The sequence below is a fragment of the Carcharodon carcharias genome, chromosome 3 (genome assembly GCF_017639515.1).
Source record: "Carcharodon carcharias isolate sCarCar2 chromosome 3, sCarCar2.pri, whole genome shotgun sequence".
Taxonomy (NCBI): domain Eukaryota; kingdom Metazoa; phylum Chordata; class Chondrichthyes; order Lamniformes; family Lamnidae; genus Carcharodon; species Carcharodon carcharias.
The window spans coordinates 26,349,562-26,889,025 of NC_054469.1; the positions used below are offsets into that span (position 1 = coordinate 26,349,562).

Here is a 539,464-nt window from a genome sequence, read left to right on the forward strand (position 1 = left end):
GTTGTTGTCGTTGTTGATCTGCTGAGCAGTTCATTCATAATCAACCCCTAGGCCGCTTTTTATTTAAAAACAGACACAACTCTTTCCACAGAAGTTGGACTTTTTTTTAAACTGGGATGTGGAACCAGTTTGTGGGAGGGATAGATGCTATTCCGATGGAGGGTTCGCTGATGAGGACTGCAGTTCATGATGCAGCCTGCCACCATCTTGAGATGGTAGAGCCAGAACTGCAGCCACACTCAAGCAGCGAGGAAGGGAAGACACCATTGGTATAAAACTCTTTTATTAATAAGCCACTATAATTTGTGATCTGTTAACACACACAAATGGTTGGAGGCCACTTCCCACAGCACGAGATTAACCCAGCCACACAGCCGAGGGATAAACAGCCTGCAGAATACAGGGAGACCCTGCTGTCATTATTATTAGTAACAATTTTTATAGATTGATCACTCCCCATAAATTCCTTCACTTCCTCTCTCCGCCACCCACCTCCTAAATATTCCAGGTTTTGGTGTGAACCTGTCCTTTTTTTAAAAATCTGAGGAGAACTGTCTGCTGTTGCTCCATTTAATTTTGTAACCAATCCTCTGAGTTGGCAGAAACATTTCACTTTGTGAGACAGCAGTTTGGGAAGTAGCCCAGTGTTTATCACATTACTCAGTCATCAGAACAGGTTGTCTGGAGTCATGGTGCTGAATATCATAAACCACATGTGCTGTATTTTGGTGCGGGTTCTGTTCATGGTTTCCAGGAGCTTTGCCTGGCTGTCTGTCCGGGTTCCACCAAATTTCTGGTCCAGGGAACAAGCAGCATCATTTTTTTGAGCGGTGGACAGGGAATGCCAAAGTGCTGAAGTGATGCACTCAGTGGTGATGGGTGTAGTTCTATTGTCGCTGGACTAGTAATCCAGAGACCCAGAATAATGCTCTGGGGACCCAGGTTCGAATCCCACCACAGCAGATGGTGGAATTTGAATTCAATAAAAATCTGGAATTAAAAGCCCAATGGTGACCAGGAAGCCATTGTCAATTGTTGTAAAAACCCATCTGGTTCATTAATGCCCCTTTAGAGAAGGAAATCTGTTGTCCTTATATGGTCTGGTCTACATGTGACTCCAGACCCACAGCAATGTAGTTGGAAATGGCCTGGCAAGTCACTCAGTTGTAACACATCACTACAAAGTCACGGAAAAGGAATGAAACCAGACATATCACCTTGCATTGAGCTAGGCACGGGAAACGACAACGGCAATCTCAGCCCTGTCGACCCTGCAAAGTCCCCTTACTAACATTTAGGGGCTAGTGCCAAAATTGGGCGAGTTGTCTCACAGGCTAGTCAAGCAGCAGCCTGACATAGTCATCCTCATGGAATCATACCTTACAGATCATGTCACAGACACCACCATCACCATCCCTGGGTATGTCCTGTCCCATCAGCACAGCAGAGGTGGCAGCACAGTGGTAATCAGTATACAGTCGGGAGGAATAAAAACAAAAAAACTGCGGATGCTGGAAATCCAAAACAAAAACAGAATTACCTGGAAAAACTCAGCAGGTCTGGCAGCATCGGCGGAGAAGAAAAGAGTTGACGTTTCGAGTCCTCATGACCCTTCGACAGAACTGTCGAAGGGTCATGAGGACTCGAAACGTCAACTCTTTTCTTCTCCGCCGAAGCTGCCAGACCTGCTGAGTTTTTCCAGGTAATTCTGTTTTTGTTAGTCGGGAGGGAGTTGCCCTGGGAGTCCTCAACATCAACTCTGGACCCCATGACGTCGCATGGAATCAGGTCAAACATGGGCAAGGAAATCTCCTGCTGATTACCATGCACCGCCCTCCCTCAGCTGATGAATCGATGAATCAGTGTTCCTCCATGAGATTACCTTGCCCATGTTTGACCCTGATGCCATAAGACTTCATGGGGCCCAGACTCAATGTTAAGGACTCCCAAGGCAAGTGTGCAGGAGGGCATGCCAGGAGCAGCACCAGGCATACCTTAAAATGAGGTGTCAACCTGGTGAAGCTATAACACAGGACTACTTGCATGCCAAACAGCATAAGCAGCAAGTGATAGACAGAGCTAAGCGATCCCACAGCCAACGGATCAGATCAGATCTGCAGTCCTGCCACATCCAGTCGTGAATGGTGGTGAACAATTAAACAACTCACTGGAAGAGGAGGCTCCACAAGTATCACCATCCTCAAAGATGGAGGAGCTCAGCACATCAATGCAAAAGATAAGGCTGAAGCATTTGCTACAATCTTAGCCGGACGTACCGAGTGGATGATCCATCTCAGCCTCCTCCGGCGGTCCCCAGCATCACAGGCGCCAGTCTTCAGCCAATTCGATTTCACTCCACGTAATATGAAGAAACGGCTGAAAGTACTAGATACTGCAAAGGCTATAGGCTACAGGCCCTGACAATATTCAGCAATAGTACAGAAGACTTGTGCTCCAAAACTTGCCACACCCCTAGCCAAGTTGTTCCTGTACAGCTACAACACTGGCATCTACACAGCTATGTGAAAAAATTGCCCAGGCATGTCCTGTACACATAAAGCAAGACAAATCCAACTTGGCTAATTACTGCTCCATCAGTCTACTCTCCATCATCAGTAAAGTAATGGAAAGGGTCATCAACAGTGCTATCAAGTGGCACTTGCTTAGTAATAATCTCACTGACACCCAGTTTGGGATCCGCCAGGGCCACTCAGCTCCTGACCTCATTACGGCCTTGGTTCAAACATGGACAAAAGAGCTCAACTCCCAAGGTAAGGTGAGAGTGTCTGCCCTTGATATCAAGGCAGCATTTGACTGAGTGTGGCATCAAGGAGCCCAAGCAAAACTGGAGTCAGTGGGAATCAGGGGGAAAACTCTCTGCTGGTTGGAGTCATACCTAGTACAAAGGAAGATGGTTGTGGTTGTTAGAGGTCAGTCGTCACAGCTCCAGGACATAACAGCAGGAGTTCCTCAGGATAGTGTCCTCAGCTCAACCATTTCAGCTGCTTCATCAATAACCTTCCTTCCATCATAAAGAAGTGGAGATGTTCACTGATGATTGCACAATCTTCAGCACCATTCATGACTCCTCAGGTACTGAAGCAGTCCATGTCCAAATGCAACAAGAACTGGACAATATCCAGGCTTGGGTTGACAAGTGGCAAGTAACATTCTTGCCACACAAGTGTCAGGCAATGACCCTCTCCAACAAGAGAGAATCTAACCATCACCCCTCGATGTTCAATGGAATTACCATCACTGAATTCCCCACTATGAATATCCTGCGGGTTACCATTGTCAAGAAACTGAACTGGGCTAGCCATATAAATATTGTGCCTACAAGAGCAGGTCAGAGGCTAGGAAGCGTGCGACGAGGAACTCACCTCCTTACTCCCCAAAGCCTGTCCACCATCTACAAGGCACAAGTCAAGAGTGTGATGGAATACTCCCCACCTGCCTGGATTAGTGCAGCTCCCACAACACTGAAGAAGCCGGACACCGTCCAAGACAAAGCAGCCCGCTTGATTGGCACCACATTCACAAACATTCATTCCCTGCACCACCGATGCACAGTGGCAGCAGTGTGTACCATCTACAAGATGTACTGCAGGAATTTAGTAAGTCTCCTTCGACAGCACTTTCCAAACCCATGACTACTACCATCTAGAAGGGCAAAGGCAGCAGATACATGGGAACACCACCACCTGGAATTTACCCCCCCAAGTCACTCACCATCCTGATTTGGAAATATATTGCCGTTCCTTCAATGTCACTGGGTCAAAATCCTGGAACCCTCTTCCTAACAGCACTGTGGTTGTACCTACACCACATGGACTGCAGCAGTTCAAGAAGGCAGCTCACCACCACCTTCTCAAGGGCAACTAGGGATGGGCAATAAATGCTGGCCCAGCCAGCGAAGCCCACATCCTGAGAATGAATTAAAAAAAAGAATGGCAGGATAAACATCATATCTGATATGAATCATGGAATCGATATTCTATTCGATACAGAGTTAGGTTACAGATTAATCACTCGCTCACTGAGTGGCAGAACAGGCTCCTATCCCTGTGTTCCTTTTCAGTATGGATAGTCACATGGAGTATGGGGTCAGATAATTATCCCACTCACAACAACTTTTTGTGGAAAGTTTATGAGCAAGTAATGCAAGCTGGCACCATTCGTTTGGTGTTGACAGCAAATTCCAGCTAATAATACAGAAGGCCAAAATATGTAAAGTATGGGGGACAGAAGTTAACAAGAAATGAGAAAGGGGAGGAGGAGGCACGGAGTAAGACTCAGGGTAACTTAGTGAAAACAGTAAGGGATTTTATAAATGCAAAAAATATACAAGAATAGTTGAAAATAAAAGATGAAGAGCAACAATATCTCTAGGAGGATAAAGGGATAGTGGAAATACTACATTAGTAATTTGCCTTGGTTTTCACAGAGGAACGTGTTAGTGACAATGATAGGTTACTCGAGGAGAGAGATGGTCAAATTGATAGACTAACTGTGGGCTGAGCTTTCCCAGCTCAGCAGAGTTGGCTTTAGAGACAAGGGGGTGTGGAGCCATGGAAATTTGTACTGCCGCTGCACAGTGAGCCGCTCCATGATGTCTTCCTGCCTCCAAGCACTTTTCCCAGAGGGTGAGCTCCCAGCAGCAGTGGCATGGTGGTGGTCACTGGCACAGCAGTGGCAGGTTGCCAAATAAAGCACCTAAAAGGGAATTGAAGCCCTATTTTTTGATAGAGTTTGGAGTTTGTGAATGATGCAAGGGGTTCCTGGGAGGAGGGGCTTTACAGTGGGAGGTCAGAGCCTTGGACAGCAAATGGCAGGGCTGCTGTCTAACCATATCCCAACCTCGCTATTGAGTTCATAAGTATGGGAAACAAATATCTCTGATAGCTAGATGCATTACTTTCCCAGATACTAATAGTGAATGCAGCGCCTCCTTGCTGCTCCATCAGTTTGGCCCTCAGCAGTGCCTCTCACTGGCCTCACAAAGCGGGCTGCTAGATTCCATTCGAGTGGCCCACAAAGTCCTGGGCTTGCGCCTGTGGAACCTGCTCCCCGTCATTCGTAATGGGATGGCAAACACAGAAGTGACCTGTTATTGGTTGAGCGGGCATCTGAAACGCTTGGAGTCAAGACCCGGAAACAATCCAGACCCTGGGTTCTCAACACCCTCTGGAAAACTCAACCCTATAGGTTAGGAATATGACTGGGAAAAATTGGCAGAGTTCCAAGTGGAAAGGTCATGAGGCCGATAGAATAGGCCAAAGGGTGACAAAGAGGAAATAGCAGAGGCGCTGACCACAATATTTCAAACATTTTTGGATGTGAAAGATTGTCAATGTGACACTAAGGTTGCCAACCCCCCAGGATTGTCCTGGAGTCTCCAGGAATTGAAGCCAATCACCAGGACACTGCTGTGTGCAACCCTGGAGAAAAATAATTGGGACAGTAAAATAGATCCATTTTTTTTGTCATTTTCGTTGTACATTTCTCTTTATCAGATTATAAAAATATTGAAAATGGTTGGGGTGGGGGGTGGTGGAAAGGCTGTTTGGTTGACAGTCAAGCATTATCCAACTGGGTAATGAGTCTTTGCTTTCCAATTGGCATAGGAAGGCAGTGCATCACGAGGATAAGCACAAACATACGAACATAGGAAATGGATCAGGAGTAGGCCATTCAGCACTTCGAGCCTGCTCTGCCATTCAATAAGATCATGGCTGATCTGTTTGTATTTTGAATTCCACATTCCCATCTATCCCGATAACCTGTGGATGGATGTGTTGGCCGACTAATGGCTGAAGCGTGGGGGCCACCACTTGAAATATAGTTAATCATAGTTGGCAACTCTATGTGACACTTCTGTTCAAAAAGGACTAAACAAAGAAACTATAGGGCAGTCAGTTTAACAGTACTGGAACCATAACAGAAGAGAAAATGAATACTCATGCAGATGGAGAGGGATCAATTATAGACATCCAGCACTATACTTGTGTCAACTGCAGCTGCCTGGGTATCAGCTGTGGCTCCTCTGAGTCACAAGATTCTGGATTCAAGGTTCCAGGACAAAGTACAAAAAAATCAAGGCTGACACTCCAGTGCAGCGCTGAGGGTGTGCTTCACTGTTACAGGTGCTGTCTTTCAGATGAGATGTTAAACAGAGGTTCTGTCTGCTTGCCTGAGTGGATCTAAAAGATCCCATGCCACTATTTCGAAGAACAGCAGGGGAGTTCTCCCCTCTGACCCGGCCAATATTTATCCCTCAAAAAAAATCACAAAATCAGATGATCTGGTCGTTATCACATTGCTGCTTAAGGGAGTTTACTGTGCGCATAATGGCGGCTGTATTTCATACATTATAACAGGAATTGCACTGAAAAGTACTTCATTGGATATCTGCAGGTCATGAAAAGCACTATACAAATGTAATTCTTTCTTTTCTTCATACGTAATTGGCAAGTCATGTCTAAAAAATTTGCTCAAGATCTTTCAGGAAATAACAGAGCGTGTTCAGAAAACAAAAATGGTGGATGTTATGTCTGTGGAAGATGAGTTGCACATATATTTTTGCACTGAAGCTGCCAACGTGTATTATGTCCTTGAAGTTATAAACAGACATTAGAAAATCTATAAATGCTTCTCGATCTTTTAAGGAGGAAGCTGTAACTCGGTGGTTGGAAACAATAGAATGAGGCTACACTTCAGAGGTGATTTGTGTGAGGACATGATAGGTATGAAAGAAATCTGAGACCTTTTCTTTTTTCCTTAGCAGGCTTGACAAGTTAAAATTTAAGCAGCATAATTTTTTTTGTGCTTTTTGTTTTGCCTCACTCCTGTCCCAACGATGCCGACTCCCACCTAACCATCCATCCTTCCATCCAATGGCGCTTTACCCTGAGGAGAGGGGAGGAGCCATGCAGAGTTTCTTTGGAGTTAGTTTGGTTCCAAAGTTTAATTTCTGGGGATGAAATTATTGAATCTGAATTAACTTTCTGTGGCAGAATCAGCAATCCCATATCATGGACAGAATTTAGTGCCCTGCTCCATGGCTAGTTTCGTGGCATGGGGCATGTAATCAGGCGAGAGGCACCTTCCCACCTCCAACCCGATTCAGTCCATAGTGGGAAGGCCCTATGATAGCCATCCCACCCCACCGCCGATTGAGACCCTTAAGTGGGCAGGCCTCATCCTTCCACTGCTGGTATCAACCCAGCAGCGGGCAGGGGGCTTGCCATGCAGAGAGCATGTCAAGCAAAGCCTGGTGTGTTTGCTTGTGGGCTCCCAGGGAGAAACGCTTATTCAAAGACGCCCAGTTGCCTGATTGAGGGACCCATCATTAGAAATGGGGATCCTGCTGAGAGCCAACACTTGCCCTTGCTGCTGATCTCCTTGCAGCACCCCCCCCCCGACCCACCCACGGCCACGCCCCCTCCTCCCCCTTGCGGCCTCCACCTCACGAGACCCCTCCCACCATCACTCACCTGTGGCCTGGGATCCATCGATCATCCTAGGCCTTGGGTGGGTTGATGTCCTGGCAGCAGCCCCTGGTGGCATTGCCATTCAATGGAGCTGTTGGCCTCTGATTGGCTGGCAGCTCTCAGCTGGTTGGACGCCTGCCGCTGGGGACCTTGATCCCAGGAAATGTCCGTTGCTGTTCAGTGAAATGCCTGAGTGGCGTTTAATTTGGCAGGCCTTCCCTAAAAGAGGTGACACAGGGCTCTTGGCAGCTTTTCACCTGGCGGGCAAGACCCCACTCGTCCCATGAGCCAGTTAGGTTTGTTCTACCCTGGGTAATTAGTGAGACTTGGGCCTGTGACAGGGGCTGGGATTCTCGCTGCTTGGCTCCAGATAACTTTGCTGTGGGCCTGGCTGTACATGCACTAGGAAGCATCCCAGTGCTGCTGTTAAAATTGGTGCCTTTAGCTGGCTGATTAGCTGGTGCACATTTATAGTTGGGTAGGCTGGTACTGGTGAGATGTGGTCTTTGATGTTGTTAATCTCTTGACAACTTGCAGTAAAGCTCCTCAAGACTGAGCTGAGACAGTATATGCTGCCAGGCTAAGTCAACCATGGAAGGCTTCGCAGCTGTGCCCGATTGTGCACACATACTGCTGTCTCAGCCTGGATCAACTAATATGGACCAGACCAGTGATCCATCAGCTGTGTTTTACCTTTTCTATACAGGCAATATTTGTGTTGATAAAGAGGAAAAATAAATACAATTCTGATCCACTGATAGTTTATTCACTACCCTGCACACCACATCATGTTCTACTGTCGTGGCACTTGTTAGTATGGCTTGGAAGTCACCGGGAATCTGGCGTGGGTCCATGGCGGTCTACTGAACCTGATTACACGAGGCAAGCTCATGAATGCGGGGGACACAGGGCTGACCAATGGATTGCATAGCGGGGAGTGGGTGGGAATCGGCTCTGACATTGGGACGGTCATATCACCTGATGGCCACGCAGGAACTGGTGCCCGATTCAATGGGCAGTCAGCCCTGTGTTAGAATTGGAAATCGTCTTGCTGGCTTTTTAAGAAAGCTCTGCAATTTAGGTCTCCAGCATCTGATTTTCTGTTCCTCCAGCGCAAAAAGATGTCCCAAAGTCCAGGGTGAAGATTCCTCCGTCGTTACACAAGGTCACCCAGTGGCATCCATGGGTTCAACTCAGGTCTGAGATGTCACCTTCCAGCGTTTGAGGATGATAAAGGACAGGGTGGATGATTCCCAAACTGCTACTACCTCTCCCTTGTAAGGGGTTCCGTTCTCTTCCTCCTTACAGTGATCCTTGGACCCTGGAATTACAAGACCAAAATACACTCGACAAACAGGTTTTGGCTCAACCTTAAACTCGTTAGTTTATTAAACCAACAAAACCCCAGTACAAACCCCCTTATGATTTGACTGAAACTTACAATCACTCACGTGGCTAGTCATTTCTGGTGTTGATTGTAGGCCTGGATCTGCAGTCCCTGTCCTTCTTCACCCGACTGCTCCCCCCTCGCTTCAATGTTGTCCTTTTTATATAATCACACTATCACACACCTGGGCCTCAGGCATAGCTTCAGTTAACAGCCTGCTGGATCATCTGGTCTTTCAATCTCCTGAGCTATGCAAAACTGTAAGGTCAAAGACCATTACAATGCCTTATCTCCTCCCCTGCTGTCAACACAACAGAAGATGAGGTTGAACAGAAACAGAAAATGCTGGAAAAGCTCAGCAGGTCTGGCAGCATCTGTGGAGAGAGCAAAAACTGTTAATGCTTCGAGTCCCTTTACTCATTCATGGGATTTGGGCGTTGCTGTCTAGGCCAGCATTTATTGCCCATCCCCAACTGCCCTCATATTGTCCAATATGACTCTTCTTCTGATTCTGTTTATTTCAGGTTTCCAGCATTCGCCGTATTTTGCTTTTATCTTAAGAAATAAGGTGATTTCCCTCACAGTAATGGGCACTTAGCATATAGCATTGTTCCAATATTAATGCTTCTGTTGCCAGGAACCGATGGTGATTCATAATTGCAGTTAACTTATGGCACCATTCAGTTGTTAACATTCTCCAAACTGATCATGGGTCAGGACTTCAGTCAGCTCACTCTTTCTGTGCATCGAGGTTAACTGTTTCATGTCCTTCATCATTTCCTTGCAGGCAGCCTCCTAAGTCACTTAGAGACTTCAATCTGTGATGCCACTTTAAGGGATGGCCCCTCTCCGCTTCGGTTGTCCACTGCCCCATTAAATTTTAGACCCAGTAGTTCTTGGTTCTGGATTTCCTGACTCAGTGTTGGTTTAGCAAGTTTTTACACAGAGAAAATGACTCCAAGGACGTACAAGTGATGTACAAGTGACTTGTAAGGTTAATGTAGTGCCCTGGAAGCCCAAAAGACAGTGATTCAAGGAGGCCATATATGAGCCATCAGCTTTCACTGTGCAGGTTACAAGAGACACCTATGAGTTTCACTAAATCCGGAAGGCAGGATTAAATTGCGTCAAATTGCATTTAGATTATAAGCAAGTGGGCAATTAAGTATGTCAATGAGCCTCCTGCTGCTAATGGACAACTTTCCCACTTTGTTACCTTCGCTGACTTAATCGTTTACAGTTTTCCCGCCACTGGGAGCCTGGCGCGCAGCCTCCTGCACAATTCTTTGTGCCCGCTCGCCGTCTTGCCCGGTCCAGCAGGTTCCACAAAATCCAGCCCTATAATGCACACGTCATCAGCTGCCATAGTGAACGAAATAACCAGAAGGAGATCCAGTACAAAGGTTTTAGATCCAGGCCTTACAAATGAGTCATTTGTGACAAATGTGTTAGTAGAATACACAGAAATGGGTCAAGTGTTCCTACAATTGACTGCACCTTTCTTGTCTTGCACATTGTCAGCACCCTCTGTTATTGTATTGCAGTGGTTGCAGTTACTGGTGTGGCTGAAGTTGCTACAGTTGCCTGGACATTTGGATGGTGGCACAACAATAGATGGATTGTTAGTGTCTTGGCCATGTGCAAATATCATCCCTCTGCCTATTGCTTGTCAGCTGCTTGTGGTTTGGTCATGTTTTCTGTGTTATAGCTAATTCAAGCTACCCTATTTCTCACCTGTGAAGTTGGCATATGTGTAATATTTTACCTGCTGGCTATATTTATTATTTTTCCCTTTCTGTCCAGCACTTTCCCGTTTGGTATGCTGCTGGTCTGTTTTGCGTGGGTGGGTGATACTTACAGCTGTAGCTCATTGTCAATATGGATTGTGAGGGCCACATGCTGAACAGTGTACTCCCTCGGTGGCTTGTTAAAAATACACCCACCCAGTGGATTGCAGAAACTTGGAATACTAGTCTGTGACATAGTGATTTCAAATGTGCCAGTCACTTGCTCACTGAAGTGAAGATGGACAAATGGATCTATTGAAGTGTAAATATCCAAATGGAGTGAACAGTGTTGAGCCGTCCCTCTGGAACATCTCGCTGCTGTGAATGAGGTCTCGGAAACATAAAGAGTAGCAGGTCTGCTATATAAAGAGGAAGTGGAAGTGGAAATGACTCCCTTCCCTCCCCTCCCCCATCATACCCTGAGGACCTCAAATAAATCAGTCGTGTGCTGCAGTGAGAGGAACAGATGACATTGAGCTTCCAGAGTAGAGGCAATTTGAAAGAGACAGAACAATCAGCAATGACTCAACTAGAGAACTCCCCTTCCCCCTCCGAGGATGGGTGAGGCCCAGGAAATATTGACACATACTGGCCTGTCGTCAACATCAGCAGCAATAAGAACTTACATTTATATAACATCTTTAATGTCATGAAACGTCTCACCGTGTTTTACAGGACTATTAATTTCAAAAATAACACTGCAAGGAGACATTAGGTCAGATGTCAAAGGCTTGATCAAAGAGGTAACTTTTAAGGATGTCTTAAAGAAGGAAAGCGAGCTAGAGAGGCGCTGAGGTGTAGGGAGAGAATTTCAGACCCTGGGGTCTAGGCAGCTGAAGCATGGCCACCAATGGATCAACTAAAATTGGGCATACTTACGAGGCCAGAATTAGAGGAGCACAGATATCTCGGAGCATTGTGTGTCTGGAGGAGACTACAGAGATAGGGAGGGACTGAGGTCATGGAGGGATTTGAAAGCAAGGATGAGAATCTTAAAATCAAGACGTTACTTGTCTGGGAGCCAATGCAGCTCAGTGAGTCTCAAGACCAGTATGGAACTTGGCGCAACCACACCCATCCACCATGAATTTATTGTTCATTGAACTTCATTGTTGGCTCCATCATCCTCAAGCATGAGGGTCACAGGACTATCTTTCATGTGACTGAATCTTTCCTGTCAATCTTTTGCTTTCTAGTCTTAATCTACTGTGAGGAGTCTAATCAAAAGAAGTACATCAATTAATAGTCGTTTGGTAGTACAGTACTTGAGTATTGCTGAAAAAAGAGACATGTCTAAGCTTTTTGTCTTGCACTCATCAGGACACTCACAAGAATACCAGTATAAGGGGAAAACAATAATTTTTACTGTATATGAAGAGAGTGTTGAGGTAAGTGGCATTTGCCATGGAGAATGAACCAGTGAACCAGTGATGATGACTGACAGTTAACTGCCAAGCATTGTTTGAAATTTAAACCAAGCAGCTTGACCCTGATTGGTCAAGGCATTGCCCTGAGGAATGAGTCAGCAAATGGCTGTAACTTAGTTTGTTTGTCTGAACCAGGCACAGTGTGTGTACATGTTCTTCCTGTCTGCAAAGAACAGGGCCCTGTGTATTAATGTACGTAGCTTCCAATATACATTGTGAGCCCAACTGACAATCTTAAATTGGTTGTCAGCATAATTCTTAGCACATTGAGGATTATTTAGCAAATATTGTCCAATTGCAGAATCACACCTAACGTTGGACACTGTGTTTTGAGTTTTGCAAGCACAGGCTGGTTGGGTGTGGTCTGTACCCTGCCCATTGCGAACAGAGATTGGGACATGCTGTTTGATACGATCCACCAATCTTTGGGATGTACACCCTACACACCTAGCATCTGTCTGGCACTGAAATGTTGCACTGTATATATATTGTGCCTGTTTCAAAGTAAGTGACAGCCATTCGCTGACTCATTCCTCAGGGCAATCCCTTGACTAATCAATGTCAAGCTGTCTGGTTTAAATTCCAAACAAAGCTTGGCAGTTAACTGTCAGTCACCATCACTGATACATTCTCCATGGCAATGCCACTTGCCAACTAATCAGCACTCTCTTCACATACAGTATACATTGTTGCTTCCCCCCTTTTATTGGCATTCTTGCGAGTGTGCTAATGAGTGCAAGATGAAAAGCTTTGACATGTCTCTTTTTTCAGCAATACATGAATTAATTTTCACCATATTTCAGTCGAGAAGTCGTAAACTTTAAACGAGATGCAGGTGGATTGCGAGTGCTGACTGGAAGATTCTAAATTGTTTTTATTCTTTCACAGGGTGTCGGGCGTCACTGTCTAGGCCAGCATTTATTGCCCATCCCTAATAACCTTTGAGAAGGTGGTGGTGAGCTGCCTCCTTGAACCACTGCAGTCCATTTGGTGTAAGTACACCCACAGTGCTGTTACGCAGGGAGTTCCAGGGTTTTGATCCAATGACAGTGAAGGAACGGCGATGTATTTCCAAGTCAGGGCGGTAAGTGACTTGGAGTGGAATTTCCAGGTGGTGATGTTTCCATCTATCTGCTGCCCTTGTCCTTCGAGATGGTAGTGGTCCTGGGTTTGGAAGATGCTGTCAAAGAAGCCTTGGTGAATTCCTGCAGTGCATCTTATAGATGGTACACACTGCTGCTACTGTGCATTGGTGGAGGGAGTGAATGTTTGTGGATGGGGTACGAATCAAGCAGCCTGCTTTGTCCTGGATGGCATCAAGCTTCTTGAGTGTTGTGGGGTCTGCACTCATCCAGGCAAGTGGGGAGTATTCCGTCACACTTCTGACTTGTGCCTTGTAGATGGTGGAGTTGGCTTTGGTGAGTCAAGAGGTGATTCCTAGCCTCTGACCTAATCTTGTAGCCATGGTATTTATATGGCTAGTTCAGTTTAGTTTCTGGCCACTGGTAACCCCCAGGATGTTGATAGTTGGGGGTTCAGTGATGGTAATGCCATTGAACATCAAAGCTCTAAATGCTGGCCCAGCCAGCGAAGCCAAACCCTGTGAATGAAAAAAAAAACTACAATCATCATCCTTTGTGCTAGGTCTGGCTCCAAACTGTGGAGAGTTTTCCCCTTGATTTCCATTTACTTGTTTTGCTAGGGCTCCTTGATGCCACACATGGTCAAATGTAGCCTTAATGTTAAGAGTAGTCACTCTCCCCTCACTCAGCTCTTTTATCCATGTTTGAACCAGGCTGTAATGAGGTCAGGAGTTGAATGGCCCTGGCGGAACCTAAACTGGGTGTCAGTGAACAGGTTATTTCTGAGCAAGTGCCGCTTGATAGCACTGTTGATGACCCCTTTCATCACTTCCTGATGATCGAGAGTAGACTGATGGGGCAATAATTGGCCGGGTTGGATTTGTGCTGCTTTTTGTGTAAAGGACATACTTGAGCAATTTTTCCACATAGCAGGGTAGATGCCAGTGTTGAAGCTGTACTGTAACAGCTTGGCTAGGGGCGCGGCAAGTTCAGGAGCACAAGTCTTCAGTATTATTGCAGGAATATTGTCAGGGCCTATAGCCTTTGCACTATCCCATGCCTTCTCCCATTTCTTGATATCACGTGGAGTGAATCGAATTGGCTGAAGACTGGCATCTGTGATGCTGGGGCCCTCCAGAGGCGGCCAGGATAAATCGTCCACTATGAATTTATGATTTATGATGGCTGCAAATGCTACGGTCTTGTCCTTTGCACTGATGTGCTGGGCTCCCCCATAATTGAGGATGGGGATATTTATGGAACGTCCTCCTCCAGTGAGTTGCTTAATTGTCCATCACCATTCATGACTGGATGTGGCAGGGCTGCAGAGCTTAGATCTGATCCAGTGCTTGTGGGGTCGCTTAGATCTATCTATCACTTGCTGCTTATGCTGTTGGGCATACAGCTAATCCTGTGTTATAGTTTCACCAGGTTGACACCTCATTCTTAGGTATGCCTAGTGTTGCTCCTGGCATGCCCTCCTGCACTCTTCATTGAATCAGGGTTAATCCCCTGGTTTGATGGTAATGGTAGAGTGGGGGATATGCCAGGCCATGAGATTACAGATTGTGGAGGCTACAATTCTGCTGCTGCTGATGGCGCACAGCCCCTCATGGTTGCCAAGTTGAGTTGTTAGATCTGTTCGAGTTCTATCCCATTTATCACAGTGGTAGTGCCACTGGATGGAATGAGTTCTCAGTGAAGACAGGATTTTGTCTCCACAACGAGGAGGTGGTCTCTCCCACTAATAGTGTCATGGACAGATGCATCTGTGACAGGTAGGTTGGTAAGGATGAGGTCAAGTAGATTATTCCTCATGCAAGGTGAGGATCATCATCCAGGACATTCTTACACGGCTTCTAGAGGAAGAATATTGGAAGAATTCTGGAAGAGGTCTGCTTCTCAATTTCTCAAACAAAAACAGAAAATGCTCTGAAGAAGAGTCATACTGACTCAAAACGTCAACTCTGCGTCTCTCTCCACAGATGCTATCAGACCTGCTGAGCTTTTCCAGCGTTTTTTGATTTTGTTTCAGATTTTCAGTATCTACAGTATTTTGCATTTATCTTCTCAATTTCTCAGTTGGAGAATGGGTTAATGAAACCAGAGAGGTTCATAGTCAAAAAAGAATTCTGTCAAAGAGCCTCCACTCTGAACACCTTCAGCCAACCATCAAATCAACCCCAGCCAGTTTCACTATTTCCTGCATGTGTGGATTCAACCTTTAGAGTGTTGGATTATCAGGAATGTTCCACCTGATCCGACTGTCTGCTGTTGTGGGCTAAGGCAGCACCCAAGATGCACTAAAAGCTCGTGACATTCAACCACAGTTTAATTTTTTGATAATTATAACAGCTTCATTTATGTAAATAGATTAGAGAAGTTGAGACTGTTTGCCTTGGAGAAGAGAATGTTGAGAGGAGATTTGATAGACTCATGAGGGATCGGGACAGAGGAGATAGAAGGAAAAACTGTTCCCATTGGTGGAAGGATCAAGAACAAGAGGGCACAGGTTTAAGGTAGCTGGCAAAAGAAGCAATGGCGACATGAGGAGAAACTTTCTCATGCAGCGGGTGGTTAGGATCTGGAACGTGCTGCCCGAGAGTGTGGTGGAGGCAGATTCAATCGAGGCATTTGAGAGGGAATTGGATTATTATCTGCAGAGGAAGAATGTCCAGGGCTATGGGGAGAAGATGGGGCAGTGGCATGAGGTAAATGGCTCCCATGGAGAGCTGGCGCAGATATGATGGGCCAAATAGTCTACTTCTGTCATTCTGTGAAATGCTGAATCTAAGTAACTCATTTTGTAAGAACCACTGCCACCTGCTGGTGTCACAGTTGTATATTAGGGAAAGTTTCACTCACACTGGTCCAAAGAATATTTTACTCTATTATTTGGAAAGACAATTAAGCATGGTGATATTCCTTAATTGAGATTGTATGCCTGGTCGCCTGATGCAGGACATCAAGGACACATAATTTCAACAAATATAATTTCTACAGTTCATACGCTGTCAACCAGGATCAATCTCAGTTATGTATAAACATACAAATTAGAAGCAGGAGTCAGCCATTCACCCCTTGAGCCTGCTCTGCCACTTAATTAGATGATGACTGATCTGATTGTGGCCTTCTTTCCTTCTAACCCCTGCCATTTGACCCTCTTGTCAATCAAGAATCTATCTAAGATAAAAGCAAAAAACTGCGGATGCTGGAAATGCAAAACAAAAACAAAAATACCTGGAAAAACTCAGCAGGTCGGACAGCATCTGCGGAGAGGAACACAGTTAACATTTCGAGTCCGTATGACTCTTCAACAGAACTAAGGAAAAATAGAAAAGTGGTGAAATATAAGCTGGTTTAAGGGGGGGTGGGACAGGTAGAGCTGGATAGAGGATCAGTGATAGGTGGAGATAACCAAAAGACGCCATGGACAGAAGGACAAAGAGGTGTTGAAGCTGATGATATTATTTAAGGAATGTGATAATAAAGGTACAGATAGCCCTAGTAGGGGTGGGGTCAGGGGAAGGGATTGAAATAGGCTAAAAGGCAGAGATAAAACAATGGATGGAAATACATTCAAAAATAATGGAAATAGGTGGGAAAAGAAAAATCTATATAAATATTTGGAAAAAAGGGGGATCGGAAAGGGGGTGGGAATGGAGGAGAGAGTTCATGATCTAAAATTGTTGAAATCAACATTCAGTCTGGAAGGCTGTAAAGTGCCTAGTCGGAAGATGAGGTGCTGTTCCTTCAGTTTGTGTTGAGCTTCACTGGAACAATGCAGCAGGCCAAGGACAGACATGTGGGCAAGAAAGCAGGGTGGAGTGTTGAAATGGCAAGCGACAGGGAGGTCTGAGTCATGCTTGCGGACAGACCGAAGGTGTTCTGCAAAGCGGTCACCCAGTCTGTGTTTGGTCCCTCCAATGTAGAGGAAACAGCATTGGGAGCAGTGAATGCAGTAGACTAAATTGAGGGAAGTGCAAGTGAAATGCTGCTTCACTTGAAAGGAGTGTTTGGGCCCTTGGACGGTGAGGAGAGAGGAAGTAAAGGGGCAGGTGTTGCACCTTCTGCAATTGCATGGGAAGGTGCCGTGGGAGGGGGTTGAGGTGTAGGGGGTGATGGAGGAGCCGTGGGAGGGGGTTGAGGTGTAGGGGGTGATGGAGGAGTGCACCAGGGTGTCCCCGAGGAATGATCCCTGCGGAATGCTGCCAGGGGGCGGGGTGGGGGGGTGCAGGAAAGATGTGTTTGGTGGTGGCATCATGCTGGAGTTGGCGGAAATGGCGGAGGACGATCCTTTGAATGCGGAGGCTGGTGGGGTGATAAGTGAGGACAAGGGGGACCCTATCATGGTTCTGGGAGGGAGAGGAAGGTGTGAGGGCAGATGCGTGTGAGATGGGCCAGACAAGACTGAGGGCCCTGTCAACCACCGTGGGTGGAATACCTCAGTCAAGGAAGAAGGAGGACATGTCAGAGGAACTGTTTTTGAAAGTGGCAACATCAGAACAGATGCGACAGAGGCGAAGGAGCTGAGAGAATGGGATGGACTCCTTACAGGAAGCGGGGTGTGAGGAGCTGTAGTCAAGGTAGCTGTGGGAGTCGGTAGGTTTGTAATGGATATTGTTGGACAGTCCATCACCAGAAATTGAGATAGAGAGGTCAAAGAAGGGAAGGGAAGTGTCAGAGATGGGCCATGTGAAAATGATGGATGGGTGGAAATTGGAAGCAAAATTAATAAATTTTTCCAGGTTCAGACGAGAGCATGAAGCAGCACTGAAGCAATCATCGATGTACCGGAGAAAGAGATGTGGGAGGGAGCCTGAGTAGGACTGGAACAAGGAATGTTCCACATCCCCCATAAAGAGACAAGCATAACTGGGACCCATGTGGGTACCCATAGTCACACCTTTTATTTGGAGGAAGTGAGAGGAGTTTAAGGAGAAATTGTTCAACGTGAGAACAAGTTCAGCCAGACGGAGGAGAGAAGTGGTGGATGAGGATTGTTCATAGAATCTATCTAACTCAGGCTTAAAAATATTAAATGATCCAGCCTCCACTGCTCCCTAGTGAATTCCACAGGCTAACAACCCTCTGAGAGAAAAAAAATTCTGCTCATCTCCACCTTAAATGGGACACTCTTTATTTTTTAAACTGTATCCACTTGCTCTAGTCTTCCCCACAAGGGGAAACATCTTCTCAGCATCCACCCTGTCTAGTCCTCTCAGGATCTTTTATGTTTCAGTAAGATCACCTCTCATTCTTCTGAACCCTAATGGATACAGGCATAACTTGTCCAGTCTTTCCTCATAGGATAACACCCAAACCCCCACCCCACTCCCGGAATCAGTCAAGTGAACCTTCCCTGAACTGTTTCTAATGCATTTATATCCTTTCATAAACAAGGAGATCAAAACTGTACACAGTACTCCAGATGTGGTCTCACCAAGGCCCAATACATCCCCACTTTTATTTAAGAAAAAATCAAAATTCTGAAGGTGCTGGAAATCTGAAATAAAAACAGAAAATGCTGGAAAAACTCCAACAAGTCTGACAGCATCTGTGGAGAGAGAAATAGAGTTAACGTTTTGTGTCCTTATGACTCTTCTTCAGAGCTAAAGAGAGGTAGAAATGAGATGGAATTTATACTGTTGGAGAGGGGTGGAACAGGTAAAATAGAGTAGAAGGTAAGCAATAGGTGGGGGCTAAGGAGAGATTGACAAAGATGTCATGGACACAAGACAAAGGGAGTGTTAACGGCAGTGGTGAAAAAAACTTGAAATAGGGAGAGACTGCAGTACTCTGAAGTACAGAGGGATCTGGGTGTCCTGGTACATGGATCCCAAAAAGTTAGTTTGCAGGTATGGCAAGTGATTAGGAAGGCAAATAGAATGTTACGGTTAATTGAAAGGGGAATGGAATATAAAAGTAGGGATTTTTGCTACAGTCATACAGGGTGTTGGTGAGACCACACCTGGAGTACAGTGTATAGTTTTGGTCTCCTTATTTAAAAAAGGACATCATTGCATTAGAAGCAGTTCCAGAGCAGGTTAACTTGACTGACTCCTGGGATGAGGGATTATTTTATGAGGAATGTGTTTGACAGGTTTGGCCTGTATCCATTGGAGTTCAGAAGAATGAGAGGTGATTTTATTGAAACATATGAAGAGATATCAATGTCTATAAAGTTATTGGAAATTATTTTTAAATTTGAATTGTAGTAGGGTCTGTGTCTATGTGTGTGCCTGTGTGTGCCTTAACTGGATTAAAACAAGCTGGTCTGGGTGCTTTCATGCATGGCAATTTTGAAATGTTAATTAGATTAAAGTAAGGAGGAGAAGGTAAAGAGTACATTTGTATTTGTTGATTAAACCATTCAAAAGAATGGGTAAAATCTTGCACCTAGCTGGGAGATGCCAAGCAATGTGTTTATATTACTAATAAAATTGGTGGAATGAAAGGTTATTGTTAGGGGAGGTAACATTTTTTAAAAACTTAGTAATACAATGGAAAATTTACATTCAAAGGGGAAGATAGGTATAAACAGAAAGGAGTTTGTGTATAAGTCAGAGGCATTTAAGATCTAACCAGCCTGTAAGCCTACAACTGTGACTGCAAAGGAAACGAGTTTTAAATTCGTAAGGTCAAATGTGCTTTGCCTGGTGTCTGTTTAAAGTCAATGGATTATTCTTGTCTTGGTGAAGAGTTACCTCGGAGTGATTCATTTGGGGATTTGTTTGAAAGTTATTATGGTAGTAATTTGTAGACATGCATATGTGTTCAATTTGTTGTTAAATTAATAAATGTTTAATTTAGTTTTGGATAAAAACCTCATGAGGCTCGGTGGTCTTATTCCTGAATTCAGAGCTGCATCTCAAATATACCAATTGAAAATATAGGTTATGACAGCTGTTCAAGCTTCCCTCTGGGATTTAAACAACTCAGCCTTTACCAACTGCTGTGTCATAACAATGACCCTGAGGGGACTTGATCGAATGGATGCTGAGAGGATGTATCCTTTTGTGGGAGAGATTAGAACTAAGGGACCCAGTTTAAACATAAGTGGTCTCCCACTTAAGACAGTGATAAGGAGAAAGTTTTTCTCTCAGAGAGTCATGAGTCTGTGGAACTTTCTTCCCCATAGAGGCAGGGTCATTCAATATTTTTAAGGCAGAGGTAGATGGAGTCAAAGGATATAGAGGCAAAAACAGAAGATGCTGAAAAAACTCAGCAGGTCTGGCAGCATCTGTGGAGAGAGAAACAGAGTTAATGTTTCAAGTCTGGAACTCTCTTCTTCAGTCAAATCGACTCAAAACGTTAACTCTGTTTCTCTCTCCACAGATGCTGCCAGACCTGCTGAGTTTTTCCAGGTATTTTTGTTTTTGTTTTGGATTTCCAGCATCTGCCATTTTTTTTGCTTTTATTTTACAATATTCCAACCCCTCTTGAAACAGAGGGCAACATTCCATTAGTCTTTTTGATTAATATTGTAACTGTTCATTAGTCTTCAGCAATTGTGTACACAGATACCTAAATTGCTTTGGCTCCACAGTTCGAATCTCTCACGATTAAGTAAATACTCAGATTTGTCTTTCTCAGATCCAAATTGGATAATCTCATTGAGCTTCATAAATTATAGTTTTTCCCACTTATTGAGTCTGGGGGACACCACTTGTCACATCCCAAAAATCAGAAAATGTTCCCATTATTCACACTGTTTTCAACCTCCCAACCCATTAATAACCCATATCTCAAAATTACCGCTCGCCCACTCTAACCTGTCTCTCTCTGAACTTGCTGCACTCCGCTCTCTCAGGTCCAACCCTGACATTGTCATCAAACCTGCTGACAAGGGTGGTGCTGTTGTTGTCTGGCACACTGACCTCTACCTCGCAGAGGCTGAACGTTAACTCGCAGACACTTCCTCCTACCTCTCCCTGGACCATGACCCCACCACTGAACATCAAGCCATTGCTTCCAGAACTATTACTGACCTCATCTTCTCTGGAGATCTTCCTTCCACAGCTTCCAACCTGATAGTGTCCCAACCTCGGATGGCCCGCTTCTACCTCCTACCCAAAATCCACAAACAGGACTGTCCTGGCAGACCAATCGTGTCAGCCTGCTCCTGCCCCACAGAACTCATTTCTTGCTATCTTGACTCCATTCTCTCTCCCCTTGTCCAGTCACTTCCCACCTACATCCGTGATTCCTCTAACACCTTCCATCATATCAACAATTTCCAGTTCCCTGGCCCCAACCGCCTCCTCTTCACCATGGACGTCCAATCCTTCTACACCTCCATCTCCCACTGGGATGGTCTGATGGCTCTCCGCTTCTTCCTTGAACAGAGGCCCGACCAATCCCCATCCACCACTACTCTCCTCTGTCTGGCTGAACTTGTTCTCTCACTGAACAATTTCTCCTTAAACTCCTCTTACTTCCTCCAAATAAAAGGTGTGGCTATGGATACTCGCATGGGTCCCAGTTATGCCTGTCTCTTTATGGGGTATGTGGAACATTCCTTGTTCCAGTCCTACTCAGGCCCCCTCCCACAATTCTTCCTCTGATACATCGATGACTGCTTCGGTGCTGCTTCATGCTCTCGTCTGGACCTGGAAAAATTTATTAATTTTGCTTCCAATCTCCACCCCTCCATGATTTTCACATGGTCCATCTCTGACACTTCCCTTCCCTTCCTTGACCTCTCTGTATCAATTTCTGGTGATAGACTGTCCACCAATATCCATTACAAGCCTACCGACTCCCACAGCTACCTCGACTACAGCTCCTCACACCCCGCTTCCTGTAAGGAGTCCATCCCATTCTTTCAGTTCCTTCGCCTCCATCGCATCTGTTCTGATGATGCTACCTTCAAAAACAGTTCCTCTGACATGTCCTCCTTCTTCCTTAACCGAGGTTTTCCACCCACGGTAATTGACAGGGCCCTCAACCGTGTCTGGCCTATCTCCTGCGTATCCGCCCTCATACCTTCTTCTCCCTCCCAGAACCATGATAGGGTCTCCCTTGTCCTCACTTATCACCCCACCAGCCTGTGCATTCAAAGGATCCTCCTCCAGCATTTCCGCCAACTCCAGCATGATGCCACCACCAAACACATTATCCCTTCACCACCCCCCTCCCCCCCACCCCACCAGCAGCATTCCGCAGGGATCATTCCCTCCAGGACACCCTGGTGCACTCCTCCATCACCCCCTACACCTCAGCCCCCTCCCACGGCACCTTCCCATGCAACCGCAGAAGGTGCAACACCTGCCCCTTTACTTCCCCTCTCCTCACTGTCCAAGGGCCCAAGCACCCCTTTCAAGTGAAGCAGCATTTCACTTGTACTTCCCTCAATTTAGTCTACTGCATTTGCTGCTCCCAATGCGGTTTCCTCAACATTGGGGAGACCAAACGCAGACTGGGTGACCGCTTTGCGGAACACCTTCAGTCTGTCTGCAGACATGACCCAGACCTCCCCTATGCTTGCCATTTCAACACTCCAGTCTGCTCTGATGCCCACATGTCTGTCCTTGGTCTGCTGCATTGTTCCAGTGAAGCTCAACGCAAACTGGAGGAACAGCACCTCAGCTTCCGACTAAGCACTTTACAGCCTTCTGGACAGAGTATTGAGTTCAACAGTCTTAGATCATGAACTCCCTCCTCCATCTTCCTCCCCTTTCCGATCCCCCTTTTTTCCAATAATTTATATATATATATTTTCCCACCTATTTCCATTATTTTTAAATGTATTTCCATCCATTGTTTTATCTCTAGCTTTTAGCCTATTTCGATCCCTTCCCCTGACCCCACCCTCACTAGGGCTATCTGTCCCTTGCTCGTCCTGCTTTCTACACTTAATGTTACCTAATAGCACATTCCTTAGATAATATCATCCCCTTTGTCCTTTTGTCTATGACATCTTTTGATTATCTCCAGCTATCACTGGCCCTCTATCTAGCTCTACCTATCCCACTTATATTTCACCTCTTTTCTATTTTTCCTTAGTTCTGTTGATGAGTCATACGGGCTCAAAACATTAACTGTGTTCCTCTCCGCGTATGCTGTCAGACCTGCTGGGTTTTTCCAGGTATTTTGCTTTTGTTTTGGATTTCCAGCACCTGCAGTTTTTTGCTTTTACCACAAAACTACCTCCTATTTTCTCAATTTTGTGAATAGTCTCTTGTGTGGGACCCTTTGGAAATGGATGCAAGCAACATCCATCCCCACCCCCTTTCTGTTTCCCCCTTCCCTTTTTTTTCCAATAAATTATAAAGATTTTCCTTTTCCCACCTATTTCCATTATATAAAAAAAAACCCACTAGAGCTATACCTTGAGTGCCCTACCATCCATTCTTAATTAGCACATTCGTTTAGATAATATCACCAACTTTAATTTTAACACCTATGTGTTCTATTGTCGTTGACATCTTTTGATGATCTGCTTCTATCATTGCTTGTTTGTCCCTACAACCACACCTCCCCCCCCTCCACCTCTTTGTTTCTCTATCTCTCCGCCCCCCACACACACACCTTAAACCAGCTTATATTTCAACTCTTTCTTGGACTCGAACGCAAGTTCTGTCGAAGGGTCATGAGGACTCGAAAGGTCAACTCTTTTCTTCTCCGCCGATGCTGCCAGACCTGCTGAGTTTTTCCAGGTAATTCTGTTTTTGTTTTGGATTTCCAGCATCCGCAGTTTTTTTGTTTTTATATTCATAGATGCTTCCCTATCTTGCCTTTCCAGCGACCTCTTCAAATACTGTATGTACGCGTGTAAAAGCCAAATGTGGTTTTTCGGGGATCAAAATCCAAAAAAATGTCATTCTCCCTTTCCATAGACCCATGGGCTGGAACAGGATCCACTCCCCGCTGCCATTCTGCCCAAGCCCTCGCAAATGGCCTTAAAAGTTAAATGAAGCCGTGGGTCCCACTCTGTTTTCTGGTGTCTCAGTGGGTTCCCAGCTCACATCACTTACAGCCGGCTCCAAGGGGCGGCGGGCGTTGTTATAATTGTTTCCTTTCTCTCTCTCTCTCTCTCTCGGGTAGTTTCTAGAAAACCTTTGGCCCTGTGGGGCTTGGGTTCAGCATGGCAGAGGGGATTAAGTGGGACGGAATGTGCAGAGAGGGACTCACTGCTGAATTATTGGACGAAAGACCGCACCGGACTCGGTATTTGATCAAAGGTAAGAATTAGACAGGAGTTCCATTGCTGGAGGATAGTACAAGACACAGGTCCTCTCTCAGTGAATATTTTTTTTGCGAGATGTTTAATTGTCGAATATTTGGAGCCTTTGAGTGGGGTATGGAGGTAGGTGGTCTGAATCATGTTACTGCTGACAATTGAAACTAAGCCGATGAATTTGAACTTTTTAGTTGACGGTGCAATGGTTTTTTTTGGATTTCACTCAAAACTTTGTTTTGGTCTTTGTTTCATGTTGCGTGGGCCGAAATCAAGCATGCATGTCAGCCCTCGCGTGTGAAAGCCAACAATTAATATTTGTCTAAAAAAATCGTCCCAAAAATTCAGCCTTTACATGGATATATACAGTAGTCCAATCAAACTAGTCCTAATCTGAAATCCATGTTGATTCTCTTTGACCAGCTGATTCTTGTCTCGTTCCCCTGATATTTTAAAATCAGTTGTGCTGAAGTTGGTGTAATCTAGTGGATCTGTAGTTATAAAAACAGAAAACTGCGGATGCTGGAAATCCAAAACAAAAACAGAAACATAAATACCTGGAAAAACTCAGCAGGTCTGGCAGCATCGTTGGAGAAGAGCACAGTTGACGTTCCGAGTCCTGGTGACCCTTCAACAGAACTAAAATAGGAAAGGGGTGAATTATAAGCTGGTTTGAATGGGGGTGGGGGTTGTTGGGACAAGCAGCCAGTGATAGATGGAGATAACCAAAAGATGTCACAGACAAAAGAACAAAGAGGTGTTGAAGGTGGTGATATTATCTAAAGGAATGTGCTAATTAAAAGTGGAGAGCAGGACAAGCAAGGTACAGATAGCTCTAGTGGGGTGAAATAAGACTAAAAGAGCACAAAAGGTATAGATAAACAATGGGTGAAAATACATTTAAAAATAATGGAAATAGGTGGGAAAAGAAAAATCTATATGAATTATTGGGAGAAACAAAAAGTAGGGGGAAGAAACGGAAAGGGGCTGGGGATGGAGGAGAGAGTTCAAGATCTAAAATTGTTGAACTCAATATTCAGTCCGGAAGGCTGTAAAGTGCCTAGTCGGAAGATGAGGTCCTGTTCCTCCAAGTTGAGCTTCACTGGAACAATGCAGCAAACCAAGGACAGACATATGGGCAAGAGAGCAGGGTGGAGTGTTGAAATGGCAAGCGGCAGGGAGGTCTGGGTAGTGCTTGCGGACAGACCGAAGGTGTTCTGCAAAGTGGTCACCCAGTCTGCGTTTGGTCTCTCCAATGTAGAGGAGACCACATTGGGAGCAACGAATGCAGTAGACTAAGTTGGGGGAAGTGCAAGTGAAATGCTGCTTCACTTGAAAGGAGTGTTTGGGCCCTTGGATGGTTGGAAGAGAGGAAGTGAAGGGGCAGGTGTTGCATCTTCTGCATTTGCATGGGGAGGTGCCGTGGGAGGGGGTTGAACCTTATTTACTTTCCATTTCTCTCCTGCTGCTTGACAAGGTGTTTACTAAAACCGGCTTTCACAGCCATATCTCCTTTCTCAGTGACTGTCTCCGTCTCCGACTTACCCCACGTGGATTTCAACTGAAATTCCATCCTTCATGTTTCGAACCCACCCAGGATTACAGGTATCTCTGGGACATACAACGTTCCTCAGACTGCTGTTCTTGTCGCATTCTGAGATCCACACTCAGTGCCATGCGCCGCCATATGAACACATTCGACCTCTCCCTCCAACAGCACCACCGCACCCTTTTTCAAAGCTGCGCGTGCCCCCAGTTTCATTTTATTCTTCGTCTCATCCGATGCCTCAACAAGAAACTTTTTCTCTTTCTCTCAAGTGCTAACGAACGCAAGCTCCAACAACTCATCGACACCAACACCCATCCAGGACCCTCCACCCCTGCCTGTCCCTCTGTCCCCACCTCATCTTCCAATCCCAGCCCTGGCCATGTATTCACTGTACCCCCCTGACCTTCCCCTCTCCGACGCTGAACATTCAGTGCTCAGCAAAGGACTTAGTTTCATAGTCTTATACCCTCATCTCAATGAATTTCGGGCTCAGCACGATGCTGAACTCATCTTCCGCCGTCTTCGTCTCCGTGCCTTCTTCTTTGGGCAGGAGTCCTCTCCCCATTCAACGGATCCTTTTACCCACCTCCAATATTATCCCTCCACCTGGACCCCTCCCTCTGGATTCTTACCTTCTCTTGATCTTTTCATTGAGAAACGTCGGTGTGACATTAGTTGTCTCAATTTCTCTGCTCCTCTCACCCAATCTAACCTGTCTCTCTCTGAACTTACTGCACTCCATTCTCTCAGGTCCAACCCTAAGATTGTCATCAAACCTGCTGACAAGGGTGGTGCTGTTGTTGTCTGGCGCACTGACATCTACCTCGTGGCTGAGCGTCAACTTGCAGACACTTACTCTTACCTCTCCCTGGACCGTGACCCCACCACTGAACATCAAGCCATTGTTTCCAGGACTGTCACTGACCTCATCTCCTCTGGAGATCTTCCTTCCACAACTTCCAACCTGATAGTCGTCCAACCTCGGATGGCCCGCTTCTACCTCCTACCCAAAATCCACAAACAGGACTGTCCTGGCAGACCGACCGTGTCAGTCTGTTCCTTCCCCACGGTACTAATTTCTTGCTATCTTGACTCCCTTCTCTCTCCCCTTGTCCAGTCCTTTCCCACTTACATCCATGATTCCTCTGACACCTTACGTCATATCAACAATTTCCAGTTCCCTGGCCCCAACCGCCTCCTCTTCACCATGGACGTCCAATACCTCTACACCTCCATCTCCCACCGGGATGGTCTGATGGCTCTCCACTTCTTCCTTGAACAGAGGCCCGACCAATCCCCATCCACCACTACTCTCCTGAACTGGAGAGTAGTCTGGCTGAACTTGTTCTCTCACTGAACAATTTCTCCTTAAACTCCACTCACTTCCTCCAAATAAAAAGTGTGGCTATGGATACCCGCATGGGTCCCAGTTATGCCTGTCTCTTTATGGGGTATGTGGAACATTCCTTGTTCCAGTCCTACTCAGGCCCCCTCCCACAATTCTTCCTCCGATACATCGATGACTGCTTCGGTGCTGCTTCATGCTCTCGTCTGGACCTGGAAAAATTTATTAATTTTGCTTCCAATCTCCACCCCTCCATGATTTTCACATGGTCCATCTCTGACACTTCCCTTCCCTTCCTTGACCTCTCTGTATCAATTTCTGGTGATAGACTGTCCACCAATATCCATTACAAGCCTACCGACTCCCACAGCTACCTCGACTACAGCTCCTCACACCCTGCTTCCTGTAAGGAGTCCATCCCATTCTTTCAGTTCCTTCGCCTCCATCGCATCTGTTCTGATGATGCTACCTTCAAAAACAGTTCCTCTGACATGTCCTCCTTCTTCCTTAACCGAGGTTTTCCACCCACAGTAATTGACAGGGCCCTCAACCGTGTCCAACCCATCTCCCGCACGTCTGCCCTCACGCCTTCTCCTCCCTCCCAGAAACATGATAGGGTCTCCCTTGTTCTCACTTATCACCCCACCAGCCTCTGCATTCAAAGGATCATCCTCCGGTATTTCGCCAACTCCAGCATGATGCCACCACTAAACACATCTTCCCTTCACTCCCCCTGGCGGCATTCCGTAGGGATCGTTCCCTCTGTGACACCCTGGTCCACTCCTTCATCACCCCCTACACCTCAGCCCCCTCCCACGGCACCTCCCCATGCAAACGCAGAAGATGCAACACCTGTCCCTTCACATCCTCTCTCCTAACCGTCCAAGGGCCCAAACACTCCTTTCAAGTGAAGCAACATTTCACTTGCACTTCCCTCAACTTATTCTATTGCATTCGTTGCTCCCTTTGCAGTTTCCTCTACATTGGAGAGACCAAACGCAGACTGGGTGACCGCTTTGCAGAACACCTTCGGTCTGTCCGCAAGCATTACCCAGACCTCCCTGTCGCTTGCCATTTCAACACTCCACCCTGCTCTGTTGCCCACATGTCTGTCCTTGGTTTGTTGTATTGTTCCAGTGAAGCTCAACACAAACTGAAGGAACAGCACCTCATCTTCCGACTAGGCACTTTACAGCCTTCCGGACTGAATATTGAGTTCAACAATTTTAGATCTTGAACTCTCTCCTCCATCCCCAGCCCCTTTCCGTTTCTTCCCCCTCCTTTTGTTTTTTCCAATAATTTATATCGATTTTTCTTTTCCCACCCATTTCCATTATTTTTAAATGTATTTCCTCCCATCGTTTATCTTTACCTTTTATGTTCTTTTAGTCTTATTTCACCCCACTAGAGCTATCTGTACCTTGCTTGTCCTGCTCTCCACTTTTAATTAGCACATTCCTTTAGATAATATCACCATGTTCAGCACCTCTTTGTTCTTTTGTCTGTGACATCTTTTGGTTATCTCCTCCTATCATTAGCTACTTGTCCCAACAACACCTCCCTTTCCCCACCCCCTTAAACCAGCATATATTTCACCCCTTTTCTATTTTTACTTAGTTCTGTTGAAGGGTCTGTAGTTATGTTTTTTATCCCCTCCCTTTTAAATAATGGAGCGACATTTATAATTTTCCAATCCAAAAGACACAATTTCTATACCTGGAGAGCTTTGAAAAGTTATGACTGACCTGCCTGCAATTTTTTCATTTCCTTTAATGGCCTGGGGTGGAAAGCCCCAGAGCCTTATCTATTTTAAGTCCAATTATTTTCCCCATTGCCATATGCTTTACATATTAAATCCACTAAATTCCACCCTTTGACTCATCTTTAGGTTTCCTTATACTGTTGATATTTTGTTCTCTTCCTCTCCTAGAAAACAGATATGAATACTCATTTAACTAGTCCACCCTTTAAAAAAAAAATTCCATGAAATGAAAGATTGTTGAGATTTTGCTGCAGGTCGTCTAGATGGTCTCTGTGTTTCCCGGTTAAATACCCTTCCACCCACCTTCCCATTTTCTCATGTCGTGGCGCAACAATTCTTCCATTTGCCCCATAACTTAAATTTCATTCTTCTCCAGCTTGTGCACAATTCAATAAAGCTACATATGTTTCCATGACCTCAATTTTAAAGTCTGTTGGATCTACTTTCAAGCCAGTCCTTATAATAATTGAGTTTTATTTGATGTTGGTTTCAGAAGGGACATTAAACTGAAGTCCCCTCTCCATGGTGGATGTTAAAGATCCCATTGTTCGACCTCAAAGACCAGGAGAATTATCCCTCATCACAACATCACAAAAAATTGGGTCATTATCACAATGCTGTTTATGGAAGTTTGCTCTCTGCAAATTGGCTACTACGATTCCTGTATTACCATTTTGACTACATTTCAAAAATACTTCATTGGTTGTAGAAGGGTTTGGGACATCCTGAAGTCATGAAAGGTGCTATATCACATAAATGATCTGGATAAGGCAGACCTAAAGTACACTGAAGGATTAGGTTTAAAACTGCAACCAAGTATAATCTTGCAGTTAGTTAACAGAATACATATTCAACTGACCAATAGGGAGTGATCTATCCCTTCTTATTGTAAGCAGCAGTGGTACCAGCATGAACTATTTTTAACAGTAAATTGGGCAGAGGAGGGGTTGGTGTGCAGAGAAGTGGGCTGTCTTTTGCAGCTCATGTGGCATGAGACCCAAGTGACATTATCCCAGTCTTTTGCTTCTCTCTATTTGGATAGCCACCTAATTGTATTGGAGTGAAACAAAGAATTTTAATAAAACCATTTGTTCTTGAGTGATGGACAATGCTGTCAAGACTGCATTTATTGACTGGTTGTCCTAAGACCATAAGATGTAGAAGTAGACCATTCGGCCCATCTTGCAGGTGGTGGTGCTCCCATGCATCTGCAGATCTGATAATCCTCAATCACACTCTCCTGCCTTTTCCCCATAATCCTCAATTCCCTTACTGATTAAAAATCTCAGCCTGTAAGGATGGTGTTAGATCTCCTTATTGAACGGCTGTAGGCCTTTTGCTAATGGTACTCCCATGATGGTGCAATGGCTTGGGATTCCAGGATTTTGACCCAGTGACAATTAAGGAACTATGTTGAAATTAGGGTGGTGTTACCACTTAAGAGGAACTTGAGGTGATGTGTTCCCACAATTTTTTTTTTCATTCTTTCATGGGATGTGGGTGTCACTGGCTAGGCCAGCTGTTATTTTGTCCCTAAATGTCACTGAGGTGGTGGTGGAGGCATCTACTTGAACCTCTGCAGGCCAAATGTTGTAGGAACACCCACAGGGCTTTCAGAAGTGAGTTCCAGGATCTTGACTCAGTGACAGTAAAGGAATGGTGATATAGTTCCAAGTCAGGATGGTGCGTGGCTTGGAGGAGAACTTGCAGGTGGTGGTGCTCCCATGCATCTGCTGCCCTTCTCCTTCTTGGTGGTAGAGTTCAAGGGTTTGAAAGGTGCTGTCAAGGAGCCTTGTTGAGTTGCTGCAGTGCATCTTGCAGATGCTGCTGCCACTGTGTCAGTGGTTGAGGGAGTAAATGTTTAAAGTGGTGGATGGGTGCCAAACAAGCAGACTGCTTTGTCCTGGATGGTGTCAAGCATGAGTGTTATTGGAGCTGTACTCATCCAGGCAAGTAGGGAGTTAGGTGGTGAGTTACTCAACAGAATTCCCAGCCTCTGAACTGCTCTTGTAACCAAAGTATTTATTATGGCTGGTCTAGTTTAGTGTCTGGTCAATAGTAAGGTCCCCTGAATGCTAGTATGTAGGTACAGCAGGTAATAAGGAAGGCAAATGGAATTTTGGCATTTATTGCTAAAGGAATAGAGTATAAAAATAGGGAAGTGTTGTTGCAACTGTACAAGGCATTGGCGAGACCTCACCTGGAGTACTGTGCACAGTTTTGGTCCCCTTGAGAAAGGATGTAGTTGCATTGGAGGCGGTTCAGTAGATTGATTCCAGAGATGCAGGGCTTGCCTTATGAGGAAAGATTGAGCAGTTTTGGCCTATACTCGCTAGAGTTTAGAAGAATGAGAGGAGATCTAATTGAGGTATATAAGATGCTAAAGGGGAAAGACAAAGTAGACGTGGAGCGGATGTTTCCCCTTGTGGGACATTCTAGAATGAGAGGCCATAGTTTTAGGCTAAGGGGTGGTAGATTTAAATCAGAGATCAGGAGGAATTACTTTTCTCAAAAGGTCGTGAATCTGTGGAATGCTGAATAAATGTGAGGAGATAGACAGATTTTTAATTAGTAATGGGTTGAAAAGTTATGGGGAGAGGGCGGGAAATTGGAGTTGAGGCCGAAAGGAGATCAGCCATGATCATATTGAATGGCGGGGCAGGCTCAAGGGGCTGAATTGCCTACTCCTGCTCCTAGTTCTTGAGTTCAGGATGTTGATAGTAGGGGTTTCTGCAAGGGTAATGTAATTGAAAGTCTTGTTGAAGATGGCTACTCTTGTTCTTGGTAGTTGAGATCACATGGGAGGAAAGAGCTACTGAAGTAACCTTTGTGTTGCTGTAGTGTATCCAGTACATTTTACACAATGTAGCTACTAGACACCAGTGAAGGATATTGAGTTCAGTGGTCATGGCCACCTCAAAAAAAAGCTGTCCATTTAGTTGCACCTGGCAATAAACCTTGTTTATTCAACATTAAAGATGTACAATATTGTATACATATGATAATGCACAGAAGAAATGCAGGACAGCATTCAAAATATGATACAAGATGTGTTTTAATACGCTACATTTAGACTCAGTTCACATCAATTTTAGATTGAATCATTGTAATGGCACTTAAATTGCAACATTGTGATGTAAACTTCATCAACCCAGATCAAAAGGCTGGGAACTTAAAACTAGGACTGGTATGAGCCCTTTGCTCAAGCATTTGTAGATGAAAGTTGCTTATGGGAGGACATCTTTCTACTTCCCAGGTTTCAGCGAAGTATTCAGAGATACTGCACATTCCTGTCATACATACACCAGTTCACTTTCTATTACACAATCCTTACCATAGCGGAAGTACAGAATTCACCGACGTTACTGAATCACCACCAATGATTAATTTTTTTCTATTTTTTTTTTCTGGGGGTAGAGGGAAAGAGGAAAGAGAACGCAAGATTCAAAGTCAACCAAGTAATTCAATTCAGTAGCCTATGCTGATCTAAAGCCCAGTCTCCATCATCAAGATCAGATTTTCAGGAAACATCTTCCACTGGAAATGTTATTTTGAGGTAATAACCTGCTTAAGTATTTGATGTTGTGTGTAGATTTACCCACCCACAGGAGATACTTCAAATCTTCAGGGCTGGGTTGGGGCCCAATGCAAATTTCAACTTGCATCATATTTGTGTGAATTCGCTACACAATTCTTGAATGTCCATGTTTTAAAGTGCATTATTACTTTAATAAGGTTTTGCGACAAAATCAAGTGTTTCTTTTCATGCCCCAGCAAATCCTCACAACAGCAAGTATCATTGTTTTCCTTTTCCCCTCTCCTCCTTTCAACAAAAGAATCTACGATATATTGATAGTGTCATTTTCATGCCTTTGTGCATTTACAAGGACAAAATGTTCCCCCCATCCTTGCAGCCATATGAAAACAATATAATTTACAAAAAAATTAAATGTGCAATCGTACAAACATAATTTTACATTTGCTTACACCGAAAAATATACCTTTCTCTGGCACGTTTTCCCTCAATAACTTCCTATTTACAGTACAGTACAGTTAACAGTTTTCTCACTGCATGCTCCTATTGAATTGGAGGATTAAGATGTACATGTCAGCAGATAAGTGCTGTAGCAGGTCCAAACTGATTTTGAAGTTTGAGATTTTTCATGACAATTCGCACAGTAGCGTTGGTTGGTTCCAACCCCAAGTCATGAAAAAGTTACCAACAAACTGTTTGAAATAAATAGCCACTTGAATCATTCTGGCTTTAACACATTGTTTAAAAATATCTTTTAGGTACAGTTGCTAATAGTTTTTGCAAAATAAATTCTTTCAAAGTCTTAATTGCAACATTACAGCTGTATCTGTATAGCTATTCAGTGAGCAAGATCACCAATTTGGTTTCAGATATTGTCACTAATACTTATCAGATCCAGCTACAGTGTTTGATTAAACTGTTTCAGTTTCCTGATTTCACAATCTTGTGCCTTCTCTTCTCTGTTGTAGCCAGCGTTCACCTGGTCCTGAACAGAATAAGAAGCTTCAAAGAGTTCTTGTCAAGCAACTTCAATGCCCATTATAATCAGTCATTCTGTAATGCTTTCCTTTCTTATAGAACCTGTAAATTGTAAAATGTAAGTTTTCATAAAGAGAAGAAAAACTGTCTTGTTCAAAGAATTAGTTTTGTGCATTGTCTAAGTGCTGAAACATAATGCCTGTTTACTTAAACACATTAGAGCCAAAGAATAGGGAGCCAATTAGTAATCAAAACTCAGTGAAAGCTACATCTGTCTCTCTACGTCCTCTCCTCCTTTAAGAGGTTCCTTAAAATCCACCTCTGAACGTTTCTGATCATTTCTACTAATATCTTCTTCTTTAGCCTTATGCCGCTGTGATGCAAGTGCATTGAGACATTTTTATTTATACACTAAAGGCACTATATGAATGAAAGTTGTTGCTGTTGCTAGTAACCCATCTTGTGTGCTAACAACAATGACGGTCATAGGAGAGCGAATCTGAATCCAATACCTCTAATTTATCTTCTCTTACCAGTTTAGAATTGCAAACTGTCTATTTATGGAATGTGAAAGGTTGCCCGTATTTGTACAAAAATAGCAATGAATTAGAGATAATGGGGGTTGCTGGCTGAGACCATATCACTGATGACACAGTGTACACCTTAAAGTCAACAAGAGTATTTCTCAGGGCCAGTGTGATTTAAGGAGGATTTAAAAAACACAATTTTTAGGCAAGAAAGAATTGCAGGAAATGAAACATTATTCTAAAATTTTATAGGGCATTGGTTATATTTAAAGGAATTTAACAGACTGATTCATTTCATCCATAGTCTATGATTGGTCTATTCTTCCCACCACAAGCTATTTTTTTAATAAACAAAGTTCTATCCTATTTTTCCCTTGAAAAATAAAATATCTCTATAGCCTTCAAACTCCCCTCTAAACAGATATTGATCTGGTCCCTTTTTACTTTGTCAACTAACTGAGAATTGGCCATTTTCCTTTGGAATCTATCTCACACTGCAATATTGTATAGGGGGCACAAAACCATTTTTTTTGCTCTCGTCCAATGTTAGATTGGTCTCATGTTCTTTTTACCTTCACTCCATGTCCAATTCTACTAAACGTATAGCAAAGCTGACATGAATCAAACATTAAGACATGACATCAATCTGGATGAAGTATTTCTAATTTCAAGATGAAATACTAAAATATTACATGCGCAATATTTTTTTAACCGTAGGGCTCCAGTATTCAAACTTTAATAATAAACTGTTTTACATGCTACCCAGATACAGCCAGCTATACTAAAACAAGACTTATAACAAATGGCTGCAGGTTTATACTTGATGAATAAAGATATCAGAATAATTACAAAACTTTTGCAATGATAAGGCAGAAGGTAGTCTGCTATCAGGTAAGTGCTAAAGAGCAAATTTCGCAACCTGTTGAATTCCTCTCACCGATTTTCATCAGAATAAAACTGAAATCATTAAGGGATTCACTAAAGAGGGGGCAAGAAGGCAATCTAAACACAAACATGGCATTCGGAATCAAACAGCTTTTACTGCTCATGCTTTGCTTCATACACTGTAGTACAACATCTGAATCACTACTCCACTCAGACGCATGCAATTTATTTGTGCTTCCAAATTGATTCCATGCAAGCAGTAGTCTCACACCACGTTTTGTGCCAGTGAAATGTGTTTCGTAACAATTGGGAAGTACCCTTGTCTAAGAAACTTTACGGTCAAATATATTTACATTATTGGAGGGGTGTACCCAAATCAGTGTTTCCCTGTATTTCTGATAGTTTTACTGGGCATCTAGACAAGAGTCTGCATTTGCTCCAGATTAATGATGAGAAGTCACCTTTCAGCTCCTGCAAACATCAGCTTGCGACTGGCCAGAACTCCATCTGCTTTATTGGACCCTGAGTTTACAATATCCCATACATCCAACCAGTGACTAAAACCATTTTTTAAAAACTGCCACAACATCACTCAACCTTATGCCTAACACCCTATCATTAAAATCCTAAATCATACTTTTATTATCTTGTGGCTGTACTTCTACAATGTTCTCGACAGTCTTCTCGCTTCTGCCATGCATGAAGCGCAGGTTATCCAGAATCCTGTGGTCTTGGATGAAGAGTCATACCTTCCCTCATCAAATCCATCAACTTCCCGTACTCTTTTTAAAAAAAACGAAGATTCTTGTCTTAACCTTTAAATTCCCCCATGGTATCATTCTTTCCTGTCTCCATTCATGTAACTGTGCATATTCTGGCCTCCATCAATGGCAGATTCCCTGCCCTTTCACTACCTTGCTCCCAACTGCTGGAGTTCCCTCTTTCAGCAATTCAGCCCCATCACCTCCTCCCTGCCTTCAAAAAATATATGACCATACTTCTGCTCTGTCCTGATCCTCTACTTTTGGCCCACAGTGTCCAACTGCTCTGCAACTACGTGCCCTATTAAGTGTTTGACTGAGTGCGATATAAATGTACATTTTGTTAAATCACCAACATCATAATAAATTTGTCCAACACGTGGCAGAAATTCATGCTGTCTGGTGATAGAAAAGACCATGGTACCCATTTGCAACTTCAGATCTTGTGACTTGAGGGTGTTATCCACTTTCAGTTTAAGTTCACCAATCACCATGAGAGAATATACTTTCTCCAGTTATCCATTTAAAATGATCACAGTACACAGCTGGCAAAAAAAAATTGTACAGCTTCAAAAGCAGCTACATATTCAGCCATACTGGCCATGCCAAAGGCTGTTTAGTCAGTCAGCAGATAGCAAAGGGGATTTCAGCAGCCAATGTTGATTCAGCAAGCTGAGTGGGTACAACATGCCAAGGTGTACCCTACCTGAGTGCCTAGAGGAAGGGGTCAGAGGTCAGACTCCAGGAGATTAGGAATATTGTGCATCTATACCTGCTGGGGTGAGAACAAGAGCCTGCAGAATGTCGGACAATGAGACGATTCCCACAATGCTTTCTTTCTCATCAACCACTACAAGCCGATGAACCTGAAAGGGAAAGAAAGATCAGATGGTAAAATGCACACCAAAAAAACTATAGTTGATATTGCATAACTCATCAGTTCCCATGACAACAGCCAAAAATGGTTCTTCAACAGAAGTTCAAGTTCCACTGAAAAATTAACTACAAAAGGTCTTAAACATATTTCACATTTTCAATAAATGGTCAACACATTCTTGTAAAGACATGATAGGTCAAGCAGAAGAGAGCTATGAGAATTTAATGGACTCTTATTGGTTAGGGCTGAAGACAGTTAAGAAGAAATAAATTCAACAATATCCAGCAACTCTCGTAAGTATCTAGACTATTACTGGCACATTTTAGCCGTCAACTATTAATTACTTCTATCATGCATGTATTCCTTATTTGTTTATGAATCACAATGCAGATAATTCAATGCATCCTAAAGATTTATACATAAAGTAAGTTAGACATGCGCATGGCTGTCAAAATAGATTGGCAGGAGGCTGGGAACATGACGGCAAATTCAGAGCAGGGAACAGGAGATGGAGAATTAGTCAGTGACTCAAAGACAGAAGCAGAACAGGTTAAAAAGTGTACAGCACAGGATTTTGGCAGTGTTAAAAGGAGGTGTATCTGTAAATGCAAGGAGTATAGCAAATAAAGCTGATGAGTTGAGGGCATAGATAGATACATACATAGCAGCATAATACCATCACTATGATAGAAACTTGGTTTAAAGAGGGGCAACATCCCTGGATGTAGAGTTTTCAACAGGATAGAGAGGGGGATAAAAAGGTGGGGGTGCAACATTATTGGTTAAAGAAACAATTACAGCTGTGAGAAGGGATGATATAATAAACGAAGCATCAAATTAGGTCATATGGGTTGAGCTCAGAAATAAAAAGGGGGCAGCCACATTGCTAGAAGTGTACCATACATCCCCAAGTGCTGGAAGGGAGTTAGAAGAGCAAATATGTAGGCTAATTTTTGAATGGAAAATCAATAGGATTGTAACTGTTGGAGGCTTCAACCATCCTAATATCAATTGGGATATGAACAGTGTGAGGGAACAGAGGGCACAAAATTCTTGAACTGCATTCAAGAAAACTTTTTCAGCCAGCATGTAACAAGCCCAATGAGACGGGGCACAATTCTAAATTTAGATTTAGGAAATGAAGCTGGGCAAGTGGAAGTAGCAGCAATGGGGGACCATTTTGGAGACAGTGACCATAATAGTGTTAGATTTAGCATAATTATGCAAGAGGACAAAGACAGAACAGGAGTAGAAGTTCTAAATCGGGGGAAGAAAAATTTTACAAAGCTGAGAGGTGAACTGGCAAAAGTGGACTGGACGCAGCTACTAGAAGGAGAAACAGTGTCAAAAGCGAGATTCTACGGGCACAGTGTAGACATGCCTCCATAAAGAAATAGGGTGGTACTGCCAGAAGCATAGTGCAAGATAAAGCAGAAAAAGAGCTTATGAAAGTCACAAAAAGCTTAATACTGCAGAAATCCTAGAGGGGTATAGAAAGTACGGGGATGAAATAAAAAAGGAAATTAGGAAAGTAAAAAGAGGATACGGAAAAATATTGGCAGGTAAAATCAAAGAAAACCCAAAGATGTTTTACCAGTACATTAAGAGCAAGAGAATAACTAAGAAAAGGGTTGGGCCTGACAGAGATGTACATAGTAACTTAAGCATTGATGCAGAAGATGTGGGCAGGGTTCTCAATGAGTACTTTGTCTCTGTCTTCACTGAGGAGACATTCTAGTTAAAGAGGAAGAGTGTGAGATATTAGAAACAATGAGCATAGTGAGAGAGGGAGTACTGGAGGGACTGGCATCCTTGAAAGTGGATAAATCACCAGGCCCAAATGGGTTGTATCCTAGGTTCTTGAAGGAAGCCACGGAGGAAATAGCAATGCTCATTAAGTACAGGCGAGGTACCAGAGGATTGAAGGTCTGCGAAGGTTGTACCAATATTTAAAAAGGATGCAAGGGATAGGCCCGAAAATTATACGCCAGTCAGGCTGACTTCGGTGGTGGGCAAATTATTGGAATCAGTTCTGATAGACATGGCAAGTGGTCTCTTAAAAAGGCACAGATTGATCAGGGATAATCAGTTTTATTAGGGGTAGATTGTGTCATACTAACTTAATAGAATTTTTTGAGGAAGTAACAAGGAGAATTGATGAGGGTAGTGCAGTGAATGTTGTCTACACGGGTTTTAGTAAGGCATTTGACAAGGTCCCACATGGTAGACTGGTTAGAAAAATGAGATCCAATGGGATACAGGGGAAGGTGGCAAGTTGGATCCAAAATTGGTCAGCGACGGGAAACAACAAGTAATAGTCGATGGATGTTTTTGAGAGTGGAAAGTGGTTTCCAGTGACGTTCCATGGGGCTCAGTGTTGGGGACCTTGCTGTTTGTTGTAAATATTAATGATTTGGACTTAAATGTGGTGGTGTGGTTGATGGTGAAGAGGATAGCTGTTGTCTCCAGAATATCAATGGTTTGGTTGTGAGGGTGGACAAGTGGCAAAAAAATAAAAACAAAAAACCGCAAATGCTGGAAATCCAAAACAAAAACAGAATTACCTGGAAAAACTCAGCAGGTCTGGCAGCATCCAGACCTGCTGAGTTTTTCCGGGTAATTCTGTTTTTGTTTTGGAAAAGTGGCAAATGGAATTCAATCTAGAGAAATGAGAGGTAATGCATCTGGGGAGAGCAAACAAAGCTAGGAAATACTCAATAAATGGGAGGATATTGAGAGGGGTTGAGGAAGTGAGAGACCTTGAAGTGCATGTCCGTGGCAGGACAGGTGGATAAGGTGGACGAGGTATTGAATACAAAAGCAGGGATTCCACAATGATGGAATTGTATAAAACACTGGTTAGGCCACAGCTGGAATTTTGTGTACAGTTCTGGGCACCATCTTAAGTGCATCAACGGGCAGAGGAATCTGGGTGTACAGGTCCACAGGTCACTGAAAGTGGCAATGCAGGTGGATAAGGTAGTCAGGAAGGCATATGGCATGCTTGCCTTCATTGGCAGGGGTATTGAATATAAAAGCTGGGAAGTCATGCTGCAGCTGTATAGAACCTTGGTTAGGCCACACTTGGAACACTGCATGCAATTCTGGTCATCACATTACCAGAAGGATATGGAGGTGTTGGAGAGGGTGCAGAGGAGGTTTACCAGGATGCTGCTTGGTCTGGAGATTATTAGCTATGAGGAGAGGTTGGAGAAACTCGGATTGTTCTCACTAGAGCAACGGAGATTGAGAGGCGACTTGATAGAAGTTTACAAAATTATGAGCGGCATGGACAAAGTAGATAGTCAGAAGCTTTTTCCCAGGGTGGAAGAGTCAATTACTAAGGGACATAGATTTAAGGTGAGAGGAGAAAACTATAGAGGAGATGTGCGGGGGCAAGTTTTTTTACGCAGAGGATAGTGAGTTTCTGGAATTCGCTGCCAGAGGAGGTGGTGAAAGCAGGACGATAGTGGTGTTTAAGAGGCAGCTTGACAAATACATGAATAGGATGGGAATAGAGGGATACAGACCCCGGAAGTGCAAAATGTTTTAGTTGACAGGCAATATGATCGGCGCAGGCTTGGATTGTTTTTTTTTGTTCACCACATTACAGGAAGGACATAATTGCTCTGGAGAGAGTGCAGAGGAGATTTATAAGAATGTCGCTAGGGCTTGAAAATTGTAGCTATGAATACAAATTTGATAGGCTAGGGTTGTTTTTCTTGGAAAGGAAGTGGCTGAGGGGTGACCTAATTGATGTCTAGATAGGGTAGACAGGAAAGACTTGTTTCCTCTAGCTGATGGGTCAATTACCAGGGGGCATAGATTTAAAGGTGATTGGTAGAAGGATTAGAGGACACAAGGAAGAACTTTTTCACCCAGGGTAGTGGGCATCTGGAATTCACTGCCTAAGTTGGTGGTTGAAACGCTCAACTCATTTAAAAAGGTACCTGGATCTGCATCCGAAGTGCTGTAACCTGCAAGGCTATGGACCAGCTGCTGAAAAGCGGGATTAAAAATGAGCAGCTAGTTTCTTTTTTTTCTTTTTATGGCCGGCACAGAGACGATGGGCTGAATGTGTAACTTATCTATGTTTCTAAATTTAAACATCACCCACAATGTGACTGAAAACTGCAGCCACAGCGCAGAGAGAGAGAAAACAAAATGTCTTAACTGATATGTCAACAAGATTATTTAGCAAAAATGTGAAAAATATCTTGTTTGTGGCAAAATGCAAGGTTTGTAACTATCTTGTCAACAATTGAACCCACAGTTGGAACAAATTTCCCACAGTCTGAGGGACTGAAAACAAAACAAGAAAACAAGCGAAGCTGATAAGATGAAATACATTTCGAATGTACTATACCATATGGGACCTGGAAAGACTTGCGTACGTTTTATATATTGTATAGAATTGTGATTAGGTCATACTTGGAGTACGGAGCCAGATGAGGAAAGATCAGGTCAGGTGACCAAAAGCTTGGTCAAGGAAATAGGTTTTAAGGATGTCTTAAAAGGGGGAAAGCAAGGAAGAGAGGCAGGGAGGTCTGGGAAGTAAACTCCAGAGCTAGGGCCTAGGCAACTGAAGAAACAGCCACCAATGGTGGAGTGAATAAAATCATGAGTGCTCAAGAGGCCAAAATTAGAGGAGTGCAGATATCTCAGAGCTGGATGAAATTACAGAGGTAAGGAGGGAACAAGGTGCAGTTGAGTCCAGTAGTACTGATTTAAGGAGAAGTGAGAGATTAACATAAAAGGGAGAAAGGAATAGAAGGAGATGTTAATGGGGCTAGATGAAGAAAAGTAGGAGACAGCTCCTGTGCAGAATAAACACTAGCAGGACCTGTTGGGCTGAATAGCCTGTTCCTGTGCTGGAAGTACTATGCAATAAACGTGTATAAAATTTTACCCTACCTCGGCTTTGACTATTCTGTCCACTGTTGTCTCCAGTGCTTCTAGCCTGTGACACTTCACAACCCCTTCAAAATACTGTGAGCGGTGTCGCAGTGCCTGGGTTACAGTGATATCCAGATTATTGTAGGTCTTCTCAGCAGCAAGATTCTGAGCAGGGGAAAATAAACTTGGCTTAATATAAAATGCTTGAGCTCTTTAGATCTTAAGAAAGAAAGAAAATGCGCAAGACTCTGATCGATATTTACACCTTCTCGTTTTACTGGTTTTATTTTTCCTTAATTTGCTCAAAAACCCAGAGAGAAATCGGGTGATGTCAGCTGAAAGTAAAACAACTCTTTAGCAGTTCAAAACGTTAGTTATCCACAAACAAGGTTTTGGTCAAAAATGTTTCAAAGACAAAGTGCTTTTAAGATATCTTTTAAAAGATCCTTAACAGCACTGTGGGGTGTACCTACCTACACCACACAGACTGCAGCGGTTCAAGGAGGCAGCTCACTGCCACCTCCTCAAGGGGCAACTAGGGATGGGCAATAAACGCTGGCTCAGTCGGTGGAGCCCGCATCCTGAGAATGAATTTTAGAAAAGTTGTAATCCACAAAATATCATGCCAAAGGAGTTAATGTGCGCATTGGAACATGGGAAATGCTAATTATATTCAGAATGGCAGCATATAGCTGCTGCAGAAGGTATGTATCAAGAAATTTAATCTACAATGCATTATAAGTGAAAGCAGTTGTACTTACTATAACATCAAATTTGGAATAAATATCTACAACCTTCCCTGTAAAAGAAAAATAAATGAACTCAGACGATTGACCGAGAGGTGCTGTTTTTTGTGTAAAAACCCAAATCCGTTCCACTCTCCCTGAATGGATCAATGAGCCAACAGTTGCAGCACTTTTGAAGATGTTTGTGTTGCTCAAATGATCACCATTGTGTATATGAAGCCAATGATCATCTTAGTAATGACTATAAGCAAATGCAAATTAACAAATATGTAGCTAGCTTTGCAGGGCAATAAAACTTAAGGTTCAATTGTATCAATACTTTTGTTGCATTTCTGGCACTGATAAGATTTATATGGATGCTTACAAGCCTTTTTATTTAAAAAAAGTGTTGAGACACCCATAGCTTTTTCCTTCCTACAAGGGATCATAAACTCAACTCACACCAGTTTGTTTAACTGAGTAAATCAGCTAAACATCTTATTTGGCTGTATTATCTTTGCTGCTGCAGCAGCTGGGCATAGAGGGGAAAGAGTCATTGATCTATTTTTAAAGGATAAATACAAATAGATGGCTGATGTCGAGCTGATGTCAGGTAAATATACACACACACACACACACACATATAGAGCAAAGCATTACAAAGAGAAAATATCACAAATAGTATTTTAGCAGTTATATGAAAGAACAATTTACATCTTAAAATATAATCTATAGATATGCTAATCTGATGATCAATTGGGTTTAATGTTGTAGCGAACATATGCAATTATTGAAATTTAGCTCACTACAAGGTTAAATAATTTTTGTTCTACAGAAAGGGAACTGTTTTTCCTGATATAACTCCATAGAATTCTTTCCTTCAAAAATTCCTTCGACTAGAGTCTGGTAATGTCTTCTTGAAAATTTGGAGTCATGAAGTCATAGAGCCATAGAGGTCTATAGCACAGAAAAAGGCCCTTCTGCCCATCGAGTCTGCGCCGGTCAAACAAGTACCTAACTATTCTAATCCCATTTTCCAGCAGTAGGCTCATAGTCTTGTATGCCATGGCATCGCAAGTGCACATCCAAATACTTCTTAAACGAGGGTTTCTGCCTCTACCACCCTTTCAGGCAGTGAGTTCCAGATTCCCAACACCCCTGCATGAAAAAATTCTTCCTCACATCCCCTCACATTAAATCTATGCTCCCTGGTTAATGATCCCTTCACCAAGGGGAAAAGTTCCTTCCTGTTTACCCTATCTATGCCCCTCAATTTTATACACCTCAATCATGTACCTCCTCAATAACCCCAGTCTATCCAATCTCTCCTCATAACTAAAACTCTCCAACCCAGGCAACATCCTGGTAAATCTCCTCTGCACTCTCTCTAGTGCAATCACATCCTTCCTATAATGCAGATTCCGGAACTGCACGCAATACTCTAGCTATGGCCTGACCAGTGTTTTATTAAGAATATGAATGGTACCAATATCACAGTTAGTTTCCCTGCTTTAAACAGAGGATATATTCGAGGTGGCATTAAGAGTGGAACGACAAGAACTCCAAACATTGCAGATCAAGGCCACTTATGCCAGATTAAACTACAACATACTGCTCTGCATGCTTGAGGAAGGTGTTATCGTGAAATGAGAGCTCAACTGGATCTCAACAGTTCAGCAAGTAAATTCACTATGTAGTCGATAGAGCAACTTGCCAAGGCATCTTCAACAGCACTTTGCAAACCTGTGATCTCTACCACCCAGAATAATGAGGACAGCAGACGCATGGAATATCATCATCATCTGCAAGTACCCCTCCAAGTCACACACCATCCGACTTGGAACAACAACAACATTCCCTCACTGTCACTGGGTCAAAATCCTGGAACACACTGTGGGAGGACCTGCATCAGATGGACTGCAGCAATTCAACAAGTGGCTCATACCACTTTCTCCTCAGGGCAATTAGGGATGAGCAATAAATGCTGGCCTCGTCAGCAATGCTCACATCCAATGAACAGATTAATAAAGGGAGACCAAGAAGGTCTTGAGCTCAATTCCTGGTCTATGCTCAGATACTACAGAGGTTCTTAGGTATCTCTGCAAGAAACAGTCAGGGTTTCTGCTCCAGGTTACTGTCCAGTGGCTAAAAACGATCAAAGTTTATGTCTGGTGAGGCCAAGATCAGCCTTGGCTATGTGGCTCAAATCCCAATTGAACAACTTGCTAACGCTGATTGTCTCAACACATCTAAACAATTGTCACTTGGTTGAGATATTGATAGAAACTAAACATAGAGCGATGTAATGAAGTTACGAAGGTTGATCAATTGTGATCACATCACAGCCAAACCCAAATCAGTCCTCATTCAGTATCTACATGTGCACACAGTTCCCATCAAGTGTCCCTTGAGTTAACCTTGAACAGCTATAAGGACAACTCTCCAAGTATGACCAATAAGGTTTGCAAAAGAGCACTCTAAACTATGGCAGATACAAATGACATCCAAAGATGCAGTGCATACCACAGAATGAGGTATTGTTCAAAGAACACCACCTAAGACATAACTTGAAAACAGTGCATAATACAAACCAAAACTATGCAAAATAGCAACAAAATACAAAATCATTCAGTGTTTGAACAGAGAAGGGATGTTAACTTTACAGATGGAATCATTCATCAGAACCCAAGGTGTAGTGCTCATGTTAGCCATGGACACAAATTGCTTTAGTTCATTGTTTCCTTAATCATTGATAACACTGTACGCCTGAATAAGCCATAAGCACAAGAGTTGTACGAACCTGACTCATCCACAACCGGCAAGGCAGAAACCCTTCTTTCCACAAATATACTCAGCGCTTTAATAATAGGAGTGTTTGGATGGATAAAGGCAATATTAAGGTACGTTCCTATCCCAAGTTCCTCCAGTGTTTTCTTCATAAAGGCAGGCTTTGGCATCTCGGAGACCTATAGGACCACAAAAGGAAACTTATTTACCACCCGCCAAATTCATATATTGATTTCTAGGTATTTACAAGTACTTCAATCCCCAATATTTCCACAGCTGAACCAGAGCAGATAGGACTCCCATATGACTGTACAAGGGCTCATTGTTGATGCTCCTACTTTATTTTAAGTCAGGTACCTAAACTGATTTTTCAGTACAGAAAGGAGGAAGAGTCACCAGCCGAACTTCTGTGTTTGGCTTTTCGCAGAGTCTTCAGTTTAATCTTGCAGTGGCAATTCTATTTCAGAAAATTAAGTTTAATGCTGGGCGTTTAAGAAGTGACAGATTACACCATTCAAGGAGGTGGCTCAGCAGCACCACCTTCTCGAGGACCAGTGCTGTGCAATAAATGCTGTCGCTGCCAATGACACAAACATCCTGAGAATGAATGCAACAATAAGAAAAACACACAGATCTGACTACGGGATTTTTAAAATCCCTGCCCATGTAAGTCAGACAAAAAGAAAGCATTTTGCATAGTAACTTGTAGATGGTTGAATGAAGACCCAAGAAGGGATCAAAGGAGCAAATCACAAACTGGATTAGTTTAATCCTCTTTACCTCTCTAGAGGTTTGGCAGCAGGTCAAGTCACATTTGCAACTTTGGAGCACATCCACACTTTTTTGACTGTTATAGCAGACTGCGTACGCATAATGGTATTGTCACTGGTACTGTCACTGGATTTTTTTCTTTTATTCATTCATGTGATGTGGGCGTTGCTGGCTAGGCCAAGCATTTATTGCCCATCCCTCATTGCCCTAGTTCAGGGGACATTTAAGAGCCAACCACATTGCTGTAGATCTGGAGTCACATGTAGGCTAGACCGGGTAAGGATGGCAGATTTCCTTCCCTGAAGGACAATAATGAACCAGATGGGTTTTTACAACATTTGACGATGGTTTCATGGTCATCATTAGACTTTTAATTCCAGTATTTTTTATTATTGAATTCAAATTCCACCAAGTGCCATGGTGGGATTCGAACCTGGCTATTACCCTAGGGCATTAACAGAACCCTAGGTCTCTGGATTACTAGTCCAACGACAATAGAACTATGCCATCGCCTCTCCCAGGGTAATGCTCTGGGAGTGCAGGTTTGAATCCCACCATAGTGGATGGTGGAAATTGAATTCAATAAAAGTCTGGCATTAAACTCTAATGATGATCATGAAACCATTGTTGATTGTCGTAAAAACCTATCTGGTTCACTAATGTCCTTTAGGGAAGAAAATCCACCGTCCTCATTTGGTCTGGCCTACACGTGACTCCGGATCTGCAGTAATGTGGTTGACTCTTAGCTGCCCTCTGAAATGGCCTAGCAAGCAACTCAGTTGTATCACTCAGCTAAAAGGTCAGTAAAAAGGAATGAAACCACTCAGACCACCTGGCATCGACCTAGGCACCGGAAACGACAATGGCAAACCCAGCCCTGTCGACCCTGCAAAGTCCTCCTTGCTAACAACTGGGAGCTTGTGCCAAAATTGGGAAAACAGCCTCACAGATGAGTCAAGCAACAGCCTGACAGTCATATTCATGGAATCAGGCCTTACAATGTCCCAGACACCACCATCACCAGCCCTGGGTATGTCCTGGCCCACAGGCAGGACAGACCCAGCAGAGGTGGTGGCACAGTGGTATACGGTCGGGAGGGAGTTGCCCTGGGAGTCAACATCGACTTCGGACCCCATGAAGTCCCACAGCATTAAGTCAAACCTCCTGCTGATTACGACTTACCATCCTCCCTCCAGCTGATGAATCCGTACCCCTCCATGATGAACACCACTTGGAGGAAGCACCAAGTGTGGTAAGGGTGCAGAAAGTACTCTGGGTGGAGGACTTCAATGCCCATCACCAAGAGTGGCCTGATAGCACCACAACAGACTGGGCTGGTCGAGTCCCAAAGGACATAGCTGCTGGACTGCAGCAGGTGGCAAGGGAACCAAGAGGGAAAAGCATACTTGACCTCTTCCTCACCAACCTGCCTGCCGCAGATGTATCTGCCATGACAGTATCGGTAGGAGTGACCACTGCACAGACTTTGAGACGACGAAGTCCCTCCTTCACATTGAGGATACCCTCCATCATGTTGTATGGCATTACCACCGTGCTAAGTGGGATTGGTTTCAAACAGATATAGAAACTCGAGGCTGGGCATCCATGAGGCGTTGTGGGCCATCAGGAGTGGCATTGTACTCAAATACAATCTGTAACCTCATGGCCCAGAATATCTCCCCACTCTACCATTACACCAAGCCAAGGGATCAACCTCAGTTCAAAGAAGAGGAGTGCAGGAGGGCATGCCAGGAGCAGCACCAGGCATACCCGAAAACGAGGTGTCAACCTGGTGAAGCTACAACACAGGGCTACTTGCATGCCAAACAGCAAGTGATAGGCAGAGCTAAGCGATTTGACAACCAACGGATAAGATCTAAGCTCTGCAGTCCTGCCACATCCAGTCATTAATGGTGGTGGACAATTAAAAAACTCACTGGAGGAGGAGGAAGCTCCAAAAACATCCCCATCCTCAATGATGGGGGAGCTCAGCACATTAGTGCATTTGCAAAAATCTTCTGCCAGAAGCACTGAGTGGATGATCCATCTTGGCCTCCTCTGGAGGTCCCCAACATCACAGAGGCCAGTTTTCAGCCAATTCGATCCACTCCACGTGATATCAAGAAACAGCTGAAGGCACTGGACACTGCAAAATCTATGGGTCCTGACGATATTCCGGCAATAGTACTGAAGACTTGTGCTCCAGAATTTGCCACACCCAGAGCCAAACTGTTCCAGTATAGCTACAAAACTTGCATCCATCCAGCAATGTGGAAAATTGGCCAGGTTTGTCCTATACACAAAAAGCAGAACAATTCAACCAGGCTAATTACCACCCCATCAGTCTACTCTAAATCATCAGTAAATTAATGGAAGGGGTCATCAATAGTGCTATCAAGCGGCACTTGCTTAGCAATAACCTGCTCACTGATGCTCAGTTTGTGTTTTGCCAGTCAATCTGCTCCTGACTTCATTATAACCTTGGTTCAAACATGGACAAGAGAGCTGAACTCCAGAAGTGAGGTGAGAGTGACTGCCCTCGACATCAAAGTCACATTTGACAGGGCGTGGCATCAAGGAACTTAGCAAAACTGGAGTCAAGGGGAATCCAGGAGAAAAATCTCTGCTGGTTAGTCATACCTAGCAGAAAGGGAGATGGTTGTGGTTGTTGGAGGTCAATCATCACAATTCCAGCACATCACTGCAGGAGTTCCTCAGGGTAGTGTCTGAGGCACAAACATCTTACAGCTGCTTCAATGACCTTCCTTCCATCATAAGGTCACAAGTGGGGATGTCCTCTGATGATTGCACTATGTTTAGCACCACTTAGACTGCCTCAGTATCTGAGGAGTCTCATGTCCAAATGCAGCAAGACCTGAACAGTATCCAGGCTTGGGCTGACAAGTGGCAAGTAACATTTGAGCCACAGAAGTACCATCTCCAACAAGAGAGAATCCAACCATCACCTCTTGACATTCAATGGCATTACCATCACTGAATCTGCCACTATCAACATCCCAGAGGTTACCATTGACCCAGAAACTGAACTGGACTAGCCATATAAATACTGTGATTACAACAGCAGTTCAGAGGCTCAGAATCCTGTGGCAAGTAACTCAACTCCCAACTCCCCAAAGCCTGCCCACCATCTACAAGGCAAAAGTCAGGAGTGTGATGGAATGTTCCCATTTGCCTGGACGAGTGCAACTCCAACAACACTCAAGAAGCTTGACACCTTCCAGGGTAAAGCAGACGGCTGGACTGGCACCACATCTACAAACATTCACTCCCTCCACCACCGCATAGTTACAGCAGTGTGTACCATCTACAAGATGCACTGCAGAAACTCGCCAAGGCTCCATTGACAGCACCATGGGTGTATTTACCTCACATGGACTGCAGTTGTTCAAGAAGGCAGCTCACCACCACATTCAAGGGAAAAAAGGGATGAGCAATAAATGTTGGCTTACCCAGCAAAGCCCACATCCCTTAAAAAGGGAATTTAAAAAAATACAAGCAGCATCCGACTAGGGGATATGATAAGTTAGTGCCTTGGCCCAGAATTTGAGATGAACAGACTGTCTCAGCATGTCTATCAAAAACCATGCAAACAGCACCATGAAACAGCACATCAAATATCTATTCTGGTGTTGGATTATGTATGGTGAAAAGCTGAAAATTAGTAGTGTGCTTGCTATGGAGAGATTTTGATTAAAAGTTAGTAAATTTGTTGCAACAGTGAGGTACAAAAAAAACGGTTTATCTGGAATTAATAATGCAACAGGCTCCAATCAACTTGGATCTAATGAAGTCTGCCAGAGAAAAAAATCTAGGCACATTACAGAAGGTCTGACTTTTTAAATTCATTTTTTTATGGGATGTCACTGGCTAGGCCAATATTTATTGCCATCCCTCATTGCCCTTCTGAACTGCTGCAGTCCATGTGGTGTGGGTACACCCACAGTGCTGTTAGGAGGGAGTTCCAGGATTTTGACCCAGTGCCTGTGAAGGAACGGTGATATATTTCCAAGTCAGGTTTGCTGGGGGGGGGGGGGGGCGCGCGCGCGCGGAGAGAACATCCAGGTGGTGGTATTCCCATGTACCTGCTGCCCTTGTCCTTCTTGACAGTAGCGGTCAGGTTTGGAAGGTGCAATGTCAGGGGACTTGTTGAGTTCCTGCGGTGCATCTTGTAGATGGTACATGCTGCTGCCACTGTGCATCAGTGTTGGAGAGAGTGAATATTTGTGGATGGGTGCCAATCAAGTGGGTTGCTTTGTCCGGATGGTGTCAAGCTTCTTGAGTGTTGTTGGAGCTGCACTCATCCAGGCAAGTAGAGAGTATTCCATCACACTCCAGACTTGTGCGTTGTAGATGGTAGACAAGCTTTGGGGAGTAAGGAGATGAGTTACTCGTCACAGGATTCCTAGCCTCTGACCTGCTCTTGTAGCCACATATTTATATAGCTAGTCCAGATGTGTTTCTGAATTATAAGGGGTGACGGTTTGATTCTCTCTTGTTGGAGATGGTCATTATCTGGCACCTGTATGGCACGAACATTACCTGCCTCTTTTCAGCCCAAGCCTGGATTTTGTCTAGGTCGTGCAGCATTTGGACATGGACTGTTTCAGTATCTGAACCATCGCGAATGGTGCTGACCATTGTGCAATCATCGGTGAACATCCCCGCTTCTGACTATATGATGAAGCAGCTGAAGATGGTTGGGCTGAGGACACTACCTTGAGGAACTCCTGCAGTGATGTCTTGGAACTGAGCTAACTGACCTCCAAAAACCACAACCATCTTTCTTTGTGCTAGGTATGACTCCAACCAGCGGAGAGTTTCCTTCAAGATTCCCATTGATTCCAGTTTTGCTAGGGCTCCCTGATGTCACACTCGGTCAAATGCTGTCTTGATGTCAAGGGCAGTCACTCTCACCTTACCTCTGCAGTTTAGCTCTTTTGTCCATGTTTGCACCAAGGTCAGGAGCCAAGTGGCCCTTGCAGAACCAAAAATGAGCAGTGAGCAAGTTGTTTCTTAACAAGTGCCACTTGGTAGTGCTGTTGATGACCCCTTCCATCACTTAACTGATGAGAGTATATTGAGGGCTGTAATTGGCTGGGTTGGATTTGTCCTGATTCTTGTGTACAGGACATACCTGGACAATTTTTCACATTGCTGGGTAGTTACCTGTGTTGTAGCTATACTGGAACAGTTGGATAGGGGCGTGGCAACTTCTGGGGCACAAGTCTTCAGTACTATTGCCAGAAAACTGTCAAGGCCCATAGCTTTTGCAATATCCACTGTCTTCAGCTGTTTCTTGATATTATGTGAAGTTAATTAAATTGCCTGCAGTCTGGCATCTGAGATGCTGGGGACCCTCCAGATGTGGCTGAGATGGATTATCTACTCAGCAGTTCTGGCTGAAGATTGTTGCAAATGCTTCAGCCTTATCTTTTGCACTGATGTGCTGAGCTCCCCATCATTGAGGATGGGGTATTTGTGGAGTGTCCTCCTCCAATTAGTTAAATGCCCACCACTTTCACGACTGGATGTGGCAGGACTGCAGAGCTTAGATCTTATCTGTTGGTTGTCGAATTGCTTAGCTCTGTCTATCACTTGCTACTTGTGCTGTTTAACACACAAGTAGTCCTGTGTTATAGTTTCACCAGGTTGACACCTCATTTTTAGGTATGCCTGGTGCTCCTCCTGGCATGCCCTCCTGCACTCTTTATGAAATCAGGGTTGATCCCTTGGCTAGATGGTAATGGTAGAGTAGGGGATATGCCGGTTCATGAGGTTAAAGATAGTGGTTGAGTATAATTCTGCTGCTACTGATGGCTCACAGCACCTCATGGATGCCCAGTCTTACTAGATCTGTTTGAAATCTATCTCATTTAGCACAGTGGTAGTGCCACACAACGTGAGGGTATCCTCAATGTGAAGGTGGGACTTCGTCTCCTCAAGGACTGTGCAGTGGTCACTCCTACCGATACTGTCATGGACAGAAGCATCTGCGGCAGGCAGGCTGGTGAGGAGGAGGTCTAGTATGTTTTTCCCTCACCACCTGCCGAAGGCCCAATCTTGCAGCTATGTCCTTTAGGATTCGGGTAGCTTGGTCTATACTGGTGCTACTGAGCCACTCTTGGTGACGTACATTGATGTCCTCCCACCCAGAGTGCATTCTGCACCCTTGCCAGCCTCAATTCTTCCTCCAAGTGGTGTTCAACATGGAGGAGCACTGATTCATCAGCTGAGTGGGGTGGGGGTGTGGTACATGGTATTTAGGAGGTTTTCTTGCCCATGTTTGACCTGATGCCATTTGACTTCATGGGGTCCGAAGTCGATGTTGAGGACTCCAAGGGCAATTTCATCCCCACTGTCTACCACTGCACTGTCACTGGTGGGACAGGACATACCCAGGGATGGTGTTTGTGGTGTCTGGGATATTATCTGTAAGGTATGATTCTGAGAGTATGACTATGTCGTTGACTAGTCTGAGACAGCTCTCCCGGTTTGGCACAAGCCTCCAGATGTTACTAAGGAGAACTTTGCAGGGTCGAAAGGGCTGAGTTTGCTGTTGTCATCTCCGGTACCTTGGTAGATGCCAGATTCTCCATTAGGTTTCATTCCTTATTTACTTTTTTTTTAGCGGTTGATACTTGTATCTTGCTAGGTCATTTCAGAGAGCTTTTAATAGTCAATCACATTGCTATGGATCTGGAGTGACATGTAGGCCACGTCAGGGAAGGACAGGAGATTTCCTTCCCTCAGGGACATTACTGAACCAGATGGGTTTTTCCGACACTTGACAATGGTTTCATGATCATCATTAGACTTTTAATTCCAGATTTTTATTGGATTAAAACTCCACTATCTGCCCCGGTGGGATTCCGTCCCCAAAGCATTGCTTTGGACATCGGGATAACTAGCCCAATGGCAACATCACTACGCCATCATCCCCCTCAGCTTGTGTTGAAAATCAAGAATGCACAGAAACATAGGTAAGCATTTTCCTCTGCAGTAACCAGCTTTTTGGGCAAACCTAGCCAACAACATAGGAACATCCAGGAGTAACACCCAGCACCAGATACCTTGTCGCAAAAGAATTCCTCCGACCTTGCTTAGGCAGACATCTTTAGCTAGTGCACCCTCGCAATTACAGTAAATGAGTGTAGGTGGGAAATGTTCCTTTTCCCGTTCTTAAGGGCCACTGGCAGGAAGGAATGCCCGAGGGCATAAAGCCTCTGTAGGGCCAATTAAGACTGCTCCATTGTCTAAGGCTAGTCAGGATCTGGAATCTTCTCAAAGGAAGTTCTTAAATCTCATAGCTTAAAAGATTTTACGGCCTTGTTTCAATATTTTAAAAAAAGTTTTAATGGTTTCTTTTAAATGTTAAAAATGTGTAAGTATTTTTTAAAATCAAATTATTTCTACATCTTGTTTTTTAAAAAAATGAGTATTGGGAAATGATGGGGTCTCCTTCAGACCTTGGCCTGCTATTTTTTCATTCATTCATGGGATGTGGTTGTTGCTGGCTTGGCCATCCCTAATTGCCCTTGAGCTGGTGGCGGTGAGCTATTGTTTGAACAGCTGCAGTCCAAGTGGTGTAGGTACACGCACAGTGCTGTTAGGGAGAGAGTTCCAAAATTTTGACCCAACGACTGTGAAGGAACAGTGATATATTTCCAAGTCGGTGAGTGGCCTGGAGGGAAACTTCCAGGTGGTGGTATTCCATTTGTCTGCTGCCCTTGTCATTCTACATGGTGGTGGTCATGGGTTTGAAAGGTGCTGCAGTGCATCTTGTAGATGGTACACACTGCTGCCACTGTCTGTTGGTGGTGGAGGCTGTGAATGTTTGTGGATGGGCGGCTACCAATCAAATGGGCTGCTTTGTCCTGGATGGTGTCAAACTTCTTGACTATTGTTGGAGCTGCACTCATCCAGGCCAGTGGAGAGTATACCATCACACTCCTGACTTGTCAACAGGCTTTGGGGAGTCAGGTGGTGAGTTATTCACCACAGGATTCTGAGCCTCTGACCTGTTACATATCAACATATGAAAGAGCAGAAGTGGGCCATTTGACCCTTGGAGCCTGCTTCACCAGTCAACAAGATCATGGCTGATCCATTTGTGTTTCAAATTCCACATTCCCATCTACCCTCAATAACCTTGGATTCTCTTGCCTAACAAGAATCAACAACCTCCACCCTAAAAATATTCAATGACCCCACCTCCACCTGAAGCAGAGAGTTCCAAAGTTGCACAACCCTCAGAAAAAATTTCTTCTCACCTCTGTCCTAAAAGGTGGTCCCCTAATTTTAAAACAGTGCCCCCTAGTTCTGGACCATCTACAAGAGGAAACTTCTTTTCGATGTCCACCTAGACGAGGCCGTTTAGGATCTTATGTGCTTCAATCAAGTCACCCATCACTGTCCTCATAAGGCAACCCGCTCATTCCAGGTATCAATCTAGTAAACCTCTTCTGAACTATTTCCAATGCATTTACATCCTTCCTTAAATAAGGAGGCCATAGCTGCATGCAGTATTCGAGATGTGGTCTCACCAATGCCCCATATAACTGCCAATTTTCTACTTCCAAGTAGAAGAGGAGGAGGATCAGGAGATCCAGTATAGAGCTGCTGGCTGGATAGGCATCATAGGTATGCCCTGGGCCCTGCTTACTGGTACGGATGCCTACTCATCTGTAGAGCCAGGTCAGGTACTTACAAATTGGTGCCTGTTGTCAAACAGCTCTGGACAACATTCGCAAAAGAGACTCCTTGAATGCATTGCCAAATAAGTCCCGCCAACTCTGTCCCTTTTCAGTAACCTCAACTCAGTAGTTTGCTGATAAGAGTTCTCCTTCACAGCTTTCAAAGTTGCACTGGGAGATCCCTCTGATGTTGCTTCATATAGACATTGCTCTGTCTTCTTCCAAATCACATTATACCTAGCTAGAAAGCGGCAAAAACATTTTTGATTTTAAATCAAGCTTGGCTGCCCTTGGTTTTCCTCTTGTGTCGCTCAACCTTAACCTCTTGCAAAGATAGGAGTTTCTTAGCAGCCATTGAATTCTGTAGCGGGTAATTTCTGCTTTAAGCAAATAGGGAATGTGAAGGCATTCTGTATGCTGTCACACTGAATGCAACCCAAGTTTCAGAAAGCAGGGATTTAGTAGGGGTTGGCTCTACCCTAAATGGTGACTTTAGTGTCCTCGAGTAATGGAGAGACTCAGGAGAGGGTATGATTTTATACAAGAGGGAAAAGGGGCTATGTAGTGGGGTAACACAACATTTTGCACCTCTGGGATCTGGGATCATAGCAAGCTAACAATTATATTGATCATTTGCCAATTAGAGCTGTAATAATTGTTATCGCCATTTCCCTTTATTTGTTTATGGGATGGGGACATCGCTGGCTAGGTCAGCATTTATTGTCCATCCCTAATTGGCCTTGAACTGAGTGGCTTGCTAGGCCAAAAATAGAAATAACGAGGGAGAAGATTAAATATGAGGGCAAACTAGCCAGTAGTATAAGAAGATTGCAAGAATTTTTTTTAGATATAAAGGGTAAGAGAGAGGTAAAAGTGGACACTGGGCCGCTGGAAAATGACGCTGGAGAAGTAGTAGTGGGGAACAAAGAAATGGCGGAGGAACTGAATAAGTACTTTGCGTCAGTCTTCACAGTGGAAGAAGACACGAGTGACATCCCCAAAGTTCGTGAGAGTCGGGGGGCAGAGGTGGGTATGGTGGCCATTACCAAGGAGAAGGTGCTAGGAAAACTGAAAGGTTGAAGGTGGATAAATCACCTGGACCAGATGGATTACACCCCAGAGTTCTGAAGGAGATAGCTGAAGAGATAGTGGAGGCGTTAGTGGTGATCTTTCAAGAATCACTGGAGTGAGGGAGGGTCCCAGAGGACTGGAAGATCGTTAATGTAACCCCCCCATGTTTAAGAAGGGAGTGAGGCAAAAGATGGGAAATTACAGGCCGATTAGCCTGACATCGGTCGTTGGTAAGATTTTAGAGTCCATTATTAAGGATGAGATTTCAGAATACGTGAAAGTGCATGGTAAAATCGGGTAAAGTCAGCATGGTTTCATCAAGGGGAGGTCATGTCTGACAAATCTGTTAGAATTCTTTGAGGAGTAACGAGTAGGTTAGACAAAGGAGAGCCAATGGATGTTATCTACTTGGACTTCCAGAAGACCTTTGACAAAGTGCAGCACAGGAGGCTGCTCAGTAAGATAAGAGCCCATGGTGTTAGAGGCAAGGTACTAGCATGGATAGAAGATTGGCTGTCTGGCAGGAGGCAGAGAGTGGGGATAAGGGGGTCCTTCTCAGGATGGCAGCCGGTGACTAGTGGAGTTCTGCAGGGGTCAGTGTTGGGACCACAACTTTTCACTTTGTGCATTAATGATCTAAATGAAGGAACTGAGGGCATCCTGGCTAAGTTTGCAGATGATATAAAGATTGGTGGAAGGACAGGTAGTATTGAGGAGGCGGGGAGGCTGCAGAAGGATTTGGACAGGTTAGGAGAATGGGCAACGAAGTGGTAGATGGAATACAAGGTGGGGAAGTGTGAGGTCATGTACTTTGGTAGGAAGAATAGAGGCATAGACTATTTTCTAAATGGGGAGAGAATTCAGAAATCTGGAGTGCAAAAGGACTTAGGAGTCCTAGTCCAGGATTCTCTTAAGGTTAATTTGCAGGTTGAGTCGGTAGTTAGGAAGGCAAATGCAATGTTGGCATTTATTTTGAGAGGACTAGAATATAAAAGCAGGCATGTGCTGCTGAGGCTTTCTAAGGCTCTGGTCAGACCACGTTTAGAATATTGTGAGCAATTTTGGGTCCCGTATCTCAGGAAGGATGTGCTGGCCCTGGAGAGGGTCCAGAGGAGGTTCACGAGAATGATCCCAGGAATGAAAGGCTTAACATATGAGGAACATTTGAGGACTCTGGGTCTATACCCGATGGAGTTTAGAAGGATGAGGGGGGGATCTGATTGAAACTTACAGAATACTGAAAGGCCTGGATAGAGTGGACGTGGGAAGATGCTTCCATTAGTAGGAGAGACTAGGACCCGAGGGCACAGCCTCAGAGTAAAGGGAAGACTTTTTAGAACAGAGATGAGGAGAAACTTCTTTAGCCAGAGAGTGGTGAATCTATGGAATTCATTGGCACAGAAGGCAGTGGAGGCCAGGTCATTGAGTGTATTTAAGACCGAGATAGATAGGTTCTTGATTGGTAAGGGGATCAAAGGTTACGGGGAGAAGGCGGGAGAATGGGGTCGAGAAACTTATCAGCCATGATTGAATGGTGGAGCAGACTCGATGGGCCGATTGGTCCTATGTCTTATTTCAGAGGGTAGTTAAGAATCAACCACATTGCTGTGGGTCTGGAGTCGCATGTTGGCCAGACCAGCTAAGAGCAGCAGATTTCCTTCCCTAAAGGACAATAGTGAACCAGGTGGGTTTTTACGACAATCAATTATAATTTAATTGTCATCACTGAGACGCGCTTTCAATTCCAGATTTAATAAATAAATTTAAATTCCACCAGCTGCCATGGTGGGATTTGAACCGATGTCCTGGATCGCCGGGTTACTGCCCAGTGATGTTACCACTACACCACATTTCCCTTGGAGGGCAGGAAGGATGTAATTCCAGATCTGAAAGAGATGTCAGAGATGCACCAAAGCTACTGTAACAAAAAATAAAAGAACTTTTTTTTTGAATTGTGAGCAACAGTGCAAATGTCACATTTACCACTTAACCCTAGTTGCCCTGAGAAAATGGTGAACCTTCTCTGTCAGCTGCTGTAATTCTTGTAGTGGCAATGCTCCCATGACAGAGTTTGGGGTTTGCAGGATTTTGACCCAACAGCATAGGGGTTTCTGATGATTTCAAGGATATCCAAGTTCAAGTCACTTCACTGCAATCATTTAACCTGCCTTAACCAGCTGGTTATTTTGAACAGAGGTCAATTCTGGTCTTCATTCATTTTTTTTCACCATAGCCTTTGTGGGGCCGTTGGCATTGTCTTGCTTCTTCTCTGGCTTTCTGGTCTCCCTCTGTCCACAACTCAATGTTATCCACCTGATTTTTCTTACTCCTCTTCTGTTTTTACAGTCAATTTGCCAGGACAAGGCTGTTGGATCTGTACTTCCAACGTCTGTACTTGCCTATCTTTCTCTCTTTTACTGTACTTAACCTTTTTGATTCCTGATCTTCTACCCTTGATCTAACCCAGTCATTTGTCTTTCTGCCCATTCAGCTGATTCTGAGCATCCTCTGTCATACCCACATTTCAAAAGCTGTTATCTTCCTCTCAACCTCTTCAGAATCCAACTCTCCCATCCATAAAGTGCAACACTCCACATCAACGACTGTACTAGATGTTTTTTCAGCTTAAAACCGATGCTTTTGGACTTTCAAACGCTGCTCAAGGTAATGGTCATGCCTCTAGCCATAGATAATCTAACCTGGATGTCATTCTTGGATGTAACTTTGCTGTTCATCATCAAGCCAAGGTAATTCAGTTTGCCCACTGCCTCAATCTCGGTGCTTCGAAACTTGACTTTTCCATTGCCATTTAGAGTTTGTCTTTGCCTCTTTTGTGTTCAGTCCAAAGAACTCACCGTTGACTAGGCTGCCATTGTTTTCAGCTCTTCCTTTGTTCTGACCAGAGTGCGAAGTTGTTTGCATACCTGAGATTCCACGAGCTACAACCTCCTGTGATACAGCCACATCTCTGGTAACTCTTCCTGCACCATCCTCATTATGTTCTCTCCTACAGCATTAAGCAGTTTGGGTGACAGAAGATATCTCTGTCTAACTCCGCTCTTAAACTGGAGTGCCCATCAAACAAACCAGTGATAGGCCACCTAAATAACTAGATTCCAGGTGATATTTCATCAGCCCGTACGCTTCACTAAGTAGGGATAAATTAAATGGAAACAATCCCACCCGAAAATCAGATATCCATAGAAACTTAATATACTTAACCTGGTTAAATTCTTTAAAATATAATGAAACTAACTGCAGTAGTTGTCATGAAGCAGCAGGTTTATAGCAGTAGTTCGGAACAACGATAAATCAGCAAAAATGTGACAGTGTTGTGCTCTGGGTTAGTGCCTTTATGGTAAAATTAGCAACTGAAGCAATTCCACTAAGGGATTTTTTTTGAAGGGTTGCCACACAAGCGTGTGGAATCACAGGCACTCAAGAACAGTGATACATTGGTGCGTTATATGTTCAGTCAGAACCTCAAACTAATCTGTAACAATTATTATGTGTTATGAGCACAGAAGCCTAAGATTCGAGTCTAGATATAAAACAGTTCAAGAAAAATAGGACAGGGTGGAAAAAACTGACATAACATACCCTGCTTTTTCAACCAGTTTTCCCTCTTCCTGTTCTGAAGGAAAGGTCTCTTTCTGTGTTTTGAAATCAAATACTGGCAGCCCTTCAGTACCTTAATAGTTAAACACTTCCCATGTGCAAGTCCAGACAGTTAGCAATGGTTGACAATGGAACACAGGGTGGGACATCACATCTTAGATCAATCATGCTATCACACAACACTTGCATGTGCAGACTTTCCAACAGGTATCAGTGAACATTACAGAGGAACAACCCTTGCAGGATCAGCCTCCTCCCTGGACCACAGGCACTTCAACCGCTGTTGTGATCAAGATCAATTGGCTCAGAACAGACCAGGGATAAAACTTGGGATGTTCAGATCTGTATGGCTGAGTATCACAAGTCATGATCCCTTTAATTCTTTTTGTTGTGCACAGTCTGTTCATTTCAATGTGCAAAATAATTTAAAAAGGATAACTTGTGACCACCTGAGTAGTACCTTCTGGGAACATGTCTGTAGCTTAGAGGGAACATCAATCACAAGATCAAATTTGAGGTTTGCCAGGATCGTGGCATCGAAGGCAAGAGTTTGGGTACCCAAGCATTAGGTTATCGGGGGAGTATTAATGGCATAATGTTTTATATTTAGGCTGAAGGTAATACTTTATTTGCTTCCCAACTAAGCATACTTTATCGTGGTCAAATGCATACGTACATTGGGAAAAAAGCCTGCATAAGTATTTAAACAGGGATAAAGCTCACTGACCCACAGCAACATCTGGTCCGACCTTCACGAGATAATACTTACAAAAAGCTGCAGGAACTTTAGGATCCGCTTGTGAGTGAGGATATAAAGTGCATTTCCACTGATTGGGTCGATCACTGGCAACCGGTGAATCTTATTCTTTATGAGCGAATACACTGCATCAAAGAGGCTGAAAGAACAAAACAAGTTCAAGTGTTGGCAGTGAAAGAATTTACTGGACAAGTGCGAGCTATGTCTCAATGGCTAGCATTCTCGCCTCAGTCAGGAGCTCCATCCCAGGCACCCGAGCATAAAATCTATACTAAGGCTCCACTGTACAAAGGGAGCTCTGCATTATTGAAGGTGTCATTAAACTGAGGACCTGCCTGTCCTATGAAGCGGATATAAAAGATTCCATGGCACTATTTTGAAGAGGGGCAGGGAAATTTGTCTCAGTGTCCTGGCCAACTTTTATCCATCGATCAATATCACTAAAACAGATCACCTGGGCATTACAACACTGCTATTTTGTGGGAACTTGCTGTACGCAAACGGCTCCCTTGTTAGAAAACTCTTCTCGTGGGATGTTGGTGCCGCTGGCAAGGCCAATGGGTAACCATTGTTACCCATCCCTAACTGCCTTCATGAAATGGTGGTGAGCTGCCTTCTTGAATTGCGGTCGATCATTAGGTGTAGGCACACCCACACAGTGCTGCCAGAAAGGGTGTTCCAGGATTTTGATCCTGCTAAAACAGCGACTATAAAAGTAGTTCATTGGCCGTGAAGCATTTTGGGATGTGATAGTTTGTTTCTCTGAAACTTGACAATTTTTCCTCTATTCTGACACCAGGGGAAGCGGTTTTTATTTAAAAATCCATCTCTTGGGCATTACCACTAGATTTATCACCTTTGGATGCAAGCATGAAGGGGGAAGAGTGACACCGTGAGACCAGTAAAGGATTACTTTCCTGAAACCAGTACTGAGACACATAAATGACCAATAAATGAGATTTTCCTCCCACCCAAAATACCCATACAGAAGATTTATCCTGGAAGTCTGCCTTATTCTAGGGAATTGGTCAATCCTGAAGATTACAGTACATTACTATTCAACTCAAATACAAGCAGCATTTGACTTTAGAAAATACTGCAGAAAACTGAATACTGACAGCCCAGAATTTTCACTTGCTGTCTCAGCGTCAACCTCTTGAATTGCTGCAATCTACGTCATGTTGGTACACTCCCAGTGATGTTATGCAGTCTTGACTTTCCTGCAGTGGTTTGATACAACTGAGTGCACTGTTAGGCCATTTCAGATGCTAGTTAAGAAATAAAAACTTTACCCTGGATCGGGAGCTACATGTAGTCTAGTCCAGGCAAGGGTGGCAGATTTCCTGAAGTACATTCATGAACCAGATGGGTTTTTAACAACAATCTGATAGTTTCATGATTTGAGTATTGCTGAAAAAAGAGACTTGTCGATCCTCTTTCTCTTACACTCATCAGGACACTTGAATACCAATATAAGTGAAAAAGATTTATATTCTACGAGCAATCTCTTCTCATACAGCATAAATTGTTGTTTTCCCCATATCAGCATTCTTGCAAAGTGCTCTCCTTCGAAGGTCCCCAGCGTCACATGCCAGTCTTCAACCAATTTGATTGACTCCATATGATATCGAGAAATGGCTGAATGCACTGGATACTGCAAAGGCTATGGCCTTGACAATATTCCGAAATAGCACTGAAGATTTGTGCTCCAGAACTTGTTGCGCCCCTAGCCAAGTTGTTCCAGTACAGCTATAACACTGGCATCTATCCGGCAATGCGGAACATTGCCCAGCTATGTCCTGTACAAAAGGCAGGGCAAATTAAAGTCAGTTGGTTGCAGCTGGTTGGAGTCATACCTGGCACAAAAGATGATGATTGTGGTTGTTGGAGGTCAATCATCTCAGTTCCAGGATATCACTGCAGGAGTTCCTCAGTAGTGTTCTAGGCCCAACCATCTTCAGTTACTTCATCAATTAACTTGCTTCCATCATAAGGTCAGAAGCGGGGATCTTTGCTGATGATAGCACAATATTCCCATTCATGATTCCTGATAATGAAGCAGTCCATGTCCAAATACAGCAAGACCTGGACAATATCCAGGCCTGGGCTGACAGGTAGCAAGTAACACTCATGTCACACAAGTGTCAGGCAAAGACCATCTCCAACGAGAGAGAATATAACCATTGCTGAATCCCCCACTATCAACATCCTGGGGGTTACCATTGGCCAGAAACTGAACTGGACTAGCCATATAAATCCTGTGGCTACAAAAGCAGGTCAGGGTTTGGAATCATATGGCGAGTAACTCTCCTTCTAATTCCCCAAAGCCTATCCACCGTCTACAAGGTACAAGTCAGGAGTGTAATGGAATACTACTTGCTTGGATGAGTGCAGCTCCAATAACATTCAAAAAGCATGACACCATCCAAGGCAAAGCAGCCCATTTGTTGTGCACCACATCCACTAAACATTCACTCCCTCTACCACCATTGCACAGTGGCAGCAGTGTGTACCATCTACAAGATTCACTGCAGGAACTCACCAAGCCTCCTTAGCACCTTCCAAACCCAATGACCACTACCATCTGCAAGGACAAGGGCAGCAGACACATGGGAGCTCCACCACCTGGCGGCTCCCCTCCAAGCCACTCACCATCCTGACTTGGAAATATATCGCCATTCCTTCACTGTCACTGGGTCAAAATCCTGGAACTCCCTCCCTAACAGTACTATGGGTGTATCTACACCACAGGGACTGCAGTGGTTCAAGAAGGCAGCTCACCACCACCTTCTCAAGGGCAATTAGGGATGGGCGATAAATGCTGGCTAGCCAGCGATGCCCACATCTCATGAATAAATAAAAAAATAATATAATAGCAGAAAATTAATATGATTATCGATATTTGTCAAATGGGGGCAGCAAGGTTCAATGCCATGGAATGATTCGACTCAAGTTGGTGCCAGTAATAGTCTCACACGCTGAGTTTCCAATGTTAGCCACATTACAATGAAACACTTCCTAGCTAGCCTCATTCATTGGGTCTGTGAAGTATTTGCGTTTTGGGTTGTCTTCACCTTCCATGCACAACACAATTATGACTTTGAGCCAACATCCAAACAAGGCCATGCTGACCAGAAAGAAGAGTACTGCCACCCATCATCTCCTACTTCTGCATTGTATAAAGTTCCAGAATATTTTGCCATTGGGCTAGTCTGTTTATCTTCACATCTAAACAGACTAACAAACCATTTAACACTTCATCAATTCTACACACCTGAAGAGCCAGCTGAATTGGCAGCATTTCACAGGGTGGCTGATGACCCGCTAGTGCATTGGATTAGCTTCTGGTATCTGCCTGACCTTGCCATGAAAGATGAGCACTGAAAAACCCTCTGCCACTTGATCCTCACAATAACTGGCTTGTGTGATTCTCACTTCAGAACAGTAACTCTGGCTTTGGCTCTGCTCCCATGGCAATTCTGGGCTCTCCAATTCTTTGGTATCCCATCTTTCCCTCCCTCCACATGACTAAAATACAAACCCCCCAACTTCAGTTTGGTTGCCGTGCCAGTCATCATGAAGGTACAACAAAACCGTGTCATGCCTACTGCCTGACTTCTGATCAGAATCAGCCATCACTGACTGCTGGCAGATCCTGGAACCTCCCACTTTTAGAACTGCTAGATGAGGATCATCTATGGAGTTCACTGGTCAGAGGTGTAAGTTAGGAGTACAGAGATGACAAGCATGCAGGCTAAATCCTGTTTAGTCCCTGGGACAATAAAGTGGGGCTGTTACATTGGTAGCCAGTTCATAAAAATAGCCTTAAGTACAGATTCCCTTATAGGTATTATATGGAAGACTGCACTATACTGCATAGGAGGTAAAATATATAATACGGTACAAACCAAAGCAACAAAAGGGCAAATATTCATTCTGTTTGGGTCTTTTTATCCTTTTTGGATCATAAAATGATACAGCAGAGAAGGCAGCCATTTGGCACATCACACTTGTGCTGGTTCTTTGAAAGAGCTATCCAATTACTTTCACTCCCTTGCTCTTTCCCCATAGCCCTTCCAATTTTCCCCTTCAATTCTCTAAATTTACGGTAGTTACCCATTACACCATACATGCAGTAGGAAGTAAGTGGTTTGCAACTCTTACTGATAAACCCATGCCTAGATTTACTTTTTATTCATAGCTTTCGAAAATTTAATCCTTTCCTCACTAAGGAAGTTGTTCAGCTTATCACATTCTCTTCAGAAGTTGCGGGATGGCAGCAAAAGATTCCAATCAAATGAGAAGTGCAAACGAATACATATGCCCGCAAACAGTAAGCGAAGGGAAAAAAGTATTGAAATAGCTTCCCAAATTCATTAAGCAGTCAAACATCTGAAGGAAATCACATCATATGCTTGTATTTGAAATAAATGATTTGTTCCCTTCCAAACTAACTGGAGATAAAACCAATTAATCACAGAACTACACAGTGCAGAAGAGGCCCTTCGGTCCATCGAGTCTGCACCGACACGTGACCTACCAACCTAATCCCATTTACCAGCACTTGGCCCATAGCCTTGAATGTTATGACGTGCCAAGTGCTCATCCAGGTACTTTTTAAATGATGTGAGGCAACCCGCCTCCACCAACCTCCCAGGCAGTGCATTCCAGACCATCACCACCCTCTGGATAAAAAGGTTTTTCCTCACATCCCCCCTAAACCTCCTACCCCTCACTTGAACTTATGCCCTCTTGTGACTGACCCTTCAACAAAGGGGAACAGTTGCTCCCTATCCATCCTGTCCCATGCCCCTCATAATCTTCATCATCAGAGTTAAGGTGGGACATAATCTCCAAGTGAAACTGGTTATAAAGCATCATGTTCTGTGAAAAAGTTAAAGATATTAATATCAGTCTAAATGTTTAAATTTTCTTATATTTGTCAAGTTTGGCTCCCTCCCTCCAGCAAAATCCTTTCTATAAAAAATTTGCAAAACTCAACCCTTCAGATTCCCTTGAAAACATCTGCCAGCTAAACTGGAAAATTCCACTTAGCTAGCTTGTCTTGGCTGAAGTATTTCAACTATTACTAACCAGAAAGTTAAAGTAACATCACATCATGGTGTTTAGCTTGTCCCCTCCAACAGCCACTAACAATATTTATTCTGCCCTTCTGCAATCCCTGGACTATTTTCTTGCTATATTTGGTCTTCAGGGACCAGCTGCAGCCACCCCACCAACTCTTCCACTTGTACCACACAACAGACTTAAAAGCTTTGTGGATAAAGATAAACAAACCAACCATATTAAAGCTAAAAACTATGCAATGCGGTTTACCTACCTTGCATCTGGTGTTATGTTCACTAAAGGCTTAAATGTTTCTTGTAAATAAAGCTCTGAGGAGAGAAAACAAAGCACATCAGCTTCACTGCACAAAGAAATGGCAGGCTTCAAATTAGGTTAAGGGTGAGATTATTTATAAAGCTATAACTGAGTAAAAGGATGTTGGTGTTCTAATGTGAAGTGCTACGGACATGGGACTCACCCTATGATTCTCATTCAGTGAGCTTCTAACACTGACTAGCCAGACTGAAACTCGCCTCATTGTTAATACAACTAATTAGTGGAAGAGAGGGGAATGTGCAACAAGACCTGGGTGTCCTCGTACACCAGTCGTTGAAGGTAAACATGCAAGTGCAGCAGGCAGTAAAGAAGGCAAATGGTATGCTGGCCTTGATAGCGAGAGGATTCGAATACAGGAGCAGGGATGTCTTGCTGCAATTATACAGGGCCTTGGTGAGACCACACTTGGAATATCGTGTGCAGTTTTGGTCTCCTTATCTGAGGAAGGATGTTCTTGCTATAGAAGGAGTGCAGCAAAGGTTTACCAGACTGATTCCTGGGATGGTGGGACTGACATACGAGGACAGATTGAGTCGGTTAAGATAATATTCGCTGGAGTTCAGAAGAATGAGGGGGGATCTCATAGAAACCTATAAAATTCTGACAGGACTAGACAGGGTAGATGCAGGAGGGATGTTCCCTACGGTGGGGGAGTCCAGAACCATAGGTCACAGTCTGAGGATAGAGCATTTAGGACTGAGATGAGGAGAAATTTCTTCACCCAGAGAGTGGTGAGCCTGTGGAATTCACTACCACAGAAAGTAGTTGAGGCCAAAACACTATGTTTTCAAGGAGTTAGATATAGCTCTTGGGGCGGAAGGGATCAAAGGGTATGGGGAGAAAGTGGGAGCAGGCTATTGAGTTGGATGATCAGCCATGATCATAATGAATTGTGGGGCAGGCTCGAAGGGCCAAATGGCCTACTTCTGCTCCTATTTTCTATGTTTCTACTTAATTTTCTGGTCAATGGTAACCTCCAGGATGTTGATAATGGGGGATTCAGTGATGGCAATGCCAGTGAATGTCAAGGGGTGATGGTTAGATTTTCTCTTGCTGGAGATGGTCATTGTCTGGCAATTAGGTGGCGTGAATGTTACTTGCCACTTGTCAGTTCAAGCCTGGGTATTGTCCATGTCTTGCTGTATTTGGACATGACTGCTTCAGTACGTGAGTTGTCGCGAATGGTGGCAAAATTCTCAACTCCTCATATACTAAGGCATCAATGATGAAGTGGTGTTGGGAAGGCCAGGCAAAAAGGCCCAAGTACTTTCACATTACCGTTAAAGTTGTGGGGGATGGAGGAGGGAAAGGTACAAATCAGAGATGTTTCAGTACTGCGAATATGAAGTGCCCAAAATACTTAACCCAAATCTGGATATGTGCACCTAGGAAAACAGATGTGCATCCAGTTCATATAACACTGAATGATTATAAAAATATAAATAAAAACTCTCATTCATTTCTTTGCTGTGCCAGCTCATTAGGTGGTGCACTTTAACAGTTATACATGGAAATCAAAATATTCAAGCTGTCTCGCTTAGAATTTTAAAAACATGTTTTGAGAGTCAGTGTATGCAAATGCTTTTCTCCAGCACTGTACTGACGTGGTCTCCAGAACAAGTTAAAGAGAGAAACCTTCTTCCACATCATTAATGTTTCCAATTAATGCTGGTATAAAATGTTCCAGAACAAGCAAAACAACCATTGAAAACACTTTTTAACACAAGCAGAGTCAATCTCACAAGATATTAACATGAATCTTATCCATGGCCATATTGATGGTTTTTACATAACAGAAATTTGTCCATATGGTGCCACACAAAGGAATGAAGACCAAATAAATATTAACATCATGCAACTCCAACTGCCTACGTCCTCGTGAATATTATTTTTCAACATTAAAATGGACCATGAAAGATTGTTTCTTTGCAAGACGAGGGGCAGTTTTAATCTGGAAGTAAGGCCAGTTGCCTCCATTTGGCAGGGAGACCCATTTGACTGGCCCCCTGCTACTCGATTAAGACTTCGCACTGGAAGTGATAGGAAACATGCTTTCTGTGAACTTGAATGAGGCACAAAGGATGGAAACAAGTTATTAATGCCCTTCCTGTCATCTGTGACTGAGCAATGATGAATGCTAGAAATGTCATGTGCTTTTGATGTACAGTGTTGCTGTGCTGTGAGGAGGGCTGTGAATTTAAAAAATTTAAAAGCCTCAAGGGTGTGCGGTTGATCAGCCCATGATCGACTATCTTCCCTCATCCCTCTTTCAGCTGCGCAGTCAAGGCCTGTAGTGGAAACATCCCCCAGTCCTTGGTTTGGTGAGGGAGGGAGGTAGGGGAGGAGTTTCTTAGAGGCAGGCAGAATTTTCCGATGCTTTCCCAAAATCCTGGAAACTGGACTAGGTCAGCAGCATAGGCATGGCCCTGCCAGAGTTGGGATGCCAGTCAGCCTTTAGATGGCCAAATGATGGTCCATTTAATACATACGAACATACAAAGTAGGAGCAGGTTTAGGCAATTCGGCCCTTCAAGCCTGCTCTGCAATTCAATATGATCATGGCTGATCTAACTATAACCTCAATTCCACATTCCCACCTACCTCCATTAACCTTTCACCCCCTTGCTTATGAAGTCTATCTAGCTCTGCCTTAAAAACATTCAAAGGCTCTGCTTTCACTGCCTTTTGTGGATGAGTATTCCAAAGACTCACGACACTGAGAAAAAAATTCTCCTCATCTCTGTCTTAAATGGGTGATCTGTTTTTTTTTTTAACTGACTCCTAGTTCTAGATTCTTCCACAAGAGGAAACAAGAAAATGATCCATTTATGCCTACTTTTCATTTCCTGTTAGCTATCCAATCTTCTATCCATGTCAATCTGTTATTCCCTCCACAATGTGTTTTTATTTTTCACAATAACTTTTGATGTGGCACTTCAGCAAATGCCTTCTGGAAATCCAAGTACAGTACAACCACTGGTTCCCCTTTATCCACAGCACATGCTACTTCTTCAAAGAACTCCAATAAATTGGTTAAACATGATTTCCCTCTCACAAAACCTGATTACCTTGAATTTTTCCAAGTGCTTTACTACAGCATCTTTAATAATAGCTTTTAACATTTTCCCTATGGCAGCTGTTAAGCTAACTAGCCTGTAATTTCCTGCTTTCTGTCTCCCTGCTTTTTGAATAAAGGAGTTACATTTGCTATTTTCCAATCTAATGGAACTTTCCCAGAATCTAAGGAATTTTGGAAAATTAAAACCAATGGATCAACTCTCTCACTAGCCGCTTCTTTTAGGACCCAAGGATGAGGCCCATCAGGACCCGAGGATTTGTCAGCCCGCAGCTCCAACAATGTGCTCAGTGTCACTTCCCTGGTGATTGTAATTTTCTTGAGTTCCTCCCTTCCATTTCCTGATTTACAGCTATTTCCGGGGAGTTACTTGTATTCTCTATAGAGAAGAACAGGTATTTTGCACTGTTCAATTCATCTGCCATCTCCTTTCTTTCCCCCATTATCAATTCTCCAGACTCACTTTCTATAGGACCAACACTCATTCTTTTAATCATTTAAAAACTATAGAAACTCTTACTGTTTTTATGTTTCTAGCTAGCTTTCTCTCATACTCTAATGTTTTCTTCCTTATTAATCTTTTAGTCATTCTTTGCTGCTTTTATTGTCTGTTCCAATTTTCTGACCTGCCACCTATCCTTGTGCAATTATATGCTTTTTCCTTAAGTCTGTTACTATCTTTAACTTCTTTAGTTGACCACGGATGGTGGGTCCTCCCCTTAGAATAGATACATTTCAACCAGGGAGAAAAATTCCATTGTGTTCTAAAATATCACCTTAAATGTCTGCCACTGTATCTCTATTGACCTATCCCTTAACCAAGTTTGCCAGTTCACGCTCTGCTTTCATGCCCTCATAATTGCCCTTACTTAAATTTAAAATACAAACATATGAACAAGGAGCAGGAGTAGGCCATTTGGCCCCTCAGCCCTGCTCTGCCATTTAATAAGATCATGGCTGATATGATAGTAACTTCAAATCTGCATCCTGTCTACTCACGATAACCTATCACCCCCTTGCTTACCAAGGATCAATCCACCTCTGCCTAAAAAATATTCAAAGATTCTGCTTTCACTGCCTTTTCAGTAAGAGTTCCAAAGACTCACAATCCTCCAAAAAAAAATTTAGCCCCATCTCCATTTTAAATGGGCAAAACCTTGTTTTTAAAACAGTGACCCCTATTCTAGAGTCTCCCACAAGAGGAAATATCTTCTCCACACCTACCCTGTTAAGACCCCTCAGGATCTTTTATGTTTTAATTAAGTTGTCTCTTCCTCTTATAAACTCCACTGGATTCAAGCCTGGCCTGTCCAACCTTTCCTCACAAGACAAACCGCCCATTCTAGCTATTAGTCTGGTAAGCCTTCTCTGAACTACTTCCAACGCATTTACATCCTTCCTTAAATCAGGTGGCCAATACTGTACACAGTACTCCAGATGTGGTCTCACTAGCGCTCTGTATAATTGAAGCATAACCTCCCTACTTCTGTATTTAATTCCCCTTGCAATAAATGATAACATTCTATTAGCTTTCCTAATTATTTGCTGTACTGCCATACTTGCCTTTTGCAATTCAGAATAGTCTTAGACCCACTCTTCACTTCCCTCAAACTGAATGTAAAATTTGATTACATTATGATAGCTGCTACCACAGGGTGCCTTCACTAGTCATTAATTAATTCTATTTTATTGCACAATATGAAGTCTAGTATAGCCTACTCTCTGGTTGGCTCCAGAATGTGCTGTTCTAAGAAACTATCCTGAAAACATTCTATGAACTCATCCAGGTTATCTTTGCCCATCTGATTCTTCCAGTCTTTTTGTAGATTAAAACCCCCCATGATTATTGTCATAGCTTGCTGACAAGCTCCCATTATTTCTTCCTTTATCTTCCATCCTATCATGTGGATGCTGTGAGGGGGCCTGTACACTACTTCCACATGACTTCTTGACTTCATCATTTCTCAGCTCTACCCAAACTGCTTCTACATCCTGGTTTCCTGAACTTAGGTCATCCCTCTCTAATGTGCTAACACCCAAAATAGTTCAAGACTCACAACAAAGATATATCCCAGTGAGGAAGAAGGATTCTAGGAAGGGGTTAAACCAACCATGGTTAACCAAGGAAGTTAAGGATAGTCATAGAGTCAGAGTTATGCAACTCAGAAACAAGCCCTTTGGCCCATCGTGACCGTGTTGGCCATCTATCTATTCTAATCCCATTTTCCAACACTTGGCCTGTATGCTATGGCATTTCAAGTGCTCATCTAAATACTTCTTAAATGTTGTGAGGGTTCCTGCCCCTGCCACCCCCTCAGGCAGTGTGTTCCAGATTCCAACCACCCTCTGGGTGAAAAAAAACTTTCCTCAAATCCCCTCTAAACATCCTGGCCCTTACCTTAAATCTAAACCCCTTGGTTATTGACACCTCGTCTAAGGGAAAATGTTTCTTCCTATCTACCCTACCTCTGCCTCTCATAATTTTGTACACCTCTATCAGGTCCCTCCTCAGTCTACTCTGCTCTAAGGAAAACAACCTTAGCCTATCCAATCTCTCTTCATAGCTGCAACACTCCAGCCCAGGCAACATCTAGGTGAATCTCCTCTGCACCCTCTCCAGTGCAATCACATCTTCCTATAGTGCGGCGACCAGAACTGCACACAATACTCCAGCTGTGGCCTAAAGGGCATTTTACAGAGCTCCAACATAACCTCCCTGCTCTCATATTCCATGTCTTGGCCAATAAAGGCAAATATCCCATATGCCTTAACCACCTTATCTACCTGTGCTGCTGCCTTCAGGGATCTATGGACATGTACACCAAGGTCCCTTTGATCCTCTGTACTTCCTAGGGCCCTAACATTCATTGTGTATTCCTTTGCAGTGTTCGTCCTCTCAAAATGCATCACCTCACACTTCTCAGGGTTAAATCCCATTTGCCACTGCTCTGCCCATCTTACCAGCCCATCTATATCGTCCTGTAACCTAAGGTTTTCATCCTCACTATTTACGACGCCACCAATTTTGTCATCTGCGAACTTACTGATCATATCTCCTATATTCACGTCTAAATCGTTAATGTAGTCTACAAACAGCAAGGGTCCCAGCATCGATCTCTGCGGTATACCACTTGTTCCAACCGCAAAGATAACCTCCGACCATCACCCCTCTACCTCCTGCCACTAAACCAATTTTGGATCCAGTTTGCCAAATTGCCCTGGATCCCATGGGCTCTTGACCATTCTCCCATCCAGGACCTTGTCAAAAGCCTTACTGAAGTCCATGTAGACTACCTCAACTGCACTAGCCTCATCTACACAACTAGTCACCTCCTCAAAAAGTTCAATCAAATTTGTTAGACATGACCTACCCTTGACAAAGCCATGCTGACTACAGTATCAAATTGAAAGAAAAAAGAGGGAGAAAATAAACTTTGAGGGTAAACTAGCAAGTAATATAAAAACAGACAGTAAGAGCTCCTTTAAATATATAAAAAGGAAGAGAGAGACCAAAGTAAACATAGCCCCCTTACAGAATGAGGCTGGGGAATTAATATTGCGGAACCAGGAAATAGCAGAGGAGTTGAATAAATACTTTACATCAGTCTTGATGGTGGAAGACACCAATAGCATTCAAAAATACAAAATAATCAGGGTGCAAAGCAGGTGGGGTGGGAGGAAATAAATACAATGACTATTACCAGAGAAAAAGTTGTAGGGAAACTAATGGGGCTAAAGGCTGATAAGTCCCCTGGACCTGTTGGGTTGCATCCTAGGATATTAAAAGGAAGTAGCTACAGAGATAGTGGTTGCATTGGTAGTAATCTTCCAAGAATCCTTAGATTCTGAAAAAGTCCCTGAGGATTGTAGAATGGCCAATGTAACAACCTTATTCAAAAAGGGAGGAGACAAAAATAAGGTAACTATAGGCCAGTTGACTTATCATCTCTCATTGGGAAAATGTTAGAGTCTATTGTAAAGGATGTTATAGCAGAGCATTTAGAAATGCATAATATGATCAAGCAGAGTCAGCATGGCTTCATGAAGGGGAAAATCATGCCTGACAAATTTATTAGAATTCTCTGAGGAGATTAGCAGGATAGGGAAACCAGCAGATGTAATGTATTTGGATTTCCAAAAGGCGTTTGATAAGGTACCGCACATAAGGCTACTTAATAAGGTAAGAGCCCGTGGTGTTGGGGGTGGTATATTAGCATGAATGGGGGATTGGCTAACTAAGAGAAGACAGAGAGTTGGGATGAGGGGGGCATTTTCAGGATGGCAACCTGTAACTAGGAGTGCCACAGGGATCAGTGCTAGGACCACAATTATCTACAATGTGTATTAATGACTTGGATGAGGGAAGTGAATGTACTATTGACAAGTTTGCGGATGACACAAAAGTAGGTGAGAAGGCAAGTGGTGAGGATGACATAAGGAGTCTGCAGAGGGATATAGACAGGTAACGTGAATGGGCAAAAACTTGGCAGATGGAATATAATGTGGGAAAATATGAGGTTACGCATTTTGGCCGGAAGAACAGAGGAGCTGAATATTATTTAAATGGAGAAAGCCTGCAGAAAGCTGCAGCACAGATGGATTTGGGGGTCCTCATGCATGAATCACAAAAAGCTTGCATACAAGTTAAGCAGGAAGGCAAATGGAATGTTGGCCTTTATTTCAAAGCAAATGGAGTATAAAAATAGGGAAATCTTGCTAAAACTATACAAGGCACTAGTTAGATCACATCTCGAGTGCTGTGAACAGTTTTGGTCCTCTTATCTAAGGAAAGATAAATTGACATTGGAGGCAGTCCAGAGAAGGTTCACTAGGTTGATCCCGGGTATGGAGGGATTTTCTTATGAGGAGATGTTGAGTAGGTTGGACCTGTACTCATTCGAGTTTCGAAGAATGAGAGGCGACCTTATTGAAACGTATATTCAGAGACAGAACCTTTAGTTTTGTCCTTTTATTATTTTTGCAACCTCCCTAGCCTTATCTGGTTTACTCTTGGATTTGTACTCTCTGTCCCTTCCTGTCACAATCTGTTTATAATTTCCCATATCAATACCGTTCTCTCTTGCCTTGTCCCTTCTCTGATTTTCCATAAATTTCCAAATTTGATCCCTTGCCCCTTAAAATCCTCTGTACTTCCCTAGTTATACAGCTCACTACAGCAACAGTGCCAGCACAGTTCAGGTGTAGACCGTCGCCACCACTTTCCCCCGTACTGGTGCCAGTGCTGCACGAGCTGGAAAGCTATGGACAAATGTGATTAACGGACTTTAAAATATTAGGAATTAAAACATTTTAAAGGGAGCATATGGACAATCCAAATTTTAGTGATCGTACTCCTCATCGAGTAACTGTGCCATATGGTGTGGTACTGATCCTCACAGATTTGATAAGATTGTGCAGAGTTAGTTGATCTCAGCTGGGCCAGAAGATGAAGCACTATAATTGCCCTCAGTACCCATTTTTGGGCAGAATGTTCTTTAAAAAAAACAGCTATGTTACCTGTTCCTGATCATTATCTAGCAATTATTGCTGGAAAGTGCATTTGTGTGGAAAAGTTGCCAGCAGGTCAAAAACTGCAATTTGCTTTTATGCAACATCTTTACTGTCGTGAAACATCACAAGGCCCTTCACAGGAGCTCTATTAAACAAAACTTGACACCTGAGTCATACAAGGAGATATTAAGACCAACAGCTTAAACAAAGAGATAGGGTTTAAGGAGCCTCTTAAAAGAAGAGCGGAAGATAGAGAAGCAGAGAAGTTTAGGATCAGTACCAATGCTTGTTGTCTCGGCTCGTAAAGTGAAAAAAAAGTTACTTGCAAGCACTCGTGGAATTACATGCCTACAGCTTAAAAGGAGAATAGGGGGACAGAAAGTGTATTCAAAGAAAGGTTGCATTTATTAATGGTTCTTCTCTGGTGTTGCTCATGACAAGTCTACAAGTTCCAGGCTGGACATTGGAAACGCCAGCACCTTAAGATACTTTTTCATATCGATAACAGTGTGATAATTGTTACTGGGCTGATGCACAATTAATACTTTTCTAGCAAATCTCTTGTGTTATCCTGGGAACTGCAGGGTAGTTGATAACCATTCATACTGACAGTGACAGGTTTCAGATACATATTAACTCCAAGTTCAGATTTCCATTGGTAATGTTGAGGTTTAGATGTTTAAAATTATAAACAAGGGAAATGGCATGATGAACATCTTGGACAAAAAAAAACAGCGGTCCAGTTTTAACATGATAATTTTTTTCCTCTGTGCTCATAGGTGGAATTTGAAATTTATTGGACTTTCAGGGGCATGGAAATATGAAAGGTGAGACAATCTGTATAGAAATTGCCTATGCGATATGTCGGATATCATTTAAGAAAACAAATGTATGAATTATAGCGAGGTGAGAGGGACTGCCCTTGACATCAAGGTAGCATTTGACCAAGTGCAGCATCAAGGAGCCCTAGCAAAACTGGAGTCAATGAGAATCAGGGGGAAAATGCTCCACTGGTTGGAGTCATACCTAGCACAAAGGAAGATGGCTGCGGTTGCTGGAGGTCAATATTAGTTCCAGGACATCACTGCAAGAGTTCCCCAGGGTAGTGTGTCTTCAACTGTTTCATCAATTACCGTCCCTCCATTATAAGGTCAGAAGTGGGGGTATTTGCTGATGATTGCACAATGTTCAGCACCGTTCGTGGCTCCTCAGATTCTGAAGCAGTCTGTGCCCAGCTGACATGTTAAGACCGCAGCCAACGTTAATTGCTGAGCAAGCCAAATCCCAGAGGGAAACTTGTCTTATTGATCATAACTTCTGTTTTTGCATTTTGAAAAACAAGGGGAAACCTACTGATCCCAGGAACATAAAATCCCAGTAATACTTAAAGGATTTTAAAATTCAAAAGAATAACGAGAAAAAACGCTTTACACATGCGAGATTATAACTGCACAGTTGAAAGTCCTACTTGATCAGAACACAAGTAAACTGCTTGGCAACAGCATAGATATTTAACCATAAAAAACCAGTAATGTTACCAAAGGCAAAAACTGCTGCTACTTTAATAAAGTATGCCATTTGACCTTACTCTCTTCCACTCTGCTGTGGAAATTCAAAAGGAAAGGAACAGAGACTTTTCTGGCTTGAAAGTGGATGGCTGCTTCAAATTCACAACTTTTCTCAGCAGAGATAGTCTCAGGACATCTTTCTCGTACAGCCACCTCAACTAAGTCGCATTCCTTACACACACACACCTTCCTAGCAGGAAGAACAGGACAACATTCCGGCTTGGGATGATAAGTGGCAAGTAACATTCACACCACACAAGTGCCAGGCAATGACCATCTCCAATAAGAGAATCAATCCACCTCCCATTCAATGGGATTATAGTTGCTCAGTCCTCCAATCAACATCCTGGATGTTGAAACAATGGTTGTCACAGACAGACCCACCCAAAACCTCTTGGAAATACACAATAGGTGAAGTATTTCAAGGCAAGGCTGCCAGCCACTATATAGGGGTTGCAAGTGACAAGCAGTATCCAGAAAGTCTTCAGCAGAGGAAACAAGCTGAGGGCTGCTCACTCACTCTCTTTTGGAATAAGCATGTCACCCGAATTGAGAAGCCAACTCTGCCAGTAAACTGAGATCTCATCATAATTGCAACATCTTCTACATGTAACCGCATCCAAGACACCAGCTAACCTAAATTGGCTGCAATGTTTAAAATCTACGCCTCAAGGACAATCAAAGGACACTTAACTATTCTTCTACCTTTTTAAAAAATTGGACTCTAACTCCCGTTACTTCTGACACCTGTGTGTGGGGACACTATTGACTGCATGAGGGCCAAATACTTGACGTTTTTCCTTGGGTCGTAGTTAATAAATTTGCTCTTTGGCTCAATAAAACCTTGTTTTATTGGCTCCTTATTTCTCACAAATTAAATAGATAAATAAATTCTGATTTGAAAAAGGGTAAATTCGTTAAAGATAAACTGAAACCTCTGTTAGGACCAACCGTGGAGGAGGAGCCAGTTCACCCCTTCTCACCTGGTCATAAAGGTTAGACTCTCTCTTAGTCTATTACTCGCGTGGCGCAAATGTTCCTTTCCATTGGTGAGCAGGTTGTTGGCGAGTAAGTGCTGCTTGATAGCTCTGTCGATGACACCTTCCATCACTCTGCTGATCATCAAGAGTAGGCTGCTGAGGTGGTAATTGGCTGGATTGGATTTGTCCTGCTTTTTGTGGATAGGACATACCTGGGCAGTGTATTGAAAAGCTTGGCTAGAGGAACAACTAATTCTAGAGCACAAGTCTTCAGCACTGCTGCTGGGATGCTGTCAGGGATCATTTAATGCAGCAAGCGCCATTCTTCTAAGGTGTAACTATGTCCCTTTGAGTCTGACTGTTACTAAGTAAACAATGGGCGAGGTCAGAGTTTAATCGGTATTACGAGCTGTAGATTACAACTCTAGCTTTCTAGTTAAAGTGCAATTGATAAGATCACAGTGGTCACGGACATTCTAGATTCTGTGTCAGTGTTCCAGAACCTCGAGTGCAAAACATGGAAAATGGATGGGCAAAAAAATGCATGGCAGAGTAATACCTTCTCTTAAACATGACTGATACAATACCAAGATAAATAGACTTTTCAAAGCAATTTTAATTTTAATGCCAGACTCAGCAGAATATTTGAGAGAAGTATGCATTAATCAATAAGCTCACAAAATATTGAATACAAATTAATAGTGTGGCAGCAGTCTAGATGGCTGAGAGGAAAATCTAGTGCTCATGAGCCATGAAAATTAGGAAGGTCCTTAGTTTTTTCCAGATCTACACCAAATTCACTTATTTCAGCCAAGCCAGCAGCAGCACTATAGTTGAATGCAACAACTCTGAATTTGGAAAGAGGGGGGAAGAAAAGGACAGAATTTTGCTCACGATCACAGTACTCCAAAGTGCAGATATATGAAAAGGATCCAGGTCAGCTATGATATTCTCCATAGTTAGAATGCCTACCAGGAATCACTATGACTGTTCACAAATGAATAATGGCCTTTTTGGGTGCAGTGTCAGACAGGCTGTGAGGGGTCAAAAATAAATTAGTATGTTATTCTTACCTCTCCATGATTCAATCTTGTGCTCCTCCAGCTCATAAATTTGCACCTGCAATGGAGAAATCGTAATCTATTATTTAAGCAACCCCAAAGATTTTAGTCAACAGTATTTATTTTTTTCTATTTGATGGCAATTAGAAATGAATGTGTAGAAATGAAAGGGCAAAATGTGTTTGTCAGTTTGAACAACCTAGGTTTAAGCAACCAGTTCAATCTGACACATTTGATTCAAATATAAGTAGTTAATTTAAACTTGGACTGGATAGCACAGACATAATAGGCCGAATGGCCTCTTTCTGTGCTGTGACCATTCTATGATTCTAAATGGTAGCAATTTTATTTAAGTTCTTCAGTTTCTTTCAAGATATTGCATTTGCTAGAAACAAGTAGACAAAATAATCAGAATTTGTACCTGAATATTTGCATAATATTAGGAATCAAATGTTTCTAATCACCAGCCAAATCACAAAATACTGCAGGATCAAGAGAACGAAATGAATGTTTGGATTTCTCCAGAAAGTGAAATGATTTTTAATTTTACAAGATCAGTGCATTTTAATGTTCTGTTTTTACAGCACCATCTCCTTACATATTTATATAGACTCCTGGTCAATAATTAATCCTCAACCAATATCACAGTTCATCTGACCACTATCTTATTGCTGTTTGTGCAACCTTACTGTATATAAACTGACTGACTGGCTTCCCTGATTTACATAAATAGAATGAACAAAACAGAAACATACACTGAATTACAGAGAACACACAAGAGATAGACAGAGAGTGAGGAATAGAAAACAGATGAGCTGATTGGACATCTCTAACAAAGAGCCAGCATGGACATGATGGGGGGAATGGCCTCCATCTGCACTATATGATTCTGTGATAAAAAGACAGGAGAAAGAAAGTGGAAAAAAAGAGAAAGAGAGTACATGAGAAAGAGATCACACACGAGAGAAATAAAGAATGGAGAAAGAAAGCAGAATAAATGCACAAATTTAAGTTTTTAATCTAGGAAAGACAAAGATGCAGACATTGAAGCTTGCAACTCTTGGGAGTAAAATCACCTATTCTATTCTCTTATTGGCTGTGTTTGCTTTTCGCCTAGGCTCTCTCTCCTGAACTCTTCTGTGCTCCTGATTTAGTCTTTCACTTTGCTCTCAGTCTGATCCTGTTATTCCTGCTCCTTGCCTGGTCTCCAAAATCTAATATGGCAGTCAATCCTCCTGCTCATAAAATATAATCAATGATGCAACAATGGGAGCTGGAGGAAATTACAGGGGTAGACTTAGCCATGGGGCAAACAGCACAAACCATAGTTCTGATTTCTAAATCTTCATTAAACACAGGAGCTTTAAATTTTTATAGGGCGAAATACGACCCCCAAGATGATTTCTACAGCTTGTCCACAAAATTATGAAAGCTTATGTTATGTGAAAGCAATTGGTGCTTGGTCCCCTGAAGCATCATGGATTAGGCCAGCTGCTTGGAGCCAGCCTCTCAAAGCCAGACCGGGGGTCCAGCACTCCAGGCAGGCTTCGAGACCCTCCTTGCCTGCCAGGTCACTGCTGCGGCTGTAACGGGAGGGATTCCCCCAACAATGGTGGCTGGGCTGCTGATTCAATTTTTAAAGTTAGAAATTTAAATTTGGAGGCAGGGCATCTCAAAACTCAGGGCACCCTCTTACTCTCCCTTTCCTGAACTGCAGGCTTTATCTCCCTTTGGCCCTCCAGCTTCATGAAGCCACCCTCTGGCCACGAGTTGGCGAGTTCAGGGAAAGGCATTGCAGGGTGACTGCTTCCCACACCTTGTGGGATTGTGATACTCATTTGACTCTGATGTCAGGCTCCTGACTCAAAATCCTGCCCCAGTTCTGAGCAGGATCAGTGTCTATGGGCTGTAACTTCTGAGCTCTGGGCCAGAGTTGAACTGGGGATCTCCCCCACCCCCCCCAACAGAAATTGCCCGGAAAGTTCAAACTTCCTTGGAACCACCTGAGAACGCGAGTAAATTGCAAACTTTGGATGTTTCCAACTGTAATACAGTCATAGTTTTTATCCAGGATAAGTTAAAAGAATGAAAACCGCTTCTGGGTAACTACTGACTTCCCCCAAACCCTCACAGGGTTCCCTTTCCATTACCTCCCCAACCCCCACGTGGGACTTCCCCAACCATCACCATTTACCACCCCATATGTGACTCCCCACCACTACCACTTCCCACCCCCCACCTTCCCACCACCCCAACCCCTCTTCTACTTGAGTCTACGTTTCAATGAGAAGCTTCCTATCTAGCTAGGAAATCCAAAACTCATAACTTCAATCAGAATGGAATTTCAATGAGTGTTTTCCTGCCCTTTGTACGGGGCTCTGTGTGACTAAGACCTTTCCTCCCATTTGGACTTCTCTCTCATTGACATCATGCTTTGTGATCTGACTGAAAGATGACAGGATTTCAGTTTAATGTCTCATTTAAACGGCAACACCTCTGACAATACAGAGCTTTCAGTATGTCAACGGAGTAACAGTTCACATCATGAGCTCAAATTCCTAGTCTATAGCTCAAATACACTTCCAGTTTATTCAGGGGGTGAAACCACTGGCTCAAATTTGACAACACTTGTGCATGGGGAAAAGCTGGATTTGACCAACAGGACTGTGAACAAAATGTTTACCCAGAATTACTCTGAAACTGCTTAATAGTTTGTCATTGAGAAGAGTGATGTTTTTATCTGTACATATCTTGAAGAACTAGGTCTTTTTAAAACTTGTATAGTGTCAAAAAAATGCTGCCTTCTATTTCAAGGGGATTCTCATACATAAACCATACTTTAATGAGGCATAGCGATTTAGATAATTAGCTCAGCTGTCAGCCTACAGGCCACCTCTTATCAATGCACAAAATGGTTATGTTTCATATAAGATGTTGAGCCAGAAATAAAAAGCTTTTGTTGATTATTTCACCATTTTTTTTCTTTTCCAGCGATCTGTTTTCAAAACATGGCCGTGGTCAGTTTTTTGATAGACCCGTACATCAAAATTGGTATTGACTACCTGAATGGGAGGTCCAATCATTTGGCTAGACATTGTCTTGACTGTAGCACCAGCTGTCTTATTTTGCTCTCATGACATTCTTGGTCCTTGCTGGGTGATACCCTATGAAATTCAACTTCTGGCTTTCAGTACCACAATTGCATGCATTATGACATAGGACCAGCTGAAGTAGGAATATGAGTGTCACTGGCAAAGTTGGTATTTATTGCCCATGAGAAGGTGGTGCTGAGTCACCTTCCTGAACTGCTGCAGTCCATGTGGTGTAGGTACACCCTACTGCTGTTAGAGAGGGGGGTTCCAGGACTTTGACCAAACAGCCATACCAAGTCAGGATGGTGTGGGACTTGGAAGGGAACTTTCAGGTGGTGGTGTTCCCATGCACCTGCTGTCCTTGTCCCAGGTGGTAAAGGTTGCAGGTTTGGATGATGCTGTTGAAGGAGGCTTGGCAAGCTGCTGCAGTGCATCTTATAGATGATACACACTGCTATGTGCTGGTGGTGGGGGCAGTGAAGATTTAAAGTGGTGGATGGGGGTAGGGGGTTGCCACTTTCAGACTGCTTTGACGTGGGTTTCTTATGCTCTGTCAATTAATATAGATACATTTTAGTTTGGGTTCCCTTGGTTCGGTAATTACTCCTTATGCGTTCCAACAGCTTAATATTTTTAATCGTCACTATGTAGTACAGAACTTGAGTATTTCTGAGTAAAGGTGCCAGGTATGTAGCGCATACGTCCCAACATTGATATGCGGAGCATATCAAACAGCACATTCCTTCAGCTACTCGCAATGGGAAAAGTATCAACCATACTCAATCAGCCCATGCTTGCAAAACTCAGAACATGACATCTGACATTAGATGTGTTTCTGTGATTGGACAACACTTGCCGAACAATTCCAAGTGTGCCAAGAGTTACACTAACAACCAATTTAAGATCATCATAACTCCAAGTCAGGCTCACAGTGTGGCTCACCTACACTTGCTAGGAGCTACATTTATTCATTTGCAGGGACCTGACCTCTGTGGGCATAAAGTCGTCCAGGCATTACACCTTTTTAAAATTAATCAGAAGTGTGGAGGACAATGGTTCCCCGGTGCATTCTCCATGGCAACACCTCCACCAGAGTCAACTTGCCAATCAATCAGCACTCTTTTCTCATGCAATAAAGGCTGCTGCCTTTGCAATATGGCCTTCTTGGGTCTGTCCTGATGAATGCAAGACAAAAACCTTCGGCAGCATGTGTCTTTTCTCAACAATATTTAATATTTTTAAATTATCTTATTTATTTAGTTGCTATCAACTTTCCTTTGCTGCTCATTAACTGTAGGACCAGAGCTCACATTCTCTTCCGACAGCCTTTATAAAATTGTTTATAAAAAAAAATTCATTTACAGAATGTGGGCTTTGCTAACTGGGCCAGCATTTAATATCCATTCCTAGTTGCCCTTCAGAAGGTGGTAGTGAGCTGCCTTCTTGAAATGCTGCAGTCCATGTGATATAGATACACTCACAATGTAAGGGAGTTCCACGATTTTGACCCAGCGACTGTGAAGGAAAGGGAATATATATCCAAGTCAAGGCGGTGAGTGACTTGGAAAGGAACCAGGCAGTGGCGTTCCCATCAATCTGCTGCCCTTGTCCTTTTAGATGGTAGCGGTTGTGGGTTTGGAAAGTGCTGTCGAAGGAGCCATGGTGAATTCCTGCAGTGCATCTTGTAAGTGGTACACACTGCTGCTACTGTGCAACGGTGGTGAAGGGAGTGAATGTTTGTAGATGTGGTGCCAATCAAGTGGGCTGCTTTGTCCTGGATGGTGTCAAGCTTCTTGAGTGTTGTGGGAGCTGCACTCATCCAGGCAAGTGGGAGTATTCCATTACACTCCTAGCTTGTGCCTTGCAGATGGTGGAGAATCAGGAGGCGAGTTACTCGTTGCAGGATTCCTGGCCTCTGACCTGCTCTTGTAGCCACAGTATTTATATGTCTAGTCCAGTTCAGTTTCAAGTCAATAGTAGCCCCCAGGAAGATAGTGGGGGATTCAGTGACGGTGATGCCATTGAATGTCAAGGGGTGATGGTTAGATTCTCTTACTGGAGATGATCATTGCCTGGCACTTGTGTGGCACGAATGTTACTTGCCACTTGTCAGACCAAGCCTGGATATTGTTCAGATCTTGCTGCACTGGGACATGGGCTGCTTCAGTATCTGAGGAGTCACGAATGGTGCTGAACAATGTGCAATCATCAGCGAACACCCCCATTTCTGACCTTATGATGGAAGGCAGGTCACTGATGAAGCAGCTGAAGATGGTTGGCTGAGGACATTACCCTGAGGAACTCCTGCAGTGATGTCCAGGAGCTGAGATGACTGGCCTCCAACAACCATCTTCCTTTGTGCTTTCTCCTCTTTTTTCCCCTGCTTCTGTTATATTGATTTAAACTCACCTTTACGGCCGATACCCAAATAACCCTGATACAGAGACTTCCTTCAGGAAGAAATAAGCTGAAAAATGATCTCAGAATCTGCTGTTCCAAGTGTGGGAAACAAGAGGCCTTCTACTAAGAAAAAGAAAAGGGGTAATCTGACCTTGTATACAGCAAGAGTAATGGAAAGTCCTTTGATTTTCTCAAAGGAACAAGAGTTTTTCTCTCTCCTTGCCCTTCACTTTTGTCCCCCGCACACTTTGAAACCATGGACGACAGCAATATGCTATTTGCGCATCGAGGTTTTACACCCCTTGGTACATTCAAACTGTCAAAAGAGTGAGTTAAATGCAAGTTGCAGTTGTTGTTGCTGGGATTGAATGGATTGAATCTAATAGATGTGTTTTTTCCGTGGTAGTGCTATTTAATAGTGACTACTAATTAGATAGGTCATGGAAATTTCCTTTAGACAACCCTAAAATTATCCGTATGAACTATAGTTGCTTTTTTCACACAATTCACTTACTTTGTCTCCAAAGATTTTAACATTGACAACCGAAAGCGCTTACCATGGGTGACTTGTAGTATCTGTGCAGTATGTTTATGAAGTCTGTTATAGTTAACATTCCTAGGAAAGAAAGGAGCATTATTAATTGAGGTCACAAAATGTCACAGCATATAAGCTTCAGTGGTACAGATATCTGTGGTATCCTAAGGAAAACCGATTTCCTTAATACTCAGCAATATTTTTTAAATACTGAGTTCCACTTGTTATGAGAGAAAATCTCCTTACACAACCAGCAGTGACATCACTAATAAACTGGCATCAAATCCACTGGCAGCATAGTCAAGCACTGATGTAAAACAAAGTACATTGAATACAAAGCAAATAAGTATGGATGATAAAGTAGTATAAAACTTTTTTTCCCAAACTGGTGATAGGCCAGATAGGCCAGAAAGACCATAAAGGTCTCCCTTAGCCCTGTACGTTTCTAAATACATTAAAGTATTAAAGGCATAGAGATTAGAATTAACACATATGAACATACGAATTAGGAGGAGTTGGCCCCTCGAGCCTGTTGCACCATTTGATAAGATTATGGTAATCGGATTGTGGCCTCAACTCTACTTTCCTGCCTACCGCCTATAACCTTTAACTCCCTTGTTATTAAAGAATCAAACTCAGCCTTAAAATATTCAATGTCCTTGTCTCTACTGCTCTCTGGGGAAAAGAATTTTGCATGTCAACGACCCTCTGACAGAAAATATTTCCCCTCATCTCTGTCTAAAATGGGAGATCCTGTACTTTTAAACTGTGTCCCTTATTTCTAGTATATCCCATAAGGGGAAACATTCTCTCAGCATCCACCCTGTCAAGTCCCCTCAGGATCTTATAGGGTTCCATAAGATCACCTCTCACACTTCTAAACTCAAATGGTTAACTGGACACCCAGATCCCTCTGTACTGCAGAATTCAACAGTATCTCTCCAATTATATAGCATACTGCCTTTCTATTCTTCTTGCCAAAGTGGACAAGTTCACATTTTCCCACGTTATACTCCATCTGTCAAATATTCGCCCACTCACTTAACCTATCTGTACCCCTTTGCAGACTCCTTATGCCCTCTTCACAACCTGCCTACCTTCGTATCATCAGCAACTTTAGCAACCATACATTCTGTCCCTTCACCCAAGTCACTGAATTTGTTATGACCACAGCTGATGTTAATTGCTGTGCAAACCCAAATCCAAGAGGGAATCTTGGCTTATGTGCCATGCCCTTTTTTTGTATTCTGAAAACAAGAAGGGGATGTTCTGATCTTAGGAGTAAGAAGTCCATCAACACTTTTGGAATTTTAAGAAGTAAAAGTTTTTTTGACAAGAATAAAAGAAAACTTAAGCACACACGGCAAACTGCTGTAACCACATGATCTGTAACTCTTCCACTTTGCTGTGAAAATCCAAACATCAGAATAAAACTACTTTTTGAAGCCCAAGGCTTTTCTGGCTCGACTGGATGGTTGATTGAAACTGCATCCTCTCTCCAGCTGCTACATCTCACACCGCCAGCTCAACAGCCCAATAGCTCAAACATCTACAGCCCAAAATAGCTATCCTAAGCTCTCCACAGTAACTCTAAAATACCTTTTCCCCCTTTCATTTCAGGTTCCATTGTTCTCACACCTCTTTGAAACTCAAATCTTTCCAAATAAAAGGTCTTTCATGTTTCCATCTTGTCTCTGCTTTTGGGTCAATAAAATATAATATCCCCCTTCTATTTACCTATGGAACTCCTGCAAGACACAAACATGTTTCATGCTATCCCTATTTACCCTTTGATATTCAGACAAACTCACCACTTATCCAAAAATGCAAATGTTAGATCTAACCTATTTACTTGTACTTCAAAACTAACTCCTATTCTTTTCATGTTTCAAATCCCCCAGACAACCTGTCTCCTATTAATCTCTGCACAGTTAAATTTTACACACAGTTTCACAGAATAACATGATATTCCCCCAAAACATTTAAAAAACATCCATTTCTCACAACATAGATTGTAAACAGTTGAGGCCAAGCACTGATCCCTGTGGCACTCCACTAGTTACAGCTTGCCAAAAAATGAGCCATTTATCCCTACTCTTTGCTTCCTGTTAGCTAACCAATCCTCTATCCATGCAAGTATGTCACCCCCTATACCACCAGTTCTTATTTGTGTAGTAATCTTTGATGTGGCACCTTGTCAAATACCTTCTGGAAATCTAAGTACAGTACATCCACAGCTTCCCCTTTATCCACATTGATTGTTACTTTCTCAAAGAACTGTAATAAATTAATGAGACAAGATTTCCCTTTCACAACACCATGTTGACTCTGCCTAATTGAGTTAAGATTTTCCAAGTGTTCCGCTATAACCTACTTAACAACAGATTCTCTTATTTTCCCTATGACAGATGTTAGGCTAATGGCCTCTAGGTTCCTGCTTTCTCTCTCCCTCCTTTCTTGAGTAGAGCTACATTTGCTATTTTCTAATTGATGGGACCTTTCCAAAATAGAGGGAATTGTGGAAAATTACAAACAATGCATCTACCATTTTTGCCACCACTTCTTTTAAGACCCTAGGATGCAGGCCATCAGGTACTGGGAACTTGCCAGACTTCAGCTCTGACAATTTGCTCAGTATTCTTTCCCTGGTGAATGTAATGGTTTTGAGTTCCTCCCTCCCTTTCACCAATTTACAAGTATATCTGGGATATTACTTGTGTCTGCTATGGTGAAGACAGACACAAACTGTTTAGCACTTATACCATCGCATTTCCCATTATTAATTCCCCATTCTCACTCTCTAGAGGGCCAACACTCCCTTTCATTCCAATCTAACTCTATTCCTTTATAAATACCTCTTACTATCTGTTTTTATATTTCTGACTAGCTTTCTCTCATACTCTAATCTCTCCCTCATTTTTTGAATCATTCTTTGGTTTTTAAATTCTGTCCAATTTTCACAGCTACCACTAATTGTCATAGCATCAGATTGAAAGAAAAGATATACAATTCTATCTTTAAATTTCTTAGATGGCCTCGAATGATGCATCTCTCTCACTGGAACGCATCTTTACTGAGTGCTATGAAATATCGCCTTAAATATTTGCCACTGCATCTCTACTGTCATAGCCTAATTTCCCAGTTCATTTTATTTTTTATTATTCATTCACGGGGTGTGGGCTTCGCTGGCTGGGCCTGTATTTCTTGCCCATCCCTAGTTGCTCTTGAAAAGGTGGTGGTGAGTTGCCTTCTTGAACCACTGCAGTCTTGTATCAGCTCTGTCTTCATACCCTTGCAATTATAATCATAATAGAGGAATCTGGGTGTCCTGGTACATGAATCACAAGGAGTTAATATGCAGGCACAGGGAGTATTTAGGAAGGCAAGTTGGATGTGGTGTTTATTACAAGGAGAATGGAATATAAAAGTAGGGCAGTTTTACTGCAGGTGTAAATGGCCTCAATGAGATCACATCTGCAGTACTGCATACAATTTTGGTCTCCTTACTTAAGAAAGGATATAATTGCATCAGAAGCAGTTCAGTGAAGGCTCACTCGATTCCTTCCTGGGATGAAGGGCTTAACTTATGAAGAAAGGCTGAACAGATTGGGCTTATACGCATTGGACTATAGAAGAAAGAGGGGTGATATTATTGAACATAAAAGATCCTGAGGGGACTTGTTAGGTTGAATACTGGGGGGATATTTCTTCTTGCGGAGGAGACTAGAATTCGGGGACACATTTTAATACAAGGTCTCTCTTTTAAGATGAAGATGAGGAAAATTTCTTTCTCTGAGGGTCATTAGGATGTGGAATTGTTTTTCTCAGAAAGCAATGTAGGTTGGGTCACTGAATTTATTGAAGGCTGAGTTCAACAGATTTTTGATATACATGGGAGTTAAGAGTTATGGGGGCTGACAGGAACATGGATATGAGGCTACAATGAGTTCAGCCATAACTTATCAAATGGCAGAGCAGGCTCGAAGGGCCTAATGGCCTCCTCCTGCTCCTATTTAAATTTAATTTAATCTCAGGCTCACTTTTCTCACCCACAAATGAATGGGAAATTCAATCATGTTATCAAATCAATACTGACATAGCAGCCACCATTTAGTCACAGTACCCAGATATTCATAATTTTGCCTAGTCAGGGTCTCCTGCAGTGTTAGATTAATGTCCACTGTAAGCCTTGCAGCATTCAATTTCTCACACTGCATGACTTCACCGAATAGAAATGAAGTCTTAAATAGGATCACAGCCACTTTTAGCACCAGGTCACTGAGGTTGTGAGGAGAAAGCCACATTCTTTGTGAACAAGTCTACCACGCTATTCAGCTGATCGTATGCTATTTTAGTTTAACTTGTTTATTATATTTTCAATCTCAAAATCTATATTCTGTTGCCATTCCCTCCTTGCCACTCTAATCAATGACAGGCCTTCAGATGGTTTTTTTTGCTCTCAGGAAATATTCTCAAGTGGTTTGGGATGAATTTCATCTTGGACTGTAGCACAAAATGGGCAACAGAATAATGGCAACCCATTTAATTTCAACAGAAAAGAAATGAGCTGAGAGCAAAATCAGCCATCAATCAGCTTTCCGGCTTTGTGTTTCACACCCAAAAAGGATAATGATGTTTCAAAGTGTAGCTAATGATGTCCTGGGAAAGCTTGGTCAGAGGATGGGTCAGTTTTTTTTAAAGGGCTGATCTCGTGTCTTTATGTAATCCCTATTGTAAAATACAGGAAACAGGTTATGCCATGTCACATCTCAAACAACTGCATTGGGGCTGAATGTCAACTTCTAACAGACTAGGCACAACAGATAATGATCATTTGTACACAAGTGTATCCTCTGGTAGAATTATTAGAACCCTGCTTTTGAAGACTATTACCTGGACTGTAATTTTTTTTGAGCAGATGCACACATAAGGAGTTCTTCATCCAGAACTGTGCTATGTTACAAACTGAAGATAAGAGGCAACTCCACACTGTATCTTATTAAGTGCATTGTAAAACATTTAACAAATGTTAACAGGATACAGTGTGTGCAGCTTAATGATGCCATGACTTAAACTGGGCAAATAGCCATTATTTAAACTCAAACTTAGCTGGTGTCTACGTACAGCCAATCTTCTATACCAATCTTCTATATATAATCAATGAATCCTCCAACTTCTGAGAGGAATAATCAGCACATTACTCAATTAAGTACAAATTGAGAGGTAAAGCAACTAAAAAAGGAACTACATAGATTATGCATACTGTACAAGGACCTCCAGCAATCAAACAATTTCTACATTTCCAAAAAACCAAACAATTCAAATTCCTTTTCACACTGTGTTAATTATATCTTACAGGTTAAGTCTAGAAAGAGTGCCAGCTATCTTAGCTAGCCTGGGAGATGATGACCAGCAACAGAACTCAAGTACAATCAAATGGATTTCGGCATCAGACTACTTGATAATTTGAGAAGGCTTCCTAATAGCTGGATGGTTTCTAGACTCAACTTAATGCAGAGTGAAAAAGGAACATAAAGAAAGCTGATGGTCTACATTCCACAGCTTTCTGTACAAATGTACGTGCATTACACGACAAACAGTTCTGAACCTCTAGGTGATTCCAGGGTCTCAGCCACCTCATTAGACTACTTTCGCTCTAAGCTTCATACCAAGTTGAATTGCCAATGCTCAGTGAAAAATAGGAAGAACTGCAGCAGGAACAGTTACAATCTTGTGAATTCAACTTCTGTTTCACAATTAAAAGGCCCAGAGAAAGTCCTCATTCAGATTGTTACACTCCAGAACTCTTAACTGCTTATATGAAAAAAATGAACTTAGGGTCGTGACTGGATGTAAGTGAAATTATTTTTAAAAAATCATAACATGCACCAAAGCAAAAATATTACCCGGTATAACAATTATATGCTTTTCACAAAAATACATTTTTCCTTTGAAGCTTCAGTATAAGTAACTACAAGACCTAGTTTATTAGTTATAGCATATACTGTCAGCTAAATTTTGCATTCAGACACTGGAAAAAGTTGAAGAACATCTATCTCCAGCCCAGAAATGTCCATTTTCCACCAGACTCCAAGGGAAGTAAAGCCTTTTTTCTCCTCCAGAGGATAGGCAGAAAGAGATATGAATGGAAATGGCACTCATTTTAGGGCTTACACTGCAAGCAGGGTCCCTGCACGAACTCTGAGGAATGGGAAAGGGTTACCATCCAATGGGCAAGGGTGGCTAAGAAAGAAAGCCCAAAGGAGAGATGAAAAGGTGACCAAACTCAAAATAGCAAGTCCAAATGTTGGCCGCCTGACAGGGAAAAGCGATGAGGTAACTGATCTGATGATGAGAAAAACAAGATAAATCATGGGTCTTCAGGAAACAAAACAGAAGGGCCACCACGGACAAGATTAAGGAAATAAAATGGTGATCGAATAGTACTACGTGAAGAAATGAAGGACAAAGTACTGGCAGTGGACAGAATCAGTGACATAGGAACAGAAGTAGGCCATTTGGCCCTTTTGAGCTTGCTCCACCATTTAATAAGATCATGGCTGATCTGGTTGTGGTCTCAACTCTGCTTTCCTGTCTGCCCCTCCCATAACCTTCGACTCCCCTGCTTAACAAAAACCTGTCTAACTCTGCCTTAAATAAATTCAGAGACCCAGCCCCCACCACTCTCTGGGGAAGAGAATTCCACACACTAATGACCCTTTGGGAGAAAAGTTTTCTCCTCATTACCGTCTTAAAAAGACCTCTTATTTTTAAACTACATCCTCTAGTTTCAGTCTCCCACAAGAGGAAACACCCTTCGGGTATCCACCCTATCAAGTCCCCTCAGGATCTTATGTTTCAATAAGATCACCTCTCATTCTTCTGAACTCTAATGAGTATAGGCCTAACCTGTTCAACCTTTCTCCATTAGACAACCCCCTCATCCCAGGAATGAGTCCAGAGAACCTTCTATGAACTGCTTCTAAAGCAATTATATTTTTTTTTACATAAGGAGACAAAAACTGCACACAATACTCCAGATGTGGTCTCACACCTGTGAGGTCCTGTACAGTTGTAGTAAAACGTCCCTACTTTTATATTCCATTCCTCTTGCAATAATGGTAACATCCATTTGCTTTCCTAATGACTTGCTGTACCTGCATACTAACTTCATGTGATTCATGTACCAAGATAACTAGACCTCTCTGAACCACCAACTTCTGCAATCTTTTTCCATTTAAATAGTATACTGCTTTTCTATTCTTCCTACCAAATTGAGCAAGTTCACATTTACCCACGTTATACTCCCATCAGCTAAATTTTTGCCCACTCACTTAACCTGTCTATATTTCTTTGCACCTCTACTGCCTTTTGACAACTTACTTTCCTACTTATTTGGTCTCATCAGCAAATTTAGTTATCAGACATTCACTGGCAGAAGCAACGAAGTAATGCCAGAAATTGGGACCGAAACGTGGAACATAGCTGTTATGCACCACAGAGGGGACGTGGACCAGAGAAGACACAAGAATTCTGGGAACAGGTGTACAACGCAATTCACACAATACCAACCAGTGACAGGATAGTGGTGGCAGGTGATCTAAATGGGCATGTGGGGAGGGAAAGAGCAGGATATGATGTTATCCTTGGCAGGTGCTGTTTTGTAAACACAAATGAAGAATGAGCCAAGATTCTGGGGTTTGCCATGTCATAGCAACTGATAATGCTAAACACCTGGTATCAAAATACAGAAAGCACCTTACAACCTCCAATAGTGATGGTTAAGAAACACAGCTGGGCTACATCATATTTTGAAAAGAACATGCTAAAGAAGCTAAGAACTACAAAGTCTTCCCAAACAAAATATTAGTCAAAGGAAAGGGACACATTCAAGATTGCAAAAAATAGTGAGGAAGTAAACTCAAGGGTACGAAGATCAGCAGGCCAAAGACCTAATTTATGGACGGTCAGTTTGAGCCAGGGGAGAGGATCAGACTGAAGGTGTAAAGGTTATAGGTGAAGAGTTGGAGAAAGCGAGTAGCTTCAAGCATCTAGGGTCAGCAATGGCAGAAGATGGAAGTATAGAAATGGAAATTAGGCAACAGATGAACTCTGGTTTGAGTAATTGGAAGAAGTGCAGTGGAGTGTTACATGATAGAAAAATTGAAAGGAACAATCTACAACACAGTTGAGACCAGCCTCATTATACAGTGCAGAAACTTGGGCAACATCAAGATGAGAGAACAACTGGACACGAATGGATGCTGAGATGGATGTGTGGAGTAACAAGAATGGACATAATCAGGAACCAACACATCGGGGGGTTAGTGAAGACTGTGACAGCATCGAAGGAAGTAGCGGGGAAGAGATTGAAATAGTTTGGTCATGTGTTGCGGAGAAAGAGAGGAAATTGTGGTGAGGCAAGTGATGGAGTTGGGACTGCCAGGAAGAGGAGGACCTCAGATCAGATGGTAAAATGCGGTACCAAGACACAGCGTGATTTAGAAGAATAGGTGACCGACAGGAGGAGATAGAAAAAGGTGATCAAGGTGATTGTGGTGAGCCCAAGTAAAATGTGAGAAGCCGAAAGGAGATTGATTGACAGAGAAAGACCTTCTTAGGTCAGTTCTCTCTCTCAAAAAAATCCTTCTTCCCATCTGATAACCCTAATAGAAAAGTTTTCAATTCAAACCAAAGCATTTACAGAACCAGGCAGATACGATAACGTGGCATAAAATCTAAAATCACTACGCATAATACCAAAGTGCTATATTATTTTAATGACCGTGTAGGAATTTATTATAAATTATAAATGTATAATTGCATTTTGATTTGGTTCAAAAATATCAAACTGTGAAAAAGTTTGGATATTCAGATTCCTAAGACTAGATCATAGTAGGAAGATATTTGCATCGTGTGAAAAACTTATTTCCATACAAATGCAAAGTAATCATGACTTGTACATTCTTTTGCTCATTTGTAAGTTCAGTGTTTACATGCAAATCCCACATTGACATAAGTAAACAATTTGCTCTCTGTGCTTTTACTTCTTCCGTCTGTAGTTCACACCCCCTCTACAGTTTTTTGCTGACATCACCTGCTTGGATCTAGTGCAATTTGACCAGGCTCTTAATAAAAGCCTTTTCACTGGTGCTTAGGTCCCAAATAAAATCTCTTAGTTTTTGTGAGAAATAGATTTAAAAAAAAATTTGGGGGGGAATAGTGTGTTATTCTGTGAAAGGCTATGTGTGTATGATTCAATTAAGCTGGGCAGAGATTAACAGGAGACAGGCTGTCTGAGGGGTTTAAAACATTAAGCCGATAGGTGTTAGGCTTGAGATACAACAGGTGGCGTCTAACGTTTGTATTTTTAGATAAGTGAAGAATTTGTTTGAATATCAAAGGAGAATCAGGTAGCAAGAAACATGTTTGCATATTGCAGCAGTTCCACAGGTAAATAGAATGGGGATATTTTATTGACCCGAAAGAAAGGGCAAGATGGAAACATGAAAGGTCTTATATTCAGAAGAATCTAAGTTTCAAAGAGGTGTGAAAACAATGGAATCTGAGATGAAAGGGGAAAAGAGATATTTTAGGGTTACTGTGGAGAGCTTAGATTGGCTACAGCTATTTGAGCTATTGGGATGTTGAACTGAAGATGTGAGATGTAGCTCCAGTTGGAACTGTGGCTAGGAGAGAATACAGTTGGAATCATCCATCCAGTCAAGCCAGAAAAGTCTTGGGCTGCAAAAAGCAGTTTTATTCATAAGTTTGGATTTTCACAGCAGAGTGGAAGAGAGTTATAGGGTCATGTGGTATGCTTTTATTGAATCCACAGCAGTTTGTCTTAAAAAAAAGTTAAATATCTATCAAGGGAGTGTTGTCTAGAAAGTGTTTACTTGTGGGTCTGACCAACTAGAGTGCCTTTTTGGGGGAATGCTTTGTAAGACAAAGTTTAGCTGTGCATCTGTAATCTTGTGTGCTTAAGTTTTCTTTTACTCTTGTCAAAAACACAATTTTTAAAATCCAAAAAGCATTACTGGATTTCTTACTGTTGAGATCAGTATGTCTCCTTCTTGTTTTCAGAATACAAGAAAAAGGGCCTGTAAGCCAAGTTTCCCTCTGGGATTTGGATTTGTGCAGCATGTCATGAAGCAATTAATATATGTATTATTGGAAAATATTTTTCTTTTAAAATAGAGGTTCAGTCTGTGGGTGTGTCTTAATTGGATTAAAGCCAGCTAGTCTGGGTGTTTTCATGTGTACTAGTTCTGAGATGTAAGAGAGGTAGAGTGCATTTGCATTTTTTGAATAGAACATTCAAGAAGGCGAGTGAAATCTGGCACCTGGCTAGCAGAGGCCAAGCAATATGTTTTTTTATAAACAAAATTGGTACTATCAAAGGGTTTTATTGTTAGAAGAGGCTGGTGATACAATGAGAATTTACATTCAATGAGCTGTGCTAGGTATGTGCATCTGGAGCAGAGGCAATGTAAAATCAAAGCAGCTGTAAGCCTCCAACTGACTCCACAGGAACCAAAGTGAAAGGAATCTCATTTTGAATTTGTAAGGTGAAAATGCTTTGCCTGGTGTCTGCTTAAAAATCTATGCTGCTGCCTTAATGAATGTTAGTTAGGAATTTGTTAAATGTTCAGGCTTGGACCAGAAGCTGAGCCCTGGCTGATGGACGTGAAGGGACACAGATCAGCAGCATGCTTACGTGGTACGCGGCATGAAAAAAACATTACCTTGTGACCTAGCATGTGGCACAAGAGTTAGCCCATGTGTGGAGATTCAGGGGAACACACATGGTTGTTTGCTCAGTACATCTAGGGAGCTGGGATGGTGCCTGTGAACAGATGCTGCAGTGTAGCCTGGCCAATCCAGTCAGATGCAATCTTGGGAAGAGAGACTGAGTAACAGAGCAGTTGTTGCGGCATTCGGAGCAGAACCCTGTTGCTTGACAACTACTTCAGGGAGAAGTAGCAAGAGGGCATCCAGGTCGAGTTGGAAATGCTGTCAAAGGGAAATCAGTGACCAAATCTTTAAAGAAGAGGAAGGCAGAATTGAAGGACTTTGCGATTCACTGTGATAAGTAAAATCTAGGTAGTCTGCTAAGCCAAGTTGTAAGATGGTTCTTAGTTTTATCTGCCATTTAAGGTACACTTTGCAGTTTAATTATAGTCCATGCCTGTTAATTCATGCTTACCCCATGTTAATTCTGTATGTTAGGGCATAGATGGTATGGCCTATGGATGGTATGATGTTAGGGCATAAATGGTATTGAGTGTTTGCTTGGTTGACTCTTATATAGCAAAAAAATTCTTGTTTTAAACCATGGAATCTTGGGGCTTTGTTCTTTTGGAAAATAAGTGGAATTTCTAATTTCATTGACTTTAAAATAAAAAGTTACTGGTCTCTACTGAGATCATAACAACAGTATCCTAAATGCTCAACTGTAAGAAATTGTGGCTCATTTAAAACTAGGTGTCAGACAGGTGCAGTCTGACACCTTAAGCAGCGTAAGGGTTGAGAAAAGTATTGGAGAATATTGTTGGAATGCATGTTGAAATAGTCCCCCTTGTCTGCACAGCTTGCTGTCAAGCAGTCTGTAGGTGAGGAAGAGGAGTGCACAGCGTCGCCTGAAGTAAAGGTGCAGAATGTACAAACAGAAGTCACTGGCAGATATGTTCTGTGCTATCACTGGATTGGTAAGAGCAAAACTGAGCAAGGGCAATCCTCTCAAGCGGGACAATGCAGGAGAGACAGGATATCTGTAACATGCTCCCTTGTAAATTTATAGGTCAGACCACAATTCAAACTTTAGTACTAAATACTTGGATAACCTTCCCTTTCAGAGAGACTTATACTAACACAAATATACATGTGTATTTACTCTCAGAATTCACTATGGAAGACAATAGAACTAATTTTCAGCAGACACTAAAACAGCAGCAAAATGTGCTCCTCATCACCAACAAGGGTCCTAATTTTCCTGTTCGGATTTTAAGAACCTACTGGCTTAATAAGACACCAGATTGCATGGCCCTACATGCACCACCACATTAAGAAGCCCGCTAAAATGAATATGGCCAGATTTTGGCAGGAATGAGGGACCTTGTGCCATCATTTTCATTGCACTGTCACCCCATTCCTGTCTGGCAGTAGTTGAAAATTGGCTCCTATGTAGCCTGCTTAAATAGCAATAATCCAAGTAGAATTAAAGACTGGCTAAAATGAAATCAAAGTCCTATACAGGCTGAAGATTTCAAAACAATAAGTCCCCAAGCTAATGGATGGAATTTATATTCCAATGATTTATTCTAGAATGCTGGGACAAATGTTGAGATTTAGGAGGCACTGACAACCATGATGAGGAAGCTGATGGATGCTGGAGATGTGCAGTGAAATTGCACTCCGGCCTTACCGACTTCACTATCTTTGAAGACAATACTGCATACTGAAGTACAATTTCACAATCAAGCAGCCCTCCTGTATCTCATCTAAATGACTATTCTTTTCCCTGCATCATCATGGAGGCCACAGGATTGAGCCAGCTGAACTATCAAGACACAGGAGGGATTTTTTCTCCCCCTCTTTCATTTCTCTAGCCCAGGGACACAGAGGCCAATTGTAGAGCACCATTTCAAATCATGCATCTTTATCGAATCTAGGGACTAAGCACTCAAAATTACTGCTCTGTATGGCTTAGTGCCTGAGTCATTGAGTCATCATGCAGCTTCTGTGCTAATTAGCAGTCCTACCGATGCAAGATTAATAAAGATTAGTGTAGTGAATCAGAGTTTCCTTTCTAAGAAATACCATGGCTAATAAAACTTCAGCACTCTAATCACTTGGGAAAAGAAATGGAACTCGAGAAGACTTCAGATGAGGTCTAAAAATAGCCTTATTCAAAGGCAAACAATACGGTGAAATCCTGCAGCTCATGAACTTGACAAGCTGAAAGGAAAGGCATATAAAATTCACAAAAATTAAAGGCTGAAGCTGTCTGGCAAATGAAGGTGTGCAAATATAAATCTAAATGCAAAGTACGTGTTCAATGAAGTCTGACATGTTCAATTCTCAATGGGCCCACAGGCTATGGAAACTGAGTCAACAATAATATCAAAGATATTAACAGACATTGATCATTTTTAAAATTAGGTTTCAAACAGATGGGGTTGAGAATACATAGTAAAATAGATTAAACATCATCAGTGGAAGGAATGGGTTTGATGGGTCAAATGGCCTTTGCTTATTCCTACTATCTTATGTTATTTTCCCTATGCAAGATGACAGGATCAAAAGGGGCATAGATTCACACAGACAAGATTCATGTCCCAAATACACTGCAGAACCAGTTTTAATCAAAGTATTCCTGCAATCTTCTCTCACTGCTCAAAGTTACACCACTTCAGCTGGATGTCATTGATTCTACAGTAAAAAAGAGGCACCATTTGGCCCATTGTGCTTGTGCTGGCTCTTCGAAAAAGCTATTCACTTAGTCCCAATCCCTCTGCTCTTTCGCCATAGTCTCAAGTCTCAACTGGTGGACATTCAGAGCCTGAAATTTACAGGATGACAGACAGGAAAATGGCAAGGGCAGGGGCTTGAAGTTCTGCCAAATTTAACGGCAAGACCTCATTATAATTTTATTCTGGCCAGCTACAAGCAGGAAAACCAGTGGGAGGAGGCCATAGCTGAGGACCATTTGAGACAGTCCCCAGCAATTGCAATGCGGGTCAAGTTGCAGATTGGCGTTTTGATGGAATTCTGCAGCAGATTGGGCTGGTGGGGGGGCTCAATGTTAAAGGAAAGCTTGTACTGCTCAGCAACATAAAAATCACACCCCCTGTCACATCATAGGCCAAGTGTTCAGACCACATGTGACCGAAAAAAAATGAGCACTGACTTGTGGAGCTAGAGGCAGCCATTTACATTTGACAGCCGTGCCCATGTGCACCCAGTGGTATAGGGAAAGCCACCTGAGGCACTGGTACCATTCCATTTGAATTACAGTATTTCCTTCAAAGTTAGGGCTAATGTGAATAGCAGAACTGTAATGATTCCTCAATTCAAGGTCTTACAATTTTGGCAGATTACGATAAGAACATAAGAAAGAGGAGCAGGAGTAGGCCATTCAGCCCTTTGAACCTGTTCAGCCATTTAATAAGATCATGGCTGAACTTCTACATCAACTCCACTTTCCTGCTAAATAAAATACAAGAGAGTGTTAATTGTAAAAGGATGGAAAGTTGTGATAGCATTCTGACTCCTTGAGGCAGACATAGGCTGCAAACAGTGTTCGAATGCCACTGTATTATTAACAGCTGTGAAGTGATCTTTCTGACAATGCAACACTTATTTCCTTCCACTTGTCACTGCATCTCTTATAAAGTGGAAAATATTCCAGATGCCAAACTGCTGAAAGCAGAGGTTCTTCATTTAACTGTCGTCTCAAGAACTGAGTTTTCCACAAAAGCTCATAAGCTTGACATTGTAGGGGAGCGGGCCTCACAGAGAATTAAGAGCTTCGAGTCAAAAGACATCAATTTATACTTCATAAGTGGACTCAGATTTACTCCAGTTACCCAGAGATTCCAAGAGGACTAATTAAGATTGTAAGATTTGATTGGGTGTTAGAAAAAACTGGGCCTATACTTTCTTGCTCAGCTTAGGCAAGAATCAAGCACTGCATTGTGTCTTCATAGTGCAGAAAAATACAGAGATTAATTTTAGAACTTTTAGATAAATTTTAGAACTTAGTGTCTCTGATATTAAAATCAAAGCTTATGCTAACTCCATTAGTCAAAAATAGAACAATTTGCAACAGATAAATTCTTTTATTGGGAAATCAAGAGCTTTTCTGGCTAATGAAATTTCCTATTTGACTTGCCAAAGCTGTAAAAAGTAGCAAATATCTATTATTTCTGAGACAAAGAATTAAGTCCCGTGAAACACTTGTTTTTACCTACTTAGATGCTGAACTAAGTTCCTTCTATTTTGCCGCAATCCTCCTACACTGATCATTGCCAGACTTCCAGTGAGGTTTTGTAACAAATTCATCGTTATTTTGAACTATGGGCTAGTATCATTGGCTACTAGGATGAGGCTTCAAACAAGGGCAACAAAGTCAGCAAATTAGAAAGATGAAAAGTTTGCTCAGACAACATGGGCGGGATTCAAACTCTAGTCCCAAAAATTGCAAACTGAACAGCTCCTCCTTTCCTTAAATTTGATAATAGCAGATCTGATATCATAAAATTTTCTTCTTGTTACTGGTTAGATAAGCAGGAATGCATTTTCAGTTATCAAAAAAATTATGACTATTTTCATTGTAGATCATGTAAGCTGCACCTTAAAAGTGTACAGATTTGTAACAGGTACAACTTTGTTAATTTAGTTTAATTGTTTTGACTCAAAAGAGTTACACAAGAATCCAAATGAATACAGACATTTATATAATTAAATGCCACTGCAACATACAGATGAACGTGAATTGCAAGAGTTTAAAATCCTAGTGCAATTAATCCTCTGGCTTTACTAATGCAATGAGCTGCTTATCTCAGCTGGGAAGTTGATCACTGTACAAAGACAGTGTTCAGCCTACAGCAAAAAGTAAAATATTCTTAAAAATCACTTCACAGTTCTTAATACTGTAGTGATATTTCAACACTTGGAACGCTTGTTGGATTGGAGTATCAAGCACAGTTGCATTAGAGCAATTTCAGTGTCCTCTTACAAGTAGAATGAACCAGTATGGTTCAAATATGGGTTGCACTTCAGCTCAGGAGCCACCTGTTCCATCCCAATGGACAGAGAATAGCAGTGACATCAACCATGAGGTGTGTTCAATCACCCTGTTCAAACTAGGAATCTACAAATGTTGTGTGTAGCAGGTAGGTGTGTGTGTGTGTGTGTGCGCGTGCGTGCACGCAGGAAGGTAGTTGTAGGAAAAGTGTCTTAAAGAGGAATTTGCTTGCAGGGGTACAATACTACATAACAGGGTTCATGACAAGGGTTGGGACATGTGGTGTCAGGGACAAATAGCTAAATGGATAACACATTGGCTAAAAATATGAAAGCAGAGAGAAGGGTAAAAGGTAGTAATTCAGACTGGAGGAAACGCTTTAAAATTATGAATTGGTTAGACAGGATAGGCGTGGATTGTTTTCATTTGTGGAAGAATCCAAACTGGAGGCCATAAACATAAGATAGCGAAGAATAAATCCAATAGAGAACTTAGGAGAAATTACTTAAGAGTGGTTAGAATGTGGTACCCACTAACATGTTAAGTAGTGGAGGCAAATAGCTTGGATACTTAAAAAGGAAACTATAGGAGTATTTAAGAGATAGGGGAATAGAAAGATACGCTGAAAAGCTAAGATGGAATGGGAGGAGGTTTATGTAGAGTATAAATACCAGCACAGGCTGGTTGGGCTGAATGGCTCGTTTCTGAGCTGCATATATAGGATTCTCCTGATAATCCCATTTATGTGTGTTAAAAAATATGAACTATTCAGTAAATTGAATGAAGCAAATTAACATAGCAAGTCAGAATTTATTGCTAAAAAAAATGAATGATCAGATGATGAATAAAGAGTGAATTGTAGCACCTTACATTGTCTGGGTTTCCCAAATGGCGTGATAGTCAATTAATTAATTATTTTAAAAAATAAAGTGACTGATGTAATGTGAGGTACAGGGATCCATCCTAGTTTTTCACAAATGAATAAATGACCAGTCAGCTTGTCTTTTTGGTGTTAGTTCAGGGATAAATGTTGGCAAAAAAGACTGGTCGAGCTGCCCTGTTCTTCTTCAAAGGGTGTCAAGGGATTTTTTACATTTACTTGAACCTTGGTTTTAACATCTTGTCTGAAAAGCATCAATCCTCTGACAATGCAGCACTCCCTCTCGCTGTCAGTCTCAATTACCAATTTAAATGCTGGGAGTGAGACTTGAATCTATAATCTTCAGACTCAGTGGCACGAGAACTTCCCATTGATGGCTCACTCTGTATTATACGGCAAGATGTCACCATTCACAGAATATAGTACAGTTTTGAAATTCAACCTAGCTAACCATTCACAAGTTTTCCTCCATCTCACCCAGCAGGTACCACATTTAAGCAAGATTTATAAGGCTGAATGGCGGACAGACTTAAGAGATCGATGGCTCCTCTTTCCCGTCCAAGAATAAAGGTTAAAATTTAATAGCTACTCACTATGTGAGTTGATCCCTGTGTCAGCTGTGGCTAACTTGCTAGCACTCTTGCCTCTGAGTGAGATGGTTGTGGGTTTAAGACCCCACTCCAGGACTTGATCACAAAAATCAATGCTGACACTCCACTGCAATACCGAGGGAATGTTGCACTGTCCAAGTGCCCTCTTTCAGATGTTAAACTGAGGCCTGTCTGCCCTATCAGGTAGATGTTAAAGGGCCCAGTGCACTTTTTTGAAGAGAAATTGGGGAGTTATCTCCAGTGTCCTGGCCAATCCTTATCTCTCAATCAACATCAGAAATAAAAATATTACCTGGTCATTATTTGAGAGAGTTTGCTGCGCAAAAATTGGCTGTTGCATTTCCTACATTATAACAGCAACTACACTTCAAGAATGCTTTAAATAACTGTAAAGCACTTTGGGATGTCTGGTAGTCATGAAAGGTACTATACAAATGCAAGTCTTTCTTTCCATATGGACATTTGACACAATGATATTTTAAAAAACATCTTAAACATCACATAATATAATTCATCTGAATAGTGAATTCATCTGCATAGTGAAACCCTCAGAATAAGGAGGGATTATATAAACTTGGCTGAAATATTAAAGGTCAAGGGGTGATTTGGTTCAAGTTTATGTAATTTTGAAATGAATTGATGGGGTACATAAAGATAAATAATTCATCTGTTCAGGAGCTTTCCATGAATAATACATTTTAATTAGAAGTTAGCATAATCTATTGGAAGAGCAAAGTAATTTTAGATTGTGAGCTCGATCTTGCATTCTGGCACTTGGGAGTAGCCCATTTTCAGTACAAGTTATTTGGACACACTGGGGTATAAATTGGTATGCATCTTGCTGCAATTCCCCAGCTCGTTCTTCCAGCTATAGCTGCCTAACCAATCGTCCTTAAAAGGGCTGCTGGAGGCCACTCAAATGATAGGGAGTGTGTTTTTTAAAACTTCTAGAGCAGCACCATTTCTCCCAGACCCACAGAACTACTGTGGGCCGTTGCCAGCACTTTCCTCTATACCTCCTCCCAGAATATTTTGGCAAACATAGGGCTAAATTGGAAGTAGGGCATGGGTCAAATGGTCTCTGACAGGTGCTGGCAGCTTCTCTCGTTTACTGAAATGAGGCCTGAGGCCCAATTTCAGGTAAGCGGTGGGTCCATTCTTCTGGTGCACACTTGAATTTTGAACAATTTTTTCTGCGGGTTACACTATGCAGTCCTTCAACATTTTCTCCTCTCTCAGAAACTAGTTTCAATGACAGTTATTTCTGGGGCAATCACATCTTAGCAGCAGCATTACTTGCATGTCGAGCATTAACAATACTGGCAACAACAATTCAGAAAATCTATCTTCAGGTAACTTTCTCGCCCACGAATCACTTCACGGTTGGCTTCATTGTGTCTTTGAATGTTGTCCCCTTCACCACTGTTAGCCTTTGCTTACAAACCAAACACATGGGCTTTCCATTCATACCCACACAATTAATTTGATAATTTACTCAGATAGGAACAGGAGCAAATCAGTTAGCCCCTTGAACCTTTTCCACCATTAACTGAGATCACAATTGATTCTGAGCTTAATTTCATCTGCCTGCTTTGGTTCCATATCCTTTTCTATCAAAAATCTCTCAATCCCCTTTTTAATATTATTAATTTATCTAGTATCCACTGCTTTTTGTGGGAGAAAGTTCCACATTTCTACCATTGTGCGAGAAAAATAGTTTCCTAACTTCTCTCCTAAATGGCCTGGCTCAGATTTTTAGGTTATGCCCACTTATCCAAGACACCTCCACCAGCAGAAAAAGCTTCCTTCTATCTACCCCATCAAATCATTTCAAAATTCCATAAACTTAACCAAATCACCCCTTAGCCTTTAATATTCCAGGGAATACAAGAGTTTATATAATCTGTCCTCATAATCTAAACTTGGAGCTATGGTACCATTCTAGAGAATCTGCACTGCTGTCTTTCCAAGGCCAACATATTCTGAGCTATAGCGCCCAGAACTGTACACAATACTCCAGATATGATCTAACCAGGGGTTTGTATTTTTTAAACAGTTGTAGCAAGACTTCCTCCTTTTATATCCTGGCCTCTCTAGTTATAAAGGCTAGGATTCGACTAGCTTTTTGGATTTTTTTTGCACCTGATTATTACATTAATCTGTATATAGGGACACACAGATCTTTTTGGAACTTGACTGATTGTAGCTTTTAACAATTTAAATAACACTCAAATTTGTCCTTTTTTGGTTCAAAATGGGTGAGCTCACATACACCTGATTTGAGATGGTGGTGTTGTGGTAATGTCACTGGCCTAATAATCCAGAGGCCAAAACTAATGCTCCAGGCACATGGGTTCAAATCCCATCATGTCAACTGGTGGAATTTAAATTAAATTAATAAGATCTGGAATTTTTGCAAATGCGAGGAGAGTAAAAACTTATTCACACAGCGAGTAGTTAGGGCTTGGGATGCACTGCCTGGAATTGTGGTAGAGGCAGGTTCAATTGAGGCATTCAAGAGAGCATTGGGTGATTATTTAAATAGAAACAATGTGCATGGTTACAGGGAAAAGGCAGGAAATTGTAACCAAGTTAAAGTGCTCAGAGAGCCAGTGAAGACACGATGGGCTGAATGGCCTCCTTCTACACCGTGACAATTCTGTGATTCTGTGAGATCCAACTGTCACAGCTTCATCCACTCATTTAACTACTAATGTCTCTTTGTTCCTCTTATGCCCCTCTCCACCCTACTTAGTATATCACCAACCTTTGTGCCATTAGCAAACTTGGATAGCACAACGGTAAGCCATATATCCAAGTAATTGGATAAATAACGATGCATGTGTTGTAGATTAGAAACTGCATAGTTTAGTGGGGAGTATACAAAAGCGATAGAAAGCTATGAATACAGCTTTAAAAACAGCTGTATCAAAGACACTGAAGCATGTACTAACTGCTTTTTTCTAGTGAACCAGTAGCCTGGGTTCGGCTCGGGAACAATTATTACTTTATTTTCAAATTAGGTCATTAAATTAAGATTTACACCCATAAGTAGATGGTGCAAATGAAAGCATCATCACTGGATTAAAGTATGAGCACATCTGCCTCTCCAAGAATGGATTGGTATCATTAAACTCACAACCATAGAACATTCCCTTCCTCCAATGCAATCTTTCAGCTGCCAAACCCAACAACATAGGTCATTAAGCCATAATAATTATGTGGCTACAACAAAATCATAGATAAATCAACACTAATCTTTCAAACTAAGGAGTATAACTCCAACATTCTGTATATTAGTTGAACTTTCTGCTTCCATCTGTCTTTCTTGGATTCTGTGCCCAAGACTGGGCTTATTAGACTTATTGTTGGGCTTATTAACCTTATCCCAGCCTGCCATGTATAGTCATGTTTTACAAACTCAGCTTTTCTTTTTCTTAGTCCTTTTAAGTCAAACAAAAAGACAAGTGGCTGGGACTGTAGTGCTTCACTACTCTGATACCCTCTAAAATATCCTGCTTTCAGTGTTCCACCATGGATAGCCTTAGCTTCAACTGCCTAGTCCCTGAGCTCTGAAATTTCCTCCATAAACCTCTCTGCCTCTCTCCTTCCTCCCTTAAGATGCTTCTTAAAACCTACTTCCGACCACTTATGGTCATCCATCCTAATGTCTCCTTATATGCCTCAGTGTCAGAGAATTTGTTTCATAATGCTCTTGCAAAGAGCCTTGGGGCATTTGACTATGTCAAAGGCACTCAATACATGCAAGTTGTTACTTTGCACTGTGGGATCCAGATTTTGATCGCTTATCCCATAAATTTACACCTGGGCCTAACCTAAAACAAATGCTAATTTGATTTTCTAAGCAGGTTAGACACTTGCTGTTTGTGGAAGATTAAAGGCACCATGTCTATACATCACATTACATTTTGCAAAGTGATAACACAGTCCATCTTGGCATTGTTACATGCATTTAAAAACAAAGAGAATACACAGAGTAGTGAGATTTTCTTCAAAACAAAAATAATCCCTACCACCAGCTGCTCAAATCTCATCTTTCAGTTTTTTTCTCTTGCCATTGATTGAAGCTTAAACTGAAAACTCTGCAAGGTCCAGAGCAAGGAGGCAACAGTTGAAATGAGATGTTGGACCTAGGGTTGTTTGTGACCCAAACGTGCACTGAAGGGAGCGGGACTGTGGATGTATTGAATGCTGTTCCTCTCTCGCTGTGAGCGGCAGTAGCTGCAGCCTGCGGTATAAAATCAGGGTTGGGCGAGGAATGCTTTTCCCTGCATGCGGCCATTACTGACCCAGTGCTAAAATGCCACTGCAACTGTCAGGATTCAATCCTGCAGACCTCCAACCAGTACCCCACTAACCCTGGCCCTCCAGCTCTGTACCCCTGCCACCACCTGAAACAATGAATGCTATTCCCAGTCGCCCTATCTCTACTGAGTTCCATAACCCAATGTGAAATGAGATATTAGGGCCATCATGTGTGCAGGCTACTCACACAGGGCAGCTTGCAGACAATTCCCGCATGCTATAAAGACTCTGCATGGCACACTTCACAACGAGCCAGATAAAACTGTTCTGCGGAATGTACTTTTAACATCCCTAACCTAATGATGTTATTCTGGTCAAATTTTTATTAGCTTCTTTTCAATTTTCATCTGAAATGTCCCAAGTTTAATTCCATAGAAGATACAAGCCCAACAAAACCAGTTAGCTCTCTTTGAAACTGATACAATTGTCCAACAAACGTTTGTTTTTGATGTTTAAACTGACAAGGTGTTATCCAGAAATGATGGCTAATCTACAAAACACCAAGGCTAGAAAGTATGGGTCGTACACATACAGTATAATACTTTACAGAAAGTTACACATATTCAAACTAAAAACAGAATAAAAGGCTTTTTCATAAATCACTGCACTTTGTTCAAATTCCACAGTCATGATGTAGGTTGATGGATTCTTTTAGCTTAAAAAACAATCAACTATCACTTATTTGCCTTTCTATTGATGTTTGAAAGAAGTGTTCAAACAGCAAGTACCAATTATCAAGGGGACCATGTTGGAGCATTTGGCAAGTTGAACTGCACAAGTGAAGCTGAACTAAAAAGGTAAAGTCATTAACTTGGGTGCTACAGCAATCATGTAACTTCAGTCAAGCATATTACGTTAGATCCTTCATACCACAAGACTCATTAAGTCCCCACAATCAACTCAACAAATGCAGTCAAACGAACACAAGGATGGAGTTAAACGAGAGAATGTTTAAAAATTCATAAGAACAGGAACAGTCCATTCAGTCCCTCAGGCCTGTTCTGCCATCAATTCAGTCATGGCTGATCTGCATCATAACTCCATCACCCGTGTGATTTTATTTTTAAACAGAGAAATCCTAAGGCGCACTGCTTGCACAATGTGCTAGCACCAGGTCAGAATATGATCCTGACAATGTGTTGTCAAGAAACCCCAAGGAGAAAAATTAGTTCAGAGGGTCTCTTAAATCAGACAATTAGTCAAAAGTCACAAGATTTGGCAGACAAAAAACAACACTGATACAGCCACCCAAATAGCAAAATCTGACTTGCTTAATCAGAATTTTGAAGTACATTGTGCAATAGTAACATCTGTATATTAATGAAAACGCCATTTCTGGCTGGCTGCTAAATAGCAAAAGTCTGAGGCAGAAGATCCCTGATTCTTCAAACACACCTATCCTCAGTGTTCCCTTGGCACATTTCTCATAACATGATATGCTGCATGAAAAATCAGCAAACAGCAAAAAACAGCACCCTAGTTCACCTTCTGCCATCCTGCAGTCATATGATACAATGATAATGAAGTTGTTGCCTAATCATTGCAACCAGCCTCAACAATTAGTTTCCAACAGAATCAGACATGAGGCAAACCACCCCCCCACCCCAATAGTGTAGTGCTTTGGATACTGTAGGCCCAAAATCACCTGTTCCTCCCAAATATACTACACTTAGCATTTCAAATTACTGCGACACTATGCAACCCTGAATCTTATTTATTGGCAAGAACCTTCTAATTGCGTTCTCCAACAATTTAAGGTTTCTTGCCCCTCCATTCTGCCAATAATCCATTACAGATTCTTAACACCCTTTCAGCCAGATTTTCCTCCTGCTTTTCCTTTAGCGTGTTCAATTCTCTATAGGGCACAGAAGCTTCCATGGATTCAACGGTTATACTGTATTAATTTTATAAGATTTGAGGTTTTAACAACTTCTATCGAATTGCGGTTCAACAAATGCATCTACTTACCTACAAAACTCTGTTTTTTACTCTCCCAAAGTGGGGCTGCTCGAACGCCATTTGCCACCAAAGCAAAGAAGGCCTTTTTCACCTAAAAAATCAAAGAGACTGTTAAAATTTGTACAGAGGCATATCAAGCACCAACGTGGCTTAGTTGTCACAAGTTCTATTCTATGTGGTTGCCAGAATTAACGTAGGCAGCTTGTGTTGTACCTAAAGATCACAACAGAAAAAAATAAAATGACACTGAAAGGAAATTTCATTTTCAAGCACAAATTAAACTATGGTGCAAAAGCAACACTGGAAAGAGACAACATCCCGTGGGATATCACAACAAATACCAGCAGGTGATCTTACAGAACAGAGGTGTGTCATTTCCCTCAGAATACTGGCTTTAGTCAAGGGACCATGGTGAGCACAGACAAGACTGTGGTTACACTGAGGAAGAATAATGTTTGACTATCATACAACTCAAGAGATCCAGCATAAAAAAGAAAATTCAAGAAGGGCCAGCAATAATCACAGGCTAAGAAATTTTAAACACAACTAAATTCCACATCAACCGGCTTCGTGGGACAGTCACCTCAGCATTAGAGGGGCACAAGTTCAAGTACCACTCCAGTGAATTGAGCACACAATCTAGGCTGATACTCTGGAGCAGTACAAGGGCGGTGCTCCAGGGCTGGAAATGCCATCTTTCAGATGAGATGTTAAACCAGGGCCTCGTCTTCCCTCTCCAGAGTGCATAAAAGAGCCTATGGCATTATTTGAAGAGCAGTAGGGAAATCTGGCGTCCAGGGAAATTTTTACCCCTCAACCAAAGTCACTTATAAACAGATTATCGATTTATTTAACTCACTGCTGTCTCTGGGATCTTGTTTAGGGCAAATAAGTTGCCATGTTTTATGATATTATAAGAGCAACTACACCTAAAATCTGGCTACAATGCACTTTGGAACGTCTTGTGATTAATATAGGTACATTTGAAATGCAAGTTTGTATTTCTTCAACTAAACATTGCTCTGTTTTATCCCAAGTTTGTATTAAATTTAGACCATAAGACATAGGAGCAGAAATTAGGCCATTCGGCCCGTTGAGTCTGCTTCGCCATTCATTCATGGCTGATAAGTTTCTCAACCCCATTCTCCTGCCCTCTCCCTGTAATCTTTGATTCCCATACCAATTAAGAACCTATCTATCTCGGTCTTAAATACACTCAATGACCTGGCCTCCACAGCCTTTTGTGGCAATGAATTCCATAGATTCACCACTCTCTGGCTAAAGAAGTTTCTCCTCATCTCTGTTCTAAAAGGTCTTCCCTTTACTCTGAGGCTGTGCCCTCAGGTCCTAGTCTCTCCTACTAATGGAAACATCTTCCCCACGTCCACTCTATCCAGGCCTTTCAATATTCTGTAAGTTTCAATCAGATCCCCCCTCATCCTTCTAAACTCCATCGAGTATTGACGCAGAGTCCTCAAATGTTCCTCATATGTTAAGCCTTTCATTCCTGGGATCATTCTCGTGACCCTCCTCTGGACCCTCTCCAGGGCCAGCACATCCTTCCTGAGATACGGGGCTCAAAATTGCTCACAATATTCTAAACGTGGTCTGACCAGAGCCTTAGAAAGCCTCAGCAGCACGTCCCTGCTTTTATATTTAAGTCCTCTTGAAATAAATGCCAACATTGCATTTGCCTTCCTAACTACCGACTCAACCTGCAAGTTAACCTTAAGAGAATCCTGGACTAGGACTCTCAAGTCCCTTTGCACTCCAGATTTCTGAATTCTCTCCCCATTTAGAAAATAGCCTTTGCCTCTATTCTTCCTACCAAAGTGCATGACCTCACACTTGCCCAAGTTGTATTCCATCTGCCACTTCTTCACCCATTCTCCTAACCTGTCCAAATCCTTCTGCAGCCTCCCCGTCTCCTCAATAATACCTGTCACTCCACCTATCTTTGTGCCATCTGCAAACTTAGCCAGGATGCCCTCAGTTCCTTCATCTAGATCATTAATGTATAAAGTGAAAAGTTGTGCTCCCAACACTGACCCCTGTGGAACTCCAATAGTCACCGGCCGCCATCCTGAGAAGGACCCCCTTATCCCCACACTCTGTCTCCTGCCAGACAGCCAATCTTCTATCCATGCTAGATTTAGTATCTGCTAATGATATATTCCCATTTTGAGATGTTATAGCTATCAGGCAACTTAGAGTGGGAAAGCATGGTTACACTGTTTATTGATTTTCTTAAGTTTCCTTGTAAAATATTGTTAATCTTTTAGGATTGTCTTATAGTGTCAAGTATAGTAATGTGTGGCACTCACATAACTGGTCAGAATGTCTTGCACTTAAGGATATGCCCAAGGTGCAGAATATCTAATTACTGGATAGCATAACCTTGGTCATTCCCCTGTGATCCAAAGTTAATATTGTGCATTGTATTTAGTACATTGCCTCATGTGCGCAACTCCAACCTGCCAAGAGTGGGCTGAAGGCATGGCCACAAGGCCCCATACATTTTCTTTACAAACAGAACTTGAATGTAGAGTATCAAAATGTAGAGTATCTCACTCCTCAAAAAGTGAGGGGAAATTGTGTCACTTTCTGTCCCTTTTGTGTGGACTAACTTACATTGTATTTACAGCACAGAAACAGACCATTCTGACCAACTGGTCTATTCTGGTGCTTATGTCCCATGCGAGCATCCACTTGTTCCTCACCTAACTCGAACCCAGTGCTTCCCAAACTTTGCCCTGCTATGGCCTCATTTTAATAATCACACATGGTGCGACCCCAGAGAGAAAATTGAGGGTTTGGGGGGGGGGGGGGGGGGGGGGGGCAAGGTTAGACAGTTGACCTGGTAGGAAAGCATTGTTGGGAGAGGGGAGGGGGGAAAGAAGAGAGAGAGCGCGAGAGTGAGGTCAAATGGCAGGGCTAAAGGCAAAAATAAAATTAGTTAACGTTTCGAGTCCTTATGACTCTTCTTCAGAACTAAAGAGAAGTAAAAATATGGTGAACTTTATACTAAGGGGGGTGGGACAGGTGAAACTGGATAGAAGGCCAGTGATTGGGCGAGGCAAAGGAGAGATTGCAAAAGATGTCATAAACAAAAGGTCAAAGGGGTGTTGATGGTGGTGATACTGGCTAAAGGAGGTTCTAATGGTGACATTAAGAGTAGAAAACAGGATGAGCAAGTGACAGATGGCCCAAGTGGGGATGGGGTTGGGGGAGGGGACAGTGTGGGGAAAAAAGATCTCAATAGGCTAAAAGGTGGGGATAAGACAATGAAAAAAATGGAAATAAATTTAAAAAATAATAAAAATAGGTGGGGAAAATATGTATATAAAAATTAAAAAAATAAATATTGAAAAAAAAAGGATCAAAAAGGGGTGGGGATGGAGGACAGAGTTCATGATCTGAAGTTGTTGAACTTAATGTTAAGTCCGGAAGGCTGTAATGTGCTTAATCGGAAGATCCAGTTTGCGTTGAGCTTCACTGGAACATTGCAGCAGACCAAGGATGGACATGTGGGCATGAGAGCAGGGCGGTGTGTTGAAATGGCAAGCAACCAGAAGGTCTGGGTCATGTTTGGTCTCTCCAATGTAGAGGCAAGACTGCACTGTGAGCAGCGAATGCAGCAGACATTTAATCTCCTAATGTCACCATTAGTATTTCCTTTAGCCAGTATCACCACCATCAACACCCCTTCGATCTTTTGTTTATAACATCTTTTGCAATCTCTCCTTTGCCCCCGCCTATCACTGGCCTTCTATCCAGCTTCACCTGTCTCACCCCCCCCACCTTAAACAGTATATATTTCACCATATTTTTAATTCTCTTAATTCTGAAGTCATATGGACTCGAAACGTTAACTCTGTCTTTCTCTCCACAGATGCTGTCAAACCTGAATTTTTCCAGCATTTTTTGTTTTTGTTTCAGATTTCTAGCATCCGCAGTATTTCGCCTTTAGCAAAAAAAAAACTTGTTGCAGGCTCAGCTGCTGGCAGCAATTGGGCCTCAGAGTTCCTTCCATTTGGCCACGTGCACAGGCAAAAAAAAAATCACATACAGTTAAGGGGCAATCCCAGGGCTGTTAAATCCGAGACTCTGTCCCACAGCTGCCATTGCTGCCTCGGAGCTTGCAACTCCAATTGCTCGTCCTGTAACCCCAGGGAGTCACGACCTACAGTTTAGGAGTCCCTGATCTAAATCTTTCTCCTTCATTTACTTATCCAGCTTCCCATTAAATCAATCTACACTATTCACATCAACTACTCTTTGTGGTTGTGAATTCCAAATTCTCACCACTCTCTCGGTAAACAGCTTTCTCCCGAATTCCTCATTGGGTTTATTAGTGACTTCCTTGTATTTATGACCCTTCTTTTTGGTTTCGCCCACAAGCAGAAAGACTTTCTCTACATCTACCTTAACAAGCCTCTTCAGAATTTCTAAGACCCAAACCAGGTCACCCCTCAGCTTTCTATTTTCCAGAGAATAGAACCCTCGCCTGTTCAACCTTTCCCACTGGTTATATCCTCTCAGCTCTGATATTATCCTTGTAAATCTTTAGGTGCCTCTGTACCATTTTACTTGTTATTTGGCATTACTTTTCATTCTAAACAACTAACTGAAAAAGCAAGACTGATACACTACATTTTAAGCTTCCAGCTCTGGGCCCAGCCTACACACCTCAATATAAAAGCAAAATACTGCAGATGCTGGAAATCTGAAACAAAAACAGAAAATGCTGGAAAAACCCAGCAGGTCTAACAGCATCTGTGGAGAGAGAAACAAAGTTTAACAGTTCGAGTCCAGAGCTTCAGAGCTGTTTCTCTCTCCACGGATACTGTCAGACCTGTTGAGTTTTTTCAGCATTTTCTGTTTTTGCTATACACTTCAATGTCTGGTTTAGAACTTCCCAACCAAAGGTCCGCTTCATTTCTTCAGTGAACCAAGGGGAGGCTGCAACAATGATTTCCTTCCTAGCCAGTAACACACTCAATTAAACAGCTCCAATTCTGTACCCTAGGATAGGGTTTACTTGGATTTGTACAGTGTCTCTTATGTCCCCAGGACATCCCAAGGTGTTTTACATCCAATGAAGTATGTTTGAAACGTAGTCACTGTTGTAATATCGGAAACACAGCAGTTAAATTGCGCACAGCAAGTTCCCACAAAACAACAATGTTATGCTGACCAGATAACCTCAATGATGTAGCTTGGGTGGTATTACTTAGGACACTGGGAAAACTCCCTGCTTTTCTTTAAAGTTGCAACATTGAATCTCTTATGTCCACCTGAGGGCGGGCAGATGGGGCCTTGCTTTAACATCTTATCCAAAACACGGCACCTCCAACAGTGCTGCACTCCCTCAGTACTCCAGTGTCAGCCTTGACATGATGTTTAAGTCTCTGAGCCTACAATCTTTGGCTCAGAAGTGAGCGTGCTACCACTGAGTCATGGTAACAAACTATCTCCACCTGTTTTTAAAATAATGGGATCTGTATTAGATTTGGGATGAGATAATCGACCCTTAGTTTTTAAATTTGAAACAGAGTGGAGCAGGCTACAACATTCTATAAGCTGACCAATCTGGCTTCAATACACCTTCAATGCTTGCAGCTATTTATTTTAAACCTGTGAGAATTAATTCTGTTTTAAAACATAATAAAATATATGAAGTAATCCCAAAATCCCTCCTGTGAATAAAAAGATCAAAATTCCCAAAAAGATGCCAAACATTAACCTGCAGCGCATTATGTGTAATGATTAGGTTTAGGAACATATGAACATTAAGAAATAGGAGAAGTTGACCATACAGCCTCTCGAGCCTGGTCCATCATCCAATGCGATCATACAAAAGCAAAATACTGCCAATGCTGGAAATCCAAAAAAAAAATGCTGACGACCTGAAACGTTAACTGTTTCTCTCCATGGACACCCCCAACCTGCTAAGCATTTCCAGCATTTTTTGTTCAGTACAAACATTGCTGATTCGCAACCTTGGCTCCACTTTCCCACCTGCTCCCTATATCCCTCGATTCCCTGCAACATCGAAAATCTATATCAGTCTTGAATGCACGGAATGTTGGAGCAACCACGTCCCTCTAGGGTACAGAATTCCAAAGATTCACAACCCTTTTGAGTGAAGGAATTTCTCCTCACCCTAGTCCTAAATGATTAGCCCCTTATCCTGAGATTTACCCCAATGGTTTCAATTTCCCCATCCTGAGAGAGTAAACAGCCTCTCACTATCTACCCCGTCAAGCACCTTCAGAACCTTGTATGTTTCAATGAGATCACCTCTCATTCTTCTAAACTCCAGAAAATGTAGACCCAGTTTACTCAGCCTCTACTCACAGGACAATCCCCTCATCTCAGGGACCAATCTAGTGAATCATTGCTGTAATACTTTCAATATAACTTTATTCATCCTTTGGTCTCATCAAAGACTTGTACAATTTTAGCAAGACTTCCTCTATTTTTCCAATCCCTTTGCAATAAAGTCCATCATGTAATTTGCCTTTCTAATTGCTTGCTGTACTTACATGCTAACTTTCTGTATTAAGGTAAGATCCTATGATCTTAATACAGAAAATTAGCATGCATGCTTGTATGAATACACTCAAGCCTCTCTGAACATCAACATTTACAAGTTTCACATCTTTTAAAAAATATTTTCTATTCTTGCTACCAAAGTGAATAACTCCACATTATACTCCACCTTGTTGCCCACTTTCTTAACCTGTCTATATCTCTTTGCAGCCTCTTCACACCTTACATTCCCATTGAGCTTTGTATTGTTAGCAAACGCACATTTACTGTCTCTTTGTCTCAGTCATTAGTATAAATTGTAAATGGCTGATCTCTAGTCACTAGTCACAGTCTGCCAATCTGAAAATGCTTTATTTGTATATACACTCAATGAGGTCCTCCTTAACTGCTCCCTTTCTAGACTGTAAAGCATAAACTCCTCCGATTGTTCATTAAAGCTTATCCACTTTAGAAAAGTGATCAGTATAGTTGCTCCCCTCTATAGCATTTCCAATATCTAATGGAAAGTGCAGTTTAAAGTGTAACCCCTCTGTTGACTATTAGTTAACATTTTCCCCTGGAGTTTCTATATGCTGCGTTTCAGTGACATCCACTGAAGAAGTGAAGACAGTTTATACCTGTACACTAATGACACCCAGCTCTATTGCTCCACCACGTCTCTCAGCCCCTCCATGGCCCATGTTATCGACTGCATGAGACACAATTTCCTCCAGTTAAAACCATGGGGAGGCCGAAACCAGTACCTTCAACTCAGGGCACTAAGTCCATCCCCCACCAGTCCTGCACAATATCCCCGTTGGTTGAACCAGATTTTTTGAAACCTCCACGTCCTGAATGGAGTTTTTTTAAATCCCAGATCCTCAGTTAATGCACAGCATATTGAACTTGTGACGCACCTTTTTTCTGAGCAATATTTCCATTTATCAGTGTGAAAATTTAATTTGCCATTTTCTATTATTGTGTAATAATTTAAATAATCTTGCAAATCCTTTACTGCATCCTAGGTCTTTATTAGTTTCTCTATTTCCACGTAATCAAACTGGTCAACTTTCATTACATGGTCATGTATGTAAATTCTAATTATTGACCCTTGTGGAATTTCACCTGACCCTTCAGTAAATTTTATTTTTTGTGACCACTCATGGTTTCCTATTTTTCAAACCAACTTATTTTCTGCTCGCTTGCTGTCATGGACCGCTGTAGTTTTTAAACTTAATTTTCCTACATGCAACATTGCCAAAAGCTTATTGGCTTTTCAAATCAATTATTGTTGGGAATATGACTATCTACTTCATCCATGTTGACTTCAAAGGTGGTGTGTCAGGCAAGATAATCCAGTTGACTCCTCCAGCCCAATCTTTCAGTATAGTTTCCATTATTTTATCTCTGATATTACAGTTATCCGTGATCAGTTTGTCACCTGTAGAGTTATTGTTTTGTTTCTCCCAATGCCACTGATCTCACCAATGCCCTATGTTTCCTTCACAAGGAAAGCCAGCACTGCACAGATTTCTTTGCTCATCTCCTTAACCTATGAATAAATGGCATCGAGTTTGAGCATATAATGACCTTCAGTTGCTTAGTACCTTGGCCACACCGGTTTCAAAATTCTCCTATAATACTCCGTGTATTCAACAATTGAGTCACAATTTAGCTGTATCCTCTACTAGAAAACACTAATATCTCAGCTATCAGTTTAGCTTAGTTGGTAATATATTTCACATCTAGTCAGAAGGTTGACAGCTCAAGCAGGACAGCACACCAGAGCCTAAGCAAGGTTAAAAGAGTGCTGTACTATTAAGGAAGCTGCCCCTCAATGAGATTTTTGTTAGGCAAGGGTACTACTAGGGGTTATGAAACCTAAGCGTTTAGATGGAGTTAAGATACAGGTCAGCCATGATATAATTGAATAGTAGAACAGATTTGAGGGTTTGAATGGCCTCCTCCTCTTGTTCTGATGTTCCTCTTTAAATCTAGTTTTTGAATGTGGCCTATCTATTCAGATTTCAGAGAAGTTCAGATGTCCAGTATAGCCAGAATATTAATGATCATCAACAACCAAAGCTCTTCTGAAAAGGACAGAGCACTGATTCAATTCATGAAAGATGCCAATCTGAACATGAAAGGGAAATCTCACCTTGTCATGGCTTTGCGAATTGTATTTAATTTGGTCAAGGTTATATACTAGTTCAATGTGGATCTATTTTAAACTTTTTTGTACATATATATGAAGTTTCTCTTCACACTTCTCAGTTTGGCATTCTCTCTGGACCAAATGCCATGCAAGCCCAGTGTTAATGTTGCAATCCTGTCACAATGAAGTGCATGCTCTTGCTGTAAGTGGGGCATTGTTCTTAACTATATAAAAACAGTGGGGGAAGGAAAAGGGGTCTGTGCCTGTGTTCTCTGGGTTTTGTGAATAAACCCATTTTAAGGAAAGACTGGCTCAGATTCCTCCTTTACTCAGTGAATGAGCAGTGAGTTTTAACACCGAGGACCGCCAAAAATAGCAAATAGTTAGCCTAGTCCCAAGACTTCTGCCAGCTCTGGTTTGAAGGCCTGAAGTGTTTTCCTCCTGATCTCTGTACTCCTCTAATCCTGGCCCCTGGTACATCTCTGATTTTCATCACTCTACCACGTCTATGCTTCTTAAGTTCTAAGCTCTGGAATTGCCTCCCTAAACCATTCTGCCTCTCTTTTCTCCTTTAAGATGTGCCTTAAATATTATGTCTATGACCAAGCTTTTGGTCGCCTGTCCTAAAATCTCCTGATGTGGCTGTCAAATCTTTTCTGACAGCATTTCTGTGAAGTGCCTTGAGACATTTCACTATGTTAAAAGCAAATGCTAGTTGCTGTCGCTATTGGTAAACATCTGTTCTCTTTTAGCAGCTTGCCATGATTGAGGCTGAGAAATCACAATGCAGGAAATTGTAGATGCAATCCACATCCAAAGCCTTTGTGCACTTAGTGTTGGAATCCTATTCCCTTCCTAACAGCACTGTGGGAGTACCACATGGACTACAGTGGCTCAAGTGTCTCATCAGCACCTTCTCAAGGGCGATTAGTGATGGGCAATAAATGCTGGCCTAGCCAGCAACGCCCACATCCTGTGAACAAATAAATAAAGCTCCATCTCACCCATGTGAAAATATTTTTAAAAAAACAACAATGCTAACATAATGAACATGACCAAACAGCTGCCCAGACCCTCAAAATGAAATAAAAACACATCTTACTTGCAATGAAGTGTCAAATACAACAAGCTTTGAACTGGTGGGGACGATGTCATAGCACTTGTGGGATTTCATAAACCTCATATAAATATCACTGTCAGACTCTTCAGCTGTTAAAGAAATAGGAGAAAGAAAGGTTACAGTATGGAAAGGACATTCCTTCAGCATCTGCACAGCATGACAGGCTGCATTATGAACACAAATAACCACTAGACCAATAGTAAAATACCTATTCTGCCCTTGTCGCAAAATGCATTTGGTTTCAACACTAATGCTTTTCCTACCTACTGTAGACATAAGTAAAGACACTACAGCAGTGTGTGTCTAAGCAAGCTGAACTAAAAAGTCTAATGTACCATCATGAAACTTTCCTTTCCTTTACTGAAGATGTTGATTTGTGCTTAATTATAGTTTCACAGATGCCAGCAGTCATCCAGCACCTCACTGCAAAGACACAAGCCTCCAATCAGTGTCAGGAGACCACTTGGCTCAGGGATGGAGTGCGGGAGAGGTATGGAGGAAGATCCATCCAGCACAGGTCACATCATGGAAAGCAGCAGTAAGAAATCTATCAGATTTCTCTTTGAACTAACCAAAGGTCACAGAGGCCAACAGCTATGCTCTTTTGGTGCACAAAGCAGGATTAGACCTACCAACCTCCTGATTTGTATAACCAAATATCAGACAAGACAGGATACATTTACCCTTTAAGATATCAAGAGAGTTTTTACTTTTGGTCAAGGTTTTGGCACATCACTTTTCAGATGAGATGTTAAACTGAGGCTCCATCTGCTCTCTCAGGTGGACATATAAGATCTCACGGCACTATTTCAAAGAAAAGCATGGGAGTCCTCTGCAGTATCCAAGCCAATATTTATCTCTCAACTAACTCTGAACCACTAAAACAGGTTATCTCATGATTGTAACCTGCTGTGCAGAGATTAGCTTTATGTTTCCTACATTTTACGAGTAATTCATTGGCTGTGCATTTTGAGACATCCTAGTGTTGTGAAGGCTCTGTAGGAATGCAAGTTTTTCCTTTTTTAAAACATTTATCTCTCAAAGAAACAGATTAGCTGATCATTTAAATCATTGTCGTTTGTGGACAATGCTGTGCACAACTTGTCTGCCACATTCCTCTATATTACAGCATGACTCCATTTTAAAAATGCTTTGCTGGCAGTGAAGTGGTCTGGCAAGTGCACAGGTTGTGAAAGCCAAAGAGGTATGTGGATTCAGAAAAACTCAAAATATTTTCATTGTTTTGAAAACGAGGAAGGACCACAGCTACTGAAAATTGTTTCTGTGCATCACTGAAGTTTGCTGATGAGGTTGTGAACTTGCTCAGCTTCAGTTCAGTTAATGATAACCTTAAAATGATTCTGATCTTTGGGGACGTAACAGTTACGGTGGATGGGGAAATGCAGTGGGTCGTCCAAAACTTTTTGACAGGATGCCATACATAAGACTTACTGGGTGAAACCAAAAGACTTCAAATTAGAGAATATGATACCAAATTGAGTTAAAAATGGTTAGAACAGAGGAAACAGAGGGTAAAAGCTGATGGTAATTTCTCAGAGTAAACAGGAGGAGACAGGGTTCTTTTCTATTCACTGAAGCCATTGCTATTCACTGCGTACATCAATGGTTTGGAGAGGACCATAGCTATACGTAATTCTGGCTTTAGGAAAAGGAAGGATGCTGAGGTGATAGAGAAGATACAGCATAAGCTTACTGGAATGCTGACTGGTATGAGGAACTACAAACAAGAAGAAAAACTTGCTTTCATTAGAACAAAGAAAGTTAAGAGGTAATTTCACAGAGATGCTTAAAATTAGGAGGGGATGGACCCATAGAAACAGGCTTTCTAGTGATTGAAAGATCCAAAACAAGGGGGCATGGATACAAGATTAAATGCTAGAGAATTAGGATAGAAATGTTCTTACACAAAAGGTTACGATTGAAGCAGAGTCTATGTCAACATTACATGGGTGGTCGAAGACAAGTGGAATAAAGGGACATGAAAACAGAGCGGGAATCCGAAATTAGTGCTACTGTTCATCTGTAGGATAAACACCAGCACCAACTGGTTGAACCATGGCTAGGTCTCATTGTAATTCTATGCTGTTCTATTTTAGTCACATCATAGTCAAAGATGGCTAATTTTGTAAATGCACTGTGAGTCAGGTGTTAGTCATTTTAAAAATGAGAAAAATCCCCTACGTAATCCCTAGTCTGGATGAGTTTGCTGTCTGGTCAAAATAAAGTGACATTTTAGTGGATCTCAGCATGGGGGACATGGATGGAAGTTTTTTTATTACATAAAATGAGACTTCCTCACAGCTGATTGCTGTCTAGTGACTTCTAACAAAAATCCATCCACACAGATCTTGTCTGGAGATTGTGAGGTGGGGAGGGGGTAGTTTTGGCACCACTGAGGGGCTGACCAGACAGTGGTCTTTTAAAAATTATGAAAAGGGTTGAGAATGTAAACCTAGAGAAGATATTTTCCACTTGTGGAGAGGGTCCAAAAGTAGAGGACATGAAATAGTCTCATTGACCTTACTGCAGTTGAGTAAACATTTCGGAGTGACATGAATTCGTAGTTGTAGCTTAATGACCTTAAAACCAGAAATACAGACAGCAGGGTCAGGAGGCATTGGGGGGGGTGGGGGGGAGTGGTGGGGGGCAGACGGAATTCTGAACTGCACCCCAATAAAGATAGGTCAGAGACAAGGCAAGGACATACTCTTTAGGCTTGCACACAGACTGAGCCACCTAGGTTGAAATATTGGATAGCAGCCAGGTGCCTATGGAACCTTAATATAGCATGAGTCAGCACTTTCAGGAGAGTAAAGCAGAAATTAGCACTCAACTCCAGAGACAAACAGAATGGTTCCAAATCAGCTATTAGAAACACTGTTTTAAAGTAACATCCAACGTTTTAGGTTGCACACACAGATACCTGCTGCTGAGAAAGAAATTGCAAATTTGATTGATTCCTGTCCCAGAAGACATGTGAATTTTTTTTCCCCGGAAGGGGTCAAGGGAGCGCTGGTTGGACAGAAAGTAAATTACTCAAGCGCATTTCTACAACACACTAATCTCTTCTGGTAATTCTTTTAATCTGCTATTGCTGTTTTATACTAAATTTCGCCAAGAACATGCTCTCATTAACTCCAAGTGCAGGATCCAAATAAATCAAATCACTTCACATTTGCTCTTCCTGGCCAGAATTACTGATTACACTTAATCCGCTATTCAGGAGCAAGTGAACACTGTAACTGGACTGTCAGACAATGGCTCTCTCCCTCTCATCTTGCCCCACCACCCCCTGAGAGACAGTACATTTCAGAAATCAATCACCGCTCTTCAGTTATGGTCAGGCATTCTTTTCACTTGGATCTATACTGCTGAGTGGACAATTAATGGGTTGTAATGCAAACATCTTCAATCCAACCATTTTTAACATATCATGCCCACAGAATTCCAGAACAAAATGCATTGACATACCAGCTGCATGTTTATCAAGATGGAACTGTGTTAAAAGTGAGGACTGAGCAACAATAAACTGCACATTAGCATAAAATGTGAATTTAAACCGCTGAAAATGCAATTTTAATTCATGCACAGGATTTGTTTTATTCTAATAAGTTGACTTCTGTAATTAAACTTCAGCTTAGAATTTAATTCACACAAAAAAGCACATCTCCAATGAAAAACTGAAGTGAATCCTTATTCAAAAGCTAACTTTTACGTAAGGTTTGCCTCTTCTTTTCATTTTAGGCCTTCCAATTTCTAACCGAACATGATCAACCTTTGCTGAAAAAAAGTTTTTTTTATCAAAAACACAATACATTTGGCACTAATCCAACCTTTATACAGCAAAACAGACGTCATGCTTTTGAATGACATAGCATTTTTTTTTTTACAAATGTTTGTCTGCAATGCCTAACTGTGGGGACTGACTCAGAGGTAATGATTATCCTGGTGTGCTGCAAAGTCCGTGTAATGTAATTATTTCTGAATCTTAACTTTTCTTTCTCTTAAACAAATAGCCTCCATAATGAGAGTAATTTCAGCTCACACCTTATTGCTCAATCATCTGCTTTAATTTCACAGCTTCAGGGGAAGGAGGAAAAAGCCCCTTCTGAGCAAACTACACAATTAGTCCTTTTACCCATCAATGATTACACTTTACATAATCACATCCTTTCCTTCCAATTAAAATTCACAGTTCTTACTCAAACATCACAACATCGCTAGCAACAGGACACAGCAAATACTAACAGAACATTGAAACACAAAGTCAAACAGATGAACAGCAGAGAATCTGAACCCTTCTGATGTGCAGCAAGCATCAGTGCCACACATCCATATATATTACGCAGAACCTCTAGAAACCAAGGGAATTGTACCTTAAACTGTACTAAAAACGTGTTGAATGAATGACCCAAATGACACAGATTCAGCAAATGGTGTTTAGAAGCGTGAATGGGCAGGGGAAATATTGAACATTATTAAGGGGGGGGGTGGTGGTGAGAAAGAGAATGAAGAAACACATTAAGCCTGATCAGGAAAATGGTCAAAAACTGGCCATAAATCTCACACGCGCGCGCACTGGGTGCCAATACAGTTTTGTACCAAACACTGGTCTCTTTTAAGTTCACACACAGTCATGGCTAAAATTACACAAACGGCTTGAGCCAACGTGCATTATAAAATATATACCCATCGCACCCAATATACTGTGCAGAAATGGCAACTGTGTGTTAGGACGATGTTGGGGGGGGGGGGGGGGGGGGGGGGGGGGAAGGGAGAGAAAGTGGGAAAAGAAAAGGTCAGGAGGGAGAACAAAAGAAAGAGTGAGCGAGGGGAGAGCTTTAAATAACTTTAAGCTGTGGGGCAAACGCATCCCCTGTGCAACGTCCAACGCAAGCTGAATTAATTCCATTCCCCTCTCCAACCCCCTCTCTCTGGCCCAGGGTGGGTGGGTGCCTGCCTGCCTGCCGGGCTAGCCGGCTGGCTGTGGGGTTAGGAATCTCACCTTCATCCTCTAGCTCCAGCTTCTCCAGCATACCTTCCGCCGAGCCTTGTACCTGGGGAGGAGGGAGGGGGGGAGGGAGGGAGGAGGAGAACAGCAACAACAAGGAGGAGGGCGGGGAGCAGAAACAAAAGAGATGATTAAAATTTTTTAATCTCTTATATTTATAGATCTCCTTCTGTGTGGTGAGTGTCCGAGCCGCACGGACACTCCCTCTCTCCCCCCTCCCTCCTGCCCCCCACCACTACCACCACCAAAGGCCTGCCTCCCTCCCTCCCTCCGGTTGCCGATCCGCTCCGACCGACCCGGCGATCGATTCCTTCAGCCTGAGTCCCTGCTTAGCAACGGAGCCGCCCACCCGCCGGGAATGGAGGGGGAGGGGGAGGGGGAGGGGGAGGAGGGGGAGGGGGGTGGGTGGGTGTGTGTGTTAGGGGGCGGGGAGCAATACTCTCCTCCTCGCTCTCTCCATGCGGGAAGCTAGTCCGTGACCAACTCGTTGACAGTCGAATATACGTTATATTTCTTGGCTTTTTTTTTTAAACTTTCGTATCCGCGAACGTTGTGAAAGGAAATACGAATAAATGGTGTGTGCACTCCTCCCCACACACAAAACAGATAATGGAACAGCCCGATTTGCTGCAGTCATAATATGAGAGACTTTACCTGGACCTCGGTCTTTGAGTATAGATAGATACAAAATGCATTAAATACATTGCACATTGCTTTAAATACATTGCACTGCATTAAACACATTGCATGCTGCATTAATGCATTGCATTAAACACTACACACTGCATTATACATTGCACACTGCATTAATGCATTGCATTAAACACATTACACTGCGTTATACATTGCACGCTGCATTAAATACATTACACACTGCATTGTACATTGTACACTCCATTAAATATTTTGCACATTGCATTAAATACATTGTACACAGCATTAAATATATTGCATACTCCATTAAAGATATTAAATACATTGCATTAAATATATTGAAATTTATTCACCCAAAGAGTAGTGAGAATGTGGAACTCGTGCCACAGGGAGTGCAATTAAGGGGAAACTAGAATACTGTAGAAATTAAATACTGTAGATGGTTATGATGGTAGATTTAGATAAGGAAAGATGGGAGGAGGCTTGAGTAGTGCATCAAAACCTGCATGGGTTGGTTCGGCTGAATGGCCTGTTTGTGTGCCGTATAACCTATGTAATATTGTACATTGCAGTACATACATTTTAAACTGCCATATATATATATATATATATATAGAGCACAGCATTAAAGGCATTGCACATTACATTAGCTATATGCATAACACTGCATTAAACATGCATTAGTGTTTTTTAAAACTTATTTATTGAATAAAGTTGCCAACCCTGCAGGATCCTCCTGGAGTTTCCAGAAGTTAAAGTTCATCTCCTAGAACTACTGTAAGAGACCCAGGGGGAAATTTATAGGGGTATTTTAAGAAAAGGTGAGTTTTCTTATTTTAATTTGTTACCTATGCTCTTTGGGGATCATCCAACCAGACGACAAAGAGTGCATTTGTTTTCCATTTGGCGTGTAAATGTGGTTTTTCCACAAGGCGTTGGACAGGAGCATGGAGTCAAGGTGGCTGGAGATAGGAGATCATGTGATTAAAACCTACAGGAATACATCTGACCACAAAGTACTGGAAAAATGTAGCAGGTCTGGTAGCATTTGTCGAGGGCGAAAGAGAGCTAATGTTCTTCGGAAAAAAAGTCATACTGGACTCGAAATATTATCTCTGTTTCTCTCTCCGCAGATGCTGCCAGATTGTTAGGTTTTTCCAGCACTTTGTTTTTCAGATTCCCAGCATCTGCAGTATTTTGCTTTTATTATAGATCTAACCAGAGTTGGTAACCTCAGATGTGAATGACGCTGATATTACCATATGTACTCATGTAAAAGTCAAGTTTCTAAGACTAAATTTTTAGCCAAAAAAATAGGGGGTCAGCTTTTGCATGAGTAATAGTTCTGAGGGTTGAAATTCACCCTCTCCCATTGTCTCGCTATCAGAGTTGCTTGGTTGGAGATTGCTCCTGCCAAGTCCACCCCCAAAAGTAGTGCTAGAGGAGCCAAAAAGTACTTTTATTATTGAATTTTTATTTATAAATAAATAATAACCTCCATGTAGACAGACGTTAATCTGTGTATGCTAAATTCATCAAAAACAAGAGCCATATATACAAAAGTATACAATTTTATTCAATTTTTTCAAAGCCAGTTGTTGTCACTGTTTTCTCTCCAACTTACTCCCTCGTTGCCCTGAGAGCATTAAGAGTCAATAGGTAGGGCAAGTAGGTTTTTATTCATCCTAGCTCACAACTTATCCAATATATTTAAGTCAATTTTACAACTTGCCAAGGTGCAATCTGAAGTCATGTCCTATAGATTGCATTTGGCTGCAACAGTCAGTCTGCATTTGGCCGGTTTATTTAAGTAAACACACACATACTGCATTAGATATACAGGGAAATACTCATTTAGACAAACATACTGAATTAGATATGCACATATATTTACAGAAGATATTAAATGTGCATACCCATTTTATATTAGATATACATATACATTATGTTAAATATATATCCATATTGAATTATGTAAAGAAACATGCTGTGTTAGAATAGATGCTGCATTGGAAATATATACACTATGCATGAGGTATTGACAGAAAAACTGTCTGCATCTCAGTCACTGTACTATATATCACATTTAATTTCTACATATACTAAAGATAGAGAGGTTTTTTATTTCCATCACTCTACATCTGAAGCATTATATATGCTATCTGAATTTGATAACGAATGAGCAACTACCTATTTACTTACTGTATAGTACATCGTATTTGGTATATATCATCCGCAATGGATAGTGAAAATTGCCAGGACATTAAGAAAGCTGCCTGCACCTTAATCAATGAACTTTACAATGCATTGATAATGGGACACACACCTGGCTGAACATCAGTACCATAGATACTAAAGGGAAATTCACTACATTCCAATGAAGTAGAATTCAAATAATAGGTCCTCGTGTTTGAGCCCATCTCTAATCCACATTCCCTTCAAGCAAGGTAGCTTGCTGTAGAGTGATGGAAATACAAAAACATCTCATTATCTTTAGTATATGTAGAAATTAAAAGTGATATATAGTACAGTGACTGAGATGCAGACAGCTTTTCTGTCAATATCTCATGCATAGTGTATATATTTCCAATGCGTCTATTCTAACACAGCATGTTTCTTTACATAATCCACATTCCCTCCAAGCAAGTTAGCTCTGGTGCCATGCAAACAATGCGATATTTAAGTACAGCTGTACTAAGTCTTAAAGACTGGTGATCTTACGTAGAAGCATCACATATCGACTTTATTATACATATTTCAAAGCATCAGTAATGCTTCCTCAACAGAGATAGGCAGCTTCTTTCAGTGAACCATCTCACTGACACACGCTACCATACATCTCACTAACATAATACTTCAAAGAAGTGTATCTGCAGTCTCATGAAATTAAATGAATAAAGTAAGCTGGATTGAATTTCAAGCTACAGGCTAGAGCCACCACAATCCAGGACAAATGCTTCCAACTCCTTATTGCAGCCACAATTACTGGCAGCACTGAGATATCTACTCTCTGTAACTTTAACATTAATGTCACAGGCAGGAAAACACAATGCCCCTCCACCCATGCCCAAAGAGGATATGACATATTCTCAATTTTAAATTACCTCAAGTTTAATCATTAAGAATATCATGCAGTTATTGTCAAAAGTTCAATATTTCACCATTCTGATAAATCACACACAAATATACTGGAGATAATATTTATTATAAATACGAGTGACATCATCAAATGGTAGGTGCGTTATTCAGAACTGATAGAAGTGAGGATGAACACAAATAAAACTTGGATTTACACTGTGGAATGGACAAAACCATTTCCAATCCGCCAGCCCTTTAGAATGACAGAATGTTACAGCACACAAACAGACCACTAGTGTCATCAGGCCTACACCTGTCCAAGGAGGAGGGTTCGATTGTGGTAATGTTACTGAACTAGCATCCAGAAGCCCAGGCTGGGGAGGTGGGGGGGGGGGGATGGGTTCAAATCCACAGCAGCTGGTGAAATTTAAATTAAATTACTAAATTACTTAATAAATCTGGAATTAAAAGCTAGCCTCACTAATGCAACTATGAGATTGGTCATTAAAACCCCATCTGCTTCACTACTGTCCTTTCAGGAAGGAAATCTGCTGGCCTTACCCAGTCTGGCTTGCATGTGACGCCAGACTCTCAGCAATATGGTTGACTCTTAACTTCCCTTGGAAAGCTTTGTAAGCTTCTCAGTTTTCCACTACAGAGAAGTTGAAAAAGAATAAAATCAGACTGACCACCCTCCTAACTAACATCTGGGGCTGGTGCAAAGCTGGAGGAGCTGCCCCGCAGACCAGCTGGGAATAGTCTGACAGTAACACAGGGTAGGAATTGTGAGCCCAGGTACAAATAGAACTAACGTTATTCTGGCTCTGATCACCCGACTCAAATTGAAGCTGGGAAATGCCATAGCCTATAGGATTTGGAGATAAAGGCTTTGCCATTTTCGTTGCTAAACCAGTAACTGGTTTCAAATTTCATGACTTTCTTTCATTAGCAACCCGATTAGTTCCCAATTTTTATTTGTGATATTCGAACAAAAGAACTACATGGACAGGGGAAGCATATCAGGTGAACTCTTACTACCATTGAATAAGCACTGTCAATTTGATGATCTCCATGTGTCACTTGGAAGTACCCCAATTTAACAATGTCTGAAATATGTGACAATCCAACAGATTTCTGAATGTCTATTTCACTGTGCCTTCAAATGCAGTGACCACACCAGAAGCTGCGGTATTTCAAAAGTCAGGGGATGGATATCGTATAATCATCAGGATTTATAAATGTCCACAAGTTACAACAAACAAATCCTCTGCAACAATGGTATTTAGAAATGTTCCCTCAGACATAAGGAGGATATCTTGGGTGGTTTTACAATTATAGTTTTGCTAAGAAGGCTTCTTTTTGAGTGGCCATGTCTGGGTTGGCTCTGATCCAGAAACAGCCTGAGCCGAATGTCCTCAGTTATTATCCGGCTGGGCAGCAGGCTGAGAGTTCAGAGACGCAATTTCATCTGTGGCTTCTGTCTGCATCCCTCCCCCTGGCAACTGTTTGAGACTAAACCAGACTGTTTGCAACCTTGATGTCAGATCTGACCTAAAGCTGAGTTTCCAACCACACTTCCACCTCTGTCACATCACCCAACTTGTCCCCTGCCTGAGCTCCTGGTCAAGCAATGCCTCAAATTCGAAAGTTGCATTTTTTTCAAATCCCTCCATGGCCACCCCTCTCCCTATCACTGCAATCTCCTGCAGCCATACAACCTTCTGAGATATCTGCAACGATTTAATTCTAGCCTCTGCAGCATTCCAGATTTTAATCGCTCCACCATTGGTGGCAGCGTTTTCAACTGTCCTGGCACTACAGTCCTGAATTCCCTCCCTAATCCTCTACGACTCATCACCTCACTTCCTTCCTTTAAGATGCTCCTCAAAATCTACCTCTTTGACTAAGCTTTTGTCCATCTGTCCTAATATCAAGTGAAGTGTCTTGGTTTCTAATTTTGTTTTGTAATGCTCGCCAAGTCCCTTTGGACATTTTACTACATTAATGGCTCTATATAAATATATTTGAAAAGTGGTTGTTGTTATCTACCCATTGATCAAAATCACAAATATTTATACATTTTCCCTGTGCAGATCAAAAAGAAAAGAAAGACTTGTATTTATATAACACCTTTCACAACCACAGGTCATTGCAAAGCACCTTAAAGACAAATAAGTACTTTTGAAGTCTAGTCTGTGTTGTAATGTAGGGAAATATGGCAGCCAATTTGCTCACAGCAAGCTGCCACAAACAGCACTGGGATAATGGACCAGATCATCTATTTTTCTGATGTTGTTTGATGGATAAATTGATTTTGACCAGGACATGGAAATAACTCCCTGTTCTTCTAAAAGGTGCCACGGGATCTTTCACATGCACCTGACAGGGAAGACGGAGCCTTAATTTGACATCTCATCTGAAAGGCGACATGATAATTGAGCAGCAATAGTGCGTCAAGATAATTTCAAAACAAATAATGCGATATGTCGACACCAAGACCCCACATGTCCTCGAGTTGAGATTCTAAATTGGAGAAAGGCCAATTTTGTGGAAATGAGAAAGGATCTAGGAAGAGTGGATTGGCATAAGTTGTTTTCTGGCAAGGATGTGTTCAGTAAGTGGAAGGCATTCAAAGGTGAAATTTTGAGAGTGCAGAGCTTGCATGTTCCTGTCAGGATTAAAAGCAAAATTAACAGGCATAGGGAACCTCGGTTTTCAAGGGATATTGGTGATCTGGTTAAGAAGAAGAGAGGTGTATAGCAGGTATAGGCAACAAGGAGCAAATGAGGTACTTGTAGAGTATAGAAAATGTAAGAAAATAATAAAGAAGGAAATCAGGAAGGCAAAAAGAAGATAAAAACAAAAAACTGCGGATGCTGGAAATCCAATACAAAAACAAAATTACCTGGAAAAACTCAGCAGGTCTGCCAGCATCGGCGGAGAAGAAAAGAGTTGACGTTTCGAGTCCTCATGACCCTTCGACAGAACTAGTTCTGTCGAAGGGTCATGAGGACTCGAAACGTCAACTCTTTTCTTCTCCGCCGATGCTGCCAGACCTGCTGAGTTTTTCCAGGTAATTTTGTTTTTGTTTTAGGCAAAAAGAAGACATGAGGTTGCTCTGGCAGATAACGTGAAGGTAAACCCGAAGGGTTTCTACAAGTATATTAAGAGTAAAAGGATAGTAAGGAACACAGTTGGACACCTTGAAGATCAGAGTGGTCGTCTATGTGTGGAGCCTCACGAGATGGGGAGATCTTAAACAGTTTTTTTGCATCAGTATTTACTCAGGAAACTGGCATAGTGTATAAGGAAGGAAGGGAAACAAGCACTAGTTTCACGGAACATATCGAGATTAAAGAGGAGGAGGCGCTTGCTCCCTTACAGCGAATAAAGGTAGATAAATCCCCCGGGCCTGACATGATATTCCCTCGGTCCTTGAGGGAGACTAGTGTAGAAATTGCAGGGGCCCTGGCAGAAATATTTACAATGTCCTTAGCCACGGGTGAGGTGCCGGAGGATTGGAGGGTAGCTCATGTTGTTTCGTTGTTTAAAAAAGGCTCCAAAAGTAAACCAGGTAATTACAGGCCAGTGAGCCTGATGTCAGTAGTGGGTAAATTATTGGAAGGTGGTCTGAGACATCAGATATACAATTATTTGGACAGCCAAGGGCTGATTAAGGATACTCAGCATGGCTTTGTGTGTGGTAGGTCGTGTTTAACGAACCTTGTAAAGTTTTGCGAGGAGGTTACCAAGAAAGTAGGTGAAGGAAAGGCTGTGGATGTTGTCTACATGGATTTTAGTAAGGCCTCTGACAAGGTCCCACATGGGAGGTTAGTTCAGAAGGTTCAGACACTTGGTATCCATGGAGAGGTTGTAAACTGGATTCGAAATTGGCTGTGTGGGAGAAGACAGAGAGTGGTAGTGGATGATTGCTTCTCAGACTGGAGACTTGTGACTAGTGGTGTGCCTTAGGGATCTGTGCTGGGACCATTGTTGTTTGTTGTCTATTTCAATGATCTGGATGATAATGTGTTAAATTGGATCAGCAAGTTTGCTGATGACACTAAGATTGGAGGCGTTGTGGACAACGAGGAAGGCTTTCAAAGCTTGCACAGGGATCTGGACCAACTGGAAAAATGGGCCAGAAAATGGCAGATGGAATTTAATGCATTTTGGAAGGTCAAACCAAGGTAGGACATACACAGTAAATGGTAGGGCACTGAGGAGTGGGGAGGAACAAAGGGATCTGGGAGTTCAGATACATAGTTCCCTGAAAGTGGCGTCACAGGTAGACAGGGTTGTAAAGAAAGCTTTTGGCATACTGGCCTTCATAAATCAAAGTATTGAGTATAGGAGTTGGGATGTTATGGTGAGGTTGTATAAGACATTGGTGAGGCCAACTTTGGAGTATTGTGTGCAGTTCTGGTCACCTAACTACAGGAAGGATATCAGTAAGATTGAAAGAGTGCAGAGAAGATTTACTAGGATGTTGCCAGGTGTTCAGGAGTTGAGTTACAGGGAAAGATTAAACAGGTTAGGACTTTACTCCTTGGAGCGTAGAAGAATGAGGGGTGATTTGATAGAAGTTTACAAAATTATGCGGAGTATAGACAGAGTAAATGCGAGTAGATTCTTTCCACTTAGATTAGGAGATAAACACGAGAGGACATGGCTTTAGGGTGAAAGGGGAAAGGTTTAGGGGGAACATTAGGGGGAACTTCTTCACTCAGAGAGTAGTGGAAGTGTGGAACGAGCTGCCATCTGACGTGGTAAATGCGGGCTCACTCTTAAGTTTTAAGAATAAATTGGATAGATACATGGATAGGAGAGGTCTGGAGGGTTATGGACTGGGTGCAGGTCAATGGGACTAGCAGAATAATATTTCGGCACAGACTAGAAGGGCTGAATGGCCTGTTTTTCTGTGCTGTAGTGTTCTATGGCTCTACGTCCCTTCGAAGTCGTTCTGGAAACATTTTGTTCGGGATTAGCAGAGTTCTTTGAAATATTCAATGAAAACAACTTAGCCTCATATTTAATTGATGGCCGAGTTTTGCCAGGCTGAACAACTATAATTTTCTTTGATATATAGCTGTTAACAGAGAAAATCTGCCCACAACACTATGTGGAGGCATAAGAAAATGGAAGCACAAGTTAAGATTAGAGGAGGTAACCAAAGAGGAAGCCCTTAAAGTATGAGAGGAAGTTGGAGAAGTAAGGGACTTGGAGCGGGAAGGGGAGAATGTGGCACAACTGAAAACACAGTTACCAATGTTGGATAAAAAGTGGGGGTGGGTGGGTTTTGGTGGGGGAGGGGGGTGGAGATGGTGTTAAGGGCAACAATGGACTAACTCCTTGTAAACTTCAGCAGAATCTCACACAAGTTTGAGTGGAAGCAGGCAGTCACATAGGCCAGTTGAAAAATTAAAGGTGCAATAAACATACAAGTCTTACAGCCACAATAGAGGAAGGGATTAAGGCCGGAGACCCTAAAAACCAGACAATGGAGGAGATCGGTTCATGTACTATCACAGGGGGGGGAAAGTATGAAAGACTGGCCTTCCAGAAATCGATTATCAGCAGGAAATAGGTGATCTTCCGACCTTCGTGGAGGATTTTTAATAAAAGGACACCAAGAATGAGGACATAAGTTAACAATCAGAGCTAAAGGTTTGGAGCATTGCCAAATTTGGAGATGAGATGGCTGAGCCAGCAAGAAAATGGTATAAATGTGAACAGGAATTGGGGTACGTTACTGCTCCTGCAGACAGTCACGGAAGACGGTAGAGCTTGGTCAACTCCACTGAGGGGCTACGGACATCACTGGAAGACCATTGACTGGTGAAAATATGTATTAAGTTAGGAAATTAAGTTAGGAAAAAGGAGATTTAGCCTCTAACAGGGCGGTGTTCTGGGTAACATAATTGTGGTTGCAACTGTAACTTGTGACTGCTGAATGCAACCCTTTTCTAAGGATTATGGATAATTCAATAAAGTGACTGAGTTATCAGGAGAAACTTGTCTCGCTGGTTATTCTGTTCAAGTCATACATTCGTAATTTTGGTGTCACAAACTTCAGTGTAGAGGGTCTCTGACCAAGGAAGAGAATTCCCTACAGGGGGTAGGTGTGGCGATGTACAAGAGGCCAGCATCAGGGGAACGGAGAGATTTATGCAGTGTTGTCCATTTGAGACCTGGAGGAGCTTAGAGATAGGGAAGAGGTGAAGCAATGCAGATGTTCAAATCAACAAAGAGTATTTGAGGGAGTCAGTGTAGTTCAAATGAGATTGTGGGGAAGGAGGAAATGGCTAGTGGGACTTAAGGCAAGATAGGATTTGGGAGTGGATTTTACGTCATGGCCTGAAAACAGCCTTGTCAGGAAAGTGCAAAGCAGCATAACTTTGGTCTGGCATCTGCAATTTTCATACTGAGAACTGCAACATAATAGTAACAATAACTTGCATTTATGTAGCACCTTAATGTAATAAGATGTTCCAAGGAGCTTTGCAGAAGCTTAATCGGGCAACATTTCACACCAAGACACAAAGGGTAATGTTCTGACAGGTATCCAAAAGGTTGGTCAATGAAGTAGGTTTTAAAGAGTGTCTTAAAGAAGTAAATAGAGGAGTAGAGTGGCAGAGAGGATCAGGGAGGAAATTGCAGACCTTAGAGCCTAGGCAGCTGAAGACTCGGCCACAAATGGTGGAGCGATTAAAATTGGGGGTGCCCAAGTGGCCAAAATTGGAGAAACGCAGAAATCTCAGGAAGTGGCGGGGGCGGGGGGATGGAGGTGGTGAGGGTGAGGTTACAGACATAATGGGGAGCAAGGCCCTGCATTTGAAAACAAGGATGAACATTTTAAATCAGAGGTAAAAACTGCAGTAGCACAGAACAATATTACTTTCACTTAAAAGTTCCATTTAACAGAATTTCATGGGGTGAATTTTGTGGCGATGGGTGGGGGGAGGTGCATATTGATTTGACCAACTTTACAAAGGCTGCCCTGTAGTGGTAATATACTGGAGGCAGCCTTAACATGCTGAGAGTGGCTAAGTAGACCCAGCAGTGCCAGGAATAGGTAGTGGCCACAATGGGCTCAGGGCATTCCCCCCAAAGATGGTACCTCCTTCTTTCAAGCTTTTAGCCCGAGGTCTTGAAAGAGCGGGCTGGGGTCCTTTGTCCTGCCTTCCCCCCACCTACTGTATTATGGCCAGTTCACAGCCTCAATAGGCCTAAGGCTGAAGGCTTATCTGTCAAAAAGATCGTGTCTTCAGAACAGGCTCCAAACATGGTTCACAACCCCTCTGACCTGCGTGAACCATGTCACCTTCAGATGCCTCCTGAAGCTGGCCGGACTCCATGAAATCACTGCCCCCTCAATGGAGCAGCTGGGGTTGGGATTCCTGCGTACAGTTTTGCGGCCCACACCCTTAGCATATGTTCATGAAAATAGCAGAGCACAGAAAGGGGGTCTGGAATCCAGGAATTGGGTTCACCCCACCACTTTTCACCCTGTCTGACATGGGTTTGCCTGCCTTGTGATGGCAAAATCCGGCCCATAGTGTTTAACCACCACCTACCCCTAACCCCACCACATATTGAACCTGGGACCTTGCTGGTTTGCAAACCACAGATAAAAGGCACTGAACTATTAGAAGAAATGCAAGTTTAGTCATTTCTCATCTTCACTTCATGATGTAAGCAGCCAGCAAGAACCAAAATACTACAACAAACAGCACTGAACCCAAAGTAGGATACACCTGTGTATATATACACACACTGACACAGGCTTCAATTAGACAGCTTTGGATTCAGTTTGTATGCATAAATTTCACAGAATATTTCCTGTACATTTGTCTTAAAAACACTTGAGGATTGAGTGCCCCTCTGGGTAAAATATTACATTCAGTGATTTTAGCATTTCAAAACTTCTGCTTTGAACTAAAAATACACAATGGCCAGGATGCTGTCAACAGCATGCTGTTCCCAACATCATAACTGGAATTGTGCGCCACTTACACTCTCTCTCTCTCCCTGTTTCCCGTTTCCTACGCGGCTACAATTGATTCGCCGTGGGGGGGGGGGGGGGGGGGGGGGGGGGCATTTCATTGGTGAAACCCATTGTCACCTGACAATGCAGTAGATATGGGTGGGCGATGAAAAAGCCTCCTGGACAAATAGGGAGGCGCTGCATCATGGCCACTACTTCCGTGCCCAACCCCATTGCTATTATCATAAGATTTAAGCGCTCAAAGGTGGCACAAGTGTTCTTAAAAATTAAGTTTCACTTGTAAATATTTCACATTACATTGGTATCACTTTATTCATATGTGTGCATTATTCCTGACACGTCTCATGGTTGTGTTATCATCCCAGCTGATGTTACTACTGAACAAGTCAGATCCCAGAACCTGGCTTGACAGATCCTAACTTTTATTTTTTTGTTTAGAAACATGGAGAATGGTTAATAAACAGAGTCACAGGAGTCAGCTGATGAACTTTTAACAAAAGAATAAAACATTTATTAAAAAAGAAAAAATATTATAATAGTCCTTCACACACAACTATACCTTTACAGATATATAGAGTCATAAGGATAACACAAATTACAAAAGCTATCTTATACTCTAATATTCACAGTAAGTACACAGTCCATGTAAACCAATAGGTGACCTGTGGTCAGACACACCGCACTCTGAAACCAAGTGACAGATACCACCCCTGTGGATCTCTCAACAACTCCCCCCAGATGCTTGTCATACTGTGAGCCAACCAGTCTCACTGAATTCCGTCTTTCACATGAGAGTTTCCAATCTCTAGTCTCAAAGCCTTCTCCAAAATGACACTCTCTCTTGGACGTATTCAACAAGGATCCGCCTCTATGGTTTTGATCATTCCTTCTGATGCTCCTCTCTCCTGGATCGCTATGTGCATTCAAGCTTCGCCTTTCACGCGCTCTCTCTCAGATACTCAGCTGTGCCAACAGAACACCACTGCCTCACAGGACGTAGTGAGGAGTCACCAACATTTGGCTGTCTCCTTGGATCTTCTGACTTCTTGCAAGCCCACTTTGCCTTGATCCTGCTTCCCGCAGCTTTCTCTCTTTAATTCGGAGCCTTTTCCTTTGCTCCTTACTTTAACTTTCACTGAACATGACCTGTTCCTGGTCTTGTTCCCTGATTTAACTGTCTTCCTCGGACCTTCTTTTGTCCCTATTCCCAGGTTTCTGGGACTTTCTGGTTCTCTTTTGGGACCTGCTCCCTGCAGCTCCCTTCCTGCCTGCTCTGGCAGTTTCTGTGGAATGGTCCAACCAACTGAACTCAAACTGCCTCACTGTTTCTCTCTTTCTCTATGGGTCCCTTATTGCTAGGCAACAGCACAGTGTTCTCTACTTTGTTTTAACTTCTCTAAACCGCTTCAAGGGTCATAAAACCTCATTAAAATGCAGGTTATACAAACAAACCCACAAGACTTGCAGGCAACATTCTCCCAGAGAAAAACTCTAAATGAACTGGACCCAGGTTTCACCCTTTTAACCCACAAATAAAACCTATAAATTAAGCTTAAACTTAAAGCTTAAACTTAAACTTAAAGCTATAGCGTATTCCTAATACATCTAAACATATATAATTTACTTAAGCTATCTCTAGTTCATAACAGTTGCCATGCATTGATGGTTACAGGGGTGTTAGCGACAATTGTTTTACTGAAAGAAACAAGGTTGTGTTTTTTGTTCACTTATTACTGAATGTTTATGTTAGCATCCAATGTTGTATTCACCACTCTGTCGGACTTGGCTGAACTTGCAGGCTCAGCTGGCCCTCCCTTCTATACATTGTAAAGGACATTGTCTGAATCACTCTCAGTGGGGATAATTGAAGTGTTGTAAGTGAACTAAAAGCCCTGAGTCCTGTAAGGATTCACATGTGAACAGTACTGATGCTGCCTTTTTGACCCCTCATTTTCTTACCTTGACTGACTATTCCCACCATACCTAGGGCACCGGGCCCTTTGCACTTCATTCCTCAATGCCCCTGACCCCACTCCACAACCCCCCCTCACCATTGGCTCATCCTGGCCAGTCCCAAGCCTCCATGCAAGCTGCCACAGTAATAAAATCATGGTAAAGTCTCACAATATTGAGATACTGACCAAATAATCTGTTTTTAAGGTGTTTGCGTAAAGATAAATATTGACCAGGAAACCAGGGAGAATCCCACCAGCCCTTCTTCATATAGTGCTAAGGGATCTTTTACAGAGATCTGAGGCATTGACGAGGCTTCGGTTCAATTCAAAAGACGGCACTTCTGCCAGTGCAGAGATTGCTTACTACAGCGGGAGAGTCAGCCTAGATTTTGTGCTGAAGTGTCCCAAGTGTGGCTTCTGACTCAGAGAAATGAGTGCTGCTGACAGAGCTAGGGTAGAACCTACCATATGGTGGAGATGGTGGTATAGTGGTAATGTCACTGGATGTCATGAACAGATTAATGTCTATAATGTTATTGGAAATTATTTTTAAATTGGAATTGTAGTAGGGTCTGTGTTAATATGTGTAAGTGTGTGTGTCTTAATTGGATTAAAGCCAGCTATTCTGGGTGCTTTGATGTATCGTAGTTTGAGATGTCAATTAGATAAACGCAAGGAGTAAAAGGCAAAGTGCAAATTGCATTTGTTGAATAAACCATTCAAATGAATGCACCTAGATGGGAGATGCCAAGCAATGTATTTATATTACTAATAAAATTGGTGGAATGAAAGGATTATTGTTAGGAGAGGTAAAGTTAAAAAAGCTAGTAATACAATTGAAATTTTACATTCAAAGGGAAGCTAGGTATACACTTAAAGGAGTTTGTGTGTGGGGGGCAGAGGCATATAAGATCTAACCAGCCTGTAAGCCAACAACTGTGTCTTCAAATTGAAAGGAACCTCATTGTTGAATTCGTGCGGTCATTTGTGCTTTGCCTGGTGTCTGTTTAAAGTCTATGGGTTACTGTTGACTTGGCGAAGATTGACCTGGGAATGATTAATTTGGGGATTTGTTATAAGTTATTACGGTAGTAATTTGCAGACATGTGTTTGTATTTAATTGGTTGTAAAATTAATAAATGTTTAATTTAATTTTATATAAAAAAACCTCTCGAGGTTTGGTGGTTTTATTCCTGAATTCAAAGCTGCATCTCAAACATAGCAATTGAAAATATAGGTTATGGTGGTTGTTCAAGTTTCCCTCCGGGAATTAAACAACTCAACCATTACCAGCTGCTGTGTTATAACACTGGACCAGTTGTTTGGAGGCCCAGGCTAATGCTCTAGGCACACAGGTTCAAATCCCACCATGGCAGCTGGTGGAATTTAAATTCAATTAATAAAAATCTGGAAAATGAAAGTTAGTCTGTGATGGTGACCATGAAACTATCATCAATTGTTGTAAAAACCCATCTTGTTCACTGATGCAATTTAGGGGAAGGAAATCTGCCATCCTTACCTGGTCTGACCTACATGTGACTCAGGACCCACAAGCAAAGTGCTTGACTCTTAACTATCTTCTGAAGTGGCCGAGCAAGTCACTCAGTTCAAGGGCAATTAGGGATGGGCAGCTGAGGCTGGCCTTACCAGTGACGCCTACATCCCATGAAAGAATTTTTAAAAATTAAGCTCCCATCCTGAGATGAAGCTGCAGGTGTATGCTGGTCGGGCCACAGAGGCCAAGCAACAAATCCAAGGCCCATCAGACAGGCGGACCCTATCACATAAAACTTGGAACCAAGACAATAACCATGGGATAGGGGCATCCAGCATAGATCATAACGCACCTGGTATGGAGTGCACAGCCTTTGCAAGCAAATCCAAGGTTGGCACACAACAGACCTAATTTGGGGAAGGGTGGGGGGGGGGCCGGTGGCGGAGAGAGGTGAAGTCACCTTTCAGAACTTTTTGAAGATTTCCCCAACTTCCCACAAGTTATTTGGAGAAAAGGCTACTTTTAAATATCCAATTTCAAAAGCAACGTTTATTCAGACAAGCTTAATGAAGCACCTAGACAAAAGGTGGTTAATATATAAAAAAAGGTCTTTAAACTCAGGGAAGTTGGTAATAACTAATTTATTAGCCTGTGGCAGTAAATAATAATGTCACACTTGCTGTGTCAGGATGTCTCCATTCCTCTGGCTCTGACCTTTCATAAGGTCCCTCCTGTCATTCCACCATGGGCGGCTGTGCTTTTAGCAGCCCAGATCCTGTGCTCTGACTAAAATCCTTTGCCTTACATCTCTCTCTGCTCATTTAAGGCCACTTATTCGTCCAATCTTTTGGCTCTTCATCCTAATATCTATCTGTATGGCTTGGCACCCATTTATTTCCTCTGCCTATGTTAAGCACCTTGTAATGTATTGTTACATTAAGATGCTACGTAAATGCAAATAGTTATTGTTGTTGTTTGGGATTGAGTAAGCCAGAGAAAGGTGAGCTTTGTTGGACCAAACAGCTTTTCCCCATTCTCTTAATTTTTAATAAATGGGGAGAGAAGTTTTTTCTCATTGTGCCAGGACAGCAAACCACTCTTTCAGGCTACCTTTGGTAAATATACAACCCTTGAGAGGATAAACGTCCCTGATCCAGATTACTCAACATATGCAATCATGGACGGACTTTTTGAAACATGATTCACTAACATCTAATCTTCCTAGACTGGACAAGCATCAGAAGAATTCAGGCTGAGAAAAGAGGTTAAAGAGTTCATTAAGCTCATAGTACAAACACGTCAAGCAATTTCAACGTTAATAAATAAAACGTTAATACGAGTGCCACACGCCAAGGTTCTATTACAGGAGACTGTTGCTTTATGCAAAAGAAAGTAAGGTTAAAAATTAATGATCCAATAATGACATCTCCTAACAAATGTACGTTTGTGATTATCAAATAGAATTCCTCTGGCTCTGACCTTTCTGATTCAGAACAAACCAAAATAATTTGTTTTCCTTTCATCTCCACCTTAGTCCTTGTCTTCAGCGGAGGGCAAAGGAAGAAATGCTAGGAAGGAGCTTGTAGCATCCATGGGGGCTGGCTGCGAGTCCAGACAGTTAAATATCAGTCAGCTGTTCAACAGTGAAACTCTGTCATCACACACATGCATGTTCCAGCAAGATTCACCTGACAGCGATCTGCTCCTAACCCAGGTTTACTGCAGCCCGATCACAAAAATATACAACACAGGAGGAGGCCATTCACCCCATCGTGCCTGTGATGGCTCTTTGAAGGAGCTGTCTAATTAATCGTACTGCCTGGCTCTTTCTCCTTACCTCTGCTAATGGGCTTGGCCTAAATAGCCAAGTGGTTATGGTACTGGGTTTGTAACCCCAAGATCAAGAGTTCAAATCTCACAAGGCAAACTATGAAACATTGTAACTTCATCTGAATAGGAACAGATGGAAACGGGTTTGTACTCGAAAGAGTTACCTCTGCTAATACTTCCTGATTAAGCATTTCTTAATCCCATTTTTAAATTGCAACTGAATCTGCTTCAACCACCCTTTCAGATAGAATGTCTTCCAAATCAAACCAACTCATTGTATAAAAAAAAATCTCATCTCCCCTCTAGTTCTTTTGCCAATTATCCTCAATCTGTGTCCTCTGGTTACTAATCCTGCTGCCAGTGGAAACAGGGTGTCTGTTCTCTCAGTTGATGGTGATGGTCCTCCACTAACTAACTTTAACCTTAACTCAGTACATTTTACGTTGAGAAGCACAAAATCGAGTTGTTTAATTTTAAGAATACACCATCAGTTGTGAAAGAAAGAAAGACCCTGCTGTCTCAAAAAAAAACACTTCACTTACAATTAACTACATTTGGAAGTGCAAACAGGGCAAGGTATGGATCCACGGCATCACACAGCAAGGAAATAACAGACCAGGTAATGACTTTTCTTCATGGTGTTAGCTGTGGAAGATATGTGAGACAAGACAGGGTGAAACTCTCCACCAAGCTGTCTTTAATATCCATCTGTCGAACTGGATTAGCCTGGTGGGGCCTTGATTTAATGTCATGTTCAAAAGATGGGTGAAGTTACGAATGAATTAAATACATTCATGAGGTTGTTTAAATGTCCTGTATTGGCACACTGCATTTTATTTCATTTCAAGACATCTGCTTTGAAGGATTTTCTTCATGAATTGGTAGGCCTATCTTATACTGATATGCATTAGTCTACTGGGATACGGCAGGTACATAATGGCAATTTGGATGCTATAATGAGTTATGGATCTCATGTGTCAGGGATTTAGAGAGTTTATGAAGAATGGTAGGCCATAATGCCTGAGGCTAAACTTTTAAAAATGTTCTGAATATCCTATTGCTGACTTTCTGTGTCCTTGGTGTTGTTGGTATGGTAGGGGAGAAGCGATGGTGTAGTGGTATTGTTGCTGGACTAGTAATCCAGAGACCCAGGGTAATGGTCTGGGAATCGGGGTTTGAATCCCACTACAGCAGATGGTAGAATTTGAATTCAATAAATATCTGGAATTAAAAGTCTAATGACAGCTTTCACATCAGCCACTGCTTCATCCAGTAGCTCAAAATTCTGCTTTCATACAGGAATTACTTTCCCTCAAGTTGCTGGCTGTTTTCATCTGGGAATTGGGGATTTGTAGAATTCCCAGTGCAGAGAGAGATACAGAACAAGGGAAATGTCATCCAGTTCATCAACTTGACTCCATCTATTGGCCAGGAACAATCTGCTCCAACACCTTCAACTGGTTTCACAGACTGAGGAAGTAATCTGGAAGTTTTTTTCTTTAACACCATGGAACCATTGTTGTAAAAACCCATCTGGTTCACTAATGCCCTTTAGGGAAGGAAAACTGCTGACCTCATCTCATCTGGTCTGGCCTACATGTGACTCCAGACCCAGAGCCGAGCAATGTGACTCATAAAATGGCCTAGCAAGACACTCAGGTGTAACAAACTGTGACAAAATCACAAAAAAGGAATGAAACTAGACAGACCACCTGGCATCGCCTTAGGCACCAGAAAAGACAACGGCAAACTCAGCCCTGTCAACTCTTCAAAGTCCTCCTTACTAACATCTGGGAGCTAGTGCCAAAATTGGGAGAGCTGTCACATAGATTAGTCAAGCAACAGCCTGACATAGTCATTCTCACGGAATCATACCTTACAGATAATATCCCAGACATCACCATCACTGTCCCTGGGTATGTCCTATCCCACTGGCAGGACAGACCCAGAAGAGGTGGTGGCACAGTGGTATACACTCGGGAGGGAGTTGCCTTGCAAGTCCTCAAAATTGACTCTGGACCCCATGACGTCTCATGGCGTCAGGTCAAACATGGGCAAGAAAACCTCCTGTTGCTTACCATGTAACGCCCTCCCTCAGCTGATGAATCAGTACTCCTTCCATGTTGAGCATCACTTGGAGGAAACACTGAGGGTGGCAAGGGCGCAGAATGAATTCTGGGTGGGGAACTTCAAGAGTTGCTCAGTAGCACCACTACTGACCGAGCTGGCCAAGTCCTAAATGACATAGCTGCTAGATTGGGTCTGCGGCAGGTGATGAGGGAAAAACATACTTGACCTCATCCTCACCAACCTGCCTGCTGCAGATGCATTTGTCCATTACAGTATCAGTGGGAGTGACCACTGCACAGTTGTTGCGGAGACGAAGTTCTGCCTTCACACTGAGGCACTACCACTGTGCTAAATGAGATAGATTTCAAACAGATCTAGCAACTCAAGACTGATGCGGTGCTGTGGGCCATCAGTAGCAGCAGAATTGTACTCAAACACAACCTGTATCTTCATGGCCCGGCATATCCCCCACTCTACCATTACCATCAAGCCAGGGGATCAACTCTGGTTCAAAGAAGAGTGCAGGAGGGCATGCCAGGAGCAGCACCAGGCATACCTAAAAATGAGGTGTCAACCTGGTGAAGCTATAACACAGGACTACTTGAATGCCAAACAGCATAAGCAGCAAGTGATAGATAGGGCTAAGCGATCCCACAGCCAATGGGTCAGATCCAAGCTCTGCAGTCCTGCCACATCCAGAAGTGTATGGACAATTAAACAATTCACTGGAGGAGGAGGCTCCACAAAAATCACCATCCTCAATGATGGAGGAGCCCAACACATCAGGGCAAAAGATAAGGCTGAAGCATTTGCCATAATCTTCAGCCAGAAGTGCCGAGTGGATTATCCATCTCGGCCTCCTCCGATGGTCCCAAGTATCACAGATGAGAGTCTTCAGCCAATTCAATTCACTCCATGTGATATCAAGAAACGGCTGAAGGCATTGGATACTGCAAAGCTATGGGCCCCGACAATATTCCGGCATTAGGACTGAAGACTTGTGCTCCAGAACTTGCCGCGCCCCTAGCCAAATTGTTCCAGTACAGCTACAATGCTGGCATCTGCCCAGCTATGTGGAAAATTGCCCAGGTATGTCCTGTACACAAAAAGTAGGACAAATCCAACCCGGTCATTAACTGCCCCATCAGGCTACTCTCCATCATCAGTAAAGTAAATGGAAGGAGTCATCAACAGTACAATCAAGCAGCACTCGCTTAGCAATAACCTGCTCACTGAAGCCCAGTTTGGATTCCGCTAGGGCCACTCAGCTCCTGATCTCATTACAGCCTTGGTTCAAACATGGATGAAAGAGCTAAGCTCCCGAGGTGAGGCGAGACTGACTGCCCTTGACATCAAGGCAGCATTTGACTGAGTTTAGTATCAAGGAGCCCTAGCAAAACTGGAGTCATTGTGAATCAGGGGGAAAACTCTCTGCTGGTTGGAGTCATTCCTAGCACAGAGGAAGATGGTTGTGATTGTTGGAGGTCAGTCATCTCAGCTCCAGGACATCACTGCAGGAGTTCCTCAAGATAGTGTCCCTGGCCCAACCATCTTCAGCTGCTTCATCAGTGACATTTCTTCCATCATAAGGTCAGAAGTGGGGGTGTTCACTGATGATTGTACAATGTTCAGCACCATTTATGACGCCTCAGATAGTCCAAATGCAGCAAGATGTGGACAATATCCAGGCCTGGCTGACAAGTGGCAAGTAACATTCGTGCCACACAAGTGTCAGGTAATGACCATCTCCAACAACAGAGAATCTAACCATCGCCCCTTGACATTCAATGGCATTACCATCACTGAATTCCCCACTATCAACAACCTGGCAGCTACCATTGACCAGAAATTGAACTCTGCTCGCCATATAAATACTGTGGCTATAACAGCAGGTCGGAGGCTAGGAAGTGTGCGACAAGTAACTCACCTCCTGACTTCCCAAAACCTGTCCACCATCTCCAAGGCACAAGTCAGGAGTATGATGGTATATTCCCCACTTGCCTGGATGAGTACAGCGCCAACAACACTCAAGAAACTTGCCACCGTCCAGGACAAAGCTGCCCACTTGATTGGCCACAAACATTCACTCCCTCCACCACTGACGCACAGTAGCAACAGTGTGTACCATCTACAAGATGCACTGAAGGAACTCACCAAGGTTCCTTCGACAGCATTTGCCAAACCCATGACCACGATTATCTAGGAGGACCAGGGCAGCAGACAGATAGGAACACCACCACCTGGAAGTTCCCCTCCAAGTCACTCACCATCCTGACTTGGAAATATATCGCCGTTCCTTCACAGTCACTGAGTCAAAATCCTGGAACTCCCTTCCTAACAGCACTGTGGGTGTACCTACACCACACGGACTGCAGCGGTTCAAGAAGGCACCACCACCTTCTCAAGGGCAACTAGGGATGGGCAATAAATGCTGGCCCAGCCAGCGGAGCCCACAGCCCAATAATAAAAATAACAACAGACCAATCATCAGTCACCTTTTATGAATTATATTGACATTCCTTACTCTTGAAAATAAGCATAACTCTGCACCATTTAATGGTTTGCAAGTAATATCACTTCCCAACTGTATAAATCATTCTGCCAATTCACAGGAATCGCTTCAGTATCTAAAAATGCCATCACACAGGGAAGGTTTTCCATTGCACCTGGGCAGAAACCCAGTCCTGGGGGACAAAAGGACAGTGTCCATTCTAATCTATGGTTTAATCTTTAGACATAATAGTTTGTCTGAAAATTTATAACCGTCTTGATGGAAATTAACAGATGAAGCCAGTATTCTTTAAACTGCTAATAAAACTAAATTTGACAATCCTCATTTTTCATATCAACAACGATTTAAATAATCCACACACTTAATAGTACTTAATTCAGAAAATGTGTCATATCATTTGGATAGATATAGAAGGTTTCATGCTTCAAGTGTCCAGACTGTATCACTGATACAGCTGAATTCTGTAATAAACTGACAGAATCAGAACATCAAAAGAAATTCTCTGTACAAAGTGTCATGACTCATGGTTATATAATATTTGCCAGTTGATTTCTCTGTAGCTATATTTCACAATGAATATGCAGTTCAAATCACCCTTTCCCTTCAATTTGGGATAATTGAAGTTGAGCACAGAAGACACATTTATCCATTTGATGTTCTGTGTACATACAGAAGTATACAGTGCACAGAGGATTAGCCGAGTCACCTTTTAATCCAACATTTATAGGCCACCTGGTCAACCTGTGACTCAGGCCCATGTTCCCCAAATAAAAGACTCATTAGTGCGTCATCAATTTCCAACCCCCACTTCAGAGCTTGGGAGCACATAATCTAGACTGACACTTCCACTGGTGAAGGATTGCTGCACCATTTGAGTGAGACTTCAAACTGAGGCTCTGCCTTCCCACTTCAGGTGGGTGTCAAGATCCCCAGGTGCTATTTTGGAGAAAACCAGGGAGTTCTCCCAGTTGGCCTGGCCAATGTTTATCCCTCAACCAACATCACTAAAACACACTTTAGCTGATCATTATCTCACCGTCGTTAATGGGAGCTTTCTATGCACAAATTGGCTGTCTTGTTTCCTACAGCACAACAGTGGCTATACTAATATATTTCACTGGCTGCAGTCTGAGATCCTGAAAGACAAGTCTTTCTTTCTCTCTCTCAGGCTGCTGTCACAAGCCAATTTCAAGATTCTTTAACCCAACTGCAGGTTTCTTTAGGGATAAACAAAGCTGCTTAAATAAAAATACATAATTGATTGCAGGATTCCATTCTCAAACGTTGTTGCAGAATGGCAGGGAGGAAAAACTGTTCACATTTAATAGTGCACTAATCATGTTATTTTTTAATCAAGTCATCGCAGCCAAGAAATTATGCAAGCGTAAACTAAAATAATGTAATTTAATCACGTGCAGAACTGTACATTCAGTGACAACATGAAGGCAAATATGCAACAGATTGTTCCATTAAGATAACAGTGTTGGAAACTAAAATACTTGCTTCACCACCGCCACCCACCCCCACACCCTCTCTATAGATTGTGGTTGATTTACAAGGTCAAGCTCCAGGTCACTTCACAATTTAAGTACAAAATCACAAAGGTCAAGTGCAAGTCCTGCTCTTTATGTGAACTGCTTTGCCTTAGTTGGCAGAGTTTCCTGGGGTTTTTGTTTGACTGGTTGAGTGAACAAATGGAGTTACCTGCGAAGGGTGACAAAGCAACAGGGGGTAAAAAAGAGTGAATTATTGCACTTGTCAGTATTTGGACTCTGCACAGATGATCAGTGGAAAAGGCCTGGAACCCTCTAATAAAATGAAACGATGCAACGCCGTCCTTGTACCAGTTCAAGGAGGACCACTATTTATGCAACCACTGGTGGATTCCCCCATGGTATTGCTGATTGAATCATCAAGCCAAAGCAAAATTCCCTCATCAGTGATGCTGGGGGTCAGGGTAGGGGAATCTGAAGTCTCTGGAGCATAAGTTTCATTGTCCAATGTGTTATCCATTAGTCAGATGTAGCTAACAGATTTTACTAACTGATTAGTTCGTAAAAAAAAAGTAATCAACACTATTATTGTGCATGTGATTACATTACACACAATCATACTGTGTATGCTTGTATACTTTAATCTATTTGCATGTTTGTATAAAAGGAAGGTGAAAAGCAAAGTATGCTAGATGTTCAAGTTTTTTGATAATTGTGAGTATTTACTTATTATAGTGGTGCATGTTAAGCAAATATACACGTGTGAAGTACGTTTGTATTGTTTGAGTATATTTATGGTGATTTCTAATAAAATTAAAGTAGGCGTCTAAAACAACTTGCATTTAGTCATTGAACAACACTGATAGCTCTGAAGAAGGGTCATACGGACTCAAAAAATATATCAGTGCAAAAAAAGGGTTATATTAGGAGGACAGGTTGTATGTAGAAGGTATGCTTTCCCTTGTGCATAGAAGATTAAGGGGTGATCTAATTGAGGTTCTTAAGATGAATAAAGGTGTCGATGGACTAGATATGGAAAAACTTATCTGTGGTGGGGGAAGTTGGGGGGAGGTGGAGGGGTGGGTCCAGAACAAGAGTGGCATAACCTTAAAATTTACAGCTCGGCCACTCAGGCATGATGTCTGGAAGTACTTCTTCACACAAAGGGTAGTGCAAATCTGGGCCACTCTCAGCCCTAAAAGCTATTGATGCTGGGGGAGGGGTTGGAGGGGGTCAATTGAAATTATGAAAACTGAGCTTGATAGATTTTAGTTAGGCAAGGGTGTTATAAGGTTTATGAACCAAGGCTGGTACATGAAGTTAAGATACAGAATGGCAGAACAGGCTTGAAGGGCTGAATGGCCAACTCCCAATGTTCCTGAGAGACAGTTTGCTCTCACTGCCCTGCTGAAATGTTCACAACTCCAAATAGATACAAATACATTCTATCGGTCTCTGAGTTTTACACTGTCATTCCATCATACTTGAATTCAGCTGTCCAACGGAATGCAATAAATTCTCTATCTCCATTCAAGTAAAAAGCCTCTTCCCTTATTAAAGCAGGATTGAAGGTTGTAGCACTGGATCATAATTATGATAGCACCAACCTCTGTGCCCTGCTTGCAGAGAAAGACATGAGGCTACAGAAAGACATCAGGGCCGTATGATTCATTATACAGTAGATCATACATGCAATTGACGCCCAGCCTCAACAGTTTTGACTCTTGGATTCCTTACTCAACAGATGCCGAGTTTAGGTGAGATGGATTCTCACAGAGAATTTAAAATGTAGCAGGTTTCTCAAGTCTTCCCTGCCAGCTCTAGAGCAGTGCCAGCAGATTTCTTGCATATCTTTCAGATCGGGTAGCAATCATATTTAAGGGGAAGGCAACACGGTAAAATATAGTAAAACTAAAAAGCCCAGAACATTCCCAAAAGGCCAGAACTGCTATCTGTGCTACTGAACCCAAACAGGGGTTTTTATAAAGTAATTCTTAAGAATGTGGGCATCAACGGTAAGACTGACCTTTTCTGACCCAAAAGCCCTCAAAAAAGTGGCAGTGGGCCTTTTTCTTGAACTGCTGCAGTTCCCAGGAGCTAATGGTTTAAGGGCTCAGCGAAACTTGATTTAAGGCGTTGGGCAAGAGATGCAAGGGGCATGCGAGGAAAAACATTTCTATGCAGCAAGTGGCAATGACCTGGAACTCGCTGCCTACAAGAGTGGTGGATGTGGAGACGATGAATGGTTTCAATGGGAAATTGGTTGAGGGAAATAAACTTGTAGAGCTACGGGAATGGAGCGGTAAAAGGATTGACTGGATTGCTCTAAGGAGAGCTGTCTTAGATTCATGAGGCCGAATAGCCACCTTCTGAGCCACACATGACTCTATGAACCAGATTTTCACTACTGAGGCGAGTAGCTTGAGTTGAAAAATTTCCCGACTTGGCATACCTGCCTTCATATAACGGGCACCGTCAAAAGCAATTTTCACTCCTGGGAGGCAGGGGTGGGATCGAGTCAGGCTTGCCGGCCTTGGAAGCAGATTGGAGGAGGCCACTCGGGAGGCAATTGCTGAGGCGAGCTGGTTGGAAGGTCTTCCTTGGTTCTCTGGGACTTCTTCCCAGTTGTTTTAAACATTGTTAGTTGTTTTAAACACTTTTAGACTCTCCAGCCCTCACACCCTGTCACCACTTCCCATGCCCCCTCCATGCCACCTCATAACTCCATGCCGCTACACCACTTCCATAGCCACTCACCCAATATCCACTATGGACTGACTGTTGCATGCCACCTTCAAACAAACATGTCCCACAGAGTGGCGAGTACAGCACAGGACACTAACATGAACATTCAATAAAGAGTGAATGCAAAGATGCAGCACAATTCCTTCCAAAATAAGGAAATATCTCTAGCTGTCCTGTAACCGTCAATGCCTGCCAACTACGAGGTGCACCAGTACATTCAGCTCTCTCACTAAGCTATAGGCTCAACAAATAACAATGATGCCCACATGAATAAAGTGTGGAGATGAAAACAAGTTAAACTTCTAACAATGAGTTTTCATTCACACACATTAGATATTGAAAGGAACTCCCATTCATGCAACCCATTCAAAGGGTGGAATTTTAACAAAGGCATGGCGATCCCAACAGCAGAACAGGAAATTGATGCCACTACCACTCTCTTGGTTTTTGCTGAATCCCACGCAATTACAATGAAAATTTAAAGCGCCGGTGGCATGCAAGGGAGACACGTGCGATCACATGGCAGGGGAAGCTTTTCAGTGGTGAAACCCGCTGTCAGCTGACAATTCTGTAGCTATGGATGGGCTATAAAAGAGCCTCCTCGACAAACAGGGAGGATCTGCATCATGGCCACAATGTTCATGCCAAACTCCACTGTCATCAACGTAAGACTTGAGGGCACAAAGATGGCATGCGTATTTTTCAAATTTAAATTTCACTTGTAAATATTTCACATTACATTAAAGTTTTACTTTATTCACGTGTGAATCATTGTTATTTGCTGAGACTAGCTTAGTCACAGAGCTAAATATGCTGGCACGCCTCATAGTTGGCACACATTGATGGTTACAAGGGAGTCAGAGGCGTTCACTTTATTGTGGAACAAATGGGCAGAATTTTATGTTCCCCTGCCAGTGTTTGTAGGCGGAAGTGGCTATAAAACTTCTCGGCTGGCCTTCCCACAGGGCCCCCGCCTGCCCCAACCTCTCCGTAATTTTACGCTGGGACGGGCGAGGCCTAGGCCGGCATGTACGTCTTTTCCCCAGCTGACCACATAATGGCTGTTTTCCATCCAGTCTCAATTTTTAGGCTTATGGGAGGAGATTGGGTCAGGGGGGAAGGCCGAAAAGTAACCTTGGAGGCACCCCATCTGATGCCTGAACATCAGCAGCCTCCTTTTAGCCCCGCAAAAGGTTTGGCCCCTGCTGGTGCTCCCTTCACCCCCCCCCCCTCCCCCAACAATTCCCCCACCCTCTCTCTGTGCCCATCCCAGGCCTCACCTCCCCTCCTTGCCCTGAGACCCCCAAAACATACCTGGTCCTGGACTCCCGGGACTGCGTGCAGTCCTAGTCCTGTCCATTGCAACTCCTGGCGCTGAAGGGACTAGAGAGCTGCTTGCCAAACTGATTGGCTGGCAGCCCTCCAAGGCAGGACTTCCTCTTGAGTGAGGGGAACGTGAAATGGCAGCGGGGTAGGCAGTATTGGTTGGGACGTTTTCCGCCGACTCCTCAGATGGCGGGAAGGGAAAGCCCACCATCCTAAAAATCCCGGCCTATGTTGTGTTTTTGTGTTCACTCTTTATTGAATGTTCGTGTTAGTGTCCAGTGTTGTACTCGCCAGTCAATGGGACGTGTTTGTTTAAAGTTGGTGTTTAACAGTCAGCTTTGCGCACTTGTGCATTGTGCAGAATGACAGCCTGCATGGAGGCTCAGAACCAGCAATGATGAGTCGGTGGTGAGGGGTTGGCAGGTTGGGGGATGGGAAGCTGTGGAGTGGGGTCAGGGGCATGGAGGAGTGAAGTGGGAAGGGTCTGGCATCCTGGATGTGCTGGAGTGGTGGTGGGAACAATCAGCTATGGTAAGAAAATGAGGGGCCTAAAGGGCGTTATTAGTACTGTCCATATGTGTCCACATAGCTGAACTTGCAGGCTCAGCTGGCCCTCCCTTCTATGCATTGTAAAGGACATTGTCGGAGAGCAATCTCAGCGGGGATAACCGAAACTTTGTAGGTGAACTGAAATCCCTGTAAGGACTCTGCCAGCCAACACACTGAGATGGACCCACATATGGACAGTACTGACATTGCCCTTTAGGCGCCTCATTTTCTTGCTTTGACTGACTATTCCTACCATCCCTCACCAGGAAGAGGAGGAGACTAATATACCATCAGTCTGGACTGGGTCTGGAAGCAGGGCAGAAGAGGTGAAAGGCCTGTGCACAAATAATTCCCCTACAAACTACTGCATGCTGTTGGTGTCTCTTGTTCATACTGGTTCCACAGCGATTTGAATTTTAACTTTTCTGGATGTTGTGCTAAGACTTCCTTCATAAATGAGCATGATAATTGTTGATGCTTGTTCAGTCACTCCTTGGCATGAACATCTCCTAAAATGTGGATAATCCTTCTGCTATTAATAAGATTAAAGGTATTAACTGACATTTAACCTCTAATCTTCTTTCAAAAAGTAGTAGACTAATTCAGGTAAAGCCATGGGCAACTGAAGCCAAGTTTATCTCAGAAACAAATAGCAGTTCACATTTCCATTACTGGCTGATCCTATAGTTGGGTTACATCTCAAATCGCCCAAGAGAAACACTCTGTACGAACGGCATCAAGAGGCTGAGAGTGAGGATCACTCACAAGCTCAATTTGCTCAAATTTCTGTTACTTGGAGAGAAGAAGCCCTTTCGTATTTCCAGGTGGATGTCAGATATGACTCACATCAGCGATGCCACTGGGAGTTCCTTTGTCCCGACAAGGTTACCCATAGCAGCAAGGTTGGGGGCAGTGCCAGACAAAGTGTGGGGAGGCTGTGTGTCTCATTGGTTGCAAAGGAGGAAGTAGTGTGCAGAGTCAAGGTCATTGTGATTCAACATGTCACCGAAATCTGTCACGATAACGTGGAGAATGACAGCGCCCCGAACTCCCCACATTAAACAAAATCATGCACAGGCTTCTACCAGAGTCCATTCAACAAGTCTTGTGGCAATGGAGAATTGATGACGGGGACAGGCCTGTGAACCTGTCAAGAATCTGCATACAGGCAGCAGATGCATGATAATCAATGAACATCTGTGTCGGGACAGATGTATATTTGGGCAGCAGCATCTGTGACTGAGCAGTCCTCTTCAGAATACCCTCTGCTCACCTTAAATGGGGAGGGGGCTAGATAAGGTGCCCTAAAAATAGGCTGTCCCATTTTCTCCTGGCTGGGGATCCACACCCTCCACATCTTAGTGGTCAAAGAAATAAAATTTTAAATTTTGTAACTTGGAATGTTAGAAATCTCATAGATAATCTCAAGAGTGACCATCTGGAAAGAAGAACTGCAATTGCATCACGTGTGCTATCAAAGGACATCACTGCCCTGGACAGGGGCAGAGGAAGGAACAAAGAAGGGAATATACTTTCTATTGGAAAGGAAAGGCTGACAGCCACCCTTGTGCCCATGGAATTGGTTTTGCTGTCCAGAAGAGGATCTTGGTTGCACTGCCAGAACTCCCTAATTGTATAAATGAAAGACTCATGACACTTCACTTACAGCTCAGCTGTAACCAATATGCCACCGTCTACACACACTCAAACATACCTACATACTCACTTACCTATATACTCACTCAGACTTACAGTCTCACATCTTCACACACACTCATTCACATATTAACCGCCACTCACTTACGCCAACACACTGACACAATAACTAACTGATAGCTGACTAACTCACTCGCAATCACACACTGACTCAATCACTCACAGCCACATACTCACTCCGTCTCTGTCAGAGTGAATGGGACACATTACTACTGCTACAGCCACAATTCTGAACACTCACATCAACATACATGGGCTTTGTTGATTCCAGTCTACTGTGAAGTGGCACAAAAAGGAACAAAGCTAGTTATTTCATACTTACAGGTTTCGAGGTAGCATTGGAGCTGGTCGGGGGTGCCAGTGGCTTGGCTGCCACCACTGGTGGGGCCGATGGAAGAGTGAATCGCTGGCCTGTGTCTGGCGGTGAAGAGTAGGAACGAGATCGAGCATCCAAGCGCTCAGGTTCCTGTTTATACGATTCCAGGGGGAAGGCAGGCTTGGTGGATTGTACTGGTGTGGAGGGAGTAGAGAGTCCCGAGGCTATGGAGGCAGATGGGGGGAGGGGATGAGAGGGAGGAAGAAGAGAATAGGATTATTACAACAGCTGCAAAAGGAAATTCTTGCAAAAAGTTTCTTTCTTCTGCAATAGTAACACAAATTAAGATCCAATTTAACTATTTTAAAAAAACATAAATCACATTACTGTGATGGCAACCACCCATCACTTCATAGAATTCCAGTGTAGAAACTGGCCATTCGACCCAACTGGTCTATGCTGGTGTTTATTCTAACCGCTCTGGCTAAAAAAATTTCTCCTGAAAACCCTATTGGATATATTAATGACTGTCTTGTACCTATGACCCCTATTTCATTTCTCCCCACAACTGGAAATATCTTCTCCACCCTGTTGTATTAAATCCCTTCATTGTTTCAAAAACCTCAGTCAGCTCTCCCTCAGCCTTCCCTTTCAGAGAGACAAGAGCCCCAGCCCAGAACTTTGTTGATTCCACTCCATCCCGGGTAATAAGGTTTCCAAAACTGTGTTCTATTTTATGATGACAGTTACATCTTTAAAGCCTGCTGTATAATCACTTTTAGTGACAGTTAAGATTTTACAATAAACACAGAATATTTAGGAAATTACTCTCAACAGCAACTGCACACAGGAGGAAAGGATAATTATCACCTTTCAAGTAGGTACTTTACAAGGTTTGTCGTTTTTAATGCCCTTCTGGGGACATAATTTAATCTCCTTTTATTGTTTACAAAGCTATAAGGTACATTTAAATGCATTACTACATGAGCTACAATGAATGAGTGCAGAGAAGCGTATTCATGAGTGAATATACAAAGTCACAAATACAAAGGAAAAGTCATTTGGTTGCAGGGAATTAACACTGCAGAATGAACAGAGACTAGATACAGGTGGCACAAAAGCTGTGAAAAGAATCTCTCAAGTTGAACAAAAAATAAAAGCAAACCTGTAGCAAGTTGTTTTTAAGCTTTTTTTGTTCCTCAGCATAGTAGAAAAAACTAGTTTTCTAACAGGTGAAATACCAAGAGAAGCAATCCTACTTCATTATAAAACAGCTCCCAGCTAAATCTTGCACAATCTTGCAAAACTGACAATCTCCCAACTCATTCTGAAGCTGACTCACAACATATTCCCCAACAATTGAATCTTTATAAATAGTAGGCACAGTCTACTATTCTTTCAGTTTTTATTTTGCAACAAACACACACCACGCCTCCCCTTCCCCAGAATTATCTAGCAACTAGAATTAATTTGAATAGTTCAACACAGGAGGTTTATTTTTTCCTTCATTTCCATTTGAAGAAGCAGATAATTCGAATTAAGCTTCGACTCGGTCCTCCCAAGATCACCTTTCAATTGCAGATAGAAGCTTAATCAGGTAAAAAATTGCGAAGCACCTTGAGACGTTCTTCTATGTTAAACATGCTATATAAAGGCAAGCTCTTGCCATTAAGCAACTTCAAGTCAAAAAGGGCAGGCTAGGCAGTGGAATAATAAGACCAGTTAAGTTCTGTTCAAGTAAAGCAATGCCAAATTTTTTTTGGAGGGTGCAGGGAGACTTTGAAAAGGAAAAAGATACAAAGGTAAGTTAGTAAATCTGCATGCCCCCACTCCTTCCAACAGTGTACCGCATGTATCAAAATTCTATTCATACTATATTCCAAACTCTCAATTACTATATTTTATGACCAAGGTGCCATTGACACTGCCATATCTTTAATAATTAAATATTTACGGCAATTGAGAGCTCCAGCAGTAAATCATTGACCAAAGAGGTCAAACATGCATTTGTAATCTAAAACTGAATTAGTGTATTGGTTAAGGAACTGCAATTAAACAACAGCAACAAGTTACTTTTATATAGCTCCCTTCAATAAGAAAGACTTGCATTTATATAGCGACTTTCTCAAACGCTGGATTTCTCAAAATGCTTTACAGCCAATGAAGTACTTTTTGAAGTGCAGTTACTGTTGTAATGTAGGAAACGTGGTAGCCAATTTGAGCATAGCAAGCTTGTACAGAGCAGTGTGATAATGATCAGATTATCCATTTTTAGTGATGTTAGTGGCCAGGGCACTGGGAATAGCTCCCCTACTATCCTTCAAATAGTGCCATGGGATCTTTTACACCCACCTGAAAGCGCAGGTTTAAAATCACATCTGAAAGACGCCTCCTTTAACAGTGCAGCACTCCCTCAGTATAATACTGGAGAGTCAGCTTTGGGTTTTGTGCTCAAGTTGCTGGAGTGAGACTTGAACCCATAGCCTTCTGATATAGAGGCAAGAGTGCTACAACTAAACAATGACTGACATTGTATTGAAAGACCTCAAGGCACGTATCAAGAAAATAAAATCAGACATTGAACCACATAAGGAATTATCACGATAAGTGACCAAAAGTTTGGTCAAAGAGGAAGGTTTCAAGAAGTGTTAGGGGGAAGAGAGAGAGGTAGCAGGAAAAAAGGGTTTAGTGAGGGATTTCAGAAACAACAGGGCCTAGGCAGCAGAAAGCATGCCCGCCATTCATGCAGTGATGAAAATCCAGGATGGGCATGAGGACAAAATTGGAGGAGTGCAAGTAGTAAGGTTTGAGGTAGTTACAGAGATGCAGAAGGGTGAGGCCATGGAGGGATTTGAAAACAAGAATAATTTTAAAATCAAGGCATGCTATGAGGCATTTTTAACACAATAACCCTTGAAACACCAACTTTCCACAACCCCCATCCCACCTCCAAAGCTACTATAATATTGTAATATTGTACTAAGACACATGTTGGAGATACCAGCTCCTTAAGCACAGTCCTCATTCAGCCAGCTGCAACCTTAAAGAGAGCCTGATGGCTTTTGTAAACACTGGTATCAATCAACTGAATGAGCCAATAGCTGTACCTTAGCTCAGCATGAAAACAACTTACTTTCAGACACCTTGAACAAGCTTTGAGTGTCTTGATGCCCACAGATGTTAAAAACACACAACTATCCTGCTAACAAAGGTTAGAGCAGAACCAGTATAATCTTTTACTCACACACAGATCTTTGGGCAGACATCTCCAGGACCCCTGCTCTGAGGGTACAATAAAACATACGAAAGATTCCTGGCTTTACTGTAAATTAGAGCTGCACTGGCTCTATGAGCAGTTTTGTGTGATCACGTGGGTATGATTGCCTAAGTGGCTGTAAACTAAATATTGTCTTTCCAAACATTTCTTTCAGGAACCTTCTTGTGTCGTTTGTCACTTTACATTTCTGCCTGAATGTGATAAACCTGTCTGACTCTTACAAAAGCACATCTTTTCTGCTGTTTAAAAAATACATCAGTGTGAAGCTATTGCCACATTAAATAATTGCAAATTGTACGAACAACAAAACTTGCATTTTTACAGTGCCTTTTATATAGAAAATAATCCCAAGAAAAGAGTTGCTAATCCAAAAGACAAATTAGGAGCTGGGTCAATAAGGATATTGCTGACAAGGCCAGCATTTGTTGCTCTTCCCCAATTTCCCTTGAGAAGGTGGTGGTGAGCCGCCTTCTTGAACCGCTGCAGTCCATGTGGTGTTGGTACACCCACAGCGCTGTTAGGGTGGGAGCTGTAAGATTTTGACCCAGCAAGATGAAGCAACAGCGATATAGTTCCAAGTTAGGCTGGTGAATGATTTGGAGGCTGCAAAGTGCTTGAGGAAGACCTGAGGATGTGCTAAGGCACTACATAAATGTATGTCTTTTTTTCTTTCCAGATAATATAAGGTGAAAACATGCAAAAACAGGATAGCAATTGTCAGAAGTGGATGAAAAAGGCAATAATTTCCAGCAGTGAAAGATGACAAGGAGTCAATTAATTATCTTTGACTGATGACTCTGCAAAGGGCCTCTGCTTTCAGAAGTATCAAACAGACAAGTTTGTGATCTTTCAAGCTGTTCTTACCAAAATAATCAGCAACTGCAGGTAAACTGCAGTTTACTGCATTTTATAATCTTGAGGGGAGATGGTGCTGTCAATGGACCAGTAATCCAGAGACCCAGGTTATGCTCTGGGGGGCAGGGTTCAAATCCCACCACAGCACTGGTTGCATTTAAATTCAATTAATAAAAAAAGATCTGGAATTGAAGGCTAGTCTCAGTAATGGTGATCATGAAACTATCATCGATTGCCATATGGTTCAGTAATGCCCTTTAGGGAATTAAATCTGTCCTCTTCACCTGGTCTGGCCTACATGTGACTCTAGACCCACAGCAACAATGCAACTGACTCTCAACTACCGCTTAGCGAGCTACTCAGTTCAAGGCCATTTAGGGATGGGCAACAAATGCTGGCCTTGCCAGTGACACCTACATCCCATGAAAGAATAAAGGATAACCATACAGGACAGGAGGCCAATCAACCCATCAGCCAGGATTTTCCAGCACCGGTCACAGGAGATTCAGTGGCCCAGCCAAAAGCCCATTGACCTTCAGTGGGACTGGACGATCCCAGTGGCAGGGCTGGAAAATTCACCAATTTTGTCTGTATTTGAAAAGAGCTATCCAGCTAATCCCACTCTGCTGCTCCTTCCCCAAGACCCCAATTTATCCTTTCCAGGTACTTATCCAATCCCTTTTGAAAGTTACAGTTAAATCTGCTTCCGCCACCTTTACAGACAGCTCGTCCCGGGTCATACAACTTGTATTTTGAGTGTACTTGTATGTATGAGTAAAAAAAAAATTCTTCTCACCTTAATTCTATTTTTTGGCTAATTATCTTAAATCTGTGCTCTCTGGTTATCCTTCTCCAACTGGAAATAGCCTTTCCTCTCTATTCTATTGAAACCCCTCATAATTTTGAACAACTCTATTTGGCCTCCCCTTAACTTTCTCCTGCCCAAAGGAGAACAATACCAGTTTCTCTAGTCTCTTCCCATAACTGAATCTTAGGGCTGGATTTTACGCTTCCTTGCCAGTGGTTTTGAAGGTGGTGGACACGTAAAATTTACTCGTGCCCACCACCTGTCCGCCCGCCCCATGGGCCAAATGAGTCTTAAGTGGGCAATTAATGACCACTCATCCTGTTGCCACAGAGATTTAATGGGCCCAAACCGGCAGCTTTTCCTGTGAGCACTGATGACAGGTGGGTGGTGTCCCTCCATAACAGTCCCCTGGGCCGATCTGAGGTTCTTCCCCCAAGGTGTAGCCCGCTCCCCAGGTACCTCTCCCACCGGGTCTTTCTACCCAGTTCCCCCCACACCCCTTGTCGGGGCCTGCCAGCTTGTCCCCAGCAGGACCCGGAACTCAACTGCAAATCCAGGATCCACCACAGCACGCCTCGTCATGGACCTCACTGCAGTACCAGCAGTAGCCACTGTGCCTGGTGGCGCTGCTTCTGCTGGGTTGACCAGAAGCTCTCTGAGGCGGGACTTCCTGTTGCTGAGAGGTGGAAATCCTGTCTCAACAAAATTAATGGCCGAATGGCCATTATATGGCTGCCAGGTAGCTGTCCGGAGAGCAGATGGGCTCCCCCCCAACAAACCTTTAGCAGGAGTGGGAGGTGCCCTGTTAAATCTAGCCCTTATCCTTAAGTGATTTAAGACGAGTAGCAAAATTAAAGACAGTCTAATCATAAGGGCCCCTTTTTAGAAATCCAAGTCATTACAGTTAAAACACAAACAGGCAAGAGATTCTTGTGGCAAAATTTCTGGAAATTCTGGACCTGTTTTAGGGAAATGCAACAACAACAACAACAACTTATATTTATAGACTGCCTTTAACATAATGAAACATCCGAAGGCATTTCACAGGAGCATTATAAAACAGAGTCTGACACTGAGTCACAAAAGGAGATATTGGGTCAGATGACCAAAGTTTGGTCAAAGATACAGGCTTTAAGGTGTGTTAAAGGAGGAAAGTGAGATGGGGAGGCAGAGAGGTGCAGGGAGGGTATTCCTGAGTTTGGGGCCTAGACAATTGATGGCGTGGCCACCAATGATGGAACCATTAAAATTGTGGATGCAGAGGAGGCCAGATATCTCTGAGAGTTTTGCGGTTAGAGGAGATCACAGAGATAGGGAGGGGCGAGGCCATGGAGCGATTTGAAAACAAGAGTGAGATTTTAAAGTCAAGACTCTGCTTGATGGGAGCCAATATCAGTAACTGAGCAAGGGGGTAGGTAATGGGGCAATGGGAGTTGCTATGAGTTAAGACATGGGAGGCAAAGCTTTAAATTACCTCGAATTTAGGGAGGGTAGAACTTGGGAGGCCGGTGATGAGTGCATTGGAATAGTCTAAAGGTAATGAAGTTATGAATGAGGGTTTCAGCAGCAGGTAAGCTGAGACAGCAGTGAAGTCAGGCAATGTTATGATGCTGGAAATGGGCGACTTTAGTGGTGGCACGAAGAAAAGGTCATATTGTAAATTGTTAAAATCTGGCTATTTGTGGCCTTAGGCTTTTATCATTGCCCTGTCACTTCATTTTACCTCCTGACATTTTAATTTGAATTCAACAGCATGTGTTCAAGTGACTGCTCCTCTCATCCTTCCTAAGGGTAAAAGAACTTTCCACCCGGTTAATGTCATGGCTGCTCCTGCAGTCAGAAGACTCACTGGGAATGTTTGAAATTAGAATCTAGGTGTCAAATGGAGTGCATGCGAACTTTGCTAGCAGCAGTTGCTCTAACCAGTTGGACTGAGAGAGCATAGTACTGACACTTAAAATATGCCAGTGATTAAAAGTCAGTTCTATAGAATGAGTGGTACTCACCAGTGAAAAAGCACACAGTTTATACAGAAATTACAGGGCAACTGGGGAGACAACGGTGTAGTAGTAATGGCACTGGACCAGTAATCCAGAGCCCCAGGCAAATCTCTGGGGACATGTGTTCAAATCCCACCATGGCAGCTGGTGAAACTTAAATTCAATGAATAGAATCAGAAATTGAAAACTAATCTCAGTGATGGTGGCCATGAAACTATCATTGATTGTTGTAAAAAACCCATCTGGTTCACTAATGACCTTTAGGGAAGCAAATCTGCCATCCTTACCCGGCCATGACATTACCTGGCCTACGTGTGACTCCAGACCCACAGCAATTTGGGTGACTCTTAACTTGCCCTCTGAAATCCCCTAGCAAGCCACTCAGTTCGTTCAAGGGCAATTAGGGATGGGCAACAAATGCTGACCTTGCCAGTGATGCTCACATCCCATGAAAGAATTTTTAAAATTATTTGACACCACCAGGCTGCATTATTGTGTACTCTCAATCCAGAATCTTGTTTACCTATCCTGTTCCCATATTCCTTCATCCGCCTGTCCAATTCTCCTCTCCAATGTTGACACAGTTTCTGCCTTAGCCGTCAGCTCTAGAAGGGGATTCCACAGCTTCACAACCCTGCATTTTCTTGTGCTCGTTGTTCTACATCTAATTTAATTTGCAGGGCTAAGGGGAAAGAGCAGGGGAGAGGGGCTAATTGGACAGCTCATTTAAAGAGCCAACACATGCATGATGGACCGAATGGCCTTCTTCTGCACTGTGTGATTCTATGAATCCAATCTTGTAACTTTGTCCCTTGTTCTAGACTCAACGCCTGTCAAAAGTTTGTTCCTACCTACCCCATGCCATTCTTTAATTATTTTAAATACTTCTGTCATGGCCCCCTATGCAATGTTCTAACAAAGAAATAGCCCCGATCTATTTGTTGGAAGATTTTGTGACACAACAAAGCTTCCAATGAACAACTCCTGTTACTTAGATATGTCGTAACATTAGAACTGAAGCACAAATAAGTTTTGTAAACATTTTTGAAGAAATGTGTGAAGATTAAAACTCGTTTCATAATGTCCTTCTACTTAAGCAAGGTGAGGGTGACTTTCATTTGCTTATGTAGGGTTGCAGCTAGTGCTAGGTCGAAGCAGACTGTTCCTAGTAACAAAGTCTAGAATGAGGGACCACAAACACAACTTTAAAATCATAGAATCATATAGCATAGAGGGAGGCCATTTGGCCTCTTAATGCCTGTGCTGGCTCTTTGAATGACCTTTCTGATTAGTCCTGCTCCTCTCTCTTTCCCCATAGCCCTGCAAATTAAATGCAAGATATTTAGGAAGGAACAAGAGAACCTGCAGAGTTGTTAAATGGTGCAAATTATTTCCAGATTTGATGGTTGAGGCAGAAACTATGTCAACACTCAAAAAGAGAGCTGGATAGGTGGATGATGGGGAATGGAACAGGATGGGTAAACGTGGGTCGGTTTACTTGTCCATGTTGTCTTTTTTTTCTTAATCAAAATGCACAATGCCTACTGTATGGGATAAGTCTTCTATCATAGTTACTCCATTAAAGGAAAACAACTCAGGAGTTAGGCAAAGAGTGCAGCAGCAGTACATCAAAGGTTACTTAACAGCCAGCGTCTAAAAGCTTCAGCAAAGTTCAACTTCCCCAGGGAAAACTCTGTTTCCTTTTTCAATCACCAGCTCACAGGAACCACTCAGCTTTAACAAATGGGGTTTATGAAGCACACATCAGAGCAGGCAGTCTGAACTGGTTCGCAAATTTATTGCCCTCTCTACAGTGAGGGGAATGGAAATTAAGCTCAACTTCCAAAAAAATAAATCAAACTCCAGCCGAGTCTTATAGAGCTCCAATCGTATGTTTGCATCGTTTAGAAGAACTGTCCTGGAACCTTTGTGCCAAGTGCATTCTGGCAAAATTGCTTCTTTCTATCAGATACATCAGAATATTCCTGAATATTCTTCAACTCTGTCCTTCACAAACTAGTTCCTGCAAGCCAAATTTGACTATACGCTTAGATGAAGCAGAGTGGAAGGAGGCTCCTGTGGAACATAAACACAGCCACAAACCAGTCGGGTCAAATGGCCTGTTTCTTTGTTACAAATGCTAAGTAATTCTATGTAACTTTACAGTAAGAAAGGAGGTAGTAGAGAAATTGGATAGCATAAAAATACAAAAAAAGGAGGTTCTTAAAATGTTGGCAGTGTTCAAAGTAGAAAAGTCACCTGGTCTTACAGAGGATGTACCCTGGGTTACTGGGGGTCAGGTGGACAGGGTGGAGGCTCTAGCTACAACCTTCCAATCCTCCTTGGGTATGGGAGTGGTGCCAGAGGACTGGTGGATTACAAATGTTACACCCTTCTTCAAAAAATGAGGGGGGGTGGAATAACTTGGCAACTATAGGCCAGCCAGTCAGGAATTAACCAAGGCTCCTTCGACAGCACCTTCCAAACCCACGACTGTTACCATCTAGAAAAACAAGGGCAGCAGATAGATGGGAACACTACCACCTGGAAGTCCCCCTCCAAGTCACTCACCATCCTGACTTGGAAATATATCGCTGTTCCTTCACTGTCGCTGGGTCAAAATCCTGGAACTCCCTCCCTAACAGCACTGTGGGTGTACCTACACTACATGGACTACAGCGGTTCAAGAAGGCAGCTCACCACCAGCTTCTCAAGGGAAATTAGGGATGGGAAATAAATGCTGGCCTAGCCAGCGAAGCCCACCCACATCCATGAATGAATTTAAAAAAAGCCCAATGTCAATGATGTGGAAACTTTTACAGACGATGATCTGAGACAAAATTATTTGTCACTTGAAAACTTATGGGTTTATAAACAGCAGCCAGCAGGGATTTGTTAAAGGGAAGTTATATTTGACTAACCTGATGGAGTTCTTTGATGAGGTCACAAAGAAGGTTGGTGAGGGTAGTGCGATTGATGTTATATAAGATGTTTAATGAAGTTCCACATAATAGACTTGCTAGCAAAACTGAAACCCATGGGATTTTTGAGCAAAAGGCAGTGTGGATACAAAATCTGCTCTGTTCTGATAGACCAGCGAATGGTTCGTCTTCACTCCGTAATTGAGAAGCTTTTGTGAGAAACGGGTTACAATTTCTTCCCAGGTTGCAGCTCAGCACCCGAGTGAAAACCGTGTGAATGAAAGGTATACTGCTAATACATTACAACAATGGGCGGGATTTTCCGGCCTGGCCCACCACCAGGATCGTCTGGTCCTGCCGAAAGTCAATGGACTTTTGGCTGGGCCACCAAATCTCCCACAGCAGGTACCACCATGATGGGGCCGGAAAATCCCGGCCAACGAATCACAATACTCTGGTCAACATTTTTCAATATTTTACCAACCAGTGCTCACCCCTTTAACAAAGTTAAGAAGCAATGAAAAACAAACCATTGCCAGATGGATCTGCTTGACCTCAACGTTGGAATTACCAGAGGCCATCTCCCTTCTTGGCACTATCTTCATCTGTCAGGACAACAGGATAGTCAAACCTGGGACCACAGACAGGAGCCAACGTTGCTGATCAGCTCAAGGAAGTTTAAGGCCACACATTAGTGCAGAATGTGAGCCAACATTCCCCTCACCCAGACTAGCTCTCCCTTCATACCACAAGGAATGCAACAACAACCTCACATTGTAAGCCAAACAACAACTTGCATTTATATAAAAGGATAACAACTTTAAGATGACTGTGTCCCATCTTCTGCTGAGGGCGACAATGGGTGGACAATAAATGCGGCCTTGCCAGAGTCAGCCACAGCCCATTGACAAATTAAAAAGCAGGTTGCATCAGTTGAATTCTGACCATTCTCAACAATTAAGTAAAATGAATTTTTCCACCATCTGTCTTTAAGCTGTTTTGATCCATAATATTCGCTCAGTTGAATAAAGCCAGTTGTCAATGGGTGTCCAGAATGTTCAAAGGACTGAATAATAAAGTGAAAGAGTTTCTGAAGTGAACTCTGTGCAATGGATTACTGAAACTGCTCAGTGCTCTCACTAGATTATTGTAGAACCTACAAGAGCAGGTCAGAGACCAGGAATCCTGTGGTGAGTAAACTCACCTCCTGACTCCCCAAAGCCTGTCCACCATCTACAAGGCACAAGTCAGGAATGTAATGGAATACTCTCCATTTACTTCAATGAATGCAGCTCCAGCAACACTCAAGAAGCTTGACACTGTCCAGGACAAAGCAGCCCGCTTGATTGGCACCACATCCACAAACATTCACTCCCCCCATCACCGCTGCATAGTAGCAGCAGTGTGTACCATCTACAAGATGCACTGCAGGAACTTACCAATGCTCCTTAGACAGCACCTTCTAAACACACGACCACTACCATCTAGGACAAGGGCAGAGGTTCCCCTCCAAGTCACTCATCATTCTGACTTGGAATATATTGCCAATCCTTCACTGTCGCTGGGTCAAAATCCTGGAATTCCCTTCCTAATAGCACTGTGGGTGTACCTACTCCACATGGTTTGCAGTGGTTCAAGAAAGTAGCTCACCGCCACCTTCACAAGGGCAATTAGGGATGGGCAATAAATGCTGGCCTAGCCAGTGACACCCACATCCCATGAACAAATTGTTGCGATGTTGATTAAGTGATATAAATTGGAATAGCTCCTTTGCTCTTCTTCAAAATTGTGCCATGGAATATTTTACATCCACCTGAGAGGGCAGACAGATTTAATGTCTCCTCTGAAAAACAGCACTTCCAACAGTGCAGCATTCCTGCAGCTCAAAAATCAAATATTACTGGTGTAAAAGTCGACTCATGACTTTTGGCTAAAAAGTTGGTCTGAAAAATTATTCTTTCACACGAGTACGTAAGTTAAATGAAGCTCTGATGAATAAATGAATGGCCTCTGCAGGCTAGATGTAATTCGATGTAATCATAGGGTTGCCCTCTTGGCCTGAAAAGGTAAATCTGTGAAAGCAGGTTGCCTGCCTGTCTCAGGTGCATGGAACACAAATGGAGGGCTTGGTCCTCAAATAAAAAGATACCATAAAATGTAAAATGTTGCTGAGATAGGTAAATCACGTCTGGATCTCTCTATTCAAGTATTAGTTTACAGCAAAGCACTATTAGTACTATTAGTGACTATATAATAATTCAGAGAAATACATACTGCAAATATTTTGGTTTCAGTTCACCCTGAATTAGCCAAATAAAGATTTAAAGCTACAAGTGTTGCAATCCTAACATGACTTTTTCCTTGTCTTCAAAAAGAAAGAAATGGAAAGAAAGACTTGTATTTCTATAGCACTTTTCACCACCACTGGGCATCTCAGTGTTATTTTTTCATTCATTTACAGGATGTGGGCATCGCTGGCTGGGCCAGCATTTATTGCCCATCCCTAATTGCCCATGAGAAGGTGGTGCTGAGCTGCCTTCTTGAACCGTTGCAGTCCATGTGGTGTAGGTACACTCCACAGTGCTGTTAGGGAGGCAGTTCCAGTTTTACAGCCAATGAGTACTTTAGAAGTGTAGTCACTGTTGTAATGTAAGAAATGTAGCAAATAGTTTGTGCACTGCAAACTCGCACAAACAGCAATGTTAGCACGACTAGATAATCTATTTTTTTTATGTTCACTGAGGGATAAATATTGGTCCTGACACTAGGGATAACCCTGATCTTCTTCGAAACAGTGTCACTGGATCTTTTACATCCACTTGAGCAGGCAGATGGGGCTTCTGTTTAATGTCTTAAAGACAGCACCTCCAACTGGACAGTGCTCCCTCAGTACTGCACTGGAGTGCCAGCTTTAATTTTTGTGTTCAAGCCATAGGTAGGAATTTTCTGGCCCAGTTGGGGTCAAACGTCATGGTGGGCGGGGCGAGGATGAAATGGCAAGGAGGCCAAAAATCGGTTTTATGTCGTCGTGAAACCAGTTTGCAATTGTCCACTCCACCCGTCAATGGCGGGGCCACGTTTCCCGCCATCGCATGCCAGGAACGCCATTTTAATAGATTTCCATCTAGTTATAAGCCCTGTTCACCGGAATCACCTCCCCACATCAGATTTACCGTCCATGTCATCGTGACTTCAAAATGACGCGCTTCATGGCTGCCTTTAAAAGGTGAGACACCTGGCAACCTAAACCCCGAGGGGAACTCAGAGGTGAGTGCACACAACCTTGTGCAGCGCTCATGAGCATCGCCCATAAGACATCAAGGAAGAGGGGCCTCGCATTTGCGGTGGGCACAGGCAAGTCGCTTTTTCCCAGCTGACTTTCATTGCGGTGCTGGGGCAAGGACTCCGGTGTGGGTCAGATCGGGGTGGGGGGGGAGAGGCAGCACAGACTATAGGAAATATTCAAGCACATGCAGGGGTTTTTGTGGGGGGGGCGGGGGGGGGGGTGTGGGTGTGTGTGTGTGTGTGTGTGTGTGTGTGTGGGGTGGTGAGGGAAGCAGTTTTGCATTTCATGCATTTGCAAAAGCTTGTCAAAAGTGAGCATTCTTCCGCAGCTGAGACTGTTCCGCTGCAGCTCCATTGACGTGCTTAGAGTCAGGCCTCTGAAGCTTTTCTGACCCTCAAGCAACACAAAAGCATGCAAGTGCCAAATGCTCCAGAGCCTTTCACCCTTCAGGCGCAGACTGCAAATCAATGAGTTTTAGGGGGCAGCAGAGCAATGGCCAACTGGGCAAGTTGGACAATCCCTTTGTGAAACGTGGCCATGGCCCAGCCACTGGTGCAGGCGCTCACATCCCCAAAACAATGTCTTTATTAAGGTTTGGACCAGTATCCATTATGGTTGCAGTGTAGGTTAGGAGAATTCCTGCGCCAGAGTTGAATAGCACAGCATGTAGTCCAATGGCCGAAGCTGCCGCCAATCAGTCAAGTGGTGCGGGGCAGAAGTGGGTGGAATTTTGGTAATCAATGACTGCACTACACACTGGCCATCCACTCTCTTGCATGCATGAAGGGGACTTCAGAGTTAACCAAGAGAGGTTCTTAGTACACCTATGCTAACTCACACATCTCTCCCTTTGATCCTGCTGGAGGAGAACATCAGGATCATGGAGCCTGGTGGTTTAGTGGTATGTCTCATGGCTTACAAAGACCAGAGAAGAAGGAGAAGAGAACCAAGGAGAACCTCCCTCAAGATGAAGGGGCGCATGCTACTCACGCAGCTGAAGATCAACAGAAAGCCATCGCTCACAGGCACCTCGCTGGACCCAGGGCTGAAAGACAGTGCCTGCCATTCCTGCAGATGACCGAGAACCAGAGTTGCCGAAGACTGCATGTCTAAGGAACTAGTCAGCCACATATGCCACCTGCTGCAGGATTTGGCGCCATGGGGACACGGAAAGCGTCCACTGCCCTGTGGATGTGAATGTGACCACGACACTCAATTTTTATGCTACCAGCTCCCTCTAGAGCTCTGCAGGTGACCTGTGCAGGATCTCGCAAGCCTTCATGCTCACGTCAATCCAGGAGGTCATGGACACCACCTTCACAAAGGCACAGAACTTTGTGCAATTTGCCCAGGATCAGGAAAGCTAGAAATCAAATGAGTGCTGGGATCTGCCCAGATCTCGGGTTTTCCACAGGTGCAGGGTGCCATCGACTGCACCCGTGGTGCTTAGATCTCCGTGCCAACAAGCAGTCAACTCCAGCAACTGCAAGAGCTTCCACTCGCTTAATGTTCAGCTGGTGTGTGACCACCACAAACACATCCCACAGGGCTGTAGACAATTCCTATGACTCCTACATCTTCAGCAGGTCTCAGATCCCTGACATCTTCCCGGGTCCAGAGAGGCTGCAGGGTAGGCTTCTCCGGTACAAGGGCTACCCACAGAGGATGTGGCTGATGATGTCCATGCAGCGGCTTCAGACTGCAGCAGAGAGACGGTACAACAAGGCTCAAGCTGCGACCCAGACTTTGGTGTAGCAAATGATAAGCTTTTTGAAAATGAGGTATGAGGTTCCGGTGCCTCGACAGGTCTGGTGGAACACAGTGCGTCATCGTCTCTCTCTGCACACTCCACGACCTGGCGCTGCAATGGTTGGAAGGGGGTGGGGGGGGGGGGGGGGGGGGGGGGGGGGGGGGGGGGAGAGAGAGAACCTGGCTGAGGGGGAGATGGAGGAGCTGCATGTATCCTCCGATGAGGACGAGGTCAGAGGAGATAATGGTGATGAGGTCCTCAAAGACAGGGATGCCGGAGATGAGGCCATTGCACTGGCTAGATGAGGCAGGCATGCTTGGGAGGCCCTTATAGCCGCAAGGTTCATAGAGGATGATGATGAGATGCAGTGAGGACAGTCCTGACATCTTCACCTTGTGTCTGCAAACATTTGACTCCTGTCAGCAGCGCACAAACCCTCAGTGCTCAGGGTCATGTCATAGAGATGTAGCAGAGGCACTAATAGATGCTAGATTCCAGGAGGATGGTGACAACATGCAATGAGGACAATCTACAGACACACATTGCCTCTTTGAATGTCTGACTCCTGTTTGGCTGAGGGCAGCTCGCTTGTGTTTTGTGATCAGAGTCATATTTTAGAGGTGCAGCCGTGAAACTTTAAACGCACCTGATCCCTTGTCAGCCTTTAGCACCTGACCCCCTTCAGGAGCACAGCATCACTAGTCACAGATGCTGAAGAGATGGGAGTGCTAGGGCGAGCCCCACCTCAAAGGTGCCGAGAGCACACAGAGAGAATGACGGAACTTTGTGCCACCTGCCTGCTACATTCTGGCAGCAATAACAAATACAATCAAGGTGCAGGCATCAGTAATAACATTCAAGGCTATGGGCCAAGTGCTAGTAAATGGGATTAGGTAGGTAGGTCAGGTGTTTCTCACATGTCGGTGCAGACTCAAAGGGCTGAAGAGCCTCTTCTGAACTGTATGATTCTGTTAATGTATCTAGTGTGTGCTAAGCCAGATCAACACTTTGGTCTGAAGGTTACACATTGAACAAGGAAGTGGCCCTGGACCAAGACACCTACCTTTATCTTGTGCAGGAACCAAGGTTTCACATCTGAGTGACCCGAACACTGCTCATCATAACAAGGAGCCATAGGCAAGGAGACATAGTTGAGAGTTTATTTACAATAGTGAACATTAGGTACAAGTGATTAACACCCATGCCCAGGCTGTGCAATAGCCAAATGGTTATGGTACTGAGATAAAAACAAAAATAAAAACAAAAACAAAAAAAACCCAAAAAAACTGCGGATGCTGGAAATCCAAAACAAAAACAGAATTACCTGGAAAAACTCAGCAGACCTGCTGAGTTTTTCCAGGTAATTCTGTTTTTGTTTTGGTTATAGTACTGGGCTTGTAACCCCAAGATCAAGAGTTCAAATCTCACAATGGCAAACTATGAAACAATGTAACTTCATCTGAAACAGATGGAAACGGGTTTGTACTCAAAAGAGTTGCACCTTCTTAACCTTCCTAACCCAGTCACTACGCCTTGGTGTTCCCCCAACATCCACAGAGGAGGTGGAAGGAGCCTGTTGACTGCTACGCTCTGTGATAACCTTGGCAGGTGTCTCCTGGAGGGCCAAGACTTGAAGGGCCCTGGCCTGATTTTGGTGTCCTGCTGTGCGACAATGGCAACCATCTTGGCCTGTGTAGCTGGAATTGCTGGGGTCACAGGAGGAGGGGATTCGGATGGGCCCGGCACTCTCAGAGTCTCCTGGGTGGATGGCCCCGGGGTGTGCACCTGCTGATCCTCCACCCCATGGGTGCCCCAGGGTCCCTGGCTGACTCCTTGAGGAGAAGGGGAAGCTGGAGTGAGATGGAGCTGCCCCGCATCCTTCTCGTGTTGACACTGTTGGAGGCCAGCTGTGGCGTCAGCGATGGAGTTCAGCCTGCGCAACATTGCAGGACTGATATCCTGGACCAAGAACTCGATGCCAGTGCTTTCAGCTCAGACTGAAGGCGGAAAGACTCCTCTATCATGCCTTACAACCTGAAGAGTGCAGCGGACACCCCTTCCTGATGTTCCCGAGTTTGCCTTTGCAGCTCCAGCAGCTGAGGTATGATCAAGTCCAGAGGCTCAGCACATGACTCGGACTCAGCAGAGTTCAGGCCTCTGACAGTCCGAGTACCAGAAAACTGGGAAATCCCTACCACTGCCTGTTGCGGATCAGACACTGCGACGTGTTCACCAGATTATGACTCCGAGGCTACTCTACAACTAGGTCGCACCGAGGTGTGTGCCTCTGTGCTGGTGGAGGATGAGGGTAAGTGCTATGACAGGTCTTCTTCCCAGGTGTCTTCAGGATTTGAGTTAAGGACCTGGCTTGTGGACTCCCTCGGCTGCTTCCCAAATCTGCCTGTGAAAGCTTGGAGAGATAATTGGTGCATGGCAGGGGACTATGGAACAGGGGAATTGACTCACAGCATTGTTGTCTGATGTATGTTGCGCTGCTGGATCCTCACTTGTTTAAAGCACTGTCAACACAGGAACGGTCCAGATCGCCATCGGCCAGCTGAATGACTCAATTTTTAAAGTCTGTGAGGTCCTTGATGTCAGGCATTTCTCCGCCAGTCTGTGACCTCTACCTTTTATTGTGTGCCAGATTGTTCTGCATGAAGACAGATGGAAAGAATGTAAGCAGGATGCCTGCCAGGTCAGATGAGAAGGACGCCTGGCATGTGTGGGTGGTGAGTGGTGCCATGGACAGGAAGAGGACATGATCCACAGGGCAGATGAAGGTGTGTGAGAGAGAGTGAATGGTGATGTCCCTTGAACTGGCAGTAAGATCCCTGCAGATGAGTGATGAGTTTGTGAGTGTATGAGTTGAAAGTGATGAGAAGAGCGACTTACCCTGGCGGAATGGAGGAGATAATTCATCCTCTTTCAGCACTGGGTGGCTGTCCTCTTTTGCAGGGCATTGGCACTGACCACTACTGCCACCGCATCCCATGATGGATTTGTCACCTTGCTTGCTGGTCTTTGCCCAGAGTGGGGGCAGAGGACTTCACGGCGGACCTCCACTACATCCAGTAGGTGCCCGAGGGAGGTGTCACTAAATTTGGGGGCGGAATGTTTCCTCCCTTGGCAGCCATGACTTTGCAGCAACTTCCAATCCCTTAGAAAGTGTTAGCTCTGTGCAGGGGTGCCCTTTAAATATGGCACCCAGATTACTGAAGGCCTGAGGTGAAGGCTGGATGGGCGAATCAGAGGCCACCCCACCAGTGATCCAGCGTGTTTCTGAGAATGCATTATTGAGGCAGGACGCACTGGGAATGCAATGATATTGCGTGACAACCCACCATTGCAGCCGGTGGGTAAAACGTCCTTTTCCAGCCCACTGACACACTTTGTGCAAATCTGGGATGATTCCACCCATGGAGTGGGACTTAAAGGTTACCGACTGAGTCATGGCTAACACAAAGAAGAAGATAGGGAATTCAGTAAATACTAACAACACTCGCGGCAGCATTTGCCAGAAGTAATGACTTCACTGAATTTGCACCAATTCAGACCTTGTCTGAAGGAAGCAGTGCCTTCGACCTTGTGAGCCAGGTTCAAGATCCTCAAAGATGTGCCTTGAGCCATTGTGCTCACAGAAATGTCAATTGTGTTGCTCTCTCTTCTTAGCTCTTTGAATAATGACAATTAGAGGATTGGTGCTTACAAGTGAAAATACCAGTGATAATCATAGATATTGAGTGCTGAACACCATCAAAACATCCACAAATGATGCCCTTTGATCAAGTCTCCACAGTCTGGGTGATTTTTATAGGTGCTAAGCTGGCAATTTATTATTGCCCTATAATTGCCAGTTGGCAAGCTATAATTAAAAGCTCTGTGAATATTGCAGTGTTTGCGTGCCAACATCATTGCAAAGAGAGAAGAAAAGCATTTGTTAAACAGTGTAACTTCTGTTTTTTTGGGAGTGAAACTGCCTGTTCAATGGACAAGGGAAATGCCACTTGATTCAGCCAACTGTCCAGCACCAGATCTTCAATGAGATCATCTCACTGTAATGCTAATCAGGAATTGCTCAAGTGCAGATTTGTTTCACATTTCTGCATTCAAGCAAACTAATCATTATCATAGTCGAATAAAAGCCCAAAGGGTTTTGCCAGTTCTTGATGAATCCGTGTACTCAGAAGCACTGAGGAAGTTTGCAGTTCACAGTCACGTGATCTCATTCTCCCAGCCATCCAGGCTGCATCAAGTCTTGCAGGATATTTACATTACCCAAGCACTTGCAGGGAGGGTCAACTAAGACAGGAACTGATCAAAAGACGTCAACCTAAAGAACGAAGCCTTTACAAAAGTTTCAATTCAAACCTAGCTCCAAATAATGTCTTCTTTTTGGGTACAGTATAATCTGGCAGCCCCCAGTGTTCAGGTTCACCTGTAACACATGGCCAACTGAGGGCTTCAGAGTGCTGTCAAGTCGTACTCCTGGGAAAGTACATCAGCACTTGCAGGAGAAGAATGGAGAAAGAGGGGAGCAAAATGGAATAAAGTAAAGAATCTCCAAGTCAGTTGAACCACAGAGTCAAGAAGAAGGCTACTCAGCCCATCATGCCTATTCCAGCTCTTCGGGAAGAACTATCCCATTCTTCCCACTCCGCTGATCTTTCCCCATATCTCAGAAAATTTTTCCTTTTGAAGTATTTACTCAATTCCCTTTTGAAAGTTACTTTTGTTTCTAAATCCATTCTTGGTATGTGAGCATCACTGGCAAAGCCAGCATTTATTGCCCACCCCTAATAATGCTTGAGAAGGTGGTGGTGAGCTGCCTCCTTAAATCGCTGCAGTCCATGTGGTGTAGGTACACCCACAGTGCTGTTAGGGAGGGAGTTCTGGGATTTTGACCCATCGATGGTGAAGGAACAGCGATATAGTTCCAAGTCAGGGTGGCAAATGACTTGGAGGGAAACTTGAAGATGGTGTTGCTCCCATATGTTTGTTGCTCTTATCCTTCTAGATGATAAAAGGTTGTGGGTTTGGAAGATGCTGTCAAAGGAAGCTGGGTGAGTTGTTGCAGTGCATCTTGCAGATGGTATGCACTGCTGCCACTGTGCTGCTTTGTCCTGGATGGTGTTGAGCTTCTTCAGTGCTGTTGGAGCTACACATATACAGGCAAGTATTCTATCAGGCTTTGGGGAGTCAGGCAGTGAGTCAATCACCACAGAGTTCCCAGCCTCTGACCTGCTCTTGCAGCCACAGTATTTATATGGCTGGTCCAGTTCAGTTTCTGGTCAATGGTAACCTTCAGGATGTTGATAATGGAAGGAATTAAGTGATAGTAATGTCATTGAATGTCAAGGAGCGATAACCTTGTAATGGACAGAAGTTCATTGACGAAGCAGCTGATGATGATTGGGACTGAGGCATTCCTGCAGCGATGTCCTGCAGCTGAGATGGCTGACCTTCAAAAATCACAACCATCTTCCTTTGTGCAAGGTATGACTCCAACCAGTGGAGACTTTTCCTCCTGATCCACACTGACTTAAGTTTTGCTAAGACTCCTTGATGCCAAACTTGGTCAGATGCTTTCTTGATTCAAGGGCAGTCACTCTTTCCTCACCTCTCGAACCTGCTTCCTCTATCCATTCAGCCAGTGCATTCCCGAGCTTAACAGACTGAATAAAAGCAATTATCATCCTGTTCTGGTTCATTTGCCAATTATTTAATTGAATGGCTTTAACTATAAATAAATGTTTCAGTTAAACATTTTCATTTCACACAACATGGGACCTGCACCACAGTTAGTTCTTTGCTGGTATAGAGAAATTGGATTTGTTTTTATTTAGCAGAACTTATAAACCGTGATTTACGACCTGAAAAATGAAAGTTATGGTCATGGTTAGTAAGCCTAACTACTTGAGAGTTTGTGCTCGTAAGGCTGCTCTGCCAAGATCATCTTAGGCTCATCAGAAAATAAGAAGTTTTTGAAGACATGTGCCCAGTAGGGTGGCCAGACCTCCGGTTTTGTACTGAACAGTCTGGACTTCTGTGCACCTGGCCCCGATCCGGCAATGGACGCTCTTAGGTCCATTATTTTGAAGCTGGCATTGTTCGCAACACCACTGCCCTGCCTAACAGAAGGTCTGTTCATTCATGGGCATCTCATTCTGGAGATGATTCACAATTGAATGATATCAAAATCAATCAATTAGAGGCTGGGGGGTTCCATTCTTGGCCATCAGTCAAAAGGCATTTTTCCCTACGCTCAAGATTTTGATGACTAGTAAACAAAAAAAAAACAATAAAAACTTTAAAAAGACACAATTTATTAATGCCTGTATGATTTTTCTATTGATTTGCTTGTAGCAGTGTCCTGGACATTAGCCTTTACTTCCTGGAGACACCAGGGAAATCCTGGATGGTTGGCACCCCTACTTCAATGTTAGACCATGGAAAGCCAACTGGAGGTATGCCAGGAAATGCTGCCATTTTCTAACTGGATTGGAATTGCTCGGCTATTAGGATTTCAGAGTCTGCAACCTTTGGTCACAAAAAGTGCCAGCCTTGGATAAGTTTGTAGCATTCGCACCTCGGAGATTGAGAGTTCAAGTCTAAGATTCGAAACTTGAGCACATATCAAGAGTATGAGGGAGTTCTGTTGGAGGTACCGTCTTTCAGGTGCGCTATTCACAGGAAGTGTAAAAGATCTTTCATTTGCAGTGTCCATAAGTCTACTGTGAGGGAAAGGATTTAATGTCACATATTCTTACACATGAAAATGATGAACCTTTATTTACAGTTTGCTTTTTGGCATTGGGGTAAACAATAAAACTGTTGCACTCTCTTGGGAAGAGAATTTAAAAACAAATTATTCATTCTCAGGTTGTGGATGCCGCTGGCAAGGTTGGCAGTTATTGCTCATCCCTCAGGTGTTCTTGAGGTGGTGGTGCTGGACTGTTTTCGTGAACCGCCGAGTAGAGGTCTGTTACAACTAAGTAGCTTGCCCGGCCACCTCAGAGGGCAGTTCAGAGACGATCACACTGGTGTGGGAGTGGAGTCACATTCAGGTGAATGAGATAAGAATGGTATATAATTTTCCTTAAAGCATATTGGAGAACCAGTGGATTTTTATGATAACCTGACAGTTCCAATTGTGACTTTTACTGCTTTATGAATAGCCCTGTATTTCCACTGTAATGAAGACATTTAGTGCCAACTAATGGGTATTGGAATAACCTAAGATGGCTGTTGATGGATAAACAATCTTATCCTGATTTAAAAGGATTGATGCCACACTTTTCTTTTGGCTCAGATTTCCTCTATTCTCTCTCACAAGACTATAAGGAAAACAGGAAAGGAATAAAAGATCTTTCATCCCATTAAGAGTACTTCATCCTGCATAATCACTAACTGATCAATTTCCTTTCGGCAAAAACCTTGGCTCTGCAACATTAAATCATAATTATTTCCTCTTGACAGGAAGTTCACTTGGCATAGTGGAAAGAAACTTGTCATTTAACTTACATTGTACGAGGTTTAAAAAAATAACTTGTTGCATATTCATAAGCTTCAGCCGATCCAAAACTCTGGTGCCTCTACCCTAGCCCAAAACCAAGACTCTTTTAACCCAAGTCCTCAGTGGCTAACATTAGCTCTTGGTTCTGCCAAAACCTCAAATTTAAAATTCTTGTCCTTTTCTTTAAATCTATCCATGTCTTTAGCCTTCTCTATCCCTGTAATTCCACTTTGACTGTTCTATCAACTTCCCATCTGGCCCTGACACTGATAGTCACCTAGATCCCACTATCTGAAACTTCCACCCTCTTTAATCCCCTTTGGAAAACAAACTCATCTTGGGGGTGTTGACGGCCGATTTGAAAGGGTGGATAGGTGGGGTAGTGCTGGAGAAGGAAACATTTACAATGTGAGCCAAGGTGGGAAATAGGGGGTGGTCAGCAGTTTAATGGGAATATAGTGAAGGGTGCAGGTGAATGGGTCTCATGTTAAGATGAACTGGGAGAAGGAACGGAGGAGAGAGAATATCTTGGGGAGAAACGAGATGGGGGTTGTAGACTATGAGGATTTTGATAGAAAGGTTAATCTTCAGGACTGCCTATTTTCTGATGAGATTCTTTAATATTTATCCAGTGTGGAGATTTTTCATTTCATAATCTCTTCCCAGATTCAGCGAACACATTTTCCACCAGTTTATCATAGGCTTTAACTTCTGAATCTAAAATGCCATTTCATTACAGTTTAAATCAGCTGCACTTCCAGTGGATTTTGTTCTGATGAAGGATCACATGATGTATTTTGCTTGTAGATACTAATTCATCAAAGAGCATTTCAGGCAACTTTTTTTTAAACAAAATACCTTTTGACCTTCCTTACTATCCATTCCAAAGCTGTGACCTCAAAATACCCATTATAGACAACACATTGCATTGTCCAATGCATTGTTACCATTTGAGCTTCTTCCTAATATTTCTTAATTGTACTCAATACAAACGTTATTTCATTACAGTTATTTGCTTTTTTTTCTGGATCATTGTATTTTCTACAATAAACAAGATTATTTTTTTTTTACAAATTACAATAATTAAATAACTTTTTGTGTTGAGTCCAAGTGAGAACATGAAAAAGGCAAACCTGCACTAACTATAAACCAAAACGCGGATGTTCTATTTGAGATATGCAAGAATGCACTGAAAATATAGTTTGCCTCTCCACCAAATCTTTTGGAATCACTGAGCGGCTGGAACATATGCTGGTAGACCATACTGTTTAGGCTTAAAATTCACAATCAAGTATATTGTGAGAAATAAAATAGAACAGAATCAAGCATAAATCAACAAGTAACTGTAAAGTAATTGCATCTTCTCCTCCAAAATGATAAAAGTTCTGAAGTTCTCAAAGTTTTCATTAAAATTTGTGAGAAGTCTTGTGTGATTCTCATGGAACCCCAATCTTCAGCTCCTGGTTGACATGGTGACACAGCGTAATGGAAGCTGGAGTGTCTAGACACTGTTACATGCCTCCCTTTCAGTTCATGTTCAAAGTAAAAAATCTGCTTTGTAGTGCTTCTGCAGTGACAGACCAGAGATGAAAGGAACTGCAGAGGTGAACCACTGAAAAAAAAAAAATCAGAGCCTGGCCAAATAGGATTCAGATCATGAAATTTGGCTGAGTTTAGAAAAAGGACCATATTAGGCTCTTTCCACCACCGGTGCATCATGGCAGCAATGTGAACCATCTACAAGATGCGCTTCAGCAACGTGACAAGGCTTCTTTGAAAACACCTCCCAAACTCGCTACCTTTACCACCCAAAAGAACAAGGGCAGCAGGTGCATGGGACCTGCATGCCCCCTCCAAATCACACATAAGAACACAGGAAATAGGAGCAGGAGCAGGCCATTCAGCCCATCCAATCTGTTCTGACATTCAATTTGATCATGGCTGATCATCTACTTCTTACGCCATTTTTTCCACGATCCCCATAGCCCTTGATGCCATTAATATCAAGAGATCTAGCGATTTCTGTCTTGAACATGCTCAATGATTGAGCTTCCACATCCCTCTGGGACAGAGAATTTCAAAGATTCACCACCCTCTGAGTGAAGAAATTCCCCCTCATCTCAGTCTTAAATAGCCTTATTCTAAGACTGTACCCCCTGATTCGAGACTCACCAGCCAGAGGAAACATCCTATCGACATCTACCCTGTCACACCCTGTAAGAATTTTGTAAGTTTCAATGAGATCATCTCTCATTCTTTGAAATTCTAGAGAATACAGGCCCAGTTTCTCAATCTCTCCTCATAAGGCAATCCTGCCATCTAAGGGATTAGCCGTGAATCTCTGTTCCACTCCCTCTATGGTACATACACTCTTCCTTAGATAAGGAGACCAAACTGTACTCTATGCTCTAGATACGGTGTCACCAAGACTGTTTACAATTGCAGCAAGACATCTTTGCTCCTGTATTCAAATCCCTTTGAAATAAAGGCCGACATACCATTTCCCTTCCTAATTGCTTGCTGCACCTGCATGCTAGCTTTTAATGACACACGAACAAGGACACCCAGGTTCCTTTGAACATCAACACTTCCCAAGCTCTCACCATTTAAGAAACACTCTGTCTTTTTGTTTTTTTTCTACCAAAGTGGATAACTTCACGCTTATTCACATTATATTACATCTGCCATGGTCTTGCTCATTCACTTAGCCTGTCCAAGTCCCCTTGAAGCCTTCTTGCATCTCCTCACAACTCACATTCCCCCCTTGTTTTGTGTCATCAGCAAATTTGGAAATAATACATTTGGTTCCCACATCCAAATCATTTATATAGATTGTGAACAGCTGTAGCCCAAGCTCTGATCCTTGCAGTACCCCAGAATGATCTGTTTACTGTCTGTTAACCAAATCTCAATCCATAACTGCATTTCCCCCAATCCCACGTGCTCTTAATTTTGTTTACTAACCTCCTGTGTGGGATTTTATTGAAAGCCTTCTGAAAATCCCAATATACTACATCCACTGGTTCTCCTTTATCTATGCTACATGTAACATCCTCAAAAAACTCCAACAGGTTTGTCAAATATGACTTCCCTTTCATAAATCCATGTTGACTCTGCCCAATTATTACATTATTTTCCAAGTGTCCAGTTATCACATCCTTTGTAATAAATTATAACATTTTCCCTATGACTGACATCAAACTAACAGGTCCACAGTTCTCAGTTTTCTCTTTCCCTCTCTTCTTAAAGTGGGGATACGTTTGCTACTTTTCAGTCTGCGGGAACTTTTTCCAGGATCTACAGAAATTTGAAAGATAATGACTAATTTTTTAAAAATTCATTTATGGGATGTGGGCATCACTGGCTAGGCCAGCATTTATTGCCCATCCTTAGTTGCCCTCGAGAAAGTGGTGGTGAGCTGCCTTCTTGAACCGCTGCAGTCCATGTAGCATAGGTACACGCACAGTGCTGTTAGGAGTTCCCAGATTTTGACCCAGCGACAGTGAAGGAACAGCAATATTTTTCCAAGTCAGGATGCTAAGTATTCCATCACACTCTTGATTTGTGCCTTGTAGATGGTGGACAGGCTTTGAGGAGTCAGGAGGTAACTTACTCGTCACACGATTCCTAGCCTCTGAACTGCTCTTGTAGCCACAGTATTTATATGGCTAGTCCAGTTCGGTTTCTGGTCAATGGTAACCCCCCAGAATGTTGACAGTGGGGGATTCAGTGATGGTAATGCCATTGAACATCAAGGGGCAATGGTTGGATTCTGTCTCATTGGAGATGGTCATTGCCTGTCACTTGTGTGGCACGAATGGTGCATTTTAAAATTCATTCATGGGATGTGGACTTCGCTGGCTAGGCCAGCATTTATTGCCCATTCCTAATTGCCCTTCAGAAGGTGGTAGTGAGCTGCCTTCTTGAACCGCTGCAGTCCATGTGGTGTAGGTACACCCACAGTGCTGTTAGGAAGGGAGTTCCAGGATTTTGACCCAGCGACAGTGAAGGAACAGCAATATATTTCCAAGTCAGGACAGTGAGTGACTTGGAGAGGAACTTTCAGGTGGTGGTGTTCCCATCTATCTGCTGCCCTTGTCCTTCTAGATGGTAGTGGTCGTGGGTTTGGACGGGGCTGTCGAAGGAGCCTTGGTGAATTCCTGCTTGGACTTGCCACTTGTCAGCCCAAGCCTGGATATTGTCCAGGTCTTGCTGCATTTGGACATGGACTGCTTCAGTATCTGAGGAGTTGTGAATATTATTGAACATTGAGCAATCATCAGTGAACATCCCCACTTCTGACCTTATGATGGAAGGAAGGTCATTGATGAAGCAGCTGAAGATGGTTGGGTCGAGGACACTACCTTGAGGACAGTGATCTCCTGAAGCTGAGATGACTGACCTCCAACAACAACAACCATCTTCCTTTGTGCTAGGTATGATTTCAATCAGTAGAGAGTTTTCCCCCTGATTTCCATTGACTCCAGTTTACTAGGGCTCCTTGATGCCACACTCAGTCAAATGCAACATTGATATCAAGGACAGTCAATCTCACCTCACCTTGGGAGTTCAGCTCTTTTGTCCATGTTTAAATTAAGTCTGTAATGAGGTCGGGAGCTGAGTGGCCCTGGCAGAACTGAAACAGGGCTTCAGTGAGCAAGCTGTTGCTAAGCAATAACTTGCAACTTCCTCTCTAACTGCACTCTGGATGTACCTACACCACATGGATTGCAGCGGTTCAAGGCAGCGGCTCTACTCCACCTTCTCAAGAGCAATTAGGGTTTGGAAAAGATGCCCCTTTCCCAAAAACTAATTAAAAACAAAATTAGAATAAGGTTGTTCAGAGGTGATGTCAAGAAGCACTTCTCATTGAAAGGATAGTGGAGATCTAGAGCAATCTCCCAAAAAGCTGTTGATCTTAGTCAACATCTGAGTCAAATCTCAGAAGTGATATCGATATATTTTTGTTTGGCAGGGGTATTAAGTATTATGGAACCAAGGCAGGTAGATAGAATTAAGATATGGATCAGCCGTGATCTAAATGAATGACAGAACAGGCTTCAGGGCTGTAGGATCTACTCCTGGTCCTGTTCGCCTAATGGGACAACCATTACAGACAGCAAACATTGATGAATTATTAGACAATTTTGACTTGATGGAAATGTTTACAAGAAATCAATATAAATGGAGATGATTCAACTTCCGTTTCATCAGGGACCTACAGGATTTGTGTATATCTCACATGCAAAAAATGACATGGACAGAAATCTAGTCATAAATTTGTTGTTCTTCTTGGCCATATGACAAATTAATATCAAATAATAAAACATAGAATTTATTGTCTAGTTAAAACTGGGTATTACATTCTGGTGTCAGTGGATAGCACTCTTGCCTCTGAGTCAGAAGGCTGTGGGTTCAAGACTCACTGCCAAGGTGTGAAGCTGACACTCCAGTGCAGTACTAAGGGATTGCTACACTGTTAGGGGTGCCATCTTTCATGTGAGACATTAAGCTGTCTGTCCCCTCAGTTCGATGTAAAAGAGCCCATGGCACCATCTTAAAGAGAGTGGGAGTTGTCCCTTGAGTCCTGCCTGGCATTTGGCTTTCACCAACATCTGGTGTTTGTGGTAGCTTGCTGGTGTAAATTGGCTGCTGTGTTTCCTACACTACGACAGTGACTACACTTCAAAATTACTTAAATTGATATAAAGTGCTTTGGTACGTTCTGAGATGATATATATAGGTCTTTCTTTTGTTTGTTTTATCTTTAGGCCACATTTTGCCATTGTGCACATCTGATCGCTCTTCCTTCAACAAGAGATGGCTCAAGCTGGAATATAGTTCCTTAGGCAGTAGCATCCATATTATATCTCACTTATGTGCAAGCCATGAGTCAACATCTGCAGGTTATTCCATTTTGTGGGTACCATCCACACTGAGTCTAATCATGCTCAACCCAATAGATTGTGATCATGAACAGGACCCTCAATTTTCTCTTTCTACCAGTTGCATTTATATAGTACTTTTAATGGAGCAAAAAGTTCCAAGGTACTTCACAGGAATTTTATCAAACAAATTGAACACCAAGGCACAAAGGAGATATCAAAACAGGTAAACAAAAGTTTGGTAAAAGAGATTGGTTATAAAGAGTGCCTTAAAAAAAGAGTGTAGACAGGCGGAGGGGTTTACGGAGAGAATTCCAGAGCTTAATGCCTGGGTAGCTGAAGGCATTGCCGCCAATGGTGGACTGATTAAATTGGCGATGTGCAAGAGGCCAGAATTGAAGGAGCGCAGTTATGTCAGAGGGTTGTAGGACTAGAGGAGATTACAGAGATGAGTGGGGGGTAGGAGGAGGACGGTGGGGGGGGAATGTTGGGTGAGGCCAATGAAGGATATGAAAACAAGAACACTAGAATTGAGATGTTGCCAGACTGGGAGCCAATGTATGCCAATGACCCCAGCGGTGCTGCGTGAATGAGATTTGGTGCAATTATGATACTAGCAGCAGTTTTGGATGACTTCAAATTTATGGAGTGTGGAAGGTGAGAGTCTGATCGGTGCAGCATTAGAAGATTAGAAAGATCTTAAAAATGGATCAAAACTAGATCTTCCTGGAATGTAAACATTAGTGTCACATTATCAAGTACAGTTCCAGATTCAGTCATTCAGGAGGGAAGGGGACAAAGGGTGACCTAAAATTTAATCAATTACTGTTGTGGTTCTGTACTAAATGACTTCCCTTTGATTTTCCCTTTCCTGTTCCCCACCCTCTCTGAAGCAAAACAGCAATTCAGCACTACTGCCAAATAGGAGATTAAAATGTTGCTAAACAGCATTGGAGCCATAAATCCTGGCAAGCACATTATTCAGCAATGCTGCTATAGCAGTAATACACTTCTCTTTGCACCTCTCAACTGGACTTTCAAAATCAGATCTCTCTGTGTCGCTTTATAAATAGCAGCTGCCCAATTGAAGAATTTTTTTATCTCTATATACTTCTGCAACTGTGTCAACAGCTTTCTGATTACAAAAATACTCTTCATTAATTTCTTGAGGAACGACATTTGGTCCCAAACATTTCTATATTGTATCTTGAGTAGCCTGTCTACTAGCAGTGCAGATTAACTGCACTCTCTGATGTTCCTTTTTGCAGTATTCCTTGTGTCTTGAGACAAGTAAAACCTAACGGAATCCAAAGCTGAGAAATGCACATAGGTAGATTTTCAGCCTGGTTAATTAGGGAATTTCACCATTTCCATCCCAGGGACACATCCTTTTTAACCATGTCCAGAGAACTTGGGTGCAAGCTGGAAAGAACCAAGGGGGCGATTTTATGGACCCCACAAGAATGGGAAATGTGGCATGACTTAATTAGGTGGGATGCAAAAGGTCAATTTCCTGACAGTGGTTTGAGATGTAGAGATCAATTCAGTGGCGTGTTAGCTGCATCTCGAGCATTACACCAGCCTGTGGTTGAGTTTATACTTGTAATACATTTGCATGTCCAGTTGAGAGATGCTAAGAGAAGTGTATTACTGCTATAGCAGCACTGCTGAATAAGGTGCTTACCAGGATTATGGTTCCAATGCTCATTAGCGTGAAACAGATTTAATAAAAGTCCTATCCTCAGGATAATGTCAGCTGCGCATGAGAATCTCATAGCGCCCGGTTCACAATTGTTTAAAGGTGGGATGCACCAGTCGGCTTTGCGCAGTTCTGTGTAAGGTCAGCAGTTTTTCTTGTTTAACTCTACAGCACAAGGGAGGGAAGCAGGAGAAAAACAGCTTGCATGGAAGCTCGGGACCAGCAAACATAGAAAATAGGAGCAGGAGTAGGCCATTTGGCCCATCGAGCCTACTCCGCCATTCATTATGACCATGGCTGATCAACCAACTCAATAGCCTGCTCCTGCTTTCTCCCCATGCCCTTTGATCCCTTTCGCCCCAAGAGCTATATCTAACTCCTTCTTGAGAGTGGTAAATACAACAATGGACAGTAACATAAACATTCAGTAATGAGTGAACAATAGAACACAAAATTGTTTATACTACAATAAAGGATATATCCCTAACTTCCCTGTAACAATCTATGATGCCAACCATGAGGCGTGCCAGTATATTTAGCTCTCTGGCTAAGCTAGTCTCAACGGATAATGTGAAATATTTTCAAATAAAATTTAAATTTGAAAAATACCTGCTCTCAAGTCTTATGTTAATGGCATTTTAGTTGGGTAGGAAAGTTGTGGCTGTGATGCAGAGCCAGCCTGTTTGACCAGGGAGGCTATTTTTATAGCCCACCCATACCTGCTGCATTGCCAGCTGACAGCAGGTTTCACCAATGAAACGTTTCACCCACCGCCGAATCGCATGTTTTCCAACCACGCTGCCAGCACTTAGAATTTTAATTGTAATTGCGTGGGAAATGGGGAAGAGGGAAAGAGAGAGAGAGAGAGAGAGAAAGAGAGCACAAGTGGTGTACAGTTCCAGTTACGACGTCAAGAACGGCGCGCTGGTGACAAAACCGCAGCCCAACACTTAGGCGCAGCCAATGTGTGCAGGGATACAAGTGAAGTTTAAGAATCTAAAACCAAGCAAAACTTTGGTGACTTTGTGCTGATTGTCCAGTTCTTTCGGGCACTGATTACCTGAAGCTGACAAGGAAGATCCTTCGGTCCCAGTGACACATATGTCTATTTCAAATCCGATTCATGACCAAGAATGTCTGTCAACCACCAGCAGCACTGAGGTATCATGGCTCTTCTTGGCTTGAGGGGTCAGATTGTAGAGCCTGCTATAGGGAATTGGCTCAATTCAAAACTTGCATCACCAAGTGCAACATTTTGAGACCACCTCCATACAAAACAGATTCTGCTTGCTTTACCTTCAACAAACAGCCATTAGATAACAAACGAGGGCCCTTGAAATAAATATTTGCATGTGTTGTGCCCATTTTTCTGTCATAGAACGGGAGTAAAACATATAAACTTCCTCCAGTCTGCATAGGCATTGATTTCACAACTAAATTTGTGGGGCTTCCTTTGTATTTATAACCAAAACTAGCAATAGACCCCTTAAAAATTTAAATTGGCAGACTCCAGTGCAGAGTAAACAATAAAAGATTTTTCAAAATGAAACCCATCTCTTGAACAAGACCCCCCCCAAACCCCACCATGGCCCATTCAAAGTCCTCCTCCCCATTCGAACATACGAATTAGAAGAGCAGTAGACCATTCAGCCCCTCAAGCTAGCTTCGCCGTTTGATAAGATCATGGTTGATGTGATTGCGGCCTCAACTCTACTTTCCTGTCTACCCCATATGACCTTTGATTCCCTTGTAAACAAAAAGCTATCTACCTCAGCCTTAATAATATTCAATGACCCAGCCTCCACCGCTCTCTGGGGAAAAGAATTCCATAGACTCTCGAACCTGAGAAAAAAATTCTCCTCATCTCCGTCTTAAATGGGAGGCTCCTTATTTTTAAACTTGTCCCCTAGTTCTTGTCTCTCCCAGAAGGGGAAACATCCATTTAGCATCTATCCTGTTAAGTCCCGTCAGGATCTTACATGTTTCAATAAGATCGCCTCATTCTTCCAAACTCCAATGGATAAGGCCCAACCTGTTCAACATTTTCTCATAAGATAATCTCTTCATCCTAGGAATTAATTGAGTGAACCTTTCTGAACTAATTCTAATGCAATTACATCTTAAGTAAGGGGACCAAATCTTTACACAGTACTCCATATATGGTCCTGCTACAACTGTAGCAAAACATTTTATACTCAATTCCCCATGCAATAAATGCCAACATTCCATTTGCCTCATGGCCTACAATCTTGTGTCTTAAAGAAGTGGTTGCTGAGATTGTAGATGTATTGGCTGTAATTTTCCCTAGGACAGATGTTAGGATAACTGGTCTGTATTTTCCTGCTTTCTGTCTCTCTCCATTCTAGAATTCACTATGTTCCAATCTGATGGGACCTTTCCAGAATCTAGGGAATTTTGGAAAATTATAACCAGGGAATCTACTATCTCAGCAGCCACTTCTTTAAGACTTTAGGATGCAGGCCATTAGGACCTGGAGACTGTTGCAAAGGTTGTTTGGTGTTTCACAGGGAGGTCTGGAGGCTTGTATGGTTGATCATAAACCATTTATTGTTAACCCACCCATGGGTGCTGTCTCCATGCAGGCTCCTTCCAGATTCTTCTCTATACACTCTACCAGCATGTGACTCTCTACATTATACCACGGGCAGTATCATTCTCCAGCCCCACATTAATCCTTGCTCTGCTGAACACCGTTATACTACAGGGGCTTGTCGCCTGTAAGTTTTCTCAGTACCCTTTTCCCTGGTGATGGTAATTCTTTTAAGGTCCTCCCTCCCTTTCACTTCTTGATTAACAAGTATTTCTAGGATGTTACTTATGCCTATAGTGAACGCAGATTCAAAATATCTGCTCAACACTCCCACCATTTGCTTATTTCCCATTATTAATTCACCAAACTCAATCTCTAGAGGACCAATGCTCTCTTAAGTTACTTTTATGCTTTTTAAATACTTGTAGAGAGTCTTACTATCTGTTTTTATTTTTCAGCTAGCTTTTTCTCATACTCTAATTTTTTCCCTCTTTTTTTAGTCATTCTTTGCTGGCTTTCAAATTCTGTCCAATTTTTTGACCTACCGCTAATCTTTACAGAAATATACACTTTCTCTTTCAATCTTTAACTTCCTTTGATAGTCACGAATAATTCATCCTGCTCTCAAGAGTTTTTCTTTCTCACTGGAATGTATCTTTGCTGAGTTTTATGAAATGTCTCCTTACATAAGTGCTACTGCATCTCTGCTTTCCTACCCTTTAATCTAATTTCCCAGTTCACTTTAACCAGTTCTGTCTTCATACCCTTGTAATTGACTTTATTTAAGTTTAAAACATTAGTCTTAAACCACTCTTCTTACCCTCAAACTGGATGCAAAATCCTATCATTTTATTGTCACTATTACCTAGAAGCGCCATTGCTACGGGTCATTAACTAATCCAGTCTCATTGCATACTACCAGGTCTAGAATAGCCCACTCTCTGGTTGGCGCTAGAAGGTGCTGCCCTAAGAATTTGTCCCAAAAACACTCCCTGGACTTAACTGAGGCCTGGAAGCAGTTGAGGCTTGTGATCCAACACTTATGTATCACCCATTAGTTGGGCCAAGTATGCTGACAAGGCCCAATAACTAATTTCCATTGACCTAGGGGTCTCTTGGTACAAACAATGGACAGTTGCACAATCTGAGTTTGGGCCCAAAAACAGACCCAGTGCAAAAACACTATCCCTCTCAACTTTCCCCTAGATAGGCAGCAGGAACAAAGCAGCTCCTCATGAGCAGCAAGTCAAGTAGTAGAACTCAACTTAAAATGAAGTGAGATCACTGCTTTCATTCTCCTGACCACGGAGTGTTTCACCAAAAGGTGCATATACAAGCTGTTGGTTTGGAGCCTCTTAGAAACATGGAAAATTCACAGCACATAAGGAGGCCATTTCCCCATTGTGTCTGGCAAAAAAGGAGCTATCCAGTCTAATCCCACCTTCCAGTCCTTGATCCATGTTCCTGCAAATTATGGCACTTCAAGTGCACTTCTAACTATTCTTGATGAGGGCTTCAGTGGCAGCTGCTGGCTTCTCTACAACTTGATCATGGTAGGCACCAAACTCTATAATGTGTATCTTCTGATAGCCAACCTTTAGTCTTCCATCAGCTATTAATCAAAGTCTCAGAAATTCGTCATCAGTTATATGCATATTGGTCATCTTCAGCGTAATGTAAGGATCTACTCACGACAGTCGTAATGTGTTCTTACTTTATGTAATCCTCAATACTTAACCTGGTGATGCTATTAACTCTGTTATCATAGACCTTATTTATTTTATTGATCTGTGTCAGACTTCAACTTCAATAGCTATAAACAAACAGAAATAAATCATACCCCACCCAGTGTTACACTGCCAATCTGATTTGATTGATTCAGTTTATAACTTGCATTCGATTATGTGGGTCGAGCTAATTGAAGCATTTTATAAATTTTATATATGTATGAAAGGTTGAGGGGAAAAGTTCATCTGAGCCTCTTTAACATAGTTACATATTAATATTTCAGTTTCAATATTTCTTCTATATTGTGTGGGATTTATAATTAATCTATCTGATTTATCCTTTGCCCATCTCACTATTGTCCCAAAGCATTATTTCCAGACTGGATTTGGCATCACTACCTTCAGCTTATCCTCCTGAGCTGCACAAAGCCATAAAATTGCATTTTAAGGCACCCAACATATGTGACACTCTTTAAGCTGGTGACATGAGTGCTTTATATTTCCAGACGAATCAACAACATACCTACCATCTGTAAACTGGAGCATTGCAAATCTTTCAAAACATGCCAGAAAAGGAATCTTTCCTTACAATACCAATCCAAAACATCAGTGATGCTGTTCCCAGATTGGATAGGTGATGAACAATAATGTTTAACTTCTTATATCAAGAAAAATAAGTTCACTGAATCTCCCATCCACCAGTACAAAAAGCTTGGCATTGGAGTACAACTTGATCATATACTTCCATAGCTTCTTCTTGGATCAAAATCCTAAGATCAATTAAAGCCAAGCCAATAGCTTTAGGTTTCCTAAAGCTCATGAGGTGTTTGGACAGAGTAGATGGGGAGAATCTGCTTCGAATGGCAGGAAAGTCCATCACTAGAGGACATAGATTTAAGATAGTTTCGAAGAAGAGTCATATTGGACTCAAAATGTTAGCTCTGTTTCTCTCTCCACAGATGCTGCCAGATCTGCTGAGTTTTTCCAGCATTTTCTGTTTTTCCTCAAGATAATTGGTAATGGAACAAGGGCAGGGGAAGATGAGAAGTTCTTTTGGGCAGCAGGTTATGATCTAGAATACAATGCCTGAAAGGATGATGTAGGCAGATTCAAAAGGGAGAATTGGATAATGGCTTGAAAAGGGAAAAAAGAATACAGGGTTAAGGGGAAAGAACAGGGAAATGGACTAATTTCATAGCTCCTTCAAAGAGCTGGCACAGACACAATAGTCTGAATAGCCTCCTCTGTGCTGTATGATCCAATGCTTATGATATTCTCCAACCTTATCTCAGGCCAAAACCTATGCTTTACAATCAACACCAGAGCAGAATCCAGCCTGTTAGTTACTGACCACTGTCCAAGTCTCCAGGCCATGCAATGTGTATGGCTCAAGGTCTTAAAGAACAATAATATTACCTGTTAAAAAGAACCAGTTTGAAAAGGGTACAAACACACACTGCTATCACACTGTCCCATCCACCTAGGGGGCACCTGTGCACACGTTCCACCAATCAACTGTGGGGCGCTAAACTTAGATTGTTGGTTGTGCGCTTCCAGCAAAAAAGGCCATGCACAAGGAGTTAGCATTCGGAAAACCAATGCTTAGAGGTCTTTGAGCTGATATTTGAGTAAGGTCTCAGACAATTCTCGTTCCATATTAATTGTATGTAAAGGAAAGAAACTCAGCTTCTTCCATAAACAACTTCAAAAATGAAAATTGATCATTGGGAACAAATGAGGTTTGTCTACAGCAACAACTTGCATTTATGAACCATGTAAAATCATGTAAAGAGGTAGCTCTTCAGGAGCATCTTAAAGGAGGAGAGAGAGGTAGAGAGGTGAAAATATTTTGGAAGGGAATTCCAGAGCTTAGAGCCTAGATAGCTGAAGTCAGGACCACCATTGTAGCGGAGCAATGAAAAGCAGAGTTGTGCAGGAGGCTAGAATTGGAGGGACAATGCAAATATTCCTTTTTGTATTCTTTCATGGAATGTGGGCATTGCTGGCAAGGGCAGCATTTGTTACCCATCGCTACCTGCCCTTGAACTGAGTAGCACAGTAGGCCATTTTCTTTCTTCTTTCATGGGATGTGGGCATCGCTGGCTAGGCCAGCATTTATTATCCATCCCTAATTGTCCTTAAGAAGGTGGTGGTGTTTGATGGGGACAGCGTAGAGGGAACCTTATTTTACATCTAACTCCGTGCTGTACCGGTCCTGGGAGTCTTTGATGGGAACAGTGTAGAGGGAGCATAACTTGGTATGCAACCCCGTGCTGCTACTGCCCTGGGATTGTTTGATAGGAACAGTGTAGAGGGAGCTTTACTTGGTATCAAACACTCCCAGGACAGTTACAGCACAGGGGCATTCTTAATTGTTCCATATTATGAGCCCAGAACCTCATTAATTTCAGAATAGCCCGTAGGACTGGGGTCTCACAGATACCACCTCAAAAGCATCTGGCCCCATTATGGTAAAGAAAATATTTACTTTATCCTATCTCCTATTTTATTTCCTTTCAGCCAAATTTGTAATCTTTTACCTTTGTTACACCAGTCCTGTATGTTACAGCTGAGTTCCTCTGTTGTCCCCAAATATGCCTTCAGTACCATCTTCTCAATTACATACTGTGGTGACTTAACTGTGCACTTGAACATGATGTGCACACACACAGCAATCTTGCAAATTGCTCAAACTTACTCAAAATCAACTTCAGGAGTTCCAAAATTGTGTCACAATGTTCTTCAGTCCTTAATTCCTCAAATGAAATGTAAAAGAAAATTCCATCCAAGCCTCATCATCATCTTCCTGTTGTGCACTGCAATAAGACTAACACATGCTCAGCTACAGGCAGCCTGTTTTAAACTGGCTTTATTTACACCTCCCCAACAGAGAGGGCAGCAGAGAGGGCAATATAGCAAAATGCTCAGATCTTGCAACATGTTGCACTTGGCAAAGTGGGTCAAGCTGCACGTGAATTTGAACACATGGAGCATGTAAGATGCCATCAGTGATGCAATGGCATGAACCACACTCGCTATTTTTAGTGTAGAGTGTATGCTGACATTAATCCCATTTATAGCACAGAGATCCTTAAAAGTTTTCAATTAGTTTTCTCTGCTCAGCCCACAGTGAACACACACAGACCAATCTGGTAATATTTTGCATTGCATTCAGATGACGAGTTTGGTTACATTGGAGCTCAACCGTAGATATGACAGAAAGGAGAATACCGCGGATGCTGGAGATCGGAAATAAAATCAGAAAGTGCTGGAAAAGCTCAGCCGGTCTGGCAGCATCTGTGGAGAGAGAAACAGGGTTAACGTTTCAAGTCCAATATGGACTGTTCTGAAGATTCGTAGTGGACGTGAAACATTAACTCTGTTTCTCTCTCCACAGATGCTGCCAAACCTGCTGAATTTTCTCGCACTTTCAGTTTTTACAGTAGGTATTACAGTTCTTTTCTCTTTGTGATTAAGCTAATGTATTTTAGCTACTGTGGTTACATGAGCCCTTCACTCATGTGACCCATCAACCATCAGAGAGTAACCCTCATAAATCACTTTCAGCCATCTCAGGATAATCCAAAAGCACTTTACAGCCAGTGAAGTACTTATGAAATGTAGTTTTATTGCAGGAAAAGATAACAGCCATTTTTTACACAGCAAGGTCTCACAAACAACAATGTGATAATGACCATTCTGTTTTTGCGATGTTGAGGGATAAATATTGGTCAGGACACTGGGGAGAGCTTCCCTGCTCTTCTTCGAAATAGTACCATTGGATCTTCTAATTCCACAACATAGAGAGAAGGAGCCCTTGGTTTAATATCTCATGCAAGAGATGGTACCTCTTACAGTGCAGCACTCCCTCAATACCGAACTGGGAGCGTCAGCCTGGATTTTGAGCTCAAGTCTGCATGAACTCACAGTCTTTTGATTCAGAGGAGAGAGTCCTGCCCCCTGAGCTATAGGTGAATCTCTGAGCATTCAGTTCATCACGTTACACAGCACTGGTCCTCCCTGTACATTGGTTAAAACTGGCACTGCTAAGAAAAAGAAAATATCATTCGTGTTCAGGTCTCTGGGTGTGGTTTTGGTGGTGGGGGATGAGATTCAAGCAAATTGCAAGGCTGTCGTCATGGATCATAGAGCTATTTCAGTACATAGCCAAGCTATAGAATAGGAAGATGGGCTTCCTGAACCTATGTCCTAACTCACATCATGTTCCATTTCACCAATCATCATCCTTGTGCTCATTGACCTACACTGGCTCCCAGTCTGGGAACACCTCAGTTTTATAATTCTCATCCTTGTTTTTATCTCCATGGCCCCCACCCCCCCTCTCCCCGATATCTGTAATCAACTCCAGCCCTACCACCAGTTGTGAGCTCTGTGTGCCTCTAAATTTGGCCTCTTCCAAATCCCTTATTTTCTTCACCCCATGACTGGGGAGCCTTCAGCTGCCTTGGCCCCAAACTCTGAAATTCACCCCCTAAACCTCTCTGCCCGGCTATCTCCCTCTCCTCCATTAAGATGCTCCTAAAAAACCGACCTTCTTGATCATCCGCCTGTCCAAGTACGTGACTTGGTTTCAAATTTTATTTGATAATATTTCTGTGAAGTGCTTTAAGGCGATTCGTTATGTTACAACCACTATATAAATTAACTTAAACAAAAACAGAATTACCTGGAAAAACTCAGCAGGTCTGGCAGCATCGGCGGAGAAGAAAAGAGTTGACGTTTCTTTTCTTCTCCGCCGATGCTGCCAGACCTGCTGAGTTTTTCCAGGTAATTCTGTTTTTGTTTTGGATTTCCAGCATCCGCAGTTTTTTTGTTTTTATATAAATTAACTTGTTGCTGTTGGTAGATATCGCTCTAAATAATAAATTTTCTCCATCCTAAGTAAAGGTTTTAATTCTAGAGTGAGATTGCTAAAGGTAAAGTGAACTTGGATATCAGTACATACATGATAGGTGCCATGGTGATCACATGTTGCAACAACACTGGATAAAAACAACTATTAAAACAGATACATCATCAGTGTGTTACTGATATCGTCTCAGCTAGTGAAGAGCAGCTTTGGCTATCTATAATGGGAATGTAGAACACATGATAAAGCTTGTACTATCTAATCACATGTAGCAATGTGACCAGAGACAGAGAGCAGACCTGTGACAGTAGAGGAAGAGTGACAAAGAGATAAACCAATTTTAAAAAGATCCTGCATGCCTGAATGAAGAGGTATGACTCATTCATTTTTCCTCTCTGTCAGTGCCCCACATGATTTAAAAAAAGTGTCGGTTTGCAATGAAGTCTTTAGATATACACTGCAGCATAACTGATGTGATGTACACTCCTTCTGCAGCGCAGAACACAACCTTTTGAACAGCTCAACTAACTGCAGGTTACATAGCAGTAGTAACAAATAAAAATGCCTCACTCAATGCACTGGATTTACTGGAGGCGATGGAGGTCTCGCCCGCTGGCTGGAGAGTCGGCGCGGGATTCCGCGTCAAATTAAGTTTCACTCAGGTACTTAACTGGACAGTGGCAGGCCTTCCCCAAGATGAAAGACTCCCAAGGAGACAAGTCCCTCTGGTCAAGAGCTGCTGGCCAATGAAGGGCCACCAGCTCCATTGCCACCAGAGTTGAGGGCGTTGGCTGCTGGGTATGACACCCATTCAAGGCCTAGGATCACTGCTGGATCTGGGGCCACAGGCGAGTGATGGTGGGAGGGGAAGTAGTGGGGTGGGGGTCATGCAGGAGGGAGTCAGCAGCAAGGGCAGGGGTTTAGTTCTCAGTGGGACCCCATTTTCCTATAACAGATCCTCGATCAGGTTAAAGTACCTTTAAAGTACCCCAACACCCCCATCCCCTGCCCATCCACCCACGAAACCAGCAAGCAAACCCACACGGATTTGGTCATCATGCTCCCCGCATGGCAACTCCCCCACCCACTTCTCGGTTAATATTAGTGATAACGGGAAGACGCTCTTAAGCGGACATTAATTGCTCCCTTAAGGACCTCAACTAGTGGCCGGGCAGGAAGACTTTCTGTCTACAGGCCTTCCTGCCACAGACATAATTGAGGAGACGAGAAGGTGATGGGGTCCCCACCCTTCACCCTCCTGTTTGTTTAAATGCCCCCTGCCTTAAAACTCGCCATGGGGGAGGGCATTAAATTCCACTCAATGAACTCATTCTCCAGGCTACTTTTTCAAATTTGATTCGCTTAATCCAGAAGATTAGAATCTTGCATCATTATTGCAGTAGCCTTTTTTACAAGCCCCTGTTATTTCTTGATTTATACTTTGTGCTACAGTGAAGCTGTTGTCAGGAGGTCTAGAAACTACTCCCGCCAGTAACTTCCTTCCACCCAACCAGATTCTACATCTTGACTCTCTAAACCCAGACCATTTCTCATTGCTGTACTGATCTCATCATTTGTTAACAAAGTTACTCTGCCTCCTTTTCCTTTCTTTCTGTCCTTCCAAAATGTCAAAAACCCTTGAAGATTCAGGTCCCAGCCATGGTCACTTTGCAACCATATGTTTGTAATGGCTATCATATCATATTCATTTATTTCCAGATATGCTATCAATTCATCCATCTTCTTTTACAAATGCTGTGTGCATTCAGTTAGAGGGCCTTCAATTTTGTCTTTTTACCATTTTCTGTACTCTGACCTTATTTGCTGGTGCACTGTTATGTTTGTATGCTCTGTCTCTTTGTCACACTCTGAACATAAGAAATAGGAGCAGGAGTAGACCATATGGCCCATCGAGCCTGCTCCGCCATTCAATGTGATCATAGCTGATCTTGGGCCTCAATTCCATTTTCTCACCTGCTCTCCACACCCCTTGATTCCCCGAGACACCAAAAATCTGTCTATCCCAGCCTTAATTTTATTCAACAATGGAGCATCCACAATCTTTGAGGTATAGAATTCCAGCGATTCACAACCCTTTGTGTGAAGAAATTTCTGCTCATCTCAGCCCTAAATGATCAGCCCCTTATCCTGAGAATGTGCACCCGTGTTTTAGATTCCCTGACCAATGGAAATGATCTCAACATCCACCCTGTCAAGTCACTTCAGAATTTTGTGTATTTCAATGAGATCATCTCTCATTCTTCTAAACTCCAGAGAATATAAGCCCAATTTACACAGCCTCTCATCATAGGACCAACTGAGTGAACCTTCACTGTACTGCCTTCAATACAAATATATCCTTTCTTAAATGTGGAGACCAAAACTGCACACAGTACACCAGATGAGGACCCACCAAAACCCTGTACAGCTGTAGCAAGACTCTGAATCTCATTACCTGCATCGCTACCCTGCTCTGTTGCCTTGTCCTTTCTCTTTAACTTTCCATATCTCCTTTCTTATGAATCAACCCCCCACTATGGTTCTTATAGTTGGAATAATTTACCTTTTCTAACCCCTTGCATTTGACTCTTTCTCACTGATGCAAAGACTGTGAGCATGTTTTGTGCTTCAACTCTTCCAAGTGAAATAAGCTTAATGTGCTCAAATATCTTAAGCTTGACTTGACCCCACAATCTTAGACTGCTCCCAGGAAGGACCTGAGCAGAGATATGGCAGATACAACAGAATGGAATGGGGCAGGATAAATACGCCTTCATGTTAGCAGCTAAATACCTTAACTACATCAAGAAGATATAATGTCTATAATGTTATTGGAGATTATTTTAAAATATAGTTTAGTGGTGTCTGTGTCTGTGTATGTGTCTTAATTGGATTAAAGCCAGCTGGTCTAGAGGTTTTGATATATAGAAGGGGAGTAGGTTTGAAATGTTAATTAGGTAAATATGGGAGCAATTTGCATTCTTTTCTTTAAATAAACATTGTAACTTGGATTCAAAGAACGGGAGTGGAATATTCCACCTAACCAGATGAAGCTCAGAAACTGTGTGTTTGTTTATTTTTCCCAAGGATTACTAATAAAGTGGGTATTATGAAAGGGTCTCATTATTAGAAGAGATAAAGTTCAAAAGACATAGTGAAACAATGAAAATTTGCATTCAAAGCGGAAAATATTCATAAGGGAAGAGAAGGCTGATGGTAAAAAGGAAAGGGATTTGAAGATCTGAAGCCTCCAGCCTGTAAACTTCAAGCCGCTGTCGGCAAGGACCCAGAGCTGAAAGAAACTCATTTTGAATGCAACTCTCCAGAGTGTGCTTTGCCAGGGATCTGTTTAAATCTATGTGTTTTACTGTTGCCTTAACGGAGGTGTAACCAGGAGACAGATTAATTAGGGGACTTTTATAGTTATTATAGTAGTAATTTTGTAGACAAATGCATGTGTTTACAATCTTTCTTGTATTAATAAATGTTTAATTTAGTTTTATAAAAATTTCTTGAGACTCGGTGGTCTTACTACTACTGAATTCAAAGCCTGCATCTCGAAACATAAAAATTGCAAAATTGGTTATGATGGTTGTTTCAAGTTTCCCTCTTGGATTTGAGCAGCTTAGCATTTATGATTGGCTGTGTCATAATAACTATGCTCCAAACATTAAGCTACAGACAAATAATGCCATGGGAGATCTGTCAATCTCCATTAGATTTAATTCTCACCAATTTAAATTTGGGTTCTTATTTTCTGGTTTATTTTGAATGAATATTCTGAGCTAACACATTTCATCAATGAAGTCACCTTCACTCTCTTTCTCTCTACCTTAGAGATGAAACTACCCTAATTTATCTTCTTATCTTACTTAGCAACATTCCTTGTTCACTTTACAAAACCTGTACATTTCTTTTTTAGCTTAATGACCAGAATCAGTTCACATTTTCTCCCTACCTTATGAGCATTTCCAAGAGGCAATTTTACAAATTTGAGTTCCTGTGTAAAATTTAGCCCACTGGGAGCATGTAATCAGGAACTCAGGAATAGGAAAGTTAGGCTGTCCCTCAGTACTTTCTATCTATTAATTACTATGAATGAAAATTCTGTGGGTCTCAAAATCAAACTCAAGAAATGAGTTCCCAGCAGTTGAATGCCCACCTATGAATGTGAATTGATAAACCACACCCTCCTATTTCCTAATATATTCCACACTGGATTGTTATCAAAAGTCTTTCATGTGGAACGCTCTTAAAACACTTGGAAGATTTCATATAAACAAGGAGTTCCAGTATTTGCATTATGTGTGTCAAAGAGTTCATGATGTTTTTCAAGCAGAATCTTCATTTTCTTAATCTATTGAATTATTACTGTAGTGATACTTCTTCAGCCTATCCGTTAGGTAGCTTCCAATATTTCACCTATACTTTAGGCTGTATAAGGAACTCAAGGTAGTTTAATAAGTTGTACCTGTAGTTGTGTGTGTTAGGAATGAGTCTCAGCTTTAATATCTAAGTTTGATTTGTATTTCTGTATTTGTGGATTAAAAGGATGAAACCAGAGTTTTAGTTTCACTTTAAAAGATTCCTGCATTTTAATGAGGTTTATGACTCTTGAAGGGGAGTTAAAACAAACAAAGAAGAAAAAAACTGTGCTGTAGCCCAGCAACAGAGGTCCAGAGAGGGAGGCCCAGCACATTTACACAGATACAGAAACCAAAAGTAGTTTGAGTTCAGTTCGTCAGTGTGCTTTGAAAGGAGTTGGCAGTAGAAGCAATAGAGGAAAGGGACAGATAGCAAGTCCCAAACTAAAGTTGAAACCAGCTTCCAGGCAAGAAGGAGCTGCAGGAGCAGGTTTCCCCAAAGAACAGAAAATGAGGGGTATCGAGAAGACCTTCTAGTCAAAGGGAATGAACAAGAATCTGGAAAAGGTCCTGTTAAGTGAAGTTAAAAGTGAGAAGAGAAAGGCTCCAAGCTTAAAAGAAGAAGTTGCAGGTCGCAAATTTTAAGCAATAAAGGCTTGCGAGAAGCCAGAAGATCCAAGGAGACAACCACAGCCACTGGCAATGTGGTCCTTGCCCTGCTCTGAGGCTGAATTTGCCGCAGGCGGCATATTTCAGTAAGGATGTCCTTACTGAAGGATTCAAGCACATACATAAGACTACAATTACTTAATACTATAACAACTCCTAAAACTCCTAATTAACTTGACTCCCAGTTACATACTCCCTTTAAGGCAACAGTCCAAAATAGATTTTAGATTTAAAAAACACAGCAAGTTAACAAACTACCCCGCTTGACAGCGGAATTCCAAATGGTTTCCTCTACCTTTAGATACTGGATACAGCAGACTTATGCACACATTCATTTCACACATTCCTGCTAGATCTTACATGGCCTCCACTACATAGCCTTTCATTCTTCTATATTTATGTTTCTCTCTCTTTAATATGTAAATTTCATAGTTCCATTTGCCTTTGGAACTGTACCTTTTCCATAATATAAAAGCTTTCATATTACCAATATTGTCAGTAACCTTTGGGAAAAATAAACACGCTCCTTAGCCTTGCTTATCTGGCTAGCTAGGATAAAAGAGCGCAAGGAGAGTTCCAGGGAACAAAGTCGGAGGGCAGAGTTCCAGAGAGGTGAGTATAAAAACCTGAACTCAGGGATTCGCAGACCTCGGGTCTTAAAAAAAAAAATTAAAAGTGGCTTCGCGGTAAATCTGTGACCTGATTGGCTGGTGGAGAATGTACACTGATTTTGAAACTAAAACATTGTTAAACTAATTAAACCAAATAAATTAATCACTTAAGTAATAAGTAGAGGGCATCTAGGCCAGAATCAGGGGATTACTGTTCTTAGAATTTAGCATTTATAGTAGAAATCTAGCCCTAGGGAATGTATAGTTAATAGGGAGTCAATAAGGAGTTATTAGATTTAAATTAATTTATTACATAGTTCTAGAAATGGCAGTTGCTGGGGTGAAGTGCTTCACCTGTGGGATGTGGGAAATCTGTGATGCTTCAAGTGTCCCGGACAACTACATCTGCAGGTAGTGTACCCAATTGCAGCTCCTCACAGACCGCATAGATTGATTGGAGCAGCAGTTGGATGCACTTAGGAACATTCAGGTGGCGGAAAGCGTCATTGACAGGAGTTTTGCAGACGTGGTCACACCCAAGGTACAGACAGATAGATGGGTGACCGCTAAAAGGGGCAGGCAGTCAGTGCAGAAATGCCCTGTGGCTGTCCCCCTCTCTAACAGGTATACCGTTTTGGATACTGTTGGGGGGGATGGCCTATCAGGGGAAAACAACAGCAGTAGCCACAGCAGTGGCACCACAGCTGGCTCTGTTGTTCAGCAGGGGGGGTCAAAGCACAGAAGAGCAATTGTCATAGGGGACTCTATAGTCAGGGGCTCAGATAGGCGCTTCTGTGGTCGTGAAAGAGACACTAGGATGGTATATTGCCTCCCTGGTGCCAGGGTCCAGGATGTCTCTGATTAGGTATGGGACATTCTGAAGGGGGAGGGAGAACAGCCAGAGGTCGTGGTACACATTGGTACTAACGACATAGGCAGGAAGAGTGACGAGGTCCTGCAGTGGGAGTTTAGGGAGTTAGGCAGAAAGTTAAAAAACAGGACCTCTAGGGTCCGTGTGCCAGTGAGGCTTAAAATAGGAAGATAGTGCAGCTGAACACGTTGCTGAACAGATGGTGTACGAGGGAGGGTTTCTGATATCTGGATCATTGGGATCTTTTCCGGGGCAGGTGGGACCTGTACAAGAAGGACAAGTTGCATCTAAACTGGAGGGGCACCAATATCCTGGCCGCGAGGTTTGCTAGTGTCACTCGGGAGGGTTTAAACTAGTATGGCAGGGGGGTGGGAACCAGAGCAATAGGTCAGCAGATGAAATAAATGACTGGGAACCAGTGAATATGGCCGGTAGGACTAAGAGGAAGGGCAGGCAGGGAGAAATTGCTGAACACAGTGGGACTGGGGGTCTGAAATGCATTTGTTTCAATGTGAGAAGTATAACAGGCAAGGCAAATGAGCTTAGAGCTTGGATTAGTACTTGGGACTATGATGTTATTGCTATTACAGAGACTTGGTTGAAGGATGGACAGGATTGGCAGATAAATGTTCCAGGATTTAGATGTTTCAGGCAGGATAGAGAGGGATGTAGAAGAGGTGGGGGAGTTGCACTGCTGGTTAAGGGGAATATCACAGCTGTACAACAGGAGGACACCTCGGTGGGCTCATGCAGCGAGGCAATATGAGTAGAGCTCCAGAATAGGAAGGGTGCAGTCACAATGTTGGGGGTTTACTATAGGCCTCCCAATTGCCGGCAGGAGATTGAGGAACAGTTATGTAAGCAGAATTTGGAAAGATGTAAAAGCAAAAGGGTTGTTGTGGTGGGTGTTTTAACTTTCCCTATATGGACTGGGAATCAATTAGTGCTAGGGGTTTGGATGGTGCATCCAGGAGGGGGCTTCCTGAGACAATATGTAGATAGTCCAACTAGGGAAGGGGCAATACTGGACCTGGTATTAGGGAATGAACCTGGCCAGGTGGTCGAAGTTTCAGTACGGGAGCATTTCGGGAAAAGTGACCATAATTCAGTAAGTTTCAAGGTACTGGTGGATAAGGATAACAGGAGTCCTCAGGTTAAGGTGCTTAATTGGGGGAAGGCTAATTATAACAATATTAGGAGGAATCTAGACTGGAGGCGGATGTTTGAGGGCAAATCAACAACTGACATGTGGGGGGCTTTCAAACGTCAGTTGATAAGAATTCAGGACCAGCATGTTCCTGCTAGGATGAAGGATAAGCATGGCAAGTTTCAGGAACCTTGGATAACGAAGGATATTGTGAGATTAGTCAAAAAGAAAAGGGAAGCATTTGTAGGAGCTAGAAGGCTGGGAACAGATGAAGCCCATGGAGAATATAAAGAAAGTAGGAAGAAACTTAAGCAAGGAGTCAGGAGGGCTAAAAGGGGTCATGAAAAACACTGGCAACCAGGATTAAGGAAAATCCCAAGGCCTTTTATACATATGTAAAAAGCAAGAGGGTAGCCAGGGAAAGGGTAGGCCCACTCAGGGACAGAGGTGGGAATCTGTGTGTGGAGCCACAAGAAATGGGACAGATACTAAATGAATACTTCTCATCAGTATTCACCAAAGAGAAGGACTTAGCGGTCGATTTGTCTAGGGAAGAGTGTGTAGATAGCCTGGATCACGTTGAGATCAAAAAAGAGGTGTTAGGCGTCTTGAAGAATATTAAGGTGGATAAGTCCCCAGGGCCAGATGGGATCTACTCCAGAGTACTGAGGGAGGCAAGGGAGAAGATTGCTGGGGCCTTGACAGAAATCTTTGTATCCTCATTGGCTCCAGGTGAGGTCCCAAAGGACTGGAGAATGGCCAATGTTGTTCCATTGTTTAAGAAGGGTAGCAGGGATAATCCAGGAAATTGTAGGCTGGTGAGCCTTACGTCAGTGGTAGGGAAATTATTGGAGAAGATTCTTCATGACAGGATTTACTACCATTTGGAAGCAAATGGGCATATTAGTGAGAGGCAGCATGGTTTTGTGAAGGGAAGGTTGTGTCTCACTAACTTGATCGAGTTTTTCCAGGAAGTGACAAAGATGTTCGACAATGGAAGGGCAGTGGATGTTGTATACATGGATTTCAGTAAGGCCTTTGACAAGGTCCCTCATGGCAGACTAGTACAGAAGGTAAAGTCACACGGGATCAGTGATGAGCTGGCAACATGGATACAGAATTGCCTTGGTCATAGAAGACAGAGGGTAGCAGTGAAAGGGTGCTTTTCTGAATGGAGAGCTGTGACTAGTGGAGTTCCGCAGGGATCAGTGCTGGGACCTTTGCTGTTTGGAGTATACATAAATGATTTGGAGGAAAATGTAACTGGACTAATTAGTAAGTTTGCAGATGACACTAAGGTTGGAGGAGTTGCAGATAGTGAAGAGGATTGTCAAAGGATACAACGGGATATAGATCGGTTGGAGACTTGGGCGGAGAAATGGCAGATGGAGTTTAATCTGGACAAGTGCGAGGTACTGCATTTTGGAAGGTCTAATACAGGCAGGAATTATACAGTAAATGGCAAAACCCTTAAGTGCATTGACGGGCAGAGGGATCTGGGTGTACAGGTCCACAGGTCACTGAAAGTGGCAACTCAGGTGGATAAGGTAGTCAGGAAGGCATATGGCATGCTTGCCTTCATTGGCAGGGGTATTGAGTATAAAAGCTGGGAAGTCATGCTGCAGCTATATAGAACCTTGGTTAGGCCACACTTGAAATATTGCGTGCAATTCTGGTCACTACATTACCAGAAGGATATGGAGGCATTGGAGAGGGTGCAGAGGAGGTTTACCAGGATGCTGCCTGGTCTGCAGATTATTAGCTATGAGGAGAGGTTAGAGAAACTCGGATTGTTCTCACTAGAGCGACGGAGATTGAGGAGCGACTTGATAGAAGTTTACAAAATTATGAGTGGCATGGACAGAGTAGATAGTCAGAAGCTTTTTCCCCATAGTGGAAGAGTCAATTACTAGGGGACATAGATTTAAGGTGAGAGCTGAAAACTATAGAGGAGATGTGCGAGGCAGGTTTTTTACGCAGAGGGTAGTGAGTGTCTGGAATTCGCTGCCAGAGGAGGTGGTGGAAGCAGGTACGGTGGTGGAGTTTAAGAGGCAGCTTGACAAGTACATGAATAGGATGGGGATAGAGGGATACGGACCCTGGAAGTGCAAAATGTTTTAGCTAACGGGCAATGTGATTAGCGCAGGTTTGGAGGGCTGAAAGGCCTGTTCCTGTGCTGTACTTTTCTTTGTTCTGTGAACAGACTAACATCCCTTTGAAATCCAAACAATCCTTTCAGTCATCTAAAAATGCAAATTCCCTTCACACCTTACATGCTAAGACAGCATCCATGTTTAGTCATTAACATTTCATTTACATTTCTACCCCTAGCTTCTTCTGGTAATTTCAAGCTTGCAGCTTACTTGATTTAAGAGAATTATTATACTTTTCGTAACAAGAAAGAGAATATTAGCTGGAGCTTTGAGCTCCAAAATGGCTGCACAGGTACATGCTTATTGACATAATGACCTGGATACTTCCAACAGATGCTCACTGTGCACATGCTGGCACCTTTCACCACAAATGCGAATGTCATCTTGGACTCCGAAAACCACCCACAGTAGCCAAATAAAAAAGGTGCTATGCACCTGGATTTTAAGGCTGTGAGGAAGCTGAGGGGTTCCCTCTATAAATAGCAGTTGTTATTGTCATTGTACCACAACTTGACTGAAATCATTGGATGTATAGGGACAAACTTCATTAATAGTACTGCACAACAGAGTGAGAAGTCTGAATCTCCCATGCTCAATTATTCAGTCATTTTCTGGAGAAATCTAGCACCATCCTTGCAATGCATTTCAAAATATCAGCTGGATTTCCTGGTTTCCACTCCAACACAGTTTGACATTTACTTCATGTTCTTTAGTTTGCCAACCAAGCTAAACCAGTCCTGTAAATCAGTGACATAAAGTAGACCTTAATTCTCATTATATACAGAAGAGATATTCAATGTATAACCTTTGGCCCTTTGCCAATGGCCCATTTCAGCATCATTTTATAACTAAACCACACAGTCTAAAGTGGAAAGTTAAACCTTTCTAATCGATTCTTAATCCAACACGCTTTGTTGAAATGTTGTATTAGGGATTACTGTCATACTTCTTTATAACTATCAATGCCTGATATATCAGTTCACAGCTGCAGCACAGGCAAAGTATTTCCATAAATAGTTCTGCCTGAGAGAGCGTGAGTGATACTTCAAAGACTTGGTGTCAGCCCTGGCTCAGTCAGTAGCTTTCTCACCTTTGAGAGAATGCTACTCACTGAGTTACTGCTGACACCATGCCTTTGAAGTATCAAGTTCAAGTCCAGAGATTTGAGCACGTTATCTCCAGTGAAGCATCAAGGGGGCACTGTGTTGTCGGAGTTGCCATCATTTGGACGAGATGTTTAATTCAGCCCTGTTTGCCTTCTCAGGTTGACTAAATGCAACAAATTCGAAGAAGAACAGAAGCAGAAAGGTTTAACTTTCCACTCTAGACTGTGTCCAGCTCAATATTTATCCCTCAGCCAACATTCGTAAAGCAGATGGTTGACTGTGGGAGCTGGATGTGAGAATTGGCTGCTATATTTCCTACATAACAATGACTACACTTCAAGTAGTACTGCACTGGCTGTGAAACATTTTGGAACATAGTGAAAGATGCTAGATCAGTGCAAGTCTGTCTTTCTTTATATGGGATTGGCAACTGGAACAATAAAAGAAACACGGAAAAAATCTCAACTGTGGATGGGATTCTTCACGATTACTTTCAAAATTACTTGACAGATGCTGAACAAAAAAAACCCCATAAAATTCTGGATCAAGATGAGCTATTCTCGAGCTCTGCAGACAACAGCTAAAGATAGATTAGTAGCTGACCTCAGCAAGGCCTAAAACAAAAAGACTCCACTGGGTTACTTTCCACCTGCTGGAACCTGAACACACCAGCTGTAACCACTCCGTTCATAATGCCAGCACAGAGCTGTGTATAAGAGTTTCACTTAGTCCATTGGGCATCTGGACTGCTCACTATATTGCCTACAGAGTCAAAAGGAAAAGAACAAAAATGTTGGAAATCTGAAACCAAATCAAAAATGGACAAGTGAAAGTTTCCAAGGTACACTTTTCATTAGATCTGGTGAGCAATATATGCTGGAAGGGTTAGTGTATCCTGTTCCTTTACAGGTGCTGGTTGACCTTCAGTGCATTTCTGGCATTTTCAATTTTAGCCTGCACAGCATTGTCATGATAAGCAGTTAACTATAAAAATACAAGATTCTTCGCACTTAACAGGACTAAATTCACTTTTTAAAAAGAAAATAATACATGAAATTGCCTTCTTGTAACTAGACATTCATCAAAGATTCAAACCTTACAGGCCAGACCTGCAGACTGAGTTATTTTAAAATTTGCCAATAGATTACAAATTATATCCAATTAGGACAGTATGTTGAATCTTTCCCGGCCACGGGAAAGGGCAGAACTTCAGTTTAACAATTCATCCAAAAAATGGCAGCTCTGATCATACAGCGTATATTGATGAATCTTGTCAGAAACTTAGTGAATCGTGTGAGGTGCATTGATAATGTGGTAAAACACTATATGAATGCCAGTACCGCTCTCATTTTTGCAAAGTAAGGATTTGTCAGCTATGGCTCAGCTGGCAGCATTCTTACCTCAGAGACCAAAACTTGCTGACCTTCCATCATAAGGTCAGAAGTGGGGATGTTCGCTGATGATTGCACAATGTTCAGCACCATTCGCAGCTCCTCAGATACTGAAGCAGACCATGTCCAAATGCAGCAAGACCTGGACAATCTCCAGGCTTGGGCTGACAAGTGGCAAGTAACATTCGCACCACAAAAGTGTCAGGCAATGACCATCTCCAACAAGAGAGAATCCAACCATTTGATGGCATTACCATCACTGAATCCCTCACTATCAACATCCTGACCAGAAACTGAACTGCACTAGCCATATCAATACTATGGCTACAAGAGCAGGTCAGAGGCTAGGAATCCTGCAGTAACTCGCCTCCTGACTCCCCAAAGCCTGTCTAGCATGTACAAGGCAGAAGTCAGGAGTGTGATGGAATACTCCCCACTTGCCTGGATGAGTGCAGCTCCCACAGCACTCAAGAAGCTTGACACCGTGCAGGACAAAGCAGCCCGCTTGATTGGCACCACATCTACAAACATTCAATCCCTCCATCACTGGCGCACAGTGGCAGTAGTGTGTACCATCTACAGGATACATTGCAGGAATTCACCAAGGCTCCTTCAACAACACCTTCCAAACCCACAACCACTACCATCTAGAAGGACAAGGGCAGCAGGTAGATGGGAACACCACCACTTGGAATTTCCCCTCCAAGTCACGCCCCATCCTCACTTGGAAGTATATAGCCGTTCCTTCAATGTCACTGGGTCAAAATCCTGGAACTCCCTTCCTAACAGCGCTATGGATGTACCTACACCACATGGACTGCAGCGGTTCAAGACAGCAGCTCACCACCACCTTTCTCAAGGGCAACCAGGGATGGGCAATAAATGCTGGCCCTGCCAGCGAAGCCCACATCCTGCGAATGAATGAAAAAAAAAACCCCCATTCCAGAGACTTGAGCACAAATTAAAGGCGGACACTCCAGTGCAGTTTTGAGGCAATGCTGCATGATTGCAGGTGCCGTCTTTTGGATGAATCATTAAAGTGAAGGTCTGTCTTCTCAGGTGGTTGTGAAGGGCTCAATAGCACCATGTCGAAGGAGAGTAGGGGTGCTATCCCTGGTCTCCTGACAAAAACTTATCCCTCAACCAACATCATTAAAACAGGTTACCTCATTGCTATAAAAAAATTGATGATCACATTTCCTACTTTATAACAATGACTACAAAAAATGCTTAATTGACTGAAAAAGGGTTTGGGACGTCTTCAGCTTGTGAAAGACACAATATAAATGCAACTTCTTTCTTTTCAATATGGCTTGGAAACATGGAAACACAGAAAATAGGAGCAGGAGTAGCTCATTCGGTCCTTTGATCCTGCGCCGCCATTCAATATGATCATGGCTGATGCTCTAACTCAACACCATACTCCTTGAAACCTTTAGAGTGCAGAAATCTATCTATTTCCTTCTTAAATATATTCAATGACTTGGCCTCTACACCCTTCTGTGGTAGAGAATTCCACAGGTTCACTACCCTCTGAATGAAGAAGTTTCTCCTCATCTCATTCCTAAATAGTCTACCCCATATTCCTGAGACTGTGACCCCTTATTCTAGGCTCCCCAGCCAGAGGAAATATCCCTGCATTCAGTTTGTCCATCCCTGTTAGAATTCTATATGTTTCAATGAGATCTCCTCTCATTTTTCTAAACTCCAGTGAATATGGGCCTAGCTGGCCTAATCTATCCTCATTTGACAATCCTGCCATCCCAGGAATCAGTCTGGTGAACCTTCGCTGCACTCTCTCTAAGGCAAGTATATCCTTTCTTAGGTAAGGAGACCAAAACTCTCACAATGCTCAAGTGTGGTCTCACCAAGGCCCTGTGCAGCTGCAGTAAGAATCCTTGCTTCAGCTATTCATTCAACTGCAGAAAGTTTCTAAGGCCTTTTGTTCTATGTTACACTTGCCTTGTAGGAAGTAATAGTAACAACTTGGAAAACGGCACTTGAATTAGGAGCAACTGTAGGCCATTCAGCCCTTTGAGCCCACTTCACCATTCACTTTGCTGCAGCATTTCAATTCTGAAAGTGCAAATTCATTTACAAATTAAGGGGAAAAAAAGGAGACAGTGAATTTGCAAAGGTCAGTGTTTGGTAAATGTTCAACCCATGCAACAGATAAAGACCCTCATTGATGGGAAGGATCAATTTTTCATCTGGTGTTATTCCCAGGTCTGGTTTCTCACTAACAGAAGCAGAGTAAAGTTCCTGCACTCTACCCCAAAAATACAACCCACCATGTGAAGGGCCCTTACTCTCCCAGTGTGCTATTTTCTGTTTCCATTATTTTGTTTCACGATTCATTATTTGCGTGGCACCATCACCCTTTTTGTCACCAGCTCCCTTCCCATTTCTTTCCTTGAGCCCCCATTTCCATCGCCCAGTATTTGCTTATAAGCTGCACAGCTCTGAACATTATCCAGTTCTGGTTAAAGGTGAACCCCATTTCTCTCTCTGCAGAGGTTGCCTGATCTGCTGAATGCTTTACAGCGCATTCTGTTTTTTATCTCAGGTCTATAGCATCCACAGTATTTTGTCTTGTCTTACATTATTTTTAATTACCCCAACAAACCATCCTCGGTACCATTAACTAATGGCATGTTATGAGCAGTTTTTGATTATTTAGTAATGCTAACTAGCAAGTGGGTTCAAACTGCGTCCATAAATTCAAGAGGGTTCTTTCGAAGCGAAATCATGCTGTGCAATGTTAGCGTGTAAATATCTAACTGTTTGGACACGCTATTTTAAGTGGCTGTTTAATTTAAATAGGTCAATTCTGCAAGAGCCCCAAATGAATTCTGTAGTGCAAAATGTTTGCATGCTGAAATGGTACGGTGTGATTTAACTCTACTGCTCAGCAGAGGAGGCATGGCCTTGGATTGGATTCAAACCCTAAACTAAAGACAACAAGAGAAATTAATTTTGTACAGCGAGTGGTACTAACTGGAATGAACTGCCTGAAAGGGTGGTGGAGGCAGATTCTATCATGGTTTTCAAAAGAGAATTGGATAAGCGTTTACAGAATCACCGAATGCAAAAGTTATTGGCAGGAAGCGGGGTGGGGAGGTGGGAATGTGGAGTTGATGCCACAATCAGATCAGCCATGATCTTATTAAATGGCGAAGCAGGCTTGAGAGGCTGAATGGCCTACTCCTGCTCCTAATTAGTATGTTCGTACGTATGTTCAAATGAATGGATACAGCCCAGGAGGAGACAATTTGGCCTGTTGTGTCTGTGCCAGCTCTCTGCAAGAGCAATTCACCTTGGCCCACTCCTCTGCCTTTTCTTTATAGCCCAGCAATTTTTTTCTTTCCACATAATTGCCCTGTTGAAGGCCTCAATTTAATCTGCCTCCCCCACACTCTCAGGAAATGCATTCCAAATCCGAACCACTTGATGCATAAAAAGGTTTTTCCTTGTGTTGCAGTTGCTTCTTTTGCCACATACCATAAATCTGTGCCCTCTTGTTCTCGAATCTTCCACCAATGGGAACAGTTTGTGCCTATTCACTCTGTCCAGATGTTGAACACTGCTATCAAATCTCCTCTCAATCTTCTCTTCTCCAAGAAGAACAGTCCTAGCTTCTCCAAACTACGTAAGTGAAGGTCCTCAATCCTGGAGCTCTTGATTCTTTTCTGCACTCTCACAAATGCCTACACATCCTTCCTAAAGCACGGTGTCGAGAACTGTTTAAATGTCCCAAGGCTTCTTTGAAAAGCTACGGAGAGAAGCTAAGTGTGTAAGGGGGCAGAGTGGGTGTGGTAAGCAGGTAAGTTGGGTGAGCTAAATGGGTAAGAGGGTAGAGTGGCAGCTGGGTAGATTGGTAGGTGAGTAGGGTGGCAGGTGAGTGAGGTGGCAGGGTGAGGTGGGTCGTTGGGAGTCGGGTCAGGTTGTCAGATCTGGGGCTATTCAGGTCAGGTCGGGGGAGTTGTGTGGTGAGGTCAGGTCAGGTTGGGGAGGGAGTCAGGGGTTTGTAGGGGGAGTCAGGTGGTGTGGAATCGAGTTGTCGGTTGGTGGGCACTAGTCAGGTCAAATCGGGGGTCGGGAAGAGATGGATGGTGGGGGCTACTCAGGTGGGAGGGTCAGGTGAGTAGTTGGGGAGTCAGAAAGGGTTGTCGGCGGCGGGGGGCCGGGGGGGGGTGATGCTTGAGTAGGAAGTTGGTGGGGGGTGTCAGTTGTATCCAGCAGGTAGACTAGGATTTTTGTGTCTAACATTTCCTGGGTAACTAAGTCATAACCTTCCAAAGTCTTCGTCTCTACCTTAGAGTTGGAGGCCTTGTTGGAGGGTCCCAGGAAACAGGAAAATTGCCCATCAGAAGTTCAAATTTCCCAGGCAATTCTCACTGAGTCAGTGCGTTGGGACTTCCAAGGAGTCCCACAGCACATCTTCCGGGGTACACCCGGTCTGCAACGATCTGGAGTCTGGAAGATCTGCACCTTTACATTGCCTCTCCTGGTTCTTCCTACTAAAAATGAATCACTTCACATGTCGCTACTTAAATTTCATCCGCCACTTGTCCGCCCATTCCATCAACCTGTCTATGTCCTCCTGAAGTTTATCACTATCCTCCTCTCAGTTCAAAATACGTCCAAGCTTTGTGTCATCTGCAAATATTGAAATTGTGCCAAGTACAGCCAAGTCTAGGTCATTAATATATATATCAGGAAAACCACAAGTTCTAACACTAACTCCTGGGGAACTCAACTATAAACCTTTCTCCAGTCTGAAAGACAGCCATTCACCACTATTCCTGTCACTCAGCCAATTTCGTATCCATGTTGCTATGTTTCTTTTGTTCCATGAGCTTTAACTTTGCTGACAAGCCTGTTGTATGGCACTGTATCAAATGCCATTTTGAAGTTCAAGTAAATGACATCAACTGCTTTACCCTAATCAACCCTCTCTGTTACCTCATCAAAAAACTCAAGCACGTTAGTTCTATACAAATACAGAAGCAAAATACTGAAGATGCTGGAAATCTGAAATAAAAACAGAAAATGCTGGAAATGCTCAGCAGGTCAGGTAGCTTCTGTGGAGAGAGAAATAGAGTTAGCATTTCGGGTTGATGATCCTTCATCAAAACAGTGATGAGGAGTCATCAACCTTAAATGTTAACCCCATCTCTCTCTCCACAAATGCTGCCTGACCTGCTGAGTACTTCCAGCATTTTCTGTTTTTACTTAAGTGAAACATGATTTGCCCTTAACAAATCTGTGCTGGCAGAACTGTGGTACATCAGCATCAACAATTTTGTATCCATGTTGCTATGTTTCTTTTGTTCCATGAGCTTTAACTTTGGACATCAGCAATGGCTCTTGTGCATTTCGTAGCAGAATACTGTGCACCAGAACTAGCTACACCCAAAGAACGCTGCAATCCTCAAGCTGACCCCAACAACCGCAGCACATCTGTTCGCCCATCCATTCACCGTGATGCCGTAACCCTCCAGGAAATTCAGCAAATCGAGGAAAACAAACATCTCCCCATCCACCAGGACCTCAACATCATCCATCCTTCAACACCGCCTGAAGTTGCGCAAGCCCTTTTTGACCCACTGGCTTAACCTTTGACAATGTAACCTGAACCCTGATGAAGCACAGAAAGCCTACTGGAGCTCGCAAGGAGTCACAAACAAACATCTCGTGAAAGAGCCAACACAGATGCTCTCTGGCTTTGACCTCTCATGAAGCTCATGTGAAAACTCTAAACTGCATCCACACAGACCATGGCAGATGTGGACACTTGATGAAGAAATAGAAAATTAAGAACTCTCCAATGTGTGACTGTGGTTGCCCAGGACAGAGCATGGAACATGCACCAACTCAGTACCTGACCTACAAATACAAAGGAGGCTTCCCAACGATGCACTCCACTTCTGCAGATGTAAATATCTGGCTTAACCATCTGGATGTAATATTTTAGTTGTTGATCTGTAAGCCACATGAAACAGAGAGAGAGAGGGAGAGCGAGCGAGTGGTATTTTGCATTCTATTCATTCTAAGAAATATAACAAATAACTGTTCTTCAATCAATTTCAAAGGGATATTTACTTATCCAGAACTCACCTTGGTTTCCTTGTTCAAATGTTATATTCCAGAAAGTCAGATTATGAAAGATAGAACTGGAGCCAATCTTTACATACTTTTATAAGCATTTATTTACAGTAACACAGTACAGGTATATACCTCCTAACCCAAAACCACAGTTTCAGCCTGTGTCTATTTATAGGTGCAAAAATCAATTCCCAGTTAAAACCCACAACCTGTACACAACTAAACACAATTAATATACAATAAACAAGAGTTACTCAATAGCTTGCATTTAAAAAGCTCCTTTAACATAGTAAAACTTCCCAAACGTGCTTCATAGGAGTGTTATCAAAAAAAGAAATTGACACTGAACCACATAAACAGGTATTAGGACAGGTGACCAAAAAAAATGAAAGGTAGATTTTAAGGAGTGACTTTATGGAGGAGCATGTGGTGGAGAGGCAGACAGATTTAGAAATAGGAGCTGGAGTTGCCATTTAGCACTTGAAGCCTGCTCCGTCACTCAACCAATATCATGGCTGAGCTTCTACCTCGACTTCACCTTCCCATATCCCTGAGTATCCAAAAATCTATCGACCTCTGTCTTGAAATTATTTTTTATTATTCGTCCACAGGATGTGGGTGTTGCTGGCTGGGCCAGCATTTACTGCCCATCCCTAATTGCTCTTGAAAAGGTGATGGTGAGCTGCCTCCTTGAACCGCTGCAGTCCATGTGATGTTAGGTGCACCCACAGTGCTGTTAGCATACTCAATGACTGAGCATCCCTGGGGTAGAGGAATCAAAAGATTTGCAGCCCTCTGAATGAAGAAATTTCTGTTCATCTCAGTCCTAATTGGCCGACCCTTATATGAACCCTAGATTCCTCAGCTAGGGGAAACATCTCAGCATCTCTCCTGTCAAGGCCCTTTTGAATTTTATATGTTTTGATTAGATTGTTTTTCATTCATCTAAATGCCAAGGAATATAGGCCTGGTCTAGTCAATCTCTCCCTATCCAAAGAACCAGTCTAGTGAACCTTCATTGCCCTCCCTCTAGGACAAATATGCCCTTCCTTAGATAAGGAGACCAAAACTCTACACAGTATCCAGGTGCGGCCTTACCAGCATCCTGTATATTTGTAGTAAACCTTCTTTAGTCTTATACGCCAATCCTTTTGTAACGAAACCTAACATACCATAAAAGCAAAACACTGAGGATGCTGGAAATTTGAAACAAAAACAGAAAGTGCTGGAAAAACTCAGCAGGTCTAGCAGCATCTGTGGAGAGAGAAACAGAGTTAACGTTTCAAGTCCGTATGACCCTTCTTCAGAGCTGAAGAGAAGTGGAAATGTAATGACATTACCATCCACCACCACTCTCCTCCGCCTGACTGAACTTGTCCTCTCACCAAACAATTTCTCCTTAAACTTGTCTCACCTGCTCCAAATAAAAGTGTGGCTATGGGTACCTGCATGGGTCCAAGTTATGCCTGTCTCTTCATAGGGTATGTGGAATATTCCTGGTTCCAGTCCTACACAGGCCCCCTCCCACAATTCTTTTTCCGGTACATCGATGATTGTTTCGGTGCCACTTTATGCTCTTGTCTGGACTTGGAAAAATTGATCAATTTTCCTTCCAATTTCCACCCCTCTATCACCTTCACATGGTTCATCTCTGACACTTCCCTTCCCTTCCTTGACCTCTCTGTCTCCATTTCTGGCGATGGATAGTCCACCAATATTCATTACAAGCCTATCGACTCCCACAGCAACCTTGACTACAGCTCCTCATACCCTGCTTCCTGTAAGGACTCCATCCCATTTTCAGTTCCTTCGCCTCCGTCACATCTGTTCCGAAGGTGCTACTTTCCAAAACGGCGCTTCTGACATGTCTTCCTTCTTCCTTAACCGAGGTTCCCCCCCGCCCACTGTGGTTGGCAGGGCCCTCAACCTTGACCAACCTATCTCCCGCACCTCTACCCTCACACCTTCCCCTCCCTCCCAGAACCATGATAGGGTCCCCCTCGTCCTCACTTTTCACCCCACCAGCCTCCGCATTCAAAGGATCATCCTCTGCCATTTCCGCCAACTCCAGCATGATGCCACCACCAAACACATCTTCCACTCAACTCCTTGTTAGTATTTCATAGGTTCCTGCAGGACACTCTGGTCCACTCCTCCATCACCCACAACACCTCATCCCCTTTCCACTCAATTGCAGAAGGTGCCCCTTTACCTCCTTCCTCCTCACCATCCAAGGGCCCAAACACTCCTTTCAGGTGAAGCAGCACTTCACTTGCACCTCCTTCAATTTGGTCTATTGCAATCGATGATCCTAATGCGGTTTCCTCTAAATTGGGCAGACCAATCGCAGACTGGGTGACTGCTTTGCAGAACACCTTTGGTCTGTCCATAAGCATGACCCAGACCTTCCTGTTGCTAGCCATTTCAACACACCATCCTGCTCTCATGCTCACATGTCTGTACTTGGCCTGCTGCAATTTTCCAGTGAAGCCCAATGCAAACTGGAGGAACAGCACCTCATCTTCCCATTAGGCACTTTACAACCTTCCGGACTTAACATTGAGTTCAACAACTTCAGACCATGGACTCTTTCCTCTATCCTCACCACTTTTTAATTCCCTTTTTTCTGCATTTTTATTTTTTATTCACTTATTTTTATTCATTTATCCATGGTTGTATCCCCTTTTTTATCTAACCTTCTATCTCATTTTCTATCCTTTTATTGCAACCACCGCCCCTCCCCCACCTCACCCCCACAAAGGCCACTTGTTCATGTTATTTTTTTCTGAGTGCCGGCCCTTGTTCTGCTCTTATCACGTTCTGCTTTCTTACCTTTGCTACTACCAGCACCTTTTTTAGCCCTTACCACTACCATTAACACGCCTTTTGTCCTTTAGTTCATGACATCTTTGTCAATCTCTCTTTTGTCCTCACTTATTGCTGGCCTTCTATCCAGCTTCACCTGCTCCACCCCCATTAAATAGTATAAATTTAATCACATTTACACTTCTCTTCAGCTCTGAAGAAGGGTCATACGGACTTGAAACATTAACTCTGTTTCTCTCTCCACAGATGCTGCTAGACTTGCTGAGCTTTTCCATAATTTTCTGTGTTGTGTCTGACATACCATTTGCCTTCCTAATTGCTCACTGAACCTGCGTGTTTAATTTCGGAGAGGGAAGTCCAGAGCTTATGGCCTCGGCAACTGAAGACATGGCTGTCAATGGTGGAGAGATCAAAATCAAGGGATATGTGAGAGGCCAGAATTGGAGGAGCTATATTTATGAATTGCACAATGCGCTGACATTGAACGTTTCTGAATTCTCAAGCAATTTTACACTCGGCACTGAGTTGAGGATTGACACCGGAGTGTGCTGATTCCTCTCGTTTATGTCACTAAAACACTTTCCTTGTCCTAGCAACATGAAAGTGTGACTTTACGATTCATGGGGGCTCAGCAGTTGGTTTTGGTATGGTGAACACAGGGAGCTGGTTTTGTTATAATAAACTTATACAGAGGTAATTATAAGTGTAGTAATCGTGGGGAGCTGGTTTTTAATAAGGTGAACGTATGGAGCGGGTTGTAGGGCGATGAACATACAAGGCTGCCGCTTGGGCATTGCTCAAATGAAATCAGAAGTATAGGAAGTGCCAAATACTGGCGCCTGATCTTCAACAATTTAAATTATAAAAAGACTTCGATGAGCTGCAGTTCCGGTTGGCGCTTTTGTAAATCAAGCTTTAAACAAATACTTGATAAGATCAATGACTCGGGGGTAGCACCTTTGCCTCTAAGTCAAAACGTTGTAGGTTCAAGCCCCATCCCAGAGACTTGGAACACAAAACTGAAGCTGACTGAGGGGTTGTTGCACTGTCAGAGGAGCCGTCTTTCGAAGGAGACGATAAACTGAGGCTCCGCAGGATGGACAATAAATGATCCCACAGAACGATTTCAAAGAAAAGCAGGTGAGTTCCCCCCCCAGTATCCTGGCCTATATTTATCCCTGAACCAATATTACTCAAACAGTTGACCTGATCAATGTCGCCTTGCTGTTTACGGGTGCTTGCTGTGCACAGAATTGGCTGTTGGGTTTTCTATGTTACAAGTGACAATAATTCAAAAGAACTTAATTGGCTGTGAATTGCTCTGGGATACTTGGAGGTCATGAAAGGCGCTGTATAAATGGGAGTTCCTTTTTTACTTCACCCACAAGCCCATTAAGTTCATCAGGTGGAATTTCCGACTGCAGTTTAACTCACTCCTGAAGAACTGGAGCACAATGATCATCTTGTTAGCAGGAAAGTCAGATTAGCAATTACTGTCAGAAGACTCAGGAATATGTACTTTCACCTCTTCTCCCACTCATTATAAGTTTTTTTATTTAACAATGGAGACAGCAGATTTGCTTCCTGCTCACTGCACCACCGTATCCCTCCCCCAAAATGACCCATGAGCTGACCACTGGGAGCCACTCAAGACCAACAAAGGTATACGTCTTCTGATTTTACTTGCCATCCTCTGAGTTGGTGTCTCATCTGGCTGAGATAGCCAACTCGTCAATTTGGGGAGGCGTGAGGAGGGTGGGTGTGAAGGGAATGCTACAGCAAAGAACCCAAGTTTCATTATTCAGTCTCAATGCACCAATTTGCTATGAATTACCTATTTGCTTTCAATAAAAATATTTATATTATTAAAAATATAAATCTGACATACACAATTTCTAAAGAAAAGAACTTTCAGTTATATAACGCCTTTCATGACCTCAGGACCTAAAGTACTTTGCAACTAACGAGGTGCTTCTTGACTTAAAATCACTGTTACAATGTAGGAAATGCAGCAGCCAATTTGTGCACAGCAAGAAATGCAGCAGCCAATTTGTGCACAGCAAGTTCCCACAAACAGCGGTGAAATAAATGACCAGGTCGTCTTGAAAATAAATGACACTAACACTCTTATTACATCAAAAGTTTGGAGGCGGGGGTGATGATGGTGGGCAGATGACTACACGTCATCAACCAGTAAGTTGGTGTTATTAGAGACACAAACCGTGCTTGAAATAATACAATTGCCTACGTATAACCCATAAGTGTCACTTCCTTACCTAAAAGGCCATGAGGTTCTGACTGGCGTCTTTCTGGTTTTCCCTCCTGGTCCTTTCGTTTCTTACTCCCTCTAAGGCTGCCAAAACGCTTCATGAGCAGCAGTGGGCACAGTAGCAGTGGCAGTCAATCATGCCAAGTGTTGGGTGAATAAGAAACTACGCTGGGCGAGAAGTGTTCAGTGCTGGGTCAAGAAGCAAATCTTTGCAGCTGGTCCTCAGGATACACACAGACACACACAGACACACACACACACAAACCAAAGCAAAAAAATCAACAAAGCTTTCTTTCCTTCCCCAGTTAAAAATTGTTTCCCTTTAAGTACACAATGTCCAAGACAACGAAGCAAATATTCTATCCGATAGCTCCAGGTTCCTTTGCCTCGCTCGAGTACAGTAAATGAAGAAATGCAGCTACGAGACTTCTGCAGCTAATTGTCAAGTGCAGCTGTGCATGATGTGGCTTTAAAATAGCTTGGATGGGTTAGACTGTAAAAGGAAACCACCCTGAGTTGATAATCCCAGGCAATGATTGGCCAGACTGCCTTCTCCTAATGGAATGACATCACATCTATTTTGATAAATATAGATAAAGCTCTAAGCCGTAGGAAGCAAATGTCTTTTGCTGGTTGGGCAGTAAGTAGATCATTGAAGTCTCGTAATGTGAAGGCTTACTGCCTACACAGCAAAGTAAAGCATATAGGATACTGACCGCTATTTATTCTGCATTAAACAACACAGTATGTGATAGTACCAAACAATTCAAGAGCAAGGCAGGTGAGTTTTCCACATAGTCAGAAAGGATTGTGAGATACGCTTCCACAGAACACTGCTTAAAAATTAAATCCTGGAGCTTCATTCAATAAAATGGAATTGATGTATTCAACCACTGTAGAGCAGTGGCCTTGCTTGGAGCAGGCAAAGCTCACCAATATTCTGCTCAAAATCAATTACTGCTTTACATATTTCCTGAATGATTATAAAAAATAAACATGATTACTTTCTCTTTTTTATTGTGGGGGGGGGGGGGGGGGGGGCGCTAAGATTCATCCTAAAAGAAAATCCCCATTGCAAAAAAATACAACTTGCATTTATATTGTGCTTTTAGCATAGGGCGGAATTTTCTGTACCCGCTGGCTTTGGGCGTCATGGCGGACGTGAGCAGGCAACATGGTGGAAAGGACAAAAATCAATTTTACGGCGTTGTGAAACCAGTTGCTCTGCCCGTCAATGGCATTCTGTGTTTCCCGCCGCGGCACAGTGTAAGCACATCACCATAAGCCCAGTTCACCGCAATCATCCTCCACTACCCCCCCCCCCCCCCCGCCCACCGCCCCCCAACTCTCCCCAATGCTGGATTACCCAAGCATGTTGCCGTGCAATAGCACTATAAGGCGCGTACCTGGCGAGCTGCACTCTGAAGGGAACTCGGAGGTGGGTGCACAGTAACGTTGCGCAGTGCTCACGAGGGTCGCCCGCTGGACCTCAAGTCTGAGGCACCACACGTTCAGACAAAGGCACAGGCAAGTTTCATTTTCCCGGCTGGCTGGGGAAGGGCTGCACTGAGGTTGAGGCGAGTCGGGGCGCTAGGGCAAGAGCTGCACTGAGTTTGAGGCGAGTTTGGGGGAAGCAAGGACTATACTGCAATTCAGGTGAGATGGCAGGGACAAGGGCTACACTGTGGTTGAGGCAAATTGAGGAGGGGGCAAAGGCTTCACCACAGTTGAGGCGAGTTGGGGGGCAAGGGCTGCACTGCAGTTCAGGCAAGATGGGGGCGCAAGGGCTGCACTGCAGTTGAGGTGAGTTGGGGGGGCAAGGGTTGCACTGCAGTTGAGGCGAGTTGGTGGGTGGGGTGCAAAGGCAGCACGCAGAGGACGTAGCTGATGACACCCGTGTAGCGGCCTCAGAGCGCAGCCGAGAGAAGGTACAAAGAGGCTCATGCTGCAACTCGCACCTTGGTGGAGTAAACCATCGGATTGTTGAAAATGAGGTTCCAGTGCCTGGACCAGTCTGGTGGATCCTGCAATATAGTCTGCAGAGTGTGTCACGAGTTGCAGTGCTCTGCTGGCGCTGCAATGGGGAGAGGAGCTGGCTAAGGAGGGGATGGAGGAGCTGCACATCTCCTCCTCTGAGGAGGGCATTGACGGGAATGAGGGTGAAGACGTCCTCAAAGGCGAGGTTGACGGCAGTGAGGTCATCACACTGGCCAGACGAGACAGGTGCACTCGGGAGGCCCTCAAAGCTGCTAGATTTGTAGAGGATAATACGACATACAGTGAGGAGACACCATAGATGCCATAGGGAAACTTTAACTTCTCCCGATCCTATGGCATCCTTCGTGAGCTGAAACCTTCAGGACCGCAGTGTCACTGGGCACAGATGGGGGTAAGCCGCACCTCAAAGGTACTGGGAGCACACAGGGAGAACGATGGAACTCTGTGCTGCCAGCCCAGGACATTCTGTCAGCAATAGTAAGCCCCATTGAGGTGCAGGCACGGCTGTTGTGACCAGTGACCGTGAAAGCGCACCATCAGTTTGCTGGGAAGGTTGCACAAACAACATGGAAGGAGCCCTGGACTGAGTCACTTGCTTTTATCTTGCGCAGGGACCAAGGTTTCACATCTGAGTGACATGTACACTGCTCACCATAACAAGGAGCCATAGGCAAGGAGACATTCTTGGGAGTTTAGTAACAAAGTGAGCATTATGTACAAGTGATTAACACCCATGCCCAGCTTGGCCTAAATAGCCAATTGGTTATGGTACTGGGTTTGGAACCCCAAGATCAAGAGTTCAAATCTCACAAAGGCAAACTATGAAACAATGTAACTTCATCTGAATAGGAACAGCTGGAAACGTGTTTGTACTCGAAAGAGTTACATCTTCTCAATTTACCTACACCTGCCGCTAAGTTTTGGTGCTCGCCCAACTTCCACAGCGGAGACGGAGGTAGCCTGCTGTCCGCTATGCCCTGCCTGTGATGACCATGGCTGGCATCCTCTGGACGGTCGAGACCTGGAGGGCTCTGGCCTGCTTTTGGACTCCTGCTGTGTGGCAGTGGCACCTTCCTCAGCCTGTGGAGCTGGAGGTGCTGGGGGGCACAGGAAGAGGAGATTCCAATGGGCTGGACACTCCTGGAGTCACCTGGGTGGATGGCCCCAAGGTATGCACCTGCTGATCTTCCTCCCTGTGGATGCCCGAGGGCCCCTGGCTGACTTCTTGAAGAGAAGGGGAAGCTAGAATTGAGATGCAGCTGTCCTGCACCCCTCTCACTTACACACAGTTGGAGGCTAACTATGGCGTCAGCGATGGAGTTCAGCCCACGCAGCAGTGCAGGAGGATTGTCCTGGACTTCCATGTAGGCCACCGACCTACCACTGTTGACCTTGGTGCATTGGCATGCCGGTGCTCTCACCTCAGCCTGAAAGTGGACAGACTCCTCCATCATGCCTTGCAACCTGAGAAGTACAGCAGACATCCCTTCCTGATGTTCCCGAGCTTGCCTTTGCAGCTCCAGCAACCGTGACATAACTGAGTCCAGAGGCTCAACATCTGACTCAGACTCAGCAAATTTCTGGTCTCCAGCAGCCCTCTGAGTGACGGAAACCTGGGAAGTCCCTGCTGCCACATGCTGTGGATCAGAAAATGCGATGTGCTCACCAGATTGTGACCCCGAGACTATTATAAACTTGGTCCATCAGAGGTGTGTGCCTCTGCACTGGTGAAAGATGTGGGTGAGCACTGTGATTGGTCTTCAGTGAGAGTTTCAGCAGATTCCTCTTCTGAGATTTGGGGCTTGATTTGAGGATCTTGGTCATGGACTCCTTCGGCTGTTTCCCAGATATGCCGACGAAAGCAAGGAGGGGTAATTGGTGCATTGCAGTGGCCTATGAAACAGGACACATCACTCAGAGCATGGATGTTGCACTGCTGGATCCTCACGGTACAGCACTGCCGACCTCACCATCTGCACAGGAACATTCCAGAACTTTTCAAAGTCCATGAGGACCTTGACTTCAGGAATGCCTCCACCAGTCTGTGACATCTGCCTTTTGTTGGGTGCCAGCTTGTCCTACATGAATACAGATGGAGAGTGTAAGCAGGATGCCTGCCAGGCCAGATGATAAGCAATGCCTAGCATATGTGAGTAGTGAGTGGTCCCATGGACAGGATGAAGACAATGAAGGTGTGTGTGAGAGAGCGAATGGTAATGTGCCTTGAACTGGCAATGAGTGAGATCCCTGCAGATGTCCGACAGGTTTGTGAGTGCGTGAGTTGAGAGTGACTTACCCTGGTGGAATGGAAGAGATCATTCATCCTCTTTCGGCACTAGTGGCTGTCCTCTTTTGCAGGGCATTGGCACCGACCACAGCTGCCACTGCCTCCCAAGCTGGGTTGGTGATGTTGCTGCCCCTCCTGTGGCCAGAGCAGGGATAGAGGACATCACAGTGGGCCTCCATGGTGTCCAGAAGGTGCTCCAGGGGTGCATCACTGAATCGAGGGGCTGTCATCTTCTTGCCTTTCCAGGCCATGTCTTCTGTGCAGCAGTCCTGGGCTGGCAGCACCAAGAGATGTACACGTGGCTGCACTTTAAATATGGTGCCCGGTGTGAAGAAACGTCGAAGGTGGGTGCTGTGGAACAGAGAGTGAGACGTGCTCACCCGATTGTGACCCCAAGGCTACTCTAAAGCTTGGTCCCACTGAGGTGTGTGTCTCTGCACCCAGGAATGCAGGATTAATGAGGCGAGATTGGGACAACATAGCATAAAAGCCACCATTGTGGGCTGGCGGATAAAACATTCTTTTTCCCACCCACTACTGCACTTAGTATAAATCTGGGACAATTTTGCCCATAGCGTTTTCTGGCACTACCACCGTGCTAGATGGGATAGATTTCAAACAGATCTAGCAACTCAAAGCTGGGCATCCATGAGGTGCTGTGGGCCATCAGAAGCAGCAGAATTGTATCCTCTACAATCTATAGCTTCATGGCCCAGCAAATACCCCACTCTACCATTACCACCAAGCCAGGAGATCAACCCTGGTGCAATGAAGAGTGCAGGGGACATGACAGGAGCAGCACCAGGTATACCTAAAAATGAGGTATCAACCTGGTGAAGCTAGAACATAGGACTACTTGCATGCCAATTGGCAGATGTAGCATGCGATAGACAGAGTTAAGTGATCCCAAACCAATGGATCAGAACTAAACTCTGCAGTCCTGCCACATCCAGTCATGAATGGTGGTGGACAATTAAGCAACTAACTGGAGGAGGAGCCTCCACAAATATCCCCATCCTCAAGGATGGGGGAACCCAGCATATCAGTGCAAAAGACAATGCTGAAACATTTGCAGCCATCTTCAGCCAGAAATGCTGAGTGGATGATCCATCTTGGCCTCCTCCGGAGGTGTCCAGCAACACAGATGCCAGTCTTCAACCAATTCAATTCATTACACATGGTATCAAGAAACGGCTGAAGGCACTGGATACTGCAAAGGTTATGGGCCCTGACAATATTCCGGCAATAGTACTAAACGCTTGTGCTCCAGAACTTGCTGCGCCCCTAGCCAAGCTGTTCCAGTACAGCTACAACACTGGCATCTACCCGGCTATGTGGGAAATTACCCAGGTATGTCCTGTACATAAAAAGCAGGACAAATCCAGCCCAGCCAATTACCGCCCCATCAGTCTACTCTCGATCATCAGTAAAGTAATGGAAGGGGCTGTCGACAGTGCTATCAAGTGGCACTGGCTTAGCAATAACCTGCTCACTAACGTTCAGTTTGGGATCCACCAGGGTCACTCAGCTTCTGACCTCATTACACCCTTGGTTCAAACATGGACAAAAGAGCTGAAGTCCCAAGGTGAGGTGAGAGTGAATGACCTTGACATCAAGTCTGTACTTGACTGAGTGTGGCAGCAAGGAGCCCCAGCAAAACTGGAGTCAATGGGAATCAGGTGGAAAACTCTATTCTGGCTTTAGTCATAATTAGCACAAAGGCAGCTGATTGTGGTTGTTGCAGGTCAATCATCTCAGCCCAGTAACATCACTGCAGGAGATCCTCAGGGTAGTGTCCGAGGCCCAACCATCTTCAGTTGCATCATCAATGAACTTTCTTCCATAGTAAGGTCAGCAGTGTTCGCTGATGTTCACTGATGATTGCGCAATGTTCAGCACCATTTGCAACTCTTCAGATACTGAAGCAGTCCATGTCCAAATGTAGCAAGACCTGGACAATATCCAGGCTTGGGCTAACAAGTGGCATGTAACATTCATGCCACACAAGTGCCAGGTAATGACCATCTCCAATAAGAGAGAATCTAATCATCACCATGACATTCAATGGCATTACCATCGCTGAATCCCCACACTACCAACATCCTGGGGGCTTACCATTGACCAGGAACTGAACTGGACCAGCCATATAAATGCTATGGTGACAAGAGTAGGTCAGAGACTGGGAATCCTGAGATGAGTAACTCACCTCCTGACAGCCTGTCCGACATCAAAAGGCATGAGTTAGGAGTGTGATGGAAAACCCTCCACTTGCTTGGATGAGTGCAACTCCAACAACACTCAAGAAGCTGGACACCATCCAGGACAAAGCAGCCTGCTTGATTGGTACCCCATCGACCATTGATGCACAGTGGCAGCAGTGTGTTCCATCATGAAGATCCACTATGGCAAGTCACCAAGTCTCCTTCGAAAGCAGCCTACAAACTTGTGATCTCTACCACCTAGAAGGGCGAGGGCAGCAGATGCATGGGAACATCACCACCACCTGCAAGTTCCCCTCCAAGCCTGACCTGAAACTGGTTCACCATTCCTTCACTGTCTCTGGGTCAAAATCCTAGAACTCCCTTCCTAACAATGCTGGGGGTGTTCCTACACCACATGGACTGCAGAGGTTCGAGAAGGTGTCTCACCGCCACCTACTCAAGTGCAATTAGGGATGGGCAATAAATACTGGTCTAGCCAGTGATGCTCACATCCCATGAATGATTAAATTTTAAAAAACATCACAAGGACCATCATCGCAGCACAACTGGAGAAAGATTGACTCCAAGCTACATAAGGAAATAGTAAGACAGGTGACCAAATGCTTGCGCAAAGGAATAAAAACAGAGAATGCCAGAAAAACTCAGCAGCGTGTGTGGAGCGATAAACAGAGTTAACATTTTGAGTCCATCTGAAGTCCGCAGTTCCGAAAAAGGGTCATATTGGGCTCGAAACATTAACTCTGTTTCTCTCTCCACTGATGCTGCCAATCCTGCTGAGTTTTTCCGGCATTTTACTGTTTTTATTTCAGTTTTCTAGCAACCGCAATATCTTGCTTTGGTTTTGGTGCTTGTACAAAGGGATACGTTTTAAGCAGCATCTTAGAGGAGGAGAGAGAGGTTTAGGGAAGAGATTCCAGTGCCTAGGGCAGAGACGGCTGAAGGCATGGCAACCAATAGTGGAGCAATTACAATGAGGGTTACGCAGTGAGCCAGAACTGGAGGAGTGCAGAGATCTTGTCATATTGTAGGGCTGGAGGAGATTGCAGAGATAGGATTTCCATGTCCATGGAAAGATTGAAAACAAAAGGTGAGAATTTTTAATTGCCAAACCGGGAGCCAATGTAGGTCAGTGAGCAGGGTGGGGCGATGGATAAATGAGTCAATGGGATTGAAGAGAGTTACGATACCAACAGCAAAGTTTTGGATGCATTCACGTTTCCAGAGGTAGAGAGATGGGATACCACCAAGAGGAGTATTAGAATAGTTGAGTTTGGAGATAACTAAAGCATGGATGGGGAAATTTAGCAGCAGGAATTGAAGGTACAAATAGAAACAAGCTCCTCTGATACCTTAATAGATAAATGCCTCAACCTTCTTTTACTCCTTCACGGGATGTGGGCTTTGCTGGCTGAGCTAGCATTTATTGCCCATCCAGTGACAGTGAAGGAATGGCGATACATTTCCAAGTCAGGATGGTGAGTGACTTGGAAGGGAACTTCCAGGTGGTGGTGTTCCCATCTGTCTACTGCCCTTGTCCTGGTGTGGTACAGAGCTTTATAGAGCTTGACGGACCCAGATGTGATTTGTGTTCAGTACTGAATTGGAGTATTTCATTTGGCAGAAGCTGGGGTATTACTCTGTCTCAGTACACTCTTCTAGCTCAGGCTAGTTAAGGGGAAAAAGAATACCAGGGCTCTTGCCTGGATTGCTGTCCAGTGACACAGGGTTGGATACTGGGTGAGGATGGGATGAGTGGTGATGCTCTGTCAGGACTTGATCTTTAGATTGGCTTCTTAAGAAAAAGGTTGCCAGGGTGAGAGCTAAGACTGTCAAGAGAGGAAGAAAGAACAAACAGAATGGAATGAAAAGAGTAAAGCAAAGGAAATCTCATAAACACACTAAGGACAAATTCACACTTCACGCAAGTTTAGGGTTGGCTCAAAGTGGTTCCTGCTCCACTCTGAAACCAAACATATGTGGTGCAAGTCAAGCATTCAGGCCCAAATAGACTGCAAACCAAAGCAAATCAAGATGCCTTATACCAGGTAGTCCCACTTCACTGCACTCCAGTGTCAGATTGGGGCCCAACATTAATTTTCGTGCTGATTTTAAAGTCCCTGTGTAAAAATAGTCTAAAATCAGTGGCAAAGGTTCTGAAGTTGTGCAAGTCGTTCTTACACACCATTCCGCATTGAGGGAACTGGGTTGTCAGTATGATTGGGTTGGGCACATTGTGTTTCAGTGGCACACACCCAAGTGACTGAAGGGATTGGTAGTTGAGGTATATAAGATGCTAAAGGGGATAGACAAAGTAGACGTGGAGCAAATGTTTCCCCTTCTGGGGCATTCTAGAATGAGAGGCCATAGTTTTAGGCTAAGGGTTGGTAGATTTAAATCAGAGATGAGGAGGAATTACTTTTTTCAAAGGGTTGTGAATCTGTGGAATTCACTACCTCAGAGGGCAGTGGATGCTGGAACGCTGAATAAATTTAAGGAGACAGACAGATTTTTAATTAGTAATGGGCGGGAAATTGGAGATGAGGCCAAAATGAGATCAGCCATGATCATAATGAATGGCGGGGCAGGCTGGAGGGGCTAAATTGCCTACTCCTGCTCCTAGTTCTTATATTCCCCTTTGTGAGCGCTTGGGATCTTTGTTAAGGCTCTCAGAGTTTCCCATGGTGGTGGGGAGGGGGCTAGGAGGCGGGGAGGAGGACAGGACAACTGCCCCAGACATGGCCATCGATATGCAGGAGAATTCCATCACAGCCATCCTTCCCAGAAGTTTAACGGCTAGTGTAACTGGGATAGACTTCCAGTGGAATCAAGTTCCTAGTCCACCCCAATCTCCCAGCACCGCTTCGGTGAAGCAGTGGTAATGTCACTGGACTAGTAATCCAGAGGCCCAGGCCAATGCTCCGGGGACACAGGTTCAAATCCCACCACAGCAGCTGGCAGAAACTGAATTCAGCTAATAAAAACTGGAATATAAAAGCCAGTCTCAATAATGGTGACCATGACAACTATCATCAACTGTCATAAAAAACCCCTCTGGTTCACTCACGTCCCTTAGGGAAGGGAATCTGCCGTCCTTACCTGGTCTGGTCTACATGTGACTCCAGACTCACAGCAATGTGGTTGACTCTTAACTGCCCTCTGAAACTGGCTGAGAAAGCCATTCAGTTCGAGGGTAATTAAGGATGGGCAACAAATGCTGGCCTTTGCCAGTGATGCCCACATCCCATGAAATAATTTTAAAAAATGGAAAACTTTCCCTTTATGAAATAGTATCCTGGTGTCCATCTTGCCTTAGGATAACAAAAATGTCTGAGGAAAGGTCCACTCGAATGATAACATGAAAAGTTAGTAGTACAGAAGGAAACTTGGGAGAAATAACAATAGCACAGAAGAGGAGTGAGAATGAAGATTAAAAGGGCTAAAAAACTGTATGCAAAATTGTTGGCAGATAGCAAACAGCAATGATTAGATGTACCAGGAACATCAAGGAAGGATGTAACCTACTGAGGGACTAAGAAGGAAACTTATATAATAGACTAAAAGAATGACTGACATTTATAATAAGTTTTTGCTCCAGTATTAAAGGAGGGAAAAAACGGCATTGTTCATGAATTTAGGATCTTCTAAAGAGCTTTACAGCCAATTACATTTTAAGCATAGTTACTGTGGTAACTTACGAAACCTCTGCAGCCGAAAATTGCGCACAGTTAGCTCTCACAAAGAGCAATGAGATAATTACCAGCTCATGTGTTTCTTTATGATGTTGATTGAGGGATACATTTTGACCAGGGTAACCCCTCTGCCCTTCTTCCACCTTGGGATCTTTTACATCCACTTGAGGGAGCAGACAGAGCCTCGCTTTACGACATGGAAGAACAACTGATTTGAATATATTGTAGGGCTATGGGGAAAGAGCAGGGGAGTGGGATTAATTGGATAGCTCATTCAAAGGGCCAGCACAGGCATGAGGTGCCAAATGGCCTCCTTCTGTGCTATACTATTCTATGAGGAATGAAAAGAAAAAGAGACCGAACTAAATGGGTTAATGGGAATTAAAGTTGCTTATGCTTCTGGCTCCCATCATATGTCTGACTCCTGTCACCCTTTGTTGCCCAACACATAGTTGCGACTGCATTCTCTCTCTCCTTCCTCTCCTGCCTCTAACTTCCATCCCTTTAGTGCCAGCTCACCTTTCAAATTACTAAGGTAAGCTCCACACCAAGCAGCAGTGTTATTGTAGCTCTACTGGGAAATCATCATAATCTCACATTGCACTGTGATATCCAAGAGTTACAAATGTATCTATTAGTTGTTCCTTTTGTTAACTGCATATAGCGACAGCATAAGTCACAATGGAGATGTTTGGTAAATCCCTCATTAAGTCCTCCTGAAGACCATGGGGAGAATCTTGCTGAGGCATCAGGAGTCTCGCTGGCTGGAGAGCTGGTGAGTTACCCGTGCTACCTCTTTTCGGGAAGGCCCCCCACACCACAAGCCAATCAGGCAGTGGTGAGGCCAGTGATGGGCCTTCCCCTGGAACCAAGGCCTCGGGGGCGGTCGTCTCACTTATTGAGGAGCTGCCAGCAGCTCTTCTGCTCAGCAGTGCCACTGGGGAAGCCGTGGCTGCTGCTGGAATGATGGGCACAGAAGTCCCAGGATCACAGAGCAACCCAGGCCACAGGTCGGTAATGTGGGGTTGGGGGAGATGGTCTGTGGGACGGGGGAGTTGCAGGGAGAGGGGTATCAAAGAGTTGGCAACAAGGGCAGGGGGGTGCCTCTCAGAGGACCCCCCCTTGCTGATGTCAAGTCCCTCAATCAGGCACTGAGTCCCTTTGATTGAGGGACCCCTCTTTCCCCCAGAGGTGACAAGCTGGTGGCAGTGTTTTTGCTGCTGTGCATGCCACACGGCAACAGGCCCACCTGCCACAAGGCGGTGGGATGAGGCCTGTAAGTGGTCATTAATTGGCCACTTAAGAGCCTCAATTAGCGGCGGGGCAAGAAGGTTGACCATGGGCCTTCCCACCCAGAGCTTAATCCTGGTGGAGGTGGGAAGGCGGTGGGATTCTGGTACGCCACCAACCCACCTAATTACATGCCCTTCCCGCCTCCAAACTCGCCTACCAGCGAGAGCAGGAGATTCTGCCCTAAATGGGCAGATTTTTCCACACACAATTTGCATTATGTAATTATCTGCCACTCGCTGCATTTTGCTGGAGAAATAATCCTGCTTTTATTGGGTGAACTTGTAGTTTTGGTATGTGTTCCGTTTGCTGTAGTGTACAGGGACTCCGTTTAAACAGATAGTGTGTATGGGATCTTCTGCTCTCTCTGTGGGTGAGCTTGGAGATGGGAAAGGCATTTAATTAGATGAGATGGTGGTGGAGCAGAACCACGCTGCCTTCCTGCTTCCACCAGAACTAAGTTCTGTGTGGTAAGACCCATGTTGACCTTCCAGCTCCACTGCCAATTGAGGCCTTTAAGGGCCTCTTTCCACTGCTGCTGGTATTAACTCACCTGTAGGTGGGCCTATCGGCATGTGGCATGCGCAATGCTAAAATCATGTGCCAACTTGTCGCCTTCGGTGGTGTGGGGGTTCCTTTGATCAAAGACACTCAGTGCCTGATCAAAGGACTCAACATCAGGAAGGGGGGCCCATTGAGAGCCACCATCCTCTCCTTGCTTCCAATCTCCATAACCCATAGAACACTACAGCATAGAAAACAGGCCATTCGGCCTTTCTAATCTGTGCCAAAATATTATTCAGTTAGTCCCATTGACCTGCACCTAGTTCATAATCCTCCAGACCTCTCCCATCCATGTATCTATCCAATTTATTCTTAAAACTTAAGAGTGAGCCCGCATTTACCACGTTAGATGGTAGCTCATTCCACACACTCACCACCCTCTGAGTGAAGAAGTTCCCCCTAATGTTCCCCCTAAACCTTTCCCCTTTCACCCTAAAGCCATGTCCTCTCGTGTTTATTTCTCCTAATCTAAGTGGAAAGAGCCTACTCACATTTACTCTGTCTATACCCCTCATAATTTTGTAAACTTCTATCATATCTCCCCTCATTCTTCTACGCTCCAAGGAATAAAGTGCTAACCTGTTTAATCCTTCCCTGTAATTCAACTCCTGAAGACCCGGCAACATCCTAGTAAATCTTCTCTGCACTCTCTCAATCGTACTGATATCATTCCTGTAGTGAGGCGACCAGAACTGCACACAATACTCCAAAGTTGGCCTCACCAATGTCTTATACAACCTCACCACAACATCCCAACTCCTATACTCAATACTTTGATTTATGAAGGCCAGCATGCCAAAAGCTTTCTTTACAACCTTGTCCACCTATGACGCCACTTTCAGGGAACTATGTATCTGAACTCCCAGATCCCTTTGTTCCTCCGCACCCCTCAGTGCCCTACCATTTACTGTGTATGTCCTATCTTGGTTTGACCTTCCAAAATGTAACACCTCACATTTTTCCACATTAAATTCCATCTGCCATTTTCTGGCCCATTTTTCCTGTTAGTCCAGATCTCTCTGCAAGCTTTGAAAGCCTTCCTCGCTGTCCACAATGCCTCCAATCTTAGTGTCATCAGCAAACTTGCTGATCCAATTCACCACATTATCATCCAAATCATTGATATAGACAACAAACAACAATGATCCCAGCACAGATCCCTGAGGCATACCATTAGTCACAGACCTCCAATCTGAGAAGCAATCATCCACGACCATTCTCTGTCTTCTCCCACACAGCCAATTTCAAATCCAGTTTACAACCTCTCCATGGATACCAAGTGTCTGAACCTTCTGAACTAACCTCCCATGTGGGATCTTGTCAAAGGCCTTACTAAAGTCCATGTAGAAAACATCCACAGCCTTTCCTTCATCTACTTTCTTGGTAACCTCCTCGAGAAACTCTACAAGGTTCGGTAAACACGACCTACCACGCACAAAGCCATGCTGACTATCCTTAATCAGCCCTTGGCTGTCCAAATAATTGTATATCCGATCTCTCAGAACACCTTCCAATAATTTACCTATTACTGATGTCAGACTCACTGGCCTGTAATTACCTGGTTTACTTTTGGAGCCTTTTTTAAACAACGGAACAACGAGCTACCCTCCAATCCTCCGGCACCTCACCCGTGGCTAAGGACATTGTAAATATTTCTGCCAGGGCCCTTGCAATTTCTACACTAGTCTCCCTCAAGGTCCGAGGGAATGTCATGTCAGGCCCGGGGATTTATCTACCTTTATTCACTGTAAGGCAGCAAGTATCTCCTCCTCTTTAATCTCTATATGTTCCATGAAGCTACTGCTTGTTTCCCTTCCTTCCTTATACACTATGCCAGTTTCCTGAGTAAATACTGATGCAAAAAAACTGTTTAATGTCTCCCCCATCTCGTGAGGCTCCACACATAGACGACCACTCTGATCTTCAAGGGGACCAATTGTGTCCCTTACTATCCTTTTACTCTTAATATACTTGTAGAACCCCTTCGGGTTTACCTTCGCATTATCTGCCAAGGCAACCTCATGTCTTCTTTTTGCCTTCCTGATTTCCTTTTTTAGTATTTTCTTACATTTTCCCCTCTCCCCCATCACTCCCACCCAGCGAGCTCCCCCCGCCCCACCACATTACTTACCAGTGGCCTGGGTTGGGCTGTGACCGGCTGGTGGCAGCCAGGGCCCTCCCAGTGACACTGCTGAGTGGTGTCTGATTGACTGGCAGCTCCTGGTAAGCGAGACTTCCGCCCCTGGGGCTTGTTCCAGGGGAAGGCCTGCTGCTGGCCTCATCAGTGTCTGCTTGACGTGGTTTGGCAGGCCTTCCCGAAAAGGGGCAGTGCCGACCTCTCTCCGGCTCTGCAGCCTGGAGGCGAGACACTCGATGTTTCAACATGGTTCTGCCCTGTATGCTGTATGTCCCATGCTGCCCTGAACTCACTGGGTGATACAGTATTTTCAGTCGGCTTTTGTTTGACCTGAGATACCAAGAAAGCAGCAAGATTTGCATTTATATAGCATCTATCATGAAAACAGGACCTCGCAAAGGGCTTTACAGCCAATGAAGTACCTCTGTCACTGTTATAATGCAGAAAACATGCTGCTTAGCTTCTTCTCTACATTACACATCCAGTCCAGACAAGATAAGATTTTAGAGATAAAGGCCCACCGGGGATTAAAAATATCCGTTGATCTACACCACAACCTTACAGGACTGACAAAGGGAAACAATTTTTAATTTGCAGCACAAGGTTAGACAGCTTACATAGGACCTATACAAAATCAAAAAAAAAAAATCATTAAAGCAACATTATTACAACAGCAGAATTTTATGTTGGAAGTACAGTAATATATTAATGAAGCATGTAATTGTAAAATAAATGTATGTAGTATCTATGAGTCAGCCATTTAAACAACAAGTAATAACTGAGCTACCAGGGGAGAGGAATCCGAAGTATCAGATCTTAGATCTGTCACACAGACTGTTTGATCGTTTGGTTGGACCAGGGTAGAATCCCACCATTGCCACACTGATGGGAAAGCATCTAGCCTTTGCACTGTAGCGGTGGGTTTTTATTACTCATTCACAGGATGCGGGCAATGCTGGCTAGGCCAGCATTTATTGCCCATCTCTAATTGCCCTTGGCGGTCAGCTGCCTTCTCGAACCACTGCAGTTCATGTGCTGTGTTACAGTGCACTCAGGGAGCCTGAGGTGCCGAGGCAACATGCACTTTTACACATACGTTGTAGTCTGGAGCTATGGATAGCGATGGTAGAAGCTCCAACTTTCTTTTATCACATCGCTGACCAGGGATCTCTCCCGCACATACCCCCTGCCATTGGAACGTGCTGAAAGGCTTTGCAGGTTGACCCTCAGACTGTTTGCCCGCATTGTGAACGCACCTTCCTTGGCCATCAAGTCCCAGAGTGGGACCCCAACCTGGAACTTCTGGTTCACAGGCAGGGACATCACCCACTGTGCCACAAGACCTCTTTGCACTGCAATAATGGGGAACCCATCCTTTCATACCTGCCCCTATCCTAATCTTTAGAAGCTGTTACAGTGGCATTTCCTGGAGGTTTTTTCCTCTAAATCAGCCAAAGGTTTTTATTCCGTCAATCTCTTCGAGAAGATTGTGCAGACAATTGATGAGACATTGAAGGGTTGGGGGTGGGGCAGCGGCAGGAATCATGATGTGCAGGAGACACATGAGAGAGTAAGTGAGGCTCGACGGACTATCTAGTCTTTCTCTGTCCGTGGCCTGCTCTGCTTCTATATTTTATAGAACCCATGGATTTGGGCAGGGAGAAGAATTTCTACCACAACTACGGGAGTGTCTAGTATTTCTAAATTGATTAAGGCATCTAGTCTTTACGTACATTTGTTGGGGCAAGGGATATCTACTTTTATGTGCTGCATTTTCTGTGGGCCTTTACAGGTCACTAAGGTCAGTTCTATTTGAAGCCAAACACAACAGTTCAAACAGGGCATGCAAATCTTAACTCTTGAAGTGAAACTGCACGGCAGAGTCCTTTTCCTAAATGTGATCAATTTTTGATTCCATCGACTATGCTCTTGCTGTTAAATATATTTCATATTCAATTTATTTCAGTATTGTTTCAGCAGCGGCTAGGGTTGTCAACTGTGGTTGGATGTATTCCTGGAGGTTTTAGTCACCTAAGTGCCATGTGTGGAAGCGCCAGGCAATGCTGGCCCTGCTGATCGATGCGTGTGGAGCTAGCTGAAGGTTTGTTGGATTAAATTGTCCCGGATGTCCCTGCCTCCTTGGTGTAGTAGCAGTTCGGCGTGCTGCCCCTCATCATCACCCTGTGCTTCCTCATCCCCTGAGCCACTGCTGGATTCATCATGTTTAGCCTCAACCACTGCGTCAAGGTCTTCATCGTCAACTGCGTTCCCCCCCCTTTCCAGCGCAAGATTGTGCAGGGCGCAGCATGCTACCACTATACAGAGACGCGATCTGTGGGGTACTGGAGTGCATCCCCTGAGTGGTCCAGGCAACAGAAGCGCATCTTGAGAAGACCAATGGCTCTCTCCACCACAGCCCTTGTGGAGCCGTGGCTCCTATTGTAGCGCTCCTCAGCTTCTGTTCTTGGATGGTGGAGAGGCGTCATGAGCCACAGAAGCCCTTGTCACCCCTCAGCCAACCATCCAGCCGGGCTAGAGCACTGAAAAGCCCCGGCACCTGGGAGTGTCTGAGGATGTAGGCATCGTGGGAGCTGCCTGGGTACCTTGCACAAACTTGCAGAATCTGCATCCTGTGATCACACACTATCTGCACGTTCATGGAGTGGAAGCCCTTCCTGTTGACGAAGGCACCGGGCTCACCTGCTGGCGCCTTGATGGCCACATGTGTACAGTCTATAGCACCCTGGACACGGGGAAGCCAGCAATGGCTGCGAAGCCTCTGGCTGGCCATGTCTGGCTGGCCTGGTCCCAGCAGTAATGGATGAAGGTCAATGGCCGTCTGAACAGAGCGTCTGTAACCTGCTTGACACAAGTGTGGACAGCTGATTGGGAGACACCGCAAAGACCACCCACCGACCCCTGGAAGGAGCCAGAGGCATAGAAGTTGAGGGCAACTGTGAGCTTCAGAGCTGCTGGCATGGGGTGTCCACCCACACAGTTAGGGGAGATCCCAGGGCCAATCATCTGGCCGGTATAGTTGACTGTCTCCCTTGAGAGATTGAGCCTCCTTCGGCACTGCACTTCAGTCACATTAAGGTAACTGCTTCGCCGCCTGTATACCCTGGCAGGAGGATAGTGGCGTCTTCTGTGGCCCCTTCCACCTTGGACAACCTCTTGGCCCTGTGCCCCTGGTGCCTGCGCCCGGACATGCAAAGGTGGCTCCCACGGAGGCTGATTGTCCACTCCTGGCCTCCTCCTTATACTATCCCTCCCTTCCTCCTCAGAGGAGCTGCCTCCAGTGAAGATGTCAGAACCCATACCCCCAGGCTAAATGGAGGCCTCCGGAAAGCTGCAGGCCCGATAAAGATTCCTGTCTGCAGACTGGTTTCAAAGTACAGAGAAGGCTCTTGGAAATCGATGTGAACTGCTAACAATCACACAGGCAAGTTTAAAACACTTTCTGCATTAAATACTTCATGAAAAAATGAACAACCCCTCTGAGCCCACACATCCTGCCAGTGAATGAGTTTTAATAAAAAATCAGTTACCCACCTGCCCGTTGGGCACGTACGCCGAGCCGAAGTTCGCACGGGCCTCTCAAAATTCTCGTTGATTGGCAAGTTAAGGGCCTTAACGAGGCCTTTAATTAACGGTGGGCGCGTGTCCCGCTGCTGTGTGTGCACCCGCCGACTGAAACATCGCAATGCCGCACGCTGACGTCGGGATGCTCGCTCGACATTTTAAGCGCTGACGTGCAGACTCCACCACGTCAGCCAGACAATTCTGCCCATTGAGTTTCTGAGTTAACGTGATATCCTGGAATATTTGCCTAATTACCGTCAGAGGCCAGGCAAAAAATTTATTTTGTTTTCCTTGTTTGAAAATTTAATTTATGGCCATTAACGTCCAATCCAGGGTTTAATAGGGTGGGCGGAGACCATGAAAGTGCAAATTGTTTGTCGGAAAGAGCAGACTAAGTGAATTATTAGGCTTATCTTACTTTCCACATTGTGGAAGGCACTCTAATGAAAGAAGGGGCATTACAACAATAATCGCAAATGTTCTGTCACTGGATCCAGGGTTCACAACACCACTTTACAAAAGGCTTATTTTAAGGGATTCAACCTCTTTATAAATTTGAAATAAGAGAGCATTTACTTATGCATTTTTACAAGTGACACCAGTATTATTAACAAAATCTCCCAGTAGCTAACCGAACACAGAAAACAATATCACTAATCTTATGCAGTAAATAACACCGTCCCTTCACTGTCGCTGGGTCAAAAACCTGGAACTCCCTCCCTAACAGCACTGTGGGTGTACCTACACCACATGGACTGCAGCGGTTCAAGAAGGCGGCTCACCACCACCTTCTCAAGGGCAATTAGGGATGGGTGACAAATGCTGGTCTTTCCAGCAAAGCCTGTGTCCCATGAATGAATAAAACAGAAAACAAAGTTACCTTAATGTTGTGAACAATCTGAGCAACATCAATGCCTCATGCATTTCAGATAGTCGCTTCCATTCACATATGAAAAAACACTTTGTTAATGCCTCTCACATCCCAAATTGTTTCATGGTCAATAAATTACTGTTTGGTTGTAATCACTGGTCTGTTGGTAAATGTGGCAGTCAAGTTGCACTGCAAGATTCCACAAACAGCAACGAGATGAATAAATAGTTAATTTTTTTTGGTATTGTTCGTGGAAAGGTGGATATTGGCCACAGCATCCGCAGGACTCCATGTTTTTCTTCAAATAGAGCCAGGTGATCTTTTGCATCCACCTGAAATGCTAGACTAGCCACCTCTTTACTGTCTCTCTGATAAATGATGCAATGAAACACTCGCTCAGACGACGAATGCATCCAGGTTGTATGGAACACCCTTCTTGGTCTTTTAGACTATAAATATTCAGTGCCCCAGCTTAATTGGACAAGGTACTGGGGGAAAACTGTTGGCCAGGGAATCATACCTCAGCACAAACTGGGACAAGATGGACAGCCTTGCACGGAGCTGCACAGAGTTGCTCAACCAACCTTAAGACCAATGCAGCAGCCTCCATCGGCAACAGCTGTTACTTGCCCTTACAACTAACAAGCTGGAGCCCTAGGCACTGAGCAACTGTGGAAAGTGACCTTTAAGCGTGCCCATGACTCACGGCCATGGAAGATTCATGCAGCATAATTGTTATCAGCTGATTTAGCCATTCCGTACCTCATGACGCTCTGCCACACCCACCTCTCCAACCAATACCATTCCAACTTTTTCAACTTGTGCAATGCTGTCTCCTTGGCAGACAGCAGGAATTCTTGGCATGTGTAACGTGTAACATGTGAACTGAGCCAACACAAGGTTGATTACAGTGAACACTGTGTTTGAGGGAGGCTGTTACTGCTGTAAATTAACGGAAGAAAACCAAATGTTGTGAACTTCATAGATGGAAAGATCTGGAAGGATCAGCTGACATTTGCTCAATTTAAATTACACCTGTGTGCTCAAGTACAATTTCTATTGTGTTTCAGGAAATCTCAAACCTATCATTTCTTCGCTGTCACTAAGATATGTACATAGTCCAACAACGTTTCTGGTAGTACAGTGGTAATCACATCCGCCTCACACACAAAAAGGTCCCCAGTTCGGAACCAGGCAGAAACATCACCCAAGCTCGCTAATTTAGAGTGAGGAAAATTTGCATAATTCATGTTTGTTGCAGGGAGGCAATGGCGTAGTGGTATTGTTGCTGGACTAGTAATCCAGAGACCCAGAGTAGTGCTCTGGGAACCCGGGTTCGAATCCCGCCACGGCAGATGGTGGAATTTGAATTCAATAAAAATCTGGAATTAAAAGTCTGATGAACACCATGAACCCATTGTCGATTGTTATAAAAACCCATCTGGTTCACTGATGTCCTTTAGGGAAGAAAATCTGCTGTCCTTGCCTGGTCTGGCCTACACGTGACTCCAGACCCACAGCAATGTGGTTGACTCTTAAATGCTCCCTGAACAAGATCAGTCAGGGACGGGCAATATATGCTGGCCTTGCCAGCGACGCCCACATCCCATGAATGAATAAAAAAATGCTCTAACAACCACACCAAAAATTACAATGGGTATACTAAAAGCTCTTAGCAAATCTTTCCGTGGCATCACCAATGTCGTGACCTTATGAAATTGCAGCTATAACAACACAGAAAGATGTCCATCATACCCATGCCAGTGTTAGTTCTTCAATAGGTGCTTCCTTTTCAAGCAACATTTCTTTGCTTATTTGTCTATTTTTCTTCTTTGATGAGAAGATGATTTAATATATGCAAGAATATAGAATAAGAAGGGAGCACATGTTCAGCCATCTTAGTCATGATACTGGTCACCCTTTAATTAAAAGAAAAAATCTGTCTGAATTTAATGCGTGCCAGTTGTGGCTCAGTGGGTAACAATTTCACTTCTCCATCAGGAGGCAGTGGACTCAAATCCCACTTCAGGGACTTGAGCACAAAACCTCAGCTGACACCTCCGTGCCAATACTGAGGGACTGCTGCAGTCTCAGAGGTGCCGCATTTTGGACAAGATCTCAATCTTCTCATGCGGATGTAAAACTGGCATCATTCAGGGAAGAACAGATCAGTATTCATCCCCCAGCCATCATTCTTCTTCTTCAGGTAGAATCCTTGAACATACGAGGGTTGCCGAACCATGGCTTATGCCATGATTTCACTATGGGGCAGGGCAAGGAGGCAGGCCCCTGATCGAACTCAGCCGGAATGGGGAAATTGAAGCACATGCTATTCTGAACTCCACACTTGCCATCTAGCCAACTGAGCTTAACTGGCCGCCCTCAACCAACATTACTGAAACAGATCACCTGGTCATTATCATACTGCCCTTTGGGGTTTACCAATAAGCCAAGGCTGACATGAAATGCTGTACTGACAACTCCTTTAAAAGGAATTCACTAGTTTGGCAGAGTAAGGGACAGAAGGCTGTAAGAATAAGTATAGATATAGATCACATATTAAACACAATGGCCTCAGTTCTTTTGGGACCAGGGGAATGCCATAAATCGCAGTGGAATAATGTAGAATCAATTGTTGCCAACACCTACAATTCATACGCAAGTTCCTAGTTTTGTGGAAGTTTTTTTAATGTACAAAGATTTACACAGGTGCTTGGATACATTTAAATTTGCCACAGCGACAGCCAGCTTTATAAACAAATCAAGTGAAGTGTTGGCAGCAGTTGCCTTGATACATTGGAGTTTCTTGCCCTGCCACTGTCTGAAGAAGACTAGTCACTAATAAACCGAATGGGGAATTCAGGAGAAGCTTCTTTACCCAGGGAGTGCTTAGAGTGTGGAACTCACGACCAGATGGGGTAGTTGAGTTGAATAGCATAGATGGATTTAAAGGGAAACTAGGTAAGAACAGGAGGGAGAAGGATATGCTAATTGGGTTCAATGAAGTAGGGAGAGGGGCGAAAGTCTTGCGGAGCATAAACAGCGACATGGATTAGTTGGGATGAATAGCCTGTTTCTGTGCTACATAACAATCAAACATCAACTTTGTCTGGAAAGTAAAGCCGCAGAGATTTACAGCACTGAAGGAGGCCTTTTGGCCCATCACATGTGCACCAATTCTATGCCATAGCCATGCAAGACTAAAATTCCACCAACCTGCTCTCCTCTGCTTCAAACATTTATTCACTTAAAAGATACAACAATATCCATCCTAATTAGTCCCTGTGACTGAACAGTACATGCTCTCACAACTCGCTACACAAAAAATACAAAGTGGCGGACCTGAGTCAGGAAGTCTCACTCTAGAGACTTGAATATACAACCTGGACTGAGGCCTGACAGTGCAGAATTCCGTCCATCCCATGCTGATGTAATCAGTACAAGGTTGAATGCATGCTGCCCTGTCAGAGGTGCAATCTTTCAGATGAGGTTTAAACCGAGGCGCCCCGCCTGCACCCTCAAGTGGGTGTAGAAGATCCCGTGGCATTATTTTGAAGCAGAGCAGTGGAATCTTGGCCAATAACATAACTTGGATAGATGTCCCGGTCATTAATCTCATTGCTGTTGTGGGACATTGCTGAGGGCCAATTGGCTGCTGCATGTCCCCACATCCGCTTCAAATGTACCTCATTAGTTGGAAAGCAAATTGGAATGTTTTGGAGGTTGTGACAGGAGCTATATAAATGCAAGTCCGTTCTCTAATGGCGGCTGCTGTGGTAGAGTTATACAGTAGCCGGTGCCCAGTGGAGACCTCAGGCTCCTTCTATTTATTAATGAGTAATTTCCCCCAAAAAATACAGTTTGGCCTACTTCAAAAGCAAGTGCGTTTCAAAGGCAGAGAGGAAATGCAAGCAGAGGAAACCCTGAGCCAGCTACTTGTCCAAAACTCATTCGTCCGCAGTGTCCTGTCCTATTTGCAGCAAAACCTACCGGGCGCAGGTTGGCCTCAGCAGTCACCCACTGTAACCCTCCCAAACACTCCAGATGATGAACAGGGTTGTCTTCACTTAGAAGAGAACAAGAAGGAGCCTTTTGAATAAGGGGCTTGCACTTACACGTAGCACACTGAAAACCTCAGGCTGTCCCAAAGCTCTTTCTGAAGTGTCGTCACTGCCGTAACGTAGGAAATATGGCAGCCAATTTGGACACAGCAAGCTCCCACAAAGGACAGTGTGATAATGGGCAGATGACCTGCTTTAGTGATGTGGATAGAGGGATAAATATTGCCCAAGGCACTGAGGATAACTCCCCTGGCTCTTCTACGAAATAGTGTCACGGGATCCTTTATGTCCACCTGACAAGGCCAGCAGGAGGGCTAAAGGGGAGGGTGATTTTCATGGGAGGGCGGTGCCTCCAATTAGCCCCTGGGGTGGGGTGGGGGGGAGGGCATGCAGAGGAGGATACCCACCCTCCCCGCCACTGCCCAACACCACCCCAGGTCGCTAAAGTTACAGGGCTTCCCGCATGGCCTGGACCTCTCCCTGCGGTAGCAATGCCAGCGAGGTGTAGGCATTAATTAGCCACTGAGGGCTTCAGTCAGCCCTATGCCAGGCAGGCAGTCTGTAGGTAATTATCGGATGTGGATCCTGTGGAGTGTTTTTCTTTCTCCGCCGGGCTCTCTCTATCATCTCCGCCTGCCACCTCCCCATGCCCATAAAATTTCAGACAGGTTGGGGGGGGGGCGGGTGGGTGGTGGGAAAGACACACGCTGGATTTGAAGTGCCAACCCTACCTCCTTCCCCAAACCCGCTGACAGGTAAGGGAAAGAAGTACCATCTGGGAAGCAGAAGAGGGTTAAGATGCAGTGACTAGGGGGCGAGGGAGTGAAGAAGGTACTGTACAAAGATTTGACAAGAAGCCTTAAGTGGTGACCAGGAGAAAAATGAGTCTGAGAGAGGGAGGGAGAAGGCTAAAATGCGCCAAGGCTATTAACAAAGTGCAAGCGATGTAAAACTAAAAAAAAACCTAGGCATCAAAGGCACTGTATAAACGCAAGTGTTTCCTTTTTCAAGCTACACTCAGCAAGCATTTGGTGTTGAGGTTCCTCTGTGACATCCAGTCAGCCTATAAATGATGCCTTCTAATTTATAGCTCGAACACAGCCTTAAAAATTAAACATGAGAACAGTTTAATGCTTAGGAGTATCTGTCCATTGGGCAGAGTGAGACTTCTCCTTTAACTGCAACAGTAGTTATAAAACATGCTCAGACCCAGGTATTGGAAGAGACCTCCGCGCATTCGCTACAAAACGCCTCGAGTCTTCCTTTCAGCACCCAATTTTGTGTAACCTTGAAGGTGAGAAGTTTTATACAATTGTTTTCACTGTGTCATCTTACTTTTATTGGAAAATGTGATGGTCCGCACTGCGCTTTGACAAATTGACCCACTCCTGTGTGAGTCTGAGCCGTCAGCAACTATAAAAGCAATTTTAAATTCTGTTCTGCAGTCGTCAAAAGAATTGGAGTTCACTACACATATCGAGCTCAGGTTTCGTGTAACTCACTGACCATAACTGAACTTTAGCCTGGAGAGTTTTCCCATTGACAATGCAGAGATTCAATACCATACACAAACTTTGATTAGAACGTCAAAGGTTATATTTTACAATGTAATACAGTACATTTCACTTTATCTACTGAATGAATGATCCATTAACATCAGTGCCAGCAGTAGTTCAGTTGATAGCTCTCTCACCTCTGACTCAGAAGATTTATGCCCCACTTCAGGCACTTGAGTGAAAAGTCTAGATTAACACTCCCAGAGGTGGCACCGAGGGAGAAGTGCAATGTCTAAGGCGTCATTTTTTTGGATGACTTGTTAAACTGAAGGTGTGCTTCCCCCACACTCACGATGACTGGAGCATCATGACCAGATACTTTCCAATGCCCTCCTCCTCCTCCTCCCCCTCCCCACTCCACTTCCATGAAAATGGGCTGTTATTTCACCATTCAATAAGTTTGCATTTGATCTTTCTGGGTATCGAGTGAGTCAAGATTATGGTTTTCCGAGCCAAGCCAGGAGTGCACATGTTCACTATCTGGTAGGAATTAGATTTATGCAGAATGGTACAGCTGTAAAGGAGCACAGGTAGATCAGTTAGCCCCTAGAGCCTGCTCCACCATTCAATTACATCATGGCTGACCAATGCCTCAACTTAATCTACTTACTTTTGCTCCATTCGCCTTAATAGCCTTACCAAACATCTTAATACCCTAAACAAATGCAAATCTATCAATCTCAGTCTTGAAACGTTCAACTGATCCATCATCCACAGTTTTTTGGGGGGCAAGAGCTATACAGATTTCCGCTAGCCTTTGTGTGAAAATTATTTCCTTATTTCACTCCTCAGGAGCTAATAATCACTTGGTTTGATGCTGGGAAATTGAATGTCTATGTAAAGGACAGTGTATAAAGTACACCCTGTGAAGTGTTTTTTTTTGGTTGTGCCACAAATGAGGAGTATTCCATTCTGTGGGTTAAATTATAAGTTGTCTACAAAGGTAATGTTTAGTCTTTAGTATTTTAGCCATTTGTTACAGTAAAGGTCTTAAAATGTGAAATTTTGTGCCATAAAATGTGCCATTCTTTCAGCTATTAACTGGAAGTTTGAATTTATTTCTAGAAATGTCAGTGTCTACAAGGATCATAATAAAATAATGTCATTCATCTATCCTATCAAACCTGCTCACCATTTTAGACACTTCGATTAGATCATCCCACAACCTTCTGAATTCAACAGAATGCAAACCAATTACATGCAATCTGGCGCCCTCCTTTCATTTAACCCCTTAAGCTTTGGTATTTTGGACATTTGGCAAGAACTAGCGAGCTTACTGTGAATTCAATGTGCAAGTCGCATGCATGCAGAAGTCAATTACTATTTTATAGTTGGTGTGTTAAGGAACCTTACGATTCACATGCTGTTCAAGTTGCTACTGCAGGTTTAAAAATCTTGCCCCATGATGACAATTAGAAATCGTCATGACATTGTGCAACCTTGAAGCAAGAACTCCCCCTAGTGCACAGTGGCTTTGTTGCAGGTTTTGTAAGAAGAAAATACTTGCAATGAGTGTCATTTTGTTACACCACTGATGTCCCGATTACAAATGTGAAAACTGGTTTCTCAAGATACAGCTGGGAGAATTTACTTCTGTGCACAAGGACTGACCATTCACTGTTGATTGTTTGATCGTCCAAAAGAAAGATGACGACTTGTATGTAGCTCTTTTAACATATTCAGATACGTCAATCCCATTCTCTCATAAATCAGCAAACTCCTCAATATCAAGAGGCTTGGTATAATAACTGAGTTTCTTTTTCCCCAAACACAAACCAGTATAGATTGTCAGCTGTTTTATAGGCCTCATTCAAGGATTATTTATCTTGTAACATGTCAGAGATTTTTAAAAAAAACTATATTATTGCACCTGAAAATCCTTTTACTAAAAAAAACTTTTTGAATGTCCACTGAGACCAGTGCGGTGGGTCCAGGGCTTGGTCCTGCTCCCACTGGCCGGCACGGAGTTGTAACAGCTGCAAAGTAAATCTGAGTGCAAGTGCCAATGCCAGAGCCACTTCAACGCTGCAACCCAGGCCCAAGGGGAGCAGTAGCTGTCAGAAAGAGAGAGAGAGACCCAGCGGGTAGAGAAACAGGAGGCTGGCTGCAGCTTTCTGTTGGTGGATGAGGAGAACAAGGATGCAGCATCACCCAGGGTACATCCTACACAAGTACAGAGAAGACTGAGGAAATTCAACTCCTCACCGACATGCATTACGTGCGCACCATTTTAAAATCAAACACACAGACCAACGCCGGTTAGGTCTAAAGATGGCAAGGCTCCCCTCAAAGAGATGGACAGTACCAACGCCTGCTGGAAAGAGCACTTTGTAGAACTACTCAATCAGAACTCCACGGCGGACATGCAACTGCTGGAGAACCTCCCACGCCATACGATCAGCTAGACAGTGATCCAATGCCTGATAAAGCAATAACTCCTGTCAACCAGATGAGAAACAACAAAGCTTCTGGTCCTGGAAGTACTGAAACAGGGACGAGACGTATTGATTTCTCAGATATATACCCTATTTGTAAATGCTCTAGCAGAATGGAGAAATTCCAAGTGACCTTAGAAACACCACGATGATCACAATTTTCAAGAAAGGAAACAAGTCGAACTGTAGCAACTTCAAGGCAGTAGCATTGCTCCCAACAGTTGGCAAAGTCCTAGCTAGGTTACTTCTTAATCACCTCTCACCAATTGCAGAGGAGGCCCTTCCGGCGTTCCAGTGAGGCCTCCAAACCACCAGAGGGACAACCGACAAGATATTCACAGTACATCAACTTCAGGAAAAGTGCAGAGAGCAGAACATTCCACTGTACATGACTTTCTTCGGCCTCACAAGTCTTTGATTTGATGAATCGAGCAGCCCTTTGGAAGATGCTGGTGCGATAACAGATGCCCAGCTAGGTTCACAAACATCATCCATCTCCTACATGACAATATTCAAATAACAGTACTGTGCAATGTTTCTACCACATGTTCATCTTCTTCCAGCCAAAGAGACCAGAAGTCAATCTTTATTCAGTTTTAGATTTATTCACAAAGTGAGACATACAAATGTACAGCTCCTGGCTTCATAATCCACCACCAGTGTCAACAAATGTCTCTTTATCTGTGCACACTTATCCAATGAGTGATCCCCACCTGTGTACACTTAACCTTAGTTTATACAATTAACACCACAGATCCCTTTTAAAAAAAAAACAGGTGTCAAACAGCCGTGTGTCATTGCATCAACACTATTCTCAAACTTCCTTGCAGTAGTGCTGCAACTTATTACCCTTAGGCTTCCGCCAGCTGTGATAATAACTTATTGCACTGATGGTAAACCCTCTAACCAGCTGAAGGCCAAAACCAAGTTAACTACCTCTGTAATAAACTATAGTGCGCTGACAACGCAGTAAGTTTTTGTTAACAGTTCTCAACCACCGGGCCCATACGGAGCTCGCCCTTGGCGTTTCAGGGCATAAACCACATCCATGGCGGTAACTGTCTTGCTTAGCGTGTTCCTTATAGGTGACCAAGTCCCGGATGATATTTTCCAAGAAGACCCCGCGAGTTTCCTAGTAAATGAGGCCGGAGATGCGTTTAACGTCTCCACGATGAGCGAGGTGGAGAATAGCGGGTTTAGTGATTCCCTGGATATTCACAGAATCACAGGGCAGAAGAGGCCCTTCGACCCATCGAGTCTGCACCGACACGTGAGAAACACCTGACCTACCTACCTAATCCCATTTACCAGCACTTGGCCCATAGCCTTGAATGTTATGATGTGCCAAGTGCTCATCCAGGTACTTTTTAAAGGACGTGAGGCAACCCGCCTCCATCAACCTGCCAGGTAGTGCATTCCAGATCGTCACCACCCTCTGGGTAAAAAAGTTTTTCCTCACATCCCCCCTAAACCTCCTGCCCCTCACCTTGAACTTATGCCCCCTTGTGACTGACCCTTCAACTAAGGGGAACAGCTGCTCCCTATCCACCCTGTCCATGCCCCTCATAATCTTGTACACCTCGATCAAGTCGCCCATCAGTCTTCTCTGCTCCAACGAAAACAACCCAAGTCTATCCAACCTCTCTTCGTAACTTAAAGGCAACATCCTGGTGAATCTCCTCTGCACCCTTTCCAGTGCAATCACATCCTTCCTATAATGTGGTGACCAGAACTGCACACAGTACTCCAGCTGTGGCCTCACTAAGGTTCTATACAACTCCAACATGACCTCCCTACTTTTGTGCCTTGATTGAAAAAGGCAAGTGTCTCGTATGCCTTTTTCACCACCCCACTAATGTGCCCCTCCGCCTTCACAAATCTATAGACACACACGCCAAGGTCGCTTTGTTCCTCAGAACTATTATCTTGGAAGTCTTTATGGTGCCGTTTAACACTGAGACCTTTACCTCTATCAGACATCACACCGGAGACAAAGTCTTGTTAAGTTAGTGCTCACTTTGAAGAACAACTACAACAGACAGCTGACATATTCACTGAAGCCTACAAAGCATGGGACTTGCCCCAAACACCAGGGAGACCAAAGTCCTCTACTAACCCACACCAACTGTATCAAATTCAATGCATTAAATTGAGATTCATGATGAGGTGTTGGAAAATGTCCCTCACTTAGGAGCTATCCATCCCAAAAAAGCTGACATTGATGAAGAGGTACACCACTAGCTAGCTCCGCCTTTGGTAAATTACATACTTGAGATTTCAGAATTGTGGTATCAGACTGGATGCTAAGGTCAAAGGCTATCGGGCAGTAGCTCTGCCCACAATTCTCTACAGTGCTGAAGCTTGGGCAACTTAAAGATGCTGTATCAAGGCCCTAGGACAACTTCAAAAATGCTGTCATAGAAGGCTCCTGTGAATTAAGTGGGAAGATAAAAGAACAAACGTGAGTGTCAAATGTGACGCAGACCTGCCGAGTATAGAGGCCACAGTAATCTCACATTAGCTGAGATGGGCGGGGCACCTCATCAGAATGCCCGACTCAAGGCTGCCCAGACAGACCCTGTCCCCCATGTCAAACTCAGGGAATCGTTTTTGCTACCCTGCTTCCCTGATATTCATGCTAATAAGTCCCCGACTGCTATCGGGTGGTCTGCAGAATAATCTGAGCAGAGTCTCGTGTTTCTTAACTCCACCGTTTTTACTGCTTGGTCACCCTTGCTGAATTCCTCATGTCTTTTAATAATGTCACCTTCCCAATTCCCCAGTCCTTCCCGTTATGGCCTGAATTATGTATCTCCCACTAATTCTCAGCACTCTGAAATGGCTACTACATAGCCTTTAAGGCTGAATCTGTGCTTCTAACTCACTAGTTTTTTTTTTGCATTATGTTACGCTCATTCGCTGATCTGAGTAACTGTTCCCTCCATGCCCGAAGGTCCTGCTCATACTTTTTGACCTGGTGTGAATTTTCACCTTCCTGCAAGTCGGAAACTGCTGCAACGTTAGGGGCAGGTAAGTGGGCAAAAGGAAGAGTTGCTCAGATTTCAATAGCAAAACCAATCTTTCAGAATAATTTGAATCTTTCTGTAGTGTTAACATTGACACCAGCAGGGGGCACAGTCGTCCAGGCTAATCGGATAGTTGGGAATTGAGGATGAAATCCTGCAGGTTTCCCGAATGTTTCTCTCCCCTCAATATTTGCTTTCAGGTTTTAATTTGTGATGTGCCAAACCATCATAAATCAAAATTACTGAACAATTCCAATTACGTTTTTATAACATACTCAGCTTAGATGTCACATTAAACTCAGGGGTGGAAGGATTAAATTATACCCCCAGTTTGCCACAGAATTTATTTTCTTTTTTTTATTGTTGATGGTTTGACATAGGTGAGCCAAATCAATTCATCCACGTAGCAATAAGCCAAACAAAAAAATGAAAACGCTGAAAAAACTCAGCAGATCTGGCAGCGTCTGTGGAGAGGAAGACAGAGTTAACGTTTCGAGTCTGCATGACTCATCTTCAGAGCTAAAGTAAAGGTGTGATGAAATTTATACTGTTTAATTTGGGGGGGGGGGGGGGGGCAGAGCAGGTGAAGCTGGATAGAAGGCCAGCGACAAAGGAGAGATAAGTCAATATTGTGTGGGCTCTTGCTGTGTAGCAAATCCCCACCATATTGGCCGACACACTCAACAACTTCTGGTTTTGATGTAACTCACTTTAAGTCAAAGAACTTTGCACGGTTTTCTGAGAGAAGCAAGTTATTGTTCGTCTCTCTTGGATGCAATATTTAGAAGAAAGAGCTTGCATTTGGATAGCACCTTTCATGATTTCAGTGCACCCTAAAGCCCTTTGCAGCCAATGAAGTATTGTAAAAGCATAGGCCTTATTGTAATGTAGGAACTGTTATATTGCAGGCTCCCACAGATATGTGATGATGGTTGAGGCGGGTAAATAACTGACCAGGCTGAGGGATGAGTATCGACCAGGACACCAGGGAGAACACCTACTTCGAAAAAGTTGACCACATATGGTGCCCAAACACATTTAGTCAGGTTACAAACACACACACACAAAAAAAAAAATCAACCGAGGAGCAGATTCCTTCAACATTTTCATAAACAAGGCAATTCTAATTTTGGCATCAAAACCTCAGGCACGAGCTTTTATTTCTCAATGATGCTGCAACTTTTTTTTTGCGCAAGTTACGAATGCAAAATAAAGTTCCAGCGACAGCAAGTCTTTTTTAAAAAATAAAGAGACACAATTAAGGATGCACGTCTCACGAAAAGCCATCACTCAGCTGCTTGCGGGTTCGTCCCCACCCCAGGAATGGTTTAACCGTGAACCCGGTGCTCCTTTAAAAGTGTTCAGTGTCCTGTTATTCGGATAGCAGCGCAACCTTTCTTTCCCCATACAGGAGGATGGTGAGGGTGTCAGAACTGGGGTCCTGCAACTGATTGGAGTCAACAGGAGGAGCTTTCAGCAGCACCATTTAAATCTTAACACATGTGTGAGGTTGGTGTTTAAACCACCAGTTTAAAAACAAAATGAACGAGGAGTTTGGCTCTTGAACAAATGCAGGACTGGTCAGGTGGATGGTAAGCCACGGTGTTCACACAATTTACGGTGTGTTGTGCTGCTTGTGAGAAGCTCCCAGAACTTATAAGGCCAAATAACGAGGGTTCGAGCACTAACTGCCAACGAGTAACCGGTACAAAAGCACAAGGAAATCTGCTAAACCTTAGGTTAGGAAGGATGTCAAGGCCTTGGAGCAGGTACAGAAGAGATTTACTAGAATGGTACCAGGGTTGAAATATATGGAGACACTGGAGGTGCTGAGGTTATTTTCCTTACAGCAGAGGAGGTTAAGCAGAGGTTTAAATGTGGTATTCAAAATCATGAAGGGTTTTGATACTTAAACTATGTCCAATGGCAGGATGGTTGGTAAACAGAAGTTACACATTTAAGGTAATTGAAAATGAAATTAGAAGTGAGATGAAGATAATTTTTTTTATTTGAGTTATGATTTGAAAGACATTGCTTGATTGGATGGTGAAAATAGAATAATTACTTCCAAAAGGGAACGTGAAGGGGCCAAAACCGCCAGGTTAATGGGAAATAAGTGAGATGATTTGGACGGTTATTTCAAATAGCCGGCACAGGGCACAATGCACCACAGGGTTTCTTTCTGTACTGTATGATTATCTGTGCTGTTTTACCTTTCCTTATACTGGCTCATTTCAAGCCAATTTTTGTTTGATAACAACTGCTGTGAAGTGATTTGGGATGTTTTATCATACAAAAGGTGCTATATCAATGCAAGCTGCTATTACTGGTTTTCTTTTTAAACCAACAATCAGAGCAGATTAGGAAGCAGGAGTGTGCTGAGCCCGTAATCCAAAGGTTAATAAATCACTGCTATTGTTGTATCCAGTTTGTTAAATCCAAGTAGTGGCCATGACGTTTCACAGAATCACAGTGCAGAAGAGGCCCTTCGGCATCGAGTCTGCACCGACACGTGAGAAACACCTGACCTACCCACCTCATCACTTTACTAGCACTTGGCCCATAGCCTTGAATGTTATGACGTGCCAAGTGCTCATCCAGGTACTTTTTAAAGGATGTGAGGCAACCCACCTCCACCACCCTCCCAGGCAGTGCATTCCAGACCGTCACCACCCTCTGGGTAAAAAAAGTTTTTCCTCACATCCCCCCTAAACCTCCTGCCCCTCACCTTGAACATGTGTCCGCTCGTGACTGACCCTTCAACTAAGGGGAACAGCTGCTCCCTATCCACCCTGTCCATGCCCCACATCATCTTGTACACCTCGATCAGGTCACCCCTCTGTCTTCTCTGCTCCAACGAAAACAACCCAAGTCTATCCAAAACAAAAACAGGATTACCTGGAAAAACTCAGCAGGTCTGGCAGCATCGGCGGAGAAGAAAAGAGTTGACGTTTCGAGTCCTCATGACCCTTCGACAGAACTTGAGTTCGAGTCCAGGAAAGAGCTGAAATATAAGCTGGTTTAAGGTGTGTGTGTGGGGGGCGGAGAGATAGAGAGACAGAGAGGTGGAGGGGGTTGGTGTGGTTGTAGGGACAAACAAGCAGTGATAGAAGCAGATCAGCAAAAGATGTCAACGACAATAGTACAATAGAACACATAGGTGTTAAAGTTAAAGTTGGTGATATTATCTAAACGAATGTGCTAATTAAGAATGGATGGTAGGGCACTCAAGGTATAACTCTAGTGGGTTTTTTTTTAATAATGGAAATAGGTGGGAAAAGGAAAATCTTTATAATTTATTGGAAAAAAAAAAAGAAGGGGGAAACAGAAAGGGGGTGGGGATGGGGGAGGGAGGGTTTGACCCAAACCTCCCTGTCGCTTGCCATTTTAACACTCCACCCTGCTCTCTTGCCCACATGTCTGTCCTTGGCTTGCTGCATTGTTCCAGTGAAGCCCAACGCAAACTGGAGGAACAACACCTCATCTTCCGACTAGGGACTTTACAGCCTTCCAGACTGAATATTGAATTCAACAACTTTAGGTCATGAGCTCCCTCCCCCATTCCCACCCCCTTTCTGTTTCCCCCTTCTTTTTTTTTTCCAATAAATTATAAAGATTTTCCTTTTCCCACCTATTTCCATTATTAAAAAAAAAACCCACTAGAGCTATACCTTGAGTGCCCTACCATCCATTCTTAATTAGCACATTCGTTTAGATAATATCACCAACTTTAACTTTAACACCTATGTGTTCTATTGTACTATTGTCGTTGACATCTTTTGATGATCTGCTTCTATCACTGCTTGTTTGTCCCTACAACCACACCAACCCCCTCCACCTCTCTGTCTCTCTATCTCTCCGCCCCCCACACACACACCTTAAACCAGCTTATATTTCAGCTCTTTCCTGGACTCGAACTCAAGTTCTGTCGAAGGGTCATGAGGACTCGAAACGTCAACTCTTTTCTTCTCCGCCGATGCTGCCAGACCTGCTGAGTTTTTCCAGGTAATTCTGTTTTTGTTTTGGATTTCCAGCATCCACAGTTTTTTTGTTTTTAACCAAGTCTATCCAACCTCACTCCATAACTTAAATGTTTCATCCCAGGCAACATCCTGGTGAATCTCCTCTGCACCCCCTCTGGAGCAATCACACCCTTCCTTCAAATGGAATATGATTTTTGATGAGCCCAACTGTCTAAATCAGCAGCCTATTTACCCCGAGCGGCTGAGTTCTGATGAGTCCGGATTCAACAGAACATGCCGAACAGCAGATAAGTTTTGTTATTTGTAAAACTAAAGGCAAGCTCAAACCTAGTCCTTGAACAGTTCACAGGGTATCTGTCCGATTAGTGGCTTCTTTTCACGGCAGCAACTTCACCTCACCCTCTGCTGAGCAGAACTGGAGGTGCCCCAAGAAAAATCTCCCACAGCTAAAGACGATTGCCGTATAATCTAGAGTTAGCAACACTCCCTAGGTTTTCTCACGCACTCTTACAAACATTCAATCTAACGTCTGCAGTTCATGCGGGAAATCTGAACGCTGCATCTTAAGCCAGCGCTGGCTCGATGGGTCAAATGGCCTCTTTCTGTGCTGTATGACTCCGTGGTTATTTGCCCGTCGCAATGGTCATTTAAAACCTTCTGTGGGGCTCATCAGAAGTAAGTGGTCAGGTTTGCCAAAACGGCTTCAGATGAGGAGCAAAAAGCCGATTTTCAGTCTAAACATGCCACCCAACAATCAGAGCAGATTAGCGCAGCAGACATGTGCTGAGCCCGTAATCCAGAGGTTAATGGATCGAAACCATTCCCTGCAGCAGGAAGATCAACTTCTTACAGGACAGGGCTCGAGGGGCTAAATGACCTACTCCCATTTCTATCATCAATGGAAAATCAGGCAGTGATGCCGATTGCCGCTTCCCTCACCACGCCCCGGACTTCCCCCCCACCCCCCCCAAACCTGCCACGATCGCTTCTTCCTCACATGCAGATATCGGTGGGCAGCTGGGGTTCACATTCACAGCCCTTTTCCCTCCTCTCCGACCCTATTCCTGTCACTTCTGGGCCTGTTAAGGTGTAGCCCAGCATGAGCTTTCGAGACGCTCCAAAGGAAGGACACTCATCATGTTTTTATAGTTATATAAAAGGCACTCACAAGGGACTGGGTCAACACGCTATGGGTTAATTTAATTAGACTAGGCAAGAGAACAGGTAACAGTGGATGGAAAGCTTGAAGGCATCAGCAAGAGAGCTGTGTTTGCTGCGTTCACAGGCTAAAGTAAAACTGAGACTGGATCACGTGACACACCCCTTCCAGTGATGGCATGCTATCCCTCAAAGGCATATTACAACAGACACCTCCAAACTGTGGGAGTGGAGGCCCTTAGTCTCCTCCTCCCCTTCCACCACAGCCACAAACCCTATCCCACACCCAGAGTGTTGAGTTAGCTGTTTCTCCAGGGATCTTTCTGCTTCTTTCAAGTGCCCTCTCGCCACTTTTTAAAAAAAAATCGTTCATGGGATGGGGGCATCGCTAGCTGGGCCAGCATTTATTGCCCATCCCTAATTGCCCTTGAGAAAGGAGCAGCTTGCTAGGCCATTTCAGAGAGGGCATTTAAGAGTCAACCACATCGGGCGGCAGGTTTCCTTCCCTAAAGGACATTACTGAACCAGATGGGTTTTTACAACAATGGGTTTCACGGTCATCATCAGATTTTTAATACCAGATTTTTTAATTGAATTCAAATTCCACCATGACGGGATTCGAACCCAGATCCTCAGAGCAAATACCCTGAGCCCCTGGATTATTAGCCTGGTGGCAATACCATTATGTCACTGCCTCCCCCCATTTTCTCACCTAGATTTTCCTGGTGGTTTACTGACAGGCTTCCACTTGCGTCTGGAGCCCACCGTAAACACACAAATGACCGAATGAGGGAAAACTGGCTGGAGCAGCGAGTGGCAGCCCCATCCCTCTCTCACCCCTGTCTGAGTGGGGTTAGCAAAACGTAGTCCCATAATTTAAAGGTCTGCCTCATCTGCATTCCATCCTGATCCGTGTCAAGCATTCAATTAAAATGTAGCCTAGAGCTGTGGGAATCCATCTTCCTAAAAGCCAACTCCACTTGAGTGATTTCTGCCGCGTTACTGGAATCCTACAATCCAAAAGCTGCCTTTGATCTTTGTTCCTGCTCAGCAGCTGCCTGGGGTGCAGTTTGTCGGATGTAAGTCCAAGCCCCGCTCCGGAGACTTGAGCGTAAAATCTAGGCCGACACTCCAGTGCAGTACAGGGGAAGGGCAGGGGAGTTGGCCCCAGTGCCCTGGCCAATACTCATCCTTGAACCAACATCACTGATAAACAGGTGGTCTGGACGTTATCACATTACTGTCTGTGGAGCCTTGCTCTGCTCAAGTTGGTTGCCACGTTTCCTATATTACAATTTTGAATACGCTTTACTAGCACTTTAGTTGGCTGTGAAGCACTTTGGGATGTCCTGGAGTCAGTGAATGGCGATGTACAAATGTGCACTCTTTCTTCTATCTATATTCCTGTTCAGCAGTGTGATCAATGGCTGTCTGGGCGCAATTCCTTGGAAATAGGTTCAAACCGTTGGCTCTCCAAAACTGAGTTATTGAGGGAAACCTAACTGGAGGCCAGGAAGCTTCTTCAGAAGGAGGGAGAAGGTTTCTAGTCACTTGTATATTACACAAGTCGATTGCTAGTTCTGCGGGATGAACTGGGAGTCAATCGAACCGGGAGGATCCCATTTTAGTGAGTTTTCCAAGGCCACTGTTCTTGGTTGACGCAACGCTTTTAAAACAAAAGACTTGCATTTATATAGTGCCTTTCACATCCTCAGAGTGCCCCAAAGCACTCTGCAGCCAATGGAGTATGTTTGAAGTGTAGTCTCTGTTGTAATGCAGGAAACAGAGCAGCCAATTTGCACACAGTAAGGTCCCACAAACAGCAATGTGATGATGACCAGATAATCTGTTTCTACATTCAGTTGGAAACTGGCTGCATGAGACACCTCTCCACCCGTCACTTTTAGGAAGTGCCTGTAGTGGTGGGGTCTTACTAGAGATGTAAAAGCAACGACTTCCGTCTCCGAATAGTTCCTAGATAATTAGCTAAGGATACGGTTAAGGAATAGTTGGCTTTCAACAAGAGTTGAATAGTCCCACTGTGCACAACAGCAACAATTTCGCAGCACTTTGCATTTATTATTAAAAAGACTTTCCCCCCAGCAGATGACGCCCAGATTTACAACCCTTTCAGAATTACTCACTCCGTCAGTCAGGACTTCCTCTCTAGTTTCTCCACAAACTGTGCCAACTCTTGCAAAACAAACTCAAGTGCCAGCAAAAATACACAGGCACAAAACCCACCAGCAGCCTTTGTTTTTTTTGCATAAAGGAGGAAGTCAAGTTGTTTTGCTGCAGTGGAAATTTTCTCTTCCCTTAAACCAGTGGCTCTAACACTGAGCTGATATCAAGTGGTCTGTGTGTACATGTGTGTGTGCGTGTGATAATACCTAATACTTTAGCCATAAAAATTGTACTTTGCATGGGAAACAACTGGCATCTAGCAGGATGGTCCCGATGACTCACCCAACTCTAGCTCGAGTGGCCCCAAGTGCCACTCCCCTGGAGACCTTGTCCTGATTGGCCTACTAAACCCGGTAAGAGTGGCTAACACTTGGTGAATTCTGCACCTTTAAAAAACGATACCTTCGGCCCAACTGTCACTGCTGAACTGGCGGACAGGAGTTTAGCGTGTTCCCGTAGTTTATAGCGACCGCGTGCTATGTGAGCCCAATACTTCTGCTTTACGTAATGGCCAGTATAGTGATGTAGCGCTGTTATAGTGGTCAACAAAACTGTTGCAGATTGCCAACAAAAACAAGACTGCGTGTGGTGCAACTCGCTTTAGTACAAACTGCAATCACACACCATTTAGAGGGGATTAGAAGGGTTTAAGTAAAGGTATATAGAAAATTAATGACGTGTCACATTCTTTGTATATCTTCTTGTATTCAGTGCACCTTAATGAGGTGCAACCGAATGAACAAAACCTGTTCTGGGACAAAGAACAGTTGTGAAAGTAGGTGAGCAAATGGGAAACGTTGACCACAACATGGTTGGTTCCAATGTGAAAACAGAAAAAAAATAACAGAGACAAAGGGCAGGGAGCGGCTGGACGAGAAAGGAACACGGTTCAGTGGGATTAGGAAGGCTCAAATTAACAAAAAGTTAGCAAACAAGCCAGAAATCTTAAAAGAAAAGATGAAGCAGCACAAGATAAATCTAATTCCTGGGTGAAAAGGAACTGCCTCAACGAATAGAGTTTTATGGCAGAGAGAGATTTCAGGGGTAAGTTTAACTTTTAGTGATAATGTGGAACAGGCGATATTGGATGGACTCTATTGCAAGGGGGTCGGTGTACATGATTAAGGAACTTTTGCTATGGCGCTACAGGACTTTGGAGAGACCACACCTGGTGCACAGTTTTGGTCTCCAAGCCCTCAGGAAGGATAAACATGCCTAAGAGGGGATGCAACGAAGGTTCACCAAGTTGATTCATGGGATGACAGGGTTGCCCTCGGAGGAGAAATTGAGTAGACTGCATTTAGAGTTCAGTGGAGTGAGCGGCGATCTCATTGAAACATGTAAGACTTTGAGAGGGCTTGATATGGTAGATGCTGAGAGGTTGTTCCCCCTAGCTGGAGAATATAGAACATGGGTGCACAATCTCAGGCTGGGCATTTTGGACTAAGATAAGAAGAAATTTCTTCATTCGGAGCAGGAGTTCCCAAATTGTGCGTTGCGACCCCGATGGGGTTGCGATGGTCACATTTAAGCTAGTGTGCTGCCCCTGCTCCAGGGCAACAATGGCGACTGTGAAGAGGAGGCTGCCCAGTTTGGAGGTCTTGGTAGGACAGCCCTGGAACTACTGGATCGATGCTGCCAAACAGCAATGGGTGGAAGCACCCTTTAACATCAGCAACCACTTTTAATGGCAAGTTTGAGCTTGGGATGTTTGTGAGCTGACTTAGTGCAGGCAGAGGCGGAAACTAAACAGGAGGTCATGCAGCTGGGCCAGGAAGGTGAGTGGCGGGTTCAAACATTGCTGTTTTTCTACTGCTGCCTGCCTCTTGTACTGGCTCCTTACCCCAGGACAGTGACTCTGCTTTGCAGAGGTGGGGAGGGTGTGGGGTTGGGTGTGTGTGTGTGTGTGTATGTATTACTGTGTGTGTGTGTGTGTGTGTGTGTGTGTGTGTTTGTGTGCGTATACAGGCTGTTCAGTGATCGTGTGGGAATAGGGCAGATGGGCTGCAATGAGTCTTCTGTTGCCAGGGCGTATGGAAAGACTGGCTGAAGCCTACATGAGTATATAAAATAATAACACGTTTACAAAGTACTTTAATAATTTCGCTTTTCATATTTATTTGATGTATTATATGTTGATCAATAATATACAAACTTTAGTAATTATATGCTGAATGTTACTATGCTGCTTTATTGTTGTTTTGTTTTTGCTGGTGTCTGAGGTCACGTTAATTTTCAAGCGTTAAAATGGGGTCTCAGAAAATAGTTATGGGAGGCGCTGACTCAGTGTTCTGAGTTTTTGCAATTCTCCTCCTTAGAAGTCTGTGGATGTGTAGTCATTGAGTATACTCAAAACTCAGAATCCAAAGATTGATCTAAGAGAATCGCAGAGCGATCCCAATTTTAGGTTCATAAACACATCTCTTACGATTTTAATTTCCATCGAGGCCAGACATTTTATAACACAAGGGCTGTTGGAGCATGGTATAGGAAGTGATTGAGGGAGTAACGATTGCATCTTCTGAGGGAAGGAAAGGGGATAAATATTTTAAACAGAGTAAGATATAGGATTATGGGGAGTGAGAAGGGCAGTGGGATTAGATTTGGAATGCCGCAGCATAAACATGATGGATGGAATGGCCTCCTATCTGTGTAATAAACTTCTGTTATTTTGTAAGTGAGTCTTCCCTACACAGGTGAACAGGGTGAGGGGATCAACATGAGTCAGGAGTGGGATAGGCAATCACTATCACAAAATAGAAGTCAATGAGTTTAATAATCCAGTAATTGCCTTTTTACAATTGGTATTAACATAGCTGGTTCTTGACTTTTAGTTGTTGCTTTAATTCATTCTTTTTACTCCTATAAATCCACGGCTTTCAAACTTCTCTCTCTGGGGGCCGGTTGGGTGGGGTCGGGGGGGGGAACTCCCTGATGCTTGCTTCTCAAAGATAACATCAGCTACCCAAAAGAATCATAATCTATCATAACAGAACCTTTTATTTTCTCAACGTAAAACAACATGAATTATTTGCTGTACAATGCAGTGTCAGCTGTGAAGCAGTGGGTAGCACTCTATGGGGTGTTACGATCCCAGCTAATGTTAATACTGGACAAGTCAGACCCCAGAGGAAACCTAGCTTGATAAATCCTAACTTTTGTGTTTTTTTTTAGAAACTGTGGAGGAAAATTACTGAACAGATTCACAGGATTCTGCTGCTGAACGTTTAACACAAAGAATAAAATATTTATTGAACGAGAAAAATGAACTACATTACACTAGAAAAAAAGGTTGAAAAAAATCTCAATACAAACACAAGATGATGATTCAAAACACACTATTCCTTTACCCCAGTAATACCTTTATAGACATATACAAATTCAGAAAGGAAAAGTAACTTACAATATCTATCTTATACTCTTTAACATTCAGGGTAAGTACGAGGTACATGTGAAATAACAGGCGAACTGTGGCCAGACACACCACACTCCAAAGTAAATGACAGAAGCGACCAAAGCAGATTCCATGGATTTCTCAACAACTGACCCAGTCACATTGTGAGCCAACCTGTCTCAATGAAACTTTATCTTTCTCACGAGGGTTTCCAATCTCCACGCTTGAAGATCTAAACTTGGAATTTGCTGGGAAGGTGGTGGCATAGTGTTACTGTCACTAGACTGGTGTTTCAGACACACAGGATAATGCTGTGGGGACACGGGTTCAAATCTCAGTACAGCAGATGGTGAAATTTGAATTCACTAAAGTAAAAATAAGAAATCTGATGACCATGAGACCATTATCAATTGCTGTAACAACCCATCCAGTTCACTAACTCCCATTAGGGAAGGGAGTCTGCCATCCTTACCTGGTCTGGCCTACATGTGACTCCACACCCACAGCAATGTGGTTGACTCTTAAAATGCTCTATGAACAAGGGCAATTAGGGATGGGTAATAAATGTCGGCCTAGCCAATGACACCCACATCCCATGAACGAATACGAAAAAAAAAATTCTCTCCAAACATCGCTCCCACTTGGACGGGATTAACAAGGATCCGCTGCCAAGGTTTCAACCTCACCTTCCGAGATTCTTTTCCTCTGGACCTCAGAGTACGCTCAATCTTCACCTTCCAAGCATGATTTCAGATCTTCGGCCATGCCAAGCAGAACACCACTGCTCCAAAAAGCCTGCAGTGAGGAATCACTGACCTTCAGCTGCCTCCTCAGATCCTCTGGGCTTCTCTCAAGCCTGCTCCGCTTCAAGTCCGCTCCTCACAGCTTTTCTTTAATTTAGAGTCTATTGCTCCATTCCTTCCTTTTGACTTTCTTCTGGGACCTCTCCCTGTTCCCCTCCTACTGTCCTGCTCTCTTCGCGGTAATGGCGCTCCGGTTCAGGTCACCTGACCTGCAGTTTTGTGCCATTTCACTTTGCTTATTTTCTTCCACGCAGGCGCATAGGGTCAGTTCCTAGCCTAAAAATGGTAAAAGACACCAACTGTGCATGTGCAGCCAGATCCCAGCAGGCGCATGCGCAGGAGGCCTGAGGCCCAATGGGAACTGGAGTTCCCAGCCTCCCGCTTTTTAAATCAAAGTAAGTATTTGCATTTTGTAATGGGGAGGAGGTTGCATATTCAAGTCCCACTCCAAAGACTTGAGCACAAAATCTAGGCTGACTCTTCAGTCCAGGGCTGAGGGAGTGCTTCACTGTCGGTGGTGTCATCTTTCCCTTTTTTCCATTCTTTCATGGGATATGAGCGTTGCTGGCAAGACCAGCATCTGTTGCCCATCCCTAATTGCACTTCAGAAGGGGCTAGGTGAAGGATAGTGAGCTGCCTTCTTGAAATGCTGCAGTCCATGTGGTGTAGGTACACCCACAGTGCTGTTAGGGAGGGAGTTCCAGGATTTTGACCCAGCGACAGTGAAGGAACAGCGATATAGTTTCAAGTCAGGATGGTGAGTGGCTTGGAGGGGAACTTGCAGGCTGAAACCCTGTCTGCCATCTCAGCAAGAGGTATTTATCCCTCAGCGAGTGTCAGTTTAAAAAAAAAATTGGTCATTATTGCATTGCTGGATGTGGGATCTTGCTGTGCATAAGCTAGCTGTAAAGTGCTTTGTGATGCCCTGGAGTCAAGAAAGACGTTATTTAAATGCAAGCTCGTTCTTTCTTCTGCACATAAATCAGTAATATAACATCACTGTGTTAAAAGGTCATGGCACAGTACATTTGGTAACTGAGACAATCCACTGTTATTAAACGTTCAGATCTATGGGTATATGCAAAGGTGACTGTAGAGTGTCATACAGTCATAGAGGTCAACAGCACAGAAAAGGGCCCTTCGGCCCATTGAGTTCATGCCGGTCAAGCACTATTACCTATTCTAAATCCAAGTCAGAGCAAACAACACACACGCTAGTGAGCTTGTACCATATTTCTTTTCCCAATATTCCCTTTTTATTGATCCTCATTGGACTCATTCATGATATGACATGAAATTCAGAAATGTGGTTTACAGAATCACAGAATTGTTGCAGTGCAGGAGGAGGCCATTCGGCCCATCATGTCTGCACAGGCTCTCCGAATGAGCATTAATGACTCAGTGCCTTTTCCCCTGTAACCCTGCACATTGCTTCTACTTAAGTAATTGCTCTCTTGAATGCCTCAATCGAACCTGCCTCCACCACATTTCCAGGCAGCAGCGTTAACAGTGAGGAGGATAGTAACAGATTTCAGGAAAGCGTTACACAGACTGGTTAAAAGGGCAAACACATGACAGGTGCATTTCTATGCTGGGAAGTGTGAAGCGATGCACATAGGCAGGAAGAATAAGGAGAGGTGATGTAAACTAAAATGGTGAAACTCTAAAGGTTGGGCTGCAGGAACAGAGAGAGACCTGGGTTTTAACGTACACATACCTGTGAAAGTGGCAGGACAAATTGGTAAGGCTATTTATAGAAAAAAAGTACAGCAACTTTACAATGGGGACAAGAGTATAAATGCAAGGAAATTATGCTGCGTCTTTTATAAATCATTGGTTAGGCCTCAGCTAGAGTGTTGTGGCTAATTCTGTGCACACGCACCAGGAAGGATGTCTTAGCCTTTGAGGGGGTACCAGAGGCGAGGAATTTCAGTTACGTGGGTGAGAGTAGAGAAGCTGGGATTGTTCTCCTTAGAGGAAGGAGGTTTAATAGAGGTGTTGTGACTTATGAGGCATTTTAACAGAGGAAGCCGTTTTTACTGTCTATCCCTAGTTGCCGAGGACATGAAGAGTCAACCAGCTCAGGCTGGATGTGTCATAGTGTTGGCCAAATTAGATAAGGGTGACAGTGCCCTACCCTGAACAACATTAGTGGGCCGGGTAGGTTTTTATAGCAATCTGGCAGCTTTCATGTTCATTTCATCTGCTGCTAGCACACTGACTACTAGATTTACAAACATGGGAAATTTATGGCATGGAAGGAGGCCATTTGGCCTATCATGTTTGTGTTGATCGATAGCACAATCCTACTTTCCAGTTCTTGGTCTATGGGCCTATAGGTTATGGAACTTCAAGTGCATATCCAAGTTTTTTTTTTTAAATGTGATAAGGGTTTCTGCCTCTACCACCCTTTCAGGCAGTGAGTTCCAGGCCCCCGCTCTGGGTAAAAAATATTCTCCGCAACTCCCCTCTTAATCCATCAACCAATTACTTTAAACCTATTTCCTCTGTTTATTGACCTTACTGCTAAAGGGATTAGGTCCTTCCTATGCACTCTGTATAGGTCCCTTATAGCTTTATAGGTCTTAATTAATTCTCTCCAATGTCTCCTCTGTTCCAAAGCAAACAACCCCAGCCTATCCGCTCTTTCCTTGCAGATAAAATGCTCCATTCCTGGCAACATCCTTGTAAATCTCCTCTGCACCCTCTCTAGTGCAATCACACCCTTCCTGAAAGGTACGCAATACTCTAGCTGTGGCCTAACTAGCGTTTTATACAGTTATAGTATAACCTCCCTTCTCTTATATTACATGCCTTGACTAATAAAGGAAAGTATCCCATATGTTTTCTTAACCACCTCATTTGCCTGTCCTGCTACCTTTAGGAATCTGTAGATATTCACTCCAAGGTCCATCTGTTCTTCTGCACTTTGTTTTTATTCTTGCACAAGATGTGGGCATTGCTGGATAGGCCAGCTTTTATTGCCCATCCCTAATTGCCCTTGAGAAGGTGGTGATGGGCCGCCTTCCTGAACCGCTGCTGTCCATCTGGTGTAGTTACACCCCACAGTGCTGTTAGGAAGCGTGTTCCGGATTCTGACCCAGTGACAGTGAAGGAACGGTGGTATATTTCCAAGTCAGGGTGGTGTGTGGCTTGGAGGGGATTTTCCAGGTGGTGATGTTCCCATGCATCTGCTGCCCTTGTCCTCCTTGGCGGTAGAGGTCACAGGCTTGGAAGGTGCAGTCGAAACTTATCAATATTCTGCCTTCGGTGTGTATTCCCTTGCCTTGTTTGACCTCCCCAAATGACTTTGAATCCTTCATAAAGAACAGTACAACCTGGATTTATGAATGGCAGAATGAGTGCTTCAGAGAGCCTGAGAGAGGAACCATTTGCCCAGTTGCTGAGACAGCCATATACTGGCTGGTGCCAACTCCCTTCAGAGAATAGCTGCAGGAACAGACAAGGCAGCAACTAGTATCGCAGTACTATTGAAATAGTTTCGGGCTTTCACTAAACAACAACATACAGCTGCAGACCACCTACATTTAAAAAAATAACACAGCCACTCTGCTTGAGACTTGTCTTAATTAAACATTCTTAATTGGCAGATTGTGTTAAAGACGCAACATTAACAATCCCAGTACCAATTATGGCAAACTTCTCCATCAATACATTTGTCTGTCTACATTTTAAAAGTCTTGAGCTTAAGTTCAGCTCTCAAAGTAAAAAAAAACTTTCATAGCTTTCTTGGGCTATAACTAGACAAAAGCGTTTTGCTGCAGCCCCTGACAAGCTCATCTCAGCCAAGAAACCAAGGCAAGACGGCATTACGAGTCAAAATATTCTACCAATTTTGGCTGACTGGAATTTCACAAAAAACAGCAAAATTGTCCGAGTTCCTTTCCATCCAGTGAAGGCTCTGCTTTGTTCCAGAAATCAGAAATGTGTGATTATTTACAGAGTTCAGGGCTAGGGTTGTCAGAACATTCAAAATAGAACTAGCTGTTACATAATATTTCTGGCATCTCGTCCATTTTCAGTGCTCTCGGAGACTTCTGGAATTGGATTTTCAGATCAGGCAAAACAGAACCATTGGTACACTGGCCCTCTGCCTTGTATGTCCAGGCCAGCTCCCGAGCACGAATGAGAGGTTTGTTTGTGAACGGGCTGCTATATGTGAAGGCTCGTAGTCATTCCAGAGGCAGCCCACTTTCCTTGGAATTCTAGGAAGAGGAAGACAAGGAGAATTTTGCCATGTGGGGCTGTCAAGTGTCCAAATATCCAAAGGAGCTGCTTAAGGCCCATGGAAGGATGTAAATGCACCGTTCAATAGCGCCGGCTAATGAAGTTTAATGACCTCAACCAGGCCAGGCAAGGTCAATGAACATCTGGTCATTAAAATAATCAAAAATAAAATGCCGGCTTTTATATCTAGGATAGTAGAATCTGTGGGGTTAGGAATCAACTTCAAGCAACACAAAGCTCTGGCTAGACCACACTGAATTCAGTTCTGCGCATTACACCTAAGGAAGGATATGGAACAAGTGCAGCAGGTATTTACCAGAATGATCCCAGGACGGCATGGGTTAAATTAAAAGAGGAAATTACACGAGATAGCGTTATATTAAAAGGTAATCAAATTGAAGTTTCTAATGATAGAATAGGTAGAGAGAAACTATTTCCATTGGGTAAAGAATTTCAGACTGGGTAACATAGCCTAGGACATTATAGCAAGGCCTTTGCTGAGTGAAGTTAGGAACACTTCTACATATGCAAAGGGTGGTAAAAGTTTGGTACTCCCTTCCACAAACGTCAGTTGATGCTGGGTCCCCTGTTTACTCCAAATCTGAGATAGATAGATTTTTGTTAGCCAAAGGTTTTAAGGGGAAAAAGGTGGGTACCTGGGAGTCAGGTTGCGATCAGTCACGGTCTCACTGAATGGCAGACAGGTTCGAGGCACCTACCCCTATTCCTATGTTCCAAAAATGTTCAGTGTACTAAGCATGCACTGCAGTTACCTCCCCATCACACTGTCTTATGGTACTTTGAACAATTACCACAAATGCCCATTAGGGCAGCAGCAAAATTTCCCCTGGAAACATTCCTTCTTCCCATTGCTTAAATAAACTTTCTCCAAACAACTCCTTCCAGGATCTCTGCATGTGCTACTGATAATTTGGATTTGTTTTTCTTTGACACTGTTTGCATAGAACAAGTGGAGCAGAATCCACACAAGGGGAGGCTGACCAAGCCTACATGCTCTTCATTTATAGAAGAGGAGTCTCTGGAGAGGAGGTATTATTGGAAAAAGGAGATGGGAGAGGGAGGGAAATTTGGGAATTAGGAGCTGTAGGCCCCAACTCTGAATAACCACAAGCCTTCTCTTTTGCTTCACATCCTATTCAATCACTCACTACCACAAAAACAGATGCTGAAATATTCTGCTTCCACCCAATGAAGCTTTACATGCAAAGTTTTTTGAAGCCACCAGGGACATTTATAGACCAAGATCAAATTGAAAAATTCCCCTTACTCCCATGATAGTGTCTCTCTTCTTAAGGAGAACAATGCCATCCCCAACAATACTGCAAAGAATATTTTCAACATGAGGTCAGCAGCTGAGTTGCCCTGGTGAAACCCAAACTGGGCATCATTGAGCAGGTTATTGCTAAGCAAGTGCCACTTGATAGCACCGTTGATGACCCTTTCCATTACTTTACTGATGATGTAGAGTAGGCTGATGGAGTGGTAACTGGCCGGGTTGGATTTGTCCTGCTTTGTGTGTACAGGACATACCTGGGCAATTTTTCACATAGCTGGGTAGATGTACTGGAACAGCTTGGCTAAGGGCGAGGCAAGTTCTGGAGCACAAGTCTTCAGTACTATTGCTGGAATATTGTCAGGGTCCATAGCCTTTGCAGTATCAGTGCCTTCAGCCGCTTCTTGATATCATGTGGAGTGAAATGAATTGGCTGAAGGCTGGCATCTGTGATGCTGGGGACCTCCAGAGGAGGCCGAGATGGATCATCCACCATGAATCTCCAGGCTAACCCCCAGTATCCTGTGGTAGAATCCATGAGTGAACCACCATCGATGGAAGAGCTGCAACAAGCAATCTAACAGATGAGAAACAACAAAGGCTGTGGCCCTCATGATATTCCAGTTGAGATCTTCAAAGCTGGCAGACTATTACTCACGTCAAGACTCCATGCATTCATCTGACTGATTTAGGAGGAAGAAGAGCTCCCCCCACTAACTTCAAGAATGCCACAGTTGTAACTATTTTCAAGAAGGGACATAGGTCATGCTGTGCAAACTATCAAGATATTTTCCTCTTGTCCACAGCAGGGAAAATCCTGATGCGCATTCTCCTGAATCGCCTACTTCCTGTGGCATCCCAAAATCCTCCCAAAGACACAGTCTGGCTTTAGACCTTTCAGAGGAACCTTCAAAAAGGCCTTTGCTGCCAGACAAATCAAAGAAAAATATCGAGAACAACACCAGGAACTCTTCATTGCACGCTTTGCCCTGACCAAATCATTTGACTCAATAAATCGTGAGGTTGTGTGGACTGTGTTCCAAAGATTTGGATGTCCAAGAAACTCATCACAATCCTGCAACTGCTTCATGCTGATGTGACTGCAACTTTGTGAGTGGGGGGATCTGAAACTACAGATCCAGGTCAAGCAAAGCTGTGTGATAGCCCTCATATTACTTACAATTTACCCAACAGTGCTCACTCTGCACCAGATTTGTAAACTACTCCCGATCCCTTCAATTTTGCGTACAAGAGATTTGGCCTGTTCTTGAATGCTGCAAACTCAAAGCCATATATTCCATCTCCCATATGTGTTGATGGAGAGTTTCTGGAATATGCTGAGCACTTCCCATGCCTTGGCTGCCACCTCTCTCAAAAAGCCACCATTGACGAGAAGATCAAACACCAGATCAGCTGCAGCAGCTCAGCCTTCTACAAACTATGGCACAGAGTGTTTGACAACAAGAACCTCTGCAAGCCAACAAAAGTCCTGGTGTGCAGAACAGTTGTTGCCATCACTCTCCTGTACTGCAGCAAGATCTGAACTGTGTATCAGCAACACTTAAGAACGCTAGAGAAAGTCCACCAGCAATGCCTCCGTTACATCCTCAAGATTCAATGGGAGACTGTCATACAAATGCTAGTGATCTTCATGAAGCCAGCTCCACAAGCGTTCAGGTGAACTCCTGCAAAATCAACTTTAACGGACTGAACACTATGTCCGGATGGCCATAAAGCATCTCCCCGCCAGACCATAGGAATGTAGGAAGGAACATAGGAACAGGAGTAGGCCATTTGGCCCCTCGAGTCTGCTCCGCCATTAAAATAGATCATGGATGATCTTCTACCTCAACACCATCTTCCTGCACTATCCCTGTAAGAACATAAGAACTAGGAGCAGGAGTAGGCAATTCAGCCCCTTGAGCCTGCTCTGCCGTTCAATACCATCAGGGCTGATCTCATTTCAGCCTCAACTCCAATTTCCCACCCTCTCCCCATAATCTTTCAACCCGTTACTAATTGAAAATCTGTCTATCTCCTCCTTAAATTTATTCAGCGTCCCGGCATCCACTGAACTCTGAGGTAGTGAATTCCACAGATTCACGACCTTTTGAGAAAAGTAATTCCACCTCATCTCGGATTTAAATCTATCACCCCTTAGCCTAAAACTATGGCTTCTCATTCTAGAATGCCCCACAAGGGGCAACATCTGCTCCATGTCTACTTTGTCTATCCCCTTTAGCATCTTATATACCTCAATTAGATCTCCTCTTATTCTTCTAAACTCTAGCGGGTATAGGCCTAAACTCAATCTCTCCTCATAAGACAAGCCCTGCATCTCTGGAATCAATCTAGTGAACCTCTTGTGAACCACCTCCAATGCAACTACATCTTTCCTCAAGTAAGGGGACCAAGACTATGTACAGTACTCCAGGTGCTGTCTCACCAATGCCTTGTACAGTTGGAACAACACATCCCTATTTTTATACTCTACTTCTTTAGCAATAAATGCCAAAATTCCATTTGCCTTCCTTATTACCTGCTGTACCTGCATACTAGCTTTCAGCGATTCATGCACGAGGACACCCAGATCCCTCTGCACTGAAGCATTTTGAAGTTTCTCTCCATTTAAATAATAAGTCGCCTTTTTATTCTTCTGACCAAAATGGATAACCTCACACTTATCCACATGAAACTCCATCTGCTAAATTTTGGCCCATTCACCTAACTTGTCCATATCCATTTCTAAATTTCTTATTTTTTCATTGTAACTTACTTTCCCACCTATTTTGGTCATCTGCAAATTTAGCTATAGTACCTTCTATCCCTGAATCCAAGTCATTAATATAGATTGCAAATAGTTGGGGCCCAAAGACCGAACCCTGTGGCACCCCACTAGTTACAGCTTGCCATCCAGAAAAAGATCCATTTATCCCGACTCTCTGCTTTCTGTTGGTTATCCAAGCTAATATATTACCCCTAACTCTGTGTGATCTTATCTTGTGTATTAATCTTTTGTGCGGCACCTTATCAAAGGCCTTCTGGAAGTCCAGATATACTACATCTACAGGATCCCCATTATCCACTTTGCTTGTCTCATCTTCAAAGAACTCTAGCAAATTAGTCAAACACGATTTACTCTTCATAAAACCATGCTGACTCTGGTGGATTGCATTTTGACTTTCCAAATGCCCCATTACTACTTCCTTAATAATGGATTCCAACAAATTCCCAACGACAGGCATTAAACTAACTGGTCTATAGTTTCCTACTTTCTGCCTCCCCCCCTTTTTGAATCAGGGCCTTATATTAGCATTTTTCCAATCCACTGGAACTTTTCCAGAGTCCAGGAAATTTTGGAAAATTATAGCCAATGCATCCACTATCTCCATTGTCACTTCCTTTAAGGCCCTGGGATGTAGGCCATCTGGTCCTGGGGACTTGTCACTCTATAATCCCAATAGTTTGCTCAGTATTTTTTCTCTTGTGATGGTGATTGTTCTAAGTTCCTCCTTCTCTATACCCTCTGCACTACCTGTTACTATTGGGGTGGTACTAGTGTCCTCCACCGTGAAAACTGAGGCAAAATATTGATTATTCATCTCTGCCATTTCTGTGTTCCCCACTATTAACTCCCTAGTCTCATCCTCCAAGGGACCAAAATTCACTTTAGTTAATCTCTTTTATTTTATATACTTGTAGAAACTTTTGCTATCAGTTTTCACATCTTGAGCTACTTTTCTTTCATAATTGATCTTTGCTTTTTTATTTTTTTTTAGTAACCCTTTGCTGATCTTTAAAAGTTTCCCAATCTCCCAGCCTGCCACTGACCTTTGCAATTTGGTATGCCTTAGTTTTTGCCTTTATGTTATCTTTAACTTCCTTGCTTAGCCATGGATGCTTTTCCCCCTTCTTACCATCTTTCTTCCTCTTTGGAATATATTTTACATGGGAGGAATTGAATATCTTCTTAAATATCTGCCACTGTTCATCAACGGTCCTACCTTGTAGTCTTCCTGCCCAGTCCACTAGGATCAAATCTGCTCTCATGCCTATGTAGTTACCTTTGTTTAATTCCAGAACACTAGTGTGGGACTCAAGTTTCTCACTCTCAAACTGAACTTGAAATTTTAGCATGTTATGATCACTCTTCCCCAGAGGATCCTTTACTATGAGATCATTAATTAATCCCATCTCATTACACAAAACCAAATCCAGAATAGCCTGCTCCCTGGTTGGTTCCACAACATATTGCTCCAAGAAACTATCTCTAATACACTATGAACTCTCCCTCGAGGCTACCCTTGCCAATATGATTAGTCCAGTCTATATGCATTTTAAAATCACCCATGATTATTGCCGTGCCTTTCTTACATGCTCCCAGTATTTCCTGGTTTATACTGTGCCCTACTGCTGAACTACTGTTTGGGGACCTATAGATTTCCCCCACCAGGGACTTCTTTCCCTTGTTATTTTTTATTTCTACCCAGACTGACTCTATGTCCTGCTTTGAGTGCCTAAACCATTCCTCACTATAGCACTGATCTCTTTCTTTACTAACAAAGCTACGCCACCTCCTTTTCCTTCCTGCCTATCCTTCTGAAACACTGAGTACCCTTGGATATTCAACTCCCAAACCTGTTCTCCCTGTAACCAAGTCTCAGTAATCGCCACCAAATCATACCTATTTATCTCTATTTGCGCTGTTAACTCATTAGTTTTATTCCAAACGCTACACGCATTCAGATACAAAGCCTTTAAGTTTGTCCTATTGTCAATTTTCCCTACTCTTATATGATTCTTTGGTGCAATATGGCGTTCACACACTCTGTCCCTTCCTTTTTGGTAACAATCAGCCTCGTTAACCTGCACTCTTACGCTCTCCTTGAACTTTGATTTTTTATATTTCCATGCATCTGAACCCCCCCCACCACTATTTAGTTTAAAGCCCTATCTACAACCCTAGTTATGTGATTCACCAGGACACTGTTCCCAGCATGATTCAAGTGGAGCCCGTCCGAACGGAATAGCTCCCTCTTTCCCCAGAACTGGTGCCAATGTCCCATGTATTCGAACCTATTTCTCCCTCACCAATCTTTGAGCCACGAATTTACCTCTTTAATCTTATTGACCCTGTGCCAATTAGCTCATGGCTCAGGTACTAATCCGAGAGATTACCTTTTTGGTTCTGCTTTTTAATTTAGCCCCTAGCTGCTCATATTCCCTCAGCAGAACCTCTTTCCTCGTTCTACCTATATCATTGGTACCTATGTGGACCACGACATCTGGATCTTTCCCCTCCCACTCCAAGTTCCTCTGCAGTCCAAGTGAGATATCCTTAACCCTGGCACCAGGTAGGCAACACAACCTTCAGGACTCTCGATCCTGGCTACAGAGAACATATCTATTCCCCTGACTATACTAGCCCAGATTACAACTACACTTCTCATTTCTCCCCCCAACTTGAATGGCTCCCTCTACCATAGTGGATGGTCAGTTTGCTCATCCTCCCTACAGTTCCCGCAGAGAGCAAGAATCTCAAACCTTTTGGATAAGGGCAAGGGCTGAGGCTCCTGCAGTGCTACTTCCTGGATCCCTCTACCTGCCTCACTCATAGTCACACCCTCCTGTCCCTGACCACTGGCCGAATTTAAGGTAGTTAATCTGAGGAGTGTGACTGTCTCCTGAAACAGTGTCCAGGTAACTCTCCCCCTCCCCGATTTGTTTGCAGTGTCTGAAGCTCAGACTCCAGCTCATCAACTTTGAGCCGGAGTTCCTCGAGCAACCAACATTTGCTACAGATGTGGTCACAAGGAACCACAATGGGGTCCACCAGCTCTCACATCATGCAGCTACAACACATCACTGGCCCTGCATCTCTATTTTATTTAACTAGTTTTTCAATTTGTTTTTAAATTTCCTACTGGTCTTTAGTTTAGCAATCTGTAAAATATTTCTCCTATTTACCTTTAACCTGAAAGCAAGTTAGAATAGAGATTCAAAATACACTTTTTAAAATCAACTGGAACTCGCTCTCTTTGCTGAGTTGAAGCTGAAGTGTTAGGCCTCCAATCCTGTCCCCAGTAGTCATCTTTAATCTGAAAACAATTTAGAATAGGTAGTTCAAACTAGCAGTTACTTATCAACCAACAAACTTATGGTTTTCCTGTGATGTCACTCTGTTTTATTTTCACTCGGCGACAGTGACTGCAGAGGACACTCTTCCCAAACTGCTTCATGGTGATGGTGGCTGTAGATGGCACTCTTCCCAGATTGTATCCCTTAATGTCATTGGTATCTAGAAATCTATCAATCTCTGCTTTGAATATACTCAATGACTGAACCTCCACAGCCCTCTGGGATAGAAAATTCCAAAGATGTATCACACTCTGACTGAAGAAATTCCTCCTCAGCTCGGTCCTAAATGGCCTACCTCAATATTATTCTGAGACTGTTCCCTGGTTCTAGACCTGCCAACCAGGGGAAATATCCTTCCTGCATCTACCCTATTGGGCCCTGAAAGAATTTTGTACTGTTGTTTCAACTCTCCAATCACCAACGTTCCAAGGGAGGACAAAGAAAGTGGTCCAAAGACAAGCTCTCCTAGAAAGGCGGCAGTATTAATATTAATGATTGGGAGGAGTTTGCTACCAATCATTCAAAATGGCAACAACTTGTCCATCAAGCTGCATCACGCTTTGAGTCACAACATCTTAATGATGAGGCAGAGATGGAAAGAAAAGGGAGCAAATCCTACACTCTGGATCCCGCTACCTTGTGGAATGTCCTATGTCATATGTCCAAAGATTTGTGGGTCGCGAATCAGCCTGTTCAGTCATGTGAAGACCCATGGCAGAAACTCGCAACCCTGAGTAGTTGTCATTCTTGAATCGAGGGACAAAATTTTAAAAATGATCCTTTCTCTAATTCTTACGTGTAGCACAGGAAGAACAACCGTATTCCAAGGAGGTTGATCAAGCAAACAGCTTACAGTATATTCAACGTCACTCACCCTAACAACAACACTGTGGGTGTACCTACACCACATGGATTGCAGCGGTTCAAGAATGCAGCTCACCACCATATTCTCAAGGGCAACTAGGGATGGGTAATAAATGCTGGCCCAGCTAGCAAAGCCCACATCCTGAGAATGAATTAAAAAAAAACTCACCACTACAGCCAATCCAAGTACATTCATCCCAGGAGATTTCTACTTTGAGGGGTACAGGAATAAGCACTGGATGATACATGGAGCGGGTCAAGGTGGTGATGGCAGAGGACAGTCTCCTCTCGTCAATCCTCAGCTGACAAGTCCACAGAGTCAGAGCTTAGGATGCTCTCTGAACATCAAAGATTGCTGCGATCATTGGAGGCTGGGCCAAGTGAATTCAACAGAGCTTGTAGGTGTCCCCTAACTGTACTGATGCTGGGTCGAAGGATGGAATCACAACACCACAGTTCACAATGGAGTATGCGACAACCCCTGCAATATACTACAGGAGAACCTTGAAACAGTAAATGCCCTGTGCCTGGTTATATGGAAATTTCATGAATGCTCAAAAGTTCCGTCACAAAAAGTCCTCTGCTGCACTATCTGACAAGCTCTCGAGTTTGAGACCACTTTAGAAATTTCTTGCAAAGTCTGAATGATAAGACCTCATCATGATGTCATGATGTCAGATCTGGTGTTACTCAGCAATGGCAAGGTTGTAAGAACATTAATAATGGTGCTTTCTCGTAGGACGACAACATATGGATCCTACTCCCCAACTCATACTACTGATGTGGTGTCAATCAAGCAGCCCGCTTGATTGGCACCACATCCACAAACGTTCACTCTCTTCACCACCAATGCACAGTGGCAGCAGTGTGTACCATCTACAAGATGCACTGCAGGAATTCGCCAAGGCTCTTTCAACAGCACCTTCCAAACCCACGACCACAACCATCTAGAAGGACAAGGGCAGCAAATAGATGGGAACATGACCACCTGGAAGTTGTCCTCCAAGTCACTCACCATCCTGACTTGGAAATATATTGCCGTTCCTTCAATGTCGCTGGATCAAAATCCCGGAACTCCCTCCCTAACAGGACTGTGGTGTACCTACACCACACGGACTGCAGCAGGTCAAGAAGGCAGCTCACCACCGCCTTCTCAAGGGCAACTAGGGATGGGCAATAAATGCTGGCCCAGCCAGTGAAGCCCACATCCTGTGAATGCACAAAAAGAAAGATAATGGCATGGCCAAGCCATAGCCATAAAAAGTGGCAGAACCAGTAAATGGGCCATCTCAGGATCTAACTCTTGCAGGTGGAGTCACCTCTTGGGAACATGGGTAAGCTATTCACTCCCTTGCCCCATTCCACCATTCATTAGATTAGAGTTGATCTATGCCTCAACTCGTTTATTTGCCTCAATTTCACCTACTACCTTGGCTTCTTTACAAACTATCAGAACCGGCGATAGCTGTGAACTGGTTAATACACTGATATTATACCTCATAACATAAAGCAAGTCTATGATAGACAGGAAGCCAATATTTACTGAGCTCTGCTAAACCGCTGAAGCAATTGTGTGTCAGAAAATCCGGCGCACACTCTCACCTTGTGGTTTATTTGGTTTGTCCATCGATTCTCTCAAGTCTGCGCCTGGCTATAAAAAACAATGCTCGATATTTACTACTTGGTTTTGCAATGATGCTCTGCTGAAAACTGCACTGTAATTTTCCAGACAGGAAACAAGAGATAGAGACTACACCCAGTACGTTCTTGTGCAAAATGCCTCAATTCCATTCAGCTGAAAAATGTTAATTGTTCAGTTCCCAACTAAAGACACATTCCATTGCTCTTTTCCTTAAATAATATAAACTACAATTACTTCCCCTTTAATTTCTGCAGGATTTTATGTGTTTTACCCACACTCACTGTTGAGCATGGGTTCAGACAAAACACCACTTTCAAATCACAACACACGAAGTCTGAATTCCCCAAGTCATCTGTACGCAAGGTCCAGTGTTGATCAATTTTAGTAATGAAACGGGACTGGGGGTGATGGGGTCCCTCCAGAATATTATCAAAATGTTCTCTCTCTGAGCGATTGGCGCAACCACTGGTGGTGTGGGTTGAGGTAGGAAACAGAAAGAAGTGTGTGCATGTGCGTGGCTGTGTCTGCGTGTGGGGTATGTGTTTAACCTAGGATATGTCTCCGAATGTCCCTCCCAATTTTCTGTAAGTGGTTACACCCATGTTCTCCTGTGCATTTTGGGCTTCCACTCAACACTCAGCAGGAACTCGGGGTGGGGGGCAATCGCAATTTACCTGCACAGCACTATTCCATAACACTATGCAGCAATGTAATTGCTTGAAAAAGAGATGAAGGATGTGGCATTCAAACAACAATTGTCTATATGTTTACTTTATTCACAGAGGGGAACAGCAGGATGTGAAATCCATTTCTAAAGCGCCGACTTCAAACCATCAGGATTATGACGAGCAAAAAAGATTGCTTAAAAGAAACAGCACAATGTCTTATTCTCTTTCTGTGGGAAATGATCAATTATCATGTCAACCAAATACGGGCTGTTAAGAGCAGTAAAGTTTAATGGGAAATTTAATGGGAGAGGCATTACAATCATGTGGGGTTTTGATAGAATATTTAAGGGAAAACTCTTTGCACAGTAAGGAGGACACAGATTTAAGATAACTGGCAAAAGATGCAGGGGGATATCAGGGAAAAGTAATTTTGCAGTGAGTTGCTTTGGCCTGGAATGCGCTGCCTGCAAAAAATGGTAGGAATAGATTCAATAGTTTTTATTGATTTGTTCACAGTATACCAGCCTCGCTGGCTAGACCAAACATTTATTGCCCTAATTGTCATTTAGAAGGTGGCGGTGAGCCACCTTTTTGAACCGCTGCAGTCCACCTGGTGTAGGTACACCCACAGTGCTGTTAGGGAGGGAGTTCCAGGATTTTGACTCAGCCACAGTGAATAAACGGTGATATAGTTCCAAGTCAGGATGGTGTGTGGCTTGGAGGGGAACTTGCAGGTGGTGGTGTTCCCATGTATCTGCTGCCCTTGTCCTCCTGGGTGGTAGAGGTCACGGATTGGGAAGATGCTGTCTAAGGAGCCTTGATGAGTTGTTGCACTGCATCTTTAGATGCCACTGTACGTTGGTGGTGGAGGGAGTAAATGTTTAAAGTGGTAGGCTGCTTTGTCCTGGATGGTGTCAAGGTTCTTGAGTGTTGTTGGAGCTGCACTCATCCAGTCAAGTGGAGAGTCATTTTAAATAGTAAGGAAAGGAAAACATTTGCTGGACTCTGGGGAAAGAGCAGAGGAGTGGGACTAATTGGCTAGATCAATTAATGAGCCAGCATGGCACAATGGGACAAATGGTTTTCTTCTGTGCTGTATCAGAAAATAGCAAATAGGAGCAGAGTAGACCATATGGCCTGTTGAGCCTGTTCCACCATTCAATATGATCATAGCTAATCTTCTTTCTCAACTTTATTTTCCCACCCGCTTCTCACACCCCTCGACTCCTTGAGAGACCAAAAATCTGTCTATCTCAGACTTGAATATACTCAACAATGGAAGGTGCACAATCCTCTGGGTAGAGAATTCCAAAGATTCACAATCTTTGAGTGAAGAAATTTCTCCTTGTCTCAGTACTAAATGATCAACCCCTTATTCTGAGACTGTGCCTTGTGTTCTGGGTTCCACAGCCAGGGGAAACAACCTCTCACCAATGTCTACCCTGTCAAGCCCTTAAGAACCTTATTTGCTTATTCTTCTAAACTTCAAAGAATATAGATCCAGTTTAATCAGCCCCTCACCATAGGACAATCCTCTCATCCTAGGGACAATCTGGAGAACCTTCACTGTACCACCTCCAATGCAAGTGGGATTCTATGGAATGTAAACTATCATTAGTGATGGAAGCTACAGCCAAGGAAACTGACTATGGACATGAGGCAAAAGCTAATTGTGCATGGGCGTGAGAGAGAGAGAGAGAGAGAGTGTGCGTGCATGTGTGTGAGAGAGAGAGGGAAGGTGTGTGTGTTTGTGTGAGTGAGAGAGAGACACACAGTATGTGTGAGAGGGAGGGAGAGAGAGGGAGGAAGGGGAGAGAGAGAGATAGACTCTTAATACCCATGCTCCGGTGCTAACAATTTTCTTACCTTTTCTGGATCTGGAGAAAAACTTCATCGAGACAGGCGAGGTAGAAGTGGAACTGCCAGAGGAATCCTTTGAGGTGGAGCGGAAGATACCACTGAAGCTCATTCGCCGGGGAGACTTTGGCGAAGAGTCTTGGGGAAAAGGGAAGACCGTTTTTGGAGACCCAGGGCTTTGCTTTACCCTCACTGGAGCGGAGATGGGGCTGGAAGGTCGGTTGTAAAAATTCCGGGAGAAGAATCCTTTGGAAGGGCTGCCACTGGAATGGGAGCTGTCTTCTCCCTGTAGGTAGGAGCACAAATCAGATCTCGGAGCAGAAACTGTAGCACTAAAATCCATCGAAGGGAAGCATTCTGATACATGCTTACTTCAACCATGAACTTTTGAAGGACAATGAATTCACAAAATGCAACAAGATGCAACAACAAAACTTTCGGCCCACCCCATCAACAGATTATAGCTAACTAAGTCTTCAGCTATTTTGCATAAACCGCAAGAACTGCCAAACAAAAAGAAAAAAAAATCCAAACAGATAAGATGATTGCAACAATTACGATGTTGTGGAACTTTAGTGATTTCTTAATGGACTGATGCTCTCACGAGAGCACTCCTTTCTGCAGCTCCAAAAAAAAAGATATAGCACATGAGACCATTCAGCCCATCATGCCTTTACTAGCTCTTTTAAAGTGTTATCCAATTAGTTCTACTACCCTGCCCCTTTCTTATAGCCCTTCAGGTATTTGAACTCACTTAAGCATCTTGTGTACGCTTCAATGGACGCATTTTAGGCAACAACATGTTCCAATGTTAACAAAGGAGTCCACGTTTCCATAATTACGAAAAAAAATACAGGTCACAAAGATTTCCAGTAGAAAATTCAGGAGAAACTTCTTTACCCAGTGAGTGGTCAGAATGTGGAATCCGCTTCCATGAGGAATAGTTGGGCAAATGGCACTGACGCATTTAAAGGTGAAGCATGAGACAGAAAGGAATAGAATATTGATAGGGTTAGATGGCACAGGTTGGGAGGGAGTTTTCGTTGAGTATTAATACCAGAATGGACCTCCTGGGCTGAATGGCCCCTTTCTGTGCTGTGAATACTTTGCCATTTTTCCTCTGGTGAAATCTCAGGTTGTGGTCCTCTTAAGTAGGAAATCCTGGCGGGGTTAAATATCTGACGCAGCCCAAAGCAGATCCCAAGAATGAATTGCAGTCCATGCTACGTTACTGATCTAATGGCAGACCAGAGTGGCAGGCATGGTGCTACAATTTGCCCCTGTTATCAATGGCACTGGTAGAAGGAGGAGTCAAATCAGCTGTAATTCCTGTGCCCAATCAGTATCTCCCTAGAGGCTACAAGTGCTCAAGTGTCCATGACTTGGCTTAAGTCACCATCATAAAGAGAGGAGTGGGGTACCAAATTAACAAAGGTTTGAACCTCAAAGCAAATGAATTTCAGATACTACACGTATAGGCCAACTTCTAGACATAGCTGGAAGCTAAATATACAGTGATCTCAAACAGAAAGTCTCAGCTGGAAGTCAAGCTGGAAGAAAAATATTTTGTCAAAATATATATTCACCTTCATCATCATTTCACACAAAAAGAATTGAAACGCTTTTTGTCTGGTTCAGCTGTGGCTCAGTAGGTAGCACTCTCTCTTGATTCAGAATCAGACAACTGTGGGTTCAATTCCCACGCCAGAAATGTCAACACATAATCCAGGCTGTTGCTTCAGTGCTGCACCGTCTGAGGTGGTGTATTTCAGGTACGACATTAAACAGAGGACTTATCTGCCCTCTCAGGTGGGCATAAAAGATCCCAAGGCACCCTTTCAAGGAACAGGAGGAGAGGTCTCCTGGTGTCATAGCCAATATTTATTTCTCAACCAATTGAAACGCATTATCTAGTCATTGTCTCATTTCTCACCGGAAATTAGATGCTACAATACAGCCAATTTTGAAGTGTTAAAAGCTGTTATCTAAATGTAGCAGCTGACATATCTGCAAGATTTATGCACTGCACAGGGGCCAATTGAGAGCCAACCAAGATGGTGTGGGACTGGAGTCACATATAGGCCAGGCGTTGTACTTCTACATTTTAATAAAATTTCTACATTATAATAAAACTGAATTCAAATTCTGAAACTCAGGTGATTAATCTTTTCTCATTTCTTAGTTCATTAAGCAGGGGATTACCATTTGCCTGTTAACCAACTGTTTTTGTTATGTTTTATTTCAAGTCACTCCTTCAGGCAAACCTGCTTTCCTAACCACCTGGATTCTGCCTGCCCAATTGCTATGTACTTAGCCGGGTGTCTAGGACCTGGAGCGAAGTACGTCTTTACCTGCCCATAACTGTATTTCAGTATTTAATCTGCCACCTTCGACTCAGAAGGGGATAGAATAAACGCACCCCCCACTAGATAGCAACTTCTGCTACAACACATCTGTTTGGTGGTTTAAACAGTAAATACCTACTGTGAAACAGCAAAAGAAAACACAAGAGTCACTAACCATCTTGAGATCTGACAGGAAAATAATAGTTGTTTCTACTGCTTTAAGCTGCAATAGGAACCAGGCCAAATGCAACATCCCCGAATATTAACCTTTTACGTGGAAGTTTCTTACCTGCTGTAACCCTCCTTTCTTTTCCCACTAAGTTGAGTTGTTCCATGGTCTCCACCCACCCTCCACCAACCCACAACCACCGCCCCCCCCAACAACACCCCCCCGCTCTCCACAAACCTCCCCCACCCCCCCCCCCCCCCCTCCCCCACCCCACCCCACCCCCCATGTCCTTAGCCCTAAACTCCCAAGTTTCTTCTGCTCCCTCAACCCTATTCTCAATAAACTGCTGAACGCCCAACTTCCCATCCTGGCCCTGGTGCTGCCTATAACTGGTTTCCTCTCCTCAGCCCCTTGTCCTCCCGTGGTGCACTATCCTCCCTCATCCTGTCTGCAGCCTTTGATGCAATTGACCACACCATCATCCTCCAAATCCTATACTCATCCGCTGAGTTGGTACGTCCCCTCCTGGTTCCACTCTTACCTATCCATTCATAGCTGCAGAATCTCCACCAATGGTTCTCTTCTCACTCCCCGCCATTATCTCTGGAGTCCCCCATGGATCTATCCTTGCCACACTCCAATTTCTCATCCATATGCTACCCCTTAGCAAACTCATCTGGAAGGCATGATGTCAGGTTCCACATATATGCTGACGACATTCAGCTCTACCTTACCACCACCTCTCTCAACCCGTCCACTGCTTCTGTGTTGGCAGACTGCTTGTTCAACATCCTATACGGGAGGAGATGGAATTTCTTCCAATCAAAGATTGTGAATTCTGTATCCATTGTCTTCAGCCCCTGCTTCAAACTCTTCCCTAATCACTAATTTACATCCCCCTCCCTGGACACTGTCACACACTGACCAAGAGCTTTGCCACATTGACGTCCTATTTGATCCTGAGCTGAGCTTCCAACCCCTTATCCTTTCCATCACAAAGACTGCCTGACTCAGCCCATCTTCATGCTAAAACCCATATGCCATCATTTTGTTACCTTCAAACTTGATGATGTAAACCACCCCCTAGCCGACCCTCCATAAACTTCAGCTCATCCAGGAGTCTGCTCCATGTATTCTGACTCATACTAACTCCCATTTATCCATTACCTCCGCACATTGGATTCTGATCCTCCAACAGATTGATTTAAAAATTCTCATTCTTATGTACATATCACTCCATGGCCCTCCGTATGCTACCTATCACTGGTACTCGTCCATCATACAACATGCATGCACTGCAGCAGCTCACCAAGACTCCTTCAACAGCATCTTCCAAACCTGTGAATTTGACCATCTACACAAACAGGACAATAGGCGCGCAGGAACACCACTACTTGCAACTTCCCCTCCAAGCCATACACCATTCTGATTTGGAACTATATTGTCATTGCTTCACTGTCTGATTTGGAACTACGTTGTCACAGCTTCACTGTCACCAGGTCAAAAACTCCTAACTCCCTTCCTAACAGAACTGTGGATGCACCTACACTAAATGTACAGCAGTGGTTCAAGAAGGCAGCTCATCACCACCTTCTCAAGGGCAATTAGAGATGGGTAACAAATGTCAGTGACACTTGCATCCCATTAAAGAATTTTAAAAAAAGACAACCCCTTGAGGATTCTGCATTCCTCCCCTGTGGTGCTTCCCCCAGATCCTTCGCTCAACATTGGTGGCTGTGCCCTCAGCTATCTAGGCCTGAAAGCTTGGCAATTCCCTCCTTAAGCCTCGCCACCTCTCTCTCTTCTAAATTGTTGCTTAAAACCTAATCACCACTTTGACCAAGCTTTTGATGACCCATTGTGATATCTCCATGTGGCTTGGTATCAATTTTTATGCTCCTGTGAAACATCTTGGAATGTCTTTCTATGTTTGATGCTACATTAATGCAATTTGTTTTTGCTACTAATCATACCATTCTCCGGTCTATTTTTCTCTCTGATGGCTTGAGATGAATTCTCTGATTTTAATCTTGACACCCAAAAATTAGTAAATTGGGGTTCAATCATGTGTAAAAAGTTATAAAAATCTTAGACCCAACCCCCATCCCACCCACTTCTGGGTTTATTGTTGGCAGGACAGCAAAACTGGTCCCAGGAGGTTGTTGGTAACTTTGATATTTTAATGAGGCTGGCAGGCTGATAAGCCGGAGGGCTAAAGGAATGGTGAGGACAGCTTTGTGGAGAACGTACGTGGTTTTTCAGCACTGCTTGTTGGCCAGGAAAAGCAGGAGTGTTGAAATGCTTCCCCCAACACCCCAAAGCTTCTGTATGAGACTCCCGGTATCAGACCCCATTGAAGTACAAAATAAGTATGCTGTGCAGTTAAAATTGAGCACATGGGGAAATGCTAACCCATCCTAAACTCTAACCCTGTCCCTCCGATTGCGTAGATAACCCCCGGCCCACACCCGTTAATATCCATGCCCACATCTCTTATACATAATGAACTGTTGATCAAATACATAGACCAAGTAAATATACATAATGCTTGTATTTGAATTAAATTACCTAACCAAACTCCAGGGTATCTAACTACAAAGTATTGTATTAAACTAATTTGGGTTGGTTTCAGTCAGCATAACTGGCTTTTAAACACTTATGTACCATGACAGAAAGATGTCAATACCAAAACACCTCACAGACAATTACACCAGGTAGCAACACAAATAAATTCCACTATAGAAATACTAAATCCAAATGCAATTTGCAGAAACCATTTGAAAATCGCCACAAATTTCCAAAATTTCCAAAAAGGTTTACATAAGGGGCCACACAAAAGGGCAATAGGGCTCTTGGAGTTGGAGGTAATATATTGGTGTGGATAGAGGATTGGTTATCAGGCAGGAAAGCGAACAGTACGTATGAACAGCACATTTTCAAGTTGACAGGCGTGAATTTTGTTATAGAGTCGGGTCGATTTATTCAGCCGCCGAATCCATAGAGAGTGTGGCCCTGGCATTTCAGAGCGTACACCACATCCATGGCGGTGACCGTCTTCCGCTTGGCGTGCTCGGTGTAGTTGACAGCATCCCTGATCACATTTTGACAGGCAGTGAATAGTGGAGTGCCACAGGGATCAATGCTGGGCCCGCAGCTGTTTACAATCTATATTAATGACTTAGGTGACAAGACAGAGAGTAATGTATCTAAGTTTTCTGATGATACAAAGACAGGTGGAAATTAAGCTGTGAGGAGGACACAAAGAGGCTGCAAAGAGATATGTACAATAAGTGAGCGGGCAACAAGATTGCAGATGGAGTATAATGTGGGGATCTGTGGGGTCATTCACTTTGGTCATAAGAACGGAAATGCAAAACTTTCTTTTAAAAGGTGTGATACTTATAAGTTTTGATGTTCAAAGAGACTTGGGTGGGCTTGTACAAGGAACACAAAGTTAGCATTAGGTACTGAAAGCAATAAGGAAGGCAAATGGCATGTTGATCTTCATTGCAAGGGGACTGGAGTATAAGAATAAAAAAAGTCTTGCTACAGTTCTACAGGGCTTTGGTACCATCACATCTGGAATACTGTATTTAATTTTGGTCTCCATATTTAAGGAAGAATATACTTGCTTTGGAAGCAGTACAGCAAACCTTCACTAGACTGGTCCCTGGGATGAGATGGTTCTCCAATGATGAGAGGTTGAGCAAATTGGGCCTATATTCTCTGGAGTTAAGAAGAATGAGTGGTATCTTATTGAACCATATAAGATTCTGAAGGGGCTTGACAGAGTAGACACAGAGGCTGGGGGATCTAGAACACAGAGCACAGTCTCAGGATAGGGGGTCAATCATTTAGGGCTGAGATGAGGAGAAATTTCTTCACTCAGAGGACTGTGAATCTTTGGAATTCTCTAGCCCAAACAGTTGTGGAAGCTCTATCACTGAATTTATTTAAGGCTGCGATAGGCAGGTTTTTAGTCTCTCAGGGAATCCAAGAGAAATGGAGAACAGGTAGGAAAGTGGAGTTGAAGCCAAAGATCAACCATAATTGTATTGAATTGGAGCAGCAGGCTCAATGGGCCACATGGCCTACTCTTGCTCCTATCATTTGTGTTTAAAGCTGGGAAGCTGCAGATTTTGATCAAAGCAATCAAAGAGTCTCTTCTGGAATGAAACTACATCTCCGATCTGTCACCAATAGTAAAAACTCAGAGAAATATCAATGATGTCCAGTTAGAATTTATACTTCTGCACTTACTTGTAAAAGCGCATTTAAGTGCAACAATTAAAGTGACTGACAGCCACTTTGTGAACACATCAGCAGCTATTTTAAACGAGAGGAGGCGAAGGAATAAATTTTGACAGCTCATACAGTTCTGGTCTCCATACAATAAAAAATGACACAAAAGCACTGGAGAAAGTGTAAAAAAAAATCTACAAGAGCAATACCATAAATGAGAGGTCACAGCAATTGGTTAAGATTTAACAGGTTGGGACTTTTGTTTTTCCAAAGTAGAAGACTTAGAGGTGATCCAGTAGAAAATTCTAGATGGGTTGGACGGTGTAATATGGAGAGGATGTTTCCATTTGCAGAAGAATCCTAATTTAGGGACCATGAATACAAGACAGTGGCCAATAAATCCAATCAGAAAATCAGAGAAATGTCTTTTATTCAGAGTGGTTCAAACGTGGAACTCATTACCACAGGTAGTGATTGAGGCAAATAGCTTAAATGCTTTAAAAAAAAAATAATTGGCAACTGCATGAGAGAAAAGGGAATAGAAAGACATGCTGTAAAGCTAAGATGAGGTAGCGAGAATGGGAGGCGACATGTTTGGAATATGAACACTAGCAGAGACTTGTTGGGCCAAATTGCCTGTTTCTGTGCTGCATATTCTATGTAAATTAGCCTAGTTTATCGTCTAAAAGTGAAAGGTTCTCCGACATCATCCTTCCAACTGGACCCTGGCTTTAAATGAACAAAGAGAAACAGTCCAAGCAATTCATGGATAATCCAGTTTTTTAAAAAATTTTTATTTTGGAATTATTTTGAAATGTAACTCGTATCCTGCATTAAAAAACCTGATGTGTGGGACAACCTCAATACTTTGCAGCACAAGAGATAAATTTGCACTCATAGTTCCGTGTACAGGTAAGTTATTGTATTTATTTTCCCAACACCTTGCAGGATTTAGTTCTAAGCATCCATGTTTTTTATTTATTCTTTCATGGGATGTGGGCATTGCTGCCAAGGCCAGCATTTGTTGCCCATTCCTAATTGCCCTTGAACTGAATGGCTTGTCATATCATTGCAGAGGGCAGTTAAGAGTCAACCACATTGAAGCGGCTCTGGGATCACAGGTAGGCCAGAGCAGGTAAGGATGGCAGATTTCCTTCCCCAAACGACGTGACTGAAACAGATGGGTTTTTACAACAATCAACAGTGGTTTCATGGCAGCATCACTGAAACTAGCTTTTCAATTCCAGAGTATTAATTGAATTTTTGAACCTCTGTCCCCGGGACATGAGCCTGGGCCTCTGGATTACTAGTCCAGTGACATTACCACAATGTCACCAGTAAATAAGGAGGAACTGTCTCCACTGGCAAGTGGGCTGGCAACCAGATGGCACAGATGTCAGGGAATTGGCAAAAGTAACATGAGGAGGAAACGAGGAGAATTTCTTAATGCAGAGTTGTGGAACGCAGAGGGTGGAAAGCAGATCCAATGATAATTTTCAAAAAGGGGTAATTGGATATACCTATGAAAATGAAAAAAAGAATCATAGGGTCATGGGGAAAGAGCAGGAGGCGTGGGATTAACTGGTTGTCCTTTTGCAAGCATAAAGAGCTGAAAGGTCTCCTTCTGTGCTCCAAAGTTCTGTGATGTATTAAGCAAGTTGGGAGTGTTATGAAATTCAGGTGACTGACTAAACCAAAAGTTCACTGTGTCATCACGTTAATGCCCAGCTCTGCTGTGGTAAATGTGGTTAGTATAACCGACAACAGCTCGGAGTCTCGCCCTGTGTGCCGGATGAGCTATCTTTCCTCCCCGACACAACTTGTGTACATACCATCAGGAAATATAAAAACTTCTGCATTAATGTCCAGTGTAAAGTCCTACTGACATCAAAAGGAACCCAAGAACGAAAAGCGTTCAATTCGGAGCATTTTTATCCAAATCAGCTGAAATACGAGGGTGTGGGAGAAGGTACTGTGAGTCCAGTGATGATTTCTGACAACAAGCTGATATATATGAGATAGATAGATTTTTGGTAGCCAAGGCCACTGAGGGAAATAGAGTCAAGACACGTGGATGGAGTTTGAATGTGCATCAACTGTTGCCTCAGTGAGCGGTTAAACAGGCGTGAGGAGCTAAATGGCCTACTCTTGTTCTGGTAGCCCTGAAATTGTGTAGCCTCCATTTTGGAATGTATTAGCTGTAGAGTACTAACAGCCTGTACTCAAATAGAAAGGCCTGAGAGTCTGGGGTCTTGGGCCTCGGACCCTATTGTCATTTGGCTAGCGCAGTGGTGGCAGCCCACACCAATTTTCAGTTAAATGATTAGGTAAGAATGTAGAGGAGCGATCTGGCCTCTTGAGTTGATGCTGGTGTTTGGAGATTTTGGAACCAGGGGAGGCTGCGATGATGCTAAGTACTAAGTCTTTTTGAAGTCTGTGCTGTTTCACATTGCTACATTGCTTTGTGTGATGCTGGGTGCCTCAGGCTCAACCAAATTTCCAAGAGAGAGAGCAGAAGCAGACATTAGATTCTCTATTTGCATGTGTTAATGCAGTAGCGCCTGACGTGGGCAAAGGACATTTCCTGTTTGGCCTTTACCAAAATGACATCCAGCACAGCCTACACTAGAATAGTTCACGAGGCCCAGATGGTAGTTTGGAGATATTTGCACTGCTAGAAACCAATTCACTACAGAACCGCATTTCTCCTTCGATATTCCTGAACTCTAATCTAATCCAGTCCACTAGATGGGGCATTCTACTTTTTAATTTAATTAGCTTTACTTTTCCAATCTATGCATAGTAGAAATCCCTCCTATTGGTTGTTCTTCAGTATATAAAATAAATAGGTTCATCTATCCATAGTCCTAGGTACAGAAGTTGGTTTAAAGCAACATCTTAAGACAGACATTAGAAAGTACTTCAGGTTGAAGTTGTACTAGGGTTATATTAGTCACAACATATTGATGCATTTAAAGGAACAAGCACTCCTGGCTGCTCTCCCACATTCTACACTTCAAAAATTGGAGGTCACCCAAAACTGTGTGGCCTGTGTCTTAACTCACACCAAGACCTGTTCACATTCACTCCTGTGCTCATTGACCTACGTTGGCTCCCAGTCACGCAACATCTTGATTTTAAAATTCTTAACGCTGTTTCCAAATTCTCTCCATGGCCTCGCTCCTTCCTATTTCCTCAAATCCCACAACTCTCCGAGATATCTGCGCTCATCCAATTCTAGCCTCTTCAGCATCCCCAATTTTAATGCTCCACCATTAGTGGCCATGCCTTCAACTGCCTAGGTCTCAAGCTTTGTAATTCCCTCCCTAAACCTCTCAGAAGAAACTTCCTTACCCAAGGGGTGGTTGAAGAGAATAGTATAGATGCACTTAAAGGGAAGCTATTCTAGCCTTTGAGGGAGAAAGGAATAGAGGGTTACGATGAAAGATGTAGATGATGAAAAATGGTATGAGACTCTCATCAAGCATTAGCATAGGTTGTTGAAGTGCATCTTGTAGATGGTGCACATTGCTGCCAATATGTGTCAGTGGTGGAGGGAGTAAACGTTAAGGTGGGCTGCCAATCAAGTGGGGCTGCCTTTTCCTGGATGGTATCAAGCTTCTTGAGTGTTGTGGGGGCTGCACTCATCCAGGCAAGTGGAGAATGTTCCATCACGCTCCTATTTTGTTCCTTGTAGATGGTGGAAAGGCTCTGCCCTAACAAATTCCCTTAAAGACCTCAATCAGGTCACTCCCTCAATCTCTGAAACCCAAAAGAATGCAGGGCGGGTTTATGCACTATTTTCAAATTTTGTTCCCCATCTGGCCTCCAATCCCACTTCTGTGGGGCTGATGATTCCAACCATCAAGTGCCAGACTCCTGATTTCAATTGTGGCAGCGTGAAGAGCTGCAAGAGGTCAAGAACCTCTCTGCGGAACCCATCAAAAATCATTCTAGGACTGAAGGTTCTGGTAAAATGATAGGTTAATGATTTGATACAGTCCTATTACTTGCTCCATGAGTGTGCATAAAGCCCTTACTCCTGATAATCAATCAAGGTTATTGCTTCATACTTTGTCTTGGAGTGCAAGAAAATAGGAGAGAAACTCAAGGCCTAACAACATCCCACAACCAAGTAGGTGGCATTTGATAGTGCAAATCTAACAAGAGCCAAATGGGAAACAAACTGCACATGGTCAGTCCTAAGCCATGTTATCACCATCAGTCTTCCATTAACATTTTTTTTGGATGACGCATTAAACCAAGGCCGTGTCTTCCCTGTTAGGTGGATGTAAAAGAGCAGGGGAGTTACTCCCAATGTAATGACTGATGTTTAATCTTCAACCGATGCTGCAAGAACAGGCTACCAGGGTTATTATCAAATTGTTGTTTGTGGGAACTTGCTGCGCGCAAATTGGCTGCCACATTTCCTCCATTGCCACAGTGACTACATTTCAATAAGTACTTCATTGGCTGCAAAACACTTTGAAATATCTGGTGGTCGTGAGAGGCATTCTTTCTTTAAAAGTAGCTTCTTTACTACAACTCCATATTCACTGTTGTTTATATTCAAGGAACAGCCCTTCTTCTGGGAGATGGGAGATGTCCGTTTAAAAACTATAAAGGAAAGTAACAATTTCTTCTTTCCGAGTAATCTGCTGGACATCATGAGTTTTGAGGACACACAACTACACACGTGCTGGGCAGTCAGCAGGAAATGCTTTGGTTTTATTTACTCCATGAATTTGCTGCTATGCAAGTGGGGGAGTGAGTACCTGCTCTCTTGATCAGGGTAGCATGCTGTTGTGTGGGGAGAGACCAGCGTATTTCAATTGAGAGTCAGATTATCCATGAGAATGAAAAGAGCTGTCCCGATTTTTTTTCGAAAAGAGTTTAACAACTTGGTAAAGCGAATGAGTCGGGTCAGCTCCCTGATGCGTTCCAGATTCTGAATGATAGTGCATGTGGCAGAGCCAACGTGGTTACAGCTACTTGTGTAACAGTGGTGGATGGCCAATTAAAGGCCTAATTGGGTATAGGTTGATGATGGCACTGGGGTCTTCCCGATGCTGGATCGACCCCCTGCCAAGGCTAGCAGGTACCTGGAGGCAGTGTCCCAGCTGCTGACCGGGGAACCATTGCTGCCTCCTCTCAATTCACACATCATGGACATGCCACTAGGGGAAGGCCACATCTGAGACCACAATTAATCCTGTGGAGGGATTCCCATCTCACAAAGATGACCTGGCAGCTGTGGCCATTATTGACTTTTAAGTTTTCGGAATACCGCAGGGAGGCGCTCCCTTGTGAGGTGCTCTCACCTTTCCCTATCCACCTCAGCAGCACCCACCTCTCCTGTTTGAGGTGCTGACCGTCCAGTGTTTCAAACCCTCTAATTGGATCTCCTACCTCGGGAACCCGCCTGCCATACTACCAGTTGGCCACCTCCAAGAAGATGGCGACACCGTGCGGCCAGCCGATACCAGTGTGGTCGAGAATCACATTTGGTGACGACGGTGAAAAAATACCTCATAGCTGATAAGATTCAGCTCAATGTCTCGCCATTCTGCACAGCAGGCGCACGTTTCGTGACAGTGACATTTGAGCAGCACCGTCCTGCCGAAGAAAATAAGCTAAGAAATTAACAGCTTCAGCTAATTGCTGTGGCCTAAGTCAGCTCTAACTTTTACCAGGTACGTTGAAAGCAAACCTGTCAATAATGCATTTTATGCCACTCCAAGAATAAATTGAAGAACAGGAAGAGGTGGACAGAACACAAGCTGTTACTGAAAATACTTTCTTCTTTCCATTAGCTAACCTCTTCACAACCTAGGTCTAATGCCAGTCTTGTTAGAGACCCAACTTCCTGTTATAGGATTTGAAGTGAGACAGTAAAGCTTAGTCATGGCGGTCAGCAGCAAGACTAAAAGACACAAGTCTTAAACGTCAATCACTTCCAGTCACGTCAACCAAACCAATGTACGAGTGTCCGCTTCTGCTGCAGTGGCTTCAAAAAAATGTGAAAGGTAAGAAAGACTTGCGTTTATGTAATGCTTTTTGTGACCACCAGATTTCTCAAAGTGCTTTACAGCCAATGAAGTACTTTTGAAATGTAGTCACTGTTGTAATGTAGGAAATGCAGTTGTCCACAGCAAGTTCTCACAAACAGCAATGTGATAATGACCAGATTTTCAGTTTTTGTGATGTTGACTGGGTGATAAATATTGACTGAGACACCAGGGATGAACTCCCCTGCTCTACTTCAAAACAGTGCCATGGGATCTTTCACATTCATCTGAGCAGGAAGGTAGGGCCTTGGTTCAATGCCACATCTGCAAGTCGGCACCTTTGACAGTGCAGTGCCCCTCAGTATTGCACTGAAGTGCAAGTGAAGCCTTGATTTTTGTGCTTAAAGCCCTGGAGTAGGACTTGAACCCAGAACCTTGTGATTCAGAGGTGAGTGTACTACCAACTGAGCCACAACTAACACATGCAGCCAAATGTAACTGAGAAGAAAAAGACACTTCAAAAATGAAAAACACCCACACTCTAATCACAAATACCTCCCAAAAATACCGCACATCAGAACAGAGGCTGGTTGGAACACTTTCAATTTACAATACTTAAAAGTTGCACCATCTATGCTACTCTACTGTGGTTATTGTTTGACTAGACTAGGAATACAGAGAAAGTGAGTTTAAATTCCATAAAAGCAGTTTGAAAATTCTAAAAATAAAAAAAGCTAGCATCAGTAAAAAATAGTAATTAAGGTGTTCAATTGAACAAAAGCCCACTGGTTGATTAAAGCTTTTTAGGGAAGAAAACCTGTCACCCTTACCCAGTCTGCCCAACATATGCTTCTCAAGAAGCCGAGCAAGCCAACCAGTCAGCCCAACTGATCTATAGCAGCTTTTGTATTGCATAATGGACCTCTCTTCATCTAACCCTAACAGCACAATCTCCAACAACAAAAGAATCTTCTGTTCCTTTCTCTCTCTTGTGTTTATATAACTTCTCTTTAAATGCATCTATGCTATTCACCTTAACTACTCTTTGTGATTGCGAGTTCTATATTCTAACCATTCTCTGCGTAGAGTTGTGTCTCCTGAACGCCCTACTAGATTTATTAGTGCCAATTTATGGCTCCTAGTTTTAGCCTCCCCCACAACAGTCTGCCATTAAGCAGGCTGGGAGGAGCGCAGAGCACAGTCAGGATCACTGTGAAGCAGACCGGGAGAAGGTTGATGCAAATCAGGATCACTGTGAGGCACACCAGGAAGAGTCAGAAGCAGGTCCAGATAACTGTGAAGCAGACCGGGAGGAGTGTGAAGGTCAGGTCCACTGTGAAGCAGACCGGGAAGAGGATGCAACAGATTGGGATCACTAAAGTGAGGGAGGAGAAAAAAAAAATCACACTGACATCACAGGAAGGACATGAGTTGATTGGCTAATGAGTATTATAGCTCTGTTTCCCTTCACCAAAGTTAGGAATTTTGTCTAGGGAGCTGGGAAATTAAAAATTTCATGTTCTTTTGACAATAAGGGTTAAGTAAAACATTTCAATTAATCTTCCTAAATTTAAGTGACAACACAAGAAGAGAATTGAGTAGCTGGTGAGTCTTTATTTTTTAAGTACTAAATGTTATTATCTAATAGATCGAGGAAAGGCAGGACAGCTTCCATTCCTGGAGTGCATATCTTGTTCCATGTGGGAACTTCAGGACATTTCCTATTTTCTGAATAACCATATGTTTCGGAGTTTGAGCAGCAGATAGCATCACTGCGAGGTTGAGAGCTTTATGGTTGGCACGTTTATAGATGTGATCACCCAAAGCTCAAGTGTAAGGGAATGGGTGACCACCAGGCAGTCAAGAAGAAATAGGCAAGTACTGCAGGAGTCCCCTGAGTGCATCTCAATCTCCAACCAGTTCTGGAGACTGATAAGTGATGGTTCATCTGAGGCATGCAGTCACAGCCAAGTCCATGGTACCATGGCTGGCTCAGCTGTACAGGGTGGCACAAGGACGACTGGTAGGAGGTTCGATAGTTAGGGGAACAGGCAGGCATTTCTGTGGTCGCAGATGTGAATCCAGGATGGTATGTTGCCAGGATCAAGGATGTCACTGAATGGCTGCAGCATACTCTGAGGGGGGAGGGTGAACAGCCAGCAGTTGTGGTATACATCTGTACCTATGACATTGCTAGAAAAGAGATGTGCTCCTGTGGTCAGATTTTAGGGAGATAGGCAGGAAATTAGCAAGCAGGACCTCAAAATTAGTTATGTTTAGATTACTCCCAGTCCCCCACCCGAGTTCAGAAATAGGAGGATAAAGCAGATGAATGTGTAGCTGGAGAGATAGCACAGGAGGGAGGGTTTTAGATTCTTGGAGCATTGGGGTCAGTTCTGGGGGAGATGGGAGCTGTACAGGCTGTATGGGTTGCAGTTAAACAGAGGCGAGACCGAGTTCTTTGTGGGATGATTTTCTTGTGCTATTGGGGAGGGTCTAAACTAATTTGGCAGGGGTATATAACCAGGAGGTAATGCTAGAGGGGGATACCAAGGTGAATATTGAGAGAGACAAATAGCATTAGAGTAGGAGTAGGAAGTTAAAAGGTTGGTTCAGCATACGATGAAAAGTAATAAAAGTTTAAATTAGCATTACAGCGCATGTAAAGTGTGGTAAATAAGTGTGGTAAATAAGATTGGTGAGTTACAGACGCAAATTACCATGTGGAAATAAGATGATGCTGTGACTATAACAGAGACTCAGCTCAAAGAAGGGCAAGACTGGGTGTTAAATATTTCTGGATACAGGGTGTTCAGGAAAGATAGAAAAGGAGGAGGGTGGTATTGATTAAGAGAACATTTTGCAGTGCTGGAGAAAGAGGATGTCCTGGAGGAGTCAAGGACAGAACCCATTTGGCTAGAGCTAAGAAACAAAAAAAGTACAGACTGCTGTAAACCTTATGATTTGTTTCATATATAAATGACTTGTAATTATCTTTGCATTGATTGAGCCAAACACATCATTGAGAATGATGAATGTACCAATTACATTGCTCAGTGAGATCTTTAGACCACCAGCTAGTGGGAAAGATGTAGAGGAACAATTTACTAGAAAATTACAGAGAAGGACAAGGATTTAGAGCTGTATGGATGGGGGGACATTAATTATCCAAGTATAGACTGCGATAATAGCCCTGCCAAGGGCAAAGAGGGGCAAGAGTTCTTAAAGTGTGTTCAGGAGAATTTTCTACAACAGTATGTTTCCAGTTCAACAAGAAAGGAGGCTTTTCTGGACCTGGTTCTTGGAAATGAGCTGGGCCAAGTGGATCGGGTCTCAGGAGGAGAGCATTTAATGACAGTGATTGTATCATAAGGTTTAGGTTGGTTATGGAAAAGGACAAAGAACAACCCAAGTAAGAATATTTAACTGGGGGAAAGCCAACTTCAAAGGGGTAAGAATGGATCTTACCTAGATAAATTGGAATTGAAGATTAGCAGGCAGCAGGGACAAAGAGTACCAAGGCAAGGAAGTTACGTTAAATTTGTATAAAATACTAGTTCAGTCTTAATTGGAGTACTGTGTACAGTTCTAGGCAGCATGCTTTAGAAGAGATGTGAAGGTATTAGAGAGGGTGCAGAAAAGATTCACGAGAATGGTTCTTCAGTTATGTGGATAGACTGGAGAATTTGGGACTGTTTTCCTTGGAGAAGTGAAGGTTGAGAGGAAATTAGATAGTGGTGTTCAAAATCATGAGGGGTCTAGACAGAGTAGATAGGGAGGAACTGTTCCCATTGGTGGAAGGATTGGGAACCAGAGGGCACAGTTTAAAGGTAATTGGCAAAAGAAACAATGGTGACACGAGGGAAAACGTTTTTATGCAGCGCCTGCTTAGAATCTGGAATGCACGGCCTGAGAGTGCGGTAAAGGCAGGGTCAATTGAAGTTTTCAAAAAGGAACTGGATCACTATCTGAAAAGAAAGATCTGCAGGGCTACAGGGAAAGGGGAGGGGAATGGCACTAAGTGAATTGTCCCTTCAGAGGGTCGGCACAGATATGATGGGGCCTGCTTCTGTACTGTAACCATTCTATGGTTCTATGATCTGCTCCATGTTCACTCTATCAAGCCCTTTCATAATGTTCAAGACCTCTGTCCAGTCATTTCTCAGTCTTGTCTTTTCAAGAGTAAAGAGGCCCAGTCTACTCAATCCTTCGTGATATGCATAACTTACCAGTTCTGGTATAACCCTTGTAAACCTTATTTCAATGGGCTCTCATCTTGGATACATAAAACATACAAAATAAAACATGAAGTTGGAGCCAATGTCATTTTTTTTAATCCAATGGAGTTTTAAATTCCATTAACGAAAAATCCTGGAAGAGTTAATTTTTTTAAAAAGCCATAGTGGTTTTAAGGTTTGGTTACTGATCAACAACTTTGTTTCTGTAATGCAGCTAGGGATGCATTATGAAAAACTTGAGTGCAACAAGTGCACTGTATTGCCAGATTAATGCCACCCCTCCTCCCCTGTTCACGTGAGCTTCTGAGCGAGATCAGGTAACCATAAACTGGCAACTAAACTGGAATGTAAACCACTTAGCAAAAGAATACTGGACAGCACCTGAAGATCATAACCTCAGTGTGCAGGTCGCAGAAAATAAATGAAGCAGTAAAGGCAACTCATGGGAAACAATTCATATCCCATCAAGTAAGCAAGTTTGAATGATGCAGGCAGTGGAGATGGGTGTGAGTTATTCTATAAGGCACAAACCTTCAAACAACTCATCTATCCAACCATCCTGCCACCCCACCCCCATGAGTGGCAGAGTCTGCAGATCGCACTTTGGACTCAGTCATCCCAGAGCCCCATTGAACTGGAGCGGAAGCAAGTCATCCTCCATCCCGAGGGACTGCCTAAGCAGAAAAAAATTAGGCCCCACAGGCTTTCCGCGCAACATCAGGGCAGCGAAAGGCCGGCGTCGGCGAACTGCGCGGTTAAACCACAAGCCGAAGCGAAAACACAGGTCGAGAAGTATTATTTCTGCTCGGCGCAGGCGTATCTGGGTCATGGGGTGACGTTTGTCCGCAAAGATTGTAAGGTTTTCAGATTCTGCCGATCAAAGTGTCATAAATAGAAACTGATGCGATGCAAAAAAAAAATGCTTCCTGGTAAAAGGAAAGGTGCAAAATAGAATCATGCAGCACAAAACTGGGCTTGGTAGTAGCCATATAGGTGCTTTGGTAGTAGTTGTGGAACAAAATGGTGTTGATGTGTGCGCACATATTTCTGAGGACCAATGAGTTTGTGGTTGTGGGGCGATGCGGTTGGGGTGGGGGGTGTGTGGTTGCGGGGGGTGGGATTTGGGGGAGGTGGATTTAACACACTTTTCTGCATCAAATCTCGATACCCATCAACTCTGGATGTTATAACGGTGACAGTACCATTCAGTCTGCCAGATTTTGAGAGAACGAATGGGTGTGTATGTTGCAACCTTTCAGGTCCAGCAAATACAAATAAAAACACTTCTACAAAGCAAGTTAAAAACACAGATTTTTGTACTTATATGATGTTCATCTTTGATATGCAAAGTTTAATAATTAAATAAGCAATGTTACTATACTGCTTTATTGTTTTTGTTGCCATTTGGGGGTCACGTTAATTTTCAAGCAGTAAAATGGGGTCAGATCAGAAAATAGTTTGGGAAGCACTGACTGAGGACAAGGGCAGCAGACACATGGGAGCATCACCATCTGCAGGTTCCCCTCCAAACCACACACCATCCTGACTTGAAACTGTGTCACTGTTCCTTCACTGTAGCCGGGTTAAAAATCCTGGAACTCCCTTTCCACCAGAATAGTTCCAAGGATGAGGGATTACAGTTGCATGGATAGACTGAAGCAGCTGGGGTCATTCTCCTTAGAGCAGAGAAGGCTAAGGGGTGTTTTAAATCTTGAAGGTTTTGGCCAGTGTAAATGAAGGGAAACTGTATTCCATGAAGGGTTGACAATGAGGGGGCACAGTTTTAAAGGTGTTTGACAAAGAACCAGAAGTCAAATGAGGAAAATCTTTCTTTATACCATGAGTGGTTGGGGTTGGGAAAGCACTGCCTCATCGCATGCTTTTAGGGGAAAGATGTTTTCCCCTTGTGCGAGAGACTAGGACTAGGGGACACAATTTAAAAAGGAGCTCCCATTTAAGATGGAGATGAGGAGAATTTTTTTCTCTCAGAGGGTCATGAGTCTTTGGAACTCTCCTCCCCAAAGAATATTTTTAAGGCAAAGATAGATAGATTCTTGACTAACAAGAGAGTCAAAGGGTGTCAGGGGGTAGGCCTCAACGGCCATAATCAGATCGGCCATGATTTTATCGAATAGTGTAGCAGACTCGAGGGGCCGAATGGCCCACTCCTCCTCATTCGTATGTAGGAAGTTACTAGAAAGGAGGAGAAGCTACTATCAAGAAAGATTGAACCAGTTTGACCTGATAGAGGATTTTAAATTAGTGAAGGGGTTCGATAGGGTGGATGTGTAGACACTGAGCTGGATTATACGCTGAGGTGGGCTCCTCGCACCCAAGCAAAAATTTCAGGGGCAAGACCACCTCCTTGGCTGGCTCACCCTGCTTTAATTTTTTGGATGATGGCCCTCTAATTAGTATGAGACTGGCTTCCATCTTTTCCAGGAGAAAGTCCCGTCTTATAGAGCTGCCGACCAACTGGAGGTCAGCAGCTCTGCGCCACACCAGGACTGGTGGCCACTATCAGTACTGCAGTAGACCCAGGAGGAAGAGAAATGATGGATGCCCACAAACAGAGGTAAGTGTGGGATCTCGCCGGGGCCAGATTGACAGGTCCTGGTGAAGGAAGGGGGTGGGGGTCAGTGGGGGCCAGCATGTTGGACAGGGACAGGGGAGACAAGCAAAACTGTGGGTGGGTGGGTGGGATGCAAGAGGAGGAGCCTCTGATAGGCACAGGAGGCCTGGGAAGAAGGCATGCCTCCATCGCTCATTTAATACAGATGAGGAGAATTTTTTTCTCTCAGAGGGTCATGAGTCTTTAGAACTCTCTTCCTCAAAAGGCAGTGGAAGCAGGGTCTTTGAATATTTTCAAGGCAGCACTGTATAGTTTCTTGATTAACAAGGGGGTGAAAGGTTATTGGGGGTAGGCGGGAGGTTACATTCAGATCAGCCATGATTTTATTGGATGGTGGAGCAGGCTTGAAAGGCCAAAGGACCTTCTCTTGCTCCTAGTCCATATGCTCGTATAATAGTAAGTAGCAATATCACTAAACTCCATTTTATTAAAACCATTTTTCACCAGTTAAGTTGGAAACAAGTCCATTTTTAATTGCAATTCTACCAGGAGAGGTAATCCAATAGCACCCTTCTGGTTTTACCTTAAAAAGAGCCAAGTGAATATTGAAACTACTGTGTCAGTCAATGAATGGGAGGTGGGGGGAAGGGCAGAGCAGGACTTACTACAGTCCATTTAACTGCAAACAAAGTCTATTTATTCAGCAAACAACAAACAGAGTCTATTTAAATGGTGTACTAAAACAAAAAGGAGTCTATTTACTCACCAGTTTCCAAGTACTACAACAAATAGGATTCATGAGGAAAACTACCGCAAAGACTGCTGATAACATCAAAGTTATTGCTTCAACAAATTGCTGTGAGCAGAGGATAGTTAAATAATTTTAATTGATTATTTCTTCAGAAAAATGCAGTGAGTGGAGGAGAGTTAAGTAATACTAATTATAACACAAAATCAATCCCAGTCAGTTCCAACAGTGCTGTCTCCAGGTGGATTTACCCCAGGAGGATTTACCCAATCATCTCCACTTTAGCTAGGACTTTGGTGTCACTATCTGTCGCCTAAAGAGAACTGACTGGCTGATGAGGAAGCCATGGCATTTTGTAGATGGTACACACTGCTGCACATGAGGGCATGAATATTTAAGGTGGCAGATGGAGTGCCGATCCAGCAATCTGCTTTGTCTTGGATGGTGTCACGCTTTTCAAGTGTTGGTAGAGCTGTACTCATTTAGGCAAGCGGGAAATGCAGAAAAGCAAAAAATTGTATTTGCTCAGCAAACAGAACAATCCAAACAAAGTTTCTATAAATTACAGCAAACAGAACTCTCAAACAAAACTGCAGCAAAGTTTTGCCAAACTGAAGATCCAGGAAGTGAAATTACACTGAACTGAAAGAGCAACAGCTTTGTGCTGGAGGCAAATCAAGATCTGATTTTCTTCAGCACAAGAACATTCTACCAACTTTCTGTATTCTGCTATCAGTTCCAAATAAATGGGGATGAAATGGGATGTGTTCACAATTAGCTTTGCTTAATATCCAAGTACTTGACAGACACCCGAAAACAGTGAATCCAAGCACTCGACAGAAAACAGTGAGTCATGCAACTGCTTCACCGAGAATGAGCATTTTAAAACTCTCATTAAAATTGTGTAACATTCCTGAAATGGCAGCGAGTCTAACCATTCTAATTAAGCTCTCAAATAGTCATGTACAAAAACCTGAAGACAACTATTATTAATCTGTCCACAGCCTACAAAGACTAAGCTTGAAGGGGAAATTATACTGTCAAAATTAATGCTGAAGGAGCAAACTTCATTATTTGTCATTCTATTCAAATAAATTATGAATAACGCATACAGGTCTCTTTGAGGGGAAGGAAGGGAAGAGACAATATACTGTTCAATGTTCTCAAAACTTTCTGGAGCTACTGGGCCCATGACAACTAATAGTGAGGTGACACTACTCATTCATCTATTCACTGAACAGTTAATTGGCTCCAGGGGCCATATGGTCTAATCCTGTTCCTATTTTTTATGTGATTGTCGGTCGCTGGTGCTGTGTGATGGTGTACTCAGGAAGGAAGGGTAGTGTGTAAAGATTGATCATTCATTCAGCCAATTAACTTTGTAGCAACCAATTACATTCAGTGAATGAATGAGCCTCCCCTTTATAGTACCCCACCACCACGATAACCATGAAAGCTTCCATCTTCAAGGTAGCAGAAGCAGATTAGCCATGGCGTGTGGCAGGGAAATCTGTTTATCTACCTGCTCTCATGCCCACATGTCCGTCCTTGGCCTGCTGCAATGTTCCAGTGAAGTCCAACACAAACTGGAGGAACAGCACCTCATCTTCCAACTAGGCACTTTACAGCCTTCTGGACTTAACAACAAGTTCAACAACTTCAGACCATGAACTCTCTCTTCTATCCTATCCCTTTCTTAATTGCTTTTTTAAAATGTATTTTTTTTTGATCTACTTATTTTTATTTTCATATTTATTCATTGTTTTATCGCCTTTTTTATCCCCCCCTTTCCCCCCAACCACTGCCTCCTCCCCCACCCCACCCCAAAAGGACCATCTGTTACTTGTTCCATGTTGTTCTTTCACAGAGTGCTGACGACCCTTGTTCTGATATTAACACATTCTGCTTTCTTACCTTCATGCCACTATCAGCATTAACATTCCCTTTGTCTTTTTGTCCATGACAGCTTTGTTAATCTCTCCTTAGAGTTGTGCAGGCTAGATCACTGAAAATATTTAAAGAGGAGCAGATAAATTTTTGAAATATCGGGGTGTTGAAGACTATGACGAGCTGGTGCGAAAGAGGAATTGAGGCCCAGCCATGATCTTATTGAATGGCGGGGCAGGCTTGAGGGGTCGAATGGCCTACTCCTGCTCCTATGTCTTACGTTCTTATATTAGCCCCCACCTATGGCTGGCCTTCTATCCAGCTTCGCCTGCTCCACCCCCTTAAACAGTGCAAATTTTGTCCTATTTCTACTTCTCCTTAGCTCTGAAGAAAGGTCATATAGACTCGAAACGCTAACTCTGTTTCTCTTTCCACAGATGTTGTCAGACCTGCTGAGTTTTTCTGGCATTTTCTGTTTTTATTTCTGTTTATCTACCACGTGGCCAATAAGTTGCTGTGTCTCTAAGGGTATTTGTTAACATTTGTTCCCATTGGTTGATTGGTTTTTACAACTATATTTACCCAGTCATGACCTACAGATGGCCCCCAAGATCTCTCTGGCCAACCTGACCTAAAAGCAGAGTCTAGATGGTTACCAAGTAGCCTATAAAGTTATGGCTAATTTACTTTAGATAAAAGTTACAGCAGTGACAAAACTCAGGCCTAAAAGTTAATGAAAAAGCTTTTGACATCTTACAAGTAAAATCACAAGTTACATTTAGTAAGAATTTTTTTGGCAAAATTAGCCTTCAGAATAGGCCGGTTTCCAGACCCAACTCCAAAAAAGAAAGGCAACATCTAAGATTAAAATTCTCATCAGATAAGACCTGGCTCTCAATCAAGACTAAAACGTGCACTGTAATCCTGGGAGACTTCTCAAGCTACAGTGCTGCCTGTAGTGTATTTTCACAATCTCCTCTGGCACAGTAACACACAATTACCTACTGCAGACTCTTGGCTATCTTTGCTTTCTGCATGAGAAGCATATTCAAAAAACAGCCCTCCCTCCATTCACATTATGGTATGAATGACATACATAAGCTTACTTAGTATATATGGCACAGAAACAGGCCATTCCAGTCTGTGCTGGCTTTTACATTCCACTTAAGCATCCTTTAATCTTCCCTCATCTAAATCTATCATTGTAACCCTCTATTCTCTTCCCCCACACCTGCCTGTCTAGCTTCCCCTTAAATGTATCTATAATATTCTCTTCAACCACATGTTTTGCAGGTTTCTCATTCTCACCACTCACTGGGTAAGGACGTTTCTTCTTGAGTGGATTACTCGGTGACTAGCTTATATTGTTGGTCTTTATTTATGTTCTTCCCCACAACAGGAAACGTTCTCTCTGTATCCACCCTATCAAAACCTTTCATATTTTAAAAAACCTTTATTAAGTGAAGCTATGACAAAAAGCCTCAAAGTGGATATTATAAATCCAGGCTTATTCCACTTTCATATTGTAAGCTCATTCCTTATGAGATCTCAATTTAATGGAACTCCTCACATTGCTTACTATTCTCCTCTTCCTGTGACCAACAGGCTTTAAGACACACATTTGGGGTTATTTAGCCTTTACTTCTTTATTTTTCCTCTCCTACCCTTTTTACTTTTAGTAATTGTTTTGGGGGGTGAGTTTTATCTTGTTTCAAACCATAAAATCTCAATATTTCCAGATGAAGTTTTAAGATAGAACAAAGGGATTACAGAGTATTTTGGCCAAAGGATGGAAACAGGTGCTATGCGAATATGACATGTCTGTTTCAGCATACAATTTTAATTCTAATTTGCTGATTACCATGATATGATTTTGCCTGGAGGTGTTAAACCAGGCACCTTTAGGTTGACTGGACACAATTTTCCTGGAGGAGAATGTGTGGGCTGCTCGCACCCTCATCCACTGAAGATGGGGATTGCGCTGGCTGGCATACAGTGGCACATTGCTGCACAGTTCAGGGATTGAGGAAGAGGGCTCAGAGTTTCAGAAACAGCACCTGAGGCCCTGGCAGAGAAGGTCCAGAGGAGGAGGGAGGTTCTCTCTTGGGGGGTAGGGGAGGTTTTATATCCGCAGTGGAGCAGGGGGCAGTGGAGAAAGATAGCACCTCTTCCCTCCTCTCCCTCTCTCCTGCAGCAGCTGATGATGTTCTCGTCCTCCTCCTATTCCTTGTTCAGAACAAGGGGGATCCTAAGCAAGATGTATATGACTTTCTCCTGGTGACTCCTATAAGGTGGAGTAGCACAGCACTTAACTCTTTTTTTTTAGGTGACATTGTCAGAGAAGTTCTGGAGTAAATGGTGCTCGAATTTTGGTGAAGCCTTGGCAAAGTGTCCCAGGAGGTCTCCACATTTCAAAAGTCCAATTGAAACTTCCAGCACATAAAAATGAAATGGTGAGCATTCCTTTACGCAAAATTCGCATCAACGCCGTGTTTACTCTCAAACGAATGGTCACTGTTAGGTGTTATAGAACAAACATTAGCCACCAAAATGCCTCTTTAAAGACTGTTAGCAGGCAGTCTGAGTGACAATCAACAAGTGTCCAAGTGGCCATTTCTTGCATAGGCTTCAACACCCAACACCTTTATCAAGATGGCGTCTTGTGCTCAATGCAGGCTAAGACGTTGTTTCACCTCAAGGCCTCATTTTGGTTATCTCAGAGGCTCTTTAGTGACTGAATGCTCTGCTGAAAAGCAACCCTAAGTAAGACTAGATTGTTATTAGATGAAGACTGTAAATAATTGTTTTGTATGAGGGTAGCTGATAATATTCCACAAAGCCTTTCCACTAGATGAACAAGGCAAAAGTCAGGAGTGTGATGGAATACTCTCCACTTGCCTGGATGTGTGTAGCTGCAACAACACTCAAGAAGCTCGACACCAAAACAACCCATTTGATCACTGCCCAATCCACCACCTTCAATATTCACTCCTGGCACCATGGATGTACCATGCTTTCAGCGTGTACCATCTGCAAGATGCCCTGCAGCAACTTGCCAAGGTGTTTCAGACAGTGCTTGGAAAACCTGTGACCTACACCACTTTGAACAATGAGGGCAGCAGGTGCATGAAAACCACCATCTGCAAGATGCCATCCAAGTCAGACACCATCCAGATTTGGAAATATATTCGACTTTGCTTCATCAGTGCTGGGTTAAAATCCTGGAATTCCCTGAGGGCGTAACTTTACTACCTGGACTGTAGCAGCTCAAGGTAGCTCACCACCACCTTCGCGATGGATGGACAATAAATGATGACCTTGCTCGCAATGCCTATAACCCAAGAATCAATAAAGCAGTTACAATTCAGGCTTTCTCCTCTTACTAATGTTTATCATAGCTTCCATTGGCAGATCAATATCCAATATTATCTAAAACTTAGATCCATGATGTGGAACAGCTTGACATAATGGAGATTTCATACTGGAGATTGAACAGTTGATCAGCATGCACTGCTGTCCATTCCAAATGCTAGAAACTGCCGTCCGACCATATCATTCAGGCTAAAACTAGGAGTCAAATTAATTTGTTCAATTTATAATTACACAAAAGCAAAAACAAGTGAAATGAATCATCAGGAATACAATACGTAGCTTGAACCAAGACTTTTAACTGTAACAAAAAATATAAATAGTGCCTGAAGTCTCAGATGCTTTTCATAATCTTTCAACTGAGCTGGGTGAGGATTGTGAAGTTCATACTTCTTCACTCCACAGAGTCCTGTCCCACATAGATGGAGAATGAGTAAAACAGCAGTGTGCCAGAGCAAGGAAATTTCAACATCTTTTACACTTATGTCCCTGGTCAAAATCATCCTTCCACATTAGGCACATAAACATTTTACTAATTAATCAATTTTATTCATCAATACGGTCATTCAGGTATAGCATTTGACCTTCAGATTTTCAGTCTTTATCTGGGTGTTGGGTGTCAGAAACATATGACTTATTCGTACTCACTTGGACCAATATAAGGTACCAGTCTCACCTGCATTAACATCTCAAATATGAGTGAACTACTGACGCTTTTAATATGTGTAGTTTCAAATAAGGGAAGCAACTAGTTGCCTCATTCAAAAACCCAAATGGCCTGAAATTTGCGGAGTGGGCATCTCATGATATGTCCAGTTAGTTAATAAATTTTCCTGCAGCCTTCAGCTTCATCTTTTATTGTCCTAGAAGTTGGTGAGTAAGAGCTGTTAACTGCACGTTGAGGGCAACAGGGCATCTGGAACCTTAGTAAATGACAGAACAGAGATTAAGTCGGTTAGGATTATATTCGCTGGAGTTCAGAAGAATGAGGGGGGATCTCATAGAAACCTATAAAATTCTAACAGGACTAGACAGGGTAGATGCAGGAAGGATGTTCCCGATGGTGGGGAAGTCCAGAACCGGGGTCACAGTCTGAGGATACGGGGTAGACCATTTAGGACAGAGGTAAGGAGAAATTTCTTCACCCAGAGAGTGGTGAGCCTGTGGAATTCGCTATCACAGAAAGTAGTTAAGGCCAAAACATTGTATGTTTTCAAGAAGGAGTTAGATATAGCTCTTGGGGCGAAAGGGATCAAAGGATATGGTGAGAAAGCGGGGAGCAGGCTATTGGGTTGGATGATCAGTCATGATCATAATGAATGATGGAGCAGGCTCGAAGGGCCGAGTGGCCTACTCCCGCTCCTATTTTCCATGCTTCTATGTTTCTATTACACATTTTAGGCAATCTGATCCTCTGGTCTCTGTTTGCGCCCAGGTCTTATTCTCTCAAGTTTTACCACTAAAAATTTTACATTAAATAATCCGTAGCACTTATGCAGAAGTGCAAAAAGCTCAGATTCTTCCAACTGTTTTGGATGAGTCAGCATTTTCTTTAACCATCAGGTTATTAATACAGTGAAATAAAATCTTAATCCAGTGCACGTCAGTCTGCACTGCCTGGGGGTGCAAGTGGGGGTGGGGACAGGGAAGTATGCAAGTCGCTGCACTACTCACATTAAAAAGGAAGAACACACTGCAGCTTTGTTTTACAGAACTGAGTGCCAGAGACCAACATATTTCACGGCTGTAATAATTTTTAATAAAACGGAGTAATCCTTCAAGACCAAAAGTGCCTGCAGCCAAAGAGAGGTCATAGAGGAGAAAGGGGCCACCTGTGAACCCAACAGTTGTGATCGTTTTATAGAAATCTGGATCAGTCTTTAATTTAACAGGAAATTTAGACAAAGAAGACAACCTCAAGGTTACCTCCTTAATTCCTTAATGCCGTACAGGCAGCCGTCCAATATTTGACCAGCTTTTTACTGCTTGCCTTTCACTCAATACCTTGGCTAAAACCATAAGCTTTAATCGTTGCCAATATACTGAAGGGAGTGATTGGTTGAAAGCCTGTCATGTGTTATATGTTGTGAAGGTTATGCCACATAAAATTCAAACATGTCGTATTTGCTTAGTTTGCCACTGTTAATCAAATGCCCTAGTACCAAGTTAATCTCTAAAAACATATCTGAGGTTAACTCAAAGTACATTTCCAGAGACTAAACTACACACTCAAAGCCTCTCCACCCGTGGAGACATTATGTCATACAGTTTCATTCGGATCCAGCATTCAGAAGAGGACAGGATGAAATAATGTATAATTTTACACACAAAAGCTGGTACATTTAGAAACTGGTGTAATTTAAATGTGTTTCCATGGATTCTTGAAGGTAGAAAAGCAAAAAACTTGTGAAGTGTAGCCACTGCAGACAAAAGCAGCTGCCAATGTTCTGTCGAAGGGTCATGAGGACTCGAAACGTCAACTCTTTTCTTCTCCGCCGATGCTGCCAGACCTGCTGAGTTTTTCCAGGTAATTCTGTTTTTGTTTTGGATTTCCAGCAACCGCAGTTTTTTTGTTTTTATGCCAATTTTCAGGTTAGATAAAAGACTGGTTCACCTGCTTTGATAATGTTGGTTGAAGGGCAAAATCTTGGCCAGGACACCAGGGGGACCTCCCTACTCTTCTGGGAAAAAGTGCAAGGAACTTATTACATTCCCTTGAATAGAAAAACAGGGCTTCGGTTTGACATCTCACCGAAAGAAACATCTTTGGTTGCACTCCCTCAGTACTGCAGCAAAGTGTCGGTCTAGATTATGTATGCGAGCTCTGCATTGGTGACTAATTCCATCGCCTGCTGACTCAGGGATGAGAAAGTCACCAGAGTCAAATTGGCGCTTTCTGTATTCTGGCATTTAAACTGAGTGGCCTCTTTCAAACTCAACCATTTAACGATCAATTTTTGCAGACCATGTACATTTTTTGTATGTAAAATTATACAATATTTCATTCTGTCCTGTACTGATGTGGAGAGAGAATGGATTTCTCCTGTTCGCTATGAAGAACCAAATCATTAACCTGTTCTTTAAAAATAGATTTTACAGGACAGCTTCCTTCAAAATCCCTCCATTTTAATCTTTTTCCTCAACAAGTTCATATTTTATGGCACTGCTGACGGATAGAAATAGCAAGAGAATTGACTGACTGTATGTAACTTTGCTTCCCTCCCACTGATATTTTATCTCCCTCTTTCTTTTTCTCTCACTTTCTCATCCTTGTATCTTTCCATTTCTAACACTCTCTCTTCACGGTCTTTCTTTCTTTTTTTTCTGCTAGCATTTTTCCTTTGATCTCTTCTCTCTTCCAGATGTCTCCAATTTCCTCTGTATGTCTTTGGGATAAACTTTATGCTGATTGGGCGGGCATGCACCTGACCCAATCGGACGTGAAACTGTGCGAGATGCCCTTGGGCGAGCGCCCCAACGTCAACCTGTGCTCGCACAATATTTTGTTTGGCAGGTGCACTTCCTACTTTTGTGAGCCCCCTCCGACAATTAAAGAGGGCAATTGAGCCCAATGGATTAATGGTGAAAAAGCCTAACGGAGCAACTGTCTGTTGTTTTACGTAACCCGTCCAACCTTATGGTTGGCAGGCGGATGAATCGGCCAGGCGGCCTTTACATTTTTGCACGAAATCTCATCCAAGGGCAGGATGAGGTTTCCATTATTAAATAAAATAAAAATAGAAATATGTGGACAGTATTTTTTTTTAAATCTAAACGTTCAGGTGCCTGACTGTGATGCTTGGACATTTTTTTTCATGATTTTAAAAACTTCCTGTGTTTCGAGTCTTCGTCTCCCCAAGGCAGCTGTCTGCCTTCAGGGTGCTCTCTGTCATCGCCCGCCCTGGCAGCACTGCGCTTTTCAGTGCACGCTGCGCACTGTCTGGCCATTAATTGGCCAGCCATTGTGAAATCGCGGCCGGGGGCCGATCGCAGCCAAGGGTCCATTTCCAAAATGCTCCCAGGCCTGTTGAGCGCGCCTGCCCACCGAGCTGAAAATTCAGGCCTTTGTCTATTCACATTTTGAAACAGACAGTAAGATAGACTGGAGATGTATCTCTGCCAAGAACATTTGGTGTCAGGATGCACTAACACAGGTTCACAAATTGTGTAATTGTTTGTCAGCCCAGTGTGGTGGCGGTTGTGGTGGTGGTGGAGGAGGCGACGAGGAGGAGGAGATTTATGCAATGAGGGGTGGTGGACTCAAGGTAAGTTAGTTATCATTCTTAGATGGACTCTCGAATGGCTGGCACAATAACATTGCTGCCACTCTACTGTATTCACACCAAGTGTATGAATAAAGATAAAATCAGAACAAGTAGAAGAAAATTATCAAACAGAGAAACATCTATCTATATTAAAGATCTTGCTTCTGTACATATGCGATCTTGTATCTGGCAACCTACCCTTGTAAAGTCACAGTCACTTTCACTGGATGCCAAAAGCAAGTAACCAAACTTAAACCTTCAACTAATCATTCTCCAGAACTTCAACCCCTCAAATCTAAGAGGCTCCTGTGAGGTGAACAGGTTCGGTGTTCTTCTCATTCATGGGTGCCAATGTAAGCACTCAAACCAAAATCAAAGGTTTAGAACCGTGTGGAACTTTGTACAATACTAAAACACAGCAGCATCAGCTTTAGAATCAACAAAAGCTTCCATTTATGTGGCACCTTTATCATGGGAAAATGATACAAGGTGCTTCACAGGAATGTTATCAAACAAAACTCAACATTATGTCCATCATATACACGGCAGAAGTCAGGAGTGTGATGGAATACTCTCCACTTGCCTGGATGAGTGCAGCTCCAACAACACTCAAGAAGCTTGACACCATCCAGGACAAAGCAGCCCACTTGATTTACACCCCATCCACAAACATTCATTCCCTCCACCACCGATGAACAGTGGCAGCAGTGCATACCACCTCCTAGATGCACTACAGGAACTCACCAAGGCAGCACCTTCCAAACCCACGATCACTACCATCTAGAAGGACAAGGGCAGCAGATAGATGGGAACATCACCACCTGGAAGTTCCCCTCCAAGCCACTCACCATTCTGACTTGGAAATACATCGCCATTCCTTCACTGTTGCTGGATCAAAATCCTGGAACTCCCTCCCTAACAGCACTGTGGTTGTACCTAAACCATATGGACTGCAGTGGTTCAAGAAGGCAGCTCACCACCACCTTCTCAAGAGCAACTAGGGTTGGGTAATAACTGCTGGCCCAGCCAGCGAAGCCCACATCCCCTGAATGAATTAGAAAAAAACTAAGCAGCGTAAGCAGCTATTAGGATAAGTGAGATAAGACTTGGTCAGACAGTAATATTATAAGGAGGTCTGAAAGGAGGAGGGAGGTAGAGAGTGAAAAAATTAGTGAGGGAATTCCAAAGCTTTAGACCTCGGCAGCTGAAAACATAGTTGCCAATGGTGGAGCAATTAAATTTGGGGATGTGAAAGAGGCCGGAATTGAAGGCGCACAGGTGACTGTAAAGCTGAATGGAGGTTACAGAGTGGCAATGGAGGGAGTTTAAACAAGGAGGGGAGTTTAAAATTGAGGAGTTACAAGACTGGGAGCCAACATACAAACATAGAAAAATAAGAGCAGGTGTAGGTCATATTGAACGTCCATTGAGGAGACTGCGAGAGGACGACTCTGGGACAGGCAGTCAGCAGCACCTAGAGGAGCCGGGAGTTGAAAAGGAGCGTGAGAGGAGTCAGGAGTTGAAGAGAAGCCAAAGAGGAGTCAGGAGTTGAAGAGGAACGTGAGAGGAGTCGGGAGTTGAAGAGAAGCTAGGAGAGCAGGGGTGACTGAGGGAGTTTAGTGAGGAGGGAACAAGGTGATCCTTTGAGTACCATGAGTACAGCCGGGTAAGCATTTACTACTTTTATTGCTTATAGTTTTAAGTTCTTATTTGGTGGTTCATCGTTTGTAGCTTCTATAGTCTGTAAGAACAAGGAGCAGGGAGGAAGGGCCCAAGAGTAATTGATATTAAGTATCTTCCAAAAGGTTTAGTTTAATTTAAAGGGGTAGGTCATGGCAGGAGAGCTCAAAGCCTTGGTGTGCTCCTCCTGCTCTATGTGGGAAGCCAGGCACATTTCCAGTGCCCTGGGCCAGCATGTGTGGAGGAAGTTTCTCCAGCTGCAGTTCCTGGAAGCCCGGGTTTTGAAGCTGGAGTGGTGGCTGGGGATACTGTGGAGCATCCGTGAGGTGGAGAGTATTATAGATAGCACGTATAAGAGAGGTGGTCACACCGCAGGCTAAGAGTCCACAGGCAGGAAGGGAATGGGTGACCACCAGGCAAAGCAAGAGGACCAGGCAGGCTGTGTAGGAATCTCCTGTGGCTATTTCCCTGCAAAACAGATATACCGCTTTGGATACTGTTGAGGGGAATGGCCTCTCAGGGGAAAGCTGCAACAGCCAAATTCGTTGCACCGCGGTTAGCTCTGCTGCACAGGGGAGGAGTAAAAAGTGTGGGAGTGCAATAGTTATAGGGGATTCAATTGTAAGGGAATAGATAGGTGTTTCTGTGACTGCAAACGAGACTCCAGGATGGTATGTTGCCTCCCTGGTGCTAGGGTCAAGGATGTCTCAGAGCGGCTAGAGGACATTCTAAGGGGGAGGGTGAACAGCCAGTGGTCGTGGTACACATTGGTACAAACGACATAGGTAAAAAAAAAATGATGAGGCCCTAAAAGCAGAATATAGGGAGTTAGGAAGTAAGTTGAAAAGTAGGACCTCAAAAGGTAGTGATCTCAGGGTTACTACCAGTGCCACGCGCTAGTCAGAGTAGAAATAGCAGGATATATCGGACGAATACGTGGCTGAAGAGATGGTGTGAAGGGGAGGGTTGCAGATTCCTGGGACAATGGGACTGGTTCTGGGGGAGGTGAGATCAGTACAAACTGGACAGGTTACACCTGGGCAGGACCAGGACTGATGTCCTAGGGGGAATATTTGCTATGGTGGTTGGGGAGGGTTTAAACTAAAATGGCAGGATGATGGGAACCTATGCAAGGGGTCAGAGGAGGGGGAATCAAGGACAAGAACAAAAGTCAGGAAGTGGAATAAGAAAAGTGATAGGCAGAGAAATCAAGGGCAAGAATGAAACAGGGCCTCAATAAAAAATAGTGGGAACGGGACAAGTTATGTTAAAAAGACAAGCCTTAAGGCTTTGTGCCTTAATGCGAGGAGCATTCGCAATAAAGCGGATGAATTAACCACGCAAATACACGTAAACAGGTATGATATAGTCGGGATTACGGAGACATGGCTGCAGGGTGATCAGGGATGGGACTAAACATCCAGGGGTATTCAGTATTGAGGAAGGACAGACAAAAAGGAAAAGGCGGTGGAGTTGCATTGCTGGTTAAAGAGGAAATTAACGCAATAGTGAGGAAAGATATTAGCTCCGACGATGTGGAATCTGTATGGGTAGGGCTGAGAAACACTAAGGGGCAAAAAACGTTAGTGGAGGTTGTATATAGACCCCCAAACTATAGTGGTGATGTTGGGAATGGCATTAAACAGGAAATTAGAGATGCATATAATAAAGGAACATCTGTAATTATGGCTGACTTTAATATGCATATAGATTGGGCAAGACAAATTAGCAACAATACTGTAGAGGAGGAAATCCTGGAGTGTATACGGGATGGTTTTCTGGACCAATATATTGAGGAACCAATGAGAGAACAGGCCAACCTCGACTGGGTATTGTGGAACGAGAAAGGAATAATTGGCAATCTAGTTGTGCGAGACCCCTTGGGGATGAGCAATCATAATATGATAGAATTCTTCCTCATGGAGAGTGATGTAGTTGATTCTGAGACTAGGGTCCTGAATCTTAATAAAGGAAACTACAATGGTATGAGGCGCGAGTTGGCTATAATGGATTGGGTAACGTTACTTAAAGGGATGATGGTGGATAGTCAATGGCAAACATTCAAAGAGCACATGGGTGAACTGCAACAATTGTTTATTCCTGTCTGGTGCAAAAGTAAAACAAGAAAGGTGGCCAAACCATGGCTTACAAGGGAAATTAAGAGATAGTATGAGATCCAAGGAAGAGGCATACAAATTGGCCAGAAAAAACAACAGACCTGAGAATTGGGAGCAATTTAGAATTCAGCAAAGGAGGCCCAAAGGATTGATTAAGAAGGGGAAAATAGAGTACGAGAGTACGCTTGCAGGGAACATAAAAACTGACTGTAAAAGTTTCTATAGGTACATGAAGAGAAAAAGATTAGTGAAGACAAATGTAGGTTCCTTACAGTCAGAAACGGGAATTTATAATGGGGAACAAAGAAATGGCTGACCAACTAAATACATACTTTGGTTTTGTCTTCACAAAGGGGGACACAAATAACATACCAGAAATGTTGGGGAACACAGGGTTTAGTGAGAGGGAGGAACTGAAAGAAATCAGTATTAGTAGGGAAACGGCATTGGGAAAATTGATGGGATTGAAGGCCAATAAATCCCCGGGGCCTGATAATCTACATCCCAGAGTACTTAAGGAAGTGGCCCTAGCAATAGTCGATGCATTGGTGGTCATCATCCAAGATTCTATAGACTCTGGAACAGTTCCTACTGATTGGAGGGTAGCTAATGTAACCCCAAAATTTAAAAAGGGAGTTAGAGAGAAAACAGGGAATTATAGACAGTCAGCCTGACGTCAGTAGTGGGGAAAATTCTAGAGTCCATTATAAAAGATTTAATCACTAAACACTTGGAAAACAGTGGCAGAATCGGACAGAGTCAGCATGGATTTATGAAAGGGAAATCATGCTTGACAAATTTACTGGAATTTTTTTGAGGATGCAACCAGTAGAGTTAATGAGGGAGAGCCAGTGGATGTGCTTTATTTGGAATTTCAGAAGGCTTTCGACAAAGTCCCACAGAAGAGATTGTTGTGTAAAATTAAAGTGCATGGGATTGGGGGTAGTGTATTGAGATGGATAGAAAACTGGTTGGCAGACAGGAAACAAAGAGTAGGAAAAAAATGGGTCTTTTTCCAAATGGCAGGCAGTGACTAGTGGGGTACCACAGGGATCGGTGCTAGGATCCCAGTTATTCACAATATATCTTAATGATTTAGATGAGGGAATTAAGTGTAATTTCTCCAAATTCACAGATGACACAAAGCTGGGTGGGAGGGTGAGCTGTGAGGAGGATGCAGAGATGCATCCGTGTGATTTGGACAAGCTGAGTGAGTGGGCAAATGCATGGCAGATGCAGTATAATGTGGATAAATGTGAGGTTATCCATTTTGGTAGCAAAAACAGGAAGGCGGATTATTATCTGAATGGCTATAAATTGAGAAAGGGGAATGTGCAACGAGACCTGGGTATCCTTGTACACCGGTCGCAGAAGGAAAGCATGCAGGTGCAGCAGGTGGTAAAGAAGGCAAATGGTATGTTGGCCTTCATAGCGAGAGGTTTCGAGTACAGGAACAGGGATGTCTTGCTGCAATTATACAGGGCCTTGGTGAGACCATACCTGGAATATTGTGTGCAGTTTTGGTCTCCTTATCTGAGGAAGGATGTACTTGCTGTAGAGGGAGTGCAGCGAAGGTTTACCCGACTGATTCCCGGGATGGCGGGACTGACATATGAGGAGAGATTGAGTCAGTTATATTCGCTGGAGTTCAGAAGAATGAGGGGGGATCTCATAGAAACCTATAAAATTTTAACAGGACTAGACAGGGCAGATGAAGGAAGGATGTCCCCGATGGTGGGGGAGTCCAGAACCAGAGGTCACAGTCTGAGGATATGGGGTAGACCATTTAAGACTGAGATGAGGATAAATTTCTTCACCCAGAGAGGGGTGAGCCTGTGGAATTCGTTACCACAGAAAGTAGTTGAGACCAAAACATTGTATGTTTTCAAGAAAGAGTTAGATATAACTCTTGGGGCGAAAGGAATCAAAAGGTATGGGGAGAAAGCAGGAGCAGGCTATTGAGCTGGATGATCAGCCATGGTCATAAATGGTGGAGCAGGCTCGAAGGGCTGAATGGCCTACTTGCTCCTAGTTTCTATGTTTCTATGGCTGGTCCTCTATCTCAACGCCATACTCCCACTCTCTCCCCAAACCCCTGGACACCTTTAGAGTCTAGAAATCTATTTATTTGCTTCTTAAATATATTCAGTGACCCAGCCTCCACAGCCATCTGTTGTAGAGTATTCCACAGGTTCACCACCAGCTGGGTGAAGAAGTTCCTCCTCATCTCAGTGGTAAATGGTCTAACCCATATCCTGAGATTGTAACCATTTGTTCTAGACCCTCCCCCCACCACCGAGCCAGAGGAATCGTCATCCCTGCATCCAGTCTGTTCAGCCCTGTCAGAATTTTATATATTTCAATGAGATCCCCTCTCACTCTTCTAAGCTCCAGTGAATACAGGCCTAGTCGGCCCAATCACTCCTCATACGACAATCCTGCCATCCCAGGAATCAGTCTGGTGAGCCTTCGCAGCACTCCGTCGACAGCAAGTATATCCTTTCTTAGGTAAGGAGACCAAAACCGCACACAACACTGCAGGTGTGGTCTCACCAAGGCCCTGTACAACTGCAGTAAGACATCCTCCCTCCTGTACCCAAGTCCTCTTGCAATGAAGTCCAACATACCATTTGCCAATATTCAGCACTAGCTGTTTGACAAGCAGCCTGACAAATCAGAGGCTGCGCAGAAGTTGGAAAAGGTGGTGGTGAAATAGAGTTGGGTGCGTTCAGTGTAAACATGGAAGGTGACATGTTCTTTCATAGAATTCTAACAGCACAGGAGGAGACTATTCGTCCTGCCGTGTCCGCGCCAGCTCTCTGCAAGAGCAACTCCTACTCCCAGCACCCTTTCCCTTTACACTTTCAGATACTTTGAACAATTTCACGTCCCAGATTTTGATCTTGGGTCGACCTTTGGAGTAAATGTTGAGTGCTGGTGCTGGGGTTTGGCGGGTGGGAGGGGGAGGTACAGATCTTTCCTAAAAAGTGCGGTGGCTCTCAAGGGGGGGGGGCGTAGTGGCTGGATGAGCGGTGGTTTGATGGGGAGAACAGGATACTGTGCACGTGCTACCTAGGCCAAGTCAACAGCAGAAGCTTGATAAGGAAGTAATGCTTTGAATGGGACTGCGGTAAGGAAGAGGAGGAGCGGGAGCACAGAGGAGGAGAAAGAGGTATGGTGGATGGAGTGAGGAGCAGAAGGAGTGGAAACTTTAAACTGCGGTTGGACGTCCAGAAATCATTATTGAAGTTGAAAACTCATCTGAATGTACAACTTTCAATTATTTCCAAAAGCCATAGCTGCAGAAAAGATTGAATTATTGAAATATTGACAAAGACCTGGATAGAATAAAGAGCATGTGTTGTAGCTACAACATCCAAATGTTCTCTTCGGCGTAGCTTGGTAAGAATGGAAAAAAAGCATGAGGAAAAATGTTATAAATCATCACAGAATGACATAGCACAGAAAGAGGCTCCATGACCCATCACGCAAGTGTCAACAAAATTTAAGATAGAAACCTGAGCTAGGTTATTATTAGCCATCACCTGAGGGCTTACTTTCCTCAAGACTGCCATTGATTAAAGTTGCAACACAGTCCTGCTCTCCATGCCAGAGCTGAATGTAACATGAGCTTGCTGTTTCGGATGGGTACATTTATTCAATAGCCAAACCATTGAATGGTCTGGAAACCTGGCAGAATCCAACCTGTTTCACTTAAAACCCAACCTCTTGGCACCTGAACGCAGAACAACATTCACAGTGACGGAGAAGAATTTGGTCACCCAGATCACCCTACTTGAGGTGTTCATTATGGTCAAGGAGCAGCACACATGAAGTAAGAACAGTTAACAACCGCAGTCGAGACTTGCTCACAAACATTTAACACATCAGGTTTTACACTGTAGCGGGAAGGCACCACCCGCGAGTCAGTATTGTATTTTTAAGGCTGAAGACGGGAAGCTTTTTCCTAATAACGATTTGAAAGCGTGAATTTCCGGCCTCTTTTTTTAATTGCAAGGAAAAATCCAAAGGTAAATTCCTAACACTCATAACCAATAAAGATAAATTGGAATTAATGATTGCGGCATTAGTGTTTCATGCAGTGGAGCAAGCTTATTAAAAAGCTGCCCTGTCATGCATTATAATCAAGTGTCAGCTTGGCTCTGCTGGAAGTACTCTCACCTCTCAGTCAGGAGGTCACAGCTGACACTGCGGTGCTGCATTGTGAAAGATATTTTTGTTTAATGACATGTTAAACCGAGGCCTCATTTTCTGGTCCCTGTAAACAACAAAGACCCCGTAGCACATACTCAGAGAACAGCAGGCATTCTTCCACCTAAGGTCCCAGCCAAAATTTTCCTCCAACACCTAAAAAAAAAACGACTGCACAAACTCCCTCCAAAAAGTAACTTATTTTCATGTAAAACACTTTGGGATGTCCTGGGAATTTGAAAAGCACGATAAAAGCATTGATTTTTCTTCACAGTCTTTGTAAACTATTGGCTTCACTTATGGCAGTTTAGAGGATATGCTGTTTTATAATGTGAGAACCTTCAAACTCCCACAAGCAATTGCTCCTTCCACATGTAACAGAACCAGGGACCAGTTTGCACAACTGAGCTGCTCTCCCTCCTCATACTCTTTCTCAATGCTCAATATGGTGTCATACCCTTGTCGCCTCTCTGCCTCAGCAGGGTTCCTATACTTCACATCCCCATCAACAGTGCCTTGCCCTTTCAATGGAAGCATACACTCCAATATCACAACCACATAGCAATTTCCAGTTCCCTTGTTCTACAATCCTCAACTCTCCCCATCCCTCCATTCATCATGGACTGCCACTCTGTATCTCCCTCTCCCCCCTTTCATCCTTTCATGATTTCTCTTTCCCTTTACCTTCACCATGCAAAAAAGGAGCCTCTGGGGAAGAGTGATCATAATATGGCGGAATTATATATTGAATTTGTGAGTGATTTAATTAGATTTAAGATCCTTGCTTCAGACGTTAAGCAAACTACACAGGTACATGAGAGAACATGGTCAAAGTCAATTGGAGAACTGGAAGAAAGATACGATAGTAGATAGAGAATAGCAAATACTTAAAGTATTATTTCATAAGCCAAAACAATTATACATTCCCTTAAGAATAAAAACCCATGGGAAAAGCGTCCAAACATGGCTAACACGAGAAGTTAAAGGGAGTATTAAAGGAAGAGGCTTTTAACATTGCCAAAAAAAAGTGCTATGGCTGAGGATTCAGGGGAATTTTAAAATTCAGCAAAGGATGACCCCAAAAAACGACAATGAAGAAGAAGGGTGAGAGTACAGAAAAAAAGACTTGCACTTATACAGTTTTTTTCACAGCCACTGGACGTCTCATTGCATTTTACAGCCAATAAAGTAGATTATGAAATGTAGGGACTGTTGTAAAGTAAGAAGTCCCACAAACAGCAATGTTATAATGACCCAATCTGATTGACACATAGCTCCAGTCCCAAATTTTTTTTATTCAAGAGGGATGTGGGCGTCGCTGACTGGGCCAGCATTTATTGCCGATCCCTAACTTCTCTTGAGAGCTGAGAGGCTTGCTAGGCCATTTCAGAGGGCATGTAAGAGTCAACCACATTGCTGTGGGTCTGGAGTCACATATAGGCCAGACCAGATAAGGACGGCAGATTGTAGTGAACTAGGTGGGTTTTTACGACAATCGATAACGGCTTCATGGTCATCATTAGACTTTTAATTCCAGAGTTTTAAAATTGAATTCAAATTTCGCCATCTGCCGTGCTGGGATTTGAACCCTGGGTATCTAGAGTGCTAGTCCAGTGACAATACCACTTCGCCACTGCCCCTGTGGTTTAGAATCAAAAATGGTTACAGCATAGGAGGTGACCATTTGCCCTGTCGTGTCCATGCCAGCTCTCTGCAAGAGCACCTCAGCAAGCTCCATTTCCCTGTGTTTTCCCTGTAGACCTGCAAATATCTTCCTCTTCAGGTGATTATCCAATTCCCTCTTGGAGTGCAATACAGATCCTAACTACTTCTTGTATAAAGACGTTTTTCCTCATGTTGCCTTTGGTTCTTTAGCCATTTGCTTTAAATGGGTGCCCTCTGGTTCCACCAATGAGAAGTTTCCTTCTATCTACACTGTCCAGAGCTCTCAAGATGTTACTGTTGAGGGAAGCTAATGTATGCAGATCAGAGGGGGAAAATCTAAGGCTCAGCTGTTATTTGCTGGGGATGTTGTTTAAGAATGGCCACAAGCCACATTGTCTTTAGTCCCATTTATGCCAGATTTCACCATGTCCCAGAGAATTGATCTCAGGATTCCAGACTCAATTTTCTAAACCCTCAAATGAAAGCAAAATGTCGCAGATGCTAGAGATCTGAAATAAAAACAGAAAGTGCGGGAAAAACTGGCAGCATCTATGGAGAAAGAAACAGAGTTAACATTTCGCGTCCAATGACTCTTCTATATGGGTTTTTCCAACACATTGTTTTTATTTCTAAACCCTCCACAGTTTCTCATGATCCTATCTAAAGAATCCTAACCCACTGTACATGCTGTGCGCTCCTCCGACAAAGAGTTATTGCTCACTACCCATTCTCTCCACTCCACCACTGATAGCATGTAGAAGTGCTGCAGTATCAGAGGTGCTGTCTTTCAGATGAGACGCTGAACTGAGGCCCCACCTGTCTGCTCAGGTGGATGCAAAATACCCCCATGGTACTATTTCAAAGAAAAACCGGGGAGTTATCCCCTGGCCAATATTTATGCCTCAATTTCACAAAGCAGATTATCATATTGCTGTTTGTAGGAGCTTGCTGCGCTCAAACTGGCTGCAGCGGTCCTGACATTACAACAAAGGCTACACTTCGAAAGTACTTCATTTCCTATAAAGCGCTTTGGGGTGTCCATCGGTCATGAAAATCCCAATAGAAATGCAAGTCTTTTGTTTGTTTTGTGTGTGGGATGTGGAATATTGTACAGTACAAATTAGGTAGTTCCATTACCTGAGGAAGTAATCCACAGAACGGGAGTTCAAATCCCTTGCCTTCCAGAGCTCCAACCTCAGAATCGTCTTCCTTCACCATCTCCTTTTTGCCTTCAAAACCTTGCGAGAAATCCTTTCTAATGACCATGTGTACAGGCTACTGACCCCTACACGATGTCCACCATTTTCCATCTCATTAAATGCTCTGAGATACTTTATTTGCAAGAGGTATGCTACGAGAATTTTAAGTTGCTGTAGTAGGGGATTTACTTACTCACGCTATAGTCTTGCACAGTGGACAAAATATCATGATTAAGAAAGGGAAAATGCAAAAGTGAGATTTATGTGGATCACAAATATAACTCTTATGGCAATGACAAGTCCACTGTGAAAGAGATAATGAACTTACTAAGTCAAAATCTCTGTGTGGAGTGGGAACTCATCGATGACCAAGCAGGGGCACTGTGAAATGTCAGTGTATTGTTAACCAAATAAAATGAATAAATTAATAATTCATACCTTGTGAGAAACATCTTTTTCGGAGGTTTCTACATCACCATCCAGGAAAGGCATGGCAAACGAACTGAGGTCCTAAGTGCATAAAAACACACATAATCAACCATTTTATCTCCACACAAACCTACAAGCGCTGCATAAGCTGAACTTTTACATTATGTAATTATATTTTACAGCAGATTCCAAAATCAGGAAGGAAACCTGTGAAAGCACATTTCTAGCTACAATCTTCATAAGCCACCAAATATTATTTAGACATAACAAAAACAGAATTACCTGGAAAAACTCAGCAGGTCTGGCAGCATCGGCGGAGAAGAGTTGACGTTTTGAGTCCTCATGACCCTTCGACAGAACTAGGTGAATCCCAGGGAGGGTTGAAATGTAAGCTGGTTTAAGGTGGTGGTGGTGGTGGTTGGGGCGGGGGAGAGAAGTGGAGGGGGGTGGTGTGGTTGTAGGCAATGGTAGTGATAGAAGCAGATCATCAAAAGATGTCACAGACAGCAGGACAAAAGAACACATAGGTGTCAAAGTTGGTGATATTATCTAAACGCATGTGCTAATTAAGAATGGATGGTAGGGCCCTCAAGGTATAGCTCTAGTTGGGGTGGGGGGAGCATAAAAGATTTAAAAATATTTTAAAGTAATGGAAATAGGTGGGAAAAAGAAAAATCTACATAATTTATTGGAAAAAACAAAAGGAAGGGGGAAGAAACAGAAAGGGGGGGTGGGGATGGAGGGGGGAGGTCAAGACCTAAAGCTGTTGAATTCAATATTCAGTCTGGAAGGCTGTAAAGTGCCTAGTCGGAAGATGAGGTGCTGTTCTTCCAGTTTGCGTTGGGCTTCACTGGAACAATGCAGCAAGCCAAGGACAGACATGTGGGCAAGAGAGCAGGGTGGAGTGTTGAAATGGCAAGCGACAGGGAGGTTTGGGTCATTCTTGCGGACAGATCGCAGGTGTTCTGCAAAGCGGTCGCCCGGTTTACGTTTGGTCTCTCCAAAGCGGTCTCCTCTACATTGGAGAGACCAAACGTAAACTGGGTGACCGCTTTGCAGAACAACTGCGGTCTGTCCGCAAGAATGACCCAAACCTCCCTGTCGCTTGCCATTTCAACACTCCACCCTGCTCTCTTGCCCACATGTCTGTCCTTGGCTTGCTGCATTGTTCCAGTGAAGCCCAACGCAAACTGGAAGAACAGCACCTCATCTTCCGACTAGGCACTTTACAGCCTTCCGGACTGAATATTGGATTCAACAACTTTAGGTCTTGACCTCCCCCCTCCATCCCCACCCCCCCTTTCTGTTTCTTCCCCCTTCCTTTTGTGTTTTTCCAATAAATTATATAGATTTTTCTTTTTCCCACCTATTTCCATTATTTTAAAATATTTTTAAATCTTTTATGCTCCCCCCACCCCAACTAGAGCTATACCTTGAGTGCCCTACCATCCATTCTTAATTAGCACATTCGTTTAGATAATATCACCAACTTTTGACACCTATGTGTTCTTTTGTCCTGCTGTCTGTGACATCTTTTGATGATCTGCTTCTATCACTACCTTTGCCTACAACCACACCACCCCCCTCCACTTCTCTCCCCCGCCCCAACCACCACCACCACCACCTTAAACCAGCTTATATTTCAACCCTCCCTGGGATTCACCTAGTTCTGTCGAAGGGTCATGAGGACTCAAAACGTCAACTCTTTTCTTCTCCGCCGATGCTGCCAGACCTGCTGAGTTTTTCCAGGTAATTCTGTTTTCGTTTTGTATTTCCAGCATCCGCAGTTTTTTGTTTTTTATTTATTATTTAGACATACTTAACCAAGATTAATCGCTGTTTTGCAACTGCACAGCAAAACCATTATCACATTTATGGTAGCAGTTTTAAACTACCTGAACAGGTGTAAGTAACAAGAGGCTTTTTCTCTTTACAGACTCCTTTCTCAAGTAGGTGAAGGATACACAGGGTTTTTGTTTCAGTCTTGCTTATAACATCAGCAATAGTTCAGTGGATAGCTCTCTTACCTCTGAGTCACAAAGTTCCCAGTTCAAGTTCCACTCCAGGGTTTGAGCACAAAAACCAAAGCTGGACATTCCAGCGCAACACTCGGAGTGCTGCAGTGTCAGAGTTGCCGTCTTTCAGGTGAGTTGCTAAACCGAGGCCCCATCTACCTACTCAGGTAAAAGACCCCTATGGCACACTTTGAAGAAAAACAGGGGGAGAATTTTCCCCATGTTGGGCGGGCCGAGTGGGAGCGGGCGCGGACCCAGTCACCGCCCGCGATCAGGTCTGCACCGCCATTTTACGTGGGTGGGCCAATTAAGGGAATGGGCGGGTAGTGGCAGCAGGCACGCTCAGCCCACCGGGTCCAATGGCGACCCGGCGGCCTGTATAAAGGAAGGCCTGGCAGCCTTGGAAAGGCTGCTCTCAATGGCTGGGCGAAGGGCTCTGCAGAGGGGCAATGGAGGTGACGCAAGTCCGGAGGGCAGGCCGTCGGGGCGGGCCAGGCCGGAGGGAAGTGCCGTCGGGGCGGGCCAGGCCGGAGGGCAGGCTAGCCGTGCAGGCCAGGCTGGAGTGTAGGCCAGCAGGGGCGTGCCAGGCTGTCGGGGCAGGCCAAGGCAGAGGGCAGGCCGTCGGGGCGGGCCAGACCGGAGGGGCGGGCCAGGCCGGAGGGCAGGCCGTCGGGGCGGGCCAGGCCGGAGGGGCGGGCCAGGCCGGAGGGTAGGCCGGAGGGGCATGCCAGGCCGTCGGGGCGGGCCAGGCCGGAGGGGCAGGCTAGCAGGGCAGTGTGCCCCTCGTTTTTCAGACGAGTGCCTAGCTGCCCTCCTGGAGGAGGTGGCAGCGCAGCGGGAGGTCCTTCTTCCGAGGTACGGGAGGCGGAGGCCCCCCCCCCCACCTGCCCAAACGTGTGTGGGAGGAGGTGGCCGAGGATGTGAGCTCCCATGATGTGGTGCGACGTACAGGGCTCCAGTGCCGCAAAAGATTCAATAATCTCCTGCGCTCGGGAAGGGTGAGTACCATGTTGCCTCAAGTCACTTAGTGCAACCGTCGCCCTTTCCCCCCAACCCCCCTCGCCACCCACCCCCACCAACTCTGAGTACAGTACCGTCATTGAATCCCTCATGGCATGGATCTCTCGCTGGGTGCGCCAGCAGATATTGCCCATGCCCAGTTCACCATGAGAGGGTTGAGCTAGGATGTGTTCTACATCCGCAGCATGTGTGACACTGACACCCAGAGTATAGAATGGGGTTGAAAGTCAAGGGTCTACACCTAGGCAGAGTGCTGGAATTGGGAAGCATGTCAAAGTCAAAGTGCTAACATGCTGGGAGGGGAGCTTCCAGTTGGCAGGGCACCAACCCATCTTTTTGTGTTTATGCTCCACGTGCTTGTGCCTCCTTGCTTAGCAAAATGGCGCTTTGTGGTGCCACATGTGAAGGAGGCAGCATTTGGCCAATGGGGGCATGGGGGGGTCAGCCCTGGCTTGTTTGTGTGAGTGTGCGGCAGCTGCGGGGCGATGAAGAACTGGAGTCCTGCAATGTCTCACTCTGGATGGGTTGGCAGGGATGTGATGGGAATTCAGGTGCAGGCTGGACTAATCAATGCTCCTCTCTCCTTTTCAGGAAAAGACTGTGCACAATGTGTCGGAATGAATGCAGACTGGCGGAAGGCAGGCCCAGTTGGCCATTCTTGTGCCTTTTGAGCAGCAGGCCATGGACCTTGAGAGGTGCCAAGCCCCCAGGTCCACTGGTGACGGCGAGGCTGGGTGCCACGGGGAGGTATGTTTGGCGAGCAGTCAGGTCACCATGTGTGTCACAGAAGCCACGGCACTGCTGAATGCTCTGTGATTGAACTTAGGAACAAGAGTTTACCCTTAATAATTGAAGGATGAGTACATAATGATCTGGGGGAACAGCATGCAAGGTGACATTGTCTGCACTGTAACTAATCAAATGTCCTTTTCCTTCAAACCCACAACCTTATCACCAAGAAGGTCAAGGGGAGCAGGTGCATCAGAACACTACCACTTGTAAGTTCCCCTCCAAACCACACCCCATCCTGATTTGGAAGTATATCGCTGTCCCTTCACTGTCATTGGGCCAAAATCCTGGAACTACCTTCATAACAGCACTGTGGCTGCACCTACACCACATGGACTGAATCGATTCATGAAGGGGCTCAACACCACCTTCTCTCGGGCAATTAGGGATGGGCAATAAAACACCCACATCCTGTGAAAAAAATTTTTTAAAGCTGCTCTCTGGACACTATATCTGGTCGAATTAACACTTGGCATACTTTCAACTTTACTCCTCATCTATTCTACTCTACATTCCCATCCGTAAATGTTAAAATTCTACTGGCCTTTCTTTGTTGAAACATGGCTTCAATCACACTTTCAGGGAATCATGCACTTAAGCCCCTAATCTCTTTGCTCATCTTTCCACTGATGTATTAAAGCCTTAAACTGTCTTTGCCGCCTGTATTTTTCCTTTCTCCTACTTTTCTATTTTCCTGACGTCTTTCACAGTAGCATTGTACTCTAGCACATCAACTTTCAATACATTGAAGTTGCATTGAGTGTGGTCTGACTGTACAGATATTTCCCCCTTTCTGGATTCTCTAATCTTCCCACAAGCTTGCATGACTCAACAAATAAGGCCCTCCCCCATACTGTTACACACATAGTTGCCTGTTTAGTTTTATCTTCAGTGCCGCATCCACTGATTATTGTGTCACTACTGATTAAAGTGTTATTCTTAAATAGACAATTGTCTGGACAATATGACTCCTGTGTTATCAGTCTGTTTCTAAAAAATATTAACAAACTGGCTCCTCACCCTGGTGAGGGCAAGTCAACATGGCCAAGACCTTGAATGGGAAATTTAGCCTTGTTAAATCATTTTAACATCTGTACTGTGGGCCTGAACTTAACATGGTCTAACACTTAATAATCATCGCCTAAGTGTGGGATTTCTTTAATATGCTTATACTCAAATTTGTACTGAAAATCAGTAGGATGGAAAGATAAATTGGCTAGCAAAGCATTTGTACACTTCTCAATACACAAAGAACACAACTACCTACATTTTTACATCCCCTTTAACATAAGTAAAACACCCCAAGGCACTTTACAGGATCGACTATAAGACAAAATTTGATACCAAGCACATAAGGAGATATTATGGCAGGTGAGCAAAAGTTTGGTCAAAGACGTAGGTTTTAAAGCATGTCTTAAAGGAGAGGAGGGAGGCAGAGGAGTTTAGGGAGGGAATTCTAGAGGCTAGGTCCTGGGAATCTGATGGCACAGCTGTCAATGTTGAAATTATTAAAATAAGGGACGTGCAAGAAGCCAGAACTGAAGGAGCGCAGAGATCTGAGGGTTGTAGGGCTACAGGGGATTACCAAGACAGGGCTGACCAACACCATGAAGGATTTGATAATGAGCATGAGAATTTAAAAACTGAGGGACTCCTGGACCGGGAGACAATGTAGGTCAGTGAGAAAGAGGTAACGGAGGAGCAGGACCTTGTGCAAGTTAGGATACAAACAGCAGAGCTTGGATGAGGCGATGTTTGCGATGGAGGCAAGGTAAAAGACCAGCCAGCCACTGCAATTGTTGAGTCAAGAGGTAACAAAGCTACGGATGAGGGTTTCAGCAGCAAATGAGCTAAGACGGGGTGGAGACGGGGAACGTTACAAAGGTAAGCAATCTTGGTGATGGGAGAAGTTTTAGGGTCAGAAGCTGAACTCAGGGTCAAATAGGATGCCACAGATATGAACAATCTAGTTCAGCCTCAGACAGCAACTGAGGGAGGGATAGAGTCAGTAGTGGAAACCAAAAACAATGGAACAGCAATGGTTTGTGTGTCAGGAGGACAACATTCAATACAGGATTTCCATTTAATGTAAACACAGATGAAGCAGATTGCAATTGAAACTAAGCCACGGTTTGGGTATTGAAATGCAATCATTACATGTCCTACCCGGCTTGCCATAGTCATGTGACCTCTGCCAAGAGGGAATGTCTAGTAGCAGCCATGATACATTCAGTACAATAAAGACAATACAGTAGAAAGACTGTAATCTTTGAGCTCGTAACATAGTGATAAAAGTGGAGCCGAGATTGAGTTTTGAAAAGCTGGAAGAGAAGCCACAGCTACTGAAAAAGGAACAGCGAAATGTTCCAACCTACTAAAAGCTGCTGAAGATAAAAAAATACATATTCAAGGAAAAGCTAACACAAGCTGAAGGCTGCAAATAAAATGCTGGGAGAGACAAAAATGGCTGTAGATTTTCCACTCCCACTTCCTGTCGAAATGAAAAGGCGATGTGCAGCAGAACTGGCAATTTTTCCCACTTGCAACGGCTAAAATACGAGATTGCAACAGATTTAATTTAACAAGCTGAAGCCGATATGAGTAGTAACACTGTTAACACTGTTGAGGAGAGACTGCTACACATTGTATCCCACCTTAAATCTTTCCGAAGAACAGAAAAAACAGAGGACGAAGATTTTGAACGGCTTTAAGGCAAGCTATGAACCACAAGTGAATGCAACTTATGAACGGTATGTGTTCAACATTAGAGCTCAAGGTGAAAAAGAGCCTGATGATCAGTATGTGACTGCAATAACACAGCTTGCAGAATCATGTGAATTCAGGCAACTACAAGATGATCTCATTAAAGATATAACAGTCTTAGGTGTAAGCAGTGTGTACCGTCTACAAGATGCAGTGCAGAAATTCACCAAGGCATTTTAGACAACACCTTCTAGACCCACGACTACTACCATCTAGAAGGACAAGGGCAGCAGATAGATGGGAACACCGTCGCTTGCAAGTTTCCCTCCAAGTCACTTACCATCCTGACTTGGAAATATATTGCTGTTCCTTCACTGTCTCTGGGTCAAAATCCTAGAACTCCCCTCCTAACAGCACTGTGGGTGTACCTATACCACATGGACTGCAGTGGTTCAAGAAAGCAGCTCAACACCACATTCTCAAGGGAAACTGGGGATGGGCAATAAATGCTGACCCAGCCAACAAAGCCCACATCCCGTGAATAAATGAAAAAAAAGAGATCCAACAGTGAGAGCAAGTCAATTGAGAGAGGAGAAACTTACTCTCAAGAAAGTGATAGACTTGTGCAGAAGTTTGTAAAACATCAGCCAGAGCACACCTGTGACAGAGCAGACCAGGAAACATATTATGCTGAGAGACATTCCAGGCCGAAAGGGCAGAACAATCACGGACAAAGGGCAGATGGCAAATACTACAGCGGACTTCATACGAAGATAAAGAAGGATTGTCCCTGCATGGGAAAAGCTGTGTTTTAACTGCAAGAAGCTGGATCATTTCAAACACTGGCTAAAAAGAAGCAAAACAGGCCTGGACAGATCAAAGCAAAATACTATGGATGCTGGAAATCTGAAACAAAACAGAAAATGCTGGAAAAACTCAGCAGCTCTAACAGCATCTGTGGAGAGAAAAACAGAGTTAATGCTTCGAGTCTGTATGACTCTTCTTCAGAGCTAAAGAGATGTAAAATTGTGATGAAATTTATACTTTTCAAGGTGGGTGGAGCAGGTGAAGCTGAATAGAAGGCCAGTGATAGGTGGGGACAAAGATGTCATGAACAATAAGAGAAAGGGGGTGTTAATGATGGTAGTACTGGCTAAAGGATAGTGGCAATAAGGTAAGAAAGCAGAATGTGATAATAGCAGGACAAGGGTAAACGCTCTGAAAAGAACAACATGAACAAGTGACAGGTGGCCCATGTGGGGGTGGGGTGGGGAGAGGGGACAGTGGTGGGGAAAAAAGATAGGGTAAATGGTGGGGATAAAACAATGAATAAAAATTAAAATAAATAAGTGGATAAAAAATTTAAATTTTTAAAAAAAATGAATATTCCAAAAAGGGGTTAAAAAAAAAGGGCGGGGAATAGAGGAGAGAGTTCATGGTCTGAAGTTGTTCAACTCAATGCAAAGTCCAGAAGGCTGTAAAAGTGCCTAATTAGAAGATGAGGTGCTATTCCTCCAATTTGCATTGGACTTCACTGGAACATTACAGCAAGCTAAGGACGGATATGTGGGCATGACAGCAGGATAGTGTGTTGAAATGACAAGCGACAGGGAGGTCTGGGTCACGTTTGTGGACAGACCAAAGGCGTTCCGTAAAGTGGTCACACAGTTTGCATTTGGCCTCTCCAACGTAGAAGAGCCCGCATTGGGAGCAGCAAATGCAGTAGACAAAATTGAAGGAGGCACAAGTGAAGCGCTGCTTCACCTGAAAGCAGTGTTTTGATCCCTGGACGACAAGGAGGAAGAAGTACAAAGATGTGTTTTTGCAGGATTTGGATATCTACCTGCAGAATATCATCACGAAGTAGCTGAGAGTGTAAGACCAATTCAGCATTTGCCAAGAAGAGTTCCAGCCGCCCTCAAGTGAAGCCTTAAAAACAAGCCAGAAGTGCTGAAAAGAAGGGAGTAATCAAAAAAGTGACAACTCCTACAGACTGGGTCAGCAGCATGGTAGCAGTGAAACAACCTGAAAAGCTGAGAATATACTTAGACCCAAATGATCTAAATAAAGCGCTGTGGAGATCTCACTACCCCATGCCAACCATCAAAGGAATTTTGTCACAACCTGCCAAGGCAAAGGCAAAGGCTAGATGCGAAGGATGGTTACCGGCAAGCGAAGCTGGACAAAAGCAGCAGCTTTCTAACGACATTCTGGATGCCGTTCGGGAGATACAGATGGTTTGCTGGCTGTTTGGAATTTCCATGGCTCCAGAAGAGTATCAATGCAGCATGAGATGGTCGGTGACTTTTCCGAAGTGTAAGCCGTAGTGGATGATCTTCTAGTCTACGGATGTAGAGACACAACGGAAGAAGCTATAGCCGACCATGGTCAGAATTTAATGTGACTGCTAGAGAAAGCTCGCCAGAAGAACCTGAAACTGAACAGAAAATATTGCAGTTGAAAATACTTGAAGTCAAGTACATAGGTCAAGTACATAAGTACATGTACTGACAGCAAAAGTGCTTCACCTGGATCCTGACAAGGTGTAGCAGAGATGCAGCAACCAACAGATGCGAAAGCAGTGTAACTGTTTGTTGGATTCATGAACCATTTAGCAAAATTTTTTGCCTAATTTGTCATCAGAGTGTGAACCATTACGCAAGCTCACTGCCAAGAATGTGCAGTGGTAATGGGCATGGAACAGGAAGCAGCGTTCAGTAAAAATCAAACAATTAGTGATGACAATGCCAGTGCTGAGGTACTATGATGTCAATGATGAAGTCACCTTGCAGTGTGATACCAGCGAGACAGGCCTTGGAGCAACCCTAATGCAATGATGACAACCAGTTGCATTTGCATCCAGGGATTTAACACAAACTGAATGACGTTACGTTCAGATTGAGAAGGAAAGCCCGGCTGTTGTTTTCACTTGTGAGCATTTTCATCAATACCTGCTTGGGAGAGACAAAGTAAGAGTAGAGTCTGACCACAAGCCACTTCAAAGCATTTTTCTCAGGCCTCTACTATCTGCTCCAATTCATCTGCAAAGAATGTCACTTTGTTTACAAAGTTATCATCTGGACATGACACACAGGCAAGGGAAACAAGGGACGTATGTCGTAGACATGCCATTGAGAGCAGCATTCCCCATGAAGGAAGTTGAGGATGTTGCAACAGAATGAATCTGAAAGATTTCACAACGTGAAGCAGCAGCTGGACATGCTCTAGAAGTCATCAACCCAGCAGACACTGAGACAGACAGACAAGCACCTTGCTTAAATTAAGCAAACTACCCAACAAGATGCAACTTTCCAAGAGCTGCAAGAAGGAGCGATGAAAGGATGGCCTGAGAGCATCAAGGACACAACGATGGTCACAACAGCATGTGGGGCATACTGCAACGAATTGATAGCCCAAGATCCAACTTGTACAAAGGAAATCGAGCCACCATCACTAAGGAGATGAGAGGAGAGATGCTGAAGCACATCCATGCAAGCCATAAAGTAACTGAAATTGAGTCTGAGGAATGAAAGAGAAGTTCTCTACTGACCAAACATGTGCAATGAAATTAAAGGCCGCACTGGCCAATGTGGTGCTCGTAGCAAGTACCAAGTTCAACAAGCCACAAAGCCGTTGATGATGTATGACATCCCAGACAAACCAAGGATGAAGCCGGGAGTAGACATCTTCACTATAGCAGGAACTGATTACCTTGTCACTGTAGACTACTACTATGACTACCGGGAGGTAGACCAGCTGACTTCAACGACGACAGGGGAGATAGTAGAATGCTTGAAAGCACACTTCAGTCGTCACAGCATTCCAGACATTGTGATGAGTGACAATGGCCCTCAGTTCAGGAGTGAAGAATTCAACCACTTCATAAAGGATTGGGAAACTCCAACACTACATCATCTCCACATTACTCTGGTCAACTGAAAAGGCTGACAAGGCAGTGAAAATCGCCAATGGAATCATAAAGAAATCAGTCTAGCACAGATGTATACAAGGCAATCCGCGAGTGGAGAAACACACCAACTGAAGGCAGGGAAAGTAGTCCAGTCCAAAGACTAATGTCAAGTTGCACCCAAACTGCTCTTCCAATAGCAAAAAAGCTACTTAAGCCAAAAGTAGGAACAGGTGGGAGTGAAAAAAATCAGGATGAAATAGCAGAGCTGAGCATTGGAGAGCCAGTCGGTACAAACCTTTAGTGCTCTCAACAGGGGTCAGCCCACAAGGCAACTTGGGACACGCGTAATGCAGTTGTCACCTCAATCGTACACAGTGGAAGTGAACGACCAAGTATACCAGCACAACCGCAGGCATATATGAACAACTAGAAAAGCTGTTCCTTCACTGCAGGCAGCCGGTCAGGAAGATGGGATCTCACCAGCTGCACAGAGTTCAGAAGGACTATCACACCCTGAGGTCCACTGGTCCCAAACAATGGAAATGGAAAAACAACAACAGTTACCACAACAAGGCAACAAGTGCCACGGAAACGACACTCTCCGGAGAGGGAAAATCATCCAGACGAACAGCCAATGACAACACGTACATGTACCATTAACAGACCTGCACGATTAAATACTATGTATGCAATGCAGGTGCAGACACTAACCAGAATAACAAACCAGAATAACAGTTTGTTAATACATGAGAACCGTTGTGGTGTAATGGGTAACTCACAGTTACACATGATAGTGCATGCAAAATTGTCTTTCGTTTGTTAGGGAAAGGGGATGTTTGGGTTTTGAAATGCAATCATTACTACTGGCCTATCTGGCTTGCCATAGTCATGTGACCTCTGCCATGAGGGAATGTATGGGGGCAGCCACGATATATTCAGTTCAATAAAGACGCTACTTTAGAAAGACTGTTGTTTTTGAGCTTGTAACAGTCACTAGACTTGTTTCAGAAAGAGTCACTATAATAGAAAACATCAGGCTTGGGGTTCTGGTAAGATGTTATTAAACCTGTGATTCTGTGAAACGAAATGGCAGAACATTTCAATCCAAACCAATGTTCAATCACACCCATCTCTTTCAACATTAGTGCATTATGTTTGACATTGTGCTGCCAAAGTTTAAGCACATATCCTCTTAAGGCTGTGTGTAATTGCCCTGCATTCTTCAAGTTCATGCTCAGGTTAGTTAATAAGTCAGACTGCAAAATAGAGACCGTGGCTTTCTTTGAGGAAAATCATTTCAGAAACTGTAGGCATTTCAGCCCCAGTAGTTATTGCAAGGCGGGGTGGGCAAGGAGAAAAGAGATCTTGTGGTTGGTAAACCTGGAAGTGTGGGTTCCCTGGAGATAATGCCAAACTTAATGGGCATTGGGAGGGGATTGGAAGCCAGGAAGGAGTCCAACATTGCGAGGAGTATCTGATCATGCTGTCCTGATCACGAGAGACCGATCTGCTTCAGGGTGGGTTTTACAGGTAAGCTTGCTGGACTGGGAGAAACACTCTTGCTTCTCCTGACCCACAAGCAATGCTGTTCCCACCTCCTGTCCGCTGCTGTGCTAAATTTAAAATGGAGCTGAAATGTGAGGCAGGTAACCTCATTAAAATATTTAAATTCAGAGCCTGCCTCCGGGGAGCAAATTAGACACCCATCCCTGACCCGCCTCCAGCAAAACTGCAAGTGGGCTTGCTGGGGCATGGGTTTCTGAGTTTTAAATTGACCCGTTGTCTTTCCTACATTCCAGCAGTGACTACATTTCAAAAGTATTTCATTGGTTGCACAACACTTGGGGATGTCAGAAGGTTGTGGTGAAAAACACAAAATAAATGAATGTGATTTTTAAAAAAAATTACCCCAAAGCAAAATACTGTGGATGCTAGGGAAGTCTGAAATGAAAACACAAATACTCTGGAAATACTCAATTGGTCAGGCGGCATCTGTGGAGATAAACAGAGCAAATGTTTCAGGTCAATGACCTTTCACCAGAACAGAAGAAAGCTTGAAAAGTAATAGGTTTTCAGCCAGGGGAAGGGAGGGGGAAGGGGCAGGAAGAACAAAAGGGAAGGTCTGTGATAGGGTGGAGGGTAGGGGATGATTAAACAACCAAAAAGGTTTCCTGGTATAAAAGCCAAAGAGAGAGTGGTTATGGGTAAGGAAAAGAAACAGAAGATCTGTCCGGATGAGGTGTGAATGGCGACGTAGCAGCTGTCTGAATACAACTCGAAGGGAGAAATAAAGGAATGTGACAAGACTGACCCAGCGAAATAAAAAAAAACAAATGGAACAAAATGCAGACAGAGGTTAAAATCTGAAATTGTTGAACTCGGGGCAGAGTCCAGCAGGCTGGAGAGTGCTGAGTCAACAGATGAGGTGCTGTTCCTCGAGTTTGCACTGAGCTTCAGTGGAACACTGCAGGAGGCCGAGGACAGGGAGGTCAGAGTGGGAGAATGGTGGAGAATTAAAATAACAGGTGACAGGAAGGTCAGGGTCATGCTTGCGGACTGAACTGAGGTGTTCCACAAAGCAATCACCCAGTTTGCATTTTGTCAGCCCAAAGTAGAGGATATGACAATTATCACAGATTGTTGCTTTAAAAAAACCCCCCATCTGATTACTAATATCCTTTTGGGGAGGAAATCTGCTGTCTTTACCTGGTCTGGCCTACATGTGACTCCAGACCCAGAGCAATGTGGCTGACTCTTAAATGTCCACTGAAATGGCCAAGCGAGCCACTCAGTTCAAGGGTAATTCGGGATGGTCAACAATTGCTGGTGTTGCTAGTGATGTCCACATCCCATGAAAGAATCAATAAAACATAGGGGAGACCCCACAGCGCGGGCAGAAAATACAGGACACTAAATTAAAAGTACAAATAAATCGATGTTTCACTTGGAAGGAATGTTTGGGGCCTTGAATGGTGAGAACAGAAGAGGAGAAAGCATCTCCTGTGCTTGCTCAGAAAGGTGCCATATGAAAATGAGGGTATGCTGGGGGTTACTGAGGTATGGACCAGGGTATTGCGGAGGGAATGGTCCCTTCAGAATTCTGAAAGGGGAAGTCAGGGGAAGATGTGTTTGGTGGTGGCATCATGTGAGAGGTGGTGGAAATGACAGAGGGTGATCTGTTGAATACAGAGGCTGGTAGGGTGGAAGGAGAGAACAAGAGGAATCCTATCATGATTCTGGGAGAGAGGGGAAGGGGTGAGAGTAGAAGCGTGTGCTGGCTGGGGAGAAGGCAGAATCCTCGGTTGAAGAAAAAGGAGGACATATCTGAAGCACTGTTATGGGAAGGGTGCATCATCTCAACAGATACGATGGTGATAAATAAACTTGGAGATTAACTTGGAGAATAGAAGACAGTCCTTACAGGAAGCAGGATGTGGGCAAGTGTATTCAGGTAGTTTTCTTTTATTACGTAGGCTTCTTACTAAGTGTAGTGAAATTCCTGCTGTGGTACAGCCAAATTTTAGCTCCTGAAAACTTAAAACATAGAAAATAATTCAAAATAAGTTTTTAGTTATCCAAATGTGCATCTGATGAGGGTCATTATCACTGCACACAGTGCAAGGTGCAAATGAGAGTATCCTTCAAGCCTGCCAGATGGATATATCTAGATACAAATCTTAGATTGGCATCTACAGTATAGCATTCATTACACAAGAAAAATCAAGTCAGTTTGACATCTTAATTCAAGCACAGTGAGGTTGTGCATTTGTAGTTCGACAGTCACAAGATCCCAGTGGATAAGAATGGCATTCGACCCTATCCTAATTCATCCATCCAGAACAACTCCCTCAACTGCAGCACCAAATTTTTTCTTTTATTAAAGTGATGTCCGTCAGCAATCTGCCTCAGAAGTCCATTCTAAATGTCGTTCATCCTCTGCATTAAGAACCAACTGATATCAATCTGAAAGTGACCTTTTGTTAGTTTGACTCTTGTCCTGCTCCCACTGTTGAATTTCAAGTAATATTAACCTTTGCCTTGCCACTTATACACATTCATAAAATCAGTTCTCAAAAAAAGCTTTTCCAAGCAGAAAAGCCCATACCACTTCATCTTTTCCTGGTGAGGTAGTGGACCCCAGGGACCAGAAACCAGTCTTGTCTCAAGTGGTTGAATATTTCCATTTTCTCGCTCAACAGATGCTGCCAAACCTGCTGAGTTTTCATCATTTTCTGTTTTTATTATTGAATATTCCATTGTCTGTCAGTAACTTGAACAGGACATAATATTTAAGGTGTGGTCTAGCCAGAGCATACCTGCTGTGACCCGCATTGCCTTGTTCTTTTTTATTTGTTCATGGGATGTGGATATCGCTGGCTAGGCCCGCATTTATTACCCATCACTAATTACCCTTGGTCAGAGGGCAGTTAAGAGTCAACCACATTGCTGTGAGTCTGGAGAAACATGTAGGCCAGACCAGGTAAGGATTTCTTTCCCTTAGAAGGATATTAGTGAGCCAGATGGGTTTTTACAACAATCAACAGTGGTTTCACGGTTATCATTAGATTTTTAACTCCAGATTTTTTACTGAATTCAAAGCCACCATCTGAGAGTGGTGGGATTCTGAACCTGGGTTGACTATATGGCTTTTGTTTTGACTATATGACTCAATATACGATTAACTTTCTTGATTGCTGCTCTCCATTTGTTGGGTGTAATGAGTATTGAATCTACAAAGACTTTTAGCTCATCCTTGGTCATTTCAAAAACCTTTATGCATCACTCATTTGTCCTCCCCAAGTCCAGAGCTAATTATGGACGTGCAGCACCAGCAGAAAGATTATTATTAGCTGGAGCCAGGAGTGAAAAATGTAACAGAGTAATGGAATCAGCTCAAACAAGTTCACTTACCCAATCATTGACGCTCATTTGTTGGGGTAACCTGGAAATGGGGACACAACTACCTGTATAATATCCGCCATGTAAAAGGCACATATCAGAAGCATGATGGAATACTCTCCACTTGCCTATTTAAGTGTAGCTGCTCTGGCTTTGATTTGATAAGAATGGAACCAAGCCAGGAAACGCTCACCCAGCTGGAAAATGGAGGAGATGGGTTGGAGGAGGTTGGTGTGGAAAATTTGTTGAAGTCTGCAGGTGATTTCTCTTTTATTCATTCACGGGCCAGCATTTATTGCCCATTTCTAGTTGCACTTGAGAAGGTGGTGGTGAGCTGCCTTCTTGAACCGCTGCAGTCCATGTGGTGTAGGTACACCCACAGTGCTGTTAGGGAGGGAGTTCCAGGATTTTGATCCAGCGACGGTGAAGGAACGGCGATATATTTCCAAGTCAGGATGGTGAGTGACTTGGAGGGGAACTTCCAGGTGGTGTTCCCATCTATCTGCTGCCCTTGCCCTTCTGGATGGTAGTGGTCGTGGGTTTAGAAGGTGCTGTCAAAGTGAGTTGAGAAGGATGAGGAGGGATAGATTACCATAGTCAGAGTCACAAAGAATGCCACTTGTGACTTTGACAAGGGCCATTTCATCACTATGGCATGGCCTAAAAATTAGATTCAAAGTTGAAATTATGGGAAAGATGGAATACTCTTCCATGGGATGCGAGCATCACTTGCAAGGCTAACATTTAATGTCCATCCCTAACTATCCTTGAGAAGGTGGTGTTGAGCTGCCCCTTAAAACAGCTAAAGAACTTTGAATACATTAAAGGACTTTGGATAGAAAAGGGAGTTTGGAGATGGGGCAAAAATTTGCAAAGACTACAAATTGGACACTATGACAGGCCATATCCAAATTCTCAACTTGCACTATCACTTAGCAAATCTCCACACCAAGAGCACTAATTCTGCATATCAACTATGCACAGCTTTCAACATGCCAACGATTTAGCACCTGTAACTGCCACTGTCAGCATAAAGTTGCGTGACACAATATTAAGCGACAGGCCCAGACATAGCAGAAATAAGGAGCCAACTTTTGAAATTATGCACGAAGGAAAAATCTTTCAAAAGAAAGGACAATTCCTTAAGAAAAACTGCATTTGCTGTTAAGAAATGTAAATATAAAAGGTGACCATGAAAATTAATAAATGGCCAGCTTCAATGACATTTGCTCAGCTTAGCCTACCAAAGAAATGCTTTCACGCCAATGGAATGGTAAGTCACACTGTACAGAAACAGGAAGAATCACAAACCTCCAAACAGTAAACAGCCAAGCCTATGACTTCTCAGGTTCATCGTTTACATGACCTACTTAACAGGAGTTATGCATTTTGGCAGGGCGGTGGAGATGAGGAAGGGACACATTCCCCAGATATTCTCCCGTCTGATCCACACCAGGTCTGGCAAGAAACTGATGGAACAATCCAAAGTTTTAACTCCAAAATCCAGTTCCTCTATGTGCTTCCACTGAACTTTTGTCACTTAGAATTTGTAGCACTGAAACAGGTCATTAGACCCAACAGATGCACGTTGGTGTTTATGCTCCACACAAACCTCCTTACAGCTTACTTCATCTTGCGCCATCAGCATATTGTGAAACCTCGTTCCATAACTCACATGTCTTTGAATATAACTTTTAATTTTAGGAACTAAGAGTGTTAAATGTAAGATAAATGGAAACATCCAATTGAAAAACTGATAAATAACATAGCTGTGAATGCAAATTAAACAAGCTTGGAGTTAATTACAGTTATAAGCTAACCTATGTTTATTTTATAAGGTCAGAGGTAAAGGTGTGAAAACAATGAACAATAGGTGGCAAACAAAAGCAAAAAACTGCAGATGCTGGAAATCTGAAATAAAAACAGAAAAGGCTGGAAAAACTCAGCAGGTCTGACAGCATTTGTGGAGAGAGAAAAACAGATTTAACATTTCAATTCCAATATTTTTCTTCCTTGGAACTGGAGAGAGGTATAATGTGATGGGCTTTATGTTGTTAAAAAATGGGAGGAGGGACAGGTAGAGCAAAGCAGAAGATCAGGGATAGGTTAGTGGGCAGGAGAGTTCAAATGACAAAGATGTCATGGAACACAAGACAGATGGAGTGTTAATGATAATATTAAAGACTAAAGCTTTGGTCCGGACTCAGTGATAATATCAGAATGAAGGTCAGCATTCTCTGAAAGCAAAAGAGCAGAATGTGTTAATAGCAGAAAAAGAGTCAGCACTGTCTGAAAGCAAAACATGGGAACATGGTACAGGCTGGCAATAGGGAGGAAAAATCAAAACGAGGACAGAGCTCATGGTCTGAAGTTAACCTCGGTGTTGAGTCCAGAAAGCTGCGAAGTGTCTAATTGGAAGATGAGGTGCAGTTCCTCTAGCTTGAGTTGGGTTCACTGTAACAAGCAACGGACAGAAAAATGAGCATGAGAGCAAGATGGTGAATGTTGGTGAACAATAGGGGGTCTTCCCTTACCGTCATAGTGGCGCAAGTGAGTCTAGAGAAAGGATAATAAAACTCTATTCGAGATATGAATTATTCATATGACTCTCAGAATCAAATGGTGGTTTGAAGGTAAAAAATAGTTAATTTACAATTCTGTTTGGAACACCCCAAATATGTCACATTGTCATGTAAATGTGTTATAGGGATTAGAAAGTTCCTTATTTATCTGGGTTTTTCTCACAGAAGACAGTTGCTGTTTTGGTTTGGTGTAGGCTGCAGCTCACTGAGTTGAGGGAGTAAAAGGAGATAAATGTCAGTCAGGCCTGCACCTTAAGCAGGGAAAATGCAAGTTTATCATTCACCGCACAGAAAGCGAATGGTTTGGAGACTTGGAATTTGTGCAAAGGGGAACAAGGCTGGAAAATTTGCCTGGCTTAAAGCTAGAGGAAGAAATTTACAGTGGTTCTTACAGTGAAAGGCAGTTAACTTTGGAGGCAGAAGTCAGTCACTTTCAAGACCTGAAATTCGCGATGGGGAAAGAAGCTGGAAGTTTTGCCCAGCTGGGAGCCAGAAGAAGAAATACCTAGTAGCAATCATAGCGAAAACCAGCCGTTAGACTTCACTGTATTCTCCAAGCTAAGTTTGATCTGGGAAGTCAACAGTAATGAGGTTTTGAAAAGAATTTAGAGGATTGTTTAGCCAAAAGCTGATGGAGGGTCCAAGAGATTTCATACCTCAGAGAATAGCTGGAACACGGAGGAGAAATTAAAGTGAATTCCAGAGAGCTTTCACATATCTTTATCTACCCAGATGTGAATGGATCTTCAAGATTCTTATAATGTATAAGGGAGCTCTTGGGGTGGAGTGAGGGGGTTGTAGGGAAGTAAAAGGTAAAACTAAGTTTATAGCATAAGCCTTTATAATCTATAGTATTTGCTTTGTTTAATTTCTCTTAATATACAGTGAAGGTTTTTTTGTTGTTTAAGAACACGAAATCTTGTGGCATAATTTTTTCCAGTTAATCATTAGAATGTGTTCGGATTTCTCTTTAAATGTTAATGATCTCTAATAGAATGGTCACAAAATCTTTCTATTCCTTTTTCTGTCATATACATATCTAGCATTGCATTTTAACTTTCCTTTAAATGCAATTGTAGAAGCAACCCAAAGTACAAATCTGTCAATATGCATTACCCGATGTACGTCGTAAATGTACAGTTGCCAACTCTGATGAAAATGTCCCTGAACGTTTCACCACATCTTCTTTCACCTCCAACCAGTTGCTCTCATATTCCAGCCAACACGTCCATCCTCTCAATTCACTGCCTTCCCATAGCAAATGTGCAGTGAACAGGCACTTTGTTAAACGATTAGATGATTTTTGATAGTCAGTCAAAAAGCCAATTTTTCTATCTTCAGTTTTTTTCTAACTAAATCAAAGTGCTCAAAGATTTTCAGAATGAGTGTGTAATTTGCAAATGAACTTCAATATAGATATCTGGTACATTTTGGTACAGAGAATAAGGTGGTCATACTCCTTGGAAAATGAAAGACAGACTTGCATTTATATGACACCTTTCACAATCTGAGATCATGACAATGTGCTTTTACAGCCAGTGAAGTACTTTCAAAGTGCACTGTTCCTGTATTAGAAACATATAAACCAATCTGTGTGCAGCAAGCTCCCACGAACAGCAATGTGATAATGCCCAGATAGTCTGTTTTGGTTATGTTGATTGAGGGATAGCTATTGGCCATGACACTGGGAATAACTCTCCTGATCTTCTTTGCATTGTGCTATGGGGTCTTTTACATCGACCTGAAAGGGCAAATGGGCCTCAGTTTAATGTCTCAGCTGAAAGACAACACCTCTGACAGTGTGGCACTCCATTAAGCACTGCGCTGGAGTGTCTGCCTAGACATTTGTGCTGAAGACTCTGCAATGCGTCTTAAACCCATGACTTTCTGACTCATGAGAGTGCTACCCACTGTGCACTGCTAACACTTACATAATAATGACAAAAAAATGAAGTTCCCTAACAGCTAGTTGTTTTAAATATATGCAAGGAAAAAGCAGAATATAAACAAACCTAAATGCTGTTCAAAAAGGTTTCTCAATGGGGTGCTGGAATGGAGGGATCCAGGGTACAGACACATACTCACTAACAGTAGTGATGCAGGGGTAACAAGGCCATAAAAAAGTAAAGCACCTGGGTTCATTTCTAGAAGGGTAGAATTATAAACCAGATAAATTATGTTGAAGTTGCGGTGAATCCTGCTTGAACCACTTTTGGAGTGCTATGCACAGTTCTGGTCCCCATGTTATAAAAAAGATATAGAGGCACTGTGGAAGGTACAAATAAGATTTACTGGGATGATAGCAGAACTGAGAGGTTATGCCTATCTGGACAGATGGGGTCTCTTTTCACTGGAAAAAATGAGAAGGCTGAGGGGTTGCCTGATAGGGAGGCTTTACAGTTACGAAAGGGTTTGATAAGGTAGACGTAGAGAAGCTGTTTCCACTTGTGGGGGAAGAACAAAATCAGGGGCCTTAAATGTAAGATACCAATAAATCCAACCAGAAATTCAGAAGAAACATCTTTAACTAGGGAGTAGTGAGAATGTGTAACTCACTACCACAAGGGGTGGATGAAATGAATAGCATAGATGCATATAAAGGGAAGCTAGATAAGCAGAAAACGCAGAAAGGGGCACGCAGATGTGAGATTATACCCGAGTAAGACCTAGGTTGAGTAAGGAGTTGGGAATTTGGTTCAGGTGGTAAATTCTGGTAAGTTTTCCTTAACTTTAAATTTAGATTAAGAGTAAGGTTCTTATTTCAAACATTGTTATTTTAATAGCCTAGTTAAGGAGGGAGCTGCCTGAAGTGGCAGTTATCTGTCACTGAGCTGAAAGTAGTTGTCCCCCGATAGGTGTTAATTACTGTAGCAGAACGTTGAGCTAGTTAGTGAGTCATCAAAGGGTCTATATATAAGCAGAAAGATTTTAAACTCACACACAGAAAGGAGGACACAAGACTACACCGAAGTGTGATGTGGATTGAGTGAGCAGTTGGAATTTGGTTCAGGTGAGAACTCAATACAGAGTTGGAAAGAGATGCTCCTTTTACTACTTTTATTCAGCCTCCAGTGGTTGGTGAGTTTCCTCACCAAGATAGGTGAGTGCAGCTTTCTATTACTTTATCTTTACTAAATTATTAACTATTTGACTAATTAAATAAATAATGTTGGACAGAAATGGCAATACTGGTGGTGTGCCGTGACTACAGCAAGTGGGAATCTGTGGAATGCACTACAATCCCAGACAAGCATATCTGTAGACAAGCATGTCTGAGCTTAGGCAATTTCGGCTCTGAGTTGCAGACATTGCTGGGCATCAGGGAGGGGGAGAGTTACCTGGACACTTAGTTCCAGGAGGCAGTCACTCCCCTTAGGTTAGGCAGAACCTTAGAGTTGGTCAGTGGTCAGGGACAGGAGGGTGTGACTGCGAGTCAGGCAGGTAGGGGGAACCAGCTTTTAGTGATGGAGGAGCCCCTGACTTTGTCCAGCAAGTATGAGGTGCTTGTTACCTGTGTGGATGAGAAGGAGGACTGCAAGGTAGATGAGCAGGCTGACCACGGCAACGGTCGTAGATGCCATTCAAATGGGGGAAACGAAGAGGAAAGAGGCAGTGATAGGAGACAGTATAGTGAAGGGGATAGATACCGTTCGCTGTGGTTGAGAACATGGATCCAGACAGCTGTGTTGCCTGCCTGATGTCAGTGTTTGGGACATCTGCTCTGGGCTGGAGAGAAACTTGTGCAGCGAGGTGGAGGATCCAGTGGTTGTGGTCCATGTACTTACCAACAACATAAACAAGACAAGGAAAGAGGTTCTGTATAGATAGTATTAGCAGCTAGTTGCGAAATTAAAAAACAGAACTTCAAGGGTAAATACTCTCTGGATTATTACCCAAGCCATGAGCAAATTGGCAAAGGGTAAATAAGATTAGAGAGATGAATGTGTGGCTAAAAGATTGGTGTGGGAGAAATAGGTTTTGATTCATGGTGCACTGGCACTAGTACTGGGGAAAGTGGGATCTGTACTGTTGGGATGGCCTACATCTGAACTATGCTGGGACTAGTGTTCTGGTGAATCATATAACTAGGATGGCAGAGAGAGCTTTAAACTAAACTGTGTGTGTGGGGGGAGGAGGGGAAGGGATAATGTGGGAAGAGATATAATATAAAGGGAAACAACAAAGTAATGGATCTGGGCAGCAATTTAGGTAATGAGTTCCAGAGTATGACAGGAAGGAACAGAACATACAATCCTAAGAGTGCACCAGCAAATGAAGCCAAAAATGGTAAAAGAAAAAAGAGTTTAAGGCCCTGTATCTGAATGCATATAGCATTTGTAAAAGGGACAAATTGTTAGCACAGATAAAGAAATATGTATGACCTGATAGGCATCACAGAGACATGGTTGAAAGTCAACCAAGGCTGGGACCTGAATGTTGAAAGGTTTTTGACATATGGACACAATAGGAAGCCAGGAAACAGTGGTGGGGTAGCTCTGTTAATTAAGGAGGACATTAGTTCAGTACTGAGAGAAGATCTTAGCTTGAAAGAGCAAGATGTAGAATCAGTTTGGGTAGAGATATGAAATAGTAAAGATAAGAGATCAATTGTGGGAGCAGCTTATAGACCCCCCCTAACAGTAAATATAATGTAGGACAGGATATACAGGAAGAAATAAATGGGTTGTGCAAGAAAGGTGCCACAATAAATCAGGGGTGACTTTAATCTACATTAGCAATATCAGATTGGCAAAGGTAGCCTGGAATGAGTTCATAGAGTGTTCTCTGGATAATTTCTCAAAGCGGTATGCTCTAGAGTCAACTGAAGAGCAGGCTATCCTAGACCTGGTAAATTGCAATGAGACAGGATTAATCAATAACCTCATGGTAAAGAAACCTCTCGGTGACAGTGATCACAACTGGATAGAATTTTATGTTTAGTTTGAAATGGAGAAGTGTGGGTTCATGACTAGTGTTTTAAACCTAAATAAAAGTAACTATGAGAGTATGAAGGAAGAGTTGGTTAAGGTGAACTGGGAAACTAGGTTCAAAGGTAGCACAGTAGAGTCGCATTGGCAGACGGTAAAGGAGGTATTAGAAAAGATTTATCCCAGTGAAAAAGGAAGGCTCTTTGAGAAAGATGCATCATCCATGGCTAAATAAAGAAGTCAAATATAGTATTAAATTGAAAGAAACATTTTACAAATCTGCAAAGATTAGTGGTAGGTCAGATGATTGGACAGGCTTTAAAACCAGCAAAGAATGACTAAAAAGATAACAAAGAAGCAAAACACAGAGTATGAGAGAAAGCCAGCTAGTTATGTAGAAACTTTTGCTCTCTGTTTTTATAAGTATTTGAATAGGAAAAGAGTAAATAAAGCCAGTCTTGGTTCTCTAGAGGGTCTGGGGAATTGATAACGGAAAACAAAGAAATAGCAGAGGTGTTTAACAGGTATTCTGTGACTGTCCTCATGGCAGAAGACTTAGAAAACTTCCCAGATTCTTGAAAATCAAGAGGTGGCAGGGAGGGTTGAACTTAATACAATCACCATCACCAGAGAAAGGGTGCTTGGATAATTATTTGACCTGGAGGCTGACAAACGCCCAGGACCAGGTGGCTGGTATCCTAGGGCCTGAAAAGAAATGGTGGCACATTTAGCGAGTGCATCGGTTGTAATCTTCCAAAGTTCCTTAATTTCTGGAAAGGTTCCAGCATATTGGAAAATAGCTAATGTAACACCTTTACTCAAGAAAGGAGGGAGACAGAAAGCAGGAAACCGGACAGTTGGCCTGACATCTGTCATAGTGCTAGAATCCATTATTACGGAGGTTTAAGCAGGCTGTTAAGATAATCACAGTCTGATCAGGCAGAGCCAACATGGCTTTGTGAAAGCGACATCGTGTTTCACTATTAAGAGTTTTTTTGACAAAGTAACACTCAAGGTGGATAAAGGGGAACTGGTAGATGTGGTGTATTTAGATTTCCAAAAGGCATTTAATAAGGTACCACATCAAAATTTACTGCACAACGTAAGAACACACGGAGTAACATAGTAACATGGATAAAGGATTACTTAGTTGAGAGGAAGCAGAGAGTAGGGCTAAATGGGTCTTTTTCAGATTGGCAAACTGTAACTAATGGAATGCCATACGGATGAGTGGTGGGTCCTCGACTATTTACAATCTATATCAATGATTTGGATGAAGGGGCCGAACGAGTGGTAGCCAAATTTGCCAATGACACCAAGGTAGTTAGGAAAGTAAGATGCCAAGAGGAGATAGTGGGTCTGCAAAGGGATATAGACAGGTTAAGTGAGTGGGCAAAAATTTGGCAGATGGAGTATAACATGGGAAAATGTGAACTTGTCCATTTTGGCAGGAAGAATATAAAAGTAATTTACTATTTAAATGGAAGAAGATTGCAGAAGTTGGTGGCACAGAGGGATCTACAGAGGGTGGTATATGAATCGCATTAAGTTAGCACGCAGGTACAGCAAGTGATTAGGAAGGCAAATGGAATTTTGGCCTTTATTGCAAGAGGAATGGAATATAAAAGTAGGGAAGATTTATTACATCTATACAGGGCCTTGAGACCACATCTGGAATACTGTATACAGTTTTGGTCTCCTTATTTTTAAAAAAGGTGTAATTGCTTCAGAAGCAGGTCAACGAAGGTTCTCTGGACTCATTCCTACAATGAATGGGTTATCTTATGAAGAAATGTTGAACAGGTTAGAAGAATGAGAAGCGATCTTTTTGAAACATATAAGTTCCTGAGTGGACTTGACAGGGTAGATACCTGGAGGATGTTTCCTCTTGTGGGGGACTAAAGCCAGGATTTTCTGGTCCCACCTACAGTGGGAACTGTCACTTGCGGGAACAGAAAATTTGGAAAGACAGCCAAAATTCCATTGACTTTTGATGGGACCGGAAAATCCTAGCTGTGGGCAGGACCGGAAAATCCCACCCTAAAACTAGGGGACATAGATTAAAAATAAGCGGTCTCCCTTTTAAGACAAGTGATGTGACAAAGCCTTTTTTTTTCCCCGAAGGGTCATTGGCGTGTGGAATTCTCTTTTCTAGAAAGTAGTGCCGGCTGGGTCAGTAAATTTATTCAAAGTAGAGTTAGACAGATTTTTGTGAGTTATGGTCGGTGGGGGGGGTGGGGGCAGACAGGAAAGTGGAGCTGAGACCACAACCAGATCAGCCATGATCTTGTTGAATGGTGGAGCAAGCCCGAAGGGCCAAATGGCCTCCTCCTGCTCCTAAGGATACATAGATAGAATTAGATGAAAACAGATGGAAATAGGCTTGTGTGGCCACTTAGTGAAGACAGGCATGGACGAGTGGGCTGAATGGTCTATTTCTGTGTTAAGGAAATAAAAACCATGTTTAAGTATTTTTTTAAAAAATGTTCCTGTTTAGCAGTACCTCAAAGATTAATCTACATAAGTATGTAAGTTTATTTCTCCGTGCTTCATGGTTTTGTGTTTTTCCTTTCAGCTGCTTTTAGATGCCTCCCATTTTCAACTTCAAGTTGTCTAACATCATCATTCTCTTTCTCCCTCTTGGTCTACATCCCTCTAGTCTTCCTTCAATCACCTCCTTCAGCAAGTTCTCGTGCCTTAGAGCATGGCCAATCCAACCTTCTTGCCTTACCTCGATGAAATTTCCTAACGGTTTTTTCTCCTCCATCATCCCGAGAACATTCTTCATTGACCTTGTGTTCTGTCCAAATGACCCGTTCCATCCTGCTCCAGAACCACATTGCACAACTTTACAGTCTTTGGATGTCTGCTTTTCTCAAGGTCCACGTTTCAGCCCATACATCGAGACACTCCAAAACTCTCAAGAGATTTGACAGGGTAAGCACTTAGAAAATATATTTCCCTGGCTGGGGGATCTTGAACAGCCAGAGTCTCAGCAATAAGGTGTCAGCCATTTAGGACTGAGGTAAAATTTCTCCAAAGGGTTGTGATTTTTAAAAATTTATTCACGCAGTGTGGACTTTGCTGGCTAGGCCAGCATTTATTGCCCACCCCTAATTGCCCTCAAAAAGGTGGTGAGCAGCCTTCTTGAATCACTGCAGTCCCTGTAATATACGTACACCCACAGTGCTGTTAGAGAATTCTTTGGAATTCTCCACACCAGAGAGCTGTGGATGCTCAGTCATGCAGTATATTCAAGATAGGGATCGATAGACTTTTTGGTTATTAAGGGAATGAAGGGATAAAGGGGTAGTGCAGGAAGGTGGAGCGGAGATGGATCAGCCATATTGGAAGAGCAGGCTCAAGGGTCTATACAGTCCACTCCAGCCCTTATTTCTAATTCCTTGATGGGGGCTGGCTGGCAACACCACGCAAATGATAAGGCCAATGGTATCTTCACTGGCCTAGCAAGCTTTTTAAATGCAATCTCAGCCAGTATTCAGGCAAGCTGTGATTCAGCAACAGAATGAATGAACTTGCTGCACAGACGATCCCAGCTGTGTCTCCTTTTATTCATTCCTTGGATGTGAGCGTTGCTGGCAAGGCAAATATTTCTTTCTTTTTTTTTAATCCATTCATAGGACGTGGGCTTCGCTAGCTGGGCCAGCATTTACTGCCCATCCCGAATTGTCTTTGAGAAGGTGGTGCTGAGCTATCTTTTAACAGAGTGGCTTGCAAGGCTGATTCAGAGGACAGTTATGGGTCAGCCACATTGCCATGAGGCTGGAGTCACATGTAGGCCAGACTGGGTAAGGATGGCATATTTCTTCCCCTGAAGGACATTCGTGAGTGAGAAAGGTGGGTTTTTAAACAACAATCTGGAAGTTTCATGATTACTATTACTGAGATCAGCATTTTATTCCAGATTCACTAAATAACCAGAATTTAAATTCCTCCAGCTGCCGTGGTGGGATTTGAACTCATGTCTCTGAAACATTATCCCATTAAACAAGGATTCCTCTGGTTTACTAGTCCAGTAATATTACCACTAGACTACAGTCCCCAATGACAATGGAGAAGGGCCTGGTGGAAAATATTTCATTAAAAGTAAAGGCTTATTGAAAGAGAAATATATTCTAACTAAATTGTTGCATGGGCTCCATTAAGATGTCTAGATTTCAGTTGACATAATCTTCAATTCTTATCTTCACGGACAAACTAATGGTTTCAAGAGTAGTCCTTTAAAAGGATTATAAAAAAACTGCTTCTGCAGCTTTATTCCAACATCAGATCGAAATTTTCTCAATTTGTTTGAAAAATCCACTAGTGAAAATGGACAGGATTTCTTGGAAGCTTATTTTGTTTTTTTTTTAAAATGTGTGTAAAAAGGCAGCCATCCATTAAATTGAATGGCTTTGTGGGGGTGGAGTAATTTCCCACTGAGAGGGTGAGATTGACTCAGAGCATTGACAGGATCGGCAAAGATCCTTGTCAGTCACAAATCTCTCAATTATCCACTTCTCTGTATTCATTTCTCTTCTAAATCCTTTACCTGCCTCTCTGGGCAGCCCGTTTCACACTTTGGCCATTTGTGGTGTAAACGTAAACTATCTGCGCACCATTTCTCGCCTCAGCTTGACCCCCTAGTTCTGGTTCTAGTGTTTGTGGCAATCTTGAACATAAATTATCAGGATCCATTTGTCTGTTGCCTTAAGCATCTTGAATAAGTCCTTTTCTCCAAATTAAACAAGCTCAGGGTCTTCAAACTCTCTTCAAAGTTCATTATTTGCTGTCTCTTTGATTGCTTCTTTCTAGCTGAAGGTCCCCAGGATTTGTAGCTGCTGCATAATAAAACTTGAATTGCTTTTCAGCCTGTAACTTAGTGGTGAGACTTTACAAATGAAAGGACTGCAGTGAAATATACACTGTTCCTTCTGATGTGGACGTTCTTTTCTGGTATTTTCATATGTCCAGTATCCTTGTTGCACAACATTACACTTGTCTGCTAAGAATTATACATGACAACAATGACATTTAGTCTGATTTGTCAAATGCTCTTCCAGCCAGACAATGCAACAGGTGGAATCAGAACCCACCCACACCCACACACACACCCACACCCACACCCACAGTTCTCCAGGCCCCTCTGTGGTGCAAAGTGCAAACAGCACCAAACCAAGATGTTACTAATCGCTGACAGTGCAACTCTAATTGTATGTAAGGCAATTTAATGTTTTGATTTGCTTCACCTGCGTTGAGTCATGCTGGCTCTCCTGGCCGGCATCTCACCTCATACTCTCCATAAACCCCAACTCATTCAAAATTTTGCTACCCGTATCCTAGCTCTCGCCAAGTTCTTTTCACCCACCTTCTCCATGCTCGCTGATCGCTATCCAGTCTGATAATGCCTCGATTTTAAAAATTCTCTTCCCTTGTATTGAAACACCTCTATGGCCTCGCCTCTCCATGTCTCCATAACCTTCTCCAGCTCTCAATCCTCCGAGATCTCTGCACTCTTCCAATTCTGGCCTTTTGCATGCTCCCAATTTTCTTTACTTCACAAGTAGGTGGCCATGCCATACCTTCAGCTGCCTAGATCCTAAACTCTGGAATTTCCACCCTAAAATTTTCTCCTCTTTACCTTTAAGATAATCCTTAAAACCTTTGACCAAGCAACCCTAATATCTCCTTACATAATAACAACAACAAAATATGCAGTAAAAACTCAGCAGGTCTGACAGCATCTGTGGAGAGAAAGCCGGAGTTAACTTTGAGTCGGTATGACTCTTCTTCAGAGCTAAAGGGAAGTAGAAATGTGTTGAAATATATACTATTTAAGGGGGGTTGGAATAGGTGAAACTGGATAGAAGGCCAGCGATAGGTGGAGGCAAAGGAGCGATTGCGGAAGATGTCATAAACATGTCCATTGCGATGATAGTTCATTTCCATTGCTTCCCAGTAGCATTACCCTGACGCTTGAATTGTGGGGGTGGGAGCTCATTTTAAATCTAAATTGCCAACAGGAAACTAACAATCAGATCAGCTGTTCCACAGCTTCCTGTTCGGTCCTCTCAACACATACCTGCACTGAGCTAGCAAAGACTTTATGCATATTTGCATTTTCTGGGCTCAGGGCCACGGCATTGCAGAAACAAAAAATGATCATTGTATGCCTTAGACAAACTGCATTCAACCATGGACATAAAACACACTCCTCCGTCAGCTCCACAACAGAAATTCTGAAGGGATAACCCCAAACAATTATTTTCCTTGTTCCCACAACAGAACAAATGACCTCCACAGCAACACAAACTCACGCAAAATGAAAATACTCCCAGTAATCCTAATAGAAATATCGCCAACCTCAAATTAACAAGAGACAACTGAGGATAAAGTAATCTTTGACAAAACAGTCTTCAACATCTTGACCAAAGGGAATGAACTTCCTGCATTCGCTAATTTTAGAGATAAAAATATATACGAGGAAAATGATTCAATCACACTTTTAAAAACTTGCCTCTTAAACTCACGAAGGCAGAAATTGAAGTCCTACCTTTGAAAAGATGAGCCACTTCTTCAGTCATAGCACTCACCTGATTTAATACTTCAATAAGCCAATGTAAACACTGTTCATCTTTCAATGATTCAAGCTAAGAAGCACAGAGCTGAGACCTCTAAACATTTTCTAACTACTCATTCAAATTATTTATTTGGTATAAAAAAAATACTTCAATCAAGATGAGGGATTTCAGTGCTAGGAAATGGGAACTCTTTCCATTTCAGTCACCTAGTGTGAAGCACTCCTGTCGAGGTCGGATGCAGAATAAAGTTTCCTGCATTCGGTCACGATGCTCTTCAGCCACAGTCCGAGTACAGCATTCCCTACTCGAAGAGGGTGTACACTTTTATACCAGCAATCCTGTGTGTGATATCACCAATCTAGAGATAGACTGTGGACTGATGCCCATTAAGAACCGAGTTGAAATTGTAGAAACTCATTTCACATAGGACCCAAAAGACCGAGATAACTTCCAGGCTTCATCCCATCACTTTGGCATGGATTCAAACCCCATTCTCTCAGTAGTGTATAGCATGTACAGCAGAAAAAAGGATCATTGTCCCAACTGGTCTCTGCCTGTGTTTATCCTCCACATGAGCCTCTTCCCATCCTTCTTCATCCAACTCCATCAGCATAACCTTCCATTCCTTTCTCTCTAATGTAGTTATCTACTTTACACTGAAATGCATCTATTCTATTCACCTCAACTGCTCCTTGTGGTAGCAAGTGTAGGTTTCAATTGTTCAATTGTTTTTTGTTCGATTAGGTGAGTCTGTTTACCATTGATGATCACTGTTGTGCTTGATTAGTTAAGCCTTGGTGTGAACTCAGTAAAACATAAACAATCTGTAGAAGTTGCTGGAAGCTGCAGCTGTAAGCATGGGTCAGTCTTTTAAAGCACTGTGTGAAAAGCCTGTTACACAGATAGAAACTAATGCCATCTCTGCATATAAAATACACAACAGCGAGTTCCACATTCTAACTATCTTTGTAAAGGAGTTTCTCCTGAATTTCCTGTTGGATTTATTAATGACTACGTTATATATATCGAACCCATTGTGCCAGCTCTTGTGAAGTTACTCTTGCAATGCTTGAATTTGTTTTAGAAATTATTTTGGTGTCCTGTTCAGCAAGAGATTTTCATAAAAGGCGTTTTTAATCTCAGAACTCTGACTGTAACTGTGATGAAACAGCATGATGCACTTTGCACAAGCCTACAATTAATAATGAAGAAACATAGGTTTACTTCCTGAAACCATCACATTCACAATGTCAATGTCAGCTTGACTCAGTCAGCAACACTCTTTACTCAGTCAGAGAGCTCTAACCTTTCTCAGATATCTCCAGTGCAGCGTTGCGATGACTGCATTATCGGAGGTGCCTTCCTCTGGCTCAAGCATTAAAAACCAAGGTCTGTTGAGGACCTCTATTATACAGTTGGAAAAAGAGCAAGTTCTTGACCCTCAACCACCAGTATCAGGAAAGTCAATAAATGTTCATTCATCCTTATTCCTGTTTATGGGCTCTTGCTGTGCATAAAATCACGAAGATGACAGTCAAACAAATGAATTTCATATGAAGTGCTCTGGGACATTTCTTGGTTGTGATGTAAGTAGTGATCTTACTCATGATCAACATTAGGACAGAATAAAAAGTAAATGAAGTAAGAAATTGCAAAACCCTTTAGACTCAGTACAAGTACACACCAAACAGTGGTGAAAGAACCCTCAATGATAAAAACAGCATTAAGTTCTGACGAAAAGTCTCTGAACTGAAAGATTAACTCTGTTTCTTTCTGCACAGACGTTGCCTGACCTCCTGAGTTATTCCAGCACTTTCTGTTTCTATGAAGTAGTAGCGGATGCTTAAAGTGACCTCCGCTTTCATTTTGTGCGTGCTTTTCTGCTACTACACTTGTTCAAACTGCATAGTAAACTGCACTTCAGTACTAATGCCCTTTAAATTTCACACATTACGCACTTTTTACCTCTGCTGTGTAACTTCTTGTTGTGTCACAGCACAAGTAAATATCCAGAATTGGTATGATACAGGTAAGTGCTGCAACTATGCAATACGCTTTGTGTCAGACCTCTCTGGAAACCAGAATGCAGAGGGCAGCGGACTCATTGGAACACAATAACCTGCAAGTTCCCCTCCAAGCCACAGACCATACTGACTTGGAAATATATTGTTGTTCCTTCAATGTCGCTGGGTCAAAATCGTGGAAGTCCCTCCCTAACAGCACTGTGGGTGTACCTACACCACATGGACTGTAGCGGTTCAAAAAGTCAGCTCACCACCACCTTCTCAAGGGCAATTAGGGATGGGCAATAAATGCTGGACTAGCAACATGCCATGAATTAATACATTTTAAAAAATTGACAGTAAGCCAACTTTATTATTCCATCACAAATAAAAATAACATGGTTGTTGCCAAGTTGGTGAAAGAATCCTCACTGAGAAAACAACATGACGTTGACTGCAGCCAACAGAATGTTTTATTTACAATTTAAAAATTCTGGTCAAGGGAGGGGCGCCAAGAACAGTCGCGGGAGGGGCGGTGGTCAGGACACCAGAGGAATTTGCTGGTCCTCCTAAATTAATGTCAGGAACCTTTAATCATCGACCTGAGCCATGGTGGTTACTGGTTCATCAATCTTTCCTTCTTAAAAACTGGATTTTACATACATTTCTACACAGTTTCCCAACTATGTTGGAATGTCTTTAAGTCCGATTTATATTTAAATTTGGTTGCTGCTACATCAGTCATCAGGGCGGTCATAATGCCCATGTTCTCACTGGTAATAACAGGGACTACTATTTTCTTCTTGGGGTTAGCCATCCAGAAAAATCCCCTAAAGCGATCCCATTATTTTTATGTGCTTCATGATTAATATTGGACTTGATGCATATTTTACATTGTTGACAAAATAAACTCCAGTTGACAAAAGGCTGTGCCAGTACCTGTTGCCACTTATAAGTCCCATTTCCACCAATAGTAGGTGCTCTTCACAAAGCTATCCCCCTGTTTGGGTTCCAGATCGATATGCACTAGAAGCATTTGGGTTCTTAATGTTCTGCTGCACAGCAAAAGAGCAACGTTTGGGTTTACATGACAGTTTTCAGACCCGGGATCATGCCTCAAAACACTTTACAATCGGGGAATTAACATAGTCACCACTGCTTTGGGAAACCGTGGCAACCAGCTTGTGCACAGCCAAGTTCCCCAAACAGTAAGAAAGCCAACTGGCCAGTTAGTCTGCTCTTTAGTTGAGGAATGTTTGATGACCAGGACACCGGAAGATGTCCACGTTCTTCTTCAAAAGAGTGTCGCAGCACCTCTCAGTTCGAAGTGCAGGCCGTGGCTCAGAGGTCGCACTCTCACCTGTGAATCAAAGGTTGTGGGTTCAAGTCCCTCACCACGGACTTGGAGTACAATCGCATGACCTTCTTCTTCTCAACCCCACACTCTCTCCATTGGTCACCCTCTTGCACGATCCAGCCTTATCTCACCTATTGGAAAACTCACATCAACATTGTGAGCCAATTAGATGATTCTTGGCTGTGAATCAGACAATCTTCTTTCTCAATGTCCAATTATTTTTGTAACTAAATACAAAAGTGTTCAAATTTTGTGTTAAAATTATTTCTCCTCGGAATTTTCTCCTGGGTTAACCACAGCAGTGTCCTGGAGATTAGGCTTTAATTCTTGGAAACTCCAGAACAATCCTGGATACTTGACAACAGTAATCCAGGGGATCCAGAGGCTTAAATCAAGAAAGCAAAGTCAAAGTGATTTATACCCATTCTTTGAACCCTGAGGATGTTTCCGCTCCTAACTTCCTAATCTGCATTGCACTGTCTGATAAGGTGGTGGATACAGATTCAATAGTAGCTTTTTAAAAAAAAAAATTGGACAAATTTGTTGAAGGAGGAAAAAAATGCAGGAATAGCGAGAAAAAAATGGGGAGTAAGACTAACTGCATTGTTCTTCAAAAGGGATGGCAATGACTCAATGGGCCAAATGGTCTCATTCTGTGCTTTACTGTTTAATGACTATAACTCATTTAACCTTAGTCCCAACATTAATATAGAAGTGTGGCAATGTAAACTACTGGGATTGAGGTTTCCACCTATGATCAGACTGTGATTTGGCACCTTTCAGTCACATGAATTCCATGTTTTCTTGGTGCTTTGTATTTTACTATCAGCACTTTAGAGCGCAAAAAAAAAAGTTGCTTCTTTCCTGATTAGGTAGTTTTTAAGTTGCCAAGTTCTTCCAGGGCTTTCTGTCTTTATTTCAGATTTCCATCATTTGCTGTATTTTGCTTTTATTTGAGTGGTTTCAGCGTCTGGTGCACACTGCAACTCTTCTACATTGCCGGTGAATTAATCAAAACAATTTTATTTTTTAGAGAAAATATCAGAAGTTTTGTCCTGAAAAAAAAAGGGATGGATTTTACAGGGCACCGCGGTCCCAGCCCTCCCAGCTTTAAGTCAAGACTTCCGTCACTATCTTGGAAGGACGTCCCACCTTTGAGAGCTGCAAGCCAATCAGAGAGCCAGCAGCTCTATAGTCCCAGCAGCACCAGTTGATGCGGTGGCCACTGCTGAGACTACAGGCATTCCCACCACGCCAAGGACCCTAGGTAAGTCTGAGGTGTCAGCAAGGGACAGGGTGGGGGGGGGGGGGGGGGGGGGGGGGGGGGGGGGGGGGGGGGGGGGGGGGGAGGTGTAAAGGTTTGGCAGGGGGGGAGGGGGGGGTGGTAAAGTGGGGTGGTGAGGATCTTGGTTCAGGAGACCAGAGGGGAGGGTTCAAGGGAGGGGTTGGGGGGGAGGGGGGGCGGGTTTAGAATTGACCTTGCTGGGGAGTTGGGGAGGGGTATGGCCAATGGGCCCAAGGGACCCACAAAGGAGGTTCCCATCTCTCTTGCCTGACACCAGCATGCATAGTTAAAGCTGCTGGGCTTCTTGCATGGCGTGGGCCTTCTCCCGCCACAGAGAAAATACTGGGAGGGGATGGGATGAGGCTCTTAAGTGGCCATTCAGTTAGGTTGGGGGTGGGCAGGTAGGTGGCAGGAAGGCCACCCACTGGATTTTTGTCACTCGTCGATGGGGAGAGTAAAATCCATCCCATAGGATGCCAATAAAGTCAGAACTGATTTAAAAAAAAAGTTGGAAATGACATGAAGATGATGTTAGAAACAGACAGGGAATAGAAAATGCAAGTCAACATTTTGCGAATCATTCTGATGAAGATTCCCAGCCCGAAAATTTAACCTACCTCCTGCACTTGCAAGGCCATCCGATCTTTTCTTTTTCAGATGCTGGACAGGACATGTCCTGCTGCACTGCTGGGTATTTTTTTTGTGTTTAGACACAAGAATTACTGAATCATCAATGATGAAGGCAAGTCACCAGCAGCCAACACAATCCATCCCACTATCTCTTCATCTCCACCCATGCAAAGTACAAAAAAACAAACAACAAAATGAGTCAGCCAGCAGCCCTGCCATTTAAACAGGAGAATTTTGCTTTGGGAAATTTGCTCATTAAGTAGCTACATCTTTTCAGCAAACAGCCTGAATGCCTAAAATCTCAGGATGTTCTAAAGCACATTCCTAGTAACTAAAAGCCAGTCAGTTTAACATCAGTGGTGGGTAAGGTGTTATAAACAATAATCAGGCAACCGGTACTTGGGGAGGTTTCAGTTAATTAAGGATAACGAGCAGGGATTTGTAAAAGACAGATCATGGCTTGACTAATCTATTTGAATGTTTTGATGAAGTAAAAAAAAAGTTTGATGAAGGGAATGCAATGGATGTTGTCAAATGTTTTCTTAAAATTCATACAGACAAGGTACCGCATAAAAGGTTAACTATATTGAGCTTCATGGAATAGTAGGGTCAGCGCCAACTTAGATAAAAAAAAAATTGGCTTAAGGACACAAAACTGAGTCATGCTAAATGGTTGTTTCTCAGACATGAGGAGCTGGACTCTGTGTTCCCCAAGGGTTTGTGCTACGATCATTGTTTTTTGGTGTATATAAATGATATAGGTATTGGAATAGAGAGTAAAATTTCAACATTTTCCAATGATATCAAACTTGGAGGGGCGGAAAACAGTGATGATGATACTAATAGACTGCAACATGACATTGACAGGCTAATAGACTGCACAGACAGTGGCAGATGGAATTTATTACAGAGAAGTGTGAGCTGATGCAGTTTGGCAGGAGGATAGAGAGAGAAAGGCACTACTGACTAAATGGCACAGTTCTAAAGAGTGTACAGGGACAGAGGGACCTGGGTATTCATGTGGCAGGACATATTGAGAGCAATTAATGGAAGTATGTGGGATCTTGAGCTTCCAAGTTGTCAGCTGTGGCTCAGTGGTAGCACTCTCACTTGTGAGTCAGAGGATGTGGATTCAAGTCCCACTCTAGAGACATGAGCACATAATCCAGGCCGAGTGTCAGAAGTGGTGTCTCTGAGATAAGGTGCTAAACCGAGGCCCCATCTGTCCTCAAGGGTAGCACTACATTGTATTGGCCAATATTTAGCCCTCAATCGAAAGTACTGAAAAACAAGATTATCTGGGTCATTATGACAATTCTGATGTTGGACCTTGTTGCATGCAAATTGGCTGCTGCATTTCCTACATTACAACTGTGCCTACATTTAAAAATATACTTCATTTGCTGTAAAATACTTCTGGAATATCCTCGAGTCATGAGAAGTGCTATATGAATGTGTGATTTTCTTTCTCTGAAGAAAGAAGAGCGGGGTACCTGGGCACAACATAGATTGGCAAACACCAATGATAGGTGTTGGTAAAACAAAAAAAAAAATCACATCTAGATCCCACCATAACCACAAAGCTAAACTGGCGATGTCAGGAGGTAAAACAAGTGGAACAAACAGGCTGCCATTTACATAACATATTCTGGAAACTCCAAGCTGGCATATTTGTGTTGAACTCTTGGGCTTCAGCACACTTACAAGCAATACTCCTACTTTTGGGTCCATGAGCCCTGTGAAAGGAGCTGGTTGGGATGCTGGAAGGGCGGAAACTTGATAAAGGAAAGGTGTTCGAAAGCCTGGCTGTACTTAAAATTGATAAAAAAACATCAGGGTCTGAGGTGCATCCGAGGATGCTGAAATAAGCAAGGGTGAAACTGGCAGAAGCACTGGCCATAATCTTCCAATCCTCCTTAAATACGGGGGTAGTGCCAGAGGAGTGGAGAATTGTAGATGTTGCACTCTCAGTCAAAAGGGGTGCAGGGATGAGACCAGCAACTACATGCCCGTCAGTTCAACATGGCTGGTCTGAGAGCTTTTAGAAATTATAATCCATTTTTTTTTTCCAAACTGGGGGAAGGTATACAGTGGGGTTCCCCAAAGGTCAGTGTGAGGACCGCTGCTTTTCTTGCGTTATATTAATGACCTGGACTAATTGCAGATGACATATGCTATGTGTTTGTGATGCCTTTTGGATCCCTGATGTTGGTAATAATCACACTGTAAGCTTGGAAAGATGAGAGCTCTTTATGTCTAATACTGGCCACACTGCCTTGTACAGCAACATTTGAACTGATTCTGTTACACATCACATGACTCCCTAGTGCAGCTGTGAGAAGTGGTCCCCCAAAACACTTTCACATTACAATTAGTTCCTAGCTCTTTACGGGTGTTTACAGATAATACAACAATATATAGCAAGTTGTGCCATTAAGCTTTTAAGATTAAATTCCGCATTCAGGAGAATGAGTACATTGCCCCTTTAAATACTGTGAACTGTGAGGAGGATAGTGATAGACTTCAAGAGGACATAGGCTGATGGAATGGGCGGACACATAGCTGATGAAATTTAATGCAGTGAAGTGTGAAATTATACATTTTGGTAGAAAGAACAAGGAGGAGCAGTATAAAAGGTACAGTTCTAAAGCGGGTGCAGGAACAGAGGGACCTGGGGGTATATGTGCACAAGTTGTTTAAGGTGCAAGGCAGGTTGAGAAATTAGTTAAAAATGCTTACAAGTTGTTTTAGTTAGAGGCACAGATTATAAAAGCAAGGCTGTTGTGGTGAACCTTTATAAAACACTGGTTCAGCCTCAACTGGAGTACTGTGTCCAATTCTAGACAGCATACCTTAGGAAGGATGTGAAGACATTAGAGAGGGTGCCTAAGAGAGAAGAGAATGGTTCCAGCTATGAGGCACTTCAGTTACCTGGACAGACTGGAGAAGCTGAGGTTGAGAAGTGAGGATAGAAAGGAAATTTAATAGAGTTGTTCAAAATCATGAGATGTCTAGAGAGAGTAAGCGGAGGGAAACTAATTAAAAGGTGACTAGCAAAAGAACCAAAAAAGACACGAGGAAAATCTTTTTTATGCAGTATGTGGTTAGGATCTGGAAGGCACTGCCTGAGAATGTGGTGGAGGCAGATTCGATCGTGTTTTGAAGAGGGATTGGATAAGTACCTGAAGAAAAAAAGAACAGAGGGCTAAGGGGAAAGGGCATGAGAGTGAGACTAGCTGAATTGCTCTTGCAGAGAGACGGCACAATTGCACTTTGGGAAAGGTTGCTCCAAGAATGAAAATGCAACAACTGTTGGTAGAACTTTCCATGCATGCTCACTAGCTCTTAATCGATGCTTACAAAGCGTCAGTCTATAGCTGGCAAATTACTCAAAAGATAAAGGTGGTTTTATTGCATGGCCTTCTCACTGTAAATAAAAATGATCTGAAGTGTGAAACCAACATGCTACACAAAAGTTTCCAAAATGGCTGGTGTTGGTGATCAGACCTTGGCATGGTTAGATTCACGTGCTCAGTAGCTGTTGCAAAAGATTCTCAATTTGCTTTGATCAGCAGGTCCATAGTATTATTTTAAACCCCCTGTGCGTCATAGCACTTGTTTACCACTAGAGAGAGAGAAAAAAAATCAATCCCCAACAAACGGCACCAAGTCTCATTGTGAAAACATAATTGTTCACACACAATGGCTACTCAATTGGAATGCTCCTGACTTCAAAAAGTAGGTGTCAGCATACCGCACATCGCCAACAGTTTTCTAGATAATGTGAAGGAGCCGGGGGTGGGGGATGGTGCAGGGGGAATACAAGCTTCCCCAGTAAATAACACGAGCGCAAACAATAGGCAGCGGAACAGGAGTATCATTTTGAACCTATACCACTTAGTCTGTCCTGATGCAAGCTGCCCATTCAAAACATCACAACTCCAAAAAGCCAGAAGTGGCCAAGTGTTGTTGAAAATACTTCTTTCACACTTGTGGCTTGGCACACAACTTGTTTGTCTGCCCAGTCACCATAAGCACCAAGCCCACTGCTAAGATGGAAAACACAAGGGAAGGTATTTACTCATAGGATATGACATTTGGATCCGGATCCTTTAAACTGTTTAACTTTTAGAACATCATCAGTGAATTTCAAGGTCATACACCTATAAGGCTGGAAAATAAAAGAATAAACCTCAAAGGCCAGATATTTTATAGAGGGACAGGTAAATGGAAATCAGGTCCTTTTACAACTTCCGAAATGCAAGACCACCTCTATACCCCATTTGTGCTATATTTTTATCTGAGACACATGGGCAGCGAGTGGTTTTGGATTTTGCAAGCTGCAATGCAGAGCAGGAGGAATGTGGGTGCAGAGGTGGGCTGGTTAGAACATTCGCCTCAATTCTCAGCTCCCAACATAATTATTAGGCCCCCCTTAACCTCATCCTTACACTCACCCCATGTAACCTCATCCTTACACTCACCCCGTGTAACCCCATGTCCCCTCATACTACCCATGCCAGCCACGTATCCTACGTAACCACTTACCCAGTATCCATCATGGACAGACCTCAGGATGTCTGTGAAAAGGACGTTCAAAAAATGAACTTCTAACAATCTAAGGACACTGTCATTCAAACATACTCATGCTGAAAAAAATTCTCATTCGTAAAAGCCATTCAAGAAGATTAAATCCCAAATGGTCAACCTGTTGTAAAAATAATCACTCATTTATTTACCAAATCATAGATAGATAGTCCTTTAATAACCTCTTAAAACTGTCAATTTAAATGTTAGTACAGCACCATGCTGAGATACGTGGTTTTATGGCTTTTGAAACTCAGCCACACATTAATAACAGGCTGAGCTGTAATAAGAAACACTGAGAAATGTAAACAATGGAGTCTATCAAAACTGAAAAAAGCTACACCAGGTGTCCTGTTAGTCAAAGCAGTCCAGGAGAATGTGGCTGTTTTTTTTTCTCTATTTGAAGGTTTATCTTTCAATTTTAAACAGAACAGGGCATTTAAATTAGATTATTATGCCAGCAATCCCAAGCAGTGTTTTCTTCAGTTTTGAAAGCATAACAGCATTTTTCCATTGAGAAATGTACTCTAATGCTTCTCAACACTTAAACAATGTTGGTCACTGTAATGGTCTATTTACCTTTTCAGGACAGAGCCCTGTGATGAATCACTGCAGTTAAAACACATCTACATTGCAATACAGCATCTAATAGTGACATTTGAAGTTGTCAAGATATTTAAACACACACCTGTCAGCCTATTCCCGACTCCTCAGCAGACATCCACCCTTGTGATCACAAATCCTCCAGACTTTTTGCTTTAAGGCTTCCAAAACCAGCATCAGCACACGAAAATAGCTGGGGCCGGGGTTGGGGGGAGAATTCAAATTTCCTGTCGGGTTCAAAATGGTGACTCTGACCTCAGAAGAAGTGTTGTGACCCATACAAGTATGGCCTGACCTGTGTAATCCCACAGGAAAATAGTATGGGATCGGTGAGGGGGGGGGGGGAGAATCCATCGTTGCCGTCAAAAACCCAAGGTTTCATGTTTTCTGACCCTATCCTCACCTCGCTCAGGAGGCAAAAATTCAGTCACATAAAACTTACCAAAACAAAAAACGTTAGCAACAAAATCAAGCACGCTTGCATGTGACTCGGGGTGCGGTAGGGTGGGATAGGTGGGTGGCCAATCCTCATGAACTCTGATTGGGCAGGGAGGGGGTTGTTCTGATGGTGCGGGCCATTGGGGAAAGCATTCCTGCTCACAGGCAGTGCTCTGAAAGCATTTGGATTCTCCCCAAAACTCTTCCTGCCCTGCTGCAGCTGAGAGCTTCACCGAGGCCCGGGAAACCCAGCCAGCAACAGATAAAGCTGCAAAACAGGTTAAATCCAAGGCATCCAGCCTCATTTACGTTTTTAAAATGCTAACCCTGGGAGTGGCTCGGTTTGCGCACCCCTTGCCCCACTTGACTAAAACCCAGATGCTGGCTGCTAGGAGTCGGATTCCTGACACATTTCCACACTTTGCTTATTTAAAGGCCCCCCCCTCACCCACTACCCAAAACCCCACCCCCGGCACCCAATCCTACCTGCCCACCAACGTTAAAGTTTCCACTTGTTAGACAGTCAAAATGTCAACTGTAATAAATAATTGGCCTTGCGTTGCAGTAAATTCCTGTTTAGGGTCTGACAACTGGTCTTCGCCCTGAAGCACTAACATGCCATTCTTGTTTTGGATATGAGTGATTGGACTACAATGTACTTCTGGTACATCCTGTTTTTATTTCAAATTTCTAATGTCTTGCTCTCTACCTCACCCCACCGCAACTGGTTTCTTTACGTTTGGATAACCTTATCAAGTGTCAAACAACACGGCTTAAAATATGCAAACAGTTTTGACCCCAATGCCTCCAAATTAAAACAAAACAAAAAGTGGGCAGGAGCAGGAACATGACCTCGAGTCCTCGTTCTTTTATTTAAAACCTCGATTTGCAATGAAATCTTGATGCAAGTCGGCACTGACTCTGCATCACAAACAAAAAAAAACAGATCTTGGGAAATAAAAAAAATAGACTTCTTAAGAATAAATTTTTTTATCAATTTGCAGTTGCAGTTTTAGAAGGAGAGCTCAGTATGGGCAGACCACCCAGCGACAGGTGAGAAGTCAACAATGTGTCTGGAGGCAATTTTCTTTCTGAAAAACCTGAGCTACAATTGCAGGTGGGCGAGAGGTGGTGGGGGGGTGGCCAGAGAGGCAGGAATTTTCCATCCATTCGTTTTAAAATCCTGCACAGCCCGTTGGTCCACGTGGTCAAAATTGGCACCTTGAGCTACCGAAGCTCGGCTCCAGGACCACGACTTCAGGAAAAATACTCACCTCACTCACAACAACCCCCCTCCCCCAGACAGAATTCCCAGGTGGTCCATTCAGACTGTCCGACAGCACGAACAGTCTGAAAATCTTCCTCTTGAAAGCGAGCACAGGTCGTTTTTTTTTAAAAAAAACTCGCTCTGGGTCTCTGGGCAGGCCTGGTGAGGCTGGGTGTTTGCTGCCCATCCCTAGGTCTGAGAAAGCTGTGGTGGGGCCTCTTCTTGTTAAACCGCCAACAGCCGGTTAATACAACGGAGCGGGTTCGCCAGGTCGCTGCAGAGGGAGATCAGGCATCGGCCATGACGGTGGGGGACCGGAATCACATACGGGCCAACTGAATAAGAACAGCAGGTTCCCCTTCCCTGAAGGGCGTTCCGGACAAACGCACACTGGTTTTATGCAGATTTGCAACTCCTTTCCTGCTCACTGTACTCGCAAATCTCACTCTTTGGCCGGGATTTTCTGGTGCCGTCTTGGCGGGACCCGCCACAAGAGATTTGGCGGCTCAGCCAGAAGTCCATTGATTTTCAGCGGGACCGGACGATCCCAATGGCCGGCAGGGCTGCAAAATCCCACCCTTTACCTTTTTTCACAATGATCATTGCCTGTTCTGTCGGCCACTGGAGTTTAGAAGAATGAGAGGGGATCTCATTGAAACGTATAAAATTCTGACACGGCTGGAGGGACTGGATGCAGGGATGATGGTTCCTCTGGCCGGGGGATGAGGGGGTCTAGAACAAGGGGTCACAATTTTAGGATACGGGGTAGGCCATTTAGGACTGAGGTAAGGAGAAGCTTCCTCACTTGGTGGTCAACCTGTGGAATTCTCTACCACGGAAGCCTGTGGAGGCCTAGAGAATAAGTCTATATCTGTAATATATCTAAGAAGGAAATAGATAGATTTCTAGACACTAAAAGCATCAATGGGTATGGGGAGAGAGCGGGAGTATGGCGTTGAGATAGAGGATCATCCATGATCACATTGAATGGTGGAGCAGATTCGAAGCGCCGAATGACCTACTCCTGCTCCTATTTTCTGTTTCTGACCATAAGATGCTGCCTGACCTGCTGAGCATTTTCAGCGTTTACTGTTCTTGTTGGTAACCCAAAGAGAAACAGCATTGTGACTCCAAAGAACACTTATTCCTCAGTAAGCAACAGTAAGCAGAAATAAAGGGGCCATTAGGCCAATAAGTGCAGCTCCACATGGAACACTTGCAGACACCACCCCCCCCCCCCATAGTCCTGGAACTTCATACCCTGTGGAATTCTGCATGTGTAGCTCTGTAGCAACTTCAGCCACCAGATCCAGATGAGCACTGCAGCTTTTTTTTTATTAAAACCTAAAGCTGAAAGTTGAAAGAGAACTGGTGCTTTAAGCATTCATCATCTCTGCAAGGAACTACTGCTATTTATGAAAGGGTGTCATTGAGCATTGCAGGATGTGTGAAGAGCTGAACATGGAAAACAATGTGTACTAAAAGTATAAAGGGAAGACTGCCCACTGTTGCACATTGCCCAGCATAAGATGGTCACCAGCAAATCCAGGAGGGAATTCAGATGAAATCTCTTTATCCAAAACGAATGGTGAGAACCTGAACTGGCTGTCACAAGTAGTTCAGGCAAACAACAGATGCATTGAAGAGAAGCTAGAAAAACACACGAGGGCCAAAGGAACATAGGATTTAGGAGCAGGATTGGGCCATTCGGCCCTTCAAGCCTGCTCTCCATTTAATCAGATCATGGCTGATCTGGTTGTGGCCTCGACTCCACTTTCCTGTCGGCCCCCCCATAACCCTCGACTCCTTCGTCCATCAAAAATCTATCTGACTCAGCCTTGAATAAATTCAATGATCCAGCCTCCACTGCTCTCTGGGGGAAAAAAATTCCACAGATTAACCACTGTCTGAAAGAAAACATTTCTCCTCATCTCCAGAACACAGGCAGGAACAGCCTTGAATGGAGCATAAGCACCTCATGGATATGATGGGCCAAATGGCCTGTTTCTGTGCTGTCAATTCTGTCCGTATAATGTGGCAGAATAATTCTAGTGGTGTAATCTGTTCCCACACTGTTTTAATGCCCCTAGTGCTGACAGTTCCCAATGCACAAGTCCCACAGGTAACATCAAAATAAAATCTACCAGATTTGCTGATGCCAGCAAGCTGGAAAGATATATTTTTTAAAAATTCCCCTGGGCATATGGAAATTTCTTTTGATTCACATGTATGGCATCAAAGTAGCGCTATCAATCAAACAATTATTTTCAGCTTAAGCCAGATGTGTCCAACCTGCAGCCTGCAGGCCACATGCAGCCCTGACCCTTGGCAGTTCTGACCTAGAAGCACAGCTAACTCTCACCTACCTGTACTACTTTCTTCATTTGTAATTTCTTCTGTTTAAGTTTAGTGCCCATTGGTGCATAAGTCGAGCGCTAAGAACTTTTAACATAGAATAGAATCATAGCGTGACTACTGCAGAGAAGGTCATGTTTGTGCCAACTCTGTGCAAGAGTAACACAGCTAGTCCCGCTGTCCCCCCTCCCCCCCACCCCCCGCCCCCCGGCAAACGTTCTCTCATCAGGTAATTACCCAATTCCCTTTTGCAACTCAAGATATATCACAGAATTATTACAGTGCAGAAGGAGACCATTTAGCCCATCGTGTCTGCACCGGTTCTCCAAATGAGCAATTCTCCTGCCTTCTCCCCGTAACCCTGTACATTCTTCCTTTTCAAATAACAGTCTAATTCCCACTTAAAAGCCTCCATTGAACCTGCTTCCGCCACCCTCTCAGGCAGTGCATACCAGACCTATATATAGTTGAACAAGAGATGAAAGGTGGGGAATTTTTTAAACTCTTGGTTGTCATGATCTGGAGAGCACTGCCTGAAAGGGTTGTGGAGGCAGTGGATGCAGACACAATCGCAATTTTCAAAAGAGAACTAGATAAATACTGGAAATGGATAGATTAGCATGGGTATAGGGAAACAGCTGGGAGACGGGGACTAATTGGCTGGGTGGTTAACAGTGAGGTTGAGTGTCTTGGGCTACAGGAAGATATAGATGGGATGGTCAAATGGGCAGATAAGTGGCACTTGGAATTTAACCCTGAAAAACGCGAGGTGATACACTTTGGAAGGAGTAATTTGACAAGGAAGTATTCAATGAACGGCATGACACTAGGAAGTTCTGAGGAACAAAGGGACCTTGGCGTGTGTGTCCATAGATCTCTGAAGGCGGAGGGCCATGTTAGTGGGGTGGTGAAAAAGGCATATCGGACACCTGCCTTTATCAATTGAGGCATAGATTACAAAAGTAGGGAGATCATGTTGGAGTTGTATAGAATCTTGGTGAGGCCACAGCTGGAGTACTGTGTGCAGTTCTGGTCACCACATTATAGGAAGGATGTGATTGCACTGGAGGGGGTGTAGAGGAGATTCACCAAGATGTTGCCTGCAATGAAACATTTAAGTTATGAAGAGAAGTTGGATAGACTTGGGTTATTTTCGTTGGAGCAGAGAAGACTGAGGGATGACTTGATCGAGGTGTACAAGCTTATGAGGGGCATGGACAGGGTGGATAGGGAGCAGCTATTCCCCTTAGTTGAAGGGTCAGTCACGAGGAGACATGAGTTCAAGGTGAGGGGCAGGAGGCTTAGGGGGGATGCGAGGAAAAACCTTTTTACCCAGAGGGTGGTGACAGTCTGGAATGGGAGGGTGGTGGAAGCGGGTTGCCTCACATCCTTTAAAAAGTACCTGGATGAGCACTTGGCACATCATAACTTTCAAGGCTACGGGCCAAGTGCAGGTAAATGAGATGAGGTAGGTAGGTCAGGTGTTTCTCATGTGTCGGTGCAGACTCAAATGGGCCAAAGGGCCTCTTCTGTACTGTGTGATTCTGTAATTGGTTGGCTCTTTTAAAGAGCTAGCACAGGCATGATGGGCTGAATGGCCTCCTTCTGAAAGACAGTAAGAAATGGGGCAGAAGTAGGCCATTTGGCCCATCAAGTCTGTTTTGCCATTCAATGAGATCATGGCTGATCCGATAATCCTCAACTCCACTTTCCTGCCTTTTCCCCATAATCCTTGATTCCCTTACTGATTAAAAATCCGTCTATCTCGGCCTTGAATATACTTAACGACCCAGCCTCTACAACCCTCTGTGGTAAAGAATTCCACAGATTAACAACCCTCTGAGAGAAGAAATTCCTCATCATCTCTGTCTTAAATGGGTGACCACTTACTCTAAGATTATGCCCCCTGGTCCTAGACTCTCCCACAAGGGGAAACAACTTCTCAGCATTTATCCTGTCAAGCCTGCTAAAATCTTGTATGTTTCAATAAGGTCGCCTCTCATTCTTCTAAATTCCAATGAGTACAGGCCCAACCTACTCAACCTCTCCTCATAAGGAAATCCCCCCATCCCCAGGATCAACGTAGTGAACCTTCTCTGGACTGCCTCCAATGCTAGTATATCTTTCCTCAGATAAGGCGACCAAAACTGTTCACAGTATTCTAGGTGTGGTCGAACTAGTGCCTTGTTTAGTTTTAGCAAGACTTTCCTATTTTTATAGTGGGAGGCTGTGGCATAGTGGTATTGTTGATAGATTGGTATTCTAATGACCTAGGGTAATGCTTTGGGGACCAGAGTCTGAATCCCACCATGGCAGATGGTAAAATTTGAATTCAATAAAAATCTGGAATTAAAAGTCTGATGACAACCATGAAATTCTTGTCAATTGTTGTAAAAACCCATCTGGTTCACTAATGTCCTTTAAGGAAGGAAATCTGCTGTTCTTACCTGGTCTGGCCTACGTGTGACTCCACAGCAATGTGGTTGACTCTTAAAAATACCCTCTGAACAATGACAATCAAGGATGGGATATAAATGCTGGGCCTAGCCAGTGACGCCCACATCTCATTAACGAATATAAATACTCCATTCCCTTTGAAATAAAGGCCAACATTCCACTTGCTTTCCCTATTACCTGAACCTTTATGCTAGCCTTTTATGATTCATGCACAAGGACCTCCAAATCCCTCTGCGCTGCAGGTTTCTGCAGTCTTTCTCCATTTAAATAATATTCAGCTCCTCTATTCTTCCTGCCAAAGTGCCTAATCTCACATTTTCCCAAATTATATTCCATTTGCGAAGTCTTTGCCCACTCACTTAACCTGTCTATATCCCTCTATAGAGTCTGTGTTATCCTCACCACTTGTCTTCCCACCTATGTTTGTGTCATCCGCAAACTTGGAGATAGTACATTCACTTCCCTCATCCAAGTCATTAATATATATTGTAAATAATTGTGGCCCGGCACTGATCCCTGTGGCACTCCACTAGTTACAGGTTGCCATCCTCAAAATGCCCCCTTATCCCAACACTCTGTTTCCTATTAGTTAGCTAATCCTTTATCCATGCTGATATACTACCCCTAGCATCGTAGGCTCTTATCTAATTAAGTAGCCTTATGTGCAGTACCTTATCGAATGCCTTTCGGAAATCCAAATATATTACATCTGCTGGTTCTCCTTAATCTATCCTTTATTTATCCTTTACCTCCTCAAGGAATTCTAATAAATTTGTCAGGCATGATTCTGTCATATAAGATTTTGCAATTCATTAATTTCACTTCTCTCCATGGTCCTCAAGGCTCTATGGTAAGTATTTATTTGGTGCATAAAAATAACAAGGATTCAAAACACCATGTTATGCTTTTACTAACTGAGTTTGCAGTTAAAATGATCCCTCAGGTCTTTTATAAAAGGTGCAAATTTTAAGATTTAAGATTTAAAAATAAATGTTTGTTGGAACCCCACCCAGTTATTGCAATCTGTCCTATTCACAAGTTACATGGAGATAGTAGCCAATTTGTGACCTTTAACAATGAAATAATTAAGCTCTTAGTTAGTTAATCAATAATGCATGATAAGCACCAGTTTTAGTTCTGAAACATTTTAAAAATTGATCTTCAGGGACTTTTTAGATGCACACGTTGATGCATTCTTGTCAAATTCCTGAACACATTATTCTAATGGCTTTTATATAAACAGACCAGCACACAACATTTTTTTCATTTATTCTTTCATGAGATGTGGGCATTGCTGGCAAATTCAGCATTGGATGCCCATTCCTAATTGCCCTTCAACTGAGTGGCTTGCTAGGCCATTTCAGAGGGCAGTCAAGAGTCAACCACATTGCTGTGGGTCGGGAGCCACATGTGGGCTAGACCAGATAAGGATGGCAGACTTGCTTCCCTGAAGGACATTAGTGAACCAGATGGGTTTTTATGGCAAATTGATGAGAGTTTCATGGTCACCATTAATGAGACTGGCTTTATATTGCAGGTTTCTTATTAACTGAGTTTAAACTCCACCTGCTGCCTTGGTGGGATTTGAGCTCAAGTCCCCACAGCATTAGCCTGGGCCTCTGGATTACTAGTCCAGTGACATTAACCACATTTGAAGTATTGGACTCAGTTCTGGTCAGCTAAATGCAGAAAGAATATGATTGTCCTCTTGAACAAAAAGGCAAGCAGCAAAAAAGATTCCGGTTATCTTGATCTTAGGGCTATGAAGAAGATAGACCTAGGGAGGCAGGACAAGTAGCAAAGCACCACAGACACTGGACACCAGAAAATGCTTAAAAACTGTGTAGAAAGGCTCAGTGCTCAAAATATCAACTTACATTCTCTTGACAGATGCTGGCTGATCTGTTGAAGGTTTCCAGCATTATCCGGTGAGTTACAGTTGATTCCAAAACACCAAGACGTGACCTCATTGAGGCCATCACAAATTACAAAGTTGATCCAGGCAAAAGTTCCAGCATCTTATTCCTGTTTGTCCTTTGAGGTGAAGATGACCATGTTCATTATCTGGGGTGTTTGGTAGGATTTCAGTGAGTGCATAGGTGACTGCTAAGGCTAATCTGTGGATGGAGGGTTCGACAAATAGGACAGAATTCTGCAGGCAATTGAGTTTTGAACGAGTTGCTGGCTCGGGATTTCCTCTCCTCGCGGTTTCGCTCTGCCTCTGCGCTTGCTTTCACAGGTGGCCGCACCATTGCACCAGGTGCAACGACTCTGGATGAGCTTCTCCCAGGACTCAAAGTCGATATCAAAGCTCCTAAGTGAAGCCTCCGGAGTGTCCTTGTAGTGCCTCCTTTGACCACCATGACAACATACCCCAGGCTCTGAGTGAATGCCATAGGATATTTGCTTTGGTAAGAGTGTCAGGCATTCTGGCAACATGACCAGTTTACTCAATTGTCACTGTCTCAATAGGGTGCAGATGCCAGCTCAGGAGCGCCTTAGTGTCTATTATTTTGTTCTGCCGTTTGATCTTCGGAAGTTTCCCAAGGCAGCGCAAGTGAAAGTGGTTGAGTCTCTTGCCATGATGCTGATACACAGTCCAAGTCTCGCATGTGTAGAACAGACTGAGCAGGACTATTGCTCTAAGACCTTTAGTTTGGTAGGCAGATCTAGCCCTCTTCATTGCCACACTGATGTTTGAATTCTGATGAAGGATACATTTGCTTTGGCAATTGTTGCCTGTATCTCATCGTCAACGTATACAGCTCAAGAGAGTGTACTGCCAAGGTTAGTGACCTTATACATTGCTGATAGGTTCTGGTCATGGACTGAAACCTTGAGCTCAAGACAGGGCTTTTCTGGAGCAGGTTGGAGTATTAATTCAATTTTCTTCACGCTGATCATAAAGTTGCCGCATGCATCGGAGAACAAGTCTGTGTTACATTACCTAAAGTGCTTTACACCCTTTGAAAAGTAGGAATTGTGGCAGCCAACTTGCACTTAGCAAGGCTCTGCAAACAGTAATGGGAATAATGGTCTGATAATCCATTTATTTATTTATTATGTCATTTGAGCAATAAATATTGGCAAGACACTAGGTAGGACTTCCTTAATCTTCTTTGAAGAGCACCATAAAATCTTTTGCATCCACCCTAAAGGGAAGGCAGGCAGGCCTCTGCTTAATGTCTCATCCAAAAGGCTATGTGGTGCTCCCTCAGTACTGCACTGAACTGTCAGCCTAGATTATGTGCTCGATTCCCTGGAGTTGGACTTGAACCTTCAACTGCCTGACTCAGAAGTGAGTGTGCTATTTATTGAGCCAAAGCTGACACCTCGTCTTGTAGGATGTGAAACAAGTTAATAACAGGTCTAAGAATTGCCTTGAGCTTTTGAATGCTTAATTAGAGTGGGTGAATTCTCAGCTTTTTGAACACTGTTATGATGTTTTAACAGGAGTTTCAATAGGTGCTTCACTGGTCTGACCTCCCACGGTTTATGCACAGTACTTGGCTTTTAAATTAATTTAATTGTCAAGTCTGCCCAAACTCAGATTCCTTCCCTATTTCACTCAGAAGACTCAAGTCCAACATGTAATATTTATGCCTCACTGTCTGGAACTGATGGTGGAATGCAGTAAGTAAACAGGATACCTGTGCTAGGGGACAAGAATATAAGACTTATGCTATGAAGACAGAATTTCTTTACCAGTCTGCTGATCAATGAAAGGCTGATACACTTGTTTCAGTGGAAGAGCAGATCAATGGGAGGGAAACCTTTTAAGAAGGGATAGCAAAAGAACCAGGGGACAAGATGAGAATTTTTCTTTTAAGTGCAGTGGGTTAAGATGACCTGGAACGAGATGCTTGAAAGGGTTGTAGGAAGCAGACTCAACAGTAATTTTCAAAAGGGAATTGGACCATACTTGAAAAGAGAAAAAAATGTGAAGAGCGGGGGAAGCACTGGCAATGGAATGATGGGCTTTTGACTTCTTCTGCGCTGTAAGATTTTGTGTCCCCCATTGACTTATCTTGTTCTGAAAAGGAAACAAGGTGAGCCAAGATACCCTTAGCCACAAGGAAATGAAGCTGGACGAATGAACCCTGAGCACATGCTTCACCACTGAAGTGGAAGTTGGAGGAAGTGAGATAACAAAAGTTGATGGAGAAAGAATCAGAAAGAACCAAAAGCTTCAATCTTGGAGAAAAATGGATGATAGCAGGTGTGTTGGGGGTCAGGTGATGGTTAGAGAGGAAAATTGACAGAATCAATATCATGTCCTTTTCTTTAAAACATCAAATTAGGAAACACATTGATCCTGAAAATCCAGGAGCAGAGGCTGATTCCGGCAGGTAGGCTGTGATTGCACCTTCCACAGAATTCCACCGCTAACCCAACCAAGGTCTGTAGATTGAAGAATTATGGTGTGGGGATGCCCTGGCCCTGCTCATTAACCAGGAGATGCTAGCAGTAGTTGAATGGAAATGCTAGGTCCTTCTCTCTCCTGGCAATGGAGCTGCCATGAGTGTACCCTCATACCTAACAAAGGAGGCTTCTTCAGACCACCTTAAGAAATCTCTAACCTCTGATCTTCAGGGGTCCAAGCCCTGGCGCAGGCCTCCAGTTCGGACCCATTTCCACCTCTTTCAACTAGCATGCACAAGAGGCCACATGTACCTACATTATCAGCTTTGCAGGGATGCTCCCAACTAAGCCATCCCAGAAACATTTCCACAAATTACTAGCTGACTTTACAGTCCCTCCATTATGTCACTGCCAAAATTACATCAAGATTCTGCCAGGAAAACCATGGATTTTCATGAAAAAAAGACTTCAAAGCAGCACTTGCACCTATAAAGTGTCTGTCATAGCCTCGGGGCATCCCAAAGCACTTCAGAGCCAATTAAAGTACTTTTGAAGTGTAGTCAATGCTGTAACTGAACACAGCACATTGTCCTAAAATTAGATAATGACCAGATAATCTGTTTTAATGATGTGAGTTGAGACACATTGGGAATTTAGGGTGCATTACGAGGTAGACTTGTTACAATTTGCTGATCATTCACTGAGCAAAGGAGAAATTTGGAGCCTTAACAGTGGTTTATTCACATAACCCAAAAAACACAGGTACAAGACTCCCTTTTCCTCCCCACTCACAGGTGGGGACCAGTTCCAATATATACTTAAGAATAATACCTAACCTTTCCCTAATTAGTAACTCACCTACAACTAGAGCACGCACTTCATGGTGGCAGGATTACAAAATTAACAGGCCCATGGGTATGCAGGGAAGCACTGGGGGCAGGTTTGAGATGATAGTTTAAGTTGGGATAGCAACCAGGTATTGATTCGTTATTACAAAAGACAAAATTCATGTTTTTTTTTAATATAAAGTTTACATTATTTCCCCTGGCATCTGTTTCTTTTCCTATAGCTTAGCACTGATGTTTTGCTAATCCCACCGTTTTGACACCCTGATGTAGGCTGATTGGCTATTCCTTCTCACCTCAAAACTCAGCATCTAGCCTAAGAGCAGTGTTCTTTAGTTAAGCAAATTAGCAAACTAACAGTAATGAAGATAATAATGGCACTAAAAAGAGTGACAAATCCCCAGTACCAGATGATTTCCATCCCAGGATTTTGAAGGAACTAGACAACAACTGCAGATACCCTCACTAAAATCTTCCAAAGTTCTCTTGATTTGGGAACCATTCCCTTAGATTGGAGAACTGCACGCCATTCCAATATTTAAGAAAGCCAAGGAATGATAGGCTAGTTAGCCAAACGTCTGTTGCTGCAAAATAAGTAGACTCTATTGTTAAGGATAGGGTGACTGAATGCCTTGAACCTTTTCAGCTGATCAGAGACAGCCATCATGGGTTTGTAAAGGGTGGGTCATGCCTGATGAACCAGATTAAAGTTCATAAAGAGGTTACCAACACAGCGGACAGGATTAGAGTCCCAGGACAGAATCTTGTTGAGGCACTGGGGGTCTCACCTGCCAGCTGGCGAGCTGGCGAGAGACCCGCTAAACCACACACCAATCAGCCAGTGGCGAGGCCACTGCTGGGCCTTCCTCTGGAATCAAAACCCGGTGGTGGGGTGGGGGTCGGGGGTCGGGGGGGTTCTTGCCTAGCTAGCAAGAGCTGCCGGCCAGTCAGAGGCCGGCATCTCTTGTGCTCAGCGGCACCACTGAGGAGGCTGTGGCTGCTGCTGGAAGGGCACCCCCCTCACACCCTGCCACTGGAGTCCCAGGATCATGGAGGAGCCAGAGTACAGTTAAGTTATGTGGGGGAGGGGGTGTGGATTTGTGGGGTTGGGGGGGGGGGGCGGGGGGGTGGTTACAGGGAGAGTGGGAAGGATGGGTCAGAAACAGGGAGAGGGAGAGGCTTTCAGCAGTAACCCCCAGTGGGGGTGACAAGTTGGCCCCACGGTTTCACCTGTTGTGTGTGCCGTGTGGTGACAGGCCCAAATGCAGCTTGGTTAATACCGGTGGCAGCAGGTTGAGGCCTTTAATTGGTCATTAATTGGCCGCTTAAGGGCCTCAATTGGCGGTGGGGCAGGAAGGCTGACCACCACCTGGTCAGCCTGGTGGAGGCAGAAAGAGAGTGGGGGGGTTCAGGTACGCCAGCATCCCACCTAATCACAAACCCTTCCCGCCTCCAAACTCGCCACCTGTGAGAGCAGAAAATTCTACCCCTCGGTCTATAGGCCTAAGGATGTTACCTATCTGGGCTTCCAGAAGGCATTAGATAAAATTGCCCATAAGGGCTGTTAACTAAATTGATGTCCAAGGAATTGAGGGTTGCTGCAGTTGAAGAAGGCAGCTCACCACCGGCTTCTCAAGGGCGATTAGGGGTGGGCAATAAATGCTGCCCTAGCCAGTGGCGCCCACATCCCATGAATGAAAGTAAAACAAAAAAATACTGAACTGGTTAGAAAATTGACTGCACCCTCAGATCACCCATGTCACCTTTATGCCCATATATCCTCCACAGCCACTCACCCAGTATGCACTATGCACATTCCTCAGGACCCATGCAGAGACAGACAGTAGGGATAATGGGCTGGTGCTCTAATCGGCAGGATGTAACTAGCGATGTCTTGAAAGGATCTGTGTTAGGATCTCATTCGATGCATTTATTAACGACTTAGAAGTCGGGATAGAGAGCCGTGTATTCAAATTTGCCAACACAACAAAAAAAGGCAGCATTTTAAGCAATGTAAATAGAAGCATAAAATTACTGAGTTATTAATAGATTACATGAATCACCAAGCACTGATGCCTGTGTTACCCCACATGTTACAACCTGCCAACTCAAAAAATTACCCATTTATTCTTACATTTTGTCCATTAACCAATGGTCAGTTCATGCTAATATATTATCCCCAATCCTTTGAGCCCTAATATTGTTGAATAACCACTTGTATATTGAATGTTTTTTTGAAAATCCAAATATGCTACTTCAACTGGTTTTCCCCTTATCCAATGTCAAAAAACTCTTAACAGATTTATCAAACACAATTTCCATTTCATAAATCAGTGTTGATCATACGCAATCATATCACCCAAGTGCCCTGTTATCATGTCCCTAATAATAGATTCTAGCATTTTGTTTACTACTGATGTCAGTCTAATTGGCCTATAGTTCCCTATTTTCTTTTTCCCTCCTTTTCCGAATAGCGGAATTACATTTGCTACCTTCCAATCCACAGCGGCCATTCTAAAATCTTAGGGAACTTAGAGGATCCAAGTATACTGATCATTAAAATGACATGGAGAGCTACAGGGAAAAAAATCAAAAGGCTAATGCAATGCTGACATTTACATACTGCACCATCCAATCACCCATGTCATCTCTATGTCCATGTACCCTCCATAGCCCAATATGCACTATGTACATTCCTCAGGGGCCATGCAATAGCAATAAGAATTATCTTAAAATCATTGGAAAAACATTAAAGCTCTAATAACCTAAAACAATCTAACAAAAACCTGATTGGAAACACACCATCATTGAAAAAAAAGGACAAAAACAACCCGTAATCCTTTAAGTGCCTATTAGGTTTGTTAAAAAAAGGAAACCAAATCAAAAACACATTTGTTATTAAAGGCTCATAAAAATGTCAATGGCTCTGATGCTTTTGAAGCCCTGCCAAGCATTCATAAAGGAGCAGCTGTCATAACAAAAGCTTTAGGTTTCATTAACTGAACAGACTGCCATTTCAAAGCAGAGTGGCAGTCAATCAATCAAGAGGGAGTAGCTGCATGACATTTTTTTCACCTTCAGAAGCCAGCTCTGGCAGTCCAATTAAATCAGAGCACAAAAACGTGGCAGCAGAGGACACCTTTTTACATCATTCACTGTATTATGATGCTTTCTCCATTGGAAAAGTACTGGAATGCATTTGACCAATTACACAATGCTGGTCAATAAAAATGGTGAATCACTGCATTAAAACACATCTACATTAAAATACAGCATCTAATAATGACATCTGAAGATGAGAGTACATTTTACACTTATCATTCAGAATGTTCCTAACTCCCCTGCAATCTTTCCATTTTCTTCATGAACTCTCAAACCTGCCGTGCTTTTAATGAACTTCCAAAACTCTGCACCACAAGATGAAAAGTGTGCAGGAGGAAATCAGATTTTCATTAAAATGGGGAGCCTGATCTCAGCAGGGGTGGTGCACACTAGGCATTCCTGACCTGCCAAAAGGTCAGAGGAAAATGGCAAGGGTTCAAGAATGCAGAAGAAAATTGGATTTCCTTCAAAAAAAAATCTAGGTATAATCTTTTGTGCACCAAAACACACCTCTGCATCCAGAACAAAATACAGCCCCCAGTAACCAAAGACATTAAGAGCCATGAGGACATGTTCTGATGCAAGGTCTTCGACTTGAAATGTTAACTCTATTTCTCTCCACAGATGCTGCCTGACCTGAGTGTTTCAAGCATCTTTTAGTTTTATTTCCGATTTCCAGCATCTGCAGTATTTTGCTGTACCAGGCATGAAGGTACATGGAGCTAGGTCAAGGATCAGCTGTGATCTCACTGAATGGTGGTACAGACTCAATTTAGGATGCCTTCCACTGTTTGTTTGTTCTTAAAATAATCACCCTTGAACTGAGTGGCTTGCTAGGCCATTTCAGAAGACATTTAAGAGTCAACCATATTGCTGTGGATCTGGAGTCACATGTAGGCCAGATCAGATAAGGATAGCAGATTTCCTTTCTAAAAGATGTTAGTGAACAAAATGGGATTTTTTTTATGACAATCGACAATGCTTTCATGGTCACCATTACTGAGGCTTATTAATTGAATTTAAGTTCCATCAGCTGGGCTGTGATGGGATTTGAATCCAGGTCCCCAGAGCAATAACCTGGGCCTCTGGATTACTAGTCCAGCACATAACCATGACACTGCCTTTAGTATAAGCATGCTTGGATTGCCAGCTACATATAGCTATATTCCCATGATTCTGATCTGATGATTCTTAGCAGCAGATTATAACCTTTATTCCTCTGATATCAGTTTTGGCAATACATTGACCCTTCTGACTGCTTTGTGGCAACTTACATTTATTGTTAGATAAAATTCACCAAGGTTATCGATAGTAGATATTTGCATGCTCATTACAACTGCAGTCTAATGGACTTTCAGCTAATTCTAATTCTTTCACAATGCTGTCTTTGAATAATACATTTTTTCTTTCATAATGCAATCGATCATAATAGTTTTATGATACTGCCGACAGAGAGTCTACATGAACTAAACAAAACATATAATATGCAAAAACCAAACGTAAATTGACTCACTCTTTCACATCACTAAATGTTAAGAGTTGAAGGGTCCAAGATAATCACAGTCCATCCTTCAACTGACAGTATAACTTTCTAATTTGCCATTGTACCTCTTAAAGTAACCATTACAAACAGAATCGCAGAATGGAGCTGAAATTTTATTTTTCTTCCCCCATCAATTTAAAGTCACACGTGCAACACATAACTGTGGCGCAAACAACAACTTGCATTTCTATAGTGTCCTTGTGCCTTTAACATGCCAAAGCATCCCAATCCCAAGACGAGAAGCTGGACCATCAGAATTTACTCTTCGGGCACATGTTTGATGTCCAGTAGTTCTTTGAGAGATGGTTGGGGAGGTGGTGAGGGAGGGAGAATCGACAGTAAGCTGATCAAACCCCAGTTGGATTTCGGTAATTATGAGAGTGCGCTTTTGAAAGTCTGAAGGCTAGATAATATTAATATCTATAGGAATATTTTCTGTAACAGGTTAACTTATTTATAAATGCTACACATCAGCTGAATTATACAAGGCGCCGTAATTCCCACCACCATCGGCTGAAAAGTCAAAGGGGAGCCCGCAGAGGGAAACACCTGTTGTCCTGCAGCCATTTAATAGCCAGTTGGCTGTTAATTGGCTGGAGGTGGGACTTGCCCCTTCTGGATCACGAAGTCTTGCCTCAGAGAGCTGCCAGTCAATCCAAGGCCGGCAGTTCTTCAGCATTTTGGGACACATGTGCCCGCACCTCCCTGGCAGGGCACGTGGCGTGGGATCTCCAGCTACCAGTTCAATCCCGACTGTGGCAGGATGAGGCCCATAAGTAAACTTTAATTGTCCACTTAAAGGCCTCAATTGGCCTATTAGAGGGCAGGCCACACAATGCCATCCCCATCGCTGGTAAGCAATGGCCAGGGGGGAGGGCAATTATATTTTTTATCATGTGAATAACCTCAACAGGAGGATTTTAAAGGAGAAAAAAGAATAAACAAGCAAATAAAATTACTTGCATCTTTAAGTAAATACTGCAATCGAATGCGGGAGATGAGTTTAAAATAAACTGTTAGTAGAAGGGCACAAGAGGCTTTGAGGCAGGAATAATAAAAAGTGACTCGCAGCTTAAAGTGGCCATTATCAATCGAGTTCAAAGTTTCAATCTTTTAAAGAATAAAAGTAAATAATGTTACAAATATTTTGTATCTGTCCAGTTTGCAACTTTCAATAATAATGTGTGCATGTTTTAGTTATTTGTTTATTTAGTCCCCTTCGGAGAATCTACAGCATAATCATTACAAGCTATTGCTAATGCTTTCCAAGTACAAACGTTCCTCCTTTTACTCTGCTCAGAGGGCTGTCAGGTAGGTGTGAAAGGTCAGCCAAAAGCTCAAGTGTCTCCAAACCAACTACTGAGAATCCCACATCAATAGAGTCTGTGACAGGGAGTGCATTCTCACCCTCGAGGGACATTCACCTAAGCCCAGAGAACCTGATGAAAGCTCTGAAGAGTCATACAGGCTCGAAACATTAACTCTGTTTCTCTCTCCACAGATGCTGCCAGGCCTGCTGAGTTTTTCCAGAGAATGTGAGCCTAGCTTGGCAAGGTCAAGGCTTCGGCGGGGGGGGGGGGGGGGGGGGGGGGGGGCCTCAAGTGGTCAGTAGCAGGATTATCAAGGTTTTTAAACGAGCTAAGAATTGTGCAGCTAACCCAAGACACTATTGATAAACATCTCACTGCTTGCCTAGCTAAGAATGTCCATTAGGTACTGCCTTGCAGGGTTATCTGCAGTTGGGTAAAATGAATTCCTGCCCCAGTAACAGGTTCTCATTTGACTTTTCTGTAGCAGTTTGATACAACTGAGTGGCTTGCTAGGCCATTTCAGAGGGCAGTTAAGAGTCAACCGCATTGTTGAGGGTCTGGGGCCACATGTAGGACAGCAGATTTTCTCCCTGAAGGAAATTCGTGAACCATATAGGTTTTCTATTAATGACAATCCAGTAGTTTCACAATCATTATTATGAGACTAGCATTTTACTCCAGATTTATTAATTAATTGTACTGCCATGGTGGGATTTGAACTTATGTTTCCAGAGCATTAGTGTGGACCTTTGGAATACTAGTCCAGTAACATTACCACTAGACTAATGTGCCCCACCTTTTCAGGAGTAATTAGGAATAGGCAATAATGACACCCACATTCCACGAATGTTGCACTAATGTGCAACGCTGGCTTGTCAATCAACAACCCTATCTGGAGCACTGCTGTCAATAAATATAGGTGTACCAGGTGGAATAGACATAGTAAGTCTTTAAAATATATATCCACATAATAGTACTCCTTCTCTGATGGCCCTATAAAACTTTAAATGTTAGAGGACTGTTAGAAAAATGTTAGAGTCATGTGTGGTTGTAACCAAATAACCTAAGATACAAAAGTTGAAATTTAAAGTTTACATCTTCATAAAATTACACTTTGCATATCAGATATACAAACTCCAAGTAAAAGAAATGGTGGTAGTTCAACAGCACTAAACAAACTGACATGCCAACAGCGTACACACAGAACCTGATGACATGCAGGATGCATATTTGTCCTAGTAAGGAAACCTGTAAAAGATGCAACAATAGAGCTCGTGGCAAATTCAATCTAGTCTTTCCAAGGGTAATATGAGCAGTTAAGACAGCACGTTTGTGACCTCCTAATGAGGAATCTTAGAGTTATAATTAACGCCAATCTCATGTTTCAGTCTTGCCTAGTTCTCAAATCAATGTTAGAGGTAAAGGATATTTGATAATATCCTACAATATCTCCACTTGATGACAATAATAATATCGTATATAAACTGCCTGCCTGGATCAGGTATTAGATACCGAAGTTGCATAGAGGTGAATTTAATCTCTCTGATAGAGTGACCATCATGTGTTGCATCATGTGTTATATTCTAAGCCAAATCTCTGCCCAAGGTCAATGCAGCTTAGCATTGATGAAATACAAGAGGTCCTTCAATCAAACCACACAAAAATGCTGATCCTAATGATAACATCTAACACGTCTGTATCCATACTCATGATTTACAGCTCAACAATTTATGCGATTACATTAGGAAAGGTTCTCACATCTGATTTTAAAGCAATTCTGTGAGAAAAGAAGAATATGTGCAAAATAAGTTACAAGTGAAACTGAGACTTCAGGCTGTGTGGGACAGCTGTCCATCTCGTAAGACGGAGGTAGTCAACTCTGTGTTAAGCATCACCTGCTTTTGGCTCAGAGGCCCCATTCTGGCACGATAGTCTTTGCTGCAATTGTTGCAGAGGAAGACAGTGGGCTGAGAAGGTGCACGCATCGCTGGCCTCTGTTTTCTCTGAGCCCTCCTCTTAGCTGCTGAACTTTTCATTTCTGCTTGCCCCTTCCAACGCCCTTCCAAACGGTCAGCCTCCAGAGGTCACGGCATTCAATGACTGCCTCCCAGTTGTCAGTGTCAATAACCACCATCTTTATATCTCACTTTCAGGTATTCTTGTAGCAGAGATATGGACACACAAAGTTGTGACCCAGTAGCCAATCCAGCATACAGAAAGTCTTTGGGTATACAGCTGTCATCCATCGGATGAATGTTGCCGAGCCAGCACAGACATCGTTGCTTAGCAATGAGTGAATGGCTGATGGAATTAACATGCTCCAGGACTTCAGAGTCAGTGACCTTATGACCTGATCCCTGGCATCTCTCTGCAGGAAATGTCTGAGACAGGGAGGATATAATCTATTCAGCCTTTTCATCTGCCTGGCAATTGTTGTCCAGGTCTCACCACTGTACAGGAGAGCATTGAGGAAGCAGGCTTGGTAGATTCACAGTTTGGCATTCTCAGTCAGGTTGCTGTTGTTCCACACTCTCTAACTCAACTTAAACAGCAGCTTTTGTGATGTGTGTGTTGATTTCAACATATAGTGACAGATTGCTGGTGATTGTGGAACCTATCAACCACCTCCAGCATCACATTGTCAATGCTGACAGATGGCGGTGTGACAACCGATACTGCTGGTCAAGACGAACTCTTTACAGACATGAGAGAGTCTACTCATTTGCCGCTGCAGGTGTTCCTCAGTTTGAAATGTTAGTGCAGCATCATCAGTATAGAGGCAACTCTCTGATGAGAACTTGGTGCACCTTTGTCTTAGATCACAGGCAAGCAAGGCTGAACAGCTTTCCTTTAGTTCTGGTATGTTAGCAGACGCTCTCTGTAGATGAACTGAAAGTACATGACAGCAGCTAAAAGAAGAACATGCTAATCAGTGTTGGTGCCAGAACACAATCCTGTTTGACCCCATTAAGGACCTCAAAGTGTTCTGATGTTGCCCTATCATTGCTGATCTTCCCTATCACGTTATCATGGAAAGAGGACATCACGTGAGCAGTTTCGGCGGGCAGCCAATTTTCTCCAGCAGTTTAAAATTGACCGCCTCTGCTCGCGTGGTCGAATGCCTTAGTGAGATCGATGAAGGCAATATATAGTGGTCTCCTTTGTTCACGGGATTTCCCTTGCAGCTGCCGATCTGAGAAGATCATGTCGATTGTAGATCTTCCAATCCGGAAACCACACTGGGATTCCAGATAGATGCATTCAGTCAAGATCTGCAGAACGTCAAGGGCAACACGGGCAAATGCTTTTCCCTTGATGCTGAGCAGGGAGATGCCTCAATAGTTGCTGGAATTGCTGTGGTCACCCTCGTTCTCGCACAGCATCAGAATCTTTGCACCAGACATATCCTGGGCACTGCTTGCTCCCTCTAGCAAAGGCAGAGAAGTTTGTGCAGATACTGCAACTGTGCCAGTTTCCTTTGCTTGATGAGTTCAGGCAGGTATAGTATCAGCACGTGGAGCTTTGCTGGGTTTGATATCCAGCTCTGCCATGACAGTCAGGCTTTCTATGTTATCCAGAGCTTTTCAGTGACAATATTCAGGGAGAATTCTACTCAAGGTAGTGTTCCACCCATCGCTCCAACTGCTTACTGCAGTCGGTGATGACCTCATATGTCTTTGTTTTCAGTGGAGCCATTTTCTTTGCCGATGGATCAAAAAGGCAACAGGTCCAGTCACACGCCCCTAGCATTCCCTTTATCGAAGGACAGATGGATTTCCTTTATTTTGTCTCAGTACAGCATATGTATGAGCCAAAAGGTCAGTTCAGAGCCAGGAGATGATCTTATAAATCCAATGGTGTACCAGTGGTGTATATTTGCTTAGGACATACATTTATTGAAGGACAAGAAGCTTGGCACGCTAACTTGACCAAGTCTTGGTAGTTACACCTTTAGACAAAGGTGAATTCTGTGAAATTCTAGAAAGTAGACATTTTCCAGTTATACAGAAAGTTATCACTCCTCTAACATTAAACCTTAACTCATTCCAGTATCTAATGGCAATGAAACACTTGTAAGTCTTTAAAGACTCAGCTATCCTTCAGTAACTTTCCCCCGGCACCAACCCAAGCCAAGGTTACTGATACTCTAGTGCAGTATTGAAGGTCTGTTGGATTATCAGAGGAGATCACCTTCTGATAAAAGCTTAACCTGTAGCCCCATTCACCTGTTCAGGTGGACATTAAAGATCCCAAGGCACTTCTTGAAGAGCAGGGAATTCACTCAATGTCCTAGTCACCATATCTCTCCCACCCAAGGCTAAAATTAGACAGATCGATCATTCTTCTTGTGGCCTTTTCTGGGTTGTAGGGTTGTAATCCTCGCTGCTCAGGTGTTTTTCAGAAGGCAGCATACACAACACCAGGGCAAGAAGTTTAAGGAAGGGGTGAGGGAAGAATTGGGGGTTGGGGATTGGAATCTCGGTGGGTGAGGAAAACAGAGAAATGGCATTCAGGGATTGAAGCTTAAGTAGGGGACAGTGGGTGAATGGAGACAGATGGCCAAAGGAATTGGGGCAATAGCTCAAGTAGAAAAGGTAGTCTGGGAATGAAGTGGGTGAGGCACAGCATATCCTGCAGAAGCAGCAATAAAGAGGAGCGACACTGAGAGGAACAGCGAGTAAAGGGACAAGTGAAACCAGGGGAGCTTGGTGAAAGATTGTTCTCATTGGTGGGAAAATGAGAATAAGGAGGACAAAAACTGAGGATTCTCACTGGAAGAGCCAGAGGAAAAAGGACAGTGGCCTATTGGACCATAGCACTTCACTGCATTGGCTTCTTTTATTGGCCTTATCCAATTGAGGTGCTTCTTTTAATATTTTGATAAATACAACTGTCCATCCCCTTCAAAATCCCTCTGATATTCCATATTATTCTTTTGGAGGACAAATTAATAATTACTTTTAGTAAAAGAATAAAAACTCACGCTTACTAACATTGAATTCCACTCCCTAAATTTTTTGTCCATTCCACCACATTTTCAATATCTCTTTATAGCTTCCTTTGGTATACAGTTTCTTTTCTCTAAATTTGTAACCGAGATGAGAAGTGTAGTGACATGGCAATATGTACTGTCAATTCTGCTGTAGAATTCGAACACACCTGGCAACTCAAAGCTTGGCATCCATGAGGCACATTTCTTTTCTTCATTCTTGCATGGGATGTGAGCATCACTGGCAAGGCCAGCATTCGTTGCCCATCCCTAACCGTCCTTGAACTGAGTGGCTTGCAAGGCCATTTCAGAGGGCAGTTAAGAGTCAACCACATTGCCGTGGGCTTGGAGTCACATGTAGGCCAGACCAGGTAAGGACAGCAGATTTCCTTCCCCTCACATTAGTGAGTCAGATTGGTTTTTATGGCCATCGACAATGGTTGCATGGTCACCATTACTGAGACTAGCTTCATATTCCACGTTTATTAAAGGAATTTAAATTCTACCAGTTGCCGTGGTGGGATTTGAACCCGGTGTCCCCAGAACATTAGTTTGGGTCTCTGGATTACCAATCCAATAACATTACCACTACAACACCTACACCACATGGACTGCAAGGGTTCAAGAAGGTGCATCACCACCAACTTCTCAAGGGCACTTAGGGATGGGCAATAAATGCTGGCCTAGCCAGTGATGCCCACATCATCCACGAAAGAATTAAAAAAATTATTGTAAGAAAACATAATTAACACCATCTGCCTGCAAAGAAGTTGAAGGACCAGATCTAATTAGGATCACTCCCAAAGTAAATGATACATCAAGACTGAACACAGAAGAAAATCTATTTAAAAAAAAAATGTGAAAACACTTTTCCATTTAACAGGAGGAAAATGATGTTTGAAGAAAATTAACGGAAGACCCGCTGGGAAAGGATAAAATTACTGGGGCTGACACAAGGTGTAAGTATAAGCCAACCACAGTGCAGAATGAAACCTTACACACATGCAGACGGAGATCAGCTTCACAGAGCTGCTGCAAGGATGGAATTTTTTTTAAAAAATCTTTTGTTAAAAAGGGACAATGCCACAGAAGGTTTCCATGTTTGGAAGATGGCCCAACCTTGCTGCTTAAAATAAATTAACTTGTTAACTCAGCAATTTACCATAAAATTTACAGCACAGATTCGGCCATATTGGGCTGTGTGTTGTTTGTGATTCACATGAACCTTCTTCCACCTTTAGATCTTCCTTTCTCCCTCACATTTATTTAGCTTCCCCTTAACTGCATTTTTGCCACATGTCTCAACTACTCCTTCAGTTGCACATTCTAAGCACTCTCTGGGTGAAGAAGTATCTCCTGAATTCCCTATTAGCTTTACAAGTGACTATCCAACATTAACAGCACCTAGATTTGGACTTACCCTACCCCCAACAGCCCCCTACCCAGTGTCACTAATGGAAACATCATTGATACATCGACCCTATCAAACACCTTCATCATTATAAAAGACCTTTATTAGGTGACCTAACTTAGGGGAGAAAGAAATAAAACTGGTAAGTCTTTTATGGAGGTGCTTGGGATGCAATGTTCAGCAGCTGCCATTCTGCACATAGGTACATCAGCTCAAGGCAATCTTTCCATTTTTGAAAAAGCCTCTGTATAAAATCAATACCCACTGAATTCAACAAACTACCCAAACAGAAAACAAAGCTCAGCAGTACACGATGCCTGGCTCCCAGACAAGTTGCATGATTCACAAGCTGGTACAGAGTTTGTTGTTAACCACACGCACATAAAACATAGTCTGCCCGTGCTTGAATTCTTTTCCAGCCTTTAGTCAGCTGGACAAAGAAAGTGTGCATGGCTAGAACAAATACTGTGACTAACACTGAGCAAAAGAATGTTGTGACCCTTTCCTTAGGTCAATATAGAGTCTCTTAAAATCAGTGGCACATTCCCATTGAGATTGCACAGTGTACAATGTTTACGTTTCAGTAACCCACTCATCACAGATGAGTCGTTTACATTTTAGCTTTGGCTAATCTGAATATGGGAGCCCAGTGGAGAAAGCAAATGCTCCAACTAAGAGTCAACGGCATCGAGTTGTATCACCAGCCACGATACAAAAATCACTCATTCAGAACGTGCGTCCACAAAAGCAATCAGATCACTGAGAGTCCCACTGAACATTGCAGCAGCTTCAGATGGAGCGGAGGTGCTAGCAGTCCCACGCAATGTGGTAAAATTTGAAAAAAAAAAAAGAGAAACAAACGTCACAATAAAGAAGCCATTAAACTAATGTCACTGAAAAAAGCAAACGACAAAACGTCGCTAAGCTGCCGCTCCTTTTCCAGCTTGGCTTGTTTTCAGCAGCAATTTACCATATTGCGCAAAGTAGCAAGCTCCAAATTTGCTTCGGGATGAGGCACGCAACAACCCTTCCACATGGAAAGTTGGATCTGTGACATGCAACGCTTGAAAACATAAAACGCAACCTGTGAGGCAGAGGCAAAAAAGTCACCCACAAATAGAAACAGCTGGCTCGCTCGTGATCAACGTTACACGGCTCAGCTCCCAAAATCGCTTTTCAACATTGTGCAATGATCATCAAGATTGTTTTAAAAAAAAAAAAACCAAACAATTATTCCCTCCTTCCAAGTCCAGAAATTCAGAGAGGTTTCAGAAACCCTTTTGCAAAGGCACGGCAAAACTCTTCTTCAAAGCAGCTGCTCAGTGGGATTCCTCACATTCCCGGGAACCAAAAAACAGCTTGGCATTTTCGGAGTTCAAACTGTGTGGGCTAAATATCCATTCGAGCATGAATTTCAACTGAACTAAAGTTTGGAAGTTAAGTTCGTCTCCTTCATGAACTTGAAACGGTTAGGATTTTAATGAGCGTTCATCATACATAAATTGTAAAGATTGTAGGTTGCGAATAGTTGGTTGGCGCTATGATAATTTTACCTCAAAATCTGAAAAAACAAGAAAAGGAAGTTTTCATTTAATTCATTTTTAAAATTTCTGTTGAAATTTTCACTGCTAGAGATGGGATTAAACTCATTTTCATCCACACGCTATGGGCCAGATTTTACTTGGCACCGCGACAGGAACTCCCACCCACAATCCCAATGGCTGCCCCGTGGCCATTTTACCCTCGGATGCTTTAAGGTGAGACTTTCTCGGGAGGAGGTCCAGCCTGAGAGAGAGAGAGGGAGAGAGATTGAGCTGCTGGCCAATCGGATGGCCGGCAACTCTGTCATCTCAGTAGCGCCGGCCTGGGGCTACAGGTAGTCCCACAGCGCCAAGGAGACCAGGTAAGTGCAGGGTCGGAGGTCTCAGTGAGGGAAGTGGGGGGCAGGTTCAAGAGGTCGGGAAGGGAGAGGTAGACGTAGACTTTGGCGGGAGTGCCTTCAATGGGCCCACGGGGCCTGCAAAGGAAGCCTTGCCTGACACCAGCCTGCACAATTAAAGCTGCTGTGCTTCCCATATGGCACGGGTCTCCCCGCTGCCACAGGCAAAATACTGGCAATGACGGGATGAAGCCCTTAAGTGCTCATTAATTGCCCACTTAAAAAATAGGCCCAAGGGCAGCAAGGCCACCCAACACTCCGCCCAACCCCCTGCAAAACATCAGATGGGTCTAGGGCGGTTGGCAGAAAGGTCTGCCGGATTTTATATGCCCCACTGCCTTCAAGCCTGACTGCAGGGAGCGTAAAATACAGCCCTACATATCAGTCATTTTAGACTCAAATAATTCAAAAAGGAAATTGGGAAATATTTGAAGGAGAAAAAAATTGCAAGGATGTCGGGAAAAAGTGTGTGCGAATGGGATTAACTAGGTTGCTATTCAAGAGAGCCGGCACAGACTCTAAAACTATACAAGGCACTGGTTAGACCACACCTAGAATACTGTGAATAGTTTCAGGCCACTTATCTAAGGAAAGATATATTGGCATTGGAGGCAGTCCAGAGAAGGTTCACTAGGTTGATCCCGGGGATGGAGGGATTTTCTTGTGAGAAGAGGCTGAGTAGGTTGGGCCTGTTACTCATTGGAGTTTAGAAGAATGAGAGGCGACCTTATTGAAACATAAAAAATTCTTAGCAGGCTTGACAGGATAAATGCTAGAGTTTGTTTCCCCTTGTGGGAGAGTCTAGTACCAGAGTAAGGGGGTACCCATTTAAAAAAGAAATGAGATGGAATTTCTTCTCTCAATAGGTAGTGAATCTGTGGAATTCTTTACTGCAGAGGGCTGTAGAGGCTGGGTCATTAAGTATATTTAAGGCTGAGATAGACAGATTTTTAATCAGTAAGGGAGTCAAGGGTTATGGGGAAAAGGCAGGAAAGTGGAGTTGAGGATTATCAGATCAGCCATGATCTCATTGAATGGCAGAGCAGACTCGATGGGCCAAATGGCCTACTTCTGCTGCTACATCTTATGGACTCAGTGGGCTGAAGAACCTTCTTCTGTGCTAAACTATTCTATGATTCTAGCTCACTGGATGGTCTTCTACTCTGATTTGCATAGAATATACAGCACAGAATACCTCTTAAATGTAGCTGTGCTATTCACCTCAACTATGTCACGTGGGTAACCAGTTGTACATTCTAACCACTCCCTAGATAAACAAGTTTCTCCCGTATTTCCAATTGGATTTACTAGTGACCATCTTATATTTGTGGCCACCAGCTTTGGTCTGCACCACAAATGAGAGCAATGTTCTTATGTCTACCCTATCAAAAGCTTCCATAATTTTAAAAACCTTCGCAAGGTTGAGTAGAGGGGAGGCAGTTCAACACTTCTCACTTGGTCATAACATTGACCTTTGCACACAGTGAATCGGACACATTCCTGGTGGTTACACACCAAACAAATAGCGAGGTGGATTATTGCAATGATCTGACTTATAGGCTCTTGCATTGAGCCAGTTCCGGGGTTAAAGGGGAATTTGCCAGATTGAGTTTTCCGAGACTTGGCCCAGGGTTTCAATTGGTTTATTGGTGCCTCTCTCAGGAGAATATATGACTGTTAGTGTGTGTTGGAGATCATGATGCCCCATGCTCAATGGACCAGTTAGTCTTTCCCCGTCCATCATTTTGATATGTGTGTACGTCCCTCCAATTGTCTGTCTTGTGTTATTCTCTTTCTCCTTAACTCTTCTGCCTCCATGTGCTCCTGTATTCCTTCATTCCTTTCAGATGGGAAGTGGCGTTGTGGTGTGATGCAGCGCAGTGTGATATGATGGAGAAATCAGCCATCACTAATCGCAGGATGCATTTAGATTAGGGGCCCCGGAAAATTGATGCCTTTCCTATCCCTCATGCTCCCCTCACACCACATCCCCGATACTTCCTCGTTCTACCAGCAATGCATGTTTATCTCTTTCCTTTTCCCCACTGGCCCATTCAAGCTGTGGAATTTCCCCTCGCTGGTGCTCTGCTGGGACACAGCATGCCATTAACCCGCCATTCATTCGCTTCCCCCTTATCTGTTCCCCCAAAGCAACTTTACTTGTTTTTCCAAATTTTTTTCCTGTTACAAAATGGAAAAGTTGGCACAAAACATTTGACGAATGTACAATAAGTGGAAATAGTTCAGGCAGGAAGTTCACACAGACGTGTGAGATTTTTTAATGGGGATATAAATGTAACAACAAAAAGCATGCAAATTATTTAATCAACCTGACCAGATATCAAAATCATCCCAACCTTTAATTCTTGTAACATATACATTCTACAGGTAATTTCTGTAAAAGTTGTGCTTGTCTAATTGTTTTCTTAGACTAATTTTTAAACTGAAGTAATGACTGTCACACAACGCGCTAGCTCAAATCTTTAAAGAGCTTCCATAATAGACTAGCCATATAAATACTGTGGCTACAAGAGCAGGTCAGTTACAAGCAAGTCACCTCCTGACTCCCTGAAGCCTGTCCACCATCTACAAGGCACAAGTCAGGAATGTGATGGAATACTCTCCACTTGCTTGGATCAGTGCAGCTCCCACAACACTTAAGAAGCTTGATACCATCCAGGACAAAGCAGCCCGCTTGATTGGCACCACATTCACAAACACTCACACCCTCCACCACCGATGCACAGTAGCAGCAGTGTGTACGATCTACAAGATGCAGTGCAGGAATTCACCAAAGTTCCTTCGACAGCACTTTCTAAACCCACAATCGCTACCATCTAAAAGGACAAGGGCTGTAGATGGATGGGAATGCCACTGCCTGCAAGTTCCCCTCCGAATCACTCACCATCTTGACTTGGAAATACATCACTGTTTCTTCACTGTTGTTGGGTCAAAGTCCTGGAACTCCCTCCCAAAAAGCACTGTGGATGTACCTACACCACATGGACAGCAGCGGTTCAAGAAAGCAGCTCACCACCACCTTCTCAAGGGCAATTAGGGATGGGCAATAAATGCTGGCCCAGCCAGTGAAGCCCACATCCCTTGAATAAAAAAAAATGAACTGGAGTGAAGTTGCCTTTTGCCAGAAAATAGAATTTCTTCTACTCTAGCTGCTAGCTGTGCCAAGATTTAATTGAACATTTCCAATGTTGCAATTTCAGTCAGCGCATTTAGATCAGCACCCCAGGGAAAAGGCAAAGTTACATCAGAGCCACTCTAGACACCTTTTCCAAATCATAAAGAGCTGATTGAAGCATTGGATATTATTTCTTCTTTGAGCCCGTGGCTTAGTTGGCAATACTCTTGCCTCTAAGTCGTAAAGCTACGGGTTCAAGCCTGTTCAATTCCAGGAGCTGAATTTTAATTACCTCGGCAGTGTCAGGAGTCAACCCAGAAGAGCGTGGACTACCAACTCCTGCTCCTGCCTTTGAGAGATGCCAAATAATACGTGTAGCGGCCAATTAAATGCTGCCAGAGGGGAGCCAGCCACAAGCAGCGAGCAAAGGTGGGCAGTGCTCCCAATCAATCAGGCACGAAAGGTGGAGCATCAGGGGACAGAGCATGCAGGTCATAAACCCAAGATAGGTCACGGCCACCCATTTAAAAGCTCCCCTGGCACAGGACTGAGGCACTGCATCTGAAAGCAGTCTCTGCACACAAGACAAATTTTGTGTGGAAGAATTTCAATTTCAGTGAACTACTGCAATAGGCAGGAGCTCATTATACATGTGGATGACCATCCTGCTAGTTTGGATGCATTCAGGACCTTTTCCAGGGGAAAAAAACATTGGAATGCAGCTGACCTATTTGTCTGATGGACAGCAAGTGTTGAGGGAAATATTCAAAACCAGCCCTTAACTCTCTTTGTCTCTCAACAGATGGCTTAGAGAATGGAGCCAGGAACTGGGGAAGGTCATCAAGCCAAGATGATTACTCCCTGCAAGCTCTCCTCCAGGCTGTATGCAATAGGTGGGAGATCCTCATGCCCACTGACGGGAAGAGACACCTCCTGGCCTGACAAAAGCAGCTTGGACGGAGGTTGCAGCAGAGGTCAGCAGCCTTGGGGTCATCCAGCAAACCACACCTGGCTGTAGGATCATAAAAGGCTCAATGAGCTTTTGAAATCTGCAATCTGAATGTGTCACCATTCTGGAGTTGGATATATATGGAAGGGTGTGATGTGGGACCATTATAGGAATGTCATGTGCATTGCCCAAGTGTGTAAGGCAGTATGATGCACACATGCCACTCTATGCATGGCAATGGGAGTTACTGGGGCAGGGCAGGGGAAACAACAACAACTGTTAGCTGGCAAGGAACACCGAGAAATGTTGGCCACTGCCAAAGTACATTTTTGGCTACACATATGAAGGCATGATTACCACGGCAGCATCATTACAATTTCCCACTTTAATTTCAGGAGAAGAGGGTGCACAATGCTAGAGAGAGGAACAGGTCCAGAGATTGAGTACCAAACCTGGCCATCCAGACAGCCATTGAGGGAGTAGTCCAGGAGTTGGCTACGAATGACTGGAGTGGAGCCTTTGGTCTGGGTGAGATTGGATGAAGGCCCCAGCATGGTGAGATTCCAAGGGCTCATATCTATAATTCTTACAAACACTGCTGAGGAGAGTGCGAGAGGAGGACCCTGGGATAGGCAGTCAGCAGCACCTAGAGGATCTGGTCTATCTACGGGATCTAGCATCTAGTCTCTTCTCAAGTTGGAGTAAGGATAAAATAAAAGCAAGGGTCCATATTCTATTTAGTTATGATAGGTCTGGGGAGTTTAGTCCCGTGATCTGCATATCCTGCGCTATGTGGGGATGTTCCTGGCGGTCTGGATTACCATGTGTGCAGGAGGTGCCTCCTACTGGAGCAACTCGAGCTCTGGGTTTTGGAACATGAGTGGCAGCTGGGGGCACTATGGTGCATTCACGAGGCTGAGAGGATCGTGGAGAGCACGTTTCAGGATGTCATCACACCGCAGCTTAAGGAATTGCAAGAAGAGAGGGAATAGGTGACTGCCAGACAGAAGGAGGAGACCAGGCAGGTAGTGAGGGAATCCCCCGAGTGCATCGTGCTTGCAAACCGTTTTCGGCCTTGGGAAACAGTAAGAGTTATGGTTCCTCTGTGGAGGCCGACCAAAGCCAAGGCCACCGTGGGTGGTCCAGCTGCTCAGGGCGGGGGGGGAAGAAGTGTTGAAGGGCAGTAGTGGTAGGGGATTTGTTAGTGAGGGGAGTAGACAGGCAGCCGTAAACATGACTCCAGAATAGTATGTTGCCTCTCGGGTGCTAGGGTCGAAGATGTCATGGAACGGCTGCATGGCATTCTGAAGGGGGAGGGTGAACAACCAGAGGTCGTGGTCCATGTTAGGACCAATGACATAGGAAGAAAGAGAAATGAGGTCCTGCCAAGCAGACTTTAGGGAGTTAGGTATAACATTGAAAAGCAGGAATCTCCAGATTACTCCTGGTGCCACACAGTAGCGAGTATAGGAACAGAAGGATAAAGCACATGAATGAGTGGCTGGAGAGATGGTGCAGGAGGGAAAGCTTTAGATTCCTGGGGCATTGGGGCCATTTCTGGGGGAGGTGGGACCTGTACAAGTTGGGCGGGTTACATCTGAACAGGACCAACATCCTCGTGGGGAGGTTTGCTACTGCAGTTAGGGTGGATTTAAACTAAATTGGCAGGGGGATGGGATCCTGAAAAGTTGTTCAGAAGGAAGAGAAGCTGAGATGGAATTAGAAGTTGAAAAGCTAATAAGTGAGTCTGGAAGGCAAAGGAAACATAGGCTAGATAAGAAAGAAGTGAGTTTAGCAAGGCTAAATGGAATATATTTTAATGCAAGGAGCTTGAGGAATAAGACAGACGAGTTGAGGGCACAGACAGGCAAGTGGGAGTATGATATTATAGGTATGACCGAGACTTGGCTAAATGGGCAGGATTGGCAGCTCAACATTCCTGGTTATAGGATATTGAGACAAGATAGAGAGGGGGATAGAAGAGGGGGTTTGCAATATTGATCAAGGAATCAATTCTAGCAGTGAGGAGGGATGATCTCTTGGAAGGATCATCAAATGAGGCCATGTGGGTAGAAGTAAAAAACACAAAAGGGGCAAACACGCTGTTGGGTGTGTACTATAGGCCCCCAAACAATCAGGGAGAGATAGAGGATCAAATATGTAATCAAATTTCAGAGAAGTGTAACAAAAATAAGGCAGTAACTGCAGGGGATTTTAACGACCCAAATATTAACTGGGATAGTTTTAGTGCACAAGGTAGGGAAGGAACAAAATTCTTAAGTTGCATTCGGGAGAACTTTTTTAGCCAGTACGTAGAAAGCTCAACAAGGGAAGGGGCAGTTCTGGACCTAACATTCGGAAATGAGCCCAGGCAGGTGGAAGGCATATCAGTAGGGGAGCATTTTTGAGATAGTGACCATAACTCAGTTAGATTTAGGATAGTTATGGAAAAGGATAAGGTTAAGGTTGGGCTAGGAAAGGCTAATTTTACTGAAATGAGACATGATTGGGCTGGGAGCAGCTACTTGCAGATAAAACTGGGTCAGAGCAGTTGGAGGCGTTCAAGGAGGAAATAGTGAGAGTACAGGGTAAATATGTTCCCGTAAAGACGCGGGGGGGGGGGGGCCGACCAAGTTTGGAGAGCTTCGGTGTCAAGGGACATAGAGGTTAGGATTAAGAAAAAAAGAGAAGCTTATGGCAGATACCAAGAGCTCAATATGGCAGAATCCCTAGAGGAGTATAAAAAGTGCAGGGAGAACTTAAAAAGGAAATTAGCAAAGCTAAGAGAGTGTATGAGAAAGCATTGGTGGGTAGAATAAAGGAAAACCCAAAGGGGTTTTTTTAATATATAAAGAGCAAGAAAATAACTAGGGAAAGAGCAGGGCCAATTAGGGACCATAGAGGTCTGTGAGTGGACCCGGAAGACATGTGCACAGCCCTCAGTGAATACTTTGCATTGGTCTTCACAATGGAAAAGGACGACACAAGTATAGGCATCAGGGTGGAGGACTGTGAAATACTAGAGAAAAATAACAGAGTGCGCAGAGGTACTAGCGGGTTTAGCAGCCTTAAACGTAGATAAATCCGCAGGCCCAGATGAGATGTACCCCAGGCTGTTGAGGGAGGCAAGGGAAGAGATATCAGGGACCCTGGCAGTAATTTTCAAACCCTCTCTGGCCACAGGTGAGGTGCTAGAGAACTGGATGACTGCTAACGTTGTCCCGTTATTAAAAAAGGGAGCAAGGGATAGACCAGGAAATTACAGACCAGTCAGTCTAACATCGGTGGTGGGGAAGTTACTAGAAAGAAGTCTAAGGGACAGAATATATCTGCACTTGGAGAGACATGGATTAATCAGGGATCGTCAGCATGGATTTGTTAAGGGAACGTTGCATTTGACAAAATTTGATCGAATTTTTCGAGGGGGTAACCAGGAGTGTTGATAAGGGTACTGCATTTGATGTGGTCTACATGGACTTTAGTAAAGCTTTTGATAAGGTTCCTTATGGTAGACTGGTCAAGAAATAAAGTGCCCAAGGCAAAGTGACACGTTGGATCCAAAATTGGCTGAGAGACATGGAGCAGAGTGCAATGGTAGAGGGGTGTTTCTGTGACTTGAAGCCAGTTTCCAGTGGGGTTCCGCAGGGCTCAGTGCTGGAGCCCTTGCTGTTTGTGATGTACATAAATTATTTGGACTTAAATGTAGGGGGTATGATCAAGAAGTTCACGGGTGACATGAAAATTGATAGGGTGGTAAATAGTGAGGAGGATAGCTGTAAACTGCAGGAGGATATCCATGGACTGGTCAGGTGGGCAGAGCGGTGGCAAATGAAATTCAACCCAGAAAAGTGTGTGAGGTAATGCACTTGAGGAGGACTAACAAGGCAAGGGATTACACTATGAATGGTAGGACCCTGGAAATTACTGAAGATTAGAAGGATCTTGGTGTGCATATCCACAGATCCCTGAAGGTAGCAGGGCAGGTAGATAAGGTGGTTAAGAAGGCATAAGAAGGCCTTTATTAGCCGAGGCAGAGAATATAAGTGCAGGGAGGTTATGCTGGAATTGTACAAAAGGCTAGTTAGGCCACAACTGGAGTACTGCATACTATTCTGATCACCACATTATAGGAAGGATGTGATTGCACTGGAGAGGGTGCAGAGGAGATTTACCAGGATGCTGCCTGGGCTGGAGGGTCTGAGCTATGAGTGTTATGACACAGCTGTTGGTAAAGCCTGTTATTTAAAATCCCAGAGGGAAACTTTAAACAATTGTCATAGCCTATATTTTAAATTGGTATGTTTTGAGTTGTAGCCCTAAATTCAGGAATAAGATCATTAGTTCTTGAAAGGTTTTTTTTCAAACTACATGAGGCATTTGTTAATTTACACAAGTTAAACATATACACATGGCTACAATTTGCTACTATCATTGCTTTTTAACAAATTCCCAAACTAATCTCCACTAAGGCAACAATAACTCACAGATTTTAAGCACCAAGCAAAGTATTTTCACCTTACAAATTCAAAATGAGGTTCCTTTCACTTTGGTTCCTTTGCAGACAGGTATAGGCTTACAGCTGCTTTGATGTTACATGCCTCTGCCCTGCACACACAAAACTGCTTTCTGTTATACACAGTACATTTCTTTGAATGTAAATTCTCATTGTATCACCGGCCCCTTTGAACTCCATCTCTTCTAACAATAAAACCCCTTTCACAGTACCAATTTTATTACTAATATAAACATTGCTTCGTCCTTCCTAGCTAGGTGCAAGATTTCACTCCTCTTCTTGAATGCTCTATTCAGCAAAATGCAAATACACTCTAACTTACTGTTTTCTTCTCAAAACTAGAATACATCAAAGCACCCAAACTGTCTGGCTTCAATCCAATTAAGACACAAAAAGACACACCCATAGACTAAACCTCTATTTAAAAAAAAAATCCAAGAACATTAATAGCTTCATGATAATGAGGAAAGATTGGATCGGCTGGGGTTGTATTCCTTGGAGCAGCAAAGGTTGAGAGGGGACCTGACAGAGGTGTATAATATTATGAGAGACACAGATAGGGTGGATAGGAAGACACTTTTTCCATTAGTAGAGCGGTCAATAACCAGCAGGCATTGATTTAAGGTAAGAGGTGGGTTGAGGAGAAATTTTTTCACCCAGAGGTAGTGGGAGTCTGGAACTCACTGCCTGAAAGGATGATTGAGTCAGAAACTCTCGTAACATTTAAGAAGTATTTAGATATTCACTTATGTTGCCATAGCGTCCAGGACTATGAGCCAAGCACCGGAAAATGGGATTAATGCAGTCAAATCTTTGAGACCAGTGCAGACACGATGGGCTGAATGGCCTCCTTCTGTGCTGTAAACATCTAGGAGTTGTCTATGAGTCTACTGCTAGAGGGGATGGGAAGGGGAATGTGCTTGAACCTCGGGAAACTGGCAGAAGGGTAGCTTTGATGGTTTGTGACTTTGAAGGCTTCAGAATCCGAGGAGGAAGGTGTGCCTCTATGTTAAAGGGTCTAGGTCACTAGGTTGCTGGTTAACATCTTCCAACACTTCGTGTTTGCAATGAGGAAATGTGTCTCAGCAAAATTACCTCAAAGGATGAAGATATCTGTAACTCTCCCCCTTTTCATCCACCCACAGGTGAAACATCGTCAACTGCAAGGAAAAGCCTCGAAGGACCAACTGTAACCTCTGAGGAAGAAGAGGAAGCCTCAGACGGTGCAGTGTCGCATCCTTGCTCTGCATCTAGCAACACACTTTCACTGAAGAGTTAGCCTACATCATGTGCTCATGCCTCTGGAGTGGAACTTAAACTCATGAGATTCAAATGCAAGAGCATTACCACTGATTCAAACAACGTTTTGACACCATTACCATACCTCAGGAATTTACTGACAGATATAAATTTGGTTTTATTCAGTCATTCTGAGCTAAGCTGTGACATATAGAGAGGCAGGCGAGAGAGAGAGGCAGGCGAGAGAGAGAGAGAGAGAGGCAGGCAAGAGAGAGAGAGAGAGAGGCAGGCAAGAGAGAGAGAGAGAGGGGCAGGCGAGAGAGAGAGAGGCAGGCGAGAGAGAGAGGCAGGCGAGAGAGAGAGAGGGAGAGAGAGAGAGGCAGGCGAGACAGAGAGAGGCAGGCGAGAGAGAGAGAGGCAGGCGAGAGAGAGAGAGGCAGGCGAGAGAGAGAGAGGCAGGCGAGAGAGAGAGAGGCAGGCGAGAGAGAGAGAGGCAGGCGAGAGAGAGAGAGGCAGGCGAGAGAGAGAGAGGCAGGCGAGAGAGAGAGAGGCAGGCGAGAGAGAGAGAGAGGCAGGAGAGAGAGAGAGAGAGAGAGAGAGGCAGGCAAGAGAGAGAGAGAGAGAGAGAGAGAGGCAGGCGAGAGAGAGAGACAGGCGAGAGAGAGAGAGAGAGAGGCAGGCGAGAGAGAGAGAGAGAGAGAGGCAGGCGAGAGAGAGAGAGGGGGGCAGGCGAGAGAGAGAGAGGGGGGCAGGCGAGAGAGAGAGAGAGCGAGGCAGGCGAGAGAGAGAGAGGGGGGCAGGCGAGAGAGAGAGAGAGGGGGGCAGGCGAGAGAGAGAGAGAGGGGGGCAGGCGAGAGAGAGAGAGGGAGGTGAGAGAGAGAAAGGGGCAGGAGAGAGAGAGAGAGAGAGAGAGAGAGGCAGGAGAGAGAGAGAGAGAGAGAGAGAGGCAGGAGAGAGAGAGAGAGAGAGAGAGAGGCAGGTGAGAGAGAGAGAGGGGGCAGGAGAGAGAGGGGCAGGAGAGAGAGAGAGAGGGAGAGAGGGAGGAGAGGCAGGAGAGAGAGGGAGGGAGAGGCAGGAGAGAGAGAGCGCGAGAGAGGCAGGAGAGAGAAAGTGAGAGAGAGTGTGAGAAAAAGAGGGAGGCAGGAGAGAGGCAGGAAAGAGAGAGAGAGAGGGAGAGACGGGAGAGAGAGAGAGGGAGAAGAGAGAGGTGGAGAGAGAGAGAGAGTGAAAAAGAGAGCGAGAGAGAGAGAGGAACAGGACAGAGCAAGAAAGAGGAGCAGGAGAGAGCGAGACAGAGGAGCAGGAGAGAGCAAGAGAGACAGAGATGAAATAGGAACAAATAAACTGGGTCTGAAAATTCAAACACCTGGCCCAAAATTAAGATTTTATTTCTCTTACATTTGCAGGAGTGAATTCCCCAAGCACAGAAATGTGCTGCATTTTATTTCATATAAAAAGATATTATGTACAGATACACACAAAAAAAGTTTAAAAAAGATAATTAAGTACCTTTCTGATCAACTACAAGAACACAGTGAGAGACTATAGCACCACACTGTGCTATTTTATTCACTTGGTTACTAAGGCAATTCGGAATGCCACTTTATCATGGTATTCTCAATTGTCACCACAATTAAAAAGCTGTTCAGTTGATCCATTTCTTTCTCCGTTTACTAATTGGTGCCAGATTCTTTTTAAATGGCCTTAACAAGGCTAAGGAAACAACATCTATTCCCAACACTTCAAATTCCTTAGCCAAAATAAAATTTCGACTGACCTTGATCAAATAAATCTGAAGAAATAAATATATGCCATGCCACAAACTCCAAATCACGTGACATTCCAATGTTTTCTTTGCTTATACAGAGTCTTATATACAATACACACCACTGTCACTGTTTTAGTCAACATTGTTCTTGAACTTAGAAGAGCTGAGTGAAGAGCTGAAACGGATACGTGTTATTAATTAAGGGGATGGTCCCTCTGACAAATTGACACCACTGTAGTTGTGGACCCATAAAAATTTAGGGGAAAGAAAGATGCTTCTACTTGTGGGCGAGACCAGAACTAGGGGCTGTAAATATAAGGTAGTCACGAAACTTTGCAGAAACTTTGTTGGTCAAACAATGTGGAACACAACACCAAATATCAGTGCAAAAATAAGGCTGAAGTATTTGCTACAATCTTCAGCCAGAAGTGCCGAGTGGATGATCCAACTTGGCCTCCTCCAGAGGTCTCAGCATCTCAGATATCAGTTTTCAGCCAATTTGATTCACCCCACCTGATATCAAGAAACAAATGAAGACACTGGATACTGCAAAGGCGATGGGCCCTGACAATATTCCGGTAATAATACTGAAGACTTGTGCACCAGAACCAGCCAAACTGTCCCAGTACAGCTACAGCACTGGCATCTACCTATCTATCTATGTGGAAAATTTCCCAGGTATGCCCAACCCGGCTAATCACTGCCCGACCAGTCTGCGCTCGATCAGCAGTAAAGAAATGGAAGGGGTCATCAACAGTGCTATCAAGCGAAACATGCTTAGCAATAACCTGCTCACTGATGCCCAGTTTGGGTCCTGCCAGGGCCACTCAGCTCCTGACCCCTTTAGCCCTTGGTTCAAAGATGGACAAAAGAGCTGAACTCCCGAGGTGAGGTGAGAGAGTGACTGACCTTGACATTAAGGCCGCATTTGACTGAATGTGGCATCAAGGAGCCCTAGCAAAAATGGAGTCAATGGGAATCAGGGGGAAAACTCTCTGCTGGTTGGAGTCATACCAAGCACAACGGAAGATGGTTGTAGTTGTTGGAGGTCAGTCATCTCAACTCCAGAGCATCATTGCAGGAGTTCCTCAGGGTAGTGTCCTTGGCACAACAATCTTCAACTGTTTCATCAATGTCCCTCCTTCCACTATAAGGTCAGAAGGGGGGGATGTTCACTGATGATTGCACAATGTTCAGCACCATTTGTGACTCCTCAGATACTGAAGCAGTCCATGTCCAAATGCAGCAAGACCTGGACAATATCCAGGCTTGGGCGGACAAGTGGCAAGTAACAATCGCACCACACAATTGCCAGGCCATGACAATCTCCAACATGAGAGAAACCAACCAGCATCCCTTGACGCTCAAGGGCATTACCATCACTGAAACTCCCATTATCAACATCCTGGGGGTTACCAATGACCAGAAACTGAACGGGACTAGCCATATAAATGCTATGGCTCCAAGAACAGGTCAGAGGCTAGGTATCCTGCAACGAGTAACTCACTTCCTGACTCCCAAAGCCTGTCCACCATCTACAAGGCATAAGTCAGGATTGTTATGGAATTCTCCTCACTTGCCTGGATGAGTGCAGGTGAACACTCAAGAAACTTGACACCATCCAGCACAAAGCAGCCAGCTTGATCGGCACCACATCCACAAACATTCACTCTCTTCACCACTGACGCACAGTAGCAACAGTGTTTACATCTACAAGATGCACTGCAGAAATTCACCCTGGCTCCTTAGGCAGCATCCTCCAAACCCACCACCACTATCATCTAGAAAGACAAGGGCAGCAGAAAGATGGGGGACACCATCTAGTAGTTCCCCTCCAAGTCACTCACCATTCTGACTTGGAAATATATCACTGTTCCTTCACTGTCACTGGGTCAAAATCCTGGGACTCCCTTCTTAACAGCACTGTGGGTGTACCTACATCACATGGACTGCAGTGGTTCAAGAAGGCAGCACACCACCACCTTCTCAAGGGCAACTAGGGATGGGCAATAAATGTTGGCCCAGCCGGTGAAGCCCACATCCCGTGAATGAATAAAAAACAAGTTGAGACAAATATCATTAATTTAAGGGAAAGCTAGATCAATGCAGATGGAGAAAGGAATACAGGGACAGTGTACCAAATTCGGCACCCTTGGGACCAAGACCAGGCTGGATTTCAGATTTAGCCCCAATTTTGGTCGTCCATCCTGTACAGTGCCTGAAACTGAATATAATAAAGGCCCTGAAGCAAATAGTATTTAGATCAGATTCTTGTTAACCTGAAAATAGATGTTTCTGTTCAATGCTTCCTTATGCCGTGGTAGAGTGCTGGACTCAAGTGTCAAAATGCAAGCGAAGGAGCAGTCCTAAGAGCCCAAAAGCCTGCCCTGGGCAGTGCCACAAATTCCAGTAGTGACCCCGAGGCTGGCGGAGCAACATCGCGTTGTCAAGTGGTCATAAGAACATATAAATTAGGAGCAGGAGTAAGCCACTCAGCCCCTTAAGCCTGCTTCACCATTCAATAAGATCATGGCTGATCTACTTCAACTCCACATTCTTGCCTACACCCAATAACCTTTCACCCCCTTGTTAATCAAGAATCTATCTCATTCTGCATTAAAAATATTCAAAGACTCTGCTTCCACTGCCTGTTGAGGAAGAGAGTTCCAAAGACTCACGACCCTCAGAGAAAAAAATTCTCCTCGTCTCTGTCTTAAATGAGCGACCCTATATTTTTTAAACAGTGCCCCCTAGTTCTAGGTTCCCCCACAAGAGGAAACATCCTCTCCACAACCACTCTGTCAAGAGCCCCCCGCAAGGATCTTTTAGTTTTCAATTAAGTTGTCTCTATATCAGTGGATATAAGCCTAACTTGTCCAACTTCTCCTCATAAGACAACTTGCCCATTCCTGGTGTTGGTCTTGTGAACCTTCTCTGAGCTGCTTCTAACACGTTTACATCTTTCTTTAAATAAGACCACCAGTACTGCACACAATACTCCAGATGTGGTCTCACTAATGCCTTGTACATCTGAAGCATAACCTCCCTATTTTTGTAATCAATACCCCTCACAATAAATGAAAACATTCTATTAGCTTTCCTAATTACTTGCTGTACCTACATACTAGCCTTTTGTGATTAGTGCACTAGGACACCCAGATCCCTCTGAATCTCAAGAGCGCTGCAATCACTTACCATTTAGATAATAAGCTTCTTTGTTATTTTTCCTGCCAAAATGGACAATTTCTTATCTGCCCACATTATCTCCATTTGTCAGATATTTGGCCACTCACTTAACCTATCCACGTCCCTTTGTAGCCTCCTTATGTCCTCTTCACAATTTACTTTCCTACCTATCTTTGTGTCGTTAGCAAATTTAGCCACCATTCCTTCGGTCCCTTCATCCAAGTCATCAACATAACTTGTGAAAAATTGAGGCCCCAGCACTGATCCTTGTGGCACCCCACTCATCACATCCTGCCAACCAGAAAAACACCCATTTTTTCTACTCTCTCTTTCCTGTTACCTAGCCAATCTTTTTTCCATGCCAATATGTTACCCCCTACACCATGAGCTTTTATTTTCCACAATAACTTTTGATGTGCCCCTTTGTCAAATGCCTTCTGGAAATTTAAGTACAGTACGTCCACGGTTCCCCTTTATCTACAGCACATGTGACTCCTTCAAAGAACTCCAATAAATTGGTTAAAACAATTTCCCTTTCACAAAACAATGTTGACTCTGCCTGATTGTCTTGAATTTTTCTTAATGTCCTGTTATAACGTCTTTAATAATAGCTTCTAACATTTTTCCTATGACAGATGCTAGACTAACTAGCCTGTACTTCCCTGCTTTCTGTCTCCCTCCCTTTTTGAATAAAGGATTTAACATTTGCTATTTTCCAATCTAATGGGACCCTCTCCGAATCTAGGGAATTTTGGAAAATTAAAACCAGTCCATCAACTATCTCACTAGCCACTTCTTTCAAAGCGTTAAGGTGAAATCCATTCAGACCTGGGGATTCATCAGCCCGCAATACCACTTCCTTGGTGATTGTAATTTTCCCCAAGTTCCTCCCTTCCTTCCATTTCCTGATTTACAGCTATTTCTGGGATGTTACTTGTGTCCTCTATAGTGAAGACCGAAGTAAAATACTGGTTTAATTTATCCGCCATCTCCCTACTTTCCATTATCAATTCTCCAGATGCACTTTCTATAGGGCCAATGCTCACTTGGTTAAATCTTTTCTTATTTAAAAATCTATAGAAACTCTTACCATCCGTCTTTACATTACTAGCTAGCTTTCTGTCATACTCCAATTTTTCCCTTATTAATCTTTTTGTCATTCTTTTCTGTTCTTTATATTCTTTCCAATTTCCCCTCCCCTTGGAATTTTTCTCTCATTGGAATGTATCTATTGTGTATTCTGAAATATCCCTTTAAATGCCTGCCATTGAACCTCTATTGACCTATCCCTTAATCTTATTTGCCAGTTCACTTTAGCTAGCTCCACTTTCATTCCCTCATAATTGCCCTTATTTAAATTTAAAATACTAGTCTTGGATGCACTCGTTTCTCCCTCAAAATGAATGTAAAATTGAATCATATTATGATCGCTGCTACCTAAGGGTGCCTTCACTCGGAGGTTATCTATTAATTCCATCTCATTGCTCAACACCAGGTCTAGTATATCTTGCTCTCTGGTTGGCTCCAGAACCTGCTGTTCTCAGAACCTATCCCAAAAACATTCTCACTATGAACTCCTCATCTATGCTACCTTTGCCCATCTGATTTTTCCAGTCTATATGTAGATTAAGATCCCCCATGATTATTGTTGTACCTTTCTGACAAGCTTCCATTATCTCTTCTTTTATACTCTGTCCTACTGTGTCATTACACCACTCCTACAAGTATCTTCTTGCCTTTATCATTTTTCATCTCAACCCAAACTGCTTCTACATCCTGGTATCCTGAATTTAGGTCAACCCTGTCTCATCTGCTAATAACATCATTAATTAACAGAGCCACCCCTCCACTTTTTCTTAACTTCCTGTCCTTCTTAAATGTCATATACCCTTCAATATTCAGGTCCCAATCTATGTCATCCTTTGCCATGTCTCTTTAATGGCTATCAGATCGTACTTATTTATTTCTGCTTGCATCATCAGTCTTGTATCTGTTTTGTTTTGAATACTATGCGCGCTTAAATACAGAACTTTGAGTTTTGTCCTTTTATTATTTTTGTAGCATCTAGCCTTACCTGTTGATTTACTCTGAGATTTGTACCCTTTGTCCCTTCCTGTCACGGTCTGTTTATCATTTCCCATATTAATACCTTTCTCTCTTGCCTTGCCTCTACCCTTTGGTTTACCACACTTGGCAAAATTTGATCTCTTGCCCCCACTATTCAGTTTAAACCCTCTCTACTTCCCTAGTTATGCGGCTCACGAGCACACCAGCCCCAGCACGGTTCAGATATAGACCAACCTAATGGCACAGATCCAACTTTCTCCAAAACTGGTACCAGTGCCCCACGGAGCAGAACCCACTTCTCCCACACCAGCCTTTGAGTCAAGCATTCATTTCTCTAATCTTACATGCCAATTTGCACGTGGCTCAGATAATAATCCAGAAATTATTACCTTTGAGGTTCTGCTTCTTAATTTGGTGCCTTGCTGCTCATACTGACTGTGCAGAGCCACCTTCCTCATTCTGCCTATGTCATTGGTACCAACAAGGACCACATCCACTGGATCCTCCCCCTCGCGCTGCAAGTTCCTCTCCAGCCCTGAGCAGACGTCCTGAACCCTGGCACCGGGCAGGCAACACCGACTTCTGGACTCTCACTCTTTGCTACAGAGAACAGCGTCAATCCCTCTCACTATACTGTCCCTTGCTACCAGTTTGTTCTGTTTAGCTTCTCCCACTTTGATGGCTTCCTGTGCCATGGTGCCACGGTCAGTTCGCTCATCCACCCTGCAGCCCCCGCTCTCATCCAAACAAGCTGAGAGAACCTCAAACCTATTGGACAATTGCAGAGGCCTGAGGCTCCTGCACCCCTGCCCTCTTGATCTCTTTATCTGCCTCACTCGCAGTCACACCCTCCTGTCCCTGACCAAATCAGAAGACCCTATCCTAAGTGGTGTGGCTGCCTCCTGGTATAAAGCATCCAGGTAACTTTCCCCCTCCCTGATGTGTCGCAGAGTCTGTAGCTCGGTCTCCAGCTCAATGACTCTGAGCCGAAGTTCCTCAAGCCACAAACACTTAGTGCAGACATGTTTGCCCTGGATCACAATGTTATCCAGGAGCTCCCACAATGTTGCAGCCTTGACTCATCACCTGTCCTGCCATCCTCAAGGTATTTTAAATAATTACTTAATTATATTAATCATTTATTTATTTTGCTTTCTTATACATTTTATTAATTTTACCACCAATTTGAGTACAATTTTAAACCTAAAGGGATAGAATAAAACTTACCAATTTACCAGATACTGACCAAACAACTAGTTCCCTGTAGTAGAGCAAGAACCAATTACTACAGGGTGAGAAAGACATAAATAGGAAACAAATACCTCCTTACCACCCCACGCCCCCGAACTCCACCTCTCACCAAACTCCAAGCCTTTACTCAGTTAGCTCAGCTGCATGCTTTTCTCTCAACTCACTGCCATCTACTTACCCACATTTTATCGTCCCCTGGTGGAGAAGGACCAAGACCAAGGAAACCACGAGGAGAGATTCCCCCACGAAGACTGGGAGAGCGATTCTGCTCCACAACAGAAGCACAAATTGGAAGCTCCTCTTTCTGAGCGAGACAATTTGGACACAGCAGAAGGAAAACGATTGGGGAAACACCGGGGAGAAGAATAATCAAGAATACAGATGAACCTAAAACAGACCTTGGAACTGGATCAGCGCGCCATTTTAAAAAGGTCCGGTTGCCAGTTTTCCGATAGCTGGGTTGGACGAACTGCATCAGTAGGTGCATTCGTTGATATGGTTAGATGGAATCGGGTGGAAGGAGGTTCATGTGAAGCACAAACACTCCATTGACCAATTGGATTAAATAATCTGTTTCTGTACTGCAAATAATTTTTAATCTTGCATTTATATAGTCCCTTTCACAACCTCAAGACAACTTATAACACAGCCAATAAAGTACTTCTTGAAGTGGTCACCCACAGCAGCCAATGTACACACAGCAAGGTCCCGCAAACAGCAATGAAATAAGTGACCAGGTAATCTGTTTTTGAGATGATGATCAAGGGATTAAATTCTGTGCAGAACACCAGGGAGAACCACCCTGTTCTTCTATGAACTAGTGTAATGGGATCATTTATATCTACCTAAGGGGGAAAACAAGACATCAGTTACGTATAATCCTTCTGCAATATAATCTTGGCATCATATTTGATCCTGAGCTGAGTTTTCGACCACATATTCATACTATCAGTAAGAATGCATAATATCACATTGACTCCTGGCTTCAGAGGTGGCCTGGACCTTTAAAATATATACCAAAGATTGGTAATCTTCTGTGGCCCCCTTCAAAAAGGGATCAAATGGTGAGCTTTCTGGGGTGTAGGTGAAAGACCTGGGGTCAAGCTACGTTGGCACTTACACTGAGATCACACCTGCTGTTGCTAACCCACGGGAGTATCACATAATCATAATTATTTGGCAGTACAGCACAGAAAGTGGTCAGCTCCGGCAGCTCGTGATTGGGTTTCTCAGCACCTTGGTACAGGCTGGTATCAGTCCTATGCTAATTATTTTCCCTAACCTACTTCCTACTGTTACGGTATGAGCCTTTTACGTGAGGAGACAAGAGAAACTTGCAGCAGAGAAAGTTAGAGGAGGATTTGATCGAGGTGTTTAAAGTCATGAATGGTTTCATAGTGTAAGGGAAAGCGGTTTTCACCAGCAGCAGGGTCAGTAGCCAGAGGATACACATTTAAGGTAAAAGGTGAACCAGAGGTGAGGTGTAGAGTTTCTATTAAAAACAGCAAATTGCTATGATCTGGAATGTGCTGCCTGAAGGAGTGGCAGAAGCAGATTCAATAATAACTTTAAAAAAGGGATTGGATAAATACTTGAGTTGAAAAAATTTACAGGATTATGGAGGAAGAGCAGAGGACTCACTGAATGGCTCTGCCAGGGAGCCAACATAGGCAAAATTGGCTGAACGGAATCCTTCTGCGCTGCATCATCCAGGATACAGCTGCAGGGTCAGGAACAGAGGACATCAATAGGTGCAATCCCAGTGCTAGAACCAGGATAGCTTCCTCCAGATCTTTCAAGGGCCTGTATGTCAATGTAAAAGACAATGTATTAAGGTCATTGCCTCCCTCCCTCCTTCCCCTACCCCACCCCCAAAACTCCATTTCAAACATGGTCTAGCTGAAAAGCTGGGCAGATAGGTGTAATCTCACACCTGTTCATACCATTCTCTACTGTAAGAAGCTAGGAAGATCAATCAGGCAACTCGTGTAAGCTTCAGTTCCCTTCTGTCAAGGAACATCAATTTTCTGAGCCATAGATCAAGATACTAATACATTTGTTGGCTTAGATCTCAAGGACATTATTGGGATGGTGCACTCTGTATCAAGCACACACCCAGATTCTATTTTCAACTCTCATGAAGTTTATCTGGCATCAGTAGTATATTCGGCAACAGGAAAGTTTATAAAATGACAATTTCAATTCCCAATACACAGCTCAGTACCACCTGAATTCAACTGTAAATTGGCAAAATCCCTTAGAGTGGCAACAAATTGGTTTCTAGGGGAAATGTCACACTTCATGTGGAATTATGTACAGTTGGGGCTGAAGCACATACCAGAGCAGAGCAAAGGAGCCTTCTTCTATATCTAACCGCTGGCTACCTGAAACAGGAAAGTGTCCCATTTCCCAGTACTGACACTTTTCATCTTAATCTGTACAAAGTTCACCAACAAAAAGGCTTTTCGTACAGAATCATACAGAAAGCCACTGAACTGATCAAAGGAACAGAGTCAGCCATTTAGCCCCCCGAGAGTGTTCCGCTGATCTGCATATAAAGACCTCAATAGCTTTGCCTAACCAAAATCTTTCAATCTCAGAATTAAAATTAACAGTTGAGCCAGCATCAACCACTGCTTACAAAATGAGATCCAAACTTTGACTGCTCTGTGTGTGTAGAAGTGTTTCTTAACTGTACTTCAATTTTAGGCTATGTCCCATTGTCCTAGATTCCCTAGCCAGCAAAAATAGTTTCTCTCTTTCTACCCGATCTGTTCGCCCTAATATCTTGAACACTTCAATCAAATCAAGCACCACATGCCTATGCCTGCTCTATTAAAGGGTTATCCAATTTCTACTACTGATCAAGAACACAAGAAATATGAACAGGAGTAGACCATGTGATCTGTCGAGCCTGCTCTGCCATTCAATACAATCATCGCTGATCTTGGGCTTCAACTCCATTTTCCCGACCAATCCCCATATCTCTTAATTCCCTGAGAGACCAAAAACCTATCGATATTAGCCTTAAATGTATTCAGTGATGGAGCAGCCACAACCCTCTGGGGTAGAGAATTCCAAAGATTCACAACCCTTTGAGTGAAGTAATTTCTCCTCATTTCAGTCCTAAATGATCGGCCCCTTATCCTGAGGTCCTGTGTTTTAAATTCCCCAACCAGCGGAAACAAACAATCTCTCAGAGTCCACCCTATCAAGCTGCTTCAGTATTTTGTAGGTTTCAATGAGATCGCCTCTCATTCTTCTGAACTCCAGAGAATATAAGCCCAATTTACTCAGCCTCACAGAGGCCAACACCCCCACCATCCCAGCGATGAATTTAGTGAACCTTCGCTGTACCACCACCAATGCAAGCACATCATTTCTTACACGTGGAGATCAAAACTGCACACAGTACTCCAGGTGTGGTACCAATACCCTCTACAATTATAGCAACACTTCTTTATTCTTGTACTCCAATCTCTTGGTAATAAAGGCCAACATGCCATTTGCCTTCCTAATTGCTTGCTGCACATGCATACTAACTTCATGTTCCTTGTACAAGCACATTTAAGTCTCTGGACATCAATGCCACAAGTATCACATCTTTTAAAAAATATTCTGCTTTTAAATTCTTGCAACTAAAGTGATTAACTTCACACTTCCCTACATTATACTCCATCTGCCACCTTGTTTCCCACTCACTTAATCTGTCTATATCTCTTTGAAGCCTCTCTGTGTCCTCCCCACTGCTTACCTCCCCACCTAGCTTGCTTTCATCAGTAAACTCCGATGCATTACTCTCTGCCTCTTCATCTAAGTCATTAATATGGAGGCCCCAGCACTGACCCATGCAGCCCCAGCAATATTCACTGTCTGCCTCATTGAAAAAGCCCAATTTATGCCCACTCTCTGCTCTCTATCCATTAACCAATCCTTTATCCATGCTAAAATGCTATTCCCAACTCCATGAGCTCTTATCCTGTCTGTTAACATTTTGTGTGGCACGTTATTGAATGTCTCTTGGAAATTGAGGTATATAACACCTACTGGTTCTCCTTTATCTATCCTACTAATTACATCCTCAAAAAGCTCTAATAAGTTTGTCAGATTTCCCTTTAGTAAAACCATGTTGACTTGTTCTAATCATACTATCCTTTTCTAAGTGCATTGTTAAGATTTCCTACCTGTCAGACAGGGAAAGCAGCCAGGTCAATAGGAGGTCGGGTGGAGTGGGGGGAGTCGGAACTTGAGTGTCTGTAAAGAGCTTTGCTTGTTGGGTCTAGAGGAAGTATTCAGCTTTTCCTGGCCCTCGAGCAGTACTGTAAGTGCACTTGCCTCATATTCCTAACACTTCTTGCCTCCTTTTACCATCCAGGATCCCCAAGCCTTAAGAAATTACTGGTTAAAAATAAAAATCCTGTTAAAATGGACGCACACATCCTCCTTAAAAGATTATAGCCACCATCCATCCCGAGAGTGGATTAGTCTCCACCCCACACCCCCTGTCCCACTTAGCCGCCTTTGTTAAAGCCAAAAGTGGGTGGGATCGGTTCGGATTTGAGATTTAATTTATATATTTTTTTTTAAATCTCTCACCCTTCCCAGGAGCTGTTCACATTGCCTGTGACACGGGCTGTGAGGTATCATTTCTGTACAATTTGTAGCTTGAGAAATGCCTTCTAAAATGTTGCAGATTGTTTGAAGGAAAGCTTAATTTAAACAAATAACTATGCACCCATCTGTTTGCCAGGATGTGGTTTTTCACCCAGAGTTCCATCCAGCACAATCGGCTGGTTATAGTTAGGTCTGAGGAAAAGCAAAAAAAAAAGGAGAAAGCAAATAGTTTTGGTGACCACAGCCCATATTACTTGACTCAAACAGCTGAAGAACAAGTTCATTGCCTGACCACTTCATTAGGGAGCAGTGGGCGGCAAGAGAAGGAACTGTATTTTAAAGCATGCATTATCAATGAGCTCTTGGGACTCAAGTTTGAGTTAATCTGGCACTCAATGGTTTCCAATGACTGCCTTATCCAACAGAGACTGGTATAGAACCTGCAATGGTCTGGATCATCAGTTTGCAGGAAGGAATTCCCTCCCTGAAACTCTCCACCTCTCACTCCTCCTCAAAGTTACTCCTTAAAATCTACCCCTTTGAACAACTTTTGGTCACCTATTCTAATATCTTATGCAGTTCACTGTCCAAATTGGTCATCTGATGCTATGGTGAAGCGCCTTGGGAGTTTTTACTATGGTAAAAGTGCTATAGAGAATACAAGTCAGTGCTGTTGTTGAGGAACTAGAAACCACTGCAAAAACAAGTCATAAAAACATGCACTTTAGTCATTGAGTGAAAGATTATGGTTGAGTTATAAATGTTAACTATATCACTGTCTCGTTGTATTTCTCATGGCTGTCCATTAAAGAAAATGCTAATTAAGCTTGGTAAAATGCTCATTAACGGTGACATTAAAGGGTTCTAAACCCCCAGCAGTGGAACAAGACATGGGTCGTTTTGCAAACAAAAATAACAACAACAATATTCCTTAAGTATATCTCACTTAATAATGGCAAGTTCATTTCAAAGAACTAAACTCAATTTGTTTCAAGTAGAATTTCCAGATTTGGATATGTTAGGAGTGAAATTCAACTTGGGTAGGGATGTTGAACGGTGGTTATGCATTTGCCGGCAGTATTACGCTGCACCCAATACACCACTGAAGGTGCATCTTACAAAGGGGGAGGGGGTAAAAAGAGAGGTTATGGATTTCCAGAGCTTAAAACCAAGACAGCTGAAGGCACTGCCACCAATGGTGGGGCAAAGGAAACTGGAGGTGTGCAGAACATAAATAGGAACAGGGATAGATAAAAGGCGAGTACTGACATGTGCCAAAGAAATTGGGACACTTCTCAACGTTTACACTCCAAGCCAGTATCAGGCAATCCCTCAACAAACATATAAAGGGTCTGATGCAGGCTAAAGCTTCAGCCCTGCCAACCAGCACTTCAACCACAACCTCAGAACAACAAAAATTTGAGGAACAGCACGTCATCTATCAATTAGACACTTCATAATTTTCCTGCCTCAACTCAGGAGTTCAACAATTTCAGATCATGATCACCACTGATTTTCTCAAGCAGCAAATGCTGGTAATGGTTTTGTTGCCATTTACAGCTCCTCTACACCCAGCTTTTATTTATTTACTATCACCTTTTGCCTTGCACCATCATCCTTTTTGTTATTTAATCTCTCCTGCCCACCCTGGCTCTATCTTTGCTTATAAACTGATAAATCCCTTAATTTCTCTCAGTTCTGATGAAAGGCCATAAACCTGAAATATTTCTACCTCCTCAGATATTGCCTGACCGGCCATGCATTTTCCGTTTTTAAATTACTGCAAAATTTCCTTATGACTGAACATTAATTAGATTGTGTCATGGAAAATTCAATGCCTGACTCAGGCTGTTACTTTGTGAAGGCTCTCATCTAAAGCAGAAATCCTGCGGATGCTGGAAATCTGCAATAAAAATGGAAAACGCATTTGATCTCAACAGAATTGGAAGAATTTGGAGATGAACAAATGCAGAGCGAAAGGAAAAGCTTATGGCTAGTCTTGGGCCATGGACTTATATCTGCTAAACTAAGACGGCCAAAACTCTTTTCCAATGACCTATACGGCCAGTCATCAGGAAGCTTTCATTCCATCAATCTTTGATTTAAACATAGGTTCCACAGTAATAAATAAAATATTCTAAATCATTGCACAAATTTCTCTCTTTTCACCTCTTCTCAACCTAGGGTTACCAACTCTAGTTGAGAATCTTCCTGGAAGTTTCAGCACATGACCTCCTACCTCAAACATCCCTGCCTAGAGGCAGCGGGACTAGCCAAGTTGTTCTTGCAGAGAATTGGCACAGCCTTGAGGGGCCAAATGGCCTCCATCTGTGCCTTAACCATTCTATATTTCTCCTACGTTATTCACAACAAATGTTCGGGAGATTGAGCTTCAATTTCAGGACACTCCAGACCAACCCCGGAAGGTTGTCAACCCAATCCCCTTTTATTAATTGGAGAGGATGAACAGTTATTCACTGTTTGCATGCATCTGGATGTGCAAAGTTCATAACATGCTTTAGCTTTGGGCAATGCTGATAAGGCTCACATTTGCAACACTGCAATAGCAAAGAACACATGGGCCTTATCGTATAATAGATAAAACCAATCTTTGTCCCAGCAGTCATGTTACTGTTAACCACTTGAATATGTTATCAAGGTAGACGGCCAAACAGCATTCCCATTATCGGCATGCCAACAACTCAACTAAAGAAAAAGGCAAATTTGAATTCTCAGCCCTGGTTGCTTTTCCCTCTTCCCGCGCCCCCCACCCCCCGCAATCTAATTTAAAAACAAACTTGAAATCTTAAAATTGCTGAGATCAGTGGACCAAGTTTAAGCTGAGGTCCAGTTTTGAAGGCTAACGTGATTTACAAATTATCTACTATTTTTGCAACTTCTTATGCAAGGTCAAATAAACCTGACCAAACAAGGCAGAGATCTGAAAAAAACATTTTTTTAAATCCCTAGCTTAATTTCTTCTCTCCAACTAAAGTTTGTACTTTCATGACTAAACCTGTACTAAGACATGCAACATTTCCTCCCAAAACCACAGATTATTAAATTCTGATAATGAGCTGTGTGTACTGTTGATTCAGCACTACAAATTATTGCACATTCTCACCATTACAAGCATGTCACATTGCCAAAAGAGATTTATTCCAAATATTCCCCACCTCGCAACTCCACCCCAAATCGAGGGCAGGTCAGCCCACATCTGTACTACTGCCATCAATTTTACTATTGACCCACCTTTAATGGGGACCAAACATTACACAAGAGGACTCCAATACCAAACAATTTTCTCTATTAATTAACTGGTTCCCTAGGGAAAACCAAAACCTTTTGTTTTAGAGAATCTCTTTGGTGCAGTGGGAAGGGGAGGGGAAGTTACCCCTTCATCTCTGGGGCTTGGGTTTGAATCTAGCCAAGGTAAATGGGCTGAAAGTCTCTTCTGTAGGACTCCTAAATCTATGTGAAACGAACCTGGCCGATTCACAACAAATGAACTATAAAATGGCTTCCAAAAACACAAGAGTTTATGATATAACAAGTAGAAAAATTCACACTGGTGCAGGGTAGCAGCCAACGGCTACTGTACTGGACTTGGCTCCAAATTCAAATACGATCATGATGTGTCTTCACTGAATTGTTATGGAAACTCAACTGTTTCACCAACATCCTTTGGTGAAGGGAATCGGTCAGCCCTAACTGCTGCATGGCCAATATATGGCTTCAGCTGCACACGAGGTGGAGCAACTCCTCGTGTCCTCAGGTCAACTGGGTATTAAGAGTAAATACTAGCTGGCCAGAATTGCCCACATGCCAAAAGCAACAAGAAAATGTACTTTTCTGAGGGCGTAATTAAGTCATTTTTTTCAGGGGCATGGAAAATGTTTTGCTCTGCATCTTTTTTCCCCCTCTATAATTCATGGGATATGGGTGTTGCTGGAAAGGCAAATGGACTGAGTGGCTTAATAGGCCACTTCAGAGGGCAGTTAAGAGTCAAACATATTATTGTGGGTCTGGAGTCACATGTGGACCAGACCAGGCGAGGTTAGCAGGTTTCCTTCCCTAAAGGATATTAATGAACCCGATGGGTTTTTACGACAATCAGTGATAGTTGGCATAGTCACCGCTACTGAGACTAGCTTTCAATTCCAGATTTTTTATTAATTGAATTTAAATTCCACCAGCTGCCATGGTGGGTCTTGAACCCACGTCCCCAGAGTATTAGCCCTGGGCCTCTGGCTTCCTAGTCCAGTGACATTACCACTACACCAACACCCCCATGCACTCCATCCCCCACATCTGATGGGTCTAACCCAAGCATGATAAAATTTTTAGACCATAGTGTTTTTGTTTAGTGAAACAAGGTTTTTTTTCTCTCCAGTCAGTAACAAGGTCTTTACTGGATGAGGCCATCAATAGAATAGAGGAATTAATGAGAAAAGGCAATCTTAAATCATGCCTTATTCCTGGGCCATCAAAACACCCATTTGTACAAGATGTTTCTTTTCAAATGCCCTCATGCCAAGTGGGCTAAAAGATCACACCCTGAGCATGTTTTCAATTTCTTGAGGACATAGGCAAGCGAGCAGAATGCACAGACAAGTGACAGATGGAACTTAACACAGGGAAATATGAGGTGATGTATTTTAGCAGAAGGGATGGGGGAAGCAATACAGACATCATGGCATAGTTACAAAGAGTGTTCAGGGACAGAGGGACCCGGGGGTGCATATGCATCAATCTTTGAAGGTGGCATGACATACTGAGAGAGTAAAGCAGATAGGATCTTGGGCTTCATAAATCAGAGGTATTGAGTACCAAAGAGAAGATAATGCTGAATCTTTAAAGCTCTGGTCAGACCATAACTAGAATATTGCTTCCAGTTCTGGTCACTGCACTTTAGGAAAGATGTGGGAGTCCTTGAGAGATTGCAGAGATTTACCAGAATGAGGGATTTCAGCTACAAGGAGAAGCTGGGGTTATTCTCCTTGGAGCAACGGAAATTGATGGATATCGGATAGAGGTGTACAAGACTATAACAGGTTTAGATAAGGCAGACAGAGAAAAGCTGTTCCTATTAACTGATGGCACAAGGACTAGGGGACACAGATTTCAAGGCTTTGGGCAAGAGATGCAGGAGAATGTGAGGGAAAACTTTTTTTTTTGTTTATGCAAGAGGTAATGAACTGGAACTTCACCGCCAATGAGGGTGGTGGAAGCAGAGACAATGAATGATTTCAAAAGGATATTGGAGGGGCACCTGAGGGAAATTAACTAGCAGGGCTATAGGGGTAGCTCTGGGGAAAGGGACTGACTGAATTCCTCTGGAGAGAGCCAGCTTGGACTTGATGGGCTCTATGGCTCATTCTGTGTCATAATGACTCCATGGCCTGGACCTTCGCAGAGTCATGGGGACTGCGTACCTTAGCAAAAATGGCGCCAGATCCCCACACCAGATCCAGAAGTCCTGCCTCCATTTCTGACAGCCTCCTTTCACTGGGGCAGGGGCAAGGAAGAGGTGGAAAGGTGGGGCAGAATGTGATTCTCACATACAGGAAACCTGAACACAGCAGGGTCATTTGAACTCAGTGCTCAGTTCAGAGAGACCCCAATTTTGCTCAGCAAGATCTGTTGCCTGTAATGTGTAACTTACAATTTTTAAGAGTAGATGCAAATGTGTGTAAAAGATGGATAAGGTCTGTGGAACTAATCAAGCTGTCAAGTTATATAAATCCTCTGACCTTTAAAATTTTGAAACGGAAACAGCCTGCTGCACCTCCAAGTTGAAAAAAAAAATCAGTGCTTACAATTTCAATAGCTGCTTGTTTGCACGAGGGCTATTATAGTATTATTACTGCTTAACTGCTTCTACAACCTATCATTATCACGTGCTGGCCTGCAACTTCACAGCTCTGAGTGGCGATTAAGGGATTAGCTGTCTTTGATATGACATCAAGGAGCCCTAGCAAAACTGGAGTTAATGGGAATCAGGGGAAAAACTCTCCGCTGGTTGGAGTCATACCTGTCACAAAGGAAGATGGTTGTGGTTGTTGGGGGTCAGTCATCTCAATTCCAGGACATGGCTGCAGGAGTTCCTCAGGGTAGTGTCCTCGGCCCAACCGTCTTCAGCAGCTTCATCAATGACCTTCCTTCCATGATAAGGTCAGAAGTGAGGATGTTCACTGATGATTGCACAATGTTCAGCACCATTCACGACTCCTCAGGTACTGAAGCAGTCCATGTCCAAATGCAGCAGGACCTGGAGAATATTCAGGTTTGGGCTAACAAGTGGCAAGTAACATTTGCATCACACAAGTGTCAGGCAATGATCATCTCTAACAAGAGAGAATCCAACCATCACCCCTTGGTGTTCGATGGCATTACCATCACTGAATCCTACACTATCAACATCCTGGGGATTACCATTGATGAGAAACTGAACTGGACTAGCTATATAAATACTGTGGCTACAAGAGCAAGTTAGAGACTAGGAATCATGTAACGAGTAACTCACCTCCTGACTCCCCAAAGCCTGCCCACCATCCACAAGGCACAATTCAGCAGTGTGATGGAATACTCCCCACTTGCCTGGATCAGTGCAGTTCCCACAACACTCCAGAAGCTTGACACCATCCAGGACAAAGCAGCCCACTTGACTGGCACCTCATCCACAAATATACACTCTCTCCACCACCGACACACTGTAGCAGCAGTGTGTACCATCTACAAGATGCACTGCAAGAATTCACCAAGGCTCCTTCGCCAGCACCTTCCAAACCCACGACCACTACCATCTAGAATGACAAGGGTTGCAGATAGATGGGAACACCACCACCTGGAAGTTCCCCTCCAAGTCACTCATCATCCTGACTTAGGAATATATCGCCATTCCTTCACTGTCGCTGGGTCAAAATCCTGGAACTCCCTTCCTAACTGCACTGTGGATGTACCTACACCACATGGACTGCAGCAGTTCAAGAAGGCAGCTCACCACCATGTTCTCAAGGGCAACTAAGTTTGGGCAATAAATGCTGGCCCAGCCAACAAAGCCCACATCCCATGAATGAATGAAAAAGATAGTGTGGGGCTATGAGTACAATTGTTTGTTTTTACAAGAGAATAAGGACTTCAAGTGATTTAAATGTATCAGAACGAATAATATTAAAAAAATAGGCTTTTATCAATGTGAGTACTTTTTTAAATTTGGTGAAGTCTGTAATAGATACTTGAACGTTATTTTATTCCACCCCAGCATGGCTCCTGAGGTCTGCCTGTGGTGAATACTGCATGAGTTGGCACAGTGGGTGGGAGGGCAAATGGTGGGGGTGGGGGGGGCATGGGTTGGCATACGTTGGCACTAAGTTGGCATAGGATCTATAAAGAACCATGGGCGTGGGTAGAGTGACAAGTTGGCACGGGGGCTGGTGGGTGGGGGCATGAATTTGCACTGAAGGGGCTTGGGGAATGGGTAGAGGATGAGGGGATAGAGGGTTTAACTCCTTTTACTGCAACTGGACAAAGTCCACAGTGGGTCTTTCAAACAGCCCACCTCAGCACTTGGCAGCCCTTGCGGCTGCTGCTGAACTGTATCGACAGGCCCGACTCCAGTATGCGCCCTCACCGCCACTCCCCCAACCACCACACGAGAAACAGCCCCACCGCTCAGAGCTGTTTATCCCAAGGCAGGTTCGCCGGATGGAGAATTTCCAGATCTGTGCACACATCTTGGCAACAAAAATCTGGATTCCCTCTTGACTTCCCTGCTGACTTTGTCAGTAACAGAAAAGCTATGGTCATCTCCCATGAAACTGACTGGGCTTTATAAGACAAGCATGAGTTGATCACACTCAATGGGAATCTTTTTCTCTTCGTTATTCTTTCATGGGATGGGGTGTCACTGTCAAGGATTTGTTGCCCATCCCGAATTGTCCTTGAACTGAGTGGCTTGCTTGGCCATTTCATAGAACCCTTAAGTGTCAACCACACTGCTGTGGGTCTGGAGTCACATGTAGGTCAGACCACACAAGAATGACAGGTTTCCTTCCCTAAAGGGCATCAGTGAGCCAGATGGGCTTTTACAACAATTGATGATAGTTTCACGGTCACCATTACTGAAACTAGCTTTTTTTTCCCCCGGACATAGTAATTGAATGTAAATTCCACCAACTGCTGTTGTGGGATTTGAATCCGTGTCCCCACAGCGTTAGCCTGGGCCTCTGGATTACTAGTCCAGTGACATTACCACCCCGCCACTGTCTCCCCAGTTGCAGCAGAAACACATGGTGACATGACATGGAGTGCATTTAAACCTGTTTATTTCAAAATGGACTTTTATTGAATGAAATTTGAATAATTGTAATTAGAGTTACCTAGGTAATGATTTCAAAGGTTTTTTTTTGGTTAATGTTAGGAAGCTTGTGATTGAGATTACCAAGGTAATATTTGAGGGTCATTTTATGTTGCAATTTTACAGCTTATCTCCGTTTTTTACTTCTCAAGGTACACAATATAAAAGGTGAATTTTACCTTTTAATTTAAAACAGCAATCTCTTTTCTAATATCCCTGTAACTGTTAGCACATTACCTGTTTTTGACCTTGTTCCCAAATTAAAAATAATTTAAACACTGTGTTGTTCAACCCTGTTTCAGTGGTTTTCCAAACAGGGTCGAAAGCCCACTTTGTTTTTAATGGTTTATCTTTGAGCAGGCAATCTATAATGTCCAAGCTGAAACAGATATGATAATCCCATCGGAGTTGTGTTTCAGACACCTTCTTCGTAGGTTACGTAAGCAAAATCAACTTTCCTTGATAATTCAAACTGTATCAGGTTCTATGGACTCCTGTGAAGGGATAAATTGCAAAACTCTGGCTCTTGTAAGTTTGCTAAATTTGAATAGTAGGAGAACAGACAGCATTAATCAGGTGTCAAGTTTAAAAATAAAAGTTTTAATTACAAAGAGGCAGAATCCTGCGAATTCTAGGACAGAGCTGTAAACTGCTTTCGCCGCCCTCACACCCTTTCAACCAGCCTAAATCCAAGCTGATACCATCCCTAGAATTAGCCTTTGGCCTTCTCGATTCTGACCTTTGGGTCCTAGATTCAAAGTACCTCATTGGCTATAAAAGTCATCGTGAAGTCATGAAAGTAAAATGCAGGTCTTTTGGCATTAGGAAATTTAGCAGAAAATTCACGTGAGACAGCATGGCATTAATCAATGCAAGCAAAGCAACCCTCAAGTCATGTATTGGCTAAAACAACCTTGAAAAGCTTGGGCATGAAAGATTCATTCTTGGTTTCTCATCAGCATAAACAACAGCCACATCAGATTACAGCACCATAGCAGAAAATTGCTTTTAAATTTCCAAATATAATATTAGTAATTGATACTTTGGACTGAATGAGGATGATATTTTTGATGGTGCATGTCCAGGGTTCTTGGAACTCTATATATTTAATACACATGCACAGAAACAGAGTCAGAACAGGCTTGAACTGGAACTTTAAGCAGCAAACTTTTATATGACTTTTGACGAGTATCACCAAGCCTCAATGATCCTGATTGACTGTATCACTCTTCCACTATGTCACCACAAACAGGTCTATTAACATCAGTTTCAGTTCAAGAGAGCATGGACCTTCTTGCTTGAATGGACAACCTATCATTGACATGTCAAGGGCAGGCTTCTGCGTAACCAAAACAGTTCAAAAGTATCAATTACAGGTACTATATTTGGAAATCTAAAAGCAATTTTCTGCTACACTGCTGTAATCTGATGCAGATCAAGTGCTGTTTGAGAAATCAAGAATTGATCTCACAAACAAGCTTATCAAGGTTGTTGTAGTCAATACATAACTTGCGGGCCTTTTTTGCTTGCAACAATGAATACAATGCTGCTGCATGTGAATTTCCTGTTTCACTAATGCAAAAAAACTTGCATTTATATCTCATCTTTCACAACCTCAGAATGCCCCAAAGCGCTTTACAGCCAAACGAGGTACTTTTGAAGAATAGTCACTGCTGAAATACAGGAAACACAGCAAGAACCCAAAAACCCCAACGGTTTAATGACCAGATAGCCTGTTTAATCCAGCCAATGATGAATATTGGCTAGGGAATATATAATTTCAGGCTATTATAGAGTATCCTGGATTCTTAAAAGTTTCTCCTGCTAATTCTGGTAATCCACAATTTCTAGAAGAATAGTTGCTTTTGTTCCACTTGGTGAGAATGTATGCTTTCTAATGCAGATGCCATCAGATTGCAGACATATGCTATAATATCAGCAATGGGACTCTATCATTATTGGGAGCTTGTGAAAACGTTACAATCAAATGTCAATGCCATTCTCTATTTCGTTCAGCAGCTCATTGACTGATGCTGTGTAAGCATCGTCTTTGTAGTTGTCCTCCTGTTTCCAAAGTAAATTTTTTTTTAAAAAACAGCAAATGCTGGAAATCTGAAACTAAAAACATTGAAAATACACACATCTGTAAAGAGCAAAGCGATGAGTTAACGTTTCAGGTGTAGAACTTCCATTAGACCTGAAAGTACAGATAAGCATTCAGAAAGGAATGGAATTCTGTTCACCTGTAATCTCTTCTAGTTATGACTAAAAGCTCTACACCTGAAATATTAACTCATCTGTTTTGTTCACAACCATTTCTAGCATGTTTCTCTGTAATTTCTTGTACTTCTGCATCTAATAGTGATCTTTGGAATCATAAAAAACAATTACTATCTTTATTTATTTTTCCTGCTCATGACCGCTGAGTATTGTCTCCCACTAAATGTCACACTTAGGGATGTGCATTTTAGTCCTAGCCCAAAAATTCCATTTCCAAGTCATCGTTGTAGTTCACCTTTCCTCTACTTCACTTGCTGCCTCAACTTGCTTTGCATCACGGACTACAATCTTCTCTCAGAAAATGAATTCACTTTCACTGTGCACACAGCATTTCTTACATTAGAACAGTGACTGCACCTCAAAAGTACTTCATTGGTTGTAAAACGCTTTTGGACATCCTGAGGTCAAGAAAGGTGTTGTGTGCTCTTTCTTTCACACACAGCTTTGACTTTCAGTTTCTCCTGGCTCTTTCTAGCATATGTCAGAGTATGACACCCTGTTCCAGCTGCTTTCCAATGCTCTCCATGCTTTGGCCAGTGTCATCTATATGCTCAAATGAATGAATGAAACAGCTGTGCATTTACAGGCTAATTCCAACCAGAACACTGATCTAGCAGTATCATCCAAAATGTATAGTGAAGGTACAGAGGCACAAACTTACATCATTTAAGGTGTTGTTGCAAAAACCAGTAGATACAACTAATTTCAAAAAAACTTTGGCTCCATCACTTCATTGCACAAGCCATCTGTAATGTTCTTCATATAGTCCATATTTCCCATACCCATTCACATGGTATATACATATCAATCTGTGAACTCATCAACTCTTGAAATCATGCCAAGTGACAACCTACAATTCATGTCTTTTGAATCTATCTTTTACACGCAAGTGGTAAACTGTGTGTAGGATTCAGCTGCCAGCTATACATTGTCTAATGAATTTGATGCAAATTCTCCAAGTAAAAAGGACCAAAGATTTGAAATCTGTAATTGTGATTGTGGAAATCTGAAACCTGTGCAAGCTTAATCACATCTATCCGAGTCAGGTTAAAAAGGGATAGGGGGAGTGGCACCATAGTATACAAGGGATTAAGTTTACTTCAAATGGGCCTACTGGAAATGGGATATTGGAATCAAATGGATCCTATTTTGGAGGGCCAGTCTTGTCTGTTGTGCTGTGAATAAGTCCAGCATCTTTCTGAAGGGGTGGACCTGTCACCAGTGAGTAATTTAGACTGAGATTTCAAGTTCAACATGGTTAAAGTTAGTTAACTAATGGAGTAGGCTATTGAAGGCATTGGTGTTAAATAGCAGAACAGCACCACCCAAATCTATGACCACCATCACTAAAAGAACAAAGGCAGCAGATGCACAGGAACATCACCAACTGCAATGTTTCCCTCCAAGTCATACAAATCCCAACATGACATATAATCGCCATTCCTTCTTCATCATTTGGTCAAAATCCTACAATTTCCCAGCCAGCAGTGCTGTGGGAGTACCTTAACTACATGGACTGTAGAGGTTCATGAAGAAGGCTCACCATGACCTCTACCTCAAGGGCAACCAGACCTCAATAATAAATGCAGGCTTTGCCATTGTGAATGAATAAAAAAAACATAATGCAGGAATAGGATCCAAACGAAGTGAAGCTCTGGATGAACTAGAACTTGGAAATCATCAAGGAAAGTACTAGGGCAGAATTTTTAGGATGGTGGCGTTTCCCACCTCGCCACCCAAAGAGTCAGCAGTGAATGCATCCCTACCAATCACAGCAGCCCCACAGCCAATAAACAATCCATGGAGTGGTATTTAGCTGGAGATGAAGCTGCTGGCCAATCAGATTGGCCAACAGCTCTGCAGTCCCAGCAGCACCAGGCACAGCAGCGTCCAGGACCTGGGCTACAAGCAGTCTCCAGATTCTAAGACCCAAAGTCAGAACCAGGTAAGTGCGGGGGTTCTCACAGCAGTGAGGGGAGGTGAGGCAGGGCTCGGGTTCTTGATGCAGTGGCTGGGGATAAGGAGCATCTGCAGTGGGGGCGGATCTTGGAGGTGAGGTGAGGCGGGGTAGGGCGGGGGCAGGGGGGGTGCTCAATTTGGAAATGGGCCCTTTGAGGGAGGCATTCCTTCCCTGTAACAACATCTTAATATACCTCAGAGGAGCATAAATCAGGAAAAAATCGAGACATCAGGAGAGATGACCAAAAGCTTGGTCAAAGAGGTAGGCTTCAAGATGGAAATGTGAGAGATGGAAATGTGGAGAGGTTTATGAAGTGAATTCCAGAGCTTTTGGATGTAGATGGCCAAGGGTAAAGTCAGCACTGGTGGGCTGAAGCAAGTGAAGGGTGCATGAGAAGCCAGTGTTGGACAAACCTAGAGTTCTCAGAGGCTATGGTTAAATGAACCTTGTGACTAATTGGGAAGCCAGTTATGGGAAAACTTCCTCCCAGCTTGTAAAATGTCATTTTTCTACAAGTTTCCTCCATGTTGTCCAGGAGCGCAGGAGGAATGGAAAGCTACATTTCCAGCTCAATGTGCCAGCACAGACATGATGGGCCAAGTGGCCTCCTTCTGTGCAATTTGATTCTATGATCAGAGAAATATCAATGAACAGGGTGATGAGAATTTTAAAGCAAGAATATGGTGGACCAGGAGTCAAAGTAGTTCAGCAGGAGGAGGATGAATAGGACTTGACATAACCTAGTTAAACAAATAGTTATCTCTAGAGCAAATAGTTAACCTGACTTACAATGTGTATGATAGATCTAATTTTTATGATAGATCTAAGCAAAAGGACGCACAGCCTTTGCTGTTTCTCGACTTCCTGATGTTCCCATGCACTTTTCTTTTGAGTCTGTGCTTCTCATTCTCTCTCCGTATGCTCTTTAAAGTATTGTTTAGTTTAACTCCCAAAGGACAAATTAGCACAAACAGCTTATTCTGCTGCTGGCAATTCCATCAAAAGTAAACAGATGCACAGGAAAGCTTGAACCATTCAGTCAGAATGACCTGTCAGAATTACTATAAAAGCATTAAATTATGTATCCACCTAAATCCAGCAAATAATCCTTTATGAACCAAAAGACCATGCCCACATTCAGAAATCCTCTACCATGAATTACCTTTTTCAAAAGGTGTGTACTTGATCAGTCTTAAGGTTTTAGTATTTCAACTACAGTAGTAACTTTACTCGGTACTGGGTGAAGAATAAGACTGTTGACGCGGGGCAATCTGTGACATGACAAATGTTACATGCAACTTTCCACCTCTGTCCCAAAATATTACACTTAAGCCATTAACCCAAATTAAGGTGTGGGAAATAGAAGTTGACTAATGCTTTTTTCCATCCACTTAATGATGTTCTCTCACGAAGATTCCAAAGCTGCCAGTAACTCCGTCCAGTAATACTATATTTCCCTCCCCCAAGTCAAAATTCCCATTTTCAAGACCTTGAGAAAGTGCTTGGCCAAAGGTTTATAAAAAAAGTTTAAACAGATTAATTTAACATGTCAGTTTTGACTGTCCTTCACAGGTCAAGGTTATATTGGAAAGCTAAAATCACCCCCAGCCACCCTAAATTACATTCACATTCCTCATCAAGATTACGGAAGTTCAGGGACGAAACAGTGACTCGAATACATCAAGTTATTTTAATCTTCAGCAATTTCTCCCCACACCCATTCTGTATTCTAACCCACCGCACTATCAAGTCTCATATTATTGCCAGCCCTGTTGAGTCAGGCTACTCGTCAAGCTGAGTACCGGAATAATTTTCACTGGGAAAATTATGTGAACCTTTAGTCCATACAATGGCTATGATTAACTGCACCCTGTGACTAACTGGGAATCCACTTAAGGGGAAAACTTCCTCCCAGTCTGGAAACTGTCATTTTCCTCCAAGTCTCCTCCAAGTTCTCCAGGAGCACAGGACGAATGGAAAGCTCCAGCTCAAAGTGCCAGCACAAGTATGATAAGTCGAATGGCCTCTTTCTGTGCAATTAGACTGATTCCATGATTAGACAAATATCAATGTCCATTCTTGCATATGAATGAATGGTACTGCCTGAAAGAGTAACTGTAATAGCATTCAAAAAACTCAAGGAAAAACATAAAGCTACAAGAGGAGATTGGCAAGGCACAGATAAATGACTAGGTGATTGGAGATTTGGGGCCAGGGATACAGGGATATGCCAGGGGGTGTGTGAAGTAGTCCTTATATTGAGCCACAAGAAAGTTGGAAAACACTACACTTAGAATTCATTCATTGAACAATAGTATTATGATTTACACTTCTAACATTTACGACTATAGTTAATTCTGATGGGGAAGGAAAAATTTAAGATTAAACTATGGCCCACTTAAATCAGTACACAAAGCAGTTTGTCCTTGGCTTACCAGTGCATCACTGAACTATCCTCTATCTGTACTTTGAATCTACTTTTGAATTCAGGACCCATTACAGTACACACTAACTATCCACAACAGCATAAAGCATTAAAAATGCAGGGCTGTCAACTTTGAAGATATGGTAAATGTGATATCGACCATTGAGAACTTGAGCTTGAAATTCCATTTAAAGTACATGGATCTGGATTTTTTTTTTTGAAAGTGACACACACATAAAAATCAGCCCCTTCCAAGCTCAAGGCGGATTTCTTGGAGTGACAGTTCAGGAAGGCAGATAGTGGAGCTATAGCAGCATTATTGGTTATATTACTTAGGTAGTAAGCCAGCGCCCTGGGCTAATAATCTAGAAACTGCAGTTTGAGAACTTAAATTCAGTTTTTTTTTAATCTGGAAAAAAAACCCCATGAAACTACGGGATTGTGGTTAAAAAAAAACCTGGCACAGAGAGAATAGGAGAACAGGATGCCGGTCAACATAACAGGGAACACAAAAATCTTTTACTGGCATGTAAAAGCAGATAGTGGTGGTATAGGGGTAATGTCACTGGACCAGTAATCCAGAGGCCCACGCTAATGCACTGGGGTGGAGAGTTCAAATCCCATCACGGACAGCTGGTGGAATTTAAATTTAATTAATTAAAAGCTAGTCTCAGTAACCATGTAAAACACGTCTGCTGAACAAAATCTGGTGACTACATGTGACTCCAGATCCACAGCAATATGGTTGACTCTTAACTGCCCTCTGAAATAAGCAAGCCACTCAGTTCAAGGGCATTTCGGGATGGGCAACACCCACATCCCATGAGAGAATAAAGAAAAAAGGAGATGGTATGGGCCTTATAAGGGACAAAGAAGATGATACGTGCTCAGAGGCACAGGATAAGGCTCGAAAACCTAATGAGTACTTTGCTTCAGTGTTTACTTAGGAGGAGGAATTTGACATAATATAGGTAGAAGTGGGGGTAATGGAATTAACAGATATGGTTAAACTTGAGATGCAGGAGGATACGGGAAACGTTCCTTAGGGTAGATAGGTCAGCCAATCCAAATAGCTTGCATTCCAAATTGCTGAAGGAAGTAGGAGTGGAGATAGCAGAAGGGCTTGCTATAAATCTTCCAATCTTCCCTAGATTGCTGTTATATATTAACGATTTGGACGTGAACGTGGGGGGCACGATTGGGAAATTTGCAGATGACACAAAGATTGGCCAAGTAGTGGATAGTGTGGAGGACAGCCATAATCTCCAAAATGATACAGATGGGTTGGTGGAGTGGGCGGTAAAGTGGCAGATGGATTTTAACATAGAGAAGTGTGAGCTCATACATTTAGGGAGGTCAAACAGTTACAGGGATTACACAATAAATGGGAATATACTAAGAGGGGTAGACGAAGTAAGAGATCTTGGTGTACAAGTACACAGGTCCATGAAGGCAGCAGTTCAAGTAGACAACGTTGTAAAGAAGGCATATGGAATGTTCTCCTTCATTGGCAGAGGTATAGAATATAAAAGTAAGGATATAATGTTGGAATTGTACAAAACACTGGTGAGGCCACAACTGGAGTATTGTGTGCAGTTCTGGTCACCACATTACAGGAAGGACATAATAGCTCTGGAGAGAGTGCAGAGGAAGTTTACAAGAATGTTGCCAGGGTTAGAAAAGTGTAGCTACGAGGTGAGATTGGATAGGTTGGGGTTATTTTCCTTAGAACAAAGAAGGCTGAAAGGTGACTTGATTGAGGTGTACAAAATTATGAGGGGAATAGATAGAGTGGACAGGATAAAATTGTTTCCCTTGGTGGAGAATTCTACAACCAGGGGACATAGATTCAAGATAAATGGCAGAAGGTGTAGGGGGGACATGAGGAAGAACTTTTTTTTACGCAGAGAGTGGTGGGTATCTGGAATTCACTGCCCAAGTTGGTGGTAGAGGCAGAAACCCTAAGCTCTTTTAAAAAGTACCTGGATCTGCACCTTAAGTTCTGTAAGCTGCAGGGCTATGGGTCGGGTGCAGGAAGGTGGGATTAGAAAGGGCATCTTGGTGTCCTGGGACTGGCATGGACAAGATAGGCTGAATGGCCTCCTTCTGTGCCATAACTTTTCTATGGTTCTATAAGGGGAAGGTGCCAGAGGATTGGAGAGTGGCAAATGTGATACTTTCTTGAAGCAAGGTATGCAAGGATATTCCTAGCAACTACAGGCCAGTTAGTCAAACATCAATAGTGGGTTAAGATTTTAAAAACAATAATCGGAGGTGGGGGGAATTTTTTAAAATCAACATGCACTTAGAGATGTGCAAGTTAATAAAGGTGAGCCAGCACTGATTTATAAAAGGCAGATTGTGCCTGACTAATCTAATTTAATTTTTTGATGAATAGCAGAGGGTTGATGAAGGGACTGAGGTGGATGTTGTCTACATGGATTTTAAGTAGGTGTTCGACAAAGTACCATATAAAAGGCTGGTTAACAAAACTGAAGCTCATGGAATTGGAGGGCCAATGTCTAACTGGGTGAAAAATTGGTCAGAAAACCGTGAGCAGTAGTAAATGGTTATTTTTCAGACTGGAGGATGATAGACAGTGGTATTCCCGAAAGTCAGTGCTGCCTTTTCTTTGCTATAAATAAGTGACTAGGATCTTAGAATACAGAATAGAATTTCAAAATTTGCCAATAATACCAAATTTGGAGTAGTGGCAGATATCGAGAATGATAGGAATCTTTCGTCTGCAGCATGACATAGATAGGCCCACAGAATGGGCAGGCAAGTGGAAGATGGAATTTAATATGCAAGTGCAAGGTGATGCATTTTTGACAGAACGGATAAGGGGTGGTATTATATACTTAATAGCACAATTCTAAAGGGTGTGCAGGAACAGAGAGTCTGGGGGTGTAACTGCATTGAACTTTGAAGATGGCAGGACATATTAGGAAAATGGTTAGCAAAGTAAATGAGACCTTGGGCTTCATAGGTAGAGGCACTGACTACAAAAGCACAGAAGTTATGCTGAACCTTCATAAAGCTCTGTTTAGGCCCTAAATGAAGAACTGCGAGTAGTTCTGGTCATGAGATAGTGGCATAGTGGTAATGTCACTGGGCTCGTAATCCAGAGGCCCAGGCTAATCCTCTGGGGGCATAGATTCAAATCCCACCACGACAGCTGGTGGAATTTAGATTTGATTAATAAAATCTGAAATTGAAAGGTAATCTCAGTAATTATTTTAATTTTCATAAAAACCATCTGGTAGCTCCATAGGGAAGGAAAATCGGCCACTCTTACCTAGTTAGGCCTCCTTGTGACTCCAGCACAACAATATGACTCTTAACTGCCCTCAAAAAATGGCCTAGTAAGCCACTCAGTTCAAGGGCAATTAGGGATGGACATTAAATGCCACCGTTGCTGAGTGATGCCCACATCCCATGAAAGAATAAATTAAAAATGAAACGCACTTTGGGAAGGATGTAAGAGATTTAGCAGAAGTAGCGATTTACCAGAAATGGTTCCAGGACTGGGGAATTTTATTTCCAAGATTAGGTTGGAGAACATACGAAGTGGGAACAGGAGTAGGTCAATCGGCCCCTCGAGCCTGCTTTGCCATTCAATAAGATCATGGCTGATCTGAATGTCACCTCAACCCCACATTCCTGCCTACCCCCAATAACCTTTCACACCCTTGTTAATCAAGAATCTATCACGCTCTGCCTTAAAAATTATTCAAAGACTCTACCACTGCCTTTTGAGGAAGAGAGTTCCAAAGATTCACAACCCTCAGAGAAAAAAAATCTCATCTCTGTCTTAAATAAGCAACTCCTTATTTTTAACCAGTGACCAAGTTCTAGATTCTCCCACAAGAGGAAGCATCCTCTCCACATCCACACTGTCAAGATTCTTCAGGATCTTAAAGGTTTCAGATAAGTCACCTCTTGCTCTTCTAAATTCCAATGGATACAAGCCTAACCCGTCTAGCTTTTCCTCATAAGACAACCGCCCGTTCCTGATCATCTTTGATGGTCCCTCGGAATCAAGGATGATGTCCAGCAGGCTTGGTGAGACTTCAGATGGCTGAGGAGCCCAATTCTGGATCCACATGTTCTTCCGCAGTGGGGTCACTTTTGTGGCACAGGGGATTGGAAATTGCAGCCCCACGTTGGCTTCTTCTCCTCCCTCTGCTGCTGCCGTTCCGCCTCACTGTTGAGTCACTGAGTTTTGAAGTCGTTTGCACCTTGATAGATCAAGTAGTGCCATGCAGAGCAATCGGCTGCATTTGCCTCCCAGTCAGTGGCGTGAATGCCTCCATGCTTTAGAACGACCTCGAGCATATCCTCCAGCCTTTTCCTTTGGCCGCCCTTTGAGCATTGGCTAATGGAGAGCTGTGAGAAGAGAAGCTGCCAAGGGAGGCGGCTTTTGGGCATCCAGATGCAATAGCCCATCCATCTGAGTTGGTTCCACAGGAGCAGGGCTTCAATGTTGGTAGACACAGCTTCATGGAGGATGCTCACATTAGTCCTGTGGTCCTCCCATTTGATCCCCAGGATTCCACACAAGCACTGCTGATGGAAGCTCTCAAGGATCTTAACATGACATCGGCAGACAGTCCATGTTTCGCTGCAGTAAAGGAAGATGGTCAGCACAACGCCCTTATAGACCAGAACCCTTGTTGACTTGCAAAGGTCCTTGTTGATAAAGACACATTGGCAAGCTTGATAAAGGCAGCAGTGGCACAGTTGACTTGGTGTTGGACTTCTGCATTGATGGTAGCCCCTTGAGAGAGGTGGCTGCTGAGATAAGGGAAGTGCTGCACATACTCCAGAGCCACCCCATCTATATGGATGGCATCGGGGGAATGCTCAGCTGTCCCGGGGGAGGTTGGTGAAGGGCCTGCATCTTGGTGATGTTTAAGGACAGGCCAAGCCTCTTATATATATATATGAGGTGTTGAAGAGGTCAAGCATCCTTGGCATGTCCTGTACAGAGTGAGCCATCATGCAGCAGTCATCCGCAAACCGAAGGTTGTGGATGTCCATGGTTGTGAGTTTTGTTTTTGCCCGGAAGCAACTAAGGTTGAAGAGCTTCCAGACGGTACTGAATGTTGACACCAGGTGGCAGGTTATCTCGGATGAGGTGGGCGATGACGGTCAGGTTAATGGTGATTAAGGTGGGGGCGATCACGCAACCTTGTTTGACCCCAGTCTGGATGTGAAAGGTGTCAGTTTCAGATCCTCCACTCAGGTTGGTGGCGGTCATGTTGTCATCTAGGTGTCTCAGGACGATGACAAGCTCCAAAGAGTTGGAGGACGATCCATGAAGCTTCACGATTTAAAGCATCAAATGCCTCGGTCAGGCCAATGAACAATTCTTGATTTTGCTCCCGACACTTTTCCTGGATCTGTCTATCCACAAAGACCACATCCACAGTACCTGGGATGGTCGGAAGCCACATTGGGTTTCTGGGAGGATCTCCTCAGCGACCGGACGAAAGTGGTTCAGGATGATGCGGCCAGGAGGGAAATCGCCCTGCAGTTTTCACTATCAGATTTGTCCCCCTTCTTGTGGACAGTAATGATGCTCGCATTCTTGAGATCCTGGGGGATGTCCTCTTCGTCCCAGAGGTGGAGGATAAACTGGTGGAGCCGTGACGTGAACTGATAGTTGCCAGCATGGTGGATCGTTGTGGATATACCGCCTCGCCCACAAGCCTTGTTGATTTTCATCTGTTGGATGGCCCGCTAAGCTCATCGATAGTTGGTGGATCGCCAAGGGAATCCTGCACAGGGTGTTGAGAGACGGTTTGGAGGGTCTCCTCCGATACAGTGGAGTCCCAAACCTAGAAGCAGTTCTAAGTGCTCCTTTCAACGCTGGTGGATGGCACCATCATCCTTGAGGAGCCGGAGCCATCCTGTGATTGGAGAGGGATTTGTCTGGGCTCCACAGATTGGCTTGGTAGCCTGGAAGAAGTTGCGCATGTTGTGCTGGTCGGCATAGGCCCAAATCTCGCGCGCCTTCTCCATCCACCAGTTGCTCTTCATGTCTTGAAAGCATTGCTCAGCCTTCAGTTGGTGGTACAGTGCCTTCATTCACCAGGTTTGTGGGTGACTTCGCCAGGCGGTGAAGGCTGCTCGCTTCCACTTGAGGAGATTGCGGATCGCAGTGTCACTGGCATCAAACCAGTCCTGGCTCCGTCATGGTGCAAACCTGATGGTATGTGTGCAGGTGTCTAGGACAGTGGACTTGAGTTGCATCCAGTATGCCTGGATGAATGCCATCCATCCATTCCTGGTATTAGTCTAGTGAGCCTTCTCTGAACTGCTTCTAACGCATTTACATCTTTCTTTAAATAAGGAGACCAATACTGAATACAATATTCCAGATGTGGTCTCACCCTGTACAACTGAAGCATAATCTCCCTACTTTTGTAATCAATCCCCCTCACAATAAATGATAACATTCTACTACCTTCCCTAATTACTTGCTGTACCTGCATACTAACCTTTTGTGATTCATGCACTAGGACACCCAGATCCCGCTGAATCTCAGAGCTCTGTAATCTCTCACCATTTAGATAATAAGCTTCTTTTTTATTCTTCCTGACAAAATGAATGATTTTACATTTCCCCACATTATACTCCATCTGCCAGATATTTGCCCACTCACTTAACCATTCACTCACTTTGTAGCATCCTTACACCCTCTTCACAATTTACTTTCCTACCTATCTTTGTGTCATCAGCAAATTTAGCCACCATTCCTTCGGTCACTTCATCTAAGTCATTAATACGAATTATAAAAATTTGAGGCCCTGGCACTGATCCCTGTGGCACACCACTCGTCACATCCTACTAACCAGAAAAAGGCCCATTTATGCCAACTCTCTGCTTTTGGTTAGCCAGCCAATCTTCTATTCATGCCAATATGTTACCCCCTACACCATGAGCTTTTATTTTCTGCAATAACCTTTGATGTGGCACTTTATCAAATGCCTTCTGGAAAACTAAGTATAGAAGGTGGGATTATTCTCCTTGGAGATTGAGGGGACATTTGATAGAGGTTTGGATAAGGTGACAAGGAGAAACTGTTCCCATCAGCTGATGGCACAAGGACTAATGGACACAGATTTAAGGTTTTGGAGAAGAGATGCAAGGGGAATGTAAGAAAGAGCTTTTTTAAGTAATGAGTGGTAATGGCCTGGAATTCGCTGCCCACGAGAGTGGTGGAAGCAAAACAATCAATGATTTCAAAAGGAAATTGGATGGGCACTTGAAGGAAATAAACCTGCAGGGCTACAGGGATCAAACAGGGTTTGGGACTGACTGGATTGTTCCATGGAGAGTCAGCATGAACTCAAACGGGCTGAATAGCCTCCTTCAAAGCGATGAAAATGACCCTTTTGCCCTTTAGGGATCTGCTGTCCCTAACCGGTCTGGCCTATATGCAGCTCCCACAGCAACATGGTTGACTATTAATTGCCTTCTGAAATGGCCCAACAAGCCACATAAATAGAAGGAGGCTCACCAACACCTTCTCTGAGCACCAGGGATGGGCAATAAGTGCCAGCCTTGCCAGTAATAGCAACATCTCCTGAGAATGAATTAAAAAGAATACTCCAGTTCAGAGGGAAGCAGTGGGGATACAAATAGAATACATTAACCCCAACTTGCAGAGTTAACAACAGTGAAGCTGAAGCAGGTGATTAACAATCATGAAAGAATGAAACTTGAGCAGCTGCACAACCTGAAACAAACTCTTATTTCTCTGGGATTTCCCTAAAACTTGTTGACTAAAGTAAGCTTTCAGCTGCTGCCAGAATTGATTGCAGAGGCCCAAGATATTGCAATTGCCTTTAATCTCTCCCTCTCTTCACTGCAGATACCTTTAGAGGAATTTATTTTCAACGTAGGTGTTCGGCCATTACAAAACACAGGAAAAATTATCGACATTTAGTTGACTTTCCAGGACGTTAAATAATTTGGTGTCAAACTCAAGTCCATTGATGCCAGTCTCCTCAATACAAACAAATGCACAAATTCAGTGTGTTAATGCATCCCTAATTTCTGCCTTCTTTGAAACAAAAATAAGTTCTCTCTCCCATTACTGGCTGTATGTTGGATCTGAAAAATAAAACGAAGTTCCATAATTCTACCATGTACATCAGTGGGAATAATTTTAACCAAACTCGCTGGGCAGGAAACCCAATGGTGAGTTAAACTGGATCAGGCATTGCCGCCAATCCAGTCAGTTTTTTTTTTAATTCATTCATGGGATGTGGGCTTCGCTGGCTAGGCCAGCATTTTTTGCCCATCCCTAGTTGCCCTTGAGAAGGTGGTGGTGAGCTGCCTTCTTGAACCGCTGCAGTCCATGTGGTGTAGGTACATCCACAGTGCTGTTAGGAAGGCAGTTCCAGGATTTTGACCCAGCGACAGTGAAGGAACGGCAATATATTTCCAAGTCAGGATGGTGAGTGACTTGGAGGGGAATTTCCAGGTTATGGTGTTCCCATCTATCTGCTGCCCTTGTCATTCTAGGTGGTAGTGGTCATAGGTTTGGAAGGTGCTGTCGAAGGAGCCTTGGTGAATTCTTGCAATGCATCTTACAGATGGTACACACTGCTGCTACAGTGCGTCGGTGGTGGAGGGAGTGAACGTTTGTGGATGTGATGCCAATCAAGCGGACTGCTTTGTCCTGGACGGTGTCCAGCTTCTTCTGTGTTGTAGGAGCTGCATTCATCCAGGCAAGTAGGGAGTATTCCAACACATTCCTGACTTGTGCCTTGTAGATGGTGGACAGACTTTGAGGAGTCAGGAAGTGAGTGACTTGTCACACGATTCCTATCCTCTGACCTGCTCTTGTAGCTACAGCATTTATATGGCTAGTCTAGTTCAGTTTCTGGCCAATGGTAACCCCCCAAGGTGCTGATAGTGGGGGATTCAGTGATGTTACTGCCATTGAACATCAAGGGGCGATGATTGGGTTCTCTCCTGTTGGAGATGGTCATTGCAAGAGAGTTGTGCTCAAATTGCCCCCTTTATTTGTAAAGAGGAAATACAATTTCATGTTTAAGATAGATCCTGGGAAATAAGGGGATTACTATTCTTTGAAAAGCAACACTCATCTCAGTTCAAGCTGGGAAAGAACATTAAGAAATCAAAAAATTATGAGGGAAGAAAATGAGGGAAAGCATGTAAAACTCTTCAACTGTTAAACATTCAGATCAAAAGCTGGGAAGGGAAAAATGAGATACTGTATCTGGAGTTTTCATTGAGCTGGTTGGAATAGTTTAAAAGGCCCAAGGCAAAAATGAAACTGCGAGATGGAACTAAGAAGTTGCTAAAACTACAGGGTAATAGAACAAGCAAAGAGACAATAATTTCCCAGTCAGTGATGAAGGAAGGGGCAAATCCTGCTTCTTCCATAGTTGCACAGGGGAAGCTCCAGGGGGCAGAGCAGCCAGAAGTCATCATCAGCAACAACTTATTTTTCGATAGCACCTTTAAGGTCATAAAACATCCAAAGGTGCTTCACAGGAGTAATTGTCAAACAGAAGCTGACACCAGAGTTACAGGGACAGGGGACCAAAAGGCTGGTCAAAGAGGTGGGTTTTTGAAGGAGCCTCTTAAAAGGAGGAAAGCAAGGTAAAGAGGTGTCAAATTTTAGCAAAGTAATTTCAGAGCTTATGGCCTAGACCAGGACTTCTCAAATTGTGGGTCATGACCACCAAGGCCACAATGGTGCCATCGAGTTCAGACTAATTTCTGGCAGCTGCAAGGCCCCTTTAAGTCCTCGTTCCATTTTCAGTTGGTAGGCGAGGCCCAATGGACTGCTCTTTGAGGCCCGATCGCTGCTACAGAAACAGCCTGTGAAAAGGTAGGTGTTTCTTTTTGGATTGTAATTCTCCAATGTTCAGCTCCTGCCCTCCCATCCCGCCCCGCTCAGCAATTGTAGCTTCCCCCGTCCCCTGCTCAACAGACGAAGTCTCTCATCCCCCCAACAAGCACTCCCCACCCCCCATCCCTGTCAAAGCTCAATAGTTCTTGTACACCACCACCATTCTCTCCCCCCACCCCCAAAACCACCACCTGAAATTTTCTCTCTAGGGGTGACATGAAGTTTGAGGCATTAAAATGAACTCAGTGGAAAGAAATGAATTGAGAAAGTTATTGAAAAGAAGGACCAGGTCAAGGTGGTTGCAGGGTGCTCTGGAAGAGGAGAGGGATCAGCAAGAGTTGACAAAGGGACAGAATCAGATCACAGAAGTCTAGGTGGAATATGAGGCTAAAGGAAATTGGGATAGGGCAAGGACGAGGAGGAATTTAAATTTAGTATAGTGGGGATAAGCAGCCAGCCTGGATCACTGACTGGAATGAGGGGAAACAGGATTTGATGGTTGCATTTTGGGCTAGTTGAGTTTATGGAGATCGAGCAAATGGAAGCAATGGGATTGAAGTGAGATAAAAGCAAAATACTGCGGATTCTGGAAATCTGAAACGAGCAAAAATTGTTGGAAAAACTCAGCAGGTCTGACAGCATCTGTGGAGAGAAAGATTGAGTTAACGTTTCGCGTCTGTGTGACTTCTTCAGAACTAAAGAGAAGTAGAAATGAGGTGAAATATATACTGTTTAAAAGGGGGGTGGGACAGGTGAAGCTGGATAGGAGGCCAGTGATCGGTGGAGGCAAAGGAGAGAGTGCAAAAGATGTCATAAACAAAAGGTCGAAGGGGTGTTGATGGTGGTGATACTGGCTAAAGGAGGTGCTAATGGTGACATTAAGAGTAAAAAACAGGATGAGCAAGTGACAGATGGCCCTAGTGGGGATGGGGTGGGGGAGGGGACGGTGTGGGAAAAAAGATCAAAATAGGCTTAAAAGGCAGGGATAAAACAATGAATGGAAATAAATTTTAAAAATAATAGAAATAGGTGGGAAAAAATGTATATATAAAAATAAATATTTGAAAAAAGGGGATCAAAAAGGGGTAAGGAAGGAGAGAGTCCATGATCTGAAGTTGTTGAACTCAAAGTTAAGTCCAGAAGGCTGTAAAGTGCCTAATCGAAAGATGAGGTGCTGTTCCTCCAGTTTGCGTTGAGCTTCACTAGAACATTGCAGCAAGCCAAGGACGGACATGTGGGCATGAGAGCAGGGTGGAATGTTGAAATGGCAAGCGACAGGGAGGTCTGGGTCATGCTTGCGGACAGACTGAAGGTCTTCCGCAAAGTGGTCACCCAGTCTGCGTTTGGTCTCTCCAACGTAGAGGAAACCGCATTGGGATGCTGTGGACCAAATTGAGGGAAGTGCAAGTGAAGCGCTGCTTCACTTGAAAGGAGCATTTGGGCCCTTGGACAGTGGGGAGGAGGGAAGTAAAGAGGCAGGTATTGCACCTTCTGCGACTGCGTAGGAAGGTGCATGGGAGGGCGTCAAGGTGTAGAGGGTGATAGAGGAGTCGACCAGGGTGTCCCGGAGGGAACTGTCCCTACGGAATACCGACAGGGGGGGGTCATGAGGGGGAAGATGTGAACTGATGTGGCACTGAAGTAATATTCTTGAGATAACAAAAAGCACAGGAAAGCAGTTTCAATGGAGGCAATCAATGTGGTGCAACTGAGGAATAAAGGTTTTATACCTGCGTGAAATAAAATCAGAAAGCACTGGAAACACTCAGCGGTAAAAAAAAGTCAGAACCACTCAGTAGACCAGGTAGCACTTGTGGAGGGACCTGCCATCCAGTTCTGGTGCAAGTCGAGTGTGGCCAGCTGCCTCCCAGTGAATTAGCTCACTAACTCAGTAATTGTATATTAATTGCATATGGCTTGCAAGCCATTTAAAATTTGAAACCCCTTTCAAATGCAATACTAGATGCTGGGATGCAATAATATCCACTTTAAGAACCTTGGATTGCAATGGCATTCTCAGCGCCCTGCATGGCTAGAAATGTTAAAGGAGAACAGGCTGGATGACTCATTTCCTTAGTAACATGCTGCAGACTTAAATACATCCACCTAAAGAATATTCACTCTCTGCTCTCCCTTCCCAAGGGAGAATTCCAACAGAGGCAGCAGCCTGCAGAACATTTCCCCAGGCATTACTCCAGTTTGCTTTTGCCTGAATTTAAACAAACTAGCTGTTGAACTTAAATCCACAAATTCACTTGCTCTGCCACTCCCTGCTCTCCCCCCTAAAAATTGTTTTGACTGCAGAGCCTGGGAAGTGAAAGAATAAGATTATAGTGTGAGGCACATGCATTGCAATGAGTGAAGGCTTTAACTGATAGGTAGTCTCCCTTACATTCGCATCTTATACAAACTTTGGAAATTACGAAAAGTTATATGAAATTAGGAGCGGGTGGTCTCCCTCTATGGGATCTGATATCAGCTTTTAGGATCAAAAGCAAAGCTCTGCAGATGCTAGAAATCCGAAATGAAAACAGAAAATGCTGTAACCACTCAGCAGATGACAGAGTGTCTGTGGAGAGATAAAAGTTAATGTTTCGTGTTGATTGTTGTATTTCTGTTCAATAGGTCTCACAAAGAGGTTCTGGGTTTTGTATGGTTGAACATTAGGTGTTTAATGATAACACAAAACTATGCACATTTTTACAGGAGATAGCCTAAGCTATAAGCTAACTCCATGCTTGCTTCTACACAGGTCCCTGTCTAGTCCACAACTGGCTCTAGTCTTAGATCATGTGTCTCTTTACATCACACTGTGGGTGTTACTGTTAATCAATCCCACATTAACCCTTGCTATGCCAGACACCCTTATACTACATCAACAACCCCCTGAAATGGTACCCCTCTTGATCGCTCTACAGATGCTGTCTAACGTGTTAAGTGCTTTCCTATTTTTCTATTAAACCTCTAAAGGCATTATTTCATGCTGCAATTTAATCTAAACAATATCTATTCAATCTGACGTGCCAACAGTAATTTGAAGAATTTTTTTTTAAATGTAGCAAGTGGTCACAATCTGAGAGTCTGGTGGAGGCAGATACAACTGGGACTTTCAAAAAAGAATTATATAAATGCTTGAAGATTTGTGTGTGGGGGGTGCAGTTTAATCACAGTGCTATGGGGAAAGGCCAGGTGAGCGCGATGAGCTCAGTTGCTCTTGCAGTGAGCTGGGACAGACATGATGGCCAAATGGCCTCCTACTGTACTGTAATCATCCTATGATTCTAAATCACCTTGGATGTGCTATCAATTGAAACCTGATTCAGATGTCCAGAAAGCAGTCATGGAAAAGGCAGAAAATTGGTTAAATTATTCCTTACGCTTCTTCCCTATAAAATGCATTGAGCTATCCAGCTGACCATTTGCAACTTAAATATTAGACTAGCTTCCTAAAGCGCAAAGACCCAAGTTAATAATTATAAAGACTGCCTAAAATCACTCTCTGCGACTAAGAAGCTGTGATTTGTATAGTCAATGAAATTACATGACAATTTCTTGTCCCAAATAAAAGTTAATCTGGGAACGACCAGTCCCCCTGACAGAACTAATGAAAGCATCAGAAATTCTCATGGAATAGTCATAGTCTTTAATCACAGGCTCTCAACCAAAATATTAATCTGGATGCAATATACTTAACCCATTCTCCTCCCCCACTCTGTGTAAGAGATTCTTCATCAGGTAACACACTCCTAACTCAGCTCAGTGACATGATATCTGAGAATGGCCCAGAGGCACTAAAGGACTCAGCTTCTCTATTTACTCTCACCATTTTATTTTCTCCAATACCCATGGGATTAACAATGACTTGTGTTTTTTTTTCAGCACCTTTAGATGCAGTAAAACATCTCACAGTGCTTCATAGGGTCATTACCAAACAAAATTTGACAATTAGTCATGGATGACGATTTTAGGACTGGTGCCCTGATCAATGAGGGAGATTTTAAAGGAGCAAGAAAGGCAAGGTGGGCTTAGAGCCCAGGCAGCTGAAAGCATAGCTGCCAATGGTGGAGGGATTTAAACTGGGGATGCACAAGAGGCCAGAATTTATTATTTTTTTAAAATCACACAGAAATCTCTCTTTTGGAAATAGAGGTTAGCGTAGCTTCCATCGTTGATCAGAAATACAGGGCATAATGTTTGTCTGGAGAGGAATTCAGTCTGCCATTGGATGCCATTGACTCCTGAAAATATCCTAAACATAATCCTTGCAAGGATTAGCAATAAACAGATTAGTAGATTTAATGGTCTGATGTAGATAACTGGACGGACTCAAATTGCAGATATCCTGTAATATGGGGGAGCATTGCAATGTCTACAGTCCACATAGCTGTCGAGTTACTGAGCCTACTTATTCCATGCATGGGGACTCGAGCAAGAAAAGAACTTGGAGACGGTTATGGACCAGTCGCTACTCATGAGCAATGTGAAGCAACTATAGTGAAGTACAATCACAAGGAAATGCACTGCTGAGTTAATAAAGCACTAAGCTTTCATTACATGAGATTTTGTGATGTTCATAGTTAGAATATCATTTCCTTTTTCCATCCCACACCTGAAAACAGATTTGGAAGCTCTTGGAGAGAATACGGATGAGTGCAATTAGGATCAATGACTAAACTTGGTTACAAGGATTAGCTTGAAGAAGGCAGCTCACCACCAACGTCTCAATTTCTAGAAATGTACAATTTTAAGGGATGGGGCTGAGATTTTCACACAGGTTTGGACGGAGTATAGAAATTGAAACTGCACAGTCATACAGGAACTACAAAGTGCGCCTGATGAATGTACAAACAAGTGTCAGGTTAAGAAATCATTTTCTCTAAAAGGCGGAACACATTGGTGGGTTCTGGGTTCCTTGCTGTTTGTAGTACAGGTATTTTAAATATATGACTTAACTCTTAACCTGTGTCCTATCTCCAGCAAGTCCTGTTCACCCATCATGTCAGTGCTCACTGATCTACATTGTTTAACTGGGAACCAATGCCTCAATTTTAAAATTCTAATCCTTGCTATCAAACCATGTACCCCCCCCCCCCCCCCCCCCCCCACCTCCCCTCCCCGCTGCCCCCTGCCCCCCCACGGTCTCACCCCTCTCTATCTGTAATCTCCTCCAGCCCTGCATCGCTCTAGTTATCCAGGTCCAGTGTGTCCTTTTTTTTTATTCGTTCACGGGATGAGCGCGACACTGGCTGGACCAGCATTTATTGCCAATCTCTAGGTGCCCTGGAGAAGGGGTTGATGAGCTGCCTTCTTGAACCGCTGCAGTCCATGTGGCATAGGTACACCAACAGTGCTGTTAGGAAGGGAATTCCAGGATTTTGACCGTCCCCATCTATCTGCTGCCCTTGTCCTTCTAGATGGTAGTGGTCATGGGTTTGGAAGGTGCGGTCGAAGGAGCCTTGGTGAATTCCTGCAGTGCATCTTGTAGATGGTACATGCTGCTGCTACTGTGCGTCAGTGGTAGAGGGAATGAATGTTTGTGGACTGGGTACCAATCAAGCAGGCTGCTTTGTCCTACATGGTGTCAAGCTTGAGTATTATGGGAGCTACACTCATCCAGGCAAGTGGGGAGTATTCCATCACACTCCTTACTTGTGCCCTGTAGATGGTGAACAGGCTTTGGGGAGACAGGCGGTGAGCTGCACGTCACAGGGTTCCTAGTCTCTGACCTGCTCTTGTAGCCACAGTATTTACATGGTTAGTCCAGTTCAGTTTCTGGTCAGTGGTAACCCCCAGGATGTTGATAGTGGGGGATTCAGTGATGGTAATACCATTGAACGTCAAGGGGTTGATGGTTAGAGTCTCTCTTGTTGGAGATGGTCATTGCCTGGCACTTGTGTGATGCAAATGTTAATTGCCACTTGTCAGCCCAAGCCTGGATATTGTCCAGGTCTCGCTGCATTTAGACATGGGCTGCTTCAGTATCTGAGCAGTCGCGAATGGCACTGAACATTGTGCAATCATCAGAGAGCCCAACATCCCCACTTCTGACCTTATGATGGAAGGAAGGTATTGATGAAGCAGCTGAAGGTGGTTGGGCCGAGGTCAAATACGGCCTTGATGTCAAGGGCAGTCACTCTCACCTCACCTTGGGAGTTCAGCTCTTTTGTCCATAGTTGAACCAAGGCTGTAATGAAGTCAGGAGCAGAGTGGCCCTGACGGAACCCAAGCTGGGTATCAATGCCACTTGATAGCACTGTTGATGACCCCTTCCATTACTTTACTGATGGAGAGGTAATTGGCTGGGTTGGATTTTTCCTGCTTTTTGTGTACGTGGGAATCAAGGAGGTTTCCTTGCCCATGTTTGACCTGATGTCATGAGTCTGGAGTCGATGTTGAGGACTCCCAGGACAACTCCCTCCTGACTTTATACCACAGTGCCGCTACCTCTGCTGGGTCTGACTTGCCATTGATGGTGGTGTCTGGGACATTACCTGTAAGATATGACTCTGTAAAGATAACTATGTCAGGCTGTTGCTGACCAGTCTATGAGGCAGCTCTCCCACCTTTGACACTAGCCTTCAAATGTTAGTAAGGAGGACTTTGCAGAATTGACAGAGTTTGCCGTTTTCATTTCTGGTGCCCAGACTCCTTCTTTGAGGCTTTGTAGCAGTTTGATACAACCAGTGGCTTGCTAGGCCATTTCAGAGGACATTTTAAGTGCCAACCACATTGCTGTGGTTCTGGAGTCACACAGAGGCCAGACCAGATAAGGACGACAGATTTCCATCCCTAAAGGGCATTAGTGAACCAGATGGGTTTTTACAACAATCAACAATGGTTTCACGGTCATCATTAGCCTTTTAATCCTAGATTTTTATTGAATTCAAATTCCACCATCTGCCACAGCATTATCCTGGGTCTCTACCTAGCCTCCCCTAAACAGACAGCATATTTGCCAGCTTCTAATCTTGAGCAACTCTCTAAAGCCCAATGAATGCCTGTGCCCTGCAGATCCCTCTATTTCCTTCACCGCCATAGGAAATATGACACCTGGCCTAGAAGTATTACTAATCTTTAGTCCTTCTAACGTGTGAAAATTGCTGATGAGAGTTCCTTCCCATCTTCAGAGTGCCACAAAGCACTTAGATTACACTTCAAATGCAATTTACTGATCATCTTACTCAAACAAATGCAGCTGTCAATCTACTTGCAAAGAGTAAATTAAACAATCAGGTTATTTGCTAGTTGAGAGAAAAACGTTGGTATTTTTCTTTTAAGTCTTAACTTTCCCCCATCTCCCCCAACCCAGTATTACCATTGGGGGGGTGGGGGGGTGTGGAATACAGCGTCTAGTTATGCGCTTATATATTCTTCTGCATTTTAACATGTTCTTGTATTTCTTCCAAAGTTCTCTCCCACTCTCCTTCAATATCCCTGTAGGAAATTCGTCTTCATTACATTTATATTTCCCTACTATCGATTTGAGGCTATTGGATTTACACATATTTCTCATCTCATGCATATTATTTTTCATTTAAGTACTTACAGGCCACGTATAGAAAGGATAACTGCATTTATATAGCAATCTAATAGGCTCTCAGTCTATTAAGGTTGAAATGTTGACCCATCAATACTCCAGTTAAGGCTGAACCAGTGTTTTATAAGGGCTTACCTTAACTTCCTTGCTTTTGTGCTCTATGTCTGTATTTATGAAGCCCAGAATCCTGCAGTCTTTATTAACCATTTTCTCAACCTGCCCTGCCATCTTCAATGATTTGTGCACATATACCACCAAGTATTTCTGTTCCTGCATCCTGTTTCAGAGTCGCAGCCTTGTATTTTATATTACCGCTTCTTGTTCCTCTGACCAGAAAGTATCACTTCACACTTCTCTGCATTTATATTTTATCTGCCACGTTTGCCCATTCTACCAGCTTTCGAGGTGCTCTTGAAATCGGTCACCATCCTCCTGACAGTTCACAATGCTTCCAAGTTTTGTGTCATTTGCAAATCTTGAAGTTGTGCCCTGCACACGGGAGTCTAGCAATGCTGTGTCAGCATCCTTCTATCTGGCAGAGAGACTTAGGTCACCTATCAAAGGCACTTCTGTGCAATAGCGAATTTCCACCAGTGGTGGCTCCGGGGAACACTCAAAGTCAAGTGGGAAAACAGCCAATCAAACTCCAGCATCCTCACTAAAGCCAATTCCTCCGGCATTACAACCACAGTCATGTTATATCAGCTCTGCTGGTTTGGACACTGCATCTGCATGGCAAATAATTACCTTCTGAAGCAGATCCTATTTTCTTAAGGATGGCACCCAGCCTCAAGGAGGACAGAGAAAATGATTTAAGGACATTCTGAAGGCCTGAATTGAAAAGGGGGCAAATTTTGTCATTAGTCGTGGGAGAATTGCCACAAACTGTACCATGTGGCAACACCTCATCCAACAAGCTGCAACACAGTCGGAACCTGACTGCTGTGGAGGAGTGATGAAAGCAGGAGAAAGAGCAAAATCCTGGATTAAAAACTCTGCCTTCCTCAGGGCAACTCCTGTCCTGTCTGTGCAAAGAGCTGGCTCCAGGGTTGGCCTGCTGAGTCCACCGAGGACACACAAATCATGAAGCCTGGCAGAAGTCATCCTCGTTTCCAGAGTATCATGACAACACTGATAGGGTGTTGTATCCAATCTGGCCACCACGCTTTAGGAAGAATGTGAACAGAGGGTGCAGAAAAGGTTTATGACAACAGTTCCAGGGATGACTGACCTCAGTTCCATGGGCAGATTGGAGAGGCTGGTGCTGTGCTCAGTGGAGAAGGTGAGAGAAGATTTGACAGAGGTTCAAAATTTTGGGGGCTTCAAACAGAGTGCATAGGGAAAAATAGGGAAAAACTGTTTCCAATGTCCAAAGAATTGAGAACAAGGAGGCACCGATTGGCAAAAGAAGCGTAGAAACATAGAAAATAGGAGCAGGAGTAGGCCATTTGGTCCTTCGAGCCTGCTCATACATTCATTATGAACATGGCTGATCATCCAACTCAATAGCCTGCTCCCGCTTTCTCCCCATATCCATTGATCTCTTTCGCCCCAAGATCTAACTCCTTCTTGAAAACATACAATGTTTTGGTCTCAACTACTTTCTGTGGTAGCGAATTCCACACACTCACCACTCTCTGGGTGAAGAAATTTCTCATCTCAGTCCTAAATGGTCTACCCCATAGCCTCAGACTGTGACCCCAGTTCTGGACTCCCCCACCATCAGGAACATCCTTCCTGCATCTATCTTGTCTAGTCCTGTTTGAATTTTATAGGTTTCTATGAGATGCCCCCTCATTCTTCTGAACTCCAGTGAATATAATCCTCAATCTCTCCTCATATGTCAGTCCCGCCATCCCAGGAATCAGTCTGCTAAACCTTCGCTGCACTCCCTCTATAGTAAGAACATCCTTCCTCAGATAAGGAAACCAAATCTGCACACAATATTCCAGGTGTGGTCTCACCAAGGCCCTGTATAATTGCAGCAAGACATCCCTGCTCCTGTATTTGACTCCTCTCACTATGAAGGCCAATATACCATTTGCCTTCTTTAACACCTGCTGCACCTGCATGCTTACCTGCAGCAGCTGGTATAGGACGACACCCAGGTCTCGTTGTACATTCCCCTCTCAATTTATATCCATTCAGATAATAATCTGTTTTTGCTACCAAAGTGGATAACCTCACATTTATACTGCATCTGCCATGCATTTGCCCACTCACTCAGCTTGTCCAAATCACACTGAAGCACCTCTGCATCCTCCTCACAGCTTACCCTCCCACCCAGTTTTGTCTCATCTGCAAATTTGGAGATATTACATTTAGTTCCCTCATCTAAATCATTAATATATATTGAATGGCAGCATGAGAAAAAAACCTTTTTCTCCCCCACAGTGAGTGGTTCAGATCTGGAATGCACTGAGCATGTGGTGGAGGAAAATTCAATCGTGGTTTTCACAAGGGAGCTGGATAAGCAACGGAAGAGAAAAAATGCACATGACTACAGAGAGAGACCAGTGAAGTTGCACTAGAGGAGTCGCTCTTGCTGACAGCCAGCACGGGCTGAATGTTCTCCTTCTGTGTTGTAATCATTCTATGATTTCAATTTGAGTGTTCAATGTCAAATCAGGTACAAAAAGAGAAATAAAGAGAGGAAAAGATATATTGCATTGAGGGAGGAGAGAGACAGAAAAATAAAAAGAAATTTAATTTTAAATTTCCTATGTTTTAAATATTCAACAATTAAAAGCAGAAGAAATGAGACCTTACATTTGTACTGGTTAATTTTCAGTACTAGTGAGTACTTTGACAGTCTCTACTCTTAGGCAGTCCCCAGGGGTCGAGGATGACTTGCTTCTACTCTAAAAATTAGTTCCCAGGTGACTGAAGAGTCCAATGCGCATCCTACAGTCTCTGTCACAGGTGGGGCAGATGGTGGTAGGGGGAACGGGTGGGTGGGGTGCCCAGGTTGCTGTGCACTCTTTTCACTGTCGACGCTTGTTTTCAGCTAGCCCTTGGCGATGAGACTCCAGGTGTTCAGCTCCTTTCCCTCCACTTCGGGTAGTCTTGGGCCAGGGATTCCCAGATGTCGATGGGGATGTTGCACTTTTTCAAGGAGGCGTTAAGGCTGTCCTTGAAAGCGTACCCTTTGCCCTCCTGGGGCTCGCTTACTGTTGCTTTGACAGTCATTAACAATTGGCACATCTTTAATAGAATCTCTGTCAGCTAATCTAAGCTAGAATAGATACCGGGAGACCTTAAATGGCTCCAAACACGCTTTATGACACTTCAGGTACAAACCAAATTTTTGCAGAGTTCAGTTTGTATTCACTATACAAAAATAGTAAACTCACCGTAACTGAATGCATTACAGTGGTGAGCCAGACAGTGAGATGCCATTTTCACAGAGCAAACAGCGGAGCGACACGTCTTGGGCCACAACCTTTGGGTTTCCCCATTCATTCGGATATCTGCCCTCACCTGAAGTTACTGTAGTATTTATGCATAAATAACGGCGAGCACCATTAACATCAACATTCTTTTGACAGGAAATTATGGGCCAATCTGTTTTTCAATGATGTTGATTAAGTGATAAATATTGGCCATGAGACCAAGGAGAAGCACTCTGCTCTTCTTCAAAATAGTGCCACGGTAGGGACCTTTGTGTCCACTTGAGGGTAGACAGGGCCTCAGTTTAGTGGCTCTTCTGAAAGACAGAACTTTAGACCACGCAGCACTCTTTCAGTGCTTCACAGGGCTACACCTTGCCAAGAAAAGGTCAAGTTCCACCCTAGTAGCATACCACTCAGGTGGTATCAAGCAACAATCACAAGTTGCCCTATGTCTTGGTCTGGAAGTGCTCCTGGAGCTCAGCTCCCTTGTAAACTGGATTGCCAATCAAGTCCAGCAAATATTCATTCTCACTGCTAAGTATGGGGAAGGTGGTCACACAAGTCCTTCATGTCAGATTCAACTGAATGTCCTCAGTTTGTTCAAGGGAAGTCCCCCAGTGGATTACTGCCAGAATAAGTTCAGCTAAAGTGACCATGTAAAACAAAGTTAGCTCTTAACTTGGATTGTCGCTGAAATTCCTCTAAAATGGACCATGGTGCCCTGCTCTTGAACCGTATTTACTGCATGACTGGGTTGACAGAACTCACATGGATGCAGAATCCCCATGGATATCCAATCTGTCATGGCCATAGACTGATAAAATATGAAAACTCTAGGTGGTGCTGAGGAGAGACTAGTTTTTGTTTCCAGCTCCACTGTTTAATGTCCAGCAGTTACTTCACAACCCTACTTAGTTCACGTAGAAACCGAATAGGGGAACCTTTGTCTTTCCTGTTCTACTCCCTCCTAGTAAATAGAGAAGGCAGGTCAGGAATAATTCTCTGTACTCCATAGTGGAGTACTAAAATTTGCCTTTATACCTGGATCAGTGTGTGGTGAGCTTCTATGTACCTGGCACATTCTCTCTCATCGTTCTTCCCTCAATTGCTATCAAGGGATATGACAATGGCAAGGCAGAAAATAAACTGAAACGAGGCTAAAAAATGTTAAACTCCCTGTTGCCTCTGGATGTGAGAGACTTGCTTTTCTCCCCATTTTAAAATGGTATTTGATTGAAAATATTTTGTACAGGAGTCGAGACTTGAGTCAATTAGCTCCCCACCCACATGCTTTTGGTGTTTGTACATGACTCAGCAGGTTATGCTACTACTTAATCCAGAGTGGCTGTGTTCTGAAGATAATTCCGCCCACCAACTATGTGGGGTTTTTTTAAATGAAGGAGTTAATATTACATTTGACTGAATTTTGGCAAAAGAAAACCTATTTCTCCGGTTCAACTATCAAGAGTCTGCGACTGAACTCTCGATCACAGCTACCTAATTTTGTACTGATGTCACTTCATTCTGCAGTTAATTACTGTCATGCAAGTTAAACTAAGTGTACCATCTCCTCCACCACACACTGCAGTAGAAAGTTCAGGGAGCATCCCCCCAATCCTAACCAACCCTAGATGCCGCTCTTCGAACTCTGTTCCACGCAATAATTTCCTCTTTTTAAAAAAAATCGAAAATGGAATGAGTAAACATTCCTCTGCATTTAAATGTGTCTCTAGCGCCGACCGACCCGGGATGGAATAAACGCCTCTTATTAATCGGAAGGAGATGTCGTGAAGATGCAGTTTGTGATCCACTGGCCTCCGTACCCTGACTCCAGGCTGAATGGGTCAAGCTCTCTTTCCCCCCCCCCCCCCCCCCATTTCTTGTGTGCAAGGCAGACAGCAGCAGCATTTCCTGTTACTGTACCAACTTCCCCATATTCAGCCACCTCGCCTCGCTGCAATGTTTACATCTGCGGCCGCTGCTCATGAGTCAGGCCAGCCTGGCACAGAAACACCACCTCTCATGACAACCCCCTCCCTGCCTACCTCCCTCCTCGGCTGCGCTGTACGAGCACGATAAGCGGGGAAGAGAGGGAGGGGCGACAACTGCACCTACCGGGATATTCAGGCGCAACATGCGCCTCTTGTTTCTCTTCATTCCGCTCTTTTTCTTAGTGGAATCCACGGCCGTGCTTCCCATAAGGGTCTCTTGGATTGATAGATAGAGGGAGGGATGGTTTCAGGCGATTCCAGCACTTGAACCTGCGTCCTTCCTGCCAGCTGAACCACACACGCCTTGCAGGGGGGGGGGGGGGGAGAGAGTGAGGCAAAAGCTGGGGCTGTCTAACCCTCTCCGAAAGCCCTTTTTAAAAATCACCTCCAGCCGCAGCAACTATTCATCTCGGGGGAATATGTTTTTTTTTTCAAAATTAAAAAAATCTACATTTCCCCGCAAAAAGCCAGAGCCATGTGGAGTCCGCTTTGGAAATGGAAGTATTTGCTTAAGGAGATGTTTATTATTGTTATCCTTGCCCTTTAGCCAGCACACGTGAGGAGAGCAGTTCCCAATCAATAGGCTCTCCAAACGAAAACAAACGCACATTGAGATAGAGACGGAGCTGAGCTTTATTATTTAAAGGGCTGAACGTGATTTGCGGAAAAAAAATTCCCCCTTCTCTCTCCAAATCCACGCCCTGTGAAGCCAAATCACAGATTTGAAACGAATCACAGAGGTGAAACTATGTTTGAAACGCTAAACATCCGTCCGTCCCATTTTTAATGGAAGGGGAAACTTTTTTTCGAAAAACATACATTTCAGGAAGTGAACTCTTCACTCGATGACGGGATGACGCTGGTGTCGATCTGTCTTGGTGCCATATAAAAGAATATTCACACACACACACACACACAGCCCCATATCCGTCTTCCTCTTGTACTCACTCCACTTAACACTGATGATCGCAGCCAAAACAAACCGTAACAGAAACTGTGTAAAGTTAAAACACAAGTTGCAACACGGCGGTGGTAAAAAAAAATACAAGATTGCAACCTGGAATTGGATCATATTCCTAACTATATTCCCCTTCCCTCCACATACACACACTTCGCTCAGTGCTGCACACTATCTCGATCCAAAGTTACAGAATAGTATCGCAATCCTCGCAAAGTGCTAGAAATAATGTAACAATGGGCGGCGCTATTCGACATTTAGGAACACAAAGTGCAACAAAAACATTTTCATAAAGGCTAAAAGAACCTCCCAACGTCCCTGAAGGCATTTTTTTTTAAAAAAAAACTATATTTTTCCGATCTAGTTCTTTAGCCAATGCTACTTACTATACATTCCATCAAGGGTCTCCACCCTCCCCACCCCCGCTTAAGAAAAACTTATGGTCAAGCAGTTTTGAAAAGCACTACGGTGGTTGCAGAAAAACAAAAAAAAAACACCTGCAGCTTTAAAAAAAATGAGACAGCTGAATGGAGGTGTACAAATACAGGCAGAAACTGCACGGCTCCCCCGCCCCCCATTCGTCAGGTGGCCTGCAGCTCAATGCCCGATTTTACCCCCCTTTGCAACATCACCACTCCGCCAAAAATAAAACCCCACATCTGGTTCACTGTCTACTGTCCCCCACCGGTGATTTAGTTTCTTGCAAGTGTTTTGCAGGATGAGGTGGTGGGGAAGAGGAGAGCCGAGTCGCACGCATTGGTCCGTACAGTGTGTGTTATCAAATCTGTTTGATCGGCATGAACATTTGAAAACCGGCAGCTCAGAGCTCCAATTCAGAAACCTCTGTCTCCATTATAAAGCGATGAACCTCTCTATTCTGGAGCGGAATTCCGTCACACCATCACACGCTGGCCTTTGATGTGTGTGTGTGTGTGTGTGTGAAACATACATTTAAGTCAGAAGTGTTTAATAAACTTAATTCGTGTTCTTAAAAGATGTGAGCAATAACGAGTTTTTAATTTGCAGTTATTGCCTTGGACACGAGGGAAAAAAGCAGTGTGTATACACAAGCTGGGCGACCCTAGCTCTTTGAAATCTATCCTATTTAGCACACAAGTAGTGCCACACAACAGGAAGGAAGATATCCTCAATGTGAAGGCGGGACTTCGTCTCCACAATGACCATGCGGTGGTCACTCCTACCCATACTGTCATGGACAGATGCATCTGCAGCAGGCAGGCTGGTGAGAATGAGGTCAAGTATGTTTTTCCCTCTTGGTGGTTCCCTCACCAACTGCTGCAGACCCAGTCTAGCAGCTTTTTCCTTTAGGAATCAGCCAGCTCAGTCAGTAGCGGTGCTACTGAGCCACTCTTGATGATGGACATTGAAGTCCCCCACCCAGAGTACATTCTGCACCCTTGCCCCCCTCAGTGCCTCCTCCAAGTGGTGTTCAACATGGAGGAGCACTGATTCATCAGCTGAGGGAGGGCGGTACATGGTAATCCACAGGAGGTTTCCTTGCCCATGTTTGACCTGATGCCATGAAACTTCATGGAGTCTGGCATCGATGTTGAGGACTCCCAGGGCAACTCCCTCCCAACTGTATACCACTGTGTCACCACCTCTGTTGGGCCTGTCCTGCTGGTGGGACAGGACATATCCAGGGATGGTGGTGTCTGGGACATTATCTGCAAGGTATGATTCCGTAAGATTAACTATCTCAGGCTGTTGCTTGACTAGTCTTTGAGATAGCCCTCCCCATTTTGGCACTAGCCCCCAGATGTCAGTAACGAGGACTTTGCAGGGTCGACAGGGCTGAGATTGCCATTATCTTTTCCGGTACCTAGGTCGTTGCCAGGTACATCCAGTTTCATTCCTTTTTTGAAGCTTTGTAGTGGTTTGATACAACTGAGTGGCTTGCTAGGCCATTTCAGAGGGCATTTTAAGAGTCAACCACACTGCTGTGGGTCTGGAGTCAAATATAGGACAGGTAAGGATGGCAGATTTCCTTTACTAAAGGGCATTAGTGAGCCAGATGGGATGTTACAACAATTGACTTAGATCAACAATCATTAGACCTTTAATTCAAATTCTACCATCTGTTGTGGTGGGATTTGAATCCGGGTCCCCAGAGCATTACCCTGGGTTTCTGGATTACTAGCGACACTATCACTACATCATCATCTTTCCCAAGTTCCAGTTGTGTCTTTGATAAGGGAAGCATGAGATCACTCTGTGTTTGCTCCAGTGAATTTGCCCACTAATTCGGAAGTCACTATTGTCTCAGAAACAGTGATTACTTGGTTGTTTTTGGAGTAATGGGGAGTGGTATGTGATATAGAGCCCTGTTTGATGAATGGAATCTAATAGGGCATGTAAAGAGAAAAAGTTAAAGTGAATATAATTTGCTTGATCAAGTGGACAAATCACCACATGGCCAGCACCACACTGATACAATCTGCCAAGATAATAGGAACATGGAAAAATCTCAAGCTACAGCATCTGGAAGTCAGTTATAATAATGGCATGACCAACCTTTTGCTTCAAAGAATTCTTATCTATTCTTACATAACTTGACCTTCTTCAGTCAAAACAGTCACCTTCAATTAACCCAGAACTACATGTTCCCTGCATTCCAACAATGTTCCCAGTCACTGGTTAATACTTCTTTCCTCCCCAATACCTTGGCAAAGGTGATATAAGGAGTTTGAGATGATAATCTACCCATCACTATTATGGACCATCAAATGCCAGGCTATTTTTCTTAAGACGTCTGGAATTAAGACAGACACCCATCTACAATGTAACATGCAATGCATGAAAGGAATTATGAAAAATATCCAAAAAGGTTCCTTGGTTGACCTACCCTGTTTGCAAGAGAAGGTTGGCTGAAGCTCAACTTTTATTGTGCACCGGTGCATGAATTACAAATTGGTGGTCGTTTGATTGCTTACTGCAGTCCAGCATGGGTTAACTGAGTGTGTTTTACTCACTATTATCACCAGCCAGAACACTGAAGCTGAACAGGTTTGCTGGAACTACCTCTGAGGACCTTGATGCCTTCAGCTACCTCTCCTGCTCCAGGAAATGAAAGTTAGTCAACCTTTCCTGAATGGTTCCAAGTAGGTTCACTCTAAAACTAGATTTATTTTTTGAAGAATTGGGCCTTAAGGTCCTGTGAACTTTCATGAACTGAGTAATACTTGGACATGGGCAACACAATAGTTTTCCATGAGCTGCAGGCTGCACATTTTTTAAAGCCATACAGTTGTTCATCAAAGAATCAGGTGGCATTCATTGGGATTTTGGCACTTAATGCATAATAGCACAGATGTCTTTAAGGGAAATCTAGATAAACATATGAAAGAGAAAACAATAGAAGGTTAGATGAAGAAGAGTGGGAGGAAACCCATATGACACGAGACCGGATAGGCTGACTGGCCTGTTTCTGTTGTCTATTATGTAATTTTGCAACACAAGGATACTACTTCTTGAAAGGTCATTATGCAACGTACATGCTCTTTTTATCTTCCCCTTCTCCAACAGATGGCTACAATTCCTAATTCTTTGGATTAAAAAATAATACGACTTTTGGCACTAGTATCGATATAATAGACACTCAGTAACACTTGTTTTATTTAATCCCCACAATTTTCTGAAAGGTATTCAGTTGAGCTATTTAGTAGCTCCAACTATCTAGGTATCCGAATTGCAACAGGTGTGTAAAATTTAAGTATGCAATCAGGATAATTTATTACTATTATTAATTTAGAAAGTTCTGCTCAAACTTGTTCTCAGTATTTCACTGCTCTTTGAAAGGGGACACAAAATTTGCCCATTTGAACCAGCTTAATTTTTCATACAGATAGAAAAGTGATAGCTTAAATTCTGATGTGATGTAACACTAAGGAGACTAATACACCGTATTATGATTCAGCATTGCACTATTGGCAGGTGCTACCTTTCACATGAGATGATAAACTGATTCGCTGCCCTTTCAGGTGGACATAAAAATTCTCATGGTGCTATTTCAAATGGCCTACTTAGGGAAGACAATTAACGTCTGTATTGTGCGCATTAACCCCATCCCAAAGAACACATTTGAAGCTAATTGGAGAAAGAACCAGAGGGAAAATTAGATTTTTTTTTTACACAGTGAGTTGTTATGATCAAGAATACACTGCCTCAGAGGGTATTGGAAACAGGTTTGATGGTAACTTTCATAAGGGAATCGGATATAGATTTGTAAAAAAAATATTTGTAAGGCTATATAGCAAAAGCTGGGAACTGGGACCTTCAAAGTGCCTGGACAGGGATGATGGGCTGAGTGACATCCTTCTGAACTGTGTAATTCTATGAAATTAAGAAAAAAAAGTTTCATGCAAAGTTGACATCCCAGCTAAGAACAGGTATCACATAAATTTGAGAGTTAATTTCCAGGGCAATTAGGCAAATAGGCAACAAATGGGCCTCTCAGGTGAGCATAAAAAAAGTCCCACAGAGAGATTTTGAAGAGGAGCAGGAGAATTATTTCAAGATCCTGGACAATATTGTCACTTTAAAGAAACAAAGGATCTGGTCATTATCACATTGCTGTTTGTGGGAGCTTGATGTGTGCATATTAGCTGATGCACCTTCTACATTACAGCAGTGGCTGCACTTCAAACGTTCTTCCTTAGCTGTAAATAACTCTGGGACTTCCAGAAGCTGTGAAAGATGCAATATAAATTCAAGTTCTTTGCATTCTGGGAGGATTAGTTGAATTAAATGAGCAGTCAGGGAAATGAGAAGACCAACTTGAACAATTTGTCGAAGTCCTTGGGATTCATACTAACCCAACCAACAGGAAAAACAGTCTATTGTTGAAGGCAAAGGATAAAAGAATGGTGACTTAAACAAGATACTGAGCTGATTACTTCAATTTTGTTGGGCAAAAATATATTCCAGAGAGTCATGATCATCTGAAATGCAACTTTGAACAGTAATGGAAAATTCTGATCAAACTTTCAGCTCACAGGGGGCATCGGGTGCCAAGACCTGTGTGTCAAGGAGAAAATAAGATGTTCCCAAATGTCTGGAACTGCTGTTCTTGATCCAGCCTTTGAAGGCAGAGCTTAAGAGCAGCTCAAAAGGAGTCACTCAGAATTTCCATTTCATTTGGCATTCAACTCAACCCTACTCCTTTATATTGTACCAGAGATCAGAAACTTGATGTTCAACTGTGGCCATTGGTTAAAATCACTTTGGGCTTTAGATCTTAAAAGGCAAGAGTTACATAGAATGTACAGTACAGAAATAGGCCATTCAACCCAAATGGTCTAAGTTAGTACACAACAAAAACAAAAACAGAATTACCTGGAAAAACTCAGCAGGTCTGGCATATTTTTGGTCTGTTAGTGTTCATGCTCCACACAAGCCTCCTCCGACCCTATTTATCTAACCCCATTCGTATACCCTTCTGTTCCTTTCTCCCCCATGTGCTTATCTAGTTTCCCCTGAAGTGCATCTATGCTATTCACCGCAACTACTCATTGTGGTAGAAAATTCCACATTCTAATTACTCTATAAGTAAAGAAGTTTCTCCTGAATTCAATACTAGATTTATTATGGTAGGTATAAAAAATTCAGCATGAAATCTACCAATTCCAGAAATTATTGTTCCAGCAATTAAATGTAACCTTTGCAATGCATCTGATCTCCATGGTTCTGATGGAAATACTTCATACTGAAAAGTTATGCGTTCCAGGAAATTCCACAGCTGACAGATTGCGATTTGCCACAGTATGTGTCCTGAGTTTAAAACAAAAGTGTGTTTACCAGCTGACTAACGTCTATCGAAAAATTGTGGAGGCTGGGGCGTATGTCACCAGTACAATTTGGTATAAGTGGCATCTAACATGAAAATGTGTCTCCCCACCATTCCCCATAATCCTTCCAACAGATCACAAAAAAATACAGCAGTGAAGGAGGACATTCATGCCATCATGCTCATGCTGGCTCTTTGAAAAATCTAGCCAATTAGATCAGCTCCCTTGCTACTTCCCCATGAATCTGCCAATTTTTCTCCTTCAAGCATTTTTTTTAAACACAATGAGTTGCTATGATCTGGAATGCAATGCCCAAAGGGGCGGTGGAAGCAGATTCAATATAAATTTCTAAAGGTAATTCTCCCCATCTCCCCACTGGTTCCTTGGCATACAGCCTAACTTGGTGTCCTCTGGTTGCTGACCATATGTACTCTAATCAAAACTCTTCATAATTTTGAACACTTCTATCAAATCTCTCCTCAACTTTCTCTGTTCTAAAGTGAACACAACAAAATGACAAACAGGAGCTGGTGTAGGTTATTCAATAAGATCATAGCTGACCTTCTACCTCCACTCCACCATCCCACACTATTACCATATCTCTTGATATCCAAAAATCTATCGATTTCTGTTTTGAGTGTATTCAATAACTAAACATCCACAGCCTTCTGGGTTAGAGGATTTCAAAGATTCACAATCCTTTGAGTGAAGAAAATTCTCCTCATATATCACAATATCACAGAATATTTACAGTGCAGAAGGCGGCCATTTGGCCCATGGAATCTGCATTGGCTCTCTGAAAGAGCACTCCACTTCATCCCACTTCCGTGCCTTATCTTTGCACATTCTCTCTTTTCAGGTAGCAATCCAATTCCCTGTTGAATACCTCGATCAAACCTGCCTCCACCACCCTTTCAGGAAGTTTGTTCCAGACTCCAACAACATTCTTGCTGAAAACATTTTTCCTCATATCACATTTACTCCTTTTGCCAATTATTTTGAATCTGTGCCCTCTAGTTCTTGATATTCTCTTGAGTGGGAACAGTTTCTCACTATTTACCCTGCCTGTGCCCCTCAGGATCTTGAATACCTCTATCAAGTCTCCTCTCAGCTTTCTTTTCTCCAGGGAAAACAGTCCCAGCCTCTCCAATCTATCCTCACAACTACAGTTCTTTATCCCTGGAATCATTCCTGTGAATCTCCTCTGTAGTGTCTCCAATGCCATCACATCCTTCCTCAAGTATGGCACCCAGAACTGGATGCAGTACTCCAGATGAGGCCTAACTAGCGCCTTATACAAATACAATATGACCTCCTTACTCTTGTACTCAATGCCCCGATTAATACATTTTAAGATGCCAAAATGAATCACCTCACACTTCTCCGTACTGAACTTCATCTGCCACTTGTCTGCCCAATCCCCCAACATGTCCATGTCCTTTTGAAGTTCAAGACTTTCCCCATCATAGTTGACATTTCCAATCTTTGTATCATCTGCAAATTTTGAAATCATGCCTTGCACACCACGGTCTAGGTCATTAATATACATCAGGAAGAGCAAGGATCCCAACACTGACCCTTGGGGAACTCCACTACAAACCTTCCCCCAATCTGAAAAACAACCATTTATCTGTTTCCTGTTACTCAGCCAGTTTCTTATCCAAGTGCCTACTTTCCCTTTTATTCCATGGCCTAGAATTTTGCTCACAAATCTGTTGTGTGGCACTGTATCAAATGCCCTTTGAAAATCCATATACACCACATCAACAGTGCTTCCCTTATCAACATTCTCTGTTACCTCCTCAGAAAATTCTAGCAAGTTAGTTAAACATGATTTTCCCTTAATGGATCCAAGCTGGCTTTCTTTACTTATCCTGCACTTGTCCGTGACTATTGATTTTGTGCCACACTATAGTTTCCAGAAGTTTTCCTACCACAGGTCAGACTGACTGGTCTGTAGTTGCCAGCTTTTTGCTTGCACCCCTTTTTGAACAAGGGTATAACATTCACAATTCTCCAGTCCTCTGGCACCTCCCCTGTGTCTAAGGAGGACTGAAAGATTATCACTAGTGCCTCTGCAATTTTCAGTCTCACTTCCCTCAATATCCTTGGAAGCATCTCATCTGGTCCTGGTACCTTATCTATTTTAAGTAAAGGTAATCTTTCCAACAGCTCCTTCCTCTCAATTGTAAGTTCCTCTAGTGTACCAATTACCTCCTCTCTTACTTTGACCTGGGTACCATCCTCTTTCTTTGTAAAGACAGATGCAAAGCACTCGTTCAACACCTGTGCTATTTCTCCCACCTTCACATGCAAGTCCCCTTTCTTGTCCCTAATAGGGCCTACTCTTTCTTTTATCACCCGTTTATTATTTACACGCTTATAGAAGACCTTAGGATTCGCTTTTATGTTCACTGCCAGCATCTTTTCATGCCCTCTCCTTGCTTTTCTTATTAGTTTCTTTACTTCCTCTCTGGTCCTTCTATTTCAGCCTGATTCTCCACTGTATTTTCTACCTGATATCTGTCGTATGCGCACTTCTCCCTTTTCATCTTTACCTCCATCCCTCTCGGCATCTGGAATTATTTGTCCTACCTTTCCCCTTCAAGGGAATATACCTTGACATTTCCTGCAATACTTTTTCTTTGAAGGTAGCCCATTGTGCAGCCATCGTCTTTTCTGCCAACATTTGATTCCAACTGTTCTGTTGAAGGGTCATGAGGACTCGAAACGTCAACTCTTTTCTTCTCCGCCGATGCTGCCAGACCTGCTGAGTTTTTCCAGGTATTTCTGTTTTTGTTTTTGAATCCAACTCACTTGACTCAGATGCATTCTCAACCCATCGAAGTTGGCTTTCCCCCAATTAATTATCCCTGTTCTGGATTATTCCCTGCCCTTTTTCATAATTAACCTAAACTTTATGATACAATAGTCACCATCCCCTAGAGGCTCTCCTACTTGGACCAACTCAGGCCCCAGAACCAGGTCCAAAAGTACATGCTCTCCCATTGGACGAAAACATACTGCTGCAGAAAATTATCTTAAATGCATTTGGAACTCTCGCCCCTCTTGTCCCTTTGTACTATTCCTATCCCCATCTATATTTGGATAATTGAAGTCCCCCATTATGATACTCTATAATTTTTGCACCTCTCTGTAATTTCTTCGCAAATGTGTTTCTCCACATCCCTTCCACTAGTTGGTGGTCCATATACAGCACCAATCAATGTTAATGCACCTTTTTCATGCCTTGCCTCTAGCCAGAGAGATTCTGTCCTTGGCCCCTCTGAAACATCCTCTCTCTCCAGTACTGTAATGCCATCTTTAATCAATATTGCTACTCCCCCCACTTTTCTTCCTTTCCTGTCACTCCTAAACACCTTGTACCCAGGAATATTTAACACCCAGTCCTGCCCTTCTTTGAGCCAGCTCTCTGTTATAGCAATAATATCATAATTCTTTTTGTCACCCTGTGCCTGCAGTTCACCAATCTTATTCACCACACTCCATGCATTCACATATATGCACATTGGCCCTGATTTAGGGTTTTTTTTACTTTCCCCCTTATTCTGGCCCCATCTAATGACTTATTATAGCATAGTCAAATTCTAACAAACTTTTCAAATATTCTGTCTGCCTTGATATTACTCTCTGATATATCCTCGCTATTTGTTGATACTTCACTACTTCCCACTGCCAGTTTTTCTCCTCTGCACTCTGAATTTCCCCTCAGGTTCCCATCCCCTTGACAATCTAGTCCAAACCCTTCCCAACAGCACTAGCAAACCTCCCGACAAGGACATTAGTCCCAGTTCTGTTAAGGTGTAACCTGTCCTTCTTGTACGGGTCCCACTTGCCCCAGAAATCTAAAGCCCTCCTATCTACTCCATTTCTCCTGCGTTGTGTTGAACTGCTCCATCATCCTATTCTTATGTTCACTAGCATGTGAGGGCCTGCTTTTTAATTCGCTTCCTAACTCCCTAAAATCTGCTTTCAGGACCTCATCCCTTTTCCTACCTATGTCTTGTGTCTCAATGTGGACCACAACCTCTCGCTGTTCACCCTCCCCAAAAAGAATGTCCTGCAGCCACTCTGTGACATCCTTGACCCTTGCACCAGGGAGGCAACATACCATCCTGGATTCATGTCCACAGCCACAGAAACACCTGTCTGCTCCCCTAAGTATGGAATCCCCTACCATTATAGCTCTTCCACTCTTCCTCCTCTGCTCCTGTGCAGCTGAGCCTGGTGCCATGAACGTGGCTCTTGCTACAGTCCTCTGAGTAACCATCTCACTCACCAGTATCCAAAATGGAAAAGCGATTAGAGAACGAGATAGCCTCAGGGGATTCCTGCACCACTGCCTGTTTCTCCTAGACACCCTGGCGGGCACCCATTCCCTCTCTGCCTGCGTACTTCTTAGTTGTGGTGTGACCACCTCTCCACGTGCTATCCATGTAAATCCTCAGTTTTGCGGATGAACCAGAGTGACTCCAGCTGCCACTCAAACTCCACAACTCGGAGCTCAAGTGTCTGCAGCTGGCGACACTTCCTGCAGATGTAGTCATCAAGGGCACTTGGAGCCTGCACGACTTCCCACATCCCACATGATGTACATTACACATGGCCGAGCTGCATTGACATACCTTAAACTTTACATAAAGTGTTTACCTCAGTATTTACTTAATTATTCTAATTTACTAATTTATTTTAATTATTTTCTTACTTAATTTGGAATAATTCCTATGTATACTACAATTTGTGTTTATTAAATGCTAGTACCACAATTACACCTAAAAGTTATGTTTCTTAAATACAGGGGTGTGTGTTTTAGGTATTTATTTTCATTATTCTATTTTAACTATTTTATTTTAATATTTTATTTTCTATTCTTTTTATTTTAAGATTTTACTTCTTGTATTTTATCGATCTATCTTAACTCCTGTATCCCAATCTGCTTTTAACACCAATCACCAGCCAATCAACTTATTGGTTTCCTGTGGTGTCACAGTTGTTTTCTCCTACTCAGTTTCTTCAGGAGCTGAAATGCTCCCTGTCTCCATCCTGCCTCAGCTCCAATCCCAGGTAGGAAAGGCAGAGCTCCAATCCCCGGGGTCTATTTATGCTGCTCCTGGCTCTCGACCTGCCTCTGCTCCGATCCCAGGTAGGAAAAATGTCCTATTCTGAGACTGTGACTAACTAGTTCTAGACTCCTCTGCAAAGAGAAACATCCTCCCAACATCTAATCTGTCAAGACCCTTAAGAATTATATGTTTGAATAGGATTATCTCTCATTCTTTTAAACTTTTGGGAATGTTGGCCTAGTCTACTCAATTTCACCTTGTTGGAAAATCCCCTCACCCCAGCAATCAATGTAATGAACATTTGTTACACCCACTCTAAGGCAAATAGATCCTTCCTTAGGTACGGAAACCAAAACTGTACCCAGTACTCCAAGTGTTGTCTCACCAAGCCCCTTTATAATTGCAGTAAGACTTCTTCACTCCATTACAAAGGAATTGGAGTATAAAAGGTTAACAAACCATTTGGTTTCATAATGTAGCTTCATGTCAAATTTCCGTGAAATCCCCCAGCTTCTCTAATCTCTCCATACAACTAAAGTCTCTCAACCCTCATCAAGTACCAACTGCTACAAAATACTGGACAACAGTGGTGTATTCATACTGCTGAAACAACTTCTACACAGAACTGGACAGCTGACTAAAATTTAAGTATGCCTTCGACTTAGTATTAGAAAGGGAGGGCACAATTGCTCCAGTCAACGCCTTAACAAAGCATTAATGTATTCTTCATTCGGGTTACATTTGCATCTAATTCTGGGTTCACATTAATAAATTGTTAACTGTTTTTGCCCTTTCCCGGTTGATTGTTTGAGTGAAGGTCTACTAAATCAGAAACAATAAGATATCCTGATATATTGTCGAGCTGTACTATTCAGGTTCTGCTTTATTCTCACTGGAAAGAGAAAGTGCACAAAGGATTTGAACAGAGCAAGGTAACCAAGCCTATTCTCAACCTTGTTTTCAAATTCTTCCATGGCTTCATCCTCTCCCTATCTCTATAACCTCCTCCAGTCCTATAGCCCTACTTGATCTCTGTGCTCCTCCAACTTTGAGATCTTGCACATTCCTGAATTTAATTGCTCCACCATTGGTGGTTGTGCATTCAGTGCTGGGCTCTAAGCTCTGGAATTCTGGCCCTAAACCTCTCTCTCTCTCTCTTTTTTTAGATGATCCTAAAAAACCTATCTTTTAAGTCATGTATTTGGTCACCTATTCTAATATCTCCTGATGGGTCTTGGTGTCAAGTTTTGTTTGATAATGCACCTGTGAAGCCCCGTAGGATGTTTAACTGTGTTAAAAGTGCTATAGAAATGCAAGTTATTGCTGTTTATTGTGATTTGCTGAAGTGGCAGAACCAATGAGCATCAAGAAGATTGCTGCCATTTACTATAACTAAGGCAAGACATCATCATCAAATATCCCTACCATTTTGTTTTATTCATTCGTGGGATGTGGAAGTTGCTGGCTATGTCTGCATTTATTGCCCATCCCTAATTGCCTTTCAGAAGGTGGTGGTGAGCTGCCTTCTTGAACTGCTGCAGTCTATGTGGTGTAGGTACACCTGCAGTGCTGTTAGGAAGGGAGTTCCAGGATTTTGACCCAGCGACAGTGAAGGAACAGCGATATATTTCCAAATCAGGGGTGAGTGGCTTGGAGGGGAACTTCCAGATGGTGGTGTTCCCATCTATCTGCTGCCCTTGTCCTTCTGGATGGACATGAGTTTGGAAGGTGTTGCAGTGCATCTTGCAGATGGTACACACTGCTGCCACAATGCATCGGTAGTGGAGGGAGTGAATGTTTATGGATGGAATGCCAATCAAGCTGCTGCTTTATCCTGGGTGGTGTCAAACTTCTGGAATGTTGTTAGAGCTGCACTCATACTCCCCAGTCACATTCCTGACTTGTGCCTTGTAGATGGTGGACAGGCTTTGGTGAGTCAGGAGGTGAGTTACTCGCTGCAGGATTCCTAGACCCTAACCTGCTCTTGTAGCCACAGTAATTATAAAGCTAGTCCAGGTCAGTTTCTGGACAATGGTAACCCCCAGGATGTTGATAGTGGGGCATTCAGTGATGGTAATGCCAGTGAACTTCAAGGGGCAATGGTTGGATTCTCACTTGTTGGAGATGGTCATTGCCTGACACTTGTGTGGCGCGAATGTTACTTGCCACTTGTCAGCCCAAGCCTGGACTGCTTCAGTATCTAAGAAGTCGCGAATATTGCTGAACATTGTGCAATCATCAGAGAACATCCCCATTTCTGACCTTATGATGGAAGGAAAGTCATTGATGGAGCAGTTGAAGATGGCTGGGCCAAGGACACTACCCTGGAGAACTCCTGCAGTGATGTCGTGGAGCTGAGATGATTGACCTCCAACAACCACAACCATCTTTCTTTGAGCTAGATACAACTCCAAACAGCAGAGAGTTTTCCCCCTGATTCCCACTGACTCCGGTTTTGCTAGGGCTCCTTGATGTCACACTCGGTCAACTGCTGCCTTGGTGCCAAGGGCAGTCACTCCCTCCTCACATCTGGTGTTCAGCTTATTTGTCCATGTTTGAACCAAGGCTGTAATGAGGTCAGGAGCTGAGTGGCCCTGGCAGAACCCAAACTGAGCATCGGTGAGCAGGTTAGCACTGTTGATGACCCCTTCCACCATTCGTCACAAGCTGCCAATCAGGCAAAGACCCATTTATGCATACTGTCTGCTTTCTGCCAGCCAGCCAATCCTCTATCCAGGCAAAGATGTTACCCCCTCTATCATGACCTTTCACTTTCAGCAATAATCTTTGATATGGCACCTTATCAAATGCCTTCTGGAAATCCAAGTACAGTACTCCCTTTTATCCACAGCGTATGTTACACCTTCAAAAGGACTCCAATAAATTGGTTAAACATGATTTCCCTTTCACAATACCATATTGATCCTTCCTGATTACCTTGTGTCTTTCTAAGTGCCCAGCTATAACCTCTTTAATGATTGACTCGAAAACATTCCCCATGGCAGACGTCAAGATAACAGGCCAATAGTTTCCTGTTTTCTGACTCCTTTCCTTCTTCAATAGAGGGGATATATCTGCTACTTTCCAATCTGACGGAACCTTTCCAGAATGTAGGGACTTATGGAAAATTAACACCAACTCATTTACAACCTCATTTGCCACCTCTTTTAAGACCCTAGGATGAAGTCCATCCGGAGTACGTGGTAATCAGCAGGAAGTTTCCTTGCCCATGTTTGACCTGATGCATTGAGACTTCATGGGGGTCCAGATTCGATGTTAAGGACTCCCTCCCGACTGTGTACCACTCTGCCGCCAACTCTGCTGGGTCTGCCCTGCCAGTGGAACAGGACATACCCAGGGATGGCAATGGTGATCTCTGGGACATTGTGTGTAAGGTATGATTCTGTGAGTATGACTATGTCAGGCTGTTGCTTGACTAGCCTGTGGGATAGCTCTCACAATATTGGCACAAGCCCCCAGATGTTAGTAAGGACGACTTTTCAGAGTCAGCAGGGCCAAGTTCGCCACTGTCATTTCCACTGCCTAAGTCGATGCCGAGGGGTTCGTCCGGTTTTGTTCCTTCTAGACTTAGTGGTGGTTTGATACAACTGAGTGGGTTGCTCGGCATTTAAGAGTCAACCACATTGCTGTGGATCTGGAGTCACATGTAGGCCAGACCAGGTAAGGATGGCAGATTTCCTTCCCTCATGGACAATAGTGAATATGATAGGTTTTTACGACAATTGCCATCATTAGATTTTTAATTTCAGATTTTTTAATTGAATTCAAATTCCACCATCTGCCATGGTGGGATTCAAACCCTGAATATTGCCCTGGGCCTCCAGATTACTAGTCCAGTGACAATTCCACTGTGCCACCGCCTCCCCGATATGTATTGGTTAAGTCTACCAACTCAATTGCGTCACTCACACCACAACACAATTTGATTCAGTAACTTCCAGATGATTCCTTATTGATTAATTAATAAGATGGCGACATAAAAATAAAAAAATTACACGGAAAAGAGGATGGGATGCAATGCAAGTCCAGTCATTGACAACATTTGCCATGGAAAACATGAAGATTTAAAGGATAGTCATTTTAGGATGCTGCTACTATTCCCAGCCCATTGATTATACCACCCCATTCACTGGTCCTTTAAACCATTTCCACTCTGGCCCTCCCCCACTTTCCAAAGATTGCTGCAACTTCATCTCAATCCAGGCCCCCAATACGCCCCACTGCAGGATTCCAGCCTGGCATGCAAGCTTCCACAGCCTTATTTTGTGCCTTAAATATTCCTCACCCTCACTTCCTTAGCGCTTCTTCCTGGTATGTTTCTCTAAACTGGAAAAGGCGAGGTTGTTAAATAAGAAAATAAAGAAAAGGTAAAATTAAAAATGGACTGTGAGCACCAAGAGACGATGTAACTCCATAACAGAGCATAATGCATTACTGGACTCAAGGAGGGTTCTGGTGATATTTGTCACTCATTCAACATTGCTAAAAACAGATTATCTGGTCATTATCTCATTGTTGTTTGTGGGACCTTGCTGTGTGCAAATGGGCAGTCACAATTTTCTATGTTACAACAGTGACGACAATTCAAAAGGTATTTCGTTGGCTGTTGAGTGCTTTGAGATGTCCTTAAGTCATGAAAGGCGCTGTAGAAATGGAAGTCCTTTTATTTCCTTTATAATGACTTCACCTCTGATGGTAGTCCTGAACTATTGTGCATGTTGCTGAAAAAAAAGTCATGATGTTGAAGCTTTTCATCTTGCACTCATCAGGACAAATTCACAAGAAATCTAAACAATTTCAACTAAACTAAAGCTTGGGGGACAGCCAGGGGTTCATTCCCCATGGCAATGCTTTAACCAATCAGAGTCAACCTGCCTGGTTTGAATTTAAACAAAAGCTTGGCAATTAACTGTTCCCTGGTGCATTCTCCATGGCAACACCTCTACTAATCAGAGTCCACTTGCTAATAAATCAACACTCTCTTCTCATGCAGTATAAATTGTTGTTCCCTTTACAATTGGCATTTTTGCAAAGCTGTCCTGATGTGACTTAATAAAAGGCTATCCCATTTGGATTAGCATTAGCATTGTGGCATTTAAATCTGCTGCATCATTATACTATGGTGAGGGAGACAATGCGTGTATCTAACCTTAAGTTAAGCTTTAAGTTGTTTTGAGTCTCATGAGCACTTATCAGCAGTAAATGTGAACCAACATTGGTGGCCTACCACCTAGGTTTCCATTTGTTTTTTCTTTGAAAATATTAGCTATTTAATAGTTAATTATTTGGAAGTACACCTAGGGATCAAGACACCTACACCTACCCAGTGATTTATAGAGTTGTGAGCAGTGCAGCAAAACAAGTGAACTTGTGAGTCTAAAAATCAAGGACACAGCATCAGTTGGTTTTCCTACGTTTTCACCAGTCAATTTCACTGTGCAAATACAAAAGCGACTTCTGCATACTGTCATCCTTATCTATAACATCAAGTTATCTGATGGAAAGGTTTCACAGGGAAATGATCAAGTTTAATTGCATAGCTGTGATAAGAGGAAAATATCAATACACAAGGATCCTAGTCTAAGATGTGCCCATGCGAGGCACATGTTAGAAGTCAAGTGATCTGACCACCTGACCCACAGCCACACAAAATAAAGTTTTAAAGTTTCATTAGAATTGTGAAGCTGCAATTTGTCAAGCTTAAACAGGAAGTACTGTAATGGTGTTGTTTTTCAATATAAAGCAGCGATTTCATTTTTAAGGAAGTGAGATGACAACTAAGTTTTGCCTTTTTTTAAGCTCAATCCTATGCAATTGATTACTTTTCAGGCAGACAATACAAAGATAAACATCTGAAAATTCTGGTAATTTGAAACAAAATTCCCCTGGAATTACACAAATTTATCAGTGTCTGAAATTAGAAAAAAACACGTTATACATTTGCACCAAAATACAAGGCGCAAAACAAAGAAATCAGGAACATAAGTGTGATGTTGGTGCTGTCATAATGGCCCTGATTTTGCTGTGAGGCTACTATTTCCACGGAATGAATCAGACAGCAGCCTCCAGCGTCTGCACATGCACAGTTAAATGCAGAAATCAGCAAGTTGCTGTCCGAGTTGCCCTGCTCCTCCACAAGTTTCACTTGCACCGTTACCTCCCACAAACATTTGGCATTAAAACACAAGAACAGCACGAAGTTGCACTCGTTGCCCACTAAACATGCCCAAAAAATTGGGCTTGTCCTTTGAAGTGCAAAAGAATTTTAAAGGCACGGTAGTCTTAATTACTTCCAAAGTTTCTCTAATATTGATTATATAAATTAAGGTTGAGTGTCTACAGTTGAGGGGGGGGAGTCATTGGATATCTCCTCTTTAAGGGGTTGTCAATTTGTTAATGAGTTTGTTTTATTGGTATACTCAGAAAGGGTATAAAGAGACAAGACTTCCACAACCAGTGGCTGCCACGGGGGCTGGAGTGCATCATCACCCCCTAAAATACTAAGTTCCAGTTAAAGTTTTTGCTTTAAGTTACAGTAAAATTATAGTACCCTTTTATTGGATTGATCTTCTGTTTTATTTGTTTATTGTACTCAAGAAGGTATAAAGTTCCCCTGTGTCCTTTCAAGGGCTTGGTAATTTGATTATCTGATTTCTCAAGAGCATAAAGAGACATTTATTGATAGAAGCAGAAAAACTGTGGATGCTGGAAATCCAAAACAAAAATAAAAATACCTGGAAAAACTCAGCAGGTCTGGCAGCATCTGCGGAGAGGAACGCAGTTAATGTGAAGAGTCATACGGACTCGAAACGTTAACTGTGTTCCTCTCCGCAGATGCTGCCAGACCTGCTGAGTTTTTCCAGGTATTTTTATTTTTGTTTTTGAGACAGTTATTGACACTGGTGGTGGCTTGTAGAGTTTGGAGCTATATATTTGAATGGCTCACTTTGTGAATAAATTTAAAACTAATTAGGTATTAAACTTTTGTTCTCTTCATTCACCAACTGGTTATAAGAAGCTTAACATGGTAGCAGAGAATGGTTGCCTAAAGGTGGAGGTTGGAAAGTGAGAAATTTTGTTAACACAGGAGGCTAGAATTCAAATAGCTTTTGGGAAGAATGGCTGAAAGCAAGTGTAGGTTGTCAGGGTCAGATTATCAGCTGATATTCTCAGACTCTGAACCTTATGACCAGTAGCTATGTGGACACAGGTTATGTCCCTACCAAACAGGAAACAAGCTATGGCCTTGACATTGTTGCTTCCAACCAAAGGAAATCAGAATCAAAGTATTTTGTGAGCTAGCAGTCTGTCAGTTGGATATGGTGAGAGGTTTGGCTTTTCTAATAGGTCTCCTGGATGAAATTTAACAGATTGGATGCCTATGAGGCATGGTCAGACTTTGATAGATTTTGAAAGGCAGACAGTCATTCCATGAAGGAATATATCATGCTTCTCAATAGACTGTATAATAGATTGAATAAATTCAAATTGGAAATTCTTCGTTCAGTGCTTGCATTTAAATTACTGGATTTTGCTAAGGTGTCGCATACGGACAGGCTTCAGTTCTTAACTGCAATTTGGTTCTCAGAATGAGACTCCCTTATGGAGTAGATGTCTGCTGCCTTGAAAAAACTCCTGGAGAAGAAGTCATTTCCAGCAGCCTTGATGACACACATGGGACATCCTTCAGTGACACAAAGGAGGGAGGACTCAATGACTGCAGCGTTTCAAGGTTGTCCAGATATTGTTATCCTATGGATGCAGGTGTCTGTACAAAGACAGTTACAGACCGAAGGAATAAAGATGAAAGCACTTTTAGCAGATCTTTGTACCACAGCAGATGACAGGATTGAGCAGCAATAGTAGGTGAATGAACACCTGAAATGCATAGGGAATGGGTAAGAACAGGTGTGAATCAAAATATCACTGAGAAAAATTGCCCAAAGCAGAACAGCAGGGTTCTTAAAGTGATGCATGACACAGAGAATTCGGAGAATGAAGATGATGTTAGTGATCAGACTGAAGGAATTGCACTAGTCACAAGAAGCTACAGTCCGGTGATGAGTGTATTAGTCATGGATTCATTTAACTGTGCAGTGTTACATAATGGTTGCACCTCTATAGTGTGTGGAACAGATTGGTTAAAATGTTATTTCGATTCACTCATTAGGGAGGACCAATGTAAGGTCAGGGATTATGAAAGTTCTAAATGTTTTTGGGTCAGGGAAGACAACTCATTGAGGTCACCAGAAAGAGTAGGTGATTCCATGCAAAAAAGATGGAATAATCAGAATTAATTTCATATGATTGAAGGGTATAGTCCCTATCAATTGGTCTATAGGAGGAATTCCAATTTACCTTCAGTGCTGGCTGATAGCCCCCTATCATAGAGTAGGCTGTGATTGATTCCATTTTTTTCCACACATTTGAGTGCCTTGCAATGCAAGAAGGGCTTTCATCAAAGCTGAGATCTTGGAGAAAATTCAGAGAGTTCTAAGGCATCATATAAGACCCTCCGCGATAGATTTTAATTCTGGGGATATGGTGTCACTGGTTATCCAGCATGGTCATCAAACTATTAAGCTTCATCCTTCACAGTTAATCAGGATTTATTACAAACTCCCAGAATCTAAGCAGCTGATAGAAGGCAACGAGGCAACCTGTACCCCACATACTCATGTGTTTTGTGATAACCAACCTGAGGAACACAATACAATACAATAGATTTGGGAATGGATGTTGGTCAGCCGAGTGATCACCATGCACAGGACAGGGCTATGATATCCAATGGCCCTGAAAAACAGCAAAGTGCAAATAAAGACCACAGCTTGAATAGATTGCACTGTGAAAGGAGACTACAGAACGGTCAAGCTAGGACTAAAAGTAGAAACCTTCATGACCATGAAGTTTTGATAGCTGCCAATAAACTAGAAGGTAAATTAATTTAGAGAGGCAAAGCAAAATAAATTAGATAGCTGTAAGGAATTTGGAATTCATTCTGAAGTACAGATGCGGGGTAGCCAGCCCACATGAATTTGTAAGGAAAAGGTCTTTGCAGGTGGGACTTATAAGGCTAAATTGAAGCTAGTTACCTGGGGTTTTGAAGAGCGACTGGGAACTACAGGTGTTCGAGTGGAGTCTCCCACAGTGGGAAAAGTAATCCTGAAAGTCTTTTTGGGTCTTTTGGCCACATATATCTGTGGAAGTTTCGTAGATCAATTGATATTAAAACCATGTTTCTATAGGGTGTAAAATTTCAAAAGTGTTCCTGAAAATACCTAGAGAAGCAAGTGATGAAGGGAAAGTAAACAAATGCATTTATGGCCTGAATGATGTCTCAAGGGTTTGGTGTTTATTGGTGAGATTTGCCAAAAATGGGCTGCGTTCAAACAAAACCAGATACTGCAATGTTTTATTGGTATCAAAAAAAACTTTCATCTTCATGAGGCATGCTGATGATTTTTAATGAAGTGGTACTGTGAAATTTGAGAAATATTGCTAATAAGATTAAAGTGAAGTTTAAGATTAGACGTCAAGCTTTAAGGGCTTTTAAACATATTGGTTAAGAAATTAAACAGAATAGGTCTGGGTCAATTTTGAATCAGCAACCCTGTTTAGAGTCTGTTACTCCTATCCCAGTTAATTGTGCTACATCATCACAGAAAGATGGTGTCACATCTAAGAAGAACTGATCAATTGTGAAGCTTGTGAAGATAAGACCGGATGCTACTTTTGGTGTATTGGAACCAAGCACTATGATGAAGCACCCTAAGATCAAGGATGTCTTAAGGGCAAATAAATATTTTTTAATATTAAGTGTGGAGAAAAGTACTTAAGTTTCCACCCTTGGGTGAGCCAAAGACCATGACATTAGTTATTTTTTAGTGATGCTTTTCATGCCAATATTCCTGGTGGGTCTTCAAGTGCAGTGGCTTTCATAATATTTTTGGTGGGTGAAAATGGGAAATGTTATCCTTTAGCCTGGAAAGCAAAGAAAATTTTTTAAAGGTTGTTAAAAGTACTTTAGCTGCAGAAACACCAGCTTTTTTTGGAAGCAGTGGATATGGGATTTTATTTGTAAATATTTTAGGGGACATTCTATACAAGTGAGTTTTGAAAATTTTTTGCTCATTCACTGTTACACAGGTAATTGTTCCTTGTGGGATAATGTTCACTCGACAAAAAGATCAAGGATTGACCATGCTAGCATCAAATGTCAGAAAGAAAGGAAATCATAAGATCAAATGGGTTGATGCAAGTCGTCAATTACCTGATTGTTTCATAAAAAGGAGTGCTTGTATGAAAGGATTATTGAGGGAGGTCCTAGCAGAGGGGCATCTTGTAATGTAATACTTCATATAGAAAATGGATAATTTTTTCTTTGATTGTAAACATTTTAGGTTTAAGTGTCTACAAGTCAGAGGGACTCATTGGATGAATAATGACCTGTGCCAGGCAAAACCCCACTAAATGACTGTGGGCAGGGCAGCTTTAAGTGTAATGAACAGTGAGTATCAGTGTAGTCCACTGACTGCAAATTCCGGGCCATTCATCTTTATTAGGACAAATTCTAGACCTATATGCACAGAATAGTGACAGTGCTTTGTCAAAAGATTTAGACTTAAACATTTGTCTATATTTTTGCATGACACACAACAGATCTGTTGCTTACAGAAAGCATTTTCTTCACGACAGTGAATACAACATCAAATCCTATATACTGAAAAAGAAACTTCTGGATTAGTTCAGGATTACGTTTTTCTAGTCATGGGTCACAGCATTCCTGTTAGTAGTTGATCGGTTCAGAGGTAGGGAAATATCTGTTCAGTCACCCTCCACATGGTCACAAACAACAAAGCATTGCAATCCCAAAGCATGCAACATGACTCTACCAAAATGCTACGCAAGCAAAGTGAACAGCTGCATCAATATTTAAACCCACTATAAAACATTGGGAAAATGGGATTAGTTTAATCAAATGTTAAAACTAGACTGGAAGTACAAAACTAGAGTTAATACTTGCTCTGTCTCAAAATGGTCAGGGGCAAGGGAGGGACTTGCATTTGGATACTGTCTTGGATGAAGTATTTTTTTTAAACAAGTGTAAGCATGTTTGTAGCTGTTTAAGCTACGTATCTCTCTCCAGGAATAATGACTGAAATTCTTCCAAAACTAAAGTTATGAGAATGATTGATCTGTTACTAAAATAGGATACCCCCATCTAGTGGCCCAGCTAATCATTACATGGGAAAACACAGACCAGAAAAAAAAGCTTATGCAACCAGATGTAAACACTGAACTGGCGAGTATCAAAACCCCAATTACAACAATGCACGATCCGTCAGAGATGAAACCACATTACCTCTAGACTATTGACCTTGTAACAGACAGGCAAAATAAATGGATATCAACTTCAATACAGATTCAGTTTTGCTGCCTTTTGCAGTGATAGTATATTAGTTATTGGTACACAAGGTTAACTGTAGGCAAGGACTAGAGAGCTTCCAGGATGTCTGAAAAACTAATGCTGCTTCCTCTGCTGGCTTTATTTTGCATTCAGAATATTAAGGTTCACTCCCACTGGCTGAAGTTGCCACAACGAGTCAACTAGGCTGAAGTACATTGACAAAATAATACTCTGAAAAACCAAGGGAGTGTTGTGTTAAAGGCAAAATACGGTGGATGCTGGAAATCTGAAACATAAACAAAAATTGCTGGAAAAACTCAGCAGGTCTGACAGCATCTGTGGAGAGAAAGACAGAGTTAACATTTCGAGTCCATATGACTCTTCTTCAGAGCTAAAGGGAAGTAGAAATGTGGTGAAATATATACTGTTTAAGGGGGGGTGGAATAGGTGAAGCTAGATAGGAGGCCAGCAATAGGTGGAGGTAAAGGAGAGATTGCAAAAGATGTCATAAACAAAAGGTCAAAGGGGTGTTAATGGTGACATAAAGAGTAGAAAGCAGAATGTGATAATGGCCGGCTTGGGGTAAGCACTCTGGAAAGAACAACATGAGCAAGTGTCAGATGGGGGTGGGGTGGAGGAGGGGACGGTGGTGGGAAAAAAGATCGAAAATAAACTAAAAGCTGGGGATAAAACAATGAATAAAAAATTGAATTAATTTTTTTTTAAATAATAAAAATGGGGAAAAAATAAATTTTAAAAATTTAAAAATAAAAATGAATACTGAAAAAATGGGATCAAAAAGGGAGTGAGGATGGAGGAGAGAGTTCATGGTTTGAAGTCGTTGAACTCAACGTTCAGTCCAGAAAGCTATAAAGTGCCTAGTCGGAAGATGAGGTGGTGTTCCTCCAGTTTGTGTTGAGCTTCACTGGAACATTGCAGCAGGCCAAGGACGGACATGTTGGCTTGAGAGTAGGGTGGTGTGTTGAAATGACAAGCGAAAGGGAGATCTGGGTCATACTTGCGGACAGACCGAAGGTTCCTGGCCACCCTGTCTGCGTTTGGTCTCTCCAATGTAGGGGAGACAACATTGGGAGCAGCGAATGCAGTTGGCTAAATTGAGGGAAGTGCAAGTGAAATGCTGCTTCACTTGAAAGGAGTGTTTGGACAGTGAGGAGGGGGGAAGTAATGGGGCAGGAGTTGCACCTTCTGCGGTTGTATGGGAAGGTGCCGTGGGACGGGGTTGAGGTGTTGGGGGTGATGAAGGAGTGGACCAGGGTGTCCTGGAGGGAATGGTCCCTACAGAATGCCGATGGGGGGGTGAAGGGAAGATGTGTTTGGTGCTGACATCATGCTGGAATTGGCAGAAATGGCAGAGGATGGTCCTTTGAATGCGAAGGCTGGTGGGGTGAAAAGTGAGGACAAGGGGGACCCTATCATGGTTCTGGGAGGGAGAGGAAGGTGTGAGGGCAGAGGCGCGGGAGATGGGTCGGACACGGTTGAGGGCCCTGTCAACCACTGCGGGTGGGAAACCTCGGTTAAGGAAGAAGGAAGACATGTCACAAACACTGTTTTGGGAAAAGGCATTTTCGGAACAGATACAACGGAGGCAAAGGAACTGAGAGAATGGGATGGAGTCCTTACAGGAAGCAGGGTGTGAGGAGCTGTAGTCGAGGTAACCGTGGGAGTCAGTGGGCTTGTAATGAATATTGCTGGACAGCCTATCATCAGAAATTGAGACAGAGAGGTCAAGGAAGGGAAGGGAAGGGAATTGTTGGAGATGGACCATGTGAAAGTGATGGAGGGGTGGAAATTGGAAGCAAAATTGATTTAAAAATTTCCAGGTCCAGACAAGAGCATGAAGCGGCACCAAAACAGTCATTGGTGCACCGAGAAAAAGAGTTGTGGGAGAGGGCCTGAGTAGGACTGTGTTGCATGGTTAATTACGGTCTTTCAGATGAGCCTTCAAAGTATCAACTATTCCCGTGAATGTTATTAACAGCACAGCATGGTTCACCCAGGGGTATCCAACCTGCAGTTTTGGCCAATATGTCACCCCGACGTATTGCAAATCTGAACCTTGGAAGACCATGTCACTCAATCCTAATATCAATTATATTTATTATTTGCTGGTTTGTCCCATTTGAAACTTGTGGTACTGGGTATTTGGAAAGGGCTACCATTAACGCTGTTACCTCATGTACTGGATAAATAATAAAGGAGAACACCTGGATGCATCACTATTAGCAACTTAGACGGTGATTTAGTGGTAATGTCACTGAACTAAAAATCCAGAGGCCCAGGCTAATATACTGGGAACATGGGTTCAAATCCCACTAGAGCAGTTGGTGGAAATTAAATTAATAAACCAGGAATATAAAGCTAGTCTCACTAGTCCATGGAACTAGGGTTGTTGTAAAAACCCATCTGGTTCACGAGTGTTCTTTAGGGAAGGAAATCTGCCAACTTTACCCGGTCTGGCCTACATGTGATTCCCGACCCACAGAATGTGGTTGACTCTTAACTGCCTTCTGGAATGGCTGAGCAATGACTCATTTTAAGGGCAGTTAGGGATGGGAAACAAATGCTGGTCTTGTGAGTGACACCCACATCCCATGAAGTAAAGACAAAAAAACAAACTTCAAATGTATACAGACAATGAGAACATGGATTTAAAATTCACACACGCGAGCCCTCCAAGGCACAATGAGGATAAAAGCTTGACTATCCTTGTCCTAGCCAACATTATACGAGATTTACTAGTCATTCATCTAATTGTACTTGGGGAATATTGTACGCAAGTGTAATATCAAATAGCAAATCATTGAGATGTGTTTTTGCTGAAGGTTGTTAAAAAGAAATAAAGTTGTATTTAGAAAGTACTTTTCACAACCTCAAGGGTGTCCATCAGCAGCATAGTGATAATTGAACATTCTAGAGGGCTGAACTCATACCCCAGACACCAGTTCAAATTCCACCACAGCAGCTGGAGTAATTCAAAATCAATTAATAAAAAGTTAATATCAATGACTATGATCATGTAAAAGTAATGATATTCTTCAGGAAAGGAAATCTGCCAAGCCTACCTGGTCTGGCCTGCACGTGACACCCGACGCACAGCAATATGATTTCCTCTTAAATGCCCTCGCAAGCCAATCAGTTGTATCAAACTGCTACAAAAAAGTCAATTAAGAATAAAACCAGATGGACAATCAGCATTGACCTAGGCACTGGAAGCTTCAATGTTGCTGGGTCAAAACCCTCAAACTGCCTCCCTAACAGCACTGTAATGTACCTACTCCAAATGGACTACAGTACTTCAAGAAGACAACTCACCATCACCTTCTCAAGGGCAATTAGGGATGGGCAATAAATGCTGGCATTGCCAATAATACTCAAATCTCGAAAGAATTTAAAAAAGTGTTTCATAGCCAATTAATTTTTTTTTTGAATTGTAGTCATTATTTTAATGTAGGGACATTTAGCAGCCAATTTGTGCACACAAGGTCACCAACAGTTGTTCTGTTCCTCCCTGCCATTCTGACCCCACCACGTGATTTTTTTATCCTGTTACACAGTGTTCACTGTTCACTCTCTAATCTGTAAATTGCTGAGAGACATTCATAGTGGCGCTTCGTCCAACTTCAAGCTGAAGAGTCCTTCAGCAATGTTATTGGGATCAATCCAAAAATACGAATTGAAACACTGCAGAAACATTTTTATTTGGTCAGTTATCGCACTTTAGATCATCCACATGCATAGTTGTGAGGGACCTTTAGCAAATAAATCTTCATTTTATTCAGAAATGATGTATGTGCTGGGAAAATGATAGACCTTCCTAACGACTGACTAGAAACTAAGACAGGCTCAGTGATAGCATTAAACAAGCCCTTCAGAAACTCTCTCAGCTTAGCCTGGAAACGACATGGAGAGCGGGAAAGACTTCAGTTTGAAAAGGATGCAGAGAGCGGCAGGGACTTCAGTTTGAAAAGGGTGTGGAGAGCAGGAGCAACTTCAGTTTAACTTTTGTGAGAGAGAGGTTAAAACGAGACTTCAGGACAGAGAGGTTAAACAGCGAAGCTCAAGTAGGAGTAGGGGTAAAATAAAAGTAAGGGCACATATTCTAGTTAACATAGGTCTGAGGAGCTCAGTCCCGTGATTTGCACATCCTGTGCTATGTGGGAAACCCTAGACACTCCTGGCAGTCCTGTTGATCATATGTGCAGGAGGTGCCTCCGACTGGAGCAACTTGAGCTCTGGGTTTTAGAGTTTGAGCGGCAGCTGGGGGCACTACGGTGCATTCATGAGGCTGAGAGATTCATGGATGGCACGTTTCAGGATGTGGTCACCCTGCAGCTTAAGGAAATGCAAGCAGAGGGGTAATGGGTGACTGCCAGACAGGAGAAGGGGACCAGGCAGGTAGTGAGGGAATCCTCCAAGTGCACCTTGCTCACAAACCGTTTCTCGGCCCTGGATAAAGGTAAGAGTGACAGCTCCTCTGTGGAGGCTAACCAGAGCCAAGGCCATGGCACTGTGGGTGGTCCAGCTGCTCAGCGGGGGGAGAAAGAAGTGTGGAGGGGTAATAGTGGTAAGGGATCCATTAGTGAGGGGAGTAGATTGGCGCTTTTGCGGCCATAGATGTGACTCCAGGATGGTATGTTGCCTTCCGGGTGCCAGGGTCAAGGATGTCACGGAACGGTTGCACAGCATTCTGAAGGGGGAGGGTGAACAGCCAGAGGTCATGGTCCATGTTGGGACCAATGACCTAGGAAGAAAGAGAAATAAGGTCCTGCAAGCAGAGTTTAGGGAGTTAGGGAGGAAATTGAAAAGCAGGATTTCAAAGGTAGTAATCTCCAGATTACTCCCAGTGCCACATAGTAGTGAGTGTAGGAACAAACGGATAAAGCACATGAATGTGTGGCTAGAGAGATGGTGGAAGAGGGAGGGCTTTAGATTGCTGGGGCAGGTTTCTGGGGGAGCTGGGCTCTGTACACGTTGGATGGGTTATATCTGAACAGGAAAGGGACCAACATCCTCACAGGGAGGTTTGCTAATGCTGTTGGGGTGGATTTAATCTAAATTAGCAGGGGGATTGGATATGAAAAGTATTTCAGAGGGGAGAGAAACTGAGATGGAATTAGAAGTTAAAAAGCTAGTAAGTGAGTCTGGAAGGCAGAGGAAACATAGGTTGGATAAGAAAGGAGTGAGTTTAGCAAGGCTAAATGGAATATATTTTAACGCAAGGAGCTTGAGGAATAAGACAGACGAGTTGAGGGCACAGACAGGCACATGGGAGCATGATATCATAGCTATGACCGAAACTTGGCTAAAAGAAGGGCAGGATCGACAACTCAACATTCCTGGTTATTGGATATTCAGACAAGATAGAGAGGGGGATAGAAGAGGGGGTTTGCAATATTGATCAAGGAATCAATTCTAGCAGTGAGGAGGGATGATCTCTTGGAAGGATCATCAAATGAGGCCATGTGGGTAGAAGTAAAAAACACAAAAGGGGCAAACATGCTGTTGGGTGTGTACTATAGGCCCCCAAAAAGTCAGGGAGAGATAGAGGATCAAATATGTAATCAAATTTCAGAGAAGTGTAACAAAAATAAGGCAGTAATTGCAGGGGATTTTAACTACCCAAATATTAACTGGGATAGTTTTAGTGCGCAAGGTAGGGAAGGAGAAAAATTCTTAAGTTGCATCCAGGAGAACTTTTTTTAGCCAGTATGTAGAAAGCCTAACAAGGGAGGGGGCAGTTCTGGACCTAATATTCGGAAATGCGTCCAGGCAGGTGGAAGGCATATCAGTAGGGGAACATCTTGGAGATAGTGACCATAATTCAGTTAGATTTAGGATAGTTATGAATAAGGATAGGTTTGGGCTGGAAATGAAAGTTTTAAACTGGGGAAAGGCTAATTTTACTAAGATGAGATATGATTTGGCCCAAGTGGACTGGGAGCAGCTACTTGTAGATAAAACTGCATCAGAGCAGTGGGAGGCATTCAAGGGGGAAATAGCAAGAGTACAGGGCAAATATTTTCCCATAAAGACAATGGGGGGGACCAATTCCGGAGAACCCTGGATGTCAAGGGACATAAAGATTAGGATTATGAAAAAAGGAGAAGCTTATGGCAAGTACCGAGAGCTCAATAGGGCAGAGTCCCTAGAGGAGTATAAAAAGTGCAGGAGGGAACTTAAAAAGGAAATTAGGAAAGCAAAGAGAATGCAAGAGAAAGCATTGGTGGGTAGAATAAATGGAAACCTGAAGGGTTTTTTTAAATATATAAACAGGAAGAGAATAACTAGAGAAAGAGTAGGGCCAACTAGAGACCATAGAGGTAATGTGTGTGTGGACCCAGAAGATGTGAATGAATACTTTGCATTCATCTTCACAATGGAAAACTACGACGTAGGAACAGGCATCAGGGTAGAGGACTGTGAAATATTAGATGAAATTAACATAGAGAGAAAGGAGGCACTAGCAGGTTTAGCAGTCTTAAAAGTAGATAAATCCACAGGCCTGGATGAGATGTATCCCAGGCTGTTGAGAGAAGCAAGGAAAGAGATATTAGGGGCCCTGGCAGTAACTTTCAAATCCTCCCAGACCACAGGTGAGGTGCTAGAGGACTGGACGACTGCTAAAGTTGTCCCATTATTAAAAAAGGGAGGAAGGGATAGACCAGGAAATTACAGGCCAGTCAGTCTAACCTTGGTGGTGGGGAAGTTACTAGAAAGAATTCTGAGAGATGGAACGTATCTGCACTTGGAGAGACACGGATTAATCAGGGATCATCAGCACGGATTTGTTAAGGGAAGGTCATGTTTGACAAATTTGATTGAAATTTTTGAGGAGTTAACCAGGAGTGTTGATGAGGGTAATGCATTTGATGTGGTCTACATGGACTTTAGCAAGGCATTTGATAAAGTTCCTCATGGCAGACCACCAAGAAAGTAAGAGCCCATGGGATCCAAGGCAGGTTAGATCCAAAATTGGCTGAGAGGCAAGAAGCAGAGGGTGATGGTAGACGGATGTTTCTGTGACTGGAAGTTTGTTTCCAGTGGGGTTCCACAGGGCTTGGTGCTGGGGCCCTTGCTGTTTGTGGTGCACATAGATGATTTGGACTTAAATGTAGGGGGTATGATCAACAAGTTTGCAGACGACAAGAAAATTGGTAGTGTGGTAAATAGTGAGGAGGATATCAATGGACTGGTCAGGTGGGCAAGGCAGTGGCAAATAAAATTCAATCCAGAAAAGTGTGTGGTAATGCACTCGGGGAGAGCTAACAAGGCAAGAGATTACACTATGGCTGGTAGGACCCTGGAAATTACTGAAGATCAGAGGGACCTTGGTATGCATACCCACAGATCCCTCAGGGTAGCAGGGTAGGTAGATAAGGTGGTTAAGGCGGCATATGGGATACTTGCATTTATTAGCCGAGCCACAGAATACAAGAGCAGGGAGGTTATGCAGGAACTATATAAAATGCTGGTTAGACCACAGCTGGAGTACTGCGTGCAATTCTGGCCACCACATTATAGGAAAGATGTGTTGCACTGGAGAGGGTGCAGAGGAGATTTACCAGGATTCTGCCTGAGAGGAAAGATTGGATTGGCTGGGGTTGTTTTCCTTGGAGCAGTGAAGGTTGAGAGGGGACCTGATAGAGGTGTATGAGATTATGAGGGGCTTAGATAAGGTGGAAAGGAAGGCACTTTTTCCATCTGTAGAGGGGTCAATAACCATGGGACATAGATTTAAGGTAAGAGGTAGAAGTCTAAGAGGGGAGTTGAGGAGAAATCTTTTCACACAGAGGGTGGGAATCTAGAGCTCATGCCTGAAAGGGTGGTTGTCAGAAACTCTAGTAACATTTAAGAAGTATTTAGATATTCACTTGCGTTGTCATAGCCTCCAGGGCTATGGGCCAAGCGCTGGAAAATGCAATTAGTATTGTCAGATCTTTGTTGACTGGCACGGATACGATGAATGTCCTCCTTCTGTGCTGTAAACGTCTATGAGTCCATGAGTGTATGAGACCGACACTTTGCTGAAGTTAAGTGGTAAATTGTAGTCAGTGGATGGAGTCAGATCATCTGCGACCCACTGAAACACAGTAACTCCGGAGCAAGGTTTTAGGTGGTCCATAAGATAGTGTAAACATTACATATTTCACCATGTGGGGATCACAGCCCAAAACTGATCCAACAGTTCAATAGTTAGCAGCCTCAGGAATGATAGATGGGCCTTTCCTATTGAACCTCTCTCCCACCTCCCCTTATTCCAGGGAGCCCAAATTTAATGCTGTATCACATAAATTCAGATTGGCTAATGTTATGATCACAGCTCATGTTACTACTGGACAAGCCAAATCCCAAAGTGGAACCTGGCTTGATAGATCCTAACTTTTATTTTTTATTTAGATATGTGGAGAGTGGCTACTGAACAGAGTCACAGGAGTCAGCTGATGAACTTTTAACAAAAGAATAAAACATTTATTAAACAAGAAAAGATTAACTATATTACAATACTCCTTCGACCACAACTATATCTTTACAGATATATACAGGTTTGGAATGGTAACACAAGTTACAAAAGTTATCTTATTTTGTAATTTCCACAGTAAACACACAGTCCATGTAAATCAATAGGCGACCTATAGTCAGGCACCCCACACTTTGAAACCAAGTGACAGATGCTATCCCAAACAGATGCTATGGATCTGATAAACTCCCCACAGACGCTTGTCATGCTGCGAGCCAACTGGTCTCAGTAAACTCTACCTTTCACACACTGGGTTTCCAATCTCCCTCCCGAAGTGCTCGCTTTGGAATCTTCCCCCAAACCGATGCTATCTCTCAGATACCTTCTACAAGGGTCCGGCTCCAGGGTTTCGAACTCTCCTTTCGATGTTCCTCTCCCCAGATCACCACGTGCGTTCAAACTTCCTTCCAAGCACTCTCTCTCACTGACTCAGCCGTGCCAACAGAACGCCACTGTTCACATGCCCATAGTAAAGAGGTACAGACCTTCAGCCATTTTTTTGGAACTTCTGGCTTCTCCCAAGCCTATATTGCTTTAAATCTGCATCCTGCAGCTTTCTCTCTTTAAGCGTGGAGCTTGGAACCTTCCTCTCTGCTCCTTACTTTTACTTCCACAGAACAGGACCTTTCCAAGATTCCTGTCCATGTCCTTTGACCAGACTGTCCTCTTGGGACCTTTCCTTTCTGTCTCACTCTTTGGCTTTGGGGCCTTTCGCTTCTTTTGTGAAATCTACTCCATCTCTACAGCTCCCAGAATCCAGTCTCTCTGGAATCCTGGCTTCAACTTCAGTTTGGGACTTGCTATCTGTTCCTCTGTTGTCCAGTCTCTGGCAGCTGCTTCCAACTGAACTCAAACTGTTTTTTCTTAGTTCTCTCTGTTTGTGTGTGTGTGTGTGGGTGGGACCTCCCTCTCTGGACCCCTGTTGCTAGGCCCACAGCATCATTTTTTTCCCTGCTCTAACTTTTTTTCCCGGCTTTAACTCTCCTTCAAGAGTCATAAAAACCTCATTAGAAAAGCAGGTATACAACAGAGCTTTAGATCTGCTGTCTCCACTCAAAAATGAAACTAGATCCCAGGTTTCACCTTTTAACCAACAAACAGAAAAAAATCTAAATTGAACTTAAACTTAAAAAGATGTACCTTATTCCTAATACGCACAAATTCACACATAGTTTAATTAAACTATCTCTATTTCCTAACACTAATTCAACACAGAAAATTGAATCAAACAGGGCTTTTTGACCTGTATGACTCATCCAACATCTCTTGATCCATTTACGCAACAGCCATCAGGTGTACTCAAAGTGCTTTCAACATATAAATGCATATACGCATTCACTGAGATGATGATTTTAGAAATGACAATAGGTTATGTCACTGAAAGCAATTTACATAACTGCTGCCACCTTATGTAACTGTTGCCACGACAACTCACCACTTAAAAAAAGGATCTCATCTTGTATCTTCACGTCAAAATGTTCTGAATGTTTGGTGATTACATTGAAAGAATAAAAATAACTTAGTTACAAGGATTGCATTGGTTTCACTGGCAGTAAAACACTTTGTTTTGAAATGACAAATCCCAAAGCCACAGCAATGTTTGTAACCTTTATTGTAACCATGCTTTACCGCAAGTAAAAAAAATCATTCCTCAGCACAGTTCCACATATGCAGCAGCATAGCAAGGTTAACACAAAAAAGCACTAAGATTCTGGCCTATAAATTATCTGCTTCTCTACCCTTTGAAGTCCAAGTAGTGATGGCAAGATGAAAAGGTATCTTGCATAATTAACCATTCTGTCAATCAAAACTGGCTTTCAAAGGAATCCCCCTGGAAACCAGACTATTAATTCGGCAACTCTTGCTTCTGCCAGTCTTACTTAATAGGTCTTCTGGTTGCAGCTGAACTGTGACAGTCTTGTTCACAAAGTCCCCTGATGGGACAATTACAAAGGCCACGCAGAGACTATAAAGGGCTTGACAGCCTTGCGATGGGTTTTTCTAGCAACTACCATTCTACAAAGCCAACATGCTCAGCATCGAGGTGCTAATCACTCAAAACCTGCTCCGATGTTCAGACATGACGTTCTTATGCCTGACACCAGATTCCTGAAGAAACTGTTCTAATTGGAACTCGGACGTGGCAAGAGACTCCCAGGCGGACAGCAGGAATGATTTAGGGATGTCCTCAAGGCATATCCCTGAAGGGATCAAACATCCCCACCGACTCATGAGAGTCCCTGGCATGTGACTGACCAAAACGGGGCAGGTTTATTCTGGAAGAGACTGATTATATCGAAATAATTCGTCGGGAGCACACAGAGGCGAAGTTGAAGCATTGGAGAAAGCCCACAAACCTCCAAACAGCTCATCTGCCTGACCCTTCAAGCACCACCTGCCCCACCTATGGCAGAGTCTGCACTGGACTTTGCAGCCATCTTGGAATCCATCGAAACGGAACGAAAGCAAATCATCCTCGATCCAGAGGGACTGCCTAAGAAGAAGATTCATATCAACTGGTTGAACTTTGTATATCCCAATATTTGATTAGCAAACTCTGTAAAACTGTAGGTCCGATGACTCAATTTTTGAGCATCAGAGAGAGAAAAAAAAAACAAGGTACTGGGTAGGTTGACATTCAGTTGATATACTTATGTGGAGATTGAGATCCAAAACTGGATAGGCTTCTGACCCATCACAATGGATAAACTGAAGATCGGGTGCAGCTGCAGTGTCACCGCAGTTAAATAGGTTGACTTGGCTCATTGCATAGGCTCACACAGAACATGACCAGTTGGCTAAGATACTAAAGGGCTGCCAACTATATAAGGGGTAGAAATTGCTGTGCAGGTGGATGAATAAATAATTGCACCTCAGTGGCTGCCTAATGTGACTCAATTTTTGAGAACTTTCTCATTTTTTTTCAAGTTTTTTTTCACAATATATTCAAGCATGATATCAGAAGCGAGTGCATGTACTTAACAGGAAAGGCTGGGCTCTTTTCTTCAGAAAAGAGACGGCTGAAGGGTGACCTGATGAAGACTTTCAAAATTATGTTACGACCAGGATGGGAGAAGTGCGCGAGTTTTCTCACCTAAATGGCCAATTGTTTACCTATACCTCTAGTACCCAGAAAAAAAGAGACTCTGACCAGGCTTCTTTCAAAAATTCAGAATGATTAATTTATTTTCAAAACAAAACTTCTTTTAACAAGTTAACACACTATTGTAAATCAGGAAGTATAACTATCTATTTCTTCCCAAAGAATTCCCTCAGCACACACACAGACACAGACAAAGGACAAACAGATAGTGTCTTTGTACTGAGATGGGCTTTGGAGGATGAGCATTATAAAATAAAGGATAAAGTCCGCAGGGTCTTGACGCTGTCGACCTGGAGTTCCTTCGTGTGAAGACAGTTCCAGTGGATGCTTGGAAATTGTCACCAACTAGTCTCAGCTTTCAGGTCCAAATGCAGACTAGTTACACTCAGCTGAGGTTCTCTGGTTTATATTTTCTGCATTTCTCTGGCTACAGGTTGATAGCCACACACAATTTTAGGCACGGTGGAGAGAGGGAGCCAGTCAAGGTAGCCTTCCTTCCTCAGCTTTATCTCCAACAAGACTGTCTTCAAAACAAGCAGGTTTACAACTTAAGTTCTTTTTCCTTTCTCCCATTTCATTGCTTTTTGGTCTCCCAACTTTTCATTAGTTACAATACTTTGCAGTTCAACACAAACAAATAACTCCTTCTCAAGCACCATATGGTTCAGGTGATTTCTTGCTAGAGGCCTGCTTGTTGACGGTTCCAAGGTGAACTTATGACCTTTTTTAAAAAATCCCAGGTTAGCATCCAAATGACCAGATCATGGCAAATCCTTCCACCTTGTAAAAGAAAATTTCAATCTTGAGAGATATGATTCTAACAATTATGAAAAGGTTTGATAGGGTAGCCAGAGAGAAAATGTTTCCACTTTGGTGGTTTCCAAAACCAGAGGTCATATATGTAAGATAGTTATTAATAAATCCACAGGGAATTCAGGAGAAACCTCTTTACCCAAAAAGTGCGGTAAGAATGTGGAACTGGCTGCCAAAAGGAATGATTGAGACAAAGAGCATAGATGCATTTAAGGGGAAGGAAGCAAGATAAACAAATGAGGAAGAAAGGAATTGAAGGATGTGTTGATAGGATTAGATGAAGTAGGGTGTGAGGAGGCTTGTGTGCAGCATAAACAACAGAATATACCAGTTGGGCCAAATAACCTGTTTCTGTGCTGTACCCCCAAATTTTTTTTATTCATTCATGGCTTGTGGGCATCACTGGCAAGGCCAACATTAATTGTTCTTAAAGTGGTTGTGAGCTACCTTCTTTATTGCAGCTGAATGGCTTGCTGGGCTATTTCACTCATTGTTGTAGCGCAAGAAACACAGCAGCCAATTTGTGCTCAGAAAACTCATACCTACAGCAATGTTGCTGAAAAAAAGATATTATTGAAGCTTTTCATCTTGTGCTCATCAGGATAACTTCCTGTTCAGATCATTGTTCACTGTGTATTGCGCAAATTTGCAAATGAGCCAAAGGTCTCCACTTTCGGACCTGAAAATTACCCTGGAAAGGCAAAGTCTCTCAAAAGCGTGAACAGCAAGTTAAGGGAGCAGTTTTACGCTGCTATTATACAGTGACTACACTGGTGGCATTTTCCACAAACAGGGTGCTGCCATCAGTCCAAAAAGATGTTCTGCCTATCACACAACTGAGCAAGGTCATATATGAATTTCATAGCCAGGTACATAGGACTTACATCTCAGTGGCTGGCTGATCAAATCAAATAGCATATTCCTTCGGTTGTACACAATAGGCAGAACACAAACTATGCTCAATCAACTCGCGCTTGCAAAATCCAAAACAAAATATCTATAGTTGGATGTGATTCCACAATTGGACACACTTGCTGAACAATCCTGAGTGCGCTAATAGCCAAATTAAGATAATCAGTCAAGCTCAGAACATGGCTTACTTACACTTGCTAGAAGTGACATAACACACCTTACTAGTTGTAAGGTAAGTACTAGTAGGATTTATCAGTATTAGTAAGGTTTATTAATAGCAGTAAGGTTTACTGGTATTGGTAAAGTTTATTAGCAGTAGCAACATTAACTAATAAATAGAGGAATGGCAGGGCTGCTCCAACTTCAAAGGTGCACATCCTGTTCTACGTTGGAACTATAGGATGCTTCCTATGTCCTGAATAACCATTTGTACAGGAAGTGTCATCCGCTGCAGCAGCTTGAGCTCCGGCTTTTGGAGCTTGAGCAGCAGCTGGCTTCACTAATGCGCAGTGAAGTTGTGGGCTTTGTGGATGGTACATTTATCGATGTGTTCACCTCGCAGCCTAAGAATATGCAGGGAGAGAGGGAATGAGTGACCACCAGATAGTCAAAAATGAACAAAGATGTAGTGCAGGAATCCCCTGAGTGCATCCCACTCTCCAACCAGTATTCAGTTCTGAATACTGATGAAAGTGACGGCTCATCTGGAGTGCAGCCAGAGTCAGGTCCATGGCAGTATGGGTGGCTCAGCCATACAGGGGGCTACAAGGAAGGCTCGAACAGCAATAGTGATAGATGATTCAATAGTTAGGGGAATAGACAGGCGTTTCTGTGACTGCAGACATGAATCTAGAATGGTACGTTGTCTCCCTGGTGCTACGGTCAAGAATGTCACTGAGCAGCTACACAGTGCCCTGAGGTGGGAAGGCAAGCTACCAGCAGTCATGGTTTACATTGGTATGAACGATGCAGGCAGAAAGAGGGATGTGTCCCTGCAGTCAGAATTTAGAGAACTAGGTCAGAAATTAGCAAGCAGGACCTCCAAAGTAGTAATCTCTGGATTACTCCCAGACCCACGTGCAAGTGGGTATAGACATTGGAGGATAAAGCAGATGAATGTGTGGCTGGAAAGATGGTGCAGAGGGAGGGCTTTAGATTCTTGAGATATTAGGACTGGCTGTAGGGGAGATGGGACCTGTACATGCAGGACGGGTTGTACCTAAATAGAGCCGGGACCAAGTTTCTTGCAGAGCGATTTGCTAATGCTGTTGAGAACTGTTTAAACTAACTTGGTAGAGATGTGGGAACCAGGAGAAAATATCAGAGAGGAATACCAAGGCGGGCAGAATACTGGGAAAGTTAGCTAGCACTAGAATAGGGAATAGTAAGTAATTAGGCGAGGTAAGAGTAAAGGAGAAAGTAATAGAGTCTAAATCAGGGTTACATGCATATATGTGCATGTAGTGTGGTAAATAAGATTAGTGAGTTACAGGCACAGATTGCCTTGTGGAAATACAATGTTCAGATGATAACAACATCTGACTCAAAGAAGAGCAGGGCTGGATGTTAAATATTCCTAGATACAAGGTGTTTCGGAAAGATAGGAAAGGAAAGAATGGCAATATTAATTAAGGAGAGCATTACAGTTCTGGAGAAAGAGAATATCCCAGAGGGATCAAGGACAGAATTTATTTGGCTGGAGCTAAGGAATAAAAAAGGTACAATTACATTGCTTAATGTCGTCTATCAGCCACCAACTAGTGGGAAGGATGTAGCGGAACAGATTTACAAGGAAATTACAGAGGTGCAAGCATTATAGAACAGTTCCAATAAGGGACTTTAATTATCTGAATATAGACTGGGATAGTATTAGGTAAAGGGCAGAGAGGGACAAGAGTTCCTAGAGTGTGTTCAAGAGAACATTTCTACAGTGGTTTGTTTCCAGTCCGATGAGAAAGGGAGCGCTGGTTCTTGGAAATGAGGTGGGTCAAGTGGATCAAGTGTCAGTGGGAGAACATTGAGGGGTCAGTGATCATTGTATTATAAAGGTTTAGGCTGACTAAGGAAAAGGACAAAGAACAATCTAGAGTGAGAATATTTAGCTGAGGGAAAGCCAGCTCAATGGGGTAAGAACAGAGCTGGGCTGAATAAACTGGAGTCAAAGATTGGCAGGAAAAATGGTAGCTGAATGATGGGCTAGAAGTGATAGTTTGGGCACAGTCAAGATATATTCCATCAAAGGGGAAAGGTTGGGCAAACAAATCCAAAGCTCTCCTGGATGTTAAAAGAGATAAAAATTAAGATAAAGAGGAAAATGTGTGCTAATGACAGATGTTAGGTAGAAAATATAATTGAGAACCAGGCTGAATACAGAAGGGGAGGGGAGATGAAAAAGCAAATAAGAGAAACAAAGAGGGAGTATGATAAGAGACTGGCAGCCAACAAAAAAGAGAACCCCAAAGTCTTCTATAGGCATATAAATAGTAAAACAGTGGTAAAAGGAGTCAAACCACTTGAAGACCAGAAGTGCATGTGTGCAAAGAGGCAGAGGGCATAGCTGAGGTATTAAATGAATATTTTGCATTTGTCTTTACCAAGGAAGAGGATGTTACAAAGGCCATGGTAAAAGAGAAGATAATGCAGCCATTAGAAGTGTTTAAAATTGATAAGGGGGTGGTATTGGATAGGCTGTCTGTATTAAGGTTGATAAAGCACCAGGACTGGATAAGGTGCATCCAAGGAGACTAAGGGAAGTGAAGGTGGAAATTGCAGAGGCACTGGGTCATAATTTTGCCAGTCTTCCTTGGACTCAGGAGTAGTGCCAGAGGACTGGAGAATTGAAAACATTACATCCTTGTTCCTAAAAGGGTGTAAAGATAAGTCCAGCAACTACAGGCCAGTCAGTTTAACTTTGGTGGTGGGGAAACTTCTAGAAACAATAACCCACCAAAAAATTAATAGTCACGTGAATAGGTGTGCATTAATTAAGGAAAGTCAGCATAATAAAGACTTGCTGTTAATATATTCAAGACTATGGTGTCCAAAGCAGGATTCTTCACCCATTCCTGGAGAATGCCGGATAACTGAAATTTATTGTCCTTGTCTCCCAACTACCCCCCACAACACCTCCCACCCCCACCTCCTGCCACACTACATTGAATTTATGTTGATATGTTTTTGCCTCCCACCCCCAACCCATGTTTATGTGGCATGCTGGCACTATCCTTCTTCCCCTCCCTCTCCATACCTGCTATTTATGTTGGCTTTCCTTTTCCTCCCTACTCCATTGCATTGCTCCCAGTTTCTGCCCTTTTCTCTCTCTCCTGCATTACCATTAATGTTGCCGTCCATTCACTACCCTCTTTATTGCTGTTCAGTCCCTCTCCCCATACCAATCAATACTGTCTCACAAAGTCAAAAATCTACCCAGTCACCATCTTCCCTCAGAGCTGTGGGTTCAAGTCCAAATCCATTGACTTGTTCTCAAATATCTAGGCTGAAACTTCAGTGCATTACTGAGGGAGTGCTACACTGCTGAAGGTACTGTCCTTCTGATGAGAAGTTAAACACCCAGGTCCCTTGCTCGTGCACCAACTTTAGAGTTGTATTGATATATTGTCTCTCAATGTTCTTCCTACCAAAATGAATCACTTCACATTTCTCCACATTGAACTTCATCTGCCACCTGTCGACTCATTTCACCTGTTTTTCTACGGCCTTTTGAAGTTCCACACTATCCTCCTGAAAGCCCACAATGCTTCCAAGTTTTGTATCATCCATAAACTGTGCAATTGTGCCCTATACGCCAAGGTCTAGGCTATTAATATATATCAGGAAAAGCAAGGATCCCAACACTGACCCCTGGGGTACTCCACTACAAACCTTCCTGCATCCTGAAAAATGTCCATTAACCATACAAAAATACAGATTAGGAGCAGGAAAAGGCCATTCAGCCCCTTGGACCTGCTCCGCCATTCAATAAGATCATGGCTGATCTGATTGCGGCTTCAATTCCACTTTCCTTCCGACCCCTAAACCCTTTGACTTCCTTGTCAATCCAGAATCTAACCTTAAAAATATTTAATGATCCTGCATCCACCGCTCTCTTAGGAAGAGAGTTCCACAGATTCACAACACTCAGAAAAAAAATTCTCCTCATCTCTATCTTAAATAGGAGTCTCCTCATTTTTAAATTGTGTCCCCTAGTTTTTCCCTCTCCTTCAAAGGGAAACATCCTTTCAACATCCACCTCAGGACCTCTAATAAGATCACCTCTCATTCTTCTAAACTCCAATGGATACAGAAGAGTTCTAGGCAGAAGATGTGATCTCACCAAAGCCCTGTATAACTTAGCAAACTTCCCTACTTTTATATTCCATTCCCCTTGCAATACACAACAACATTCTAGTTGCCTTCCTAATCACTTGCTGCGCCTGCAGACTAGCTTTTTGTGATTCACGTACTAGGACACCCAGATCCTTCTGTATCACAGAATTCTGCAATCTCTTCCCATTTAAATAATATGCTGCTTTTTATTCTCCCTGTCAAAGCAAACAACTACCCATTTTCCCACATTATACTATTTTGCCAAATGTTTGCTCACTCACTTAACCTATCCATATCCATTTGCAGACTCCTTATGTCCTCTTCACAACTTACTTTCCTATGCATCTTTGTGTCATCAGTAAATTTAGCAACCGTACCCTCGATTCCGTCATCCAAGTCATTGATATAAATTGTAAAGGTCCCAGCACTGATCCCTGCGTCACTCCACTCGCTACATCTTGATGAACCGAAAATGACCCATTTATGCCTACTCTCTGTTTCTTGTTGGCTAACCAGTCCTCCATCCATGCTAATATGTTACCAACTTCATCACGACCTCTTATTTTGTGTGCTGACCTTTGATGTGGCACTTTGTCAAATGCCTTCTGGAAATCTAAGCACAGCACATCCACATGTTCCCTTCTATCCTCATTGCTTGTTGGTTCCTCAAAGAACTTTAATAAATTAGTCAACACGATTTCCCTTTCACAAAACCATGTTGACTCTGCCTATTTGCACTGACATTTTCTGAGTGCCTTGCTACAACCTCCTTAATAACAGATTCCAGCATTTTCCCTATGAGAGATGTTAAGCTAACTGGCCTGTAGTTTCCTGCTTTCTGACTCCCTCCTATCTTGAATAGAGAAGTTACATTCGATATTTTCCAATCTGATGGGACTTTTCCAGAATGTAGAATGTGTTGGAAAATTAAAATCAATGCATCTACTATTTCAGCAGCTACTTCTTTTAAGACCCTGGGATGAAGTCCATTAGGACCTGGGAACTTGTCATCTTTTAGTTCTAATAATTTTCTCAGTACCGTTTCCCTGGTGATTGTAATTGCTTTTAATTCCTTCCTCTCTCTCTTTCGCCTCTTGATTCACGCTGGGATATTGTTTATATCCTGTACAGTGAAGTATGCTTGCTGAAGCTGGACTTCTAAGGGAGATTAAATGGAATCTTATGCTGGAGTGAAACTTCGACCTTTTCACATGCAGGTTCTTCGCTGTCTGGAGATTTTTCTTTTCTGGAGCTTCTTCTTTTCTGTAGCTTCAGTTGGGAGTTTGTTTCAGTTCAGAATCCATTGAAGGTGTCCTCTTTCTTAGCTCTTCTGCATTCTTGTGAGGATCAGAGGTTTTTGATCCAGATGGTGGTGCCATGCTTTGGATACCATGCAGTAGACTTCGTAGTCTTGGACTATAGTGACTCCAGAAGGCAGGTCACCACCATCTTCTCAAGGGCAATTAGGAACGGACAAGGGCTGGCCTAGCCAGCGACGCCCACATCCCATGAATGAATAAATTAAAATTAACAGCAAGTCTTTATTAGCAACTCATAAGCAGATACATATATACAGTAGAGGGTACAAGTATGGAGCTAACTCCGTTCTAGGCCTTTACACATCTCTGTCCATTTCTAGGCTGCCCCGAGCTCTGGGTCATGTGCCTTCTTACATCACTGTGTGGGCAGTACTATACTCAGTCCCACATTAACCCTGTGGGTACCAGCCTCTACTACTCTGAAGGGTAGGGCTGATTAATCAAAAATTGCTGGTTAATGGGGAATTACCACACCATGCTTTGATTTTTGTTTTGAAAGTTATCGCCGTATGCCTACCAATGTCCCTGTCCACAACTCTCGCTCCCTCACCCCTCCTGTATGTGTGAGATGAAGTAGTCCTGTGTGCCTTGTTTAAGGTGTGACCTGTTATGGCCACCATGAATTCTGGGTTCCAGCATTCAATCCAAACCCAGCTCTGGCTCCGCAAGACTGCAGGAGCGGCATCGGGCCCTTTAAAGAGCTCCAAACTCCGGAGAGAGTGAGAGCTTGATCTTGCTATGGATATGTTTATTTCTTTTTGTTGATACTGGCGCATTAGAGGCTGCAGCAGCTGCTGCTAAAGAGAAAAGGGTTTGAAGCAGGCCGATGATGAGAATTCTGTTGGTACAATGCCGGATAACAGAAATTTTACTGTATTATTTTGAACAGGGGTAAGTGAAAGAAGAGTACCAGCTTAAAAAGGTTGCAGAACATGAGGGCTGCCATACTGAATTGGCATGGCAGAGGGAAAATATTTCTGTTTTAAACTGGGCATCAAGAGTGTTTCCAGTTCTGGATGAGCAGAAATTTCCTCCAATTAAGCATCGGGAAAACTGAAGCCATTATCTTCGGCCCATACTAAAAAAAATCTGTTCCCTAGCGACTGTCTCCATTCCTCTCCCTGGCTGAACCAATGTGTTTCCAACCTCGGTGCCATATTTGCTCCTCTGATGAGCTCACAACCACATATCTGCACCATTGCCAAAACTGCCTATTTCTACTCCTAAAACATCGTCCAACTCCGCCCCTGCTTCAGCTCATCTGTTGCTGAAACCATATCTATGCCTTTGTTACGTCTGGACTTGACTATTCCAATACAATCCTGGCCACACTCCCACATTCCACTCTATGGGAACTTGAGGACATCCAAAATTTCGCTAAGTGCCTTCTCACTCAAGTCCCATTCACCCATTACCCCTATGCTCGCTGACCTATACCCAGTTCCCAGTCAAGAAATGTATCCATTTTAAAATCTCATTCATCTTTTCAAGTCCCCCTATGGGCTGAAATTTTACTTTAGAGGTTGGAAACAGGAGCCAGGACTGTTTCCAGGTCCCAAACTTGCCCCCGGGAAGCAACAGTCACTGACCTGGGATTTTCAAGGAGGTGCCCCCTTAATTGGCATAGAGACAAGTTCCGTCTCCAACTAGCCAACTAAGGGCAGCAGGTGGGCAATTTAAGCTGGAGGACCAATCACAGGCCTTCCAGATTGAAAGGAGCAGCAGGCTGCAGTGAAGGGTAAGTAACTGAGAGGTTGTTTCGACATGAAGCATTGCTCTCAAGCATTGCTTTAAAAATTGAATTGAAAAAAAGCAGCTAGGCCATCGTCGGGGGGGGGGGGGGGGGGGGGGGGGGGGGGGGTGGCCAGAATCCCTCTACAGAGTGGTCTTTGGCTATATCACACCCAGTCAGACAGGGATGTTAATGTTGCAAATCCTGTGACAACTGAGTCCATGCTCTGGTTGTGATGACAAGCAGCTGATAATAATCGGGGAAAGGTTAGGGCATGTATATAAGAACCAAGTTCCACCCCTGTGTGGGGGAACTATGTGGAAGGAAAAAGTAGTTTGCACTTATACGGAGTTTTGTGAGTAAACTCACAATGAAGCCAGATTGGCTCCCGCTTCTTTCTTTGCCCGATGGATGGTCACCAGATTAACAGGGAGATTCTCTAGGCCTGACTGGAGGTGGGCGCCACCAGCCTGCCACCTGTCGCGTTGATAATCTGGAGGCCAACTAGAAAATCCCAAATGGCCTCCTTTCAAGACTCTTAAAATGAGCCTAATTGGCAGTCCACCTCATAGGGATGGGCAGCCGTGTCCTGCCCAGAACCAACCCCGGCAAAAATGAGTAGCGACCAGAAAAGGGTAAGGAAACCTGCACATCAGCCAGCACTGGTATTTTTGGGCCCCGCCCCTCTCTGCCTGGACCTTGGTGGGGCCTGAAAATTTTGCCCCCTATCTCAGTAATTTCCTCCAGCTCCACAGCCATCTGAGGTATCCATGCTCCTCTATTTCTGGCCTCTTGAACAGCCCTGAATTTGAACACTCCGCTATCTGTGCTCTTTCAGCTGTCAAGGCCCTAAGCTCTGCAACTCCCTCCTTAAATCTCTCGACATATCTATTAATCTTTCCTCTTTTGAGACATTTTTAAAACCTACCTCTCTGACCAAGGTTTTGGTCATCTGCCCTAATAGCGGCTTAGGGTCAAACTTTGTTTTATGACTTTATGTGAAGTCGCTTGGGATGTTTTACTGGGTTAAATTGCTGTATAAATATAAGTTATTATCTCTGTTAAACGGTGGAGAGTTCGATGGGATGCAGGTTTCCTGAGGTAGGGCGCATTTATGATGTAGTGGAGGGGTAGATGTGGGAAAAGTGACTGCTAAAAATATTTACATGCTTACTCGGTGCTGCCAGGTGATAATTTGAGTAACTTAAGATTTCTCCATCCTTAATTTCAAGTACAATTATACATTTCCCTGCATTTGAGCACCATAGAAATAAAAGATTTACATTTATATAGCACCTTTCACAACCTCAGGATATCCCAAAGTGCTTCACAGTCAATTAAATACTTTTGAAGTATAGTCACTGTTGTAACGTAGAAAACCCGACTGTCAATTTGTGCACAGCGAACTCCCACAAAGAGCGATGGGATAATGGACGGTAATCTGTTTTTTTTTTAAATGAAGTTGGTTGAGGAAAAAATGTTGTCCTTGACAGCAAGGATACCTCCTCTGCTTTCCTTTGAAATGTTTTATGTCCAGCTGAGAGGGAGACGAGGTCTCAGTTTAACGTTAAGGAAGGCACTTTCGACATTGCAGCACGACCTCAGCACTGCACTCGAGTGTCAGTCTTGATTTTGTGCTCAACTCTCTGAAGTGGGACTTGAGCCCACAGCTATCCAATTCAACTGAGAGCACTAGCAACCTATCCATCGCTAATTTAAGTTGCATTCTTCAACTAATGCATTTTACGTTAAATTTTTTTTTACATTTTTCAAACATAGAATACATATGAATTAGGAGCAGGAGTAATATGGGCAATATGATAGGCACAGGCTTGGAGGGCCGAAGGGCTGTTCCTGTGCTGTACTTTTCTTTGTTCTTTTTTCTTTGACTAGGCCATTTGGTCACTCGAGCGTGCTCCACCATTAAATAAGATCATGTCTGACCTGATTGTGGCCTCAACTCCACATTGCGTCTACCCCCAATAATCTTTGACTCCCTTGTTCATCAAGAATCTATCTACCTCTGCCTTAAAAATATTCATTGACTCTGCCTCAGCCACTCTCTGGGGAAGAGAGTTCCAAAGATTCACAACGTTAAGAGAAAAAATTTCTTCTCATCTCCGTTTTAAATGGGAAGCCCCTTATTTTTCAATCGCTTAGTGTTATATGTACATCTAAAAGTCGTTTAAAAACATTCAGTTACCTAATGCTTTCATATTGTCAGACAATTCTAAGGTATATCATAGCCAATGAGATTCTATTGAAATGTAGTCATTGTTGTAGAGAAGCTGCCATAAAAAGGGGGGTGTTGGTGCATTTCTTTGGAATTTGATTTTCTGCAGTCACAGGGGCATTATTGCCTCTTAAAAGATAACGAGGTCCCTGCTGGTTTCTGAAGGTTAGAAATTCCCCTTGTATGAGTCATGGCTAATCAGAGTAAAACCTTTGACCATTTAAAGAAGAAAAAAGCCAGGTTGACATATAATATATACTGTCCTGAAATAGCTGATGATGCACAAATATGTACAGCTGAAAAACAGTCCTGGATAGGCCTAAGATAAAGGCCTTGCTTAAAGGTTTCTGAATAAAATAAATAATACTGAAGTCCAACATTATATATATATATATATATATATATGTGTGTGTGTGTCTTCTGGCCGTGATAGAGTTTAAATTTTCACAGAAAAACAAACTGAATTGGAAAATTCGATGACAAAGCGCATAATCTTTTTATTATGTTGGATTTCAGTATTAATTAACTTATTCAGAAACCTTCAAGCAGCAGCCTTTACCTTAAACATGTATCCAGGACTGTTTTTCAGCTGTACATATTTGTGCATCATCAGCTATTTCAGGACAGTGAAATTTAATTTTGAAGCTGTTCAAAGTTTCCCTTGGATTTGCTTTGAAACAATCATGATTCTAGAAACCTCCATTTTTCCTGTTAACCTTCTGATAAAAAAGCTTCCATTTTTCAAGACTTACTTCATAACTATAAATCCTCATTTCTGGTATCATTTTAGTGAATCTTTCCAAGGTTTAAATAACCCTATTATAGAACAACATCCAATACCCATTCGTAGCTAATGGCAAAGTCATAGTTCATATGTTTTAGAGGCAGTATCACACTTTAGTTTTGGAAATTGAATTTTAAGTGTAAGGGAAAAAAACCTGCAAACATCGAGAGACTGGCAAACCACACAGACTTAAGGTAATTACAATTCAAAAGGTAATAAAAACAGAAAATGCTGGGAAAACTCAGCAGGTCTGGCAGCATCTGTGGAGACAGAAAAAGAGTTAACATTTCGAGTCCATATGATTCTTCTTCAGAGCTAATGAGAAGTAGAAATATGATTCATTTTTTGGGGTTTTATGACTGTTTTAAGAGGGGGTGGAGCAGGTGGAATGAGATAGAAGGTCAGGGATAACTGGTGACAGCTAAAGAGAGATTGACAAAGACATCATGGACACAAGACAAAGGGAGTGTTAACGGTAGTGGTAAAGAGTAAAGAAGGTACTGAGAGTGGCATAAAGGTAAGATAGAGGTGTTAGTAACAGAACAAGGGTCAGCACTCAAGAGGGAGTCAAGAGGGAGGATAGAGCTCATGGTCTGAAGTTGTTGAACTCAATGTTAAGTCCGGAAAGCTGTAAAATGCCTAATTGGAAGGTGGGGTGCTGTTCCTCCAGTTTGTGTTGGGCTTCAGTGGAACATCGCTGCAGGCCAAGAGCAGACAAGTGAGCATGAGAGCAGGATGTTGTGTTGAAACGGCAAGCAATGGGGAAGTCTGAGTCATGCTTGCGGACTGAGCGAAGGTGTTCTGCAAAGTGGTCACCCAGCCTGCGTTTAGACTTCCCAATATAGAGCAGACCGCATTGGGAGCAGCAAATGAAGCAAACCAAATTGAAGCCTCCTTCTGTGTGTGAAGCACTTTGGGGCTTTGGACAGTGAGGAGGGAGGAGGTAAAGGGGCAGGTGTTGCGCCTCTCCACAGAAACTGTCAGACCTGCTGAATTTTTCCAGCATTTGCTGCTTTTATTTCAGATTCCCAGCACCCGCAATATTTTGCTTTGAGGCTGGAGTTGTGGAATCCAGAGTAGCATGGTCAGTAAAGGAATTGGAGGGTTATTTAACCAAAAGCTCATGGAAGGACCCCCATGAAATCTTGTACCTTAGCAAATAGCTGAAATCAGAGAGGATTCTGGAGATTAGTGCTATACTTTTTGAGTCGGTCCCAGGAAAGGTGAATGAACTGTAAAGATTTCATAAGATAAGGGAACACGGCGGGGGGATAGAAAGTAGAACTGAATTTATGGAATAGTCTTTATAAGTTATCATATTCAGTTAATAGAGCTTACTTTGTTTAATTATTTTTGATGCACAATAAAGTTTGTTTTTGTTTAAAAACATGAAATCTTGTGGTGTAGTTCTGTTGGTTAATTGCTGGGTGTTCGGATTTATTGTTTAAATGTTAACGGTCCTAACAGAATCGTAAGACAACAGTGGCCCAACCACTGTCTTGCACAAATTGAACATCACTTCCTTTCTTGCTTTTTGTAATAGACTTGCTGTACCGGACAGCTTTCTTGTTAGAAACAGTAAAATTTATTTACAGAGCTCCTGATGAAGCTACATGCTTGAACCAAGACAAAGACTGGAAAGCTCCACCCCTAAGATTACCCACACTTAGGGCTGATTCATCTGTGCAGTCACATGATCCCCAAAACAGTATGAAAGGTTTTACTTACATGCACTACACTTTTGTATTCAAAATTCCGTATAAAATCCAGAATATTATTTAACATTTTTATTATAAAGCACATGCAGCACAGAAACTGGCCTTTTGGTTCAACTGCTCCATGCTGGTGTTCATTCTCCTCACACACCTTCTCCCATCCCTCTTCAGCTATCTGCATCAGAATAACCATCTATTCCTTTCTCCCTCATGTACCTATCTAATCACATCTAAGCGATTCACTCAACTACTCCATGTGGTCACAAGGTTCACATTCGAACCACTTTATGGGTTAAAATGTTTCTCCTGAATTCCACAGAACCATAGAACAGTTACCGTGCAGAAAGAGGCCATTCAGCCCATTGTGTCTGTGCTGGCCAAAAAAAAAGAGAAAAAACTAGCTGCTCATTTTAATCCCACTTTCCAGAATCTGGTCCGTAGCCTTGTAGGTTACAGCACTTCAGATGCAGATCCAGGTACCTTTTAAATGATTGGAGCACTTCAGCCTCAACCACCAACTTAGGCAGCAAATTCCAGACACCCACCACCTTCTGGCTGAAAAGTTTTATCCTCATGTCCCCTCTAATCCTTCTACCAATCACCTTAAATCTATGCCCCCTGGTAATTGACCCCTCAAATAGGGAAAACAAGTCTTTCCTGTCTAGACTAGCTAAGCCCTTCATAATTTTGCAAACCTCAATGAGGTCACTCCTTAGCCTCCTCTGTTCCAAGGAAAACAATCCTAGCCTATCCAATCTCTCCTTAAAGTTGCAAGTTTTAAGCCCTGGCAACATTCTTGTAAATATCCTCTGCAGTCTCTCCAGATCAACTATGTCCTTCCTGTAATGTAGTGACCAGAACTGAACACAAAATTCCAGCTGTGGCTAAATCTGTGTTTTATACAGTTCCATCATAACATCCCTGCTTTCGTATTCAATACCTTGCCCAATAAAGCATTCCATATGTTTTCTTGACCACCTTGTCCACTTGTCCTGCCACCTTCAAGGACCTGTGGACATGCACTTCAAGGTCTCTCACTTCCTCAACTCCTCTCAATATTCCCCTTTATTGAGTATCCGCTCGCTTTGTTTGCCCTTCCCAAATGCATTACCTCATACTTTTCCGGATTGAATTCCATTTGCCACTTCTCTGCCCACTCAACCAAACCATTGATATCATTCTGGAGTCAACAGCTATCCTCTTGACTATCAACTACGCAACCAATTTTTTTGTCATCCGCAAATTTCCCAATCATGCCTGCCACATTTAAGTCTAAATCATTGATATCTACAACAAACAGCAAGGGCCACAACACTGAGCCCTGTGGAACACCAGTGGAAACCGTTTTCCATTCGCAAAAACATCCATCGACCATTACCCTGTTTCCTGTCACTCAGCCAATTTTGGATCCAACTTGCCGCCTTCCCCTGTATCCCATGAGATCTCACTTTCCTGACCAGTCTGCCATGTGGGACCTTGTCAAATGCCTTACTGAAATCCATGTAGACAACATCCACTACACTACCCTCATCAATTCCCCTTGTTACTTCCACAAAAAATTCTATTAAATTAGTAAGACAAGATCTTCCCCCAACAAAACCATGCTGTTCAACCCATGCCTTTCTAAGTAACAGTTTATCCTGTCTCTCAAAATTGTTTCCAAAAATTTGCCCACCACCGAAGTCAGACTGACGGGCCTAAAATTTTCTGGCCTATCCCTCGAGACCCTTTTTAAATAATGGTACAACATTCACAGACCTCCAATCTGTGTTGGATTTACTAGTGCCTATCTTTTATGATCCCTGATTTTATTCTCACCACCCCCCTGAACTCTGGCCCCACCCCACAAGTGGGAACATCTTCTTTACATTACCCTATCAAATCCTTCCATCACCAGCTAAACCTTTATTAGATCATTCCTTAGCCTTCTCTTTTCTAAAGGAAAGAGCACCATTCAATTTTGTCACTTTTTTTATTTTTTTATGGGTTGTGAGTGTCGCTGGCTAGACCAGCATTTATTGGTCATCCCTAATTGCCCTCCAGTAGGTGGTGGTGAGCCACCAACTTGAACCACTGCAGTCCTTGCCATGTAAGTGGTCCATCCAGTTCCATTCATTTTTTTACATTTTATAGCATTCTCTATTTAATATAACCAAGTGACTTGCTAGGCCATTTAAGAATCAACAGCATTGCTGTGGGTCTGGAGACATGTAGGCCAGACCAGGTAACGAAGCCAAGCTTCCTTCCCTAATGGATATTAGTGAACCAGATTGCTTTTTACAACAATTGACAATGGTTTCATGGTCAGTGTTACTGAGGCTAGCATTTTTTTCAATTCCAGATTTAAACTTCGAATTTAAATTCTACAAGCTGCCATGGTGGGATTTGAACCCACGTCCCCATTCGCATTAGCCTGGGTCTCTGGAGTGCTAGTCCAGTGATGTTACCGCTACATGTTACACCATCACTTCCCCCTAATAGAAAGATGTAACTTCTCAGTTCTGGTATCATCCTTGTATTTTTTTTTGCTACTTCTCCACTGCCTTGAGGGACAGCAAAACTGTGCACAGTACTCCAAATGTGATAGAACTAAAATTTAATACAAATTTAACACACCTTCTCTGCTTTTCTGATGAAAGATGATCAGCCTGAAATGTTGGGCTGGATTTTCAAAGCAGGGTCAGGAACTTGACACCCAAATGAATTCAGTGTCCTGATCCTGCGCCTCAGTTGTGTCAATCTTGCAACATGACATTTGAATGTAAATGGCCTAATTGGTCAGGTAGCGAGCTCAGTGCCTGTGGGAGCTGCCTGCTGGGTGCAAAAGCAAATCCACTCTCCATTCTATTCATATTCTTGATATGCAGCACAATCTCAAAGTGTTTAAGAGAGATACATCATTCCCCACATTATTACATTGATTTTCTTCAAAAAAATGTAATTATTAGGCAAGTATTCACCTGCTCTTTAGAAATCCATTCTGACCGTCCATGTTAGCTCATATCTTTCACAATGTTTATTAATTCCATACCATTATATAGACTCTACCACATTACCCACAACCATGTGAAAACTATCTGGTCAAAAACAATTTTAGAAAGCATTGTCCTTTCACTATATATTACATAAGATTACACAGTCATAAACCCCTCCCCTGTATGTGACTTCAAACACCGACAAGGACAAGTGCAAGGGCAAAGGCAGCAGATGCGTGGGGGACACCACCACCTGCAACTTCCCTTTCAACTCACATACCATTCTGACTTGGAATTATCTCACCCTTCATTCCCTCCTTGTCCCTGGGTCAAACTAATGGCGCTATGGAACTATCTACCCCACATGGGCTGCTGGAGTTCAAGAAGATGGCTACTCCAGCACAACTTGAGGATGGGCAATAAATACTGGATTAATTTATAATGTATTCAGGTTATCCAATGACCTTTCTCAGCACAGTTAATCTAGGGTCAACAGCACATTGGAATAACAACCTGAAATAATGTAAGGCTATGTCCGGAGTGAGTGGATCCATACCACTCTCTTCCGGAGCCAGATTGGGACTTGATTCCAAATTTGAGAATTTACGCAGCAAGAACTGGACCATTTAAAAAGTGGCACGATGATTTCAGAGTCAGTACTTGGGAGGGCAAATCATGATCTTGGGTTGCACGAACTTGCCTTGTACCATCCCGAGTATAGAATATTGAGGGGTGATCTAAGTGAGGTATTTACAATGTTAAACGGATTCAATGGTTGTACGTGCAGAGAAAGTATTCCTTCTGATAAAAACAAAAAAACTGCGGATGCTGGAAATCCAAAACAAAAACAGAATTACCTGGAAAAACTCAGCAGGTCTGGCAAAGTTTTTCCAGGTAATTCTGTTTTTGTTAAGTATTCCTTCTGTTGGGGGAAGTCGACAATGTGCGCACGTAATCTTCAAATCAGACCTAGGCAATTTTAGGAGAGAAATAATGACGCACGTTTTCGCAGAAAAGGCTGGCATAAATCAGGAATTCTCTCCCACAAAATGAGACAATTGGAGCTCTCAAGACTGAGATTGATAGATAATTGTCAAGAACGGACGTCAAGGGCATTTCGAGCAAAGATGAATAAAATGGAGTTGCAGGTCAAACAGGGTGAATCGAATAGTTGAGCAGGAAATATGGGGAAAATAGCCTACTCCTGTTTCTTTGCTCAAGTGCTAGGCAGGTTACACTTTCTTTGTTGCACTTTAGAAGTCTGAAAGGGTTGGGCGGTAAACTGCAATGGATGAAATTAAAACTTTGCAAAATTTTGGCTTTTCGAGATAATATCTTCACCAGAAACGTTGTGACGCGGTGGTTGCCAGTGTCACCAATCGCCGTGACTCCACTTCAAAACACAACTTCCAGCCGCGTAATGCAGCCTCCCAGAGGCTTCTCCTCGATTTACCCAAAGGCTGAATGATGGTTAGGTGAGCGATAATCGGGAACACTCCGTCTTCCTTCTCCCTCTTCCACCCTATATGTCTGCACGAGCAGAGACTCCGTTACACCAAAACACTTGCGCGACTCAAACCTTAAAAGACAAGCTAAGTATAAAATGCTCACCTACGGTAAGTAACACAAATTCAACCGGGAGCTCATTTTTCCCAGTGCTTGTAAGCAGTGATTCACATGTTCAGTCACCTCCTCAAGCAACGATGAGGAGCTGCTTTTACATTTATTTTTTTTTAAAAACCTCACATTATAGCTTCACTCGTTCCAAACTGACCTGATTGCAATCATCTTCCAGAAGAACACCCTTTAAACCGCGTTTCCAGTCCATGATGAAATGATTAAGATTTGGAAGTGTGCTCGAACTCTTGCTGCAAAGTTTTTGTTACATGTTTCCTGACAGCTCCAGGGGAATCCGCCAGAGCGCAGGCGCAGAACTGTCCCTCGCCGAGGGCGGGAAAAGGAAAACGCGACTTGTGACCGACAGGTAGGAGCATGGACCACTCCTGGTGTCGGGAGCTAGGGCCTGGTCATTAAACCTAGTATAATTTTCTAAATGAGGCCATCATGATTCCCTCTTGTTTAAAAATGCAACCTTGCGTGGTTGGTGTAAATAAATATGTTACACGGAAGCTGGTCATTTTCTAGCCCATTCCAGGTGTTTATGCTCCACATGTGCCTCCTCAAACCCCTCTTCATCCAACCCTATCAGCGTAAAGTCTAAATCCTTTTCCTCTCATGTCCTTATCTAGCTTCCCCTTAAATGCATCTGTGCCATTCCTGTCAACTATTCTTCCTGATAGCAAATTTAACATTCGAGCCACTCTCTGGGTAAATAAATGTCGCCTGAAGTCCTTCTTGGATTCATTAGTGACTATCTTTTATTGAGAGCCCTTAATTCTCCAAATCCCAGTCCCCATTGGATATTTTTTAAAGACTTCTGTCAGATCACCCCTCACTCTGGTCTTTTGGACCATAGATTTCCAACGATGTCAGATTTTGAACCTGTTCTAATTTTGAAAAAATTGAATCATTCTTCAGAGACAATTTAGATTGTTTTGTAATCAATGCATTCACTCAAATACCATTACATTTAACCCAACTGAATCAAATGTGAACTAATGTATCTAGGGGAGATATTTAAAGATGCATTGTTGCAAAGAAAATTCTTAAGGGAAAAACATCATCATATTTTTTGCATAGCCAGTAAGGCAGGCAATTCAACTTTGTTGTATTTGTGACAGCTATTGTTCAGTGGGTAGCACTCTTGCCTTTGAATCAAGGAAGTTCTGGATTCAAGCCCTACTCCAGAACTTGACCACAAAATCAAACCAACACTCCAGTGCAGTACTGAGGGAGTGCTGCACTGTTGGAGGTGCTGTTTTGGATACGATGTTGAACCGAGGTCCCATCTGCCTCTCAGATGGATGTAAATCATCCCATGGCACTATTTCAAAGAAGAGCAGTGGAGCTATCCTTGATGTGTTGGCCATTTTATACCCCCATCAACATCACAAAAACAGATTATTGGTCATTATCACATTGCTGTTTGTGGGATCATGCTGTGTGAAAATTGGCTACCACATTTCCTACAACAGCAGTGGCAGCCCTTCAAAAATACTTTAATGACTGTGGAATGCTTTGAGATGACCAGTGGTCATGAAAGGCACTATAGAAATGCAAGACCCTTCTCTTATTTTTGACAAGAATATTTATCAAGAGCATCAAATAAACCCTTAACCCTTTCACCTTAATTTTGTCAGGAAACCATATTCGGGTTACCACCCAGTCCGTATTTAGAAGTTAAAGATGCCTACATTTGGTTTGCCAAACTGTTTTGCATCAATCAGTTCAGATCATATGAGTCTATACACGATCAAGCTGAGTCAATAAATTAACCCTTTCTTGCTTAATATACAAACATACGAGTTAGGAACAGGAGTAGGCCACTCGGTCCCTCAAGCCCGCTCTGCCATTCAATAAGGTCATAGCTGATCTGATTGTAATCTCAACCCCATGTTCCTACCTACCCTCGATAACCTTTCACCCTCTTGTTAATCAAGAATCTATCTAGCTGTGCCTTAAAATATTCAAGGACTCTGCTTCCACCACTTTTTGAGGAAGAGTTCCAAAGACTCTCAATCCTTTGAGAGAAAAAAACATCCTCATGTCATCTGTGAGTGACCCTTTATTTTTAAACAGTGACCTCCCAGTTCTAGGTTCTCCCACAACAGGAAACATCCTCTCCACATCCATCCTGTCAAGACCTCTCAGGATCTTAAAGGTTTCAGTTAAGTCGCCTCTTTACTCTTTTAAATTCCAGTGGATACAAGCTTAACTTGTCCAACCTATCCTCATAAGACAGCCCACCCATTCTTGGTATTAGTCCAGTAAACCTTCTCTGATCTTCTAACGCATTTACATCTTTCTTTAACTAAGGAGACCAGTACTTTATACAATACTCCAGGTGTGGTCTCACCAATGCCCTATGCAACTGAAGCATAACCTCCCTACTTTTGTAATCAATTACCCTCACAATAAATGCTTTCCTAATTGTTTGCTGTGCCTGCATACTAGCCTTTTGTAATTCATGCACTAGGACATCCAGATCCCTCTGAATCTCAGAGCTCTGCAATCTCACACCATTTAGATAATAAGCTTTTTTATTCTTCCTGTCAAAATGAACAATTTCACATCTGCCCACATTATACTCCATTTGCCAGATATTTGCCCACTCACTTAACCCATTTATGTCACTTTGCAGCCTCCTTATGTTCTCTTCACAATTTACTTCCCTACCTACCTTTGTGTTGTCAGCAAATTTAGCAACCATTCCTTCGGTCCCTTCATCTAAGTCATTTATATAAATTGTAAAAAGTTGAGGCCCCAGCACTGATCCCTGTGGCACACCAATTGTCACATCCTGCCAACCAGAAAAAGACCCATTTATGCCAAGTCTCTGCTTCCTGCTAGCCAGCCAATCTTCTATCCATGTTAATATGTTACCCCCACACCATGAGCTTTTATTTTCCACACTAACCTTTGATGTGGCATTTTATCAAATGTCTTCTGGAAATCTAAGTACTATAAACCCACTGGTTCCCCTTTATCCACAGCAGATCTGACTCCTTAAAAGACAAATGGTGTGCCACAGGGATCAGTACTGGTGCCTCAACTTTTTACAATTTATATAAATTGGTTAAGCACAATTTCCCTTTCACAAAACCATGTTGACTCTGTCTGATTGTCTTGAATTTTTCTAAGCGCCCTGCTATAACATCTTTAATAATAGCTTCTAACATTTTCCCTATGACAGATGTTAGGCTAACTGGCCTGTAGCTTCCTGCTTTCTTTCTGTCTCCCTCCCTTTTTTAACAAAGGAGTTAACATTTGCTATGTATCTCAAACTGACCTATTCACTGTGCCTAATAGCTATGTAAGGCCAATTGTTAAAGACACAGTTTTCTGTTTGAGATGCTGGGCTTACCAAAGAGCACGTGAACGAACTCAAGCATTCAGAAACAAGCACTGAAACTGATCCTAGGTAACATGTACCAAAGCTATTGTGACACAATAGCCCAGTTTGGGTTCCGCCAGGATCACTCTGCTTATGACCTCATTACAGCCTTGGTTCAAACATGGACAAAAGAGTTTAACTCCCAAACTGCCCTTGACATCGAGGCCGCATTTGACTGAGTGTGGCATCAGGAAGCCTTAGCAAAACTGGAGTCAATGGGAATCAAGGGAAAACTCTCCACTAGTTGGAATCATACCTCGCACAAAGGAAGATGGTTGCAGTTATTGGAGGTCAGTCATCTCAGCTCCAGGACATCACTGCAGGAGTTCCTCAGTGTAGTGTCCTAGGACCAACCATCTTCATCTATTTCAGCAATGACCTTAATTCCATCATAAGGTCAGAAGTGGGGATGTTCGCTGATGATTGCACAATGTTCAGCACCATTCACGACTCCTCAGATACGGAAGCAGTCCATGTCTAAATACAGCAAGACCTGGACAATATCCAGGCTTGGGCTGTCAAGTGGCAAGTAACATTTGTGCCACATAAGTGCCAAGCAATGACCATCTCCAACAAGAGAGAATCCAACCATTGCCGCTTGATGTTCGATGGCATTACTGTCACTGAATCCCCCACTATCAACTTTCCGGGGGTTACCATTGACCAGAAACTGAACTGGACTAGCCATATAAATACTGTGGCTGCAAGAACAGATCAGATGCTAGGAATCCTTGACTCCCCAAAGCCTGTCCACCATCTACAAGGCACAAGTCAGGAGTGTGTTGGAATACTTCCCACTTGCCTGGATGACTGCAGCTCCCACAGCACTCCAGAAGCTTGACACCATCCAAGACAAAGCAGCCTGCTTGATTGGCACCCCATCCACAAACATTCACTCCCTTCACCACCGACGCACAGTAGCAGCAGTGTGTAAAATCTACAAGATGCACTGCAGGAATTCACCAAGGCTCCTTCGCCAGCATCTTCCAAACCCACGACCACTGCCATCTTGAAGGACAAGGGGCGCAGATAAATGGGAATGCCACCACCTGGAAGTTCCTCTCCAAGTCACTCGCCATCCTGACTTGGAAATATATTGCCGTTCCTTCACTGTTGTTGGGTCAAAGTCCTGGAACTTCCTCCTGTGGGCGTACCCACATCACATGGACTGCAACGGTTCAAAAAGGCAGCTCACCACCACCTTCTCAAGGGCATCTAGGGTTGAGCAATAAATGCTGGCCCAGCCAGCAAAGCCCACATCCCATGAATGAATTTTTTTTAAAAATCAAACAATTGAATATGTGTTTCCTTACTAAAAGGTGGAAATAGCTCTGTCCAGGCTTCGTTGGAAAACTCTTGGAATCCTACCTTCTGTTGCCAATATCTGTTGCCACAACCACACAAAAGTAAATGTGTAATGGAATTAAGGAGAAAAGACACCATTCCATAAATAAGATATAGAATGAATAGACTATGAGACAGCCCAATCCCCTATTTTTTAAAACTTGTAAATAGCATGTAAATATTGAGAATTTAATGAATGCAACCTGACAACATATGAACTATGGCATTCAATAAAAAATACAGAACGCAGTAGACCTTTCTATTCTGTAAATGAAGGGAACCTGCATTTTGCAACATATTGTAATTATTTGTATGCTGAAATAATTATAATTGTGCAGTCCTTTTTTATGTTATACTTTCATTTTATTTTTATTTTATTGAATGATTGTAACTATCTAACGAATTATGATTACTTGTTATATTTGTATCTTCATCACATTTTGGCACCAGCCACCATGATGATTTTTCAAAAAAATAATTATCTATCTAATCTACCTTTTCCATTTCTTCTACTTCATCCATCTCTTCTACCTCATCCATCTCTTCTACCTCATCCATCTCTTCTACCTCATCCATCTCTTCTACCTCATCCATCTCTTCTACCTCATCCATCTCTTCTACTTTATCCATTTCTTCTACCTCATCGATTTCTTCTATCTCTACTATCTCTTCTATCTTATCTATCCAATGCAGCACTCCCTCAGTACTGCATTAGAGTATCATCGTGAATTTTGTGTTCAAGTCTCTGGACTGTGACTCTGAATCCAGAACCTTCTGACTCCATGGCAAGATTATTACCACAAAGTCACGACTGACACCTATTTCAGTTACTTCATTCACATATCAACTATTGTGCACATTGCCTATTTAGCTATGATGCCATAGAAAGGGAGGAAATTTTAACAGCTACAAAGACAGAAACAACGACATGGTTTCATATGACCACTTTAACATAGAGGAAACATCCAAGCCACTTCACAGAAGGGTGGAGTTTTCCCAAATTTGCATGAGCTGCGGTAATGGGCGGGAAAAATGGCGTCCTACCTGTCAGCGACGATGGCGGGTTTTTACGCCATGTGGTCTAAACCCTCCTCGTTATGCATTCCGGGAAACATGCCGTTTCTATGGCGGGCGGGCTGTCATTCACCCTCCCGCCATCACCCCACCGTTGCATCACACCGACCACCATGTTCAAAAGGCAGCCACCAGCACAGCGCTCATCGCTACCAACTCACCACTGCTGCCCGGGAGACATGGCCAGCAAAGGAAAAAAAGCTGAAGCCCCCCCAACTTCAACGACTGGTCCCTTGAGCGATTGCTGGGTGGCGTGGAGGCCCACTGGGATGTCCTGTACCCCTGCCCCAGCTGCAGGACGGGCAGCAACGTCACCAACCCAGCTCAGGTGGTGGTGGCAGTGATGGTCAGTGCAAATGCCCTTCAGAAGAGGACAGCCACCTAGTGCTGCAAGAGGATAAAGAGGGTAATCACTTTTCATCACTCCCAACTCACACACTCACAAACCCATCACACATCCACAGGGCCTTCACTCACTGCCAGTTCAAGGGACATAATCATTCACTCTTTCACACACACCTACGTTGTCCTCAGCCCATCCATGGGACCACTCACCACCTGCACAGGCCAGACACATGTATCATCTGGCCAGGCAGGCGTTCTGATAGACTCTCCCCTCTCTATACATGCAAGACAAACTGGCACAAAACAGGAGGGAAAGGTTGCAGGCTGGTGGGGGAATGCCGGAGGTCAAGGTCCTTACAGAATTTGAGAACAGAGCCATTCAGCTGGCCGGCGATGATCAGGACCAGTCCTGTGCTGATGGTGAGGTCGGTGCTGTTCTACCAAGTGAGGATCCAGCAGTGCAACATCCACCAGACAACCATGCTGTGAATAATGTGTTCTGTATTACAGGCTACTGTCTTGCACTAATTTATCTCCCCTTCCTCCTGCAGGTCCATCACTCCAAGAGCCGATGGAGTCCATGACCCAGGGCCTTCAAGCCAGTTTGGAAGGGACATCCAAAAGGGAACCGGAATGCAATCCCTACAACTTTCATCACAGTGCTCACCCACACCCTCCACCAGCGCAGAGACACGCACCTCGGTGGGACCTAGCTCTAGAATAGGCATGGGATCACATACTGGTGAGCACAGTGCACAGTCTGATCCACAGCAGGCGGCGGCAAGGTCTTCTCAGGTCCCCAGCATTCGGAGGGCTGCTGGAGGCCAGGAACCTGTTGAGTTCGAGTCAGATGATGAGCCTCTGGACTTGGTCATGTAACAGTTGCTGGAGCTGCAAAGGCAAACTAGGGAACAACAGGAAGGGATGCCTGCTGCACTCCTCAGATTGCAAGGCACGGTGGAGGAGTCCATCCGTCTTCAGCCTGAGGTAATAGCACCAGCATTGCAACACACCAAGGTCAATACTGGCAGGATCACAGCCGCCAGAGAAACCTTCGTCCAGGAAGCTGTTCTTGCACTGCTATGCAAGCTTAACTCCATCACTGATGTCATAGTTGCCTCCAAAAGTGTGTACACAAGAGGGGTGCCGGGCAGCTTTCTCTATAGAAACGTAGGGCAGCATTTTCAACCCGTTGGGAGGGATGTGCGGGAGCGGAGGCGAGCGGGTGCGCTTCCAATTCGTGCCCCCAATTGGGGGTGCGCGACCATTTTATGTAGATAGGCCAATTAAGACACGCCCAGTGTGATGTGCGCCCGGAAACGCTATGCGCTTTCTGTGCAAGCTGGGGGGGATTTCCTCAGCCGGGAGTGCACTCTTTCGCGCATGCACGTGAAAGAGCGCACAGATCACCCTGAGTCAAAGTGCTGCCTCAGGGAGATTGGCACTGTCACATGAGCCGGTACATGTCCATAACTTTTATTGTAAAATATTCAGCAATTTTTTAAATCACTCACGAAACCTCATCCCGCCCATGGATGAGGTTTCCTGTTTTTTCACAAGCCTGCCTGGGCTCCTGGCCTGCCCGCCAACCATAAGGTTGGATAGGCAGGTCCATTAATGAGTTCAATTGGATTTTTAATGGCCTTAGTAGGCCCTTGACAGGTTGGTGGGCCCGCATCTGAGTCGGGTGCGTGCCCGTCGAATTGACAATCTAAATGACGCGGGGTGACGTTGGGATGCACGCCTGATGTCACCCCGCATCATTTTACACGCCGGTGAGCAGGCCCTGCCCCCACTCACTGACCAGAAGGTGCTGGCCATAAAAACATAGAAAATAAGAACAGGAGTAGGCCATTCGGCCCTTTGAGTCTGCTCCGCCATACATCATGATCATTGCTGATCATCCAACTCAATAGCCTGCTCCCACTTTCTCCCCATACCCTTTGACTCCTTTCACTCCAAGAGCTATATCTAACTCCTTCTTGAAAACATACAATGTTTTGGCCTCAACTACTTTCTGTGGTAGCAAATTCCATAGGCTGACCACTCTCTGGGTGAAGAAATTTCTCCTCATCTCAGTCCTAAATGGTCTACCCTGTATCCTCAGACTGTGACCCCTGGTTCTGGACTCCCCCACCATCTGGAACATCCTTCCTGAATCTAAGCTGTCTAGTCCTGTTAGAATTTTATAGGTTTCTATGAGATCCCCCCTCATTCCCCTGAATTCCAGTGAATATAATCTTAACAGACTCAGTCTCTCCTCATATGTCAGTCCCGCCATCCCAGGAATCAGTCTGGCAAACCTTTGCTGCTCTCCCTCTATAGCAAGAACATCCTTCCTCAGATAAGGAGACCAAAAAACTGCACACAATATTCCAGGTGTGGTCTCACCAAGGCCCTGTATAATTCCTGTACTCGAATCCTCCCGCTATGAAGGCCATACCATTTGCCTTCTTAACCACCTGCTGCACCTGCATGCTTACTTCCAGCGACTGGTGTGTGAAGACACCCGGTCTCGTTGCACATTCCCCTCTCTCAATTTATAGCCATTCAGATAATCTGCCTTCTTGTTTTTGCTACCAAAGTGGATAACCTCACATTTATCCACATTATACTGCATCTGCCATGCATTTGCCCACTCACTCAGCTTGTCCAAATCACACTGAAGCATCTCTGCATTCTCCTCACAGCTCACTCTCCCACCTAGCTTTGTGTCATCTGCAACTTTGGAGATATTACATTTAGTGCCCTCATCTAAGTGATTAATATATATTGTGAATAACTGGGGCCCCAGCACTGATCCCTGCGGTACCCCACTAGTCACTGCCTGCCATTCAGAAAAAGACCCATTTGTTTCCTGTCTGCCAACCAGTTTTCTATCCACCTCAATACACTACCCCCAATCCCATGCACTTTAATTTTACACACCAATCTCTTATGTGGGACTTTGTCAAAAGCCTTCTGAAAGTCCAAATAAACCACATCCACTGGCTCCCCCTCATCAACTCTACTAATTACATCCTCAAAAAATTCCAGTAGATTTGTCAAGCAGGATTTCCCTTTCTTAAATCTATGCTCACTCTGTCCGATTATGCCACTGTTTTCCAAGTGCTCAGCTACTAAATCTTTTATAATGGACTCTAGGATTTTCCCCACTACTGACTGGTCTATAATTCCCTGTTTTCCCTCTCCCTCCCTTTTTAAATAGAGGGGTTACATTAGCTATCCTCCAATCAGTAGGAACTGTTCCAGAGTCTATAGAATCTCGGAAGATGATCACCAATGCATCCACTATTTCTAGTGCCACTTCCTTAAGTACTCTGGGATGTAGATTGTCAGGCCCTGGGGATTTATCGGCCTTCAATCCCATCAATTTCCCCAACACTATTTCCCTACTAATACTGATTTCTTTCAGTTCCTCCCTCTCACTAAACTCTGTGTTCCCCAACATTTCTGGTATGTTATTAGTGTCCTCCTTTGTGAAGACAACCAAAGTATGTATTTAGTTGGTCAGCCAACTAAATTTCTTTGTTCCCCATTTTAAATTCCCCTGTTTCTGACTGTAAGGGACCTACATTTGCCTTCACCAATCTTTTCCTCTTCACATACCTATAGAAACTTTTACAGTCAGTTTTTATGTTGCCCGCAGGCTTACTCTTGTACTCTATTTTCCCCTTCTTAATCCCATGGTCCTCCTTTGCTGAATTCTAAACTGCTCCCAGTTCTCAGGTCTGTTGTTTTTTCTGGCCAATTTGTATGCCTCTTCCTTGGATCTAATACTATCCCTAATTTCCCTTGGAAGCCATGGTTTGGCCACCTTTCCTGTTTTACTTTTGCACCAGACAGGAATAAACAATTGTTGCAGTTCACCCATGTGCTCTTTGAATGTTTGCCATTGCCTATCCACTGTCATCCCTTTAAGTACTGTTTCCCAATCCATTATAGCCAACTTGCACCTCATACCATTGTAGTTTCCTTTATTAAGATTCAGGACCCTAGTCTCAGAATCAGCTACATCACTCTCCATTTTGATGAAGAATTCTATCATCATATGGTCACTCATCCCCAAGGGGCCTCGCACAGCTAGATTGCCAATTATTCCTTTTTCATTCCACAATACCCAGTCTAAGATGGCCTGTCCTCTAGTTAGCTCCTCAATGTATTGGTCCAGAAAACCATCCCATATACACTCCAGCAACTCTTCCTCTATGGTATTGTTACTCCAGCTATCCCTTCCCCTCATGGAGTCAGCCAGGGGCCCTTGGGCACCCAAAGGGAGGAGGATCAGTATGTGCACACCGCAGGGTCATCCACCCAGGTGACACCAGGAGTGTGCGGCCCATCTGAATCCCCTCTTCCTGCGACCTCCACAGCTCCAGCCTTACAGGCCGAGGAGGGTGTCACTACCACACAGCAGGGCCCGAAAGCAGGCCGGGGCCCTCCAAGTCTTGGCCCTTCAGAGGACACCCGCCAAAGTCATCACAGACAGGGCATTGCAGTCAGAAGGCTGCCTCCATCTCCGCTGTGGATGTCCAGGGAGCACCAAGATGTAGCGGCAGGGTTAAGGCAGTTAAGGAAAAGTAGTTGCATAGCCTGGGTACAGGTGTTGATCACTTGTAAATACTGTTCACAATTGTCAATAAACTCCTAAGAATGTCTCCCTGTCTATGGCTCCTTCATCTGATGAGCAGTGTTCTTGTCACTCAGATGTGAAACTTTCCCGCACAAGATAAAAGGCAGGTGTCTCAGTCCAGAGCCTTTTCCATGTGCTCTGTGCAGCCTTCAGACCAAAGTGATGGTCCAGCCTCACACTCCCTGGAAATGTTACTGATGTGTGCTCCTCGGCAGTGCTAGTCATTGCTGCCAGAATGTAGTGGCAGGCACCACAGTGTTCTCTCATACTCTCTGTGTACTCTCAGGACATTTAAGATGGGGCTGGCCCCCATTGTACCAACGCCTGCAACCAATGATGCTGTGCACCAGCTCCTGAAGGGCTCAGGTGATGAAGGCGGGCACAGCATCGGATGCGTCTAAAGTTTCATGACTGTGTCTCATTGAAGTGGCCCTGATCATGGACTGCAAGTGAGCTGCCCTCGGCCAGACAGGAGTCAGACATTCACAGAGGCTATGTGAAGATTCATGGAGTGCCCTCACTGCATGTTATCATTATCTTCCTGCAATTCAGACACTATTAGGATCTCCATTGCGTCCCCATGACAGGACCATTCTCACAGAGGCTTTTGGTGCTGCCATAAGCCAGATTGAAGTCAAATGTTCACAACTGCGATGTGAAGATCTGTGGGGATGTCTCACCACATGTCACCATCATCCTCCAAAAATGTGGCAGCTATGAGGGCCTCCCAAGCAAGCCTGCCTTGTCTAGCCAGTGCAAGAGCCTCATCCCCATCATTGTCACCACCGAGGACCTCCTCACCTTCATCGCCACTGCATTCTCCTCATCCAAGGAGACCTCCAGCTCCTCCATCTCCTCCTCAGCCCACTCGTCTCCCCTTTGGAGTACTATGAGAACATAAATAGGTGCAGGAGTAGGCCGTTTGGTCCCTCAAGCCTGCCCCACCTTTCAATAAGATCATGGCTGATCTGCACCCCCAGCCTCATCTCCTCTTTCGTGTCAGCTCCTCAGAGCTCTCAACTCCCCAATATTTCAAAAATCTACCTACCTCCTCTTTTAATGCTTTCAGTGATCTAACCTCCACAACTCTCTGAGGTAGAGAATTCCAGATATTCACTACCCTCTGAGAAGAAATTCCTTCACATCTCAGTTTTAAATGAGTGTCCCCTTATTCTGTAACTATGTCCCCTGGTTTGAGATTCCCCCACTAATGGAACATCTTCTCAATACCTACCCTGTCAAACCCCCTCAGAATTTGATACGTTTCAATAAGATCACCCCTCATTCTTCTAAACTCGAATGAATAAAGGCCTAACCTGTTCAGTTGTTCTTGATAAGTCAACCCCTTCATCCCAGGAATCAGCCTCATGTATCTCTTTTGAACTGACTCCAATGCCACTATATCCTTTCTTAACAAAGGGGACCAAAACTGTAAACAGTACTCTAGGTGCAGCCTCACCAACACCCTGTACAATTATTAAAAGACTTCCCTATTTTTCAACTCCAATCCCCTAGCAATACAGGCCAAAATCCCATTTGCCTTTTTAATTACTTTAATTACTTTTTGTGTTTCATACTCAAGAACACGCAGATCCCTCTCTGCTTCACTTTTTTGGATTCCCTGTCCATTTGAATAATAGTCTGCCTTTTGATTTTTTCCTACCAAAGTGCATGACCTCACGCTTTCCCTCATCAAACTCCATCTGTCAAGTTTTTGCCCACCCACTCAATCTGTCTATATTCCCTTGCAGATTCCTTATGTCCTCATCACAACATGCCCTCCCACCTATTTTTGTATCATCAGCAGATTTGGATACATTACATTCTGCCCCCTCCTCCAAGTCAAAAATATGAAAAGTAAATAATTGAGGCCTTAGGACTGATCCTTGTAGCACTCCACTAGTTATGTCTTTCCAACCTGAAAAAGACCCATTAATCCTGACTCTCTGTCTTCTATATGTTAACCATCAATTCATACTAATATATTACCTCCAATACCTTATCTTGTGCAATAACCTTTTATATGGCATCTTATCGAATGCCTTCTGGAAATACACTACATCCACCAGTTCCCCTTTGTCAACTCTGCTAGTTATATCCTCAAAGAGCTCTAGCAAATTTGTCAAACATAATTTCCCTTTCACAAAACCATGTTGACTCTGTTTGATTGTGTTAAGTTTTTCTAAATGCTATTCTGCTATTTCTTCCTTAATAATGGACTCTAGCATTTTCTCAATGACAGATTTAGGCTAACTGACCTATAGTTTCCCGCTTTTTGTCTCCCTCCCTTCTTGAACAGGGGCGTCACATTAGCGGTTTTCCAATCCACTGGGGCCCTCCCAGGATCCAGTAAGCTCTAGAATATTTCGACCAATGCCTCCACTATCTCTGCAGCCACATCCTTTAAAACCCTTGGATGCAGACCATCAGGTCCTGGTGACTTATCTGTCTTTAGTCCCATTAGTTTCTTAAATACTTTGTCCGTCATGATAGAGACTGTTACAAGTTCGTTCCTCCCATTAGCTCCTTACTTATCTGATATCTTTGGGATGTTTATAGTGTCCTCCACCGTGAAGACTGATGTAAAATATTGATTTAAATTATCTGCCATTTCTCTGTTGTTCATTATCAATTCTCCAGTCGCACCAACCAAGGGTCCCATGCTCACTTTAGCTACTCCCTTTTTATATATCCATAGAAGTTCTTACTGTTTGTTTTTATGTTTCATGCCAATTTACTTTAATAATCAATCTTCTCCCTCTTTATTAGCTTTTTAGATCCTAAAAAAATTCCCAATCCTCTGGCCTACCACTAGTTTTTGCCACTTTGTATGCTTTGATTTTTGATTGGATACCCTCTATGACCACCTTTGTTAATCATGGGTATTTCATCCTTCTCACTGAGTCCTTCTTTTTGACCAGGATAATTTTTTGCTGAGTGTAATGAAATATCTGCTTAAATGTCTGCCACTGCTCATCTACTGACCTTCCCCTTAGCCTATTTTCACAGCCTGCTTTAGACAACTCTTCCTTCATACCTCTGTAATTGCCCTTATTTAAGTTGAGGACACCGGTTTGAGATCCGAGTTGCTCACCCTCATACTGAATTTGAAATTGTACCATGTTGTGATCGCTACCCCCCAGAGGATCCTTAACTACAAGATGGCTTACTAATCCTACCTCATTACTCATTACTAGCTCTAAAATAGTCTGTTTCTGGGTAGGTTCTGCAACGTATTGCGCCAAGAAACAATCCCTGATGCACTCTACAAATTCATCTTCCATGTTACCCCTGCCAAACCGACTTGTCCAGTCAATATGCAGATTAAAACCACCCATGACAATTATAGCACCCTTCTTACATGCCTCCATTATTTCCCAATTTATACTTTGTCCTACAGTGAGGCAACTCTTCAGGAGTCTATAGACCACTCCCACCCGTGACTTCTTCCCCTTGCTATTCCTTATTTCCACCCTAACTGATTCCACATCATGATCTATTGCATCTATATTACTACTCACCACCGCATTGATACCTTCCTTTATTAACAACACTATCCCACCTCCTTTTCCTTTTTGCATATTGTTCTGGAAAATACCCTTAAATATTGAGTTCCAAGTCTTGGTCACCCTGCAACCACATTTCTGTAATAGCTATCAAGTATGGGGTACTGCAGGGTCGGTGCTGGGACCCCAGCTATTCACAATATATATTAGTGATTTAGATGAGGGAATTAAATATAATATCTCCAAATTTGCAGATGACACAAAGCTGGGTGGGAGGGTGAGCTGTGAGGAGGATGCAATGATGCTTCAGTGTGATTTGGACAAGCTGAGTGAATAGACAAATGCATGGCAGATGCAGTATAATATGGATAAATGTGAGGTTATCCATTTTGGTAGCAAAAACAGGAAGGCAGATTATTATCTGAATGGCTATAAATTGAGAGAGGGAAATTTGCAACGAGACCTGGGTGTCCTTCTCCACCAGTCACTGAAGGTAAGCATGCATGTGCAGCAGGCGGTAAAGAAGACAAATGGTATGTTGGCCTTCATTGCCAGAGGATTCGAGTACAAGAACAGGGATGTCTTGCTGCAATTGTACAGGGCCTTGGTGAGACCATACCTGGAATATTGTGCGCAGTTTTGGTCTCATTATCTGAGGAAAGATGTACTTGCTATAGAGGGAGTGCAGTGAAGCTTTACCTGATTGATTCCTGGGATGGCGAAACTGACTTATGAGGAGAGATTGAGTCGATTAGAATTATTTTCGCTGGAGTTCAGAAGAATGAAGGGGGGGATCTCATAGAAACCTATAAAAATTCAAACAGGACTAGACAGGGTAGATGCAGGAAGGATGTTCCCGATGGTGGGGGAGTCCAAAACCAGGGGTCACAGTCTGAGGATACGGGGTAGACCATTTAGGAATGAGATGAGGAGAAATTTCTTCACCCAGAGAGTGGTTAGTCTGTGGAATTCATTATCACAGAAAGTAGTTGAGACCAAAACATTGTATGCTTTCAAGAAGGAGTTAGATGTAGCTCTTGGGGCGAAAGGGATCAAAGGGTATGGGGAGAAAGTGGGAGCAGGCTATTGAGTTGGATGATCAGCCATGATCATAATGAACGGCAGAGCAGGCTCGATGGGCCTAGTTTCTATGTGTTCTATGTTTCTATATCCATTTATTTCTATTTGTGCTGTCAAATTTATCCAGTTACAAATTCTGCATGCATTCATATGAAGAGCCTTAAACTTTGACTTTTTACCATTATTACTCATTCTGGTTCTAATTTCTGCTGCACTCTTCTGCTTATATTTTCTGCACCTTCCTGTCACACTTTTGATTATCGTTCGCCTCTTCACTACCCTACACTCTGCTCTCTTGATTATTTTTGATTTTCTAAACTTCCCTTCAATTGAACACTCCCCCCGCCCCCCCACTAATTAGTTTAAAGCCCTATCTACAACCCTAGTTATACGATTCGCAAGGACACTAGTCCCAGCATGGTTCAAATGAAGCTCGTCCAAACAGAACAGCTCTCTCCTTCCCCAGTACTGGTGCCAGTGCCCCATGAATCGGAACCCATTTCTCCCACACCAATCTTTGAGCCACGCATTTACCTCTCTAATCTTATTTACCCTTTGCCAATTTGCACATGGCTCTGGAGATTATTACCTTTGTGGTTCTGCTTTTTAATTCAGCCCCGAGCTGCTCGTAGTCCCTCAGCAGAACCTCTTTCCTAGTCCTACCTATGTTGTTGCTACCTACGTGGACCACGACAACTGGATCCTTCCCCTCCCACTCCAAGTTCCTCTCCAGCCCAGAAGAGATGTCCTTAACCTTGGCATCAGCCCAGAAGAGATGTCCTTAACCTTGGCACCAGGTAGGCAACACATCCTTCAGGACTCTCTATCGTTGCTGTAGAGAACCGTATCTATTCCCCTACCTATGCTATCCTCTATTACCTCTACATTCCCCCCACTGCACCCCCCACCCCCCCCCCCCAACTCTCTACCATGGTGCTGTGGTCAATTCGCTCATCCTCCCTGCAGTCTGTGCCTTCATCCACACTGGGAGCAAGAACCTCATACCTATTGGACAAAGGCACTGGCTGAGGCCCCCAAGCCCTCTGCGTTGGTGCCTCCACATTGCTTGTGTGGGTGGCAGGCTGGGAGCCCAACCCCAATCATACCACCGTGGCTGCGCCTGCTCTGTCTCAGTCGCAGAGGGATGGTCAGTTTATACAGGTGTCCCTACTGTGTGGCCACTTCCCTCGCCTACCCTACCCCCCACCTTGATTGCTTGTGTGCAGGATCCAATGCCAGGACAGCAGTTGCCCCTGGACACCCTCGCCCCGAGTACAGTCACCTCTGGGGCCAGGCAGCAGTTACTCCTAGACACCACCCCGTCCCCCCACCACCCCAAGTACTGTCGCCTCCGGGCTCAGGAGGCACTTCATCCCTGCACACAAACCCCCCCCCAACCACCCCCTACTCCCCCCACCGCCACGCCCCGAAGCCTACAGAGCTACAGATGAGGAAAACTCACCTCAGTTCCCTCAAAGTGAAGGCCGCCAAGTTCTCGTCGCCTGTATGCTGTTGTGAAACATGTTGACATGCTTTCCCCCCGACGTGGACAGACAATCCGGCGCTGGTCCAGAGCCTGGTGGGATGGCCTTTCAATGAGATGCTGATGTATTACAATGAGCTCCCTGCTGACTGTTGGCAGGAAACGCGGCCTGCTGCCAGCGGGCTGAGCGGACGATCGCGATCTGCCTTCCCGCCATTGTGAACCAGACCATGCCATGTTGTCCGCGCCTGCCACCTACAACGTCCACTACCAGTGGGCGCCAAAAATTCCGCCCTTAGTCACTAATGGTGAGGTGAAAGATGATTGTGAGAAATTCAAGAGGCCAGAGTCACTGGACTGGAGAGTTCAGCAGGGATTATAGTTGGAGTTTACAGACTTAAGTGAGGGATAAGACCCTTATTAAAGGAGGGATTTAAACACAGGGATGAGAATCTTAAATCTGAGGCTTTGTGGGACTTGAAACCAAATGTAGGTAATGTGTGAGTAGGATTTGATGTGAGATAGTGCACAGACAGCAGAGTTCTGGGTGAACTGAAGGATAAGGAGGGAGGTGGATGAGAGAACAACCAGGAGGGCATTGGAATCATCAAGCCTAAAGGTAATAAAAGCAGGAATGAGGTTTTCCGTGGCAGATGGGCTAATGCACAGAGCAGAGGCTGACGATGTTACAGGTTGGAAGTAGAACAGCCTGGTTTCTACCCTGCCCACAGCATCAACATGGCTCTTGTCAAAGTCACAAATAATATCCACTGAGATTGGAGTGTTATCTTTTTGATGGAGAGGTCATACATCTAGAAGTACAGCTCAAGATTGAACAAATTGAGAATGTGAATACCATGATTGCAGCTTCAGTTTTGTATGTGTTATCACTATAGGAAGTAAAAGTTTACTTACAACGGGTGTGAAGTAGCAAATACAATTGAGAACCAAGCTGAATACAGAAGGTTCAGAAGGGATGTGATGAAGCAAATACGAGAAGCAAAGAGGAATTATGAGAAAAGACTGGCAGCTAACATAAAAGGAAATCCCAAAGTATTCTATTAGCACATCAACAGTAAAAGGGTGGTAAAAGGAGGAGTAGAACTGATTAGGGGCCAAAAAGGGGATTTACACACAGGGACAAGAGGCATGGCTGAGATGTTAAATGAATACTTTGCACCTGTCTTTACCTATGAGACAGATGCTGCCCAGGCCATGGTGACAGAGGAGGAAACTCAGTCACTAGAAGGGTTTAAAATTGATAAGGAAGAGATATTGGATAAGCTGTTGGTACTTAAAGTTGATAAGGTACCAAGGCTGATTGAGATGCATCCAAGAATATTGAAGGAAGTGAGAGTGGAAATTGCAGAGGCACTGGCAATATTCTTTCAATGTTCCCTGAGTTTGGGGGAGGTGCCAGAGGACTGGAGAATTGCAAACATTACGCCCTTGTTCAAAAAAGTTTATAAAGATCTGCCCTGCAATTACAGACCAGTCAGTTTAACTTTGGTGGTGGGGAAACTTCTAGAAACAATTATTCAGGATAGAATTAATAGTCACATGGAAAAATGTGGATTGACTTGGAAGAGTCAACATGGATTTTTTAAAGGAAAATCTTGTCTAACTAACTTGCTAGAGTTTTTTGAAGAGGCAGTAGAAATGGTTGATGAGGGCAAAGCCGTTGATGTGGTGCATATGGACTTCCAAAAGGCGTTTGATACAGTGCCACACAACAGACTTGTGAGGAAAGTTATAGGGTCATGGAATAAAAGGGACAGTAGCAAATTGGCTGAGGGATAGGAAATAGAGAGCAATGATTAACGGGCATTTTTCAGGCTGGAAGAAGGTTTGTAATGGAATTCCCTAGAGGCTGGTTTTGGGACCCTTGCTTTTCCTGATATATATAAGTGATCTACATCTTGGTTTGCAGGGGACAATTTCAAAGTTTCCAGACAACACAAAACTTGGGAGAATTGTAAACTGTGAGGAGGACAGGGTAGAACTTCAAAAGGACATTGGCACATTGGTGGAGTGGGCAGATAGGTGGCAGATGAAGTTCAATGCAGAGAAATGTGAGGTGATACACTTTGGTACAAAGAACATGTAGAAACAGTATAAAATAAAGGATACTATTCTAAAGGGTGTGCAGGAGCAGAGAGACATAGGTGTATATGTACTTAAGTCATTAAAGGTGGCAGGACAAGTAGAAAGACCTGTTTCTAAAGCATACAGTCTTCTAGGCTTCATTAATAGGGTCATAGTGTACAAGAGCAGGGAGGTTATGATGAGCTTATATAAGACACTGGTTAGACCTCAGCTGGAGTATTGTGTACAGTTCTGGGCGCCACACAATAGGAAGGATGTGAATGCATTGGAGACAGTGCAGAAGAGGTTTAAGAGAATGGTTCCAGGAATGAGACACTTCAGTTATGAGGAAAGATTGGAGAAGTTGGGACTGTTTTCCTTGGAGAGGAGAAGGCTAAGAGGCTGATAGAAGTTTTCAAAATCATGAGGGGCCTGGGCAGAGTAGATAGGGAGAACCTGTTCCCTCTTGTAAACAGATAGAGAACCAGAGGGCACAGTTTTAAAGTGTTTTGCAAAAGAAGCAAATGCAAGGTGAGAAAAAACTTTTTCACACCGAGTAGATAGGGTTTGAATGCTATGCCTGGAATTGTGGAGGCAGGCTCAATTAAAGCATTCAAGAGCGCATTGGATGATTATTTAAATAGAAACAATGTGCAGGGTTATGGGGAAAAGGCAAGAGATTGGTACGAAGTTAAAATGCTCAGAGAGCCGGTGCAGACATGATGGGCCGAATGGCCTCCTTCTGCACCATAACAATTCTGTGATTCTGTGATAAGTACTTGTGAAAATAGCTTTTCAACAATAATGGGGTGTGAGAATTAATTCTGCCTGTGATCATTTTACTGTTACAAAAAACTAAATTTGCTACCATCTTCTTGTGAAATAGGAGCATGAATAGACCATACAGCCCCTTGAGCCTGCTCCACCATTCAATAAGATCTTTTGTCCCTCATGCTCTTACCTTGATTGCCTTATATCCAAAAATCTATCAATCTCAGTCTTAAGTAGATTCAGTGACTGAGCACCCACGCCCCTCTGGGGTAGAGAATTCCAAAGATTCTAAGCCCTCTGAGATGAAGAAATATCTCCTCATCTAAACCCGAAATGGCTGACCCCGCACCCTGAGACTATGGCCCCTAGTTCTAGTCTTTGCAGCTAGGGGAAAACAGCTTCTCATCATCTATCCTCCAAGAATTTTATATGTTTTAAGGAAACCACCTCTCATTCTTCTAAACTTCAAATAAATCCATTCTACTCAATCGTTCCTCAAAGGACAAAACTAGGACCTCTTCTCTCTTTTAAAACACTTCTTTGACTTAACTTTTCAGTCGACTCTCCCGCTTCTTCTTTTGCATCACTCCTTTATTTTATATATTTTGGCTGTACCGCTGTGAAGTGCCTTTGCAGTGCTTTTTATGTTAAGAGTTCTGTATGAAGGGAATTTGTTGCTTGTGATTTTGCACTGGTTAGTTTCAAGGCAAGAGAAAATAAACATAAAACCAATATAGGTCACATCATGATTTGGTGATTCAATAATTTGCGTGAAGAACGACATCAAGAATCCTGTTCCGAGACTCAAATTACAAAAAAAAAAGCCATATCAGAAATAGCTGATTTGTATGCTAATTCAGTTAAACATTTGACTCTGGCTTCAATATCTTAATTTTCCAGCTGTTTTGAAGCATTCTAACAGCATGATCTCTTCATATGGAAACACTTGATTATGATTAGCTACTTGGAAGAACACAACACTTTGAGAATGGCACCTTATTGTCACAAAGCAAATGGAATGCAAGTTTTCTCCTAACACAAAGATCTCAATTTTAACTCCTCCTCACTTGGTGGAAACCGGGGTCGGCATGATTAAAATGAAGTCATCACTTAGCACCACCAACACCCCCACTCCCCACCGCCGCAACACAACGACCACCCCCGCCCCCGCCCCTGCCAGCAACCCTCCCTCCCTCCCCACCTCTCCCCCAGTCCCCCTATAATCCCACTTCCTTGCAGCTGTGTCTCGATTTTGTCCTGCTCTTTTGAATGCAGGAGTGGGACATCTGCAGAAAGGGGTCCTTTTTCAAATAGGTCAGATCCAATGGTAATGATATTGGGGCCTGATTTGCAATCCGTTGATGGCCTTAGTGGATTCCTTTGTTCAGGATGATCTCCAACTGCCTCCAGCTGCAATCATCCAGGCGGGTAGTGAGCATTCCATCATTCTCTTTGTAAAATGGGTCCAGAGTTACCCAAAAAAGGGGAGACTAGCACATAAGTGATTTTAAAGCTGTTTATTTAGAATAAACATTTTAATTATAATGCATAAGCTAAATTGACAGAAAAGACATGCAACCTTTGACAGGTGATAATGGTTTACTGGTCCTGGATCAGGAAAGGATGGATAATGCAGATTGAGTGTTTATCTCTCTAGCTGGTGGCGATAGTCCCTTCTGCCCTCAGTCTCCTTAAGCTAATCAAAGTGTTATGCAGCTCCCTTCCGCTCTTTCATCCGGAGAGGACTTCACTCTCGAGCACCTGTTTATATACCTTATTTCTAGAGGTTGTTGGGTGCCCCACATCAAACACTTGTTCAATCCAATGGTGTTGGAATGGCTGATCCAGTTAAGTGCATCAGTGCTTATTGACAGAATATTGATGGTGAAGACAATTCAATTATGGTGGTGCTATCGAAAGTTGGGGCAGATTGTGGTTGAGTGTTCTCTTGTTGAAGATGATTGATATTTTGGCTTGGTGTGGAATAAATGCTGTCTGTCACTTGTTCGCCCAAACTTGGATGTTGTGCAGGCATTGCTGAGGATTGGCATGGATTGCTTCATTATTGTGAATGTTGTGAATGGAATGAATGTTCTGGAAGCATCAGTGATTATCCCCATTCTTGACCTTAAAACAAGAGGGAAGGCCATTGATGAAGCAATTAAAGGTGTTTGGCCAAAGCCTGAGGAACTCTGGCACCAATATTTTGGGGTTATTGATGATTAGCCTGTGACAATCATGAGAACCCCCTAAGTTACAAGTCTGACTTCAGCCAATGGATGATTTTCCCTTTTAGTTCATATTCACCTCAATTTTACAAGGTCTTGGTGTCATACTCAGACAAATGCTCCCTTGATGTCAAGGGAAGTTACTCTCAGCTCTCCTCATGCGCTTAGCTTTTGTGTTTATGTCTGGATCAAGGCTGTGCTGTGGCTTAGGGCCAAGTAGTTCTGGCAGAACCCGAACTGAATGCCAGTGAGTGGATTATTGCTGAGTATGTGCCTCTAATGTCTCTATTCATTACTTCTTCCATCATTCTCCTGATGATTTGGAGGAAGCTGATAGGCCAGTAATTCGTCAGGCTGCATTTATCCTCCCTTTTTCTAATAGCACAAATCTAGAAAATTGCCACATTATCAGGTAGATGCTGATCATAGCTGCACTCCAATATCTTTGTTAGGGGAGTGGCTTGCTTTGGTACACAGGCCTTCTGAACACCTTTCCCACCCTTTCACCCAGGATAGTTTGGTTGCGGCAAGATATTGGAAGGAAAAGTGGTCCCTGTCATCACCTGACCAGGGCAGCAGTATGATTGCTGCAATTTACATCAGTGACACAGATTAATGAGAGGGAAAATCAACCAGACTACCTGTGCCTTATTATTATTCCGTACACTTCTCCATGAGTGTAGAGGATATCAATGCAAATAACGATGTTTCTCCACTGTGGTGCAATAAAAGCTCTCACAGGCTGCATGTCTGTAATATATTTTTCAAATTACTCATTTCAAAAAGACCAAAGAAGTCACGCCAATGCAATTCTGTGAGACTGGTCCTGTGTCGGATAGGCACAGAACAATTACTTGGAAGTAACTCATTTGATCTCATCCTCACCAACCTACTTTTTAAAAATTCATTCAGAGGATGTGGGCTTCACTGGCTGGGCCATCATTTATTGCCCATCCCTAGTTACCCTTGAGAAGGTGGTGATGAGCTATGTTCTTGAATCGCTGCTGTCCATGCGGTGTAGATACACCCACAGTGCTGTTAGGAAGAGAGTTCCGGGATTTTGACCCAGTGACAGCAAAGGAACAATGATATATTTCCAAGTCAGGATGGTGAGTAACTTGAAGGGGAACTTCCAGGAAGTGATCTATCTGCTGCACATGTCCCTCTAGATGATAGTGGTTGTGGGTTTGGAAGGAGCCTTGGTGAATTCCTGTCAAGATATATCCGTGCACAATAGCATTGGAGGGGATAACCACTACATAATCTTTGTGAATACAAAGTTTCATCTAAAGTGAGGTCAGCTTCCACCGTGCTCCTGCTGTGCTAATCTAGAAGTCCAAAACTGAGCATCCATGAGGCGCATTGGGCAGTAAAATTGTATAGTCCCACGACCTCATGGCCTGGTAAATCCTTCACTTCATCACCACCGAGCCAAGAGAAAGACTTGCATGAATAGGGTTGTGTAGAAGGGCTTGCTAAAAGTAACACCAGGCTTATGTTTAATGGAGCAAAAATATAGAAAGCTACAATGCAAAACAACTTGCATGCTAAACACCAAAAGCAGCAGGTTAACTATGGAGCCAAGCAGTCCTAGGATCACTGGGATAATCACATTTAGTTGTGATTGGTTGTGGACAATCAGACAAACAGGGGAGGAACTCATTGAAGATTCCTGTTCTCAATATGGCAAATCCTAGTATGTAAGGTCAATCTATGTCTAGTTCTTTTGCTAGTTATTTTAGTCTAGGATTAGGAAATTGATAGTTTCTAAATTGAATTTATTCAAATTTCAAATTTTAGTATTCAGACAAAGAGTAGCTTATTTTTTTATTCCTTCATGGGATGTGGGCTTCACTGGCTGGGCCAGCATTTATTGCCCATCCCTAGTTGCCCTTGAGAAGGTGCTGGTGAGCTGCCTTCTTGAACATCTGCAGTCCATGTGGTGTAGGTACACCCACAGTGCTGTTAGGGAGGGAGTTCCAGGATTTTGACCCAGCAACTGTGAAGGAATGGCAATATATTTCCAAGTCAGGATGATAAGTGACTTGAAGGGGAACTTCCAAGTGGTGGTGTTCCCATCAATCTGCTGCCCTTGTCCTTCTAGATGGTAGGGTCATGGGTTTGGAAGGTGCTGTCTAAGGAGACTTGGTGAATTCCTGCAGTGCATCTTGTAGCTGGTACACACTGCTGTTACTGTGTGTTGGTGGTGGAGGGAGTAAACGTTTGTAGATGTGGTGCCAATCAAGCAGGCTGCTTTGTCATGGATGGTGTCAAGCTTCTTGAATGTGGCGGGAGCTGCACTCACCCAGACAAGTGGAGAGTATTCTATCACACTCCTGACTTGTGCCTTGTAGATGGTGGACAGGCTTTGGGGAGTCAGGAGGTGAGTTACTCATCACAGGATACAATATTGTGGCTAAACGTTTCCTTTAATTACAATCACCTTACAGGTAATGTCAGTTGATCAAGCTGCTTCATACTCTTTGTTCTTCCTATCAGTGCTAAGGGCTAGCACCAATCATTTTTGTGCTTCAGTGGGGTGTAGGTGCTAGATAATCAAATACATATTGTCCATCTGCATTGAAACACCACCCACTCCCTCCACCAATGGTACAGTTTGCAGTTTCCGCCCCAAGGGTATTTCTCAATCCTTTTGTGCACCTTCCTGTAGGAATAGGTACCTGCAAATCTTGGCCATGTATTACAAACCGGATGTAACATCTGCTTTTCAGCAGCTTCATCCAATGATCACCAGGTTGATTGTCTTCACATAATACCCACTGCCCTGACCACCACAGAATGTCTTCACCTCTGACGTCAGGCCTCCTTGCAAGGCCTGCTAGATCTTTTTGGTTGAATCATACCTGGTTTTGATTGGTTAGGTAGCACTCGCAAGCTCTAGACAACTGAATTTGACTGTGGCTTCATCTTTTACAGCACAAAGAGGCAAGCTGAAGTACTTACAAACACCTTCAGCTAAATGTACCAAGTACAACATCTTACTTTGCCATCTTTAGCATTGCTGCCAGTATTTAGTTAGCTTGGTTCACTACACACGACATTAAAAAAACAGCAGAATGTCCTGGACACAGGAAAAGCTACAGCCTTTGGTAATATCCTGGCTGTAGTTCTTGGATGAATTAGCTCTCTAGTCCATGTAAGTTTCCTCAAAAAAGTCTGAGAAACATAATCAGACGATTAAAAAAAAATCATGAGGTATTTATTACCTATCCCTTGTTGCCACTGAGAAGGTGCTGGTGAACTTCCTTCTTGAAGGTCTGTGTGGTGTAAGGTGCTCCCACCATAATGTTAAGTAAGTAGTCCCAGGATTTTGATCCGGTGATGAATGATGACAAATGTGCAAGTCAGAATGGTGTGTGACTTGGAAAGGGAACTTGGAGGTAGTGCTCGTTCTATGCACCTGCTTTCCTTGTACTCCTAAGTGGTGGAGATCACAGTTTTGGGAGTTGCTGCTGAAGAAGCCTTGCTCGGTTATTGTTATTAGATATTACACATTGCAGCTATGGTACGCTATTGTGGAGGGTTGGATGTTTTGCCGAGTGGTTGAAGTGCCAACCAACCGGACAGTATTGTTCTGAATGGCGTTGACTTTTTTGAGTGTTGCTGAACTTGCACCATCCAGGCAAATAGAAAGTGTTTCATCACGCTCCTAATTTATGACCGATAGATAGTGGAAAGACTGTGGGGATCAGGAGGTGGATCACTTGTTTCAGAATAAACCAACCTCTTACCAGCTGTCATAGCAGCAGCAGTATTTGCTTGGCTGGTCCCTTTGAGTTTTTTGTACCCTATCAGCCTCCTCCTAATCATTAGAAAAGTGTTGGAAGAGATCATCAATGGTGTATCAAGTGACCAATACTTAGCAATGACTTGCTCACCGATGTTGCATTCAGAATCTGTCAGAACCAGTCAGCTCTTGACCTTATCACAACCTTAATCAAACATGGCTGCACAAAACTGAATTCTGTGGAAGAGATAAGATTGACTAACTGATCACACACTAGTGTTAATAGAATCAAAGCCATGATGAAGCCAAAACCAAGGCACAGAACTTTTCTTTACTAAGAGAGTTTATGGACTTTGTTCAGTCTCATAGCTGTCCCCTATTTATATGCTCTTTTTAAATAAAACAAATAAACTAATAAAAGGGGGTGACAGCCCCTGGTGGGGCCCTGTGCCAAAAATCAATCTTCAAATGGAAACCTCTACTCGCCCTCCTATCTCTTTCTGGACTACATGATCTCTCTCTCCGACGATCAGAGTTCCTTTCGCAAGTCCGTAATCACTTCCAGTTCCACTTTCAGAACTCGCACTGTGTTTTCAGGCTTTCCACATCTTCACCTCGTTTTGCGAACCTATGGATTTTACTTCCTGTCCCTCATTTTGCACATTCAGCCAATGTTTCTATTTGCTGGTGGCTTTTTCTGCTTTCCCTATAATAGTGGCATCCCTCCATTCACTGGCCCCTACTGGTATATATACTACTCTAGTGCCAACTTTGGGTCATTGACCTTTTGGATAAATAGCCTTATCCTGTGCTTCAGTATCACTTTTATCCATATTCAGTCAGCCCTTTATCTGACACAATCTGCTCCTCGTAATTAACCAACATATGTGTATGTGAAGCGCATGGTGCCTCTTCACTTTCTATTACCTGTTCAGGTTCTATAAATGTATAATCCTTGCCAATTAAGCCCGAGGAATGTACCCTAACAGTTTGATTGCCGTGTTGTAAAATCACTGTTTTGCCATCACTGTCTATAACCTTAACCGGTGCACTCTTTGCACTCTTTCTGTCTTTCTCTTTTGTAATATATCATGTTCCCCAGATTAAAATTTATTTCTGATGGCCTTATGCAGTGCTATAAGGCTCGCCAAATTTTCTCTGAAATCTCAGCCTTGATAAATGCCATTCTCCCTGCACGCAGGGCATTTAAGCGCTCAGAAAAATTCAACTAATCACAGTCCTTCCCAGGGCCGGGGAGGGGGTTGATCCCACGTCACCGAAGGTTTTTTGGATTTCTATTTCTCCCATAATCTAATTGATAGGAACTGTATCCCCCAACCATTTGAAGTGAATTCTTTGCATGGACTGACCATGGTAGGACAGATGATAGTTTGCAACTCTGTTGATCAGCTAAGATTTTGTGAAGCATCTCATCTCATGATTTATTTCACAAACCCCATTACTAAAGGGACTTTCTGCTTCTTATATTTTCATATGTTCACATATGGATTTTCATATTTTCACACATGCTTTTAAATTCATTATTGGCAAATTGTTCCCCCCCAACCCTCACATTGTCAGTTAAGAACACAGCCGTGCTCCCAGTCCAGCTTCTATCCATTTACCCATCTTGTCCACAATTACCTTTTGGTCTTTACAATATATTACTGCTGACAGACTAAATCTATTTGCAATGTCTTTGAAATGTAAGAGAAAAATGTTTTTGTCCTTATCACATACCTTTAAGTCCATTGCTATAATTTCATTAGTCTCTTGCTAATGGGAGATTCACTACAGGCCATGATGGTATCTTTTTTTTTACATATATCGCATTTCTCACTGATCTCTTCTATAAGTTTAGTAAATTCCCCATCCATTACCCCTGCATTCCTTAATAGGATTTTTAACCCATGACAAGATGGATGGGCAACTCTTCTCAGTATACCTGTAACGTATTTAGCAAATTAACAGGTGAACCGATCAAATTAAGTAAAAATTAAAGTGATATCCCCTTAAATGGGAACTGTAACGATGGAGAATTTTTTTTAAAGGAACCTTTTTGAGTCAAATTAAAATTTTGTTTTTGAGTCCCTGATTTATATGTGCTCCAAGCACTTAATTAAACAATGCCCTTCACTTGCGTAACCTAACAAGATAATTAACATCCCATTAACAACGGGGAGTCAACGTGTGATTCTACCACACCTTTTGTTCAATTTATTTCTTAACCAGCTATGGAACTGGTGGAGCTCATTCCACAACTTTATTCCATATTATGATTCAAAAATACGATCTGAGGATTCAAAATAATTTCTGAATGGCTGAAACCAGATTGTTAACAAAGGCACATCAAACAGTCAAACAGATTTTCTATGTTTAGTTTTGGCAGCTTTTATCTGATATACTGTTATGCAGTAATCCATCTAGAGGCTAATGAATTTTTATATTCTGAAAATTGGAAGAATTTATTAAAATGTCTGTGAAATATTTTGTCTTCTGTTTTATTACTCATCTCAGAAATGCATCTCAAAAGAACACAGCCTGCCTGTTATAAGGAAGTTTGTAATTGTCAAACATTTGGATATACGAAAGAATTAATTGGTTCTGTATTTAGAATTGGTTTATAAACAAAAATAGACAATTTCCTTATGAATATATGGAAGGGATTCTCTGCAGGTTAACTGAGCCAGCATTAGCTTGGCTCATTGGTAGCATTCTCACCTCTGTGGTAGAGCATGATGGTTTCAAGACCCACCACAGGAATTGAGCACATAATCTTGGCTAAAATGTCAGTGCAGTATGGAGGGAATATTGCATTGTTGGAGGTTGGTGAAGAATTGAAAATTACTACTTTTCACAGATCTGGTACAGACCATCATTGACACAAAGACCTCCAGCCACTCCACAATTCCACCCTAATGCCCCCACCCCCTCCCCACCCAAAAGAGAGAAACAGCTTCATCACAAATATGAGAAGGAGGATTGCAGCTCTGCACAGCACCCTTGACAGAAGCGGGCTTTGATTTCACCAGAAACAATCTATTTAAATTGATGTTTTGTAAGTGCGTGTGAAGACAAGTGGCTAATGGAAACAGATGTTAAATTATTTAAGTATGACCTACACTGTTGTACTGTTGAACATCAATAAGAATACACTAATGAGATTGTATAAGAATGGACAGAGCTGTGAAATACTAATACTGCAGGAAAATAAATTTACATGAATGATTCTGTGTCCAATCAACTGAAGCTGAAAGGGAATCTGATAATAAAAGCACAGGTAACACTGAAGGATAGACTCACTGAACCTACAATCTTAGTGAGGAGTCGCACTCAAAAAGAGTTTGCAGTTTGGGGACTCAGACTAGCAAGTGGTTAGGATCTGGAACGCACTGCCTCAGAGTGTTGTGGAGGCATATTTAATGATGGTTTTCAATAGCGAGTTGGAAAATTATCTGAATAGAAAACATTTGCAGAGCTACAGAGAAAAGGTGAAGCTGTGGGTCTAGCTGAGTTGCTCTTGCAGAGACCCAGAATGGACACAATGGGCTAAGTGGCTTGCTTCTTTGCTATAATGATTCTATGATTCTATATTAGTATCAGTCGCCAACTTATACTCATTTCAAGCAAAATTCTTCAAGGACAAAACAGGAGTGGTGAATTGACTCTTCAGACCCAACATAAGAGTCACCAACAACAACAAGTTGCATTTATATATCACGTTTCACATAGTAAAACATCCCACCCTTCATAGGAGGAATTATCAAACACAATTTGATACCAGGTCACATAAAGAGATATTAGGATGGATGACAAAAAGCTTGCTCAGAGATAAGTTTGAAGGAGGAGAGGTTAAGGGTCTTAAGAAGTGAGTAAAGTTGCGGGTGTGCAGGAAGTCAGAACTGGAAGAGTGCAGAGATCTTGAAGTTGGATGAGCTTAAGCCAAGGGTAGGGCAATGCGGGGAAATTTGTTTTTGGGGACAATGTCACGTTAAACTTGAAATCAACAGATTCATGTGGCTTCTGGTAGGTTTGCATCAGGGGTCTCGGGAGAATCAAATGACTGACATTTTAAGGACTATTTCATTTAAAAGAGAAGGATGGGCAAGCAGATGAATTAGGTGGAGGGGAGGGAAGACGATGGCGTAGTGCTATGCAGTGATCTAGGGCAGAATTTTCCATCTGTCAGGCGGGCGGGCCTGACCCAATTGCAGGCGGTGAAGCAGGCTGCACCGCCATTTTGTGTGGGCAGCCAATTAAGGCCCGCCCAGCGCATTTCACACTCCTGTGGAGAGCGGGATTTTCAAATTTGCGGTGAGCATGCACAGACCACTGGTTCCAATGGGGAAACGACAGTCTGTATAAAGAAAGGCCAGGCAACCTCCTTTATGCTGTTCTCCATAGCCAGCGACAGGTGCAGGGGGTCTGCACAGTGGGCTCCAGAGGAAGGCAGGCCAGAGGAGGAGGGCAGGCTGCAGGGTAGGCCAGCGGGGTCCAATGAGGTCTCTGATGCCTGCCTTATTGCCCTTCTCAAAGAGGTAGCAGAACGTCGGGAGGCCCTGTTTCCCCAGGATAGGAGGAGGAGGGTCCCCCACTTCACAAAGTGGACCTGGCAGGAAGTGGCGGAGGTGGTCAGCTCCCAAGATGCTGTCTGTCGCACAGGGACCCAGTGCCACAAGCGCTTCAATGATTTGCTGCACTCTGGAAGGGTGAGTACCATTTGGCCTTGGCAATTTAACCTAGCAGGTAGCCTTATTCTTTGAGCACCCCCCGCCCCCCGCACGTCTTAGTGTCATTACTGCATTGGGCATTTGGTGCACGCTGGGTGGGCAAACAGATAGTGACCATGCTTACATTAGCCTTAGTGGTTGATGAGAAGATGGGTTCTCCCCGCCGCATATGTTGGTGTTTGTTGTATTTGAGTAGTCTGGGGGCAACCTGCAGGAGAGGCAGCTAGGCACATACTCAGAACTCCAACACGTCTTTATTGATGGTGATGCGATGGTGGAAGGGGGACCTCAAGGTGTCGTGGCCAAGAGCCATCTGCTGGCCTTGGCATCGCACCTAGTTGCGCCTCTTTGCCATGGGCGCTAAGACCTGTTATTGAAAGTGATGGATGCCGAATGTGTCCAAGGTAGTCATTGGGGGAAGGGGTTGGGAGCAGCCGTACTATCTTCTGGTGTGTGATCAACAGTAGCGTGGACAGGAGCTGCTGGAGGCCTCAGATGGGCCACTGTGTTTGGGGTGCGGCATGCGTGAGCAGAGTACATGAGTGATCAACCCCAATAAATGGTCTTCTCTGTTCTGCAGGCAAAAACTGAACACAGCAACCAAGAGCGTTTGCACACTGGTGGTGGCCAGGCCATGCTGCACACCGTCACCCCCTTTGAAGAGCAGGCCATGGAGTTGGGAAGAAGCCAAGCGGCCAGGTCGGCAGGTATCGGTGAGGCTGGGGTGCAGCGGCCAGATATCTGAGGCCCACAGTCCCATCCACTCTGTCTTCCCACCATCCAAAGCACTGATGATTGCTGCAATCATTAATGCAGCAACACTGCTCATTCACAGACTGAGACAGTCAGACGTGTGGGTCATACACAAAGGTCCCTCGTCCCCTTGAGGATGCACGTCTCTAGCACCTTCCAAAGTCGCTTTATCCCATTTCTGACCACTATCCCCATGGCCTAACATGCCATGGCATTGCTGCTGCACATCCAAGGACTTATTGCATCTTAGGAGGATTTGTACCTCCACCACCCTTTCAGCCAGTGCGTCCCACATTACTCTGTCCAAAAGGTCCTCAGCACCTCATGGCACTTAACTTAAATAAATGCCACCACATTAGTCATCCCTCTGCCAAGGGGAAATGTTGCCTTCTGTCAACCCGGTTATACCCCTCATAATGTTATGAAGGTCAATAATGTGACCTGTCAATCTCCTGTGCTCCATGGCAAATGTCACAAATGTATGCAATGTTTTCTCATCACTCCAGCTCTCCAGGCCAGCATGCATCCAGGTCAGGAACCCCTGCACTCACTCCACTCAATGCCATCCCTCCCATGAAGCGCAGGTCACAACTGAACACAGAAGTGTAGCTGTGGCCTCGACAGCATTTTCTGCACTTGCAACATGACCTCCCTTTTCCTACATTCTATTCCTTGGCTAATAAAAGCAAGTCTGGCTTTTACCTTGTTAAACATCTTATGTTCCTGTTCTGCTACCTTAACGGTTCTGCCCAGCAATGTTCATGTAATCGTCCTTACTTTCCACAGTCCTACCATTTCTCCTGTATTCCTGTACCTTGTTTGTCTTCCCCAAGTGCTTAACTCACACTTATCCGCATAACATTCCATGTGGCATTCCTCAGGTCATCTGACCAGCCTGTCTGTATGCGCATGTAATGTTTGGGCCTCCTCTTGACTATTTACCACCCACCAATGTTCTTGGAGGTTGAGCGCATTATGACCCGGCGGGGGGAAAGGGATGAATTGTGTTACTGTCTGAACGCTAACTGATCCACTGTCTTTGTTGTTAATTTCAGCATCACCACCGCATGGTCACCAGGAGGACGTCCAGAACCCCACCTCCACACCTGAGGGGTGTCAATTGGCACTAGCGTCACATCATTTCAGCGAGCCAGGCACCAGCACAGCGACTACATCGGTGGGGATTATAACATCGGCTAGTGTCCTGGGGCATGGTGGAGAGGGCACTTCACAATCGCTGGAGGAAATCGCACAGACAGAGAGTGCTGATGGTGCCAGCAGCCGGAGGACTGCAGGGGACCAGGCACATGCTGAGTCGGGCAGTGATGATGTGCCTCTGGAGGTGTCCGCCATGCAGCAGCTGCAGGACAAGCGGCCGGGTCCGCGAGAGCATCTGGCAGGGTTACATAAGGGTGTGCTTCACTTGGTCTCTGTGGTGGAGGAATCCAGGCAGAGTGTCAATGAAGGCATGAACCTCAGGACAGAGTTTCAGGCTTCCTCCATGGAGAGATTGGTGACTCTCATGAAGAGGGGCTTCCAACAGATTGATCAGCATCTGATTGGGTTACGTTCGGACCTGCAAGCCCTCACAGTGCTTATGGCCACAGGTGGTCATTGGCAATGTGGGAGATGTTCTGGGCACCAAGTGCCCCAGCTTGGTGCCCATCCATCTGCGGTGAGCAGGGAGGTCCAATGTGACCTCACATCGGCACAGCAGCTGCCTGTCATCTCTGCGAGCTCCTCTCAGGACGCTCCGGATGAGGGCAGCAGCTCTTCCGCCCCTCTGCCAGTGACCGTTGCATCCGTTGAGGCTGTGACAACGAGGGAAGTGCCAGTTCTGGAACTGGCCACTCCCTCCCAAAAGGGGCCAGCACAGGCTCCACGGGCCAGAGGACATCCGCCAAGGTCATCAAGGCCAACAGGACAGCAGAGTCAGCAGGCTGTCTCACAAGCCACTCTGAGCGATGGGGTGGCACCAAGACGTAGCACCTGCAAACCTAAGCATAAGGCACGTTAGGTACTCCATGGGTTTGTCACTGGTGATTTTGTGTTGGCCCTAGATTAGGGAATTTATTTTTGTGAACATCAGAGCAAAGTTTTGTCATGTTTTTGGTGGCACCATCTGATGGATGGGAATAAAGTTCACATTTGTGACCATGGCTGAGGGTGTCTCCTTTGTGCTGCATTTGTCTGTTTCACAGACATATCAAGAGTGTTTGATTGGACATTGAGGTTTCTGTACTAATCCCTTAGTTGCAGATGATGAAGTGGAAGATGTAGCACTTAAGTGCCGCATATGGATGCGCCAGGCAATGCTGGTCCTGCAGATCCATTTGTGTAGAGCTAGCTGAAGGTTCGTTGGATTAAAGTCTCCCGGATGTCCCTGCCTCCTTGGTGTAGTTGTGGGTTGACGTGCTGCCCCTCATCATTGCCTTGTGCTTCCTCATCCTCTGAGCCGCAGCTGGATTCATCATGTGCAGCTGCATCCACTGCGTCAAGGTCTTCAGAATCAACTGCGTCCCCCCTTTCCACTGCAAGATTGTGCAGAGCTCAGCATGCTAGCACTATCACAGAGACGCGATCTGGGGGGTACTGGAGTGCGCCCCCCCTGAGCGGCCCAGGCATCGGAAGCGCATCTTGAGAAGACTGATGGGTCTCTCCACCACAGCCCTTGTGGAGCCGTGGTTCCTATGGTAGCGCTGCTCAGCTTCTGTTCTTGGATGGCGGAGAGGTGTCATGAGCCACCTTCTGAGGGGATAGCCCTTGTCCCCCACCAGCCATCCATCCAGCCGAGCTGGGGCACTAAAGAGCCCCGGCACCTGGGAGTGTCTGAGAGTGTAGGCATCGTGGGAGCTGCCTGGGGACTTTGCACAAACTTGCAGAGTCTACATCCCGTGATCACACACTATCTGAAAGTTCATGGAGTGGAAGCCCTTCCTGTTGACGAAGGCACCGAGGTCACCAGTTGGCGCCTTGATGGCCATATGTGTGCAGTCTATTGCACCCTGGACACAGGGAAGCCAGCAATGGCCGCGAAGCCTCTGGCTCGCTGTGCCTGACTTGCCTGGTCACAGTGGAAGTGGATGAAGGTCAATGCCCGTCTGAACAGAGCGTCTGTAACCTGCTTGACACAAGTGTGGGCAGCTGATTGGGAGACACCGCAAAGATCACCCACTGAGCCCTGGAAGGAGCCAGAGGCATAGAAGTTGAGGGCGATTGTGAGCTTCAGAGCTGCTGGCATGGGGTTTCCGCCCACACAGTTAGGAGATATCTCAGGGCCAACCATCTGACAGATATAGCTGACTGTCTCTCTTGACAGTCGGAATCTCCTTCGACACTGCACCTCAATCATATTGAGGTAGCTGCTTCACCGCCTGTATACCCTGGCAGCAGGATAGTGGCATTTTCTGTGGCCCCTTTCACCTTGGACAACCTCTTGGACCTGCACCCCTTGTGCCTGCGCCCGTCCTCCCAAATGTGGCTCCCCTGGAGACTGATTGTCCAGTCCTGGCCTCCTCCTTATTCTAGCCCTCCCTTCCTCATCAGAGGAGCTGCCTCCAGTGGAGATGTCAGAACCCAGGCTAAATGGAGGCCTCTGGAAAGCTGCAGGCCCGATAAAGATTATAGGCTGTAGACTGCTGAGCTGAAGCTTCAAAGTACAGAAAAAGCTGTTGGAAATCAATCTGAACTGGTGACAATCACACAGGCAAGTTTAAAACACGTGCTGCGATAAATACTTCGCATGAAACATTGACAACCCTACTGAGCCAACATATCCCGCCTGTGGATAAGATTTGTTAAAAAGTCACTTATGTGCCAGCCCATTGCGCCCATGCGCCGAGCCAAAGATCACACGGGCGCCTCAAAATCGGTGTCGATTGCCGAGTTAAGGGCCTTAACAAGGCCTTTAATTAATGGCGGGCGCGCGTCGCGCCTCATCGCGCGCCCGCCCAGCTAAATATCGCGATGCTGCGCGCTGACATCGGGACCCTCGCCCGCGTCAGCATGCGCCATTTTAGGCGCTGAGGTGCAGGGCCTGCCACCTGCACATCATCCATAAAATTCTGCCCCTAGGGTAATGCTCTGGCGACCTGGGTTTGAATCCCCACCACAGCAGATGATGGAATCTGAATTCAATAAAAATCTGGAATTAAAAGTCTAGTGATGACCATGAAATTCTGAGGGACAGAATTAATCTACACTTGGAGAGGCAGGGATTAATCAAGGACAGTCAGCATGATTTTGTTAAGGGGAGGTCATGTCTGACCAATTTGATTGAATTTTTCGAAGAGGTGACCAGGTGTGTAGATAAGGACAATGCATTTGACATAGTCTACTTGAACTCCAGCAAGGCTTTTGATGAGGTCCCGCATGGGAGACTGATAATGAAGGTAAGAGCCCATGGGATCCAAAGCAATTTGGCAAATTGGATCCACAATTGGCTGAGCGGCAGGAAGCAGAGGGTGATGGTTTAGGGGTGTTTTTGTGACTGGATGCCTGTGTCCAGTAGGGTTCCACAGGGATCGGTGTTGGGTCCCTTGCTGTTTGTGGTATATATATATAAATGATTTAGACTTGAATGTAGGAGGATTGATCAGTGAGTTCGCAGATGACACGAAAATTGGTGGGGTGTTGATTGCGATAAAAACCCATCTGATTCACGAATGTCCTGTGAGAAGGAAATCTGTTGCGCTTACATGGTCTGGCCTACATGTGACTCCAGACCCACGGCAGTGTGGTTGTCTCTTAACTGACCTCTGAACAAGGGCAATTAGGGATGGGCAATAAATGCTGGCCCAACCAGCGACGCCCAAATCCAATGACTTAAAAAAAGTATTCTAAATAGAGCAATCGGAAGCTGAAGTAGACGACATGTAGGAGACCTTCAATTATCTACCAATTTCCATGGTCGAGCATTGCAAATCCCTGCCATTACAATGACACTAACAAGGTTAAACATGAGTTTAAATTAGTTATCACCTTGATTGTGATTCTTGTATTCTTTAAACATTAACAACAACTTATATTTATATAGCTGCTTTAACACAATAAAACATCTCAAGGCGCCTCAAAGGAGCACGATAAAACAAAGCATGACACAGAGGAAAAATGAGGCCAGATGACCAAAGGCTTGATCGTAGAAGTCGGTTTTAAGAGGTGCCTTTAAGGAGGAAAGTGAGGCTAAGAGGCCAAGAGGTGTAGGGCAGGCATCTCAGAGCCTAGGGTCTAGGCAGCTGAAGGCCCAGCTATAAATGGTGGAGTGGTTAAGATCAGGAATGCTCAAGAGGCTGGAATTAAAGGAGCGCAGATATCTCGGAGAGCTTTGGGGCTCATGGAGATATGGAGGGATTTGAAAACAAGGATGAGAGATTTTAACTCAAGACATTGCTTGATCGGGAGCCAACGTAGGTCATCAAGCACAGGGATGGTAGGTGAACGGGACTTGGTGCGAGTTAAGACATGGGCAACTGACTTTGGCTGACCTCTAGTTTATGGAGGGTAGAATGTGGAAGACCATCTAGGAGTGTGATGGAATAATCAAATCTAGAAGTAATATGGGTATGAATAAGGATTTCAGCAGCAGATGAGCCGAGACAGGGGACAGGTCAGATCCACACCACAACTGTCAGGACAGTGACGGCAACTGCAATGCTAGAAATGCTTGCATTCATATGGCCCCTTTCATGACCACCAGATGTCCCAAAGCATTTTACGACCGATTAAGTACTTATGAACTGTAGTTTTTTATAATGCAGTAAACTTGGCAGTCAATTTGTATACAGCAAACTCCCACACACAGCAATGAGATAATTGGCCAGATAATCTGTTTTTATGATGTTGATTCAGAGATGGATAGAGTCTCAAAGGAGGAAGGCCCCGACCCCACCGGATGCACCACCCTGCATCGACCTAGGACCGAAACAATGACAAACTCAGCCCTGTCAACCCTGCAAAGCCCTCCTAAGTAACATTTGGGGGTTAGTGCCAAAATTGGGAAAGCTGTCTAAAAGACTAGTCAAGCCACAGCCTGAGACAGTCATCCTCACGGAATCATACCTCATAGAAAGTGTCCCAGACATCACCATCCCTGGGTATGTCCTGTCCCACTGGCAGGACAGACCCAACAGAGGTGGCAGCACAGAGGTATATGTGAGGGAGGGAGTTGCCCTGGGAGCCATCAAAATCAACTCCGGGCCCCATGAAGTCTCATGGCATCAGGTCAAACATGGGCAAGGAAACCTCCTGTTGTTTACCACGTACCGCCCTCCCTCAGCTGATGAAGCAGTGCTCCTCCATGTTGAACATCACTTTGGAGGGAGCACTGAGGGTGGCAAGGGCCCAGAATGTACACTGGGTGGGGGACTTCAATGTCCATCACCAAGAGAGGCTCAGTAGCACCACTACTGGTTGAGCTGGCTGAGTCCAAAAAGACATATCTGCTAGATTGGGTCTGCAGCAGGTGGTGAGGGAACCAACAAGAGGGAAAAACATACTTGACCTCATCCTCACCAACCTGCCTGCCGCAGATGTATCTGTCGGAAGGAGTGACCACCACACAGTCGTTGTGGAGACGAAGTCCTGCTTTCACATTGAGGATACCCTCTATCGTGTTGTGTGGCACTACCACCATACTAAATGGGATAGATTGCAAAGGGATCTAACAACTGAAGACTGGGCATCCATGTGGTGCTGAGGGCCATCAGCAGCAGCAGAATTGTACTCGAACACAGTCTGTAGCCCCAATGGCCCAGTATATCCCCCACTTTACCATTACCATCAATCCAGGAGATCAACCCTGGTTCAATGAAGAGTGCAGGAGGGTATGCCAGGAGTAGCACCAGGCATACCTAAAAATGAGGTGTCAACCTGGTGAGGCTATAACACTGGACTACTTGTGTGCCAAACAGCATGAGCAGTAAGTGATAGACAGAGCTAAACGATCCCACAACCAATGGATCAGAGCTAAGGCTCTGTAGTCCTGCCACATCCACTCATGAATGATGGTGGACAATTAAAAAACTCACTGGAGGAGCAGGCTCCACAAATATCCCCATCCCTAATAATAGAGTAGTAATAGTGGGGGATTTCAACTTCCCCAACATTAACTGGGACAGTCACAGTGTTTAGAGGGAGCGGAATTCTTAAAATGTATCCAGGAGAGCTTTTTAAGCCAGTACATAGAAGGCACTACAAGAGAGGGGGTTGTCCTGGACTTAATTTTAGGGAATGAAGCTGGGCAAGTGGTAGAGGTATCAGTGGGGGAGCAATTTGCAGATAGTGATCATAACTCTGTTAGATTCAAGGTTGTTGTGGAAAAGGACAAGGATGGGCCAGAAGTCAGAGTTCTAAATTGGGGAAAGGCCGATTTTAATAAGATCAGATATGATTTGGCCAGGGCGGACTAGGAGCAGCTACTTTTAGGTAAATCTGCGTCAGAGCAGTGGGACTCATTCAAGAAGGAAATAGGGAGAGTACAGGGCCAACATATTCCAGTAAAGACAAAGGGACCAACAAATCCAGGGAACCCTGGATGTCGAGAGATATACAGGATTGGATAAAAAGAAAAAGGGAGACTTATGGCAGCTATCTAGGGCTCAAAACAGCGGAAACCTGAGAGGAGTATAGAATGTGTCGGGGGGAACTTAAGGAAATTGGGAGAGCAAAAAGGGGGCATAAAAAAATATTGGCAGGTAAAATAAAGGAAAATCCAAAGTTATTTTACAAGCACATTAAGAGTAAGAGGATAACTAGGGAAAGAGTAGGGCCCATTAAAGACTATAATGGTAATTTGTGTGTGGAGCTGGAAGACGTAGGTAAGGTTCTAAATGAATACTTTGTGTCGGTGTTCACAAGTGAGATGGAGGATGTGGGTATGGAAATCAGGCAGAAGGACTGTGATATAATTAAAGAAATTAGCATAGAAAGGGAGGAGGTTCTCAGTGGTCTGGCAGGCTTAAAATTAGATAAATCTCCAGGCCTGAGTGAAGTGTATCCCAGGCCATTGAGTGAGGCAAGGGAGGAGATAGCAGGGGCACTGGCAATAACTTTCAATACATCTCTGGCCGCAGGAGAGGTGCCAGAGGACTGGAGGACAGCCACTGTGGTACTGTTATTCAAGAAGGGAGGAAGGGATAAATCAGGGAACTACAGGCCAGTCAGTCCAACCTCAATGGTGGGGAAACTGTTGGAAGTAATTCTGAGGGACAGAATTAATCTACATTTGGAGAGGCAGGGATTAATCAAGGACAGTCAGCATGATTTTGTTAAGGGGAGGTCATGTCTGACCAATTTGATTGAATTTTTCGAAGAGGTGACCAGGTGTGTAGATAAGGGTAATGCATTTGACATAGTCTCCTTGGACTTCAGTAAGGCTTTTGATAAGGTCCCGCATGGGAGACTGATAATGAAGGTAAGAGCCCATGGGATCCAAGGCAATTTGGCAAATTGGACCCAGAATTGGCTGAGCAGTAGGAAGCAGAGGGTGATGGTTTAGGGGTATTTTTGTGACTGGATGCCTGTGTCCAGTGGGGTTCCACAGGGATCGGTGTTGGGTCCCTTGCTGTTTGTGGTATATATATAAATGATTTAGACTTGAATGTAGGAGGGTTGATCAGTGAGTTTGCAGATGACACAAAAATTGGTGGGGTGGTAAATAGTGAGGAGGATCACCTTAGATTACAGGAGGATATAGACAGGCTGGTCAGATGGGCTGATCAGTGGCAAATGGAATTTAATCTGGATAATATGAGGTGATGCACTTGGGCAGGATAAACAAGGCACGGGAATACACGATGAATGGTAGGACCCTGGGAAGTACCAAGGATCAAAGGGACATGTCCACCGGTCACTTAAGGTAGTGGGACAGGTAGATAAGATAGTTAAGAAGTCATATGGGATACTTGCCTTTATTAGCCGAGGCATAGACTATAAGAGTAGGGAGGTTATGCTGGAACTGTATAAAACGCTGGTTAGGCCACAGCTAGAGTATTGCGTGCAGTTTTGGAATCCACATTATAGCAAGGATGTGATTGTATTAGAGAGGGTGCAGAGGAGTTTTACCAGGATGTTGGCTGGGCTGGAGAATTTTAGTTATGAGGAGAGATTGGATAGACTGGGATTATTTTCCCTGGAGCAGAGCAGATTGAGGGGGTACATGACTGAGGTGTTTAAAATTATGAGGTGCATGGATAGGGTAGACAAGAAGGTGGAGGGACCAATAACCAGGGGGCATAGATTTAAAGCAAGGGGCAGGAGGTTTAGAGGGGATGTGAGGAAAAATGTTTTCATCCAGAGGGTGGTGAGAATCTGGAACTCACTGCTTGAAAGAGTGGTAGAGGCAGATACCCTGATAACATTTAAGAAGTATTTGGATAGGCACATGCAATGCCATGGCATACAAGGCTATGGGCTTAATGCTGGCAAATGGGATTGGAATAGTTAGGTATTTGTTTGATTGGTGCAGACTCAATGGGCCGGAGGGCCTTTCTCTGTGCTGTAGACCTCTATGACTCAATCGCATCCTTAAATCCAGGGGGGAAAACTCTCCACTGATTGGAGTTATACCCAGCAGAAAGGAAGATGGTTGTGGTTGTTGGAGGTCAGTCATCTCAACACCAGTATGTCACTGCAGGAGTTCCTCAGGTTAGTATCCTCGGCCCAACCATCTTCACCTGCTTCTTCAATGACCTTCCTTCCATCATAAAGTCACTGACCTCATCTCCTCTGGGGATCTTCCTCCCACAGCTTCCAACCTGATAGTCGCCCAACCTCGGATGGCCCGCTTCTATCTCCTACCCAAAATCCACAGACAGAACTGCCCCGGTAGACCGATCGTCTCAGCTTGCTCCTGCCCCACAGACCTCATTTCTCGTTATCTTGACTCCCTTCTCTCTCCCCTTGTCCAGTCCCTTCCCACCTACATCCGTGATTCCTCTGACACCTTTCGTCACATCAACAATTTCCAGTTCCCTGGCCCCAACCGCTTCCTCTTCACCATGGACGTCCAATCCCTCTACACCTCCATCCCCCACCAGGATGGTCTGAGGGCCCTTAGCTTCTTCCTCGAACAGATGCCCGAACAATCCCCATCCACCACTACTCTCCTCCGTCTGGCTGAACTTGTTCTCACGCTGAACAATTTCTCCTTCAACTCCTCTCACTTCCTCCAAATAAAAGGTGTGGCTATGGGTACCCGCATGGGCCCCAGCTATGCCTGTCTCTTTATGGGGTATGTGGAACATTCCTTGTCCCAGTCCTACTCCGGCCCCCTTCCACAACTCTTTCTCCAGTACATCGATGATTACTTCGGTGCTGCTTCATGCTCTCGTCGGGACTTGGAAAAATTTATTAATTTTGCTTCCAATCTCCACCCCTCCATCATTTTCACGTGGTCCATCTCTGACACTTCCCTTCCCTTCCTTGACTTCTCTGTCTTAATCTCTGGTGATAGACTGTCCACCAATATCCATTACAAACCCACCGACTCCCACAGCTACCTCGACTACAGCTCCTCACACCCCACTTCCTGTAAGGACTCCATCCCATTCTCTCAGTTCCTTCGCCTCCGTCGCATCTGTTCCGATGATGCTACCTTCAAAAACAGTTCCTCTGACATGTCCTCCTTCTTCCTTAACCGAGGTTTTCCACCCACGGTCGTTGACAAGGCCCTCAACCGTGTCCGGCCCATCTCCCGCGCATCCGCCCTCACGCCTTCTCCTCCCTCCCAGAAACATGATAGGGTCCCCCTTGTCCTCACTTATCACCCCACCAGCCTCCGCATTCAAAGGATCATCCTCCGCCATTTCCGCCAACTCCAGCATGATGCCACCACCAAACACATCTTCCCTTCACCCCCCCTATCGGCATTCCGTAGGGATCGCTCCCTCCGGGACACACTGGTCCACTCCTCCATCACCCCCTACTCCTCAACCCCCTTCTATGGCACCACCCCATGCCCACGCAAAAGATGCAACACCTGCCCCTTCACTTCCTCTCTCCTCACCGTCCAAGGGCCCAAATACACCTTTGAAGTGAAGCAGCATTTCACTTGCATTACCCCCAACTTAGTCTTCTGCATTCATTGCTCCCAATGTGGTCTCCTCTACATTGGAGAGACCAAACGTAAACTGGGCGACCGCTTTGCAGAACACCTGCGGTCTGTCCGCAAGAATGACCCAAACCTCCCTGTCGCTTGCCATTTCAACACTCCACCCTGCTCTCTTGCCCACATGTCTGTCCTTGGCTTGCTGCATTGTTCCAGTGAAGCCCAACGCAAACTGGAGGAACAACACCTCATCTTCCGACTAGGCACTTTACAGCCTTCCGGACTGAATATTGAATTCAACAACTTTAGGTCTTGAGCTCCCTCCCCCATCCCCACCCCCTTTCTGTTTCCCCCTTCCTTTTGTTTTTTTCCAATAAATTATATAGATTTTTCTTTTCCCACCTATTTCCATTATTTTTAAATATTTTTAAATCTTTTATGCTCTCCCCACCCCCACTAGAGCAATACCTTGAGTGCCCTACCATCCATTCTTAATTAGCACATTCGTTTAGATAATATCACCAACTTTAACACCTATGTGTTCTTTTGTTCTATTGTTGGTGACATCTTTTGATTATCTGCTTCTATCACTGCTTGTTTGTCCCTACAACCACACCAACCCCCTCCACTTCTCTCTCTCTCTCTCTCTGCCCCCCCACACACCTTAAACCAGCTTATATTTCAACTCTTTCTTGGACTCGAACTCAAGTTCTGTCGAAGGGTCATGAGGACTCGAAACGTCAACTCTTTTCTTCTCCGCCAATGCTGCCAGACCTGCTGAGTTTTTCCAGGTAATTCTGTTTTTGTTTCAGAAGTGGGGGTGTTCGTTGATGATTGCACAATGTTCAGCACCATTTGCAAGTCCTCAGATACTGAAGCAGTCCATGTCCAAATGCAGCAGGACCTGGACAATATCCAGGCTTGCGCTGACAAGTGGCAAGTAACATTTGCACCACACCGGTGCCAGGCAATGAATATCTCCAACAAGAGTAAATCCAACCTTTGCCCTGTGACGTTCAATGGCATTACCATAATTGAATCATCCACTATCAACATCCTGGGAGTTACCATTGACCAATAAATTGAACTGGACTAGCCATATAAATGCTGTGGCTACAAGAGCAGGTCAGAGGCTAGGAGTCCTGGGACAAGTAACTTACCTCCTGTATCCCCAAAACTTGTCCACCATCTACAAGGCACAAGTCAGGAGTGTGATGGAATACTCCCCAGTTGCCTAGATGAATGCAGCTCCCACAACACTCAAGAAGCTTGACACTGTCCAGGACAAAGCAGCCTACTTGATTGACACACCCACAAACATTCACTCCCTCAATCACCGATGCACAGTGAATGAGGGGTCTAATGTGGGTCACTCCATCCCTGGTCTGGGACCTCTTCCTGCTGTTGTCAGCCAGCTTGTCCTGCCTGAAAACAGAGGGAGAGAGGGTGAGCAGGACACATGGCACTGCGTCGAATGTTTGTGTGGTGAGCGAAGCCATGGGCGGGATGAGGACATGAGCTCCAGAGGATATAAGCCTGATGGAGATGTGCCATCTACAAAATGCACTGCAGGAATTCACCAAGGCTCCTTAGACAGCACCTTCCAAACCCACAGCCACTACCACGTAGAAGGACAAGGGAAGCAGACAGATTTGAACACCACCACCTGGAAGTTCCCCTCCAAGTCACTCACCAACTTAAATTTGAAATATATCGCCATCCCTTCACTGTCGCTGAGTCAAAATCCTGGAACTCCCTTCCTAACAGCACTGTGGGTATACCAACACCACATGGATTGCAGCGGTTCAGGAAGGCAGCTCCCACCACCTTCTGAAGGCCAATTAGGGCTGGACAGTAAATGCTGGCTCAGCCAGCGAAGCCCACACCCCCTGAATGAATAAAAAAAAATCCCCTCTGAATAGGCACCTCTGACACTCACGTTCATTTTATTGCCATCTCACACCCATTCTCCACAGTTACCCACCATCCTCTTATCACAGACCATTTCTCACACCCCTAACTCTCTACTTTCTCTCCCTGCAGGAGATGGAAGTGCAGAGCACCATGAAGAGGCAGAGAAGCAAGGGTCGTCCTGCAGCAAAGACCGGTCTGACCACATGGAAATCAACAGAGTGCCCGAGTGTATGGCCTTTGTAGATATAGAGATGGGGTTCTCCCAGATACCTGATGACAGAATTAGATTTTACACAATCAAATGGAACACAGCAATTATTCATATTATTTTGATTTTACCTGTAACAGCAATATGATCATCATTACCATGTTGAACCTGTTCACTTTGTCAGTTCTAGTTCATTCCTTTCATCTCCTATAGGTCCTTGAAGCAAAACATAGGAGCTGGAGCAGGAGGAGGCTGAGGAGCCTTTAAAGGTGGCTATGTACCCTGAGCAAGCTCCCTCAGACGAATTATATGCACCCTCTACCAGCTCAGATACACACAACTTGGTGAGCCCTCCAAGACAGGTAACTGGGTTGTCATGGTGAGGCAGATCACAGATGAACATGTGCTGGGAGAGCAGTGGAGAGACTCCATTGAAGGGCATAGGAGGCTCCAAGCTCTGCTCGGCTAGATGCAGATGCTGAACCTCAGGGGTCATAGACCAAGAGGGCTAATGTGGAACAGCAGCATAAAATAGGTGAGATTCTGCCAGCGTTCCCAGAGGACTGCACATAATCTTTTTTTCTTTATTCTTGCATGAAATGTGGACATCGTTGGCAAGGTCCGCATTTGTTGTCCATCCCTAATCACCCTTAAACTGAGTGGCTTGCTAGGCCATTTCAGAGACAACCACATTTCTATGGGTTTGGAGTCACATGTACATCAGACCAGGTATATGGGCAGCAGATTTCCTTCCTGAGAGGGCATTAGTGAACCAGATGGGTTTTTACGACAAGCAATGATAATTGTTATGGTCGTCATTACTGAGACTAGCTTTATATTCCAGATTTTTATTAATTGAATTTAAATTCTGCCATTTGTCATGGTGGGATTTGAACCCGTGTCCCAGAGCATTAACTTAGAGCACTAGTAGAATGACATTACCACTATGCCACCATCTTCTCTAATTGGAGAGACATCGGAAGAATCTGTTTCTAGCTTGAGTGCCATGATGTCTCAGGCATTTGCGCTGATGTCCACCTCCATGGAAAGAGTAGGTACCGATTTGGAGAATTGGACATGCCAGGCACCTTCATGCATTCTGGACCTTTCCAATGGCCTGCCCACTTAGCTTGCCAGTTTAAATAGGACGAAGGTGTGCAGCAAAACTCTCTCCAGCTCATTGCTAGCAGGGAGGTATGGGTGGACCATGAGAGGCAAGATGGAGAAAGGGCACATAAAAGTGGGGACCCTTCTCAAGGCGTTTCCACTTCTCATCCCTTGCTCTCTCCCCACAGTCAGAGCCCTGCATGTTGCCTCCTGCCCTGATGGTCGAATATATCTCTGTATTGGGACAGGCTGGGCAGTCTTTGACAGGTTCCTCACGGGCAGCAAAGTTCAGAGGATGTCAGCCTCAGCAATCTGAACAGGGGAATGAGCAGCTTCCCTCTGGCTCAACTAAAGTCACTGGGGTAAACACCAAGTAGAAGTTATCGGAAAAAGAAAAGGAAGACTTAGTAGTTTCATAAGGGAAATTACTTGAATCTTGAAAAGTTTGTTAATATGCCGTAATCATTGTCAATGTTTATGCATCTTTATGAAACTTTATTTCAAGTCTTCATTGTCCACTAATCTCCATTGTTGCCTTACCCCTGTCAAGTGGACATCAACTTTGAGGTAAAAGGTATTATGGAGTAGAAGATGAATAGTGAGTGTCAGTGAGAAGAATTGTTTACTGTGAGAAAGCTTTGTGTTTTGAGGATGGTGGGGGAGAGACGAGGGTGGAGTGTAAAGAACATATCTTTTTATTTCTTTTGGATTGTTGTAAAGAACATGTCTTTTTATTTCTGTTGGACTGTGAATTAAAATTACAATGGTTGCAGTTTGAAA

General features: G+C 43.4%; 1 protein-coding gene across 5 annotated transcripts; it reads right to left on the bottom strand.

Moving 5' to 3' along the window:
- Nucleotides 1-31,948: 31,948 nt before the first annotated feature.
- LOC121275859 (5'-AMP-activated protein kinase subunit gamma-2-like) lies at nt 31,949-440,216 on the bottom strand. 5 transcript variants are annotated; one of them, XM_041183599.1, is made up of 16 exons: nt 440,014-440,216; nt 313,423-313,494; nt 272,278-272,554; nt 151,664-151,881; nt 121,905-121,956; nt 116,861-116,967; nt 107,079-107,160; nt 83,565-83,623; nt 77,528-77,573; nt 65,258-65,312; nt 59,929-60,055; nt 44,999-45,164; nt 42,235-42,272; nt 41,492-41,638; nt 36,407-36,566; nt 31,949-33,629 (listed from the first exon to the last, which is right to left on the bottom strand). In XM_041183599.1, the coding sequence occupies exons 1-15, from the start codon at nt 440,095-440,097 to the stop codon at nt 36,450-36,452; spliced, it is 1,647 nt and encodes a 548-aa protein (XP_041039533.1). In that variant the 5' UTR covers nt 440,098-440,216; the 3' UTR covers nt 31,949-33,629; nt 36,407-36,449. The 5 variants fall into 5 exon arrangements, with proteins under 5 accessions (XP_041039533.1, XP_041039532.1, XP_041039534.1 ...); XM_041183598.1 differs by having other exon boundaries at nt 36,473-36,566; nt 440,014-440,215; XM_041183600.1 differs by lacking the exon at nt 440,014-440,216 and adding an exon at nt 399,075-399,116 and having other exon boundaries at nt 36,473-36,566.
- Between the last annotated feature and the right edge of the window lie 99,248 nt (nt 440,217-539,464).

Bases quoted from the DNA above. Each gene is read 5' to 3' on its own strand.
- LOC121275859 (XM_041183598.1), bottom strand. From the start codon at position 440,097: ATGGGAAGCACGGCCGTGGATTCCACTAAGAAAAAGAGCGGAATGAAG. The intron at 151,882-272,277 runs GTAAGAAAATTG...CTGCCTCCATAG, and splicing joins TTTCTCCAGATCCAGAAAAG to CCTCGGGACTCTCTACTCCC. The intron at 45,165-59,928 runs GTAAGTATTATC...GTGGTCCTATAG, and splicing joins TAAAGTTCCTGCAGCTTTTT to GTCTCCGAGATGCCAAAGCC.